General features: G+C 50.0%; 26 protein-coding genes, 5 long non-coding RNA genes and 6 other non-coding genes across 63 annotated transcripts; 21 read left to right on the forward strand and 16 right to left on the reverse strand.

Annotated features, from left to right (window-relative positions):
* Positions 1 to 4895: 4895 nt before the first annotated feature.
* Positions 4896 to 38682, reverse strand: LLGL2 (LLGL scribble cell polarity complex component 2). Of its 6 annotated transcripts, none has more exons than XM_048064201.2 (27): positions 38558 to 38682; positions 31104 to 31211; positions 24688 to 24785; positions 23628 to 23709; positions 22221 to 22336; positions 21438 to 21596; positions 20522 to 20684; positions 20261 to 20393; positions 19419 to 19473; positions 19092 to 19246; positions 15562 to 15779; positions 14992 to 15059; positions 13922 to 14075; positions 13708 to 13812; positions 13119 to 13411; positions 12701 to 12854; positions 12236 to 12386; positions 11428 to 11544; positions 10721 to 10887; positions 9706 to 9970; positions 8874 to 9027; positions 8179 to 8216; positions 7680 to 7727; positions 7103 to 7145; positions 6810 to 6864; positions 6312 to 6373; positions 4896 to 5572 (listed from the first exon to the last, which is right to left on the reverse strand). In XM_048064201.2, the coding sequence occupies exons 2-26, from the start codon at positions 31176 to 31178 to the stop codon at positions 6320 to 6322; spliced, it is 3120 nt and encodes a 1039-aa protein (XP_047920158.2). In that variant the 5' UTR covers positions 31179 to 31211; positions 38558 to 38682; the 3' UTR covers positions 4896 to 5572; positions 6312 to 6319. The 6 variants fall into 6 exon arrangements, with proteins under 6 accessions (XP_047920158.2, XP_047920157.2, XP_047920156.2 ...); XM_048064200.2 differs by having other exon boundaries at positions 4896 to 5575; XM_048064199.2 differs by having other exon boundaries at positions 6810 to 6867.
* Positions 38683 to 40354: 1672 nt separating this feature from the next.
* Positions 40355 to 50634, reverse strand: TSEN54 (tRNA splicing endonuclease subunit 54). Its single transcript, XM_066979926.1, has 11 exons — positions 50507 to 50634; positions 50212 to 50373; positions 49483 to 49546; positions 49256 to 49339; positions 46462 to 46560; positions 46139 to 46191; positions 45688 to 45786; positions 44089 to 44723; positions 43473 to 43533; positions 42768 to 42884; positions 40355 to 41672 (listed from the first exon to the last, which is right to left on the reverse strand). Exons 1-11 carry the CDS (start codon positions 50533 to 50535, stop codon positions 41522 to 41524), a joined length of 1554 nt encoding a protein of 517 aa, XP_066836027.1. The 5' UTR covers positions 50536 to 50634; the 3' UTR covers positions 40355 to 41521.
* Positions 50635 to 53565: 2931 nt separating this feature from the next.
* CASKIN2 (CASK interacting protein 2) lies at positions 53566 to 133494 on the forward strand. Of its 7 annotated transcripts, XM_066979920.1 has the most exons (21): positions 99647 to 99834; positions 101991 to 102723; positions 120580 to 120631; positions 122376 to 122473; positions 122586 to 122731; positions 122866 to 122961; positions 123767 to 123897; positions 124116 to 124224; positions 124355 to 124463; positions 124781 to 124875; positions 124955 to 125072; positions 125313 to 125495; positions 125925 to 126046; positions 126504 to 126585; positions 126701 to 126795; positions 127010 to 127120; positions 127235 to 127336; positions 127552 to 127690; positions 128011 to 130173; positions 130321 to 130639; positions 130955 to 133494. In XM_066979920.1, exons 2-21 carry the CDS (start codon positions 102630 to 102632, stop codon positions 131049 to 131051), a joined length of 4461 nt encoding a protein of 1486 aa, XP_066836021.1. In that variant the 5' UTR covers positions 99647 to 99834; positions 101991 to 102629; the 3' UTR covers positions 131052 to 133494. The 7 variants fall into 7 exon arrangements, with proteins under 7 accessions (XP_047920135.2, XP_066836019.1, XP_066836022.1 ...); XM_048064178.2 differs by lacking the exon at positions 99647 to 99834 and adding an exon at positions 53566 to 54055 and having other exon boundaries at positions 128011 to 130639; XM_066979918.1 differs by having other exon boundaries at positions 99644 to 99834; positions 124790 to 124875; positions 128011 to 130639.
* On the reverse strand, positions 81411 to 88406 carry MCHR1 (melanin concentrating hormone receptor 1). Its single transcript, XM_048064220.2, has 2 exons — positions 87121 to 88406; positions 81411 to 84092 (listed from the first exon to the last, which is right to left on the reverse strand). Exons 1-2 carry the CDS (start codon positions 87176 to 87178, stop codon positions 83044 to 83046), a joined length of 1107 nt encoding a protein of 368 aa, XP_047920177.2. The 5' UTR covers positions 87179 to 88406; the 3' UTR covers positions 81411 to 83043.
* A 725-nt stretch (positions 133495 to 134219) lies between the features above and the next one.
* Positions 134220 to 184698, reverse strand: TMEM94 (transmembrane protein 94). Of its 5 annotated transcripts, XM_048064185.2 has the most exons (32): positions 184549 to 184698; positions 176939 to 177036; positions 165076 to 165195; positions 164255 to 164382; positions 163528 to 163664; positions 162694 to 162890; positions 161770 to 161921; positions 161017 to 161119; positions 160615 to 160701; positions 159974 to 160090; positions 156148 to 156204; positions 154198 to 154302; positions 153412 to 153576; positions 152913 to 153119; positions 152431 to 152746; positions 151515 to 151688; positions 148707 to 148809; positions 147354 to 147571; positions 145969 to 146150; positions 145639 to 145777; positions 144901 to 145016; positions 144039 to 144138; positions 142498 to 142606; positions 141780 to 141969; positions 141160 to 141237; positions 140682 to 140767; positions 140035 to 140116; positions 139570 to 139724; positions 139119 to 139213; positions 138125 to 138218; positions 137704 to 137874; positions 134220 to 136869 (listed from the first exon to the last, which is right to left on the reverse strand). In XM_048064185.2, the coding sequence occupies exons 2-32, from the start codon at positions 176960 to 176962 to the stop codon at positions 136797 to 136799; spliced, it is 4080 nt and encodes a 1359-aa protein (XP_047920142.1). In that variant the 5' UTR covers positions 176963 to 177036; positions 184549 to 184698; the 3' UTR covers positions 134220 to 136796. The 5 variants fall into 5 exon arrangements, with proteins under 5 accessions (XP_047920142.1, XP_047920141.1, XP_013034443.2 ...); XM_048064184.2 differs by lacking the exons at positions 176939 to 177036; positions 184549 to 184698 and adding an exon at positions 171781 to 171973 and having other exon boundaries at positions 145969 to 146147; XM_013178989.3 differs by lacking the exons at positions 176939 to 177036; positions 184549 to 184698 and adding an exon at positions 171781 to 171973.
* LOC125182819 (uncharacterized) lies at positions 145013 to 166302 on the forward strand. The gene is made up of 3 exons (XR_007163432.2): positions 145013 to 145140; positions 145273 to 145322; positions 165247 to 166302. It is a non-coding gene; the product is annotated as an uncharacterized lncRNA (long non-coding RNA).
* A 2057-nt stretch (positions 184699 to 186755) lies between the features above and the next one.
* On the forward strand, positions 186756 to 243995 carry GRB2 (growth factor receptor bound protein 2). 2 transcript variants are annotated; one of them, XM_066979929.1, is made up of 6 exons: positions 186756 to 186772; positions 198636 to 198862; positions 232512 to 232609; positions 237754 to 237876; positions 240177 to 240345; positions 241717 to 243995. In XM_066979929.1, the coding sequence occupies exons 2-6, from the start codon at positions 198785 to 198787 to the stop codon at positions 241900 to 241902; spliced, it is 654 nt and encodes a 217-aa protein (XP_066836030.1). In that variant the 5' UTR covers positions 186756 to 186772; positions 198636 to 198784; the 3' UTR covers positions 241903 to 243995. The 2 variants fall into 2 exon arrangements, with proteins under 2 accessions (XP_066836030.1, XP_047920193.1); XM_048064236.2 differs by lacking the exon at positions 186756 to 186772 and adding an exon at positions 193409 to 193567.
* Positions 243996 to 245171: 1176 nt separating this feature from the next.
* On the forward strand, positions 245172 to 254602 carry SLC25A19 (solute carrier family 25 member 19). Its single transcript, XM_048064224.2, has 7 exons — positions 245172 to 245232; positions 245410 to 245537; positions 246019 to 246174; positions 246971 to 247141; positions 248122 to 248305; positions 249382 to 249512; positions 250733 to 254602. The coding sequence occupies exons 2-7, from the start codon at positions 245412 to 245414 to the stop codon at positions 250931 to 250933; spliced, it is 969 nt and encodes a 322-aa protein (XP_047920181.2). The 5' UTR covers positions 245172 to 245232; positions 245410 to 245411; the 3' UTR covers positions 250934 to 254602.
* Positions 254603 to 255274: 672 nt separating this feature from the next.
* Positions 255275 to 261614, forward strand: MIF4GD (MIF4G domain containing). Of its 3 annotated transcripts, none has more exons than XM_013179151.3 (6): positions 255275 to 255297; positions 257630 to 257765; positions 258526 to 258635; positions 258951 to 259106; positions 259830 to 259922; positions 260603 to 261614. In XM_013179151.3, exons 2-6 carry the CDS (start codon positions 257684 to 257686, stop codon positions 260828 to 260830), a joined length of 669 nt encoding a protein of 222 aa, XP_013034605.2. In that variant the 5' UTR covers positions 255275 to 255297; positions 257630 to 257683; the 3' UTR covers positions 260831 to 261614. The 3 variants fall into 3 exon arrangements, with proteins under 3 accessions (XP_013034605.2, XP_047920191.1, XP_047920192.1); XM_048064234.2 differs by lacking the exon at positions 255275 to 255297 and adding an exon at positions 255469 to 255627; XM_048064235.2 differs by lacking the exon at positions 255275 to 255297 and adding an exon at positions 256338 to 256360.
* A 173-nt stretch (positions 261615 to 261787) lies between these two features.
* MRPS7 (mitochondrial ribosomal protein S7) lies at positions 261788 to 265872 on the reverse strand. The gene is made up of 5 exons (XM_048064233.2): positions 265680 to 265872; positions 264706 to 264897; positions 264338 to 264401; positions 263297 to 263464; positions 261788 to 262597 (listed from the first exon to the last, which is right to left on the reverse strand). Exons 1-5 carry the CDS (start codon positions 265733 to 265735, stop codon positions 262376 to 262378), a joined length of 702 nt encoding a protein of 233 aa, XP_047920190.2. The 5' UTR covers positions 265736 to 265872; the 3' UTR covers positions 261788 to 262375.
* A 151-nt stretch (positions 265873 to 266023) lies between these two features.
* Positions 266024 to 289325, forward strand: GGA3 (golgi associated, gamma adaptin ear containing, ARF binding protein 3). The gene is made up of 17 exons (XM_048064206.2): positions 266024 to 266217; positions 271571 to 271655; positions 272351 to 272426; positions 272933 to 273031; positions 273868 to 273991; positions 274981 to 275084; positions 275601 to 275681; positions 276892 to 277029; positions 278174 to 278255; positions 278701 to 278817; positions 279813 to 280082; positions 280941 to 281008; positions 281411 to 281733; positions 282230 to 282495; positions 282660 to 282829; positions 283578 to 283688; positions 284918 to 289325. The coding sequence occupies exons 1-17, from the start codon at positions 266178 to 266180 to the stop codon at positions 285026 to 285028; spliced, it is 2265 nt and encodes a 754-aa protein (XP_047920163.2). The 5' UTR covers positions 266024 to 266177; the 3' UTR covers positions 285029 to 289325.
* NUP85 (nucleoporin 85) lies at positions 287652 to 299802 on the reverse strand. Its single transcript, XM_048064208.2, has 19 exons — positions 299545 to 299802; positions 299352 to 299445; positions 299079 to 299241; positions 298664 to 298734; positions 298120 to 298163; positions 297609 to 297678; positions 296543 to 296664; positions 296044 to 296178; positions 295290 to 295412; positions 294794 to 294925; positions 294289 to 294395; positions 293908 to 293991; positions 293216 to 293281; positions 292605 to 292756; positions 292395 to 292512; positions 291039 to 291139; positions 289173 to 289324; positions 288442 to 288528; positions 287652 to 287841 (listed from the first exon to the last, which is right to left on the reverse strand). Exons 1-19 carry the CDS (start codon positions 299575 to 299577, stop codon positions 287740 to 287742), a joined length of 1956 nt encoding a protein of 651 aa, XP_047920165.2. The 5' UTR covers positions 299578 to 299802; the 3' UTR covers positions 287652 to 287739.
* A 250-nt stretch (positions 299803 to 300052) lies between these two features.
* On the forward strand, positions 300053 to 313061 carry SUMO2 (small ubiquitin like modifier 2). Of its 3 annotated transcripts, none has more exons than XM_048064240.2 (5): positions 300053 to 300071; positions 304477 to 304580; positions 307705 to 307836; positions 310801 to 310872; positions 312370 to 313061. In XM_048064240.2, the coding sequence occupies exons 1-5, from the start codon at positions 300068 to 300070 to the stop codon at positions 312430 to 312432; spliced, it is 375 nt and encodes a 124-aa protein (XP_047920197.1). In that variant the 5' UTR covers positions 300053 to 300067; the 3' UTR covers positions 312433 to 313061. The 3 variants fall into 3 exon arrangements, with proteins under 3 accessions (XP_047920197.1, XP_013034632.1, XP_066836029.1); XM_013179178.3 differs by lacking the exon at positions 300053 to 300071 and adding an exon at positions 300211 to 300259; XM_066979928.1 differs by lacking the exons at positions 300053 to 300071; positions 304477 to 304580 and adding an exon at positions 305928 to 306142.
* A 6819-nt stretch (positions 313062 to 319880) lies between these two features.
* JPT1 (Jupiter microtubule associated homolog 1) lies at positions 319881 to 330887 on the forward strand. Of its 2 annotated transcripts, none has more exons than XM_048064238.2 (5): positions 319881 to 320088; positions 322632 to 322774; positions 323374 to 323471; positions 325431 to 325458; positions 328365 to 328443. In XM_048064238.2, exons 1-5 carry the CDS (start codon positions 320033 to 320035, stop codon positions 328406 to 328408), a joined length of 369 nt encoding a protein of 122 aa, XP_047920195.1. In that variant the 5' UTR covers positions 319881 to 320032; the 3' UTR covers positions 328409 to 328443. The 2 variants fall into 2 exon arrangements, with proteins under 2 accessions (XP_047920195.1, XP_047920194.1); XM_048064237.2 differs by lacking the exon at positions 328365 to 328443 and adding an exon at positions 329909 to 330887 and having other exon boundaries at positions 319883 to 320088.
* Positions 330888 to 335793: 4906 nt separating this feature from the next.
* On the reverse strand, positions 335794 to 338292 carry ARMC7 (armadillo repeat containing 7). Its single transcript, XM_013178995.3, has 3 exons — positions 337980 to 338292; positions 337726 to 337869; positions 335794 to 336807 (listed from the first exon to the last, which is right to left on the reverse strand). The coding sequence occupies exons 1-3, from the start codon at positions 338044 to 338046 to the stop codon at positions 336470 to 336472; spliced, it is 549 nt and encodes a 182-aa protein (XP_013034449.3). The 5' UTR covers positions 338047 to 338292; the 3' UTR covers positions 335794 to 336469.
* A 1747-nt stretch (positions 338293 to 340039) lies between these two features.
* On the forward strand, positions 340040 to 367821 carry LOC106034709 (uncharacterized). The gene is made up of 6 exons (XR_010825808.1): positions 340040 to 341470; positions 342411 to 342535; positions 344435 to 350458; positions 364308 to 364411; positions 364523 to 364697; positions 365805 to 367821. It is a non-coding gene; the product is annotated as an uncharacterized lncRNA (long non-coding RNA).
* SLC16A5 (solute carrier family 16 member 5) lies at positions 342729 to 353752 on the reverse strand. Its single transcript, XM_013178994.3, has 5 exons — positions 353194 to 353752; positions 352039 to 352333; positions 347986 to 348129; positions 346118 to 346984; positions 342729 to 344535 (listed from the first exon to the last, which is right to left on the reverse strand). Exons 2-5 carry the CDS (start codon positions 352250 to 352252, stop codon positions 344294 to 344296), a joined length of 1467 nt encoding a protein of 488 aa, XP_013034448.3. The 5' UTR covers positions 352253 to 352333; positions 353194 to 353752; the 3' UTR covers positions 342729 to 344293.
* KCTD2 (potassium channel tetramerization domain containing 2) lies at positions 360507 to 369150 on the reverse strand. The gene is made up of 6 exons (XM_013178852.3): positions 368810 to 369150; positions 367401 to 367509; positions 366652 to 366743; positions 365864 to 365959; positions 364549 to 364674; positions 360507 to 363931 (listed from the first exon to the last, which is right to left on the reverse strand). Exons 1-6 carry the CDS (start codon positions 369101 to 369103, stop codon positions 363902 to 363904), a joined length of 747 nt encoding a protein of 248 aa, XP_013034306.2. The 5' UTR covers positions 369104 to 369150; the 3' UTR covers positions 360507 to 363901.
* A 59-nt stretch (positions 369151 to 369209) lies between these two features.
* On the forward strand, positions 369210 to 372306 carry ATP5PD (ATP synthase peripheral stalk subunit d). The gene is made up of 6 exons (XM_066979930.1): positions 369210 to 369347; positions 369783 to 369911; positions 370586 to 370682; positions 371514 to 371585; positions 371905 to 371967; positions 372104 to 372306. The coding sequence occupies exons 2-6, from the start codon at positions 369790 to 369792 to the stop codon at positions 372233 to 372235; spliced, it is 486 nt and encodes a 161-aa protein (XP_066836031.1). The 5' UTR covers positions 369210 to 369347; positions 369783 to 369789; the 3' UTR covers positions 372236 to 372306.
* Positions 372307 to 373325: 1019 nt separating this feature from the next.
* Positions 373326 to 386014, reverse strand: MRPL58 (mitochondrial ribosomal protein L58). Its single transcript, XM_066980353.1, has 11 exons — positions 385813 to 386014; positions 385505 to 385544; positions 384956 to 385015; positions 376827 to 376984; positions 376265 to 376309; positions 376059 to 376168; positions 375287 to 375453; positions 374414 to 374574; positions 374057 to 374267; positions 373700 to 373819; positions 373326 to 373540 (listed from the first exon to the last, which is right to left on the reverse strand). Exons 1-11 carry the CDS (start codon positions 385969 to 385971, stop codon positions 373326 to 373328), a joined length of 1446 nt encoding a protein of 481 aa, XP_066836454.1. The 5' UTR covers positions 385972 to 386014.
* TRNAR-UCG (transfer RNA arginine (anticodon UCG)) lies at positions 378698 to 378770 on the forward strand. Its single transcript has one exon. It is a non-coding gene; the product is annotated as a tRNA-Arg (tRNA).
* On the forward strand, positions 379126 to 379198 carry TRNAR-CCU (transfer RNA arginine (anticodon CCU)). Its single transcript has one exon. It is a non-coding gene; the product is annotated as a tRNA-Arg (tRNA).
* Positions 381307 to 381379, forward strand: TRNAR-UCG (transfer RNA arginine (anticodon UCG)). The gene has a single exon. It is a non-coding gene; the product is annotated as a tRNA-Arg (tRNA).
* TRNAR-CCU (transfer RNA arginine (anticodon CCU)) lies at positions 381813 to 381885 on the reverse strand. Its single transcript has one exon. It is a non-coding gene; the product is annotated as a tRNA-Arg (tRNA).
* On the forward strand, positions 382299 to 382371 carry TRNAR-CCU (transfer RNA arginine (anticodon CCU)). Its single transcript has one exon. It is a non-coding gene; the product is annotated as a tRNA-Arg (tRNA).
* Positions 382850 to 382922, reverse strand: TRNAR-UCU (transfer RNA arginine (anticodon UCU)). Its single transcript has one exon. It is a non-coding gene; the product is annotated as a tRNA-Arg (tRNA).
* A 2497-nt stretch (positions 386015 to 388511) lies between the features above and the next one.
* CDR2L (cerebellar degeneration related protein 2 like) lies at positions 388512 to 408224 on the reverse strand. Its single transcript, XM_013179180.3, has 5 exons — positions 407661 to 408224; positions 395532 to 395644; positions 394176 to 394324; positions 393027 to 393191; positions 388512 to 391681 (listed from the first exon to the last, which is right to left on the reverse strand). The coding sequence occupies exons 1-5, from the start codon at positions 407737 to 407739 to the stop codon at positions 390796 to 390798; spliced, it is 1392 nt and encodes a 463-aa protein (XP_013034634.1). The 5' UTR covers positions 407740 to 408224; the 3' UTR covers positions 388512 to 390795.
* On the forward strand, positions 395639 to 401993 carry LOC106034791 (uncharacterized). Its single transcript, XR_010825809.1, has 3 exons — positions 395639 to 396593; positions 397327 to 397580; positions 401361 to 401993. It is a non-coding gene; the product is annotated as an uncharacterized lncRNA (long non-coding RNA).
* A 1677-nt stretch (positions 408225 to 409901) lies between the features above and the next one.
* Positions 409902 to 439336, forward strand: HID1 (HID1 domain containing). 2 transcript variants are annotated; one of them, XM_048064205.2, is made up of 19 exons: positions 409902 to 410645; positions 416681 to 416830; positions 419189 to 419359; positions 422209 to 422322; positions 424998 to 425104; positions 425585 to 425701; positions 426214 to 426436; positions 426839 to 426895; positions 426992 to 427132; positions 427532 to 427622; positions 428256 to 428407; positions 429663 to 429741; positions 430390 to 430554; positions 431720 to 431947; positions 432427 to 432533; positions 435670 to 435750; positions 436068 to 436159; positions 436529 to 436687; positions 437138 to 439336. In XM_048064205.2, exons 1-19 carry the CDS (start codon positions 410580 to 410582, stop codon positions 437199 to 437201), a joined length of 2364 nt encoding a protein of 787 aa, XP_047920162.1. In that variant the 5' UTR covers positions 409902 to 410579; the 3' UTR covers positions 437202 to 439336. The 2 variants fall into 2 exon arrangements, with proteins under 2 accessions (XP_047920162.1, XP_047920161.1); XM_048064204.2 differs by having other exon boundaries at positions 410103 to 410645; positions 432427 to 432560.
* A 1384-nt stretch (positions 439337 to 440720) lies between these two features.
* OTOP3 (otopetrin 3) lies at positions 440721 to 446948 on the reverse strand. The gene is made up of 6 exons (XM_013178821.3): positions 446561 to 446948; positions 445435 to 445571; positions 444655 to 444713; positions 443952 to 444070; positions 442397 to 443328; positions 440721 to 441626 (listed from the first exon to the last, which is right to left on the reverse strand). The coding sequence occupies exons 1-6, from the start codon at positions 446946 to 446948 to the stop codon at positions 441456 to 441458; spliced, it is 1806 nt and encodes a 601-aa protein (XP_013034275.3). The 3' UTR covers positions 440721 to 441455.
* Positions 446949 to 450713: 3765 nt separating this feature from the next.
* On the forward strand, positions 450714 to 453647 carry LOC125182820 (uncharacterized). The gene is made up of 2 exons (XR_007163433.2): positions 450714 to 451637; positions 453123 to 453647. It is a non-coding gene; the product is annotated as an uncharacterized lncRNA (long non-coding RNA).
* A 312-nt stretch (positions 453648 to 453959) lies between these two features.
* Positions 453960 to 477472, reverse strand: OTOP2 (otopetrin 2). The gene is made up of 8 exons (XM_048064209.2): positions 477036 to 477472; positions 459938 to 460126; positions 458888 to 459312; positions 458278 to 458414; positions 457611 to 457669; positions 456817 to 456950; positions 455480 to 456369; positions 453960 to 454613 (listed from the first exon to the last, which is right to left on the reverse strand). Exons 3-8 carry the CDS (start codon positions 459279 to 459281, stop codon positions 454443 to 454445), a joined length of 1785 nt encoding a protein of 594 aa, XP_047920166.2. The 5' UTR covers positions 459282 to 459312; positions 459938 to 460126; positions 477036 to 477472; the 3' UTR covers positions 453960 to 454442.
* USH1G (USH1 protein network component sans) lies at positions 459755 to 471142 on the forward strand. 2 transcript variants are annotated; one of them, XM_013178880.3, is made up of 2 exons: positions 459755 to 462909; positions 469038 to 471024. In XM_013178880.3, exons 1-2 carry the CDS (start codon positions 462746 to 462748, stop codon positions 470281 to 470283), a joined length of 1410 nt encoding a protein of 469 aa, XP_013034334.3. In that variant the 5' UTR covers positions 459755 to 462745; the 3' UTR covers positions 470284 to 471024. The 2 variants fall into 2 exon arrangements, with proteins under 2 accessions (XP_013034334.3, XP_047920172.2); XM_048064215.2 differs by lacking the exon at positions 459755 to 462909 and having other exon boundaries at positions 467040 to 470279; positions 471007 to 471142.
* A 9735-nt stretch (positions 477473 to 487207) lies between the features above and the next one.
* On the forward strand, positions 487208 to 492275 carry FADS6 (fatty acid desaturase 6). Its single transcript, XM_066980077.1, has 6 exons — positions 487208 to 487999; positions 489068 to 489234; positions 489465 to 489645; positions 490246 to 490433; positions 490902 to 491081; positions 491702 to 492275. Exons 1-6 carry the CDS (start codon positions 487618 to 487620, stop codon positions 491849 to 491851), a joined length of 1248 nt encoding a protein of 415 aa, XP_066836178.1. The 5' UTR covers positions 487208 to 487617; the 3' UTR covers positions 491852 to 492275.
* Positions 492276 to 492280: 5 nt separating this feature from the next.
* On the reverse strand, positions 492281 to 494968 carry LOC125182818 (uncharacterized). 2 transcript variants are annotated; one of them, XR_010825843.1, is made up of 2 exons: positions 494862 to 494968; positions 492281 to 493549 (listed from the first exon to the last, which is right to left on the reverse strand). It is a non-coding gene; the product is annotated as an uncharacterized lncRNA (long non-coding RNA). The 2 variants fall into 2 exon arrangements; XR_010825844.1 differs by lacking the exon at positions 494862 to 494968 and adding an exon at positions 494051 to 494133.
* FDXR (ferredoxin reductase) lies at positions 494163 to 504200 on the forward strand. 3 transcript variants are annotated; one of them, XM_048064211.2, is made up of 12 exons: positions 494164 to 494262; positions 495600 to 495697; positions 496678 to 496773; positions 498149 to 498271; positions 498820 to 498933; positions 499423 to 499524; positions 500578 to 500685; positions 500913 to 500997; positions 501619 to 501812; positions 502069 to 502240; positions 502692 to 502865; positions 503563 to 504200. In XM_048064211.2, the coding sequence occupies exons 1-12, from the start codon at positions 494223 to 494225 to the stop codon at positions 503691 to 503693; spliced, it is 1437 nt and encodes a 478-aa protein (XP_047920168.2). In that variant the 5' UTR covers positions 494164 to 494222; the 3' UTR covers positions 503694 to 504200. The 3 variants fall into 3 exon arrangements, with proteins under 3 accessions (XP_047920169.2, XP_047920168.2, XP_066836177.1); XM_066980076.1 differs by lacking the exon at positions 494164 to 494262 and adding an exon at positions 494418 to 495101; XM_048064212.2 differs by lacking the exon at positions 498149 to 498271 and having other exon boundaries at positions 494163 to 494262.
* Positions 504201 to 510567: 6367 nt separating this feature from the next.
* On the forward strand, positions 510568 to 524356 carry GRIN2C (glutamate ionotropic receptor NMDA type subunit 2C). The gene is made up of 13 exons (XM_066980266.1): positions 510568 to 510700; positions 514611 to 515034; positions 515950 to 516542; positions 517041 to 517155; positions 517307 to 517518; positions 518785 to 518953; positions 519078 to 519231; positions 520094 to 520219; positions 520303 to 520532; positions 520803 to 520963; positions 521456 to 521643; positions 522074 to 522306; positions 522627 to 524356. The coding sequence occupies exons 2-13, from the start codon at positions 514627 to 514629 to the stop codon at positions 523992 to 523994; spliced, it is 3957 nt and encodes a 1318-aa protein (XP_066836367.1). The 5' UTR covers positions 510568 to 510700; positions 514611 to 514626; the 3' UTR covers positions 523995 to 524356.
* Positions 524357 to 526292: the final 1936 nt, after the last annotated feature.

The following is a 526292-nucleotide window of genomic DNA, read 5'->3' on the forward strand; positions in this document are numbered from 1 at the left end:
CAAGCATCTCTTATTGAAGTCACTGCCCTAAGCACAAGCAGAGAACAGGAGACAGACTTCAAACAAATGAACAACATTCAAAGACTCTTTAGGAATAAGCACACAAGACGCAGACTCATTTGCCACAGAAGCTTATAGGAGGAAATGAGAGCTGTATCTTCTGAGGATGAAGTACAAGCTCGGCTTTCCTAGAGAAGAAATGGGTTCCTCCTACCTAGGAGAACCCTCCCCAGCTGCTGACAGCATGTGCTCAGGACCATTCATCTTGAAGACTGACCCTCACCAAAAAGGCACCTTTAAGCATAACTTAGTTCTGGACACAAAAGCTATGCCAAAAAGTGCTGGAGGGCAGCACTCTTTACTTATTTAGCTGAGGAAGAGGTGTGTAGTGTGGTAATTTAAGTACCTTCTCAGATAATTTCCTCTCACCTGAAACAGGCCATAAGCACAAAGAGCCTTTGTTGTGCTTTGGCCAGCTCTCTTCCTGCCATCCCCACCATTCAGTCAACATTTAGAAAAATATCCTGAGATACACGAGGAAAATAAGGACTTGGTTTACAGAGTCTTGTTTCATTACAAGAAAACTAGTTCCTCTGGAGTCCCCGGCAGACCTTTCAGGGTTTGACTTCTCTCAGCACCAGAGCTGCTGGTGGAAGAGACCGCTCGCTTGGATTTCACCCACCTCCCACACGCACTGCTTCATGGCTTTCAGTCTTATTTTAGGTGGTGAAACAAAAGTTGCTCCAGAAGCAGCAAGAGAAACGACATCACTGACCCTCTGTTGGACACCGAGGCCCAGCTTGAGGGTGAAGCAGCAGGGAGGCACGATATTTTGTGTATTTCTACCATGCTCAGCAGGCGTTCAACGGGGACAACCACTAGACCTCACCCGGGACACTTTAGCCTCACTTTCTAGGGGACAACGGTGCATTCTAGGGTTTTTCTGGCTTTCTGCAGCCGTTACTCGTTTAACGCAAGAGAAATGTTTTAACTGCCTACCTCTAGACGGCGGTGCTGGGGCCTCCATGCACGCGGCCAGGGCCTCCTCACAGCAGCCGCCATGGCGGTGCCGAGCAGCAGCGCTCTCTGCCGCCCCCCGCCGGGCAGAAAGGCTGGAAAATGCCGGGTCCCGCTCTGAGGAGACCGACGAAGCCTCTGGGTCGCCGGGGAGGGCGACTGGGAATGGAGTAGGTAGCTCCCAAGCCGAAATATTCGCTCCTGCAAAGTGGGAGGAGACAGCAGGGTCCTTGCAAGCAGCTGTGAGAAGGGAGGCTCGGCCCTTCAACTCTAGGAACCCATCGTGACAGAAAAACATCAAAAATAATGAAGACTCACCTCCCAGGAGGCTGTGGAGCATCCACCTTAAAGGGAAGAAATATAGCCCTCTGCTGAGGGCCTCAGCTTTTTACTGAGACTTAAGCCTACTCAGCATTGCAGCTACACTCAGTCAGTCAGTGGAAGGCGACCGCACACGCTGAGAAAAGCATTTACTTCAGTAACTTACTTCCCATGCTGTGGAGAAGACTAAGTACAGGATAAACTAGTTAGGGGTGGGAAAACAATCTTCTCTACCCACAATCATTTAGTATTATTGTGGAATTTGCAGCTGCCACCCGAGAAAGCCAGGGCTTTTCAGCCTGCCCATCTCCACAGGCACAACACAAAGGAAAGGCTTTTCCTCATCCAGAAACCACTACCCAAGGCACTTTTAAAAGCACTGTGCTTGAGAGGGACCATTTCTACACCCAAATAATAGTTGGGACATAAATTAATCAACAGTAGGATGATCTCAAGGGCTATCCTCCTGCTACAGCATAAGAATTTGTTGGTCCTCTTATATGTGCAAAGCTTGTCAAACTCCCCACAGCCATCATGACTAAGGAGGTTGATAAACTATGTGGAAATAATCCCATCACGTGGGCTTGCAGCTGTCAGTTTTCTGTGACCAACAACTTGTGACAGCTATTGAAGGATCCATAGTCCTCCCACTGAGGTTTACCTCAGTGAATCAGCTACAGTTGCAACACAGTCTCCGCCTTTTCTTGAAAGAGATCACCAAGTCAAATGTGCCCTTAGGAAGGGCTGTTGGACTTCCAAGAAGAACATTTCCCCACTAAACAGTGTCTCATTCTTCTCCCATGCCAATTCAACACCAGATCACAGTCCTGCTCTTAAGAATATCTCAATCCATGAGGCGATGGAGCCAAGGGTATCCTCTGCAAGCTGAATTTAGGCAACCAACCAGGCATACATTTATTCTAGCTGCAATAGATACAAACCATAGGTTCTAAGAAACAGACCAATTAAGCTGTGAAAAATTTCATTCTCTCACTAACCAGACCTGCCTTAGGCCTTACGACTACAATGAGAAGAACATAATACTGGAAGGAAAAGTACTTTTTATGGAATTGTTAGACAAATTCAGCAAAGATTCAGTTGCTAAGTATCTGAAGAAGTCTGCTTTACTATTGAAAAAGAGCCCCTTGCCAAGATTTTCTAGAACCAGCGAATTTGGGCACTAAATATGCAACCCTATGAAAGAGCTCACATTACAAGGAAGCTTATGACCTGAAACACAGGCTACTATAAAACAGCATCCCATACCAGGTACAAATAGCTGTATTCAGATGTGGAAAATTTGGACTGTTCTTTAGTTGTGGGTACACGACTTTCCCCTCTGCAGAGAAGCAGGTCCGTAAGGGCCAGGGGACATGCTGCCAGCACAGCTATAAGAAGGAATTTTTTCAAGCACTGGCAGCCACTGTTAACAGCAGCTCAGCTCCTGCAGTGAAGGGGCACTATACGATGCCAGATCCCAAAGACTGCATGGAGCACAAGAGGGTGAGAGCACTGCCAAAGCCTGACTGGCAGTAAAGTTAATCAGGGCCAATGAGCCCTCTGAGTGCTTCCAAGCATTAAGCATTAGCTCTTGGAGACAGCAAGCTGCTAACAGGGATCCCAGACAAGCAGTTCAAGTGAAACTTAGAGGTAGGCACAAAACTCAAAGAGTTTGGCAGCAGCTGAAACCTCTGATCAGAAACGAGCTATTATTACTACTGTCAGCTGACAGGCAGACTAATGGTAACAGCAAGACTCAGAAGGCAATTCCTGAAGGGGAGAGGTACAGAGGGATTTTTTTCCCCCTTATTGCATTCACAGTCTGCTTACAGACATTCATTAAAGAATGTGTCCTTCATGAACAACCCATCCTATCATTGATTTTACTTGGTTGGGGTTTTCTGACAGCACAAAATAATCCAGCCTAATTTTGAATATCACATGAGTCTTTCCACCCTCTCCTCAGCTCAGAATACCATTGAAAACAGCATATGAATTCCAGTCTTCTCCTGCTTTGCTCCTTTTCTTTCTTCTGCATTTAGGCATGGCAGTTCTAATAAAGGATTCTTAATGCCTCTGCCTGCAACAATAAGCCAAGCAGCTTATTCCAGTGAATCCTTCAGCTATAGCTTTCAAATAAGTATTGCTAGTAAGAATGTCCCATACTTCAGCACACAACCTAACCTACTCCTCACTCCTCTATTTTACCTTAGCTGCAATCCCATTAATAGACTGGCTTGTGCTTACAAGAAAATAACGAGAAGCTCAGATATGTAAAGTTTGTTTTATTTTTCAAACCAAATTCACTAAGGGGTATGAATTGTGACTTGTCCAATAGGGGACTTAGTGAATTTTTCAAGCAACGTGGGCAAGAAAGGGGAGACATCATAAACTGCTTTGACCTTTCTGAGCAGTGCTGCCATGTCACTTTCCCCAAGCCTGCCAACAAATGAAATACTCAGAAAAGGCATTAGAATCAGTCCATCTGTGAGGAGCAGAAAGGAGCAGCTGGGTGCAACCAGGGCAATGCACATGATCACACCAGCTCAGACGCTGCTGATTAAATCATAACTTCCTATAAATTTGCAGCATTAACAGCTGGCACAAGAAGTGGAAAAGAGCAGGCCACCTTTCTGTTAGCCTCAATCCTGCAGCAACAGAGACAAGGAAATAATGAAGCTAGTAGAAATAAGGAAATGGAAACTAGTTTGTCAGACCCCACCAAGTCAGATGGTAGGCTCTCTAAAACCTTAAAGATAAATTAGGTCTCAAAGGAGATACCAGTACTCCTAGAAGGAAGAGCGCCTGAAACCTCACCTGAACAATAGAAACTCTACAACCATATTCTCCTGCAGGATAGGAAGTGCCACTTTAGCACTCTAGAAAATAAGTGATCACTCCGCCTTGCTCAAGAGGATAAAAACAGAGCCTAAAGAGGGCTTCCAGAGACAGGTTTCCAAAGCATGCCACGGACAACAGCTCAGCACACAGTCTGGGAGGATTTAACCTTCTTTCTCACTGACTTACATTGTACTACAAGCACGTTACAGGAAATACTGTTCTCTTTCTTAGCTGGAAAAGAGGAAAGTAGCATTAGGTCAGGGACAAAGGAACAAACTAGTGTTTCTATACCAAAATTTTAAAGTTTACTAAACCGGTCTATGTGGAGTTTCACCAGCTTCAATTCATAATCCAATGGCTGCCTAGTACAGAAACATTGCCAGATCAACTTTTCCTCCCTTCTGTGCCATTATCATCCAAGTTACTTCAGGACAAGCTAGCAGATGAGTTTCCAGGGACTATTATCTGAACCAGTGCTCTTTTCTGGCAACATGATGTACGAATTGCAGGACTGTGATATATCCAACTTGCTTGCCATGTGCACCTTCTCCAAGCAGCCACCTTGCTTAATGAGGACACTTAATCTACAGCAGCGTTCATTGCCTCTACAGCTCAGAGAACAGCTCCACCTTCTTCAAGAGGTAAGTGGTCATGAGCCTGTTGCCTGTACCAAAAAATTTGCTGATGGAAAGAATAGATATGAGAGCAGACAAGGATCACAAAAGGGAATTCAGAGTTTTATTTCAAAAAAGCAACAGTGTTGAAACAAAATCAAGTTCAATTAGTCTTCCTCTGATTTGAATGTCTACAAAAATAGATTCTACTCAAATCCATAAAGCCAGTTAACAGTACCATAACAAATAAAAACCAAAGTTACTCATTCAGATACCACATACAGCAGTCACAGGAATCTAGCATATATTATTTAATGTTTTGTTTTTTTAAAGTAAATTTCTAAAATGTTTCTGTTAAAACTGAAATACCCATATGATTTTTAAAAATTGTACAAAAAATAATTTTAAACCAGTTGGAGGTAACAGTGTGCGTTTATTAAAATCCTGCACCAAGGCAGTAACATTTATAATTTAAAACCCAGCCCAGTAGAAAAGAGAAATGTGCAAACATTTAAAAGTTAGATGTACTCAGAGGCTTGTGGTGCATCAGACCTGGCAATCCACTTCTGTCCTAACGCAAGGCGGGCTCCAAGAGAAGATGTCTAATGAGGCACTAAAAGGGGAGGCAGAGGCAAGCATGCATATGCATGCAAGTTGCAGCTCAGTAGCCTGCGATGCCAGGAGCAATGATGCCCTCTCCCCAGGGACGGTTTGCCCAATCAGTAGTGTTATGGCACGCAATCCAATGCCAGGAAAGTCCTTGATGAATTCTGGTCAATCTGCTGTGGGGTATAAGAATAACAACAGTTTTTGAATATAATAATTTTTGAAAACAGAATTTGACAGCTAATGAGAGAAACCAGTATTTGGCCCACTGATGCGTATCAATCCATTAACTGCAAGAACTCTCACTGGGCCCAAAAGCTCTAACAAAGCAGACCTTCACACACACCCCTACACTAAATGTGGGCTTATTTTGAAAGACAATTTCCTACATCATAACCTTCCCTTCCCTCTACTCCCATATTCTGCCCACGGGTTTTTGGAATTAATATAGACTCACATATTGCTATGGTCACTATTCATACACTTTTTCAAGCACAGAGAACGGGAAAAGGGTAAAAAGCAGCAGCACAGAATTCTGTACATCCTGTTCTGCTTAGTGAAGGCACCCATATATTTGGGAGTCCTTAGTAAGACCCAACAGATTTTTGCTGTGAGCAATGACTACCTTTCAGGATAGTTTTATGGTAAGATTAAGAGTCACAGAGGAGCCTTCAAAGGATTCTTCTCTCTTCCTTTACAACTGGTGCAGCAGATTTACTTATGAGGCACGTAATGTGCTGAACAGTGGTACTACATCATACAGCCAGCGGATTCCCAGCCTGAAAATTCAGGCCAGAGTTCTGCACTATCACAGCCCATTTTAAATAAGCTGATTTTTATGAGAAATTTCATTCTACCTTCTCTTTCCTTTGGCTATTTCACTTGGCCTGAAATATCTTTAGCCTCACCTACCTCCTCCATTACTTAGTCCATGTCCTAATGGACTTCTTGCCAAATTTCTTTCTGCATAGCTCCTGCAATGACACAAGGGAAGATTCATTATCGCAATGCAGTACCATGCCATCCACTCCCAGCTGCTGATAGAAGACCAGGATTAGGTAGTGTCCAGAGGAAGTGCGCAGAGCAGAGCATGTCAGGCAGTCACTTATCCTTACACACCAGCAGTTACCAATCCCACCAAGCTTCCTGCATCCGTTGGAAATAGTAGTCCTTTGTCTCCACTTCCGTAGCCCCTGTCACCTGAACATCAGTACTCTAGGGAGATAAGATAAAGCCCCGCACCCATGGTGGTAGTTTAGCTTTACTGTATAGACAGAATGGGAGCAGAGATACTGAACACGTCCAAGTGACAGTGTCAAGACAGGATTAAAACTACAGAAGTCCCATCCTCGGCCAACTAAGCCCGTGTGGCCTGCCCTTAGATCAGTACGGGTTGACACAAATAGAAACCTGTATGCGAACACTCAGAGTCCTGTTCCTTTGGGATGTGGGAATGTGATCTCTCCTGCTTTTCGGAGAGAAAGAGACAAAGCATTATTCATTAAAAAAAAAGTAAAGGGACAACACGTGAAAGAGAACCTGCATCTCTCATTATTTTCACTTTGATAGTCTGTGGGACACATACATGACCAGATTCCAGCACAAGGAACACTACCATCATGGTGGACTTCCCCCTCTTTTCACTAGAAAGGCCCTCCCTTGCCATCCCTACCCATTAGGAACAGCAGTCAGTTGATACTCACCCTCTGCCCCCCTCCAGAGTACTCTGGATCTCCTTCAGGACCTCTGGAAAGCAGAGAGTTAAACAAAGCAGTGAGGCAAGCCAGTGGAGATCTGCTTTCAAGGCAGCAGACGAGCACATTCCACCTCCCGGCAGAACAGCCTCTAAAACCTGCCTCCCACCACAGAGGTCGGACCTTAGAATATCATTCCCTCTTCAATGGTACGAGATTTTTACTAAACAGACTGGCAATAAAGGACCGAAGCAGTCATTTGCCAGAGGAAACGTTGCCAGTCCCAGCGTACCAGAGAACCAAAAGGAACAGTCTGTTCCAGCTGTCATTTTACACAAGTCCTACTGGAAAGTAAACTTCTCTTATCACTGTGGTGAATGCAGCTATGTGGAACAACCCCAGCCTTAGGGCATGACTATCGGTCCAACTCGTCACTTCTACTGATTCATGAAAAACCCAGTATTTCTACCAGTCTGGTGTAATTGCAGATCCCTTGGAATTGAGTGCTGGAACACACAAAATTCCCAGCACCTTTCTTTTTTCCCCACCCAGAAAGGTGCCCTGTCAGCAGCAAGACTTCACTCACTTTCATCATTGAGTAAGGCATGTTCCATTAGCCTCCCAGATTTTCTTTCTAAAAAAAAGAAAAGTAGAAAAACACTTATCTAACAGTATTTCTGCTTCTCATGAAACATGCGCTTGTGGAAACTCAAAACAGAATTGGATATTTTTCTCTTAAGTACCTGTTGACTTCACTGAACGCTTCACAACTAATCCTTAAAGCCTCTCACAGATGGAGTTGTTTTTACCAGCAAGACGAGTTCAGCTAGCAAAAGGGGTAGTGTGTAATTTCAGACTTCATCTTCCCACAGCCTCTTCTAGCAAAAGCTGCACTCTATCCTCCCAGGTAATTTTGCCACATGCAACCTACCTTAGAGCTAGCAACTGCTCTGTCGCAGTGTTCCCCACATGTCCCTCCTTGCTTTCCCCTTTCTAATGTAGAAAATATCAACTGTAGCAATAGGAGAGATGTTGAAGGGTTTACCTGTCACCAGGCTATATTAAGGACAATCATTTGTGCTTACCATCTTCTCCATAGTCACTTGAACTCCTTCCTGATCCCCTAGAAAAGAAAAGGTGACAGAAAAACAAACATTGAGGCAGAGGATGCAAAGAACTCATCAATACTCCTGGCATCAAGAAGCTCCACTGTATGCTAACTGACCAGCCTGCTGAGCAAGCATGTAGTAAGGGCTTCAGCACATGTTGGTGATAAAGAAGCCTGTGGGCACCAGAGAACCTCTCTGATCTTTTGGGGAAAAAAAATCCTATACGACCTCCATGAGCATCAAATCTGTTATTTGCTGAGCTTCTGAGTGGAGAAACGATGGATCTTTCCCTTTGAGATAATCGAGATAAAGAGTTCAGCCTCTTCAGCAACAGGCAGCCCCCAAAGTATGCAAGAGTCAGGTGTCAGTCAGAGACATCACTGGGAAACAAGTAAAGCAATCCAGAGCTTACACTTTACGACTCTAGCTTGGGGACACCAATTCCAGTGCTTGACTGCTCTGTACTGCAAGGAGGAAAACCATCAGGGAGAAGGCTGCACTTCCTCATGCCTATCCATCTAGGAATGTTGTAATCAAAAGACTCCTAATAGCTTGGAAAGGGAGACAGACTACACGAACTCATACCATAGCCTTGTTTACATCAGCTACAGGACAGGAGCAGATCTCGATACTCAGACATAGTCAGCGTGCGTGAGTTTTACAGATTTTACCTAGATTTTCTTGCAGCATTCTCCACGCCAGACCTGGTGTGCACGTGATTGTTGCTTGAAACTTCTGGTATGTCCACAACACACCAGGGCTCCACTAACCATTTGGTAGAAAGAGAAAACCTCTCAAACTCTGATGGTGAGATCAGATAGAAACCTGCAGAAGATTGAGAATTTATAAGCAATTTTAAAGTCCAGGAAAACAGAGGTGAGCCAAAAACAATAAAAAAAACAACCACCATGGACCTAAGCATATTCTTTATTTGGCAGAAAGGGTTTGCATAATCACTGAGGAAGATAATACCCCAGTTTCCCAAGGAGTGGCTAGCCTAGAGACTGGGTAATTTATTGTGCTGAACAATAACTGCTTTGCTGCTCTTCAGAGGCGTCAGCACAGGACACAGAAAGACGTAAACACCGAACTGCAAAGCAGAGAACAACTTTCAGCAGCCATAGGATGCTGGCTGCCAGTTTTGCAGCTTGAGTGTTGAGCCACAGGCACGTACAGGAGGTACGATGCAGCCTGCAATGCCTGCTGCTTAGAGAGCTATTCTCTTATCTCCAAACAACAGGAGGGTGGCCAGATGGAAACTACTTATGGGGAACATCCAACCTGTTAGCTGGAAAAACAATGTATTCGTTAATGATAATAAACTCACTTCTGATAATTTGTGTCAGTACCTGTTGGCAACTGGTATTGGCCAGAAACATAGAACAAACTTATGTAAAATTCACATATATATACAGCCAGTTCTAAACATTAAGCCCTACAATCACTATTCCACTGTTTCAAACACACAATAGAGGCAGATAATTTGGGAGAAGCATTTCCTACCTTGGCCATATTTGGTGAAGACGCAGGATGCAATGCCGCTCACATCTTCTTTACGGATGCAAGGGTAGCGGATCTGTAACTTGAGGAAGGGCAGCGAGATGATCTGAATGTCTCCCAGGTTAGTCAGGACAGCCAGGTCATTTTCACTGTAATCGTCAGTCTTGCAGCTGCCAAAGTTAGCAACCGTCACTTTTCGTACCCTACAGCCTTCCAGTGCCGTCAGCTTGAGCTTCAGTTTGGAGCTAACCTTGGGTAGCGTGAAGACCTGTCAACAGAAACAGAACGCTGACACCTCCTTCCTGCACAGTGGCAGCCGCCGCACCCCAGGACATCTGCTGCTCCCCCGCCTCTAACAGCGTTTTCATTCACAGTGAACACACACAAGTGTAATCTGAGTCAACCTAGCTTCCTGGGATAAAAAGTAACCAGCCAGAGTCAGGGGTAGAATCTGTCTCTGTTCTGACATCAAGCAGTTTTACCCTTCGGGCTGCAAACTGCATTTCTCTCCTGGTTCTCTCAAAACCCTTCCATATTTGGCTACAAATTATTACAGAAAAAAATGGGTTTACACTAACTGTGCATTCTTCTGTGTTAAAAAGCCAGGGTGAGCCTACAGCAAGCTACTTAAGGCCTTCTCTTTTGCGCTGACTGGTTAGCATGCCAAACAAGAAACTTTTCAGTTGCTTCATAGAAATGCCTACCAATTGCTGCTTCTGTACAGCATTACACTCAAGTAACCACAGCAAAAGCTATTTCCCAAAAACAGAGGCAGCCTTGTCTAAAGAGTACAGGAATAAAACGTGTATGTTCAGCATGCTCACCACTACGCTGAGTACCCAATTTGTCAGCACGCACTTGATTTCTGGACTGTACTGAACAGAAATGCTGTCCTGGGAGCATTACGCAGGTACAGAAGACTAAGCACTCCTACGAGTCTCACTCACTCCGCTGAACACTGCTCAGCACTTCAGCAGACTTATGCGCAGTCCGTATGTCCCTCCTGGGTGATACTCACCTTGAATTGCTCTTCAGACACCACCAGTAGTTGATGGCTGCCTTGCATATCAGGGCTCTTAGAAAGATCATGTGCTACTTCCAGAGGTTCTGGCAGAGGTGTGCTGCGCCCATCCAGAACAAGTATACCCACAACAGGAGCTCTGTGCATCAGCTGAATTTCTTTGGCTAGCCAAGCAAGATAAGGACAAAAAGCAAACAAGAAAAAAAAAAGAATCCAAAGAGGAGTCTGGTTAGAGACGCTATGTTAAAACCTCACACATCCTCTCAGAGCTGGGGACCTACAACATTTCTACAGAAACATTGCCTAAAAAGATTTAGGACTTAAAGGATACGTGAACACAAACGGTTCATGTTAAACAGTAACTATTAGTACATAAAGATAACGGATTCAGCTGTCAGAATAAGGTATATGTGCAGTGTGGCTTGATGGCAAACTTCAGTTACAGCTGATGCAAATTTAAATTTGTGAAGCCAGTGGAAATCGAAGCTAAGGTACATCGAAGAGTGATGGAGTTCACTTACTCTTCAGTTCAGTTACTGCAGTGAGCGCTGCTTATTGCGGACACTGCTACATTTAGCTCCATTCTCTCACACAGCAATAACTAAGCTACTTTGCTTTTCTGTTTCTGTGGTTAAAGACATGCAACGCGTGGTTATACAAGTGGTATCTCAGATCCATTAGGACACTTCTTGAAGCATACTTACCCTGCTCTGCCCTGACAGGTTCATCCATCCTCCTTTCTGCTGGTGGAACACGTAAACAGAAGGCATAGACTGTACCTCCATTGGTGCCTGCCCACAAGGACGGGCAGTGCCGGGAGCCTGGAGCAACAAGAGGGCTCATGAGCTAGACATCCGTGACAATCTTGGATAATTGCTTTCCTTAAACACACTACCTATATACATCCTCCCTTCCTTCGCAGCCTAAAAAACTTTGTAACAGGGCAGACCGGCCAGGGAAACTACAGCTTCTTAGCACTTCTTTTTCCAACATGTCTCTGTCAGCAGCCCTGAACAGAGGACATGGCATGTGAGTGAAGGGAACAGAGTGGCGTTTTCATCATTCACCACAATTGCTGCATCTGGTTTTCACGTTTTTAATATCATATATGAGCACAGGAAATGCAAGCAGAGTATTAGTTTGGGCTCTGATGAGCAGCTGCTGTCACCCTCGCTAACATCAAACGCTGGGGTCAAGGATGAACTTCAGAGCAATGAGACAAGGAAAAAGCTTGTACTCAAAAGTCAGATGTCATCCCATCACATTTGAAAACCATACATATAGGCTGCACCCAAAGATGAACTACTACTTGCCTTGGATTAGCCAGCAGACAGAATGACTAGGTAACAATTGTGCCTGACAGCATATGTTCGTGTTCTATATTAGTTTTTCGGCACAATGCAAAGTAGGACACAGAAGGCGCTGAAATTTCCTGGCAGTAGAACCTAATGCATCACTTGGCAGAAGGAAGAACAATGTTCAGAAGAAAGGAGAGATGCTTTTTCTACTCACTGTCTCTCAAGAAGGTGTCAGCAAAATATAAGGTGCGCACAAAGCCAGTGAAAGAGTCTTCTGCAGAGCGGGCTTCAATCTTCCTCTGGACTGGAGCCAGTTCCATTTCCTGCAGTGCGTCTTGGTCAAATTTGGCATTTGCTTCTTGCACCTTCAAAGATGAGGAGACATTTTGGCAGTCAGGCAAACAGACAGGGAGGAGAGTGAAATAGTAAGAATGGAAGCAATACAAAGGGAAAGCAATGTCATACCAGTGAGCAGGTACATTCTGAATTACAGGTTCAACTACACACAGTAAATTTTCTCTAAAACCCTACTTTTATCTAACAGCTAGCAGTATTCTAAGTTGCATTATTGTCCTCATACCAACAGACAGCATGACTGCAAACCATCGCCTGCTCTAGGCAGTTAATCAGGAGTCTATAACCTCCAGACAGACAAGATCCCAAACGGTGGGCCCCTCACCTCTGAGGCATTTCCACCACCTCCTCGTCGCTTCCGACTGGACACTCGGCTTCTTCTGATCCGCCTGAATGACTGACGGAGGGACTTCTTCAAGGATTTCACCCGAGACAGTGGCCCTTCTAAGGCTAATTGGTCACTGGGATGCAGTGTACATCTGAAAAAATGGAGACAGTAGGCACACTGTCACTTTCTACTGGATGGCAATCACTCCCAAGAGTCCAACAGGACGTACACACCTGGCAGAACAAGAACATATTTATATTCTTGAAGATCTTCAAGGACATAGTCCAACAAGGCAGGGCTTCTTGCTATACTGACTACTCTCGAGAAACCTCTTTTCATGACATGCTCAGTTAGCAGTTCCATGCCATCTTTAAAGGGGGAATTACCACAGACCTCCTGGAAAGAAGATACTTACTTGACAAAGACCAGTCGTTTCTGCTGGTGGTCAAAAAGCCCAAAACCATGACTAGTACCAAAGGCCACGAGCTTCCATTCAGAGTGAAGGGCCAATGAGGTGACCACGGCTGGTGGTTGACATTGGACAAGGACAAATGGCTGAAAACCAGCTTCAAATCGAACAGGTCCATCTCGAGTCTTTAATTTCTCATGACCTTTCCATCGATAGCCCTCTTGATCCTGTAGGAGATCTGCTTCAGCATGGTCAACAACATGCTCTGCATCTTCATCGTTCAGTTCCATCACCAGTACCTGAAAGGAAGAGAAGTTCTGCTACAGCTTCTGTTGTTCAAGCAATCTTCCCACCCGCAGGCCGCCTCAGCAGCTCCAAAACCACAGCACCTCTCAGAGCTGCTAAAGCATTAGATAAAGTCTAAAATATAGATTAGAGAAAGCAGAGAACCACGAAACTTTTCCAGCAACTGGACTGATTTACCACTCCAGAAATGAGTGTTTCCAATTTTAACACACCTCCAAGCTGCACTGTGACAAGCTGCACTAAAAACAAGTATGTGTGTTAAGTTACAATGACTGATATATTTCAATACCTGCCCTGCTGTGCCAGCTACAGCCAGATATCCACTGTATTTACACAGGTAGATCTTCTGGATCCCAAGTCTAGGATCATCGCTGTAAGGGTCGAAGGTACCAACCTAGGTGAGAGAATACACAGTGGGTGGTCTTCACAGATGCATTAATTATGCCCCAAATCAAAAACTGCTCAGGTTTTCCGAAAGCGTACACAAGCAATAGCTGTCTTACCTTGCGAAGTGGAGGCCACTCGTCCTCCCCCAGCGTGTTCATATTGTCATTGGGATCAGCATCTGTGAGAAATACTCTCACTGTGCTTAGCTTATAAAGGAGATGTAAGCAGACACCAGATGCATCCCAAAATCGCACAGTGCCATCTTCATGCCTGTATCAAATGGGGGACGATTACAGAAAGCACACATCATACAGGAGCACAGCAAATCACCCAGATGATGGCAAAACAGAAAGGAAAATAAGACAGCCAAAGATTAAATCACACTGTTTACAAACCCCCAAGCCGTGTCAAAATAAAACTTCAAGAGGAAGCCCTGCTTTTTCATTTTAAATGCAGCTTGATCGTGGTGATCTGACACCAGTACAGAATTTAAAGTTACTCCAAAAAGCACTGGAAAGGAAACAAGCTTTGTATATAGAGGGAACGAATCATCCTGACAAAAATACTGTTACTAGAAAAGCAGGGGGGACAGGCTTTAATCTTAGTTCTCCAGGTGAAAATTGGCAACATTCATCCAACCCAAGGCTACAGACTTCTAACAATTTGCTGCATCAAGAATGAATTGTCTGAAGAACAGCCCAGAGAAATACTTAAAAGCGAGGCAGCCTCTTGCAAGCTAGTTCCTTCCACTGCCTTGCTAGATCTGTTTTCATGCTGATCAAAATGGACAGGAGTCCCAGCTAACCTCTTTCTTGAGATTTACAACAGTGTAAGACAGGAAAAAAGAGCTTCAAAACCTGCAAGACTGAGCTCCCTTTGAACCTGTCTGGATTACCACCTGCACTTCCACACTGGCATTTGTGAGGGGAATGGGTAACACTTCAGAAACACAAATAAGGCAGTGTTATAGGTTGTCCGTGGACACCACGGCCTATTCGCTCAGAAGCGGTCAGTCTTTAAAAGCTACAATACAGCTTCCCAAAACTGGGTTGCTAAAGTTGTAGCTTTCTCTCTGCAAGACGTGCAGGCTTTAATCCTACAGGGAAGCTTCAGCTCGTTCAAAAGGAAGAACAGAAACTGGAAAGGGCTCCTTGATTATTTTTTTCTAAAACAGTTAGGTACGTACCCTGTTAGAAGCAAGTCCCTCTGAGGAGGATCTGGAGCTATGTTGGTGCCACCATCAATCGGCCATGGCTACAAATACATTAAGGGAAGACTGTGACTTCCTCGCAGTGACAGTGTAGAGAGAATACGCGGTCAGCACGAGAGCATGAACTTCAGTGCAAGTGGCAGTGAAATAGTCCATGCTGTTAGCTTTTGTTTGGATTAGATATTCCTGTTCTGACACCAGCTGTGCTTTTTAGTGGAAGACACTACACATTTCCTCAAGAAGCTGTGCTGAAAGCTTCGTGCTTCTAAACAAGAAGTTTGTTACCACCGACAGCTGGGAACACTCAGACTTTCCTTTTAGCTTGTCAAAGCCTGAAAAAATATCACATTTTAAACCCCCAGTGTGAGTAACTGCATTGGTGGTGCTCTGGGAAAAAGCCCTTCTCAACCCTGTTAAGAGGCAGGACAGCGTCTGTTGGGACTCATCCCTTCGCAGGCACTGTCAGAAGCGCAGACCACCCACATAACGAGCAGTCGCGCTCTCCTGAAATGCACAGGAATACATGTACCTTTACAGCTGCCTTACCATATTTGAGTAGTGAACGTTCTGCTTGCTCCCCGCACTGATAATCCTCTCCCACAGTTTCAGCGGGATGTTGGAGACGTGGTGTGAGCAGGTGATGGCTGAGCAGTGGAGAGAAGCCAAGTACGGAGGATGGACTGCTGGCCAGCCCGCGGATTTTAAGTCTATGACTACCAGCTCTTCTTCTGCCAGCACCACCATAGCAGAAGGGTCATCAAACTCTGCAGAAACAAGATTCATTAATGCTAACAAAGAAGACTATCCAAGGTTAATACAAACAAGCTTCTTGTAAGGCTTATATGAAAACTGCTATCGTGGAGCTCTACAGAAACACGTTTTTGTGGGCAATACCTCTGAATGCTTCCTTGTTAACCGGGCCTGTTGAGGCACTAATATTAAGAGATTCCAAGACAGATATCAAGACAGATTTATTGAAAATTTATGTTTCTTTACCCCACTGCTGGGACTGTTAGAGCAATTCTTTATGGATTCCATGCAGAATAATAAAAAAAATTGTTAGCAACATCCATGGCTAGATAACACACTCATATTCACCAGAACAGATACATACAGCCAGAACTCTACTTATGTACAGCTAATTAGCAGCATGGGGTGGACAAACATGCATACACCCCAGCAGTGACCCATTTAGTACTGTGTTAGGACCGCAGTCCATCTAGGCTAAGCTGCTTAAACCCAGTAATGCCTTGGGTTCTGCAGAATGCTTCTCTGCCTGAGCTGACAAGTGTTTATGATTCAGTTCTCTTACTCTTCAGTTTTTCCAGATTCTAGCACGTTGTGCCGTATTTTCTGTAGCTTTTAAAGAGTGTGCATACCATCCAATATTTATTTATACATAAACAGGATTACAAAAGAAATCTGTTACTGTAATCTTCTAGATGACACCTGACAATCAAGATTTTTTCATTGTAGGCTAATTTTTTTCACTTGGTTAAATTCTAGTTACAAGGACAGTATTGCAGTAACAAATGTAAGACAGCCACAATAGCAAATGTTGGGGAAAACCAAAAGCATGGATCAGCTCACACCAATAAAGATTAACAAAGCTACAGGAAATTTAAATGAATGTATAGCTGTAAATGTGTCACATCAGCAGGGGTCAGGGTGATAAACAGCATGAGCCATATGCAAACTACGAGCTCCTCGCTGACATTCCCTGCTAACCTGTACTTTTACTTCCCTTCTTCAGCTGTTTCACCACCTGGAACATACTTTCGAGAAGGCAAGTCTATAAGCAAGCACATACCAGGGCTGTTCACTCAGTAGAATTAAAGTAATTAGTACTTGGCACCACTTAGTTAGACATCCCAAGTTTCATCTCAGACTGGCCACAGCCATAACACAACACTAATCAGTTCAGTTTCTTCCTGAAAAAGTGTTTCATGTTCAGTTTTATTTACTTTGTGTGTTGTCATTCACAGTTCCCTACAGGACTTGTGCATGTAGTACAGGTATGATATTACCTGTTCCATTAGGCATGATCAGCCCTGCACTATAACTGCTACTGCCAACATTAACCATATATGCTGTTTTAAAAATATTTTCCGTACAAAGACACGTATCTGAGCTCACTGCTTATGGCACGAATCTATTTCAAGTTGCTGAAATATGAAAAATTCTAGTTTGCTTGATGACAGACATACACTCATCCATGTGCTAATGAAAAGTAAAAGAAAAGAGGAAGGGTTAGGTTTTTAAAAAAATTGTTTCCGCAGCATATTCAGGGTAGTGGAAAGTCACCACCTACCATCATGCTGCAACGCATGAGCTTTGTGCTTATTAAATTAAGTGGCTTTGGTATACAATTAATACCTTCGTATTGCTGTTGCAGGGAAGACTGCTTAAGGGCAAACAAGGCAAGCTACGTACATCCACTAAGCTTAGGCAATCAGCCACAAGGAAGCTTGTCAACCACAGAAACCTCATTTTATTGTAAAAAACTTCCTTGTCTAAGTGCAATAGCTTCAGCTTCCTGTGGCGGCTCCTGTCTGTAGCCACTAGAAGATGTATTAATTGGATACTTCAATCCTTGGGAAGTATAAATATAAAACCTGTTAATCTCAGTTACTTCTTCCTAAACGGTCTTAAAATTCAGTTCCTGCACATGAATAGAAGTCAATCCCTTAACTAAAAAAATTTCAGCTTTCTTTCATCTTTAAGACTTCTGTTCTAACATCTTGAATCTCATTTCTGACAACTTCATAGAAAGTAAAAGTGACCAGTTTCTTTAATGGTAAGAAGCTAAACAGCACCTCAAGATTAATGGCATTATTAAGCTTGAAGGTTTAGACTTACAGGTTCAGCACATTTGGAAGATGTTTATAAAAAGCAGCCTTGTGTAGGTAAAGTCTATAATAACAAACATACATAGGCCCTTCATCTCAGTTACTGTCTGCCTGTTTTGTTACTGCTTTTTCAGTGACCTGAGAAGGTCTGTTAAAGACCAGTAGGGAAGAACCACCCCCACCCCACCCCCAAAAAAAAACACAACCAAAGCTGTTTCTTTATGCCTGCATTCCCAAGACATTCCTCCACGGGATCTGTGGTCTGCTCTGTACAATAGGCCAGAGGGAGCCAACCTGCATCTACACATTTGAATGCCTACTGCTGCACAGCGTGTAGCTGGGAGCTGTCACCACCACCGCTTGGAGTATGCAAGACAAATAGGCTTGGAAACTACTCGACTAGGCAAACCAGAAAACCTGGGAAGATTCACTAACACAGAAGATTTGCCTACATGCTCCTAAAAGGGCTCAGACCAAACTGCGGAAGTCTAGACGCAACTTCTAATACTGCACATTTGTGGAGCTTGAAATAGCAATTTTATAGTCAGTTACTTCAAATTAACCAGAAGCAAAAACTACACCGGCATGAGAGGAAGAGTCCTTGGAGAAATTCCTGACAATTCCATTAAAAAAAAAAGTATAGTGGAAGCAAAGGCAACAAAGTAGAAGTAAAAATCTGACAAAATCTAAGCATGTTGCAGGATGAGTGCTATTCAGTATTAGAACTGTTTACATTCAGGTTCACCAGCAGTGAGTAAAGTAAGTTCTCTGTATACTGACCCTTGGTTCTGTGTCACCCTCTGATTTATTACCCAGAGCCCTAGTCATAAATCCAGGTAGTAATTAAAAGAAACACTGTCTCAGTGGGAGTGAATTCTGTTTTTAATTATTGCCTCCTTTGAAGTGCTGTTTCTGAACAGCAATATTCAGATCCTGATTTCATAACCTGGTTATGTCCAGTGTCCAGCTTCTACAAACATGAGCTTAAGAGACCTTTTCTCATTAACGAGCAGCTTAATTTTTTTTGAGGAACGTATGGCATTTGCAATCAGACCATTCTTTCTGCCCGTACTTTACACTTCATTTTTAAATGGCAAAGTCTCTGTTTAAGTCTCAAAAAGCCCCCAGACAACTCAATTCCTTCACATTTCACATGTTGCTCATACCAAGATTTCTAGACGAGTGTACGGCTATTTAATTCTTCAGTAATGCCCTGTCATCACGCACCTGCAGTAGGCTCTGAACTGAAGATGATAAAGAAGTCTATCACCCGCGATGTGAAGTCAAAGGCTGTTTGCTGGCTGCCGTGGACAACAGAGATACTGTGCCGGTCACCATAGCTAGCCCGGGGCATCCCTCCTTGGAATATAATGTAAGGAAGTCTGAAGAGAAAGACAGTGGCATATGCTGAAGTAAGGAGCAAGCACAATTTAAAAGACATTACCAAAAAAATATTAGAAAGTTACTCTAAACGGCTCTTAGAGCACTACACACTGCACTCTGTAAGTGCTTCTTGCCAACACCACAAGGTGAAGGGATACACCACGACCTTACCCATTCTTTGTTGTCTGCCAGTAGATCTTGGAGATGGCCTTGCAGGGAAAAGGACCTAAGAGAACAGAGTTAGTTACCGTAATTCAAGAAGTGCACCTTTACATAAGAAGTTCTTTATCCTGCTTTACCAAGGTCACCTCAGCGCCCAAGAAAAAGGAGAGTCACCTGGACCAGTAAACACCACCAGCACCACCTCCCCAGACCAAGCCACATCAGACAAGTCTTCTGGGACGTGCTGACCACAGTCCTCCTCAGCAAAGCAATGCTTACACTCAGGGGAACTTTTGAATTATGTTGCTGATGGCTGACAGGGAGTGGAAGCGCTTTTGTAGAAGCTGATTAATTAGGAAGGATTGTTTAAAAACACAGACATTCCTGAAATGAATGTAAAAGGTGACAGAGCTTTAGAAGCTTCTATATGCTTGAAAGATGAGGTCATCCCCATTTGATGTGTTTCAGCAAATCAGAGGCATCATTTCATCACTGCTCAGGTCAACAAAAAGTACACTTAGCTCACTATTAATTACAGAAGATCCAAGCAACTCCTGCTGAACAGGACACTTGAACTACACCAATGAGCTGAATCACCAACACCCTCATTCATAAGGGACACAAATTTGTTCTTCCTGTTCAAGACTGATTCGATGATGTAAAGGAGTTTAAAATCCAAGGAAAAACTGGACTGAAACCCCTTAGTATATACTCAACACCCATTCAAAAGGCAGTTCAGCATTTTGCCGTCAGGATTAAACACTGAGGAGAACCACTGTGAATATCTCACAAAAACTCAAAACGAGTTGGAGTTTAGATGAACATGCAGCAACTAAACCTCACTTACTGACCATAAGGCACAACGTTTTCCAGAGGCTCAGGCTGCCTGTTGTCACTGGATACTGGCCACTGGGTGTAACTTCCATCATAGTGACAACTAATGAATTTACTGCCATCCCTCTGCCAGTAGAGGTTCTCCAGTTGCTGAAGAGGAGGAGACAATGATGCATTCTTAGTTAAGAAGCTTTGTCTGGCTCTCCCTGTACCCACTTGTCTTCCAAGTGGGGAGAGCTCTTCCTGCCCGATGAACTGACTTCAGACTGAGCTAATACCTGGCTGCCAAGGAAATGGTGTGTCACTTTGTTATTTTGCAGGTCCCAGAGGACAATCAATCCCCTGCTGTATCCAATCAGGATCTGGTCAGGGTTCTTAGGATGCTCCCGAAGGGCTTCCACCAATTCACATGATCGTCTGTTACAGTAATCTTCGGGTACCCTTCAAAAGCAGAATAGAAAAGAGAGAAAAGTTTATTCTAGGTACAAGCCCACATAACTATAGCAACAGTTAAGGTATAAAAAAATTAAGCAACAACGAGAATAAAGTACATTTTCACAATCTGTCAAGAAGCAGAAAAACCTAACGTGAGCCACCACTCCAGACCTTGCACCCAGCCCCATTTTCTTATAGAAAACTCAAAGCTCACAATGAATTCCAGGACTGGATCCTGGGCGTGTAAAGACTGAATTGCCTGCCCTATTCTCTTGTAACCCCTACCAAGCAGAAGTAATATGGAAGTATCAGTAGGAAGCAACAATGACATGAAGTAGGACAGCTTTCAGCAGTGGTTAAATCTCCAGAGTGACAAAAATCCTCATTTGCACAAAGCAGCACTATGGTCAAAAAAGTAAATGGGTAGATCCAGTTAATGCAATTAGCTAATGTGTATACATTTGCAGCTATTGTTACACAACTGACAGGGCTCAAGGCTGCAGATTTGCTCCCGGTGTCTCCTGCATGGTTCTGCTCACACTCAGCACCACCACAGTGACAGTACTGGGCTGACAAGGACAGAAACTGTCACTTAACACACACCAGGACCAAAAGTGAGTTTCACAGAAGCCCTGCAGATCTGGATAATGAGTAACACAATAGTGAGGCCCCAATACACAATTTGGGGTGACATCTGAACAAAGGATCTCTGCTCATGGGATTCCACTTCCACATGGCAGCGCCTGTTTGCTCACTCACCGCTGCAGCGCAGCCTCAGAGGTTATGGTCCTGTCCTCGAGCACTCTGAATGATGGAAGCTCCACCACAAAAATGTTGCCGCTCTCTGTGCCAAGATACAGGACTTCCCGCGAGGAATGGGGAAGGACAGCTGTTATCTGTGTGGCACTTGGTGGAGACCTGGGGATGCAGAGAGTTAGTTAACTGCAGGCAAGAGGACTATCTACTGAACTTGAGAGAACTAACAAGTCAACAGGACAGTTACAAGCATCATCTGTATTACAGGCACAGATTTTGAGCCAGGTATGATTATATTGGAGGAAGAAAACACTAGCATTGGGATAAATTATTTCAAAAGACTTTTGACAAGTGCATGGACGAAGACCCAGATGCCTTTTTACAGCAGTCTCTTATTAAGCTGACCCCACGGGAGCTTAAAATAACTCACCCAAAACTGGCAAGATCAAGTGAAACTAAAATTATACCAGTATTTCAAATTCTGACTTAAGGGATGCATCGATTTGCTTAACCTTAAGATATACAGCTCCTGTACACACAGAAGTGGATGTACGACATTTTATGTTATATTTTTAAGTTTAAAGTCACACTATACTTTGCTACAACAATCTTAAAAGGTGGTCTCCTAAGCCCCCAGCCAACTCCTGCTGGTTTCTGTGGATGCTCCTTTAATAGATTCATAGGAATCAGAGTCTGTAAGATCAAGACAAGCTCTAGACAGAATAATAGCATAATCTTCCTCCTTGCTTATCCAAAAAATAGCTCAAAACCACTCCTGCAGATTACCCAGGTGGCCCTTTCAGTGTGAAGCGGTGCTCCTCCCGCAGCTCAGATGCTCCACTGTGCTGCTTCAGGCTCCAGAGATGCAAGCTGTTATCATCTAGTAACGTCACCAGCTGGCACTAAAATACCACACAACATCTTTTTTCACAATCACAACATTAAGTATAAATCTAGCATATAATCTATAATATAATCTAATCCATAAATCTAGCAATAAAGTTGCTGCTGTTCATACTTCTCTGCTAAAGCAGAACTGGAGTCTGTGGCAGTAGGTATATAGAGTTGCATCCAGCTGTGCTGCAGCAGCTCTGCTGGCTAACAGCTAAGGGCTTAGTGGTTAGAGGAAGACAAGGAGTAACCTAAAGGTTGAAAACCCTCTTATACAGGACAAAGGCACAGGTTATCACTGAGGGGGCATACAAGAAGTTAGATCTTTGGAAAAAAGATTAGCCTATGCTGTAAAGCTCAGCAAGGCAGCTCCAAGGTGTTAGTTCACCACCACCTCTCTCAGCATGGTTTGCTGCAACACACCCCGGCTTTGGGTGGGGCTGATACAGTCTACTACACCGCACTCCTTGCATTCTTCATGTCCAACCTCATTCTGGAGGGTTGTGTCAGAGTCCTTTTATGAGCCCAGCCCTGCTGGCTGTATGCTCAAACTGAAGCATTTTGCCTGCTGAAGCCACACCTGGTGCAACACTCCCCATGGGAGTTTCAGTTTATACCATTAGTTAAGCAAACAGACACCCAAAACTGCCTCAAGAATTAAAACTCTCTCTCTCAAAAAAAAAAAAAGCCACTTGCTATACTGGGCAATACATCAGGCAATAAAATACACAGCCAAGATACCAGTCTGTCAGTCGAGTGAAGGGAAAAGCGGTTAGACAACCACCAGCCATTTGGAAATTCTGCCTTCCTCTTTTTAGTTAGTGGCAATAGCAGCAGCCCCCAAAAGCAAGATTCAATAACCAGAAACACATACAGGCAGCAAGCGTTAAGAGGAGGCTAGATTAGCACTTCTGTTTTGAACTCCTGAAAAAAGTTAAATCAGTTACTGTACTATCTGTTCTGCAAAACACCACCCAGTCCCACTAAAAGAACAGGGGTTGCGAAAGGAAAAGGAAGTTCTCACCTCTGCAACAGACTGTCTGAACTACTCTGGCCTTAACATCACTCCTACCACATTACTTGAGATAAATGACTAAGTTACAAGCAATAAAACTAGTCTGAGTTTTACCAAGCATCTCCGCAGCAACAAATGCTGTGGAGAGGACAAAATATTGGGATAAGCATTCCCAACCAGTAGCACTTGAATAAACTTGATTATAGGAGACCAGTTACCTGGAACAGACTCAACATATGTTTAACAGAGATCTACGTAAGTCACAGAGGTACTGAAAATACACTCACCTGATCAGGTATAAAGTGAATCTGCATTACAGTGTTGTTTTCTTCATGTAAACCCATGAACTCCACCCCAGGAGCACCATATCTGAAGGGCTGGTTGAGGATCTCGAGTATTTAAGATGACCCACGGCTACAATTAATTGATAAGAAGCTTGCTAGCTAGCAAGATGAAGAGAGATTAGTATGAAACCATCTTGTACTGTTAATGGTCTGGACTGAAAAAAAACTAACAATGCAAATCACTTGAATCGTATGTGCTTATGGAAGGTAATGCACACTGCAGGAGAACTTATTTATTTCATCCTTTGTGCACATGCAGAAGTGTCTGGACTGTTGCCCCCTCCCGCCCCCCAAAGGGATGTTTAGTGGTTTCCCAGACACTACAATCCTGCTTAACTAATTTGTAACCAAGAGACAGATGGCTACTGCTTGCAAGTAGAGTCCAGCCTCGGAAGGCAAACAGCACCAGCAATGATTAAGCAGGCAGAGCCCCAGCTTTTCCTTTCTGGGCTGAGTGAGTGATATACGCCTGCTGCACAGCACGCCCGGCTGGCACTGGGCCACGGGAATCACCTCGGTGCCTTGCGTACACACAGCATTCAGCCTGGCCTCTCTGTTTCAGCTAAAAGTCACCACCCTCGGTGTTTAGGTCTTTAATGTCTGGATGGTCACAAACCCAGGAAGCTGAAAGCATTTCTGACTTCAATTTTAACCTTTGAAATACAATTGCTTAAAAAAAGAAAAAGGAACCCAAATATTTAAACAACACTGGAATTTACAACATGAAGAATTGCTAAACTTAGGCCAGATCTAGTCTGACCTTCTGTGTAACAAGAGCAGAGTCTTGTCTAATATCAGCACCAAGCTCAGCTTCTGTTTGAGCTATAGGTCAGCTCTTGGCAAGATGAACTCATTCTGAGCAAACCAAAATCACTTTAAACCTAGGCAAATTGTTCTGTAACCCTTGCTTGCAAATGTATACTTAGTTTAACTTTTAGTGTCTTCACAGTTGCATATTCTCATGCTGTCAGAGAAATCTAGCCAGAGTTGTTCAAAAGAATACAGTTTGATGGCTCCCGATCGCGTTCCGATGGCCATAAGATGGAGAAACGGGCTATAGCCCAATGCGCTGGGCTGATGGGGAAATCCATGTTCCACAGTCTAGTAGAGAGAAAGAAAAGTCATGATCAATAGCACATTTCATGAGCATTGTTTTATACAGATTAAAAAATTAAGTATGACACAGCAGTTTGAAATACAGTACTTAACAGTAGCTTTTTTTTCTGTTGAAAAGTATTAAAACAGAAGTTAGATTTGCTGCACAATAGCCTCAAGACAAATCTGTTCCAAGAACCCCTTGCTGCACAGCCAAGATATGCAGAAATATAACAGAAATGAAAAAGCAATATTCTGAAAACAATAACCCAAACAGCTCTTTGTGTTAAGATTATAAATAATTCTGCACAAGCACTGCTTACTCAGTCAACACGATACACTCTATCGCTCCACATCAACTTTATTTCTGTAAGCCACCTGCTCAGCACAATTTCAAAGTCTGATACAATTACTGCTTATTGTAAAGTCAGCTTAATCTGTTAAATTCCACATAAATCAGTCTTCATGACCATCTCTTGTCAACTGAAAGCTATGAAGAAGCACTGAATGAACATGTGTGCTCACCGAGAAATCTAAGTAGATGTGGGGGAAGTCAGGAAAACTCCTGTAACTGATATTCATTTTCGAAAGCTAGCACAAGGAACATCAGACTTCAATGAGAGCAGAAGCCTGCTAGAGCATCTGAGAGAAATTCAAAGCCATTTGGTAATAATAATAAAAAAGATGTCAGTAACTATCATGAGGAACAGTACGTTGTTTGGTCTCAGTGACTTCCCTAAAGTACAGTTTACACTGCACCAAGAACAAGATTTGGAACATGCTGTATATACCATACAGAGTCGATACATTTACACACTATGGCAAAATGTTTTGCCATACTTACAGGTTGCAGCCAAGCTATTCATAAAATAGCTCAGTCAGGCGCCTGGAAATGCTAACGTACAGCTGTCGTCACTGTTCAGAGGAAGCATGTGTGAGCATTCAAGAACCTATGGCCACATAAGGAGGGATTTGCATGCCCAAAGATTACCAGGGCTACTTCCTGGAAAATATTCCATTATCCCTACAGTCCCATCTTCCGAAAAAGATGTTCTTCTAAGGCAAACTGGGCAGCTACAGAGAGGAATTTGCTACAAACCAGGCTGAGGACCACTCATACAAGAAATGGATAAGCAGAGGACCCCTTCATCTACAGAAGCAGATGCTTGTGCCTCACCCCCATCCTCAATTCCATCATCTCTTTGAGACAGGGCTACCACATTGCTTGGCTTTATGCTTTATTCAACCTAAAAGTAACACCTGGACTTTATTTCCTGCATAGTGATTTCCCAATTTAATCCTCCGCAGGAGGAATCAAATAAAGCTGCTTTCATTTGTGTGGTCATGCCATTAGCCTGAGGTGCTCCCAGCTGAAAGGCTGCTACAAAGCGTAATGCCCTTTAACAGCTCCTGCTCAAAGGCACAGGAGGATACAGCCGGCTCTGGTCTCCCAGACTACTTCAGTTTTGACCATTTGATTGTAATTGGCGAGTTGTAAAAACAGACCTCCTTCCTCTAAATCATCAGTTAACCTAATTGAAGGTCATATTAGGAAGCGATGAGCTATTTCGGAACACACAAAATTGGAAAGATTGGAGCATTTCTCATGTTTGGCCTCACCAACTCACAAGGCTTGGCAAAGGGGCAGCTACTAAATGTTAACTTTTATACACAATAAATTAGCACTAGCGCTACTGGCTCCAAGAGTTTATTTCCCTTTATGATAGCTTAATCTCCTGCCTTACTAATTTCTATTCCAAGAAGGTAATTTAAGTGTTACATTAGTACTATTAAAACAAATTTTAAGAAGTCAATCTTCTAGATGTCCCACTGAAAGTTGTTGCTAACCAACCTCTGCTTGGCTTGTCATACAAAATTTCCTAGAAGAAACTGTATGAAATTAGGAACTATATCTGTGGATTCAGAACTGAAACAGGACAGCTTCCTAACCAAACACCGACAGAGAAGAATTTCCATTTGCCATGACAGCTACTGAGACAACAAAGAAAACTTTTCTGGTTGGCAAAAGTTGTTGGAGTATGGTATATAATTCTGGGAAGAAGTCAAGATAATGTTACTCTAACAACAAATGAGACATGTAATTGATGTACACACCAATACACACCGTTCTACGCTCTCCCAAAGAGAATGAGGAACTTTTTAGGGAGAGACCAGTGTAATTCCACTGTTAGCTTTCCTTTCAACCTGTTTGCAGTCGCTGTGCTGTCACATCACCCGCAGCACTAGGTGTCATTTTCAATGAAACATCGATTAGAAACTGCATTGAGTCTCAGATTTCTTCCAGCCAGGAACATAAGGGTGTAGCTGTAATTCTCATAATAGAAAACGATGACTTATACAATGCCATACTGCATGTTAGGAAGCTGTCAATACCAGCCTTAATATTAGCCTAATTGCAGATCAACACTTCAAAGCCAAGATAGAAACACATTACACACGTCAGTGTAAGCTTTAACTTTTAAATAGACCTACAAACTGCTTGACATAGAACTGCATAACCATTCAGTCCTACTGATAGGATGGCAATTTTATGTCCAGATTATTTTTTAAAAGAAAATTTGATGTACCCCTCCTCCAGACCCCATGGACAAATTTGCAAACGCTGCACTACCTCTTACAACCAGGAGTACACCGCTAGTAACAGATGGCCACTGCAGAAAACAGTACACATGCAGGAAGAGCACAAGAAGAGAGGATCAGTAACAACCCCAGCCTGTTACACAACTGCTTGTGCAGTAAAATAAGCATACTAATGGTTTCTGATAGCCTCGAATCTTCAACCAAGATGCCCATGAGACAGAAGGGAAGATATCTCCCTCTTACGTCGTTTGTTTTCACATCCAACAGCAGGGCAAGAAGGGCACCGGGGTGGCTTTTTGGCTGTATGACACCACCAGGGCCAGGCATTCACAGTCACTGTACTTATTACCCAGAGCTTTTCCTTGCACTTATTTACATCCAGGACCCAGTTTTTTTCTTTGCTAAATCACATCGAGTCAGCTGTTCGCTGGCCTCATTTCCTCCCCTCTCGCTCAGCTTTCATCAGCCGAGCCTTTCACCTGCTCAGCAGGTAAACCCAGCGAGGGGGGGGAGCAGGCAGGGAGGTTACAATGGAGCCTTTCAGCAGAGCTGAAACGAGAGATTGGAGTGGCAAAGCGTGCCCTCCTGCTCAAAGGAGCCTTTGTTTCTTTGAGGAAAGGTAGGAGCTTTCATTTTCATTTTCCTCAAACTACAGATTTGTCAGACTCGGTAAAAGCAAGCCCCATGTCAGCAGCATTAAATAACAGAAAAGCTTCGTGTCAGTCATAGTTACTGCAGGAAAAATGTGGCCAAACTTAACAGTTGTTCCTAGCCCACACTAAAGCTGTGCTGATGAAATTCAGTGCTCTCTTCCTCCTTTCATTTCTCACCACTTCTCCTCTCAGATTGTTTTATGACAAAGCAGAGACAAACCAACCACAGGCAATACAAACCCCGTACCTTTGTTAACGTGCCTTTTGAAGAAACAATGAAGCCAGCATGTGTTAAATCTACTTTGCATAGACACTAATTCAGTATTTAAGGTAAGCTATCCATCATGCCATTAGCAAAGAGTTAGGAAGACTGAAAAGAGGGGAAAAAACAAAACCATAAATTAAACACAATGTTCCCAGTTTGGTAACATTCAGCCGTAAGACAGGCTGGTTCACCTGTGTGTTACCCATCATCTAGTCTGACAGTGCCAGCCTGAACATGTCTGTTCTGCAGGGCTTGCACTGAGCCAAAGGCATCCAAATACTACTTCCAAAAGCAGGATAAACTTCAAGAAGGAGACTGCCAAGTACACATACCTTATTCTTCATTCTATCCACTGAGCTAAAAACAGATTCTTCCAACAGGTACACACAAGTAGGGGAAGTTCTTAGTCATACAGAGAAACATATGCAAAGCTAAGTGACTAGCAGAATTTAGGAAGGTGTTTGTTGAAACAAACACAATCTTGTGGAGAATCTGAAGAGCTAGCCCAGTGATCAGTCAGTTCTTTAGAACCATCTGGCCCGCCTCCTATATGTAATAGAGATGTGAGAAGGAAGCAATGAAAAGATTGCAGCTATTGAAACTTGAGGGAATAAACCAAAGAAACCCACTGCCACCCCCAGATTAATCAAACACTTTTTTTTAATTTAAGTCCATCACTAGGTCAGGATGGCCAAACACAGTCCATTATATTAATGCCAAATTCACATGGCATTACGCAGTCATACTGAACTTGTAGAAGCAACAAAATTAGGTGGGGGAACCCCTGGTACTTTACAGGTAGCAACCTTCCATGGAGTCCCTGCCAGCATCACAGGTAGTCAGACTGACAAGGTGCAAGTGTGCCATGCAACTTCTCTAATCAGCAACATCATAGTCCCACAAAATATTTCCCAAGCAGGTTCTTAAGCAAAATTGTTTCAAAGGCCTCAAATAAACGTTAAAAAACTTGCTCACCAGCACACTGTTTTTACTAGCACATTAGACAAGGACAGTGTTGGCACAGAAAGTACTCTAGGATTTTTGTCTCCTTGAAGCCACAGCCTTCAACAGGTCAGAATAGAAACCCGACTTTCCCAGGTTTTCTCAGTCTACCTAGCTGTGAGTAGCTGCTTGTTGTATCAAAGGGTAGACTTTCAAAGGATCCATTATCTCTAGAAATACTGGAATTGGACGCAAGACTTGAAAAAACTTTATGTAAGAAAAAGGTATGATGTAAAGGGTTCTGGTGTAATGTAAAACCATTGGTTCATTCTCTTTCCAATTCTTGGTAGAAAAGAACAAGTTAGTTTGGCTTAAAAGTGCAAATGTGTTTCTCAAAGCCTTTAATCACCAAGCTGTTAATGAGAGTACATCACTAGCAAGTGTCCAAAGTAGTCACCTCCTGAGAAACAGGACGCCATTTTTACCTTCAGGACTGAATCAAATGGAGTCACAAATCCTGATGCTGAGTTCTAATGTTTGGAAGTTTCCCTCTGCTGCAAAAGCTATTTCTTTCAACGCTGTTTTGCATCACCCAAATTAGTCCGTCTCTGGGAGGTAAAGCTTAGCCAAACATTCTCATAAGAGAAAGGCTCATTCAAGGAAGAGACATCCCCGAAAGAGCAAAGGCTTTTTTCAAGGCATATATGATTTTATTCTGACCTATCCCTGGGATGTCTTCCAAAGCTGACATTGTATTCAACTAGATGTTAGCAACTCAATACCGATTTTTCATTCACCAACATTTCTGCTGCCTCTGCACAAGCATTCCCTCATGGTGAGGAGCAGAAAACAGGTCTGAAGCAGTCCTGAGTTCCTTTCGTCTCCCCAGCTGGAGACGGGTGTGCTTGGAATCAATGCTAGGAATTTTAGTACCAAGTTACATCAAATAATTAATCTCAAATATCCGAAGTATATAGCTGCACTAGGATTTTAATGAATCAAGGAGATTATTTCCTAGGCTGACTTCATTTATCCATTATATTTTTCAGCAAAATTCCATTTAAACTTCGGAAATACAAAACCTACAAATATATTCCTGATACCCAATGAAGCTTTTGGTAAGTAGCCATTAGCCTAACAATGAATTAATATTAAGCATTTACAAAGATGAAAGCACTAAGCTCCTGGCCAGGGCTCAAAAGAAAACACGCGGAGTGCTGGATAGCTAGCACAACCATTGTTGTTTCCTCTTCACAGAAAGAAGGCAAAAAAAAACAGATACAGAATCAGACTAAGATAATAGCGAGTTCGCTATTAATGGCCATTATGCTGCCTTAAGTGTTCCCACATCTCTATCAGACTTAAATTCACATTTGAAAACAGAGTGTACTTATAAACCCCAAGTATAATCATGATTAAAGAACTCTGGCTTCAGTTGCATCACAAACTGCGTCTTATATGTGTACCTTGAGAAAAATATTGACTTTCACGGTGATCTGCAAGGACTACCTATAACATACGTAGTCACAGCACATAGCAGGATGAAGTGCACAACATTTAGAGTACACAAAGGTGGCACAAAGGTCTCCTCTTTTGGCAAGTGCCACTCAACAGCATGACAATATCCTTTTTTTAAAAAAATGAAAGCCAGAATTAAGAATATGTTCATGAGCTTAAAGAAAACTACTCAGGAACAGAGGGGGGAAAAAAATACAGTACTGAAAGCTAGAACAAACCACCTCTCCTAAATTTAACCTTTCCACCCACACTCAAGTAGTTTTTCCTTCCCTGCGCACTGTGCAGTGGCTCTGGGTAGATTTGCCTCATACACGCATCCCTTGAAGTTCGAGGATAGCACTGTACCTTGTTAAACTGGAAAAGGTCGCGCTTGAGCCTCTCTCTTACTGGATCATGTCCGGGTCTTAAGAACCTTCTCATTTTCCCCGCTGTAATATCTTGGCACCAAAAATCCTAACGAGAAAAAAAAAAGCACAGCCATATAAACAAAAGCAGCTTGAGAAGAGAAGCAAGCAGAAGGAGGTTATTTGTTTTGGTTTAGCAGGTAACACAAATAAGACAGAGCAGGAGGAGACAACACAGCTATAGGGTAACTAACACCTGACACCACCGCACCACCTCATCTCTAGTGGCAGGACTTCCTTACACAGCGCCACCCTCACACCGTGGAGGCAGACCAGAACAGGTAATCCGAGGGGATTTTAGGAGACTTTTTACACTCTGCCATTTTGTGATCATTTCAGCTGGCCTTATTCAAAGAGGAAAGCAAAACTGCAGCAGTTGCTTAAACATTTAGACCGACCCCATCGAAAGGCAAGCTCCCAGGCTCGCAGCATTACTGACCGGTATCAGTTTTCACCCCAGGTAACCCTCTGGCTACTGAGCTACGAAGAGAAAGAATTGCATTTTCAGCTCACTCCATGGGTACGGCAGAAAGGGTGTAGTGCTGCCTGCAGGGCAGCTCCATTAATTATTAACCTGCTTCTGTAAAATATCAAACCTAACTTCCCTGCCCAAAGTGGGGGCAGGGGAAGGAAATCTTGCACCTGCAGTTCAATGTGCAGGGAGAAGCACAAGCCTTTCAGCATACCTCCCTGCCTTGCCTCTCCCAACAGCAGCAGGATCCATGCAGCACAAATTAGGCGGCCTGGCTTGCGATCTAGCAATCACCCAGTGGGTACCTGGCTACAGCCTCCTATTGTGTGCAGCTCAGGAAATCCTTTGTCCTATCTGTCCCCTGCAGCAGTGCTAAGCTCTACCGACTCAAGAGCAAAGGCTTGGGTCTCAACCTGACAACTTACCTTGGGAAAAGTGCTCCTGCCTGCCCTGGCCACCTTTCACAAGTTTCCAGTGCCCAGGCAGCTCAGCTGTTCGTGAAGCAGCTACTGGACACTCCGGTCTGTTTCTTTAATTCATTGGGCCAGAAGTTAAAGTAATTTAGCAGCTACTCTGTGCACAATTAACATATGCACAGTGGGAGCCAGAACGTTTGAGGAGCGGTGAAGAATCAGCAGAGACATCCCACAGTAAGCCATGGGAAGGTGCACGCACACAAGGCAGGGAGGGGGGCAGAAGGCTTGGTGTCCCAAGGGGAAGAGAGGGACCAGGAGCACCGACGGGACTCTCAAAGCAACAGAGCAGAGGGCCTTGGGCCCTTGATTCAAACCAAGGGGCTGGACAGGTGCTTGAGGGAACACAGCTCTCACAGCTCCTCTGCAAAGGTGTGAGCTGCAGAGCTGGCAAACCACAAGGTGGCTGTGTTCCTACTAATAACAAGTAGTTATGGTTAATGACTTAAGTCAGCCAGCCATTACTGAAAGCCTGAATTGTTTTTTGTATGGTTTCTAGCAAGACCTTAAGAGCCATGAAAGAGCAACAGATGAAAAAATTATCAGTGTTCTGTACCCATATTTTGGCAAATCCCTTTAGAAACTCCCCGAGCTAGAAGCTGTACTCCTTTATTGCATTACTTCCCTTTTACGCTTCCTGCCCACTCTCCAAAATCTCCAGCCACCTCCTCAGTGCTGCCCAGAGCTCACCAAGGGGACCGAAATGCAGTCCAGGTTCAGAGGACCAGGAGATCGCATCAGCACCAAGAAACAAGCCTGAGTCACTGAGTCCCCACCTAGCAGCATTAGCATCTCCACTCAGCGCTGGGAAAGTGGCTCTGAGGCAGGCAGCTGGCAGCGAACAGTGCCATCAGCTCAAGCTGGGACGAGGAATACGCATGGAAACACAAATAGCGGGGGATCCCCCTAAAAAAGAGGAAGAAAAGCGTATCTTACTTGGAAAACACATCTTTCTATGATGATTTAGGTACCTGAACTGATTTTTTTAAAGATGCATCAGACTACGCGTCTTCTGCAACAAACTTTCACCAGACGTTCCTGAGCGAAAGAGGGACATTTTTACACAAAGCTCTGTTTACTGTAGGCTAGCAAAAGCTACAGAGCAGTGACAAGCTGCTGTGCTATGCAAGGAGAGCATATCACACCCATGTATAACACAGTTTGCCCTTAGCCAGACGAGGCAAGGAAAGTGCCAAAGAGACGCACCCTTTCCCACTGTCAATCAATATCCCGGACCTGTTAAACTGGGCAAACCCACAGAGAAACTCTGCTAATTGTGCTCCTGACTTCAGAAAAGAACTCAACTCCAAAGCAGAGACAAGCTTACAGTTAGCAGCAACGTAGGAAGAGTGGGCTTGATTTGAGAGTCACTACTTTATATTTAACACCCTGCTAAAATGTTTAATCCCAAAATATTAATTGCATCTAGAAGCATGCTGTTTTAACCTGCTTATGCAAGAGCTCTAACATTCATGCTCCAGCCCACAACAACTTGCTCAACTGGCTAAGGAGCATCGTAGTTCACAGAACGAAACAGTAACTCACTCGAAGGAACGTCATCCTGGCGCGCCGACGTGGCCCTTAGGATGAGAGAGGGCATGCTACAGGAGTCATCTCTCATTGACTTGTAGCAGGGCTTCATGCCTGACCAAAGAATTCCTGAGTGTCACAGGATGGAAGGAGATGCGAGGAAACGAGAGGAAAAGCAGTTTTCAACAAAAGCAAAGGGCTGGGAAGGAACAGCTAAGAGAAAGGCATCCACTGCAGCACAGGCTGCCCAGGGGGAATTACTAGATGAGAGCCTTGTGAACTTCTGCAAGGAGGAAAATCTTCCTTTTAATACAATAAGCAAGCACTTTTTCCAATTTTGGTCAAAACAAAAAGATTCCACGGTCTGTATAATCTTAGCTTCCAGATGCACATTTGCATATTAGCAGACCAGTTTCTCTCCCACACACCTTTGGTGGCTTACATAAAACTCCAGCCCCATGTGCTCCGCAGTTATCTGCCAGTCAGCACTTACAGCCATACGGCAGCAGTTGTGGCTACCAGTAGCCAGAGAGGAATTCTCCAGTAGCCTCTGAAGCCATGCCAGGTCTGCGTGTACCTCATAGTCTTTTTTTCCAGGGAAACAACTCTTCAGGCTTTCAAAGATCAGCCTCATACCAGAAACTATATGCAATGTTCTCTTCTAAGATGTTACCTATCAACAGCCTGACCTCAGTACAATAGCCCGAGGCTGAGTCAATCCCAGTTTTGCTCACATTCAGCACACGGTCACCTGACAGCAAAGCTCAAAGCGTGCTGTACATTGAGCTTCTGCGGCTCTGGTACCAGAACACTCAGCTGAAGATGATGAGGTACCCTTCTTCACCTCCTTCGATTAGATACAGCCACAAAATAAATGCTCTTCACTATTCATACAGAAAGGCAACGAAAGCACAAGTTGCAAGACGATCCTGTTTCCAATCAGACTGAGCAGCTAACATCAAAACCAGATTTTATTCTGGCCTCCTTGCTGAGCTCGGTTCATTTCAGATGTCGAGATTTATGGCAAGTACTCCTGCCAGGTCTCACATCAGATCCATATTCAAGAGAAGACAAAACGCCTCTTCCTAGGACAAGCAGTAATTGTTACTGCTGCGTGTTAGCGATCCCATCACTGAGCTCCACATTTTGCTTTGCCTTCAGCGCTTTTGTGCTTGGCCATGCGTCTTGGTGCACACGCACAGCTTGCTGAGACGCTCGGGATTTTCTCCATCAACCAGGCTGGGGGGAATTACCCTTTGTAGAAAAGTTTTGCAATTTCTGCTTATGTCCTCTCATGTCAGTGAAAAATCCAGACAGAAGTGTAACAGAACCAATGCTCAAAGTCCCATTCATGCAAGCTAATCCAACCTTACATGGTGAGGAAGCTCTATTTTTCCATATGTAGACAGTATTAAATACGGATATGGTCCCAAGTTAACCCCACAACAAAGCCATACCTATATCGAGTTAATTATGCTCACACAGGAGAGTTGCAAATAGTTGCTTCCTAGGTATTCGATTTGAACAGCTGTTCAATGGGCTAAATCCAACAGCTTTCTCCGCAGAATGTCATCAAGCATCTTGAGTGTTCTTGATTCCTTCCATGCTTTAGGTCTCCTGTTTTTTGTTCTATCCTTTCTCGTCACCCCTTCCTGCTTACAGATCCTTAAAGGGAAAACTTCTACCTATGCACCTGACAATACTTTATCAACTCTGCTAAAATAAGAGTCCTTATTGAAAAGCTTTGTTTGAACTGCAAGCATTCAGCACTGCTGTAACAGTCGCCGCCATGGCATCGTCTGAACCAGGCATCCTCCCTGCACCCAGATGTCTGCCCTTGTTCCTGTTACCAACAGTAACAAAACAGAGGCTGGATCGATTTCACAGGAAAAAAACTACTCCTCAGTACCAGTTCTACTGGTGCTAACAACAACAAAATAACGATCAAAGCACCATTTAAGTACTAGTGTTATCGAGGTCAATGATTACAGGAACCATCAGACTCTTAAGACGTGACTTTCTGTGAAATTACAAGTTTTAGAACACTTCAGTTGAAATCAATGAAACAATCCCTACCTATTTTTTAATTGGGCTGTCACTGTGAAGCTCATCTCTATAATCTCGCTTGGCTGTAACACGCTATCACAACAGTTACTAACGAATAAAGCACAAGCCAAGAATAGCTAGAGCAAGGGAAGAAGCAGTTGCAGTAGGTGGAAAGCTTGGAAGGGTGAGATACCATCTCCTGTCCTGGGATAAGGCTTCTCCAGGCTGACACTCATCAGAAAACCTGCAGGATTCTCCGAGTTCAGTGAGACCCCGCACACATCTCCCTCACACCACGCGACTGCTGAGCAACTGCTGGCACCCCAGCGCCCACAGCTTTATAGGAACAGGGGAGCATTCAGACCAACCTGCACATGTTAGTCAGGCAGTAGCAGAGAGGTAAACTGAAAGATCCTCCCATAAAAAGGATTTATTTTTTAACCTAGAGTTAAACGAGCAACTGAGCAGACGGTGTCAACACCAGTGCAGGTAGCCAACCGGCACAGAAAACATCAAATAAAAGACTAGAGCTGGATGCACCAGGAACGCTTGTAAAATAACTGAGAACCAACCAGAGAAATCGGACAAGTTCATTTACTTCTGCAGCTTTGTGTTCGGAGTTCGCAGAGACCGCCCACTTGCAATAAATTTATTAATTGTGCGAGCCCTGTGTGTCATGACGACTCCTATTGTGTTCTCCTTGTCATGGGAGCATGACAACATGAGGCTGCGATAGCAGAACAAAGTCTTTGCGCTGGACAATGTTATTGCACATAATGCAAAACTCTTTGTATACTTCTGCTAAGAAGCGTGATTCAGACGGCAGTGTACACACGAAGCGCAGTGAGTCGATAGGGTAAGTCACAAAAGTTTTCTTTTTAAAGCACCACAGCAAGATCCATCTGGAAAAAACTTTCAGATGAGAATTGGTGCTCCCATAGAATTTTTGCACAGAAATCAAACTTTCAGCTACTGCCAGCCCCGCCTTTGACAAACCATTTTAAATAAAGATCAGGCTACTAGCGGTATCACACGCTCTTATTGGCATGTACTAACTGCATTACTTACATATGTTTAAATCCTCTTACTCTAACATCTCTCGAGCCACAATGTCAGTCAGGAAAATACCCACGCCTCTCCCAAGTGCAAGTCCCAGTAATAACTGCTTTATTGTACCAGAAGGGAACTGGAAGCTACAGGAGTCACTGAAATAATTTAGTTCCTCCAGTAGTTTTCTTCAGTAAGGAATTAGAGCAGATGCAATTTGTACAAAACCAAATAACAGATTATGTTCCTCAGCACCACCCTACGAAGACGTTTGAGAACTTTTCTCTCTTTTCAATACCATAAGCTAACTGGAGCCCCCTGAGTAGTTACAGACAGCACTGAGCACAACTACAAGCGGCTCACTACTTGCACGGGTCATCTTTGCCCCCTCCGTGGGCCAGGCTGCCTTTCCAAGGAACGTGTCGGGATGCACGGAGAAGCCTTGGGACGTACCCTGGCTTTGCATTCTGCTTGCCAGAAGCACCAGCTTCCCAAATCAAAGGTAAAATCACCAGGCAGCCTGCTTTGGGCATTCAGCTTCGCCTGGGACTTGGTAAAGCAAGATATTCCAGTCGGCTGAAGTGCTCTCAGATGACTACAAAGAGCAGCATTCCCCACCACGTAACACATTACAAAGAACAACCTGTATTATCTCAGGCGAGCTCTCTCCCCATCTTATCGTTATCCTCACGTGAGCACACAGCTTTGCACCGCTGCAGAAATACAGACCCGTACGCCTGCCTCAGCCGCTCTGCTCCAGCAACAGCACTGCACACAAACACACAAACCTTCCTCCAAAGCCAAGGTTAAGCCTCACCTCCAGGAGGCGAGATGTCAGCAACCACTTTGTTCCACTGCCACAACTGCAGGAAACCCGAGCCAAGGCTAAACAACTTGCCTCCCCTTCTTGTTTCACCTGCTCACAGCTGGTTAACAGTAACAAGCCCACTTGCCCAGCAAACTCTCACATCTTCGGGAAAGAAAAAGAAAAGTGATCACGTATTTAGTAGTGGCAAGAATCTGGAGGAAGACAGAAGTGCTAACAGCACGTCCCAAAGGACACATGGCAATTCGTATTCATTACTTCTGCTTGGAGCCTGCTGGAGCAGGTGGAGCCCTACAAGAGCCGGCTGTGGACAGGGATCCTTCCCACGGCAGGACGAGGTTCAGGCTGCGGAAGAGCTGTGATGTGCTGCTCCGGGACGGCTCCCGGGCGGTTGCAGCTCTCACAGGAGGCAGCAGAGCAGCTTCCCTCCCCGGGCCTTGGCCAGCAGCCCCCAGGCAGGGCCCGGCACCCGGGCAGGAGCCCCGGGCCGCGACCCAACTCGCGCCAAGGGCTGAACCAGGAAGTTTGGGGCGAGCGGCCCCAGGAGCAACCTCCAAGAAAATCCCAGGATGTAAAGCTCCCGTACTGCACTCCCCAGCTGCGCGCTCTGGCCAGTGCAAACAAACCCAGCTCGATAAGCAAACAATTAAAAACAAAAAAACAAAAACAAAACAAAACAAAACAAACAAAAAAACCACACAACCCCCTGCAAACCCCAAACCCCAACACCAGCACCTGAAGTTTTAGGGGCGAGCCACGCTCGTTGCGTCCCGGGGCGCTCCCCACAGGGGGGGTTTCAGGGTGCTGGAGCGGGGCAGCGAGGAGGACCCGGGCACCCCAGGGAGCCCAGGGGGCGGCGAGCGCCTTGCAGCCCCGGGAACAAACCGGGAGCAAAGCCCCGGGGAGCCGCGGAGTCCGGGAGGGGCGGCGGGCAACGGCTCGGGGACCCCCCCGCGGGGACCTTCCCACGTCCCCGGGGCTTGCCCGGGCCCGGCACTCACCTGCGGGGCCTGGAGCCGGGGCCGCCCCGGCCTCGCTCCGCTCCGCGATCGCTCCCGCTCCGCTGCGGCCTCCCGGGGCACCTCCGGGAGGGGTGCGGCGGGGCGGCGCTCCGTGTCCAGGCCACGCCCCCTAGAGGCGGGGCTTCGTATGCAAATAGATTCCAGGGGCGTGGCTCCGTGTGTAAGTCGCAATCTGGGGGGCGTGGCTCCGTATGTAAATAGCGTGCCGGGGCGTGGCTCCTCATGCAAATGAGGGCGAGCGGCGGCCCCGCCTCCCTTTCATCCGGCGCGGCCAGGGGTAATTCAGCGCTCGGCTCGCTCCCAGCCAATCAGAGAGCGGCCGCCGCAGCCACCGCGGCCGCGCAGCCGGGGCTGGGGGCGGGGCGTGAGGGGCCGGCCCCGCCCTTCGGCAGCTCCGCTCCCGGTCCCGGTGCGCTCCGCCCGCGGGCAGCGGGGCGGGCACGGGGAGCCCCTTCCCGGCCGGGACACGGCCTCCGCCTCCTGCCCCGGGCAGCCTGCGGCCCCACGAGGAGCAGGAGCCCAGCACCAGGCCCAGGGAAGGCTCCCGCCCATTGTCACAAGGAAGGCTCCCACCCCTCCTCACTGCAAAAGCAGGAGGTGGAAAGCCTTAAGAGAAAGGGAAAGCCTCAGTTGCAAAGAGCGGCACAGCCGTTAGCTCGTCACACAGCTCTGCTGCTGCCAGCCTGCCTCCTATTGCAAGGGAACAGGAGCTGGGCAAGGAATCGTGGTAACGTGTCAGTGCCCCGGCGGCTGGAAGTCCCTGCAGTCCATGCAATGCTTGAACTTGCCTCTGATAAGGGTCAGGTAACAGCCCAGCTTCCCAAAGTGAAGTTTTTAAATGAAGATCCTCGCTTCTGTCATTGTCTTGCAACATCCAGTTGATCCACATCGTGGGCCAAAATGAAGCAGTGGTATCAGTCTGCATCATAATCCCATCCTGGTGGAGGCTCTGTCAGATGTTGTGGTGCTGAGCAAGGCAGCCACAGTTTCTCAATCCTCCCTGCAGTAGTTATTAAATTGTAATTGTTTTGTGCTGAATCAGGGAGTCTTTGCCCTAGCGAAACTCACTGGGTGGCTCTTGTAGAGTTCATCGATACAATTCTACCTTGGCATAAACAGCTGAGGCTGATTGAGATCACCTGGAGTGAGTTTGACCTAATTCTAGGACAAACATGAGCCCCGTGGGTCAGACTAGAGCTCTGCTGGCTGTGCCTGTTCTTAGAAACTGTCTTCCCACCACCTTTAATCTGCAAAACAGTCTGGGAGAATGCTGAGGGCACAGACTGGAACTGCCAACAGCCCGGCTTTAAGCGGACTATCACAGCAAACGCGCAGCTCCCAGGAGGGAGGAAGAGCACGGACAGGAGGAGCTGTCAGCCCCTCAGCTCGCAGGGCCCTGCTGATTTCCTCCATCTGATAACGCGGGTGTGTGAATGAAACAGGAACAAACGCAGCGCTTGCAGCAGCTCGCTCCCACCTTGGGCTATGATACTTGTGGCCGTGCAGGAGGAAGATGGCACGGCGTCGTGTGCCGACGGGAGCTGCGTGGGGACAGAATCCGCCAGGGCCTGAGTCCTGCTGCCCTCCTGGGAACAAGGCAGTGGCTGGACACAAGCACAGACAGTGCACAAGTGGGGTTACGCAGCCTCACAGCTGTATGGCCACAGGCAGACACTCACCAGATGGTGTGTTGGGGGCCCAGCATTCTCCCCAGAGTCCCTTCGAAGTTACTTATATTTGGGGGGGGAATTAAGAACCAGACTCGGGCGCTTCCACTGTTGGAAAAGGCTTCTTTATTGCTTAACCTTCTCCCCATCTCCAAAAAGAACTAAAAAATTATCACATAAAATGCATCTAAATCAGTTGCTATTACACTTCTGAAGAACTTAGATACTGAACACAGCTGTGCTCAGCAAGCTTCCCATGCGCTGAGCAGACTTTCTGGCACCTGTCACCGGCACTTTTGCATAGAGGCTAAAGCAAATTTGGTACCTGGATATCCTGGCAGAAGGTTCCCATGATAAGGCCCGGAACACAACGATGTCCTTGGCTTGGAGCACAGCAGCCACAGGGCTGGAAGGCTCATGAGGAATTTCTATCTTCTGTCTTTACTCAGGGACCTCGCTTGAGAAACAAAGACAAGGATCCACAGCCAGGAGAGAGGACATCGGGTTAAAACAGGGGGCTGCAGCACAGCGCTGCTGAGCTATCACAAACCATGCACCAACAGCAGTGGCATAACTTTAATTTGGCATGATGTTGTGTGGCTAAAATACATCTCAGCACAGCTGCAACAGGAGGCTGGGGGCCATCCGCCATACTTTGGGGCTTTCTGTGCTCTCAGACTGATGAAACCATGTGCAAGGAGCAGTTTCTTGCTCTCCAGTGCCTGGAAACTTTACTCAGGGGGCTGAATTTTATGGCTCGTTACTTTTTCAGATCAGAATCTGATCTGATAGCTGTTGGTGCGACTGAACGACAGAGGCTCAGGACACCATCACTGATCTGATCAGCTTATTCTGTCCCTGACTGACCTCAGTGACTTCAGCCACAGTGGCTCTTAGCACAGGACAAGGGATTTACACCGCTAAAGTATTTTCGAATGGTCCACAGGTCAGCCAAAGCTGACACAGAAAGGCAGACTGGTGGTCCAGAAGACGAGAAAGCTGGAGAACCAGCGCCTTCAGGAACAAGCGGTGTGTACTCCAGTCCACAAACCCCCAGCTAAGCCACCCGCACCTGTTTGCAGTACATTTTGTTGTCATGCGAGAGCCATCTCCCCGCAGTGTGAAGCCTGTAGCAGCAAATACAACGGTCAACTACCCAAAGTTCCAGGTCGTTATCACAGGCTCTATTTCCCATAATATTTCTTTAATCAAGAAAGCAAATCCTGAGTGAAGCTCTTCCCTTTGTCTCATGCCATTCTGGCAAACGTCAGTAACTTCAGGGATTAACATCAACTGGCAGCTTGAATTCCTTTAGTGAGTAAAAGGCAATTTCTCCGTGGTCCACCAGTGCAAAGACCACCGGGACGTCCCCGCTCTGATATGTAACCTGCTTCAAAGCCCGAAGGGATGGGATCTGCTCGTCAAAGCTGTGGAGGGAAAAAATAGCCTGTTGTTTACATATTCTTGCTTTGAGAACAAAGCTGTCCTGGCCAGCGATCACAACAGCTCCTTCTGGTCATAGGAGCTGGTTGTAAACCTCCCCACCCCTTTCAATCAAAGCAGGAAGCTGATGAGCACACTGAGAGATGCTGAGAGCACGCTGCATGTTGGGAACGGGGAGCTGTCAAACCCTTTGCCAAAAGCAAAGGCAACTGCAAAATTCTCCACGCTGTGCCGATTAGATGCAGCTCACTGGGCTACTGGCCAGTTGCCAATCCAATGCAGTCTTAATACCTTTGTGCTTGGAAGATCTTTGGGTTGCTGGGATCAACACCCAACCTGCTTTTCCCTTCGTTTTAATTCTGCAGAGTGTTTGCTCATAAATGGAAATATTTGTGCAGCAAGAATCATCCTACTTGCCCGTGACACAGACCTTTGTCAAACTGCATTACCACCTGCCTTCCTCTGCCTACTGCAGCTGCAGCAAGGGAAGGAGGGACGGTTTGAGCACACCAAAGTTAGGAAAGGCAGGGACTGAACTTTGTACCTGTCCACAGAATTTAAGTATCAGATTCTGGAGCCAGCAAGAAAGGGGACGCCTATCCTCTGTCCGTACTGATTTTAAAGTTACATTTAACAAAGATAAAAATGCTAAACCCATGGTCCTGAGCCCGTAGGGAGCTCTGTGGAGGTACATCTCTGCAGAAATCCACAGGGAGCTGCACTGGCTGAGGATTCAGCTGCCATGCAGGTCCCCGCAAGACTGAGCTCTAGATGAGTTTCGTGTGTGTTGCATAAATACAGCTGTGGCGTCTTCTTATCCCTGACTCCAGTAATACTCACAGACACGAGTAGCAACCGTATGACAAATAGTGTGGGCTGAGTGCAAGGGCTAGAGGAATTGCGAGCCACAGCCTCCAACAAAAGAGGAAGAAAAAAAAGAAAACAATAAAACATTTCTGGGCAGGACCACCCTAAGGGAGGCACTCTGATGAACTGCAAAGCTCACAAGATCCTGGGTCATTTACAGATCATTTGGACTTACTGCCTGCTTCAAAACCCCGCATAAGACCCGCGCATACCTCTGAACACACATCCTGACGTATGGTTTCCCAGGGTTTGTCTTCTTAAACTTGGCCACAGCATCGGCTTGATACACATTGAAGCTTATCTTCATGCTCTCTGGGTCCTCCTGCAGCCTACAGAAGAGGGAACAAATCCACGTACTTAAGGGATTGAAACACTGTATGGGGTAGATAAATCAGATGAAAGACGGAACAAAAGCTGTGAAGCCTGGCTAGTTTGGGCCCTGTGACAGGCTTCACTCCTCAAGGGACTGACCCTGGGTCTACTACAGTTACTTTCCAGATCTTCTATGTTCTGTAGCCAGACCAGAGCCAGCTCCTGCCCCACATCTGCCACTCTCCTCTCCGTGCAACCCTTTGCAAGAAGTACCACTAACAGGTACAGAAGCAAAGCACTGCTCTGTCCCACAGGGACAGCACGCAGACGCCACACAGACTCCTTAAGACAAGAGCAGAACTAAAACTCCCAAGGCTTTACCATCGCTGCAGCAGGGACGGCAGCACATCCCAGGGAGGAGGCAGACGTGAGACCCAACCCACATCTGCAGGACCACAGAGCAGAGCACTGGATTCTCTGGACATTCTGGATGCCAGGCAACTCCCAAGCTGCTGCCGCGAGCGTCTCACAGACCTCACAAGCAGGGACGGTCACAAGACAGCCCCGTTCCCTACCAGCCACGAGCCGGCTGGCTGGCTACTAACCGGGAGGCTCCATCCAGGATGTGGGAGGGCTGCAGCACGCTGATCTGCTGGAGGATCGCAGCTGGAGGGAGAAAGAACAGGAAAGGATCAGACCAGCTATTTCTCTCCCAGGGCACTCCAAGCGCTCCACCACCACCCACGAGCCTTCCTCCTCCGACAATGGCTGGCAGCACCACAGTCACCACTGGCTACTTCAAAGACCTCAACTTCCTCATCTCCTCCCAGCACACAGCCCAGAACACCCTGCAACTGCTTTGCAATCTTGCTGGCCCTGATTTCACATGCCTAACAGCCTAGCAGGAGGGATTGCAATACAGCAGGACATGGGGAACAGATTAGGAGACCTCCTAAGGCCCTATTTATCCTGGCACTTGAGTGGGCTATAGAAAGAGACAGAAAGGCAAGAAGACAAGCTTTCTTCTCCCCCCCGATCCGTGGGCTCCTCTGTGCCTGCTTTGCCCAGGCCTTGTTATGAGGTTTTCCTTCTCAAGGCACTGCCCCTAAACTGACATTTAGCTTCCCCAAGCTGACATTTAGCTTCCCCGAGTCGTCTGTTTGCTGTTGCATAAACAGGGGCAGGGTGTGCGTGTCCCCGGCAGGTTCCCACAGCCGCTACCTGTGGAAGTAGCTTCCTCTGGCCGCAGAAGCGGTGTGACAGCTTGGTCCCAGAGATGCGGCGGTCGTCTCCAAACCCTCTGCTGGCTCCTCTGCTTCAAAAGGGCTTTGTACTCCTGCCAGCTGGAGCAGCGCCTCACCTCCCTGTCAGCATTGACACTGCTCTTGTACCTGCTTTCCCTCTCCCGCTGCTCCCTTTCCTTCCGTGACAGCTTCTCCTGTTTTAGGTTGATGCGTCTACACCAGGAAGCTGCGTCAACTTCCCTCCCTGGCACATTTTCTGGCAGAAGCCCGCTGTCAGGTGAAGGCAGATGTGTGCACGGCTGATCTGGGGCCACGTTTGGCAAGATGATGGTGGTAAAATCCCAGCGCGGCGCACGGGTGCCAGTGCTGCTTGCCTCGTGGTCTCCAGCCCTGCTCCTGGAGGGGCTCGGGGAGTTCTTTTGTTCTGTATCAAGAGGAACTGGGTTTGACTGCTCCTCTCCACTGCCAGCATCCAATTCCTTTGGCTGCTCTGACAAGGGCTTTTCATCCAAGGGAAGGCAGCTGGAATCTCCACAGTCATCTCCAGCTTTTTCAGGGGTCCCTTCAGCTTCTGGAAGGTCCTCAGACACTTTATGTTTCTTCTCAAGTGACCTAAGGACAGAAGCAGCAGCATAAAAGACAGCAAGGGTTTGTGGTGGGACATCATTCCCTTTAAATCCTGCCTCCCGCCTTGTAACAGGACAAAAGCAGTCTGCTGGGCCTGAAGGAAGGGTGGCAGGAGCCCCTAGCCAGGAGAACCCCAGTCCCAGCAGACACATGTTCTCAACCCGCCCGCAGCCTCCACACCCCGGCTACTGACCCAAACACCTCCACGCAACCACGATGGACGTCAGCCAAACCGAACAGGCCTCAGATACCAGCACACGCTTGGCAGAAACCTGTCTGACAGCACTCTGGTATGACATTCAGTCCCTGGCTCCCAGGAAAGATGAGGCAGTTCCTAAACCAGCAGTTTTATCTCCCAGTTCCTAAAACTTCAGAGCTCCTTGGGCACCAATTTCCTCGGTAAGAGGAGGACTGGAGTTGCAGACCAGTCTCTTCCTCCTCGTTTCTTAAAGGAGGACGCCATCTACTGGAAACTGTCATAATTATAATAGCAAAATTAGTAATTATATCAGCTTGTTTGCATTTTGGCAACTTCTCGAGGCAATGTGAAAGGACCAGGACCCATCTATGCTCTCTGCTGTGCAGGCCTAGCATGCAAGCTACGTTAAAAGGATGAAGAAGTACAAGATGGGCACTGTGGAGTCTTGCGCTCCCTCTAAAAAAGGAGAAGAGAAGACATCTGCCACTTTTCTTCTGCGCTGACCTCTCTCCCCTTCTATTTTGGCATCTCATCGCTGCAGTTGGGAAGCTTGGTGGCAGCTCACCCCCATCAGACCCGCATGAAGTGCAGATGTGCCAAGAGCACGCTGCAAAGAGCTCAGGAAGAGCACTGCAGTGCCTGGGGAGGGCACCCACAGCAGGAAGGGCTGAAGACGCTGTAGCAAAGTAACTGGTCCTGAGCCAGCAGGGCCTGGGAGAGCAGGAAAAAGACTTTGGGCCACAGCCTTACCCGGGGCTGGAACTCCTCCTCCTTTTCCGATGGTGTTTCCCTGAGCTCTTGCAGTGACTTTCCAGGTTCAGCTGCCTCTCGTAGGGCGACAGGACAGTACTGCAAGGAGACACCGACACAGAGACTGAGAGCAGGGCAGGGTAGCAAAACTACCCTTCTGCTCAGCCCCCAGAATACAGCAGCAAAAACCTTTTCTTCCAGGCACAGGAAATCCACAAGCAGGACCAAGACAGTCCTCAATTCATGCCCCATGGCATGTCCCCAGTCACCTCCTCAAGAGGGAGGAGCAAGGAAGGGTAGAGTGCCACTTTTAGCCTTTAATCCTCCCAAGAGGTGGAATGCAGGGTCAGAGTCCTCTTCTCTGCTGTTCCATTAGAGCCATGTAGGGGGCACAGGGCTGCTCAGGATCTTCAGAAAGGAGAAAGCAGCGCGGAAAGGAAAAGCTGGTTACCTGGGGTTGAATCTCAGTACAATATAACCCAGTTGCTTCAAGTGGCTGAAAACCTTGGAGCAAAGGAAAGCAAGAAGGTTAATTTACTTCAGTTCTGCTGCAACTGGGTAAACACCGTGTGGCATGGGAAGAGTAAAAAACCCCTAAGGTTAGGGCCCGAAGAAAAGGTAGGAAAACAGGAACCGATCATCTGGAAAAAGATGAGTGGGGGAAAAACCTCAGAATGCCTCCCCTTCCCTCCCTACCTGCCTACCCTGCCCTTAGCCCCTGGAAGAGGCCGTGCGGCAGAGGCTGGGCTCCCTGCTTTCATCCTCCCAACACACCTGGTAATGGGACAGGCTCATCTCCTCCTGGGACAGCAGCATCTCATAGCCTTCTTGGATCGACAAGGGCAGATTCCTGTAAAAGAGCTGAACAGAGCCCTGCAGGGCAAAAACTGACATTTAGAGAATCCCAGGGAACAAATCTATGAAAGGTCACAACGGTCTCTTCCCACTGGCCCCGACAGCTGGTGCTAGCACCCTCCTTCACATCATATCCATGCCTCCCCACGTGCCACCTGGACTACGTGCAGTCCCTCTCCCATGCAGTCCCCCAACGCCCTGGGTTTAGCAGCCAGGTAAGGAGTTCCCAGCCACAGCTCTCAGCTCCTGCCCTGGCACTGCCCCATCCATCTAGAGGACGCAGGTGGCAGCTCGACACTCAACTGTTAAAATATCACTGCTTTGGGAGATCGCTCTCTATAACTGTGATGATCTCAGTGATTGAGGACACAGCACAACTACAAAACATTTAGGACCAGCAACACCAAGAGAGCTGGAACAGGAGAATTGATGGCATCCTCAGATACCATCAACTGGTGGCTCCTCAGAAGCATTTACTGCAGCCTCAGTGATCCCACAGGTAGATTTCTCCAGGCAACGGCAACTAACCTCCAGGAGGCAGTTTTAGGCTATGCCTCTTTTTCCTTTTCCTAAGATTAAAAAAAAAAAAAAAAGGGAAAAAAAGAAAAAAAGGAAAAAAAAAAGCTAAGGCACTAGGAACATACCTCTGCAGTGGGACAGGATGAAGGCATCACAGTATCACAGATTTCTAGGTTGGAAGAGACCTCAAGATCATCGAGTCCAACCTCCGACCTAACACTAAGTACTCCACTAAACCATATCGCTAAGCTCTACATCTAAACGTCTTTTAAAGACCTCCAGGGATGGTGACTCCACCACCTCCCTGGGCAGCCCGTTCCAATGCTTAATAACCCTTTCGGTAAAGAAGTACTTCCTAACATCCAACCTAAAACTCCCCTGTCGCAACTTTCGCCCATTCCCCCTCGTCCTGTCACCAGGCACGTAGGAGAACAGACCAACCCCCACCTCTTTACAGCCTCCTTTAAGGTAACTGTAGAGAGCGATAAGGTCGCCCCTGAGCCTCCTCTTCTCCAGGCTGAACAAGCCCAGCTCCCTCAGCCGCTCCTCATAAGACTTGTTCTCTGCAGTGGGACAGGATGAAGGCATCTAACTGGTCTTTTCTGTTTGTGGGGATGGATTCTGCACTCAGCAACTGACTAAGCAATTTTATTGCTGTCAATTTGTTTATGATCTATTGCTTGTCAAATTGCCAGAGGCAAAACCCCCTGCATTTGCAATTAGGATTTAATGGATATCATTAGATGCCTATAATCTAATTAAGTTTTGCTAAGGGGAAAAAAGCTCCCCTTTAGATTGGTGCATCTGTGCCTCTGGTAACAGCTGTGGAAAGAAAAAAAATATCGCTATAGTAAAGAAATCCAACCAGCATTTCTGCAAGGAGAAGAGCACTGAAATTAACTCGGTCTCACTCCCCTGTGTGCTACATTTAAATTTCTTTGTCATATGTACTAGGGAAGAGATGCCAAGCAGCAACGCCAAAGATCTCAGATCAAATGTAAAGCATGTACAGCACTGGCTGCTAATATCATCTCTTCCCCTGCCAGCAAGCTTCGCAGGGGAAGATCTGATTTAGTGTCTGACTACAGGGATTAGGAAGGATGGAGGAGTCCAGAATTTTAATGTGGGAAATTCTTCATTCTAAAACGATGCAAAGGGCTATATATCACAATGAGTATATGATTTTGTTCGACAAAAAGACACTGCATACCGCCAGCCCTTACACAAGGCTGTTCTGTGCTTACTTCATAAAGGCTTTCTTGATACGCAGACAGCAGCTGCCATAGCTGCATTTATTCTGCTGGACATCCAAAGGATAACTTATGCTGTACAGACAATCAGAACTGCACAGGACCTTCCTGTTCCAGTTGTAGTTATGTGGACATTCATGGCTTTTCATGAACACAGGCATTTATACTGGGTACATGGCCCTAACAAGCTGGATGAAGTTCCAATTCCCATCAGCTTATTAGAGAAGAACAGAAAAACTGTGCTAATGAACTTGTGAACCCTGCTATTGCAGAAATACGCATGACACCCTAGATAAGGGAGGAAGTCAACTCAGGACAGAGAAGGTACTGACCAGTCTCCGATGTCCTAATTAACAGTATACCAGTTCTGAGGAAAAGGATTTCTCAGTGTCGTATCTTTTATTCCAATTAACTCCTGCAAACCACAGATAATGGTTTGATCTGGTTTTCAGGAATTCCCAGAACACTGAGTTTTCCCAGACCAGGGCAGACTTTGGTAAAATAACTGATATATCAGTGTCCGTCTTTCACCACACCCAGAGAAAGAAAGAAACCTCAGTAGAAAACTTTGTAAACAGGCTCCCTATGCTTCTGACAAAAGAGCAGACTTACTGCTTTAGGAACAGAAGCTTGAATTACCCAAATGCTCTCCCAGACTGTCATATTTGATGCAGGAGTGGGTTAAAGACAATACCAGCTAGATAAATTCACCACTGATCCGGAGTACAACATGCAAACCCCTGGCCTGGAGATCATCACCTCCATCAGCAAACAGGCTAGCAGAGACAATTTCACGAGAACCAGACTGGACTTTTATCAACTGCTCAAACTGCAGTAGCAACCAACACATGCTAACTGACTTCAGCCTAAAGGGGAGCAAATGTTCAGCTTCTAGAGCTCCTTCAGTCACCCAGGAAAAGCCCAAGCATGGGTAGCCTACTTACGCACTCCAGCAGGTACAGAGCCTCCTCGGGCAGCAGGCACTGTTTGCCACGCTCTGAGAACCCCATGGTGTGCCAGAACTTCCCCTGGAACAAAAGCACAAAACCGTGATGGGCTTTGTCTGCTCTCTGCTGACAACTGGTCTCCCTCTCACTTCAAAAAGCAAATAAGGAATCTGCAGTTGCCAGCAGGAAATGAAGGTACTGAGTACACTCTGCAGCAGACTCACCGCAGGGGACTGCAGCTCCACAATGCCCTTTTCTGGCTTCCACTCAGCTTTCACCAGATTCCCCCTGTAAAGGTTAAAGATTAGGGGATTTTATTATCAGCGTGTTCTACAATCAACCACAATCAACTCCTGTTTTATCAATGCAAAAAGCTCAGGAAGGTGTCAAAAGGCGGCAGAGTTTCAGGTGGCATTTTTACAGGGTAAAGCCTGAGAAAGGCATCGTCTTCTGGATCTGAGGGTACCACGTGAAGATGCTACCATCACCAATGAGTTAAGAACATCTTCAGCCAGCACCACAGATATCTGTCCATATGCAGCAGCCTGCTGGAGACACATGGCCCAAGCTGACCCACAATGTACACGCTGCATCCCACCCACACAGCAAAGTACATGGTCTCACAGGAAAAAATTAACAGCTAAGAGAAGTGGGGGGTGACTTTGCCAGGATGCAAAGGACTTTGAAGAGGAGGCTCAGGGGAGGCCTTACTGCTTTCTACGACTCCCTGAGAGGAAGGTGTGGGGAGCTGGGGGTCGGCCTCTTCTCACAGGTAACTGTGACAGGACCAGAGGGAATGGCCTCAAGCTGCACCAGGGGAGGCTCAGGTTGGAAACGAGGAGACATTTCTTCTGAGAAAGAGCGGCCAGGCGTTGGGACGGGTTGCCCAGAGAGGTGGTGGAGGCACCGCCCCTGGGGGTGACGGACAAACAGACAGACCCAGGCGGACTCACAGGCGCTCCACGCGCTCCTCGGCCAGCCGCCGCCACTGCTCGTCCCGGCAGAGCCGCAGCCGCTCCGCCTGCTCCTCCGAGCCGTCGGGCGCGGCCTCCTTCGGGCCGCCGCGGTACCGGGCGGCCCTGCTCCGCCCGCGGGCCGCCGGCAGCTCCGCCGCGCTGCGGGGAGAGACGGGGAGAGAGCGGGGGGCGCTGAGGGGAGGCTGGGGGGGCTCCGGGGGGCTCCCCCCCAAGGCGCTGCCCCTTTAAGGCCCGGCCCGTCCCGTCCCTTCCCGCCCGTCCCGCCCCGTACCTCAGGCTCCGCGGGCCGCCCGGCTCCATGGGCACCCGGCGGGAAGCGGCGCCCGGCCCAGGGGAGGGGAGCGGAGAGGAGCGGACAGCGGCCCCTGGCGGAGCGGCGGGCGGCGGCGGGGGGCGGGCACCGGGGCGGGGCACCGTACGCTAAAGCCGTGCCCTGAATCAGGCGTTGAGCGCTGAGGCACGTACCGAGTTGTGCCTTGAGCTGTGCTCCGCGCACCGTGCACCAAAATACGCGTTGGGCTCTGCGCTGAAGCCGTGCGCCAGGCTATGTATGCGTTGTGTGGACACATGAGTGTTTTGTGCTGTGTGCCAAATCGCGCACAGAAGGTGTTGCCCAGAGGCCGTGAGCTGGAGCACACCGCCAGGCTGTGCCCCACGGTCACGCTGCAGCACGTGCTGGGGGCCGTGCACCCCGCATTGCCCCCTGCCACCGAGCTGGGTTCCTCGTGGAGCTGCTCACCCCTCCCTCCCAATGGTACACGGCAGCAAACAAGGCAAAAAAGCTCGTGGATTGCGTTAAGGTCAGGGAGGTGCCAACCAACGACTGTCATGGGCAAGCTGCCTCAAATGCTAAAAAATTAATTGTATTTCTTGCCAAACAAAACAAGTTTGGATAGTGAGAAAAAGAGAGAAAACAACACCCGCACCCTACACCCCCTTTTCTCTCAGGATCAGCCCCAAGCAGGGAATCTGCTCCGGATTGGGCCCCTCTTGCGTTACCCCTGGGGCTGCTGTGGAACCACCTGGAACATTCCGGAACGGCCTGGAACCCTCCAGAACCACCTGAACCCTCCAGAACCATCAGAACCTTCCAGAACTGACTGAAACTCTCCAGAACTGACTGGAACATTCCTGAACTGAACACCACCCCCCCCCCCCCCCCAAACTGACTAAAATCCTCCAGAACTCACGGGAACATTCCTGAACTGACACCCCCCCCATCCCCCCCAACTGACTGAACTGACTGAAACCCTCCAGAACTGACGGGAACATTCCTGAACTGAACCCCCCCGGAACTGACTGAAACCCTCCAGAACTGACTAGAACCCTCCAGAACTGACTGGAACTCTCCAGAACTGACTGGAACATTCCTGAACTGACCCCCCCCCCAGAACTGACTGGAACCCTCCAGACCCAGCTGTGTCTGGCAGGGTGCAGCCCTGAGGAGACGCCTCTCAGCCTACACCGGTGCTGTGCCTGAGCACTCATCGGGGCCCAGCTTCCTCACAAAGTTCCCTCCCAAAAACGACATGAGTGTTGTTGTTATCCCCCAAAAACCCTGCTTTGGGGTGGGGGACCCCCAGCTCTCAAGCACTTCCAGTGCAGGGCAGCCAGGCCGTGAGGCAAGTTAACCCAGCAGATGCAGAGCATGGGAGCGTCACAGCCAGACCCGGAGCCAAGGTGTTGGTGCTTGCAACCCAGATACAGCCCACAGCTTGCCCTAAAGTTCAGGATTCAGCCCCAGGACTGCACCACTGATGTCCACGTGGCCGGTAGGGATTTTAATTCCTGGGATTTGCAGCCATTGCAAGCGGTTGGATGTGAAACACAACCCGAGGAAGCCAGACAGCAACGGCACGCAGCCTGCTCACAAGTGTTTCTTTCCAAGAGTTTTCACATTCAACCAACACGGGGGAAAAACAGCAAAACTGAAACTATGGCCAACCTGCTGAAATCACAGCTCCTCTCGCCCATGGATTCATTTCAAATCTGAAAGATTTGCTGAGCATTTCCACCTCCCCGCCATGGTTCCAGGTGCAGCAGTGCAGGGCTCAGCTGGGCAGGAGAAGCAGCCGCGGTGCTGGGGAAGGAGGTTTCTCTCTTCAGCAGATGTCACTATTTCTTCTGGTTCAGCCTCAGGCAGAGGCCGGCACGGTGCCATCACAGCGGGGCTGTGCTGAGCGTGCCGCGGTCCGGCTGGGATGGAAAACGAGAAGCCTCAGTGCGCTGTGGCCTCACCTCACTGCTGACGAGGCTGGATTTGCTGCTTAGGGAGGCATCAATTGACCTGACAGGGAAACGCACCAAAAGTTCAAGTTTCACCTCAAATCCATCTCTTGTTGCTGTGGGATAGCTCGCGAGACTCAGCTATCCTCAAGTAGGAAAAATGCAGCTTTTTCCCCACCAAAGGCCCTGGTTCCCAGTGCAGTTTCCCCATAATAGTCCTTTGACATAATGCCAACGTAGGCAGATGAACGCGAAAACCATTCCTCTCTGTTTTCCACTGACTGGTTTAATTTTCACTTCCTGCCCACTTATTTCCTCCTAGCGAACCAACCCTTAGTCCTGCAAAGGGGTCAACGATGCTGGCCAGCATTGCCTCCGTGCAGCACACAGGGACATGCCGTGGGGGACGAGGACTCAGGACAGCTCGAGGGGCAGCAGCATGTGCAGCAGTTACACTTTTTCTCTCCAATTTACAAAAAGTAGGCATTTTGGAGGATACTCAGACTGCTTGATTTTAGCATAATCCCAGAACACCACATACCGCTGCTTTCAACTTACGGGCTGTCACCCCTTTGTGTAACTCAGTCTTTCCGTAAAATAGAGAGGTTTAAATTGTTCTGAAGAAGGCTCTGATCCAGAATTTGCTTTTGTCACCCACTGTGATTACAAGACCCAGAAATGTCAAGACTAATCTCAGTTAACATTTCTTTTCAATACCAGGATTTTAGCTGTCGCAGAGGGGTCCTGTTCCTCACAGAGGCACCAGCAGCACCTTGTCCCTGGTGGGACTCATGTTCTCCCCAGCTGAAGCCTGTTAATCAGCCCTAATTGACTGAGTCTCATCTGCTGGGTATGGGTGGCCCCAGTGGGGCTGTACTTTCTTCTCGTCACTTACAAATAGAGGGTGAGATGAAAGCTTAGTGGCTGTTTTTTTTTTCATTTTTCTTTTTCTTTTTTTTTTTTTTTAAGTTTAAGGAGGGTTTTTTGATGTGAACTTTTTACTTTTTGTATGATTGCCTTGAGACTTTGCCTGTAGTGCTTATTTATTTACTTATTTATAAAGTTTAGGGTCTTTTTTTTTTCCTTGCTCTGAGTGGGTCCTTGTTGACTCTTCTTCAGAGTAGTTATGCATGGTAGGAAACTTAAAAAGCTATTATGGGAATTGTTCTGGGCTCTTAGTAGTGATTCTTTGTGGCAGAAGAAGATCTTGTGAAAAGATGGATAGGTGCAAAATGTTCTTATTTGAGCTGAAGTAGCAACAGAAGGGTCACTCAGCTGAGTGGTGGCAGAACTCAGCTTTGGAGATGACCGGTCTGCTCAGGGGCACCGTGGGCTGCAGTAAGGAGGCTGCAGGACTGTGAGCCTGGGTGCTGCCAAGAAGGAAGAGCATAGGAGCGTGGCACCAGGAGCAGAGCAGGACCCAGCCTTCGTCAACTGAGCAACACGTGTGGCCATGGAGGAGCTGCAGGGGAGGCTGACGGCTCTCCTATGGAGGACTGCCATTGCCCCAAGGGACACATGCAGGGGTTGGCTGGAGAGATGCAGCACTGAATTCACCAGCGCAGCATCCTGAGTGTGTGGGCTCTCAGAGCAGGTAAGCTGTGCAGGTTTTGCCTGCTTCTTTTGTTCTTGGGGGGGATAAAGTTGCAATGATGGAGCATAAGCAGACTGCTGGGGTTGGGGAGGGGAGGGGGGGGGGGGGGGGGGCTGTGCCTTCTGAACAGGGCAACTTGCTCCCAGCAATCCTGTCTGCTGCTTACCCCAGGACTCTGGGGAGACCAGAGCTGCAGTGCAAGAGAAGGGTTTTGACTTTCTTCTGTCCTTTTGAGCCTATTTGAGCTCTTCTAATGCTATTTATTTGTTGTGTCCAGGTCATGTTTGTATAGTCCCCATAATTACAACTTCCTTGTGGTTAACACTTGGATGAGCTTGGTGTAAATAAGCTAATAGTGTTTTTTCTTTTTTTTTGAGAAGATAGGAGAAAGTAGAGACTTGAGATTTTTTTTTTATGTTTCACGCAGCGTGCAAGGCACAGCCAGGTGGGAACTATGCTGTGTGCCTGAGCTAAGCTGCTCTGCCAGGTACTGCTACCTGTGTTAATCCCTAAGTTTAACAAATCCTGCAACTCTTGGCATGGTTTTTGGAAGCAATTTAGTAACTTGCAGAAACCAACTGTGCCTCAACTGTTTGTGGCTCAAACTTCAGCTATTCACCAACAAATGGTAATGACTGGAAAACAGCATCTGAGGTGGGTAATGTGGCTGTCTGCTTTGACTTCATTGCACCCTGTGGAGCATGGCCTAATACCAAGAGAATTGTGTGTAATTTGGGGCAGATAAGGGTGCTAACTCAGTAAGACTGTAAGTGCTTGAATTATTGTGTATGTTGTAATATGTGTTATACTATCACAATTGCTCAACTCTGAGATAGCTCATATCATCACTGTTCAACAGCCCTGGTATCGCTGGTTAGAAGTTGTTCAGCATACAATTGTCTTACACTTAATTATATTTTAGTGACTAATATCTCAACTCCTAGTTTTCAGACCATTATATTGACAACTTGAACTATTTACTGTACAATATAAAAAGGGAGCATTTGGCAATCAATTTAAACTGGGTTTGGCAGACTTTAAATATACATTGAAGCATTTGGCTTCATATGGAAAGAAGATAATGAGGTCAGGTGTTGCAGCTTGTCCTTGCTGCTGTGGGGTGCCTGTGATGCCAGGGATGGTTCCTGTAGTGTGATACCACTGGGAGCTCAGGCAGGGTGTTGGGAAGAGACTTTTGGTCAAAAAGAACATTTCTGAGGCAGGTTTCTGGGCTAAAGGACTGGACAGGGGAGGTGTAAGGACAAGGTTTTAAAGAAAAAATGTGTCAAGAACTGAACTTTGGGGATTAAGTGGTTAATACTTCTGCGTAACCAGTGTGTGTGCTGCGGTTCACTGGCTGCTACTGCTGCCTTCTGATGGCTGAGGAATGGAGGATCTTAAATTTCACTTTCTCCCTTCTGATAAATTTGCAGTAGGAATTGTCTTGGTGCGACCATCTGTAGGCTGCGGCTCCATTGATGGGGCTCTGCAACAGGAAAACTGATCATAGCATCGCTATGCGGGCTGTGGTACGCAGTGAGCTAGTGAAGGTCCCAGGTAATGACCTGAATCTAGGCTTTCAGTAATCACTGTATGAATTTCGAGAGCTGCTGTCTGCTAGTTCTCTAAGCATGTTTGAAATCACTTACCAAAACCTGTGCATTGCTAATTACATGTGAAAAGCCAGGCAACCATGGACCAAATCCAGACAGATTGATTAAAATAACCAGAGTTTGTCTGTCTTCAGTGGTGCACTGCACTAGGCTGGGGGAAGTGCTGAATTATTTCCATCTGGAAAGGATGGCTGAAGCTTTTCTTGTTTCCCCAATTTGCTTTGGCATCCTGCAGGTCACTCGAGCAGACTGACATCGAACACTGGGCTGCCTGCCTTGGGGTACAGGAGCCTTCCTGTTCAGAGTTCAAGGCTCTAGGTCACGCTTCTTGCTCGAGTTTCGTAACTTCCTTCTGAGGTGTTTGCACTCACCTGGTACTTCAAAATGTCTTCCCTGGGCTTTGGTCTGGAGAAGCACTCAAAAGCCTGCTGCTTGTTGCGGGGCTTTCCATGGGAGGAGCTGCCTGGTGGGAACCTGTCTCGGAGTCGGAGACCAGAGACTGAGTCAGGACTCCCAGCAGGTCTTTGGACTGGGTAAGGCAAGGAACTGGGAGATAAGGGTCTGCTCTGCAGTGTTGTCTTGGCTTGTGAAGCTCAAGGCTCTTCCTTACCTGTTCTGGGCATCCCAGGCTTTAAATCAAATGGGATGACCAACCTGTGCTGTGCTGCTTGTAGTTACAGGCTCAGCCTTACGCTGAGGCTCGGAGCAGTGGGTGTGAAGGTGCTAAGGAAGGGTGCTGCTATCAGTGCACCCTGAGACCACTCAGCTCTCTTCTGTGCTGCTGCCTGTGTTTCCAAGGAGGTTTTTGCATTGATTAGTTGGAGCACTAACAAAGTGTGCTCATCTGGGCTCTTGAGTTTTATTAATGTGCAACATCAAGAGGTTGGGATAATGAAGATATTTTAACAGCTCCTACAAATAAATCAGCCCCATGAACACAGAAGTTCATCTACACCTTGATGTCTGGTGGAGATGGCCTCAATTATAGCACTGCGGTATGTTGATTTGCTCTGTTGGCAAGGCTGAAAAGGATAGTGCTCCTTTCTTTGCTTGTGGGAAAGCCAGCATGGTGCTGGGGTGGCAAGGGGTGAGTCTCCAGCCAGGAGCGGGCATGACACATACTGTGGAGTGGGAAGCAATGTTGGTTGGGATTGTTTTGGACTTCGATAACTGGGATGCATTTCTGAAAGCTGGCCCATTGTAGCTGGCAAAGCACTAGTGAGGTGGGTTGGAGAGCCTACCATGCTCTGCTCTCAGGAGGGCGGTGCCGTGAGGCTTCATGTCACAGTTTTCAGATTAATAAGCATTTTTGCCTCACTGGTTGCTCTGCCTGATGCCTCCCTTCCTGTCAGCCTGTTTCTGCCATGCTGCCTGCTGTTGGGTTACGAGCTCTTGCTCCTGAGCATCTCTTGAGCCATGCAAGGGGCTGGCAGCAATATGATGCTTGCAGCCCCCTCGAGGTCCCCTTCGGGCTCCCTCCTCCTGGTCGTAGGTCTTTGGGATTGGAGCTAGGAGCCTGGGCGGTGCTGCTGGGATACCCTGAGCATCCCACAGAGGGTACTTGATCCCAGTTGTCCCACTTCTTGTGGGTCCCCTGGGGACCTTCAACAGATGTCAGTCTGCAGCTGGCTTCTTGCCACCCTCGCACAGGACTGACCTTGACCTAAGGCTGTTTCCTGAGCACGTGGTGGTTCTTGCGTTCAAAGTTGATCACAGCTTTCAGAGCCCACATCAAGGGCACTTTGTGACTGTTTCGAACTTTTAATCAGAACTTCGTGTACATGGTACCTTATGTGATTGGATTCCATTTGGACTAAAGGCAGGTTTACAGAAGTAGTACACTTCGGCACTGAAAGTGCCCTGTAAGTGGAAAAAACGTTCAGTGCCTAAGGGCTGTTATTTTGCTGCCCGTCATGTATGGGGTTGGGGCCACCGTGTCAAGCCAGTTACCTGCTTTTTACTCTTTGACAAAGCTTTATGCTGCAAGATAAAGTAATTTTCACTTTGTTCAACAAGGGTGTCTTAGTCACCTACAAATATATTGGCAGCAGACATGAGCACTCGCTGGAGGTGTTGCAGGGTCTGCCTCTGTGTGCAGTAGCCCTGGGGCATCCGGATGGGTACTGCAAGCAGCAGATCCTGCCGTGTGTGCAAGGACTGTCCCATGAGTCTCTTTCAAATAACCAAGCTGCTCCCCACACCCATGAAGCTGCTGTAAAATAAGGTGAGAGCCTGCTCCTGTGCTGAGGACAGCTGTGTGCTTGTCTGAGAGTGGGGATGGCTTGGGGGAGCTCCTGGCTGCTTTTGGCTGGTTTGCAGCCTGATAGCTGCTGCTGGTCATCCTGGTGGCATGGGGCTTCACAAGAGCAGTTGGCAGGTGCCTCTGATCTGGAGCTGGGAGAGCAGCACTTGTTCCCCAATGGTTATTGCAACCACCAAGCCTCGTGAGAGGTGCTTCAGCTTCCCTCAAGCAGCGGAGCTGTAGCTGTAATATGTCTTACAGAAAGAAAGAGTATCTATATATTTCTTTAACCAGTGTGAAGGGTTCGGTGTGCATCATCAGCAATGGGTGATAGCAGACACAATGGGAATGAGCCCTCTGCAGCCTCCTTTGATCCTGGAGTGGCTTCTCAGCTCCTGCGCCAGCTGCTCCTTGGCTCGTGTATTGCTGTGCATCAGGAAGCACTGCTTAGTGTTAGCACAAGGACCATGTCCCTCTGCTAGTCCCCGGACACCTGGCTAGTGTTCTGCCTCACATATAGCTTCTGAGTAGTTCACATCAGAGTGCAACTAAGTTAAATTAACACCATTTAATCCCATTTATTTTAGTTGAGAGCTCTGAGGACTGGCACTATAAATGCCCACCTATGAGGCTTTAAAAGCTAAAAGATGTTCTTGCCCTGAACTTTGGGGGACAGGATGGGAGGTAATCTTTGTACATAGTACTCAGCCTCGGAAATGAGAGCAGTGCTGCTGGCGTGAATGGAAATGTTTCTTCCTCCTAAAAGCTTAATTTTCCTTCTTTTAGGGGGTTCAAACTGTTCCTGAAGTCTGGGAGTAGCTGTAGCCATGGGGAGATTTCTGCAAGAAGCTCTTCCAGCAGAAATGGCTGTGCAGCATCAACTTGAGCCAAACGTAACTTTATCTTAATACGCAGAGAAACTATTTTTCCTCAGCGTGCTCCTAAAATGAGATTCCATCTTTGCCTGTCCCTGAGCAGGCTCTGCAATACCTGCTAGCACGCTGCCCTGCGTGCAGGGAACAGCATCGGGAGGGAGCGCGTTCTGTTGGGAGCCATCTGCGATGCGGGTTAGCGGTAATCCCTGCAGCCTAGCTGAGCACAGCGGGGTCTGTGTGGGAACAGGCGAGGTTAAAGCCCTCTGATTATACCTGTGCTTCCAGAGGTAATGCTGGATATAGAAACCCTTCTGTTGGTGGTGTGTGGTGCTGTAACAGGATGCCTGCAGAGAGCTGATGCTACTGTGTGCAGCGCTGCTGTCAAATAGGTGCAATGTGGTGCCTGCAAGGGGGTGGCAGCGTGCGGGGTGGGGATGGTTGTCTTGCTGCTCTCAGCTCCCAGGTGGGCAGGAGGAATGGCTACAGGCTGGGGGCGAGGGCAGGAGGTGATTTCTTCCTGCTTTGGGCAGGGGCAAGGCCAGAGATGGTAAATTCACCCACACGGATTTAGTATTGGGGCTTTAAAAGGATATTGAAAACTTGGAAGGCATTAGGAGGAAATGCCACGCAGGGAGGGAATGTGAGAACCCAGTCTGCTCAGTCCTTATCAAACGAAGGGCCGGGTGACTTAATTACGCTGTAAGTACTTTCCCAGATAGCAAAAAGTACTTTAATCTTGGGGGGGAAAAAAGCACAATGAAAGCCTGTCTGATGGATATAATCAGACCAATACAAGCTAGAAAATACTGTGTGGTCTGCTAATGGCTTCCACCCCAAAGGGGAAACTGTCTCTTGATGGAATAGCACGAATTGGCTGGACTTGCCTTATGCCTTAACCAACCAAGTGCTCGTTTGTCTGACGAGGTGATACTCATTAGGGCAGTCAGATGAGAAGAGGCATTTCCTACCCCAGGATGTGGGGAATGGGTTCCCTTGTTGGCACTGTGGGGCTGCAGGGCCCAAGTTCTGGGGCTGCTGCTCCCCGGGATGTCTGTCTGTCCTCCTGCCGCTGGCTGGGGTGTGCTGGGGGTGAGGCCTCAGCCTCCGTGGTCTCTGTCTGGAGGCCGTTCGATGAGCCAGCCGCAGACCTAGCGCTGAGCTTGTTGGAAGCAGTGGGTTGAAAGCAGCCTGTGCCTCGTACACGAGCAGAGAATTACTTCTGTTGGCTCCACTCTTGCACTTTTATCACTGCTGGCATTAAAAGGGCATTTTATCCAGATTATTCATGCGCTGCTAATAACTCCGGAGTGTTCTACGCTAGATTCTGCTTTCAGTTGCACCCAGCACTTCAGTTGCACCGAAGCCAAGGGAGCTGTACCAACAGATCTGGGGAAAGTCAGAATTGGATATTAGATCAGTTTGCATCCATTTCCAAAGCATGTCTACAGAACAGGAACAGCACGAACCCCGATGCTGGCATAATTCCATTTAAATGACATGTCTGCAGATGGAAAAGCTGCCAGTGGGTTTGTCTGGTGGAGCAGACAGAGATGGAGCGCTGGGCTTAAAGACCTGATAAAAAAGTTGTTCTCTCTTAGGAAATGGAGGTGATAGGTGTGTGGGTCAAGTGGATCTCCTGCCGCAAGCTTCAGGAGACAGCGGGGCTCTGAGGGAGGATATGGTGAGCGAGGTAACAGCCACCTAAAGTTCTGCTCCCTCTGCTTGCCCTAAAGCTGGGGGGACGCCAGGTCTGAGCCCATAGGCAGGGGTGCAGATGGGGTGATGGGCTGTGGCCTCGCTCAGTGATGGGAAGCCTTCAGGGAAGCATAGCTCTTGAGGCCCATTTGCGAGGAAATGGGGTGGCTGTCTCTGGCACTGGCAGGGTGACCTGCAAACAGCCCCGCGGGGCTGCAGGCAGCTCGTTTCTCCTCTCAGCTCTCTGCGTGGCTCCAGAAATCTGATCATGCCTTGGAGGAAGGATCCTCGTTTAATTAAGTTGTGTGTGATGGGAGGTAACTTTGAATGATTTCCTTTGGTAGCTGCTCTTGCTTGGGGAATGGTTTGCCTTGTTCTTAATGAAACCTCTCCCTTCTGCTGTGCATGGAAAACTTTCGGTCTTCATTAGTCTCCAGACAGACCTTCCCGAGATGCCCTTGCTTCGTAGGGGCACCAAAGGTCACCGTTTGCTTTTAATGGAGAACTAAAAGTAGCAACAAGATATCCAGCTCCCACGCAAGCAACTAAATAAACTGGATGTCTCAGCCCAGAGGCTGAATGCTTCCTCAGGGTGAATGCAGACAGTTTGGGAGATGCTGGGCGCCCAGGGGCAGGATTGCAGGACTGGGTCTCGTCGTGCGTTCAGCACCCAGTGGTGCTGGGTGTAGCAGAGCTGCAGCTTTACAGTGGCACAAATAAGACGTGTCCAGTCAGCCCAATCCTACAGGTCACAGTTTACATATAACTGAAAAACTAAATGTACCTAGCATGTCTACAGCATGCAGTGTTATAGAACAGGGGGGCCGGGACCAAGTCACGGGTGGCGGATACCAAAGGCTCCGCTGTTGTGGGATGAGACAGGAGCTGCCCTGGGCAGTCCCCCCAGTCCCCAGGGTGATGGGCCCATCTGTGCAACAAGATGGCAATAAGGAGCAAGTGCTACAGATGCTTGTGTTGACCTTGTGTATAGAGCAGGGAAAGCTCTTCTCTTCTGTCACTAATTCTCCAGCCTAACTTCTTTCTCCATTCAAACTGAGTTTCCCAGCAGCTTTCTGCTAAATCCCAGGCGAGTTTCATAACTGGCCCCGTTTCCCTGGGGCCTCAGCAAAAGCAAAGCAGCTTGTGTCATCTCATTCCTCCTGAAAATTTTATTTCCTGATGAAGAATAAAACTTTTTTTTTCTGCCTTTGGTTCTTCCAGGCCTGGCTTGTGGGGTTCTCCAGGGGCTGATGGGAGGTGGGAGCCATCTCAGCCCTCGGCTGTGTGACTGCTCAGTTAATCTGAGCTCATGCTGTGCTGCTAATTTCTGATGATGTAGTTAATTAGGAGTCACAAATACTGACTTGGGCATATTTATTTATGTGTTGGGAAGTAGCTGGGGCAGCAGCTGAGGCTCCTATTGCCTTGTTGGAAAAGGGCCCTTTGGGTTAAGGGCAAGTTGAACCCCGTCTTCATCCTGCAGGGCCCTGTTGTGTTTCTGTGCCTGTGAACCTGCTGTGAGACAGCTGCGGGTCTGTGCTGCCTCCGCCTGCCAGCCAGGTCTGCCTTGTGTCCGGGGCTGGCTGGCAGCGTTGGCATCGGACAGGTCTCACCCTACTGCAGTTCTGCTGAACAGCAAGAGCGGGTTCCAGTGGTGGAAGGCGGATCCTGTGTGCCGGGATGGGACACGATAATGGGGGGCTGCAGGCAGCTGTGCTGGACAAATACGTGTTTTTTTGCTTGATTTGTCTGATGTAGGCATGGTCACAGCCCCATGAGTGATGCCCTCCTCGCCCTGGGGATGCCAAGTGCTCCCAGTTTTCCCCGGCATTTTACCACTTGCTGTGACTGAGCACAAGAGCGCCTTGCACACATCCTTGGGTAAGAGCATCTCATCTCGGGAGCCTGAGGGCTCCTCGCTCCACATAAATTGGCAGCATCAGCCCTTGTTGCTGAGCAACCCGTGGGCAGCCAGTGGCAAAGGAGGTGGCTGGAAATTAGAGGATCCACGTCCCCTGCTGAACAGGACGATGCTGTAATCAAGGTCCTGGCCCTGGATGCAGATTGCAGCCTGGTTCAGCCGCCGCTTTTAATGTGAGCCCTCGATAAGTGTTTATAATCCTGTAGTGCTCACAGCTTCCATCAAATGCTGCTTGCATTTGTTCCTAGTGCTTTGATCAGGGTAATAAACCCCAGCTCCGTTGGCAAATTGAGCTTCACTTAGGGAAGGCTTTGAGTGCAGTTAGTGTTGGTGGTACACATTGCTCTGCTGTCTCCTGGCTCCCTCCAGCTCCCCAGGGCTGTGCCACCTTTCCTTGGCTGGCCTCAGCAGTGCCACTTGCCTGCTTTGGGGTCATCCCCAAGGAGGTGAGAGGTTTTTCCTCTGCCTCTTGGGCTCTCTGAGCCAGCAGTGCTGATGCCACACTGGTAGCGAGCACTTGGGCTGGTATTGTGCAGGACAGAGGACACCTGGGTGTCCCCAAGGTGGGCTGTGAGGGTGACAAATCATCCTCCAAGTCCTGAGGCCCGTTACAGGAAAAATGACTTAACCTCACCTGGTGAAGTTCATCCTGGGTTAGAGGACAGAGCATGCTGAGGGCTGCTGTTCAAAAGCAGTTTCTACTCTTGGATGCCATGCAGCCCTGTGCTGAGCCACTTCAAAATTGAAGTCAAAAGTCCCAAAAAGAGCTGAACCCAGCACCCATCACTGAGTAGTGAGGCTGCAGCCAGCCAAAAGAAGGCAAACAAAGCTTCTGCGCGGGCTGTGAGGGTCCCGCTAAGGACAGATGTCCTTGTCTCTGAGTGTCCTGACAGAAGGGTGCTGCCTAGGACAGCCAGCGGGGGAAAGTGCATTGGGTGTCACTGTTCATGAGAAAAATCAGCTGTTCCCCAGCCAAGAATGGGACTTGACCGGGGACTGCCTTGCCTGTGCTCTCCAGGGGTGCAGATTCCACCCCAGGCCTGGAATTGGCACCTTGGTGGGGTTTGTGTCCAGAGGATGCTGAAAAGGGAAGAGCTGCTGTAAGGGAGCAGTTCTGCAGGGCTGGGAAATGTGATGCTCCTGAAATCCTGGTGTGTGACACCCAGCAAGCAGTCATCTGCTGCAGGCTCGGTGCCTACTGAAGGTTAATCCACTTGAGATCGATCTGCACGGCTTCTCACCATCCTGCCTGGTGTCCCAGCTCCCAGATGTGCCATCCCAGGGCTGCCTGTGCGGGATTTCAGCAGCTTCCTTCATGTGTTGGGTCCCTGAAAATCCTGCATTGGCTTTGCACGCTGCTTCTGAAGGCTAATTTGCACGGTACTAAACATTTTGATCTGTTCTTGTTCGGTTGCTGCCTCCATCCCTGACCTGCCTTGCACTGACTTTCTGCTGGCAGGGGCCTCCAGTTCCACAGCAGCTGCCATTAGGGGACACCTCATTACTAACATCTACATGCCTGATGTACAACCTCGTAATTACTGTGCAATTTCACACCTAGGTGATGTACTGCAAGCTCATCCAGCCAGATAATGTAGTAATTAATCTGCAAATGAAGCTTGCTTTTAAATTAATCCATGTGTTATAGCAGCGTGATGGGTAACTGCTCACTCAGAGTGAGTCGGGTGTCGCTTGTTCCTCCCCTCCAACTAAACCATGGTGGCTGTAATGCTGCTTTTGACCCATCGTGCCAAAGCAAAGATCTTCTTTGGGCAGTGAGAGCGAAGGGTGAGGTGGTGCGGGTTACTGGAAGCTCTTTGATGGGAGCCTGCTGCTGTGCACGCTCTGCTCAGCTCCTCAGCCACTTTTTTTCCAGCTCTTGCCTGCACCAGGATCTGTTTGGGTGCCCAGGTAGTTTTGCTGGCTGCTGTGGTGGTGATTGCAGCTGCTGAGTTTGTCCAAGCCTTTTGAGGGGTTGTACATGGGAAGGGCTAACAGAGTCTGTGTTTGGGGCACTTGGCATGGGGAGAAGGGTTGGGCCATGGAGGAAGGGGGAGAGGGATTTTGGGATGGTTTCAGGCAGTGCTTGGGGCCTTTCGGACATGATGTGGTCCTGGATGGGAGCAGGCTGTGCTGGGCTCTGCATGTGGAATGGTCATGAGAAAGGATGAAAGGGTGGTGTGGAACTTCCCTCGTGTCTTCTGGTGACAGATGTGGGGGGAGGCTCTGTATATCCCTGTTTCTGAAAGGAGCAGCTGGGTGCAGACTGTCAGTAAATGCTCTCAGCTGTGCCTGGGATCCTGATGTTGGCAGTTGCCAATGACCTGCTGATTCCTCTGTATTTCCCTGTGTCAGAAGTGCTTGTTAGGACTAAGCACAGTTCTGTGGTCAGCACATGGTCGTGGTAAAATGAGCTAAAAGGATGTCCTGTGCTTCCTGCCCTCTGGTTTGTGTTCTGCTGCTTCACAACAGTTGGCACCATGGACTGACTGTCTTCTGAGTAGGCTGGTTACTCCTAATCCTTTGCTGTATCTGACTTGAAATAGTTTGAAAATAAGGGAAAGATCTGCTTTAGTTTGTGTGCAGCTTCCACAGAGCTCATGTCCCCCATCAGCTAGGTCAGAGTCAAGAGGTCTCGCATGAGCAGCGCTTGGTATGGGTACTTCAGAAAACACTAAATGCCTTTTTGTTTCTCTGCAGCTTTTAAGGCTTTGGGAGGAAACATGGGTTCATGTCTTTAGGAGGACCTCTTTAGGAGGTTAAAAGCTTCAGGGAACTGTGTGCTGTCAGCAGTCAGTTCAATGCTTCTGCAAAGCCAGAATTTGTGTATTTCACTGCAATATCAGATTGGTCTAAATTTTAAACCCTTCCTACCTTTTTCTGTTTGGTTTCCCCTTAAGTGAACCCTTTCAGAGATGCTTGTTAGTTCATCTCCATTTGAACCGGGTCCCAGGAGTGCTGGGTGTCTGTAATGCTAAACACCACTGTGTGGGTTATCTCCCTCTGTCAGTCCCTTGCATTGTGGCTCTTTTTGCCCTTCCTCCTGCAGCTGGGAGCCCAGGTCCCACTCATTCATTCATTAATCCCTTTCATTCTGTGCTCGTTTGTTCCTATCCTCTGCAGCATGGGGAGAAAATTGCAGTCCTGAGAACAAATAAGAATTCTTCTCATCTTTGGAAATAAAAGCCAGTCCATTTAAATCATTTGTTCTCTTTGAGATTTGCCTGTGTGCAGATGAGAAGGAGGCCTCCTATAATGGAGTCGGAGCCTGAGTGCTGAGCAAGGACAATAGGGGGAACCCATCCCTACTGCTTTTGTGTTGCTCCCTGCCCCTGTGAAGGGGATCAGATGAAATTTCCAGGGCAGATGGATCAGCTTTAATGATGCACCCCTGTGCTGCTCAGCAAATGTGATTAAAGAGAAGAGGTTCACTGGAGGCTGTGAAGTGATGCTGTGGCTCCTGCCATGCAGCACGTCCACCACTGCCGTGTTTCTTCCCCTTGTGCCCTGGGGGTGTGCTGGGATGTGGGTCCGTGCAGTCACAGATTTGCCTGCTGGGACACTGACCCTTTTCCTGGCTCTGTGTGCACGGAGAGCCCTGGCAGCTCTGGAGGGGACGAGGTATAAGCCTAAGTGTGTGCTCCCTTCTGATGGCCATCAGACCTCTCTGGGGGTGACACCTCCCTCAGCTTGTGCCAGCTGAGCCCTTTACTTAAGTTTGTCTTATTCTGGGAAATAAGTGCTGACGAGCTTTGCTGCGTGAGCGGTTTAACTCTGAACTAACAAGAGATGCTGGAGCTTGCCCTGCCTGGCTTCCTGTGCTCAGCCAGGCTGGGGCAAAGGGTGTCTGCAGGGAATGGGCTGTGCTGAGCTGGGCGAGCTGCAGGCGTGGGGTGGCTCTTAGCCCAGCTCCTCTCTGTGGTGTGGATGTGGCTACCTGGGTGGGGATAAGGGATGTGGTGGGAGGAGGCTTTGGGAACTTGCTTTATTGCACATGGGTGAGTGGTGGCTGATCTTGTTCCCCTGCAAGGGCACAGCAGAGACCCATGGCTGGAATCACTGCTCCCAGGATGGATGTGAACAAGCTGCTTAGCTTCTGTAGTTCATTAAGTGATCCTTTGAATGCAAGTTTCCCACTTTGCAGAGGTGTTGATTGTCAGGTGTTTGAGATGCTCTGGAAGTGTCTGCTGCCTTCTGAAGTGTCCCTCTTTAAAGCTCAGCATATCCTTGGATGTCTTGTCCCTGTTTAATGCAAGGTACTTCTCTAGCTCGAGCACTCAGCTATGTTTAATGTCATGAAACTTGTGGGAGTAATGAACTCTGGGAACTGCTTATCTGTAGTTAAAGTATTTGGAAATAAGTGTTTTAGTCCTGGAAACCAAGTGATATCTTGCACTTAGCAAACAAAAATAAGCATGTCATCTCAGATGTCATGTGCTCACAAAACTGCTTGAACAACCTTCAAAGCAGAAGTTTACTGTATAACTGACAGGGTTTAGTTAATACTGCTTTTTGGAGGGCAATATAGGGACTGAATTCTTGCAAAGTAAGAATAAGTCTTTGCTTTGGTTTTGATTTGGATGAGCCCTTTCATTCCATCTCACCCAAGTGAAGTTGTGCTGCCACTTCTGGGGGAAGTAGCTTACTGATAGGATAAAGCAGACTGTTACCTGGCACTTGCACTCCTTCGCTGCCTCTGTCATTGCTTTTGTCCCTGGTGTGCTTGGGAAACTGAAGAAGCTCACCTACCAGCTCAAGAGAGGTTTGTCTGCTGTGGTGCTGGAGAGCAAAGACCTCTGGAAACCTGTCCTGTGCTGCTGCCTGACAGCATGCTCGTGCCCGGGGCTCACCACTGGATGGGGACGGGGTTGCCAGAGTCCCTGAGAAAATGAATGGGGCTTTTGAGAGCTGTTTGCTTACGGTGCTGTTGGGGAAACTCAGCCTTGCCTCTCCCTTGTCCCAGATCTCTTCCTTTCACCACCCTAATTCTCCAGAGGCAAAAGCATCAGTGTCCATCTTGAGCTGACCAAGTAAATCGAGCTGTTGCCAGTGGCTGTCACCCATCTCACAGCCAGGAGCCAGGATCCTTCCTGCAGGATGCAGCGCATGGACCTGGGCTGTCCGTGGTGGTAAAGAGTGTCTCAAGTTGTGTGCTGCTGGGAGGCTAAAGCTCACCTGGGGCCTGGCTGCTGTGTGTCATTCCCCTGCCTGTGCTTTGTGTCCCAGTGCCCTGCTCCTTGCTATGGTTAGAGGCAACCGCGCAGCCCCGTGCTGTGCTGCGGCTGGTAAATCAGCCACTAAAGCAGCATTTCCACTTCTTGTTTAAAAACACTGCCTGCACTAAAAATATCTCTGCCCATGCAACCCAGACTCCCAATGGAGGAGTTGTTGGGCAGCCTGGCTTGGCTTGCAAGGGTGCTGAGCAGGCTGCTTAGCATGACAATAGAGCCCTTTCATTGTTCATATGCAACAAGTGCAGGGTGGGTGTGATGAAGAGGCTGCTTTGTGATTCACAGCTGAGTCACAGGTGCTCTGACTGGAGGTGTCCCCACCTTAGAGCAAGGGGAGATGACTGAACTGAGGCCTAAATCCTAAATCTAGCCCCTGGGAGGTCAGAGGTGTCCTTCCACAAACACCTTGGTGGGTAATCACTGTTGCAAGAGGTCTGGCCTCCTCCTTTTGCAGCTGCCCTGCAAACAGAGCCCAGGTTGGGTTCAGTGTGTTCCGATTAACCCCAAAATGTGAACCATGTGAAAAGTAGTGCTGCTGCCCCGTCTGTAGTGTGGGATGACCTGGCCCTGCTCAGATGTGGAGGATTTTCTGGTTTTGCAGCTCTTTGAGGATAAAGGACATGAGTTGAGCCTTAATTGTGGCTTTAAATGAATTTAAATCTCTTGAAAAGGCTGCAGGTAAAAATAGAGCTCTGGGAGGAGGAAGTGCCTTGCTGCAGGGGCGGCTGGTTTGGCAGGCTGGACTTGAACATTTGGGGTGTCTGTGGAAAGGCCAGAGCTCGGCTGCCTTCGTGCAGGGTTAAAAGTGGTTGAAGAGCTGTGGCTGCTGCTGGGTGAGGTCTGTTTCAGCTGGAAGACTGAAATGGCTGCCACAGGCTGCCGAGGCCATCTCCCTCCTCTGTCAGTCTGCAGCGATGCTGCCTGGCTGCTGCTTCTCCACTGCTTTAGTTCATAGGAGAAAGGAGTTTCTGGAGCTGTTGCTTGGTTTCTTTTGAGGAGAAATAAGCAGAGAAATGTTAATGGGGAAAATACAGCACTTCCCCTTTACCGGTTCTCTTTGGTTTGAGGTAAAACGCACTCAGGCTCTGGGGAGGAAGAGGAGTGCCTTCCATGTGGTTGTCTCAGTCCTGGTTTTTGTTAATGTAATTTTGTAGCCTGTCTCTCAAAAGGCCTTGCTAACGAGGCAGGGTGTGAACTTGGTGTGAAGGTGCTGTAAGCAGCACTGCCTACACATGGGGCTACCGAACATGGGGCTGTGTGGTTTGTAGTCCCAGCCAGGCTGTCTGGTTTAATTCATGCTGCTGCCCTTTCCGTCAGAGGCAGCTTGTTCTCAAGGTGGAGAAAAATATTTGTGATCCCAGGGAGATTCATCACAGCTGGTGCGTACTCCACTGATGCTGACCCTGTTACGGCTGAGTTGAAATGCCAGGAGTTGGGCCCTGTTGTGCCAAGCACCACACAGATGTGGGATAGTTAAGGTAAAAAACCCCAAATGACTCAGAGGCAAGTGGTTATGGGGGAAGAGGGTGCTCACAAACAGATCTGACATGGGAGAGCAGAGCAAATTGCTGCTGTCCAGCCTTGCAGCCCCAGAAAGGCTGGTTTCCTCTGCTGTGGAAGAGTAGCTTGGGGGAGTTTTGGAGGAGCAAAGATGTTCCCTCTGTTTCTGGGTTATGAACGTTGTCACTTCTGTCTGATATTCCCGAATCCTCAGGGGCAGTGGTGCTACAGGCATTAACCAGAGTAATAACAAGTCATGTATTTATCTTGCATCATGCCCAGAAGGCCAGAAGAGGAGATCTGGGATGCAAGTTGCTGTGCTAGATGTACACTAAACCATAACAACCCTCTGGGCTTCCAGCCCTTGCTGCTTGGGGGAAGCATCTTAATCAAAACCCAGAAATGCACAGGGGCTGCTTGGTGCTGACGGGGAGGGAAGGAGGCACTCATTGCTGCGAGGCCAGCCTGCACCACGGAGCCGGGGAGGACGAGCCCTGCTCGCTGTGTGGATGCACGGGACATCGCTGGCAGCTCGTGGAGCAGAGCCAGCCCAGGAGCGCCTCTCCTCACCTGCAGGCCCTGTGGGAAGCAGCGTGGGCAAACCCCGGCTTCCCAGCTGTATTTGTTACACTTGGCAGCAAGGGCCTTTTCCATCCTGCCTCTGTGTGAAGCCTGAACATCTGGGGGGAGCTAAAACTTGGTAACAGCATCAACAGGAGCTCTGTTCTCCTCTCTAATGACTCACTGATATGGCTATCAACTCGTTACTGTGCTGCTCTGCCTAAATGGACAGTTAATTTGCTCATAGCAGGCACTACTAGTTCGCATCCCTTATCCACTGTTATTGATGTAACTGCACCCAGCCACAAATTAATTGTCTGCTGCTTTGTTTGCTCAGAGCAAATTGCTTGCAGATCTATCATAAATTCATAGATGGTAGATGAGTGGCGAGGTGCTGTGTCCTCTCCAGCCCTGTGTACCAAACTGATTGTCTGATTAACAGCCCGTGGTGCTCAGAGGGAGGGAGGTGTGCTCAGGAGCAAAATCAGGGAGCTTGAGAGGATGGTGCTGGGTAACCTCTGAAGGTACTGGCTGTTTGCACAAGTAGCTCAGTGTCACTGTCATCGTTCTCTCTACTGCATGCAGCTGGGGAGTGATGCAGAGGTGCTGGGGTTAAGCCCTGCAGGAAGAGCTGGGGGCGAGCCATCATCTGCCTGCTGCTGGAGCGAGACTCGTGGCTGGGCTTGAAGTGCTTGGACCTGCACACACAGGCTGTTTCTTCCGCTGGTTTGTCTTCACCCAGCAAAAGTGAAGTATTCTGCCCTGTCTTCACGGCATTGACAAAAGTCTAACATCAATGATCTTAAATTAATGATATGTTGAAAGCTCAGGGCTAAAGGAGCTGGAATTAATATCCTTGAGACCTGTCTAGTTCTGCCTCTTCTGACACCTCCTAATTTTCCATGTAAATTGCCTTATGGATCTTTGGCTCAAAGGCTGCCTTGTTTGCGGGGGGAGTCTGGCATGTCTGCTAGGAAATTATCCAGCGTAATGGCAAGGTTATAATTGTGCTGCAGCTATTCAGACCTGCCTCCCCTGCGTGGACGCCCTATCTGTGACTATTTGAATAATCACCGCATTTATAGCAGTTCAGCGTGCATTTCTGGTTTGTTAATACCCTACACCACTATGTGATAGGCCCGTGTGTGCACAGTTGTGCTCATAATAAAGCATGATGTTTAATCCTTTTGTTATATTGACTCCACTTTGCATGAACAGCGGAGATGATTCTTATGCACACACCTGGAAGAATAAGCTCAGGCTTCGGCTTATCCATGTAAAGCAAATTCACCCAGAATTTTGCAGGAAGTATATAAAGGTGTGAGCACAGCTGCAGGGAAATAGATTCAAAAGGTGTTGATTCACTCAGTTCTGGATATTTTGCTGTACAATCTGGTTTCACAGAAAATGAAATGTGGGATTTGACTTTTGAAAATTAGTCATACAATGGGGGAGAAGCTGTGCAAGTCATTCAATCAGCTGAATTTCATTCAGCTTTTAAATTAAAAAAGTCTATTGACTGTCTGTGCTTTCAGTGCTGCTGACCTTGATGGCTGCGTAGCACAGAAGAGAACTTGTCGCACCAAGCTCTTCACGCAAATAGAATAAATAAAAATGAGGCACAGAAGAGCCAGCATCCCTTTGTGCTATGTTTGCAACTGGAAAAATCCCTTCATTTTCACGCAGCACCTCTCCTTACTTTTAAGGCCAGACCTGAAGAGCCACAGTAGCATCAATAAGCTCGCAGAGGAGGGGGAAGCCTTGTTGGCAAGGTGTCCCTGGTTGAGCCTGGAAGAGGGTTGCAGAAAGGAGTCTGTGTGAACAGAGGTGCAGCCAGGTGTGTGCCCGTGCTGTAGGCTCGGGGGGCTCTGCCCTTTCTCTGCCCTTTCTCTGACAGATCTGCTCCCTGGGCTGGTGGGACAGGCTCGGGCTCAACCCTGTGGAACCTGGCAGCTGCTTTCAGGCAGGTGTGTGAGGGCGGGGGCCCTTCTGACATCAGGAATGAGAGGGAAGTCTTTGCTTGGTTCAGTCATCAGACTTCGGGGATAGATCAGCAGAGACTGGGCACCAGGTTCATTCTGGCCATTAAATTGTTTATCAGGTAGGGAGTTAGGATGGGAACGAGCAGGCCAGAAGCTTTCCTACTCAGGCAGGATCTGTGTAGGCTGGAAGGTGGCTGTGTGGGGAACATCCCCTTGCTGACACCGAATGTTGCTTTGGGCTTTGCTTATGTTCAGTTTTGAGTTTGTTCTACAGGGTGTTTTGGCAGCAGTGAGTTCAGGGCATGCTCAGGGAGGGGAGCCTGAACAGGCACCTATGCTGGCTACAGAACAGGCTGAAAGCAGCCAAAATCAACCGCCTTGACAGAGCTACTAACAAGAGAAAGAAGAATGCAATAGATCTTGGTTTAAAAAAAAATCACCTCTGGTTTTAATTAGTTTAATAATTACATTTTCAGTCTGCTTGAAAGACTCAATCAACTTTTATTTTCCACCCTGGGAGAAAGTAGTGTGATCTAACTTCTGGAGGTGGCTTATTTAAAAAGAACCAAACCCACAAGTTTTCTTTCATAAAACACCAGGAAGATTTTTTTTTCCCCTGTTGACTACTCTTCCCTTCATGCTGAAACTGTGTGGCTCACTGAATCTTCAGTGCCCATTGCTCCTCCTGGAGCCTAAAGCAAACCTCTGAGAGGTGCTGCTGGTTTCTCTTAATATCCTCTGAGGTGCCCAAACAGTACTGAATGGTCTCTGTAATTCCTTAAAGCTTCCTTGCATCTCTGTCCCTTCCCGGTGTACCACCGCCCCTGGTTATAGGCGTCTTTTATCACATAATAGACATCTTTAATATAAAATCGTACAGCTTCGACAAGTGAGCTAACATCATGATCCTAGAGGCTGATGCAGTCCTAGGTGTGGTGACCCTAGAGGCTGATGCAAACTTTCCCAGCAGCCTAAAAGGAAACCTCCAAGCAGAAGCCCAATGGGGAGAAATCAGGTCAGGAGCAGGGAGGAGAAAAGCCAGTGTCATGCTATTTGGGTGCTTTTACTGTGTATTGTCATCCAGGGCGGAGTCTCTGAGGTTCCAACAGCTTGTCTCCTTTTAAACCAGTGTGTGTGTGTGCACGAGTGGTTGTCCTGAGTTGACAAACCAAGCTAGGCAGATGGCTGGAGAGGTGCTGTTTCATCTCGCAGTCTGTGGAACAAAGCTGTAAATAACCCTGGCAAGCAAATTGCAGGGGAATGTTCAAGATCTGATGTGTCTTGTTGGAATATATCCCCACCACTATGAGCACCCATTTCTCTAGCTGTAAAAATGGGGATACGTTCATTTCTGCCCAGCTCTACAAGTTCTGAGGACGGAGTTATTAATGCCTCATTAAGTGGCCCAGGGGGTGGTGTAGAAGTGCAACCTAAGACAGTTTTGCTAGCTTCAAAAAATAGTAGAGCATCTGCTAATCAATACTCGTTCCCACTCGTCCTTATCCCAACCAGCTACAGCTCGAGTAAGGCTATTATTTTTTCCCCCTCTAGGTGTTTGCTGTTCTCACTAATGCATCCTGAAACAGCCAATGGCACCAAAATGTCAGATGTGATCTGAAGCAGCAGGGACGGGTAATAGAAGCCCCTTGCAGAGCCAGTGCTCCAGCTGTCCTCATTATGTGACGTTGTCCAGTGCAGGCAGGCATTTCACAAGTCACTGAGCGGCTCCCACTTTCAGACAGTGGTGTTTCTTCTGGAAGTAGATGGGTGTCCGTGTCTGTTCGGATTTTGCAGTGACCTTTTGTAACCTTTTTCTTTTGGAGCCATTTCCCTTTTTCTGTTACTGCACCCTTTCATTTGGTTAAAAGGAACAGATATTTAGCAATTTGTTTAGTCTTCCAGCCAGGATTTATACTCCATATTTCTCAAAAGTTCCTTTACCCTGAGAGGTATCAGCTTTCCCCTCCCAGGAGTCAGGCTGATTTGATTAGGAGACTGAGCTGAATTCTGCTTCACAGTGCCCCGTTCTGCAGCAGCCAGCTCTTGTCTCTTGCCACCAGTGCCACCCTCAAATTTCCCCCTTGGAGCATTGCTTTGCAAGTCACACCCGCTGCTTTCCGCCCTGAGGTGGCTGCATTCTGGGGAGTCAAGTGCGGGTAAATCGGTTTCTACAGGGTTTTGATGAAAAATGTGTTCTGAAATACAAAATGCTGCTAAGGCAATAACTTTGTGAACTGCCTTTGTTTTTTCACACTTGTAATAGCTAACAGTAGCAGAAGGATTGAATTCCTCTAAGGACCATGGTGCTCTGCATTGTTTGAGCCTGTTTACCGTGTGAGCAGTCAGAGGCAGAAATTAAAATTTGGGCTTCTACACTCAGCTGTCACAATTGCAATTCATTAGTATTGATGGCTCCTCTTTAAAGAAGAGATTAAATGTTTCAGAAAGTCATGATGGATCAAGTGCATCACAGCCTTATTACTGGTTACAGAAGCGTGTTTTCTGCAAGTAATTCTGTAAATCAGCTGTATGCCACTAAAGCTTAGCCAATCTCTTACTCATCTGAAGCAATCCTCTCGCTGCCGGGTCCTGTCTTCCAGCATGCAGGATGCGTCTGATATCTTTGCATCTATTGGAATCTGTATTTTAAAGAATTAGCACAGTGAAGTGATCTGGGTAGATTAAAGAAATGGAGTTTGTCCTGTCTCTAATCCAGCAAGTCTCAGTTTATCTGCCCAATCCCTGATGCTCTGTGGCTTGTCAGCGCAGTGGCTTTTATCTGACACTCAGCTGATTGCTTCAGACTCAAGTTCTTCTGGTAGCTTTCTCTCCTTGAATCACTCGCTGTTTTTCTGTTTTCCATTCCTGTATTAAAGGACAGTCAAGATAAACAGTTGCTGTGATTTTATCTGAGATGTCAGCCTATACTTTCCAAGAAAACAAAATGGTCATTTTTCTGTCTTCAGCCGTCATCTGAGGTTTGAATCACCAGAATTTGTAAAGCACTTGAAATTATTAGATTCAATAAACTAAGGACAGCAACATGTCATCTTGGCAGTTTGTTTTGGTGGTGAAATTGGAGCCCTGAGACTTAGATGTCAAACTCCTCTCTTGGGCAGCTACAGAAGAAGCTTCTGGCATGATCCAGACCTTGTTTTGCTTGGCTTTAATCTAATCCCACTTCATTAATGCTGATGGAGGCAGTAGTGTGAGAGCAAACTCTGGTTTTCTTCCTGCAGTCAACTGGTAAAAGGGGGTCGAGGCAGGCCAGTTGTGCAGGCAGCCTGCTTGCACAGGCACATGCCGTTCAGTGCCAGCAACTGCCTGATGAATGTAGACCTCATGGAGGTGTGTGCCATGTGCAGGATGCCATCCTGCTTTGGAAGGGATTAAATACCCATCCCAACGTGGGTGCTGAGGCTGGTCAGATGGCAGTGAGGCTGGGTGCTACTCGCACCCCTTCAGCAGGTCAGTTTGGTCCTGGGGTGTCTCTGGACGTTGCAGGCAGGTTCCCAGGTTAACTCTTATTCCAGGGGTTAGTAAGACCTGCATGTGTGTGCTGGAGGGAGCTGCGATATGGAAGCACAGCAGAGTGCTTCAGTCTGGTCCACAGTTGCCCCACATCTGCCCACAGCGGACTTTCAGTGGTGTAGGTCACAACTCCAGCACTTACAGTTTGCTTTATCATAGTACCCTTGTAGTCTTTCAAGCCTTTCCTCTCAAAGCACAGAGGATAACTTCTGAATTTTCACAAATGGGTGTGAGTTGTGAATGCTGCTGCTGAAGAGAAACTTCTCTAGGCCTGCAGAAGCTAAGACAGCATGAAGAAAATAGGCAGGCAGCCAGCCACAAAAGGGCTGACTACCACCAGGCCTGCCGTGGAAGGCCTGCTCAGACATTGTAGTAAATAAGCCAAAGCTGTACACCGGGCCAAATCTCCCTGCGCATCTGTGCGGCCAGCTCAGTACAGCCTGGAGACCACAGCGGTGTCTTCCCTATCTCACATCCACACACAAACACCGCTTCTATGTGCTTTAGCCAAATGTGGAGATGAGTACGTAGCAGGATACCAACAGCAGGGCTCTAATCCAGTCCTAGCTTGTCTGAAATTGAGCCCAGCACCACGTGGGCAGGGAAGATGGTAAAACAAACTGCTGGTCTGGAGATGTTAGCGGCTGAGAGGTGGGCTGCAGAGGCTCCCAGAGCACTTCTCCAGTGGTAGGATCTGTGCTGAGATCCTGTACTGTGATGGTAGAAGGTCTTATAGGGTCTGCCATCTGAACCTGGAGAACTGTGGCCGTACCCCTGGGCTATAAGTGCAGGAGAACAAGGGGGATGGCGGAGCCTGCACAGCTTCCAGCTGCCTTCAGAAAGGCTCGTGTTTGTGTTCCCTGCCATGGTAGTGTGTGATGCTTTCCTGCTCCAATGGGCTGTGCAGCATCTCACCGGGGGTTTTACACACATTTCTTTGCTCTTGCCTGTGCTCAAGTTGGCACTGGAGCCACTGGGAGATGGCCTGGCTGCCCTTCTGCTCTGATGGAGTTTGAAGATGAAGGGGTCTCTGGGACATACAGGTCCTTGTGCTGGTCATTGCTTTCTAAGAACCCAGACTGGCCTCTTTGCCAATCCTGTAGCCATCAGCACTCCCCGAGATCTCCTAGTAGGACCAGAAGTAAAGCCACAACCTGCTGACTGGGCATAGCCCTTTTCTTGACTGTGTGCAAAGCTGGTCTGCTCCCTTTCCCTCTCCTCGGTAAGAAAACAGGAGTAATTAGCTATGCTGCAACAATATAATGAACGGCAGGCTGGATTTGCTGGGTAAAGCCTCCCTGAGCACATAGGAGACATCCTAATTACCCTGATTGGGCCATTACGATGCAAGGTTGATGGGGAGATGCTGGAATGTTGTTTTGCTTTTTTCTTTTACCCAGAGTCTGAGAGTGTCAGGAAAAGAGGGGGGAGGTCTCATTAAAATCCCCCCAAGAAAGACACGTAATTCATTTCACACGGAACAATTGATGTTTCCCATGCTGCAGAAAGACTGAATATTAATTCCAGCAAATGGGTCCCTTCTCATTGAGCTGCCAGTGTTTGTGTTCTTAAACGTAGATATTGTGTCAGTATTGGCTGGGGGCCTTGGCTTGGCACAATGCGTCTCAGCCTAGGAGCAAATGTTTGTGTACTTTCTCCAATGGCAGTGGTTGGCTGGGGAAAAGTATCTGGACTTGAATAAAAGCGAAGGATGGGCAACTTGTTCCCTCTCTGAGAGGTGACATTTTAGTCCTTTTTTCCACTCCTGAAGCAGTTTCCTGTTGATAACGTAACGTGTTTGCGCCGCCAGAGCGCTTGGAGATCTGAGTCCGGGATTAGGGTCTAGGAAGCTGCATAAAGGCTTGACCTTTGTTAAACAGCCCCAAAAGGGTCAGCCCCCAAAGGGTCTGTGCAAGCTGAAATCTGAAGTCTTCATTTCTGAGCAGGGGCGAAGGACAGAGGGAGGCCTGAGGTGACCCATCTGTTCCTTTTCAAGCCTGTTTCCCTGGGGGGAGAGACCTGGCTCTGGACATGGTGCACGAAGAACCAATCTCCTAAAGAAATAAGTGGATAAGAGCTTTAAGAAGCTCTCATTGATGCTAACTTCACCCGCCACTTCCACCCTGTTCATCCCTACCAAGTGCTCTGTACCGAAATGTGCACACGAATGCTAGTGTTTGGCTTTCTGTGCTCAAACCCCGTGGGAGAGAAGTTACAGGACTGCATCCTGCAGTGAGGTGTGGGTGTCACAAGCACTGCTGCTGGATGGGGCAGGAGTTTGCTCCTTGCTCTTTTCACCCGTGCTTTTTCCTTTTCTCCCTGCACAGAGAGCCCTGCTTTCCCCTGCGAAGTTTCTGGTGGAGCAGGGCATGGCAGCCCCGTGTTGCTAAGCTGCTGTGTTTCAAGCAGCGCGTGTAGGAAGATAATCATAAGAGCTCCTTCAAACTTAGGAAAAAAAACCAATTCAATAACAACCAAACATTAGAATAATTAAAGTGATGTCACTGACTGTCAGCCCTCCCTACCCTGTGAGTGGAAACCTGCAGGGGACAGAAGAGCACGGGTTGGAGGGAAGGGCTGACTCATCTGTTAAACCTCATTTCTTCCACTTAAAACTAAGTTAAGGCCTAAACCAAAGCCCGTGTGTGTCACCGCTGAATCAAAGCTCAGAAAATCCCCTGCCCTGAAGGTGTTTGTTGCACCAGGCCGTGCAGGCCTCCTTTTCTCATGAGGTGTTGGGTGATGCGCTCAGTAGCCAGGGTGCAGTCTGCTCCCTGTTCCTTGTGCTAAAAACCCCGACTGCTGTGGGGTAAACTCAACCTCACCCCGATGTAACGGGCAGAGCCTGGATCTCAGCTCCGGGGCTCTCACCCTGTGTGGAGCTGCAGGACTGAGCCCTGAGCCTTCAGCAGTGCTTGTGCTGCTCGGCCGCTGTGCGCAGGGAGGGCGATGCCGATGCAGCCTGACTTTGCTTTTGGAGGAATCCTTCCCGACCCCAGGGAGCGCTGGCATTACTCCAGCGTCAGGTTGCAGCACAGCCTAACCACGTTTAGAGGCAGTAAAACGTACTGAGCTGATGGCCCTGGAGGCTTTTCTAACGTCCCTGTCCTCAGCATGTCCAGAAGCGCTTTGGAAAGCAGCGCTCTGTGTGCACTGTCACGTCTCGCACTGGAGTAAGCCACCTCTCTGGTGTAACTGTGCGGTTGTTGAAGCCCACTTCTGCCTTTCTGGAGGAGCCATTGCTCTCCTGGGAGATGAGGGGTGGCGATTTCCGTAGCCGGCGCGTTGCACGGGTAAAAGGTGCTGAGGGGATCAACTACAGGCCCTGTGCGATTGCAGGAGCAGTTTCCCACATGGGATCTGGGCAGGGCGCAAAGACTTTAAAAGCAGCTATCACCTCTAATGCTCCCCTGTACTGAGGGTCTGCGTCTCTTCAAAAGGTTTTTCCCCCAGTGGTGCAGAGAGCTTTCTGTTCCGCGCACTGCCCTCTAAGTATGGCTTCCACATGCCTTACGTCACCTGGAGGCACCCAAGGGCTCCCGCCTGCTGGAGAAGCTTCCCTGCTTGGCGATGGGGACTCCAGCTGAGCCCCCCACCCTTTCACATCACCCATCAGTGAGACTTCCCTGTGTGCTGCCCCCTTCCCGTGTTGTCTGTGCCCCCTCCAGCCCTGCTGCAGGAGGGCTCAGCCCGCGGCGGTGAGCGAGGAAGGGCATCGCTGTGTGGTCCCCGCATCTGGCAGGAGGGCTACCGTGAAGCGAGTGGGCTGGGAGCGTATCTGTACCTGTTGCATGGCTCGTCTCCCACCGGTGAGTCTGGTGAATGAAATTCATCCAATTAGCCACCCAGGAGGACTGATGAAACACCGTTAGTCAGCCGGGCTGTGTCCCAGGGGCCGTGAGTCACCCGGCCTCCCCCCTCCCCAGCCCGCAGCGCGGGCTCGCTCCCCGTCAGGGCTGCGAGTGCTCCTGGGCAGAGACTTCAGGCAGAGAGCGGTGTTTGGGGAAGGATGTCACCAACCTGCTGCCTGGCAGGGCTATGGGGACCTCAGCTCATCCTTCCCATAGAGCTGCAACAGTGGGATAGGAGGGAGTAGGCTTCATTGCCCCATGGGGCTGTGGATAGTGGAGAAGAGGTAACTGAAAAGGGTGAGTTGGGGAATAAATGCTGCAGGCAGCTGCCGAAGAGGGCTCTGCTGCTAGCTTGGGAAGTAGAAGTAAATTAACTGGACCGTATGCCCCTTGTGGGAGTTTATCAAGAGCGGGTCTGTGACATGTAACTTCAGTCGCACCTCAAAGGACAAGGAGGGGAACAGGAGTGGGTGGAGAGTGAACCCATCTGTCATCCTGCTGTCTGACCAGGCAGCTAGCAAACACACAGGAAAAGTGCTGGTGAAAAGAGCCAAGGAAATTTGTCTCGTCCAGAATGGCAGGCTCTTGAACCAAGCAACTAGACTGAATAGGTTCTTTCTACCACCCTTTTTTCCCCTCCTTCCTGGCTGTTTACTTGGATTTCCTTTAGTTCCTCTCGAGCGAAGGAGACAAAGGGCTGCCTACAAGAGGCAGGGCTGCAGGGAAACACGCTGTGTTATCTCTGCGCCCTGCTCCCCGCGCCTTTCACACAGGCTGCAGCACGGGCTGCCTATCTCTGTGTGGGTAGCTGTGTCCTGTTCTATTTAGCGATGCCTTTTGTTCTGCCTCTGCAATCAGCAGCAGAGGCACTGAGATGGGGCAGGGGGCATCACGTAACAAATATGAACAGCAGAATAGACCAAGAGGTAAAGCTGGGTGTGGATCAGTACACTGACAGGCTCTTTGACTCAACAGAATCTGCTTCGGGAAATAGTGGAAAGGAGTGGGATGTTTAGTGTTGGCCACGCCGAGGGGGTGTGGGGCAGAAAATGCTGGCTTGCCACCGTGCTGAGCTCTGGGGCAGGGTGCTGGAGGAGGGCTGGGGCTGGATGTGGCCCAGCAGGCAGGAGGGGGTGCAGCTCCTCAGCAGCAAGGCTGTGTCTGAGTCCTTAAAGGTGGTCTCTGGGGAGGGTGTCCAGCAGTATAGGGTGGTGGTGTCAGTAAAGGAATGGCATCCTGTCCCTCCATTGCATCCCACGCAGCAGCAGGGCAGGAGGGGTTACTGCCGGGGAGGCAGCAGAGGTACACCGGCTACGCAGAGGCTATTTAGCTACTAGAACTCCTTAAAACACCCTAGGTAGGGGGACACCTTTGAGCAAAAGATTTGGGTTCGAAGGAGCAGCTTTTGTTCATCTTGCCCAGTGCTTTGGGGTGACCTAGAGGATGTGGCAAAAAGCTATATGCTGTCTGTTCTTTGGTTTGCTTTCTGTCTGCACCTCTCTTCCTAGCAAATCCACAGGTGTCTGCATCCCTCTGTTCCTGAAGAGCATTTGCTGCAGTTGTTACGGATGTACATGGGGAGGGAGGGAGCCTGCAGACAGCATTTGAACATCTGGGCTAAGGAATCCTTGCAGGTGGGCGGGAGGAACGTAACTGGGAAGGGGCAGGTGCCTCTGCTGGGACTTGGGCTGAACGGGGAGCCCTCATCCCTTGCACTGGGATCAGGTCTGTCTAGCAGAGCTGTTCCCCCTTTAGATCTCATCTATGTGAGGACTCTGTCCTGGGGAGGTGCCAGTGTACTGTGCCTTGATGTCGGTGTGATGGGGTCTGGAAAAGGCTTTCCCCATGGAGACCCTTTCCAGCATTGCACCAGCTGGTTCTGGCCTTGCTCCATGGTTAGCCCCCTGTGCCCTGGTGGTTTTGAGCACGGGGCTTGGCCGTACCAGGTCAGCCTGACTCATTTAGGATGGGAATAGATTGGCTCAACCATAAACACCTTTACTGTAAGCAAGATAACATCTTTAATATGCTGCTCTGAGAGCTCTGACAGTTCAGTTGTTTTTCCTTTCCTTTACGCTTTCCTCGCTGCTGGTATTAAAGGAGGGGAAAAAAGCACTCAACCTTTACCACCTTTCACAGATAAGAGTCCCAGTCCTCCCTTTGACTTCCTTGTAGAAGAAAGTTACAACAATGGTTTCACTTGTCTCGAGAGCAAGTCTGTCTTGGCACAGCACACAGCTTCCTCGACCTTCGCTCCTGAGCTCTTCGGGGAAAATGCTGACCAAAGAGCAAAGAAGTCCCGTGAAAACCAGCACAGGTGAAAATTCCTGGAATTTAAATGGGGGCGAAGATTTTTAAAGTCATAGTTTGATATCTCTATACGTGCCTGTCTGGCTTTGTTGTCCAGGGAAAAAAGGGGAGAAAATTGACAAAATACCACGGAGTCACAGTGTGGATGTGCTTCTGTGGTGGGTGGAAGCTGGCAGAGCCTGGAATGGAAATGCAGGGCTCCTGTTACGAGGTTTGTTATGATCTGCTCTGATCGCTAGAGGTGAGTGAATGGCTGTTTGTTCTCTGGGGGGTGTAGAATGAAATACTGGCTGTGTTTAAAAATACCTGCAAGCGCGCTGTGTGCACTAGGCACACCTGAAGGCTTCAGAAGTCCTGTGCAGGTGGTAGTCTGGCTGTTCGGCTGCGTAAGGGTGAATTTCAGTTCTGGGGATATTGTGGGTGGCTGGCAGCATGAAACCAGAAGTGTGGTAACAAATTCTTCTGTGCTGTGAGATGTTTTTAATGCCTTTTTATATTAAATTAATCTGCGGCAAACAGTTCCTCCATGTTTGACAAGGTGTTTAACAATGCCTGCACTATTCCCCAGGAGTCTCTGTCAGTATAATCCCCTGCCTCTAGCTGATCTGTGCTGGCTTTTCTCTAGTCTTTGTAACAAGCAAAGCAATTTCCTAATCTTCAACTGTTAAAGCCTCATATGCAAACTAGACATTTAATTTTCCCTCTAACTTTTTTTTAAAGCGTTTATTATTTTGAAGAAGCTGCGTAAGCAGCTCTGCTTCCTCTGAGCTGCCTTTCCATATCTTCTTGATCCACAGATCTCTGCACACTGTGTTTTCCAGAGTCATCTTTAAAGCCTGGTACCTGGGGTTCCCTGATGGCCATGCAGACTGCGAGGCACGAGCAGCAGGAGGAACTAGCAGTGTGAAAATAGGCTCATTGGCATGAAAAGCCACAAGTCTGGTGTTAGCAGTAGTTCTGAGAATTGTTCGCAGTCCCTTGAAGCAGTGCAATTGCTATCTGCCTGATTTTGCTTGAAATAGTTAGGATTAGCATCAAAATTAGCCAGCTTCTGAAAATACCTTGGTTGCCAAACGATATGGCCCACTGGAGGCAGATGGTGCTGGACCAAAAGGCCAAGCAGCGGACATAGGTGAGACACCTGTCCCCAAGATTGCTCTCACTTCAATTTGCTTCCAGGTTATGAGCACAGGCATCAAAGTTCCCAGCTCAGATATATTACCAAAAACAAGTATACGAAGCTGTATTTTGAAGGCTCAAGTTTTGAATCCAGAGGCTCCATATTGTCATGGTGCTTAGAACACCGGCCGTGCCAAGAGGCAGGGGAGTCTTTGGGCAGTGTTGTTGGTAGAGGCTTTGCTCTTCCAGGGTGACATTCCCCCTTGAAATCCTTCTGTCCTTTCTCTCTTTTCCATTCATCCTCTTTGGGGGCCCAATGTCTGGTGTGACAGAAGAGCCCTGCTGTGCAGGGGTGGAAAGAAGCAGCAGTGTGCAGCATCTTGGAAACCCAGGGCAGCGGAGGAGCAGAGCCCTGCAGTGGAGAGGGGAGGCACCTGGACTCTTGGAGGTTGAAGCCTGGAGTTACATGCTTCACCAAGAACTGCCTGAAGCTGCTGCTCTGCCTAGCAGAAGCACACAGATGGGAAAGCTTTCTGCTGTGGTGACTTCAGTGTCCCCTAGTGAACAGCCACAGTCACGGGCAGTGAACGTGGGGAGAAGTCCTCCAGAAACTGAGTCTGCTGAGTGGATTCTGGTGCCAGTTTTAGGCATACGCTGGCATCTGTCATGCTGTTGTTGTTGACAGAGCTGCTGTTGCGACATGGCTCTTTTGCGGGGCGGATGGCCACTAAGAACTGGCGCTTGAAGGTCTCGCTGAGGGTAATGTAGAGAAAGGGGTTGAGGCAGCTGTTGGCATAGCCCAAGCTTATGGCAAAGTTGTAGGCGTAAAAGAAGGCCATGGATGGGGTGTCAATGCCGAGGTGAACCAGCTGGAGGATGTAGAAGGGGGCCCAGCAAATGAAAAAGGCAGAGCAGATGGCAACCGCCATGCGGGTGACTTTCTTGGTACGTATCCGGAGGCTCCTCTGGGGCAGTGGGACCACGGTGGTGGCCATGTGCTGCAGGATCTTGAAGTAGACCACGCAGATTACAATCAACGGCACAGCAAACGCCAGCATGAACTGGTAGAGGGTGAACCAGTAAATATCAGTCTCTGGGTTGGGAAGCAGGAGAGCGCAGCGGACAGTCCCATCCTCCAGAGGCATAAGGCCTGCGTACATCCACACGGGAATGATCGTCAGGAAGGAGAGGAGCCACACCAAGCAGATAACGAGAGCTGCAACACAGGGGGTACGGACGTAGGTGGATTTCAGAGGATAGACCGTGGCCAGATAACGGTCCAGGGTCATCACTGTGAGGATGTTGGTGCTGGTGATCTGACTGTTGGTGTCCAGGGCAGTGATGATGGTGCACAGGGGAGCTCCAAAGTACCACGAGCCATTGCCTAGGAGCTGGTGGATGAGGAAGGGCATGCCCAAGAGGAAGAGGAGATCCACAATGGAGAGGTTGAAGATGAAAATGTCAGGCACGGTCTGTTTGCACTTCAGCTTCTTCTTCTTGACGATAGTGTAGATGACGATGAGGTTCCCCACGATGCCCAGGAAGCAGATGATGCTGAAGAGACTAGGCATGATCACGTTGGTGTACGGTGCTGGCTTCTCTGCTACTGCCAAAACAAACCAAAATCATGAGTGCAACCCAGAGACCACCTCTAGATATGTCTGCTTGCCCTGTCTGGGACCTGGATCCCCCTCGAAGACGTAGCTTGGAGAGATGTTTAAGACCCTCTGCTGTCCTTGAGGAGGCTTAGCTGGGGATGTGACACCTCCTCCCCTGCTGTGCAGGGTATGCAGCACACCCCCACCCCACCCCAAGTCTTACTGGCTCTGTAGGCATCTTTCCTCGGCTCTCCTGACGTACTTCTGTCCTGCCCTGAAACAACCCCGGCCTTGTTGGGGGCTAACATCAGGCTGGTGTGCCTCTGCTTCTGCCAGCATCCCCCAGGGAAGTGATAGTGACTTTCCAGAGAATACTGGATGTCTGGCCTGCTTGGAAGGTGGTGCGCGAGGCAACTTTGCACATCAGAGAAACAAGCCTCTACCTGGGTGCCAAAATCCAGATACAGGTGACAATCAAGCTGCTGTCAGAAAACTTCAGTTTGTCTGTTGGGTGGTTTATCTGTCGTTCAGTACGAGACAAAGTTCATTGACCGTGCTGGCACGTAACTAATGTTTATCTAAATTGGGAGATCTGGGACTGTACTGCAGCTGTGGCCCAGCTCTGTGTCAGGGTTAGGCCAGAGCACGTCTCCTTCCTGGCTTCCTTCCCTGCCCCTCTCCCTTTCTCTAGTTTCCGTGGAGAAGAAATCCAGGTGTGGGGGCCAGGCAGGGTTGGGAGTAGGTTTCAGTGTGGTCCTAAATCAGGGAATGCCCCACCTCTACAAGGAGCAAAAACATGGCTTAAGGCTGCTCTCTGTGGGTTCTGGATGTGGGTGGATTTCCAAAGCAAAATTATTGCGATAGCACCTAGCTTATCAGCACCAATGCTTGAATATTGCTCGTTGAGGTGAGAGGCCCAGACATAATCAAATTCACGTTCTCCTCGTCCCTATCAGGGTTTAAAATCACACTGAAGCCACGAGCCCACAGCACCAACCAACAGATTTCTGCTCTTGTGCCCATCAGGTTGTACCTGAGGCACTGCTGGAGGTGCTCTGCGTTGTGCAAGTGCCACGTGCGCGGTGTGACAGTCTGAAATCACCCTGCTCAGCTGAGGCAAGCCTCCTTTCATCTCATTACTCCCTGCCTTCCTATGGGACCTGTTTTGTTTTTTTTAGGGGAGGGCTTTGTGTGAGTAATTTGTGTGGCTGTTACAAAGACATGCGTGACAGCCTCTAAGCCTTTCATTGAGTCGCAGATGATTCAAAGCGATTGGAAACGCTTTTCAGTTACTGTACTATTGCTTTTCCTCAGCAGCCTCCACCTGTAGGAGTGAGGTCACCTCCTCCAACATAACTGAGGGAAATACTGGAAATGAAATGAAGTGAGATAACATACTCCTCAAGCATTCTCTGCCAAAGTGGTGTCTGTTTGGGGTGGTATTTGCTGACACCTACAATTCTTGAGTACAAATGTCTGTGGATTTACTTTGGTGTGCGAGAGAAGCTTGACTGAGTTAGCAAAATAACTGAGGCTGCACCATTTGTCTGGCCCTTGGCTGGAAAAGTGTGTGTGCGTGTGTGTGTCGTAGCACCCATGTGTGGTGTTTCAGAGCTCCTGGAAGTGGGGCATGAGCTGATGCTGCCCCATTTTTCTGCTACTAGGACGCAGGCAGAATAGATGTACCCAAGGCCAGGCTCCGGCGGAGCAGTTGCTGCGCCACTTGGTCTGCAAGGAAATGCCCCCTCTTAAGTGGCTGTCCATAGATAAGTGTTATCAGCATCCTACTGAGACCTGACACTTACTCTTCAGCATCCGGCCTGTGCATCCCCTGAACAGACAGACAGGTCTCACACCTTGATGCTGGGAGATGGGAGACTGGAGGCTGGGGGATGCCGAACGTGGTTCTGCTATTCCGTGGGTAGCTACTGGGAGCTCTGCTCTCCTTTCTTTTAGCCCCAAACTTTGTTGAGAACGTGGTGGGAATGGATTATATGATTAAAGTGTGAAGGCTGCTTCTTTAGCTGAAAACTGGGACAAAATGACCCTTTTTTGCAGTGTAATAGCAGTGCTCGCGGTGACCCTGTAATGTTTCAAGGGAGCTCAGCTGGCCTTAGAGCAAAGTGTGTGCAAGCCCGAGGGCTCTGTGTGGAAGGCAGATGCATATAGTGCTGTAGCAGCTTGCCTGATGTCGGTGTTCATACAGGCAGGAGTTTCAAGCGTTATTAGCTGGAGGCTAGCATGAAGCTGGAGTTTGCATGTGTATTATGGGATGGAGTGAGAAGTAGATGATTGTCAAATACTCAGAAAGTTCTCTCATCTCAAGAACAAAGAGGCTTTAGAGATGATTGAATCTGAATTTTCAATGCTGCTTCTGTGCAGATCCGAGTGTCTGTTTGTACACAGAAGCAGCTACTCTGAGGCATTGATTTCTCCTTGCCTGGAGATTTGTGGCTGCCCTGCTACTCCGGAAAAAGACCAAAGGGAACTGCACTGTGTGAACTCAGCGAGGACCAGCATACATCTTTTATCCAAAAGTGATTGTTGTCCTCAGCCATGCCCCGATGCATAGCGCGCTGCATCTTCAGTGCCTTTTGGAAGGAAGCACCGTAATCCTACTTTTAGATTCTATAGGACACGCCGGGGGAGAGGACCTAAAAATCCACCTGCAACCACCTTCTGGGGGAGAGTTCCACTGCCTCGTACCCTTGAGGACCGCCCTGCCCACCCCTCCACCATCGACCTGAGCAGAGAGAACAGGAGGCTGGGGGGGGGGGATGCTCTCTGCTCCCCTCCCTGCTCGTTCTCTGCTCCTGCCTCCCCTCCCGGAGGCCGGCCGGGCTCCAGCCTCCCCTCCCTGGCGCCGAGGCCCGGAGGCTGCGGGGCCAGGAGGTGCCGGAGGCCGGGGCCCGGAGCTGTCCTCCCGCCGGTGCTGAAGGCTCCCGGCCTCCGAGAGGTGCGAGGCCGGGCAGCCTCCGCGGGACCCCTTCCCCGGGAGCTCTGCCCCGGCCTCTCCCCCCCCATACCCCCTCTCACCTGAGCCGTTCCGAGCCTCCGGCGCGGAGAAGTTACGCGAAGAGTTACCGGGGGCCATGGCACGGAGCGAGCTGGGCGAGCGGTGGCCTCGGGGGCTCGGCGGAGGCGCTGGGGTCCGTCCTGCGGGGGGCTGAGGCTGAGGCTCGGCTGCGCTGCGCTCCGCTCGCCCGCTCCCGCCCCGCCGAGCCCGAAGCAGGTACTGACATCAAGGAGCAGCCGAGCCGGCGGCCACGGCGCCCGAGAGCAGCAGCCCGCCGGCGGCGGCGGCTGGGAGGGGATGCCCGAGGGTCGCCGAGGGGCAGCCGAGGGTCGCCGGCTCCCAGCCGAGCTCTGGCCGCTGCCTGCCTACGGCTGCGGCGAGCGCCCCTTCGCATCGCTTTCCTGCAGCCCCCCCGACGGCCGGCTGGGGCTTGCACCCTCCCGTTGCATACAGCCAGCCTTCTCTCGCTGGCGTCAGTAGGAGAGGAGGACCAGCTTTTGCCTTTTAAGTAGCTCTGCTCTCTTGCCTTTCGCTGTGGATTTTCCTCTTGCAGATGCCCTTTTCGTCCCTGACTCATAGGCAAGTCCCTGCAAGTGGAGCTGGGGGGTGTTGGGGCACCAGATCGCCCTCCAAAAACTGTTGTTTTAACCTTCTCACCCCTCTGACTCTAATTCCCACCTGAGATTCTTCACTTGTAATTAATCCTCTGCTGTTTTCTGCTCTTACAGCTCATTTGCTTCGTAGCTCCAGAACTCAGCTTGATCTCTAGCTCGGGTTTTGTGTTCCCCTTCTTTTGGCCTTAAAAATACCAGGCAAGAACCCCCCCTTGGGTTTTGAGAGAGTGCCCTGCTCTGGGTGCAGTGTCAGAGCTGATGATTTTGTTATGCTTCCCGTCCACTGTTTGTCCATGAGCTGCGTTCCTCTGTTGTGGTTTGATAAATCACCCTTTGCTATCAGATCGTTCCATACCTCCAAACGTTTCCTGCGCTGAAGTGTGGTATCGTGTCAGAAGTCTGCAAGAAAACCAGCAGCAACAGGCAGCTTTCTCTGAGGTTTAGTGCGGCGTAAGGGATTAAGTTTACTTCATAAAAACTTAGATCTCTGCCTGGACATCTCCTTTGCTTCCCTCTCCCTGTAGTAACAAAGGCTGACACCAGCCATAGGGACCATTTTTTAATTTTATTTGTGGGGGGGGAGGCTTTGCAAATCTGTATCAATCAGGACTAGAAGTGACACGTGCCATTAAAAAGGAGGCCCTGGGTATGTGCTAGCAACAAGCCCAGCATGGGCTGTGAGTCAGGTTTGACAGCAGCAAATCTGACAGACAGTTCTGGGCTTTTCACCACGTCAGCGGAAGCCGTTCATCATTATTAGGTTGTCCTCTAGTGGACCGCCTGGTAGACAGAGACCTGCAGCATGCTTTGCCTGGGCTCTTAAGAACTGGAGACAGGATGGGGCCAGTTCATCTTTTATATTGTATGAGGGGGTTTACTCAGTCTCTGGAGTTGCCTTTGTAAGTGATTTGCCCGGCAGGTTTCTCTCCAGTAGATAGCCATGGTGTATAAGGCAGTTTTGAACCTGCACAGTCTGTGGGAAAGGCGGCGTTTCTGAGTCACTTAATATTTTCTTAATACCCTTTTCCTTTTACATCTTGGGTAAATCTTAGTGCTCATCTGTACGGGGTTACTGCTGCCAAACAAGCCTCGGTTTGTGCACCGGGATGATGGAGTTAAGGCAGGAGAGCTGTTGGGAACAGGGTGTAGTCATCTGCAGCGAGTGCCTTTGTGTGATTATGCCTAATCTAGTCCTGAAGTGCAGAGATTGCATGGGAAACGGGTGGGCTGCTGCTATTCCAAACGTTTTCCCTGCACAGACAGGCTCCTACTCCCTTTCTCTGGAGAGGAACTGTCTTTCAGCTTTCAAAGCAGGAACCTGCTGTTTAAATTTAGCAGTTCCGAAAGCATAACAGTATTTTTAACTTGCATTCTCAAGTATTGTTCATCTGTGAAACTGCCTCGCGTGTGAGGGGAGCTGTAATTCCTCCTTGTCAGCTGTAGGGGCACGGCAAACCCCAGCCACTCCGTCCCTGCTGCACGCGTGTCAGCTGCGGTGACGGCACCGCGCTCAGCGCCCTGCGTTCACATCACCCGCATGTGCCTGTTTTATTACCGAGCCTTCAGCGTCAGGCTTCGACGAGGTTTGGGCCTCCCTTTTATGCCAACAGCCTGGGAAAGTTCTCATCCCAAAGAAGGGGTGGTCTTCCAGCCCCCCCGAGCTGAAGGGTTAGGTGGAAGGAGTGGAACAGGAGCTGCAGCAATCAGCGACGTGCAGCCTGGCTGTGTGCAGCGCTCACTGCCACGGCAATCAGCTTAATATCAGGCTGAGCGTTCAGAGGCAGCAGATCTCGGAAGGACGAGTTCTGTGACTGCTCGTCTGCTGGAAACGAGCAGGGACGGGCACTCAGGGGACCCGGGGATGTAGCCGAGGAGTTGTACTAACCATTCCATGTAATTACAAGGAAGATTGAGACGTTAACCCCTTGAAAACATGTATTAAATTAGAAGAAAGATATAGTAATTAACAAAATCAGGGAACTGCCATCTCAACAGCCTAGGCGTGGAAATGGAGTTCAGCCCTTGGTTATAAAACAAACAATTACTTCTTCCTGCAACCTCTGCATCACAACTATCCTTCAACCGTCCTGTCTGCAATATCACTGTTATGAAGAAAGATAGTAATCTTCCAAGGCTGCTGCTAGGCAAATTCTGTGATTGGGGAATGAATCTGGCTTGTTTAACAGTGGCTTAACCCTGAAAGGCTCTTGCATTTCAGTAATGAGCTCCATTTCCTGCGTCTGTCCCAGCTGGAGGTCCTGTCTTACCCAGTACGAGTAGAACCGCGGCATCCCTGGGGGTTGAGCGCAGCACCAGCCTCTGTTACTGCACTGCTGAAGCCTTTCGCTAGCTGTTTCACCAAATACTTTCTCATTAGGTGAGAAATTAATATTTATCTAGCACCTAGCTACTACTCCGATTTGCACCCTGGAGAGAGGAGCTGGGTTGTAAACCCTTCCCTGTAGCTCCGTGGTCTCTGTATTCACAACTCCAGACTGAGAGGATGGAGCTCTGCTTGCCGCTCAGCTCTTTGTCCTTGTTTATATTGATCAAATGGCGTAATAAGTGAAGTTTAGCCCTTGCCGTGGCCTGAGGGGTAGGCATGATTTCATTTGGGATGTTAGACGTGATGCGTCGACCCTCCAGCCTGGCTGAGTACCTGACTGCTCGTGTCTCTCGGCAGTAGCTGCATATCAGTCTCACTTCCTCTTTTTCAGGCAAAATTGGTATTTTCCAGCTACTGACCTGTTTTGCCTCCCTTCTTCCTAGAAACTGTCTTTGCTACCGCTTCTCATCTACAGGGAAAGAGAATGGCACGTGGCAAAGTTAAAAAATTTCTCTAAACCCCACGCTGAGCTTGAGGTCAAAAATTGTCAGTAATTCTCTCTACAGCAGCGCTGGCTCAGGCAGCGTCTCCTACACCTCCCTGCAATGATTATCCCAGCACGACTGTTTGTAGCACAACAGACGGATATGTGCTGAATCTAATTGCTTGATTTAAAAAATAAATAAATTAGGAGCAGCTTCATCAAGGCAACTTGGTGGTGATCCAGGTCTTGCTGTCATCGGTCTGGATGTACACTGCACGTGCCGTCTAGTTGGCTGGAAGGAATTTGCTGTTGTATTCTGATGCCTTACGTGAATCGGAGCAGTGCTACCCTGATCTCGGGTGCTGCCCCAAGCTGGTATTAATGAACCTGGAGCCACGGCCTGAGGCTGAGCTCCGAGCAAACCCCCCGTTTCCCAACTCTCAGGCTGTTTTCTCTTACATGTGTGAATTTCTAATGAAGGCAGCAGAGTAAATTCCCTTTCTCAGCTGCTCACTAAAACCACACATGCCTTTACAGGAACACTTAGCTCAACAATTACCTAAATGCTTGTTATCCCCACTGGATTTCTTGTTAATTAGAACAAAGTGGCCATTTATCCGAAGCTAGATGACCACCACCTCTCTCCCTGCAGGCTTCCTCCTGCTGAAATGAAAGATCTGGGCTACCTGGTCAGTCCTGCCTAATTCCAGCACCACGCTGCTAATTTGAGGTTTCAGCCTTCAGCCTCTGCCCTGTCTGGCTGCTCACAGCGAGCCAAAGGCCAAGGCAGCAGCTTTCTGTGGTTTGGTTTTCATTGCTAAAGCTGAGAGGATCCCAGAGACAAAAGCACAGCCAAAAATAACAAGGAGGGGCCAAGCAGGGCTTGCCCCGTGACGGGGAAGCAGAGAGGCTTGCAGGCTGGCCGTGGCCAGTGTGCAGAGGTCAGGGATGTGGATGCACACTCAGCGAAACAGGCAGATCCCGCTGGCGAAGATAAGAAGCTGCAGGCAGCTCTCCGTGTCAGCCAGAAATGGCCAGGAGCCCCGAGGGAGACAAATCCAGCCTCAGGGTACGGTGTTAGTTGCCTTGCTTCCCTTTTATGAGAGCAGGCATTAGCACAAGGAAGAGACAGCTGGAACTTGAATTCCTCCTGAGTCTGAATGGGAACAAAAGTTTCAGCTCGGATCTGTAGCTCGTGGATAACTGCGCACGGGGCTCAGGAGGAGAGCAAGAGGCTGTTTTGCTGGAGGGGGTGGGAGGAATAAACAAGAATAGATGTCTGCCCAACCCGCAGCGATGGCTCTGCTTACCCTCTCAGTGAGGATGATGACAGTGTTGAACTGCTGATCTGATGTTACAGATCTGAGATGAAGCAAAACTGAAAAGCCTGAGAGGTTCAAGTCAGGGAGACGAGATAAACTCCGCTCGCCGCCTGGGAAGAGCTGTCACATGAAATTGCAAATCCAGGCACAAGGATTTATGACAGAGCTATCAAAACACGAGGTGGTGTTTTATAACCAGATACTGCAATCCTGCTGCCTGACTCCGAGCAGGGGCAGGAGAGCAATAATAGCTGATGTTCTGAGCCGCGGTACGCTGAATTTACATGAGTCCGGTAAAGCGTTTGATAGCGTCTCCCAGGAAATTCTCAAGTTGGAGGAGAGGAGAGGCCCAGAACTTGTAAAATACAAAACAAATCGCAAGTGGGAGCGAGGTCTTGTGTTGAGAGGGGAGCCGTTAGTGTTGATAGCATCGGATGGGAACCCCTCCTGACGGAGACCTGCGAGCCCCAGGGCAGGCTGGGCTCCGTTGGCAGGCGGTTCTCTGCAGCAGCCAGATGTTTCTTTCCCCTCTTGCCCCTGGCAAACCAGCCAGATCTGCTGTGTGCTGCCACTGGGAGCCGAGACATCTGACCCGCTGCAGGCGGTGGCTCAGGGCGTCGGAAGAGGTGGGAACCTTTTAAAATGATAATGAAAAAGTAAAATGACGATCATTTATGAAAACAGTAATTGGTAAACCACTTAGCATTTCACAGCCCCAGGGCTAAGAGCAGAGGCATGCATTCAGCAGCAGCAATAAGCGTTTGTTTATCAGCTGGGAGTTCATTAGGTGGAAAGACGGGAGAGGAGCAAGGCGAGGGTTCAGTACAGTACGAGCTACCTGTTTAACACGGCTTAAAAAAAGGCAACTGCGATTCTCAGGGGGATCAGGGGAGACGTTTCCCTTGCAGGAATTACTACCATTGTGTGAGACGGAGGGAGACTTCCTCTGGCAATCCGCGTGGATTTTTGGTCTGTTGTGTCCGGCTCTCCGCAGGAGGCTGGGCTGCAGAAAGGAAGGCGCGGGTCGGGGCGCAGGGCGGTCTGTGCCCTGCTGGGTGCGGCTCAGCACCACGTCCAGTCCTGCAGCTCAGGCTCCCGGGACGCGACCAGGATGGTTGCTGTTTTCTGGTGCTTCTTTCAGACTTGATGCGGGTTTCAGCAGAAGGGTTAAACAAGCCCTAAGTAGGCCGATTTGCTGCTGGCCTTAAAATACTTGGAGAGAGTTCATCTGGATAAAAATCAGCCCCAAATGTTATTTTTGATTGACTCAGTTCCTGAAGGGTTTTGCGGCAGTAGAGGATGCAGATACAGCAGCGTAATGCTTTCTAAATGTCCCGGTTTGCCACCAGGCCTCTTTCTTTCCTCTTCCCCTGATTCTCCCGGTGTGTGAGAAGGGCGGTTGGTCTGGAAGGCACTGGAGATATTTCTGCTGCCTCCTGCCCTGGGTTATTCCTCTACACAAAGGCCCGGCCCCACATCTTGAGCCACCGTGGCTCTGTGGTTCAGCGCACATGGAGCCTGCCGGCAGCACGCGCCTCGCTTACGCCTGTTTTTTTTCTGCTGTGCCTGTTTTCCCCAGACTGGGGTGACAGTGCCTTTGTAAAGCAATTTGAAATGTTTTGTGAGAAGTTTTGTCTAAGAGCGTGTGTCTGTGAATCTGCGTTGCTGACATTGCAGCCGGAGTCGTTAGCAGACCCAAGAAAGCGGAGCTATCTCCTGATGCAGGTTCCTTTCCTGTCAGAAACACGTAGTTAATTAAAGCCTCCTCCTGAAAGGAATTTCTTAGCTGCACTGGAGGGATAACAAAGCGAAAGCGGTGTCCTTAATCCAGCCCTTTCATCTCCTAGAAATTCCTTCCTCTCCCGTCTTTCTCTGTGTCCTGATTGTTAAAAGAAATGAGAAATAATTTCCACTTGGAAAAAAAAACAGGACAACAAAACTCAGCCCAGCTGATCGCAGCAGAAGCCAAGGAGACGGGAGCTGAAAGGAGGGAGCTGTTAATGAAGCGTCAGCAGCGAGCCAGGGGCAGGAGCTGGAGCCCGTCCAGATGGCCCGGCTAATCTGCTGCATCCACTTCACAATGCTCCTCTCGGGGCCGAGCCTGGCCGAGCCAGTGGCCTCTGCAGCACCGGTCAGCTGCAACCTCAGCTGCAGCCTCCAGGGAAGGTTTGCCCAGGTTGCATCAAGCCTCCAAATTGTCTCTTCTGAACCCGCCGTGGATACAGAGCGACGCCTGCCCCGCTGACCCAAGAGGGAAATGGAACCCGACGTTGGCTTTCTGCACCACATTCCTGCAGGGATGCATCAGCCACCTGGGGCTGCTCTCCCTCCGGCCCTCCCTGCCCTCAGGGCAGAGCGGGGCTGGCAGGAAGGAGCAGAGGGTGAGGAGAGGCCGGAGCACGGCTCCGCAGAGCCGGCAGCGCGGGGATCAGGGGCTCGCCAGCACGGCTCTGATGGCAGTGTGCTGCAGCCCAAGCACCCGTGCCTCCCTTCATCCCCCGTCAGCCCGGATATTCGTGTTTCCTGGCCTGACAGATAAGGCGGCCTCGCCATTAATCAAGAGGCCTGGAGAATGGGATCAACGTGAGGCAGGCGTGCTGCGGAGTTAATCTCCTTTACTCCCCGATGATGGATGGAGCTCATTTCAGACATTAATCAAGTCTGTGAGCGTGCACCGGGCAAAATGGATTAGACACTGTGCTGTTGGCAGAGGCGCTCCCGAGTCCCTGGGCAATCCTGGAGGATGCCCGAAGCGCTGCCTTTGGGCACCCTCCAGCTGGAGCTGCAGCACAGTGGCGTGGTGAGGGTGACGGAGGGATTACAGCTGCTGGGTCCTGGGGAGAACTTAGGTGTACCCCCAGCTTTGCTCCACGAGTGCTTGCTGTGCTCCCTCCCTCGGGACAGGGCTGGGAAGTGGGTCCCAGCTGTTGCTGAGCCACATTCGTTTGCAGAGCTGCACTCCCAAACAACCTGTGGAGGCTCCTCGGTGGTTCCAGGTACAACCAAACACCTCCAGGTCTGCAGTCTCCACGCTGCTGCCACACAGAGCAGAACCGGTGGGAACGGAGCTGGAGCACCAGGTCTGATACGTGCAGCAGAAACCACCTGTGAGCCCCTGGAGACTCCAGGAAAGGGCTGTCCTGCATGAGCAGGAGTAGGGGACACCCGCAGATGCCAGCCCTGGTCACGGCTCTGCAGCATCCTGTGCAAAAAGCTTTTATTCTGGTGTAGGATCTGTGTGGGACAAAGACTGTGCCCCAGTTCTGAACCGTGCTGTGGGCTTGTTGGATATCATTGGGTTTGAGGAGCGGTGTCTCAGAGGCTGAGCAAGACTGTTGTAGACGATGTGAGAAAAATGCCAGGCCCATAATAAGCTCTTCACCCACTTAAGGGTAGTGCTCGGTTCTGGGATTAGCAGGAGGCGCTGGCCGGTAAAAATAACCCCGAGTCTGCATCCTCCAAAGGGAGACACTCAGGCCTGGCGAGGCAGAGGGAAATGCCTGATTCTTGGGCTGTGCCACGGCCCACGTGTCACGCTACAGGAACGGGAAGCGAATTTACGCCTTAGCCATCCCAGCGCACCTGCTCATCTCAGAGCGGCTCGGAGTACGCGCTGATCTGTACCGCCGCGATGCCGGTGGCCTGGCAGGCCAGACAGTCAACGAGCTGTGTTTTCATATGTTTAATTACACCTTGCTCGTGATGGGAGCCGTTCAGCCTCCCCAGGGATGTATGGTAACAGTCGGGGCAGAAACCTGCCGTATCCACACAATAACGCCCAGCGCTGGGACTGCACGCGGCTGGCACTGGGGTGGCGGGGTTGGTCCTGGAAGGGCCCCGGGCTCTGACAGCACCCGGGTTTGTTAACGCACGCTTTCTTTCCCCCCTGCCTTAAGTCCAAAACCCAGCTGACATCAAAGCACCAGAAAGTCTAATCCCGTTTTGAATCAGCGCAGCACACGCAGCGAATGTTAAACAGGGAATCCGGCAGCAAGAAAAGGGGGGATTATCTTTAATTTCCTGAGAGAGTGACTGAGGGGGGGGAGACAGGGAAGAGGAAGGCACAGGAGCAGAAAGAAGTAGCTGTCGGCACAGGCAGGTTGTGGAGGAGGAGAATGCGGGTGGACGGGAAGGAGAGAGGGGCTCGAGCAGCAGCACGTGTGTGCAGAGTCCCGCTGAGAGTGGGGTTGTGAAAGGGCTACCGAAGGAAGTCGAGGGCTACCAAAAGGCTCCTGTTGGGAGCACTGTTTCCTGGGAGCCTCAGGTGGGGTGTGTGTGGGGTTTGGGTTTGGGTTCGGGTGAGCCCAGCAGGATCCAAGCACCAGCATGTGGGAAGGCTGCTCCTGCTGGGAGCCCCAGGCCCAAGTTCCCAGGGAAGGGATCGTGCAGTGGGTGCGCTGTGCTGGGCAGTGGTGCGGGCTGCAGCGCCCAGCTGGGTGGTGGGGACAAGGCTGCAGAGTTGGTTTTTGAGGGAGTGGAGAGCTGGCCTCCATCAGAGCGATGCAGAGGGAGGGCTGAGCACGCTTCTGAGCGCGGCAGAGGACAGGCACGAGGGCTGCTTACCTGTGTCACACCTGCGTGGGCTGTCTCTTTGCTGTAAAAGATTGTAGCTGAGCAGAGCGTCCAGAATCAGATCCTAAATTGTATTACTTACTGGAGAGATGACTCTAGCCATGGTTTATGCTGCTGCCTATCATCACCAGGTACCGCCACCTCTGCAAAGGGCAATTGCTCCTTTTTCATCCTATCATTGACAGTTATGGAGCTGTGTCTGCGTGGAGGGTTCATCCCAATCAGCAGCAGCAGCCACGCTGCGCCTGGCCCAGGGACAGGAGGTGACCGGGGCCAACCCATCCCCCGTGCCTGCCTGCTGGAGCCTGGTCCCTGGGGGCGCTTCTTCCTCCTCCTCATCCCTGCAGCCTGTGACTCCCTCATGAGCAAACCCCCACGTTTTGCTCTCGGATTTCAAGTAGCAGCTATTGCCAGGCAGGTTTTAAAAAGGAGATGGAGTAAATGTGTACATAGACACCTCGTGTGTGCTGATCCCTGTCCTGCTCTAGCTTTGCCCTTGACGCTGCGATGAGCGAGGTGCAGAGTGCTGAGCCAGGTGGGAAAAGCCAGTCCTGGATAGGGGAGGGCGGGCAGATACCTGCACAGGAAAAAGGTCCCTGGGGTTGGGATGCGGGTGCCGAGCACCAGGAATGAAGCCGAGATTTTCTGTGCTGCTTACAGACAGGCCCAAAGCCCAGCAGCGGGGCCCTGATCACATTTAGCTGCAGGAATGAATGCCAGGAGCTTCCGAAATGGCTCTGGGGGTGACTTTCAATAACCTGCCTTCTGCCACAGCCTGGCTGCCTGCAGGAGCAGCCCTTCCTTGCCCTGCTTCACCCTCAACCCTCACCTTCATTCCCACGGGACAGGTGATGTGGCACCGGGGGGGTGCCACAGCCTCCCTGGGGGTGGTGCTGGCCTCGTGGGGGTGCAACTTGCACACCAGCAAGTGTCCTGGCAGCAGTGTCTGTGCTCCTGTCTGGGGAAAGCAGTGCCCTGGGGATCCCCCTCGCCCCCCCCCGGGACTCTGAGCCTCCCCACGCCCAGGTGCGAGCGGGAGCTTTCGGGTTGCAGCCACGAAAAGGAGGAGCCTGAGCTGCAGCTGAGCCGGGAGGGGGAGAAGTGCGTCTCCGTCCAGCTGGTTCATAGCATACTTAAAATGTTTCAGATGTCTGGTGCGGGCCTCCGTGGCCCTCCTGCCGGCTCCTGGCTGGGTGGGGTCACCGCTGCCGCCTTCCAAGTTCGGCTCTCGCAGGCGAGATTTGGGAGCGGGAGCCTCGCGCCCTCCGGCCGTGGAGCTGGGTCTGGCGTGGCCTCACCTGAAGCTGTCGGCAGAGCTGCTGCGGGCGCTGCCGCGGGCGTCGCTCATGCCAGCGGGGCCCCTTCCCTCCTGGCAGCAGCTGCGGGCACCGTTTTGGTTTGATGATGGAGGGAGGGGAGCAATTAAGGTAAATCGCAGAAGGGAGAAGGGGTCGAACGGCTGCTGGGGCTGCAAGAACGGCGCTGAGCTCTGGCCACCAGTCAGCTGCCCAAGCCCTGAACTGGGGAGAGCTGGCAAGGCACTGAGCAGCGTTGTTCTCAGTCTAAGCTGTCTCAGTCGGAGGAGCAACGAATCTGCTCCTTCTGCTCTGTCCCTACCCCAGCCACGCTGCTTTTACTTGCTGCCGTGAATTAAAAGCAAACCAAACCAACTCCTTCCCGGCACCCTGCGAGCAGATGATGGTTGTAGCATGGGCTCTAGATGGCAACATCGACCCGAAGAGCTGCGGGAGGAGCAGGGTCCCCACTGGGCCAGGCAGGACCTCGGGGCAGTGCTGCTTTGGGCACCTCGCTGCCGTGGCATGGGGGCTCAGGCCAGGGCTGAGCTCTCAGCCGGCCTCCCGAGGGTGCCTGCACCCCAAAAACTCCCCTCAAAACGCAAACAACTCACCCGTGGGCAGGGAAGTAGCCAAATTAGAGGAGACTTTTCTGCAGTGGGATTTCAGTCAATTTCCTCAGCCCCTGGTCTGTGGACACGTGAAAAAAAAAAAACATTCCAGGCCTCTGACACCTCGGTAAGGTGGAGAGGGCAGGCGCTGTGTGTGGGTCTTCGTGCTGAGGATCACCAAAAAGCCTCCGGGAGGTAAAGACAAAGCTGTGAGGTGCACGCTAGGAGATCGGGGCCACTGAGGCTAATCCTCCTTGGCTGCTTGCCTGTCAGCATGACCGTAACGTGAAAATGTTGGGCTTAGGCACGGAGTCCAGAGCACCCAAACGTTGTTTAACATTCAAAGTCAGTTTGCTGGAAACTGTGGATATCCAGCAAATCGGGGGGAGCTTCCCCATGCGCCCTCGATTCCAAGGGCAGAGATTAAAGCTTCGGTGCCTCCGCTTCGGCCACGCAGCAGGTGGGAACCCAGCTGAAACGCAGCCACCCTGCGCCCAACTGCGACGTGCGCCTTGTGCCGGGCTCTTTGGAAAGCAGCTTTAGTCAGTGCTCGGGGAGCTGCACGGCTTAATTAAGATCCTTCAAAGGACAAAAAGCGCTAGAGAAATTTGGTGGAGTCTTAGAAACGTCACAGGGCTTTACGAGCTCTGGCACAGCTCGCGGAAGGGATACCGAGCCCTGGCGCTTCCCCGCTCTTCCCGGGACTGCTTAGGGCTTCGTGCTTCGCCACGGCAGCTGTGAGACGTGGACCTGGGTAAGGCGGTGTGTGCATCACCCCCTCCTGCTTCCCGGCTGTGCCGGGAGCCACCGGCCCCTCGCCGCCCCGGGGCCCCCGGCTGCAGGCGTTGGCATTCGGGGTTTGGGTGGAAGCGGGGCTGGCTCTTGGCGGCTCCCCCGGGCGCGGCGGGCCGGGCGCTTGGCGCAGCAGATCCGAGCCTCCGCGGGGCTTTAATCCGATCAGCGCCGGTAAGCCGCCGGTATCATGCGGCAAAAGCCGGCCGGCTTGCTTGGGCGATCCCCCCCGCCTTAGCGGAGCCGTGCCGGGGGGAGCTGGGGGGGCAGAGGGGGGCGGGTGGCAGAGGGGACGAAGGAACGGGACGGGGGGGGATTAACGCGGGGCTCGGCCCGCAGCAGCGCCGCGCGCCCCGGCCCCCTGGGGACCCCCGGCCGCCGGCCCGGCCCCGCTGGAGGCGAGCGGCGGCGGCGGGGCTCCGGCCCGGCTCGGCACGGCTCGGCCCCGCTCCGCCGGCGCCTGGCGGTGAGTGACAGCAGCCCCGGCCCTGCCCGGCCCGCCCAGCCCCCGGCCCTTTCCAATCAGGCCGGGCCGGGGAGGGATTTCCTGCCGGGACGGGGAGGCACGGCTCCGAGTTGCACGGCTCGGAATTGCACGGCTCGGCTCGGCACGGCTCGGCGCGGCACGGCTCCGCTCGGCTCGGGCTCTCTCGCTGCTTTTCGGTCTGGCACCGCGCGCTCCGGTCTGGCACGGCTCGGCACGCTGTGAGCGCCCCAGGTGAGTGGTGCTGCGCCGCCCGGGACCCCGAGCTGCCCCCCCCCGGAGCGGGGCACCAGTCCCACGGAGCCTCCCTGAGGCCGGGGCCTCGCCGAGCTGGGGCTGGAGGCGGCCCGGGAGGAGCCGGAGCCCCCCCCGGCAGGGCGAGCTGCCCCCGGCCGCCCCTCCGAGCCCCGCTTTCGGCAGCTGCTGCCTCTCCCCCCTTCGCTAGCATCTTGCCTGCCCCGTTTGTGCCATGGCTTCGGGTTTGTTTTCCTCCCCTCTTCCCTCTTCTTGGGATTGGTGCAGAAACTTCGCTTCCCCAGGTGGATTCCTGGGCTGGAGGCTCGGCTCGGGCGGGCGGGATGGTTGCTGCTGCTTCTCCGGCTTCGTGCCTTCCGCAACTCTTTGCTGCTGCTCCTCTCTCAGGAGGCTGAGGAGGTGGAGATCGGCATTCGGAGCTCTCCGCACCTCTGAGGTATTTGTTGAGCCTCGCACGCTCCAGGAGAGGCAGGCAGCAGCGGGAGGCTGTTTTCTAGGTGAGGCCACGTGGAGGGTTTTTTTTTTGTAATAAACGGATAAACAGCACCAACGCCCTCATACTCGCTGTTTGTGCTCGCAGAGCAGCGTGAAGTTGGATTCGGTGCGCTGAGTTAAGTGAAACAAAGTCGATTTGAAGCCGGTGCAGTGCAGGAGGCTCTGGGGGGTGATTTGTTTGTGGCGAGGGGTTGCTCTGAGCCGAGGGGCTGAAACTTTGTTGGGATGGGGATAAGTTGTGGGGGTGCCCCAGAACACGGGGGTGAGAGCTGACCGAACCGGGCACTGCTATCAGCACCTGGTGCCGGGCTGCCGGGCAGCCCTGTGCTGAGGATTTGTTAGCCAAACCAACCCATGGCCCCGGGGAATGACTGAGGGGGGGAGAGACCCCCCAGCCTGGCCTGGGAATTTGGGCACCCCCTTGTCCCAGAAGCCAAACCAGCATCGGAGTCTTGCCCCTGCGGCTGCCCTGAATGCCACTGCACCCAGGGGAGGGCTGGAGCGGGGGGAGCCCCGTGTCGGGGGGCTGCACGGCTTCCAGGATGCCCGTGGGTGGGCTGAGCGGCGCTGCGCTTGGTGTGGGGTCCCGGGAGGCGCTGGGACGTCCCTGCTGCTCCTGCCCCTGAACCAGGCAGGACCTCTCCTCCCGCTGTTGTTGCCTTTTCTCTCCTTCGGTGGTTTCTGTCCTCGAAGCAGTGACCTCGATCGCTGGGAGGAAGGAGCACCCAGTGTTATGTAAATGGCTGAGGGCGAGTGCTTTGGGAAGGGAGACGGCACGCCTGGGCGCTGGCTGCGGGAAACTGGAGCCGGTTCCCATCCAGCCCGGGTCGGCGTGGCGGGAGTCGTGGGGCGGTCTGCTGGCAGCCCAGCAGCTGGCACGGCGTGTGCTCCCTGCCCTCCTGCTCCTCCCCGGCCTTCGGAGCAGCCTGCTGGATGCACGGCCCTGAACCAGGAGGGAGTTTCTTGCTGCCCCAGTGCAGGGGGAGAGCATGGGGTGGGAGGGGTGAACGGCTGCAGCAGGAGCCCAGGTCCTCTGGGGTGTCCCCACCGGCCGCAATCGGGGCTTGATCCCGTTCCCCTGAGCGTGGCTGTGCTGCCTGGTTGCACCCAGCTTCTCGCTTTGGGCCCAAGAGCGCTTGTTTAATGGGTGAAGAGTGTCTTGGGTCCTGGGGCGCTGAGCTCCCCGGGTAGCTCGAAGGGCCAGGGTTTGTCCCTGCGCCGGAGGGGAAGGGTGCCAGGCAGGTTCAGCCGGTCCCAGCGGCGGTGGAGGGAGGACTTTGGCTCAACCTCCCCTGCTCCATCGCGTGGGTGCTGCCGCTGGCAGAGGGGAGGGGGAGATGTGGCAGAGCCCCGTTTGCCGTCATCGGGGAGGGCACGGCATGGCCAGTCCCCTGGGCTGGAGGGCAGGGAAATGAGCAGCAGCAGCAGCACTCAGCCATCCGTGCCCCCCCCCCCCCCCCCCGCCCGGAGGCTTCCTCCACAGGTTCTTCCCTCTCCTTTCTAACACGAGGATGAGCCGAGTCCCGCCAGGACTAAATATAGTCAAAGTATTCGTTCTTCGGCACGGATACAAAAGCTGTCGCGACGGAGCCGGGAGGTAAATGGCCTTTGAGGGCTGACTGTGCTCTTCCCCTCCGCAGGTCCCAGGCTGCCGTGCCAGCCCGCACCGGGGCTCGGCTGCGCGCGGGGCTCCCCAGCGTGGCTGCAGCGCTGTCGCCAAGAGGAATGCTGAAGCGAGGGGGCTAATGAGCACCAGAGAGGGAGGATCTATGACTTCCAGATGGCAACGAGCCTGTAATCCCGTTGGGAAGAATTAGGGACTCGTCAGTGTGGCAGAGCCTGGCGAGGGGAGCAAAGCGAGGCATCTCTGGCTGCGGAGCCCAGCACAGCTTCAGCCGAGAGGCCCGCGGCATCCCGATGCCGGCCCCGCTGGGTGCCCTGCTCCAAGCTGCCTCGCTGGGTCTCGTGGCATCCCGTTGCTGCCGGGAGCCGGTCCCTCAGCACTGAACTCTCTCTGATCTTAACTGATTGCATGTTCTCCGACCGAACCCCGTCTGGGTCCTGCTCCTCCCGACGCAGAAAGGGACTTCTGCTGCTGACAGAGACACGTCTTCCTTCCTTTTTATGTCCCGTGGGATTTTAAAGCATCTTTTTTGCTGGATTTCACCGCCTCTCCGAGCATGTTTTGAGGATTTACAGGCTTATTCTCATGGCTTTATAAACCTCCGGGATCCGAGGGCTTCTTCCTTGTGCGCCGCTGCCGCTCCCACCTGTCCGCCATGGGGCGAGAGCAGGAGCTGATCCAGGCCGTGAAGAACGGGGACATACCCGGCGTGCAGAAGCTGGTGGCCAAGATCAAAGCATCCAAGAGCAGTGAGTACCTGGGTGCGGAGCTGCTGCTTCCCTCGCTCCCGCCGGGCATCGCCGCGTGGCCCGGGCTGCGGGCTCTGCGCGGGGCCAGTTCAGCATCCGCGCTGGGGTGTGAGCGCTGACTTTGAACCTGGCGGATGAGTTCCTCCACGCTTGGAGGCGGGAGCACGAAGGCTGCCCGTGCTGGTGAACGACTGAGCTGTAAACGATCCGGCAGGGCTCGGGTTCCCTTCGGGCTCAGCGCCAGGGGCCCTGAAGTGTGGGCACCGAGCGGGGAAGGGCGAGGGGAAATCACAGCGGGGCAGGCGGCGAAGCTGCTCGGGGGGATGCGGTACAAAGGGTCTTTAGCGATCGCCGCTCGCTCCTGGCCGTATTTATCTTGTGAAAAATTATCATCCGAGCCGGTCGACTGGAACCAATTGTCAAGCCTTGAATTTCAGTCTGGTAATGTTTAACCCTTCAGCAGTGCTGTTTTCTTTCATGTGTGCTCGGAAAGGTCAGCCATGAGCGGGCTCAGAGCAAATGCTGGGCTTAGCCCATGCTGAGAGTTTGGAGGGCCGGAGGCCTGCTCCTGATGGTGCTGTGGGGGTCCTGGAGGGTCTTTGGGGTCCCTCCCAAAAACTCCCAGAGAAAATGGGGGGGTTAAAAAAACTAATAAGTGGAGGAGCAGATTATGGCTGGTGCTGCAGACCTTGCAGAGAGCTGAGCTCCTGGGTAGGCGCTCTGGTCACTTCTTGTGCCCTGCAGAGAGAAGGAAACTGGAAAAAGTAAATAAAAGGGCGTTTGTCGGCGGTGCGTGACCAGGGGAAGCTGCATGGCTCCTGTGTGGGCTGCAGGAGCTGATCTGGGTGAGGAGAGGCCAGAGAAACCCCTTCCCTGTGCTCGCAGCCTGCGGGGTGGCTTCAGCTGGGAAGTTGGTACAGGAAAACCACATCTGGGACCAGCTCCCTGCTGCAAGGTGCTTGTGCAAACTCCCCGAAGGGCCCTCCTGGTCATGGCCCTTGTTGGGGCCACGCATTGTGGGAGGGTCTCAGGGGGCTTCAGGAAAGTTGTGGGGGAGGAGAAATATTTTTGGGGAGGGAGAGGGGAAAATCAGGCAGGAGAAAAAGCCTGAAGTCTTAATCGGGGTGGTTCAGGGCAGAGAGGCTGGTGCTGAGAGCCGTGAGTTAGGCTGGGGATTATAAACGTGAGATGGGGATAAAATCCCCTGCGTCGGCTCCTGGAGGGATTTGCCTGGGGCCAAAACTTTGCAAATCCCAGCAGCTGGGCTGCTGCCTCCTGCCCCTGGAGCCAGCCCCGAGCCTACCTGGGGCACCGAGGGTGCTGGGTGCCCCATATCTGGGTGACAGGACCGGGTGCCTTCACCTCCACGCGCTGCTCAGGGTCCCTGGGGGTCACAGGCCGTGTGGGGCAGGTCCTGGGGCTGGAGCAAGGTGGGTTTCCTCGTGCAGGAGGCTCGAGAGATGCCCCAAGGCACTAAATAAATAACATCAGCCCCGAGCTGGTGTCCCACGGCCAGGCAGCGCGATACAGGCAGGCTTGGGGCACCCACAGCTCTCCTCCCCTGCGTGCCGGGGGGGAGTTCACGCTTGTTTCCTCCGATACCTCTCGCTGTTAAACCCCGTCTGTGTTTTCTCTGGCATCTTCCCTCCCTCCAGCCACGGGGCACCCACGTGAACGCCTGCCTTGAACTCCCCCGCTGCAGCGGCGTCTGCAGGTCCCTCGCTCTGCTTATTTTCATTTTACTCCTTTATAAGGAGGGGGAGCCAAAAGCCCAGGCCCTGGCAAGGCCACCTCGCCAGCCCCGGTTGCTCCCTATCCCTTACACTTCCCTCTCCCTCCTCCCGCCCGCACCATGCGAGCAGAGCGTTTGCTGCTCATTAAAGCGCCTTTTCCATATGACAGGCCGAGATGCCGATTTTTACTTTTTTTTTTAAATCCCTCTAAGAGTCCTTCTGCTGTCTCAGTGGATTCGGAGCTCCGTCACTGTGATTAGCCCTCCGGGACTTCCTGTGCCTAAAAAAGTCACCGCACGTAAGCAAGAACCGAGCGCCAGTCCCGGCAGCGGGAATTTCAGGGACGCGGTGCTTAATATGCACCGTGCGCAAGCCCTCGGCCCCACGCAGGCGCTGCCGTGCAAGTGGGTCACAGCACCTAGCGTTGTGCGGGGGGGGACGACAAAGTTTGGGTTGGGAGGAGCGGGGCTGGTGGAGCAGCCATCCCGCCTGCGGGAAGGGGACATCGGGACACCGCCGTGGTCATCCCTACAGCCGGAGAGGAGAGCGGGCTGCTCCCGCTGCCCCGGCCGCGCTTTGTTGAGGTTCTCCTGAGCGGCAAAGAAGTGGTTCCTCTTTTTAATTTCCTTCCCTCTCCCCTCCCCTCCGCGTCTGAGCGCCGCAGAGTTTAATTGAAATTGTTAAACGACCCGTCACGGCTTTGGCCTTTCTCCCTGGCGATCAATCCCGGCCCTGCCTGGCCGCGCTCGCTAACAATGCCCCGGCCTGGCCGCGGCGGCCGCGTGGGGCACAGGGGCTCGAGCCGGGGCCGCAGGAATCCCTGCCACGGGATGACGGCTCCTGGGGCCGGACGGGTGCCACGGTGCGTGGCGAGGTTTGCGTGTCCCTGTCCCAGCTGGTGGCGGCAGCAGGGTGAAGGGGCAGGCGAGGGGGGCGAATGCTGGGGGCTTTGTCTGAGGTGTGAGCCTTACCGCCCCGCCGATAGCCCGGGACTGGAGGTGCCGGGGAAGAGAACAGGAGCTGGGCTCGCTGTTTGCCTTCCTTCAGGGAGTGGTGGAGCTTTTTGTTTAAATGTGCATGAAGTGCAAAGAAAGGGCGACAGCTGAGCAAACTCGCGTTAAACTCAAGGACAGGGAGCGCAGCCTGCCCTGCTGGGGCTTCGCCCGCTGTCCTCAGCCTGCCTCTGGCCCCTGTCACCAGCCACACCAGGGCTTTGGGGACTCCCAGACCTCAAGAACGTGGGTGCCTGGGGTTCAGATCCTCCTGGGGTTCAGATCCACCTGGGCCGTGACCTAACGAGCTGTTAAACACAAGCAAAGCTTCTGGAGCTGCCTGGGCTGGCTCCCCTCGCTGCTGCATCCCGGCAGCACAGGGCACAGCAAGGTCTTCCTGTGCCAGCTCTCGGCTGCTGTCACCCATCCAGCTGGGCAGGAGAGGGACGATGGCTGGGAGACCGCCGCGGGCAGATGTGGGCTAATTCGCTCCCTGCCTCCCCCTTAACTTTCCTCCTAATCCCTAGTAGCTGTATCAGCTTAAGCCCCGAAGCGTGAGGTTTGATATCTCTCCTCCTATTTGTTAGCCTTTGCCACCAGTGCTCTGTGTCCCCGTTCTTGGCAGAATCACCTGCCCTCCCTCCGAGTCGTGCAGGATTTTTTCCTTGTCTCGGTGGCAGCAGGTCCCTTGGGCATGCAAGGAAAAGGTCGCTGCTTTCCTCGACCCAGGAGTTACTTTGTGATGGGGGTGGATGTGCCTTTGTGTCAGCCAGCCCAGCCCACGCTCTATCATGGTGTCCTTCAAGGAGGACCGTCCTCCCCTTCACACCTGCAGGGAGGTTTGGGTGGTGTGGGGAAGAGCCAGGACCTGCCTGCGGCGGGATCGTTATCGGTTCAGGCTCTGTCACACCCCGCTGCTGGTGGCACAGGGACTGCTGGGCACCGTGCCCGTTCCGGTCCTGCCCTGGGCACTGCAGCTTGCCGGATCCGGCTGTGCCACCGAGCCAGCACACCGCCCTCGCCGTGTCCCTCGAAGCCCGGCTTTCAACGAGGAGTTCCCGAACATCCTCGGCGAGGTCCTTTCTTCCTCCCCGCGCCTGCTGTAGGTCTGACGGGCTGGACCGGCTGCACAGCTGCGTGCGGGCTTGGAAGGGCCGCGGGCATGCCTGGGGCCGCCACGAGCAGTGCCGAGAAACTTTGCCAAAGCGGGCAAAGCTCCTCGTCCCCCCGAGAGCCACCGGGACAGCCCAGCCGGCGGTGGCCCCGCGCCGGGGAGCCCCCTGCCCCGCAGCCTGCCGAAACGTGCTTTCAACCAGCCTGCGGTGGGTGGGAGGGGGAAAAGGAGGCTTCAAAGGTTCCTGCGAGCGCGGCGCGGCCGCCTTCCTGCCGCGGGGATGGTGGCGAGGCTGCAGCTGCATGGTACGGAGGGGGGGGGCCTCAAATCCTTTCCTCCTCCCACGGCTCCTGGCCTCTCCGGGGGGGTCTCTTCCAGCAGCCGTGTGCCAGCCTGCAGTTTGCTTGGTGCTTTGTTTTGTTTTTTTTTCTTGTTCCCCCCAGCACGCACTGTCATCAATCCCGGCTGCCCAGCTCAGGGGGGGATTTTATCCCCTTCTCTTTTTATTTTCTGGAAGGACGAGCCCCACGCAGGCAGCGGCAGCGAGAGGAGTGAGGCCGCGATCGCTTTTCAAAGCCGGCCTCTGCCGGTTGTTGTCTTTGGACGGGGGCCACAGGCGGCCCTGCCGGGGCCTGGCTGCCACCGCTGCACCCGGAGCAAGCGTCGCTGCACTGAGCGGGGAGATAAGCCCCAAGCAAACAGTGTCAGGAAGGCAGACGGAGCGGCTGGTGGGAAGGTGTCACCTAGCCCACGGGGCATGGCCTCGGCGTCCTGCCCCGCTCTGTACCCCATCACCCCATCCCAGGTCTGTGTTTCGGTCCGCATCCTTTGAAAGCCCTTTGGCGGGGCAGTCTTCAACTCCTTGCTGTGGCCTCTGCCACCTGCAGCTGCTTTTTTTTTCCTGTCTGGGTGAAATAGTGGGGAGGAAAAAAAGGGGATTATGATGGGGAGTTGTATAAGGGACGTGCAGGGGAGCTGCTCTGGAGGTGTTGCTGCTTTCCCCAGGGGTTGGCCAACGGCTCCTGTGCATCCCAGGGATGTGTCCATCTCTACGGGGGAGCGGAGCCGTACACAGGGCCGGGCTGGCTGCGTTTGGGCTGACAGCAATCCCCAACACAGCAGGCGGGAGGCTGAGGTTTGGGGCGGGAGAGGGATTTCCGTCACTCGGGCATCTCCCGGTGACTCAGCCCTGGCCACAGGGCTCTGCTCTCCCTCTCTGAGAGCTGCAGAGGCCGTCTCAGCTGCCTGGCCCAGAAACGTGGCACGATTTGGGTGCCGACAGCTCCGAGGCAGGCGGGCAGGGAATCCCAGAGCAGCGTGGGACAGCGCGTGCCCGGCTGTGGGAGGCACGCAGGCTGTAACGGGGACAGCGTTCCCCGGGGCTGCTCCCAGGCAGGGGAGGAGACGCAGCAAGGACACCGCTGGCACTTTGTGTCCTGTCCTCCTTCTGCATGTCTGGGATGTGCTGGGGGGGCACGGGGGTGGAGGCATGCGGCAGGGAGCTGCGAGAAGGTGGAAGGAAGGCTTTCCAAGCGGCAGCAATGGAGCTGGGGGTGCTGTGGTGGCCCCCCCAGGGACAGGGGGTCAGCTCTGCGGAGAGAAGCTCCCTGGTCAGTCTGTGGTGTGGGAGCGGGGCCTGCAGGGCTGGGGTCTCCCGCTGGAGCTGACGGCTCTGCGAGCACCTCTGCTGTGCGCTCTGCCACGTGCCTGGAAACAGCCCCACACGTGCCCGTGCTCCCTGGCTTTCCGCCACCCAGGAGGGAAGCTGCTTCTGGATGGAAACCTCGCCGTGCTCCTCCTCCTCCTCGTGCCTACTGGGGCTGAAAATCTCGGCTGTGACCTAGAAACGCCACCCGGAGTGTCTCCAGCACCCCGGGCACTGGCCCTCTTTGGAGCGGGGACAAGGCCGTCCCCAAGGACTGCGACCAAGTCAGCAGCGCGACTCGTGCTGCCTCTCCACCGCGCTCCTGAGGCCGAGGGTGGGGAGACCGTTTCCCCAGGCCGAGGAGCGAATTACCCAATTCCAGCACCTCTCGAGGAGGATGGTTTGCAGCTGAGCTGGCTGGGAGCGCCCGGCAGCATCCCGGCAAAGGCCGGGAAGAGTTAAAGAGGCGCTCGGTGCCGTGCGTGTGTGTGTGCATGCACGCGCCCTGCTTTGTTTTGAAAAGCGCCTCGGCTGGCCTGGCCCCGCGCCAGTCCCGGGGCCGCCGCTGGCAAAACGCAGCTTCGGCAAAGAAGTATGAAAGGGCAGAAACTAAATAACAATAAACCACCTTTTCTGGCTCCTGCGGCAGGCAGGGGGTGGGGAGCCGAGGGGCGGGAGCGGCGAGCTTGCTGCTTTTCCCCCAAATTGTGCCACGGATTCTCCCCCAAAATCAACCCCTGGCTGGAGAGGCGAGGACCTGCCTGAACCTTGGGCCTCACCGAGGTGTCCCGGTGAGTCACAGACCTGTCTGGAGATGCCCGACCTGCTTGGAAACAGCTCTGCCAGAGCGATCTTTACCCTCCTGGGGAAGGGCAGGACGCCCTCGCCCATCCCTCGCTCCCGTCGGATGCCCGGGGCCGCGGCAGCCCGCGTGCAGGGTTGGGGGCGCGGGCACCGTGAGCTGTTTGCAACCCAGGGAGAGCGGCTGGAGCGGCAAATCAGCGCCGCTTCGATGGCAAGATAAGGGAGCAGGGCCGACCCGCGTGCGCGGCAGGTATGCAGCTCCTGCAGCATCGCAGGCTTGGTGCAACACGTTCCGGCTGCGCTTCCGCAAAGCCCTGCCAGCGCCGGTGCCGCTCCCCGAGGAGGCCCCAGCCAAATGTGTGCAGGGAGCGCGCGGGCCCCCCAGCGCCGCCGCGCAGCCCGGCCCCTGCCCCTGCCCGCCGTGCTCGAGCAGCCGGGATGGGCCGAGCTGGGGGCGGCTGCGCCGTGGGGTGCGAAAACACCCCGGGGTTTCCTACCGCTGCCCTTGGCTGCAGGCACCGGGGGCGATGGTTGCGTAAGGCGCCCCGGCCTTCCCGTCTCGCAGAGGGACTCGAGCAGAGCTCGTGGCCCGCAAGTTGGCGGCCGTGCGCAGTAGAGAGGGGATGGCTTGGGGTGCTTGAGCTCTCCAACCTTGTTCCCTTGGAGCAGCGGGCTCAGGGTCTCCGTGGCCCCTGTTCTTGCTCCGTCCTTCCCTCCCCTCCTCCGGCAGCCCAGCTCGGGTCTTGATCTCGTCTCTTTGCAAGGATGGGTGTAGATAAGGGGGTTTTGGGCTTGAGCTGAGTTGGGTGCCAACACCCCTAGGGAGAGCACAGACTGGGAAACCCTCGCAGCTTTCCCCCCGTCTTTGGAGGCTTCTTCTCTGCCACCCCTGGCACGGCCGGGACACGCCGTGCAGCAGCAAGGCGACGTGGGCGCCGCTCACCTTGGCAGCTTCCAAAAGGGGCCAGAGTCCTCCGTGGTGGCTAATCATTGCCTGCGGGGGGACGCGGTGCCCTGCGAGCCTGGCCAGCGGTGCAGGGCAGCGGGGATGGCTCTGGGCTCCAGCCCAGACCGCTCCGGTCACCCTGAAATACCTCCGGCTTGGTTTTGTTGGGGCTGATGTGGTGGGAAGGGCTGCTCCCGTCTTCCTCGAAGGAGCTCCCGGTTATCCTGAGAGGTTAAAAAGAAGGGAAAGGCTCCTTGCAGGGGAAGAGGCAGCGGGGCACGGGGCAGCCAGGAAAGCCCTGGCAGCCGGCAGGGATTTGAGCTGTCCCTGGCCATTTCCTCGTTAGTAAAGCCACGTCCCAGAGCAGGGCTGAGTTTTGGCCACGTGAGGAGGTGCCGTGAGACAGTTCCTGCTTGCAGCCTGGCTTTGTGGCGCGGGCACGTGGGTTTTGGCTCAACCCCATAGCAGCTCCTTGCCCCTCACGCGTGGGGGCCCCCAAACTTGTGTTCCCCTGGGCTAATGCTCCCCGGGGCTGGCGGAGCTCCCTGCCTCAGAGCGTCTGTCCTGCGGGTTGTATTTAGCAGCACGTGCAGGGCTGGAGCTGCTTCACCTGGAGCCTGGAGTGGGTGGGGGTCTCCTCTGCCTCCCCGCCGAGTTGCGGCTCTGCTGCACCCCGCTGCACCCCGCTCCGAATGCCTGTGGGGCCGAATTCACGCTGGAGACAGCCCCAAATGTTTTCCTGGCCGGGGTGTGTGTGGGATGGGGGACACAGGAGCCAGAGGAGGGAGGGCTGGTGCGACGGGGTGCCTTTTGCCCTTTCGCTATGAAAATGAGCCGATGAGACCCTTTTTCCCCCTTCGTACCCCCCTCTTTCTCCTAGCCACCCCCTCCGGCGGGCGCTGCGAGGCGGCAGGCGGGGTTTTCTGTGCTCGGCTCCCAAGTCCTGCCTTTGCCGCCAACTCGGGCTTGCCGGGGCCGTTCCCGACACGCACCCGCCGTGCTGGAAAGGCGTAAACAGATCAGGTTCCCGGCAGGGGTCCAGGGACCGGGCAGGCCTTGGCTTGTGGCCCACCACCGCTCGGTCACGTTGGGGTGTGGGAAGCACCGAGGGAGGGTGCTGGGACCACGGGGACGGGCCCTGACCCCGCTGTAAATCAGCCCGGGTGCGTTATGTGGTATGCAGGGGGGGGGACAGGGCTGCTCCGTACCGCCCTTGTCCCCAGCTGGTCCCCGAGCAGCTGCTGGGTGGCTCCGGCACGGCTATGGGGCCACAAACCCAGGCTGGGCGATGCGAGGAACCCCGAGCAGCTGGGGTGCAGGGAGGGCAGGAGCGCGGTGCCTGGAATAACTCAGCAGCCGCCGAGGCCCAGGGCGGGATGGGCACAGAGCCCCCGACGTGTCCCCGCTCCGCCGTGGGGACAGGGGGACGCCTCGCCCACGACGCAGGGCATCACTGGCTGCCGCAAGTGTTTGTCGGGGGAATTTGCTTCCACCTGCGGACACGCAGCGTGGTGTGGGGCACCACAGCCCTGTGCCCCGGCCGTACGGCTGTCTCGCCTCTCCTGTCCCCTGCGGGGCACCGGGGAACCCTTTGCTGGTGCAGCTAGGTGAAAATGTCCCTACGGACAGGGACAGGCAGGAGAGCAAAGGTGGGTTCTCTCTCGGGCTCACCCCAGGCTGGATGAAGCTCGGCCCGTGCCAGGTGCGATGGATCCTTCCTTTCCCCTTCCTGCGGGCAGTTTCCTCTTGCCTCGGCGCATGACCTTGTGCAGGGAATGAGGGCGGCGAGGAGACGTCGGTGCCCGCCATGCCCGAGCTGTTCCCGACTCAGCCTTTCCTTTACCCGAGCTGGGGTTTGGAGAGGAATCCCTGCCGGCCCTGCGGCGCGTGCCCTGCCATCCCCTGCCACCTGGGAATGCCGAGCTGCCGCTGTTCGACAAGATCCCGTTGTTCTTTCCCAGCGCAGGTGCCACCGGTGGCAGCAGCACCGCAGCACCTGCAGGAGCTGGGGCTGCGCAGCGTCCCCAGGGCCAGCAGGAGCAGGATGGAGGCTGTGTTTCGGCTCCGTCCAGGAGGGAAGGAAAAGGTTTGCTGGAGCTGCTCAGATCGGGGTTGTGATTCAGATCAAGCTCTGTGCGTTTGCTTGGAGGTGGTTGTGGGAAGCAAAGAGCTTCTTCTCCGGTCTTGCCAACCCGGAGAGGCAGCGGCCCCTCAGGGGAGGGAATCCTTGTTTCGCAAGTAGGGAAAACATCCCCAGACAGGGTCCCGCTGCCTTCCCCATCCCCTGCACAGCCGAGGCCGCGCACGTCCCGGGGGACCCGCCGGCGCGTTCCTGAGCGGGGCTGGCTGGCAGCAGCGCCGGCTCGCGGGGTCAGAGTTGAGGAAAGGCATCCGTGAGGTATTTTTAAACACTTGTGACTTCAAACCCCGTCCGCACAGCCGCGAGCAGCGGTTTGAGGTTAGTGCTCGGCTGTGGACGGCCGATTGCCCGGGGGTGCTGGCAGAGGGGGTGCCTCGGAGCGGGGAGATTCGGATCCCGGCCGCTGCAGCGCGGGGCCTGGGCCCTGGGAAGGGGCGACAGTGCTCGAACCGTGGACCTTCTTTCTGGGTGACCTCGAGCGAGTGGCTTCACCTCCCGGTGCCTCTCCTCCCATCCTGTGTGTGCCTTGCCTAGATTAGAAAGCATCCAGGGTGGGGACAGTGGCTCCGTCTGCCCCGGCAGCGCTGCTCCAGGCACACAGCCACTTCCCTCGGGGCCAAAGGGTGAGGAAGTCACAGGATTTCCAGCCACCGCATCGCTGCGTGCTTCGAGGACCGGCTCCACCGGCCGGAGCGGATCCCAAATGCCGGCTGCCACGTGCAGGGGACAGAGGAGCCCCTGTGGGTGCCGAGCTGGGGCAGACGGGGACAGAGCAGAGCGCCTTAGGGCAGCACCAGCCTGGTCCTCCTGCCTCAGCCTTGCCCTGCCGTCCCCAGGAGTTACACAACGTGCTGCAGCCTTCCGAGCTGGATCCTCACTCCAGTCCCTTGAGCTCACAGGGTTTTTGCCGCTTGCTCTTGACTGCTCTCATTTTTATCTGGGGCTCCTCGTTGGAACGGTAAAATGAATAGTTAGGTGCTCCTCCGGAGCGTCAGAACCCTCCAGGTGTAGGTGGGTGGCTGCGTCCCTGCCCGCCCTCCCTAATTAACAGTTGCTCAGCGAATCCAGACCGACTGACCTGCCCTAATCCTCCCGTGCGAGGCGAGCCCTTCAGCTGCCTGCTCCTGGTACTCGCTCGCCTCTCACGTCCGCCACCAAGCCCGGCCCGTGGTGGCAGCGGGGCGCACAGCCCCGGCCCCAGAGGGGCACCCGGAGGTGCCCTGGGAAGAGGATCCCCCCCTCAGGGCTGCCTCACGCTGCTGCTGAGGTTGTTTCCCTCGCCCGGGGCTCCCTTTGTGCTCCCATTCATGCTGCTCGCGTGGTCCCCCCACATCCTGCTTCCCCCCTTTCTTCCTCCCATTGAGCGTCTGCCCGCCGGAGTGTTTTTCCCCAGATGCTAGGGTTTGCCATTTTCCCAAGCTGAGTCTGCACCAGTTCGTTCTCTGCTGCCTTCCTAACCTCTCTGAGGCCCTTTGTATTATTCCTGTCCGTGTCGAGCTGCCCAGCAGCCCCCACGGATTACATTAATGTGCCGTTTACTTGACATCTCCTTCATGAAATCACTGAGGGTGCTGATGCGGCCCCTCTGCCTGGGCACCCGCAGGGACCGGCGGCCCCTTCCCCGGCTCCTGGCAGGGAGTTCACGCTGGACCGGCTGAACGGGAGCCAAAGCACGTTGGTAATGCCAGAGCAGGCCCTCTGCTGGCATCTGCACCCCGCAGCCCCAGAGGTGTCCCCGGCGTCCCCTCGGCACAGGTGGGGCTCGGCACTGTCCTTTCCGGGGCGGCCGCGGGAGCCGCACTTGGCCGCTGGCCCCCTCCGCTATCGCCCCATCTCTTCCCGCTCCGGGAGGTGTCCTGTCCTTTCGGAAGGATGGGGGAAATGGAAAAGGCTCCACCTCTTCCCTCGGCAAATACAGCTCCTCTGAGTTCACATCCTGCAGAGCGAAATAGCCAGGTCCCAGCAGGGACGGTGACTTCACCTCCCGGTAACGCGTTTCCCCGGCCAGCTGGGAAAGGAGCCTCCGTATCTCTGAAGGAGCCGCCTGGCTTCCCCCACCCAAAGTTTTTACCAGCTGTTTCCATCCTGACAGGGGCCGGGGGATGCAGAGAAAGATTTCAGCTCCGTGGGGAAGGGGAGCTCCTGTTCGGCCACGGTGCGTCGGGGCTCGGCCACGAGGCTGGGGGAGCCCCGGGGCTCGGGCGAAGGAGTCGCACAGGTGCAAACCCCAAGGTAGCACGGGGAGAGGGAGCGAGCACCCTTCTGAGATCCTTCTGAGATCTTTCTGGGGGCCCCAAACCTGGAGTAGGAGCACGTGTTTTGCTTTCGCAAGGAAAGGGGTGACTCCAGACACATTTTTCCAAAGGGCTCTTGTGGCGTTGCTTCCCCTCCTCGGTGCTGGCCCCCTCCATCCCCACCGAGACGGCGAAACCTCGGGGTAGAGAGGCGAGAGCTGCACCTTCCCCAGCTGCACGGATGGGGACAGGGCTTCCGACTTGGCTTTTCCTTTCATTGTTCTGAGCGAGTCTGCTTTGAACGAGCTGTGTGTTTTTTCCTGCTTTGCTTAGAGGGGGAAATGGCAGGGGGGAAATTGGGGGTCTGGCTGGGGGTCCCTGCGGATGGCTGGGGCCGTGCTGCGGGTGAGGGATGCCTGGAGTCTGCGCTGCGTGGCGATGCTGCCCCCGCTGTTTCCGACCTCTTTTAAATACTTCATTGTTGGATTTTCCCTGTGAAAAGCCAAAGAAGGAAGAAGTCTGTGGCTGACTCCAGGGTCCTGCTGCCGTGCCCCTTTGTTCGTCAGTGGTTGTGGGTTCCCCAGACCAGCCCGCGGAGGAAGGCAGAAACTTTGGGCCTCTCAAACTCCTCTGCTGTCTGCTCAGAAATGGGTTTGCGGCTCCTTCAGTGCAGCCTGTGCACGAGGGGACCCAGTGGGGTGCTTACAGTGAGACGAGGGGCTACCAAACCCAGGAGCGGGGCTTGTTCGTGCCGGGCATTGTGCAGCCTCTGCGGCGTCAACGCGCGCAGGGCCGTGGCCAGCTCTGGTGCAGCCTGCGCCTGGCTTTGGAAGGTTTCTCGATGGATAAAGACACTAATTATCCTCGAGGAGTTGCCAAGACACTGGGGTAGGGAATGAGGAGGGGTTCCCAGCCACCTTGCTCTCTCCCGTCGCCGTTTGCCGTGTCGATGGGAATCTGCCTCCCCGCTCGCAGCCTCCCTGCCCCTGCCAGTTAACCCAGTGGCTTTGCCCCAGTCAGACGCACCCCGTGGGCGCCCGGCTTGGCAGAGGAGCTGCTTGTCAGCGTTGGCTGAGAGCCCGTTTAGGGGTGCTGCAAAGCCTCAAACCCCGGCACGAGCCATTCGTGGGCAGGAAGGCGCTCGTGGCATTCGGGTGCTCGGCCGGGTGTCGCAGGCAGCAGCACCCTGGCACCCGCCGCCACCCTCCCGTCTCCTCAGGGAAGATCGGGGGCCCCCTCCCACCGATCTTGCCACCTTTTGGGGTGCGGGCTGGTGGCTGCGGCAGGCAGCCAGGGTTGGGAGCCTCTGCTTTCACCCAGCCTTTGTCCCAGGCTCGCTGGGCAGCTTCGGTTGTGTCTCTTCGTGTCGCCGTGGCCGAGTTCCTTCCCTATCAAAGCGGGCGAATCTCTTCCGAACCAGTCGGGGAACAGCACTTCAAATAGCACGTTTGCTGGGCGGCCGCGCCGGGAGGAGCTGGGTGTGGGTGGCCGCGGCGGACGTGCCTGTGGACAGAGGGGTGGCGGGAAGGGGAGGATTCCCGCAGAGGAGGGATGGATGTCACCTCTTCACGGCTCATTTTCTCGGGAGACACCAAGTCTGCCCTGAGCCCCTGGCCCAAACCTGCTGCAGGCCAGGGCAGGGCTGCTCCGGGCCATCGAGGCCGGGCGGAGCAGGTTGGGTGAAGCTGCCACCTCCTGCCACCTCCGCCTCCAGCCCCACGAGGTCCTGGCTCCCTGCAGGAGGCGGCTGGTTAGCTCCTCCAGCCGGTTTGTGGCCTCAGTCGGGACAGTTCCCTGGCAGATTTTATTTTCCCGAGAGTGTGTGTGCTCACACTCGGTGCGTTCAGAGCGCACAGCTCCGCTCCCGCCTCCCGTGGCAGCAGGCACGCATCCCTGCGGTGCCCAGACGGAGCACAACGCACGATGCATCGGGTGCACGGTGCTCGGGGCTGGGTGTTTGGGGCTGCTCCTGGCTGGTGGTACGGGGATGCTCGGGGTGCAGGGACACCCAGGCCTGAAGTGTGGGGTCTGTGCCACGCACGGATAGCGCCACACAGTGAGGGAGCTCTGCTGCGGCACACAAAGTCGTGGGGGGTCACAGCAGGGGGAAGGCAGGCCTGCTTTCTTGCACCTCAGCAGGTCAGGAGCCCCCAGGGGACTCGCGGCAGATGCCCGGGGTGTTTGGGTATTTCCCTCCCCGGCGTGATGTGTCCGGCAGGGCCGTGTCCGTCTGCAGCGCAACGCGGGAGGGGAGAGCGGGCGTCCTTGCAGGGCCGAGGTCCCCGGTGAAGGGCGCGGGTGAGTCACAGTGCCCGGCGTGCTGGCACAGGGGGTGCCGGCAGGGCTGGGCGAGGGCACGCCTGGCTCCACGCAGCCGGCGCAGCCGGCGCCGGGCGAGCGCCCCAGGGGGGGTAAATACGGGTTTGTGCCGGGCCGGCTGCCAGCGGTGTGCTGAGGCACCCGCCCTGGCCGGCTGCCCCCCCTTGGGTGCCCCCACACCCCAGGAGGAGCTGAGCACAGCCCTGCATCGCCATGGCAGGGAGCAGCCCAGCCCCACGGGGAAACCGAGGCACGGGGGCAGCGGCACGTGGCCGGAGGGAGCTGATGGCTCCGGGGAGCTGCTTCGCAGCACCTGCATGGGGCCGTGCCACCCCGGGCTCCCCCCCGAAGCAGGTGTAAGGCAGCTCCCTCCCAGCCAGCGATGCTGGGACTGGAAATCTGCTGTGAGCAAGTGCCCGAAACGCTGAGAAGCAGCACGTTCCCCCGGCTGGGGTGCAGCGATCGGCCGTGAGGGTTGTGGCACCGGATCGTAGCGGAGCCTCCGCCACGGCCGGCGTCCCGAGGAGCACGTGGGCCGGCATTTGTAAGCAATTTGCTGGAGCTCTCTGGAGGTGTTTCCTGCCTGCCGCTTTGGCAGCGAGTCGCCGCACAGAAGCTCGCTGCCTTCCCTTGAGGCCTCGCTCAGCCCCGGCCGGCGCTGCCGAGCCTCGTCCTGCCCGGGCAGGAGCAGGCGAGCGCGAGGGGCGCGGATTGGGGCCGGCGGCACCCCCAGGAGGGGCACGGGGCTGAGCACAGAGGATGCACGCGTCCAGAGTTAACCCTTGGGGGGTGCAGAGCCGTGCTTTTCCCTGGAAATGTCCCCATCGGGTTTTTTGCCTTTTGGTGTCAGATCCACCTTTTTTCTGGTCTTAGCTCAGGGTTAATCCTTCTGGGACAGGTGTGTGGTCCCTGCGGGGAGCAGGGCTGTGGGCCAGGCCCGCAGGCTCCCTGGCCCCGGTGCAAACCCAAAGGAGGTGACGAGGCATCCGAGAAGGATCCGACCACCTGCCGCATCCCGGTGCCGTGGCTGGATCAGCCCTGCTCAGCCTCGCAGGGTGCTGGGTGCCTGCTCCTTCCCCTGCCTGCGCTTTATCTTTCATCCTGGCTTCAAACCCTGCAGATCTCCAAGCAGTGATTTACCCAGCTACAAAATGGGCATGAATTCCTTCCCTTCCTCACCAAGAGGTCATTTACAGAAGAGCCCCGAAGGCAGAGACTGCTCCCAGCTCCTCTCTTTGTCCCTGCTGCCTGCCCCACGTCCTGGCATTGCTCTGCCGAGGACGGACCGTGCAGGGCTGCCGGAGTGGGGAACTAATTTGAGGAATGTTGCTTGGGGAGAGGAGCAAAAACACAGGAATTTGACCGTGCAGATGCTGGCTGCTGCCGCCACAGGGCCACAGGGACACCCGCTGCGTCCCAGCCCGGCTCGCCGGACCCCCCTGCCCAGCCCCAGCCCCTCACAGGAGATTTTGGGGGCAGTTCTCCCCATTCAGATAGCAGGCACTGCTCAACTCCAGGACCAGCTCCTGCAGGGCGTTTCTGCCCCTCCTGGCTATGTTTTTGCTTGGTGGGCACCTCCATCCGTCCCTTCTCTTCCCTCCTTGCCCACCTGGCTCGGCTCTGCCACTCCTGCCCGAGGGCACGGTGAGGATCCCTCTTCCCCCTCCCCAGAGCCCCAGCTGCAGGCGCTGAGAGCGAATCCCTCCCGGACTTCATTTCCCGGTGCACCGAGCATCCTTTGGGACTGCGTATGTGTAAGCCCTAATTAAAAGACGGGGGTGCTGGAGGCCCGGCATGAGAGCTCTGCTTTCGGCTCCAAAGTTACGCTGTGTTATGCTGTGCCAAAAAGGTCGCAGCTCTCTGCAGCATCGGGAACTCCTTCTTTATGGCATGAAAACCAGAAAGCATCCCTGACCAGCCTCGTCCTGCGGCCGAGCAGGAAACACCAGCTCTGTGGGCATTTCCATGCTGCCGGGCAGCCAGGGAAGCCGGTCCGGGACTTGCTCTGAGTGATTAAAGCTGGTGTCGGTAACTCCGAGTTGAGGAACCCTTCATTTACTCTTCAGTTTGATCTCTGTTGCGTCCTCTGGAAATCCCCCAGCACCTTCTCAGCTCTTCCTGCTCCCCGTTTCCAGGTTCTGTCAGATTTTCGGCTGGGGAAGATGAGAACTTTTCCCAGAGCAGCCAGCAGCCTCCCTGGCTCTGCCGGGTGCCCGGAGCGCGACCCTGGCTCAGAAAACACCCCTGTAAAACGCACACCACGGGGTTCGGTGTTTATTGTCTCTCTGTGACTCAGATGAGAAGTGGCCGGCTGCTTTACAAGTGGAATGTTATTTTTTCCTACGTGTCAGGCCCGCGGCCCTGGCTGGGCAGGGAAGCAGCCCCTCCGTGCGCACCACCGCAGCCAGGGGAAGCGGCTTTTCCTTGAGAGAGACCCCAGATCCTCGGGTTTTGGGCAATAAGGGGCTGGAAGGAAAAAGGCAGAGCACCGCTGTCCCCGGGAGCAGCCTCCTTCAGAGAGCCTTCGCACTTCTGCGTGGCTGCTGCTTGGCACGGAGCTGCCCGCCCCGGCGCTGGTGAAGAGCTAATTACGGTGATCCCATCCTGATCTGCTCTGCTGTGGCAAGAGTCACGAGTCCTTCACCAGCAGCCACTCAAAGCCCATTTGGAGTTAATTAGGCTGTTTACAAAACATTTTAAATTGCAGTAATGAACGTGCACCATTACTTGGTTTCCTTTTAATTATACATTTGCATGATGAATGAGCCTGCCCCCTCTTCAGCTCTGCTTTCCGGCGGAGGGGCTGCGCGGCACATCTCGGCTGCGTGGGGGATCTTCGTGCGAGACGGGCGGAGAGGCTGGGAGAGGAGAGAGGGGAGGAGGAGGAGGAGGAGGAGGAAGAGAGGAGGGCTGCGGCACCGGCCCCACAGGCCTGCCCTGCTGCAGGGGAGGTGGCTCCTTCCCCAGGACCCCACCACATTTCAGCGGCGCTTGAGTGGCTGCTTCAGCCCAGGCTGATAGCCCAGCTCCCAGACTTTGATTTTCCGTAGGGAACGACACAAACCTTGCAAAGCATTTAATCCTCCCTGGCTCGGCAGCGATGGGGCTGCCTGGAAAAGCAGAGGAGGAGCGGCCGCATTTCTTGCCCCCTGCATACCTTTCCCTTTCTTTCCCTTTTTACTTAGCACATGAATTCCAGAGATGTTAATCCGCTCTCAACCCCTCGGTTGAGAATAAAACGTCCTCTCTGTGTGGGAGGAAGGAATTCATTCGAATTAATTGCGGGAAGGAGCGGGGAGACGGGGGGCGCGCGCACGGGCCTGTGACGAGGGTGGGGTGAGCGTCCTCCGCCGCTCGGTGGCCCCGCAGAGGAGGGGAGGGACGGGCAGGAGCTGGGGATGTCCGAGGTGGCACAATCCTCGCATTCATGGCCGGAGGCTTCAGCCTCTGCCCGCGCCGTAAAAATGCCAGCCATGTGGTCTGTGGGCCTGGCCTTGGCGGCTGCGGCAGGCGAGGACAGCGAGTGGGGGGCGAAACGGCTCTGCTCAGCACTTTTGGGGTGCCGCTGCTTATAAAAGGAGGGAAGCGACGTCCCCCCTCGCAGGCTGGCAGGAGCTGCAGGGTCCCGACCCATCCCGGGGCCGTGGGGGCGCGCAGAGATGGGGCAGGAAGGACAGAGGGAGGAAGAGAAGTGAGCTAGAGCGGGCTCGGCCTGTCAAGAGGGTCCGTGGAGGTGAATCGTGGAGGCGAAAGCAGAGCAGGAGAGAGGAGCCGTCGCGGGGATGGGGCAGGCGCTGTTCTGCGCGCTGGGAGGTCAGCGTGGCCGCGGGACGTGCTTCGTGCGGGGCACCGGGAAGGGGGCTCCCATTCAGCCCTGTGGGGTGCGGGGCTCTGCCTCTCGCCCTGACCTTCGCCTCTTTTCTCCGCAGAGCTCCTGGGATCTGCCAAGCGCCTGAACGTGAACTACCAGGATGCGGACGGGTGAGTGCTCCCCGCTGGGTGCTGGGCGCCTCCCGCCTCAGCGCTTGCACAGAGGAGGGGACGGGTTTGCTCGGGGCAGCTCTCCTCAACATCCAGTTGGTTCTGCCTGGGTATCGTAAAGCTTTTGAGGTTAACTGCTGAGCCTGGAAAACACAACAGTATCCCGAGGCAGTGCCACTTCACGAAGCCAGGGCAAGCCCTACAGAGGCAGAGCCAAAGCCTGCGTGGATCTGAGCTAAGGGCTGCGCCCAGCCCATCTTGCGCGGGTGCTTTAACAACAAAATTCTTCTTAAAGCACTTCTGAATCCCCCTCTGTAGGGCTGGGGGTAAAAAAGGGTGTAAAATGTGCTCAGCCAGTGCCCTGTGTGCTGAGTGCTGGTTAATACAGAGCGGAGCAGCCGTCCATCCAGCCACAGCGCATGCACGTGCTTGTGTCTGTGTTTAATATCCCAAGAGCAAAATCCCTTCATTCGGGGGGTTAGAGAAAGAAAAGATGAGGTTGCTAAGTGACCACAGCATATTTGTGTAGCTCATCACTTCCAAAATCCAGGCACTTAATAAGCTTGGTACTGAGAGTTAAGGAAACCACAAAGGCCCATAAAGTAAATAAGCGCATTATTCTTATTGAATTAACTCTGACCCGTAAGTTATTAGCACTGGTTTATGTATTATTGTTGTACCTAATTTCTACATGTTTTCTTTCCGAGGACTCTGGAGGAGGAGGTGTCAGTGATGAGTCCTAGCAGGCCAACAGGGGGTTGAAAATGTGCAGGATGGCTGTCTTAAAATAATACTATGCAGATGGAGCTTAATAGAAAAAAAATGTAATAATAGAAGCGATGATCTGATTCTGATAAGGCACAGGGCTCGCGTTCGGGCGGCTCCAGGAGGGCTGCTGGTGCGCGAAGGGTCCGTTCCCCTCTGCAGGGCCACATGTGGTGTTGGGGTTATAAAAAGCACCGGTGGGTGTGCCGGGCTTCCCTGGGGGGCGGGGAGGGGGGCGGCGGGGAGGCAAGTCCCATGCACGTGGGGCCACACCGCGCGCCCCTCGGGAAAGCCACGCTGCTGGCCGTGTCCTCGTCCTTCAGAAGGGGTGGGCGAGTGTTTGTGCAGCCCCCAGGGCTGGCTGGGGGATTTCCTCCCCTCCACGTCCTTATTTTGGGCCGGAGGTTTCGGCGTGGCCTCGGTGGTGCAGCGGCTGTGTTTGGAAGAGGGAGCAGGCCTCCCTGCTGCAGTCAGCCCTCCCGTTAGCCCAGAGACCCCGCAGGGATGTGAGGATACCCTGGGGCGGCAGGGCGGGAGGGGAGCCATGCTGGTCGGGCTGTGTTGGCGGTGTGGGGCTGGGAGGCTGCCGAGCCCTTCGGAGCCTCCCCGGTGGTGCAAGAGCCCTGTGCTGAGCCGTAGCCCTTCACGTGACAGCACAGGGGGAGCACGCTGGGCAGCCAGGCCCCTTTCACAGCCCTGAGACACAGACCTCATTCATTACCGGCGGCCTCCCCCGCTGTGCCGTGGGCTCCCGGCATCCCTGCTGGCACGGGCAGAGGGACGGCGCAGGGACGGCCGAGGGCACGGAGAGCACAGAGGGCTTTATCTCCTCTTTGCTCTGGGGAATCCCACGGGCTGACTCTGGGAGCTGTGTTTGGAGCAGAGTCAGGAGGGACGTAGCCATGAGCCGCCCCGGTGCGTGTCCCCATGCAAGGCAGGGACTACAGGGACAAGTGCCGAGCCCTGCCTTGTGCCGTAGGTTCTCGGCGCTGCACCACGCGGCCCTGGGCGGCAGCCTGGACCTCATCTCGCTGCTGCTGGAGGCACAGGCCACCGTGGACATCAAGGACAGCAACGGTAAGGGGTGACCCCCTGCTGCACCCTGCGTCTCCGGCAGCCGGCTCAGCCGTCCGAGCGACCCCAGGGGGCTGAGCCGTATCCTGCCCTGCTGAGCCCTGTCTGCCCGCAGGGATGCGCCCCTTGCACTACGCGGCCTGGCAGGGGCGCGTGGAGCCGGTGCGGGTGCTGCTGCGCGCTGCTGCCTCTGTCAACATGGCCTCGCTGGACGGGCAGATCCCGCTGCACCTCTCGGCGCAGTACGGCCACTACGAGGTGGTAAGTGAGAGGCGGTGCCACCCCGGCGGGGTGTCTCTCCTGCCGGTGGGGGTAGAACCCCATCGCACCGGGCAGGAGAAGGCAGGGGCACAGGGTGGTGCTGAGCCCCCCATAACCACGTTGCTCCCCCGCAGTCGGAGATGCTGCTGCAGCACCAGTCCAACCCCTGCCTCATCAACAAAGCGAAGAAAACCCCCCTGGACCTGGCCTGTGAGTTCGGGCGGTTGAAGGTGAGCACCCTCCCTCTGCCACGAACCCCAAAGCCTGGCAGCAGCACCCGCCTCCTCCCATGGCTGGGCAAGGCCGGATCCTGAACCCGTGAGCTGCGGGTTTTGCTCCAAGCCTCGCAGCGGGGCAGCAGCAGGCTGGCAGCGAACCTGGGCGTCCCAGCTCCCAGTTCCCTGCAACTTCCCCCCGCCCGCCCCAGCTTTGCTCCCATTTAAGCACAGACAGGCTGAGCTCGCTAATCCCCACCAGCCCGGAGCGCCCGGCTCCGCTCAGCTGCTCAGGATCCCGGCGTGGTTTGTGGGGACGGGGCCTCCCCGTGCCCCGGAGACCCCAGCCGAGCCAATGCCGTGGGGCTGGGCTGGCATGCGGCCAGCCAGACTGTCTCGTGCCCCCACCAGGGAGGGGAGCAGGGGCATATTTCCATTTCTGGAGTATCTATAATATCTGCAGCTATAAACAGGGCAGTAAAAATAACTCCTCTGTGCCTTTGGGCTGCCCTGCGATGCTGAGAGTCGCTCTGGGCTTGGAGAGACTGAAGTTTTTTAGGGCTTGGTCTGAAAAGCCTGATTATGGGAAGACTATTTCTGGCTGTGCTGACCTTCTCCAGCCCCTCACAACAGCGTGGCCCCTGCCAAGCTCTGTCTGGGCCCCGCCAAGCCCTGGGGCTGTGGGATGGACGGGAATGGTGGGATAGGGAGCACACAGCCGGCCGTGGCAGCAGCAAGCTTGAGCCCCGTGCTGGGATGTTGTGACGGGGACACCTACACCTCTGCTCACCCCTGTGCCCTACCCCTGTGCCCTGTGCAGGTGGCCCAGCTGCTGCTGAACAGCCATCTGTGTGTCGCCCTGCTGGAGGGACAGTCCAAGGACGCAACCGACCCCAACTACACCACCCCGCTGCACCTAGCAGCCAAGAATGGGCACAAGGAGATCATCAGGTAACCCCCGCCAGCCCCTGGCACTGCCCGATGCCAAAACAACATCATGTCTTCTGTCCTGCGTCCTCCTAAACCCTCATCCCTGTTACAGGCTTTGGGGGCTCATCCCCAAAGCCTCAGCGGTGCAGAGGGCTGTCCCGTTCCCATTGCAAGGCAGCTGATCCCCCGACCCCTATCTGTGTGGCCTCCCGTTCACACCTTTCCCTCCTCGATTTCAGGCAGCTGCTGAAGGCTGGGATTGAGATCAACAAGCAGACGAAGACGGGCACAGCCCTGCACGAAGCTGCGCTCTATGGCAAAACAGAGGTTGTGCGATTGCTGCTGGAGGTGAGCACCAGGGGACAAACCTCTCAGGTTTGGCCTTCACCTCCTTCCCATCCCCTCGGTCTCTCCACCCCCCGTGGGGTGGCTGCTGCTGCTGCAGGCTCTGGCGCTAACCGCGTCCCCTCCTGGGCAGGGCGGCGTTGACGTGAACATCAGGAACACCTACAACCAGACGGCACTGGACATCGTGAACCAGTTCACCACCTCGCACGCCAGCAAGGACATCAAGCAGCTGCTGAGAGGTGAGATGGGGCCTGTTTGTGGCCAGGCCCCGCCTGGAACGGAGGGGGACTTCTCCCTAACGTGACCTGCCCCGTGCTCCCAGCTCCCCCTAACAGCCCTAAAACAGCCGAGCTGCAAGTGTCGGTATCTCAGTCCCATCGTGTACGCTCCCATTCTCTGTGCCAGCAATCCCCAGAGATCGAGTCCTTCCTGCAGTATTAATGTTCTCTTCTCCCCTCTCCTTTCTCTTCATTTTCTCCTCCCGCCTTTCCCAAACCTCTCTCTTGCCCCGCTGTGCTCTGGCACCTTTTTTCTTCCCTCCATCCCTTGTCTTCAGAGGCATCAGGAATCCTGAAGGTCCGAGCTTTGAAGGATTTTTGGAACCTCCACGACCCAACTGCTCTCAATGTCCGGGCAGGAGATGTCATCACGGTGAGGCTGCTCCCCACTCCCTGTCCCCTGTCCCCGCCGCTGCCTGGTACCAGCCCTGTCCTCCTCATCCCCACGGCAGGTCCTGGAGCAGCATCCCGATGGGCGATGGAAGGGGCACATCCACGACACTCAGAAGGGCACCGATCGCGTCGGGTACTTCCCCCCCTCCATTGCCGAAGTCATCAGCAAACGAACAGGTCAGTGGCCCTCCTGGGTGCGTTGTCCTGGTGTGAAACCATCTCACCCTACCCAGCCCTTCCCACAGGACAGGTCCCTGTCGCACCGGCTAGCTAGGGGGCGGGGAAAGAAAGGATTCTGGTGGGCACAGGGGGTCGTGTGACCAGTGGGGTGGAAGTTTTGGGGTTCGAGACTCAGATACCCCCCCTTGCCGCCTCCTGCACAAGCTCTGACCACGCGTGTTTTGTCTTTGAATGCAGGCATGATCCTCCCCCGCATGGCACCCACGCACCAGCGCCAGGGCCCCCCCGGGGCCCTCACGGCACCCCCCGGCGGGCTGCAGCACCTCCCCGACGAGTGTCCGCAGCAGGCAGCCCCAAGCATCCCAGCACCCTATGGCCACCTCACCCTAACCCGGACGGCCCCGGGCCCTGACAGCTCAGGTCAGGGGTGGGGCTGGGGAGGGAGAGGGGCCGGGGACCTTCCCCTGTCCCCAGCCCTGCCTGCGCAGGGGACGTGGGGAACACTTTCCTTCCACCTCCCGGCAGGAAAGCAGCCAGACAAGAGGGAGCAGCCACAGGGCAAGGGAGTTTAGGGGAGCCCGCAGAGCAGCCCCTTCCCTCCTGGAATCCGTGGCCATGTCCCCAGTTCCCATTTCCCCTTTGTGCGTCCCTTGCCAGCTGAGGTCACCCTGTCTGTGCTGTGTGTGCCGGGAGGGACTGATGCATGCTCTGTGGCTGGAAGGATCTTGTGGGAGGCTGTTTTTTACTGGTGTCACTGCTGGCATTCGGGTCCCTGCTGGGGACCTCTGTGCCCTGTATCAGCACCAGTCCTGGGGCACTGCTGATGACCTCCCCTTCTGTCCTGAGTAGCAGGAGACAGGAACAGTGTGGGCAGCGAGGGCAGCATCGGCAGCATCCGCAGTGCCGGCAGCGGCCAGAGCACCGAGGGCACCAACGGGCAGAGCACCAGCATCCTCATCGAGAATGCCAGGGTAGGTGCCAGCCCCTGCTCCCCACATGTTGCTCCCCCAGCTCCACCTGATTTGGTGGCAATGGGGCCCAGCACGTTCCTGTAACTCCCTGCACCTCCTGGCAAGGAGGGGGGCCGCAGGAGCTGAGCACCCCCCACCAAGCATGCATTTGCTGCTGGGACTCAGTGAGGAAATGTTCCTGGGGCTGGAGTCTCCTGGCTGCCCCAGCAGCACAGATCTGGCCCCTTGGAGAGGGTCTGAGGCTGTGGTTCGTACATCTTCACCTCATCCTGTGTCACCTGAGAGGATAAAAAGGGCCCTGGGCCACATCCTGCCCAGATCTCTCACTAGGGGCCAGCCCTTTGCTGGGTAATGCCGTAATGCTGTGCTGAGCTCCCAGGGGTGCAGGGCAGACCCCCTGGGGACAGGGCCCTCTCGTGAGGGATGTCCCTCCCCTCCTCACTCTTCCTCTCCCCAGCCGCTGCCCTCCACTGGCGACGACCTCCAACAACACCTTTTGGGATCGGAGCCACGCAATGGGCAGTTGACTTCCACAGCAGGTGAGGGATATCCCAGCACCATGGGGCCTTGGGGACAGCTGTCCCCCAGCCCTGGGGGCTGCTCAGTGCCCAGGTCCCCCCGTGACACTCTCTTCTCTCCTGTCCTCTCTGCCAGGGCCCCCAGGCCACCAGACCCCTGGCAACTGTCCCCCTGGAGACAGGGTCTTCTCCCACCAGTTCTTGCGGCCTGAGCAGCTCCTGGAGGGGAAGGTAACTGGGTCAGCGGCGTGCAGGGTGGGAGGGCAATGTTTGGGGTTCTCAGCCCAGCTCTTTCTGCTCTGGGCACATGGGACTGGGTCTTGGGGATGCTGGGGCCAAGTGGGTCTTGCCCAAGAAGGTCCTGTCGTTGTGCCCCAAGCAGTCAGGTCCTTCCAAGCCCTGCAGCCACAGTCACAGGCTGCTCTTTGCCTCGTCCTCTCCCCAGGACGCAGAAGCCATTTACAACTGGCTGAGGGAGTTCCAGCTTGAGTCGTACACTGCCAACTTCCTCAATGCCGGCTACGATGTCCCCACCATCAGCCGCATGACCCCCGAGGTAAGGCAGGTCCTTCCCTGCTGGCCTGCACCCCCTGAGTTGCCGGCAGTGGGCGCCCACTGCTCCGCGCTCCCCGTGCCGCTGCTGACTGCAGCCCCGCTCTGCTTGCGTTAGGATCTGACAGCCATCGGCGTGACCAAACCAGGCCACAGGAAGAAGATCTCCACTGAGATCGGGCAGCTCAGCATTGCCGAGTGGCTGCCCAACTACATCCCGGTGAGTCCCTGGCACCGGGGCTTTGGTCTGTGGCACCCTCTTTTCTCAGAGCTGCGTCCCCCAGGACAGGATGGGGGCTGCCTATAAGTAAATGAGCTCTGAAGCGTCCAGAGAGACCCCAAAAAAGCAGGCTCCTGGCCAGGGGCAGGGAGGGGATGGATGAAGGCACCGCCTGTCCCTTGCTGCTCACGGCAGCATCTCCGTGCTCTTTGCAGGCTGACCTGATGGATTGGCTCAGTGCCATTGGGTTGCCCCAGTACCACAAAAAGCTGGTGAACAACGGCTACGACTCCATCACCATCGTGACGGACCTGACCTGGGAGGATCTGCAAGAGATTGGCATCAACAAACTGGGTGAGTCCCTGCTGCGGTGCTGGGGTGGCCCAAGGCGGCCAAGTCTCCTGACCAGGTCCCTGTGCCCTGACGTCCCTCGGGCCTGTCCTGTGACCCAGAAAGGGCAGTTCAGGGCCATCCCCAAGGACTGCCCTGGGCAGGCTGGAGCCAGGCTGAGCCGGGTGGACGTTGGTGGTGGTTTGTCTCCTCCCGTGGCAGGGTTTGGACAACTTGGATGTCTTTGCCCTGGTTGGTGACATGACTGTGGCTTTTCTTGGCCAAGAGGCCTTGTAGGATCGGAGCCAACTTAATGCCTCTTTCCTCTTGCCACTCTCCCACAGGCCACCAGAAGAAGATCATGCTGGCCGTCAAGAAGCTGAGAGACCTCCGCAAAAGCCTCAACCAAGCGGAAGCCACCCTGGCAAGACGCAAAGTCCCCGGTGCCCTGGACATTGTCACCATTGAGTCACTGGAGAATGGGGAATGCCAGTCCCCACACACTCCCAAAATGACAACATTCCAGGACAGCGAGCTCAGCTACGAGCTCCAGACAGCCATGTCCAACAGCTGCCATGAGACGCTCAGCATCAAGAACAGCCAGGGAATGTCGCGGAGCCAGGAGAGCATCGGGGTGCGGTCCCGGGGTTCAGGGCACTCGCAGGACAATGTTTTGTCCCGGCACCTCTCCAGCCCCTCGCAGGAGAGCCTGGGCAGCGGGGAGAGCAGCAGCAGCAGCGGGCAGTCCTGCGCGCCACCCCGCAGCAAGGAGAGCCCGGCCAGCCTGCCGGGACGGCCCAGCCCCGAGCCCTTTGGGAAGCTCGTCTCCCCCGAGGGGCTGAACGGCTACACCAACGGCAGCGGGGGCAGCCCTCTCAAGGAGAGGAACCTGCCTGAAGGCACGGATCAGTACGCCCGGCCAACGGCTCAGAAAGGTGCTGGCCCTGCAGGGCCACCAGCAGTCACCCCTTGTACCCCTCCCCAGACCCCCAGCAAGGCGACGGCCCCGTATGTCTTCATGTACCCGCACGTCTCCTTGAAGTCTCCCACGGCCCCTTCCCTCCTGGGGGCTGAGCAGCCCAAGACCCTGGTGCACCCCTACCCCTCCTTCCCTTCTGGGCAGAAGAGCAGCCTGCAGACATCAGCCCAAAAAGCTTTCTCCTACCTGCACAGCCAGTGCAGCCCCACCGAGCCACCCAAGGCTGCCGCGGCCCCGGGCACCTGGCAGGCAGGGGAGCAGCACAACGGGGGCGAAGGCTTCAAGTACAAGAAGCGGTCGCACAGTCTGAACCGCTACGCGCTGTCAGATGGAGAGCACGAAGAAGAGGAGGGGGTGCCCACCAGCACCCTGGGCTCCTATGCCACCCTGACGCGGCGGCCGGGCCGCAGCCAGATGCCGCGGGCCTGCCTGCAGGCGGAGGCCAAGGTGACCCGCAGCCAATCCTTCGCCATCCGGGCCAAGCGCAAGGGACCCCCGCCGCCGCCTCCCAAGCGTCTCAGTTCCGTCTCCAGCACCCCCGCCACCGAGGCAAACGGCGAGCAGCCCCCTGACCCCGAGCAGCAGTCTCCAGTCCCCCAGGACATGGCCGATGCTGGTGCCAGCCCCGGTGACACCAGTCGCAGCAGGACAGTGAGGAGCCTGGCAGCTGCACTGGAGGGGACGCCCGGGGCAAGCCCACCCAAGCCCCTCTTGGCTCCGAAACCGCTGCATGTGGCTCAGGACTCTCTCTCCAGGGCCAGTGTGGACGATCGGTCCTACGATGGCGGTGATACCGGCAGCACTGTGCTTGCTGACGCTGGCAGGGACGCCTTTGAGGGCAGCAAGCCGCGGAGACGGACATTGAGTGAGCCCAGCGCTCCCATGACGGAGGCTGTGCAGGTCGGGCGGGAGGACGCCTGCTCAGACACGGAGGAGGAGGCCAAGCCCGACGTCTCTTCATCCTCCCAGAACAGCTCCAGCGAGTGCATCCCCTTTGCAGAAGAAGGCAACTTAACCATCAAGCAGCGTCCGAAGCCTGCTGGGCACCCCAAGGCTGACGCTGCAGTGCAGGATGCAGAGCCCAGTTCCCAGCCTGCAGAGCCCCCGTGCTCTGCTGGGAAGGAGCCGGCAGCACCTGCTGCCACCAAGGAGCCGCCCGTGCTGGAGTTCAACCTCACCGAGTCGGACACGGTGAAGCGCCGGCCCCGCTTCAAGGAGCGGGAGCCGCTGCAGGCTGTGCTGAAGGCATTCAGCCTGGCAGGGCAGGCGGAGGCGGGCGGCAGCCCCGCGCCCCAGTATGCCCAGGCCCAAGCTGTGAGCATCGTGGGCCCCACCACGCAGGGGCTGGTGCCACGGGCCGGGCTGGCTGGAGACACCTTTGACGATGACAATGTGGAGTTCAGGATTGCCGAGATAGAGAAGAGCATCTTGTCACTGGAGAAGGGGATCAAGAAGACACCGAGCCCCACCAAAGCCCCCAGCCCCACGGAGCTGCTCGGCACTGCCGTGGTGAGGACACCTGCTCCAGGTACGGGGGCTTGGGAGGGTCTCTCTTTGGCAGTGGCAGGGCCCGAGGCTCCCTCCTTCCCCTGCTGGGTCAGGACAGCATCCCCAGCTGGCCAGGAGGCAAGGGCAACCCGTGCCACCACGTGCCACGAGGCTTCTTCCCTTGCAGACGTCCCTGCCAAGCACACCTCAGTGGCGTCCACCAAGCTGGTGTTCTCCGGGCCCAAGACCATCTACCAGCAGGTCCTGCAGCCCTCCCGCCACACCGTCGCTCCCTGGGCAGCCCCCGAGGCGGTGCCGGATGTGGTCGGGTCCCTGGCTGCTCCCAGCCCTCTGACGCTGGAGGCAAGCAGCAAGGTGTCGGCAAAGCCTTTGGCCACTGCCCCGGGGGCCGCCCTGGTCCAGCAGCGGCTGGAGCACACCAACTCCACCCTGGCTGCTGCGCTGCAGGCAGCCGAGAAGAAGATCACAGCGGAGGAGGTGGAGAGGTGAGGTGGCGCTGGGGGAGAGGAAAATGCTGGGGTGAGATCCTGGGGAGTGGAACTGGGGAGCCCCCAGCGGGGGCAGGCAAAGGGCTGGGGGCCTCCAGCCCTGGCAGGCAGCAGCGGGTTCCCAGGCAGCCCCAAGGACCGAGCACGGGCTGCAGCCACCTGCACGCGGCCACCACGTGCCCGCGACCCACCAGGATGCGCGTGCTCCAGCCCAGCTGTGACCGGGAGGGTTGGGTCCCGCCTGCCTGCCCCTGCCCAAAGGCACCTCAAGCATTGGGGCAGCATTTAACCATCTCTCCCTTCCCTCCCCAGCCCCCCCGGGGCCGTGCACTCGGCCAAGAACATCCTGGAGGACATCAGCAACATGTTCGATGATCTGGCCGACCAGCTGGATGCAATGCTGGACTGAGGCTTGCTCCCTCCTTCCCTTCCCCGCCTCCAGCTGCTCTGCCAGTGCCCGTCGTGATGGGGGGAGAGTGGATCCAGCACCGCTTGGTGCCTCCAGGTCTCTCCAGCCGCCTCCCTCCCTGCACTTTGCACCGTGGCCGGGAACGTGGCTGCCCCTCCTCACCCGCCCCGTGTCACCGGCCCCAGAGCCACCCGGCTCCGTGTCACACGCTCCGGCACAGCCGCGGGGGTCAGGCGTTTCCCACCAGACTGGCAGCAGGAGGGGAGCCCAGAGGGGCTGCGCATGTGGTCCCGGAGGCCGCGGAGAAGCCCTCGCTCCCTCGCACAGCGCTGAGGAGCCTCCACAAGGGACCTTTTTCTTTCCACACTGCATTGCCGAGTCCTGCCTCTTATTATTTATCCCCTGCCAACAATGTGTCAAAGGAAAGACCTCCCTGGGCAGCCGCCACGGAGCTGGCTATTTACTGAGCAGATCCCAGCCCCGGCAGGGCCTGACAGCAGCTAAAAGAAGACAGGGCTTGTTGCGATTTGGCAGCTTACGGAGTGAGAAGGAACCTTCCTGCTTTTTTTGTTGCTTTTCCAAACGCATCAGCGTCAGGCAGCGTGTAATCTGAGCGGATCGAAATCCCTCGGTGGGACCCACAGCCCCTCAGGAGGGGGCTGGCACAGCCTGCAGAGCTGCGGGACGCGGGGGGCTACCTGCACCCTCCTGCAGCGCCGAGGTCCTGCAGGGTCCTCGCAGGATGGCTGCGCAGCGCCGAAGGCCGCACACGGCTGTGTGTCCGTGCGTCCAGCTGGATCGCGCTGCTATACGGAGGCTGCCCTCTGCTGACACTGTGCCTGCACAAACTGCCAGCCCCAGTGCTTCCAGGGAAGAAGCAGCAGAGTGGTTAGTGGGGTTTTTGGTTTTTGTGTGTTTTTTTTTCCCCTCCCCTATTTCCCTTTTTTTTGGGGGGTGGCCCCCTTTTCCCACTGCCCCTCCCTGCAGGGAGGTGCTGGCACAAACCCAGCCCTGAACGTCGCTAGGCGGTGGCAGCGTTTGGGACCGCGCACGATGCTTCCTCGCAGCACTAAAACCCAGCGGGAGAGGTGACCCCGCATCCACGGGGTGAGTTCAGCTCAGCAACAGCTACTGTAAATACGCGCTGGATGCAGTCACAGCCCCGTGGCTGCAGCAGGGGAACAGCAGTGATAGCTCATTGCATCCAAGCAGTAGGAACGGCTGCATAGCTTGAAGACAGATTTCTCTAGCAGGATCTGTTTAGTAGTGCATGTCTAAATATGTCCAAGAGCCCCGAACTTGGCTTGCACTCGGCATGCCAAGCAAATGAAAGCATCAGAGCACCAGAAGGGAACCTAAGATTGTACTGAAGTGCCATTTGTTACAAAAATTCCAGACGAAGGGAAAAAAAGAAATCCAACCCTTACCCTTTTTAAAAAAAATGACCCGCACAAAACCAAACTGGAAAGGGAGAAGGTGGCCAAAGAGGCGGGCGCTCCCCAGCCCTTTGGGGAGTTTGTGACTGACTTCGCCTGCTCGCAGCCCCTTGCTCCCTGCACTGAGAAAGGAGCAGAGCCCGCCTGGACGGGTCCCCAGGGCTCACCAGCAGCGGCTGTGCCACGGGCCCAGCCGGTGGGAGGCGCCAGCCTGGCTTTGGGCTGAAAAGCACAGATGAAAAATCCCTGAAAAAAAAAGAAAATAAAATCATTGGCTGGGACTTGAGGTCAGTTTGAGGCGATTAAGACACCTCTATCCTGGCCAGTTGGTTGCTCTGTTTTATACATCACATTGCGTGTATTTAAATGACCGTGTCCGACAGGCAAGTGCTACGCCATGGACCTGACTTTTTAAAATAGCTCCAACCAGTGGCACTTTAACAAAAGGTTTGCAGAAACCTTTTAAAACTGATTTTTATTCTCACAAGTCAATCTGGGGCAAACCCAGTTATTTTTTTCCAATGTTGATAAAACTGTAAATGTTTTTTTAAAGGCCAATGTATATATTTTAAATGTGATTTATTATATATATTTACTAACCAGAACTGCAAGTCTTGTACTCTAGGGTCAGGGATAAGAGGACACTGGGGTGGAGCTGTCGCTGTCTGAGCCACCTGAGGGCAACATCACGCTGCTCTCATTGTCAATAAGGGAATTAAACATTTGTTTTGCAGAAGAATGCCTATTTTTTAAGCTCTAGATCTCTATTTTGAAGCTACTGTATGGTGTGTAAGTTATGTACACTGCAACTGGGACTAACTGACCCTGGCTGCACCTGCTCCGTGCAGCAAGACAGTGAGGGGAAAAAATAGCCCACGTAATCACCAGACTGACAACAGATTTTAAACCATCTGCTCTGTTTGTGTTGATCATGTGTTTTGTTTTCCACTAACATCCATTAAGACTAAATTCTATTAAACAGTGGGGCGTATTTTACCCTTTTGATAGTTCTGCCTAGTTGTCTCCTTCGTGTCAAATCATACGAGCTTGTCTCCTGCTCTGTCTGAAGTTCACCGAGGATCAGCTTTATCCTGCCCCTTGAGCGCTTAAGATCTGAGTTTCCTCAGATAATCTCCCTGGTAAGAGTTCTGCTGTCGCCTCTAGTGAGGTTAATGCTCAGTCTGAGCCTTACTGTCACAGTAACGTGTGGTGAGCGTGCTGGGGACCAGCACTGCCTTCCATGCCCCTCTGCCCAGCTTTGGGTCCTGCTTTGCTCGGGACTAGCAGCCCAGGCCTCCTCGTCTCGCCGCTGTTTTTCTCCAGTGCTCCCAGTGCCTGTGGCAGCTCACCCCCGAGCCTTCATCCCGAGGCTCCAACGCGCCGCCCACCGCAACCGAAGCAGTCGGCAGCGACCATCAGAGCAACCACACGCGCTGTGCCTGGGATCAGGGAGGCAGGAGGTGAGTGAGAAGTTACTCTGTGGGCAGGGGCCTGCAGGGCTGCACATTTGCCCAATGCTGGGCAGAAACTGGCAGAAAGCACCAGGATCAGATTCCAGAATCCAGCTCTCAGGCTGTGCTGCTGCCCCAGAGGTGAGCCCCGTTACCTGTGCCATGACCAACAAACACATTTTTACCTCCTCGCTCTGCTGGGTGCAAACTCCCTCCCACTCTCACGGGGCGTGTTACCAAGACAGTCGTTTATTGCCGTTCATACAGTGGATGTGTGCGGGTTAGGGTTTGCTTCTTTTTTTTTTATACAAGTTTTAATACAAATCAAATATTTTTACATACATCCCAAAAATTTTAATATAAAATATACACCATTTAAAAACATCTCGATGTAGGAAACTTCTTACTGAAGCCGTTCACCCTGGTCCTCAGGTGCCTCACTGGCGGAGGGAAGGGTGGCAATGGCGAGACCATCCAAAAGGCTCTGTTCCTACGCCTTGGCTCCCTCCAAGTCTAACACAGGAAGGAGGGTGCAGGAAAATAAACGTTTGTGATCACCCAGAGAAGGAAACCTTGGAGTTGCCTCCTCTAGAGGAAGGTGTGGCCAGCAGGAAGCCCTGGTAGCTGCTGCCTTTTATCACCTACAACAGTTAAGTGGCACAAAGCAAGAGCTAGGTCAGGGGGAAAGCTGCCCTGCGGGGATAGCAGTGAGCGGCTTGGCGCTGCCGCTGGCTGCAGCTCAGCTTGGCCACGGAGGAGATCGTGTCCCACTTGCCAGCTAACCCTGGCATCAGAAAGACAAGCTGGTTTCTCAAGTGCCAGCGATAACAGATCTGCAGCTGGCACGCAGTGAGTTAAGTGCGACTGAGAAATGCAGCATGTTCTCCCTGAGCCAGGCAGCCCTGCGGACCTGTAAGGAGCGAGGGAAGAGCTCAGCCCAGCTGGCAGAGGTGAGCAGACCCACTGCCAGCAGGACTGGCCTGGTATTGCTGCGTTGCAGGAGGGCAGCCCTGCCTTTCCCCAGTGAGCACCTGGCTCCCAACCCTGCCTGGCTCCCCCCACGCAGCCCTGCCAGCAGCAGAGCCCAAACGGCTGCTCTCCAGCTGTAGAAACAGGGCCCAGGTCTCCAGACAGCCGCACCTGGCCCCCTCCAGCAGCCCCCCTCTGTCCCCAGAGCACAGAGACCGGCCCTACCCCTGCTCCACGCTCCTACCAGACCCACAGCGAGAAGGGTATTGCTTAGACACGCAGTGTGCGTCCTCCCTGCGTTTGCTGAAATGGAAGGAAGACAAGGTGGAGCAGCAGGTAGGGCTGGGGTTCCCGTCCAGCTCCCTGCCTGCCAGGAAGGCCCAGCAGCCACTTCTTAGCCTCGGACACCAAAGGGAAACAACAGCCGTGTATTTAGTGTTAATATGGGAAGCAAAAACAGTGCCAGGATTTGTCAGGTTTAGCCAGTTTTTAAAACTAGGGAGAGAGTCAGCATCTCCCACGAGCTGCAAATATTCTGGTAGCCAAGCCTGTGCGCTCCTGTTTGGCCCCCAAGCGTCAGCCCTCAACAGCACCAGTGTTCCCAGTACAGCTGGGGTCTGTACAGGAGCACGTGTGCTGCACTGGGGCAAACCGTGGGTTACAGAGCCCTCAGTGAAAGGTCAAAGGAAGAAGGGACCTCCAGAAAAACAGGTAACAGCTAGGAGGGCAGAAGCATGAAGGGGAGAGTTCCGAACACTAGCACAGAAAGGCATGACGAGGGGGGCTTCCCTGTGCCCTGGAGAGCAGGTACTGGGTGCAGCAGGGTCCCGGGCTGGGAAAGGAGCCGTCCACCAGCTCCGTGTTAGTCACAGCTGCAAGATGCAGATGGAAAGACATCTCCCTCCCTCCACGGCAGAGGTAGGCAGGTCTTAGGTTTTCTTTGTAGCTACAAATATTGCCGTGGCCTTCTCAAGCAGGCATTTTACTGAAGCAGAACAGCAATTCAAATCACAAAAATGAGGACAGTTACAACCCTACCTCTCTGGGGGCTGTTAAAGCATACACGGGCTGGATCAGCAGGGCTGGAGGAAGCTGGGCCATGCAAGCAGGCAGAGCTGTCCTCCTGATTCCCTGTGCACCTTGGAAGCAGGGTCAAATGCAGACAGTTTTCCTTAAAGCCCTGTCTCATCCTTCTCTTGAAGTACTCGGCAGCTGGCACGTGGCTACAGCAACAACGCTAGAGGGCAGGCCTGGCACAAGCTGGCCATCGTGGGGCTTTTCCAGCGTGGTGCCAAAGACCCCTTCCAGCGTCCCTTTGGGAATGTGAGCTCCAGCCCTCACCTGGCACCTAGCGCTCCTGGAGGTGCAGGAGAGATGGCTGACGGAGGTAGGTGAGGGCACGCGCAAGCATGCACATGCACATCATCCAGGAAAGCAGGCAGAGAAGGAAAAAAATGGGTTTCAATAAAAATCTCTGGCCTCAGCAGCCCTACGCCTCCCCTTCTGGCCCCAGATTTTCCTGCCAGGTCAAGGAAACCCATCTGCTCACACAGAGGGGAGGAGTCACTTGAATTCAGCATCACCATGATACTAACAAAAACCTCTAGTAATAAATAAATAAGGAAGAGCAGCCTGAACAGCCACCAGAGCTTGCAGGCTCCCTCAAGAGCACCCTGGCAGGCCAGGGAGGGGCTGCATACCTGCTGGGGGATCCTGACGGCAGTGCCCTGCCTGGGGCCCCCAGGAAGGAAGGTGCTGATGCAGTTTTGCAAGGAGGCCGTCTGGTTTGCATGTGTGAAAGAAACTCCCTGAGCCTTTGGTGCAGCCGCTCTCCCAGCGCAGGATGTGTCTGTCTGCCCCTGGCCCCAGGGAACTCAAGTTGGCAGGTTTTAAAATGGAGAATTCATCCCCAGCTTTGTTTCAAACTGCAACTTCTGCCTCTTCTGGTAACGCACCCGGACCCTGGAGGAGACAGGAGAGAGCAGAGTCAGTATGTGGAGCGGCGAAAGGCAGGTAAAGCTGCCCCACTCTGGTTCCTGAGCCCTGAGAAGCAGAGAAGCCCCTCACCTGGGCCCTCTGGCACCCTGAGAGGAGAATCAAATCCAGAGAGCAATCCATCGTCTCACACCTACCACATCCAGCCAAGTCCTATATCCAAGGCCACCAGATGCAGCGGAGAAAGGCCCAGAAACCCCTCCCAGGAACAGAGATGAGGGCTCTGTCCCCATCAAGGTTCCCTGTAACCCCCACTGCCTTTCCTCACCAGCCCCCTTTCCTCAATCCATGCTCATTAGCGTTAACTCCCAGCTCTGGCTGCTCCCTGTGCTAGAACAGCCAGTCACTTTGCCTGCTACAAATTCTTGGCTTCGGCCACTTCCCGTGAAAATGAGTCCCACAGTTCAGGCACTGTGGGAAGACGTATTTCCTCCACTGTGATTCAATGCCTCCCTGTCCTCCTGGGACAAGATGGAGAGAACAGCCCTCTCCAAGCCGTACTGGTATTTCACAGACCTTGGCTGTCTCCTCCTCATTGGAGGGAGATAAGGAAATTTCGGTCTCCCTTCCTGCTCCCAATCACTGCCCCTGCCCTCCCCTGACCCTCTTTCCTCCCCTGCGCTTCCTCCCAGAGAGGTGGAACATGAGCTTGCACACAATAGCCAGGTGATTTACACAATGCAATCATCTTTTCCTTTTTATTCCCCACCCTGTTCCCTGTGCATTATTTCTCTGCAGCTCAAGGCCAGGCTGCAGTGAGGCTCCCGCCCTTTGTCTCCATCTTCCCTACCACCCCCATACCTGATTTCGTGCAGCTTGACAATCTCATTGATGATAACCACGAGGATCAAGGAAAGAAAACCCAGGAGCCATGAGACGGGGGAGATGGAAACGTAGTTAAAGGTCAATGGAGAACTGAGATTTTCCCAGAGTTTCAGGTCCAGAACAGTCTGCGCCACTTGCCCCAGCAATCTAAGATAATAGACAGACATAGCAGATCTCAGCAGAGCGAACACGCTTCCCAGGATCTGCAGATCAGGGCTCAGGCCCAGACGTACCGCCCCTGACTTTACAACAGGGATGCTTCACCTGTGTGAGGTTCAATAATGCCCTTGCCATGCATTATCGTTTTCCTCAGCGCCAGCAAACTGGTGCTGGAGGACCTACAGCCCTCCTCCCCTCCGCACTGCCGAGCGCCGCATCAGGGCCCGGGGATACTCACACGACAGCCACAGTGAGCGTCCACCACCGGTTGGAGAGGGGGCTCTTCTTCCACAGTGGCTTGGTGCGATGGACGTGGGTGATGGATATGAAAACTGCAGGTACAGATAGAGCAGGGGGTTATTTAGCATCACACGTAGATACACCGCTTTACAATATACACCAACAGCTATTGCTCCAAAGGGATACGAGGCTTATGTTCCTGAAACCAAACTTTCATTCCAAGTCCTTCCAGACCAGACTCCCCATAGCAAATCCAAGTCCCCAAATATGCAAAGCGGGGCCACGGTAGCAATAGTGCCCAGCATTGCTCACTGCAGGCACACTGGGGTTTGTTCTCAGCCCGCTGTGCTGAAGTAATGCACACTGCCTCTCATCAGAACTGCTGCCCCTCAAATCAGGAGGCATACCTGTTGACCTGGGCACCCTACACATCTCAACATGTAATGTTCTTCTGGGCACCAAGGCACGCCACCACCTGACGTGGTGGAAAGGGAGCAGAGGCCCGTTAAGGTTACATGAGAGCAGCTGGAGCTGCTCTGCTCAGCAACCATGCGCAGGTGATGAGGGTTGGCCAGAGCCTGGCTCCCCTCCCCTCCAGAGGGGATAAAAAGCCTTCCAGCTCAAGGGGGTGCTTCATAACATGGCAGCAGGAACGGAGGAACTTTTAAGGCAAGGAATGTTTCTGCAGAGCTGCAGGCTACTGCTAGTTGGTTTGCACGAAGGCAAAGATGGAGGCTGCCCTTTTGGTGAGACAGGAAGGGAACCAGCGCTTCGCCAGGCAGGTAAGAGGTAGAATCAGCTCCAGAGGTGCTGTTTTTACTTTGTTAGGGCAATGTATAGTAAGACAAGGGGCTTTATGTCAGAAGACCAACAAAGCCTCCATTTCTAATGAAGTTTGTGCCCTCTGGCGTAATGAGGGGCACAGAAAGAAACAAATCCAAGTTTTCCCCCAGAGCTGGGGTGTGGGTGCTGAGTGCTGCAAGCAGACTCACCTGTGTGTAAAACAATCAGGCCAGCTGTGAGCTTCTGGGCTACAAGAAGAGCATTGGAAAATGTCCCAAACCAGTCAGGAGCACCACCAGCATTGCTAGTAAATGAGAGGACAGAGGGAAGAAGTCAGGGACAGTAAGGACTCACTGTCTGACCCATTTCCACCAGAGCCCTGCCTCTCTCTGGTAGCTGAGCAAACCAGATGTGAGCTTGGAGTCTCTTCTCAGCAGAAAAATGGGCTGCCCTGGTACCAGGGGATGACTGAGCAAGGCCAGGCTTTGTCCCAAAGGTGCAATCCTCCAGGCTAGGGAGAGCACCCAGCCTTCTGCACAGCCATTACAGCCAGCTCATGCAAGAGTGTGAAGCTTGTTAGAGGGGGGTCAGCTCCACCTGGGAGCGGCAGGAGCAACAGGCACCGCAGGGCATCGGCTTGTGCCAGGCTCGGTTCCTCACCTGTGCAGCATGATGGAGGAGCAGGCTGTGAGATTGAGGCTGGTAGTGTTCACCTCTTTGCAGGACTCATGCAGCGTGAACCCGAAGCAGATGAGGCACGAACAGATGGTCAGGCTGAATTTCAGCAGGAAGCAGAACAGGAAGTAGTGCTGAGTCTGTGGATAAGGGAGAGGCAGGAGAGTGACATGGGCATGTCACCGGCCCAGCCTCCCCAACGTGAACCATCAGAGGCTGCAGTACGGATTTGGGATGTTGTGCTGTGGACCTGTCCTGCAGGCATACTGGTACTAAGGGATTCCCTTCGTGACCATGACAAGATTTGGCTAGGGTGGCTCGTGCCACGGATCAGAGTTTACCAAGGGAGGTGGGAAGCCATGTTAGCACAGGGCCTCAGCTATGCACCAACATGGGGACAAAGTAGAAGAGAAGAAAGGATGAACAATTCTTATCAGATGGGCTACCTACCTTTTTAGGAATGGAAGTCAAATTTTTTCCTGTTGCCATGGTCATGATGGAGCTGTGGGGAGGCTTGCCCAGGAGTGAGATGCTGGAGAAAGGGAAGTTAGTCTTTTACTGACAAGTTCAGGCACCACATCTGCTTTCTGGGCTAACATTTGAAGCCAAAGAACCTCCTCTGACTGGAGCACTGGCACTTATCTGACCACTGCTTGAGCTGCGCTTGTATCCCACTCCCTGAAGCGTATGCTGTACAAGTTCTCATGTATGGCAAGCGTAGACAGGGAGAGGTAACTTCCAACTGCGTGATGGGGAGAATCTACCTATGGTATATATCGACCTCTGCCTGCCACCCTGTGCTCTCCATCACACCCCAGCCAGTGAAACAGTGTCAAAATCAGAAAATGATTCTCAGCTGGAGGCTCAAACAAGATCATAGCAGCTCTCAGACAGCAGGCAGGGCTAACAGCAGTACACAAATGATCCTATCTGTGTTTCCAAGCACTTTGTCAAAGCAGGTGCTTAAAATAACCCTTGCAGCCTCCTTAGCATGCTGTGAGCGATGTCAGCTTCCTTTTATCATGGCCACAGTGAGGCTGGGGGACTGGTCTGTGTATCCTGTGGGCAGGAGATTCCCCCCTGCCTGACAGACTCACCTGAGGAGTGGGTAGCAGAAACAGGAGAGCCACACGATGTCCGTGGTACTGAGGATGGGGGGCAGCTGTACCAGGCAGGAGAGGAACTGGATGGGAACAATCCAGAGTGAAGACCATGAGCAGTGTAGGACGGTGCTGTTACCCCGGCTGCCACCATCCTCCCCCCAAACACTGGGATGAGCTGGTAAGGAGGCTGCTGCTGCACAGCCCCTCCAAGTGTTTCAAGGTGCTGGAACAGGGTTGCTTTTCTCCAGGGAAAAAGGGATCTGAGAGAAACCTCTATAGGAGGGTCAGGGAGAAGGGGCAATGTAGGCTGGGATCTCATAGTCCCTATCTGTAACTTTCCCAAACACGCTATGTAAACCTGATTGAGGGCCACTGTGCCCCTTGCAAGGCTGCCCCACTTCAGCCACCCATTATCCTTGCTAGCACTCCCGTCCTGTGACATAAATGCTGTCCACAGCCAGGCTGGACTCACCTGAATGACAACCAAGGTCAGCTGGCACTGCAGCAAGAAGAGGAAACACTTGCGGATCCCATATGTTGCGTGCCGTGCCTGGAAGGAAGCACAAACCCTCAGAGCCCTCGCTGATGGGAGCAGTTATCAGCCAAGAGCAATTATTGGCAGGCAGGGGCAGAACATGTGGCCTGTGGGGGAAGTGGGAGGGGAGAGCATCTGGACATGGTGTAAGCAAAAGGGGAAGGTCTCTTGCTTAGATACAGAGGTTGAGATGGAAGGGCAGAATTTAACCGAGGGGTAAGTTTGTTTAAACCTGGATTTTCTGGGGTAACACTTCTCTCTAGTACTGTTATTTTCCAGGCAGGGATTGCTGTGAGTTTATACTTAACCCAGTTGATATTTGTGCCCTGGTGCAACAGGGTACCGTTCCCAACATCCCCTACACCTTGCACTGCTAGGAGCAGGCAGGAAGAATTTCTTTTGTGTTTCCTGAGCAAAGGACAGGAGACCCAAGCAAACCTACTGTGGGCAGCTCAACAAGAATGCTTGCATGGGCTCCTGGCTTTGCTCCTCATGAGCTGCAGGCAGAGGGGTGTGGGCAAGAGAGAGAACTAGGAGGGGGGGCGTGCCTGGCTCACCTGCTCTATAAGCCTGATGATGCTGGTACTCTCTTCTTGGCGGAAGGACATGGAGCAAGGCAGGCTGTTGAGCTGCCCTGAAAGCTGCAGGGGGGTGAGCTCATCAGAGGCCTGAGTCATGGTGGTGCTGGTGGCGTAGCCAAAGGTCTCCCAGGAGCAGCGGGATGGGTAGAGAGGGTCCAGTGCTATACTGCATGGACAACATAGGAGCGTTAAGGAAGGACCTCATCCCGGAGAAGAAACCATGCTCCGCTGCAATCCAGCCTGTAAAGTCATGCTGTGCCATCTCTGCCTCGCTCGTAGAGAGGTTCTGAGCTGGGATGTGACTTTAGGATCAATCTCCCCAGACGTTATTTCCAGATAAATACTGAACGTATTTGGGTGTGTGACTCAAGGTGAACAAACTGGTTGATCCAGTAGGGAACTGCCATTATTTTGCCCAAACAAGAAGCATCTGCAATTCCAGTTGGTGCACAATACTCTAGCATATAAGAGTAACAGCTTCCTTTCAAAGATGTAGAGAAATCTGTGTGTCAAGGGATCTAGGTGATCACTCCATTTAAAAAAAAATAAATCCCATCCAATACCATCCAAATGTCCCTTACACACCCAACTAACAATAATTGTGAGCATCCCCCTGCATGGTCACCAAGCCTGCTGTGTCCCATGGCTGGGCACACCAAGGCAAAGGCAGCTGGAAGACTGGATCCTGCCCCACCTGATATCACTCTGCAGGAAGAGGCAGCTGTTCCGCAGGTTGGCAGAGCTCCCCAGACAGCAAGTCACCTCCCCGTATTCCTGCATGATCTTGATCATCTCACACATGGCTGCAAGGGGATGGAAGGAGAAGCACAGTGCATTATCGCTATGTTCACAGGCTTCACGTATGCTTTCCAGTCTGGATAGCAAGCAGTCATCCTTTAAAATGACCCCAGTTGGTATTCCTCAGACGTGTAGTCAGAGGGCACAATCAGATTGCTAATTAATTGCAGTCCAAGTGCCCTGTGTACCTGCCTTCTGCAGGCTGAGCTGTGATCTGCAGAATTGTGACCCAGAGATCTGCACCTCTAGCATGTCTCTTTCAGACCAGAGCTCTAGGTATACCCTGGGCATGTAACACAGATGGCTTCAGCAACAAATGGTCTTGGTAGAAAACAGCAGAAATTAAACTTAGTTGAGTAATTCAAATCTGAAAAAAATACACTTTCTAATTCTTCTCAGCAGCACCTTGCTGCTGTTCCAAGTCTGAAGGAACAAAGGAAATAAAACAAAGTACTCCAAAAGCAGTGCCACGCTTAGCCCTGTTCAGAGCCAGCCCCTCTTCCTCCACTCCCAGCCTGACCTCTAACTCTCATCAATCTTTTCATTAACATCCTCCTGAGGGCTCTAAATCAAAGCTGCTGTTTGATCCAATTTTTGTTCTGTAGCCCTGTGCACAGCGCTCTGGATATTTGAGTTTTCTAGAATAGTCAAGGCAAAAAAAAAAACAACAAACAAAACACCACTCTCTGCAGATTCCTGTGTAAACAATTTATCCAAATGACTGGTGTACCCGGATCTGCAGCACAGCAAGGGGTTGGATGGAGTGGGGAAGTGTCACCTCTGTCAGCCAAAGGAAATTTACTGGGCACTGAATACCCAGGCAGACTGGTTTGTAGCTGGTTCTCACTGGCAATCCTGTAAGCTGTGCCCAGAGGTGCCTAAAATGCCAAATCGTAATGATTCTTAGCACTTTTACTGGAGGCTGGACAGGTATTACCCAGCTAAGTACTCAGCCCATTTAGCTAAAATAGTGTTTCTCAGAGAGAAATTTTGTCATTTTTGCTCTCTGCAATCAAAAGCTCTGCAAAGCAGCAGAAGGTGCGAACAGCAACTGCCAGAGAAAAATACTTCTGGGAAGTGACTTCTGAGTTATATAAGGAAGCGAGGGTTGCAAGCAGAGATCAAAGTCTCCTGGCACACTGATAACACTTAATAACAGGCATTGTGGATGTTTTGTGCCTTTGTCTCTTATGAATGCAAATTGAAAATGGAGTGGCTCTTAGCCCAATTCTGTAGCTAAGGAACAGTTGTACTGAAGTCAAGATTGCCTCCCCGCAGGTAGCAATAGCGGGTCGTTAATACCAAAATGCCCTTCTGCATTTCTGGACTGTATCCCTTTCCCTTGACCCATGTCTACAGCCAGATAAGCCAGAGCACAGGGATGGGGAATGTATCCGTGCATGGTAGGAGGACAGACCCAGGCTTTGTGCTACTCACTTTCTGGGGTGCAGTCTGTGAAGAGGGGCACCAGCAAAGGCACGTTGTCTATGTTTTGCAGGTGGGGTCTCACTTGGTGGATCCCCCGTGGAAGTTTGGCCTGAAAAAGACAAAGAGGAGACTAAGCAGGAGTGTGTGTGAGGGAAGCAGTTAGCAAGGAACTGCTCAGATTAGAATTCCCAGAGTGCAACTTCAAGATCAGATATAAATTGATGTCCCTGCAGACATAACCTGGCTTTCCCAAGCCATTTTAAGAAGTTTTCTACTAAAGTTCTACACTGACATGGCAGTCTGTACCCTCCCTCTGGGTTTGTAAGATCAGCATCATAAAACTGTGCTCAAGGATTTCTAAGGAATTTTTACCTGTGTGGAGAAACTAGTTGGAGAATACGGGTTGTCTCCCACTACCTATCCGCTATTTCAATTGCACACAATGCACAGCAAAGGAATGTTTTTTCCTTCCTAAACACAGGCCTAACAGACTATTTTTTTTGTGTCTCTGATATTTCTGTAACCTCTGCTGAGAATGTCTGTGTTCTGTGAGGCGGGAAGATCACGTCCCACACCCTGACTGCTGGTCAGCACCAACTACTGCTCATGGGTCGGGAAGAAAGCTTCTGCTGTCTGCATGGAATGTGGGGATGTTCCCAGTTCCTGCCCAGCACATGGGAAGGGGACCCAGATGGACTGAGATGAGCTTCTCAAGGCTACTGTGAAGCTGGAAGTGGGAGGAGAAAGATCAGGATGTGAACCAGTCATGAACCAGTCAATGAATTGTCTTGAAAAAGGAATTCCCTCTGAGATGCTGTTACACTGTTGACCGTGACAACAACACAAAGCGTGTAAGGAAAGGGGACCTCACCCTGTTACAGTCCTCCAGGAAGCTGGGGATATCACTGTCTGTTGGCTGGAAGCTGATGAGATCTGAGTGCCCTTCCTCTTCCATCAGCAGGAGCCCCTCCACATCATCTCGAGAAACTGGAGCACAGAGAAACATCATAAACAACAAGCACAAACTGGCCTCTGCCACTCTTGTGCCACCCACATGGTATATTCACGTGGCACTGCAGAAGCCAGGAAGCATGAAGCCTGATTTTTCTAGGTTAGCAAAGCTTAGATCCCCCTCAGTCATCTAAAATGCAATATTTTTAGATGACTAATCTGCTCAGAGGTAGATATGTGAGCATAGTCTCTGCTTTGAGACACAATGGTGTATCTGTTCTTTCTTTCCTAGGGGAAGAAGAGAGAGATGAAATCCCACTTAAAGAGAAGAGCAATGCACAGGTAAGAGACTGACCCTCAGTGGCTTGACCAGGGCCTCAGCAAGAACCAAAAGTGATAATGAGCAGTTGTAAAATCATGGCAGCTGGTGCACAGAAGGATGTTTGTTTCCAATAACTGCGGTACTGACTGGGTAGGGATGCTATAAATGTAAGGCGCTCTCACTCACACATACACACACCTCAGGCCCATCCAGCTTTGTGCTCAAAGCTCTGAAGGATCAGGTATCTGGTGAGGACACAGGACCCTATGAACGGGTTTAAAAGAACCATCCGGGAAACACGTGGCATTCAAAGTGGTTTAGGCGCAGTTCTCTCACCCTGATGTAGGTCATCGTGCAGAGAGCCAGCATGGCTGGGGCTAGAGGGAGGGATCTCTGAGCCAGGCACATCACCATTGGGTGTTAAGGATATGTGACAATTCCAGCCAGTCTCAAGACCCATCTTCTCAGCAAACACCTATAGGAGAGCAGGCAAAAGAGTTCAGTGTAGCTATCCAGGCCAGAGTATTGCAGACAATGTCGTATCAGAGTGTAGGTACCTACTGGACCCACTAGGCAAGCTGAATCAGATTAACCTTAGATGGCACTGGAGCTAAACTCTCCAGACAGACAAGGCAGGGGCATGCGAGTTCAGCAAAGACAGCTTACCTTGCTTTTGAGCTCATCTTCCAGGGAGAAGTAGACAAAACGAATGCAGGCATTGACCAATCCATCAATGAGGCGGACAATGTCAAGACGGGCCTGATACTGAGATGAGACCATTCCCATGAAGATCTGTCCGCTCAGAGCCTGGATACAGTCCTCCTTCTCCATCACTTCCCCAATCCCTTCTTCAGGCATGCAAACAACACGCAATCACAGAGACAAGTGGCCACATGTGCATCAGACAACAGTACCCACGGTGGGAGAGTCCACCATGGTAATACCCCGGGACACAGTGCCCAGACACAGAAACATGCAGATAGACACATACAGAAGGAAATTTGAAGACATCCATTTGTCCCAGCATACCAAGTCACAGAGGTAGTTTCAGAACATCCCCGCACATGTGACCAAGAGTACAAGTACGAAATAGACAGCATGGAAAGGAAAAAGACAAAACAGAAGACAGGGATCAGTCACAAAGAACTGGGGCAGAAAGGTAAAGGATGTGTGCAGCATTATGTTCACATATGCTTTTTAAACACCTCATACTGTGCTTAAACATGATGAGTCTGGCTGAGGCAGAGAGGCATCAGAGTATGAGGGGCTGATGCAGGGAACTTTCCCTCCAGAGCCATTGCAGACACTCCCAAAGAGCCTGCGAACGCTCTTTGTCAGATTTCCTTCACCATTGCCACATCAGCCTGTGGTGAATGGGAGCTTAATACAACGTGAGGAACAAAATAATGAAATACTTCCCACAGTTGCAAAGTTTGCCACAGGTGAGACTGAAAAGGGTTTTGAAAACAAGTCACCACTGCCTCAAAGCTGTTGGAAACCCTATTACTTACATTTTACAGTATGGGAGACCAAGGCAGAAAGAGATTAACGCTGGTCTTACAAGAGTCTCCTGAAGTTATGCAATGGTATGTGCTTATTTCTCAGTTTCCATTGCTGTTCTGCAGATGTACAATTTACATCTACTGGGAATCATATCCTTCAGCACAGCAACCAAATCTATCAAGGGAGAGTAGTCACATACCATCATGCATCTAGTTCCTTTGAAGAAAACACAGCATATGTGATTTCCATAAAATTAGTCAATTAGCAAACTAAGTGTCGAAATACTCAGAAGTCTTGACTCTCAGTTGTCTACTTTAAGAAACAGACTTCCCACAAGTAGAAGAACTCTGCAAGCTTCAATAGCTAAGCTAGAAATATACTTACCAGCTGCTACATCATTACTTCCTCGGGAAAGGCATCTACTTTAGAAACCCTGAGTTCTCCATTTCCATCTGCTGCTCCGAATGAGAGTGTTCTTATAGTTCTAGACTGATCAGAAAGAAAGCACCTGGCCTAGCAGCAGACAGCGCAGAACAGAACATACATACCATCTGAGCTCCAACTATTCCTCCGACTGCTCTGTTTGATGGGGGTTGTCCCAGGGAGATCACAGCATGTGAAGATGGCACTCTGCCCAGGGACCTGCACCAGCTCTATGCACTTGCCATTGAGCTGGGAGGACAAGGCACAATGCATTGGCTTGTATGCAAAGGCAGAACAGTATCCTGAGAGGCAGGCCCGCTGGTAGAAATCTAACACCTTCTTCCTATGTGGAAGGGACAAAGACCAAAGTTAGCAGAAATGTGCCGTGTTTCTGATTGTACCAGCTATAGTTCGGTGCAGAAGTCACTGACTGGGTAGGTGGAAAAATGTATTCTGTGAGGAGCAGGGCAGTGGTGAACATTGCTGGTTGTTCATCAGACAGATGAGTGTGAACACAGTACTCTGAATGCTCTTATTGATGTACTCGATGATTGCCAGATGAGTCTAAGGTAGTTCACTGCATGGCAGCAGAAATTGAATTAATGAGTGAGGTTATCTGTAGTGCGATAAACACCAAGGAAGGAAATGACAAATTGACGATAGTAACTATGGCAGAGATGGTTACAGTAACAGACTGTTCTCCTGTCCCCTTTCATAGTTTGGGTCCCAGGAGCTGTATTTCAAGTCCACACTTAGTCAACATTCAGTCACTAGAACAGTGTGAAGTTCCTTCTCTATGTTGAGCTCACAAAAGTAACAAATTAGACTATACATGGGATTTTTCATTAGGTTCTAAGATAATAAATACTCCAAAAAGTTCTAGTGGGAGTTTTCTTACACCTGAGGATTAGCAGACTTAGAAGAACAACTTGCTGACATTCAGTGAAACTAAATATTATTGGTTTGTCTGCTCTGCTAGAAAGAACAGAAATTTAGCCTATAGATAAATATGCAACAGATGCTGGACAGCTACAACAGGACTAAAAGGGTGTGATGCACTGTGGAGGACTGCTTTAAAGGTGTCAACAGTAGGCAGAATTGATCGCTTTGCATTTCATGTAAGATATAAGCCATTTCTTGAATAAGAAGAACAATTCCCTGCCAGCATCAAATGATCTGATTATAATTCATTGTCCTGCTACATGGTACAGTCAGGGTCCACTTATAAGAGGCTAATATTAACAGATACAGTAGTAAATGGTTTAGTCTTACAGTCTGACAGATTACTTCTTGACATCTAATCTCTTGCACTGCTATGATTATAATAATTATAAGCAGAGACAGCTTATGCTCATAACCTACTTCAAGCTTCTATTAAATACCATAAGCATCAGTAAAGGGAATTTTAATAGAGTGCCCACGTTCCCTCTGCAATTTTGCAGCAGTTCCTGAACGCACCAAATGACAAAGCTGCCCACCTGTCAGAACCAGAGAGGGGGTAGATATCGGTACCATCCCAAAAATCTGTGCAGGCCTCAAGGATGATGTCAGCTGTCCCATGAGAAAACATCTGTTCAGTGCCTGAAATATGGAAGAACAATGAGTCAGCATCACCCATACAGGATCCCAGGCAAGAGTTCTCATAACAACTGCTCCTTTATTTGTCAAAACAGCGCTCCTACAAACTGCCTTGATCCACTCCAGGTACACAGATTCCTCTGTTGAAAGTCTTCAGTCCCCGTCAAGAAATTATTCAAGACTGGATGATATGTATGTGTTCAGCTGCTATTTGTGTCCAACTGGGAATTCAAACACGGCTGTGATAAAATGTGACCCGAGTAGTCAGCTCCTATTCTTCCCTTATGTTGTGTTAATCCCAGTCCTACAGAAGGTGGGGAAAAGTCTTGCTTCTGCATCCAATGGAAGAAGAAAATATATTCTTGTGTGCTTGTTCTCATGAGAGTATAAGCACCAGTGATGAGACTATGGGGATCAAAGTCTGCCTGCACTGGAAAGTGCTAGGCCAGAAGTGAATCTAAAGGGTAACAGCCATTCTTGAATAGCTTCTTTTCAAGTAGCAGAAGATAATTTAACAGCGTGACCAGCAGCATTAGGTAGCAGCCTGTTCCACAAAGGGTCCTGAAAGTGAGTTAAATCAGGATGGGTCAAAAGTTCAGCAAAACTTACTAAAAAAAAACCAAACAACTCATGTTGTGATCAGGGAAGAACTGAAAATCAACAGATCCCACAGCTTGCCCTATTTTTTTCTTACACTACTTTTTAATACAGTCTTAAAATCGTTCATTCCCTCTTGCAGGTTGAGGTGTTAAGTGTTTCCTGAAGGTGTGTGATGCCACTTGTCTGATGCAGGTCCCAGGCATAGGACACAAGTTCAGGTGTGTCCGGCTGTCTCCCCTCTACCCTTCCTGTTCCCTTTCATTTGCACTGATACATTAACATTGCACTCACGTAGACTTCACTGTCTAGGTTCCCTCCTCCAGCTGCTCTGTGACTTTGCCCCCAACAGCTTCAAAGCTGATCTAATGAAAAAAACATCACTGCCAAGAAAAATGAGCCCCAAGGCCTCTTGGAGGTATTGTTGCTGACTGCAAATGCCCACACGAGCTGGTGAAATCAAGAGCCAAGAATATCCACTCACACAAATCAGGCAGGGACCTTCAGGAACACCAGAGGATTTTCCAAAACACAGCAGCTCTCTGCTTTCTGCTATAAATAGTCATCGCACGCCAAGTTTATCAGCATAACAAACCTCCAAGACAAATAGGAGCTGTGTGTGAAAGACTGAGCCTGTTTCAGGGACACAAAGGAGTACTTGTGTGGGGCTCTGGTTAATTTTATTGTATAAACACCTAATCCTTCCCACCTTGGTCCTACAGTCAGATAGTCCTTGTTGGGAAAGAGAAAACAAAACATGTTCATTGATTCATGCAATATTTATGCCCTGGACACGGAGCAAGAACTTGCAGATGACCACACGTGCACATACCTACATTTCTGCCTGACAGCAACTGCAATCCATTTCCCATAGGATTCCCATTGAGCATCAACAGTGTCCCACAAAACAGTCCCTCTAAGGGGTAAATGACAGTGACAGCATGCTCCATAAAATGGAGGGAGCTCGTTCAGCTGTCATTGCCAGCAAAGTGAGCTCAGCCTCTTCCCTCCCTAAATCATGAACTTAAAGGCTAGGATTTCTTCTCAAGGGAGGGAACTAATGAACGGACAGGGAGGACAAGTATCCATTTATGACTGCTGGAACTCGTTAGGAAGAACCAAGCCTCTAGAGATGAGCCAATGAGACAGAGCAAAAAAAAAAAATCTAAGAATGAAGCTACAGCAAGGGAAGACAGAGACAGTACCAAGCCATTTTACTCCACCGAGGATGCTGGTGAGCCCCTCATTTCCATGTGGTTACTATGGTTTTGGGATGAATGCTGCCAGATGGTGAGGCACGTACTTCAATGGAATAGTAAGGAAACATACAGATAAGCTACCTCCTATTTCTGCTACAGCTGTAGAATTTATCTCCCTTTGACTTCAGCGTGTCATGGGAGTGGGTGGATTCAAAGATTTATTCACAAATACTGAATCAGGAGAGGTTAGTTAGGATCATCTGTTCTGACTCTGTGCAAATACAGCCATTTGATTTCACATAATAGCTGCATAATCCATTATTTCTGGTTGCACACATTTTAGAAAGTTTCAAGGGCCAAAACTATCATGTGAGAGGTGTTCCGATGGTTAAATAACCTCACTGGCAAAATTCCTCTTAGAATTTACTCTAGACAGCATAATCCAGGTCACACACATATTCGTCTGAGCTCCAGCCTCTGAACTAAACCGTTTAAAAATGAGGATAAGGAGTTGAAATGAGGCAACATTAAAGGTTTTTCAGCTACACTACGAAAGAACTAGCATCAGAAAAATTCTTGCTCACAAAGGTAAGATAGCAAATGGGGCAAATGAAAAAAGCTCCGCCTAAATTAAGACTCCTAAATTAAGATACAAATTTAAGAAGAAATAGGCAAGAGAAGCCAGTTTAATTGGTAAATTTGGGGCCAACATAGTAACCGTATTTCAGATTCAATATTGAACATATGCCAACTGCAGAGAGTCAGGTTCAGTCGATTTAAGATATTAACAAGAGACTAAGAGCTCTGACAGACAAGCTTTTAAATCTTGCTGAGGTGCTTTAAAATCTCACCATGTCCATCTGCACATCTCCCAACCCCTCTTTGGATGCCCAAAGAAAGAGGCAGCCTTACTGGTAGTGGTGTCCTTCACGAACAGGTTAATCATGTGGCTCAGCGGTGGTCTCCTCTTGGTAATTGATGAAAGCTTCCCCAGCATCGTCTCCTTAACCATCTCATCACTTGGCAAGCGGTACAAGGCCAAATAGTTCTCCTGCTTGAAAAGATCTTTAGCACCTGGTGTGAAACCTGAAACATGAATGCAAGGAGGAGAAAAGTGAGACTAACCAAATCAAAAGAAAGGTCCTCTCCTCTTCTTTGCCATCCATCTTGCGTGCTCTCATTCTGACATTACCCCAGCAACAGATAGTTAAGTTGTGCTCTCTGTGCATCTGCACCAAGATGGTTCAAGATCTGTGTTGAAAACTATTCAAAAGGACTAGGTATTACTAGTAATTAGAGCTTTCGTGCTTCTAGTTCTTTGAAGAAAGAACTGTGGCACTGAAGAACAAGCACAGAAGTGAATTCAAGAGCTTTCACATTTTAATTCTAGGTGCTGCCTCTAACCTTTTACCTCTTCTATTCCTCGGTTTTCCCATCTATAAAACAAGCTGAGGTACCACACATCATTTACACCCAATCTCCTGGTAAAGCATCCTGGTAAAGACAGGGCAGCCATCCATCCTTTAGTAGCTGTTCTTGTCTCCAGATAAGATTGTCAGACTTGAGCCAGAAGAATACCAAGTCTAGCCAGGGCTGGCTGGAAATATCTTTGATGACAATTTTTTCCTCTGATAGAATCTACGTCTGAACTTGCCAAAAGCAGCCTCTTTAATAGACTTCTGGCAACCCAACAAGGACAGAATCAGCTCTGTAATTCCACATTCTCAGCAACAAGAAATTGGAAAATATTTCTCTTGTGCTTTCTAAGGATTAAGTGTCTATTGGCAGCTCTGATTTCTTTGCGTCCGTTCATCCAATTTCTCCTTACCTATTAGCCTGGCAAGCTCACAGAGGCCCCAGGGCACATGGACAGGCAGCACGGCGTTGTGAGTTTCCTGGAGGGCAATGTTGCAGAGGTGGTCAGAGAAGCGGCACAGACGCTCTGTCACGCTGGCATTGCAGAGATTGAGCAGCACATTCAGGCCCAGAGGCTTGAGGGAATTCAAGTGCATCTGCCAGTTGGAGTCATCAAACTGGATGCAGGAGGGGTTCTGCTGGTCCTGGGACAGGCTAAGCATCTCAAGGTGGTAGTCACACACAAAATCTTCAGCCTCGCAGGCCAACACCTCAGTGTCACCGGCAACCTGGTCCAGTGGACAGGAAAATTGTGGTTGTTACAATGAATACAGCTTGAGCACAGAATCTTACAGGGAATTTCCAATTTAAATTCCCAAAAGAGGAGACTCTACAGGCTTGTCTGTCTTTTAGCTCCACAAAAGACTAATTGTGTGCCCCTTCTATATGTCTTACCTGAGTATGTTCCTCCTCTCCACCCTCTGTGTCCTTACTAAAACTCACATTGGACCCAGAGGGATGCTTGCTTCTGCTGTTTGGCTTTCGGTGGGCATGGTCAGGAGCCTTTGGAGGGTCACTAGCCCAGTTGTTCCTCTCTTGCTCATTGGTCACATGAACTGCGTCTGCCAGGGAGCCAGAGAGCAAAGCGTCTCTTTCATGGGGCTGCAAGAAACCAGCAAAATGAACGGTGTTGATTCAGTGGCTGAACGTGAACCACTGTCAATTCATAAGCAAAATGTACTGAACTGGGAAGAGAGAGGAAAGAAGAGTCACTGCTTTACAACTCCTGTAGAAGAGGATCTCATCCTTGCTGCTTCTTAATCTTTTAAGCAAAGAATTACAGCCACAGGAGTTCTCTACTGGCAAAGAGCTCCCTCTGCAATACTACACTGTGCAGGTCAGTCGTACTATGCTTAGAGCCAACATACTGCATTACGGGTTCCATGTCCCTCACCTCCTCTTCCATCTCAGGGTGGCAGAAGGACCGTGTAGACAGCTCATCAGTCAGGTCTTCATGGCTATCATGAGGTGGTTCCACCTTTCCACTGAAGAACAGAACAGTCTCTGGGCTGGGATTTGGCCAGGAAAGAATCCCCTGCTTGTCTACACAGCAGAGCACCTAGAATACCCCACAATACCCCCAAGAAGGCAAAATCTCAGTGAAAACACGTCTTGGTGGTCACGCGCAGTTGCAAATACCGTGAAGTTGAATAAACACATGGGATGACAGATAAGTCATCCTTATTATCCTTCTGTCTTAAACTGCAGAATCTGAGATTTCCCTTCTCTAATAGGATCAATAGGTTGTTTAATACCAAATTTATCTAAGGGTATTGCAAAACTAGGCATGAAAACCATGGGAAGGGAACTGCTGAACCTGTTTAAGCAGTTACATGTTTCAGCAGTTACCTTATCAGGACCAGAAGAGGGTTGTGGAACATACAGGCATCCTTTTAGACGCCACAGAGCAGAATCATAGAATATCCTGAGTTGGAAGGGACCCATAAGGATCATCAAGTCCAGCTCCTGGTATCTCTAGCTATTGTTTTAGCCTGTAAATGTGCTTCTTGGAGAAGACAGTTATAAGCTCTTCTACAAAGACAGGTGCCTGAGGGGTCTCTACTACTACCATTACGGTGAACGGATTACTAATAGTCTATGCTCAGGGAAGGACTGCATGAACAATGCAAATGGAGCATCCACGTAGGGTTTCTCCTTCTGACAACCCAGCAATACTCACAGTGACAGATCCCAGGCTATGGAGCAAGCTGGAAGTGAAGCTCAGAGTTGGGGATTTGCCTTTTAAAACACAGAGGAAATGGCTCCAGATGCAGCGTATCATTTCCTGCCAAGGGAAACAGAGGACATCAGCCAGTTAAAGGCTCATTCAGAGAAGACAAGGGGAGAGAAGGAAGAAAAGGAGTAAGACATAACCTGCTTTCAGGTTCAGCAGAGTGATACACTGTAAGATAAACATTGGTCTCTGTGGGAACCAGTTAACTGATATGGTGCCGATGTTCTCAAGGGAAAGGCATTTCTTCCCCGTTCCAAAGGATTCTAAGAAATATTCTGATTGTTAAATTGAGAATTCACTGAAACTACTTTTGTCTATCCAAAAACACAGGAAGGAATTTGGAAGGGATTTCATTTGTAGTGAATCAGCTGCTACCTCTAGGTATTTTTCCCTGAATTAACCCTCATCTCCTTGGATCGAAGAATTGGAGGCCCTGCCCTAAGCTCAAGGTCATCACACTGCAAATTGAGTAAGTGGAGTCACTGTGGTAAAGTGACTTTCCCAAGGTTACTTACTGAGGAAGTGATGTTGGAAATGAAGCCAAGGTGGCCTGACTACTGCATCATTACAAATTAATTGTAATCAACGAGGTAATAAACTGAAGGAAGGAGATATTTTGCAAAATTAAAATGTCACAGTGGCACCCTACATCTTCCACATGAAAACATCTCAGAGCAAGCCTCTCAGTTCAAACACCAGAGCTACATGTTTTTCTCTGGGCACTCCTAAAGCCAGCAAAACCAGGTTTGCATTACAATGTTATTTTTCTGCTTTTTAGCTGTTGCTCTGGAATGCTGTCACTGAAGAGCACTTCCCCCCAAAGCTCCTTAGATCTAGTTCCTTAGATCCTTAGGGTTAGTACAGTCATAAGGTCAAATGCAAACAATCATGAGCTATCACAAAGAAAAAAAAAACCTCTTGTTTAAACCAGTTTCTTGCAAGAAAAATTGTTACATAGAAACAAAAACGAAAGAAGCAGATCTTTTAAACCAGGAAGGTCTGCTCAAATCAATCCCATTTTTAATACCTGAAAAACAGCTTGGCTAAACGGACTGGCACAGAAAGACAACAAAATATTCAGGAAAGAAAGCATGTGTATCCACGTGCACTCCTCTATGTGGCTGGGAGCAACAGGACATAAATTGATTCTTATAATATCCAGGGATTTTTAATCACTCCTGGAGTCCATCTGCCTCCTTATGGAAATGGGAATCTTAATGCCAGATTAGACAGCAAAGTGTCTTTCCTCTACCTACCTGCTTAATCTGGGTGATGCAATTTATAGAGTGGCCAGCTGCAGTTCCTCCCCCTGAAAACAGGTCTTTTCAATGTTTATTTGTTCCAGATTTGGAAGTATTAGTAATGTTCTTAAGCTCATTAAGAAGCCTCTGAAACAGGATCAGACTTTTAGCGTGAACATCCTATGCTCCCCTTTTCACATTCGGTCTTGGTGCTGACCCCCATCCTTACTGTTCTTTGTTTTTGGCTTGAAGAAGTAGGTGTTTCTGATACAAGCAAAATAGGTCCCTTCTTTCTGACACACACCATAAAAAGTTTATTTTACTCCTGGAACAGGAGAACTTGAAAGAGGCACTTTCTTCAGGACAGAAAAAAAGTTTATTTCAAACCATCTGCAATATTCAGAAAAGCAAAGCTGGACTCAGGATCAAAGTCACCTCAATTTATGGTCACTAGAGCAGCATTTACATGGGAAGATGTAGGGGGAAGACATGCAACCTGCATGCACAGCAAATTAAAGCAGCAAGTGAGTGACAATGGACAACTCGCACAAGCAAAAAAAAGGTCTAGGAACAAGCAGGAGATCAGACAGGAAGGGGAAGGATATCATGAAGTTCTGCAGTGAAGCTGGAAGAAAACAATTCATAATAATAGTACCTGAGAAGATACCATCTCTGTGTAGCTGCTGAGAGTGTCCTCTGAAAACTTAGCAAGCTGCAGCAAGAGAAGAGACCAGTTACTACAATCGTGCTCAGAAATGTGTCATGAGGAACGTCCTTCCCTAAGTACTACACCTTCAGAGAGAAGAAAGCAGGAGTCCTGCTCTGTCAGAACTGCTATGCCAAGACAGATCAATAATTCCTCAAAGCAATTAAGTCTTCAATGGACTATGTCATTATCTACTTGTGAAGCACAGTCAAAGTGCTTGGTGCTGTACATCACAAAAGACACAGTCGTTATCTAAATGTCTACAGAGAAAGTAATAGCAATCAGATCCAGAGGAAGCTCTTTCTGGATGGTTATTTTAAGATAGAAAGAGCCAGTATTGACTGAACTGTTTTTAAGCTATACAAGTCAGTTTAAAAAAAAAAGGAGCTCGATGAGTGGTTGTAAAAGCAGGTACCTGGAACACAATAGGCACAGAGGAATGAGGTGATGTGAAAGGGATGTGGACAGGAAATGAAAAGAAATGAGTTAGAGCAGAGCACTATCATGGGGCTCTTGGAATTACACTGCAAAATTTACTAACTGAAAAACTGTGCATCCAGCATAAAAGAATTCCAAAGTAGATGTAATTTTGAAAACCAGTTTAAATTTAAGTAGATTCATAGGCATAAGTGAACATAGCAATTCCATTTGTATATAAAGAAAACAATGCTCCAAATAATAATGCATATATCCGGCACTTTAGAAGGGATCATTTTAACATAGCTTTAAAAAAAAAAAAAGACAAATCTATCAGAAATTATTTAAACTGAAAAGTATGAAGAATATCTAGGAACTGTTTAACAATATTTTATTAAAATTTAAAAAGCAACAATCCCATAATTAAAATAAATAATTTTTTTTAAAGTCTGGTCTTGAGAAGGAGTGAAAACAGAAATAAAGGTTAATATAAAAATAAGAACAAGTACACCAGTCCACTGCTTGATAGTGAATTGTATCGCAAATTGTATCGCAGGCAACCAGATGCGTTGAACAGTGCTATTCCTCATTCAGTGATATAATCATACCATATAATAACCATGAAATGTTTTCCATTTTAACACTAGCTACTGAAACTAAATTTGTTTTAAACTAGCACGCTTGGACAACTTTCTGACTGTTACTGTTGATTTTGAATAAGTCTTGAAGCATGGATTAAGACCCAGTGCAATGGAAGAAAGCTAATGTGGTGCCAATACCTAATCAGGGCAAGTAGACAAACCAAGTTACCACAGGACCCCAGACAGACTGATTTCAGACAGAATAACAGAGCAGCTGATATGAGACTCAAATTAAAAGAACAGAAGTGGAATAATACAATCAGCGCCAAACACCACAAGCATATGGGTAATAAATCTCATTATGTTATTGTGATTTTTTTTGATAGAATTACAAATTTAACTGATAAAAGTAATGTTGTTGATGTAGTACGTTTGGTACTTTGACTTGATAAAAAAGATTTTATTGGATTTCTAGCAAAACCAGAGTGATACCAGAGTAACAGGACCCATATTCTGTATATTAGAAATCAGCTTTCTGCTATATCTCCACACGGAACAGAAACTGAGGAATAATTTGCAATTGGATGTGTTACTGACTCAAGCAGGGACAAATGCTAGTTATTTTGTTAATAGCCTGAAATAAAACACAAAAACATTACTGATAGAGACTCTAAACTATACAAAGATTGAGGAAGAGTCTAATATCAAAGAGAACAGATCGTTGTTACAGAACAATACGGACTGCTTAGTAAACAAGCAAAAAAATGCATACCAACAGTTAAAAATAAGTCTGCATACCTAGCAGCAAAGATGAAAGTTGGGCATAAAGGATGAGACTCTATCTCAGAACGCAGTAACTCTGTAGATTATTGGCTAAACAAAACCTGGCCATTTAAAGCAGTGGCTAAAAGATCTAACATGATCCTTTGTTCCACTAACAAGAGAACATAAAGTCCAAATTATTCCAAAGTTTAGCACAAGCACATCTGATACTGGAATATTTTGTGGTTTTTGGAGATTCATAATTCTACAGCGATCCTGAAACACTGGAGAAAGCTAAGAGGAAAGACAAAAGATTATAGAGTTGGAAAATATGCTTATAGTGACTCAAGGTGCTAAAACTGTTTCGTTAATTAAATAGATGGTAAAAGGGAATGTGAGCAGCTACCACGGAATAGAAATTTTATTGACTTGGCAAAGGATGTTAAAAGTTTTAAGGGCTGGAAATCAGATACTACAAAAACTCTGACATGGAACATCCATTTTTAGCAGTGAAGGTAAATAATTACTGAAAAAAGAATATCAAAGACAGTATGAATATTTTCAAACCAATACCAAATCCCTTTCTAAAAGCAATGCTGCTGTAGTCCAACTATAGTAATGAAACCTGAGGTAGAGGCTCCTCTGGGGAGGCCTCTGGTTTGTGCCATGCAGGATGTCTGACTACCCGGTCACAGAGGTTGCCTATGGCCTTAAAAAATGGAAATCAAACAGCCTGAAGGTGGTGGGAGGGGGCAGAAAGTGGAGAAGAGTGTCATACAAGCTAAGTGATTGGAGAGGAAAAGGGTCTTACCTGCTACATTTTGAAAAAAGTAGAGAGAAGGAAGAAGTGAAATAGAGAGGCCAAAAGAAGACTGCCCTAGCCAAGAGTGAGAATGACCAAGACACACCACAACGGTTGTTCTGCAGCAACAAGGATAGAGGATCGTGTTTGAGATGTCACAGAAAGCTGGTTGGACAGAGTGGGTTGCCTAGACAAGAAAAAGAAGACAGGAAAGATCTCGAGGAAGGTGCAAATGTGAGTGACAAGGCAAATGGGTATGTTGAGAATGACGAAGTAGAGAAGCTGAGAATTTCTGGCTTTTCCCAGCTAAAAAGCAAGGTGTGTAGAGAAAGAGGAGGCTCCAAGGAAGGAAAAAAGGTGATGCAGAGAGTGGGTGGAAAATGTAAAGAAGAGAAAACACTGAAAAGAGATGGTAAAGGGCTAAATATTTCACTGGAGGAAGTAGCATGTGTCCTCCCTCCCAGAACACAGGAGTCTAGTCATGTAAAACCCATAGGGAAAAGAACAGAAAACAGACCCAGGGCCACAGAGGCCAAGGAAGGACATGAAGGAGAGAGAAAATCTGCCCCAGCACAGGCATAACAGAAGCCAGCAGAGAAGACAAACAGCACAGTGCATCTCACCAACACTGCCACTGGGAGAGAACAAGAGACACCCATCAACACATCCAGTTCAGGATCACGCATCCATCAGGCTACCAATTTCCAGTCCCCAAACCAGCACAATCACCAGAAATTCCTTTTACTCCCTGACCACTGGCAAGGCCAGGCCTGCAAACCAAGCCCCAGAGCTTCAAGAGAAGGCTGCTCAGCCCACAGGTTGTAACAGTGGATTGCAAAGGATCTTGTGTATCCCATTCCTTCTCTGTAGCTAAATGTTCCCTAGTTGTGGCCACCACGTGGCATTTATCTCCATGTTGACTCTTCTGGCAGATTATATTTAGCTGATAGAAACCATATGTCTTGATGAGATTGACGGATTCTCTGGAGCTTTCTATCACCTTTGGCGGATCTGTAGACAGGCTGAAAAACTGAAATCTGGTCATGAAGCCACGCTGTGCTGCAGGAAGAGGACATAGCTGGGATACCCAAAGATCCGACAACCTTTCATGATTACATGAATACGTCTGCCGAATTCACTGTGTTTGCCTCACAGAGCCCTTCTCATCTCCTGCCCTTTTCTCTGCTGTAGTTTGATGTGGAGAGATACCTACCAGTGAGGTGGATGAGGCCTTGCTCATCTGGGCCAAGACTCTGGCTTCTCCAAAGGCTGTAGCAAGAATCCACAGGACAGGAAAGAGCATTGGAAGGATGGGTAGGACACCGTTCACCTGAAGAAAAACAAACATCCCCAAACATAATTAAGCACAGAGACAACAAGAAGTCAGATCTGTCACACAACCTCTTTTCCACCCCTGTGAGAGGATGGATAACAGGCAATAGCAGGAAGTATGAGGAGAGCTTGCGCTGGAAGCAGTGCAACACAGGGAGAAGCACAGAGGGGGAGACACACACACACCCTTAGGGGTTTGTAATGAAGCAGGACATGAATAAATCATGCCAACTTGCAGCTGGTTTTCCTGCTGAATTTGGCATAAGCTCTTAAAGTTTAAAAGCAAAATATATCATAGACATATACGTATATGGCTAGAGAGAGAGCAAACAAATTAAAGAGCAGTCTAGGAGGAATGGCCAGGGTAGAGTTGTTGTCTTGCTCCACTGAGAGCTTTTGGATCCAGTGTGCACAGGATGGTGTGCACAGGATGCTGTCATGGGATGAAGCAGGTTGCTGATGAATTAGTCACAGTGGTGCTCTGGGAGGAAAGGTGCAGTGGAGCTCAACACACTCCTTTACCTGTAGCTGAAGAAGAGTGTACTGCCAGGAAGCAATTCCAGGAGCTTTGAAAATGAAGCGCACAGCATTGGTAATCAGGAAGCCAGCCTGCAATTCAGAGATGACACTGTCAGCAAACTACCACTACTTGTAGGGAAGGAGTTTTCTATGCTTTGTAACGTTCCCAGCACTGGGAAACAGTATGAAAGATACACTTGGTCTGCCGCTGCAGTTCTTCCATCCACTCACTGCTAGACAGCATAGCATCTTTGCTCCTCTGAACTACCCAATGTACACACAGTCAGCTAGTCAGCTGCATGAGTTAGAGCCTGGACACAATTTCATGTTGATGGCTGCAAATTCTTTACCTTTATTGACAAAACACGGCTACTTTCAACACCAAAAGCTTGAAATGAGACCTACCAGTACAATCGGGACAGCATATTTCAACATTACTGACTGTACAGTGAACCTCTCATTATCCAGGGCTGTCACAGGACGTGACAACGCCATTTCCAGACACCACCTGAAAAATGGAAAAGAAAGCTTGAGATTTCAGCAGCCAAGGTCCTAACCCTGCACCTTTCTCAGATATAAAATTGTGTTCAACCTATGCTATGAAGAGGACCTTTAGAAGAGAAACCAAGATTCAGTAGCTTTAGGAAAGAGAACATCTTTTTCTTGTTTTCCAAAAATGTGGTTTGCTTTCAGGCTAAAATGGATACATTGATTTTATAATTGCCTCGGGGCCCTGGCCTTTGATTTACAGAAGATGCCACTGCCCAGAGAGTTATCAATTAATCTTTATCCTCAGTCTCAATCTCTGAGATTTAAAACAGTTTCATCCGGTGGCACGCACATTTCTAGCCAGCAAAAGCATGAAATCTATGACCTTCTTGCATTGTTCAAATTTAGTTGAAAAGTAATGAGCCGAACAGTAATACTTTGAATATATATGTTTTTAAGTATCAGCCTAAGGTATTAGCTAAGGAGGACAACTGAAGACAGACAGTAAGAGTCTTACAGTTCTAGAATTCCCAGGTGGTGTAGAAGAGACAGCACAACGTATTTGGAAATTCCCATACTGGACTGGCAAAATCTCTTACTTTCCTGACACAAGACAGCAGCACAGACCTAGACAAGCTGTGTAGACATTGCACAAAGTATTTAACCCACCTGACATTATCAATTATTGGGGTCTTCAAGACACGGAAGAGACGATACAGCTGAGGATTCTGAGGTCCCTTCTTCACTTCTCCCCGTGGGGAGGGTGGAGGTGAGAAAGGTGGAAACAGATCTCCTGGCTCCAGAACTATGTGTTCATCATCCTAGAAAAGAAGTCAGAGAGCCCAAAGGCTGCACGGCTGGGGCCTCAGTGGCGGCCTGCTTTCAGGCACTGGACTTTTAGTGAAGCAGGATCCTTCCCACTGCAAGTGACACAATGCGATTGTCACAGTCCTTTCAGCCCTCAAAAATTCATTAAACTTTTGCTTCAAACTTGAAGCAAAATTAAATGCTTGTGAGCCTTAAGCAGTGACAAGGCACACCTGGTTATTTCAGGGATATTAGCATTTGGAGTGAAAGGTACAATAAACAACAAAGGTAAATTTCAAGCTTTAAACTTTTCTGAGCTTCTTCAATCAGCAAAATCTTTGCATAGATCTTGTAATTGATTTCTTAATATACTTCTACTACAGATTTTTTATATTACCTTCTTTTATAATAAATCAGTAGTAAGGGAAAGGTTAAAGGAGACAAATTTTTATATCTCCACATAAAAACCAGGACAAAGTAGAGGTTTTGTATGTCATATCCTACTGGATAGATTTATTCCTCTTATTATCAGCAGCACATTACACTTTCCCTTGACCTGGAAGAGATGGAAATATGATACTTTGGTATCACATTAGCGTCTCCTGTCCATTGGGTTTGGGTGTTCCCAGGGAAGATGCAGTCTGTCTAACAAAGCACTTTCTTTGACTAAACTGGAGTTTCAAAGCATTTTCGAGGCCGGAAGAATCAATCACTAAGACTTAGAGTATTAGCAAGAAAATCCTGGGAAACATGTCACAGGCCAGGGAACCAAGACGAGCAAGTTACCTTAATTCCTCTCAGAGAAGCAAATGACTCCTGGCCTGGCCTCAAAGCGATGACGTCTCCTTCTACCAACAGGCTTACAGGCAGGTTGACGAGGTGACCATCCCTGTAGGCCCAATGGAGGGACCAGGATGGGGCATAAGGCATGTGGAGGTCCGGGTACATGGAGTCTGGCCATTTCACCTCTTTGACAAGCGTATCTGAAAGCACAGTGTGAAGGAAGGACGTGGTAACAATTCTGGAGGGGCCAATCATACATTGATTTACATCCTCTAGTGCCTATAGACTCCATTCCCACAATCTTTTACCATTTCTGTTTCTCCTTGATGGTTTTCCCCACCACCACCACCCTGTATAAAGAACCAAACAGTCGTAACCTTGATACATACTTGCACAATGGAAAAGCTAAAGGCTGTCCTTAAAGCTGCCACACTGAAATGAACTGCCTCCTCAAGTTCAAAAGCCCCTGTTGAGAAGATGCTCATGCACAGCAATTTATTTCCTTCTGTTCTATGTTGTGGTACAACCCCACGTATTCTTCTCTCATCATCTGCTGCAAGGCATATATTTTTGTAAGATTTTCGGGATTTGAATTACTCCAAAGCACAGACATAACAGACGCCTACCTGGTAACACACAGATTGGAAGCACATGGCCACAACAGCTCAAAATAACTCTTCCACAGGACAGGCATGAGTAGGACAATTCTCACAGCCTGTGTCTGTGTAATGCAGGGCAAGGCTAGTAAGCTCAATTAATAACGTACGTGATCAGGTTTGGAGAAAAATCCTATGCATGGGGAACACAAATTCAAATGACAGATGAATAAGAACTCACCGTTTATCTTATCAATGATCGTCTGAAGTCTCCTCTCCACCTCTCTGCACTTCAGCCTCTCTTGACGCCCAATCATGAAGAGATCCAAGAGGAGAAGGAGGAAGAGTGCCAGTGCATTAACTATCTCAGCACCTTGGCTTTGCACAGCAAAACAGAAAGGAGAAAGCAGATGAGGTTTGAGTAAATGAATAGAACACGCTCCCAGCCACCCACAGAGATAAATGCACACTTGTTCAATTGTTTATTCCTATATCCCACAGACCTATGGCTTAAAAAGAAAAGCAGAGAAGCTATCATCACACTTCTTTAGGATAATGCCACTAGAAAAGTTTGAATAGGCCTGTCTCAATTCAAAAATACCTTTACAAATAGTCGAGCGTGCTATGGCTCATGTGACAGCACAGTAACTTCTCTTAGGAGCCACTGACTTCTCCGGTTTCAAAATCCTTCAGAACAATTGTAATGTCTTAGGATTTTTCAAGATCTAGGAACACTGTAGAATGAAAATCTCATTCTCTCCACAGAACAATCTCTGGGTCTATTAGAAGCAGAATTAACTCGGCTGAAGTTTTGTGAAAGAGACTGATAGGTACAGAATTACCAGTATGAGTATGCTAATGTTTAGACAGAACGAGGGACAAGGCTGCTATGGCAGCCATACGCAGTGCCGGGAGGGTATAAAACTACCCTTCGCTTCAGTCAACCAGCAAATGATGTTTCTGCTTACCTCCCTTGTGGCTGGCTCCCATAGCAGCACAGCAGCATCAGCACTGCCAGAAGCATCAGAGATGCACCAGGCCAGTGGAAACAGGAGCAACGGTTACCATGGTACAGAAAACTGCTCCTCCACACCTCCTACAAAAGGAGAGCAGCAGAACAGTCAGCATTCATGGAATACAGAGCCAGGCATTTCAAAAAGCAGAGTAAAAATAAAGGCAGCAGATAACAGACACTCCAGGGTGAACACAACTTTGTAAATCCCCTTAGAATGATACAGAGCACCCCAGAGCAGTTATGGGGATGCTACAGCACTAAACATTGCTCGATTGGGGAGTCTCGGTGAACGCTCTCATCTTTACTCTTGCTTGGAAGAATGAAAAGGCTTCTGTGCCAGGCCGCCCCATTGTCACTAACCCAGAGAGAAACACTTTTAACATTTAAGAAGTGTGAATAAACACCAGCACTTTGTATTCAGTGCACATGCCAGATAACATGGGGGACAAGGGGAGACTGCTGAGTTCCACAGCCCTTTCTCTCAACCTGGTAGGGCTCTCCTGTGCACACTGCCGCCAGTGGCTCTTGAAGCCCTTGGATCCTTCACAGCTGAAGCTGAGCTCCTGTAGAGCTCCAGCCATCAGGAGAAAAGCACTGAGAGAAATATACCCTTAGGTAATTCCTTGCTTTGGTCCCATGGACTTTAGCATTTCTACACCCGGAAACTCTGCAGCAGTAGACAGGGAGGGAATGCAGCCAACTTCCACTTAATCCTCAGCTTTGCTTTGAGAAGGGGAGACTGAGCACCCAGCCTTGTGCTGTTTGGTGCCTCACCTTCCATGAAGTTACTTTCTTCCGTTCCTTCTGATGCCCCTCCAGCAGTGCTGACAACTGGTCTCTCAGGATTGTGAGGGCTTTCTTTGTGCTAAGGCCCAAACTTGAGGTCATCTCATCCTGAAGAGACAGAAAAACAAACTGCTTAGTGCTTTCCTATTTTCTTTTCAGGCTTGTTCCAGGTGGCTGGCTGAGCACACTATTGTGAATGCCTCTTGCTGATCATCACCGGTCTGATTCTCCATTTCCCTGAAATCATCTTCCCTCCTGTGAACTTTAGACTGCTGGCTGGAATTGGAGCACCTAGATAGCATCAGGTAAACAAACCAGTCCTGACTGTGTCAGATAAATACTTTATCAAAGCACAATACAAAGTCATTTCTGCGAAACAAGATTCTAATCAGCAGAGGCTGGAAACGATACAAAGGGAGGCTGATCAGACAACACAACACAGATGGTTACGGTAGACTTGTAATGATAGAGGATGGACTTTGCTAACAGTAGTAACAACAAAGTAGTAGAATACCTGCAATTCTAAACAAGAGTGGTCTGATTTCCACAGCTGCTGATTACGATTTTTTGGTTATGAATCCTGCCTCTGTGGCTATTTTGACGCAGAATTCCCCAGATCGGTTGAAGAGGAGACAAGACGTCTCTTTTACAAGAGAAAGCACTGGAGTTTTTAGTGCTGAACTGTGAGAACATACAGGGGAGGCAATTGGGCTTGAAGGAAGCACACGCAGTCCAAACCACTGCTCCTGCATTGCTCAGCAAAGAGGCAGCAGCCTGAGGGGATACAACCCAAGGGAGTACTGTTTAGACAACACCGATTTAAGTTGCTGATTATCAAGAAAGCGGGGTACATGCTTCCTTTTCTGGGGCAAGAACTCAAGCGTTTACCTTCCTTTCAAATCACTGAGACTGCTGAGAGGTACTGGGGGCACCAGATCACTGAAAGTGAATCAAAAAGGAAACGCAGGCAGGTGGCTACAGCAGATACCATGGTTCTGGTCAGTAAAAGCTCTCATTTTCATTTTGTGCTCTAATACAAACACCCTGAAGCTGTACAGCACATAGGATATCCTGCACAATACAAGTGCTCAGGTGTATCACGCTGTTTACAGAGTGCAGACCTACTGAACACAAAGCAGGCAGGAAGCTTCCTCCTCCGGTCCCCGCCAGTGTGCCACACAGCCCAGCAAACACAGTTGAGGCAGGAGCTGCAGCCTTTCCTGCTGTCGCGGCCACAAGCTCTTACCAGCCCTGCAAAATCCACCTTGGTCTCACACTGCAGCAGCTCAGGAGCTGCACGCATACACACCCAGCTCTGCAAGCGCATCTCAGCTCTGATTCGCACTTTTCTTCCTGTTCCTTAACGGAGTGGTTTTGTGAGAAGCGTTCGCTGGAAACCAGCCTCAGACTTCAAACCCGTTTGCAGTGATGATCCAATCCAGAATTGTATTGGGGTGTCAAGGAATGTCAAGGAATGGCTCTCCAAACTATCATCTATCACACACAAGCCCCTACCTATCAAGGACAATTTGAACCAGCAAATTCTGGCCACGCAGAGTCTAGCGCTGCTGCTTTAGCTGCAGTTTTAGAGCACTAAAAATAATCCTGCTGCAGTTTTCATTCTTTGTGTCAGTTTTAGGACTAGAGGAAGCGGTTCCGTGTTGTTCTTGGAAGCAGCCCAGGTAACATCAGCACAGGACTAAACATCTCCCAGAGGCTCCCAGAGGAGAAGATGGCAGGCAGCGTAGCTGGCAACGGGTGTGCCACTGCACCGAGGGAGTGGCGCAGGCAGGAGTGCGACACGGGGCGAGCAAGTGACACTGAGGTTGCTGGCTGCTGGCTGTTTGTGGCATAGCAAAGCACCCACAAAAGCATTTACTCTTTCTCTTCAACACAAAGGAAGCAGTCAAACTGAAAACTAAAAGACAAGCTGAAACGCAGCAATAGTAAGGGGGACTCGAACTGAAAAGGAAAGCTGTGCTCAATGCCAACGTCTAGTGCAGTTACACACTGCCTAGAAAGAGAAACTGTCACATCACAGCAGGCAGCGAGTAGGAAAAGGGAGCAAATTCAGAGGGAATCGGAAAGGTTCCTGAAATCCTTGCACACCTGCTCCGACCTTTACCCAGGTGTTAGGGTTTTCCTGTAGGCTCAGCCAAGGTAAGGGCAGGTACGCACAAAGGAAGGCAGATGGAGGAGGTGAGAAAGGGTGAGTGCAAAGTGCAGCAGGGCTGAGGAGGGAGAACAGCAGGAAGGGCAGAGATTTTTAAACACTCACCTTAACACTTAAAACGTGGAGTATTTGGCAAAGTAGGCAGCCTGAGCCAGGCTGGTAAACAAACATTGTAATAATGTGAGTGCGAGGCTGCCTGTGGTGACTCAGAAAACTGTAGGAGAGCATCAAGGGAACGCACTTGGAACCAAGGAAAGAAAGGGACAGGCAATAAAAGACACCCTGGGATCCTGCAAAGGGCAGCCGTAGGTTTTCGCAACAAGATCTACCCTGCTAAGTCATCAGCTGCTAATGAGGCTTTTTTCAAATGCCCCAAAGTACACCTTTCTATATGGCAAAGCTAGGAGCTCTTAAGCTGTCCCAGAGGGATCCTTCCAGCCTTTCATCAGCTGCAAATGCTCTTCCTGCCACAAAACAGGAGGTGAGCACCCCAGGGTGAAGAAGGCCACTCACCGGAGGTGTCAGTTCATTACTAAAAACCCCAACATTCACATCTTTGCTTTGGAAAGTCGCGTTCAAAGACTAATCTGCTAACTTTCAAGTCAAAGCAAAAACAGCTAGACAACACCAGCCCACCCAGCTGCCCATATTTAGCACGGGGCTTCTGCTGAAGAAGAAGAAAAGAAAAAAACAGCCCATGAACTTCAGGTTGCAGTGAAAGCAAAGCCCTGATGGATATCACGAGGCGTTTTAAAAGGCGATACTTTCCTTTTGCCCATGCCTGAAGGGAAAAAGTCCTGAGGAGAAAATGAGCAGTTGCTTCCTCCTTTACCCCGAGAGGCCCAGAGAGCACACGAGGCTCTGTAAGTGCACTTAGGGCTCTTCTGGAGCTCACCCTGCCCCAGCTGTGACAGCCGGAGTCCGAGAGGTGTGACCGAAGCCGGGTCAGCGCGGGATGATTGCTACCCTCTGCCTTGCGCGTGAGGCTGCATCTCTCGGGGCTGTAATCCGCAGGATGGCTATTAAGGAAAAAGCACCCGGAGCAGGAGATGTTTTTGTACACGTGATGTTATTTTCTAGAAGGAACGACCGCGCTGTAGGTCGAACAGGAGGCTGAAAAAATGAGCGAATGAGCTCCTCTTTTCTCTGCTTTCAGTAAATATCCTAAATGTTAAATTACTGCTGAGTTCGTCTGCAAATGTCAGGGAAAGGGAACCTGAGCTAGATCTAGCAACTGCCCTCTTTTAGGAGCTGGTTTGGCTCTTCAGGAAAGAGACCAGAAGCAGCTCAGAGCCAGCAGTGGAGCCACAGAGTCAGGAGACTTTTTGTTGCCTTCTCCACTCAGTTGGCCCTCCTCGGTTTGATGCAAGGAAATAAGTTGGCAAATGCAGGCTGATCCCGGAGCTTGTTTAAATCTATAGCCTCGCCTTGCTCAAAGCAAAAAATTTCCTTTACCTTCCTCGTGAGCTGATGGAGTGTTTTCAGATTGATAGGTAGGAAAAGATCGATCTGATTTTCCCCCCTGAAGCAGGGTGGGGCAGGGGAGGAATGCTCGGGGTTCCCAAGCATCACCACCTAGCCATGCCTGCTTCCCGCACGTAATATTGGTATCCTGAAGTCCTCTTGTTTTCATACAACCTTTAGACAGCCACAGCAGCACATTGACTTGTTGTAGCAGTCTGTGTTGATATAATAGGTGTTGTTGTACCACATGTGCCGAAGATTTTTTTAAACAATACTGGAGCACAAAAATATGCTTTGCTTTACAGAATTCGCCCTTCCCGCTGGCTCTGCAGACACGTAGGTTGATTGAACCCAGCAAAGTGGTAGACCCATTCTATCCTCTGTGGAGTCAGTCTCTTGCAGAATAAAGGCTTCTCCCCCAGATTGCTGTGCACTTCACTATAACTCCCTTTAAAAAGGCTGTTTAAACAAATAAGGGAAGGGAAAACAGAGGATTTGCTAGAAGCTTCAATTTTCATAGATTGCAATTCCACCTCTCTGATTCCGAGTGGGATGGCAAGCCCCTGCTAGGCACGGTCTGGTTGTTTCCTTCTCCCCAGGCTGCACACCCCAGGCCCCTTTTTTAACACTTTGACTCAGCTGCTTTTCAGATTTAAACAGTTGGAGGCGGGAAACTGGGCAGGAGAATGTTCTTCCTTTTTCTGAGAGCTATTCTGCATTCCTCTAGCAGAAACAAGAAGGCAGTTTTTAATTTAACAATACTAGTTTGCAGGCTATTAATCTACTTCAGAGATCCCACCTCCTGAAATACGAGCATTATTCACAGCTTCACAAACACATGAGGAGGAATAACTCCACCAAATGCATTTGCATTATGTCAAGTCAGATTCTTGCTTAGGATAAGGCGCAATATGACCCACAGTGGGGCTTTTTTTGGTCTCATCAGGGAGGGTGGCAGACACACACACAAAAGCATGCAATTTCTTGGGGCAATATTTCTGACAGCCAGTGCTAGAGAGGGATTTATTTTTGTTCTAAAGCAAATCGTACATCAGTGCACTACAGGTCTGCCCAGCTGTGGCTGCCGAGTTAGTGCTCAGACTGTCTGAAACAGCACATCCGCTGCGGAATGATAGAGATGTAGCCAGCAAAGCCAACGGACTGGCCACTCTGGGCAAAGGTTTCCTTTTATTACGTATATCCACGATTCTGTTACACTTTTTGTCTTCCTTGGTGCTCACCTGGTTACTTTTAAAGAGGTCAGATTCCTGAGCCTGCAAGAGTGCTTGTCCAGTGACCCAAAGTACTTGAAGCCTCCACCCTTACTCATTCCCTCTGCCCACACAATAAAGGATAATCTTTTGACTGAGAATCTGGGCTGTTGGTACAGCTGGATTCTGCTCCTCCTTCTGCCACAGATTTCTGCGTGACAGTAGGAAGATCAGAGGCTCCTCTGTGCTTCAGTTTCTCATCTCTATAATGGGACTACCAACTCCCTACCAACTACAGGCATTATGAAGATTATAATATTCACCAACCCACCTGAATACTACTTGGAAGCACAGAAAGAAGAAATACGAGTTGATTGCATGATTCAGGCAGCTCCATCAAGCACATCAGAGCTCTGCGGGGACCACTGCCTTTAAAACTGGCTGTACAAGGAAACATACCAGAAAGCACAGCAAACACAGCTTTTGAACGTGGTTTAAATGCCACCTGACACGAGCTCCGCAGCCACAGCTTAACTGCTGGTGGTCTCAAATCAGATGAAACAAGTCTTCAGCACAGCAGTGCCCAAATTAATGGACAGAGCAATAGTCAACAGCTGTCTCTTTCCTCCATCTGCAGCAACAGTATGAAAGGCAGCCCCGAATCCCCCCCGTCCCAGGAAAAAAGAGCCCCCACAGTGTGGTAACTGGGGGCCTGCGGGGGCTCCAGTGTGGAAGGTGGCTTTGAGGCTCCCTGTCGCTCATCACTAACAGGGCCTGCAGCCTTACACTGCAAAGGAACAGAGCAGCAGGAGCACGGGTCTCGGAGATCTGGCCAGAGCAGCACTAATCAGCCGGCTGAATCACCGCTGCGTTTTGTTGCGAACAGAGTCCATTTTATTCCAGACAATGACATTCAGATTTTATGCCCTCTGTAAAGCACAGAGCGAGATGCCAACAGGCACGATCAACCTTTCCACACGGGTAACGCAAAGCTCAGCGCTTTCTTTCTCCCTCAGCTAGCAGCAGCTCAGCAGCAGGGTTGTTTTGAATTGCACCTTCCCCGGTCTGTCTCCTCGGTCCTGTTTGCAGCAGCAAATCCCCAGCCATAGTTACCTGCTCCACCAGGCTGCTGGCAGGATGAGGCAGTGTTTATGCAGTGTTCTGAAGCTCACCTGTACTGTGCATTTTAAAGCCTTAATTACTGTAATTTATCCTGTTACAGTGCTCCTTCGAGTTCAGAGACTAGTTAGGGGTCTGTATTTAGTCTGTCTTTGACACACAGTGTACTGCTTCATGCCAATGCAGAGCTTACTCCAGAGGATGTTAATCCCCTCCCTGAGACAAGCAATGCTCAGAAATCAATAGAACTAACAGAACTTCAGCAATTCTTTCATCCTCCCAGTAGTTTCCTCCCCATCCCCATTTCTTTATCTGAAGACTTTGGGGACTAAAACTATGATATGATCTAGCAGGTGCACCACAAAGCATATTTCAAAGGGGTAAGGAGGTTCAACAGCTACAGATCAAAGCACGTAACAGAAACAGACAAATTTAAGTCAAAAGGCAGAAGGGCAGCAAAGCAGGAGTCAGCAGCTAAAATCATCTTCGGTCCCTCCTGCTGGTCCTAGGGTTAAATCTGCAGTTTCAAACAGGGCTTTCCTTCCCCAGCCCCTCCAACACCAAACCATCTCTTTGCTAAAATCTTCACGGCTCCACGTCCTGCCCTAACCTCTTTCCCCAAAACATCCAAGCTCTTCATGCACCATCACGTCAGGCAGGATGCAGGTCGGGGAGGGAGAGAGGGAAAGCCATTTTGAATGTAAATGTTAAGGGAGAGAAACTTACTTTGCGGCATTTGCCTTGGCGGGGGATCCAGAGATCAGCCTGCTTAAAGAGCATCGGGGCTAAATTCCTGCGCCACTTCCACAGCAACTTGCACTGCTGCTGCCCTCCAAAACCGAGAGAGCAAAGAGGGAGAGAGAGCAAGACTGTGCAGAGCCCAGCGCTGCAGAGAATGAGACAGAAGCAGCAGAGTGAAGCACCAGTCTGCTGATTAATTCAGCCTGTTTCCAGTCACGCTGCAGATCCAGCAAGGAGGCGGTGGATGGGGGTGGGGGATGAGGGAGAGGAAGGGGGGGGAAAAAAAAAGGCAGAGAGAAGAAAGTTTGCCCAGGATAGCACCAGATGTCTGAAAGAATGGTCCATTCATCAGATGGAGCCGAAGCAGCCAGAATCCCCGGGTTCCCTGCCTGTACAGATGCATACACATGCACAGTAAGGGCTGATGCTGACAGGCAGGGCTCTGTGGAAAAGCAGATGGCAAATTAGACACGACAAAGTGCTATAAAATATTCTACAGGGGAGGTAACACCTGAGCAGGCCAGGAAAAAAGACTAGATGAAGACAGAGAGATCCAGAAATCCTAACTTCTCTTTGTAGCTCTAGAGAATTATCCAGATGACTTCACAGCTTTGGATTCAAACTCAAAAATAAACTAGACGCTTACAGGTCCAGTCTGAAGTGTTGCCACCCTCTCTTCTTGTCAACAGAGAAAACAAGAAAAGCCCCTCTAAGAACCCGGTATCCACACATCCTGAGCCACCCGAGCTGCAACAAAAGGTGCCTGCAGATTCTTCACTGCCACACCGCGTCTGGGGCTCCCCACGTAGTGCCACCTGCACGTGGCACAGTGAGGGCAGAGGGCTGGTGCAGGCAGGGAAGGGCTGGGCGCCAGCACAGGTACTGCAGTAAAAAGGCCTTAGGAGGTGAAGAAGGAAGGAGCCTTCTCCGCCTCATTCTCATCTTTTACAGGAATGCTTTTTCACTGTTGGAGGGAAGTGCCTCGGGTTTTTATATAGCTGCTACTTCAGCGCTGTCCCGATTCTGTCTGGGCTACCCGGTTCTGCAAAGCAATCATTAAATCAGTTACTTTCCTTCCACATAGTAAAGAGCTGTCCCAGCCAAGAACCATGTCAATAGCCTGCCAAGGATTATAGCGAGCCTCTATAAAATGGAACGATCGCTTCCAGTCTCAGCAGATCGTGCCGCTTCGGAGACCACATGCAGGTGTCAGGACTTGCCGGAGAGCCCTGGCCAAGCTCTTCACTTCCTCTCCTTCCCTGAGATTCAGATGCCTAAATAGGCCCAGCTGCTATTCTGTGTTTAAAGCCAGAAATGCAGAGATCCAAGGTCTCAATATTTAAAATAAACCCAGTAGAGGGAAGATCTAAGACAATTCCTGAAAGAATGAGTTATCACCTTTGTGCTGGCAGTGAGTTACACTTTGGAACGTAACCTCACAAAGCTCTTAAAGGCAAAGTTGAATGGAGGCAGCTACTGCATTTAATGTCACTTCAGGAGAAAGCAGAGGGAGAAAGAGGGAAGAGGACATCCTTCATCCTTCTGTGGGCCACTTGGTTTCCTAGACAACAGTGTTAAATTGATTTTAAATTGCAGAGAAGAACAAAATGTCCTAATGGCACAATTTTTCCTTACCTCCTCCTTTCCTACTAAGAAACTAAATTCACCTACTCAATTTATCACAAAGAAAAAAGTAAAGGAGAAAAAAAAGGAAGGACAACAATGGGGTTAGACCGGGCAAATCCTCAAGCAACATACACGTGTCAGCCCCTTCTTATTGTGGTGCTTGCTGAGCTGTTTCCTGTGGCGCTGCATCTTCTGGAGACTTGAATGACTGTGAATAAAACAACTTGCCAGTGACAGCGCAGTACCAGGAATAACCTTTGTGCTTCGTGCAGTCAGGAGATCCCAACACAACTTTCTTCCAGCTCTGAAACCCCACGTTTGATCACAACACAAATGGAAATACATCTAATCCACTATTCTTGTTTACCCCACCGCTGAGAGACTTTGCTCTAAAGTATTTTGGGCAGGGCAGTAATTAGCACTACGTAACTTCCTTCTGGTATCACCTGGTACCATAAACTGCATCTGGCCATGCATTTGTGCATTAAATAACAGAATGTGCTGTCTTAGAAAGAACAGAAGCTGTAAACTTGAGATCTGAAGATAAAACTGGGTTGAAGTAACAGGCTGAGCATAAAGGCACAGGGGAGGGACTGAAACTCATAACAAAACTGCAGCACAGAAGAGAGACACCTGTAGAAAACAGATCAGTTTGGGAGAAAGCCTTTGGAAGAAGGGCTAAGATTTTAGAGAACCTGCAAAGCAGGGAATAAAAACCAGAGAGATGGTTACTGGCAAGACGAGAGGAGGCGGAGGAGTTAGGCTGTCTTCAGTCCAAAGGTAGGACTGCAGCTCTGGTTAGATGCAGCGGAAGAAGACAGCTCAGGACCATCTGTGCTACAGCCAGAGCAACGTGGAGTAAAGCCCAGGCTCTCTCGAATCCATTTCCAGGCTGTAGCCATGCGGCACAGTGCTGTAGCCAGGCTGCAGCAATTACACTGGGGTAACACAGCTCAGTAATTATTGGTAACTGTGGTATGGATGATGTCAATAATTTCTAATAGATGGTCTTGCTTCAAGTACGGCCTGTCTGAAGTAACTCAAACTCATGAGCCTCGAGCTCTCCTGTGGCAATCAATGCTTTCGTCTACCTTGATATACACTCAGCGGGTATCAGAGCAGAGATTCTGGCACTTTTCACAAGTATTAAACTCACTTCAGAAATACAGGGAAAATTAAAAAGTCAGGAGAAAAGGGGAAAGAACAAGAAATCGGTACATTTAATTTAAGAGGGTTTTGGCACTGCTCCTAAAATACTCTCTGCCTTTCTCCGCAGTGTCTGGCTTCTGGCAGGATTGGAAGGTGGCTTGCATTACACCTGACAAACTCTGATCCTCAGCCATTTCTAACAACAGAAATGTATTAGCTGACTGAAGCCAGAGGACGTCTCTCAGCCTTGTGAGTGACACATGTCTGTGCCGCAGCAGTGCTCAGAGCATGTCGTCTGCTCCAGGAGCGCTAACTCTTATTGCACACATACTCAACCATGGTCTTTCCTCAGACTCCAAACAAAGGAAGTTATAAAATGCAGCTGTACGCATCAAGGATTTTCTAATTCCTATGGAAAAGAGAGTGGTGATTTTAATCCCCGTTCAGAAAAGAGGGACAGAAAACTTCAGTAAGTCAGGAGAGGAGACTAGGACTTCCAAACACCACGTTTCCCTGTAAGCTGTTGTGCAGGACACTCTGCAAATTCAGCCACAGCACAAGATGGAAGCCTTTTAAAGGGCTGTTACAAAACAGACCACTCTGCTGTCTGTCTGGCAATTTGGTATGCTCTTCCTGCTCTGCACAAGGAAGAATGTCGTATCAGAAAGAGGGAGATGAAACAAAGATAGTGACCCGCAGTGAAAGTGTCCCCCCCGTGCTCTGCTGTGGTTGCAGCAGTGCCCGTGTTGGAGCTCTCAGATCCCATGCAGACCACGCCTCTGTGCAGAATGGTAATTGCGTCATCTCTTCAAATGATCAATACCAGATAGCTCAAGATGTCATTAGCAAGAGAATAAATAGATAATTATCTTCATTGGAATGTTACCTCCATAGTAATACAGCAATTTGACATAACACAGTTCAAACACATCCTCCGAGCATGCCAGTGCTGAGGGGTTCAGGTGTGAGTAAGCGCAGGCCTTCCTGGTGTAGCACACCACAGAACAGCAAACCCAGGAAATAAGAAGCCTAGCAGGCAAGGGCAAGGGCTGATGTGAAAAACTGAGCACCTTTTAAGTTGCTGCTGTAGTAATCTGTTAGGGCAGATCTGGCTCTAGATGATTATCTAGCGTACTTTGCACTAATGAACAAAACCACCTCTTGATGCTGGAAGCACTGTAAACAAAACAGCAAGACAAGGATGCCCGCAGAGTAACAGAGGCAGCAAACGCTCCGTCTGGCAGAACAAGGTTAAAGAGCGGTGGAGAGAGGGACGCCGGAAAGGAAAACCAAGGATGTTCTCTTACAAGAGCCAGCTGAGAGCTTGCTGTGTACAACCTCTCCGCTGGTCTCAAACTATCACTCCCATTACTGACTGGGATGCAGAACAAGGGCCAGTTCACTTTTTTGGAATGACAAATACATTTACTATCCAGGTGGCTGCTGAAATAAGGCTAAACCAAATCTCAAAATAACATCCTGCAGCACTTCCAGCAGAAAGTTGCCCAATACACACATACACTGGTCATCGGAAAAACAGGACTCGGAGGATTTCATTACCCTACTTCACTTAAAACACCTTGTGAATTCAGCCTCTCAGATAAAGCTAAACTAAGCAGCCAGAGGACTGAAGCCCTACCTTAAATCTCAAAAAAGACACAGCATATGTGACAGCATATACTTCATCTGTGTTGTTCCACTATGGTGCCTCAGTCCAGCCTGCAAAGGACTCGTTCTAGACATGGGAGTTCTGCTTCTCGAAGCCATTCAGTTCTTCAGCTCCACTGAGATTCCCCGTAAAGGGTTCTGGATGAGATGCGAGCATTCACCCCCTAGCAATTCAACACATTTAAAGTAGCTCCCTGTGGAAACAATTTTTGGGCTCTGACAAAGCAAGCTACGTGTAAATCCATCAAGCAAAAAATAATTTCCCAAACTCATTGCCTAGGTTAGCTGACTTCTCCTCGAAGAAAACTGAGCAGCATTAAAATCCACAGCTGACTTGTGAGCGCAGGAGGAAATCACACCGCTGTTGCCTGGGAGCCCACCTCACAAGGTCTGTTAACTGCTTGGAAGATACCTAGCTCTCATCCCACTGAATGTTGATCCATGGGCTGTAAAATATGAGATGACTGCTACAGAAGAGCACCCTGCCATCTCTGGACAAGCCAGCAGCAGACCTTAGCGACTGATCCAAGCCAGTACATCCCCAGGAGTGTGATGGTGACAGAGCTCTCACTTCGGATACTAACCATGGGTTGTACCATCCCATAAAAGCGCCAGGTGGTGAGTCTTGGCTCAAAATAATGAAGGACAATTAAAAGGGCTCAACATTCAAGTTGGGCATGACCCTTATAAGGAAACCTACCTGACACTTCTCCTTGAGGTCCATGGCTATGCAATTCCGTAAGCATGTCCAGCAGAAGGGGATTGCTTCTCAGGGGAGAATGTCTCTCACATCACCATCTGCAGAAACAGAAGGGGAAGCAATTAATCTCCCCATAATACTTCGGGACAAGAAAGCAATGGAATTCACCTAATTCAGATTGTTCTTTAAAAGAAGGAGAACTGGGGAGCAGAAAGTACTTCTAGTAGTACAACGCCTCCCCTTTTACTCAGAGCTGATCCCATCAGCTTAACCCCCCAAAACTGGAAGCAGGAGATGAATTGAGTTCCCCACAGCTCCGAGTAAGAGCAGTAATTGCAGCCCTGACATACTTTCAGGCAAGCATCCAGAAAAAGCTGACAAGGCTCTGGATTCCACCAGGTGTTGGAGCAGGCTGTTACCCATAGCTATTCGTCTTGCTATTCTTATCTTCTGGGAGCTTTGTCCAGCTAATCTCTAATAGAGCCTGCAGTAATGATTCTTCCATTTGCTGCAAACCACTCCCCGTGACAGGGCTGTGCTGCTGGGGACCCGACAGTTTTTAACAAACTGGGACTCTGGCAGAATTCAGGTAGGAAGCAGCTCTGGAGCTCCCATCCTTTTCCTAGCCCGTCCGTCCCTTGATCTCCCATGGCACAAATTTGCTCTTTCCACATACACAAAAACATCTTTTCTGGTGTCCAGCGAAGGCTCTGTGTGCCTTGCTTCAGAGTATTCTCGTATATAGAGACACACTGAGATTTTAAAAGATTATGCAACGAGTGGCCTTGGGAAAGCCTGTTCGTTGGTTAACAACTCTTGTTTCTATTTTAACATCCCACACTTTCAGGGCTTGGACGCGCACTTCTTGTAAATCCAAGCAAACAAGGAAGTAGCTAGTTCTGCAAATCCATCCCAACCATCCACGCACTTCTAGATACAAGAGGGCTGGCTTTTGCCAGCTGGGCTTTATCACCCCAGACTACTGCACTGTCGTCTTCTTCCAAGGATTCTGGGGATCCCATCCTTGTGACAGTCACCTACAGCACTGCTCTGTGACGACTACTACTATTACTGCGATGCCACATGTTTTGAAGGAAAATAAAAGGCATCTAAAGCTCGCTCAGAAAGCCACCGCTGCCAGGCCGAAGTGTTAGATGTCACGATTTCCTCTCGTGCAGGCAAGCAGTGCTCCTGCCTTCTGGGAAGCAGCAAGTGTTCAGTACTCAGGCTTCCTGTTCTCAAAGAACCGCGTGCAGCAGAGCCACCAGCACCTGCAAGTGCCAATTTCTGGCCGCAGTCTGGCTGGCATGAGCCGCAAGTCTGGACTCTGCCCTACTTTTCTGTTCTGTGACCCCTGTCAATGTGCACACACTGAGGGAATGAGGCTATTTTCAGTCACTCCATATCCCTGCCAGGCCAATTAGCAACTGCAAAGGGAGGATCAGACAAAGTTACTGGAGCGAAGCTGACAAAGAGAGCTGGGAGTGGGAAGGAGGAAAACACAACTTTCTACGCTGGCACAGAGCAATTACAGCTTCGGTATCTTGCCTTTAACTTGAGCCTCATTCCTATAAAAGAGATGATTTTAAGGTGGAAGAAATGGCCACTAACAATTAGAGGGCTAAGAAATAAATCCACGACTCTTCTTTTTACTCCCTCCCGACAGAAGATTTATTGGTAGATCTACCGCAGGATTTATGTACCTTCCTCTCACTCGTTCAAACAAAAGTAAAGTGCCTGAACTCTCTGGATCTGGACTTCAAAAACACCATTATCACTGACATGACTGGGTAACTGGGAAGCCAAAGTCACAAAAGCAGAGAAAAAACATTCTGAACTGTCTGCGCTAATCCCTCAGAGTCTGGGTCAGCAGCGGTAGCAAGTGGCTCTGGCTGCAGGGCAGGGGCCACGGGGGGGAACAGCTGGGCAGGAGGCAGGATTTGCTGCGCTGCAGCGAGTGCCCTTCTGGTTTAGGCACCGAGCTGAAATGTGATCTTGAATGCAAAACACGCCATTCCTTAAAGTTCAAGGCACACCATCCGCATGCTTAGGAACACCACCGCGAAGTCCTTCGGTGCTAGGAAGCAGGATACACAGCACCAGTGTTCAAGTAGGGAAGTCTGGTTGGAAAGAGGCTCCTTATCTAGAGAAACTCAAAAGCTGTTAAAATGAACATATAATAAGAGCTTGCAAAAGCAATCAGAGTGGTGTATGCAGCACTGCTTCGTCATCATACATGCTCAGGGCTTCTCCAAAATTGGCTGCAGGACAACTGATAGTAAAAGCAAAGACAGGCTACAATGAGAAGCAAGCTTTCCTGAATTTCTGCACTATGACGAGTGTCGTAACTATATAAAATGCAATTTGCACACTTTCTTTCAAATACATACTTTGTCAAAATAAAAACTCTGCAGGATTAGTTGCAAGAATTACGGCATACCAACTAAAACCTCAGCTGGATTACAGGGGTCTCACAAACACCCAGAAAACAGCTTCACACAACGAGGAGCAGAAGCAATTCCTGAATTCTGCAGGCAACTCGCGGTACATCGATCTGCAGAGCTGTGCAGCCATCCATCCCAGCTCTCCTCCCAGACTCTTCTGCTTCAGGGATTCCTGTAATTCCCCGCACTGGGTACGCGTCTCTCCATCTCCCCTAGAAAACAGCAAGGCCTTGCCACACTCTGGACCCATCCCAGGAGTTCTGTGCACTACTGTTTCCTCTACACAAAAGTATCTGCCTCCTCTGTCCTCCTTATTCTTATCTCTCTTCTGTCTGCCCAGGCAATTAGTCACTCATGCTGTCAACACGTTAAACTCTGCCAGAGAGCAAGACAGAAACGAAACAGGGCTGCTTTGCTGGAACATGTCAGTGGGCGTCACGTATTCAGCCGCAGACAATCAGAGACGCTCGAGGCTGTGGTTGCTCCAGTCACACACCTGAGGCTCCAAGGGTACCCAGTTTTCCCCTTTCACTTTTCCAGCACCCTCCCTTCTCCTCGGGATTCTGATGCCAACTGCAGCCTGTGAGACTTGGAAATGGCTGGACACGGCATTTGAGTGTCATCATGCTACAGCCAGGCTGAGAAGTGTGTCCAAATCATTAGGTAGAGAGAAACCCAGCACAGCTTCCACCAGATAAAATAACCCAGTCCCGTGCTTATATCACTAACAATATGCTAACTCTGAAAATCCTGCGTGCAGAACTGGGCCAATAGTTAGCCCTCAGCCATGTGGAGTGTCGGCACTACACGTTAGGATTTCTTTACTTTCTAAGAAGGAATGAGTTCATTGCTCGGATTCAGCAAGTGTATCTGCTATCCACACCTTTTCAAACCTACAGAATACCTTCCCGTCATTCTGAACTCATTTCTGTTCAGAAGTGCCTTGATCTGAATATCCAGAAGTATTTGAAACATCCTTCTGAACATCAAAAGCAGAACTCTACAAAGCACCATTCAACTTTCATGTACCTAAGCGTACCGAATAATACTGTCTTATGCAGTCAGTGTATTTAGGTAGGTAATAAACACGGGGCTTTCAGCTCCTCCATTTAAGGTTGGTTTTAAAGCATGGCAACTTACTCACACCATCAGTATAAGCTATTACTGCTGAAATTTAATAAGAAGCTATACAACATGATATACCACGATGAACCTATAGACACCGGGAAAGAAAAATGTGTTTCAGAAGCTGCAAGTCTGTGGGGAGAAAAAGAAATCAACCTAACGGTAAGTGCTTTCCTGAAAGCGTTCAATCACTGATTCTTTCATGTTATTTACTGAAAATTCCCAACACAGATTCGACTATAAAAATGATGGGGAGTCTGAACATTTCTTGCTGCCAAAAGTGTATTCCTCAAGCACAGAAGTCTGATCTGTCACCGAGAATAGAAACACGGGGGAACAGATAATAACGAAAAAGGCAGCTGCCTCCGAAAGCATGGCTTAGATTAGAGCTGATTGTTTTGATATCAGCAGAACCATACGGTCTTCCTACTCATGAGTAGCTGAGATGTCTGTCTGCTAATTTGCAATATGGTCACATTTGCTGATATATGGGCTTCCAAAGGTGCATAAAATGATACTGTCAATTGATTTGAGACCCATTGAGAGCACAGAATAATTACAGCAAGGCAGCTGGCAGTCACCCTTCTTGGCTTTGGTATCAGCTTGTGAAAAAAAAAGAACCTGTCAAAATTTGGACCAGCTAAACATTCTCTGCCTCAATAACCCTGTATTATAGATAAGGATATGCGCCTCTGCTTCCGAGAGAAACTGTGAAGTAAATGTATTAGTATTCGTAAAATGAGATCCTCTGAACTGGGGTTGTGCATGTGCTAAGTATTATCGACTCAGTAGTGGTCAAGTGTCTCACTGGTGCATGGCTGTGAAGAACCAGGAGTGTATTTCACACGGGCTCCAGTTCCCTTGCTAAGAGAGAGACCTCTACCACCTTGAATCAGGAACAGGATTAAACTGGAATTGAATTTAAATTTGTCTTGCAATTGACAAGTGTGCCTTTCGGGGGTGAAATTATTTTTTGCTTAAATCTTACTTGCTGAGAGTTTTCCAAAAAAAAACAAATCTCCGACTCCTTCCTTTTTTCTTCAGCACAGGACTTGCACATTAGATTTGTTCCACAGGACAGCGGAGACTTAAAACAAGGGCTGAGCAACAAGGAGGGAGAAGGGGAGTAAGAAATAGCTTTGGCACACTGGCCTCTATCTCAGGTAAACAGCCCTCAGTCAGAATATCAGTTTACTTGCAAGATTGAGATTGGTAAAACAAGATGCTACACAAAAAGAAGACATTCAGAAGAACACTTTTATTTGTATTGGTTTTTTTGTTGGTCACTTGAGAAGCAATTGGCAGATATGATCAAAAGAATGACCGAACTAGTTAAGTCTATTTTACTGTTTCCACAGGAGCTAACGCTGTTTCAAATTAAGGTATAATAAATCTGAAAAATCTTTGTAGGGTTTATTTTTTCTTTCTTGGGAAGAAAAAAAAATAGGAGTGTTTAGGGATTAAAGGATTGCTTTATCTTTTCTGCTTCAGGTACGCTAAGCCTGTCACAGAAAGACACAGCATGTATTCAGTCTGATTGAAAGTGAAAAATGCAACAAAAGGCACAATTCTGGAAGTTTTAAGGGCCCCTCCAGCTTCTGCAGAGTGATGAGACATCATCTGCTTTGTGGCATGATGACTTAAATGACAACTAAAACATTTTACAGCAAATGTATGAAGAATTCACTGCAAAAGTGACAGCTGTCATTCATCATCATGACACAGGTTGCTATGGTAACCCAGATTTTATAACAACCTCCATTAAAAAAAAAATGAAATGCCTGAAAATGACAAAAAGGCAGCAGCTCAAAGTAAAATAAACAAGACCATGCTGTATTTATAGGAGCTTCTAGCAAATCAATTTTTGCTGGTGTACACTGACTCATAGATAAAAGAGCAGCTTTTTCTCTTAATTCCAGTTTATAAATAAGGGTGCATAATTGCTTATAGTAATGCATAATTGCTTATAGTAAATTGAGGCCAAAAAAAAACACCTCTCACACCAGTGTTTGCCATTTGGACATATTTAACAAATGTCATGCTGACGGGAGCGTTTCTTCTGCGAGTTCCCCAAAACAGGCAACAGCACCTGAAGGCCATTAGCAAGATCAAACTCATACATTCGTTCACAACAAAGCACAGCCCTGAGGTGGAAAAGGCACCATTCAGTTCAGTAGATTGTGTATTTTGATATTTTCATAACATGTTCCATTAAAGTTTTATGACGAACAGCCGTGTTTAGAAACATGGCAGTAAGCTGACTCACTACTGTGAAGGGGAAACAGGAGCTCTGTGCAGCTCCTTAACGCCTTCTTTCCACCACTCACTCAAGAGCACTCTGGACAGAGCACAGGAGTGCTCTATTTGGGTAGAAACAGTCTTACTTATAATTACAGGTGCTGAAAACCCAACCACCTGAAAGCAAACCCAGCTTCCCACAGGCCAGGGGGCAGGACAAGGTAACCCAAGCCCCAGACAGGACTCTCCTTTAGGGCAACTCTACTGAAGGACTTGTCTCTTGGCCAATCCTCCGTGCCCCCTAGCCCTGCTCCTGGCCAATCCCACCAGCAACAGGGCTTTATAAGCCCTCACACCCCACCAACCTTCAAGAATGTCACTCTGCTTGGAGCACCTGGGCCTCTGGAGTGCCTGCTGTGCCTTCTAGCAGCTAGGCTGGGTAGGAATATATCAGAAATGTGGGCAACCTCCAAGAAACAGACTTAAACAGAGCTGTAATATGAAGATTAGAGGAAAAAGGGTTGTTTTCTTGGTGTTCCACTTGCAGTACCAATATTGATTTGTTTTGTGACCTAAGCTAAGTACTAATATCTTAATCTTCTCATCAGATAAGAAAATGTTGGCAATGTGTTCATTAAAAAGGTCACAGTTAAGAATATTATGTAAAGTGTTTTGATGTGCTTGAGTAAAAGGCAACAAAGAAATATAAAGAACACCAGGTATCTTGTATAAAGCCGGTGTAGTGTAGCTACTTTACACACATGCCTCTATTAAGCAGGCTTCTTAGAAAGTAAATAAATTGTGCTTGCCAGGTTGTTCAATTTTTGATGTATTTGAGTAAAATGTAGTTCAACAGTATGGTGACTGTTAGGTAACAGTTTATTTATCTAGAAACTTGTATTTTTAAGGAACCTCAAGTGTTTCATTGAGATTGTGCCCTGTATCATTGTATCTCACTGGGTGCGAGCTGCTTGTTCAACTATGAACTCGGTTCCCCAGTTGTTGGGGGAAATAATAGGATTTTAAGCAGATGTGACATATGAGCTTCCTCATCTGTGATGGAAAAGTGGGAAGAAAAAAAATTTACTACTACATTTACTACTTGGTTGATGCCTCAGGAAGATAGATGGATGTGTGAGGTTCATCCGCTGCTAACTTGGTAACTTTAAATGTTGATGAGACTAAGTTAGGAAGTCTCTGTGATACGAGGTTCTTTCTGCAACAACTCCATAAGTTTTACATCCCTAACTAAAACATTTTTCTGTTTGTGGGCACAAAATGGGGCTGCTGAGGTGTGCTGTGCCACCAGCACCGGGCACAGTCCCAGCCGCAAACCCGCCTGTTCCCGCCCTGTTTTTGTGGGGCCTTGTGGCCGCTTTTGTCGCTTGGAGGCACAAATTCCTGTCAGACTTGGGCTGAGAGAAATTATTTCTGCTAGTGGCCGTGTGGGCCGGGCTGCTGCCTCACCTGGGCGAGGAGCCCCCGGCCGGGTGTGTTTAACCACGAGCACGTGTTGGAGCTTTTTTGTGCTTTTTTGTGTGTTTTTGTTGTGCTTTTTACCCTCCTTCCCGCCCCACTTTCCCCCTCTCCCTCAGGAACGCGCCGGCGGTCGGGGGCTGAGGGGAGCGGCGCCGCTCAGGAGCCTCCAGCCGAAGGATGGGACCGGCTCCGGCTCCCCTCAGGCCTCTCCGGGCAGCCCCGGCCCGAGGAGGGATGCGGGGAACCCCGCTTGAGGAAGCAGGGCCCGGAGGGACGGAGGAGCCCGGCCGCGGCCCGCCGCCCCCCCCCCCTCCCGTTACTCACCGGTCTCCGCCGGGCCTCCCCCCCGCGCCGCCGGGGCCGCCATTAGGGTCGCTGGCAAAGCGGGACGCCACGGCGCTGGGGAGCCGCGGTGGTGCTTCAGGGAGGTGTCAAGAAGCCGCCGTCTGGTTGGTGGGATCCCGCGCGGCCGCCCGGACGGCGCTCGGTGATTGGCGGGGGGATGCTGGCGCGCGAAGCTGAGCGGCGGGGTCGGGGCAGCCCTGAGGCGTGAGGTGAGGGCAGGGCGCCAGGCGCAGGGCAAGGCAGGGGGGTAACGAGCACAAACACATCAAGGGAGCTCTAACGGGAAGGGGAAGCCGCTGCACAATCTGGAAGGGAAATCAGAAGTGGTCACTTTGCCTCTGTCTACAGAGGTTTGGGGTTTGTTTTCTGAACTCAAGGTGGGCTGGCTAAACTGAGGTGTGGCAGTCTTTATGCCTTCCTTGTAATTCTTTGCTTGAGTTGTCCCAGGTCGTGATGCCACCGTTCCCCTCTGAGGTTTGTCTGTACAAAACTGATGTTCGGTACTGTGCTAAAGTCCAGATGCCAAGCTCTGATGCAATTGTTTGTGATTTTTACAGTAAGGAGTTGCACAAAGAACAAGCTCTGTGCTGTTCCCCCTGCAGATGAAGTTTTGGATGAGAACGTAGTATTTTGGGAGAGTGCTCCTCGGACGTGGTCTGCCTTCACAGTGTGAGTTAAATAGACATACGACTGCAGGAGTTCTGCAAGTTTGGTTTCAGCTCTTTTAAATAAAATGTAAATCCCAGGAGAATGAAGGCCACAAATCTCCTGGCGTTCCTGAGCTTGTAGTTACCCAGAACAGTTTCCTAGAATCAGAAGAATAAAAATAAAAATGTGGAACTCTTAACACACTTGAGTGACACTGGAAGTGTTTGCAGTGCCTTAGAAGGAAATAATGGCAGGTCTGGGGAATTTTCTGGTGTAACTTAAGACAGTATGAGGAACGGGAAGAGGATAAATGAGTTACTGGAGCTGTAGAAACATAAGATCATGAGTTGTACTTAGTGCTGCATGAGCATCTCGTTAGTTCCTCTCTAGATTATTCCACCCCACAGCACAATAAAATCTACTTAATTAGTAGAATGTTTTAAATAAAAGGTCAGAGTAAAAATACGTCTTGAACAGAGATCCGGAGTCTGGATTATTTTGTCTGACACAGATTCCCCGTGGGTCTTGAAAAAGCCGGTAATAAAACCTGGTTTTGCTCACAAGCATTCTCTATAGAATTTCTGCCATTGAGACATGCAGTTATAGGGGCTAAAGGACGGGACACTAAACCTATTTGTGCCTTTATTTTTTTCCTTGGTAAACGTGGTCTAACTGTTCATCTCAGAGTGATTTAAAGACCTAGTGCTTGTAGAGCATGTTAAGTCTGTGAAAAACATTTTCAAAACACAGTATTACAAGGATGCTTGGAGCAGTAGAAGCACCCGTGAACTGGACAATGTTGCTGGTAGGTTCAGAAACAGAAGAAGTGTCCAGAGAGCACCTTTCCCATGAATTCTAGTACTAGATGACAAAAGGAAAACTCAGTTAAATGCTGTCATGCTTAAGACACACTACGGTGGGATGATTTTTGAATCTCAACTTCAGTCTAAAGGCCTGTTTTACAAGAAAATGCTCTTACATTACTCATCCTCATTTTTTCTTATTACAGAACTGCGAATGAATGTTCTAAAGGTAGACAAGATAATGGTATTTCTGGCTGTTTATAGTAATATATTCTGGGATGGAAAGTTCAGAGTCAAAAGTTCATGGGTCAATCTTGCCTGCAAGTTAATGTCACTTTCCATGCTTGCTTCAAAATAGCTATTAAAACTGTTCAGTGGGTACGTTGTTCCACATCCTTGTACTTCTTGGAATTGTTTCACTCTGTAAAGGTATTCTATGTTACTTGGGAAGGAATTGAATTTAGAGAAATGAAACAGCTACTGCAAGCCCTTGTGTATACTCTGGAAATGCTTAATTTCATGCTCACCATGTCTTCAGCGCAGGGATATGCTGTCTCCTCTTGGGACCACAACATATGGGCAGAGATGTGGCTCAGTTTGCAGTAAGCTTCCGCCTCCGAATGGCTTGCCGTCCCTGACAGATCCAAGGGAACTATTTGACCTCCCTGCATGTGCCTTTCAGTCAGTCCTCCTCAGTGTGCTGCTGCGGGTAGAGCAGACATGAGAATTTGAGTAGGAGCACTTTAAAGCAGGTATTGTATACCAAAAAAATCTTTCTTTGCTTTTTTAAGTTAACCTCTGGCAAGATGTTGAAGTTGTGTGTTAATCAATGTGATGGTAGCATTTCTGACCAGTAGTGCAAAATTGAAAATCTAATTTTAAATCACTGAGAAATTTTTATTGTTTAGAAAAGGCAATTGCTGCATGTCTGATTTCTTCCCCCTTTTGCACATTTGATGCCAGATGCTAGGACCTGACCCTATTTCTAATATTTTTGTAGTAATAAGAGGAATTAAAAGGGTTTGTTTTTTGTTTGATTTAAAAGACTGTTACAAAACCTATTTAAGTCTTAAATATTTAAAAGCAGTAGTTGACCAACACCCCTACCAAAGCTCGAAGGGTAGACAGTATTTCATTTTAGCTAAATGATGTTACTTCCCAGCTCCTGTGCCTTTAATATATAAGGGAGCTGTACATAATTCAATGTCCACTTATTAAAAAAAAAAAAGTGAGATACTATATTCCTCTAAAGAATGAGATTCAGCCTTTTAGTAATAAACAGCATCTGCTTTGTTTTGCTTCCCAACTGAAAGGTAATTGAACTGACAATTCCAAGCTGTCCAGAAAATGACAGATGACTGAATTGGGAGTAGGAAGAAAGCAGAAGCCCTTTTGTACTAAAGAAAGGGAGATGGCACACTATAGTTGGGTCTGGTTCCCTTTTACGGATTTCTTTCAGAGCTTAAGCAGCTCTGGGTGACCCCAGCCAACTCATTTATTGTTTAATTTCTTAATGCCAGCAATGGCTATTACAGTTCCCAGGTAAAGCAGCATTTACTACATAGTAATTTTTACAACAGTCTTGTCCTTTCTTTGTGACTATAGAGACGTGGTATGGGAAATAATCTGCTCTTATTACGTTCTCCCTACTTCTCAGATTTGTTGTGAGACTCTTGGGTGGTTTTGGTTTGGACTTTTTTTTGCTACATTTGAGAATAAGCTAACTTTTTTCCTCCTGGTCTATAAAAGTCAGAACAGTCCATGTTTGTGTTGCGTGGTGATTAAGCTGCTTCACAAGTGCTCTTGAGATCTATACTGAGTGAATTGTGAGGCTGTTTTGGCAGATCAGCTGTTCTGTCTGGGTCACGAGCATCAACACTTATTTACTGCATTTGGACAGATTCACAGAAATAGACAGTTGTGATAACATTTTGATGTGTGAGGAAGCCAGAGCTGAACACTGGATGGTTTCTGAACAGGGAGCTGGCTGATGGTTACAGCAAGGTTCGTAAGAACGATACATTCTGTTCCAAATGCTGTTGAACATTGTGGCATTAGTTTGTTGTATGGCTTTGAACAAGCTCTCTACCTCTGTTCCCCTATTTGCAGAATATGGATATTTGTATTGTATGTATGCATGTACATCTATATCCCTTTGGAATTGTTGTCTTTATCACTAACACAACTGCCAACTAAAATGAAACTAATATGCATTGAAGTACTTGTTCAGTCTATTCTCTATCCTGCTCTCCAAAGAATAGCCACAGAAAACACATTTGGATATTTTTTAGTTTTGATGTCTGATTGTTATTAGCACTCTCTCAGGATGTTACAGATAGATGTGAAGAAATATTCTACTTGCACCAGAAACCTAGTTCATTACGTTCTTTGATAAACTCTGCTAATATTGGTTAAATCTGGTAGACTCCATTAACAGGCCAAGCTTGTTCAATGACTGCTCTAACAGTTACTTCTATCTGTAAGTAGTATCTGCAGGTTTGTTGCACGTGGTGTGACTTTCAGACTACAATGTAGACGCTAGGCTTTCCCAAGGTGTTTAGTCTCACTAGAGCAAGTCGTATTCACTTCTGTTGTGTCGCATTAGGTGTTTGGTGAAGCAACTTCAGCTCCAAACATCTAGTAAGTGGAGTAGTTCGGGTTTTTATGGTGAATGACCCAGGCTTGATTTCTTAGGCTGAGGCCACCATTAGGGTTGATGTGAGGAGATGATGTTCATGGACAAATCTCAGCAGCCCTGTTCCCAGCACTCCCTCCTTGCTGTGCTTACATTCCTGGCATTCCCCTATTTGCCGCACCCACTTCAGTCCTGCTCCTCAGAGGTATATAGCAAGTCAATTCTCCTCCAGCTGCCAGAACAGTCTTATGGCATTACATTTTCAGCTTGCCAGAAAATTGATCAGGACTATCTTGAGTTATCTAAGTCTATTCTACATTCCCCGTAGCAGATTGTCTAAATTGCTTTCAATGGGAGGAAGCTTTCTCTCTGGGCTCATACATCAGGCTGCTTATATACAGCTACAAGACACACAGCATGATGCTTTGTGAACTGCAGAAATATAATGCAGAATCATGATGTGAACTTTTGCTCTAAAGGTGATTGGAGCCAGTCAGGGTTTTGCTTTCAGGAAAAAAGTGTCACTACAGTTCTTTGAAATCAGGAAATGCGTCAGAGAAAGAAAGGTGCATATTAGCATTGTATTTAATTATGCTTACTGTGCCAGAATCAGTTAGAAAGTAAACTCATTGCAAAAGACAGCTCCTAAAATTGGCAATTGTTTATTGTATTGTAGTTCACGATGATAGCATATTCTCCTGTCTGAGGAGAATGGGGCTAGGAACAAATGTGAAGACTGCAGAAAGGATGAAGTGAGACATCTTGGAGAGCTTGATTAGGAAGGAAAGTTCTCTGCCTGTGGTTCAGAAGGCACAGAAGCTGAAACACGTGGAAGGTAGGCTTAAATCACATTGTAAAGAAATTATTTCAGGAGTTTGCCAAGAAGGTGACTTGTCTGTGAAAGAACAGTACTGATGAAGCAGGGACTTAACCAAAGCTGGAGGTTTCCATGTTAAAGCTGGGATGTGATGTGTGATTCCAGCAACCAACAAGTGGTTATTACTCATGCTTAAGGGAATTACACCCACCCCACATTCTCTTGGACACTACCAGTATCTAATGTACTCAGATGTTAGATTTCTCTTTTTGAGTGATTAGAAACCTTAAAGAATTTGACTCATACAACTTCCCATCAAGTTAACATCTACAAGTTAAGGATCATATGTGTGTTGTTTTCCACTCAAGCTTGGATTTTCCTTGTTGAAGTATCTGCTCCATCTGAGAGATGATAGCTTTCTTGAGCCCTAACAGTCATGCACTATCACCAGAAAGATTCTGCTGTTGTTAACTGCTCACGATGTCTGTGGAACATAGAGACCACATTAGCTCATTCTTTCATTACTGTGTCAGTTCACAAGCTTTTAACTTGTTTGGCAATAGAGAGAACAGATATGAATCAAAGCTAGAGCAAATATTTTCTGACTATGAACCCTCTCTAAGTTCAGTAGCACTCCCAATAGCTCCCAGTTGCTCTTTTGTTTGAGGCAGAGGCCCCTGGGCTCCAATTTAAGCTCTGATGCTTAGTTTTCAAAACCACCTTTGAAGCTGTGTGTGTTGATGATATCAGCAAGCGGGAATGAGAGGTCACTTCTTTATTCCTTTGAATGAGAAGAAAGTCTAGAATATCTTCCTGGTTAGTACTTAGCTTCTTGCATCAGCTCTACAAGGAAGTACACTTACTGCATCCAGCACCACTAAGATGGTGACAGAAACAAGGAACATGTACATTGTCTGTTAGTACATACCACATTTGCTTGTCTGGAGGAGTATTATGTTAAGGTTTACGCAAAGTTCATGCATTTGCTGTGGCACTAGAAGTAGTAACCTCTAGATGACAGTGTGATTTCTGAGTCCTAATAATGTAGAAGTTTCCACAATGATTAAATTCCATGGCAAGGCCACAGACCTTAATGCAGCATAGGTTAAAGGTGGTGGTGAGCTAGGGCAGATACCACTATGGTTTGTGTTCAGTAACACTGCCATTAACATAACTGCTGTTGCTAACATTAAACTTCATGTCATCAGTAACTACTGTCTTTGGTCAGTAATACTGTATTAATATAAACATACCAAGCAGCAATTTTAAACCTTAAATGGCTACTAATGCAAAAATAAAGCTTCTAACAAATATTCCTTGAATCTATTAATAGCAAAAATCATACATTTATATCCCAAGACTGCTCTGAGGTGTTTAAAAAAGGATCCAAAAGAAATGTCAGACACCAAGTTTTTTCTTACAACTTCTTAAAATACTCAGAACTAATCTTAGATTGTTTTATCACCACAAATGGTCATAGAAAATTCAAGCTATTCCTAGACTACAGAAATGATTTGAAATTGATCCTCTAGCAAAACAATGTCTGTCTTTTTCACCCTTGCTTACAGCTATGCTGGGATTTCAGCTTTTGCTGCTGTGAAGCTGCACCGTATTTGTACAGTAAGTTGCATATATTTCTAAAGCATTAACTTGTTTGCAAGGAGGGGGGAACATTACATTAATTGGTTTGCAAACAAGTATATCTCAGCAACTTCTTTATCAGGAGTATCTTTCTGTAGCACTTTGATCTCTATTTCTAAAATTTGTTGCTTGTTTGGTCTTTTAGGACTGCCCTTTTAAAGTCAGGCAGCTGCAGCCTCTTAAAGTAGCTATCATTCAACTGGCAGCTGTTAGCCATGTCTGGCTTTTCAAGTCCAGCTAAAAGTACCTGCTATAACTTTTCTGAGAAGATGTTATTTAACTTTCAGAAGGCTTACTAAGATGTTCTAAATCCTTCCTTTGAGGTCATATGTGAAACCAGAGACTCAGTAAGTCTGTTCAAGCAACAAATACTGGGGACTTGAGGTATCTTGGAATCTAGCTCTGATTTCAGCGGTCTTTGTGTCATCCTAGTTGAATCATTTCTGCATCCGCAGAAAGAATGTCTGAAATATTTGTAACATCTTCAACTGCCATAGCTCTTTTTCTCCACCCTTTCCAATTTTTGAACGAAGTATTAGGAGAATTCATACCTTCCCCTAACACCCAAATCTGGGAAGAAATTAGAGCCTCTTAAATACAATGCTATTAGAAGGAGAAAATGATCTTGCAAAGGGTTTAAAGCACAGATTTCATCCAAAAATAACCTGTCATGAATCTTTATCAAGCTGCTTAAGCATTTAGAATGAGAATGTTACCAGACAATGTTTGCAGAGTATGGTTTGCAAGCAGAATTGTATGAGGTAACCATATACATTTTGATGTTGTGCTAATTTTGGTGTGGATGAAACCATGACACCCCACCCCTTTGGAGCACAGCTGGGGAGATCAACCAGTGTGGTGGTTTATTTAAGAAAAAGTGGGTTTATTTGAAGGATGAAAATACACAACTGTCATAAAAACAAAATACCAATTGTGTATGGCAGACTAAGATGTAGTCTTGAACCCAGTCTTTGGTCAGAGTAATCCTAAGCTTAAATGAGCAGAGATGTGATCTCTGCAGCTTACATCTTGATAACTGTGGCACATGCTATATTTAGCCCCCACATTCCCAGTTTCCCCATTGTTTCAGGGAGCGGGGGAGTGAGGAGCAACCTATTAAAAACAAACTTCTATAGTTGGCTTGTGGCTATCACCGCTTATTTCAGGTAAGTGGTAAGAGCCTGTTTTGTGTGAATGCCTCCTTTCAGGGGAGTGGAATCATTATAGAAAGCCTCTGTTTTAGAAGCTAACTTTCCTCTCTAGAGCAAGAGGAGAATGTTTTATGTACTCTTTACCAAGGAATTGAGGCCTGATATTTACCTAAGCAACTGTTTTACCATATTGTAATTACAGCCTTTTAAAGCTAAAAGAACGAGAGGAGGGTCATATAGTTAACCCTGGGAATTAGATGCCTGTGCCATCTGAATTTTGCCCTCTGTGTGTTTTAATTGCACACTGTGATCAGTTTTATTCCCTACAGCAAGGGTGTCTTGATCAGAGCACAGAATAGACAGTAGCTGCTGCTCTACCAGGTGTGTTCTGTGCTCGGGAGTTGATCTGTGGCTCTACACCCTCTGAAAGCAGTGTTCAAACCCAGACTGGGTAGCACAGCATGCCTGCCTAGGGGCAGTTCTCCCTGGTTGCTCCAGCTGTGTCCTCTAAAATTACCTGAAAGGGAGTTATAGGGAGCTGAGGGTCAGTGTCTTCTCACAGATAACCAGTGATAGGACTAGCGGGAATGGCCTCAAGTTGGTAAGGGGAGGCTTGGGTTGGAAATGAGGAGATATTTCTTCTCAGAGCAGTCAGGCATTGGGACGGGTTGCCCAGGGAGGTGGTGGAGTCACCGTCCCTGGGGGTGTTCAAGGGGAGGTCGGACGTGGTGCTTAGGGACATGGTTCAGCAGGTGGTGGTGGTGGTAGGGGGCGGCTGGACCAGATGATCCTGGAAGTCTGTTCCCACGCTAACGATTTTAGGATCCTCAGTGGCTTTTTCCCTGTTAACCCCAGACCCTGTCAACCCCATGCTGTGGTGTAGACCGCCCTGCCTCACAGGCAGGTGGAGACACAGATAGATCAGGCAAATACTTCGCTGGGGGGGGGGTTCCACCTCCCCCCACCCTCACGGGGGGATAACAAACACCTCCCAAACACCTCACAGCTCGCTCCCCTCCGCGCTCCCCGCCCAGCACCGCGCGTGCGCGGAGCCGCGAGCTCCCTCCCTCCTCCGGCAGAGGGCAGCGCGCAGGCGCGGGGCGGCGGGCGGCTGACAGGGGGCGGCTCTCGCGAGATTTGCTGCGGGAACGGCGGCGGCGGCGGAGCAGGCGCGGCGGGCGGGTGGGGGGGGGGCGGCGGCGGCGGCTGAGGCGGCGCTGGAGGGGGCGGCCGGGCCGGGCCGCGTGGGGCCGGGCGGGCGGCGAGGAGCCTCGGGCGGGCCGGGGGACCCCAGAGCTGCTCGGTGAGTCAAAGCGGGGGGAGAGGGCGGCCGGGCACCGGGCCGCTGATTTCCTTCCCGCACGCACGCACGCACACGCACCCGGTCCGGTAGCCGGGGCGCTGAGGGGAAGGAAGGGGTCGGCCCGTGCCGGGCTCGGCTGCCCCGGGGTGCTGAGGGGAGGGAGGGAGGCTCCCGGTGTCGCGGCCTGGGCCCCGGGGGTGTTCCGCCTCTCGCCGCTGTGCGCCTCGGGGCTCGCCTCGGGCTTCCCGGGGCAGCGGGGCCGATCCCTGAGGGGTTGGCGGGGGGAAAAGGGGGTCCTGGGCTCCAGAGGGGAGGGTTAGCGGCGGTCCTGGGCCATAGAGAGGGAGGGAAGGAGGTCCTGGGCTCTAGAAGGTGGGGGGAAAGGGGGTTCTCTGCTCTAGAGGGGAGTGGAAGGAGGTCCCGGGCTCTAGGGGGTGTGTGAAAGGAGGTCCTGGGCTCTAAAGAGGAGTGAGAGAAGGTCCTGGGCTCCAGGGAGGGGTGAAAGGAGGTCCTGGGCTCTAGAGAGGGGTTACCTGCAAGGCAGAGTGCCCTCAGGTGCTGCTCTCCTTCCTCGGGTCCCCAAGCCGGGCTGAGGCTTGTGCCTGGGGTCGCTTTGCTTTGATGTGCATCGGTGGAGTGTTGTGTGCGGGTGGTTCTTGGGACTTATTATTAATGTTTGTCCCAGAGTTCTGTAATTCCAGGCCGCTTCCAAAGGTAAAAAGGTTGTGAATAGCCTGTAGGCAGGTTAACGTCCATACCTTCCTTTCTTCTAGGACCTTTTGTGTCATGCTTCAAGTGTGAGTTTTTGAGAGAGAAAGACGCCTCTCTTAGCCTTCTCTTTCTTGTCTGTACTTCCTGCTTGAGATTTGCTGTTGGTTTTATGTGATAAGGCATAACTTGCCAATATAGTTTAAAATAATCTATAGAGGACAAGGGTACTGTCTGAGCAACTCACGCAACATCTGACTCCAGATAGAGATCTCTTTTACAACCTGAAGAGAAAATAGTCTGTAGCGCAGTTAATAACTGGAAGAGCTATTCATAACTCAAATAGAGTGTTTAGGGAAGTCAGTTCCTTGTTTTAAAGATTATGAAATGCTGTCTGTCAAGGGCCTGTATTTGAAGGGTCCCAGATTGTTAACATCTTTCAAACATGACATTGTCTATAATCTATGTCTGCACAAACTTTGGATATTGAGAATTTGTGCCAAAAATGGCCTTTGAATTATTACAATCTCTTACAACGATCAAGTCATTTAGTGTTTTAAGTATTTCATAATACCCGGGAAGCTTGTAACGTTTAGTCTTGCTTTATACAGTTTAAAATAAGAAAGTGACAATAAATAATTTCTGCTAGAGCTGAAGTTTTTTATTACTTGATAAAATGATTTGATCTGATAAATATTATCTGCTTTGTACTGCAGCTTAGTTCTGTGATATCTGGACTTAAGACAAGGCATACTTAAGGAAATTGAAATGTATTAAGCTAATAGGTCTTGAGTATCATTTATTACCCTGAATGTTCTGGCTTTTATATGTTGATAACTTAATTTATATTTTACCTGGTTAGTTTGTAATGCTATACTTCCTTATTTGGCTAATTTGAATCAGGGCTCTGCCCTTATGATTTCTTCTTTCTATTCTTTTGTTTAGAGCTGACACTTAACATTTCTGCATGTCTTCCAGATGATGTATCCATACGTTTTTGTTTCCACCACCCTCAGTAATGTTTTGTCCTATAACAGATGATGAAGCTTAGGATCTGATTCTTTGCAAAATCTTCCACTGAATGTATCTTCTTACTTTGGCTTTTCTAAACTGTCTGTTCTTCTGTTCCTTCCCGTGTTACTTTCCAGAAGAACAGTGAAAAGATTGAAAGTTAGAAAGCTCTCATCTGCTATAAAATTTGTGAGAGCAGCATAAAAAGCCTACCTTTGCCTATGTGTTTTTTGAAATATCCGTTGAAAAGATCATGAGAATTGTTTCCTGTTGGCTACAGCGGGGAGGTTTGTATTTATAATTACTTATATTCCTTCCTGAGATGCAGCACTGTATTGCGAATAAAAGCTTGCAGTTAGCTGCATCTTCTACCTTTTCTTCCTCATCCATTTTCTTCCTCATCCTCCCCATTTTTTTTAAAGCAAAACACAGTGAGGTGAGAGGTGATAAACGTACTGATATTTTGGTAAATCTTAGTGGCTCCTCTAGTAAGATCATCTGTTAAATCTCGTTATGTGTGGTCACTGGATTCATATCCTGACTGCGCTTCACTCTTACCTATCTTATCCTATTTGGAGTTTGTGGACCTAAGGTACAGTAGGCTTTGCAACGTGTCCTCTTTCCCGGCAGTCTGCCTAAAGCAAATACCTACAGCTGTGCTCTCAGTTGGCAGAGACCTCGCACAAGCCACTTCCCCAGTAAGCTATTTTTTTCCCTTGTGCAGTAGGTTTCTTTTATTGCAATGGTTGTGTGGCTGACTGTCTCTGGGCTCTTACCGAGTAAGGTTAGTGCGCAGCAAATGCTTCCTAAATGACTTTAAGGGAATTGGTGTTCTGAGTTTACCTTTTTTTGATGTTTTCTGTGTATGTATCTTGGTTTAATGTTTTCAAAGCTTTTCTCTAATTTCCGTATAGCTTTGTGCCTAAACGTGAGCTATGCTTTTGCCTAAAGTCTTGATGGTTAAAGTTTTGTTCTACATTGCAGCTGCTGTTAGTATCGTTACCTAGAAACATAACTCTTCTATATGCTGACAATATATATGATGGTGGTAGTAATACGAATGCATGTTTAAAAAGAAAATTACGTGATGAATCTCTTTCATCTTAAATTGTTCTGGAATATTTCCCACTGTTGTACTATTGCTGAGCTCAGGGAAATGCCAGTGTAGTTCTTGGAAGTGCTGCATCAGTTTCTCAAAAAAAAAAAAAAAGTTGGGTATTAACTCCTTCAGTAAAAAAAAATAAAATTATTTTAGGTGCTAGTAGAGTACTGGGTAGCAATGCTTGTGTACCCCGAAGAGAGGAGCGTTTACCAGCTGGCAGTAGTTTCTATCTCTAGATGTATGTTAAGCCCATAATGTTTTGTCCGGGTTGTGCAACTTGCTTTTATGCTCTTCGATTTTGATTCTAGGGTTTGCAAGGAGTGTTCCCTTAGCTGGTGGCGTTTGCATGCGTATAATGATACGCAGCTTGAAATGTAGCATTGAGCTTTTTGAAACCCAGAAATGTTGCATCTATATTTATCCTTTAAGAAGGAATAGAAACTCGGCTGTGTTTACCATGAAGCGTACAGGGCTTACTGACAATACGCTTGAACGAGTGTTTGCATTTTCCATCGCTTCATATGCGGTCATTTCATGTTGCACCTTGATATTGCTGGAACAGCAGAAAATGGTAAAAAAAAAACAAAACAAAACATCAGTTTAAAAAAAATAGGTCAGGTTAGAAAGATGAGGAGATGGGGAACCAAACGTAGTAGAGGCTGGCAAAGGGCAAGTGTTCCTGGCGCAAGAAAGTTATTGCTGCTGTTTGGATGTGTATGTTCATTCAGTATGGAAGGCTGATGTCAGAAAAACAGATTTTTTTAATCAATATCAAAACTTAAGCATTTTAGAGTCGTCAAAGTATAACTCAATTAAAACCAAAAAGCGTGTCCTTTTATTATGTGTATTGGCCAAAGCTTGGATCCTGTATATTTATTTCTAGTATTGCCAGCAGCACAGGCAGATCGTTCCGTGGGATCCTTGTGGCTATCGACAGCCTTGTCAGCCCTCTGATGTTTCGGTCAGGCTGTTTAGGTGTTCAAAAGAAAATCCCAAACCCTGTCCATGTGGGGACTTGACTAAGGTGTTCCTTTTTTGACAAAAGTACACCTGTAAATATCAGTGATAGAAATCTTAGTTCTGTTTTTTTTTCTTTTGCCTTAAGCTTCGTTATTCTTTAAGGATGTGGAGCTAAAGATTGGCCAAGCATGGGACTTGTGGAATATAAGCATGTTAATTTGCTCAACTGCATTTATGTAAGGCAGATTTTTTTCCCCAAAAGGAGAAAATACTATTGCCATATGCTGCCTTTGCATGTAGCAGTGCTCTTTCTGGGCCATAACCACAAAGACCGAATTAGCAGGTGCGTGGGTTAACTGGTGTTTGTCAGATCTTTTCTGTCTTGGATTGTCATTGACAAGGATCAGCTCTCTGCTGATTCTTCAAAGTGATAAATTCATGGCGGTTTTTAATTCGCTATCTTACTTGACTTCTTTCTGATCCCTCACCTTCTCTGCTATCAAATGAAGCTGGGCTCTGATGAAATCCCTCCTGTTCTGAGATCAGGGTTTATTTTCAAGGCCTTCAGATGGTTTCAGTGTCTATATACGTGATGCCAAATTTGGTGGCATTTTTCTCTGGGGCTGGAAGAGATGCTGCCTCGACCTTGCTGATTTTCACGCGGTGCTTCTGAGGATCTTTGGGTTTGTTTTGACGTGTCGGGCTGCTCAAGACGCTGGAATTTCAGGAAGGTTGCTTTTATGTCAGACCGAGCCCTGACTTTGTCTACGTGTTTATTCTTTCAGGGCACTTTTTGCTAGCCATTTCTTGCCGAGAACCAAGAGCAGTATCTTTGCTTTATCTCACTCATATTCAAATCGATACGAGCTGTATGAATGGAAAAAAAAAAAAAAGAGAAAAAAAGAAAACCAGCGGGTGTAAACCGCGTGTGCCTGCCGTGGCGTAGCGAGCGGGCTGCCCCTCCGGTGCCTGCCCACCGTGCTGCGAGCCCTGCGCTTCGCCCTGCTCCCCCGGGGGGCTCCGGGGGCGGCTCTCCCCGGGGCTCCGCCGGGCGGGAGGGGGCCGGGCCCTGCCCCAGCCCCTGCCCGGGCTCCCCGGGGCCGCCTCCCGGGCTCCTGCCGGCCATTGGCCGCGGGCCGTGTCACTCGGCGAGCCGGGCCTGCGGGAGGGAAGGGGAGGAAGCGGCGGCCGAGCCGCGCCGGGCGGAGGGGAGAGGCTCTGGGCGCGGCCCCGGCCCTCGCTCCGTGCCACTTCCCCCTAATGGCCCGTCTCTTCCTCCCCCTCTAGGGCGGATCGACCCCCGGCCTCTCCTGTATGCGCCAGGCGGCGCCGGAGCCTCGGACGGAGCCGGGCCGCGGGAGGGCTGAGCCGGGAGCAGCCGCGGAGGCTGCGGGGAGCGCTTCCTTCCCACCGGGAGCCGCAGCCCCAGCCCCAGCATGGAAGCCATCGCCAAGTACGACTTCAAAGCCACGGCGGATGACGAGCTGAGCTTCAAACGGGGAGATATCCTTAAGGTGAGTGGAGGGGAAGGGCTCGGGGTTCGCGCTCTGGCCCTCGGCTTTTCGGCTCCTCAGTCTGGTGAGTCGCTTCCTGTCCCTCTGCTGAGTCCCCAGCGATTGCCAGCTCCTTTTAATAGGGTACCTAAACGTTTCCTCGAGCCCAGTCTGACCTCTTTAAAAGCAGGAGATGCTGTTCTGTTGCTGTGTTAAGCATACATCCCAAAGTCTCTCTTCTCTTCTGAGCCTGGAATATTTGAAACTCCGTCTTAAACACTGTGGCAAATAAGCAGAAGTACAAGACAGCGGGCTCTGCACTGAGTTCCTTTCTCTGTGAGGATGCCCTTCAGTGTATTCAAGATCAGTTTGGTGCTCCTTTCCTTTGACTTCTGCCAAAGATTCCAGTATCAAAGAATTGTGATTAGATTATTTCTCAGTAGGTAATCATTTAGCATTACTCTGCCAAATAATGGTGCTGAATTTTATCTTCAGACCTGATGAACTCAAGTGATAAGCTTGTGACTGAATATTTAATGGATCTGTGCAGATGGAAGTGGATGTTGGAGTGCATTAGAGGAATTTTGGTCTATAGTTCTTTCAGTTTATCAAAGGCTTTAAGAATTCATCTTTAGAATTTGAGAAACACCGGAGTTTCTAAGACTGTAATTAAAATAACACACAGAACAAGCCCAAAATTTTGGTTGTGGAGGAAGTAAAACATAAACCCCATAATGATTTGTTCTCAGCAAAGCACAGTTCTGAGCTGTGTTGCTTCCAAGTAGTAAGAGCATTATTGCAGAGTGTATTAATGGAGTTTCATTCAGAGTCAGTATTTCTCTGTAAATGTAAAAGATGGGCTCACCTTCCTAGTGTGATGCATTTACTATTCAAGTATTTTAAGATGCTGCTTTCTAAAATGCTTTGAGTAGAAACTGCTTTGAGAGGTGCCTATCTTGCAGATGTAAGGCTGTAACTTTGTGCATGCTGACAAATCAACTCCTGCAGACCTCAATGCGATTACTCATCTGCTCAACATTTTTACGAGAGAAGGGCTTGATTTAGCTACTATTTTAAGATAAGTTGGAAAAAGTCCTCTACATATACACTTAACATACTTCTAGAGCTGGTATTTCAATACCAAATGTGACTGTTAGAAATGCAGTAATATCGTGTGGCTGTTGATAATGGCAGCAAGAATGTATCCTGCTTTGAAATTGTTCTCTTAGAATAATTGCATCTGTATGTGTCTTCCACATCCCTGGCTCATAATTGACCTAAAAATGCCTGTTAGATCTGCACACCTCAATTCCCATGTTCATGTAATAACCTTTTGCTGTTTTTAAACGTTCAAAACTTCAAAACGCTAGATTTCTTTTGTGATAACCTAACAATCATTTTTCTATTTTGGGTCATTACTAGCTGCCCTTGGCTTTTATAGTGTATTTGAAGAAGGGCACAGCTGAAGTAAGCTTGTAGAAAGTGCTGAACAGGAAGGAAAACATAAATATAGTGAAGTACAGTTTATTTTAAAGTGTATTCTTCGTTATTTTGAGCTAGTTTGGCATAGGTGTTTGCTGAAGTACATGAGAAATGTCTTGTGTAATGTTTGTATTCATTTAAAAATATTTTCCTCCATAAGAATTAAAGGGAAAATACCTTTTTAGACTTCTGAATGTTTTGTCTGTACTAAAACTGCTGCTTGTAGTAAAATGTGCTTGAATCTTGGCCACTTGATGTCATCTCATAGATACAAATTCTGTCATGATAGCAGAAACATGCCGATACGTATGCACTTACATCACATTAATCACTGTATTTTTCCTAGAATACAGGGATTTTCCTACTCTACACAAAACCTAGGCTGAATACTTCCGCAAATCTACGACGAACAGTTCACAAAATTTTTATTTCTTTTTTGCTTATATTCTGAAAATGCACATTTTACATATTTACTTCATAGATGAGTAAACTGAGGCCTAGAAATGATGATTTGCTCAAGATCATCGCTAAAGTTACTGGAAGATCCAAGAGTTTCAGGGATCTTGTTTCAGCACGCAGTCGTAGTGAGTTTGTGTGGTGTGGGAAGGTTCTCTGTATAAAGCTGGCAGACTTCAGAGAAATAAGCCAACAACTATTAGAATTGTTACAGTTCATTTTATTCAGGCGGACAAGCTTCTGTGGTAAATTGTCATTTTGAAAGTCTGGTCCACTTCAAAAGCATTTCAGTTTGTGGAAATTAATTTTCATCAGGCATGCCAGATCTGTTTTGTTAGTACTTCACTCATGACTGAGAAGTCTCAGGGTATCCCATTTGCGTGCCTCGTGATCAGTCTGATTTATTAAGTCAATCCTGCTGCCTTCAAATGAGTGACGGAAGAGAAATAAACTTGTAGGATGTTGAATGCAGCTGCACACTTCAGTGTTTAAATATCCTTTGAGGCACACGCATAACTTCACATGCCTAGTGAAGATTTCTACTAAGGCTGGTGTATACGCAGCTTTGGAAAGTCAAGGTAATTTGGGATGTAAGAGGATGGCAAAAAATTGTTTTGTAGAGAAACGTTACACCTTAACTATGCTAAGGAAAGAACAAAATCTATAACCCTTTACTTCCCACTCCTTAAAAGTTCATGTTTCTGTCTGTGGGGAGAGAAGGCAAAGATGCACGCTGCCTGACTCCATCTGATTTCAGCGGATAACTTGGCTATGATGTCATGGTGCCATTATTGCTGCGTGCCCACAGATTCTGGACTTGATTGAACAGCATTTGAACTGGAGCCATTAGGCTGGTTGTTAGTAATCTTGTGGCCGGGATCCAGAAGTGAGTGAAGATAGTTGACCTTTGACTTGCAATTGTAAAACAGCTGAGTGAAGAGGAAAAGTGCTTGGCCTTTTCTTTTGTGGGCAATACATGGTAAAAGCAGCTTCTATAATTTTGTAACCCTGGCAGTACATTGGATCCTGATACTCTTTTGTTTAGTGATTCTCCAGCAGTGTGTGGTATTGCCATTCAGGAGATACAAACTGACAGCTTGCTTTAAAGCTTTTAATAGGCTAAATGCTACTTGCCTAGCTTTTCCCAAAGGAAGGAAAGGTTGCTGTTCCCTTCTGTGTCCTCCGATTGTAGTACAGTGCTGCAGCTTTCAAGATCACCTTTTTTTTCATGTACTGGGTGGCAGCTTCACAAAACGTGTTAGTGACCGATCCCATCAAAGGTGTGAAGCCAGCCTGTCCCATTATTTAAAAAGAAAAAAAAAGTTTGAAGGATTCCTGCTTGAAATTTTGATTTACTCTTTTACTTCGAGTAGCTGACAGCTGTCACGATTCTTTTTCAGTCTTTTCCCCTTTCACTTGCTGTGTTTGTTGATGTTGAGACTAATTAACTTCAGTTTCTGTATATATTTGTCGTTCAAGTTCTGTGTCCCCAAAAACTAATGTATTTCTAGCAGCTTCTGCTTTGTTGGCCTTTGTGCTAGCTGGCAAGTGTCCAGACCTAAAGTGTGCTGATGTTTGTTGGTGGTTTGGCAAGAGTAGAGTGGGAAGAATAGAAAAATCATCTGATACAACTAGCCAAGACCTCTTCGCTCTATTCTTCTTCCATCTAATCTGAAGTATACAATTTAATATGATGGTACTCTGATAACTGTTCTGCATTGGTATTACAAAATCACTAATCATTCATGAATATCCTGAATATTGGATTTATTTAAAAAATATATATATTTATACACACACATGCACACACACCACTGCTCCGTTTCCTCTTTTTCCTTCTTCTTTCCCAGGGTTGAGGCATAGCTGGAAAGTGATCTTCTGAAGAAGTAAATAAGTTCCTGTTTTCAGTGGTGGTCAGCATAATTCAGGGGTACTGACTGGCTCTTTATGAGTAAAATTATTCAGATGGCGCTTTAAGTAGAGGACCTTTATCAGCTTTAATTTGGGGATTCTGACTTTGTGGGACACGCAAACCAGCTTCCCTATATACTAAAAGAAGGAATTCCTTGGTAGGAATTGATTATTTGAGAATTCCATTCAGCAAAGTCAAGATTTTTGTCCTACTCTGAACACTTGACAGTCACCTCAGGTTCTGTTCACGTGATTGTTTACCACCGGATGTATTTTCTTTCTGTTGTTTTTCACAGGATTGTTTGCAAACAGTTGATGCTGAGATGGCATTTTCAGTTCCTGCATGAAAACCATTTTTCTGTCTGTAGGCAATGAAACAGTTTTGAACAGAGGCAGGGGTGTGATGACCAAAGGCAGCATGGCCTCCCTTCTCGTCTTCCTTGTCCCTTGTCTTTTACCTCACCTGCATTGGCCATTTCGTAGCGGTGTCTGTGATAGAGAGTTGAAATGCATGGCTTGCAGAAGGGTAATGCAAAGATTTTTTTTCCTGTTATGGGTGGAATTGTCTTCACTCTCATCCTTCTCCGTTTCTTCCTATGCATCCCCTTCATCTTCCCAATTTTTTGTCAGGGGATGGACTCAGTGTAGTCTTGATGTTTTTAATATGTGCAAAACAGTTTTCTGAATCAGCAGTTTATGCGTAATGCAAGCACTGCGTGCTTTCTAGTGAAATAGGTCAAATATTAGAACAGGTTGCCTCGAAGCTGTGGAATCCCTATCCTTGGAGCTCTCCAGACAAGTCCTTGAGCAATCTGAGTAGACTTGCTTTGAGCACCAGGCTGAATTGGGTGACTCCTAGAGGCCCTTCCAACCTACGTTATTCTGACTTTGCTGCGAGTGGCAACTCCCTGGTACGTGACGATTGATTTGTAAAGGTGTGCTAAGGTCGTGTTCCTTGGCAGGTGTCCTTGAGTGAAGGTGATGTCATCGGTACGTCACCAGTATTGTGATCTAAGAGAACAAAACTGTCAGAAAATTAGAGACTCACAAGGTGCGTAGCAGGATCTCTTTAAAATTGTAGCTATAAGAGGTTTTGTTCTTCTCCTGGTGTGTCACAAACTGTTCAGTGCCTATGTTTTTACTATGAACTCTCAAATATTGTTCCCTTAATGTATGGTAGTAGCCAGAAGGTGGGATGCTTTTTATCAGCCAACTTCCCTAGGCATCAGGGTAAGGCTTGTGGGGAGGAACTACCTAACCTTCACGAGGTGTGTGTGCACAGAAGGGGAAAAATGCTTGTGTTCTGCACTGGTAAAAGAGCACAAAGCCACTTGGAGCAAGATTGCGTTGCTGAAGTTGTCTCTGTGCAGAAGATATACACATAAAGCACTGCAGACTGAAGGTCTGAGGTAATTGCCAGCTTCTGGAGGAGTAAATAAATTCCTCCTTAAAAATGACATTTTTTTTAGGAGCTATTTGTGATGATTATTTAAAGTTGTCGCTAAAAGGAGAAAAAAAATGAGCTCTTGAATGCAGCGTACTACCTGAAGCCTTCTGGAGTTCAGAATGTCAGACGAGGCTCTGATTAAAGCTAGTAGCCACTTTAGCTAATTTTATTGTGTTGACTTAACATGTATTGCATTCTGGTATAACCAGGGGAAATGATGCTAATTTGAAGTTGCAGCTGCCTTTTGCCAGATTAACGGGAGTGCTGTTGCAGTTTCTCTCTGAGGTCCAGCTTTTGATGGGACTGGTGTCACAGCCGTGTGAAAAGTTTTCATAGGCATATCAGAAAAATCACCTTTTGGCTTGCTAAATTATTTAATCTGCTTGTTCCTGCAACCCACGTGATGTTTTTTGTTGTTATCTCCTGGCAACACAAAAACCTCTCTCCTGTTCAATTCAGTGTTTCTCCTGTGATATTTGATGAGAGGGTGTCTGAGAATTTCAGACAAAATCAGTTACTCTGAGGGACATCCCAGGCATTAATGGACCAACTTTGATTATTTTATTCAATGAAAATGGTAAAAGTTTGATCTCAGTTGAGGGAAGAGAAGAGGGATTATGACTTCTTGTGACATGCATAAAGGATCAAGCGTGTCATGAGTGTAGTAACCATGGCTCCCTGGTTTATGAGCAGAGCCCTGTTAACTGGGGGGAGGAGCAGGAGCCAGGCTGTTGTGAAATTCAGGCTTTTCTGATTTCTTACTCCAATCAATAAGAATCCAGCTAAGCAAGGGGAGATAAGGAACCCAATCTGTGTGAGTAATAACATAAACAGTGAACTGCATTACCCCTTCATAAAATCCTGTGTGCTTTAAAGTTATCACTGGCTGGTGGCTATGTACCAGAAATCAATAACTGAAGCCTAAACCTCAGAAAAAAAAATGTTCTGGGCAAAACTAATTCTATTGCTTTGAAAATGACGTAAAATTAAGTGTAAGTCCCCTAACAACACTGGAGCCAAAATCTCACAATCTCACTTTGAGCAAGAAGGAAGCGGTGTATTGTAAAATTCATCGTGTTTGGTGAATTAATCTAAACCGGAAGAACTACTAAAGACAACATGAGTACGTTTTCACAATTGCTGTGGGGCTGAACTGTTGAATTATTTTAAGGCTATTATACCAATGCTGTCAGTTTTCCATACTTGCTGGTTACCTGTGAATTAAAATCTTTGCTAAGTTGTTAATACTTTTATTTATATAGGTCTGAAAACTTTGAAAAACCAAAGCTAGTTCTAGAACCATAGCAATAAACAACTTTAAAAAAAAAAAAACAAAAACAACATATTTAAAGCCATTCACATAACAGGCCACCAGCAAAAGATTTGGCATTGTACATGAAATAATTGAGATTAATTTTGAATTTTTCCTGTGTGTATGTAGCTTCTCACTACTTCTGGTCTGTGCCGCTGAATGTCCTTTCCAGGTGTGACAGCAGCACGCTGTTAAAGCACAGGTGGAACAGGGCGGCGTGGTGCACCCTCTGCACCAAGAATTGAGGGTTTGTCACTGTGCGGTCAGAGATTGGACTGTAGTCCAGCTAGCTGAAAATTAGCTTGCATATAGCTGCAGGAGATAATGATAATGGTGTTCTGGGATTCAGCATGATTCATAAAACTTAGTGAAACTCTGGATGAATTCTTAGCCTTTGCTTATTTCTGTGGACCGGGTATGATCCCTTAATGCCCAGGCTAGCTACTCTGAAGGTGTTAATTAGCAAGATGCGTGGCAAAGGATATGCATATTTCCTTTCTGCCCTCCTGCCCCCACTTCTTCCAGCACTGGAGGGAAAGGTGCTAGCCAGAGAGATAAAGCTGGGGCTTGAGAATTTAATGTCTAGGTAGAAAAGCGAGCAAGGAGATACATCTGTTCTTCCTCTGATGCCTAATCTTTATGGACTAGAAATGGAGCTTTTGTATAAATCCATTTCACCAGAGCAGAAGTGAAAAGAGGCAGTAGGTCTCAGTGCTTTATTTGTTACTTGCTTTATCTAAGGTTTTTGTTAGGAAGGCTGCCTTCAATGTCTGTCGTTTCCAGTTTTCTCTGAAAATGCAAAATGCAAATGAGTAGGTGAATTGTATGCATTCTGCATTTCTATGCAGATTGGCAAACTGATAATGCGGTTGTTTGGTACACAGGTTCTTATCTGCAGCTTTATCCCACGGCACTTCTTGCTCTTTCATTTCCTTTGCTGGCTCTGCAGTGGCAGTTGACACTTTCTCCCAAGCTGGGCAAACATCAGTGACTAGAGTATACACAGCGAAATGCAAATGTGTTTTAGATCCTTGAGGTCTTAGGAAAAAAAAAATAGGAAAATACTTTGTGGCTTTTTTTGCCTTACCTACAGTGCAAGGAACACTGTATAAAGTTCTTTCTTTCCCTCAAATATCTCTTTTTGGATGGCTCAACAGCACTGTGGATCTCAATCTGTCAAGCTTCAAGCTGCAGTTCTGTTTGTCACGTTCTAGGCTTGTGCCCTGTTGCTGAATATTTAAGCACTGATCATGAGTGGCACATGCCTTCAACTTTGAAGTCATCTTGTAGCACCTCACAGGAGTGGATGTTCAAATGAAATGGAGAAATGGTTGCGAAGCAGACTGTATGCCGTGGAGCCTGAACTTGTTCCCATGTCTTATCTGCGTGATTGGTGCCACCATCTGCCAGCTCAAGTGAGAATTGGTTTAACAAACTTTAAAATGTGTTTTTCGTGGTGACATGTGCTAAACACATGGGATTGTACAGCTGAGCTCTAATAGAGGAAAAAGTGAACTGACTGTCTCCAAAACTGCTCAAGATAATTATTTTTAGGATATTTATTATATTCCTGAAACCCAGATGCTACTCTACAATACTTCCTGATTAGTTACTAGATGAATCTGAAATTTGCATTTTAAATGGTTCTGTTTATAATTTTCCTCAGCTTGTATTCTTTTTTACTAAAAAAAAGCTCTTTTCTTTAGATATTAAATAAAAACCCCTTTAAAAAAAGTCTTGAATAGCCTAAGAGACTTTTTTCTACTTATGATCGCTTGTTTGAATTTCTGTACCTGATCTTAGATCCTTTTGTTTTCAGTTGTTGAGGCTTCGGAAGCAGGAAGACGGTCCTGCTACTGAAGATGCCTTGTATCAGTTGTCCTCCCCATCCCATGGGGGCAGGTCAGCATGGTGATTGGGACAGGGCAACAGTTAGGACAGCTATTTTTGTCTAGGAAGCAGATTGTCAGTCTTGGTAGAGTAATTAATTTATAATTATGATGTTCAAACATTACTGACCTTTATAAATAAAATATAGAAAGAGGATCCTTAGATTTATTCTGTTTGTACCTGCTGAACTTTGCTTCGTTGCAGGCGTTCGTGTCAGCACGCACACTCTGTCATGAGCTGCGTGTTGGCTCCACTGCAGCTGGACCTCATGCAGAAAGCAAAAAGCTTTTCTTTCAGTTCAGCTAAACTGTAATTATACAGTTATTCTCTAAAACCTCTTATTTAAATAATTTGTCTCTGGAATTCATACTTTCTGCACTGAGCCAACCTACTTCTTGCTCTAACTTGTACTAAAACTCTACAGGTTTACATCTGGGGGGAAAAAAAAGTGCTGCAGTTATGCAAAATTGTTTCCCTTGGGAGGAAAGGGGGGAATTCTTCATGAGTTATGTATGAGCCAGCAGGTTCCACTAATCGTAGCAGCTCAGCTAGTGCAGAAGCTTGTGGTCTAACCTAGTCAGCCCTCTGGTTTATGAGAAATTGGTACTAAATTTTAAGCCATGCAACTCTTGCTGAGTTTGAGTAGGTTTTTCCATTCTAAATCCTTATATGCAGTCAATTTATGAGTGTTATATCTTCTGATATCTTCACTTAGCCATAAACATGAAATATTTTAACTATTTGATCTGGTTTTCGCTTTCTGCTGTTAATAATAAACTATGGTCTGCTTGAAAAGCTATGTTTTGATTCCAGAATTAAGTGTATTTCAGAATGCTAGGAAGGATTTGAAGCTGTAGAATTGTTCATCTTTTCCTAGTTCTTCTGGAAAATCTGCCAATTTGGCTTAAGGGCTTTTTCCTGAGCTCCTGTGTAGTTCGGGTCTTGTGTTCTAATCTTTACTACTACTTGGGGGCGTAACTAATCAGGGAAACCTCCCAAATTCTTTGGATAGAAAAACAAACAAGTGCTTGAAGTTTGTTCCACAGTTGCAGGGGAACACAAGAAATAAATGCAGGGAGAAAAATATAATGGAGACAACTAGATTGAACCCTTTAAGAGGTGAAATTCAGCATTTAAAATGTTGCTTTTCCCAACCTTGCTGTCAAACAGCACTTGAATTTTGGTGAGATGAACATCAGCTTGAAAAACATGCCTTCTTGAGGCAGTATCAGGAAAACCTGTTGTGCATGTATCCAGCAGCTAAATTGTATGTATTTTGTGTTTGTGCTTTGTCTTGCATGTCCTCGAGTACTTTGTAAAGATGCATCCTTAACCCTGGAAGCGGTAAAGCGGGGACTGTGGCAGTTGAGGCTCTCTTCTGACCTCTGGAATGGAAGAAGCAGAAGCAACTTCTGCTTTCTCCTTGCCTTCACTTTTGTCCTTGTTTCTTAAAATATATTTTGCAGTAATGCTTCTACCTTTCCTCTAGTGACACTGTAGTTTGTCAAAAGCTAATCCATGGATTTGTCAGTTTTGACCATTTGTATCAGGGTGCTTAAACTCTTTTCAAGCATGAAGCTGTCTTGATACTTTCTTACCCTTCAGCAGCAAATGATGCAGTCCTTGATTTTCCCTGAAAACTGCCTTTTAGGGTAAGAGCCTAACTTGGTCTCTGCCAGGATGGATGGATGAAGACTATTGTGACTTACCTAGGAAGACCCTGAATGAAACCAGGAACTCTCTTCACAGGCCTTAAAAACGATGAGATAACCAAACTGATAATAGTTGACTCGGCTTTCCTGGCTTCTGCCCCTTCCTTTACAGCTTGTATCTGTAAATCTTCTGAGCTGTTACCTTCATTCAGTCTATTTAGATAATATAAAAAGGAAGAGCACAGGTAAAAAGAGGCTTCTGATGTTTCTATAAACTTTTTTGATTTTTCTTTTCCTTGACAAACTTGTTTCATCCCACCTGACTCCTGTTTGGATTACAAACGTGTGATGGTGCTGTAGGATTAGATAACTATTGATGTTACTTGCTTTATGAGTAATAAGTTCCCTGTAGTTTTTCTTTAGAAGAAAGATTATTTTTGACTTTCCAAAAAGCTGAAGATATTAAACATAAGGCCTTATGCTGATAAAACAGCCACTCTGTAGTTTCGTCAGCTACCAAAATCTACCCATGGGTGACTTAGGTGACTTGCAGATTAGCAGTGAAAGTATATATCCCATGAGGATGTAGTGCTAGATCCTTTGGGGCTCCTTTGTTTGCTCTGTGAGGACTTTAAACTCACTTACACTTAGTTCTAAAGTTTGTTTAGACTCTAACTGGATTTAGCTGTTCTTGCTCAGGATTAGAGTCAAAATGAGAAGCCTGGCCATACCTAATCTTGGAAAACCGCTTTGCTTTCCCTCAGTCACAGTCCCAAAAAATCCTAAATGACTAAGGGTGATGGGGGGAAGAGGATCCTGTTGGTGTCCTGATGCAGGAAACAAGTAACACTCCAAGGGCATGCTTGGGTTTGGCAACTTTTATCAGCACCACCATTAGGCATGATCTTTTTACGTGGTCCTTGTCATGTTCCCAGCTACCCATAGTAGTCAGCTTTCTCCTCCTCACTGTTCATTGCCACAGGTAACATGAAATGTGTTGTACCTTTATAATGGATTCTGTGTTAGAGGTTTTTTCTTGTGGAAGTAAATTCTAACCTTCGTGGTGTTAAAATACTGCTCTGTATCTTCTTGGGAGCAGTTGCCACCTGAAGCAAATTATGTACAATTTTCATGATCAAAAGTAATAGAAAACTCTTTACACAGATAATGTTTGTTTACTCTAAATATCTGTATTATTTGCCATTAGAGACTGGACTAGATGGAGCTCTTGTGTGGCTGTAGCTGGTGAGGCACTCAGCGCTCTAAAGTCATGCTAACACACTACCTGGTAATTTCATTTTTTTCCCCATCTTCTGTCCCTCTCCCCTTGTGAGAGCTCGTAGGATAATCTCTCTCCCTGTACTCAGGGGGAGAAGATTTGCAAATGTCTTGTCTTTATTGCTTTTTCTTCTGAGGGAGGTTTTGTATACTGCGGTAGTCATTCCGTACTGTATCTGTGTTGCTTCCTTTTCATTGTTGAATTTTTTGAGCTGGGCTGAGTATAGGTGCTCAGAGAGAGTGAGACAGTACAGATCTACAGCATTGAATCTTTGCTTTGTTTTTAATTCTTTCTTAACACTTAGGTAATGTTTCTGATTTTGTTTTCAGATTACCACCCCTATCATTCCAGGGTATTTCCTGCAGAATGATAGTTTAAAGCCTACAGCTTTGTACACAAAGCTGTTAGAGTTCTAGGGGGTTTGGGTCTCGTTTTTGCCTCATATATGTTCCTTTGCATACCACATTTGATCTCACACTTATTAGTTGGTCTCTTAGCATTTAAAGTTACCAGCACGACTCATCAGTTTTAAAGTTTGTGTACACTAACTCTGTCTTGGCAAAGTTCCACTTCACCCCTCTGTCACCTTCTCAGGTGACGGGTGAAGCTGTATGGGATCCCTTATGGGAAGGCTGTGGTACAGCCTTCCTCCGTTGTGGATGCTTACCATTTGTTTCCTGCGTTAGCATTATACCAAGCCACCGAGGGGGTTTCTATGTTCTTAATAAGTGCATTTGTGGAGATAAGCAAAAAATCTGAGACATTTTTAAAATGAAACAACCCTCGTGAAAAGCTTGAGTGTTGGCCTTGAGACTATTCTAGTTTATCTCAATTAGTGATTCTTCTGTCTTCTGTATGGAGCTATATTTTTGTTCTGTCTTGCCACTGATTAAATGGGAGGTCTGAGGTGAAGACTGCCTTTGCTTTTATAGCTTTGCCAGAAGAAGCCAGCTTCCAAACAGCTGCTTGAAAGTCAACTTAATTGGATAGCTGTGTGTCCTGGGAGGTTTTATGGCTTCATACTAGCAATATTGCTGCAAACCAGCTGGGACCGACTGGCATCTGTTACAGTGCAAGATATGGATGTAGGTAATATCTCTAGATAAGACCTGGTGCTTGCTTTTGAGTACCTAATTGAGATGGGTTTCACATACTGCAGTTCTGAGAAGATTTCATTTATGGGAAAGTATCTACACTGCAAATTTGGAGAATTGGAAGATTTTGAATGCATCCACCATGTTAATGCATGGTCTAAAAATTCCATTTTATTGTGTAGGAACGATTGACCCCTGTTCAGGGCCCTGGGGGTGACTTTTTGTAGTGAAGGCATTGATCTCTTGCCTGGAATCTCCCAGTAGGGAGGGGAGAGTTTTAGTGCCTTAGCTTTTACTGAGCCTTACAATGGAGATATTGTGCTACTATAATGTACTTGGGAGCTTAAAATTAGTCTGTGGTCAAATAATATACCCTAGGGTGTCAGTGACCTGCATTATGATATCCCTTCCAGGTTATTGCAGCGAAGCCATAACAAGTTCTATTCTTGTTTTAATTTGTTCTTGACCTGGAACAGTTCTCCTAATTTGAGACACTAATTAGGAGCTGGTTTTAGTTATCTCTGATCTTTTCCATAAAGAATTCAGTGCCTCAGCTGTCTTGACTTTAGGATTTTGGAGCGAGTTGCTTACTGCTTTTGGCGCTTAGCATCTTCATTATTCATGCAAGGACAGTCTTTGATTTTCTTTTTTGCCTATAACCTAAGAAAGCAGCAGTAGACTTGTAGTGAGCTCTGGTGTTTTTAATAGTACGATACTTCTGTAAAGGGGGGGGGGGGGGCATGTGCCAGTACTTATTTACCAGTTTTATATTTCTCTGTTCCCCTGAGATATAACAGTTAATACCTCTTTTTAAATTAAAAAGTGATTCAGTGATTCTTGTATTAGTCTACTGTATTTTCTTCCTAACCCTGAGCGGCTTTAGACAAGCGTTTCTTTTCTCGAGCCATGTGATTGTGAGCTGCAATGACTATTGTAGGCTCGGTCTTTTAAATCCATGAAATTCTCTTACTCTAATTTGATGTGAGCAAATCCCATTTAAATGTTTTATTTTCCTTGTATGGAATTGTACATGCATTAATGCTGTTTTGTTAGCCTTGGACTGAAAGAGGAACTTCGTAACAAGGGGAAATTTTTGAAGGCATCACTTTGATGTCCAAATGTCCATTTCGTTTTTGCCCCCTTCAGTGTGTAATTCGGAACACTGCTTTCAGTAAGCCACCACAACTGTAGTTTCGGACTTATTCGAAGGTAGAACTCAAGTTAAACTTGCTTTAGAGTTCTTGGACCTTGCTCATTCCTAGTTTAAGTCAGAATAGGAGCACTGTTATGACACCGAAATGAACGTATATTATAGACCATCAGGCAGCTCTCTGGCATGGGTGTAGTCCTCACTGCATGGCTGCTCATGCTTCCTCCTCCTTCATCAGAGGAGTTATTGGCATGTTTCTGCTTTTTGTCATTCATAATGGCTTCTGGCATGCCGTATCAGCTTCCTCTTGGGGACAGATGTGGGCCATTCAGTTACGATAGCCATCCTTGTTTTAAAGGAATAATCCTTACTGCTCAATGCCCAGTTCCTTGTTTAGGGTTCAGACATCCCACTCTCTGGCTCTTCAGTCTATCGTTAATTATCAAAGTGTGTTTTTCTTCAATCTAATGAGGATTGCATATTTTTACAGGCTTTGTTGTGAGGTGTTTTTTCTTGTCTTTTAAAAAAAAGTCTCATCTTTCCTGTTTCACCAGGAATTGTTGAGCTTTTTATGGTTAAATTTAGGCCACTTTAATTCTGCTTATTGTTATTCCAACTTCATGAGTACAGAATTAGTGATGTTTCATTGTGTGCTCTCGGTTCTCCAGAAATTGAACCATAATCTAATGAGGAGTTTAGAGAAGAAAGAAAAGCGGGTTAGTCTTGGAGTGAATCAATGCTTTTAACCAAGATCCATTATGATCCAAAGATAGGCTAAGCTCATTGGAAGATTTCTGGGATGTAACAATTTTAGTCCATACCAGACTGAAAGGAATCAAACTTTAAGATAAAGTTATCATGAAGGAGGGGTCAATACGAGATGTTGGTACACCAAACCTACACTGTATTTTTACAGAATTTGGTGCGTTTGCCCTATAGAAGTTTATGTATGCTAAAGCACTGAAGAAGCCTTGTGCTGAACAGGCTGGTGGTTTTGGCACTCTCATAAAAGCTGGGGCTGTGGGTAAGTTTATTGCCTAAGTCTTTATAATAAAATGACTGAGGGTACAGTGTTGAGAATATTGACACACAACTTGTATCCCTCATAATCAAATAGCTAAGAAAACCTGGAAGTGAAGGGCTTGCAAAACCAGCAAGCTGGTTTAGGCACCTTGTAGATTTACAAAGACAACTGAGCGTAGGCAGTTGATATAAATTATATAAGTTATTTTTACCAGCTTTTAAAAATCATTAGAAACATTTTTCAAAGCAATCCGTGGCTTGGACGTTATTTAGCTGCAAAACCTACTGGAATCCAATTTTTCTGGGTATTGTTTTGATCTAATATCTCTGCCTTGTTGATTTTCTTTTGAAAGCGGTTTGAATTTGGAGTGTACTTGATATTTTTGGTTAATGAGGGTCATTTAGTACATGTTACATGAAATCTTGTTCTCTTAGCAGAACGTGACCAGGTGGAATTGACCAAAGTTGCTGTGAAAGCTCCTTGGTATCTCCTAACAACCTCCTCTGGTGGTCGAAGTGTCTGTTACAATGGGCTGTTTGCGCTGGCTTTAAACTCCAGGCTGTTGGTGTAACACCAGCATAACCCTGTTTAGGTTTGTTTGTTTGTTTATTTAAAAGTGTGGGAGCTGTTCCTGTCCATCCAAAGACAGGCACAAGAAAATGGCAGTGTGCCATCTCAGGCCTCTAACAGTAGTACTCTGAAATATTTGTCCATTGTAGAGACTCTTTCACCTCTTCTCCCTCATCATTCAGTGGTATGTGTGCAGGAGTATCACTGATTCTGATATAAGCTACAGTACAGTATAGCTACACCTCATTTCTTTGTTTGATTCTGTTTTATGAGATCGGAGACGCTCCGTGAAACATTTTAAGTGCGTATAATATTCTAGAGCTGGCTGTGCAAACCGTCTTCAGTTGATGCATTGTACTCTTTGATATGTTATTGGACCTAGGCTCTCATAAAGGTTGCAAGGGCTGTGTGCTTTGCATTATGCAAATGCAGCAGGAGTGAGTCAGATGATTCTCGGCATGCTGATCAGAAACCATTTGCAAGTGTCTTCCTCTTGTGCGTCCGTGTGCGTGTCCCCTAGAGAGGAAGTCTGAGCAGCAGTGCAGTGACCGGATAACAAGAAAAGTTCCTGTCCCCTCCACACTGCCTCTCGCTGAAGATCAGCCAGACCGAGTACCTGTACGTTTTCCGTTCTAGACATGTCAGTAAAAACAGATTAAGCTGTTATGGATCAAAAATACGCTAGATAAAAATTGTTACTCTGCAGCTGATAAATCTCTTTTCTGATGTGTATAGTTGAGGCTCCTTACTGGTAAATTAATCACCTTTTAGGTGCCTTAAATGCTGGGTTTTATATGTTGGAAAACTGAGTTCTTATGTCTTACTAAGCCAAAACGTTGTTACTTGTATGCACTGAAATTGCCTTGATTTGTATGGGGACAGATAGGCTTCATTGATTTCTCTTAATTTTAGTCAATGCTGATTTATGATTGAAGTTATAATCCAGTTCTGAAGGTGTCTCATTTTAAGCAAGGGTTTGTTTACATGCAGTTGGATAAAGATTCATACAGGGAGCAAAAAACTCTTCCCTGTCAGGAGGCTAAAGTCACTGTTGTCCGTTTTGCTGTTCTCTTTGTGTGAGCAGCCCTGTGGAGCTGATGTGCTCAGGTCCTTTCTAGTTCTTGCCAGGGGAACATCCCAAAATGAAACAGGTGTTAAGGGTTTTTTGCAGATCTTCATGTCTTCCCCACAATGGAGAGTTAAATTTAACTGTTAAATTGCACAGATAAGAGGCCACGGAGGCAGCAGGTTATGCAGATGTACGAGCAGGGCTGAGGCAAGGGAAGGAGCTCTGTGTGGATACCGACCAAATTATTAATTGTGGCCATGTCTGTGTTACAAAATCGTGAGGGCTGTGAGTGTGTGAACAGGCTTCCTGTGGGCTGAGTTAAGAAATACTGTAAAACTATTTGCTAAAAGCAGCTGCGTGCAAACTGCTCATGTCTTCCAAGAGTTGCAGAAGTAATTAGGCTGAACTGGCAGGTGAACCTGCTTTGTAAGAGACTGGATCTTGTGGTGCTTTTTTTTTCTTTTTAGCCTTTCACAGGTTTTGTATAACTAGCTTACAGTACTGCTAAACTTCACATCGAACCTCAAAGGTCTCTTGTTGCGGGCTTTGATTTAGAGAGCCTGAGGCTTTTGCTGACCTACTGGGTAGTGCTTTTTTTTCTAGAAAAAGTTAGGACCTGTTAGCTGCCTGAACAGTGTTTTTCTACAGCCACCAGTCTGTTTTCAATTCCTTGGATGATTTCTTGCTTACCTCTGTTTGCCTTTAGTGTTATTTAATCTCAAAGCATCTTTCTGACCCTATTTAGTGCTAATATATAACATACTGGTTTTTTTCTTTTCCCTATATTTCTTTATTGCTGATTCTTGGCCAGGTTCCACTGAGGTAGCTGGATAGTGTCTGCTATAATGACTCTCAGCCACCTTGTATATCTGAGGCTATTTCATGCTTCCCTCCGTCCCTGCTGATATCCCACGCAACAGAAGAGTTAAAGGATCATCACGCCATGCTGCATCTCTTCAATATACTGTCCTAAACCAAGACCAAAATTGTCCCTTGACTGCTTTGTGTCAAACTAGTCACAGATGCAAATTGTTGTCCTGACAATGTTTGTCTACCTTAGGGTGAAAATCAATAAGCCAGTCACGTGTGCTTTGGGGATCTTTGTTTTGCAAATGATTTGTTCTTCGCTAGATATGTTTCTAATTAAAGCATCTAGGATTGGTATTGGCTAGAGCCTCAGTAAATTAGTAAATTAGTCTTTAATATTCTGCAACATTAAAATCACATTGATGTATTACTTTGTCTTATTATGTAGTGTGTGTTTGGAGATGCCCAATTCTGCTTTCCAATACATTATATTAGAATTGGTTAAATAGGTAAAAATCCAGCAAAATATTGACTTATGCTATGGTGAACCTTGAAAAGCTGCCTATTCTAGGAAATTGGCCTCTGTTATCTCTGATTTCATGCTTTTTCCATCTGTCTCAAAATGAAGAGATTAGGGCTGATCCTAGCTATTTTGTGAGGCAGATTATGGTAATCTTATTATTCTGATCTCATTACGCTTAGTCTCTAGATTTGAAAATGTTCTGGTTTTAACTCTTTCTTTGACAGAAATGTAGTGAAAAGGTAGTTAAGTCATGTTCTGCAAACTTTGGGTTGAATGTCTATATCATCCGGAAGTAATCAGACTTTAAAAGATTTTCCTGGAGTTATAAACTTTGTTGCTGTTGTCTGAAAAGACTGTCTAAAATCATGAGGAAATCTACTTTTTTTCTAAGTTATAAAGGTTGAAATGCCAGCTATATATAACAACACCAGAGTAATGGTTAAGAATTCCATTTTCAGTTTAATACTTCTTAGTTCTGGGGTCCTCTGTTCATGATATGTAGATCTTTCTCCTAGCTTTTCTCAATAGAAAAGGGATTTTTCAGATCTTTGTCCCAGTGTTTGACACAAATACAAGACTTAATGGAGCATTTCCTCACTTTATTTCAATTACACATAAGTTAATATAAGATGCTGGAAAATATGCAGCCACGTATTTCAAATGAAGGAGAGAGAACTGAATTGGAACATAGATACTGAAAAGCTGGGGAATTGTACAGCTCAATTTCACTGGTGTTACTGGGAGGTCAGCTTTGATCGCCAAGGGTTAACTTTCTAGTCTGTGCTAAAGGGACTCTTCTCTGCACTGGGCTGATAGTTTTACTGAGAGCACCAATGCAAATACTTTCAGGTGGGCTTTGAAGATTACAAGAGGTCTTTGTCTTAAAGCGGAGGAAGCTCTGGCCTTTCTGCACGGCTTCAGGCATCAGCTATGAAATAAATGCTATTGCCTCTTCCGGCCTGCAAATATAAGGAAAGCAAACTGACAGCGAGCTGCTGACGGGGTGGAGGGAGTTGAAAAGCAAATACGATTCTCTGACTTACTGAAGAGATTTGTGTTTTACTCTAACTCCTGTTGGAACAGGTTCATAGGATATTTGAGTTTGTGTTGTACTACACTGACGGACTTCAAGGTTAGATGCTGCAGGGAGCTCTTCTAAAGCATTTGAGCATGGCTCTGACTGTTGGTTGTTTTTGAACACCAGATGTATTTGCCAGTTACAATCCTGAAGCTGCATTTAGAGGAGAGGGAAAATTGGAAAGGCAAAAGATGTGTTTGTACATCAAACAAAGCTGGGACAGAAGGAAGCAAGTTCCTTCTGTGTGCTGTCATTGTTACAGGTCATCTAAATTAACCTTTGTGTAGAACAGTCTGTATTGTTACCTGGTTTTTCTTAGTAGAGAGAAGCATGCAATGCAGGAACATCCCTTAAGCTGCTGCTCCAACTGCCTAAAATACACCGGGTGTAGGATTCTTATTTAGACTTTGTCTTGTATTACAGAGACCTCTTCAGTTTTTCCTCTAGTTGCTAATTCCTGTGCTGTGTTGATGCAAGATTCATGTAAGGGAGTGAAGTCGATTGGAACTGCGTATATTTGGAGGAAATGTAACCCTTGCAAATCATGGATCTTTTTCTTCACCCTGATCAGACTTGACCAAGTTCTCCAGTGCTTTGGCCATTACCGGGTGGGGATGAATAGTGCAGAGATGAGAATGAATGGCCAGTGGAAAGAAGGTATGGGGAAAAGCTCAACCAAGCTCTGCCCCAAGGTTCATTTGTGGAACCACTGCCTTGGGGACATGTCTTTCACAAACAGCTTGGCAACACTGTCTCAGGGCATTCTGTTTTGTGTGTCACTCTTACTCGTGCTAGTGCCAATGTTTGGTACTGTGAACCAGGTCAGAGAAGAGAGCCAGCAACGGAGAGAGGAGATTTTATCAAGATTTGTTTGCGTGTGGGTTTTTTGTTTTTGTTTTCTGGCTTAGCTAAGGTGGAGTCTTTTGATCTGGTCTAACAGCAGTTGTGCTGGCTGCACTGGGGGGAGACAAGTTTTGGCACGGGGGTCGGATCGATGTACCTTAAGCTGGCGTTGCTGCTAGATGTGCTCTCTGCTGTCAAAGTGCAGTTTTTCATCCCTGCCCTGGGGCTATATGTTTGGCCGAGTCTCATGATGGCAGAGCAGCGTTCTCTTGGTGATTTTTAGAGCAGCCCTTTCTTTTTGTAGCTAGAACTATTTTTCTTGCTGTTCCCAAGAACTCTCAAAATTTGCCTTCGTACCAAAAATGCTGCTTCTATTGTGCATTCGCGCTGGGTGGTGATGGTTGTTTTGCTTTGAGTGCTGAGTTGCTGGCAATGTTTTAATACAGTTTTAGATAACAGTGAAGTATTTGTTTTTCAAATGAGAGGTAGGAAATTGCAAAGAATAAAGAATTACATGAGTTGGCTTAGTGATAGCATGCCTGTTCCATTTGGGGTACTGGAGGAGGAAAGGGGAATGGATGGTGATGTAAGTTAGGCTGCTGCTCTGACACTCCCCCAGGAATGACTTCTGGGAGGAACTGTAAAGGGCGGAAGCAAAAGTAAAGATGTCGAGGTTTCGTTGACTTTGACATTTGCTGTGAGTCATGTCTGGCCTGTTGTAAGAGAAGGATGATTCAGATGAGCACAGTAAACGTAGAGCTCCCTCCTTTCCCTCCCAATTTTAACACTTGTCAAAGCAAGGAATGGATTGCAGTCAATCTGATTAAAGGGTTGTATCTGTACACAAGGACTATGACTCTGCTAGAGTTTTATGCAGGAGTTGGGGAAGCTTTGCATCGCTGAGGCAAATCTTCAGTTTGTGATACCTGTTGGTAGCAGTCAACTGCAGTAAGCCTTACATCTGAAAGATTCACATAGCCTTGGCACCGGAGGCTGATTTTTTTGTAACATAGTAGAAAAATAGAGGGGCTTAGTGCAGTATTTTAAATTCTCGTTCTGGTCTGATTATCTGTTGTTAATTTTTTCCACTCTAAGCACGTGTCACGTCTGCTTGATAAAGAGGTGTATCTTCTGTCCCGTAAGTGCTTATAGCATTTTACATCAGTGTGCCTGGTAAATTTTATGGCTAATGCCAAATTATACTTTCCCAAAGGTGCAGATGCAGCTGCTCTGTTGCCCTGCCTAACAACAGTAAGAAATACAGCTTTTTTGTGTGCAGATTGACAATTGTTCGTGGAAGGATTTTCAGATCCCTCCCAGAGCACTGGAGTTGCTTGGCAGTGATTGCTCATAAAATCCTATCATATGCAGACTTCTTGGAAGTAATTTTCAGTTTTCATCTCAAAATGCTATTTCAGCACCGTTTTCTTCACTTTAAGTAGGAAAGAGATTGAAAAGCACGGGTGGAGAGTTCTAGATGCGTTTTGAAGTTGGGGAAAATGCAGTTCAGATAGATGGTGATAACGTTATTCTTAGATTGCTGCTGTCAATCAGTTCTAGTGCTCCAGGAAATGGCGGACTTCAGCTTCAGTGGCCCAAAGGATCAGCCCTTGCAGCTGGGGGCTGAGCTGAGCAGTGATGACACCTGGGGCAGCTGGCTCAAGGCAGTGGACTTTTTTCTGTACTTTCAGATGCAAATTGCAGAATAAGCTCTAGGGAGTGGCAGGAAGTACGTGTGTGTCTTAGATGTGCAACAAATGGTGATTGTTCAGTTGCTGTGGAAAAGATGTCAAGCGAGTGTCAATTACAGTATGCTATCTCAGTCAGGTTTGGGGTTTGTGCATTGCTATTAACACCTGATTTTTAAACATCTAGTCACAAATCCCCACTCCTTCCCATGTGTGCAGTTTCACAGCGTGTAGTTGGATGGAAGGGACTTTCACTGTGCATGTCAGTGATGTAACCCTTAAAGAATTAAACTTGTCAGAAGGACTAACAGCTGTCATATCAAAAGTATGGAGCAGGGGGGAAAGCTCAATCAGCTCACCAGTGTTTCTTGCAAGTGTCCCTGAACGTGATGGCTATTTCCGTGCATGAAGTCTGGTTTAGCTGTCTGTGCTGCGTAAATCTTCATCTCTCAGCAGGATCAGTACGAGGCTTAGCTTAGCCTGGCTGCCTGACCTGAAAGTAACTTTTCCTCCCATTTTATCCATTAAAGGCCCCAGCTTCCTTCCATTTGTGTACAGCTTGGGGGGGGGGGGAAGAGAAGGAAAAAAAAAGACAGCAGCTGCCAGAGCACTTACCCAAATGAGCCTGTCATCAGAAGACAAATGTCTTTGTAAGCCTCAGCTGAGTCCCTCACTTGTGCTTCCTTATTTCCCTTCCTCCCACTCGCAGTCAGTTGAGCCTGATGCTGTGCCTCTGCAGGACCATGCGCGTGCTCTTTCCTGAACTCCTGTCCACCTCGTGTCTGCTCTTCCTTCTCTGCTTAACTCTGCCTAGATAAAGCTTGAAGCAAGTGGGACTATTAAGCCTTGTGTATGTAAGTTTTTTGGTTGTTTGTTGCAAGAACTGTAGAACAGGCTTTTTTATGTGTTTTGAAACTGGAATGAAGAGTCAGTCCTTCCTTCACTGCTCAAGCAGTCCTACCCTATTCCCCTCCTTTCCTTCTCAGCTGCTTGCTTCAGTTCCAGACTCATACCCTGCGCTTGCTGGTGTAGGTGTCTGTGTAGCTAACCAGTCAACTGAGACAGGTGAGTCGTCCAGCTGTCAAACACCGCCTCCCTAAGCTGTTCTGCAGTCAGATCAGTTCCCCAGTCTCTTCAGCTACACAAGTGCCTGTTGCCACTGCATGGGGTGCGTGTGGGAGGGTGCAGCCACACGGCAGTGACTGCATATACCAACTCTCCGTGCCGCTGCCAGGCATCTAGCCTCTACAAACTGGTAGCATAGCCTCGGAGTTCCTACTTGGGTGGGAATTCGTGCTTGGAAGCGTGAATTAACTAGCAAGATTGTTAATACTCAGGTCGAGATATGCATGCAGTATCAGTGTTAAAAATTTCTCTGCTGTTTTGAGAGAGATGACTGCAGACGTCCTTCTTCATGGATGCAGGCTTAGCTCATCTAGATTTTGACTCACAGCTCTGTTTGGTTCCGCCTTTCAAGGTGTAACTTAAATGTGTTTCTGAGGGCCAGCAATAAGAGATCTGAAACATAAAGTTCAGAAATATCAGAGTAACTAAAATGTTGCATTACTTTTCAAGTCTTTTTAATACAAGATATTAGGTGTTCTTGACCTGGGCAACTTTGTTCTATAGATAATTAATTGTCAAATATTGCTTATTCCTGATATCTTTCTGGCAAAGAGCTGAGTAAGACTGTTTCACATTCTGTAAACTTTGCAATGCTGTAAAATATTAAGCAATCTATATTAAATGCCAAAATCCATGCTAGTAGAATCCTAAGCCTTTACATTTTAAAAACAGATGCAGTAAAATTTAAGGATTTTATTGCTCTGTTAACTTGTCCACACTGTAAAATCTTATGCTTGTGAATACATACCATGCAATAAACCAGTTTAAACAAACCCATGCATTTAGATAATCTTAGTTTTTTCTTTAATACGGCATATATTTTACAAGATAAAATTACACTGGAAGACTTCTCTTCCCAGTAATGTTGCTGGTAGTCTAGTTAACAGGAATTCACCTCTTGTCTTGATCTTCAGAAGCTTACTAGACCTTCTGCTTCTGTACTTGTGATTGCATTTTCACTGGAAAAGCCAGCTAGAGAAGCTTGCAGATCAAGTTGTGATTTACTTCCTTAAAAAAAAAAAAGTCTGTTATGATCACTCTTGAAACTTTTCTTTAAGGCCTTTATTGGTTGTATCTTTTCTTAGTGTGCTTTAAAATGTAGCAGGTAGTGTTTCTAATTTTCTTTCCCACCGAAATTCAGTTGCTTCTCGATAGCTGTTTTGGGCAACCTTTCCATTTTTTCCTTCTGGATTTTTTGTGGCAGACAGTTAAAGCGCTGGTGTCTGCTTGTGTGAGGCATGTGCATTTTTATTTTTTTCCAAGTTTTCAGTAAAGTACTTCAAGGCTGTAGTTTCCCTAATGTCACTGGGGGCATGTTGTTGTCACTTAAATGTCCAAGCACCCGTGCATCCTTGAATACCAAGTCTAGTAGTCAACTGACATTGACAGCCTGTTTTATAAGCAACCAGGGAGACCTGAGAGTTATGGGAAGGATTGTAAAAATATTTAGAAAACCACAATCTAGCTTAAGTAGCGGTGCTTCACTGTCACACTTGAAGGCTCTGAGTATCTTTCTGCAATATTGAGTATGATAATACTGTATTCATAAGATGAGTGATGAAATAGAGCATGCTTATAATATTTGTGGCAATGATTAGTTGAGTTGGGCTTATGTATGTGGAAGATAGAATTTAAAATGTTCTTGACAGTTTGAAGAAGTACATTAAAAAAACAGGAAGATGTACGGCAAGGATTAATGTACTGCCACATGCGTGGGCAGAAATAATCAACTGCACCGACACAGGATGGGGAATAACTAGCAAGGTATCAGTTCCTCTGAAAATACCCCAAGCAATACAGTGGAAAACTGATTGAAATCAAGGTGAGGTCATGCTCTTAAGACAAGCAAAACTCACAATGAGATGTACAGATAAAGGAGTAATACTACTTCAACATGCAGATTATTCCACTCAGTGCATGTAAGGCCTTGGCCATGAAGCACTGCTGTCTAATTTAGAGTCTGCAAGGCAACTGTAAAACTGCCTTCTAGCCCCACATCCTAAATTTCTGAGCCAAGACTGATAGCGTCCAGGTTGTTCTGCTTATTCCTCTTGTTCCCTCCTGACCAGCTTTTCCAGCACTGAGGCAGAGTTGCCTTACGTGGTGTGATATTTTTGAGGGGTGCAAAATGGGCTGAGCGTTATCCAACTTGGATTGTCTGCAGGCACGTTCTGGGAAGGTTTGTGTTACCCAGCTGTTCGTAAGCTGTTCATCTTCTGCAGTGCATCCTTTTAGGCTTTAACCTGTGATTACCTGTGTATCATAGCAACTCCGTTGTGTACAAACATTAGAATTGATGTAATAGGGCACCTCTTTACAGGGATCAATTGCTTGATACTGCTCAAGAAATAACTAATCCCATCTGGTTAAATGTAGTCAGTAAATGCCTTGAGTTTGTGTGCTAGAAGGGCTTGATTAGGACCACTGGTACAGATGCGGAGTGTTGGACTTTGTGGTTTCTTGGACAGTGAAATATATCCGAGGTGATGGTACACATACTCTGTTTGGAATAGAAAGCAAGGCTGTCTTCATCCCCACATTTCTCATCTTTCACTCTGGGTGGAGGAGTTTGGGGGATTTTATATCCCTAGAGAATTAGGGGTACCAAGCATGAGATGATTAAGGGCTGGTTTTAACTGTTGCAATACACTGTTCTTCAGTGAAATGCGATCCTTTTCTTGTCCTGTAGTGGATGTTTTAGTCGTGTGACTGCTGTAGTGTGTTAAAGGCAACGTGTGGGACAAATCGCAAGGTTGGTCCTAGTTGTGTTGTGGGTATTTACAGAGGAATTGTTCCTGTTGCGGTTATAGGTGTTTCTACTTCCTCAGAGATGGTGAAGAATAAATTCTCTGATTGTACATTTTGGTAAGAGATACTCGGGCAAAATAGGAGACGTGCAAATAGAAACTGTATTGTATTCAGGTAAAATTGTTATGCAGAGCAAATGAATTTGACAAACTGAATCTAGTCTGACTTGGGACTGCTGTACACATGTACTTTCTCAGGATATCTTTCGAACTTACTGTATGGGACCTGCTGCATTTGTATGGTAAAGCCATGAAAGGGCAGGCGCAGGTGGAATGGTGAGCACATTATGATTGCTTGTTCTTCGTTACCTTTTTCAATTCTGGTTGATACGCACGCGCCATCAAGTCACGAGTTACACCAGAGCAGCGTGATTACTGAAGAGAAGTTGCGTAAATGCGAAATGTATGATTTCGATATGCTTGCAAACTACAAAAAGACCACTGCTGGTATTTCTGCAGTGTGTCTTTGTGAAGTTTGAAAGCAACTCTGCAACACACTCACTGGAATGCTTGATAGCTTTTTTATTATTATTTACTGGCAGAGTGACTGTTGACCTTCATCCCTCAGAGGCTGTGCCAAGATTTCTTACAAAAGCCTTATGATTTCATTAAAGGCCTGAAAAGTTGTAGTTGGTTGTACTTGTGTAAATAGTCAGGAGCCTATGATAACAGACGTGTTGTGTGCCTGGTATCCATGCTGCTAAATTTGAAGGGATAGCTGGAAACAGCCCCTCTTTTAAGAGGGCCTGGCACTCAGAGCATTTGCATTAGCAGCAGATCCAGGAATAGAAACCAGGAGACCTTATTCTGGCCACTACATAAAAGCAGTTTTCTTCTCAAAATTGAGGATTTATTTGGATGCTTAAGGCAATGTATATTCTGTTCTTTATGTACAGATGGCCATATATGCATTTGGTTTATTTTGGGGGGGGCGGATTTTGAATGTTTTGCAAATATAGCAGGATCTTACTCAGAATTCAAGGCTGTTTTCTTTCATCACTGAAGGAGCAGAGGATGCCCGAGCTCTCTAGGTTTCAGAGCGTTGCCTGTTCTTCAGCTTCTGTGCTTCACTGGGGGTTCCTCTCCTGGGACCCTGTTAATAGCTAAATCAAACAGTGCTCATCTGTTTACTTCTTAAATAAAATTCAGTGAGGAAAGATGCTCATTTGCAAACAGGTGACCATCCCCACTCTACCTGGGTAAACTAATCCACATGGCACAACAGAAAACTGACAAAATGCCGTGTTCTTCACTGCTTCCAAGTTAAGTGTGGCTTGAGTTTGAGATTAAGGAAGGATGTTTTGTCGTCTGTTTCCGTGATAACATCCTGAGCACTACAGCTAGTTATAAAAGACTGCTGGTCTTTAGTCACTGTAAACTAACCCTTAGTCTGTTAGGGAAAAACAACACTCCCCTTCCTCTTTTTCCCAAACTGTTCTTGTGAATCCTGTATCATTCTGCTCTCTGCGTGCACAAGCCAAGCTGTGCAGCCTAGGCTGCGATAGCAATCTTTTTTCTTTGTTTGCACTCCATTTTGATCAAGTACTGAAATGAGACAGTGCGTTCACCGCAATGTTGAAATGTTGACAGCTGAACAATAATCCTTGCATTAGGAAGTTTGTAAGAATTAGCATTTACTTAAGCACCATAAAAATTACTGAACATAATAGGAATCGCACGTCTGAGAGTCCCTGCTGTTACTGAAACCTTTGGGGGTCTTCTGTAACTACTTCTGGCTCTGTAAAGCTATTTCTGTTTGGGTTGTAAAATCACCAGTGCTGTTTTTTCTGCAGGTTAATGTTCTTTCTGTAGCAGAGGTTTTGCATCAACCTGCTTGAAAACGTGCAATTCGTGGTATCTATAGCTTAACCTTTATACACGCGGCAATAGTGGGAGGACTAATGTGAAGAGAAAATTCTGCAATCACCGAGGCTGGCATCTCCAGCCTTCACAAGCAATGTAGGCTGAACGGGTGAATTTGTAATGTTATCTCCGTGTTTGTGCTAGTGGAAACTTCCTACACAGAAGGAAACGTGAGTGAAGATGAGAAGAGAACTATGGCAAAGTTCTTTGAGCAGTGCTGATGCTTTCCAGGATCTCCCTTAGCTATTTTGGAGGTCACTACAATATACTTCTTTTTTTCTTCCATCTCTATGCCATATAATCTGAAGAAGTTGAGCTATTGCGAAAGATTTGTTGTCTAGGTTGGTCTTTTTTTTAATCTGTCTCCTATTATTAGGCGAGGAAAAAAGTCTTTGTAATTGATGAAGGGGTAGAAGGCTTTTGCCACAGGGAAAGTGGTGGCATAAGACTTGTAGGGCCTGAGAGGCAGGGTAAGTTTGTCTGTGCTGAGCTTTGTCCTGGAGGCTAGACGTGATTGTACCTAGATAACTTAAAGGCGTCTATTGTGTTGTTGTGTTATGTCCAAAAAATCCAGATGATTTTGAAGTGAAAGCTTGAATGCTAATTTCTAGCTGCATTTCTGTCTTCAGACTTAGCTTTGTTGCCACATTCTTTCTTTACTGTGCTTGCCAGCCAGTGTTTCTGGATTTCCTTGACCACTCCTCACGTCTGTCTCTTGTATTTGGAGTTCTCTGTTGCGTGGAATTAAAATTGCACCTTGCCTTTATTTCACGTAGTTCAAATTAACATACTGTAATATAACAGTGACTTCTCCCCGTCAGACCTTTGTGAAAGTTAGGGGTGTACTGAATTTACCTATAAAAGCTTGTATGGTTGGAATGAGCCTCCAGTGATCCATAGATGTGTGCAACAGACTTAAAGGAAAATGTTATTTATAGTTTGGAAGGAGACTTAGCTCCTAGAGTGGCTGTGCCCCGTGACTTTGATTGTCATTCATGATTTGTAGTCTTTCAGCATTGCTTTTTTATCTTACTTTCAGCTTTCCAGGTTCCTTCAAAAGGAATAGAAATAACTTTATGAAAAGAAGATGCGTAAAGACAGCACTACGTAGCCCAGGCACTAGCTTTTGATTTGCACACTTGGAAACGTGCTCTCCGTGATTCTTGGGTTCAGCTTGGCCTGCTGTGGTCTTTTTGTGCATTTCAAAGGATAAAGGTGGAAGAATTGTTTCTATTAACACATTATCACTTTATATATTGCAAACTACACACCTGATTTGGGTATTGTACTATAATGCTTGGTAGCTGACTGCAGTTCAGGAAAGAATCTTTCACTGGCCATTTCTAGTTACACCTGCTCTGGCTCCTAGGTGCTTTCACAGCTTCCTAGATCCACCTTGAGAGCAAATATTCAGCCTTAAAGGAGTCATGTCCAAACCTGCTGCTTCAGGTTTTGATGTGAAAAATGTATATTTTCATTGTTAGGTGATATTATGATAAATTGTACGCAAGAAAAAGCCTAAAATATTTTTAGCAGTTGGTGTTCTTGAGCTAGTCACCTTCAGTTGTCTGATGTATCTCTTTGCGTCGAGTGTTTGAAGTTGAAATGAACTGTCATCCATGTCATGAGGAATAAACCAGGGAAATAAAGGTTGTGCTTTGCTTTGCCCTGAGTTACAGTGCCATTTTGACTTGCACGCTACCCGAGGTTTTCTTAAGATGCCGTTTCCTCAGTACAGCCGCCTCGGTGGTGGCGTTAGGCAGCCAGAGGGAGGAGGCTACATTTGCTCGGAGGAGGTTCTGCAGCACGGGCATGAGGCAGGGAGGAGATGCAGTTTGCCAGGCAGTGTCTCGGGCTCTCTTACAGTACTATGGAGAGATGAATTTTAATACTCTGTGGTGCCACTGCAGTGACTTTGGGGAAGGAATAAGCCCTAGAATGGGCTGTTGAACTTACTCCATTGAATCCAGCTGTTTGAAGCCTTGTAGCGGTGGCTGCCTGCATGTGATGTGGCTGCTTTGTGTTTGTACCTCTCTCCATGGCGCAGAACAGGAGCTGTTTTCCTCTGAAAGGAAAAGCTGTGTTAAAGCACTTTGGAGTAGGGTGAGAGCTGCCAGTCCTGGAGCCTCCAGCGCTGCTCGATGTCACTAGGACTCAATAACTGACCTCCCAGCCACCATTCCACCCTGGGATGAGTAATTTCTGGGCTTAAACATTTCAATTGCAGCATTGCTGGCTTGGAATCATTTGTTTACTTTTTAAAATTTAATTCCTGCCCTAGCATGAGTGTTGTGAGCACTTTCCTTGGATTCCTGAGACTTTGAGAGTGTTTTTAATATACTGCCTTGTTTTCTTTGTGGCAGTGTCAGCACAACTTTGTTCAGGAGGAAAACCACATTGGCAGCTAGCAGGTTGTTGTAGTTGAGAGCAGTTGTTACCTTCTGTTTCAGTTAGCACAGCCAGAATCCCAAAACCTCACAGTTCAGGGGAAGCAGCTGGGTTCAGCCAAAACTCAGAGCCCTCTGTGAACAAGTTTCTTGGCTTTTGTCTCGCCAAAACCCAGGCATTCTGATGGATTTGGCTAAATTTGCAAACATGTAAATACGTTTGAGGCCTTATGTTTAGTTTTACATTTGCATATGGGAGCCAGTCTGCTTGTCGTGTTCCTGTTTAGTCTCTGTGTGTTCCTGAAAGATGCTTGGCTTTGAGAGTATCAGGACTAGTGCAACAATTCATGAGGATGGAAAGGCTGTGCTTAGAAATCTTCACCAGGTAGGGGGTCGAAAGTGGCCAAGAATACTTTCTGCGAGCAGTTTCGGCCAAAACTTCGTGATTGCCTTGTTGTGCAGCTCTTGAGCAGTGCTGTTTCTCCATTTCCATGGGAACAGATGGGCTCTCATTGATAAGAGATCTATTATCAAACCAGGAAACTGGCAGGCAGCAGTTGAGCCAATATTACTGTAAAACGGGGCTGACTACAGACTGAGGACATCACATGGCAGTATGTGTTCGAATGTAGTGGCTAAAAATATCCTTCCTTCTTCCTCCTCTCAGGCACAGATGCCCCAGTGTGAAAGGAGGAGTCGCTCTGTCGTAAGCCTGATTAGATCTGTAGCAGACGTGGGGACTGGCTGCAGAGGAATGCTTTATGGTTTGACCTGTATGCAGAGCAGCAGCTTTTAACAGTTGATGAGATAAATGTGGGCCTTTTAGATTTTTTTTCACAAACTCTGAAGGCTGTCTTGATTTGGAGCAGTAATCTTTGTTTCATTTTGTTGCTTAATTTGTCTGCATTTATTTGCACTTAGGGAAACTTTCAAAGGAAAATTCAGTGATATATGTGATACTTAAACTAAATTTTATAGCTTTGGGAAGTCTAGAAAAATCTTATGATAGTTCAAGTTAGGAATCTTTATTTTTCTTACAGGCATAGAACTGGTTTTTAGGTATTCAGGTAAGAAATTGTAGTCCTGATTATTATCTGAAAATCTGTTGAAGGCCAGCTGGAGATACGGACTAGGTGGACAGACTGGATGCTTGAAATGTTTTGCAGCAAAACAATTTAATTATATAATGTTGGTTCTTTCATTTCGGTGGGTTTAAGGTTAAAAGAAAAAAGAGAGCAATGTCAGGTGTAAGCATCTAGGCTGGATTCCCCAGTGCAGAGATGTCCTCCGTGTTCTTGACTTGCTTTTCAGTTGCATTTCAGTAATGGTTGGTAGTGGCACAACTTTTTGAAAGCTGAAATTTTATCTGACTGTTCTGTAGCTGTCATAGCAATAGGTACCTAACTTTGTAGCAGCCACCAGAATTACTGCCCTGTGCACGTGACTGCAGAGTCGTCCTCAGTTTGAGGTGCTTCAGTACAAGTCACTTTTGCTTGACTAAGCACACTGGGAGCAGCTCCAGGGGTGCTTATTCGCGACGCTGTCAGAACAAATGATTTTGTAGACATCTGTATTGTGGAGGTGACTTCTCTTTAAACGAGACTTGAACGTGGAGCTTTCCAAAGACGGTAAATTCTATTGCTCCAGGAAAGGAGCACACTGAAAAGCCCAGAAATGGGCAAACAAAGGTGCCTCCAGGGTGACTGTGTGTGTATAAGCTCTTTAGTACATAGTATAGGACACGGATAGTTTAGCTATCTGCCAGGGTGTGAATGGAGCTGTGACAACTGGTTGAAATAATCCTAGAAAGGACAACCACCTATGAAGATGCTTCAGTCCTGTATGAAGCAGAAAGAAGTCCTTGTGGCAAAGCGAGCCAGGGAAGTGGGGAGCTCTGGAGGATTCATTATCACAGCAGAAGCCCCCTGAACAGGTTGGACATGCACATATGTAGGCAATTCACCTTACCGTGCCTTTCATCCAGCTGTTTTTTTCCTGTCACAGAGCTTAATGCATGCCTCAGCAGTGCTCCCTCACTGGCATTTGGCTTCGGGCCAGGCATTAATGAGTACCCCAAGCCCTCTGTGATTTGGCTCCTCCAAACCTATTAGCGTATCTTCAGAGCAAGATAAAACTCATTAACATAATTTACATTGGGGGTTTAGAATTTCTGATAATTTGATTCCTACTGCCAAAAGCACAAATATGTGGTAATATTTTTCATATGAAGCTACAGCTTTTCTGTTTTGTTTTTTAATTTTTGAAAAATAGGCTGCCATATCCCTTAACTGCACTCCAGTGGTAGTGAAATGGGTTGGTACACAATCTTATCAGAGGTTTGATCTGTGCATCTCTGATAAAGGAATGGATTCTATTGCATAAGATGTTGCTTATTAGAAATAACAACAGACACGACACATTTTGATGTTATTTTGTACAGTGACTATGGTGATGGTTTCTAGGGCACATAATAACCAAAATCCCTGATCATACAAGCTCTGTGCCAAAATCTTTGTATGGCTGAGCTGTCGATCAGGGTTCCAACCTTTGCCCTCCACCTCCCTAGTCTCTACACAATTCACTTTTTTTACATAGCTGTTCTTAACCTCCGTGTTCCCTGTGTAGTATAGCAGAGCTGCCTGCCGGTGTCATCTGGCTGTACTTCAGATCCTGGAGCTGCATCGGTGTCTGCGCAAAATGCTGTCTTGCAGTCAGTGCAGCAGCTGAGATGTGCAGTTTTCTTGCTTAAAGGCGAGTTAACAGACATCAGCTGGTCTGTGTCAACTCTTCGTGTGCAAGCTTTCACCTCAGAGCCTGTAACAGAGCCACCATTGAACTGCTCATGACCTGTGGCCAGATTATCCTTGCTAAATGGCTGTAATGCTTGTAAATAAATGGAAACCCAAAGTAGTAACTGCATAAAAGTTAGTTTGAATGTCTTTATCCATATAAAAAGGTTTAAGATGCTTTAGTTAGTAAAGTCCCTTCTTCAACTGAAAGTATCCTGAACTGGGTCATAAAAGTGAGTACCTTTGACCTAAAGGTCAGAGGATGTGGCACTGCTGCTGTGCTCCGTGCCTCGCGGAAGCGCTAGCCCCCAAGGGACATCCCTGGGACCATCAGCCCCCCCCCGTTCAGTCGGGAGTTAAGGAACAGGCAGGTAACTGTTACCCACAGTAATTCACAGTGGCATTTTGAATTCTGTTCTCTTTTTGCTTTAACAGATTCCATTTCAGTAGGTGACTAGGTTTTTCTCTTTTAGATCTAGCAGTCAGCAGTGGGGCAGATTAGGGCGTTAATGTCACACATTTTTGAAAGGCAGCAAAAATTGATCTTCAGAGTTTAATTTTCTGAAGCACTTTTATCAGCTCTAAGCATTTTAAGACCTGCACTTGCAAATTTTTGTCTGCTTTTCCTTCCAAAAAAGAAACAGTGAGATAGCAAAAATGGAAATAATTGTTTATGAGGATTTTTTTGATGGATATCTTCTCTCTTGTTTGTATATAGTCTGTGATCTCTGCGGCTGCATTTGTGTTGACTTTCTCTTTACATTTCCTCATTGTCCTGCGTTCTGGCAACTTTAATCATGTGACACTTTTGTGACTTGAGGCTATAAGTTGTTTTTTTAAACTCACATCTAGCTTTTTGTTGGCCACTGTTGTAAAGGGGAAAAAAAAAAAGGAAAGCTGAGCAGGAACGAAAGTGCTGGAAAAAAGTATTGTTGTGGTGCTTAATTTTGAAAGGGGCGTGAGCAGGACCTATGTGATGGTTACTTCCAAACCCAAATAAATCCTTTTGGAGAGGGGTAGTTTCAAACTATAGCGTGGTTTTCTTTGTGGAACCTCATACTACTTTGTTCCAGAGGCTATTTTCAGTTGGTGTACCTGGCTTGTTAATCGCACTGTACCACTTAGCAGGGATTCAATGAAAAATAAAACAAAATGTTTAGAGTAAGTATGTTTTGAAGTATTGGTTCATGTGAAAAAGCATGGTGTTCTGTCTGTTCTTTGGCTATTTTCAATTACTGGTCCAGCTTCTTGTTCTGAAAAGCTCATGAGATGCAGTGGAGCAGGATGGCTGGCAGCTTGTTTTTTATGGGTTTGCCTTACAAGAGCAGTCTTGGCAATAAGAACTGGAAGAATAAGGTAATATCTTCACCCATTTTGCTGTAACTTGAAATGTGGTAAGCTTATTATTTGTTTCCTTCCTTCAGGTTTTGAATGAAGAATGCGATCAGAATTGGTACAAGGCAGAACTCAATGGAAAAGACGGCTTCATTCCCAAGAACTACATAGAAATGAAACCACATCCGTAAGTAGAGCTTTGATAGGATCTCTTGATCTTTCCACGTGCTTCCCTTCAAACAAGGTGGTTTGCTGCTGAGCACTTTGCAGATTGCTCCTTTCCAGATCTACCAAACTGTATGTCTAGATAAAAGATGGCCATTGAGTTGTATCTCTGGCTGTAGCCTACAATGTTCACAGTAATTTATTTCACAGCTAGCTATGTAGCAGGATATTTGGAAGCTTTTCTAGTTTATTCTCTGGTATTTTGCTGTAGGGTCAGACTGACTGACCTTGGGGGTTGCAGGCTTAAACCAGCAGAAAACTATTTAGTAGAAACTTGTTACCCAGTGTCCCAGGAAAAAGTGTGACTGTATTCTTGTGATGAATTCTTTATTTTACTTAGTGTCGCAGATAAAAGTAAAAATTGAAGCATTTGCAGCTTACCAGAAAAAATGTTTAAGGACATGTGGAGTTAAATTTTTGGTATGTTTGTTGTATTCTAGGTACTGAATCAAAGGATAATTTAGGTTGGACAGAAGCTTCTGAAGGACTGTACCCCAAAAAAAGAGAGGAGGCTGCTTTAGTGCAGCCAAGTGAGAAGTGAAGCAAGGATGTACAAGGAAATTCTGAAATTGTTTAAAGCCTTGTCTAGTTTATCTTGATCTGCTAGTCCAGTGGGGATCATAAATGAATATTGTGATTTCTCCTTCATTGATTTGAGTTGTCATGCATCTTCTAATAACAATTTTGGAAGCATTTGAGTTATACTGTGGTCTTATGTTGACATTCAGCTTGTTCTGTAATCATCCATGTGTTTTTGTTTGAGTGGGATAGAGCTGTCAGTTTTTCTCTTACTGATAACAAAGGGGAATGAACAATATCCAAGCCTACAAGTGAGTGAGTTTGGTTTCAAAGCATAGTTAGTTTGACCTTTTTTGAAGATGTTTAAACTGCTGATGGCAACTGGATGGCGTTAGCTCCATGTGTCAGCAATGCTGGGGAGTGCATTAGCAACCCTGGGAAATCACACAAAAGTTCACGTAGCACAGTGTTTGCTTAGCGGTAATGCAGAGCTCTGAGTAGTCCAGCAGGTCCTACAAAAAGCAAACACCAGGCAGCTGACCAGGTGTGAGAACGAGAATGTTCCTTTTCTCAGGCTGGTATCAGTGTTGCAGGAAGGTACCATGAGAGCTTCTCAAGAGGATTTGGAAAGAAAGCATCTGAAAAAGCCTTTAAATGTTAATTCTGTCAGAGGATCTGAGTCTTAAATCCTCCAGCCTCATAGTTTGTTTTAAACAGTGTTCTATCTTGCTTATATTTTGCAAATCTTCCCGTTTGCTTTGTAACTACGAGCAGACAAAGCTGAAAGGGAAATGTGGCATGTCTCGGTCACCAGCTGAGTCACCTGGGTTCTTAAGGGTTAATCCAAATGGCATATCAATTCACAAAGCAAAGAAGTAGATGACAGCATGATACTCAGAAGAGCAGCAGGAAGCTCTGGGCAGGGAGGCTTCCTGTGAAGGCACAGCTGTGCAGTTCAGTGGTAGGGCTACCTTTCTGGTTTTAAGGGGGCAGGGAAAGAATTTGCCATCTGTGAAATGGTCTGGATCAGACTTGTGTTCTGTGTGTATTCATAATCAGCTGTTCTTTAAGGTGTTGCTGAAGTCTTCCACATAAATTGCAAAGTAAGAAATGATCCAAACTAAATGGTTGCACCCAGTGAAGCCAAAAGAATTGTCAAGCTGCTGATTGAAAGGAGTCTGAACGCAGCGTGAGCTTTGCGTTGTACCAACTGGTGCATCGCCCTCTGTGCAGCATCAGCAGTAACGTCTACGTTTGGTTTTGTAGTGCTGACTGGATGAGTTTCTATATTACAGAGCTAGCTGGAGAGGGGCGTTGTGGTGTGTTATCACGCTTAGCCATTTACTAGGCAAGCTATGGGAATGTCAGTTTCTTTGGCCTAATTCTCTAGGACACACTGATTTTTATTAATTTTTTTCAGTCATTCCTTAGGAAAGATTCATACGTGCAGAATATTTCTGATGCTTTACGAGTATGTTCTTAAATGGACAGTAGTTCCTCAACATAACTTTGGTCTATGGGGTTTTCTTTCTCTTCATCTTTTTTTATATTTAAAGTCAAGCTCCTGTTACTCTGTGAATGGCTAAAGTTGCAATGAAATGATAAAGCTGCTTTGACTAAAAATCTTCCTATTTAAATTAAAATGCCTTGGAAACAGCTGGCAGAAAACTTTAAGGATTTGATATTGTTGTTTTGGAAGTGTTATTTTCATTAATCAACTTGTACGCTTCAACTTTCTAACGAGTCAATAAAATTGAGGGGAAAACAAGGATAAACTTGTGAGGCTTCAGGAAGGATGACAGAAGTTCTTCTGAGCTCTTCCAGGTTTCTTTCTGTTTTCCAGAGATGAGTGAATTTTTTATTTTATTTTTTAAGCTCAGGCTTTCATTTGCAAGTCACATGTAATTGAGAATTATTTGAGAACCAAACAGAATTAAAACACGTTGTAAACAAGAACTGTGTCAGGATATCTCAAGTTGTAATAGAACGTTTGCTTTATGTAACATTTGGCAGAGGTGGAATTAAGGGCTTTCTTATCTCCAGCTGTGCCAACAGCCCAGAAAACAAAATACTACCTTTGAATTCTGAAGGAGTTTCATATAATGGTTTCTCTTGGTTGATTTTGGAGGCAGCGCAGTACAGTGTGAGACAGGTAGGTCTTCCTTCTTCTGGCTCTGCCAGCACCTCAGGTACTGAGAAGAGCACAGGTGCTAACCTATGGAGAATGTACTAAATGCTTGACTGCTTTGTCACTAGAAGTAGGCTGGTTGTAGGAGAAAGCTTTTCATTCCCATTCCCGGGGGTAGGGGGAGTAAAAAGTGCAAAATAAGACCTGCCGGTAAGTTTGTAAATAGGGTGCATCGTTTCACGTGCCAACATAGCTTTACATAATGGAGCTGCATAGTTAAGCGGTGTGTATAGTCCCCTTACAAGGGAGATGTCCTGGGGTGGTTTGATCTAATGTTGCATGTAGTAAAAGTACCTTTGTGGTTTCATCGTGTTCGATGTAATATGGGGCATGGTTTTGTGTAGCCTCCTGTGGGGAGCAGATGCTGAAGACAGCTAGTGAGAGGAGCTAGGGCTGCCAGTAGCTGAGAGGCTGGTAATCAGGTAATCAGGTCCTTCACCTCTAGGGATTGTTGCTGCTTAGAGAGGGGGACTTTGTGGTCTCATGAAAGCTTCAACCTCTCTCAGGAAAGGCTCTATTTCAGGGAGGGTTTTGCAACTTCTATTTGTTATACCAAAACCTTCATTGTGGAAAGTAAACCTTTTGAGTGGAGCTTTTGTTCTTAAATGCTCCTGTCTATGGTCAGTCTCCTGCGTGGTTAAAGGCTGTGGTAAGAGCTTCTATCTCGTACGATCTGTTACTCGGAATTGCCAGCTGTGCTTTTTGGTTGTGCAGACAGCTCTGCTCTTCCCACACTGCGTGACCTACTGCTCAGCCCTTGTTTGCCTTTAGTCTTGGATTAGTCTGGAAGTGCAAATGGGAATGTAGGTAAGGATCCTGTGACCAGGGGCTGTTGGTCGGTGCTACGATATAGTTGCCTGATGTAGGTTCAGTCTTAGTGCCACAGAGGTGGGCAGCCTGTGCCTTTGACTTCTTTGCAGCTGTCAAGAAGCTGAGATGCGGCTTTCACATGCAGCTATTTTCATGGAGCTGCTTATGTGAAAGCTGTTAGGTTGTCGTGACTGCAGGAGAAAGCAAGAAAATAGGCGGCTGAAACAAGCATTGCTAGCACCTTTCCTAGAACCGATTTGCATGCCCAGCTCAGCAGTGATCCACAAAGAAGCAGAGGGAACTTGAGGGAACTTTTCTCACTTTGTCTGCATGTAACTCCACTCCTGGCACCTGCTTGAGCTTTGCCATACAGAATCTGTCTTTGATGACAGTGCTCTGGTATGCTGATCGCTAGGGTCAGAAAGGTTGGACTCTGCGCTGCGGGAATAACCGGCTGCTGAATGAAGCTACTTGTTCTCTCTGTCAAGTAATCATGTCTTGCCACCAGATCTAAAAGAGGCTAGAAATTGTTTTTGATATAAAATGCACTTTCCGTTTGTGCAGGATGGGTCAATCCATAGACAGGATCTTGTTTCTACAGCTGTGATGTTTCTGAAGAAACCTGTGAGTGAACTCCCAGTGTTTCCCTTGCGTTTTGCAACTATTACATAGATATATTTTTAAGGTTCCTACCTGCTAAAAGAGCGATGTTTCTGTGCTTACTCCTTACATGTTCTGTATTGTCTGCTTGGCAAATTGTGACTAGGGCAGGGGTGGCTTCTCCTTGGGGGGCGTAAGTAATAAAGGTGTGTGTAACTACTCTTCAGTGGTTATCTTGGGGCAGTAACAGTGAAAAATTGTGATGTCATAGAGAAGTTCAGTGCTGACTAGCCACCAGTGCATAGGCTCCTTTGTAGTCCCTGAACTGATGGTATCATACAGTTTGGGCAATTAAAAGCTTGCATGTTTGTATGGAGACATGAGAGTTTATCCCTTAGCGACAGAGGAAGACTTAGGAGTTGAGCTTCTTGCTTGAGCTAGGCATCTGTTTGTCCTCAGGTTACAGGGCCTGATTGCTAAGATACCAATGCAGACCATAGCAGACATTTTAACTTTGTCCCCAGGTTGTAGCTAGTTCCCATGGTAGTCTTTTTAGTCTCACCAAGTAGGACTTTGTGAAGCAGCTGTGTACATTAGGTTCTTGTGGTTATATGTATGCTAAACATCATAAACGTCTAAAGGGTAGAGTACGGTGCAAAACTGTGAATAACACATGAAATTTTGAGCAGTTGGGTTATTTCCTCCTTCTGAAAATAAATCCTGTAACTTGAGGGTTTCATGCTTACCACATCTCTGTTTTGCTAAATTGGGTGAAATAGGGTGATTGCGAGCGTATCATGGTAGCTTCGTTGCCAGGAGGAAACATTCTGAAAATGGTTCAGTAGCCTGTAGTAGGGTAGCAATGAGGTAGGTGCAGTTTAGGTAATTCTTTAAGGAGTCATTTCACCTCGGTGTGAATATCTGTGTCAGGCTCTCGCATGAAACGTTTCAAGTTCTTAACTTTCTGTTTTCTTTTCCTCACTCCACAGGTGGTTTTTTGGAAAGATTCCCCGAGCAAAGGCTGAAGAGATGTTAGGCAAACAGAGACATGATGGTGCCTTCCTCATCAGGGAGAGTGAGAGCGCTCCTGGGGACTTCTCTCTCTCAGTCAAGTAAGTAATGCCCAGAAGCGCTTGTGTGGTAATCGTGACACCTAATGCCCATTTTCACTCATGGATAAAGGATGGATGATTGCTAGCGCTGATGAGCAGGAATATTTTTCCAGATGCCTTATAGCATGCCTGTTCTTCCAGTGATATGAATTTTCTTACTCCATCTTCTGTCTTTGTGCAGTACACTTCCAAATGTCTTTGTGGCTGCTTGGCTCATACTTTGGGGATATTCGTGTTGTCTAGCACTGGGACATGGTGCTATGAAAGGAGAGGCCCCTTCCATCGCTCAACAGTGCATTACACCTTCATAGAGAATCCTTCATAGAGAATCTCTCTAGTAACACAAAAAAAAGAGGAACATTAAGGAGGAACAGTTCACGTCCTTGAGCAACCTTTCTATAAGTACCGGCTCTTAACCAGCAGGAGTTCCTGACAGGTAGCACAGTATAATGTGGGCAATGTCAAAGTATTTCACACTTTTGAAGCCTCTATAAAATAGAGGTATTAGAAACTTGAAAGGGTATGGGATGTAATTGAACATAAGGAGAGGGGAATTCTGTCCTCAGCAGTTGATTTTCCCTTTTTCTTTATTTTTTTCCCCCTCATGTACCAGAAATTAACAAGATTTTCAATCTATTTTAACAATAGATTTAGATCATTCATGCAAGATTCCTAGTTTGCTGTATTTTCTGTGCCTATCAGTGATCTGTCTTAGCAGATTATTTTTTTCTGGTCGTCTTTGGTCTGTAACCAAATTTTCATCATCCTGTACAGCAGCACCGAGTCATGCCAACAAACTGAATTAAGCAACTGATTTTAGAGTTGTTTATATTTCTGTTGGATACAATAATCTGAGCTGGAATACTAGATACGAATGGAAGCTTCATTCCAGACATTGCATTCCTTTATGAAACCTAAGGTTGTGACAGCATAGTTCTGCCTGCCTGTTCAGTGTTGCCACCTGGTGGTAATATCTCAGTTGCTTTTTTCTGTTTAATTTGGAAAAGCTTTTTCTCCTTCCCTGAACAGTGATCTGCAGCATTTGAAGTGGTGAGAAGCTCTCAGGTTGAGGAAGGGGAGCAGAGGCAGTACCCATGAATTGTTTCGTGTTAGCTTTGTCACCAAGACAGTATCTACGCTTTCAGCCATGGTATAGAAGCTCTTCATGCCAAGTGGGGAATTCTTGCCTCCTGTTTTCAGTGTTTTAGACTAAAGAAAAAATACTGGTGTGCTGTTCATCTGGAAAATCCTGATGGACCCTCTTTGGAGATGCTCTTTATTTAGAATAAAATTGTTGGAAACGTAGCTTCAACTGGATGTCATCATTTGTCAGAAAAAGCTGTTAAAGTAGAACTGAAGTTGCTCCACTACTTGTGAACATCACCTTGTAAGGGTTTTTTGTGCTGTTTTTTTTTGAAAGAGTGGAGAAATCTGTTTTGCAAGATGTCCTTTTGCATAAGTCCAGACTAGCTGCCAAAAGAAATGATCCTACCCTCCCTGTGGCAGTTCTTTTCCCAGCAACTTAACCTTTGATGGGACCGGTGCTTGTGGACTGCATTATCACACAGGCACAGCGGTACTGTGTGAGGGAGGGATGGGCTGAGACTGTGAGAAGTGCAGGACCTTAGCAAGAGTAGCACGAGCTTGAAATGGCTTTGAGTCAATTGTGAAATTGCTGTGTCTGAAGAACTAAACTGAAGCACGTGTTCAGCTTCCACTCCACATTTCCAAATACAAGATTTGGAAGGTGCTGTGGTGCAGTTTCTTTAATGTGACCTTGCGCTTGTACCTCAAAGTCCATGGCACGTGCCCTAGGTATCCCGGGCACTGCCTTCAGCAGCTCAGGTGACTGCATGCAAGCATCAAAAAGTACATGTGCTGGATGGCAGCTATGTGGTAATGCAGTGTAAAAAAGCTGAAATAACTGCACGTGCTATTGGAGAAGGAGTGTTGTGACACCAGAAGGCCTCAAATGTCTGCAACTTCAGAGTGGTTGGAAAAGGTGGTTATAAACTGAAGACCTACTGTAAGAAGAGTGCATCTGAAGCTTGCAGGATTTTTTTAAAAATAATTTCAGTATTTGAATTCTTTCTGTGATCACAGATTTCTGTAAGATGCAACTGACAAATGGTTTTCAAACATCTTTACAGCAATGAATTGGTATTTGTACTATCAGTGTCACCAACAGCTTTTACTGTGCCCCAAACAACCTTTTTGTACCCAACTCTTCATGTTCGTGATCCCAGAAGAATGCTCAGTGATTAATAATGTGCTCTTCTGTGTTCTTCACTCCTTCCCAGGTTTGGAAACGATGTGCAGCACTTCAAGGTGCTTAGAGATGGGGCTGGCAAGTATTTCCTCTGGGTGGTGAAGTTCAATTCTTTGAACGAGCTGGTAGATTATCACAGATCCACATCTGTCTCCAGGAACCAGCAAATATTTCTACGGGACATTGAACAGGTGCCACAGGTAAGACCAGTGTCCTCATAGAGCATATTTTTTAGGCTATTGCAACCACAGTCTGGAGTAGGATTACATCTCAAAGAAAATGAATGGGGATGGAGAAAAGCTGACTTCGCTTTTTTTTCCTGTTGAAGTGTATTTTTGGATCTTGTTGACAGAATTATACTGGAAAATTAGCTGGATGTTTGTGCAAAGCCTACCTGCTAACTCCTAGTCTCCCCTTCAGTCCTGGCAGAATGTTGTTGTTGCTGCTTGGACAGTCGGCTTGTGTTAATGTTTATGGTTACTGTTGAAGTAAGGTTATCTGATTCCTGTGAATTAAGAATGGGTTTACTGCTGTTTTAGGACACGGTAAGAAAGGACAGTTCTATTTGTACTGGTTCATAGCCAGAACTACCCCCTGGTAGCAGTGAAGTTTTGGTACTTTCTCGAAGAGGTGGCTACAGGTGGTGGCATATGGAACATCTCTAGCCTGCTGTTTTGAATCTATCCAGCGTAAAGAGGAACCAAAACCTCCTGCTACGTGTCAGTAGAGCAGCTTGTGTGTATGTAACTCTTTTTGTTCCATTTCCCAGGGCAGTCCAAATATTATGTTGGATAAAACTGGATCTTTTGTCAATTCTGGATAAATCCATTGGCCTCTAACTGCAGCATTCTAGTTCTAGCTTGAAGGGGCCGGAACCTCACACTTGTTGGTGCTCTGGGCAGCCTTTGCCAGAGTTCATCTGAATTAATGTACAGCTCTACACAGTTGGGTCAGTGATGAACAGGGGATGAGAAAAGAGCTGGCTGAGAATGACAAGCATGAAGATACTTTGTTAGACTCCCAGTTTTAAGAATGCAAATGCATTTTTAACTTAACCTCTAGCTTTTCCGTAACAATGGAGACATTTGCTGACCAAACGCAATGCTTTGTGGCAAAACTTCCTGATACTGGAGAGGTTTAAGGAAAATGTGTAAATGCCAATGTCCAGCTTTGAGGGGTATCTTTGTGTATTTCACTGGTTAGGTAGGTTATTAATATTCATGTTGTTGGTTGCTCTAGACAGGACAAATAAGTAAAAAGGCCATTGTAGTACAGTACAGATTTATGGTAAGTAGTGAACACTGGAAAATAAATACCAGAACATCTGAGACATCTGCTGTCTTTATTTCAGGGTTTTCACAGAAATTTGGCTTTTTTCTAAGGTCTTCTATAGACCATGCTTTCCTTTTTTGTCATGTTACAGATGATGGAGGCTGGCTTTCGGGAAAATGAAACAGCCCAAGTGTTTACTGTTAAACTCTGGTGCAAGTTAAAATCCTGCCTGAGGGACCAGGTGTCTCGAGTGCTGTAGATGATTCTCATTTTGCGTATCTTTTTCTTTCCCCTTTCAGCAACCAACGTATGTTCAGGCCCTGTTTGATTTTGATCCCCAAGAGGAAGGAGAGCTGGGTTTCCGCCGCGGAGACTTTATCCAAGTCCTTGACAATTCTGACCCCAACTGGTGGAAGGGAGCCTGCCACGGACAGACGGGCATGTTTCCACGCAACTATGTGACCCCAGTGAATCGGAACATCTAGAGATAAATATTAGAGATTATTTAAAGAAACGAGAGAAACAGTAAATACACATACAGAGCCTAACTGCAGCCAGTGACCTAAAATCACACGGCGATAAAACCTGAGTCACCTTTCACCGTGAGGTGATCCTCCTTCACAGTACGGAACTTCAGGGGTGGGGTGGGGGGGGAAGAGTTCAACTTACACGCCAAAACTTATCTTAGGAAAAAAAAAAGAGAAAAAAAGAAAATAACAAATTTCCTCAGCTGCTCCTGGGTTACCCCCTTTCATTCACTCTTCTTGTTTCCCCCTCCTCCTCTGTCCATCAGTGCATGAAGTTTTAATGCCATATAAAGTCCTAGCCATGCAGTTAAAGGAAAAGGGAGAAACTCTGCTGGTATTTTCTCTCTCTGCAAACGGTCTTCATTTGACATGAAGGGACATGAGAGAAGAACCAAATCCACAGTCCTGCCTTTAAAAAAAAAAAAACAAAAATCATCAGTCTGCTTTTGCCTTCAACATTCAGCTCTTCTTGCCTGGGAAAGATGAGGTGTTGCTCTAATTTTTGTCTCTTCTCCTTTGGCACTTTCTTCTGAAGCTCAGCAGCTTCCAAGCAGGGGAAGGGAGAAGAGTTATGTGGCTTTTTGTTTTGTTTTTTCTTTTGAGTCACAGAGCTGCTTTCAGAAACTCCAACCTACAACTGAAGTCTATTAATGCTGTGCTGACAGCTTTTTTGTTTTTTCTTAAAGGTGTACGGTTGAGCACATTCTGTAATTTTTTCCATAGTGCCTTTCCCTTATTTTCTTTTTTATTATTTTTTAAGTTAAAAGGACAGTCCAGAGCTTTTCAGAGGGTTTTTTTTCTGCCTATGTGTAAATAAATACTTCGGGGTGAGGGGTGTAGAGGAGGGTGGCTTTATCAACGGACACTTGAGAAAAATCTACAACCAGAGATGGAGCTTTAATCTTAAGATTTGTCTTACTGTTTGACTTTCCTTATTCCGAGGGGGGGAAAAAAATCAAGGCATTCAGTGGCAGCTTAGGCTGCTCAGTGGTGGGGAACTGCAACCAGGAGCCTCAAAAGATATAAGAGAAACCGGGAAGGTATGTTCAGGGAAAATGAGGAAGAATATTTTGGGGAGGGAGGGTTAAGGGGGGGGAATTTGAGAAAGAGTAGTCCTGAAATGTCCTATAAAATGTACATTCCTTTGATGGAAAACTTTATAATGCAGAAAAACCTCAAGAAATAGTGCTTGAAACCATTTTATGCTATTAGTGAATGTTTCTACGTGATGCATGTAATCAGCCTGTCTCTTTTGCCTGGATAGGGAGTATTTGCAGTCGTGTTGCTCATGAAAAGTGGGGTTGGCATCACTGTTCTCCAGTTTCTCCTCCCTCCTCAGGTCAGTGTTACTGTTAAAGTAGATTTCCCTCCACCTCGCTCCCCATTCACAGCAGGCTGTGTGATGACTGTAATCCCCACCCCTTACCATAATGGCATTTACTGTGGCCATTTGCTCTTCCACCAGAGCAGTGTGACGTTAAATTGGATGGGAAGAAAAGCTATCAAACCACATTGCTCTCTGTGCCAATCTTCACTTGCATTATTTTTCCTTTTGGTGGCCGCTTGGCCGTATCCCTTCACCCCACCAACGAATCCAAAAACTGCGGTGGAGATCTCCTCCCGCCCTGCATAAGCACGGGCAATCTTTTGTTGGAGGGTGCCTTTTTTTGTACTAAATGTTACAAGTTTTATTCCTGAGATGGACTCTGCCTTACACTTTGATTTTCCAGCAGATAAAAGAGAGAGCTATCCTGTAGAGTATTACTTTCTCCCCCTCTCCTTGCTAGCTGTCACTCACTTTCTTCCTTCTTTGTAAAGTGATTGGAAAAGGAATCTATGGCATTCTACACCTGGACCATTTGATTGTTTCCTTATTTTGGAATTGGTGTATATCATGCAGCCTTGCAGACATATGTCTTGTGTGTGTATATATATTAAAAAAAAATCAGTGTTTAAATAAAAAAGGCCTATGTACTTAATCCTTTAACTCTGCAGCAGCATTTGGTAGATAGTAATTAACTGTGAATAATAAATATACATTGAATTCTTCACTTGAGCATCTGTCTGTTATTTCAGCTGACCAAAGTATAGCTGATCGAGCTAATTTATAAGTGCTCAGCCTCTGTAGCATCACAATTAGATCTCAGCATGCTTAGCCAAATTCATGTTGCTCTTTCAATCTGTCAACCGAGAACCGTGTCACTTAACCACATGTGCTGGTGTGAATAGCGAAGGGGGGAGAGGAACAATCAGGTCGCTGTCAGAAGGGCAAACAGTATCTATTAGTGGAGTGGGAGGGTGGCACTTGAGCTTTTCTTCATCTGCTTTTTTTCTCAGCTCTTTTTGTAACCACTCGAGCGGCCCTGTGGTGCTGACTCTAATGCAGTAAGGAGCCAGTAACGGAGAGCGATACGCTGGTTATTTCTGGAGGGTCTTGCTAAAGGACAGAGGGAAAGATGAGCATATGGCTTATGTAACAGCAGCAGCTCCAGTTCAGACTGTCACAGAAGCTTTGGCTCTGCGTGGTCAGTGCCTTACAGATCGTTTTCAGTTTTCTCTTGTTGCCTAAAGAAATGGAAGAGATGGGTTGCGCTAATGAGCGGTGTGGGCAGCTCTGCAGGTCGCTTTTCAGAGGCTGCTGCTCTGTTGGTTCTGCCGCTTCTCGCCAGCCTCCTCTCACAGGCAGGTAATGCCTCCGCCTTTTGTAGTGGGTTTTAACGTACAATAGGAAGAGGCCCACTGACATAACAGGCTTTTAGTGGTTACTCATAGTTATGATCAAATACAGATAGTAGTCAAGGAGTGAATCAGAAATGCTAGCGTATTCCCGTTATTAGTTTTCATTTGCGGCAGTGAAGTCAGCGTAGAAATTATTCACAGTATGGCTTGAAGTTTTGGGCACTTTTTTACAATGCTATAGCAGGACATGCTCAGGAGCGTGTTAATTCGTACCTTGAAAAGTTTAGCAAAACTTTTTTTGTGCTTCTATAAAAAGCAACGTGCCTGTTGCTGTGATGGTAGGTTACGGTTAAGGAACAGCTGCTTTCCACTTAGGGACTCTGCTCAGACCTGCCGTTCCCCTCACCCCCCCCCCTCCCCAGCACCCCAGGGGCGCTGCTCGACCCTCAGCAGCCCCGCACCGCCTTCATTTCACGACCCCGATACAGCGGGAGGGGGGCGGCAGGGCCCAGCCCCCCTGAGGGGAGGGGGGCTGCGGGACTACAACTCCCAGCGTGCCCCGCGGCGCGCAGGCGCAGCGCGGCGCCCGGCAGGCGGCTGAGGCGGCGGGTGGGGCCCGCGGCGGGAGCCGGCCGGCACCGAGCGGGCCCGGGGGGGCGAGGGGAGGCTGAGGGGGGGAGTCGGGGTGAGGGGAGGCTGCGGAGCCCGCGGGGTGAGGGGCGGTTTGGGGGCGGGGGGCTGCGGGTGAGGGCTTGGGGAAGGGTGCTGAGGGGGCTCCCCGGACAGGCATGGTGGGCTACGACCCTGAGGCCAAGTGCGTCTCCACGGTGGAAGCGGCCGCTGCGGGATCAGCCTCCGGCTTCGTCACCCGCGTCCTGGTCAGTCCCTTGGATGTCATCAAGATCCGCTTCCAGGTACTCGGCTCGGGGGCGGGGGGGGCAAGGAGCCCTCGTGGAGCAGGGCTGGGGTGGTGCTGGGCGAACGGCTCGCGCCTGCACACAGCGCTAATTCTGCGCATCGGCCTTCGCCTCTGTCAGATGCAGGTCAGGCAGCGTGGCAGGGCTGTCCTGCACCTACCAGTTACTGACGTGACTCGTACATCTCAATGGGATCATGCGTTTTCTTACTTTGTTCTCTTTTTCTAAATGATCTCAATCATCTAGTTTAATTTTCACTGTCAGCCCTACTGATGGCCTTTGCGTTGTTTGTATGCTTTTACTGTTTAGAGACCTACGTAAATCGCGTCCCAGTCAGGTCTAGATGTGATTCTGAGGAAGGCAGAATGTCTTTGCTTAGCATTGGTCGGCTCTTAGGGTTGTGAGTTCCTGAACAGGACGCTTCACCATCACTGAAACGTGATGTGGAATTGAAAATATTTTTTCTGTTTTCTTCTAGCTTCAGATCGAGCAGATCTCCTCCAGAACCCCGGGGGCTAAGTACCATGGCATCTTGCAAGCTGTACAGCGCATCTTCCAGGAGGAGGGGTTGGCAGCCTTCTGGAAGGGCCACGTTCCTGCCCAGTTCCTTTCAGTGGGCTACGGAGCTGTTCAGGTAAGGTGACCGGACATCAGCCGGGCCCAGTGTACCTCTGTAGGACTCTGCTCTTCAGACTGGCTGCATGGGCAGATGCAGAAAGGTAGAAAGGTCTAGGTTTACCTTGGCTGATTCGAGGCAGCTCTAGTCACAGATGAATTGTTGTATAATGTTGGTGTCTAATTCCTAAATTAATTTTCCTGAGCTTGCTGAACGGAGCTTAATTCTGCCTGGCCAGCCTGGAGCACAGCAAGAGTAAACTCAGTTTGCTCTCTGTCTGGTGTTGCAGACAAGCCTGTTTGCTCCTGACACTTGGTTTAGCTCTTAATGTTCTAAGTCTGTGTAGTTTTTTTTTGCTCTGGTTCACATTTTCTTAGCAAGCTGTTAGGGCAACACAGTCAATGAGGCTGAATTGACAGTATTTTGCACAGCATTGTTATGCTTTATTTTTAAGTATTAGCAATATATTTTATGATCAGTGGTTCAGAGAGTAATGGGTACCGTATCTCTAATATAGCAAATACTTTTTGGGATATATAGAGCACAAAGATGAGTTTTCACAGCTCTAAATGCCAGATGCACCAGAAGTATCAGAGATCAGAATACCACAAGCATTCTTAAGGCCACTCAGTGATTTTCACAAGGCATTCTTTGAGCACATGCTCCAACAGGTTGCAAATTGGAGGACTTTTGAAGGACAGAGGGAGGAGGTGGTTACAAGCTGTGGGTGGAGCTCTTGGTGAGATGAAAGAAGAGAAGGAAATCTGTGTCAGTGATAAGAACTGACTCCTTGACCTGTGTTTGTTTCTGTAAGTTCATGGCATTTGAAAGCTTGACCAAACTGGTGCACAATGTCACCTCATACAATGCCCGCGATTCCTTTGTGCACTTCATCTGCGGTGGACTGGCTGCTTGCACGGCCACTGTTGCAGTTCAGCCCGTTGACACACTACGCACCCGCTTTGCTGCTCAGGGTGAGCCAAAGGTATGGTTCTGAATTCGATGTTTGGAATTATTATCTATCGCAGTAGCAATTTTTCATTTGTATGGATACGGGAAGTACGGAAAAGTACATAACAGTCTGTGGGTTAGCGTAAAGGAGCAGGTGCTGTTGTTGGGCAATGTTTGTGTTGTTGCCAAGATATCTTCTGTGCTGTTGACATTAGCTTTCTTAATTATGTTTTGCTGGGCCTGTTTTTGTTTGACTCCTGACAGGTGATCCAGAAAGGAGAAGCTGTCCTTATCAGGATAACTCGATTTTCGTTTTGGCTGTTGGCCAGTTACAGAATACACTCCCTAGCCAGTTGTACGTTGCGTGTTTCAAACTTTCCACTTACACAGAGTCATGTTTAGATCATGGTGGGGGTGAAACTTGAAACCTTTCACCTGTGTTTCTTACCCTTTCTTATGCAAGAACTGGTCTCCATGCTAATTAAGCCTGTAGTAACAAGACACGTGTGAGTTTGTATCACAAGCGTTTCTGTTTTTTGTCTTAGCCTGCAGTAGAATCACAATATGTATTATATTAATTCTGTTGCAGGACCAAGCAGAGCTGTTAATAAGAGAATTAAGTAATTATGGCAGTGATGCAAGTGGTCTCAGTCCACAGCTCAGGTCTGTGCCTTGTTTCTTGCCCTCAGAAGCACAGCTTGGATGTGGGATGTGATGTCAGCCCAGGCCTTTCAGTGCAGAGCTAACGATCCATTCATTCAATTAGTCTCTTGTGGCTCAGACTTAGGTTGGAATTGTCAGCTTTATTAAAAGAGCCACAAGGGCTCAGCTAAGAATACTGCGTGAAGATGTGCAGAATCACTTTGTTCGTCGCTCTGTGCTGAAAACCAGTCAGTTGTATTTTGGGCAGCGGGAAATTCTTATCCTCTTTACCAGGAAATATCCTGACCTTTTGGGCTGATGTTTTTAAGCCTGTTTTACTGGCGAGTCAGCAGCATCTTCTTTATCGTCTAGATCTATCACAACCTTCGCCATGCGGTGGTGACCATGTACCAAACAGAAGGGCCTCGGACGTTCTATAGAGGTTTGACCCCCACAATCATTGCCATCTTCCCATATGCTGGTCTCCAGTTCTCTTTCTACAACACTCTGAAACAACTGTCTGAATGGATGATTCCGGCTGAAGGAAAGGAAGGAGGTAGGCACTTGGGACAGTGAAGTCTGTGATCTGGAAGGAAAGAGAGGGTGAACACTAGTTTGGGAGACTGTCATAAGCTCAATTTTCTGTCCCGTCTGTCCTTTTTCAATGCAACCTCTGCAAAGCATCTCAATTTCCCATCTTTTATTCTTACCCCTGCATGTATACTGTACAAGTAAGTAGAGTGAAGTTTACAAATAACTCATTTTATGGAATGACCGTGATGGAAACATGGTTAGATGGGAAACTGAAGTGTCACAGGCCAGAGGGTGTTCTTTCTTGAGCTGTGTCACATTACTCATACCATGGGAAGACCGTGCTGGCATAATCTTTCTCTCAATTTCAATAGCGCTGTACAAACAGGACTCTGAGATTTCCTCAGTAAATCTGTCTGTGGGTTCCAGCACAGCTGTTAGAGCAGAGGGTTCATTTAGTCTAATTTAAAACTACTTGATTTGATATTCCTGTGTTGATTTCCAGCTCCATTATAAAAGAGCCTCGTCTTGATGCAACCTGTCACCTTGACAATTCTGGAGGCTAGTGCCTCCCAGAGAGAGAGTGGATGCTGGGTAAATGTGTTTAGGTTCCTCAACAGAATTTCTTCAGATGGGGGAACTAGACTTTTCAATATCATGTCTGCATATTTACTTTTAAATGGCTGATACTGATGGTGGTTTTGTGCTGTGAACTCATGTATGTCAGGAAAAAGACTAATACCATAAAATTAATTTCTCACAAGACTTTGTGAAATCAGGCAGTGTCAACGTGTGACTTAAATTGACTTATTGTGGATGGGAGCGAGCAGTCAGAAGCGCAAGGTTTTCAGTGGGAAACCTTCCTTTTACTGGGAGCCATGAAAACTTTTCTATCCGGTAGTGACAGGTTCTCTGGTGACTCTTTCTTTTGTGCATTGCTACTTGGTAGGTAAAAATCATAACTCAGTGCAATGATGGTGTGATTTTAAAGGGTCGTCTTGTGCAAGGTTATTTTAATTTACCTCTCATGACTTTTTAATCTGAACTTCCCGCTAATCCTCTTTTCTCCCTCTGCTATCTTCTCCCCTTTCTGCTTCTCAGGCAATGTTAAAAACCTTGTTTGTGGCAGCTGTGCTGGAATCATCAGCAAAACCCTCACTTACCCTTTTGACCTGATCAAAAAACGACTGCAAGTGGGTGGCTTTGAGCATGCCCGAGTAGCCTTTGGGCAGGTGAGAAATGTTTGAATTGCCTGGTTTTCATGAGGGTGGATTCACATCAAGACAAGAAGCCAGTCATCACTAGAATGCAGTGGTGATTCACCAGTGGTACCTGTTGTGTTCATATACTGGTTGGCAACTTCTGGGAGCTAATTGTTCTTGTTTAATAATGGGAATAGCTGTGTGAATAAATTGATCTATTTTATGATATTGTCCAGCATACCCGTGCCTTGCCTTCTCTTCCATCTTCGTCAGGCAGGCTGTCTTGGAGCTGGGGATTAGTTAGTCAGACAAATGGGGGTTGATTTCCTTTATTCTTCTGCTTGCTGCCTGGTATTTGTGATTCAGGAGCGAATGACTGGCAGGGGATTACACTGGCTTTATGCTGGGATTGCCTGCCAGTATCCTTTTCTGCAATTACTGTTTTGATGCAAAGAATGGGCACCAAGTGTTCAGCATACGTCTCATGTACCAGAACATCCTGAAACTCAAAGTAAATTAAATGCTTCTGGTGTTCTTAAGCACCATCTGCAGCACCTGGAAATATACTTTAGGGCATATACAGATCTTTCAAGGAGCTATCTCTTTTTTTCCCTGAAGAGTAGAAGTTTTCTTTTTTTTTTTTTCTTTCAAATTATGTGGATCTGAGAAGTAAATCAGTCGGTACCTCAAGAAACTTTGGGACAGGAATTTGAAACCTTAACCCATTGCATTGGATGCTTCTTTTCTTCCAGTGAGGTACAGAATTTGTTCTTAGCACTGATGTGTCACGTTGTTAAACCTTCATGGTCTGAAGTGATGACATACAGACAGCTAATTTATAGACTTTTAAGTGCTGTAGCTGTGTTTTCTGCATGTCAGAAAACTGAAAAGCTATCTCTCCTTAGAGAGTGAAGAAGATGGCAAACAATAGCAGCACGATCTGAAATAATTGCTTTACAAACTCCTACCATAAATAATACATGCTGTTGTGGCATAAAGATTTTATGGGCATTCCGTTAGAATGATCTGCTCAAGCCAGTGCTGATGCAAAATGCGTACTTTCTCTCTAGCAGCACGAACAACCTGACTCTCTGAAACTTTCAGGTAGTTATAACAATAGCCAGAAAAGCATTTCTGGGATGCATGTCTAGATTATGTTTCTGTGGTATAGCTCGGGGCTCTCTGTGTTCTCTCCCAGGTAGGCTCTCTTGGGTTTCTTTTCCTTTAACCTTTTCACCATTCTTTCCCAGGTGCGGATGTATAGGGGTCTGCTGGACTGCCTAAGGCAGGTCATGCGAGAGGAGGGCCTGGGTGGATTTTTTAAGGGCCTTTCGCCCAGCTTGCTGAAGGCTGCTGTCTCTACTGGCTTCATCTTCTTTTCCTATGAGCTGTTCTGCAGCCTGTTGTGTGCCCTGAAGAACACTGACAGCACCGAGAGGAAGGAAAGCTGAAAGGGGCATGTGTTTGGCTACCTGGTGTTCTCCTGGAGGAGGGAAACTGAAGGCTTTGCTCTGTCTGTATCATGTTGGAAATGTCAGAGCTCCCAGAGTTCCACCAGCCTGGAGGAACTGACGTCCTGGGACCAAGCAGGAGGAGAAGGTGACTGCAGTTCTGCTAACGACACTGAAATGCTCTGCTGGAAGCTGTTAAACAGAGCACTTGTTTGTTCTGTCTCCTCTAATATCAGCGCACATTTAGTGAGGGGAGGAACCAAGCATCCAGCTACTTAGCAGAGCCTGTGCTCTGCAAAGACACCCGGGAGAGTGGGTGAATTCCTGTGCTTGCACAGGAGGGATCTCTGATCACAGAGAGGGATCCTGGCTAGCTGCTGCTGCTTAACCGACGTGATGCCACTTCTTAGCACTAAATCTGCACAGCTTTATTTCCTTGCTTGTGGTCTGCTGTTGGCAGCGTATTCTTTTCTCTGTGTTGCACAGGTAGCTCTGCACCGCTGTTGTGAAGTCAGCTAAAACCTCTTTAGTGTGCACAGAGCCTTCGTTTTCCTTTTCTTTGCTGCAAATTTTGTCTTGATTGCCACTCACTGGCTGTGTGTCCTCAGCCACTTTAAACACAGTATCTTAGTGGATCATGCTGACTTCAACTCATTCTGTTGAGCTTGGCTGTATCGTAAGTGCCCATTTCTCTTCCTGTGTGTCTTGCCATATCTCTCTTAAGGTTTTGCACTGTTTTGGTCACGCTTTTTCCAAGTAGACCCTGAGATGAAGAGCCCCGCTTTATGGGGTTTCAGCGCACAAGCCCAATTCTTACTACAGGGTGTTTTGCTTCCCTGCTGAGTGAGTAAACAAATGCTGTGTAGAGTTTTAGAAATATTTAATCTACATTGGAATACTGAAGGAAAGTCCTGTGGAAAGTACTGAAGTCTTTTTAAAAAAAATACCACCTTTGAATGTTTCTAGACAGTATCTCTGTATTGGTCTCAAAACATTTCTGAACCTCAGTCCTACAGTGGTGCTAGCAAATGAAAATGTTTTGACAGGAATAGCTGAAGTGACAGAACTGAACATCAAATTGGAGTTTTTCAACTGGTGTTTAACGAGAAAAGGACTATTGAATTATAGCTGGAGAAGTGTTTTTCTTGAGTTTCAAAGATTTTACAAATGGTTTTAAAAAAACACTCTGAATTATGTAAAAGGGAAGAGAGGAAAATGACTTTCTTCCTCCTCTTTTATTCTGTTTTTTTTCAAGCTGAGCAGGGCGTAGCTGGACCAGTGTGTGGAAGGCAGGCCTCCAAGGAAGAGCCAGTGTGATACAAAAGCACGTTAGTCATCTGGTGAATGGTAAAAAGGGCAGAGCACTGCAATTATTTCGAGGATGGTTTGATGGTTCTTCTCTTAACGCAGTTCTCTGTGGCTTTCTTTCAATATTCAGGGTGTTAATCCCAAATGGTCTGGCCAAATTCCAGCATGACCAATTCCATTCTGTTGACGCAGCTTCTCCTGGCAATGTGGATTGCGTATCAGTGTTACTCACTTATCCTGAACTATTGTGAGAGGCTGTTTTTAAAGAGCAGCTGTTTCACTTGTGGGTGAGATATCCAGCGAGATTCCTTGCAAGCCCGGGGCAAATAAGCAAAATAACTTTGTGTCTGCTGTGGTTTGAGATCTGTGAGTGCACAGTGGCTGTTTCACTGCAGATGACTTTGAGAACTATATAAAATTAGATTGACTGAGCGGTGTTAGGTAGGAGGCTGATATATGAACCTTTCAGAGTGTTAAATGCATGCACTGAAAAGATGGGCAGTTTTTCTCAATATTCCTTGCATTTCTCCTTTAAGCAAAGTTTTGTCAAAGTGCCTTGATTCCACTGGCATTTTTCTGTTACCTAGGTTCTTCTGAGAGCTCCCCAAAACGTTCTTAGAAATGTTTTGCATTTGTTTACTGTTTATCCGTTGTTCTTGGAAGACATTGTAGCCTGTAATGTCTTGGAATACATCATAACCAGTGAAGAACTTAGCCTTCTGATGTCCTTTGGAGGCCGAGAAATATCTCGTTTCAAAACAGGCACGAACAGGTTGGGATTGTTACTGCCTTTTGGCTACTGCTAGAGAGGAATGCTGTCATGGTTAGCAGGGATAGGACTGGCTACAGCAGAAGTTTTTCCATGCTGACCTAGACCTCCATACCCCTGTAGGAAACGTGGACCCATCCATCCTGTTTAACATTACAAGACTCTTGTTTTCCATGTTATGTGAAAGAGCTGCTGTTCATCTGCACACAATAGAGGGAAGCTGGTTAGGAACTCAGCGATGGGAAATGGAAGCTCTGGAACAGAGGATGATTTTCTTTGCTTTTCACAGGGGTCAAAGACTAAAGAGCACAAAACTGTGCTGTTAGGGTGATGTCCCTGGAGTGCGCTGCGAGGTGATGCAGGCAAGGAGCTTTCGGGTGCGTACAACCCGACTGCTCCACAGAGAGGGCAGCAGTGGAGAGTGCAGAGCAGCTCTTCTCTGGGGTAATTTTTTCTCCACCCTGCATTAAATGCACTTGCCTCCAACAGATGGCAAAGTCGAAGTTTAAGTTGTGTCAGTCTGGTGTGGACTCCAGAAGAAGCACTCCGTGGGCAGAGCACTTTGGTGCGCAGCCTGGTTTATAAATCCCTTTGGGCTGCTAAGTATAGGCCTGTAAAGGCAGCTGCTCTTTCAGTGAGGGGAGGAGAAAGAGGAGATGACCCTAACTGTAGAACATGAGAAGCTGCATCTCAGTCACTTTGTCTCTCGCCTTTGGTCAGCAGCATCCGTCTCTCTGACATGCACTTGGCTGATGGGGAGTCGCTGCTGGGGAAGGGACTGTGACAGGAGCGTTGTTTTCTCTTAGGCGTGAGACTGGTTTCGTGCAAAGAACTAGGGGATAGGTCTTACTGCTGATGCTGCTCCAGCTAAACCCGCTCACGCCACTGAATCTAAGTTCCCTAGAATTAGAGGAGCAGGAGACAGGAGAGAGCTGTAGTCCCCTTGTTCTTCCATATGCTGGAACAGAATTTTTCGTAGAAACTACACACTGGATCAGCCCACTTGAAGCGAATCCGCACAGCGGGTGACGTGCCGCAAGGCTGCTGGGTTGGCTGGGGTTCACTGAGGCAATGCTGTCAGTGGGGACGTGCGTTGCCTGAAATTCCCCTCCCAAGCCGCTCAGCAATTTGTTTTCTTCTAGTGCCTTTTCTCATCAGGATGTCCAAAAGCACTTTGGCAGGTAAACGTTACACGCAAGTCACGCGGTGGTTGTGGGATCCACCACAGCTCTTAGCCTGCCTCGGGCAGGACCTTTACGCACAAACTCCGCGATGAATGCACTGCTTCCTCTAGCACTGACCGGCTCTTTGAGTTCCTCGGACAGTCGTCTTCTCAGGAGGCTCATCCAGAGCTGTGTAGCATCATTTTTAAAACGAAATGAATGTTTTACAGTCGGTTCTGGAATGGGCTGTTTGTATTCGGGTTTAAGTTTTTATTGTGGTGCAGAACTGTCATTCTCTGCGGCGTTTTGCTGTGTTGTCCGGGTGGATCTTTCGCAGCTGCTGTAGTCTGAAAGCATCTGAGCACAAAGTGCACGAAGTGTGTGGCTACCTTTAGAAAGACTGAACATTAAATATTTTGTTATGCTCGTGCCTGGCTGCAGTTTTTCATTCCTTCCCTCCTGGCGGGTACGCGCAGTTGGACCTCACAGGACTACCGTGGCCCTCCTGCTGCCTGGAAGGGAAAGATAAGGAGGGCCCGCCCGGAGCAGCAGGAGCTGTCTGGTTTTCCCTTCCTTCGCTGGTTCCTGGGCGGTCATCACAAGCAGGCAGAGCTGTCCCTTCCCCCTGAGACACAGGTGATGCTTTCGACGCTGTTGAGAGCTGAAGGGCTCTGCGCAGCCCCATCCCACCGCCTGTCGGAGCCACGCCGTTTGTCCCGAGCCACAAACCCACGGTGGATGAGTTCAGACTTTGTTTGTACCTAGCCAGGCCGCCCTGCGCTGCAGAAAATGTTGACAAACTGCTCATTCTGCATTTCCTGAGGCTGCTCTCCGTTCCCAGCAGCCCGGCTGCTCTGCTGTTTGCTAAACGCTGCTGAAGCTTCAGCCCCGGAGGGATCTTCCTCTGTGGGAGCTCGGAGAAAAAAATGTGAAGTGCGTTACACCCCAGCAGCGAGCTGCTTTAACACATCTCTTTCCTGATTTTTTTTCCTCCTATTTTTATATACACACACACAAATTCAGCAGAAGGCAGACCTGTGCCTGCTCAGAGCCTCTCTTTCTGTAGCTCACCCGAGCCGGGAGGGAAAGCAACGCGATTTCCACCTGGAGCCGGAGGGGCAGAGGTAGGCGCTGCCCTCGGACACTGCCCGGGGGTGGGGGGGAGATGCCGGGGGGCAGCCGGCTGGGGCCGGGGGGGTCCCGGGGATGTCCCGGGGGGGGTCCCGGGGGCAGCCCCGCCGCCCGCCGTGGCCCGGCGCTTGCAGGCGGTGGCGCTGCCGCGGCTGCCGCCGCTCTCCCGGCTCGGCCCGGCCCGGCTCTGCCCTCCCCCGGCTCGGGCGAGGAAATGACCTAAGAGGAAACCCGGGCCGAGCCGGGGCTGCGGGGCCCGGGACGCTCCGGCCATGTCCCTGCGCCCCAGCGGCCGAAGGACGGAGCGGGGGCGGCCCGGCAAGGTCGGTGGGGCTGCGGCCGGTTCCCCCTGCCCTGCCCCGGGACCCTCCGTCCCCGGCGCCCTTCGGCTTCCCCCAGCGGGGCAGGGGCAAAGTTGGGGGTTCAGGAGGGCAGGAGGAGGTGGGACGGGGGTCCCGGGGGGCTGTGGGATGTCCCTCGGGGGGCTGTGGGTGCGTGGTCGGTGGTGGCAGAGGAGCCTCGCTGCTCTTCTCCCCTTCTGAGCGATGTTTGGGGCATGTCCAGCCCTTCCCGACGGGGATAACCCCGTAGGGTAGGGTGCTGCCATGCAGGGGGCTGATTCCCAGTGGAGTGGGGAAGCCAAACCCGACCAGGTCCTTCCCCAGTTGGCTCCTCTCATGGGGACTGCTTGCAGCGAGTGTTTACCCCTGGGAAATGCTGTGCCCGCTGCCACCAGGCAGGCGGTGTCAGCAGCAGGACCTCTAGTGCAGACAGGGCCCGGCGGGTTTTGCGCTCACACGCTGTGTTTGCTGCGAGCAGGGTTATTTGGCCCCGCAGTACAAAGCAGCGGTGCCCATCCCCAGGGCGCCCTGGGGAAGGATGATCCCGGAGAGGCGCTGGGCGGTGGCGGCACAGACGCTGCCAGACGAGCTTGGGCGCTTCCTGCGAGCTGAGCGGAGCTGAGCTCTCGCCAGGTTCTCTCCACGCACAGCGCTGCCGGTGGGACGCGGGGCTACTGCTGAGCTCGGGCTGCAGCGCAGAATGCTCTGAGTGCAGGTACAGAGGGAGAGAGCCGGCAGAGTGCAGAGCAGAGGGCGGGTGGGAAGGTGTTTGCCAACCAGGCGCTGCATTGGGAGTGCCTGGCTGCTTGGGAATCCCTCCGGGGAAGAAACCACCGTGCAGTCCGGGGGCAGGTGGCACTACGCAAGTGAGAGTTTGGGTTTGTTGTCAGCCCCCGTGGGGCAGGGTCTGCCCTGGGCCTCCCCAAGAGGCAGGCGAGGAGGGCAGAGCTGGGCCTCTCCCCGCCAGCGAGCTCCGCTGTCTGCTCTGGATTATTACGTGCTGTGCCAGGGCTTCGTGGCAAGTAGGGGTCAGGCTGTTTGCGACCCGTTTCTGTGCCTCTAAAGGGCAATGGGCTCTTCAGCTTTAATCGGGGTAGGGACCTGTTTGCACAGAAGGGTGACTAACGTCCGCGGAATTTCGACAAGCTGGCAAAACTCATTTGGCGGATTGCCTTCTCCCGGATTGCGCTGTAGGTCTGGCAGCCTGGCATTTTGCATCCAGCAGCTGGTCTCGTGTGTGTGTCAAAGGAAGCCCTTCCTCCCTGTGCCGGGTGTTACCCTCTTGCCATCTTTGCTGCACCACAAAGCAGAAGAAAATTAATCTAGAGAGTGTTCAGCAGTGCTGTTTGTATGCAGTGAGCTGTGCTTTGCTGCAGAGGGATGAGATGGGAGCTGTTGTGGGATTTGGATGAAGAGCTTGCTGTGTTTTGCTGGGAGTTGAGGGAGTCTGGCTCTGGTGCAGGAGAGAGGCTTGGCTCGCACTGGATAGGGTGGATTGGATGCTTAGGTGCTGGTTTGAATCTTCCCAGGCTTTGCGTGAAATTAGATGAATTGTTGTTTCAAAGGCACAAGGGAGTGGCTGCACGGGGCACTCCTGCATATGCTTCCCCACGGTATAGCCACAAGGAAGCCTAATGAAGGGAGGTAGTTGTTATATCTGGGGGTTGCCTTGGTGTGCTGTCCAGTTTGAACCTGCAGATCAATAGACTGAAGCGCAGTTTTCACATCAGAAACATGTAAATGCTCTGAAGATGAAGCCCAGAAGTTTGTTGTCATAGGCTGTTAGGAAGCAAGGCTTAAAGAGATGTGGGAGTGAGGCTTTGCTCAGATTTAGGGCTGGAGCTGGATGCCCTAATAACAGAGGATTTTTCTCGGGAGCTGGGGGGCTGTCAGGGTAAAAGCATGGGCTCCAACACTAGCTGGGATTTGCAAAATGGCTAGGAGAACATCTAGGCCAACTAAACCCTGTTTGCTCTTTTCCCAGGGGCTGCCACCAGCACATCTGTTCCCCTGATTCTGCCGTTGGAGGAAGCCGGTCATGGGGGAAACAGGCAGAGAAGAGTATAAAATACAGTCGTTTGACACCGAGACTCAGAAGCTGCTGAAAACAGCACTCAAAGGTCAGCAGGCTTTCTTGTAGCTCCTCTGCCACGCTCAGCTTGGCTAGCCGATGAGGCTGGGTGCTCGGACACCTTCTGCTAACATCAGTTGCCAAGTGCAGAAAAGCTGTTCTGTAAATGCTGTTTGTCCAGGACTGGGTCCCATAGGTGAAGCTGTTCTGAGAAGCTTTTTGCTCCCTGCCTCTTCTTGCGCCTCCCTCCACTGCCACCTCCCCACTCCTTAATGGTGCAGCCCTTCAGATCCAGCTCCTGGTTCTCAGGGAATTGTGCTCATCACTGTGACTTTCTCACATTTCGGGTACCTTCCTCTCCTGCTTTCACCTCCCCAGCTCTGACCTCTCAGTCCTCTCCCTGTACCCAGTTCCTGCTCCTCCCGGCCCCTGGGGTCTCCTGCTCATGTCTCTGGTCAAAGCCCAGGGGCAGTCTGCACGTCTGGCTCCTGCTAACCCTAACTTCAAAGCAGTGCTGGGATTTCAGATTCAGATCAACTTCTTGCTTCTCCTTATTATTGTGCTTTTCTCCATCACTTCCCCATCTTGTTGGCTGTGTCTCCAGCCAGAGAGGACCATTGGAGATGGTATCTCCAAAGCAGCTGGTGTGCAAAAGGGGCAGTGGGAGTGAGCATGAGTTTTTCCACCATATAATGTGGTTGTACTAGGCTCCAGCTAGTGCTAGGCCAACCCTGGCTGCTTCCTAGGCACCCCAGAGCAAGCAGGGCACAAAATGTACTGGATCCTGGCAGCGTTTCTCTTCTCTGCAGACCCCAGCAGCGTGGACCTGGACAAAGTGGCCAATATTATAGTGGACCAGTCCCTCAAAGACTGTGTGTTCAGCAAGGAGGCAGGGCGCATCTGCTACACCATCATCCAGGTAGGAGATCCTTGTGTCCAGACAGTGAAACGTCGACAACCTGCGCAGGTTATTGCTAGGCAGGGGCAAGAGGGGCTTCTTTCCAGCCCTGCACTCTGACCCTTCAGCCAGCTTTTCTCTTCTTCCACTTGCCCCCTGCAGTGGCAGGATCCAGCTGTTCAGCTGGTGAGCGCAGGCAGTTAGTTGCGCCTTCCATGCCCCCCTGGGCATCGCAGGAAGGTATCTGGATGGTCCTGCATCACCCAAGTACCAGCACCCCCCTGCCCTTCTCACATCCTGATTTCATCCCTCCATCCTGCTTTTGTGGGGTCGCAGGCAGAGAGCAAACAAGTGGGCCAGAGCATCTTCCGGAGGAGCCTGCTGAACCGGCTGCAGCAGGAGTACAAGGACAGAGAGGATCTGCGCACCCGGTCGCTACAGGCATGGATCTGCTACGTCACCTTCATCTGCAACATCTTCGACTACCTGAGGGTAAGGAGCTGGAGCAGGAGCACCCGGCTGCTGCCGCCTAAGGGTGCCAGAAGAGCCCAGGGGTCCAGGGCAGGGGTGTTGGACGTGTGTTACACAGTGCCCTAAGGCCACAGCTCAGCAGTGCAGGGGACAGAGCCAGTTCTCAGCATAAGGATACTCCCAGGCAGGCAGACAGCCTTGGAGAGGCAGAGCCAGCTCTGGGAATAGTCGCGAAGTCTGAGCTTCCTTGTTTTGTACCCGATGTTTGAAATCCCCTGATTTGACTGCTCCTGAATGTCCTAGATCGAACTAGTTGCTGTTCGGTCCAAGGGGAACTGCATTTTGTTTAGTCACGTGGGTGCTCAAATCATTTCTAGCCCACGTATTGACGGAGTTTGTCTGCAAGCCTTTGCTGCAGTGTGTGCACTTGGATGCCTGCTTGGTGTACGTGTAAAAATGATGCAATTCCTGCAGGCAAGAAAAATGCTGTTACAACAAGCGCATTTCCCATGACTACCTGCTTACATTTAAAAATAGATGTTTTCACATCGTTTTTTCAGTTTCTCTGGCTCCTGGAGACTCAAATCTCTGGTCTGCTACATAAATCCCACCAATGCTGCATTTGGCAGCACAACTGAATTCTGCTTCTGTCTTTGAAAAGCAGCAGGGGGAGAATTCTTTAAAATAGCTGCAGCCTCTTCCCTTTCTGCCACCAGGCTGACAGTAGGTCCTGTGTCTTTACAGGTGAACAACATGCCCATGATGGCTCTGGTGAACCCCGTTTATGACTGTCTGTTCCGGCTGGCACAGCCTGACAGCCTACGGAAGGAGGAAGAGGTGAGTGCAGGGAAGAGGGGTGCTCGTGTGCTTACTGTCCAGCCAAGGACCAGCAGAAAGCACAGCCCTGGAGGGATGCAGAGAGGGCTGGGGCAGAGGAGAGCTTTAAGGCCACGCAGGAGCCTCCCTCCCCCATTTGTGCTGGAAGAAGACCTGCTGGACAGGAGGATTTGCAGCCCAGAAGGAAGCAGGATGGTGTTGGTTCTGACTCCCTCGCCTAGGATGCATGTCCTCCCTTTGCATGGCTTTTTCCCCCTGTTGCGCAAATGATGGGAGAGACCCAGCAGTCCAGCTGTTCCTCGAGATAAGGGCTGTCCTGCATTATGCAGGTTCACCTCCTGTCATGGGAGAAAAATGCAGACAAGGACTTTCAGTCCTTGTGGACATCTTGCAGGAAGTTAACATTTTTCTACGTGTTGCTGGTACGTTTTTCTCGTACTTTTGTTTGTGAGGCAGGGGAGTTCACAACGTGCTTTTCCAGCACTTTTGCCAGAACCAACACGCAGCCCCTCCTGCCTCCTGGGTCACAGCAACTTGTGGGAAGCAGAACTGTCACTTCTTGGAAATTCAGAGCAAAGGCAACAGCATGAGTTGGTCTATGAGTGACTGATGGGGACCTCCAGAGATATGCCAAAGCTCCCACTACCTTTGTACTCAGCTGTCTTCTCTTCCTTCTGAAGGTGGACTGCTTGGTGCTGCAGCTCCATCGCATTGGCGAACAGCTGGAGAAGATGAACTCACAGCGGATGGATGAGCTCTTCTCCCTCCTCCGAGATGGCTTCCTTCTGCAGGAAGGGCTCAGCTCCCTGTCCCAGCTCCTGCTGCTGGAGATCATCGAGTTTCGGGCCGCCGACTGGAAGATGACGGACGCTGCCCAGAAATACTATTATAGCGAAGTGACAGATTAACCCCTCTACGGCAGAGGTGGAGAGATGTCCCCAGCACTTTCACCAGCAAGCTTCATACCAAGTTTGAATTTCTTCTCATATTAATGTTTTCCTAGCACTTCCTGTAAATAGGATTTATTCTGGCTAGAGCCTCTGGGCACATAACTATCAGTATCAGTCTGCAGCTGGTGCTAGCCTGACTGGATGTTTAGAGAGGTGGGAAGGGTAGGGCACGTTTAAGCCAGCAAATTCTTCCACTCATTTTGTTTAATGATGTGCTGCTGCCAGCAAAAGGCAAGGAAGGCTTCTAGCTCAAACCAGCATTTCATACAACTGTTAAGGAAAGCACAGTTTAGGCTGCAAGCATTTTGGTTCACCCAAGAGCCAGCAGAGCTGAAGGAGGCAGAAGGGAAATCTTTCACAGCTCACAGTCCCAAAACAGGTTGTATCTGGTCGTCTGGGACAAGTTACAGAAAGTACTGTGGTCGGATGCCTCACAAACAGCTCATCCATGTGCTACATGTCCCTCCTTCCAGCACGCTGGCAGCACCTGCATGCAACACAGCCTTCACCACTGGTCACTAGCCACCAAAACCTGCCACGGGGCAGCCTGCAGCAGGACAGGTCCCTGAGCACATGTAGCTAGAAACAGGTTTTATAAATTTTATACAGTGACTGTTTTTTCAAAATTTAGTGAGTTTCAAATACAGTATGTTTCTTATGAGAATAAGAATGGGAGAGGAAGAAAGAAACCAAAATAGTTTAAATAAATGTTTTTTTTTTTCTAATAAAAGTTTTCCACTAACACGTGCCCTGCTTTCTCTCTGTACAGCTGTGAGCAATACTTAAAATACTTGCAATACTTGCTCCTGACTGAAGTGGGGATGCTGTGATGTTAATTGCCTCCTCTGGTGACAGGCTTTAAGCAACCAGCGTAGCTGGAACACCAGTGTGAGACTCAAACAACAGAGACAAAAGTTTGGAATCAAGAAACCTTTCCCATAAAGGACCAGCTTTATTTTTCCTGTTCACATCCCCCAACAGATCTGGGCTGAGAATGTTGCTGATGACCAGAACCAAAAGGAACATTTTATTGCCTTTTGTACCAATCATGCTAAGGCTGGCTATGGTATGGAAAAAAAATCCAGATCTGCTCTTCCCTAGCTATAGAGCTAGAAAGAGAAAAATGTTACTGATCACAGGAGCAGAGACTTAAAAGTCCCCAGGAAACAGGTAAGTGGAATAGGGAGATTATTCTGTACAGTGTTGCTCTAACAAAAGCATTCAGGGCTTGTCTTCACAGGAAAAATGATTAAAAAACTAGAATGTCCATGCAGGGGTCAGTAACTATTTCCAGTTCCCCATCCCCCATCCAAATGAGCACAAAGGAAATGAACCTTGAGGGGATTGGAGAGGCTTCCCCTGGCTGAGCTCCGAAGCTGTCAGAAGGGAGCTTCCACCTCTTCTCCTCAGCTTCTCTCAGACAGACAGCTCTGGGACTCTGTTCCCCAGGCTGCTGGGGTGGTGGCAGTGCCGTGCAGCACACACATCCCCGTCACAGAGTCCCTACCACCAGCGGAAGTGGGCGTAAGCCCGGTTGGCCTCTGCCATCTTGTGCAGCACGTGCTTCTTCTTGATGATGGGCCCTTCGTTGTTGAAGGCTAGGAGCAGCTCCTGGGAGAGCTTCTCAGGCATCAGCATGCGCCGGTGCTTGTTCTCCCTGCACTCAGTGATTAACCACTTCATGGCCAGGAAGCGTTTCCGATTGTCCTTCAGGGGGACTGGGACCTGGGAAAGATTTAAACCCTAAGAGTTATTGCATGTCAAGGGGGCAGGAGCCTGCTGTTCTCCAGCAGTCATACAGGTCCAGCTGGACTCCACAGATTTACACCCTGCTGTAATTCCCACAGCAACATACAGCAACCTGTAGTAAAACTAGCTCTGGTGGTCTGGTGTGATCTGTGCCAATTCACCTCGTCTGCCCATAGAAACTGGCCTTTGCTACCAAAACAGAAATTCTGATTGGTCTTGGGTACTGCATGCAGACACTGGCCTTTGTAGGGACCTCTGGCCTATTTGGGAATTGGATGCAGGCAGCTTTGTTCTAGCAGAAGGGAGATAGTCACCATTCCCCTGCACCGAATGACAATGAAATGGCACCATGTTTCATTTCTCCATCAGGTCTTGAGTTATTTAGAGACAGGTTCTGCAGCACTGATCTCTGATCCGTTGGACAAATGTTTGCTGCATACCCTAGGTCTTACCTAGTCAGAGAAGCAGAGCCCCATGCTGCTAAGGGAATTGCCATGCTCACAGGCTAGGGTCCTGATCTTGGACAGGGTTTCTAAGGGCTGTTTTAATCCAGATTACAAACTGGCTCTCTTTCTGAGAGAGAGAAGTCCAAGCTGAAGGGGTGGCAACCACTGCATTTACTTCCCTAGCTAATTCTCCCCCAACCAGATGTGCTCCCAGGCCCCTTCCTTTCACCTGGTAGGTTTTGCCACCTTTCGTGATGTTGCTGAGTCCAATGATGGGCTGGCAGTTTTTCAGAGCCTGGTGGAAAATGACGTAAGGGTTGCATTCAATTTTCTCCTTCTCATCTTCTGGAGCTTTGTGGTACTTCTCCAGCTGCTTCCTCTTAATGGCCTCTAGAGTCTTGGGACAAAATCAATAAATGAGACATGCAGAACAGATGGATAATCCCATTCCATGAAGTTAGATCACTTTTGCAAGTACCCCATTTACACCTGAGCCTGTGGCTCGTTTTCTAGTCCTACAGGCAATGGTCCAGGCAGGGACTCTCTTACTCAAGTTTTACTTCACCCTCTTCCAGCACTTCAGTCATTGCATTTGGGGTGAGGAGGCCGAATAGCACAGACCTGGGCCAGGTGACATGGCAGGAACAAAGCGGAGACAAGCAATGCAGGTCTGTGTGTATTAAGCATCCTCTCCTCCAACGCCAGGAACGCAAGACCCCAGAGCCTGCGTGTTTTTGTGTCACAAGCAATTGGCAATTTTGGGAATATTTGGACAATCTGTGTCCCCATTTCAGGGACTGGAACAACACCAGATGAGACCACCAGCTAATACCCATTACTGTAGGATAGTGCAGGGGTAAAAACTCTGTCATAAAGGTGACACATTTGCGGGACTTCATTGGAAAGGTATACAGAAGGTAAGACATGAAGAGAGAAGGAAGATCTTTTGAGAGAACGATGCTCTTAAGGGTAGACAGTTTATGCATACATAAGGTTCAAAAGGTTCAAGAGACACTGAAGAATGGAAAGTGAGAGTTCTCTGTTAAGCTATCATCACTTGGTCTGTGAGCTGAATGAGGTTGAAACTTGTACAAAGTTTATGCCTGATCACGTAAAAAATGGTAGCAATAATGTACATGCAGAGGGAAGCGTGTTAGGATGGCACAGAAGACCTGAATTCTGGTAATTCCTAATTCCAGTGGGCTTGATGTCCCAGCCTTTTGTTCCATACTGTCTTAACATACTAGTTAGAAGAAGCATGAGTTCTCACCTGAGCCATGAGGCTTCTGGCCAGCACTTTATTTCCATTCTTCATCATCATATTGGTGAATTTGCTGTAAACACAAAGTCCAATGCAATCTGATTTAAATTCTCATTTCATCACCTGCAGAAATAAGGTCCCCCCCCTCGTGCTTTTCCCACGCTTAAGTCTGGGTGCTGCTAGATCTGCCTGAATCATCTCTAATCATTGACAGTCAACAGACTGGCTCTATGGGAAAAGATTAACCCAAACAAAGAAATTGTGCTGTAAGAGAAGGCAATGCAAACCACAGCAAATAAAGGCTGAGGAGGACAGCATAGCTCCCAGACATTCTGACTCCATGGGACCTAGCTGTAAGAGACAATGCTTTCTCTGACCTGATCGTAGGGTCACTGAACACAGAGCAGGACACGTTGGGAGGAGCTGCTTTTATGGGTTGAAGAGCCCTAAGCTCTTGTTTTTCCTTTTCTTCCTCAGACAACTCATCCCAAGGCTTCCGATACAATTCCTTGTTCACTTCTGGCTCTAAGAAGCTGGGGTTGTAGCGACTCCATCTCACTTGTGTCAGCCTGCAAAGAACAAGATGAGAAGGAGGGTTGAAAATCAATATATCCGATAAGTCTTAGAGGGGATTTGGACAGTCATGTGAACGCATCTCAGAAGTGCACGTCACATTTTAGAGGCATCTCTACCCTCACTGCTGCTTCACTCACTACAGCAGAGGCAGTAACGAACAGGAAGGCCCACACTTTCTGAAAACCAGTCCCTGTACCTCAGAGACAGCAACCCGACAGGGAGTCTCACTCTACAGCTTCAGCAGTTAAACAGTGGCAACTCCTGAGCTGAACGCTGGAATAACTCTTTAAGTGTAACAAAAGCAAAGGCAGAGGCTCCCCTCAGGCCAGCACTGTTCTCTGGCAGTGGTTGTGCCTTGCTCCCACCCAGGTACACTAAAATAAACCAGCACTGCAGCATCGGACAGCCCGGCCCTTCGTACCCCCAGGAGAGGAACCTCGTGAGGGCTGCCAGACTCAGCCTGGTGTTGTGAGGTCCCAGCGTCTGGATGGCTTGAATAAATACACCAGTGCTAGCAGAAGGGGAACAAGAATCTTAAAAGTTATGTATGTAAATATTCAGCAGCAGGAGGCCGTATTTCGGGCACGTTCTGGAGAAAAGCAAGGGCACCGAAGACATCCCCACACTCCTCCAACAGAGCCGGCCGCTGGCGGGGCCCGGTAGCTCCCGCAGCTCCGGCCCCAAGCCTCGTCCCTCGCAAGGAAGCAGCCGGGGGGAGGCCGTTTATCGCCCATCCATCCCCCCCCCGGAGCTAACGGAGCCCTCCCGCTCTTACCGGGGCAGCCAGGCCCGCAGCCGCCGGCCCAGCCCCGCCGCGCTGGGCGCCGCCATCTTACGCCGAGCTCAGGACCCGGCGGCGGGGCGGAGCTGGGCTTGAGGCGGGGGGAACGGCCCCGCGGCGCCTGAGGGAAAGCGAGTAAAACCCCTAAAAAGTGCTGTCCTCCATAAAATAAAACCTATTGCCCGCCCCCCAGGGGTGCCCCGAGGGCCGGCTCCGCGGAGGGGATAGGGGCGGGCTCAGGAGGGTCTGGCCCCGGTGGATGGGGGCGACGGGGGAGGGGTGCGGTGCTTGGGCACGGAGGGTTCCGCTCGCCCTCCCGGGACACCGAGACCCCCCGTCTCCGGGGTGCGGAACGGGGCAACGGGGCTCGACCCTGGGCGGCCCGGGGAGGAGGAGCCTGAAGCCGCCGGGGAGGCTCCGAGGGCCGGCCCCGCTCCCCGCTCGGTTCTCGCGGAGCCGGGGCGGAGCCGCGGGCCGGGCCGGGCCGACAACATGGCGGAGGCGGAGGGGGAGAGCCTGGAGTCGTGGCTGAGTGAGTACCGCCGGGGCCCGCCGCCCAGCCCGGCCCCTCAGCCCCGGCCTCGCTCCCTCACGCACACCCCGGGGTCCCCTCGGTTCCCCTCAGCCCCTCTCGGCCCCCTCAGCCCCATCCCTGCCCCGCTCTCCGCCGGTTTTCCCTCACCTTCCACCGGCAGCCGCAGCGGGGGAGCGCCCCGGCCCCGGCCCCTCGCCTGCCCGCGGTCTCGCTGTGGGTCGGGGGGGACCCCGAGGCCGTGGCCGTGGAGGCACGGCAGCGCTGGGGGGCCGGCGATCAGCACTTTAATTGTTAAAACGTCGGGCAGGGTTGTTCGGCACCTCCGAAGCTGTCGCTGCTCTGACCACAAAGGCTCTTTCCCTTCTCCTTCCCCCGCCGGGCTCTCTGTTAGCGCCGTGGATGGTCTGAGCGGTGTCTGTGAGGCTCGGGGCTGGAGGAATTTCCTAAATAAATTGTATTCCTGTGTTATACAACCATGTTTTGCAAGCAAGCAAGCTGCTCTCTGCGCCTAGCTGCGCTTGCAGGAGTTTTGGGTGTCCATTGGAAGACTGCAGGCTGGAATATTTAAAAATCATTGGTTTAGGAAAATTATTCCGTATTACAGAACATCAAACATTAGAGACGGAAAGAAAATTGACTCGTTCACCTCACAGCCATTGCCGAGCATCTCCCTGCTGTGTCCCTGTCCCTGCCTTTTTGCTGTTGGCTGTGCGGAGCCTCAGCGCTGCAGGGTCTGGCCCAGGGCTGGAGGGGACTTGTGAATTAAACAGAACTGTCATTTTTTTTCATATATTCCAATTATAGGGCTTCTGCTCCTGCCTCTGGGATGCAGTCTTGCAGATTGATAATTTATTACCTGGATTTTGTTCCTTTTTTTTAGTACAGCTACTTGTTCGATTACAGTGGTGAGCAAAGTTCCTAACTAGTTGGGTGCTATGTAAATAGCAGAATCCTGTCATTCCCCTCAATGCTTCAGAATGTAAAATCTGTTACCTTTTCGGAACTGTACTTCCATTAATGAGATGAAATAATTCTTGTTCTTCCTTGAATTTTTATTTAAAATTCAAATGCGTACGTGGTATCATCATCTGTTACAGGAGTTATTGGCTAAACTATGTTTTCAGCTCTCACTTCTCATTTTAGATCAATCCCTTCTGTCCCCTTATAATTCTTGCTCCTCCTCTGAACTCCCACAGTTTGTCAATATCTTTCTGTTTAATTGTAGCCAGCGAGACACATGAAGGAACACCCACATACCTTCCTTTTAATCTTTCTCTGAGGAGGACTGACTCACCAAATTCAGCATGTGTGTGAAAATATCGAGTAGGAAGGATATTTTAGGCTGTGCAGGCTGGAAAGCTTCCTGGCTCTTTGCTTTGTGTTTTTTATTTATTTTTAATTGGGGAAGTTGAGAGAGGAGTTAGCTCCCTTGACCATGCAGTAGGATGCTCTGTCACTGAGAGCACATGAAGAGCAGCGTTACAAAAGCCCTCCTCGCTGTGAGCAGCATTATTGCCTGCTCTGTGTTGCAGTGAGCCTGATTGCAGAGCAGTGCACATTTTTTCAAAGCTTGAGTGTTGCTCTTGTTTACGATGATAAATTTATGCCTGGTCACTGCTACGGTGGTTTGTGCTGGTGTGATTGTACAGCTCCTCCCATAGTAAGGAAGCATGGTTCACTTATTAAACGTAAATTACCGGAGGAGTCGTGCACACCAGGCAGGCAGAGTGCAAAGGCTGGTGCCTCTGAGTGCTTTCACCAGGCCTCCTGAGGTTATTTTTCTTGTAACCATCAAAAAGATGTACCGTGTCTAATGCTAACCTTGAGGGTGTGCACCTGCCATGCCCTTACTGAAGGGAAGGGCCAGAACTGTCAGCAGCGCAGCCAACCTCCCAGTCACAGGAAGACGGGAAATTCCTTGCCAGTGGTTTTTCTGTACTGGTGGTATGCAGCCTTCCAGGCTGCCCTATCTTTCGGTCATCAGGTGGAGTCATAGACCCATGAAGTAACATCGTCCTCGTGTCCTAATGCTGCAGCAGGATCTGTACTTCAGCCTGCCATGATCTAGCATCTTCATCTCCTGTCTCATTTCAGGCAGTTGGGGTGAGAGAAGGCGATCCCTTCTATTCTCTCCCTGTCTGCAGGCTTTTCTTTTGCGCTTAATTGAAATAGAAGAGGAGGTTAGAAGATAGTGTCAGGTGTACAAACACAGCTGGATCCTTTAACTTTATTTAGTGCTGCCTCTTCTACTGCTTCTGAAAGGAAGCTTATTGCATCGCATTCACGTCAGGCCTAGGCAGTGTCCAGGTATCTGACAGATGGAGACAGCTAAAATATGATGATTGTCCTTTTTTTTTTCCTCTCTTGTATCACCATGGGTCAGCATTCTGCTTGTCTTCCCTGAGCTACAGACAGAATCTGAACGTTAGACTCTGATGCACTTGGACAGGGTATTCCCAATTCATGTGCTAAGCCTGATCAGGAGAAACACTTTGCTGGGATAGTTCTTCTCTTATCTCTATAGAGAAGTAAACTCAGCAAAATGAGTGTTCATTACCAGCCAATTAATATTCCCTGTATTCCACAGTTGTTGCTCTGTACAGAAAATAAGCACCTTTGTTTCGCATGTAATGATGCATCTGAATGTTGACTCATTAGCGTTTTGGGGTTTAGCAGAGCAAATAAATGCTGAATGGCTCTGATGCTTAGGTCAAGTATGAAGCAACTTTCAGACAATGCTGCTCTTAGGTCGTATAAAGCTAAGGCAGAGATGCTGACAGGACTGGGCTAGTGCAGAGACTGGTTTCCAAACTGCTGATTCAGATTTGCTTGGGCGCCACTGTGCAATGGGATTTTCAGGATGGGGCCTCATAGACAAACGTCTCCGCAAGATCAAACTTCATAATCGGTACCAAATGGGCTTATTTTGGTAATTTCAACGGAGAAGCCAAGGATTTAATGTTCTGTAGCACCAAACTTCTTCCTGGAACTAGTCCTTTCTTGAAAGGGTTGACCCCTATTTGTAGAGCAGTAGTAGCTTCCTGCCTACGTTTTAAGTTTTCTGCATAAAAGTAGAGGGTTTTAGGTTATATCTTCATAGGCAAGATACAGCTTCACGTGGGGAGAGGCTGAAAAGGTTAAGCACGGGAAGTTAGCTTGTCTGGGATGCTGTGTTAACATGGCTTGTACTGAGATCGGTAAGCGAGTCAGTTAAGGTATCTGTACAAACCAGCGTGTTGTCATGAAAAAACATCAATCTTCAGAGCCAGGGCAAAGCTTCTGATCAAGAACATTAACTTATGAAATAGGGCTTCACGTGGAGATTTTATGAATGTTCAAAATAGGGAGTTTCTTCGTGTAGAACATAATCTCCCTTCAGTAATGTCCCTCTCCTGAGGATTTACTATCTTTACGTGAGAGCTTTTGGTTCAAAAAGTTAGAGGAATCTGAATCAAATATGAGTGTGAGAAATAATCCAGTGTCATTCCAAGAAATCCTTAATTTTAAAGCTGTTCCAAACATTTCTAACGTTGGCAAGGACCTGTTGGTTACATTTTCCCATTTGTACCAGATCTCTTCCCTAATTTCAGGATGTGTCACCAACAAAGAGTTCATTTAGTTGAGTGTCCTTCCCTGTTTGTGCTCTTCCTGTATTTATTAAATAAATTCCATTAACTCCAGCCAAGAACTGTATTTCTTTCATGTAGGCCTGCAGAGCAGCAGAGGTACTTTGGAGCACCAAACCATGCCCGATGCCATTTGACTCGCATGAAAAGGCTGTAGATTGTTACACGTCCATATTTTCATGATGTTTCCAGGGTGTTTAGCAGCTGTGAGCGTGGAAATAAGGTTTAAGTGCCTCATGTTTTGAGCAGTTGCTTGGCTCTGTAGCAGCTACATTTTAAAGTAAGCCTTTCTTGAATCTCTCAAGCTCAAAAAGTAGCTTGGTAGCTTAGCTGGTACAGCGAGATGTCATCCCACAGCTAGGCTTCCCTGGCTGCCTTCTTTGACTTAGCGAGGGTCCTGCGCAGGTCAGAAGCGGATTCACTGGTGCAGAGTATTTTACAGATGCAACCCATGGAACAATTTGCAAAATTACCTTACAACTGTTCTTTTGTGAGGAGGGAAGCGTGAGCAAACCTTGTAGTTCTGCTCCTGCAGCAGTCCTAAGGTGCACTGTGGAAGTGAGGTTTGAGCCTAGGTACTGAACAGTTGTTTTTGTTTGCTTGTGGAAGTGTAAAAGGATATGTTTTAATGGTGATAAAAAGTGATGCTTTGTAATGTTGCCTGCGTTATTTAGTTATGCTTTCCTGTATGATTAAAGTACAGGCATGTGTGCTGTCTGTTTTTTTTCCCCCTGTACTTCATCCCGTGCTCTATATTATCTGGCTAACTCATACATTCTTTTCTGTGTCTATCTTCGTTCAAAATCTTGAGGAATGCTTCTTAAATATCAGACCCTAGCTAGCTACAGTGCATTGTTGCTTCCCATGCAAGAAAGAAATCTTCATGTCCAGTCATCTCAGCTGGAAAATTAGATTAAAGCAGGAATCTTGTCTACTGTAAATTCAGTGCTCCATCAGAGTGAAGTAAAATGCATGAAGATACTTTCATAACAAAAAGAGATGTTGATAGCCTCAGGATTCTGCAGTCGTACAATAAGCGAGATCCCGGTGTCTGAGGGAGGATCCATCAGGAGCTTGGCATAGTCCAGTCAGTAGAGCATCAGTCTCTGTTTGAGCATGCAGGATTTGAATCCTTACTCATGTACAGGCTGTGGTGTTTATTACTTGCAAGAAGAACTCAGTGTGTAATAATAAATTTCAGTTCATAGTTCCCAGGAGAAATGATAAGGCATCCAACAAATCACCTGACACTCTAAAAACAAGTGTCAATGCTAAATGACTTCTATTAAACATCTGATCTTCCAGCTCTTACTTTTACAAAACTCCCAGGGAATACAAAAATAATTTCCTATGTAGAAAATTTGAGGGTTTAGCCTTTAAGGAGTTTATTGTTATAGCCAAATAGAAAGAGCATTTCAGGTAGAGGGAAGCAGAACCAGCTCAAATACTTTCTCTTGTACTTTCATTTACGATGTGGAAAAAGCATGTTTCTGAGTACTTGACATTTGGCATCTGCTTTTTGGAAAGCTGTGATTCTTGCTGGATATTTGGATGCATCAACTTGGAAACACCCTTTCCCCTGACCAGAGGCAGCATGTGTCAACTTCTTTCTTTTTTTTTATAGTTGGCGATGGATGTCAAACGCCTTTCTCTAGGAAATGCATGACTTTTTATACTGTGTCTTTTTGCTTGTTTGGTAACATATTTTCTTTCTCTTGCTGAAGATAAAGCCACTAACCCATCTAACAGGCAAGAAGACTGGGAATACATCATTGGATTCTGTGACCAGATCAACAAAGAGCTTGAAGGGTAGGTGTCCCAAACCACGTTAGACTTAGTAATTTAACATGCGCAGTTTAAAATATGTCATTTGATCATCAAAGTTTTATTTTTTTTCTTATATATATACTGATATCACAAGGAAGATCTGGCTGGAAATGAAACAAGGTGCTGTGAAGTTTGATTTTCCTTCTGTGAAGGGAAGGTTTATACACAGGCTGAGTCCTAGGAAAATATGAATCCTGAATCAGCCTCATGTCAACCTCTGCAGCTTCAGGGTTCTCACTCAGCCAAACTCACCCTGTTTTTCAGTCTGTAAAACAGGGTTAGTGCTTGATGGGTCTTCACATAAAATCTGTACAAACCTCCTGGTCACAGCATTCCTGTGAGCTAAGGAAGAAGTCTTTTCTTTTGGAAAAAGGAAACTAATTCATGAGAAATGATGTGATTTCCTGGGCTGGGGACTGTACTGGGAGTTGTTTGGCCCATCCCAAGGAGGAATCTGGAATTGCTGGCTCAGAAGACCAGCCCTGCTTCCTTTTATACATGCAAACAGCCAGGCTTACAAAGATGTCTTGAAGATTTGTTAGTCTTTGTACACTGATGAAAATGTGAAAAGTACTAATTTCTTTTAATCATGTGGAAGATCTCATTTAAACAGTAGAATTCTTGAAAATCCCTCAGTATGTTCCCCTGCATTGTGATGGGCACCTGCTTTGTTTCAGGCCACAGATAGCTGTGAGACTCCTGGCTCACAAGATCCAGTCGCCGCAGGAATGGGAGGCAGTACAAGCCTTGACAGTAGGTAGTCCTTGACCCTTCTCTTAAATCCAGCTATGTATCATTTGACATTTTCCATGCAGAGTATAAGAGCAGCACAGCGTGTGTTAGTGGGGTTAGCTGGGGCTAGCCCTGGGGCTGAATTCCCTGCTGGGAGGGTGTGGAGAGGAAGAGGGAGCGCGGTTGCCTAACCAATGTGTCCAGATTGTGCATTAGCAACAGAGCAGTTGGAGATAACTCTGTGTTTCAGCTGCTTTCATTTGTTATCCTTGGGTAAGACTTGTGTTTATTGTTGTGAGCCCTTGTAGGGAGGTGACTGACCCATACATACATTGCTGGGAGTGGGAGAGCAGCCTGTCTTGGTGCATCACTCCTAAAGACAAGGAATTCGTGCCACTGTCCCAGAGCAGGAATCTGTGTCTCACTGACATGGGTCCTTCAGCTCCCCTGTAAGCCAGGCACATCTAAGCTGTTATTGTAGGGTTTTGATGTTTGTTTCAGCTCCCGTTTCTGTTACTTGAATGCAGGTGCTGGAAGCTTGTATGAAGAATTGTGGGCGAAGGTTTCATAATGAAGTTGGAAAGTTTCGCTTTTTGAATGAGTTAATAAAGGTTGTGTCTCCAAAGGTTAGTCCCTGAGCCTTACTATTTTATTTATTCTTTGTCTGGCCTCCATAAGCTAAAGGCAACATCCAGAATGTTTCCAGTGCTCTGTCTGCCTCATTGCGTTTATTAGCATATATTCAAAGACCATTTTTTAGTTAACTTTTCTGTATGCTCTTCCTACTATTTCTCTCAGTATGTTGTGCTTATTTACTTTTGATATATAGCCCTGGTACTGTTACAATGCTTCATGTAGCACAAGGGATTTTAAGCCATCAATTTAAAATGGTTAGGTGGTGGTTGTCTGTTTTCTTTGCTTGTTAGTTTTGTTTTTCTTGGGATGGGATTGGTGGGGGGGGGGACATGCCAGCATCACTGGAGGAGAGATGTGATACAGAAATTAGAGCATGAGATATGGCAACAGGACAGAGTTGTAATCCTCACTTTGCTGCTGACTTGCTGTAAAGAGTGCCCGGGCAAGTCCCTCGATATCCATGATCAGCTTAATGTGGTGAAAAATAGATAGAAGCACCCCAAGACATGATTAATCCAGTGAAGTATTCCAAGATTCTTTCCTGTAAGACACTGCAGGGGGGTGGCATCTCTATTGCTATAATTTTTAAATAGCAACACTTTGAAACTAACAGAGTATCTGCACTTTCTTTTGCTGAAGATAGTCACAAAGCCTTTGCTGTTAATTCAGATACATTTGAGCACTTTTTCCTCTTAGCATGGCATCTTAGATCTTGGATTATACACCTCTTAATGTATATTGCTGAACTTCCATTCTCTGGGTTTGGGCTTTATTCTTAAAAAGAAACAAAGAATGATGAGAATTTCCATCTTTTTCACATTTTTAGTACCTGGGAGATCGGGTCTCGGAAAAGGTGAAGACCAAAGTGATTGAATTGCTGTATAGCTGGACAGTGGCGCTGCCAGAAGAATCCAAAATCAAGGATGCCTACTACATGCTGAAACGACAAGGTAGGAAGTCAGCTGCTCCTTCACACATTCCCTCCAGCCTGTGCTTGTAAGCAGGAGTGTCACAAAACATACAACTTCTAATTAGATGGAGTCAAGGCAAACTGAGAGGAGATGGAACAAGGGAGAAATTCCTTGAGTCTTTGGAAAAGCTAGTCATTATACTGGGGGCTGGGTTGGGTTGGTCTTTTATTTTTATTTTTTTTAACTAGATCAGTGAAACACCTTGCAAATGCTTTTGGTTTTGATTTGTAGGGCTTTATTTTGATGATTTTTCTCTGGAACTAGTTTTAAATGATTTAAGGACAATTTAAAGTCAAATAAGAGCCTCCATGTAGCTTTTTCTGTTCTTTTGACCAGATCACTTTACAATTGTACCTTTAAATTGATACAAATGTCTTGTGTAGGCAAAGTGAAAAAAGCTTGGTAGAGAAGCATGTGGCTTCAAAAGGGGGAAAGAAAAAAAAAAAAAGGGTTCTGGGAAAGCTCCTGGGGGTAGAGCACAAATCTAAGGGTTTGGCAATGGAACAAGCAGGAAACTTGGCTGTTTCCCCACTCATCGTTAGGAGTCTGCTCATCACCCCATCCTGCATTGCTGTCTGCTTTCCGGCTCAGCTCAGTCTTACAAAGAAATGTCATGCCCTTGAGTTTGCACAAAGCTAGGTTGTCTGGGACTCTGCATAGTGGCTCAGAAGCTAATGTGAAAGGGGAAAAGACAAATAGTGGGGAGCTACTGGTTATACTGAGCTCTTAGAGGAACAGTATGGACATGGCAACACAGTTGCTGGGGTTTTGTCCTTTATTAAAGAAGACGTTCTTTGTTTGGCTAGCATGCTCAGTGACTTTGATGCTGTATTGCATATTGGAACAGTGTGCTAGTATCAGTGGACAGATTGGCAGCTTGTTCACTTTGACAGCAGCATGTGACTAACAGGATGCACTGTGTGATGGGACTGCACTGCAAATCCATGTGGGTTCCCTTCTGCTTTCAGGGATTGTTATGTTTGATCCTGTGATTCCTGTGGACAAAACCTTGATTCCTTCTCCACCGCCTCGCCCCAAAAACCCTGTGTTTGATGATGAGGAGAAATCCAAGGTATAGTGAAGATTTTTATCATAATTACTGATAAAAAGTAATTGCTTAATGCACGTTTGGAATAAGGAAGGAAAGCACACTAATTCAGCTTTTATTTCTGGGGAAGTGATCAGTTCTTTCAAAGAACTCATCGGTTTAAATATGACTGCTTTGTCTACACACCTAACCTGAAATCCAAGCAAAGACTTGTCTGTGTTATGCTTATGTAGTTATTTGTTGTTAAAGTGCCATCCTGCTGTAATACTAGAAGGCAGAAAATGTTTCACAGATGTTGCCAAAAATCATGTACAGGAGGAATAATTGTGCAGTGTCAAGTCTCTGCAATATGACAGTACAGGTCCTGTGCAGAAACAAGAATGTAGCAACTGATGTAAAACAATAAACCCATAAATAATTCCTGACTTTGTAATAGTGGTCTATGTGTATTTTTCCCTGAACTGTTCCGCTAAATTTTTCTTGCTGCTTCCATTTGCCCAAGGGTTTTTGTTTCCTGAATATCGTCATCTTGTCTTACAGCTTCTGGCCAAATTGCTGAAAAGCAAAAACCCAGATGATTTACAAGAGGCAAACAAGCTTATAAAATCCATGGTGAAAGAGGTAAGAACTTCCTGTAGGTGACTGGGACCAATCAGTGGTGTGCTTTGTAGGTTTTAAGCAATTTAACCCCACATTGGGAGAGAGCTTTAGCATCATGTGAATGGCAGGACCTTGGTTTCTCAGGCTTCAGGAGCATTTGTGTTGGTATATTCCTTAGTTAAATTGTGGGGACTGAATGAGACTGACCGTCAGTAATGACCAACCTCTTCCTATTTTTCTTAAAACTTCTAAGAAAAACTTGCATCTAGTCCAGGTGATTAGTGGATGCTGTCTGATGACTTAGCAGGGCTGCGTGAAATGAATGTGTTGGTAATTTTGACTCTAGCTCACAACTGGGAGGTATTTGTATCACAGAAATGTCTGCAGTTGGTGTCCCTGATGGGACGTGGCAAGGATTGAATGCTGTGTTGAAATTAACTGTGTTCTTGTTGCTTGAGATACTTTTTCACATCAGGGTTTGGTGGGAGCATTTCTGTACTGCCCCTGGTTACCGAGGACTGAGTCATCAGACTGGGTCTTCTCACAAGCAGGCCTCATGGAAACACCTTCCTGTTTGTAGAGCTGTGATGCATCCACCCATGGCAGGCATTAGAAACCCTAGAGTCCAGGAAATGACTCACTGTGACTCTGGCAAAAAACAGTATAGCTCCTAGACGGAAAAGGATGTATAGGTTTCCAAAATGTTTCCATTCAAGCTTCTCCTGTCCCCAGGGCAGACTCTCCTACATCTTCAGTTGGAATCTCAAATCAGAGATGGGTGGACATTTACTAGAAACAACCAGCACACTCTGGTAGAAAATATTTTGTTTCAAATATGTCTTTTTTTATAAAATGTCAACAAGGAACAACAACAAACGCACACACCAAAAAAAAATAGTCTGGAAAGGTCAGAAAGGGACTTTCGGGAACACAATGTTTTCAACACTTCTATTTTTAGTAATATAATTATAAAGTAAAATCTGTTTAATGAGACTTTTTGGAAATACAGAGTTTTCTAGTGTTTCAGAATGGCAGTGAAAACATGATCAAATAAACAAAGCTTCACATGAATGGAGAGTGGTGTGGTGGTGTTTTGGTGTGTTTTTTTTTCTTTTTAGCTCAACCTTAAATAGATATAATTTTACACTATTTTCAAATGATACCTCCTGTTGTGATACTGTGGACCTTTACAGGAAAACTCACTTTTCATGTCTCTGTTTACACCTTGAAGGATGAGGCTCGGATTCAAAAAGTGACAAAGCGCATGCACACGCTGGAAGAAGTAAATAACAACGTAAAACTGCTGAATGAGATGTTGGTTCATTACAGCAAAGAGGAGTCGTCAGAGGCAGACAGAGAGCTCATGAAGGTGGGTCTGAGCTGCTGCTTCCCAGAAATACTGCAGTCAGTCCTTTCTTCTTCTTGTTCAGATTTCATTGAGTTTTGCAAAGAATTATAGTGCAATAAAATGGAGAGCAGCGCCAAGAAACAAGAGCTGTCATGGTAAACAGCAGGCAAGAAAATAACCATGTTTTTAATACTTCTCACCAAAAGATTCAGTGCCTTACAAGGATAGTGGGTAATAGCTCTTTTGCACATTTTTGAAGTCAGGTACAGCTGTTCTCCAAAGATGCAGTGTAGCAGAATTGAGAAGCTGCAGTTTCTAATTCTTGGTACCATTAGAGCACACTGGTTGTGGATAGTAATTGTCCCTCACAGCACTGTGGATGGATAAACCAAAGGCTGATTGGGGCAGAAAGCATGTCCTCCCCTGTAGCTAGCATTAAAGGGTTGGGAGAACATCAGGAAGATGAAAATTAAAACAGACACCAGGGTGTCGTTTAAACGAGTTGGGGAGAAATGTTTACACCACTAGTTGATCCGTTTTAACTGTTGATAGCGGTTTATCTCAAACAAAGGCCACCCTCAGCCCCCTTTCTGTTGAGATAAAGTCAGCTTCTTTGCTACTGCTGTAGTCATGGGGGTGGTTGGATAGGCTCAGGGCCTTGAAGAGTTGCACTTTATCTAATTTTAAAATTTAAAATTATACTTTTGTTTAACAACAAGGTTATGGAACAATGGTATGAAGCTTAAGAAAACGGTTTATTTCTGTGAAACATTTCCTTCTTGCCACCTTTCTTCTGTGTGGTTGCAGACTGAGTAGAGGTTGTCTGTTTTTTCTTGTGCTTTTAGGGACAACTAATACAAGGAACAAAGATCCCATTTGGACTAGAATGGGCTGAAAGTGCTGATGTGAGAGAGGACTGGGAGGTGTTGTGTTGAAAATGCAGACTGTTTGGACTCTCACAGTGATGTAATGCTTCACAGTTCTGTTAATAGGGCAGGGACAGGGGATCGTGGCTGTCCTGCTATGCTAGCCTGTCCAGCTCAAGGGAAGCTGGCTTCTCTGTTCTGGGCTTTCCATAGAATGCCTGGGCAGTCATTGTGCTGACTGGTATTGCTGACAGTGGCTCCTGGCTGATAAGACGCTTTGTCCTAATCTCTTTTCCCAGGAGCTCTACGAAAGGTGCGAAACCAAAAGACGGACGCTGTTCAAGCTAGCCAGCGAGACAGAGGACAATGACAGCAGCTTGGGTAAAATAAGTTACACTTCTCCATTTTAACTACAGTTGTGACCTGTGACTATGCAAGGGTTCGCCAAGGGATCAGCTGATGTAAAGATGCCTCTGTGGATGTGCTTTGCTTTGAGCAAAAAGACAAGTTCCTTGCTCTTTATGCTTATCATTTATGTTCATGCAAGGACTTGACATTATAGGGAGAGGCTGGGGGAGAACAGCTGCTGCTGGGGAAGGGGAAGGGAGTTACTGTAGAGAACAAAACCTTGGAGTCATTTTCATCCTAACTGTAATGTATATGGACCTAGAAAGGTCAGGGTTTTGCTTAGAGGAGCATGGCAGACAGAATAATGGAACTCATAGATAATTGTGTTTATTCTTGTTAATTATTTAGCTGTTAACAGAGTACTCTCAGCATTAGTGACTAAAGTATTGGAGGTTGTTTTTGTCTCTCTTGCATGTAGGGGATATTCTGCAGGCCAGTGACAACTTATCCCGTGTGATAAATTCCTATAAAAAAATAATAGAGGGGCAAGTGATCAATGGTGAAGTGGATCTCCCTGTGACATCAGCAGTGGAAGGTAAGTTCCTGGGAAGCCAACTGTTTAATTTTGAATCCTACAATTTTGTCTTCTGGACGGGGTTTCCTATTAATTGTGATAAAGTAGGCTATTGATGGTTCCTTTGGCCAAGATTTTGTGAATAAGAGGGGGACAAGGCAGCTCCCAAGCAGTGGATAAACAATTATGCTCGTGGGCAACAGCGTTACAGTTTTGCATTTTCCGTTGCTGGTTGCTTGTAATTGTAATGGCTGATAACATCAGTAGCAAACCTGCATCTGAACAGTTTGTGTGCCTGGAAGTTCTCATACATCTTTGTCTCCACATTTGTCCTACCTCCTAATGGTGCCATGGAGGAAGAGGACAACTTTACTAGAAGGACAAGAGCGGGAGGGTAGGAGCCAGGCCAGGGGTCCTATCCTGGTTTTGCCAGCAGTTCCATTTGTGAATTTAGGCCAGTTGTCCAGGGATTTCAAAGGTGAAACTGAAATGTAAAGTGGACGTGTTGTGTGTGGCAGGATTGCCACTTGGGAGTTACTTCAACATTTCTGCATGAAGAGCAATAGAGGAAATGGATAATGTTGTCTGACAGCATCCTATTGTAACGAGACTGAAGGGAATTCTAGATCCAGACTGCATATATTTTCCTTGACTCTAGCTTTCTGGTAGCCTTATAGTTCTGGAGGATCTCCCAGAGTCTGATCTGAGCTCAAAAGGTTTTGAGAAGATTACAAGTTATGCTCCAAGAAGTGCTGGGGAAGGAGCAGTGGCTGGAGCAGGTGTTGCTTTTCAGATAGAAATTTCCTAAGTATCTGGGTTGATTACTTAACTTGTGGGCAGCAAATGGTTAGGTGGACAGCATGTGGGCTTTCTCCTGTATTTATAAAGAGCAGTAAGCCACAACGAAGGGGGGATCTGCGTTATCTAAACCATCTCACTGATTTCTTCCGTATGATGTGCTTGCTCTGAGCCTTTTGCCTTCTTTCCTAGTAGTGCTCTTCTCCTGTCCGCTGCAGGGAGTAACTCCACGAGTAACCTCAACACCCTCATTGACCTTGCTGGATTGGACGTCTCCGGCACGCCGCCGCCTCCGATGCCGCCCACCACCCTGACGCCAGCCCCCCCGGCAGCCCCGGCCTCAGCAGAAATCCCCATCCTCCCGCCTCCTCCACAGACGTTTGCGCAGTTGCGGAGCAGTTCCTTGAGCCAAGTGGAAGCTGCACCTGCTCAGCAGAGCAGCACTGCCAACTCCCTTTCCTTGCTGGATGAGGAGCTTCTGTGCTTAGGTAAGAAGACACTGGGGGGCCCAAAAAAGGGTTACTCAATTTAAGCTTTTAAAAGTCCACTTATTTCCTCCAGCATGAGTTTGAGGGCTGGCTAATAGGAGCATGAGATGCCGTTGATTTTGGCCACACCAGATTCTTCCTGCTCTTGGCTCATCCAGTCGATTACTTAGTGAGCCCTTAGGGCTGTCCTGGATCTTGGTAGAGTTTGAGGGATGGTTGAGAGAGGTTGGTGATTCAGATGGTGCAGCTGGGAACAGTAACCTGTGCTATTCCCAAAATATTTATATTGGTATATCTTTCCTTGCTGTGATTCTGGTCAATCCTGCATGTCTTCAGATCTGTTATTTCTGGAAAAGTCCAGAGGATTTCTCAGACGCTCTTTTGAATCATCCTGAATATAAGAACTGATCCATGAATCAACATTAAAGTCCGGTGTTCCCAGAGTAGGCAGCAAATGAAATAACCACTGAGTGTGATTACAGTCTGATCTCTGTGGGTGCATAGACATTGGTGCTGATTTCAGTGCTGACTTCACAGCTCTGCTAAAGAGCAAGGTGCCCTAGAGGGACTGCTTGGTAGGAACCTGCAGAATTCCTGCCTGTGAAGCCCAGATATGAATAGCAGGAGATGCCATAAATCAAAATCAGGATGGATTAGGAGGGCTGTGTGCAGGATGTTGGCTGCTGGTGCTGTTGGTCCCTTTTCATCATCATAGACTTGCAACCTGTTTCAGTCTTTCGTTAGACTTTTGATCTCTGGCAGAGCTGAATCAAGTAGTTTGGTACTGAAACAACTTCCAAGTGATGACACCTAACTCATTTTCCACTCCAGTAACCTATTTGTTGTTTTTCCTTTTAGGCCTGAATGACCCAGCCCCTGCAGCAGTGAAGGAGACATCAGAAAACAACCAGTGGAGCATGTTTGAGGTACAAAGGAGGGAATTTCTCAGGGGAAGGGAGGGAGGGCTTGCTATTGTGGGAGGTCTCAGGACACACTTTGTCACCTTGGAGAAAAATGATCACACATACGAGCAGAGGGGCGGCTGTTCCGGAGGGGAAGTCTGGCTTAGTCCCAAGATCTGGGATAGCTGTGTCTGAACAGAGTAAATATCCCTGAGTGTGGCTGTCTCAGTTTCCAATCTGTCCCCCATGATGTTAGCACTTCCTTTGCTTAAATTACAGATCAGATGTAGTCCTGACATAGGCCGCAGACTTTGCTGCTTGCCACCCACCACCTGTTTTTGCGGTAAATCTCTCTCCCTCTGTAACAGTGCCACCTCTACAACGGGACAGCAGCGAGTTAGAGCATGTACTTGTCCTCTCTTGCAGAATGACCAATTGGACCTGGATTTCTTTAATCCGAAGACGGTGACTGTTGCTTGCAACCCTGCAGGGAACCCTCTTCTCCATCACACATCCCAGACCACATGTGGAACATCAGTGCCGCTGCCTTCTGCTTTCACAGCCTCTCAGACTGCTTCCAGCATCCCTGCACCAATCTCCACACCATTTGCATTCTCTGCTGGACCAGCTGCACCTGTGGGGCCTCCCAAGACTGTTCCAGCTGCTCCTGGGTACTTCAGCTCATCTGTGGGGAGCAATATGTCACAAAAGATGGATGCGTTAGGACAACTTCTTGAAGAAGCCAAAGGGTAAGTAAAATTTTTGGACTTTCATTTGTCTCTGTGGTTAGAAAACCAAGCTTGCTGCAGTGTCAGGCTCAGAGACAGACATTCAACTCTCTAGTTTGGTAGAAATGTGTGATTGGGATCTTTACAAACTAATAGTAGAGTTCCGCCTTCAGCAGGGAAAGGCAGACACTGCCAGGTAGAGAACAACTGTGCTATTGCCTGATTTAAGTCTGCAACGTAAGGTTAGGCTGCTAAGGTAGAAAGGCCTTTGGCCATCTTAGCCTTGCCCACCTTTGCCAAGGTGAGGCTCTGCTTTCACCTGGACTTAGTGATGTTTAATCCTACCAATGCCATTTTCCTTGTAGGTCTGCTTCTTACAGGAGACCTTAGTGAGTCACAGACTCTAAACTGGCTCCAGGCCCCTGTTTTGCCCTTGTGATTTGCTGTTAGTTCTGGGTTCGTGGTGAAATGCCTGCTTCACTTTCAGCTTAATTTTCCCATGTTTTTTGTCTTCTAGGACTGCCACCCAAGGCATGGCAACTCCCTCAGTGTTCCCTGGGGTTGCTTTGCCAGCCCCTGTCACCTCTTCTCCATTAATAGCACCTGCAGGGCTGCCCATCACTGCCCCGGGAGCCCCTCCAATTCCTTTCTCAAGCAGCTGCACTGCTGGCTCAGGGAGCCCTCTCTTCCAGCCAGCATCATTCCAGCAGCAAGGCAGTCCCATGAAAGCACCTGAAATTTCTTTGGCCAACGTCCACGTTCCCTTGGAATCCATTAAGCCTAGTAAGTACTTAACATTTTTCACCGTTCTCTGAACATTTTTTAAAAGCAGAGCTTCCTGACTAAGCTCATGAAGTGGAGAACAGGGATGAGAAATCTCAGCCAAGCGTCAGACTGTCTTCTGAAGCATACACCTGCATTCCTCTCCTCTTTGCTCTCTGTGGCAGGCAGCGCCCTCCCGGTGACGGCCTATGACAAGAACGGCTTCCGGATCCTCTTGCACTTTGCCAGGGAGTGCCCACCAGGACGGTCGGATGTGCTGGTTGTGGTAGTCTCGATGCTGAACACGGCACCGCTTCCTGTGAAGAACATAGTGCTGCAGGCTGCTGTTCCTAAGGTAGGGATCCGTGGTTCGGACCCACAGCAGTGTGAATCTGCACTTCTGGTTAGGCCTGGGTCTGAACTCAGGGACTTGGATGCAACAGCCTGGTTCTGCCTTTCTGTAGGCAGTGCTCTGGCTGCTTCCAGAACATAAAGGTGGTTGTCAGAGGCAGAAAACACTAAATAGGGTAAGATTAAAAACTGCAGGTAGTATGTATTTTATTTTTCTTTTTTTTCTAAAATCAATCCAGCCGTGTCTGGCTATGAAGATGGCTCAGATAGCATAATGACAGGACTGTTACGTGGATAGAGCCACCCCTGAGGTCCTTGGGAATGAGAATTTTTTAAAGACATCTTAAATTTGAAAATACATTCCATTCTGGTTCTCACTGCACCTACGTAATTCCGGATGGCTGGTTCCAGTTTTGAAAACTGGCCCAAGCAGCTATGATCTGCATGTCATGAAAATGCTTGTGTTTAAAACCTCTGCCACAAGAGCACTTGGGGTAGGAAGGTGCTGTTGGTGTTCACCTGATCAGTGCTTTTACTCTGGGCTGACTTGTTGGGACTGATTTGTTGGTCTTCATGTTCTATTGTATTGTGCAAGTGAGCTGGCTCTTGTCTCCTCATTCTCACATGTGGATGGATTTCCTTCAGCTTGGATGTCTGTTGTTATCTCCCCAGCCTGTGCATAAATCTTCCATCCTCCCTAAGGTAGGAGGTACTCCCTGAGCTTCCACTTTTGTTTGTTTGTTTGTTTGCAGTCCATGAAAGTGAAGTTACAACCACCCTCTGGCACAGAGCTGTCGCCATTCAATCCCATCCAGCCACCTGCTGCCATCACCCAAGTCATGCTTCTGGCAAATCCTACGAAGGTGAGAGGGGTAGACTGTAATGGAGTGGGATTTATCCTGTCCTTTTCAGCCAAATCTGATGTAAGCTGAATTCTTCAGGGAGTTTGGACCAAACCTATGAGCAAATGCAGCTGTTAATTCTTAAGTTGCCCTCCAGAGGTGGTCACTGCCGCAGCAGACCAGTGGTGTTTCAATTAAAGGCTAGAGTGAGCCTGTATATAGTCTTTTCCCCCACAGACTTTTTCAGCTAGGAAAGAGGTGAGAAGACCCTTTATATTTTTCCCAGCAAAAGGGCAACAGTCATATAAGGGTCAGCTTTAAAGGGGAACAATCAGAGCTGCATCAGGACCTTGTCTTAATTCTCTTGTGCACTGGAAGTGCCCTGCTTTGGTGATAATAAGCGTGATGTGAAATTAGCTGGTGCTGTAGAAATACTTCTGCTGTGTTGAGGCTATATACAGGCTGACAGAACTGAATGAACAGACTAATTAATGTCAGATCACGTTCCTTCCCTGTGGGATGTTATGAGAGGTACCTGTGACCAGTGAAACATCATTAACACTTTCCTTTCTGCTCATTGTGCTAGGAACACCTGGATAGCTCTGGAAGCCCTTGCTAGAGTTTGTCATTTAAGTAACCTGCTCCATAAAGGTCAAAGCCATGTGCTGAAGTAGTTTCTAATTTTTTGACAAATCTACATGTTACTAGTTGAGAATTACAGCAAAAATGTCCTTAAGGTATCAGCTGAAAGTTACGAGATCCAAAAGGGTGTCAGAAGGCTTTGGTGCATTGTTGAAGGTTTCACTTTGTGAAGCCCATGGAGGTCCCCTCATTGAAAGACTGGTTCCACCCCCTGGTTACTGCTTACTGGGAATTTTGCAGAGCAGGAGCCATTTTATCTTCCTGCACATGATGTGCACTACTCCAGCAGCATTCTTCAGGCTCACTGGAGAGCAGCTGAGTGGTGAATGCTGGCTACACGTACATCAAACTACTAGTGCAGATCATTTGTGCTTTTCTCCTACTGTTTCATTATAATCAATAAAGCTTCTATGTTTTAAAAACTGTAACGTAAATAACTTAGGTTTGCTAAGTAGCTGAAATATGCCATGAACATACCTTGGCCCTTTTCTCCCTGCTATGCGCAGCACAACTGGTGTGATCTCTGTAGAGCTGTAACAGTGAAATGTTTTGCTCAGGAGCAACTGAGTCTGTTCTTACGTTGCTCTTGTTTTTTGTCTTTCCTGCAGGAGAAAGTGAGGCTGAGGTACAGACTGTCCTTCACACTGGGAGACCAGCCCAGCACAGAGGTTGGCGAAGTGGATCAGTTTCCCCCAGTAGAGCAGTGGGGGAATCTATGACCTTAGGACACTGCCAGAGACTCTGTGACAGGACCAGGAAAGGATCCCACAGGACTGGAATGAATGTGACGTGGGGAGGGACACACATGCTATCCACTGGTGATGTTCAGCTTTGTTTACATGTCCTGACCACTCTGCTTGTAGCTTTAGTCCAGAATGTTTTACCCCACGCTGAAGGGGTCCTGGGACATTTACGCCAAGCATGAACTGAACGGCAGCCAGTGCTGGTTGCTTTTATCTTGGCCTCTGGGTGAATCTGGTTCTATCTTTCCACTCTATTAAACTTGAAGTTATTGTATTTTGAGGGGAGACCTGTCAACAGAAGGGGATTTAGTTGGCGTGTTCCTGTACTGCTGTCCAGAGATACCTGCAGGCTGGTGGGGTAATGATGCCACCCTGAGCTTTCTCAGTGCAGAGCCCTTACACGTGCCCTTCCCTTGGACTTCTACCGCCTCAGTGCCAGACTGGACCCGCTAAGCATGTTAAGCAATAATGCTGGCTCCGTGAGGGAACGCTTCTTTTTTACACTGAAATGGCACTTAGCTCCCTTCCTCCCCCTCCTCTGCTTCGTTCCCGACAGTCGATGTAAGCAGGCCCTAGCTCTGTGTTGTGCGACACTGCTGTACCTTTAGTTAAGATATTTATTTTATAGTGCTAGCTGCCTCCCTCTTGTATCCATTTCGGGCAGCTGGGGCTGTTTTGTATGCAAACGGCTACACCGGTTATTTTTCTGCCTTCATTGCATTCCATAGCGTGGGGGAAAGAGGAGATGTGCGGTGAGGAGGTACGCCCATGGGGGCTGGGAGGCAGTTGTCAGCATTGGTGGAGGACAGCACCTGGCGTGCAGAAGTGTCCTTACAGCCGCTAATCAGGTGCAGTGACTGAATCCAGGGATAAGGGGAGGTGCCCCTCGGGTCCCCTCATGCAGGCAGTATTATGGTGGTGTTGAATACCGTGTTGTACTGAGAGGAGTACGGTGAAACACAAGATGTAAATAGTAGAGCTCTAGGATGGCTGAACAGAACCAAGCAGACAGTGAAAGGAAATAAGGCTCCACTGGGCTGCGATGGTGCATGTGCTGGGCTTAACGCCTTGTTTTATTTGTTCCCTCTATGAAGTGGCTAAGTGCAATCATCTCCACAAGGTGGAAAGCAGTTTTACCAGACGTTAGTGTTCTGTGCTAATGGGGCAGAGGAGCTGAGCCCTCCAGGTACAGTCACACAAACTAGGTTTAAATTAGTGAAACTTTGATTCCAGCAGTCCCTTCCTCCTCTTCAATTTCCAGTCTCAAGTAGTGCCTCAACTAGCTTTGAGACAGACTGTTTTAGATGAATGTTGTTTTTGTTGTGTTTTTTTTTTTTAAACATCCATTGACAAAAGCACAGGGCAGGTCCTTAGACGCTAAGCTCAGCATTTCTGGCAGTGCTGTTGAACATCAGCTTTTAACTATGAATAGGAGCAGTCACCTAAAGTGCTGAGAAAAACTGTACACAGGAGGAGATCCCTGCTGTTGTAGGAAGAAAACTCCAGAGAAAGTGCTGCTGGAATTAATGGAGGCTGTAAAACCCATTGTTGCAAATACAGCTTGGAGTTATTTATATTTTCATTACTGTGATAAGAGGTAAAAATCATTAAAGGTGAAAAACTCAGCAGATTCAAAGGCCTGAGGCCTTAATCAGAGGCACCAGGCAGTTGTAGGAGGAATCAAAGCTTGGCCAAGGATCTTGCTGTAAATTCCTGGTCTGAATCCCTGACAGAGAAGGCAGGCAAGAAGGATGGCTACATCTCTGAGATTCTTAAAGAAAGCAGCAATTTTAAACTGATGGACTAGGATGGGGGACAAAGAGAATTCTTTCTGCCTCAGACAAGTTCTTGCCAGCACTTTAGACGCAGTAGGCATAGAGATAGTGTTTAGGTCACTTAAATCTGCCCAGGTGCCGTAGTGTGTCCTGAGGAAGCAGGTTTCACTGCTTTAGATGCCTACACGCGAATCTCACTGTGACTTTGAGGAAGTCAGAAGAGCACAAGTGCTTTCTGCAGAATGGCTTTGTTCTCAGTGTTAACGGCAGTGCGTTGCCTGTGCTGTAAAGCCAAATGGAAAGATGCCATAGTCTTGCTGCGTGGAAATGCATTGTTACAAGCTTCGGAAATTAAACTATGAATGTCCCTTGTCTGTAGGTTGAGGTTCCTGCTTCATACCGAACAGCCGTTACTGTAAATACATCTCAAATGCATTTGTCCTGCTGCATGTTAAATAAATTGTTTTCCCTACTTTGGCCTGTGGGTAGCTCTCACTAATGACTGCTTGTGGGGTCTAATGCTGGTTCTGGAAATCCTAAAACTCAACCCATCATCTGAAGACCATCCAAACTAACCAAAAAAGCAGAAGTTGCAGTTTTCTAAAATGCCAGTGCGTTAAAAGGTAGGCTCAATTTCAGTTCTGGGTATTAGCGGCAAAGCAACTGAAAAGACAAAGGTAATGAGTTTTACTTTACAAGGCGAGGACTGCCAGACCGAGTTGGAATGAGCAACTGTAAATGTTCTGATGCAGCTCTTTTTTAAAAGTTACATTTACATTTTTTTAAAGTTAAGTTTATGGAAGATGAGAACAGATCAAACAATATGCAAAACAAGACGTTTATTCTTAGAAAAGCAGTCAGGTTTATGTACAATAAGCCACAGAGGAAGAGTAAAATCACCCATTGCTGTCTTCAAGATCCTTCCAACGTGCCTTCTTTGACAATGACTCGTGCAAGATTTCGTGCAAGAGCAAGTCTCAACATTTCCACTTTCGTGGTCTCAACATCATCGTCCTAAAAGCAAGTAGAGTTTTGGTTACACTACTACGTGCAGTAATGAGCTGGTGATGGGTTCTCTTTCTAGATTTTGGAAAATAAGGGTGCAGGACATGAAGAGGGAGTACGCATGTAACTGTCATTGGGACCTCCTGAGAATGGGTAAAAGCTACATTTCTTACTTTTTAGATCAATGCAAGACAGAATTACCAAGCCTTTTCTTGCCTTTTTTTTTTCCTGGCAGCTACAGAGTTTTGCATGTGTAGCAAATGGCTCCCTGTTCTGTGCCTGGAACGTATCTTAGGTTGAGCTGTTAAATGGCAACATCTCAGCTTTTTCATTGCCCATGTAATTTGCAGTTATTTATCTTGGAAAAATATCACAGTCCAATCCAAATCAGTAGAACAGTGAGGAGTGGAAGTACTGTGTACTATTTCTGTACTTAAATATCTTTTGATGATGCCTCAGTTGGCTGGCCTTTAAAAAGAACAACACACATTAGCCTCAGTAACTGAGGCTCTCCCTCTTTTCTTCCCCCCCCAGAAACAGAAATTTAGAGCTTTCCCTGACTGCCCCGTGACCCCCCTCATTCATTATTTAGTTCAAAACAGGAGGTACCAGGAGTTTCTGCTTATCTGGCTTCCCTGCAGTCAGGTCTTCCAGGCACTGCATCAATTCGTAAGTCTGCTCTGCTGAAAATATTACCTGTGGAAATGGAAGTATTTACTGAAAACGATCACGTTGAAGGACATCATGCAGTCTGAGACGGTAACTCAACTGAGAGGAGTAGAATGCTTTCACGCTCCCACAGATCCATTCTGACCCTTTAATTCACAGGATCACAGGAAAATTCAAGTTGGAAGTAACTTTGTGAGGTCTCTAAGGCAACCTCCTGTGCAAAGCAGGGCGAGCTATGAGGTCAGAGTGGGTGCCTCTGGGCTTTATCCAGTCATGGGGTTGTAATTACTCAGCTGCCATTTTCTTGATGGATCTTAAAGCAAAAACTTGGCCGAGCAGAAAGAAGCACGCTAGAAAAATCTCCAAGCCAAGTACCAGAAGGAACTTGCTGCAGTGTATACTGAAATCATCAGCATACATTTATTCTACTGCTATTTTCTAAGAGCAGGGAAACAAGTGATTATCCTATGTTGGGTCCTTTGTGTTCCCACCAATAAGACATTTGGGGAGCTTCTCAATTCTTGAACTGCCATAAGCAGGTCACTTGCACTGGAAGTGCAAGCCCTAGCTTGGGGGCAGAAAGTGTGGGGGACTCACTGCTTTGAGATAACTTTTCAGGAAGAAAAGAAAGGCTGCGGGGTGTCTTTGTCATGTTCGACCAGCATGTTCACCTCTTTCTGCTCCAGCAGGGGAAGGGCATCTGTCAGCAGGGTCATCCAGAAGGAGCAAGGAGCAATATGAGCCGTCATCAACATCAGCAGCAGCTTGGCAGCTTCAGAGAATCGCTTCTCCCCATATAGCCGGTGGAATTCACGGTACTTCCCTATACGTGGGTGTCGGTGAAGGGTAAAAGGCGTTAGTGTCCGTCAGAACAGCGCAAGCTGGGATTTTTGGGTGCTAGGAAGTCAGTTTGCTCTTATGAAGCCTTGGCTAGAATTACCTCCCAACAGAAACGAGTCTCCAAAGCAGCTGAGTTTGGGGGAATGGGAATCTTGTGCATGAAGAAAAGTTAAAACACAGGCTGGCTGAAAAGGTAGCCAAAAACCTGCCAGTGTTCTTGGTAAGATTTACTATTTGAATCAGCCTTGTTACCTAACTGATACTGCCTGACATTGAGCGTTTGCAGGGTGAATAACAGCATGAGTGGCTTAGAGATACCGGTGGTGTCTGTTAAAAAAAAAAAAAAAAAACAGGAGGGGAAAGTGGGGGAGGATGAATGGTTTTTGATACCTCAAAATATCAGGAGGTCTGAAAAGCTTCACTGTCCAAATGGAAAGTGAGATCTTTGTTAATATGGAAAATTCTGCTTTTGCTAAGAATTAGTTTGACCACTATCCAGTATGTAAGAACTGGCTGAGGATGAAAGTGAGTTTTAATCTGCGGCTTTGTTTTTAGCAACTAAACTGTCAAAATAGAGGAAGTAATGATTCCCATTCAGATTCGCCTTTGATTAACACTTGAGCTCAAGATAGCAACATGAAGGTTGTCCAGCAAAGGCACACCTTATGTTTCTGAAACCTCCAAAGAAAAACCAAGCAGAGTATTTTTAGACCTTTAAGGAATTTTACATAATGCAGAAAGGGAGGTCACTTCCCTGAAAATGCAGTTTTACCATTAAACTACAACTCTTTGGGGCTGATGCAAAGGTCACTTGGTGACAATGGACAAATCAGGAGGATTTCTGATTCGGTAAGTCACAGTTAGCTTCTTAGCTTTATTTAGGTTTTAAATGAAGGAAATGCAGTTAGATCAAATTCAGGATCACCCTCACTGTAATGGGAAGGCAGTCATTCCAATTGCCAACAGCTGTTCCAAATTCCTATTAGATTTTGGCACCTGTAATTGGGTTTGCTAACAGCCACATCTCCAGAGAAAGGTGTGTTTTAGCTCCATCTCCTTTCTTGGTCCATTATTTAAAGGCCATGCTGTAGCTGCAGGCAGATGGGCAGGTTACCACAGCCTGTGCTTGTGCCAGCCAGAAGGAAGTGGTTGTACGGAAAGGAAACTAGCTGGAGGCCTTCCACTGTTACTTGGCACAACTGCTGTAGTGGAAGGGTAGCAGAGGTCTTTTGCTTGTGAGCTTGAAGTTGGCACAATGAACTAATAAAAGGTGTAGAGATGTTGAAGAACTTTGCAGAGTTAGTAAAATTGTGTTGTCCAAGTAAATTAAACCAGTTTTACTTTTCTAAGGGTTCCCCCCAAAGTCATCCACTTTGTTTTTGCTAATATTTTGAAGTCTCCAGATAGTGATAGAGTGAGTCTGGAAAAAGACTAAGAAAGGGGATGCATACAAGTGTCAGAATTCAAGTCTATCCTACTCAAAGCAGTGCAGAACAGATGCCTACTGTGAGTGCAATTGGAAATGCAGTCTCCTGGTAGCATGCAGGCTGCATCCCAAATTACCTTCGGTTATTTGCTTTCCCCTCATTGCTATAACAGGATGTAGCAGATGGAGGAAGAGACAAATCCAAATAATTGTGTGGAGTTAGCTCTGTTCTAAATAACAGAACAGAATGAAAACCGTAGCCCCTTCTCACCAAGAAATGTCAGCCGGTCACTAAGCAGCATGGATGGTCCCAAATTATCGATGAGGTCTAAGTCAGAGAAGCATCCCCTTTCACAATAGTCCTTAAGGAATCTAGGGAGAAAGTAAAATGCAATAAAGGCTTAGAGGGGAGAATATCTTCCACTTTTTGCATCTCCTAATCACTTCTTGGAAAACTTTTAGTATACAACTGAGTTCCATCTTAATCAACCTCCTGTGAGTTTTGGAAGACATTGAGACATTTCCTGGGAGTGGCCAGCTGAACTGGTGTAACATGCGTTTAACTGACACTGTATTTGTTCTTCTAAATTTCATAGTCGTTGAGATCTATTCTTTAAAAGGAATAAGTAAAGGAAGGAGCACAGGAAGCTGAGGCTGGTGGGTGCATAAATAACCCTCTCAGTTTGTAACAAAAGTTCTGTTTTTCTGCTATTAAAAAAAAAAAGAGCAGGAACAAATAGAATTCTAAAAGCTTTTCATCTGTTTTGTCGCAGCCTTCATTATGCTGCTTTTTTCAGCATCTGCTTCCTGTGATGGTTTTCTTTCACCTTCTGTTGAAGGAAATATGATGATTCCTGCTTCCTCAAAGAACAAATGAGAGAAAAAAAGCCCATCTCTTACTACTCCCTTTTTACACTGTTGAAGATAGAGCATTACCTGGCCATCTATCTGGAGTGTAATTATAAAATTATACTCCAGCTATGCAAAGAGATTGGTACCTGCCTATTTTAAATTAGTAAAATAAATACATGACGTGGGTCATGACCCTGCAAGGTCAGATACTGTGACAAGTTTATGGAAAATCAAGGACACAAAATTTTTCTCCATTACTTATGTTTTAATTGTGGCTTAATATATTTTTTGGAGAAATGCTGTATTAAGTGGCTCACAAGGATTTGTTTGGAGACTGGTGAACTAAACTAGTTAAAAATAATCTGCTGAATAAAGCACAAAAGGGGATTTATCTTTCACCTAAGCCCATTCCCTGGTTCATTGTACAGTCCATCAAACAAGTTATTGGAGCAAGTGAAAGGGCAGTGCATAACGTAGAGCTATTGCCAAAAGAAATGTTTATCAAAGCAAGGCCTAAAAGCACTGGACTAGTTAAATAAAGCCAATCTGTTTCATCTCTAGATTTCATGGAGCAAAATGGTGTAGAAAAACAGCTAGGGTATTGCATATGAAAGTACCCAGGAATGTCATTTTCTAGTCTGGAAGCGGGTACTTGGTCTGAGGGAAAGATAACCTCAGCCTGCCTGCAGCAGGACCTTTTCAGGGTGGCTGCCTTCTCCCTGTTCTGACCATTCTGCTATAGCAGCTGTCTTTCAAGAGCTTCTGATATACTCACCGATCTGATATTAGCGTAGCAAAAGCCGCATCCTTAGCTCTGATGCTCCAAGACAGGGCAGAGCCCAAGCGATTATTCCGCAGAGCTTTCATGGCCATGATTTTACAGATGCTACGAACTTAGGAGAAAACATTAGAGAAAAGGGAAAGAATCAACTTCGGTAGTTTCTCTTGTACCACCATAAAACAATGAAACTTAAGAATCAATCACCTTGTTCATGCATGTGTCTCTGCTCACAGATTCTCAGCACTTTGAGGGCCTTTTGTTCTGTGTTAAGGGGGATCCGCTCAATGTGAAGCTCCAAGTATACTCGGCCGTATTCTCGACAGTGGTCAAAGTAGTCTACCCCCAGCTGCCACAGACTGAGAGTAGAGGAAAAAAAGTCAAGCATTCCAACCATATAATTCGTAATCAAAACAGTAAAGCCACAAGTAGAATCTGGCCCTGCATTACTAACAGTTGGTTCTGGTTAACTTAGTATTCAGACCTAAAATGGCTTTTACTTTCTACCAACTATCAGCTGCCTAATAAACAACTTTGGAACACCTGCATCTCAGAAGCACTCTGTACCACAAATGCCACAGTGGCAGGAGCCGTTCTCCCGTTCTATCCTGGCCAATATACTTGATGGGTTCTAATTGATAGCTTTCATCTTTAATTCAGGAAAGGAAACTTGTTAGTGCTGTATGACCCCTTAGAGACAGGCACTTTTGCTGAAATCCTAACAGTCTTCTGTAAGTTTTGCCTCTTTAGTTCATTAGTACGCAGTTATTTGTTGATGTTAGTCTAGCCTCTGAGGAAAGAGAATAAATAATTGTTACCTGTGATGGGAGAAGAGTCCTGAGGCATACTCTAGTAGAAGGAATTCACGCATGTTTGAACCAAAACTGCAGGGAGTGAAGAAAGAAAAGAAACAGGCATTACTGTTGTACCTCATCAGAAAAGCCTAATGACTTTATTTCTTAAGTACTTTCCATTTATGCAGCACCTTTTCTCATTGGCTATCTTAGTAAACTTCATACATCAGGCCTCAACATGCAGGGCAGCTTTCTCGGTGGGGAGACCTGCCAACTATGTACAGCACTTAGCAAATATAACTCAGCAGAAGCAAAGCCTAGTTTAAGACACTGAAACACCAAGGGAATTTGGACAGCAGAATTCTCATATTTATTGGAAACTTAGGTATGGAAGCTCTTTTTAGATTAATTTCTCACTGTTCCAAATAATCAAAAGCACTTGATAATATTTCAGCTACAACTGTAATAAATAAATGAAGAGAAAAAACAACTAACATTGCATGAGACTCTCTTGAATAGCAGGTCAAATTCAGATCAACAACTGCTTCTGCTTCTTAGAGCATCCGGGCTGCCTAGAACTTCAGAGGCTTATGCAGTACCTCTAGTCTACATCTTTTGCAAATACCCAAGATGCTCCTTTTCAACCAAAATCCGCATGTTGTTTTAGTCATTCTTACTTCTGGGTGTCTGAATAATCAGTGCAAATAAATACTTACTAGAGATTGTGAGACTGCAGGAGTTTACAGTGATCCAGGAGGTCAGTCAGATGAGCCACAAACCACCAGTTGCTCAGAGCAATGCTGTGTTTGAAACAAGGCAAATAAAGGCTAAGCCCACCACCACCAAGGAATGTGTCAGGTTTTCCACAGGCATTTCTTCCCACACATGAGCTATATTACAGCCTAACATCTGGCTGCGTTGCTCCAGACCCAATGGAATACTTCTAATTGCTACCTGCTTCACATATTCCTGTTAAATTATTTGAAAGGATGATGAGGTGGTCTATACCCATACCTTCTACCCCAAATACTATTGGAGTGAACGTACACAGCAGCAATACCATAGAACTAGAGAATCAAAAACTTTAAGAACTCAACCTGCATTCCTTGATCACTTGATGCAACTCGAATTCGAAGGCTGCCATTAAAATCGTGTCTAGAGGCTCAGGGCTGCTTTCCTCACCCAGGAACAGGTCCATACTAGACTGTGGAATAAGATTACAAGACATGATAAACAGATATTTTGACAAGGTAGAAGCAAGACATTTGTTTCAATGTAGCAGCCTAGCTTAGCTTATTTTATGGGAAAGAGCACATCATAGATACCGAGCACGTTAACAGAAAAAAAGCAGTATTTTAGCACCAGGAAAATGGGAAAGCAATTTGCAGGAACAAGACTGGTAACATTAGATGCTAAAGTGACCTGGTCTTCAATAATTATTTGCCTACTGTATCTTTCTCTCAGTCCACTTCCAAGTTCTATGAAAAATCTTACAGGTAAGTAGTTGCTGTATGATGTCACCCCTCCCAAAGTTTTCTTTAACAACAGTAACCCTTCTGTGGGTAAAACTGTGGAGGATATAGAAGTAATTCTAGTTCATGCCTGTGCATAGAAATGCAGTTCCATTGGCTTCACAGTTGGATGCGAATACAGGAGTCGGGTAACCAGAAAGTGGTACCAAGTAGTCAGGAGTTCCTTTTTCTCCAGCATGGCATTCTCATCTCCCGCCAGGATCTAATAAAAAGGAGAAAAACAAAGGAGTAATTCTGCAAATTCAGCGATGTACACAGCTGCATCTTAACTTTTCAGAGGCGCTACTCCTCCCATTTTGCAAGGTTGATAATTTAATCAAAATTAAACAGCAAAGGACAAAGATCCTTCTCAAGATCCTATGGCCCGGGATAGGGAATATGATCTGTGCAGGCTTGCAAAAACTGTGGCAAAACAAGTAACACAGTAAAAAAGGCTGGCCTGAAATCTCTTGATTCAATGAACAGATCATCCAACATTTTAAAGTTACTTATGACTACATGCAGCTCCTGAAGTACACAATGACCCCATACTTGTCCAGTTTCCTTTCTTTTTAGCCAAAACATACCTTGCAGATGGATTCCATATGGGGATTGGAAGCAAAAGTTCCATCCTGTAGATACCGCTGACATTCTTCATGCCAGTGCTGCCATTTCAGCTCCAACTCGGTCAGCGTCTGGGTGTTGCCAAGCTGAACCCAAGGTAAGATGCATAAAATAAGGAAAGATCAAGTCAGATCACAAGAGGTGCTTGTGCTGAACTCAAATTATTCGTGCTAAAATAGTAAACACAAGAATGCTGTCAATTTTTAACTTGTTTTTCAATTGCATTAGAAGTGTCTTAATTTGTGCATCTAAATAAGGCAAAAGACCCTAAAAGAAACAGTGCCAGATTACTGTGGTGCAGCTGCAATTTTTCCTCCACGAGGAGATCGCTGCAACAGAGGAAAACTGAAGATAAGGTCTTCAAAGAATATTCTGTGCGAGTTCTCAACAGAACTGATTCAGACAACTAGATAACATACCCTGCTGCAAAAATGTTCTTTCTGACTACGCTGGTTTGTCATCTAATAGGTTTTTGCCTGTACAGTTGGGTCTTTTGCATAATTGGAAATAATTGGAATAATAATATTGGAAATCAAATAATAATGGAAATAAATAATAATATTGGAAATAATAAAAAGAATTAAAATTGGAATGTTTTAATGGTCAACAGGCTGTGATGTTACAGGAGCTACAGCAGAGATGAAATAGACTGGACTAATACTGTCATCCCTCCTATCTCTTTTCCCAGTGGAACTACATGAAAAAAAACATACATACATTGGGCACAGGCATCTTCATCATCAAGTCATCCAAGACTTTGTACATGCTCATTGATGTGGGATTGGCACTGGCTTCCTTTGAGAGCAAGTGCCGTGCTTCATCCATTCGGCCTTGCAGCACAAAGACATCGACCTGCAGACACCACAAGTCTGTGAGCACCACACTGCGCAAGGCTACCAAATACCTACAGATGGATTACTGGGGGGAATTTTAACTTGTGATTTAGGCAAGATAAGTAGAGTTAAAACGCTTAAATTTTAGGACCGCTAATTCAAATACCCAGTGTAAGTCTTGACCTCTATGGATCATGAAATCAAAAGGGTCAGGCTAGGAATGAAGGCAGGATGACCTTCACAATAGCTTTAACTTAAAACTATAAAGGCAGGCAGCAGCTGTGTCCCAGGTATCAGTTTCTGAGATATAGTCCAGTGCTGAGGAGGAAGGCAAAACACACAGGCATGAATTCTCTAAGAATTTTACAGGTGACTGTACTCACCACATTCCAGAAGAGTTTGTGTTTTGATGGATTTTCACTGCTCAGAACCTCACGGACCATGCTGTCTACATCACAGACATGAAGTCGAATCCAGTCAAGGAGGCGAAGCAGGAGGGGGCCAGCTTTACACGGAGAAGGTATAATTCTGTTAGTTCCCAAACTGTTACTTTGTGTGCTTCTAGCCTTAATGGTTTGATAATCATTAGATGACGTTTACTACTAATTGGATTTCTATCTGCCACACTCAAATTATAAAGGAATGGAGTTCCTTAAATAGCCGGGCTGTGGGAGCACCAAGCTGCTGATGGTATTCCATGTGGCAAATTTTAGATAGAATAGCAGCATAGTCCTGCAGAAAACCCTAATCAGTTACTTGAAGAAATAAAAGGTAATTCATATAAATCTTGTAATGCCAAAAGACCCGTCAATGTTTACAGTTGTTTAATGTATCATCACCTCATTACTAACTAAATACAAGGATGAAATTTGGCAGGAGGCAATTACCTTTTCTTCAGATTAAGTAATCTACAATTTGTGAATCTCTCTTCTGAATTCTGAGACTGAATAAGTAGCATATTTCTTAGAGCAATCTGATTTCCTTAGAAAATTATTTACTACTTTGAAATACTCATATAAACAAACTGACTTCTAAAATGGCATCCTAAAGTTAAAAGAACTGCATCAAAGAATGTGTAAATGTTAGTTGGCATCAACGTATTTGATACTTTAAAATCTGTTTATGCTTTAAAGTCAAATAATTGCCAGCAAGTTTTTTGCTGTTGCTCTTCGTTATTTTTCTGTAAAAAAAAATAAATATATATATATATAACTTAAATTGTAGTGAACTACCCATGAGAAGGAAAAAGTAGAATGTAAATTTAACATCCCAACATAATACAAAGAGGGCAATTTACTGAGGCAGAAGTAGTATTAAAAGGTTTATTGACGCTTGTCATAAATATCTCTAAACACGTTAAAATAACACAATGGATGCTATGTACATCTTAAAAAAATATGTAAAAAAAAACCCTCTTCGATCTTAACATCACAATAGTTCACTGCTCACCTGCAGCTGCTTCAACAAACAGGATCTCACAGAGGTTCCAGATCAGCTCCATTGCAGAGAGAATAGAAACCTGAAAAGAGCAGGACCGCGTTTCAGATTTAGTAGTTGTTCCAGTTGATTATTTTTAACTGCACAAAGGAATCTGCTGTCCATTGCAATCAGTCAGTTTTTATAGACAAGACAAATGTCATATTGGTATCTCCAAGATACAAATTAAAAGACAGAAATAGGTCACAACTTCTCTACACATACTCAGCTTAGAAAATATGGAAGCAGGTTGTGTATTGAAAGGCAATAGTAATCTGTCATCAGTAGGAATACAAAACAGAACGGGACACATTATTTTCAGAGTTTTTGCACTCCTGAGACTTAACAAACAGCAAAGTAAAAACGAAAGGCTAATTAAGCAACATCAGTGCAGCTAATAGAACAAAATTACTGCCACAGTCTTGGTCTCGATGAATTTACTAACCAGTGTTCACATGACTACATGGATGTGTCTGAAGATTACCTGAGTACTGTACTGGCTGTGTAGGGCAGGGTCCCGTGTTGCAGCTGAGGGAAAAATCAAAAAGCAACATATTTACCTTATTTCATGACACGTTCTGGACTCATAAATAAATATAATACCTGATAACTCACCAGGCATAGATCGAAGCATGTACACAACTGACAAAGCTAAGCTTTTGTAACTTTATATAAACGTTGTACAAATCTGGTAAGCTTACAGGACAAGGATGGAAGGGAAGAGTAAAATCCTTTACTTGTTAGGGGGAGAGCCATCTATTAATTTTGACTCTGTTTCCTATAAAGCAGCAAGACATCATATGAAAAGACTGCAAGTCCTCCCCAAATCTGTTGCAACGCAATGCAAAAAAGTCTCAGGCAAGGTTTACAAAGCAACTTGGAAATCTCCAGGATGGAAATGGAGTTTTGATAATTACTGAAATCTCTACATGCCATTTTACAGTAGTTGTAATAATTTACAATTGAAGCACTGTTTTTATAATCACAAATAGCATTTCTTTTTATTGCAGTAGAATAACCAAACTTACCAGCTGCACGGTGCATGTCCTCCATGCAGGCTCTTATGACCGAGCGGTAGTTTTTACTCACTTGAACCAAGCTGCCAAACACAAAAAGCATTGTTCAGAGAGCTGCTTGAGTTTCAGTCCACTTAAGTCTCGCATGTTTCTGTGCATCAGCAGCAGCTTCCAGTACATGGGTGAATCTGGTGGGAGCCAGCCAGGCCGTGCACCACCGGCTACACACACACAAAGGCGCTGCTACTGGAGGGCTCAGGGCCATGCTTTGCAGAAGTACTCCACCACAGTCATTTAGACTGCACAACTGCCAATTAACGGCAGCTCTAAGTAGTCTGGGTTTATAAGGGCCACGGCGTTTGCCTCTAAAACCAAGGCAGCGCCACCAGCTCGTGTTTCCAGGGCTGCAGCCCCGCGGCACACTCACTGCGCTTTCCTCGACTTGCCGGCCAGCTCCTCCTCGCAGCGCTGGAGGCCGATGAAGACGCCGTGCGACTCGTTGAAGAGCTTCCGCAAGGTCTGGATGTAGATGTCCTGGTCCCTGCGCACCACGAAGACGCGGGAGGAGCCGGGCGCTGCATCCCCGCCGCCTGCAACGACGGATCCCGTCAGGGCCGGCCGCGCGGGCAGCCGCCAGCCCGGGGCCGAACCGGGCCGAACCGGGCCGGAGCCCACCCTCGCCCCGGGGCCGGGGACCCACCTCCGCGGCCGAACCGTGTCTCGCACACCAGCACCTCGGCGGGGCCCCACTCAAAGCACAGCTGCCTGGAGGCCGGGTCGGCGCCGGGCACCACCTGTGAGAGGGGGCAGCGGGGCTGTCAGGGGGAGCCGGGCACCCCCGGGACCCCCCTCCCGGTCCGTCCCGGTCCCCCAACCCGGCCCCAGCCCCTCACCACCAGCGGCGGCTCCGTGTCCGCCTCCTCCATGGTCCCAACCGCGCTCGCCTCCCGCCCGCCGGCTCGCGGGGAGGCCCCGCCGCGGCTGCCCGAGCCGCTGCCTGCCGCCGCCCGCGGGGCTCCGCCGCGGCTTCTCCTCAGCGCCGCCGGCCGGAGCGAGGCACCCGGCGGGCTCCTGCCTCCCCTCAGCCCCCACGAGGCTCCTCCGTGGGGTTGGGGCAGGCGCCGGGGCCGCTCGCCCCGGATGCGCCGAAGGCTCCAAAAGGCCCCGCCGGGGCGGGAGCGGGCTGAGGGGAGGGGAGGCCGGGTTGCGGGGGGGGGGGAGGCCGGGCTGAGGGGGAGTTTTCGCTCTTGGCTGCCTCCGGCGCTTCTCCAGAGCTGGGGGAGGTTGAATCCGCCCTGAACAGAGAAGCACAAGGAGCCTGGGGAGGCCCCGCTGCTTCGCTCCCCCCGACCTCGCCTCCTCGAGGCTGCGGGAGGAGGGCCCCTCTCGACACGTTTTATTCTCTTGGTGTTTCAGATGGGTGGGTGCCGTGCTGGCTGTGGGTGTGTGGTGATCTAGGCGCTGTCCTCGTGTTCCCTACATTGATGTTACCGCCTTGTAATAACCGGTTTCTTTCATTTCTTTGCGCGCTTCAGATACTTGCAGATAGATGAGTCTCCAGGCTGCTGAAGGGGATGTTCTCTGGAGTGGAGTTGCAGGAGCTCTCAGGCAAGCTGTCTGATAAATCTGGCTAGTCGAATTGTGTGCTTTCTGACCTTGGTTGCCTGTGGGTTAGAGAAAGGCTGGTAACAAAGCGTTAAGATTGACCACAGTAGGTCGGGGCAGTGCTGGCATGTGTCAGAAGGAATTCTGCTGTGTACATATGCCTTATTCACCTTCTTAGGGTCACAGGGGTTGGATTTCTTTTTCCCTTCTCGGCCTGGTAGGGGTCAGGATGGGAGTTAGTACTCCTAGGAACTGGCAGGGTTTATCTGGTGAGGGTACTGAACACCACCTAATCACTTTCCTGCTCATTATGGGAGCTCAAGTACTGATGGAATTGAACTTCAGCATCCACTAATAACTCGGTGTGAAAAACCCCTAACCACACACTGCTCCTTTCTTCCCATTCTGCTGTCCTTCCTGTCCCTGCATGCACCTCACTTTTTTTTTCCTATTCCTCTAAGTAACAAACTTTGTTTAGTGGTATACTTTATAAGAATATATTGATGATGCTGTCTTGCTGAACCAGAAGAAGCCAATCTCTCTCACTGGTGCCTTTTGAAGAAACTCACTAAGAATTCACTTTTCAAGATTGCTTAAGTCATTCACTGACCTCATAAGATAAATGCTGCAACACTCTACTGCTAAATTACCCTTTTTTACTTTATTGGCTACTGTATCTGTCATTTTCAATAAAAATAAAGCTAGCAGTTATCTTTGGTAAAAGCGTGTTGTTGCAGTGATCCTGCTGAAAACAGGAAGTGGTGTCTGTTCAGGTCAGCCAGGAATGGCTTGTTGCAGGGCAGAAGAACTTAAATCTTCAGAAACCTGCTTTAGAAACTAAGACACGTAAGTTTTAATAAAGTTTGTCCTATATGGTAGGTAAGAGCCCTATATTTGGGGAGAATTTATGGATGTGTTTGAATCTTGTACAAAGCCAAATTCATCTTCTGTTTTACAAGATGGTACTGCTCTATGCTTAAGGCTGTGGATGATATTAGTGCTGATATCTAGGCCTAAAATATCCTTCAAAATGTTACTAAAATGGGTCTGGGTGCAAATCAGAACTGGATGTCTAAAAACCCAACAGTAAGAGCTCTACTGTCCTCCTTTGAGGCTGCTTCTGTAACTGCACCGTTTCTTGCGATTGTTAGGAGACTTCTAATGGATTCTGTTATCAGCCAGTGCACTGAAGAAAAATACAGAGCCCGCTGCTTTTTGGGCATTGCAAGTAAAAGGTAGTAATGAACTGAAATGCAAAACTACTGCAGAGTTGGCTCACTCCTTTCATGGAAATCTGAGACTTGCCTAGTAAGTGAGATCCTTGTGAGAAGGATGGGAGTTGCTATTTGTTTTCCCTGTAGTGAAGCAAAGGAATTCTCTCCATGTGAGTATCAACTGTGATAGCAGAACTTGCCACCAGGGGCTTTCCTAGGGACACTTGGGTGCCTGGAGCATCACCGTGTTCTTCCAAGTGATTGTGTTGCGTGTATTTCTCTCGCTTGCTTTTTCCAAACTTAACGCTTGTCTCTGCAAACCACTCTGTGGGGGCACCACAGTGCTTCCCACAGGGAGGGGGAGCCAAAAGGCAGGTGCTGGTCAGCCTTTACCAACTGTATTGCAAGGCCTGACAACACTGAAAAATGCCCATCAATCTCACTGACCTTATTTTTCTCTTCATCAGTATGGAGAAAGAAATGTTGATGGTCGAGGAGTGGGATAGTGTTCTCTCCTGCTCCAGGATCCCGTCCTATGTGAAGACACTCTGAAAGCTGCTCCAAGAGCTGTAGCTCTTTGATCCTTTCCTGCTTTCCGTTTGGCAGATTCAGTCCACTTTGCTCACTAACAAAAAATGCAAGTGGCTTGTTCTGTTTGCAGCTTCTAATGCTCTTGAACTGACAAAGTGGGTGGTTCCTGGGGAAGTCATCCTGGAAATGTGAATTTTAGTTTGAAATCTCTTAATCCTCATTGGAAAGTTGGCTGGATGCCTGCATGTATCTGGAAGAGAGACCTGCCTGCACTCCTTGTCAAAAAGGCTTCTGTGCCTGTCCAGTCAGTGTAATTCATCAGAATTGGCTACCAGAATGTCAGCATGGAACTTCATATTGCTCAGAAAGAATTTAGAGTTCAGGCTCTGGATACAGCCCAGGAAGGCAAAGGCAAAAAGAAACTGTTAACTGTTTTCTGGGAGGACAGGGAAACAACAAAAAAACTCAAGGCCTGATGAGGAAGGGAGTACTAAGTTGCAAAATGAAAGGTTTGCAAGCTATTTCATGACTTGGGAGAAGGAGAGAAAGATCAGTATCGGGAACAAGGAAGGCAAAGAACAGGCAATGCCCCAGGCAAAATATTTATTTCTATTCCCAGTGCTGAACTAGTATTAATGAAGAGCAAAACCTGAATAAGCCACTTAGTCCTTCAGAGGTCAGGCTGAGAAGGGAGCTTTAGCTCTGTTCTCTTACACTTCGGGTAACTGTTGGCTTGGTATTCTTGCATTGAACTAATTGTAAAGTAATACACAGTTTTGAAGAGGCTGGAGTTACCTTTGTAGGCCTACACTTGTTAGTGTATGGTAGCACATACCCTGTGCTTGTAGCTGTTTTAATGTCTTAAAAATCTTAACGTCTTGGTGTGGAAGGGAATGTAAACATCCCTGCCCTCTTCAGAAGAGGGTGGAGAATTAAGCCTGAGTGCTCTGCAAAATCTAGATAGGTCATATTTCTTCTTTATAAAACTGCTGTACAAAAATAAAACAAAGGCATGGAAATATTTAGGAAACATGGATTTTTTTGTTCCCAGAGGTGGAATTTCCACGGAATTCTCACTGTGATGCTTCCCCATTCACTTCTCTTCAACTCTGTACATTAAGAAGGAGGAGCTGTGAGACAAAAAGCTTCGCCTTTGCCCCCCCTCTGCTGCAGCCTAGACCCTGCAGGACTGGGCTCTTTGTAGTTCCCAGTGTGGCTTCTCCCCTGCCGCTTGCTCTGAGTGCCACTGTCTAGCCAGTTATCTTTGCATTTTTTAGCACTCTGTTTATTGTTAGCTCAACTGGATCTCCTGCATAATGTGAGTTTCCTCTGTTTCTCTGTAAGAAGAAAAGCCATATAAACGCAAGGGTTGTAGAAACCTTCTCTGTGATTAGGGAATCTGTGTAATTGGTGGCAAGACCAATGGTGGTATAACTGAAACAGTTTTCAGCTTCTCTGAGCATGTATAACTTCTGCAGGGGTAGAGAAATCTCATACATTTTCATAAAATATAGCTTATTTTCATGTCTCCTTTTAAGCAGATTTGTCCTATTTGTGATGCTGGCCTTCATGTTTGTCCCACTTAGCTTCATTCCCGCATTCAGCTCTTTCATGGTGCTCTCCGGCCTTGGCCAATTTCTTCCATGGCCTCAAGGCCACTCCCAAAATCCTCCTCCTGGACCTGCAACACAAACATTTTAGAGTGAGGGGGGAGAAGTAGCAAGAGCAAAGAAAAACAGGACCATCAAACAACATCGGTCTTGTGACACGGTTCCTTACAGCAGCCACTCCTCTGTGATGTTGCATCATTTCTATAAATAGAAGTTAAAATCCTTTGGGAAATAGCACTTGTCTTTTGTTCTGTAAAGCACCCACTACAATTTGAGTCTTGCTTAATAAAGCAGTGTACAAAGTATAGCAGAATGGAGCGGGTTCTAAGATGCTTTATTTCCTTGTGCTCATATATTGTCGTGCTTCTTAGTGGTGGATAGAAGTACAATAGTGGACACCACGAAGTTCAGATGACATTGCCCATTGCTCTTCAAAGCTGAAATGAAAGGTGAAGTGAGATTGTACCAGACTCAAACTGTGTGAGGGGAATTTCTACAGAAACATGTTGTTTTCTATAGCCTCAGGTGTTTCTTGCCTCCCAGTATCTTAAATACAAAAACAGTACCACAAGGAATTAAATGCAGGGAAAATGGGCAGAATAGACTGATTGGAGCAGTTTTTGATGATAAATCAAGGAAAATGATTGGGAAGTACTGCTCGAAGGAGCATTGGTTTGAGTCACAGTTACAGTTTAAAACAGCATCTCAGTTGTCCTCTGGGGTCAGACCAAGCTTTTCCAGTGCTTCTGATTTTTGTTTTTATTTTTTTTCCAGAACTGAATCATAAAGACTCTTGAGAAGGAATAAAATACTAAAAGTAAGGTTCTGTGAAATTTTAGCTGAGGTTTCTGCTTTCTGTTTGCAGAAGCAAAGAGAAGATTTTACAGCATGTGGGAGCCTAGTCTACAAAGCTTCCACCCTTGTTCTGTGGAGGCTCTGCAGCTGCAGAGGCCAGCTTTGCTGCTTCAGGTATGGTTGTGGCTGTGTTATTTTCTTAACTGTGGACTCTGGTAAACGTTCAGCTTCCTGTTCTCTGCGGGTGTTACTCTTCTTCGATTTCCAAGCAACTGCAGTAAAACAAAACAAAAAAAAGCCTCCCTGGGTGTTGGCGCTCAGAAAGGGAGGTACCCGGTTGTGAATTAATGTGACAAAAGGCAGAGAAGAGGGAGCAGAATCCACAGTGAGAAGAGTCCGTGCTTTGCTGGCAAGTTCAGCTGGTGTTTCACTACTTGAGTAGTTTATTCTGGACAAACCCCATCTCGTAACTTCTCTGAAATAGTGCAGGAGGTGTGCTACATGCAGGCCTGGATTTTGTCACGCCGGGAACAGGGCGTGTGTGACCGTACGGCCGCTGCTGCATCACGACCGGAGCACGTGCACCGACTGCACCTCACGGCACCGGTGCGAACCAGCGTCCGCCTGGGGAATCCGTGCCCGCGGGCTTCACGAGGGTTGCTTTTTGGTGGCTCCTTTCCACTTGGGTGCTGTCAAGAAGCTGTTGACAAATAATGTTGGCAGATGTGACGTTGATAGGAAAAGGCTCGGGAACTGTTTAGAGGCAGCGCGATTGGAAACGCTTTGAAGTCCCTGGAGTTACTGAGAACTTCCTCCTCCTCTCTGCTCTGTTGGAGTGAACTTGAATCATTTTGGAGTGAATTCGAAAGAATCAGTAGTATATCCTCTTATTTATGTATTTTCCTATGATTTTTGAAACGCTGCATCATGGTCTTAGCCGTTTGGAGACTAAGAAGTAAGCCTTGACTACGATTGCTTTAATTACATTTGAGATGCGTTTCTCAGCTTCTGGCTGTGGGACCGGTGGCCCGGGCGGGAACGACGGGCACCTCAGGGCGGCCCCTGAGGGGAGAGCAGGGGCTGGCCAGGACCCGTGCCACCACTTCACAACCAGGGCTGCAGGAGGTGGGGGGGGCGACACGAGGCGGGAGGCGAGGGCTCCCCTGAGGTGGGGGGGGGGGGGACGCGGGGCGCGGCGGCCCGGCGGCCATTTTGAGGAGGACAATGCCCGCCGCACGGCTTGGGCCCGGCTGCGCCCGGCGGGCGGAGCGGAGCGGGGAGGGGCGGGGCGGGGCGCGCGCACGCAGCGCGGGCCAGCCGCCGGGGGCGCGCGCACGCTCCGCCTCCCGCCGCGTTATGTAACGGCCGGGGCGCGCGCGCGCTCCCTCCCTTCTCCCCCCCCCTCCCCCTCCCGCTCCCTCTCAGCCTCCGCCCCCCTCCCCCTCCCGCTCCCGCCCGCCGGGGCCCAATGGGCGGCGGGGCCGCGCCGGGCGGGAGGGGGGGGAGGGGGGAGCAGCCCCGTCGGGCGCGCGCACGCACGGGGCAAGGCGCGGCCCCGCGGCTGTGCGTGCGCGCTCCCTCCCCCCCCCGCCTTCCCCTCTCTCTCTCTCTCCCTCCCTCTCTCTCTCCTCTCCTCTCTCTCCTCCGCCGCGCTCGCTCGCTCCGTCCCCCCCTTTGTGAGGCGCTCGGAGCGGCCCGGACCCCGCCGACTCGCCATGGCCGACGAGAAGCCCAAGGTGAGGCCGGCGCCTTCCCGCCCCCCTCCGCCTCCCTCCCCTCCCCCCTTCCCCTCCGCCTCACTTCGCCCCTCAGGCGGCGGCGGCGGCGGCGGGAGGCCAGGCCCCGGCCACCCAGCCCAGCCTGGCTCAGCGCGGCGCTGGGGCCCCGCCGTCCCCCCGCCATTTTGCCGCCCCCAGCCCCGGCCGCCGCCTTCCCGCCCCGCCGCCGCCTGAGGGGAGCCGGGGCCGCGGCCTCCCGGGGCGGGCGGAGGATCCCCGGGGAGGGCGGCGGGGGGGGGCTGAGGGGGGCGAATCCGGGCTGCTTCCCGCCCTCCGCGGGGGGAGAGGCAGGGCCGGAGGCGGTTGCTGCCGTTGCCTTCCTCCTCCTCCTCCTCCTCCTTCTCCTCCTTTTCGTTCTCCCGGGGCCGGATCCGCCCCCCCCCCCCCCCCCCAGCTCCCTTCGGGTCGCCGAGGCCGCAGCATCCCCTGTCGCGACAGCCCCTCGGCCGGGGGGCACCCGGCGGCCCCTTCCCGGCCCCTTTTGTGCTCTCGCCCGGCCCTGGGGGTGGGCTCCGGGGCCGGAGGGGGCCGCGTGGAGCTTCGGTGTGCAACTGCAGGAATTCAGGGATTAAAAAAAAATAAATAAAAAACGCACGGGGAGAACTCGCAACTAGCAAAAACAGCGCGCTGCCGCGGGGTCGCTTTCTATCTTTTAATTCCCTTTTAAATGTTTATTTTTTTGTTTTCCCCCGTTTTTTAAAAGGAGTTTTGAAGGGAAAAGAGGGGAAGGAAGGAGGCAGCCCGGGGCCGGAGCGCGGCGTGCGGGGATGTGACACATGGCGGGGACCCCGCCGCCGCCTCTCGGCCCCGGGTGGCTTCGTGCGAAGAAAACAAAGCTGCCGGGGCCGGGGGGCACCGGGGGCTGGGGCTGCCCTCCCCCGGCCCGGAGCCCGGGCAGCGAGCTGGGAACGAGAGCTGCCCGGCTGTAATCCTGCGTGCGGCTGCCTGCTGGAAGCGGGAGTGTCGGGGTGCTCGTGTAGGAGAGCTTTTTGCGGAGTGTTTGCCGAAAGGGAAAGCTTGCTGCTTTCCCAGGCTTTGATGCCTTTTGAAATACAGGCCTTTAAAAGTGTCTGAAAGTTTTCTCGAGAAGTGCCTTCGTAGACTTGAAAAAGTTTGAGACAGAGCAAGAAAGAGCCTTCTCCTTGTATATTATTATAACATAAATATTTTTATTCCTTCGATTGGGAGCTGCGGTGTTGCATATTACTGTGCCCTTGATAGAAATAACTTTTTTTTTTTTAACTTTGTTGTAAAACTGCCGGTGTAGTACCATTCATTGCTACTTTGCATAATAACCCCTCTCAAGAGTGACAACTAGTATTGCTAGGGGTTTTTGTTGTTATTTTTTTCCCAAATAAAAAGCAACGACCTTTATTTCCTAATTCAAAGTTTCGAGTTGGTAAGCAGCTGTAATAATTTTATTTCCTCCTTTTTAATGACCTGTTGCACTTTGATAAAATGTTAACTTCTTGTTTCGTACCTTTTTAAAAAGTTTTTTTTATTTTTTATTTCCTCAACAGGAAGGAGTGAAGACTGAAAACAATGACCACATTAATCTGAAGGTGGCAGGGCAAGATGGGTCTGTGGTGCAGTTTAAGATTAAGAGGCATACACCACTTAGTAAACTAATGAAAGCCTATTGTGAACGACAGGTACGGTTCTGGTATGAACATCAGGAGAACCAGTGTCTGGGGGAGAGGTGATCTCCATAGAGATAGTAAAGTCTTAAACCTGTGTAAATATGCAAAGTGATAAAGGCTTAACAGAAACTAATTGTGCAGTGGATAGCGAATTGTTATCGGGATCTGTTCTAGAACGGACTGACAGAGTTGTGACAGGAAATGGGTCAAATAAAGATCCGTTGTTATCTTCGAGAAATCTGCATTATAGATGTAGGCTGTTGGGAGGCTACTGTTATTGTACTGCTCAAAAATTTCAGCATGGAAAGGGTGGGTTAGGAACCTGCAGTAAGAACCTAAGGAGAGTTGAGTGATAATCTGAGGTATTTTTATAACACTGAATAACTTACTGGTCTGGACATAGGGTTATGATTTTATTAGCTCGATGTTACTGTATCAAGATGAGGATATCAATGGATGTTTCAGGGTTTAAAGGTGTCTAATGGCTAGGTTGGGAACAAACTTGTATGCTTAATGATGAGCTTTGTTTTTTCTCATGTGGTCTAGATGTTAAATTAATCCTCTGAGGGACAAAAAAATGTATTTTGCTGATGTGGTGGCAATTGTAGCCAGCCTACTAGGCTGCAGGTAGTTACTGCAAGTTTTAAAAGTACCTGCAGATAAGTAACACTGTTTAGTACTTTCTTCTGAAGGTTTTGAAACAGGAAAAAAAAATACGGCAAATATTCAGTGATGCTATGAAATACAATAAAAGCAGAATTGAATACCTTTATGCTGACTTAACTGTTTCACCACACAGAAAAGCAAATTGTAATTCACAAACATGGTGGTAAAATCTTTTTGGTTTGCTGCAGTAGGATAGTGATATGAATAAAGACAGGGAAAATCACCTCTCACTCAACATGTGAGTATGTTCGTGTATGAGTGTTCTGGGGCTAAACTTGTGACTGTTTGAGGCTGTGGGCTCATTTTTCCTTTCTCTGTCATAGACTTGTTACATTATGTAAATCACTGAGTATTTCTTTTTCCAAACTTATAGTGCAGTTATATCTGTCTTTTTGGGAGGCCAAGGCTTGGTTAATTATTTGTGAAGTCTTAGGAAAGGTGATCTGAGAAATATCACTAATACATCAGTTACTTGGATACAAACAAAAGTAAGATTCTTGTTGCTCATGTTTCTACTTAAAAAAAAAAAAAAGTGTTAAATAGAGGAGGAAAAAAGATCTTTAGAATGGAAGATTTTTTTATGATTCTATTTTTAAGTAGTTAGTAGGCATCCAAAGGATATCTCTGTGGAGATGGGCTTGTCTTTACATTTTATTTCAGAGGTGCCTACTTCTCAAACTTTGTTTAAAAGCATTTTGCTCCATGTCCCTAATGCTCCATGCCCAATTTTAAAATCCTTAAGCAGTGAACATTAGATTTGATTTTGGAGAGGTAGAAGCTGCATATAGCAGAGAATTTAGCAGCTTTAGAGAATGAAATCATGTATTGCCTGTAGTAGACCTAAAATGGCAGTGGCTAAACCTTGAATGATACGTTTAGAAGATCAAGACCATTTATGATTGTTTTATGTTGGAAAAAATAATTAAATATTTGCAATTTTTTGTGAATGCTAATGTCACAAAGGTACAGCTTTTCAATATTTTTTTTCAGTTAGCAGTTATCCAGCTCATAAAGTTCTCAAAAAACCCAACACTTTCGGAATGGGAAATATATATTTTAAGAAACACAATGTCTGAGAACACAGCTCAAGCCAAATGTTGCTGTGCGAAAATGTGTTGCTGCCATGACACTTAGCCACATGGCTTTCTTAAACCAGACGATGTTCTGAGCGAACACTGCAGAATGTTAGGCACACTGGAAGAAGGCATTTTGATGTGATCTGTAAAGTCTTAACAGAGATTTTGCTCCTGATAATATTCATTATTACGTTTTTTCATGATAAACTACGCTAAGTTTGATTTTGTGTGTTACATCTGCTCTTGCTTGGCTAAATCAAGTCTTTTCTAATTCAGAGGTGCCAGAGCAGCACCACGCAATACATTGGATTTACTTCAAAACCACACAGGCTTCCCGCATCTTTAGGCGTTCTTCAGAAAGAGTAGATAGAACTGGGAAAGGAGGACGTCTGGAAAGTTCTCAGTTCTGGCTGTATCCTCAGACTTCCTCCCTCCTTTGCAGAACGTAGTGTGCTATGAAATATCTTCGTATTTCATAAACTTGTGAATCTGAACCTTGAAAGAAGGGATTATTGCTACTTAGCTATCTTATGCAATCTGTTGGCTCCAGCAAGAGTAAGTAGTGGCCCTTTGAGGGATGGAAAAAGTCAGTAAAGTGACGAGTGTATGTGGTAGAAATGCTAGTTTGAAACTCCATTCGTTAGTTTCTGGTATTTAGAAGATGAACTTTTTGGAAAGTTCACTTCAGCTCTGTATGGAAAAAAAACTCATTCAATCGGTTTCTTGTTTGAGGTCAAAAAAAAATTACCACTGGCTACTCTGTGCTACTTCAGACTAATAGATGGTGGTTGCTTTCCTGGAAGAAAAGTTTTAGAATACCTTTGCTTTTGGGAAGATGAGAAAAGGCGTATTGACTTGACTATAACTCTTTGTTATCCAAAGTGTTGCATCTAACTTTAAGTGAATTACTTATTAAAAAGCACTATAAAAATTTTGGCCTTTGGGGTGAGACTTGTGTACTAGAAATTGCTTTATTTTAACTTCCAGTCAGTGGGGCACTGCTGCTTCCCTTAGTAATTGGACGCAATGCAACTTTTAATACAAAACAGATTGCAAGGATTTGTAGTGAAATGCCTTCAAGTCAGTGCATGAGGGGACTGTGAAAAATGTATCATGCAGTATGAATGGCGGCTTTTAATGATCATGCTGCAATTCCAATGACGAGTTCGAGAGAAAACTAGTGAGTATTTTCACACAAGACTTACTTTCTTTTGCGTTGCTTCTCTTTGTCCAGGGGTTGTCAATGAGGCAAATCAGATTCCGGTTCGATGGGCAGCCAATTAATGAAACAGACACACCTGCACAGGTAAACAACGGAAGCAAAACTAAAGAACTGTTTTTGGAATTTGCTGCAGGAGTTGATGCTTAGGTTTCATATGAAATTTTATGTAATTATATATACTAATAGTAGAACTTGATCTTTTACCACTATTTTGGTATAATTAGTTCAGAATTATTATATTATAAGACTGCTGTGTTTTGAATAACAAGCCTGTATCACTGTAGTAATAAGATGAAGTACAATGTTAGCAGATGGTGAGTCTTGTAAGACTGTCACTGTATTGAGTCACAGCTCTGAGATAAGAATCAGTAAGGTAAGAATTGAGTTTTTCCTGAAGCAATAGCCTTATTTTTATAAAAGCTTGCCCAGCTGTTAACAGAGATCCTGACCGTAAATTTGAATTTTGTAGTATGAAAGTCATTTTGAATAGCATAACATTAATGGTGTAAAGTTTGGGTCATCAATAATTTGGTAAAACAAAGGACATTCCAACAACAGAGAGTGTTTCACTGTGACTCTTGAGCATTTTTCTGTACTGCTCCACATAGCTACATTTAAACAACCTGTTACAATTTTATATGCTTTTTAGAACCACTCATTACAAGGGACTCCTGTTTTTAGAAGATTTATAGCAGATCTGTATTTTCTAAGCAGTTGCTCCAATGAATGTGCTTCTTCAGATCACAGTCTAGGGAACTTTCTAACTCAAAATGCTGAGAATTGAGGCAGCGGGGTGCTTTTTTCTCCATCTATGTTATGCTGAAGCTAAGGATCAGTCTATTTATAGCTGCACTAAATGCCATAGACCAGTTTGATTTCCTGGAGCAGAAATTGAGACTGTTTAGAAATATAATTCACGGTAGTTGGAGCAACTTTTTCAGTCTTGGCACAGATTCTGTTAGTAGGTAACATTAACATCCCAGGAACGTCAACTGCAAAATTTGCAGTGGAAAAAGAGAGAATTGTAGTAATGAAGTATTGCTGTTCCTCACAGGCAGTTTGTTACATTGTTGACCATATAAAATGTTCTTATTTTTTTTGTGATTTCTGATGCTCTGTTTTACTGCCTGGTTGGGCTAGGGACTTTTAATTATAGTCTGCTTTTTTTAGTGCTGTAGCTGAAGCCATTTGCACATTTGAACAACAACAGCAAAACGAAATTGTGGCAATGTTCTAAGGTAAACTGAGGAATTAAATAGGAGAAAGAAGATGCAATGGCAAAGTAGGCAACAAAATTAAAGTGTTACAAATGCTGATCTTTTACGTAGGAGTCATACAATGCACCCTAAAGTTACATATGAGAATTCATTCTAGGGCAAGTTACTCACTGGCATTTTTTTCCACGTCATTTCTTTGCTTTTGAATTACGGTGAAGTAGGTTAAATGCACAAAGTGGTGATGATGATGAGGGGAGCGGGGCTGGGCTGGATAAGTTGCATAAAAAATAAACGTGAAGGTAGGAAATGTGAAAACAAGCCAGCTTATAGTAGTTGAAAGCCTTTTTTCTTTTTTCTGCTATAGTTGGAAATGGAGGATGAAGATACAATTGATGTGTTCCAGCAGCAAACAGGAGGAGTTTACTAAACAAAAACAAACAAACAAAAAACAAAAAAACAACCACACACACACAAAAAAAAAAGAACCTGCTACTTTCCTGTCCAGAACTGTGCTCCCACAGGCGACACATTCACAATTAGAAAAATGAGACTTGGTTCAGCCACATCTGACTACTGCAGTATAGTTTTCTCTCTTCTCTCTCTGATTTTTTTTTCCTATTCCTTCTATTGTACATAAAGTAACTGGTGTATGTGCACAGACATAATGCATATTTTTTTTAACTAAATGGCCAATGGTATGTTTTGATCAACATTTAATGGAGATGGGGTGGGAAAACAAACTGGTTCTGTGAAAATGCCCCTGGCTCCATTAGTGGCATGCTCCTTCTACTTTTATCTTTATATTCCAGTAAGTTATTTTGCTCTCACTGTTTAAAAACAAAAACCTTGCATACCTTGTTTGATTGGATAATTTCAATGTTTTTCTTTTATCATTGTAAAACCAAGGACAATTTTATAACTTTTTTGTACGTAGCTGTTACATGTAGAGCAATCTGTCTAAGTAGGGATAAATTACTCTTAAAAAAAAAAATCCTAGATAGTTTTCCCTTCAAGTAAAGCGTCTTGTTGTTTAAATAAACTTCTTGTTTAAAATAACCAGTTTTCTTTATTTTTCTGTGAAATAATAGTACTCGGAACTTGTAGTTCTTTCTCTGCAGCACAGTATGCTTTTCAGGTCTCAGTTTTCTATGTGGTAAGTAAATAAGCGTAATCCCCTTTTACAGTAGGAAGACTATTGGAAAATGAAAGGCTTCCTTGAGACTTCTCACTCAGCCAGCCAGCAACTGAACTGGAAATAGAAGTCAGTTTTTTCTTCTTTTGATTTTTGTGTATGTTCTTGTAAGCCAAAAATGTTTGATTAGGCAAACTGCAAAATACTGGACCTTCTTACTTACGGCTTTGGGTTGAGCTCTTTTTGTCAGTCTTTAGTAGAAGCACCAATATTGTTGTTACAATAGCATATTTAGAAATCTGTATTGGAATGCCTTTTGATGTAAACATTAAGTTATAAAGAACAAATCATTTTGTTAAGCATTCAGTTTACCATGGTATCGAATGGGAGATGCTTGGAAATGTAAAGCAAAAATAAAAAATTGAGTTCTCTTTTTGGGTGTATTCAGCTATGGTGATGAAGATTCCAAGCTCTGATTTACCATTGTGGTGTTACTGCCTGAAAGGGGAAAAGGCTGCCTCCCTTGAAGAACTGGGAGCTAGTGACAATGATTTTTTTCATGAGTCTTTTCCACAGGGCTGTTGTTCTTGAGTTTTCTCATGGGGGATATTAGAGGTTGCGGTGTAACCCATGGACATTCGTGAAAGATTATACAACTGTCTACTCAGCAGATTCAAAGCATTCTCTAATGTCCTAGGAATGTTCTAATATTTTGTGGTAGTTGCAGTAGTTAATGCTCTTTTTGGTATTAACTTGTTAGCGGAGTTTACCTTCTGGTGGTAGTTTTTGTAGTAGTTACTTCACGAAGCAGGCCTGTACCTGCAGGACCTGGAAATCCTTTAATTTTGTGGCAAAATGATGGGCTTATGCCTTTAGTTGATAGACGATGATCTGTTTGACTTCTGTCGCAATTTTAACATATTTAATGTTAATTTAATTGCATCTAATATAGACATTAGAAAAATATCTGTTCTGGAAGTTGCTTTTGGCTATGTAGTTGGAGGATGTCATTTTCTATGCCATTGTTTTGATTTTTAGATAATTCTATTGCTAAACAGATTATTTCTTATTCTGTTATGTATCTTGTAGGCTTCCGTGGTACATTGCAAGGTTGAAATTGCCTCTTGTGAACAATTGTTTTCATATCCGGAGCCACAAAGGCCTGGAAAGAGTTCCTTTTGTTTAAAGAAAAAAATAGGGTGGATATGTTTCAACACCTTTCGTAGGTTAGACATGGAATACATTCCTCTTTGGCTTTAGAATCTCTGGCTTTCAACCTGGCTAGATAACGCTGTATAAAGTTACTTCAACTTGATGTCATGCCAGGACTTCTCCCAGGCGAAAGTTGTCTTTATCTTTTTTGGCCAAAAAAGATGTTTGGACTTGCTTTAGTTTCGGAAGAAAGGGTGAGGTCTCCTTAAATACAGCTTTTTCAGCCCAAGTTAAGACTGTGGAGCTAAAAATTCCCTGCTGTATCTTGTCTATTTTTTTTTCCTGAGGCAATAAAAGTCAAGTGACAGGTATTGAGCAGCATGCTTTCAAAAGCAATGTCTTAATTTCATAAATTCATACAGTGGTATTTCATCTGTCATTAACTTAGGTGCAGGGCTCTTGGAATATAATGTTCTGTTAATAAAATGAGACCACTTAACGTGAATTGTGACTAGCTAACCAAAATTCCTCTGTGAAAAAATATAAGAAAAACATAGGCTTCTGTAACATTGAATTGACGTGGCAGCTGTGGAAATACTCCTTAATTCACCATAAGTTGAAATTCCCTTTAGTATTTAGCAACAGGCTATTGAAAGAAATGGAGAGGTATGGATCATTTCACTTACATTTCTCACTTGTCTAACATCTTTTTGCTTTTCATCTGAGCTGGCCCCTGATGTTTCTGAAAGTTCTTCTAACAGTACTGAGCGATGTTTCTGTAAGATGGTGACTGCAATTAAGTACAGGGGTATAGACTATGAGCTTGGATTGAATTGTTTGGAGTTCTTTGAGCTGCTTGCCCTGGTTTAATTTCTAACAGTTCTTGTGTTTACACTAGTAGCCCAGTGGACTACTAGAAGTCCACATATCAGAGGATAAAGGAAAACTGGTAAAGAGCCCTTGTCACGCTAGTTGACAGGTAAGTTTTTTGCATCTATTAAACAGCTGGGATCTTTCAAGAGCCTGGGCAAATTATGTTATTACTCACAATTTTCAAATATTGTATTCTAAAGTGTTTGCCATGCAATTAAGTTAATACTCCTCATGTGGCTTTTAAATGAAAAAATGTAAGTCATAATTGGATACAATACTTTAGCAAGTCCTTGTGGATGATAAGACCTTGCCTTTAGTGTACACTCTGTCTTCAGCCTGTCAAAACAATTGCAGTTTCAGTTGTGGAATGGACACAGGTGGTGTTTGTTTTTCCAGTTACTTAAAAAGATGTATCCAAAACTTTTGGGCTCTGGTACCTAAAGAAAGATGTTCTCATTCATGTACAGGGGCAATAAATTACAAACTGAAAGCACAGTTGATTTTGGTTGAACCCCTATTCAGTTAATGCCTGAAAATCAGCACCTCAGTTTACCTGCGCAATGGGGCCAATACTGATTTAAAAGGGCATTTGTGAGCATCAGTAATTAGTGGTCTGAGAAGCTGATTCAAAAAGGGTTCTAGAAGTGCAAGACATTTCTGAAATGGAATATGCTAAACTGCTAAGACTGTAAGGAAATACTCCAAGTGGTAACGAGAGATTCTTGTACTGACATATGGAGATGTTGTGGAAAGAAAAATTCTCTGAAGCAGTACTAAAATAATTGCTGCTACAAGGTAACAATGGTGTCAAAACAGATGCAACATCTCCTCAAAGGTTATGGTCAAACATTATTTTCACAAGAGTATTTCTTTCTAGTACCTTCCCCTCATTACATCTGAGTCAGGCAGTGTAATCCAAGTGCTGTCACTTTGTCTGCAGGCTGCTGGTTCTATTGTGACCATCACTGCAACATTAATGAAAAGGTATAATGTGACTGGCCCAAAGAAATAATACTTTCTATTGAAAGTGAACAATAAATTGGAGGACTTTTATTAGAGTTTTAGATTGTGGCCTCTTCCCAGTATGCTTATACCAGCTTGTGTGATAGACTGATCTGGAGTAACAAAAAAAAAAAAAGTTAAAAGAATTTAAATAACTTGCATTACTTTGAGTTGTATTACCTCTGTGATCTAATACTCGTCAGTCTGTGGCTTATTGAGGCTTGTTCTTTCTGGCCATTAACTTGTTGGCAAATAATGTGTTCTGTTAGTGAATAATTTAATCCTCTAATTTAACTTTTTTTTGGTACTTAATGTCATAATTAATTGGTAGTACAGCACTTCTCCCTGGTGGTGAAGATGTAGGAATGTGAGGATAAATATGGGGTGGAAGATGGGGATTTGGTCCATTTTCAGCCTTTGGTTGGCCTTCAAGATCCTTTGTTTTCAGAGGTTTCCTGGTTTCTTCACTGGTAGTATGGGACTAATGGTTTTACTCTAACATGGAGATGCTGGGAGGCCTACTCGGTGCTTATGAAGTGCTTTGAGTCCCTTTGAGAAAGGGAGGGACTTCCAGGGTTTTTCCTGGAAAAGGATTTCAGCTCATGCAGGAGGGGCACAGTAGGACTGGTGGTGCTACTGAAGACATGGCTCACCGACAGCAGAGGTCCTAGAAGTAATGAGGGTTGGTGCGGTAGAAAGAGAGCAGAAGTGTGAGTTGGCCAGGAGCTGCAGGGGGAATGGGGACTGCGGGAGGAGCTGTAGGTTTTGACAAAGGATTAATCCTGATAGAAGGGTGACTTTGAAGTCCTGGGGAAAGACTAAGCCTGTGGATGCCCAAATAAAGTACTAAGAAGATTGTTGCTCATTAGGAAAGGAATATTCTCCAGGTGGATGGGGGAAAAGAGGGCAAAGGATACCCTTTCTGATGGATTTAGTGCCGTTTTTCATGGACTGGATGCTGAAAGGGAGAATCTAAGGCATATATCTCATTAAAGTAGATCTGATGCCCTGCAAGACCTCTTGTAGGATCACTTGATTAAGAAAATTTTGCAGTTTAAACAAACTCAGACAAGACAAAAATGGAATAAAAGGAACTCTGAAGGAATCTGTCAAGATACTGATTTCCTCTTCCAGTGATGGATGTCTGTTTTTCACTAAACAACAATGCTTTGGAGTACACTGCCAGAGTTGGTTATAATTGATGCTCAGACAAAAAAGCGACAAATTGGCCGCTCTGCTTTTTATGTTTGGAACTACATCTCTACAGCTTTGATAGAAGTCTGGACATTGTGGTTCAAACCCCCTTCCCAAACTGCAACTTACCGTTACGAATTTCACCTGAAGATGTAGAGAAGCACCAAAGCAACTTTCACAACCCTTGCGAAATACAGCATCTGCTCAGCAGGACAAACTTGGCACCTGTAGGATACCTGTATTCCACTGAACTTCACTACACATCACTTCAGATGCAAATCTTGGACAGCTCAGGATTCAGCTGTAACAAAAATTACTAGCTGAGGCTTACTTCCTACTTACAGCTGTGAATGAATTGATGGAAGAAGACAAGACTGAGTCAAAACCTGTTTTGTATGATGTGCTCGGAAAAAGAAAGAATGTATTTTGTGACTGTCATAAATAGCAGATACGCATGAAGAAAAACCTCTTGGCCACAGGAGGATCATCAAGCTGATTTTTTTCACAAGCCAATGGCATCTCTCCTTGCCCAGCCCTGCTATGCGTTTCCTGGAGTCTTGTTCAGACTTCCAGATGCTTTTTGCATTCATTGCAAGATGAGTTTCAGCAACAGGTGGAATTGTTTGGTTCCTGAGGTTTTCAAACAGCTGCTGAGAATTGTTCTGGTCAAATGTCATCATCCTGGAAAGGACTGTAAGCCCAGTTTCTGTAGCGATCTTCATAAACCCCTTGATCTTGTTATGGGTAAATAATTGGCAAAGCAGCTTTTATTTAAAGAATAACCTGCAGTCATGACTGTCTCAGCACCTCAGAGATCAGTGGAGTCCCTTGAAAATACTGAAGCTTTAGAATCTTAAAGCTGTATTTTAAAACTAGCTTTGTCAGAGGAAACAGGTTTTTCTTCATATTGACTTAAAAAAAAAAGTCTCTGCATGTCTCAGGGCTACAACAGTTTTCAAACTTAAGATTCAAATCCTGTGGGTTGGAATAAAAAGCTTTTCGATGACAAAATACTGTTGAAAGTTCCCAAGAGAGCAGAGGCTTACGTGCTTGCAAGTAGGTATCATTTGACTTAATGCCCAACCGTAAAGGATAATAGAATTAAAACAACTGTGTCATCTTGCTTGAAACTTCCCTTTAATCTACCGTCAGAAAGATGTGACAGAATTCCCTGGGGAGCTACGTAGTGATAGTGGGGTTCTGTTTTTTAACATTTTTATAGATCCTATATAAAAATAAAATACTATGGTCCTGCTTGTGCAGTTCTAGCATTTCAACTCTTTTCTGAGTTGTATTGATATTAAGGCTGATGATAATTCAGTTGATGATAATTCACTCACGTGATCTCATTTTGTAAACAGAGCAAAGCAGCACAATCAGAGCTTGCAGTTTCCAGACAAATATATATATATATATTTCTAGAAAACTGTTATTTAGAGGAAAGTGTTTGGAGGGCATTAAAAGCTATTGTTAGTGCAAATTGGGAGGGATGTCTAGAACAGGCAAGGGTATTCTCGCCCTCTTCTCCTTTATGCAAGTGCTAATTGCAATAATTTCAGCAGTGCATTTCGTAGTGCATTAGCTTTGGAGTAAAAGTAGTGGTGACCAAGGAAGCGTCTGTGTCTGAAAGCTCTGTGGAGGTCAGGAAGGCCTCAGTCACCGAGCCGAAGGTGGGTTTGGCTTAGATGACTGCTGCCCTCTGTGCCATCGAAGTTTTGTGCTGGCACTGGGGATGGATACCCAGAACAGAAGCGTGGCGCCTTTCAGCCACGGGCTTGGTGTCCCACATGCCCAACACTTTGTGGGACGAGCCTCGTTGGCCCAGAATAATCCTCTGCTCCAAAATCTGGTGAGGGCATTTTGGGACTGGCCCTGCTGGAGCCGCCCGCTGTGTCTTTGCAGGTTGTCGGACGTTTCCCACGCACTGCTGGAGATGGAACCAGCCTCGGGAACCGCCACAGCCCCACCCGGCCACCTCAGCACCTCCATGGCCTCCCTGCCTATTGTTCAAAGGCTCGGGGGCTGCGCTGTGCCGTGCTCTGAGGGAACCGAGCTGCTGGAGGCCAGGTCCCCTCCCCGGGTGGGGATGGGTGCGAGGGGTCAGGCCCTGGGGAGGGCCGGGGGGCGCCGGGGTGGCCGCCTGAGGTGATTTGGTGGGGGGGGGGAGGGGGGGCTGCTCCTCACAGCCCTCGGCCTCCGCCAGGGGAAGGCCGGGGAGACTTTTGTCTTGCCTCATGCGCGGCTGAGCCAATCGCAACTCGCCTCCCCTGAGCGACACGCCCTCCCGCCAATCATCAACAAAGGGCGCCGCCACCCAGGCGCAGCCAGTCACCGTAGAGCAGACGTATTTCTTCACCAATGGGGTTTTAAGGCTGAGCCGAGGCTCCTCAGAATAGACGGCGAGGCGGGCCAAAGGGCAGAATGGCAAGGCATTATCCAATGGGAGCCCAGGGTTGGGTTTGAATCATCCAATGAGAAAGCAGCTAGGGGGCGGGCCTTAGGGATAGTATAAAAGGCGCGGCCGGTGCGGGCGGCGGCTGCAGTTGTCACCGGCAGCAGCGCCGGCAGGGTCCGACAGGGGGGAAGGGGCGCGCTCCGTTCCCGGGACCGTCACCTCCCGCCGGCCTCCTGACGGAGCCCTCTCCCCTGCCTCCACCTCCTCCCGCCCGCCGCCATGACCACCACCACCACCTTCTCGGGCATGGACCCTAGCGGCAGGAACAGCTCCAGGTCCGCCGGGGGAGCGGGGCTCGGCGGCGGCGGCGGCAGTGGCCCTGGGGACCGTTAGGGAACCGTTAGGGCAGCGGAGGCCGGGTCTCCCCCGTCCCCTCAGGTCCTCGGGGGGGGGGGGGGGGAGCGGCTGTGTGTGGGGGGGAGGAGGGCACCCACTGGGGGGCTCGGGGGGGTATGGGGGGTACTGGCAAGTACGGGGGGGGGCTCCGGGGGGTTCCGAGGGGGGTACCGGGGGGGGGTCAAGCCGCGTCCTGCCGCAGCTGCCCGGGGTGTGTGTGGGTGTGCGGGGCCGGGGGCGGTGGGAGCTCCCCACACCCACCCCGGGCCTCCCGTCTGCCTCAGCCGCCTCCTAACAAAGAAGGGAGGCGACTCCCTCCGCGCTGCGCAGCCACAGCCGGGGGAGGGGGCGTGGGGGGGGGCACCGCGCCCCGATTCCCCCCCCAGTCTCCCCTTTTCCTCCACGGCTGCTGCTCCTTCCCCCCTCCTCGTGCCGCTGCTCCCCGGCCCCTCGGCGGGGCAGCCCCGGGGGTTTCCTCGGGCTGGGCGCGGCCGGGGGCAGGCGCCATTGTCTGCTCTGGGGCCCCCCCACCTCGGGCACCCCCCGCCGGGGGGCAGCGGGCACCGACCTCCGGCCGGCCCAAGCGGCGATCGCCCACGCCCCGCTGCGGGTTGGGGTGAGCCACCCCCGGGCGGCTGCTCGATCTGGGTGACCCTCGGGGCTCGGGGGGGGGACACCTAAAGCCCTGCCCCGGCTCCCACCCCGCAGCCGGGCTCGGGGGAGCAGCGGGCGGCCGAGGGGAGCTGGGTGGGTAGCGGGGAGGCAGCACCGCTGTGGAGGAAGCCGTGGCCCTGCTTGGAACAAAGAAAACTTGACAAGTACGGCTCGAAGGGATGCGCGGCACTTGGCGTGCACGGTGCTGGTGGATGCTGCAGCAGTGAGAGCAGGCTCGCGTTTAGCACCGAGCCTTGGCGTCTGTCTTTTCTGTAAGGTTTGGCCTGACAAAGCAGATGCTTCCTGTTCGCTTGTAGCTTTTTTTTTCTTTGGGGTGGAGGAAAAAAAAAAAAAAAAAGAAAAACCTCTTGACAAGTGCTTCCTGGATGTGGATGAATTTTCAGTGCACATCACCAGGTATCAGGTGCAATTTTAAGAACACTTCATTGCCTGAAGTGTGAGTTGTAGCTTTGATGAAGCATGTTAAAGCATCTCGGGGTCGAGAGAAGCTTCTAATAAAATCTGTCAACCTTTTGTCTTGGATTGGCAAAAGTGGTTACTTCTCTTAAACAGTTTGAGTGATTGCTTTTTTTTGCTTCAATTTCCTTTTCTGTTACTTTCATTAAGACCTTCTGTGGAAACTGTCATGCTGCTAAGAGAATACTGGTTTCACTGCTGTGGTAAAATAAGGTGACGTAAGATGAGGGGATGAGCCCTCTTTTTTGAACAATCTGTTCTTCAAATTAGTAAGTGTAACAGATGTAGCCAAGAAAATAAATACACAGGGACATTTCCTCCAGGGGAAAAAAGGTAATGGAGTGATTCAAGACCATTATACTATATCCCTTAATTCAGAAAGGAGAAGCAGCAGATCACAAAAGTGTTCTTGGATTCATAAAGCATCTTACACAATAGTGGGATCCTCCCATTAGCTCCTGAGCATTATTAATTATATATTTGGAAAGGAGTTTTGTAACAAAAAGCAGTTAGCTGGTTTAGTAACACTAAATATTCACGTCCAACACCTTTGTGATTTTTTCTTGCCATTGTCTTGAGTATTTTAGGCTGGAGAAGTGTTTTTGTGTTGCATCTCAATTAAACTCTTAGAAAAGAAGAAGGAGTATGCACCTTCCCTAGCTTGTTCTGGTCTTCCTTTGAGGGCACTGGGTGTCGTGAAAGCACATTTCTGTTGGTATGCTCAAATCTCTTTAAGCTCAGTGCAGTAGCACGCTGCAGACCTAAGGGTTTTTCTGATGAAACAAATCCAGATAGAGGCTGTAGCCCAGTCATCAGTGATGCAACCAGCACTTTGACTCATGTGCCAAACTTTGGTCTTCGCTGTGCTGCCAATTTGAAGATTAATTGCCTTCATAGGGTTCTCTAAAAAAAGCTGGATTCTGGCGTGCCTATATAATTATATATATATGTTTAATTTGGTCAGACACTGAAGACTGGTGGCAGCTCTTGTTGACACCAAGTGAAGCAAGGACACAAGTAGAGTACAGAGTATTTTGGTTTTGATAAATGTCACCAAGGAAGAGCAGTGGAGATGTAGTACTTTGTCTGAATGCTGGCAAGCAGTTTAGCTTTATAGGTTGAGTTATGCACCGAAGACATAACAGTGAGCGTCATTTATTAAGAGCCAATGCATAATACAGTCATCTCACACAGTTTCCATTTGGGCAGAACGTAGCCCATGCAACTAACTGCCCATTACAAGAGCCAACAACGATCTTTCAGCTTATTAGTCTTGTTTTACATATTAAGAGTGCTGCTCAGTAATGCAGATTATAAAGACCCAAGGTTGTAAAGTTAAATCTCTCTCCAGAGTGCTGCGTCCTCCTGGTGGCGGGTCCAACTTTTCCCTGGGTTTTGACGAACCAAAAGAGCAACCCGTGCGAAGGAACAAAATGGCATCCAGCATCTTTGGAACTCCTGAAGAAAATCCACCTTCCTGGGCTAAATCATCGGGTAAGAATGTAGTGCTTTGTTCGCAGGTCTGCTGACATGCATTAATCCATTCTTGGTATTGGCCTGGAGCTGCTGGTGTCTGCGTGTGGAAACCTGAGTTCACTTCCTATTTGGTAGTTTGGGGCTAGAAATGATGTCTACTTGCATGGGAATTTTTCTTTTTTGAATTACTTTCAAACTCTTTTTCAAAATTACCTTTTACTGTATGTCTTGGACATAGGTGTTGCAAGCAGATAGCTAAGAGGAATGTATTTTGGATGTGATATCTCCAAATTAATCATGTTACAATAGGGCAAACTTGTTTCTTAGTATGTGGAAGAGTGCTGATCTTGATTAATCAGAGGAAGTTTAGCTTTGTGTTGTACTTGCAGCTGGGGTTAAGCTTCCATTTCTGCAGAGCATTTCCAGTAGGGTTGGCCTTGGGACCCTGCGTGAGATGCAGCTGTACAATTGTAATTTGTGAGTCGTTATGTAAAGAACCAGGACAAACCTTGGGATGTTAAAGCTGTCATTCAGAAAGGAAGAGCACCACATCAGTTTTCATCTGCTTTCCCAGTAAGTTAATCTTGCAACCGATTGGAATCAATCTCTGCTTCTAGGGACTAAGCCAGGTGAAATCAGAGAAGACAGTGAATCATCTGGACCACAAAGAAGAAACTCAACTGATGCTAACTATGGAGACTTTGTAGATCCAAAGGTCAGTACATTAACTACGAAGAGCCTGATAAGGGGACACTTTGATCTCTGTATGTGATTGCTTTATCACTGATGGTTGCTCAGTTGAAAGTGTTGCAGGATTCAAAGTCTTATTCTCAAACCTGTTCTTGTCCTGAAGGTTCTCTTTTCCGTATGATAGTCTTACAGCATGCTGGTGGAGGCTCGGATTTTTCTCAAAGGGGTGCCTTCTAGAGCCCTTAACTCTTCTTATTGATGGACAGTAATGAAGTGGTGTGAGATCTCACTTTAGCATTAATTGCTTTCATTATTTTTTAACAGATTGTACAAACAATAGTTACTACGTTGAACTGTGTGGATTTATTGACTTACAAGGGCCTTGGTTTCATATCCCAACACCATGTCCCTCAATGGCATGAGTGCTTATTTTATTTCTGTTACTCTCTTTAGTAATACCATCAGAAATGTTATTTTCTGTGTAAACTACTTGATAGCAATATGGAGCATAATTTATAGTGTTAACATGGCCTTTGATTGATGTATTATTATAGTTAATGGAAAAAACAGGACATAGAGTAATAATTCCTCTGAACATAAGAAAAAAAAGGGAAACCTAGAGCAGACTGCACTTGCAAAAACAAATTCCATAGGTGAAAAAAAAGAAACCTCTTGAGCTTTAGGTTTTCAGAACAGAACTTTGTAGGTAAATCACCATTTAAATCTTGTATAGATACCTTTTGGGTATAACCTCATGGGTTATAAATAGCAAGTTTTATTTTGATAACTGGCGTCAATCATCAGTTTAACCCATTTTGTTATTAATAGCCTCACTGAGCCACAGAATTGTTCCTTGTTGCATAAAATATCTTGTTCCAATTTAGCAAACACAAGATTAAATTTATAGCTGCTACCACAGAAAACAAAAGTAAACTGTTTAGTCTAATTCTATTTTCTACTTAATTGTATTAAATACTCTGTCTTGTGGTTCTCAGCTTTGCAAACACGATTCTTGTAATGCGGAATACTTTAATTTTGTGCAGTGATTAAAGCTACAAGCAGCAGAAGCTGGAGCTAATGTACTATAGCGCAGTCTGAGATTTGAGGGGATATATTTGCATGCATTTCTGTGTACTAATACCCTAACGACTGCAGGTTCACTGTGTAATTAACAACGTTAAGTCTATGGAAGTTGATAAAACCTCATGCCATTGAGAAGCCTTTGCTGCTGCTGCTGGTGGACTTTCTGTATCTTTGTGTTGTTACAGTGTCGTTACAGTCTGAACCAAATGAGTATGAAAAGAATGTTTAGCTGTTTGTGTAATGAAGAAAACTTTATCTATAACATTGTCTAAAACTTTTTGATATTTCACAAATGAAGTTAAATATCCTGGATGGAACAAATGTTTTTGACCTTGTTCAAGATACGTTTGGTGTTGGAAAGAGTTGCTTAGGAGAAAGGAGAGGACACCAAAATATTTCTAATTGCTTAGAGTATGATTTTCTTGTCATTACTGCTTGGCAATTGCAACGTTCTGGTTACCGTCAGTTCTGCCTGATGAAGGATGCTGTATATAATAGTGCTGTAAGACACCTGCATCCTTCACAGTGTGGGAGTACCAAGTATACCATATATTACAGGTCATCAAGATTACTTTGGTACTATCTGTCTGAATTTTTAAAAGTATGTCAGGTAAATAAGCAGTTGATAAAATTCAATTAGTCACAGTGTGAGAACTGGTGCTTACAAAACCATCATATTAATCTGCATAAATACTTATCTAGAACCAGCCATGCTACTCTGATACCTGCCTCCTAAGAGCCTGTTCTTGCTCTAAAAGTTCTTCATTGGGTCTGTCAGGGTGTTGTTGGGCAGAGCAGCATGTCTGGCCACAGCACGGAGTATTGAGTACCCTTTTGATGGAGGTAGGGGGAAAATACTTTTTTGAGTATGAGATCTAACGTGTTACTCTCTCTCTTCTAGGGAGGAGATGGTGGTGGTGAAGCTTCTGGTGAGTAACTCCTTCAGGCTCTTCTAGTAAAAACAGTTTGTACTTATTCAATAGAAGAGGTCACGGGTTTCTCTCAAGACAGATAGCTTGGGGTTCTCCCTTGATTCCATCAAATCAATAAAATGACCTCACTACCTCAGTGGAAGTTGGTAAGAGTGGATATGGAATGCAATGGCAGAATGCCTCTGTTTAGTCATCAGGTTAAAAACAAGAACAGTCCTGTTCATTTATTTTGCCAGCAGCAGCTGGTGTCAAGATTTGTTTAAGTACTAGAGGGCAAGGTGGATACCATCTTGCAAAGACTTAAGTCATTGAAAGACTATAATACTGTTTTTAGTAGCTTATAATTAAGTAGTACAGTCAACTTCATAGATTTTAGTTCAGCAGTTTACCTCTTTCCATAGTGTCTTTCCACACAGCAAACACTTGATGCACAGAAATAAGCAGGAACAGCTACTGCATCTGAAAGCATCTGCATTAACTAGCTTTTAAGTTCCTGTTGCTTTTTTAAATGCTGATTTTTGCCAAGGAAGTGCATGTGCATACTGAACCCTTCATGTAAACAGAGGAACTTCCCCTAGCAGCATGCATTTTACCTTGAAGGGTTGTTGGTTTTTTTTTTTTTTTTTTTTTTTAGCTCTGAGGGTGGAAATCTCTCCTTTGCAAGATTTACCTTAAGAATAGCTTACTTCCTGATGTGAGGAATGTGTGTGTTGACCAAGTACTTTACGTGTTACTTCTAACACCTAAGAGTTGTGGAGGATCACTACAGCTATTAGCAGTTGCATATCCTGAGCAGACTTCTGCTGGGAGGGTGAGAGGTTTTCCAGAGTGCTTATTAACTACCTCTAAGTGGTATCTCTGGCCAAAATAAGTCTTGCTCCTCCGGCAGTCTGTGATACATCATCACTGCTTCTAATAAAACTATGCAGGCTGCTTTAGTCTTTCTTTCCCTTGTCTGTCCGATCTTAATTAGCATCCTAGTGGGCAGTTAGAGTTTGTGCCTCAGGTAGGAGAATGTGGTTTGATAACAGAAGTACGCTGGTCTGAGGGCTCTGCTCCTTCTCCTGGTACTTGTTTAAAGCAGCTCACTCTGGGGTTAGAAGACAGCCTGTAAGGAGTGGTGAGGCAAGAGGAGGTGGCATTGGAGGCAGCAGAAATACGGCTGCCTGGGTTAGCAACACCTGACTGAAACTTTAAGTACAAAATGATATTCCTGACTCTTACAAGTTCCCACTTTCACAGGTCTAATACTTGTTGGCCTTTGGTTTGTTTCCAGAAGGTGACAATAAAGGACGCCCTTATCAAGTACTGAGTGTATCTATGCTGGGAAGTGGTTTTCCAAATAAGTGAATAAGCAATCTGTTATTGGACAGTAACACCAAGTTAGCGTTCCTAACTGGAGTTGTTTGCTGTTAACTAAAAATTAAACTTTTGAAGACAGACATGGCAAAATAAAATGGTTGACACATTTGGCTGTTCAGCTTCCACTGGTAGTACTTAGGAAGGAGTAAGAAGTTAATGGTTCCTGGAAGTGGTGTAGGTGGCAGATACCTGAGGATCTTGATGCACCGCTAAATTAATCTCTCCCTTTGATAGATTTGGGTATCTTAGCTTAATGGAGCACAGAGTCCTGTTGAGCTGGCTGTTTCACTCCACCACTTGATATTCCCGCTGTGTGAGATGGCAGACACTGGATGGTGAACGTCCCACTTGTTGCACATGTAATTTTGCACTTGACATTGCATAGCTGTCTCCTGGGTTTGAAAGGGGATGAATATGCCTCCAAATAAAAGCTGTCAGCTTATAAATTCACAGCACAACTAGATTTTTAATAGGCTCCCATCATTAAAAGTTTCCTCTTTTGCATTTGGAAATGATTTTCTATATGTAAATGATGATAAAACCCCAAGTAGGTGTCAGGTGGGATATGGCATTTTTATTAATCATGTCTGTCTAGGGGAAGAAGAGTTGTTCCTTTTGCAGAAGTGTTCATACTTCCTGTTTGGGATCTGTAGTTCCTTTTTGTGCATCAAGGGTTTCAATAGTTTGCAGTGTACTCACTAGCAAACTGACTCAGAGGTTATATCCTTTCTGATAAGGGAAGAACTTCAGTATTTAATCTGATCCTGTTGCCTTTTACCACTTCAGTTTCTAGGTTAGCAAGCTGTGCTATACCTTGATTATGTGGGAAGAACTATTGTGTGTATCAGCTGGCTAAATGAGTCTCTAACATGCTATAGCAACTTCCCCAAATTCTCCTGTGCTAGTAATTCATGTTTCTTTTGTGATTCAGTTAGTGCTGTGTAGTTGATGAACGTGACTAGCTAAGGAGAACTAGACAGTGCTTAATTGACTGTCACCAGTGACTGCCTTTACACGATACACTGGAAGGTGAAGTCTGGCATTCGGTAGACAGATTATCATGGCGAGTACTTCATAGTACTTGGGCTGTCTGCTTGAAGTACAGACAATGAAGCATTCAGTGCCGTACGAGCAGCGGGCATGGCCACAGTTGTTCTCAGCTTGCTGAGTAAGCAGGCAGTGGTATGCATGAGCTGCAGAAGCTTCAAGCTTAAAACTTAGTATTCAAACTATTTTGTTCAGATGTGCCTGTGGGTTAATGAATGCAGCAGAGAATCTATACTGTAAATTATCTGACTGCATGGAGGTTATACTAAGCTGCTAGGGTTCTTTGTTATAGGGTTCTTTGAGTGGGTTTCCCCACATGAGTGGGTTTTCTGCATTTCTGATAAAATCCTGCATCAAAAGTTATTAAAAAAAACACAAAACAATTCAAAACCAACAGTAAGTTGCCACAGCATTGGATTTAAAGCATCTCCTGTGGATTAGAAAATAGCCGAATAATAGGAGGCAAACAGTAGGGTTTAGTGATTGCTTTTCAGGTTGGAAAAATGAGCCATGGGAAGTGGTGCTGGGACTGGACTAGTTCTATTCAGTGTCTTCATCCATGACCTGGAAAAGGTAATGAACAGTGAAGTCTCCAATTTTGTTGGTGATAGCTAAGCTCTTACAATGTGCTGATGTGAGAAAAATCTTACGGTCAGAAGAACTCAACAAAGTGGGCAGATTAAAAGGTCTTTGCATGAGTAAGTAGGAAAAAATAGTAACTTAAACCACCTAGGAAAAAATCACGTAAACCATGCCAGTCCCATGTTTGGCTCTGTGCAGCAGTTAACTCTCAAGATCTGCCTTGTGTTTAACTACTGAAAATTCTTTGAAATGTTTGGAGGAAGGCAACAAATTGTTGAATGTCATCTGGAAGAGAACTGAAAAGAAGATGTTTTGCTTTTCTAAATAACGATATGCCTGCATTTTGCATTGTGTGTGCAGTCCCTGAAGTGTGAAGATGAGATGGTTGTAGTGGGGGTAAAGAAGGGGCAGAGGAAGGTAGCAGAAAAGATCAAGGAGGTAGAGCAACTGCCTTATGAGGAGACTAAAATGGTGGTGCATCTTCAGTCAGAAAAGAAGGCTGGGAGAGAGGGAATATAATCAAGATGAGCAAAATCGTGAAGGTACTGGTTAAGGTGTATGTGCAGATGTTCCCAAATCCTCCAAAAAGAGAGCTAGTATTCGTTAGATGAAACTAAGATCTGTTAAAAGCAGATGAAACATGTATTCACAGAGCTGGCCATGCACCCCCACCCATGCTTACCCACACCCCCAAGCATCAGAAGACATCTTGGTGCTGATTTAGGCTTTTGGCTCATAACTGATTGTATTAATTTATAAAAATAGGAGGTGCTAATGATCTTGCTGTCCTTACCTACTTCATTGACAACTAATTAATATATTAGTTATTTGCTAGAGTATCTAAAGTGCTTCCTGTGAAGAATTCCTTCTGTGTCCTGTCTTCACTTGTGGTTCTTCAGAAGTATTTAAAGCAGATGACGCTGTCATGTGCTTTCCAGGGAATGTAAGACTTGAGCCTACCCATGCATGGTTATTCCCCAGTCTGTTCTGTGTGAAGCCTCAGAAGTGTGTGTCAGACACTCTTCCCTCTAAACACGAGTTATGAAATAGGGAATGTAGTTTGAACCTGAGCTCTTGCTTCCAAGCACTGATGCTTCTGTTTCCAGCAACTGCTCAGATTTGAGTTGAAATTGTTAGAGTGGTTGTACACTGACTGTGTACATGACTTAATTGTAGCTGCTTGTCATAAAAAAAAAAAACCAAAACTGTGATCCCCTAATAGTAGCTGAGTGACTGCGACTCTTGAATGCCTGAAACTGAACTGTGAGGCATCAGAGTTCTTCTGAAAAATACTTCAGGCAGCTGAAAGGCTGTCGTGCCAGCAGATTACAGCAGCACTCTGAGTGTGTCCGTAAGCCTGGAGAAAACTTAGTGGGGCTGATCTTCTGTTTAAGCCAGAGAAACCTCTGGCTTTCATTATCTACATCAAATACCTTAAAAGCTTCTTTTCTTTTAGAAAACACTGAGGCTGATGTAGAAGCTGCCCCAGGTCAGAATGAAGAAAAATCCCTGCCTGCTGCACCTGTTCCTAGCCCAGTAGCACCAGCACCTGCACCGTCCAGGAGAAATCCACCTGGTGGCAAGTCCAGCCTAGTCCTTGGTTAAACCTTTCCTTTCCTGACTGTTTTGAACTCGTGTCTGTTTCTTTTCCCCCATGCTTGTGAACTGCACAACTTGAGCCTGACTGTACATCTCGAATTTCTTTCATTAAAAAGAAGCACTTTATGTACTCCATCCTTTTTTGAGATCAAGTTTTGTTTTGTTTTGTTTTGTTTTTTTCCACTTCTGTCCTGTGTTTCCCCCAGATCTACTGGAAGTGACATGAGTGTTTTCTAGTGATAGACTTGAGGGAAAGCTTTATGAAGTATAGTAATGTAATTCAAAGGAGAGTAGATTGGTTCTAAATGTGCTTAGCGGGTTTTTGTACTGAGATTTTTAGAACCCCTTAGCTTTACAAAGGGTCTAGAGTCCTGGTTAAAGAGGCCAGCAAACAATCAGTAAGAGCGGTCCCTTCCTCCACGTGTGAGTTTCAGGGATCTAAAAGAATTCATTGTCTGCATGTGGTAAATGCCTTGAGCCCTGCTGTGCCATTTAAAGTGGTTAGTGTACACCATGCTGCCTTTAACAAAATAAAACAATCTTGGTACTAGACTACTACGAAGCAGGGTATGTGCCAAATAGAGGGCTAATGACCAGAGCCACCTGGCCTGATGCTAGGAGGGGATGTATTCACACTTTAATCAGTGAAGGTGGAGTGGATCGTATAAAATAAATAAAAATTACAGGGCATTTTTTTTACAACTGACTCAATGCTGTGCATGATCATGCTGGTGCTTGACCATGAGGTGAAAATCTCATCCTTTAAAGTGTGTGTTGTAATTTCACGAAGCTGGACTGTTGCTTAAAGTAAATAATATAGAAATTTTGAAGCAGTGTTTCCTGTGTGGGTTTTATTTCATGGGTTTGGCTCCACGTTGCTCTCAGCAGACCTGCCTTATTCCAACATAGGTGGGATGGAGCAGAAGAGGTGAGTTCATACACCTGACCTGGGGGTACCATCACATGCCATCTCCCTTTGAAGAAAGTGTCCAACTTCTCTTTGGTTTTATCTTCTAGAACAGAGAAGCATGCAATATGGCTTGATACATGTAATCTGTTTGTTTTACCAGAAATATTTCCTTCTCAAGAAAATAGAGGAAACGAAAGTTTCTTGTCACAAAAATAAATCAGACCCTGGCCAGAAAGGGGGTGCAAGGGAGACCAAACGATCAAGTACTCTACTGTCCTGGAGGGTATCTGTTGCGTGATAAGCCGCAGCATGGGGATTTGTACAGAGCTATGTGTGCAGGAGGGACTGTGCCTTTTTCACCCTTCCCCCTCCTGGAAGAACAGGATCTAAAAATACCCCAGCTTTCCAAGTCAGTTTTGGAGAAGCCCTGGTCTTACATGTTTAACCTATAAAACTGGATTTGCTCTAATGTGCTCTTCCTCCCCTACAGCTGGGGGTGTTCTTCCCCACAGCTGTTATGAAATGCTGTCTGGCTGCTGGGTACATGTAAATCATGCCTACCTGCTTCCTGCCCTAGGAGGAGGAAAATGATAAATTTCCATTTCTTTTGCAAGCTCCGCAACCAGAGGAACCTCTAAATTCTCCTTTACAGTTACTGAGACTTTGGGCAAGCCAAGTTGCCTTTCCACCTGTCTTGATTGGAGCATTGCGGTCACAGCTGAGACTCACTAAAAGGGTGCACGACACTCATAACAAGGCAGCTGCTCGCTATCATTGCAGATCAATTTTGTTTCTCACCATTGGCATAAGCCCAGTTAGTGGTTTACTCACCTCTGCTCCTACCTGGGTGGGGGGGGAATTCGTACCTGCAAATCCCATCTCACCCCGTGCTTGGGGGTACGTGGGTGCTGGTGGACATGGACGGTGCCCTGGCCGACTTCAAGGGTGTACGCTGCGGGGCTTCCTCTCCTGCTTCTGTGGTGAGTCACGCCTGGAGCTGGTGGAGCAGCAGGACTTCGTGCCGGATCAGTACAACAGGCTGGAGCTCGGGGTGAGTGGTGGGGTGCTGTGGGCGGGGGGAGTGCACAGCTTGGGCTCCCCTGCTCATAGGAGCGTTGCGGAGAGTTCTTTGATGCTAGCAGCCTTAATTAGAGTGATAAGAGGCTGCTTCTTACAGGGAGATTGCCTACCCTTTTCAGGGAGACTTGGGTGAGAATGAGGGATTCTGGTGTAAAAATAACTGAGGGTGAAGTTCTTCGCAGAATCATGCTCACAGGCTGCTCTGCAGCAGTGGTGGTAACGTCCCTGCAGCTCCCTGAGCACTCCGAAGCATTAATGTAGCTCCCTAGCAGGCCAAAAAAATACAGATAAAATATATGGGCCTTACACGGCTAATAAAGCCCCATTTCTACATCATTCCCTCTGCACGCTCTGAGAAGCAAAGTGCACGGTAGGGAAGTGATCTGGAAAAATATGTAAAAAGCTTGAGGTGCACCCTATATCTGTGCAAATTGCTGCTGTTTGTAGCTTCCATTATGTTTGCTAATGACTGAATGAATAGCAGAGTTATTTGCAAGGCAAAATTGTAAATACGGTAAATCCAGACTCGTGCTTCTTTCCTGTTACCACAGGACAACTGGGAATCTGGAAGAAAGCTGGATGGGTGCTGATCCAGGCTGTGCCATATGCTTTCCCTGTGAAGTTCATTGTTAACTTTTAAGATCCTGCACTGAGCATGTAATTTATTTATTTTTTATTTCTAAGAAGTGACAACTCCCATCCATTTCCTTCCTGTTCCATGGCTAGGTGCTGGCTTCTGCAGCAGTGTGACAAACTGGGGTGCTGGGTCCAGAGTATTTTCACAGGCTCCAAGCAGACTGAGCTCTGATCCATGGCTGCTGATGCTTGAAACTTCTGGAACTAGTAAATACGGGCAGCAGACATTTTCTTTCTTGCTTTATATAAACGGACACAATTTATTGCTTAAGTGAGTAGTGTTTAGGTATCTGTTCCTTTTATGAGTCTCACTTAGGTGTAGTGGGACAAGAAAAAAATAGAAGTAATTTAAGGGATCATGATCATGTGAATGTTTCATTCGATTCTATTTCTGACACCTTTATTTCCTAATTTGGTTCACAGTCATCCTGTTCGTTCACAGATTCTACGTGTGTCAATGAAATAACCAGATAAGTGGCTTGAGTCCCACGCAGATCAGCAGGGGCAGAAAGTTCTTATCTTGCTGTTCATTGTTAGTCGGGCTTCATAAGGAAATTGGGTCTATGTATTCATGTCCGTCTCCCTCTTCAGTAACCTCTGGATGTCTGGGCAGTTTTAGGTACATTTGGCGGAACAATAATTTTGCAAAGATCCTACAAGTTTTATGTAAATAACACAGCTGGTTAAAAATACAGACCTTGTTAGTTCTGCATGGGCACCGAGAGCCTGCGGGGCCACGTGTCTGTGCAGGGAAACAGAATCTGGGCTGGGATCAGCCACACACTGAGCTCTTCGTGACAGGTGTCTACTAGGGCTATCCAGGAACATCAGAGGTGTTAAGATACCCCCGTGTCTGGGGGTTGGAAGCACTGTGATAATGATTTATGCAGTGCCCTCTTAGTGTTGTTTGTGCTTTGCCGGTGCTTATCATCTGTCTCTTGAAACCCAATCCATTACTTGCTTAACTGTTTGGTTATTCTTTTGGTTTTATCGTAAATTGATCATTAATTTCACACTGTAAATCCTTAGCCTTTTTATTTAGAAAGCATTTTGTTCAAGACTTTCTTTACTGTACTTGCCTGAACCAAGCACTTAGAGGTGTGTAGCCGTTTCGTTGGCAGGGATTTATCTTACATGTGTCTAGGATGTAAAACCTGTCCCCAGACAGTTTCAAAAAATGATTCAACATCTCCAGCAGTGGGAAGAATTTCTAGAATTACTGTAAGTGTTGAAAATGGGAAAAGCTTAGGCACAGATATAAGTCTCCTAGCTTTGTGTCCAAGCTGTTATCTCACTAATGGAAGTCACCAGAAGTCACTCGCCTGGGCAGCTGTTCCTGAGAGTTTTTGGAACTTACTCTGAAGCCAGAAAATTAGATTAAACAAACCTCCAGGCTGATCTGATGTGGTAGCTCTCCTACTTTACACAGCTGACTTCCCAAGGCAAACTCATGGGGACAGTGGCTTGACTAGGCTTCAGAGAATGGGCAGATGGTTCTTCCAAAAGACAGAGCAAGGGTGGGATGAGAATGAGAAAGAAAATTGTTTTTTTACTTTTGCTGTTTGGTTTGTTTTTTTGTTTATTTTTTGTTTTTGAGAAATGGTTCTCAGAGTCATCAAATCAAATTTCTTTCTTCGCTCAGCAAAGCCAGACTTTTTTTTTTTGTGATGTGGAAAGTTGCCAGTTTCTGTTGTCTTGCTCTAGGATAAAATAGCTTTCAGACACAAGCTTTTCAGACACTGATTCTGTAATCAAATCTCCCTGGGAAGAGCTCCAAGGAATTGTTGCTGAGATCAGTGAGGCCTTGTGTGGAAACAAAGACTTGGGTAGGTCTTATTGCCATGTCTTCACCTAGACTCCTTAACCTCTTCTGATTTGCGTGTGAATTCCTGCAGTGCTTCCAACTTTCTGTCTGCTGTTTTAGCAGGATTTGTAAATTTTGACAGCTGAGTGAGCACTATCATTTGAGAGATTTCTTTAATGCTGAGTACTCATCGCTGCTTAATTTAAAAGTTTTTTTGTGTGTTCATATTCCACTGGTGATAGAACATCATCAGCTGTACTATAAAAGCAATCTTGTACAATTGCTAAGCAGAGGGTGCCAGCCTGCCTTTGAAGAATACTTACAAGAACTAAGCTTTCTGCACTGTTTGGTGGCGTGGGAATGTAAGACTTTAATGCCTGTGGAAAAATGCTAGCTTGACACTGCTGAAGTTCTCCATATGACCCTAGAAAAGGTAAGATTTGTGTGTCTTAGAGTAGAAGAGATACTGGAAGCTTAACCTCTCTGTCTGAGAATGAGACGCAGGCCTGGAGGTGTGCTCAGCCCCGAGTGCTGCTGGAATGGTGGCTGCCGAGGGAGAACTGTCACGGTGCCTCGTGTGCTGGGACCGGCAGAGATGCCACCAAACAGTCACTGGTCTGCAGTTCTTAAAGTTAACTGACCAGAGCTGGACTCAAGCCAGTGGATTTCCTAATAATAAAAGGCACAAGAATGTCTTATCTGTGCATTTAAAAATTGAAAGCAAATGCAGGCAGTAATGCAAAAACGGGGTGCTGGTTGGTCCCACAGCCAGGGTAATAACCAGGTCACCAGCTGGCAGGGAAACCCAGCCCCAGGAAGCAGGGCACTGTGACCAGGGCAGGGGTGCTACTGGGGTGAAACGGTTATAAAATGAAGTGAGCTGCCCTCCTTAGACATCCTGAGTCCTCTCCGTGTGTCTGGAAGCTTGTCCTGCATTCAGCTAATCTCTAGAGTTGTTCCTGATGTCTGCTATTGATGAAGAGATACTATAAGACAAGCAGATTTTTTTTTGTGCTTTTAAGCTCACTCCTGTGTGTTTTAGGCTGGGAGCAGAAAGGGAAAAAGAGGAAGTAAAGCTCTGGAACTTGCACAGGCACAGGGTTGTTGTCTTTCAGGGAGCACTGTCGTCAACAACCAAACCCTGTATTTTACGTATTTAGCCACCCTGGCTTTTGGGTTGCCTTTTGCTTGATTGGCTGACAATGAAAGGAGACCAAGCTGGCTTCGATTTCTGGCCCATGTGTGTTAGTGAGTGGGTGAAGGCTGGACTGCAAGTGCTGTACAGAAATATTTATGAGTTTATACAAAACTGTTTACACAGCATTTAAGTTAATGTTTTATTAAGAGAAGGTTTTACGAGACAGCTGTTCTTGTGAGCCAGGGTGCCATGAGCCTTTTTTCAATCTTCACCTTTCTCACCAGTGGTAATGAAAGACAGATAACTTTCCACTTCCCAATTTACAGCATAGCTGCAACCTGTTCTGTGTAGTAAGTTACTAGCCTATAGCATGATGATAGGATGGCACATTCAGTACCAAAGCAATGTAATAAAATTACAAATTGCTTGGGCAGGGAAACATTTTTCTTCTGCAGGAAGAATGAAGTTTATGTGACATTTCAAAGTCATTTGAGTTGACGATGAAGGCGGGAGCTGCAGCAAAACCAGCCAGGAACTGGAGGGGATGTCAGCCCAATAACCCAAACAGAAAAATACAATTGCTAGGAAGGATTATTTGTGCAAGCTGCACTTGGCAACCTGCTGTCCAACAGCCACAACCTGTTTTATTTTAAATATTTGCTTGCAGTTTATGCATGGCCTGTTATAGTGCTGTATCGTCCTCTTTATTAATAACTAAAATCCAGCACTCGTCTGACCAATTTCCCACTCCATTGTTCTTCCATGCTCTTGACCTGCTGAGCAGAAAGTGGAGACCTGGCAAAACAGAGGGAGGCCTCCCCATTAAAAGCTCCCAAATGCTCTGGTATCTTCAGTCCTTAGGGAGAGGAATCCCTACTGCTGTGTGCCTGCTTAGGTTCTGAGCCTCTTCCACCTGCAGAGGTGTGCAGTAATCCTCCAAGAAGACAGTTGCCAGATTGCTTAGCCGTCTGCTGGCTGAGAGGGAGAAGCGAAGCATGCACTCCACCACTGGGAGAGCTGTGGTCTGCTGGCGGGACTGCGGTGTTGTCAGGTACATCAGCGTTGTGACCGCTGACATGACGGTCTCCTCGTTGGAACTGGAGAGGCAATTTATTATGGGCTCTACCCCATTGGCCTCCAGAATATAGTCTTTGTTAGTTTTATCCAGGCACAGGTTACAAAGACCACCTGAAACAGCAAAAGACAGTGTCTGACACAGGCAAGACAAATTCTTTCTGCACACTTAACAGGATGCGCTCTTCTCTCTGCTCCCCTCTGCCTTTTTTTTCCCTGTTTGGGAATTGGGCACTTTATTTGGGAATAAATGGCAACAGCCTGAATGTATTGTATAGGTTTATATTTATTGATACTAACACAATCTGATCCTGCCCTGTTAGACACTTGCACTGGGTTGTCCTTGGATGGCCATTCAATCTTTCTTCCTTTTTATAAGGCAGTACACAAAGATATTTTTCCTGAACAGTAAGAGACAAATACTCTACATCTCAGGAATTGCAAGATGGTATTAATTATCTTACATAACCTTTTTTTTCCAACTTAGTGTGGTAATAGAAATTATTTCCTTAAATCCAATTGAGTACAAGTGCTGATCTCTAAGTGCTGACCAATATTTTGCCGATCCATGTTTTCTAATACAAAAATACGTATCCAGGTTTTCTGTAAGATTTAGTTGGAAAACTTTTAGCTGCTTCCTGGGCTGTTTTCTTTATTCTTCCTGGAGATTTTCCACCAGAACACTCCTCCCCCTGTATGTCATTAGAGGGCACTGTACTGCTGTCAGCTAGTGTTTTCTTAAGAGTCTTAAAAAAGAAAATCCTTTCCAGAAAGCATCATTTTTTTTAAGCACAGCAGCTACATTAAAATGAAGGAGACATACTGCCCTTAAAGTCATTTCCTCTTACCCCATTCCACTCACTTTCCACCAACCAAGGGCTTGCCAGAATGCAGTACAGCTACTGTCACCTGCCTTCTTGAACCTGAGGTGAGAGTGGATGCTGAATGGCAGTGCTGGGATGGGCACCCCAGCTCCTGTCATCCCTTTCCCCTATGGGTTGTTTTATGAATGTACTCGGGTGCAGTTCTTACCAATAGCAAACTCCACAAGGGTCTCGTTGTCTTCAGTCAGCATATCGAGGAACAGATCCAGGACCTGAAGCTGCCGGAGATACTCGTAGTTTTTGGGGTCGTAGGCAAAGTTTGCAAGGTTGGCCAGCACTTGCTCCTTGGCCTCTGCAAGGGAGAAGCATCGTGTGAAGGAGGGGATGGTGCCAGAGGCACCTGCCACGTGCGACATAAAGACTAGCAAGCAATGGAGCTCAAACTTTTAAACGTGGGGTTACCTGAGCTGTCCGTCACCTGGAACTCGGTGACGAGGGCCTGCAGGTACTCCAGCCTCCCCAGCTCCATCCCGCTGCTCCCCAACGAGCTCGGGGGCAGAGAGACCGGTGCTTTGCTCTCCCCTCCCCGGGGGGGAGGCGGGCACCGCGGCGGACCACGCACACACACGGCCAGGGCCCGACCGCACACGGGAAAGAGCCGGGACGACGCCGGGGCAGGGGACGACGCCCCTCCGCGCCCAGCTGAGGCCTACCGGGGGCCTCCGGAGGAGGAGTGGGCGGGGAGGGCGCGGCCGCCATTTTGTGGGCGTCGCTGTCCTCAGGCGGCGGCCGCCATTTTGTGGGCGTCGCTCTCCTCAAGCGGCGGCCGCGGCTCCTCCTCCGCGGCAGGGGGTCGGGGCTGTTGGAGGCGCTGGCTCAGTCCCAGCGTACGGGCTGGAAACCGATGGAGCCATTACTTGTTATTGATAACTGCAAATAAATAAAGCCTGTTCCTGATAACTGCAAATAAATAAACTCGCGTCTCGGTATTTCACTTTGTGTTTGGTGAAATTTGGGGGTTTTAAGCACTTCTCATGCACGGTAAGGTAAACTACCTGGAAAAAAAAAAAAGCAGTGAAGGAGCTACTTAAAACGGTAACAGGTAATTCCTCCCTGGTTGTACAACATCCTGGTCTAAACACAGAGCAATTAGGTGATTCTGAAGAAGGGTAGTTCTAATTAAAGCTCCATTACGTGCACCACAAGCGGACTCAAACGTGGTTCACTTTGTGGAAATCCCTAAGTGAAGGTACATAAATACCATGCACTGGGGGTAGGCTCAGCAGAAATTTGCCCTGATTTTATTGAGGCAATTAAACGACTACGGGTTCTTTTGTAGATAAAGTAGGGAGCAGTCTGAACAGATGTTTTTGGTATTATCTTGAGTACTTGATTTTCACAGAAAGGAAATTGAACGTGGTCTGATCCACCAAATACATGGCATCAGTGACAAGCATGTTGGGCTGATAATCACTCCTACCACACAGCTGGGTGTAGTAAACTGTCTGCCCACGACCACATTACATAGAAGGAGGAGGAAAGAAGCTGCACTGCATGCAGTAATGCTTTTAGCGTTGCAGTGGTGTGGGAAGTCAGGGAATGTGGAAGTCAAGGTATTCATTTCCACCTGGTATAAAAGTTTAGGCTAGGCTAGCAGCTTCAACTTATAATTTAACTCTTATAATTCCTATGCATGGGTGCACATATGTGTACATATATGAAAACAAGCAATGGAGGTGCAACAAACTACTTCCACGTTAGAATGTTAGCATATTAGCACATCTCTTTTAATGTAGGCATTTGTAAGTGTTGACATACTTTAAGCCACATCTGTCATTGCTAATGTGTACTAGCGCGTGACTAATGTGCGAAAGCAGAAGAGAAAGCAAAGGCAGACAAGCTAGCCCAATACAAAGGAAAATGGTTAAGGATACTGGGATTGACTAATAAGGACTGAAAACCAGAGCATTTAAAGAGGAAAAACGCAATAGCGTCTGTACACAAATACTGTATTTGTGGTCAGTCAGTATAATTTTGCAGGCATAAAACCAGTAGAAACTTTGTCCTCCTCTGAACTGGTTGCACAGACAGCAGTGTTTAGAAACAGCTTGTTCCTGTGCTGGCTGGGTTTCAGGTGATGCATCTCTGAAAACTGCACTCTCCAGGTCACGCTATTCAGTGTGTGGCAAGAAGTAACCAGGGGGAGAGGAAAACTTGTGCTCGGCTTTCTGGGAACTGTTTGCTCTGATCCTCCTAGCCTTCGTCTTGTTTTGAGTTTAACTGGTTTAGAGATGTGAGGAACATATTGCATTTAATTTGATGTGCTGGAGCTGCCTCCTGGAGGAGAGTTTGACAACATTCCCTGGGTTTTGTGGTCCTCAGAGGTTTTCTGTAGGAGTCAGGCTGTGCTAGTACTGCTTATATGACGAGCTTTGTTACAAGCTGCGTGCTTGTCTGTGCGCTGGCTTGCTGCAGGGAGTTTGTCCTGATCATCCAGAAAGATCACTTGGTAGTAGGTATGTAGCCCTCTTACTCAGACTGTTTACTCAGGTGATACTTGCTATATTGTTTAATAGTCTGAATGCACTGACTGCTTGCTGTTAGCCAGAATAGTTAGCACAGAATGGGTTAATACAGCTGGGACAGTCACAGATTCAGGGGCTAGTCTAGTGACCGTGGTGTACTTTGATAGCACACCCACCACAGTTAGAATTTGATCAATTTTCATGTCTAGTAGGTATGTTTCTTTTCTCACAATTACTAACTAGGCCTGTAAACAGCACGCCAAATTCTTCATTTAAGTGATTTTGCACTTCTGAGGTGTTTTAGAGTTTGTAAGGTTACCATGACTCTTTTTTTTTTTTTTAATTAAACTTTTCCAAGAATCACATTGGCAGAGTATCTAAGGCTTATAAGGGTCACAATCTTGTAATATTTCAGTGTGAACTTCCTGGTGAATGTTTCATAGCAGTAAGGAAATGTGCTTGGTGCAAAAAAATGCTTAGCTTGCAAGGTTAATGATACTTTTAGCAACAAAGGGAGCAGGAAGGGATATGAGGGGACTGGGCAAGGTTTATTTATTTCTGGCTAATTTTTCTTGCTCTGCTCCTTCTCATAGGTTTTCAACCAGGCTCAGGTACTAGCATTTTTCCTATCATTAAGTCTGGGATTATTTTGTTGTCTGAAGGTTATTTAAAAAAAAACAACCAAACAAAAAACCACCTGCTTCAGGGGGTGGTGGTAATTAGGCTGTGGTTGCCTTGCATAATGGGACAACCTTAAACTAATGAAAGGAATTCTTATTACTTTATTTTTCTTCTGGGCCTCAAGATTCTTAAGGAGTGAGTATTAATGTTCTGAGGGGGAATATTTATTATACTGTAGCATGCTCAGTATGCGTGGCCCCTTCAATTATGCATTACAAAGCTACTCAAGGCATCTGGGAGTTCAGGTTGAAAAGAGAGGTAGGAGAGGCATGGAACAGAAGAGGAGGAAGCAGGGAGCTATTTTGTCTATTACGGCAGCTCGGTCATCTTACTTGTGGAAGCACAGCCTTAAGTGTTAACCTGTTCTTTGTCCAAGACTTGTTCCTAACCTGTGGGTTGCAGATTGCTACTGAAGAGTACATGTAAAGTAACCATGGGAGATAACCCTGTTTTCAGGCAGATTGAGTTCTGTAAGGCTGTTAGAAAGTTCTTGGTCAACAAGATGAAAAAAGTGAAAATACCAAATTTGCAAACTTTTTGTCTTCCCAGAAACATCCCTTTGCCTCTGCAAATAACTCCCAGTGACCCTAGCATTGAGTCTGGGAGTATCAAAAAGCCGCTCTATAAAGAAGTCTAACTTTCTGTCCTAAATTGCCTTGCACTACTGTGTACAACTAGGGAATAGTCAAAACAGATTTCTTTGCCATGGTGCAGGAGGAACTGATCTCTGTGTGGCAGCTCCAGTTGGTGAGTACCTTTATTTACCCTGTATCTTGCAAATATGCATTAGACTATTTATTTACTTACTTATGGGCTGACTAGGGCTAAAGCATTGCAGACAGAGCAGCGCCTCTGCACAGGAGATGCATTCTATTGCTCCTTCAACTAGGCTTTGTTTTCCTGGGATATGTTCTGATCTTGCCTGTTTTGCCCAAGACGTTTGTAGCAGTGGGAGGATTTGGGGCAATATTGTGCTGTATTTCTGGCAGAGTACAAAAAGGGAATGTAAAAGGGTAAACAGAATTTCAGATTTAAGAATTATATAAAGAAAATATCAATCTGTTCAGCTGCTTAGCTGTTTCGTTTGCAATAGGTAGAAGAGGTTTGAGACTTAATCCTTCTGCATTGGTTTATTTTGATGAGAGGAGGAAAGACCCATCATTTTTCCTAGGAAAGTATTGCAGTTGTTTTGATGAGCTGAGAGGTACCAGTCCCTGTTCACTTTGCAGTTATAGACAATATAAGCATTGCACAAGTTAATAAACACATGATTAGAGATTAGATATGTATGTCTCTTGGCAGTCATCTTTTTTAAGTAATGCAAAGCATACTGACTCAATATTGGGAAGAATGGGTTAAAAGTAGAAGATTGGCAAGGAGGATGGGATCAGAATGGAAGATTGTCGAGAAGGATTGTAAATACACTCAAGTGACCTTGCAGCTGGGAATGTGTAAAGTCTGGGGAGCAGCAATGTAGAAAAACATATAAATTACGTCTGCTGCTGTTTGTGCTCTGTGTGTTGGACAAGTAACACATTTGTGCGTAGATAATATAGGTGTTTGGTGGACTTGGAGGTACCCTATCAGATGTGCTTGAGCTTCCAGCCTTGGTACAGAGAAGATCAAAGAAGCACAGTGAGAATCGCAGCATGGTGGTAAAAACTGAGCGAACTCTTTATAAAAACAGGTGAAACCAGCAGGCTGGTGGTCTCCTAGCATCGACCCTGTTTAGCAGTTCCTGTGTTCCCTCTTGTGTGCCTGTGCTCGTGTATCTCTGCTTGGTGCTGCTTCGAGGATCCCCTGGGTGGCGAGGTAATGAGAATAAATCTACTTTTTGCATTTTAGCTGCAAGTCTGTGGTTGTTCCTGTTGCCTGCCTGTACTGACTCACACACTCAGTAATCCTAAAGCACTACTGAGATGGATGCTTCTGACATGTGGAAGGAGGAACCGTTCTGAAGGGCTGATGCCTCTTCAACTGTAAATAATAGCCGAGAAACCATTAGTCTTGGAAAGCCTTGGAATCAATTTTCCAGTGGCTTCATGTGTTGGTTTTATTTATTTATGTATTTATTTATTTATTGTGGTTGGTTTGTTTGTTTGTTTTTCTGGGGAGTCCACGGTTCTAATGAAAACTGGTTTTGTTGCTAAGACTTTGATACAACAGTTCTCAAGATTAAGTGTTAAAGTTGAATTGGAAGCTGCTGGTTCAGCTGTTGAGTTGAAAGGTGTTACTTCTTCCATTTCACTGACATTGTATGATTTTATCTTTTGGAGGTTCTATTATGTTGAGTAATCTTCAGCTCCAGTACTTCGTGAGATATCTGTTTAGATCAGGAGAGATACGAAATATAAACAGTTTGAAATTTGAACTGATCCTGAGGGAGTTCAGCAGCTGATGCAACTCTCATGTCAGTGCTTACAAGTGTAACTCCCAGGAGTGTGGCAGGAAAAGCCACTTAGAGTCAAAAGACTACATGGATATGAAAGTTAACACTGGCTTTTCTTAGTATATTTTTCCACATTGGTTTCTTTTTGACATGTAAGTTACACTTGTGCAAACTTCTCTGTGCTGAGAATGCTGGTATACATAAGTCTACAAGTCTAAGACTAAAGATCTAAATGCATTTATACAAGGATTTGGCACTATATAAGGATAAGGATGCATACATTCAATCTCTGGTCTACTAACACCTTCTATGACGTGCTCTCCACCTGTCCCCTTAAAAAAAAAAAAAAGTGTCCCAGTTGATGCTGGAAAGAAATGTATTTATACAAGCCATGAATCCCCAGTTGTGATACATCAGGAAGCACTAGAAATACCACTAGTTATGCAAGGCACTCGCTGTAAGGTTTGGGTCTTTGTTTATGATGCTCTGGAGTTGACCCTTTGAGGCTTTGAAAATGCCTTTGATATGAAGAACTTATATATACCTCATAAGGAGAAAAATATTTGATCTAACTAGAGACTTGCCCGAGTTCTGTGACCCATATGGCAGCCTCCATATAATATTTTGAGATGTGGGAAATAATGACAAACTTCCAATTGAAAGTGTTTGTTTTGTCCCCCCCACAATGTGAGAGGCTACCAGGAAAGTTCATATAAACCTGCACCAAATTTTTACGTTCAGACTAGGCGTGTAATTACTCTGTGAAAGAACTACCATTGTGCATAGCCATCAATCTGTATTTTCCAGTGCTAAAGCTGAAATGTGTACGTGAAATACCGGTGACTTCTGAAAGGCACCGACTTAGACCAATTGAATCAACGTGGCTTTTGCTTCTCAAGCTGGCTGCCATGGCTGTTACCCCACGGCCTGCTTTAGGAAAGCACAGATCTGTGTGTCCTTTGGCTCCTGGGCCGGCGCTGGGCTCAGCCCGAGATCTGCATTGCTCGCGTGGAGCCTGACACGGCCCCACCGAGTGGAAGCGTGGGGCAGGAGGACGACGATAGCTGTGGGATGCACACACTTGGTTTCTCTGCCATCAGTGCCAGGCCTCGTGTAGCTTTGTACAGGCCACGTGATTGTTTGTATTCCTCTCTTTTTTCCTTTTTTTTTTTTTCTTTTTTTCATATGCTTGTGACGTACACAACTGCTGGAGTGGATTGACTTTCAGGCTGTGGTTCAGTTGGCGTGTCATTGTATTGATATCTGGAGGGATTATCCAAAGGTACTTTTGTGGTCTCTTTCAAATTTCTTTTTTTTTCCAGAGCGCAGAAGCTGAGCCCCATGAACAATGCAGCTGATATCAGGAGGAAACTGGAGGTGTAGAAGACATAGTGGAAATCGTTGGTTATGTCCACCAGGAGACCTGAAATGGAAACCACAGCTTAGTCATAGAAGAGATGCATACCAAAGACAACTGTATGGCATTCACAGAAACATTAGACCTAAATAATTCAGCATACTGCCATATACAAAAGATAAGCATTCATAGATGAGTTAAGTTCTCTTTTCCAGATTCTAGAGCTTGTTTGCACTCACCACTCAGGTGGTGTTTCTGCTTCTATATAAAGTATTTCCCAGTAAACAGAGAAATCAGCAAAGAAACAAAATTGTAACTTTTTCCCAACCTGCTGATTCACTTTGTTTACTCAGCAGAGGACCCCTGTGCCAGTTGCTGGATTTTGGAACGAGTGACCCTGTTACATTCCAGGTCAAAAAACAGAACAAATAAATAAAGAAATCTCTCACAAAAATGACATGTTGGGGTCTATAAGCTGAAGACTTGTCTCTAAAAGTGTGTAATTGGGGAGAGAAAAAATCACAGCACAGCAGGCATTACAATAAACATTAAGTACCTCAATGTAAAACATTTAGAAGGGTGATATATCAAGTGAGTAATTTAACACTAATGCTGGATACTGAAAGGTAATATTCAGGTAAAACATATGATGACTCCTTTAAAGGCTGCTTATTTATATGGAAGTAATTATTTAATAGATTTTAGGTCTCTAGAAATTGAGCTTCTCTTACTGTACTTTGTTTTTGCCTATCTGCCTCTTCCATCACAGATGTCCAAGAAAAGATCTGTTTTGCACTTTGAGAAAAGTGGCTGACATGCTTTCCCTGGAAATACTATTAAGTATGGTGCATATTATTCCATTCTTAGAACAGATAGATATTTTCCTGCTGGATGAGACACAATTCATTGTTTGGAGGAAAGAACTAAAGCCTGAATAGAGGATTCATGCTCAGGTTCACATTTGTTTGTCAGTCTTTTGAATGTGCTGCTGCACAGCAGGAGCAGGTGTGTCTCGGACAGGTCAATTAGTGGTGTTTGGAGTGAACTGTGAAATCAGTGAATAATTTATTGGATTGGGGGCCACAACTAGTTCCCTTCCTTGTCTCCAGAGAAAAATGAATATGCTCCAGAACACAGAAGGAAAAGTGAGTAGAAGAGCCTTTTACTATAAGCTTCTTCAATTATATTGAGCTGGTAATACTTCTGATCAGAGTAAATGTGTTTAATGGGATGTTTGCAATTTCTTGAGACTTCATAGATAAATGAATGCAGACTAGCAAAGCAGTGAAAGAATTCTAAAACAACAAGATCATACCACTGTAATTCCTCTCTGTGTTCTGCCACTCAGGGAAAAAGTTCTCATCATTCTCATGCCTATCAAAGCTGCCTGCCAAATGGGAAACTTTTTCACCGTCCGCAGTTGCTTCAGTGACACTTGGGCTGCTACAGAAATGACCCTTGTTCAGCAGTGAGATGGGGCTGATCATTCCTTTCTGACTCTCCCTTTTATATTGCTCCCTTTACATAACTCACCTGCCTGTGTGGACTTAGAAACTCCCTCATTCCTCTTCTTTATGCTCCCAAACACTCGTCACCAGTGTCTAAAAAAGCTGTTTTTGCTCCAGCTTGCTTTAATAGCTTTTCTCACCTGTGAGAGGGGGTCCAATGAGGAGAGTGATACTCTCCAGGACTGTGAAGAGCCCTAGAGCGCTTGAGAACCTGTCCATTTCCACCACATCCATCAGCACCTGGAAGGTGAGTGCCCCAATGCCACTCATGGCGATGCTGAGGATGACGCAGTAGACAATGAGCACGCTGAACTCAGCTGAAATGATGCAAATGAAATTGCTCAGCCCGCAGAGGAGCACAGCCAGGCTGAACAGGTAGATGCGTCTTCCCGTGAAGATTCTGTGTCCCGAAAGCAGTCCTGTCAAAGGGCGTATGAAGATGTTGATGAACCCAATAATGGAGATGAGGAGGGCTGCCTTGCGTTCCTCCACCCCGTTCTGGATGGCATAAGGTACAAGGTAGACGTGGGGTAACACAAACCCCATCATCATCCAGGTCACTCCGATAGTGTAAATCTGGTAACCTTTGTTTTGACAGAAGATATCAAAAGCCAGGTACTTCTGCAGCATCTGGAAGCATGCAGTCTTTCTGTTTTGCTGCTGGTACTTTAGGTGGGGAGAAGATGCTCCATTGGACAGCTGTGCCTCTTCTGCTCTTCTCCCTGAATCGTCTCCAGGCCTGGGTAACTGTACTAGTGATCCTGAAGCAAGCTGCACTGGTCTCATAATGGCTCCGCAGACGCAACAGTTTAATAGTATTCCTCCAAAGATAAGAAAAGTGTTTCTCCAGCCCATCTCATCCAGCATGTATTGAGAAAGCAGCGGCCACAGCGTGAAACCAAGAGAGACACCAGTGGATGCCATGGCGTTAGCCAGCGCTTGCCACCGCACAAAGTAGTGGCCCAGTGCAGTCACTCCTGCCTGGAAGCTGAAACATGATCCCAGACCTAAAGGTATGAAGGAAAGAGAAAAACAACAGCACGTGATCCCTCTGCGGTGTCTTGCAGGGTGAAAAGAGCCCAGCTCCATGGGGTACTCACAGATGACTTCATCTACCACTAGGCATATCCTCACCTGCCAGGCTGCACAACCTCCAGTGATTAATACTCAGTAACCCCACACTAGAGATAAAGAAGGGTATTGTGTATAAACTTAACTCCTTGTGTTCTCAGGAATACTAAATACACTGATCTAAGGTGATTGTCTGGGCTGCACTGCAATGCTTATGATCGTTATGGAATAGTTCATTAGAAAAAATATTTTTTTACTGCATACAGCAGGCAGTGCTGCCTTCCTGACGCTTTCTTCAGGGCCCAAGGAGTTAATTCTTTTTTTTCTCCGTGCAGCAAACACAGCTTAGCTTACAAGAGCCAAAAGGCTTGGTCCCAAAGTGACCCGGCTGCAAAATTTCATTTCTCTGTGTTAGAAGAAAATATGGGTTGAAAAACAGTTACATAGGAGAAATATTTGGAAAGGAAAAGTTCCCATCTGTTACTTCTGTTCAAAACCAACACATTCTTTTGTTAGAAAAAGATGACTCCATATTTCCCCAGATAGGGAGCGGTGAAACCCAAGCCCAAGGAACTTATGAAGGATGTTGTCCCAACACATTGCATTTCAAGATGGAAAAACTCCCCTCTTCAAAGACAAAAGGCTGTGAAGCTCCTAAAGAGAACAGACATGTTGGCTCTCCACTTCGCCCCTTAGAGACCTGTAACCTTTTCCAGAGAGAAGCACTTTTCAGTGAGCTCGGCTGGGCGAGGTGTGTTAAAGGGGTGTGAAGGGCAAGCCTATCCAGCATGCAATTCCTGCTGAGCTGTGGGGCTTTTGATTTATCCTGTTTCACAGCTGAGTGAAAAACGTGAGCACTTAGTCTGGACTCTCACCACTTCCCGGCTCTGAAATAAAGGGTAGCAGCTGTGTTTTCCTGCTATTCCTTGGTACTTACCAGTGATGAGGCCAGCTGTTATGTAAAGCTGGCCGAGGGACTTGCAGAAGGAGCTGGACACCATGCCCACGCTGCTGAGCAGGCCTCCCAGCATCACAGCAAACCTGTAGCCAAATCGCTTCACCAAGATGCTGCAGAGGGGTCCTGGGAGCAGTCAGAGAAGCAAAAGGAAGACAGTTAGAGGGGGAGGAATTATTTCATAGCTGCTAGACTGCTGCAGTTATCGAACGGTTTAGTCTAGAGTCCCTGAGGATCGTCCCAGCAGCATAATGCAGTGGGGGAGCCAGAAGCAGAAAACACATTCCCTGATCCTCCAAGGTGCTTGGTCAGCTTGGCACATGAAGGGAATGCTCCTGTGCTTGGATTTTGGTCACGAAGTAGGATTCCTAAGCTTCCCTGTGATGGATTTTAGGTAAAACTCTGAGAAATGGAATGGAAAAAAGACCTTCAAGTGTAATTCTGTTCTCTTATGATATCAGTTCTGGGAACGATTTGAAAAGAGAGAGGACTTGGATTTCCATGCCCCTGAGTAGGAGAGGCTGAGTGGGTGGTATTTTCTGCTTGCATGTTTCCACTCTCGTTTTGCTGTGTTTTTCAAATATTCTGCCACAAAATCTTGCCAATTGCTGTTGGCGTCCTGCTACATAGGTGAAATTCCCTGCAACAGAAGGCAGATTGACTCTGAAAATGATCAAGAATGGGAGAAAGAAGATTGTCCTTGAAGAAGATCATTTGAAAGCAGCTGGAAGCATGTTCATGTCTGCATCGGAATCAGTCTAAGCTTCAGGCTGTGGCATCCAAGCTCCAGCTTGTGGAGTCTTGCATCTGTCCTGCAAGTCATCTCCCCATGAAAATAAGATGTTTTTGCCAGTGCGGCTCTTTGCACATGCCTGTCCTGGCATACCTGGCCAGGGTGGGTAGGCATGACTGTGTCCACTTCCAAGAGGACGAAGCCTAGGAGCAGAACATGCACAAACAACGCAGAGGCAAGGGCAAGACCTGGGTGCTCCTGGTGGGCCTGGGTCTGCTCTTCTGGAGCAGAAACCCGGGTCTTACTGTGTGCATACATTGCTGGCAGGCTTTTCTAAGCAGGACTTAAGTTATTTCATCAGAGAAAGCAATGAACAAATAGGCACGGAGATATGTGTTTAAGGTCAGTTAATTCTGTAATTTTCATAGGCTTTTGGTGAGTTCCATGATATTGGGATAAATGACCAGTTTGATAATGTCATGGGTTTAGTGTGCTTCCTTTTGGGGTAGGAGGAGATTAGTTCAGACCTGCAGACCTGTCAATGGAAAACATGCTTCTCTGTTAGAGGAGGTTCTGAAGGTAGAGTTGCTTCTTTTTGTGTTCCCATAAGGATCCTCATGATTTTCCAGATTTTATTTTTTTTCCCCCTCTTCCTAACACGTCAGGTTATGTAAGCAAATTCAGAATGACTACAAGCCTCAGGATTAGGAATCAATCTGTGGGGAAAATAACCTGTGGCATATTTGTGACCTAAAACAACACCTGGTTGGAAATAAAATCCACATAGTCAAGCAAGTAGAGGAACGTTATTAAAATTAGGACTGCAGCTGTCTGTATTTTGATCTGCTTGGGAGATTTTCACCTTGGAATTCAACTGGCCTTTGAAGAAGTATTCACCAGGCTCAGCAAACCGGTGACTGCATTATTTTTCCTCCCGCTGAGGAGATTAAGGATGGTACTGCTGTTAAACCAATCTGAGTAGCCAGAAATCATAAACCAAACATGCCAAAATCATGGGATTGGCTCAGAAAATCCTGTTTTTCATTACTTATTCCTGCTAACTTGCTTTCTAGGTTTCAAATATTATTGCTCACTTGCTTGGGGCTTTTGTGCTTTTATTTGCAAAGATATTTCCAACAAAACTGCTGCATTTGTACTAGTGCGAGTCCAGAGAGTTATGTTTGCATGAATATCTAGAAGGAGGAGCCTATAAGGGCTTGAACTCTTGTATTTCCTGCTTTGGAGTCAGCCATAGGATCCTGAGGTGTCTCAAATGATTCTTATAACAAAATAATTAGTAATGGCTTTTAACTAGGAACATTGTATGGGTAATGAGATATGTTTGCCTTACTAAGTTAAGTGCTATTCTTCACACTGTGCCCTTCCCTGTTTCCTTGCACATCTCTGCTGAGCTGAGGTTAGCTCTCCTGCATGGAGCTTCTCACTCAGCTGATGACTCTGAGAATGGAGCACTCTGTCCGTTTCTCTTGCTGTTTACTATTTTTGTAACAAATATTTATTTTTCCCTTCAGGTCCTCTGAATTAAGAGTAAAGGAGAAGAAAAGTGAGAAGAATCTTTAAGAGATCCTGGTTACACAGCAGAAAACAGTTTTGGAAAGGGTTTAGATGCCAAGGTGATGGATGCAACCTGAGAACCTGAATCAAAGCCTGGACCACTGCAAAGAAGGTCAGAAGTTGCAGCAAAAATCATTGGCCTGAGAGGTAGTCCTTTATCTCTAATTTTTCATTGTTTTTTTTCTTCTTACAGTTGTGTTAGTCCCAATTTAAGCTATTGTGGGGTGAGAACAAATTCTCCTCTGCTGTAAGAGCCTGCAATAGGAGATGCAACTGGCAAGTGAAGTAACAATGCTCCTGTAATCCACTGGTTATGCTCTTACAAATTCTATTAGTGAATATAATCACCACAAGGCTATTCATTCCTCGTGTCATTTGTAACTTTTAATCTATTTATTGGCTGTCTTTGTATTACCTTTCACTGTGGTCCCAGCCTCCTACAAAACAATTACTTTATTACAGAAAATAGGAGACTTGATATTTTCTTGCAGATGCAGCCAGGCTTGTCCTTCCCCGTCTCGCTGGGACCGAGCTGCTTTTCAGACCATTTCCCAGAGCCACCAGCTCCTGTTCAGCTCCTTCCAACTAACAGCAGCTGGGCCACAGGGGTTGGAAGCCAGCACAGGGAATGCCCAGCAGCTTCCGAATTCACGGACCCAAGACACTGCTCTATTTCTGCCAAACTGCGGTGACAATTCCTCCCGCAGCTGCTTCCCCTGAGGTCTCTTTCTGTCTGTGCCTTGCCATTCTGGACCAGCTGCTTCTGCTAAGGTGCAAACTCTTTCCCCTTGTCATGCTGTCAGCCAAGTCTCACCCAGAAGACACTGAACCCATCATAGCTGTCACATCAGCATGACTCTGCTTTTATTTTTTATGTTTCCACTCCCATACTGTAGTGTCACCTTTAATCAGTATTGGAAAGGGGCAGGAATGAACTAAGGGAGCAGCTCATCTACCTGAGCAGCGGTAGATACTTCTTTGCTCCCCGCTGCTAGGTGGGGTTCAAGTAATCTGTTTATCACACAAGCATGGAAGCTGCATGTGGAGGGGTCAGCAGCAAGACAGGACCGCTCGTTGGGAGGTCCTCGAGCTGCTGGGTGTGTTTTTCTCCTCTATGCAGAGCTATCAGTCTGGATGTGGCTCTGGGTACCCTGTCCCGTGCAGCTCCCACAGTTTCTTTGGGGAAAGAACAGTGCTTAGTTTTCCAGGGGTGATTTGGTGCCCTGTCAGCAATGTACCACCCTTCTCCGTCCCCCTTCACCTGGAGACCTGCCTGACCTGCATCCTGCACTAAACCAGCTGCCCTCACCTTGATACCTGCTGGGGCGTGCGCTCCACGCCACCGCCCAGGGGTTGCTTTAACCCTGTGCCAGCAGCCTGGAGGGGCTCAAATTGGGCAGCTTTTCAGCCCCGAAGAACACAGTGGTCATGTGAAAGGAGAGAGGATGGAAGGAGGAGCCCAAGCTCACCTTCACCTTTGGAGAAAGGTCTTGGTTATCTCTTAGAATGGCAAAGGGGAGCGTGGCGTCTGCAGACACTTGGCTTTGGACTCTGTGGGCATGGATCAAAGCAGTTGGGAGATGCCTGTGTGCTGCCAACCAGCCATACCTCCCAGTCCCTTCCACCTTCCTCCTCAGGGAAATGCTAAAAGCGCCCTCATAACGGCCCCTCGTCAGCACCGGTACCTCAAGAGACAGCAGCAGACATTTGCCGTGGCCTTTACTCACCGCCTCCGTGCAGCACGGCCACCATGATGGACGGGAACCACGACGTCTTGCTGTTGGAGGCCTGGAACTCGTGCTGGAGGTCCGTGAAGAAGACGCCGATGCATGAGGGGAAGCCCAGCGTCAGCCCCTGCAGCAGCACTGCGGCGAGCAGCACCATCCATGCCCAGCCCCGGTCCTGGGGCTTGGCAGCTCCCCATGCTCCTCCTTGGGACATGATGGCTGCTTTCTCCTCCCAGGCCGGCCCGCTGGGGAAGCGACTGCAGCTACCATGCAACCCTCGGCCCAGGGAACGGACCTACAGAGAGATGGGCTAGTGGTAGTCCCTGGGCTCAGAGACACCAGCGTGTCCCAAACCTCTTGCAGCTGACACTCTGGACTTCTTGCTCTGCATTTCTTCCAGCACCTCCCTTCCTTCTCGCTACAGGATCCTGGCAACAGATTACTTGAGAAACGCCTGCCTTCCCCTTTTATATTGCACAAGACTGCGAGCACAGCCAGGTACAGAATGGGACCACACCTCCTCTGAGGTATGAATTGGCCTTACCTAGTTCCCGCCCTTATTTTCCCTTTCACCTGCTTTCATCATATGGAGTCCCCTTGCTGGCAATTGCTAAGGTCACCAAGTCCTCACACTGAGAGGAGAACGAAAAACTCTGCAAATGCCAAGAAAAATAGAAACGCATAAAGCTCGCATGGTGCAGCAGGGCTCGGTGTGAACCTGATATGACAACTGCTCCTGTGTATAGTTCAAAGTGCTAGTGCTGAAAAAACATTTCAGAAGCCCTTAATTAATTAGGATCCAGCGATCTCAGATATGCTTTTGCTTTACCTTGTGGTAGAGCTGCTTCTGAGAGATCCCAGGTTTGATTTCTTTGATATCAGCAGCATGAAATATATAGCAATAGCACTCCCCATCCTCTCCACATGAATAAACACACACACAAAAAAATCTTTGGCAACTGGATGAGCTCAAGAAAAGTGCCCTTAAGGTCACTGCACAGTGCAATATTTATTTAGTACTCAAATAATGCCTTTCCCCTAAAACAATAGCCACAACTGAATGTTGCGTGCAGCCTTAAAAATGAATAATAGTTTGTCCTTGCTCATTATTTCAAATTTGCCATGGCGGCAGGCTTACGAGAGTAAGTTTCATACCTCGGGCTGAAGCGAAGGGCCGGCAGCGCGCGGTTGTGTGCGCAGCGCGGGCGGATCATCCCCTGCGTGCGCAGCCCGGCCAGCTCGTTGCCCACGGTTAGATACTTCTGCTTCAGTAGCGACTAAAAAGCTTTGATGAAGTCTTTTGCAATATTAACCCGGGCATCACTTCTATAAACAGGGCTCTTTTGCCGGCTGGCTCACAGCCAGAAAAAAAAAAAGGGGGGGGGGGGGCTGCAAGCTGAGGGGGCCCGTGGGAAGGGGCTCTAACATGCAAATCACGGTGGTGGTGCTCAGCACACTTTAATCCTTTGTCCACTTTAGCTGGGTGCAGATAATGCGACTAATTCAAGTGCTTGTCTCTCTGGTGTGAATTAGCTGGATGACAGCCTAAAACCTCTCCCCGGCAACAGCAAACCTGAAAAAAAGGCAGAAGCACAGCTCCTCTCTGTTCCCAGCTGCCCTGTCCAACACTTGAGCTTGTCCAGCAGAAGATTTCTGGAGCCCTGGCTCCCCTTGTGTGTCCTTGTGCTCATCGGGGGGGCTGTCCCAGGGGGCCACATGCTTGCTGTGGCTTTCATCCAGCTATGGGACACCTTCACCCCTCGGCAGCCCGACCTGCAGGATCTCCTGGGCTTTTTGCTGCAAGAGCCCCGGAGATGCACTGCCAAGGGCCACGTGGCCTCCTCACCGCCTTCTGCCTGCACACAAGTGAAGGAACGGGTTTGTTCCAGCCTAGCTCGGCCGGCTGTGCCCGTGAACAGCAGCAGCAGCTCCGCAAAACCGCCTTTTAACCCTTCCCAGGGTGGCTGGACGGGACAGGCAGGGCAAACGCATTGTGCTGCTGCTCACTTTGGTGCCGCCTTCTCAGCCTGCTCCCGGTGTCGAGCAGCGATCACGTTGAAGATCAGGGCCAACAAAAATGCAGTCAGATCCTCACAAGCACGTGCTCGTCTCGTGCTAATCGTGTCGGGATTTGGATTGAAGTTTGCAGCAAAAGACACACCTGGGTGCCTACTGCAAACAGCGCACGGGGTAGGGAGCAAGCAAACTGGTGCAAAGGTGCTTCCTGTCCCAGTGTGTGAAGGGGAACAGGAGGAAAGTTTCCTGCTCACGGCACGTTAGGTCTCTGCGTCCTGCTGTGGGGCTTATGGCATCAGCCCCATCGTGGGGACAGGTGGGTGACCTGAGCAGGACAAGGGGGAGCAAAGCACATGGCTGGTTTCAGTCTCCGGTCGCTCTCTGCCAGTTGTTCTCTTATTCAGGTCTGAATTTTGTTTCTTCTTCCAGTGACCCCCAAGACACCGGGGTTCAAGCTTGGGTTTCCCAAGCTGTGACACAGCAGTCCCAGCAGCGGTTGGTTGTGGCATTGCACCAGGAGTGCTCGCACAGTGCTTGTCCCCCACCTTCCACGCCTCAGTTTCCCTCAGCCGTGGTGGGGGACCAGCAGTTGCTGGGATAAGGACGCACAACAGGGCTGCTGGCAGCAATTTATGCTGAGAAACCCAGGGCACCGGGCATTCACCTCCTAGGAAGAGGTTTATACTTAGTCTGCAGATGACGATGATATCTCTACATCAGGCTGATGAGAGAGCTGGTGGCTGGTGGTACCTCCGTGGGGAGCAGAGCAGCACCCTTTTTGCCTAAAACCGCTCAGGATGGAGACACAGCAGCAGGGTGCCGTGGGGAAATCAGGACTCTGGCTGCTGGGGGAGGCTCAAAGCCCAGGGGATGCCTGCGGCTCAGGGGCAAGGAGGGGAACTGGAGGAAAGTTTCTTGTTCACGGTACATTAGGTCTCTGCACCCTGCTGCGCGGCTTGCAGCATCCTCCTGCTGCCTCACCTCAGCCCCGGTGTGAGCCGGGTGTGGATTTTATGAATGTAAAACAGGCTGCATGCACAGAGGTGAGGCGTTTACTGTAAACTGAGGGGGGCGGTAAAATTTTTAAGGGTCACTCAGCGTCTGTTGGGGGTAGGAAAGCAAAGCACTTGGTAAACACCTTTATAAGTGACTTTTTAAGTACCTTTTCATCCTTAGATCTGGGCTTGCTTTGCAGTCCTCTCCCGGGTAGGCTGTGCTGTGTCCCAGGTGACTTTCCCAAGGTCACTCGGACAGCTACGAGCAGAGCCCCCAGCTTTAGCTCTGCTTTAGGCACTGGCCCCAGTGGTGCAGCCTGGCCCAGTGCTGTTGTCTGCGGGATGTCACTTGTCAGCCGTCACTCACAGCCCTCAAGGGGCCGTGGAGGTGGCTGAGTTCAAGCCCTGTGCACGTCCGTGTGCTGGTGTCACGGCTCTGCGAGCCCGTCCCAAACCCAGGAGTCTCAGCAGCGGTTTTGGGGCAGGCCGTGTGCTTGGAAACCGAAGTGCAAAACGCCTCAGAGCTCCCAAATTGCTTCTGAGGCTAGCTGAATTTGTTCCAGGCACCAAGATTAGCAGACTGACAGATAGAATCTCACAGAGGAAGTGCGTATCTTCTTTCTTTTGTTTAAAGCAGTGGAAACTTGGTGACATTTTGGCTGTTGGGCTGCAGAGTGGCTTGGGGCAGGGAGCTGGGCATGGAGCTGCTCCTACCCCAGCTTCAGTCCTGATGTCTCCATCCTGCTCCAGCAGGCAGCGGGAGCACCCAAATTAAACCCCTGCTCCGATCCCTTCCTCGAGCCCAGACAGACCCAGGGGAAACCAAGCTCTCCGAGCACCTGAAAACAGACTCCTGAGACCTGGGGCAGGGACAGGGGCTGAACAACGCTGGCAAATCCCCTTCGGACCAGCTCTGCTAGGGCTGAGAAAATGGGACAGTGCCAGAGTCGTGGGGAGCGCTGGTTTAGCACCACTTTCCTAAGCAGTTCCCATAGCATTGCTCCCTTGTCATCCCCTTGCAAAGGGTATCAGGGCCCTGACTGCACTAATTGGTCTTAATTAGTCTGACCAGACTCACCTGGATCCTCCTCCCACACCTTCTCCACCCAGTTTGACTCCAAGTTGCATTTAAGCCTGGCTCCTTGCCTGGCTTAGCCTTTAGACAGATGTCCCTGTGCTGTTCTTTGCTCTCCTGGCTTAATCTCTGCATTGTGTTCACGAATCACAAAGGATGTAGGTGTGACACTAGGTAAGAAATCTGATTTTTGGGACTAGATTTCATGACTTGTAGCCAGCACTGAGGATAACACTGCTTGGCTTGGAGGCAGGAAATGGGGATTGAGGAGACAGCTGATACCAAGTGCATGTACTGACAGCTTCCATTGACTTGGAGGAATCCAGCAAGATGTGGCTTGTCCCAGCTCCTTGCCCTGGTGGCTGATTGTAAGGATTTGCATGCAGGCTGGCAAACAGTGCAAGCAGCCCTCCTGGCTGTTGCCTTCCTCCCTGGGTTCTCCTGGGGTGCCCCGTATGGGGGGGAGGTCAGCACCTGGCTCTGCCTGAGGCAATGGGGATGGCTCCAGAGATGAGTCTGAGAAAGGTGTGTTTGGGGAAATCCATGCAGGAGGTGGCTCTGGCTCGTGATGTGGTGCCCTGTGCTGCTCTGTGGGTTTGTGCCTCAGCTGGGCAGAGACAGGGACCTTTTACTGAAATGGAGTTCCTTAAATTGTTATCCACATGAAAACTGTGGCTGGTGGATGGGGTTGTGGGACATGGTGGGGCAATGGGCTGAGATCCCAGCCCCGTGCAGCCTGTCTCTGCTCCGGGTCGATGTTCAGAGCACCAAGCAGTGGTTAGGGGGATTTTCCCTGCAGCAGATCTTATCTACCAAGCTCTTGATTGTTGTCCCCCTTGGTTTTTTATCAATGGGGAATAAGCCACTTAAGGAGGGACCAAGAGGACTGTTTCCCTCTGGCTGGCTGCTTGAGCTAGGTGTAAATCCTGCTGCTGGCTGCTATGGGGTGGATGTTGGCAGGGAAATAGCCCTTTTTGGGGAGGCTGGCAGGCAAGCATTGCTTTCATTTTGGGTTGCCTGCTTACTGTGGGTACCTTGCACTCCCACCACCAGCCCTATTTACCTTCACGGTAGGTTACACAGAGATGCGGTGTACCAGCTCAGCTGCCTGCTCTGTCTGCAGGCAAGATGCAGGGAATACAGGCTGGGTCCTTTGTTAGTAGCTGTGAATCTTTAAATAACGAAGAATCTTGTCTGCAGGGGATGTCATGGCTTAGTGCTTGGGGTGGGAGGATGGTATATATTGACAGCCGGCTGCAAGAAAGTTAATGCATCAAAGTACCACTGGAGGGTGGAACCCAGGACTGTTCCTTCCCCAGATTAGCTCTGGCTTTCCTCAGTTTTAGCCACTGCCATTTGAATTCATTGAGACCACTGGTGCATGTTGTCCTGGCCTTGCTGAAGGACCTGCTGCCCTGATTGCCCTGAGCTAAATCACAGGTGAGAAGTGCTCACTTGTCCCGAGGGTTTTCTGTGTGACACGGAGGCCAGCCACTGCCAGCTGAACCCTTAGCTCCCTGAGGAGCTGCTTGAAGCCCATGAAATGCAAGGAATCATCGCGTTTTGGACTGATGATGAACTTGAATATGGTGAAATTTGGGGAACTCCTAGGAGGGCTGGGGACCTCCAATAGGGAATATTGCCAGAGGGGCAAATATTAATGCTTTTACTCACCTATGTTACCACACCTGAAGGCAATTGCTGGGGGATTGCAGCTTCTTTTGCTGTGGCTTGGAGAAGCCAACGTATTTCTCCAGCCCTGGACAGGACCAGGTATGTGGGGTTGTTTGCCCAGACATAAGTTGGGTTAAACCTTCAGTGACCATCTCAAAACCAGATTTAGGTGGACAGACAGGGTTAAGGTCCTAGTTTTCCAAACAAGTTAGTAAGCTGGGTTACAAATATCTACAGGTTTTCTGTCTGCGAATAGATCTGGCCCGATGACTTCAGGGTGAAGGTGGGTGGGTGAGCAGCAGACTGATCTTTGTCGAGGGCCTGAGGCAGAGTGTGGGCGCTGTGCAAGATGCGCTCATGGCTGTGGCCGGGCCTCTGTGCTGCCAGGTTTCACCCTCCCAGATGTGTGCGGAGAGGAGAAATGCAGCTGTGGTTTTCCACTCCTTTTTGCTGGAGCTGCAGGCCAAGAAGCTGGATGCTGATTGATGCCTTGGCTGCTAAAAACCCTTCCATATCTTCAGTGTCAGTTTGGGTTTCCTCTTTGTCCACAGATGTGAGCAGGCAGGGCAGAAAAACAACTGAATTGTGCTCTGGGCAAAACTGGCACAGGCAAGCGGAGCTGCCAGCTGGGTGACTAACAGAGCTTCGTGTGGTGCAGCGAGGTGAGCCCGGCCCTGGGGAGCCAGCAGGCCCCAGATGCAGTGTGGTGGCCAGGGGGTTTCTGTCTGGTGGGACCCTCCTGTTCCAGAGGAGGGGTGTGGGAGTGCCTGTCAAGTGCAGAAAATGCCGTTCAAGGGGGATTTGAAAGTGCCTCTGTCACAGGTCTGCTGTGAAGTGGTTCCCTCTTCCCCTTCTGCTGCTTGGAGCCGCCTGGGGTTGGGAGCAGGAGGAGCTGAGCCCCTGGAAACAGCAGGGCCTGCTCGTTAGGAGGTGGTGTGTGAGGTTGGCTTTATTGGGGTGGGGTAATGCTGTGCTGCTGCCCGTCCAGCACGACCTCCTGCTTGGTAACGCTGGGTATCGCCTCTGTTCTCTGTAGCAAGAAGGGGGGAAAAAAAAAAAGATTTTTAGAAGCTCTGTGTGTTGCACAGCTTTAGCTGGGAAAGCGAGTGATGGCACAGAGGCCTGGCTGCTCCTGACGGTGGTTTCCACAGAAACTGCCGAGTGACTCTTGTGTCTCCGGCAGGGTGCTGTAGCATTGCACAAGGTGTTGTGAGGGACCAGCTGGCGGACCTGGAGCTGGTTAAGGGTTCTGTTCCAAGCCTTTCCCCACCTACATGGCCTTAAAGGACAGCCAGGGCCTCCCGCACCTGAGCGTGGCTCTACTTGGTGCAAGCTCGCTGGCAGTCCAGCCCTGCAGTCAGGTTTGGCATGGAGGTATGGGGATTTATTGAGGAGATGTGAGGGTAGTGTCCTAAATCAACTCGTGTGAAGTGGTGAGGTGGCTCAGCTGTGCTTTCTGCTCTCTCCTGCATGCCCATAAGCTCCCTTTTGTGGTGTCATGGGGGAGAGTGTGTCTCATCTCATGTAGCTCCAGTGTTAAACCCCAGGTTGGGGATGTGCCAGCCCTTCCCTGCTCCTTGCTTTGGGGCTTTTGCCACAGTGGGGAAGAACTGGAAGCAGGGAGCGTGCCCATGGGGCAGCGTTCAGAGCAGCTGCAGCAGGCAACAGCTACTTGTGGTCCAAAGTAACTTCATCTTCACCCATTCTTCACTTACATCTTTGTTCCTTCTTTCCCACCCCTGTGTTGTGGCGGAATGGTCACCATTATCCACGTTTCAGCATCACCAAAGCTTGAAGGTTTTGTCTCCTCACCTCCCTGCTGCTCACCCATCTGCTGGTACCTCTGCTTCACGCGTTTTTGAGTTGCAGTGCTCTGTAAACAGGAAAGAATCTAAATCCCAGCTAATCCCCTGTCTTGCTGAAGACACACACGGGAAGGCTGCGTTGAGGGTGGAGATGGATCAAGTGTTTAAAATGCCCTCCAGGGCTTCAGAGCAAATTCTACATGCCTGGGGCACTCTCTCTCCCAGCAAACAGTTGCAGGCTCAGAACACAAGGGGAAGCTCTTAAGAAACTGTAATTGTTTTTTTTTTTTTCCCCTCGTGTTTGTTCTGCTTTTGTCTTGGTGATGGCAAGAATGCTGTGTCTTTGGCCTTGAGTGGGAAAGCTGAGAGCTGTTTGCAAGCTTCTGCAGATGTTCAGTGAGGGCCTTTTGTAAGACAGGAAGGGGCAAAGCTGTCAGACCATCAGACCTTTCTGCCATGCGTGCTGGACCACTCAAGTACGGGTTTAGCAAATGAAAAGACATAAAAATCCTTGTCCTTTCTTAGTAGCTCATGCTTAATGCTTGTATTAACATCCTGCTTGTTTGTGGGTGTCAGTGCAAGTGGTAAAAAGGCATGTAGTTTAGCTTCTTTTGTGTAAGAGAAAATCAGTAAAGTGCTTTGATTTTTGCCTTTGTTCTCTGAAAGTAACCAAGAAGGATTCCAAAACCTAATTAGATTTTCCTCTTGGCAAACCAGTGTTATAAATGAATTGGAGACAGATGCGGGTTCCTAATTTGTGTTTCTTCCCCTGTAACGTAGTATTGCTGTGGAAAGTTGCAAATGGATGCAAAGAAAGCGGCAGGCTGCAGACTGTTTCTTCAAACTTTTCAAACCCATTTCAGAATCTTTATTTGAAAAAAAAAATAATCACAGCATCTCAAGTGTTATTCAAACACATTTAATAAACAAAGAGAAACAGTAGCAAAGGGCACTGACATGTGACAAACTGTACAAAACCTCCGGGTTTGCAGGCAAACCTGAGGGGAGGAGCCCACGGCCCAGCTGCAGGACTGGGGAGCTGCTCCGTCCCGTCGCCCTGCAAGGAACCATGCCCCCTTTGCCTCAGCCCACTCAGTCACCCCTGAGAAAATCTATTTTTAAAAATGTGCAGAAACAAAGACACTTTAAGAGGTTATTTCCAGTCTTGCCATAATGGAACAATTTAGGCCACTGGGAAAGTTTAAAAAAACAAAAGGTCATGCTCTCCGTTCCTAGGATTAATGCTTTCAAGTGAACCTTCCCAAGAGATGCAAGCACTCTTGGATACCCAGTAGCTCTACCCTTGCTCACTCACGCTACTCACAACATGCTTTTTTTTTTAGAGTGAATGGGACAAATTTATTCTTAATTCAGTGATGGTTTTGATATAGTTGTGACTGAGTGAAAGGCAACAGAAGGAGAAGCCCTGTCTTGAGCACAGAAGGGATGCAACTTGTGCATAATGCTGAGACCAGCCCTTGGTCTCAGGGCGAAGGTGACTTAGCATAGTCAGCAAAGGAGAAATCCTCCACTGGGAACGGACCTTCTGGGATGGATTTCATGCCTGGTCCTAAATATCGCACAAGTAGTTGAGTGTCCAGTAACAACCAGATCATTTTTCTACTGTTAGCTCTTTTTGTTGCACTTAAAGACTACACAATTGAAGCCAAGGGGACTTCAATCTTCCCCTGGAGAACCAAGATGCAATGTTGATAGTCTTTCATGTGTATCAGTTAAACAGCTGTTCCACTCAACTGGTAGTGGTAGGTTTTTAGGCTCTCTGTGGCTTGGCGGGGAGAGTGATGGTATCGCTCTTGCATCAGGCAGTCTTCTGGTGGGCTTCCACATGTATGGTGCTTTTGGAGATACAAAAGAAGCAACGAGGTATTGTTTTTTTTAATCTACTCGAGCTGTACTGGACAGAATGTCTCCCTTCACATGATCGCTAGTGTTGCTATGAGCTCCACAGTTTGAACAGCAAGGTGCTCAGCTGGCAATGATGTGACAAATGCAGCTCAAGCAGTTCCTGTTGCCTTTAGCTTGCTATTTCTTGACCAGTTCCTGGAAACTCCCTCCTCCAAGGAAGGGAGAGAAGACAGATGAATGTGAGAGTTAGAGGGCTTTTTAGGCTGTTAACTTGCATACATGCACTTGTTTTCTCAGCTGTGAGCACAGATGGACAATGACTGAGGCTACGAGATACTGACAGAGGAGAGATATCTATACACATCACAGTGTTATTTAGGCCCAGCCAAGGCGTATGGTCTAATCACACCAATACCATCTCAATACATTATAAACAGGGAAGATGGAGAGAAGGAGAGCTGGGTTCTTCAGCATGATGGCAAGCCAGCTGCGTTTCAACAGCCTGTAACTGACACGATGTGAATTCAAAGACATTTGGCGTGGTCTGTTGTTACCAGGATTAAACTAGCACAGATAATTGACCAGTCATTCTTGAGAACGAGGCAGAACCTCCAGAGGAGGAGGTATATTGGCAAAGAAGGATGGGAAAGGACAGGTCAGTGTACATACAGGACTGAAAAGAGGCCAAGTGCAGCAGTGTTGCTCAGTGCCTTTGCTGCATGCCTTTTCTGCTGAACTGGCTGTCAGACCTTTAGTAATGTTTTGCTACCTTTAGTAATGTTTTGCTGCCCTTAAGGGTAGCCCTGCCAGCGTTAAGTGATAAGGTGGGAAACGTGCCTGTTTCTATCTTAACACTTTAAGGAGACCACAGGTAGCTGAATTCCTCCAGAAAGAAGCCCAGCTCCTCAGTCCAGGTGAGGAATTTTCTGATACCTTACCAAGAATCACCTGCTCTGAGCAATGTCTGTGAATTCCGGCATCTCTGAAGCTTTGCATTTACTGTCAGTTTGGGACTTGACTCAAAAGACCCAAATACCAGGACACTTAGGCTACAAAGAACAAAGCCAGGATGAAAGGAGAAAAACATGCAGCAGTGAATTCCTAAGAAATTCCATTTACCAGACAAGAAGGGACATGCCCTTGGTTAGGGATGGCACAGGTTAACAGAGGGGAAGCAGTGACTGCAGTTTGGCTAAGATTAGATTCAAGAGGCACAAACAAACATTTTGCACATCCATCCAAGGCATTCCAAAAAAAAAAGTCACAGAAGTCGATACATCACTTTGGACAAGAAACATTACAACAGTTTGGCAACTTTTCACCACCACCACCCCTCCCCAGCTCTGTGATGCCCCTCTGTAATTTGAGGTGGTCTCTTGAAGGTGGGTACATGAGGGGGCTGCAGATAAATCATTGCATGTAAATAGGGGATCTCCTCCGCAAAGAATCTCGTGGGTGAAAAACCTACCTGCTTGCTACAGTACAAAAGAAATTCTGCCTTAAGTACTCTGGTGAGAAGGAAGGCAGTGGAGCTCATGCTGCTGGAGACAAGGCAAAGCTGAACTTGGCAGCAACAAGTCCCTAACCTTGTGACTTTGCACCAGGCTAAGATATGGTCATGGCAAGGTAGCGAAGGGGAAAAGATGTTGCTGCTCTTCTTCAACAGAGAAGTGTACAGGACAGAACTATTATTCTACCACCATTCTGGGTGAACACAGGTCTCTTTTTGTTTATGCACGAGAAGCAATGGGCTTTGGAAGATGCCAGGAGCCCGTACGTAATAGCATTAACAGCATGACCCATGTTGGATGTACGCACAACTCCCCTCCCCTTAGTATCTAAACTCAGCTCTTAGGAACTGAACAAGGAACAAATACAAAGCAAGAATGAAAAAAGTTTTTTCTTTTTACAAGTGGTTGCTTTGTTCCTCCTTTTAAAACCCTGTTCTGATCTGTTGGGGGTGGCTGATCAGGAGGGGGAGCGTTGCAAAGTCCTTGCACTTTTCTGGTGGTGGTAGACCTGGGTGCAAGAAATGGCACAGCTCAAACAGATCTTCCCACCCATGGTAGCCTGTGCAAGGTGGGACTGACTACAAGGGCCTGGGGACCTGAGCAACCTTTGCAAAGGTTCCATCTGGGAATCCAGCCCAGCCATTGTTGGAAAAATTCAATGCAGCGCTGGCCAAGAAAATAAAACAGATACTTGTAGAAAGGACTATCCAACTGGAAGAGTCTCTTCTTTTCTTGGTTTCCAGAGTAGGAGGGAAGCCTTTGGTTCTGACCAGAATTACTCGCCATTGGCAGGACAGGCTCGGCTTTGCTTTGTGGTAGCTTGGTTACTGTACAGGGGCACGGTCGCACTGCGGAGAGATGCTCTGCCCAGCTAGATTGCCCTTTTGACATCTGGGATTTTTAGAGGAGTAGACGCTTGAATTACATCCGGGATCCTCGCTCTTGAAGAATCTGGAAAAAAAAAAAGAGCCTTAACTCAGACAACTTCAGATGCACAAGCTCATGTTCAAAGTCTTTGGCTTTTGCAAAGGCAAGATGGACTAACAAGAGAAGGAATCAGAGCACCTTGCTGGCTTTTATGCTACCACAGTGACTGTCAGGCTGGTTAAAATTGAGTCCCTTCTCTAGAAATGCCACTTAGCTGCCTTCCAGGAGTTAATAATATAATCTTTTGTTGCTGTCCTAGGGAAAAAGAATGGACTGAGGGAGAAAAAAGTCTGTCTCTTCCCTACAGCATGCTTCAACCACAAAATGTGACTAGTCTCAAAGGTCCTTGCTATGATGTCCTCCTTTTTCAAGTCATTCCTCTCTTTTTTTCTTCTTACAGAATTACAAAATGGCCGAGGTTGGAAGGGACCTCTGAAGATCATCTAGTCCAACCCCTCTCCTGAGCAGAATCACCTAGAGCACGTTGTGCAGGATGGCATCCAGGCAGGTTTTGAGTATCTCCAGAGAAGGAGACTCCACAACCTCTCTGTTCCAGTGCTCTGTCACATTGCAGTGCCCTCTCATATTCTACCAGAACTTCCCTCTCATATTCAGTCAACAGGTCTGAGCAGACGCCTTACCTTCGCCTTCTCACTGGGCTCTTTGACAATGCCGTTGGTAGAATTGTTGAGTTCCCTAGACACAACACAGAGGAATTCTGCCTGGTCTTCGTTTCCGTAGTTATAGGAAGATCCAATGCTGATTAGCTGTGCAACAGGAGACAGCCAAGGTAAGGACTATAAACAAGTCTTGACTTCTGCTTTATTCCCGCAGTTGCTTTGTGAGCTACAGCTGTCCAGGGAGACCTGTTCTGACCTGAAGTGTCAACAAGCCAAACCCCTTCCAGCACCCTCCTGTATCACAGGCTTCTCTGTGCCTTTTTAAGGCAGACTTAGAAAAGCTCCGGAGCCCTCTAGTGGCACCTGGAGCCTCACGAAGAAATGTCTGTAATGCTGAACACAACATTTCCCAATCATTGAGGGCAGAAAGAAAAAAATACGTCAGGCTTTGCAATATATAATGTCTAATTCATATACGGGCAAGGCAGCGCAGACTCTTGGTCCAGGCTTCTCGATCCAGACTGTGTGTCTGTGTTGAACTTGTCTCAAATCTGGCCTTCTGACTTTGATGTACAAACACTGGAAAGGCAATTCTTTACCACAGGTAAATGTTGGATTAACTAAGGGACACGTAGCAAACTGGCACCACTCTTTGCATACAAGCCATCAGGATGGAATTTGATATCTGCATAAATAGGATTGTTATATTACTGTTATGAGAGGTCTGGACTCAGTCCAAGAAATCCCATCTGTCTCATATTTATCATTATTACATTAAAAGGACATCCTAGAGTGCAGGGCTAATTTGTCTTTTACAACTCTGTTCTGCCTTCCAGATAGTAAACCTAAAAAAATCTGAGGAAAGCAATGTGGTTCTTATCAGCTGTGTATATCCAGGAAACTTTAATGTGTAGCGTGCACCCTAACTTCCATGTTGTAATGGATTCTAAGAGAGAGCTTCATATTTGAGGCATGTGCAGTCAGCAACCTTCCTACACAGATGCCTACTGATACAGTTTTGCTGTAGCAAGACTGGGGGGCTGTCATTACTGACCTGCAGTAACATTAACAGGTTTTTGTTTGTGTTAAGGGCAAAAGAGAGCCACAAGAAACTTTTTTTTTTGTTCCCCTGGTCCCTGCTGCCTTGACCTTTAAGCTGTTGGATACTTCCACACCACACACCACTATTTGCTCAACAAACGCATGGTATCTTTTGATAGATTTCCCAAACTACTGAATCATGGGTGGATAGAATAATGTATTTCCTTTTAAAATAGCACATTTCAGTTATCCTGCGAAACCAGATGGCTGCTCAAGTCAGACTGCTCATGGGTACCTGTTCAAATTTCCACCCATCAGACATAGTGGACACCATCTGTGTAAGCTCTTCCTCTTGGCACTGCAGGACTCTGTACACGTGCTTCACAGGTCCCTAAAGCATGGGGAATAAAAACAAGCAGGAGTTAAGTAATTGTTGCACTGGTATCAAGCAAGGAAACTAATTAGCCTAAACTAATGAGGTCTGCTCTATCTGTGTTATTTGAGGAAGTTTGAGCCACGTGGACGGAGGTTTCATCTTTGTGACTATCCAACCAATTCTAAAATGGGTACAAACAGTTCATACACTTCTCTTAAAAGCCTTCCAGGTGCCTAAATGCAAGTGAAAGCAACACTTTTTTTGGTTTTCAAAGCCATTTACTGCTTTTTGAGAATGTTTCCCTTCTGAAATTGAATCTCCTGAGTATGTTAGTATCAGTAATGGGAAAAGTTGCCACAAAAAGACAGCTATACAGGGCAGAAAAACGGTTTGGAGAAGAACTGAACTATTCTTTACCTCCTGAAGCTGTGTTTTGGTTTGTAACTCCCCATCTTTGCTCCCAGCCCTTTTCCTTTAACTGTTCATCGCCTTTCCCTGCAGCGTTAACAAGATGACTGTGGCCTGTTCTTGTGAAACCATAATGGATACTTTTTCCTAGCTGTGCCTTGGATCTAACGAAAAACACGGATTCCTGCTGTTAAAGACAACTAAGCTAAAAAACTGTTACTGGACGTGCCTACAGCCACACATCCTACTAAGCTACAGAAAATGACTGACTTCAGAACATAAATTTTCATGTGCATTACTTGAGAGGTTCTGTTCTCGTTATCCCGTATCCGCTCCTTCACCAGTCGCACGAGAGATGCAATATTGTAAAACTCGGCTTCTTCCAGGACCCCTAAGAAGGGAACGAAAAGCAGAGACAGAAGTTCTGTTACTTTATACAGGGCAGAATGAAGATGATTCAGCTACAAGGATGCAACACCTGCTGCTGCCTCCAAATCTCACCCACATGTAATAAAATCCTCGGGTGCTGAATAAGTCTGCCACGGATCTCACAGTTCCCAGGCTGGAAGGAGGTGACCAACTAGCTGCCACCTCCTTTTGTGGCTTACAGGGTACTTAAAGATTATCCCCCTTTCCGTGGGCTTATCAGAAACCTCATGGCACGATCTCTGTGGTGTTCCCTCCCTAAGGGAATCTCACCAAAGCTGCTTGCTTGTGCAGAACTGCTGTTACTGCTGTCTGTGGAGGGAGATGTTCTATCAGATGGTTTGCTAAAAGAAGCCTTTGAGCTAAGCAGAGCAGTGATGGGCTGTACTATAAACTAGAGGCCTCTGCTTCCAGAATGATGCAGAATCTGATGATTTAATCCCTTTTAACAAGCATCCTTCTGGGAAGCTAAATACTAACAGCACCGCTGGGAACTGTGGCTTGCTCCTGCTACTACACGTTGCCCTATCGGTGCCCTGATGTGCTCGGGCACGTTTGTGATGGCAGCTGTCATGCTTCTATCTAACAGCGCTTGTGGTTCTACCCCGGATTTTTCTCTTACCTTCTTCTGCGAGCTCCTTGTTTATGATAAGCTTCCCGTGGCGGAGGTAGTTCAGTATTGGACCAAAATAGGTGGGATCTCTATCGATGAGATATGCACCTGTCTCATCCTGTTGAGTGTGCACAGGAATGAAGCAGGCATAGTTAAATGGTACTAGAAAAAAAGATAATTTCATTTGAAAATGATAAATAGAACAGTTTTTCTTTAAGAAACAGATTCCTTTGCCTGTAAAGGTTGAATTAGTGACTCCACACTTTATCCAATGTTTTTTTTCAGTATCTGAACTCAGCTACAAATGTTGCATCTCGATGGTGCTGGCAGATGCCTCACATTAAGTACTTCTATGAACAGTTTATATAACCAAAGAGAAAAGCAGCGCTTAAGTTTTTTTTCACTGCAATAATAAAAAAAACCAAAGCTGGCATTCGTGCTCTGTCTAATCTTGTTTTCCAGACTAGTTTATCTAGGAGACTCTGGAAAAAAAAAAATTGGATTTCCAGTTCTGGTAAACAGCATATGAGAGTTAAACTTCAAAGTAGCTGTGTGTTTTTCTTCCTACTACTAAAAATGCAAATTGCAGTGCCAAAGCCCTGTCTCCGAGCAGTGTCTGGCAGGCTGGCATACAACAATTAATGTCATCAGCTCACCAACAGTTCACAACTAAAGTATCTCCCGAACCAGCCTGGAAGGGCTGACAGAGCCTGTGCAGGAGTCTTCCACACCATTTCCTTAAGGCAATGTCTGACCTGCCAAGCAGGCTGCTTTAAAGTGGTAAAAAAAACCGTGAGGTCTTCTGGATGTGGTGCCTGGGGACAAGGTTTAGGGGGTGACATGGGTGGCAGGGGGAGGGTTGGAGCAGATGGTCCTGGGGGGATTTTTCAACCCTAATGATACTGTGATGGATTCTGTGATCACCACCTCTATTTGCTGAGGCTGGTGGCTTAATGTGGTCACAAGGAGGTTTTGTTACAAGGAGGTTTTAACTTCAAGGTAAACTCTTAAGCAGCAGGAGACCTGAGCAATTCTCAGTGTGACCTATCCAGAAAGTATTTACAGAGCCCTGTGCGGCAGATCCCACAAACCCCTGCAACCACAAGAAGGACCACAAACAGAACTGCAAAACCCTTATGATACCCTGCAATTACAAGAACGACCACCCACAAAACCCTTATGATAACCGGCGGTGGCTTCAAAACAAGCCAAGCAGCTGCGCTGCGACCTCTTGTAAGAGCAGCTCACACCAGAAAGCAGCCGTAAGCGCAGCCTGCTGCAAGCCCCGTTCCTAGGAGCGTCCCCTCTCTTCTGTGCCGGGGCTGGGTTCCTGCAGCAGCACGGGGGGGCCTCGGCGGGACGGGACCGGACCGGGGGGGGGTAGAACAGGGACCGGGGGCTCCCCGGCGCGGCCTCACCTTGTCGGAGCCCAGCTCGGGCCCGTCCTGGCAGCAGAGGCGGCACAGGAAGGACTTGGGCTCCCTGCACAGCGTCTGCCGGGTGCTCACGAAGTACGTGCCGCCCACGTTCAGCCGCACCCACTTGGAGGCGGCCGGGGCCGGGGCCGGGGCCGTGCCCAGCGCCGTGCCCGAAGCCCCCGGAGCGGCCGAGCGGGGGCTGGGCGGCCCCGGCACCCCCCCGGCACCCGGCGCCGGGCCCGGGCTGGGGGTGCGGCCCCTGGGCGGCCCCTCCGCCGCCGCCAGCTCCGCCATGCCGGGCACGCTCAGCGCCGCCTCGCCGCCATCGCGCCCGCCGCTTCCGGGGCGCGGAACCGCTTCCGGGGCACCGCGGGCGGAAGCGGAACCGGAGCGGGGGGGGGCGCAGCGCCGAGGGACGGCGGCGGCGGCGAGGAGCTTCCGGGGTGTGTGTGGCGAAGCCACGCCCCTTCCGGTGGGAGGGGGCGGGGCTTCCGGCGCGTCACTCGGCGGCGCCAGGGGACGGCGGGCGCTGCTCAAGGTGAGCGGGGCCGGGGGGGGCTCCCGGGATGGCGGCGGGGCCCCCCCCCAGCGCCACCCCCCGCCCCAGGCCTCGTCCGGTGCCCCCCGGTCCTGGGCCCTGTCCTGTGTCCCCCCCCGCCGCCCCCGGGCCCTCCCGAGCGCCCCCCACGGTCCCAGGACCTCCCCAGCCTCCCCCCCCCCCGGTCCCGGGCCTTGTCCGGTGCCCCCCCGCCGGTCCCGTGCCCCCCCCCTGTCGTCCCCCCGCCGGTCCCAAGCCCTGTCCCGTGCCTCCCCCCCCCCACCTCCTCCCCCCAGCGGTCCCGGGCGCTCCCCAGGCCCCTCCCTCCCTCAGTCCCGGGCCCTTTCCCCTGTCCCCCACGATCCCGCCCCCCCCCCCAACGCTCCCCCCTCTCTGACCTCCCCCTCCGCCGCGCTCCCTGTCTCCCTGCCCCAGCTGCAGCATGGCGGGCCGCAGAGCTGCTCTCAAGGCCATCGACTGGGCCGCCTTCGCCGAGAGGGTGCCCACCAACCAGCGAGCCATGTTCAACGCCCTGAAGACCCGCAGCGATGCGCTGTCGGCCCGGTGAGTGCCGGCCCCGCGCCTGCCGCCGACAGCTCTGGACCTCGGTGGGCTGTGCGGCCTCTGCAGGCCCAGCTTGAGCTGATGTCCGTAGTTATTGTCTTACAAAATGCTCCAAGAGACGTTAAAACAGGCCGTCTTCAAGACAGCTGTTGGTTTAATTTTAGTTTTCAAATCATCTTTGCTCAATCCTCGTCAGTGAAATAAGAATTGCAGCGTCAAAAAGCAGTTCTGTGCAAGCAGTTTGGTTTGGTGCGCTGGAAAAATATTTTTAAAGCTTTGTTGCTCTTTTAGATGCTGCACAAATGGATGAGTTCTGTCAGGTGCTTTGGCGTCTGCTGCTTGATATGCATGGGCTGTTACAGATGCTGTCACTGCCTGCCTCTGAGTTAGTGCTGTGAAAACTGCCTAGCTCTTCTTCAAGGGCTGCATCCAGGTGCTGCGTGCAGCAGGGCTGCAGGCTGAATTTGCCTTGCCCATGCAGAGAAGTCTGTTTCAAGGGTGGGGGAAGTTGCAGGGTTGGCTCTTTGTTAGTTGCTAATGAGAAACTTGGAGATATTTGCAATTAAGCTTAGCAGGCTCTGTTAACGCTCTGGAAAGTAATTGTGGCAGAGAGCAAATGATGGTGCGAGGTTACTGCTGGCCCTGGTGGTGACTGCTGTCCCCTGTCCCCTTAGGCTGGCCAGCCTGCCGGAGAAGCCCCCTGCCATCGACTGGGCTCACTACAAGGCTGCCATTGCTAAAGCCGGCATGGTGGACGAGTTCCAGAAGAAGGTCAGTACCTCTGTCAGCCTGCGCATTGATCTTCTTTGGAGGCTTAAATGGGGAACGTCTTGGAGTGGGAAATACCAGAATTAAGGTGTTTGGAGTTTCGGTAAGTTTCCTTGCTTCGTGTCCTGCAGCTGGTGTCGCTCACCTTGAGCAGGTCACTTCAGTGCCATCTCTCAGGGTGAAACCTGGGGCACCGTACAGTGAGAAAGCCGGTGAAGGAAAACTCGATACATCATTGTGTCTGCGGGAGTGGGCTCAGGTAGTGCCTCTCCTGGAGCAAACGGCTGGTGAGAAGCGTAGGTCTGCAGACCAGGGAAAGTGCAGAGCTGGCTGCTGCCTGCAGGGGTTGCCATACCCCATAGGAACGAGGGAGGCTTCTGCTGAAGGTCACGCGCTGCCACTGGCAGTAGGGAAACTGGCTGCTGCGAGACTGCAAGGGCCCACAGACCTCAGCTGGATCTGGAAACTTTGGCTTGGGGAAAATCTGTCTGTGATGGGACAAGTCTTAAGATGGTGTTAGACTTCCTTGCTTCCTCGTGATGCTGTGCTTTGCGCTCCGTAGTGCTGTGGTGAACGTGTGTAGCGTTGTGTGTCCTGGTGATGCTATGCAGTTCAGAAAAGGTTGCTCGAAGCATCCCGGTGAGCAGTGCTGCCTGTGAAGTACACGTTCAAGCTGCAGGGATCAGTTTTGGAAAGCTTGTTAACTTAAACAGTTGCGAGCGTGTCTGAGGGAGAAAGGAGAGAACGGCCCCCTGCTGCTAGGGAAAATGACCTTGGTGTGAAGGATTATTTCAAGCAAACAAACCATTTAAAGTTTTTGCCTTCAATTTACAGTTCAGTGCACTGAAGATTCCTGAACCCGTGGATACACAAAGTGCTAAAATTGATGCCCAAGAACAGGAATCTGTAAGTATTTACGCTGTGCCCAAATTCCGGGCTTGTCTCTGACCTCTGTGCAGATGGGAAGGGGTGAGAAGGAAGGTGTGTTCTGCATGGTCGTCTGCGTAGGCAGGGCAGCCTGAGACGGAGCATGGCTCTGGTCTTTGCAGGCTCTTGGCTCAGCAAGATCATCTCTGCACTGGGTAGGGTTTGGCTGTTTGGGGTTTGATCAAGATTTTGTTGATAGTTAATTTTACTGCAGACTTAGTGTGTGGGCTTGCAGGCTCGCTTCAGGTTGTTGTCCTTCATCGTAACCATGTTCACCACGTCCTTTGCTGTCCTCCAGGCAAAGAACACCGCTGAGTATGTGCAAGCTTCCAAAGCTCGGATTGCCCAGTATGAGCAGCACGTAAGTCTGGACGTTGCTTAGTGAATATCCTCTTTAATCCTGCCTGGCTTACACCTTGTTCTTTCCTGTGTGTCTGCTTTGCTCTTTCTTGCTGACAAGTGACTTGTAACACTTTTGTCTCCGCTCCTACTTCAAGCTTCAGAAGCTCAAAAGCATGATTCCCTTTGAACAAATGACAATTGAAGACATGGCTGAAGCCTTCCCTGAAACCAAACTGGATAAGGAGAAGCATCCATTCTGGCCTCACAAACCGATTGCTGATCTGTAAGCTGGTCTGGAAGCAGTTTGTCTAACGCCTGTCAGATTCTATGATCTAAATAAAGTATTTTCCCTCCCGTCTGTGGCTTAGATCGTAGATATGAGGTTGTACGGTTTTGAGAAATGCGGAACTGTAGGTGGCTGTGCAAACAGGCTGGTTTTCCTGGATTTTCTCATTTACCTGTGAACTTGATTTTTGTAGCAAGTACCAAGATCCCAGAACCTGATGATAAAACCGATTCCTAGTGCAGCATCTGTAACACAAGCAAGCCATCCATTCCCCGTTGTAACCACAACGTAGTGCTGGGAATGCAGTTCAGTATCGAGCTTCTTCCTTTTTGTAGCCTTTGCGGAGGAGTTCTTGCTCAGGAGACGGACTTACACTCCAGCACCACAAAAGGAGTTGTATTTAGCAGTGACCTATGATGCAGTGGGAGGTATCCCTCAGTTTTATGGGCAGTGGTCTGGGGCTGTTTTCTAGTTGTGGTGGTTTAGGTGCAGTCAATTGCAGTAGGAGTTGAAGGTTTGTAAATGAGAATAGGTTCAGAAGTTTGATATTGAAAAACTTCCCAAGTATCATCCCGTTAATCCTGGTTATCCTACTATTCTCTGTCTTGGATTTCTGAATGATGCAGACCTCAATAATCACAAAAACAATACAACAAAGACTTTGTACTTGCATTGATGTATTTAATTACCTGAGGTGGAGCTCTTAACCACCTTTCCTCAGAATGGAAACATCTCCGTGACAAAAAAGGACATTAATTCCCTTTTCCTATTGTAAGGGGCATGTGGTTGTGTTAAGAATTACTGTCAGATGGAAGGAAGGTACTATCCCCTGATTCCACTACTGTTTTATACAGTACTTTGCTAGCCCACAGAGCACCGCAAGAACATACGTAGTTTTACTGAACTAGAATACAAAGCGGGTACCATGCAGATCTTACGCCGTGGTTTGTTTTTTAATTTAGGCAAGTGAAACATTTGCAGTCCTATGAACCAAGCAGGAGAAAAAAACAAGACAGCAAGACAGCAGAGAGATTAGAAACAATAAAATTGAGACTGAATGAGCGTAACATTGAGACTGAATGAGCTGGTCCCTAGCTGCTCCATTTTATAGAGATAACAGCAAAAAAAAAGAATGACAAGAATAAGTGACTGTAGAGAAGCACCTTCTCCAGAACTGGTAGAACTGGGTCCTGCTCCTGTGGTTTCCAGAGGGGCTTGGCTTGCTGCCCTTTTTCCTGGGTCTTCTTGGCAAGGTGTTTCATGGCCTGGCTGTTGGCGTCTGTCGTTGCCAGCTTGGTGTGAACACCTACAAAGAACAGATGTCAGAGTAGGGCAGTTGGTGAATGACTGCCAAGACCAACCTCGGGCACTGGTTGCCCTGAGGAACCCCCCCCTCACTCGAACCTGAAGTTCAGGTAACCTGGACTACTTGGCTCAGAATTTATTTTATTTTTTATTTTTTTACCTTGCTGGATGCTTCCGAGAGCCTTGCCTAAGCGTAGGGATTTGTGCTGCTGATGCAGCAGGAAGAAGGTGTCTAAAACAGCCATGATCATTAACAGGAAGGTGCCTAAGAAGAATATCACTGCAGAACAATAGGAAAACAAAGAGAACATTTATTAATTGGCGCCATTTTCTTGAATCTGTTATCCTGCCTGTGTTCACTTGCATTGTGAGGAAGGGGGAAATTGCTGTCTCCGGCAATATGGTAAAATTTAGCTGTTACTGGTATCATTTATGGGTCCATAAATGCCCAGTAGCCTTTCTTAGCATTGGTACCTGTGTAAAAATCCCTTAGTCTTTATTCAGTAGAGGTGGATACCTATTATGGGTGGTTCGTTGGAGGAAGTAGGAAGCATGTTGTTGAGAATCACGGCTAACATGGAGCTGCCCAGGATGATGGAAATCTGGAAGCTGATTTTCTCCTCGAGAGAGCTGGGTCCAAACAACACAGCCATATCGAGCAGGTACAGTGCGCACGTTGGCAGGATCAGGTTCAGAATATACAGAGTAGGTCGTCTCTCCATGGAAATCTGTTGAAGAAGGAGAAAGAAATGTAGGTAAGAGATAATATACTGTGTTGAGTGACCGCTCGTTCCCTACTGTGAAAAACTATCTGGTTTCATTTTTTATTTAATTTCTTATATTGGTGCAATATAATACGAATGTACTGCAGTACCTTGTAGACGATCACTGGATATTCTTCATCCAACTCTTCTCTGTATTCACTGATGCTCAGGTTGGTGAACTTCCATTCTCCATCAGTTACTAAGTAACTCTGGCTGTTTTTCATCATCTCAGCTGGTGTCCGTTTGATTTTCATGACAAGGTCTGTTACTGCTTGGGCAAGGGGGAGAGAAGGGGAAAAGCTGCGGAATTTAGTTTTCTATAAAAGATTAGTTATTTCCTCTCCCTTTCCCTCACAACTAAGGGTGCATGCAGACGGGGAAAGGCAACGGTTCTTGCACTGCTGAGGTTTCTTAGTCCATGAGGGAGAAATGCAAAAGGACTGCAGTGCGGAGTCTTGGCTGCACCTCTGCGAACGTGGAACAGGGGAAATCTGGTGGGTCAGGACAGTTGTCCTTTGCAGGTGGCACCTTGGGGGATTTCATGGCACCTCTGCTTATTTTTCAACCTTTCCTCTTGGGATGAACTCTGCTGTTTGGAGCCCTGAAATCAGCCTTAATTTCCTTTAATTTTCATGGCTTTCAGTTATGTTTAGAGGCTGGTTCTGCAAAAACATTTGTGAGCAAGTAGCCTTGTTGCAAGATGCCCGCTGGTCACTTGGTTTGTAAAGACCAGTCCGAAGGGGAAGACTTGCCAGGGAACATCCCAAATGCTCCCAGAGATGTTGCTGGGAAAAAATGCCCAGAAAAGATGACTCTAAGCTCGTTTTCCCTGGTGTTATATGACCTCAACCCCTGTAACCAGATAGCACTCCCCTAGCAGCGTGCGGTGCTGCTAAGGGAACCCAGGATCAGCCAGGGCCCACCTCATCTATTCCTCCTGCAAATTTAGCCCCGTTGTGGTAAAACTTAGCTTGCCACTGTACCTGGGTAGAGAAATGAAGCTATACTTATGTTGCACGTCTGGGTGTCGAAGGGGAACTTGAGGATCATCAGGCTGCACATTAAGGTAACCTGGAAGGGTTGGCTTGTGTTGAAGGCGCCATTGTGCGTGACAACCATGTACTCCAAGTCCGACTTCTGTTCGTTCACCCTGGAGGAAACAAAGACGGGGAGTGACAGAGCTCCGGGATGCTGCAATGCTCCTAAATCCTACAAAAGTCTGGGCTGTAAGCATCCATTTGGGGTGGCTCCGTGCTGTCACACAGCCATGGGATGTAGCAGTGTGCAGGAGAGCAGCAAGGAGAGGAAACCTGGGGCTTGTGCTTCCCACTCTTACCTGGGGAAAGGGCTCACTGGCTGGCTCTCTGCTATGCTGCCTCCCCATCCTTTCCCCCTGCAGCTAAAGAGCCAGTGGCTGTGCCCAACCCTCTATTAGATCCAAAGTGATCTACCTGGTATCTTCTAAAAATTGCTAAGGGTAATTTCATTCTGCTACATCACTTGTCCCTGATGTTTCTTCAGGTTTAACTACAGCCTAGATGGGGTATTTCTGGAGATGCTACGACATTACTGAGCCACAAAGTGCTTTGTATAAACTCTTCCCAGTATTACAAGTCACGAGGTTCTTGGTTACACTTAGCTTACAGGAGCAGCTTTTAATCAAACGAGTTTATCCCATTTCCTACAACATTACCAACAGTTTGCATCCACAGTATTTTTCTTGAGCCAGTGAATAAAAAGGAAAGGAGGACCTACTGTTCTAAAATGAAGATGGGGGGCGACCAATAGGAGTCCATTGGCAGAACAATTCTGGAGATGTTGCAGAAATCCTGCGGGTCCCAAGTCACAAAGGCGTTCTTCCACTCCTGGGGGCAGAAGGTGCAGGAGAGAGATGAGTGCTGGGCTCAGCCCCAGCCATTGTGCTGGGTGTCACAGGAGGGAAATGGTCTGAAGGAACCTACCAAGCTCAACACGAAATAAAAAGTGACTGTCTGCAGCTTTTCAGCCTAGAGAAACAGAATGGGAGAGATTTAGCTGATTTTTCTTAGCTACATCCTGTGCAGAGCCCAGGAGCTCTCCACTGTTGCTCCTGCAGCAGGATTGTGGAAACTCAGCCCAGGAGGAGAGGTCGAGGGTCTTGGTCCTACGGCTGAAGAGAAGAGTGGAAGCATCAGATCCCATGGTTTGAAAAATACAGATGTTGACATTAACAGACCGGTGCTCTGCAATCCTGTCCGAATTGCTTAGTTAAGGCACTCCATGCAGTTCTTCCTAGAGCCTGGTCTAAAGCAGGCTGTTTGCCTGGGCCTGCTTTCCAAGTTTTTCCTAGAAGAAGGTGGGAGAAAATACTCCAGATCTTCCCCAAATGCTGTCAAACAGCAGGAAGCTGAAGAAGTGGAAGGGGTTGATTCTCGTACCTGTGGCCTTGCTGGCCCAGCCCTGCCTCACAGAAAACTCAGGCTTCGACCAAGCAATTGCACATTTCTGGGCTATAAAGACTTGAGAGGAGCTTCGCGTCCTTACCACAGAGAGAATAGCTATCAGCATAAAATCCATGTTCACTTCCAGAGGCTCCTTCCAGTTCGTCTTTGGCAGTATGTGCGCGTGCAGCTTGCTGTGGGAGGTGATGTTCAGGTGCTCGATGACATCGTAGTACGTGCAGATGTACCTGGGAGCAGCCCCTGCTGGGAAAAAAAAATCCACTTGAATCAGAAAAGGATCAGGAAAGGTCTCAACCTGTGAACGAGAGATGTACCAAAGGAGAAAGGGTATGGAGCTGTGGGTATGGAAAGCATCAATAACCCAGGCAAACCCCTTCTCAAACAGACCAGAACAGAGTTCCTCAAAGCTTTTCTAGTCCTCATTAACTTACCTGTCCCAAGAGAAAGGGTGAGGATAGCTATAAAAGCTCGCTGCATCTTCTCCTGCTTCCAAATAAGGAGGCAAATGGTACCGTGTCCCTTACGGATGGCCCAAGACACGTCACTTGTGATGTGGAAGTTGATTTGGTATTTATTAATGAGGGATGGGTATTTTGTAAACAGAAGCCGGACTCTATATTTGCATTGGAAGGAAGACTTTGCTAATGGATTTATGCACTCAGCTGGCTCTTGGGAGTGGTCTTTAGTTGTGGTGAGGGAATCAGAAGGTCATTAAACAAAAAATCCAACAATTTGAGGGAGAGGGAAAGAAAGGGCTCATCTCCACAGAGAGGAGGCTAGGAGCCAGAGCCACTCAAGAGCAAATCTTCCCTCATTTACAGGGCTTAGAGGCTGCTGCAACCCCACTGAAATGGAATAGGAATTAGTGCCTGTGTGCCACGAGGGGTGCCGGCGGGGCGGAGGAGAGGCTGCTCCCCCTTCAGCCTGGCCCTGCTTTGTGGCAGCCCAGGGTGTGGGGCATTAGAGCATGTCCCCAGCTCCTAAAGCACTGAGCCTTTCTTGCACCCACTGATTTTCCGTTTCCACCTCCTTGCTGATCTCCTGTGCTCTGGAGGTGCCGCTCCAAGTCCTCAGAGCTAAGATGAAGGTCTCAGATTTTATTTTTTTTTGAAAAGTGTGAGAGGGGAACAGCCCCGGCGAATGTGTGCTCGGAAAAAATCCCATTCACCTGCGATGTCGGAGGTGGTACCCGAGCCCTGTAGCCTCTGGTTGTGGGAGACAGGCGGAGGGAAGCGTACACACCACAGAACAGGGGTGGAATCAGACAGAAGGGGCACGGGGAGAGGAGCGACCCGTGCGGTGGGACTCGGGGGGTGTTGGCTGTAGGAGCTAACGCTGGTGGATGTCACTGGAGGTGAGACAACAGTGACGCCACTGAGCGGTGCTAGGACTCGTCCTCCAGAAACCCTTACATCCACCAGCAGCAGGTGGGATGTGAGCAGGCTGGAGATGTGAATCTGTCGCACTGCTCTGACAGCTTTTGGTATCCACAGTGTGGATAGGGTCCTGCTGTAGGGTCCTCAGTTCTGCTTCACTCTCTGTGTGACATCCCCCCCCTCGCGCAGCTCCGCATGGGGTGCTCTCGGTGGGTTTCGGCCCCCCCGTGCAGTGTCAGGTGGGGAACAGGCATTCCCCATTTGCCTTCTGCAGGTTTCCTTGGTCTCATCCATCACCCCTCCTCGCGGGGCCCCCACACCTTCTGCAGCTCCCAAGGCATGAAGGAGGGAAGGATGGACGGAGGGAAGGAAGGAAGGATGGAATGAAGGACAGAGGGAAGGCAGGACAGAAGGAAGGGCAGAGGGAGGGAAGGACGGACAGAGGGAAGCAGGACGGACAGACGGGAGGCAGGACGGACAGACCGAGGGCAGCACAGCCGTTCTGCAGGCCCCGGGTGGGAGCGGGCGGTGGGCGACGCTGGGGGTTGGCGGCATCGGCGGGGGCTGCAGCGTCTGCGACCGCGTGGCCTAATGGATAAGGCGTCTGACTTCGGATCAGAAGATTGAGGGTTCGAGTCCCTTCGTGGTCGGCTGCGCTTTTTCCCCCTCTTTTCCGTCGCTCTCTCTTTTTTCCCCTTCCTTCACCCCTCACCACCCCTCAGGGCGTGGGTCCCACGCGGGTTTGGTGCCCCCCACGCCCCATTTCCCCTTGTCTCGACCCCCACGGGGGGGTTCCCGGCTGCTCCCCACTTTCCCCCATCCCACCGGAGGATGCGTGGCGGGGGCAGAGGGAGGCGAGGCCGCGTGTGTCCGTGTGTCCTGCGTGTCCCCGCGTGTCCCCGTGTCCCCATGTCCCCCGGGGGAGCACCCACGCATCCCGCAGCCCCCGCACCCCCAGCAGCGGGTCGGGGCCGTTCAGCCAGGCGGGGAAACACCCCCAGCGAAGCCCCAGTGGCCTAATGGATAAGGCACTGGCCTCCTAAGCCAGGGATTGTGGGTTCGAGTCCCATCTGGGGTGAGCTTTTGGGCGCTATCAGCCTTTTTTCCGATTTTCTTTTTCTCCCCGTTTCGGTGCTGCGCTCCCAGGCGTGCTGGTAGAGGCGGTGGGTGGGTGCGGAGGAGGAATTTCTCTTCCCCTGTGAGACAGGAAATTAATTAAGGAGATTAACGCGATGGGAGCACCCAGAATTGGGCTCTGCAGGCAGAGTAAAGGAAAGCTGCTGAAGGGGCGCGTCTGAGCGCACCCTCTGCAGGCAGTTTGCAAGGGGGGTGACCACAGAGGGAACGCAGGGGGTAAGAGGTGGACCAGGACAGGCTTTTGGGGGCAGAGAGATCCATGCAGCAGCTCCAGGCTTTTTTGCTGTGCCAACAACAGCCAAGGCGTGCAGGCAAGGCTGCCTAGATAATGAGATTTTCTGCTCCTGGCCAGTGGTCCAAGCTGAGATCCCATGAGAAAGGGAAGCGACGAGGAGCTGCTGCAAACGTCCCCAGGCTTTGGTGCGAGGGTGGATGCCTTATCCAGGAGCAGGTCGTGCAGCCAGGCATGATATCCCAGCAGCAAAACCTAAAGTGAAGTTTCTTTCCAAGTAATTTCTCTCTGCTAGGTGTGGGAGGAAATGACTCTGCTGCCTGGAAAGCAGCAAACCCTGAGAACCGGCCCTGCCAATACCCCGGTGCTGGACCCTGAGCAGCCCTGGGCAGTGACCTGCTGGAAGCTGCAGGTCCTGCACCGCTCAGCAAGCCCTGCCTGCCCTGGGGCCTGGGGAAAGGGCTGGGAGGTGCCTCCAGGCTGGCATTACCTGGGACCAGGGTGGCAGAAGCCCCCAGGAGCCATCTGATGCTGTTCAAACTCTGGGAAGGACACAAAGCTCAGCATGTTTTCAGTTTCAGGAACAAGGTGACCTCTTGGCTTCCTTTGTGCGGTATTTTCCTTGATTCTTCTCCTGGAAGTCACGCTGGGATCTCCTGGCAGCATCATGAGGGGCCCTGGCTGGTTCAGTGCGTGATCTGGGTGACTCCATCAATGATGGGCTTCACTCCGGTGGCACCAGGTTGTATTTCTGTTATTTCTCTCCTCTCCCACCTCCGGGAGCAGCAGAAAGCTGAACATGTGCCGCTCCTTAGGAGCTGCTTTGCCAGCCGGCAAGCAAGGACCGTGCTGCAGGAGGGGGAATAAAACAGCCCCAGCAATAAGCAGGAACACGGGACTTCCTCAGGGCTGCCAATTCCCTGCCGGTGGCCAGGGGGAGCAGGCACAGGCAGCGAGGAGCTCGGTGCAGCCCTCCCCTACAGCCCCGGGGTGGGATCGCTGCCGTGGAGCAGTCGGGGCCAGGCGCGGACTCGAACCTGCGGCTTCCAGCTCCGCAGTCGGGCGCCCTCCCTGCGAGGCCACGCGGGCCCCAGCGCACATCTGGCGCGGAGCCCCCGCCCCCGGGAAAAAGGTTTTTTTTTTAAAAAAAATAAATAAAAAGAGGTAAAACCTCCTGTAGGGGCAGGAGAGGTAAACCTCTTGTGGGTGCAGGGGATGTTAAAAGCCCTGCCCTGCCCTGCCGCTCTCAGGATTACCTCTTTAGGATTAGATGAGAAACAGGTTTGGGGGAGAAGCGAAGCTGAACCACGAGGAGTGTGCGGGAGCTATTACCGACGCTATGCAGGTGAGAACAGGAGCTTAAAGACGCCCGTGGTGTTGCTCATCGCACCCCAGTGTCACATTACAGTGGGGCTATGCTGCAGCTGGTGGCTGTCACTGGTGGCTCGTTGACAGCGCGAGCTGACCACTGAACGCTGTCATGGGAAACACTCCTTGTCCTGGAAACCTGGCTGCCTCGGCCCTTCTTTCTTCACCAGCGGTGACCCGCAGCTGTGTTCCGAGTTTCTGCCACCCTCAGAAGCATGCCCATGGGATCCCGTGTCAGCACTCCTGGGGCACCGCTGGCTCTGCGGTGACCTGCTGGGACATGGGGCCCTCCGGGGCAGGGACCCCCCCCTGTCACCAGCGTGGGGCTGGGGGAACCGGCCAGGTTCTGGGGGTGCGGGGTGGGGATGTGGGGGATGCTCGGGGGTGGCAGGACCATGGGGGGGGCCCCCCGCGGTGTGTGCCGGTGTCCCAAAACCAAGGCTATGGGGGACCACGTGGCCTAATGGATAAGGCGTCTGACTTCGGATCAGAAGATTGAGGGTTCGAGTCCCTTCGTGGTTGTTTTAAAAGGCCAGAAGAGATCCCAGAGCCGTTTAATTTCTGCGGGTGAGGGCATCCTAGGGGCGAGAGGGGCATGACTCGAGGCCAGATACCCACCCCGGACCAATTTTGGGGCAGCATCTGCCCTGCCCACTCCCGGGGGACCCTTTTTCCCCCCCCTCCCGGCGGGGCAACACCCCCGAAGCCCTCTGCAGCCCCGTCCCGGGGGTGAACGGGTGGCACCGGGGCTCAGCTGCAGCTGGGGCCGATTTCGGGGCGGATAAAAGGGCAGGGACTCAGGCCCGGGGCCGGTTTGCTGCTGCAGGGAGGGCAGGTGAGTTATGGGGCCGTTTGGGGGCAGGGAGGACGGGACATCGCCCCTCCTAGCAGGGTGCTGCGAGAGAAAACACGAGGGTTGATGTGTACGGGGGGGGGGGGAGTGTAAATGTGCTTTTACCCCAGGTGGGACTCGAACCCACAATCCCTGGCTTAGGAGGCCAGTGCCTTGTCCATTAGGCCACTGGGGCGGGACAAAAGCTACAAAACCACCCCCCCCGCCGTGCTTCCCCCTCCCCGCCTGGTTTCCTTTTTTACCTGCGGGTGGAAGGGTCCGGGATGAACCGAGCCCCGTTCCCCGGGGCAGCCCCCCCGGTTCGCTGCCCGCTGTGGGGGGGTCGGCCCGGCAGGAGCCGGGCCCTTTGCGGGGGTCTGCGCCCCCCCAGCCCCAAAGAGCCGGGGGTTGCACACCCCCCCTCAGCTGTGCGAAGAGCCGGGGAGGAAGCGCCGCTTGCACCGGGGGCGTGCTGGTGGGGGGACACGCGCGGCCCGACCCCAGCTCGGGGGTCCCGGGGGGGCTTTGCAGGACCCTCCCCATTAGGGCTGTGCTCCCGTCCGGCCAGCAGAGAGTTAACTCAGGGCACCGGGAGAGGCATTTCACGCAGCCCCAGTGGCCTAATGGATAAGGCACTGGCCTCCTAAGCCAGGGATTGTGGGTTCGAGTCCCATCTGGGGTGGATCTTTTCCGCTCCGCAACCCCAAAACCTGCCCCGGGGGGCGCGAGGCTGCGGTTACCGCCCGGCTCCCGACTCCTTTTCTGTCCCCCGGCTCCCCCAGGCACGGCTCAGGGTGATGGGGGCAAAGAAGCAGGGCTGCTGGTCTGTAAAACACAGAGTCTGGGCTGGGAGAAAGGTTTTGACTGGGATTGTTCTGCTCCTCCACAATGAAAATGCCTCCAGTGCTCCCGAGGCAGCAGAAATGTTCACCTGGAGGCGTCACCCCCCAAACCACGGCTTGTAGAGACCAGGGCTGCAGAGCCCTTCACTTGTGAGAGGGGGAACTGGCAGCTGCCCCTTCCCCTGTGGGAGAATTTGTTATCTCTACCTCCATCACTGGGCAGGGCAGGCGCAGAGGTGGAATGGTGCAGCCATCTCAGGGAGTCTCGTCCTTTCTTTTTTTTTTTCCCCTTGCCTAAAACATTTCTCTACCTCTCTTCACCCCAGGTGGGACTCGAACCCACAATCCCTGACTTAGAAGGCCAGTGCCTTATCCATTAGGCCACTGGGGCCCTGCAAAATAGGGCAAAAAAGCATAATTTCAGTACTTTCATGAACATAAGACTCCCCCAGTTAAATATTCCAGTGGTGGTGTAATCCTGTCCGTTGCCAAGAGGCCATGGTACACCACGCTTCTGTGTTCTGTTTAAACAGGGTGCACTAATGAGCGACTCTTGAAGCTTGTAAGACTTGGTCTGAGGCTTTATGGGGTTTCACTTCAAGGGCCAGAAAACTCCCGTACTTAGAAGATGGTTTGTCTTCAAGTGCTAAAAGCAATTGCCTCCTGCCCAATTCCTGCCAGGGATATAGGTTAACCCAACAAAATTACATTATTTTTTTCCCCCTAACAGCAGACATAAATAATGTGAGAAAATTTCCTGAAAGGTAAACATTTCATTTCTTATTTAAATCTGTGGTTAGAATGTTTTTACTCTTTCTTTTCTTTCCCCCAAATCTGCTGCGTGTTCAGCAGCAGGGGGTGCTCTCATAAAGATTCAGAGGACTGGATGAAGGACACAAAGACGCTATCACAGTGTATCATTAGGTTCAAAAGATGTTTATTATTTTTATTTACATTTTTCAACAGGTTTTATTCAATCCAGCTCATACATTTAGTATCATCTTCAGTTGCCAACAATATTTCTTAAAATGTTGGTATGCCAAGGACTTCCATCTCTGCTGTTCTCAGTCGAAATCTGCCTTCCTGCTCTGTTTTATATTTGAGTGTATTTTTTTCTGTCTTAGTCGTTCACGGTTCATTTTTTCCACCCTGAAACACAATGAAAAGATTCTTTAGTGTACAAAGAAAGCCTTTAAATAAACACTCAACTGTGAGCATAGCTATAATATAGATTCAGATGTCCACAGGCAGAAGAAGTCTCTGTTCTTGGGATGTTACCTGAGAAAGCAGTTAAGTTCCAATGGACCAGTGATTTTTTAAAAAAGAAAATCCAAATGAGTATCTGTTACCAAGTCATGTTAAAAGTCTGAACCTGTATCAAATAAAGGCCGTCTCAATAACGATACCTGGCTATGAGCTCCTGTGCAGTCTCCTTAGACACCACCTTTGGCTTCTCAGTAGCCTCTGTGACCATGACTCTGATTTTTTCTAAACAAATTGCCAGATTCCTCATTTGGTAGCGACTCTCTTCAGAGTTTACAATCAGCTCACCAGCTCGGTTTATCTTATTTTTGTGCTGAGGAGGGAAAAGCATGATGTGATCACTGAAACTGTTCGACTTGTCATGTTTCGGCTGAAATTGTGAAATTCAAAAAGTGGTTGGAAGGGAGAGGGTAGTTACCATTGATGCCATTTTTTGTCTCACAGCTTCTGGGATCCAGTCTGCTGATGCCAGATGGAACCTGACTTCTGCCTTAGTATTCACTGGGAGGAAAAACAGGACCTTTTTCAACATAACGGCTTGACTTCCTAAGATTTATGAGGTAATTCAATCTGCTCACTGCTAGCTTTGAACATACGATGATTCCAGTATGGATTACCTGAAGGATCACAGTTTTTCTTGCTACTTTTTTTTTACATACCATTCTAAAAGATAATTTTTATGGAGATTTTTTTCATGGTATTTGCATTTCTACATGCTACAAGATTTAATCCTATTACCAGTCACTACTTACCTTGTTTTAATGGCAATTGCAGAACAAGAAGTATTTTTTGCTTTCTTATTTGAATTAAGCCAACAGTTTGTTGCATAGGAAAGTTTAAGAATCCCAGTGGCTTATTGTATGTGTAATGAAAACAGATCAGACAGAAGTGATGTTTCCTGTGACATGTATAGCAGCAATGACCCCATGACGAGTGCTTCTAGGAGAACCAAATATGCTACCACTGGTGTCAGGCAATGTGAAGACTTAGAAGTTGTGTTAAAATGTAGAGTGATAATGAAAAAATTAACATCAGGCAGCACAAAGGTGCTCTTTAATTTCAAGCTCCTAATATTATACCACAAATATAGAGAAACAAGTTTCACGCTTGGATACAGACTGGGACTTTTCCTTAAGTCAGAGAACCCCTCCCCTTTCATACCTTTATTAACGTTCTGCCCACCAGGGCCGCTGCTCCGGCAGTAGGATACAGTCAGTCGCTCTGGAAGAGAAGAACAGCAACGTGACGTGGGACACCAACCCGGCAGTGCAGTGGGAAGCAGAGAACAGGGACGACCCAAAACACCGCGTGTGGGACTGAAGGAAGCCTATTACTTGGTGGTGCTTTTGCTTCAAGCTTAGCTCGGTGCATTGAGCGCAGGCTGTTTTCTGGGGTTGGAAGTGAAGAAGTCTGTTTAAGTTACCTTTTATGAATGTTTCTATTCTCCATCGTAAGGACAGCAAAAATGGGTAATTTGTTGTTGCTCTTAAAGCCTACGCGGGAGCCCACCAACCAACTGCTGTCTCTCTGAGCCGTATTACAGCTTTCACGTGCAATAAACACCTCAGACCACATCCACGCGCACCTCCCCACATCACCAGGCTCCCCGTACCCCCGAGCCACCCGCAGCTCCCAGCACCGACTGCCCTCAGGGGGCCCTCTCACACCCCCGGCACCCATCCTTGAGGCGTGTGGGGGCGGGACACTCACCCATGGGGATGTCGAGGGCCGGCGGCTTGGCCTCCTGCTCCTGGAAAAGGCAGCGGGGGGGCGTCAGGGGCTGGCGCGGGGCCACCTCACGGAGCTGCCTCAGGGGCACCCCGGGGCCTCTGGGGGGGGCCCTGCCTGAGGTGGCTCAGGCCCCGCCCACCGAGCCAAGCCCCGCCCACAACGCGCCACACCCGTTTCGCGAAGCCCCGCCCACCCCGTGCTAAGCCCCGCCCACCGACGCCCCACCCGTTCAGAGGCCCCGCCCCTCACTCTTCTTCCGCCTTCTTCCCCCCCCACCCCCAACTCGCCGGGACGCTGCCGGTATCGCCGCCGCCGCCCCCCCGCGGCGGGTACAGCTTGTCCAGGCTGTAGGCGCTCCGGAACTCCGCCCCGGCAGCGGCCCGCCGCGAGGAGCCGGCCACGAGCAGCCGCGGCCGGCACAGGGCTCGGAGAGTGCGCGCCGCCATCTTGGCCGCCGCGGTGCACCCACGAAAAGGCGTCCCCGCGGAAACGGCGGCCGCGAAGCTGCGTTCCGGGGCGGGGAGGGGCCGCCCTGGGGCTGGGGGGCGAGGGCTGGGGGCCGGGGGACGAGGCAGGGTCCGTGCTGGGTGTGAAGGCGAGGGGCAGCTCTGGGCACCTTGGGGTGGCTGCTGTCAGCTCCTCGGTGCACAGGCGCATGCTGTATATACAGGAGTAATAATACATATGTATATGTTAATGAAGGCTGGTTTATTTCTAGGTCTGTTTCTATAAACGTGCACATTTCTATTTCTATGTCTGCAAGGGAGATGCTGAGGGGAAGGGGCTGCAGGGGAGTTGTGAATTTGTGAGAAGCCTTTGGCTGATTCCTGTGGGAGCTGTCACGGCAGGTTGACGAGAAGGGTTTGTGCTCAATACTCAGGAGCTGCTATTTCTGGCGTCAGGGAGATGCCGGGAGCAGGGATGGGGCTGTGTTAGCGCTGGTGTTTTGACAGGAGCTGACAATCTGCGTAAACCTGGGGGTGAAGTCAAAGTGGGTGTTTAAAGCTGACAGAGGCCGTGTGGCGTGAGGGGATCGCAGCTGGGCGAGGGGTGCAAAATCTGGAAACTGAGACCCCAGGAGTGCAGTGTGGTGGGTTGGCCAGCGCCAACAGGTACTGGTCACAGCACTGTGCTTTGTTCTAATCACATCTCTGGTTTCACACCACAGGCCTGTGGGAAGAGAATGGGTTCTGCTCAGCTTCTGCCAACCAAACTCAGCTGAAAATGGAATGCTTTAAGGAAAAAAACAGAGCTGTCAGAGACAGCTCACGCCATCTGGTGACCTTAATTTCAAACAGGGAACAGGTAAATGTTTGTGACTTGTAGCCAGAGGGATGGGTAAAACATCCAAAGCAGGATGACTCATTTTACCAACTGTTGTTAAACATGTCAGCATTATCATTGTGCTGGTAACTCATGCCAAGAAAGGTGTCAGTGAGCAGTGCAGAGGGGCTGGGGAAGGAGCTTGAAGGTCACGCAGCTGAAGCGAGAGCTGTCTGCAAGGGCACTTCTCTGGCTTTGCTTCACTCCTACTCTGTTGGCTGGTGCAGGTGTCCAAACAGGCTTGTAAAAAGCAGAATGATCTCCACTTGGATGTTTGGAAACAGAGCTTTCCCTGACAGGGCTTGGCGTGACAAGATCTTACTTTGATGTGACCCACAGAGAGCCACGCTTTCGACACTGAAGCTGGAGAAATGAACTGCTTCAGTACAGGTGCTGGATTAGAAAGCAAGCTCACCTGTTCGGTCTCTGGAGAGCAAGAGCTGAAACGAGCCATCCCCGAAATGGGATGTGTGCAAGGGACTGGTCCCTCCCTGTGTGAGTGAGGGCATGAACTAGCATGGTGGGAGCAAGCTGGGACTTTGAGAGACCTTCCTGAAGGTCTCAGCTCCTGTAAGACAGGGAAGACTGCTGAATCAGTAGATGGGCATTCTTCCCCATGAGAATTCAAGCTCTGTAAAAACCCTTGAATTTGTGCTTCAAGCGGTCCATTCCTATTTCCGATGGTGGGTGCTTTCTGAAGGGTCATTTAAACTGGTGGTAAAGGAAGATGCGAGGCTAGATCTGATGGAAATGCGCTTGTCTACATTTCATCTTTCAACTTCAGATGGAAACCAAATTCTTGACAAGCTATATATCCTTGTTAATCTTAGTGGCGTGATCTGACTAGGGGAATTGGTTTTGCTAAATTCTGAAATTAGTCATTTCTTGTTATATTGTTCTTTTTCTCCTCCATTTTAATTGGATTCATTGGATTGTTCTCTTTCTGCCCTGATTCATGGGGGTGTGCTATTAAATAGCTGCTGTTTTCTATTGGACCAGTTTCTGTGGTACGCAATGTGGTTGTTTAATACTCTCGTCTTACTTCATATGGAGCTACATAGTTTTCACTGGTATTTTCAAAGTAGTTTGAAAAATTTAGATAGAAGGTGGGATAAAAGGGCAGAAGATGCTTATTTTTTCTTCCTTTGATTGCTGAAAGCCTCGCTTAAGAAAAAAATCAAGTGACTCTGAATCACACAGTCATCCGGACATATATATGGCCACTAATATTTTTGGATGCAGACAAAAAAATGCCCTCAGCACTTTGCTGAGCAAACTGCTGATATATGGCAGCTGTTTCTTTGTTAAGCTAAGCACTAATATTGTGTTACTTACATCAGTCATTTTTGGATGTGTGGTTTTCAAGAAAGAACCAAAACAAAAATAGCATTTGAATTACAAGCTTAGAAATTGTACAGTTTTGTAGAGACTTCCGAGCTAACAAAAGAGTGTTTTTATCATGTGGCAAACATTAGTAGTCCAAGTGCATAAAATGTATGTTATATAAATAATGTAGCAGTATAGTTCGGCATATTCTCTCTGCTTTCTGCAGAGGAGCCTGAAGCATTTTCTTGACCCAAATCATACATGAAAATCAAAGAAATAACTCTTGTGCTGGTCTTAAAAGTAAAAAGAGCTGTAAAGAAAGTCTGAGCTCTGAGAATACTGGTGTTTCTTTTTATTTGAGAAGAGAATAAAGCATTTGAAAATATATTTAATCTGATGTACACTTAACTGCGGTGCTGATTCACACAGTATTGTTTAAAACGGAAAGTGAAGGCAATCCTCTTCCCACACCTATGCAACAGCCAGATGCCTGCAGAGTAAACATTGGCTGACTTAAAACAACTTTGCTTCAGATATCCCACAGTACAAATGTTGAAGTACGAGGGCGTTGGTGTTTGTCACGCCATATACTGTGACAGCACAGTAACTGGGGAATACTCCGAGAAAATCAACTTGACGCTGCTTTTGTTGCTGTTGTTGTTTGTTTTTATTTATTTTTTTTAGACAACTGCTTTCCATTATAAATAAATAAGGCATGAAGGTTCTCCATACTGTTACAGAGCTGGTAGCCACGCTCGTGCTAATGGCTCCTAACGTTTCTCGAGCTGGGGGCCATAGGGCACCTGGAAATGCAGAGCATGGAAGCGAGGAGTGCTTGATGGTGGACGGGTGGAAGAGGAGACCTCTGGAGCGAGTGCAGTTTGGGCATCGCGCTCCTGCTGACTTACCTCAGTGGTACTCAGTTTAATAAATACAGAGGGCCGAGGGGGTAATTTTGCATTAATTCTGTGGTGAGTAAAAGAAAGGTAGCTCCTCATAGTGCCAAGGTCAAAGACTTGGAGGATAGTTATGTTTTAACAGTCTTCCCCCTCCAAAGCCAAATTCTGATTTATTTTTGTCAATGTTGCAAAAATCCCAGCCATTTACCCGCGATTTTGGGTTGTAAGCTGGTGAAAATAAAATCCAAATCTGGCCTAAAGTTTCTCCAGACTGGTACAGAATAGGTAGCTTACACTGAACTGCTCATTTCTTGTGGCTCAGTGCTCAGGGTGTTGCCTAAGCTGTAATGAAATGCTGCTTCTCTGCCTAAAACACGGGTCTGACCATACAAGGTCAACATCTAGTTTATGAAAAATGGAAACTGGTGATTCCTGAGTCTGCAGTGGCCTTTTGGCTGTGTGTTTGCATGTCAGTGGAAGCAAAAGCGAGGAGATTTCAGTGCTGGAAAGTGAACTGGCACATGAGAGGTGACGACCTTTGGAGACGGTATCTCAGCCAAGATAGATTATTTTCAGCTGAAAACTGAAATCTGTCCTCTTGACTGGGAAGGTACTCAGAGCAAAAGCATGGGGGTATGTGTGATCAGCGCTACTGCCAGGGCCAGTGCTCCTGACACTGTACGAGTATAGTGCTTTTTTTCTTCTACTTGCACATGAGTCACTGCTAGGCAGTTTTGCAAGCCCATGCAAACTGTATCGGAGGAGCTTGCTACGATGGGGGCAATGATGTCTTCTTGAATAGCACAGCGCAGAGGGCTGGTACCCAGGTTGTGAGATGAAAACATGTCTCTGATACTGTAATAGCACTTCTTGCCTAGCTTGTGGGAAAGCCCTGGTCATCAAGTTCCTACCAGGCACAGTGATTCACCGGGGCTGAAATACTGGGGCAGATCTAAAGCGAGGAAATCCCATATGCCTACGAAGCCTGGAGAATATGGACTGAATTACTAAGAAACGCTGATGAAACAGAACAATCAGTTCTATGTTTCTCTTCAAGTTTTTCCAGTTGCAATGAGCTTGCATTGTAAATAGCTGAAAAACCTGACTGATAAGAGAATGGCTTGAATAGCAAGAACATACTGCCCTTTGGGAAAGGGGAGAGGTTAGGTGAAGGTCTCTTGGGTACAAGCGTAGGTTCTTAGCCATAAAACCAAAGTGGAGGCTTGGGCTGGTGCTCTTGAGCAGCCCCTGAAGTTCCGATGGCTTTTTCTGTTCTGCTGTGAAGCACCGCGCTGCGGCTGCTGCAGAGTGCTGGAGGACATCCAGGCTTTTGCTCGCAGATAATCGGACGGTAAAACAAGCTGAAAAGGGGGGAGGAGGTGAACGGTTTTCTGGTTTGTGGTGTGGCTTCTGTTGCTGTTGTGATGTCTGGCCGCGGCAGCAACTCATGCAGAGATCCATCATACAGTTTCTGAAATCCTCTAACTACAATGTACAATTTTTTTTTTTCCAACGAGCTGCCCAGAGCCCAAGCTTAAAGACACGACTTGAGTCCCTGTGGCGTTTTCTTGCTTTTATACTGCGGACATTCCCTTCCCATACAAGAATATAACATGAGGCCTCTCGAACCTTCAAAGCAGCGAGGCCACGAAGCGTTTCCTGGAGCTGAAAGAGAAGATTCGGCTGGTGGGCTAGCACGTGGGAACTGTGGCAGGGCAGGGCTCATTTGCTGCTCTTGTTTTTCACCTTTGTGGCATTGATGTCTGCTTTTGTCTTCTGGATGCGGGAGAAGATCTCCTTAAAAAGAGCCTTGTACTCGGGCTGGCTCTGCTCCAGCCGCTTGTCCACAGCCTCCACGTGTTTGCTGATGGTCTTCTCCATGCTTTTCCTCTCCTCCAACTCGTATCCTTCTCCCCGGAAGTCTCTGAAGGAGCTGTCGCGAGAGATGGGGCGAGACGTTTGGACCCCCGCATGGCGCACGCTGTCCTTGTGCTGCCGGCATTTGCTCAGGAGCTCTTCGTACTTCTCCAGCAAGGCGTGATACTGCTCGTCCACCTCCCGCAGGATGGACATGCCCCGTTTGCGCACGTTGTTGGCGTGCAGTGTGTAGTTTCCCTCGTGCCGGCTCACGGCGTCCTTGGTCACGATGGCGTTGAGGGCTGTGTCGCTGCAGCTTTTCCGGACGGGGTGGTTTGGGGAAGGCGTCATGGACGGCCCATGACTTTTCCCTCCCTCCTCCTCCGAGAGGTCGATGTAGTCCGCCTCTGGTGCGTTATTCAGTGGCTCAAGGAGGGCCTCAGACAAGTTGTCTTCCCTGCTGAGCAGATACTTCTTGACTTGTTTCATTTGCTGTAGCTCGAGGAGCTCTGCTTCCAGCTCCTTGATGCGCAGTTTGCAGCTCTCCATCTCGCACACCCGCTGCTCGAGGTCCGAGTACTCCTGAATAACAGAGGTGTACTCTCGCTCAACCCTCTCCTTCCGCTGCTTCTCCTGGTTGACCTGGGACCGTAAGGAGTCCACCATGGCTTGGAGACGCTCGTTCTCCCGCTCCAGCGGCTTCTGGTTGAACTCTGTTGAAGAACTGTGGACCTGAAACGCGTCTTCATACCTGAAAGAGAAGAAAGACCCCTGAGAGATTGTGACAGTCTGTAAAGGACTCAGATTGTGGCTTACTGCCATGTAAGTAATTCCACTGATGCCCAGAATTGCTGAGCTGATGGAGGGAGCTGTGTCTCCTCCCGTGTGCCAGGAAACCCCAAGGTGTGGTGGTGGCTCTGCTGGACACAGCGACTGGTCTCTGTCCCGGAGGACCTGCGGTCTCTGCTGTTCTGTGCCTGGGAGGTGCTTCAGGGAGAGGGGGAGAAGATTTACAAAATGGGGTAGGCAGAAAGAGATGTCTGACACAGTTGCCTCTTCATTGCTCCCCGCCTGGGAAGCAATAGTATGCATTTCCCCCTTCCCTCACGTTGCTGTCAGGAAATCATTTTTTCCTCCTCAATGAAGCGCCGGTGGCATCCTATCTAGTTAGAACAGATTGGAAAAAGGAAAGCTCTATGGCTTCCCCTGCGAGGCATGGCTGGTGGCGGGGATATTGAACAGATTCCCAAGTTACTGAAGGGCAGAGTGACCTTCAGAGCTGACTGCAGATTGGCAAGGCACAGCACCGTCCTGAGGCACTGGGGGACGGTGGCACTGGGGGACCGTGGGGAGAGAACCACAGAGACATTAAGTGGATTCTGCTGGGGGTTAGGTTATGCCCTCATTACATCCCCGGTGCTGCTGCAGTAAAAGTGTCTTTTGTTTGTACCCTCTGGCAGTGGCTACTTTCTGCGAAAAAAAATAAATGTTTATTGATTGCTTATCTATTTAAAGAAGCCTCTATTACGGACAAAGCTGAGCAAGAAATGCCCTCACGGTGTCAGTGAATTAGCACAGGGGCTGGGTTTTGAGGAGGATCAAGTGTTCAATAGTGCTGAAGTTGTGCAGCATTTGGCACCATATAGCATATCATGGTCTGGGACTGGGGGCTGCCGGAGTTACTGGAGTCAGATGGTGCAAAACCACAGCACCTCTGCTGCTTTCAGCGGGGCAGAGGTGCTGGAGGGATGCAGCACGGGATGTGCTGGTGGGGAGGGGAAGCAGCATGGGCAGCTTGAGCAAAGGGTCTCCTTCACATGGTGTGGGACTGGGCAGGCTGGGCTGGGCTGGGGGAGGCTGGTTTGGGCTGTCCCAGCTTGAGCACAGCATCCTGGCTGGCGAGGAGCCCTCTTAGCCCCCTGCCGCCCTCCCAGGAGAACGCCAGCCCTTCCAGGGGTCTCTGATTCAGAGCCTGGCTCCCTGTGGGGTTATTTGTGGGTTTTGGGGTACGTCAGAGGGGCTAACCCACTGCTGACAGGCAGAGGAGCTGGGGAGAAGGCTGGAAGCATGGCTTAGCCCCCCCAGCCCCTCCATACCTGGGGCTGGAGCACAGCTCCTTCAGGCAGGGGAAGGTGTGGATGGTTCGGCGCCGCTCCCTCTTCTCCCGCCGGATGCGGAGCTGCTCCAAGCTCCGCATCTCCTCCACCTGCTTCTGCAGCTCCTCCACCTGGTTCTGCAGCCCCTCGATCGTTTCTGTCAAGCTGCAGACAGAGGAGAGAGCACAGGTGAGGAGGTGGGCACCGCGGCCACAGGTCTTTTGAAAGTGTTTTTTTTTTTTTTCTTCCCCATAGAGATAGTTGACCTGTGTAGAGTAATCCACATTTCTAGTGTGTGCCCTGGGAGCGTGACAGTGCTTGCTTTTGGTGGCAGGGGCTGCTCTCTGTGTGGTCTATCTTGGATGATTTTTTTTTATTTTTTTTTTTAGAAAAGGGAGGGGATTGAAGCATTGTCAAGGGATAGTACAGGTATGAGACCCTCTGACCTCAAATCTCTTGGCTAAAACAGTCGCCTCTGGGACGTGAGCGCTATCCTGGAATATCTCTGCACTTAAGGGCCCAAGCAGGCAGGCGAGCAGTTTACTCTTCCTCTTGTTTCCCTTGTATCTCTTGTAGCAATAAACACTGGGTGCAGACTTAGCTTTATTCTGGCTGCGAATGCAGTTTGTAAAACCACTTCAGCACTCCCCCTCTGCTCTGAAACTCCCTCTCCGCAGTTGTTGGCAAAAGATGCCGCAGCGCAAGGACGCGGCTTAGCCTGTTGTTTCCAGGGATGACCTTGATCACGGGCCTGCTGTACAAGAGGAGTTATTGACAGGCTGGGGTTTCAGCACCACCGAGCCAGGACTTCGCTAGGTGCTGGCTCTGTGCCTAGTGTGCCTGCTGGGCTGCGTGCTCAGGACCTCCCTGATATCATTATGTGCCTCTTAGCCAAGGGGATTCACCCTCTGAGGAGGAACGGCTGCCGTGCCTCCCTCCTGGCAGCTCCAGGCACGTTTCTCCACCCTGCCCTGGTCCCAGGGCTGTCTGTGCTGTGGCTGACCCGCGCTAACCAGCATCAGCACGGCCGATAAGAGACTGGTTGGATAGCGAGAGCACGCTGCAGGGGAACGGTGGGCTGAGGGGAAAGGTGGGCTGAGGGACCCCCGGGCACAGCATCGCCGGGGCGAGGAGCAGGGAAGGCCGTACCACTGGATCTTCTGTTGGGACGTCTTGCTTTCTAGCACGAGCTTCTGGTTCGCCAGCTCCAGGTCCCGCGCGGTCAGGTCCAGCTGCTCGTAGACCTTTGCGTGCTGCTCGTTCATCTGCCGCAGCATCTCTAGCTGCTTGGTCAGGTACTGCAGGAAAAGATGAGACAAAAAACACTCCACGTCCCAAATCCAGGTTGTTTCACGTGCAGAAATTCCTATATCCTTAGCTTCCTGTGACATTGTGTCTTGTTGCTGCTTTATCCTCTACCTGATTGAAGCCTCTTCCAGTAGAGGTATTCATGCTACCCCCTGCCCACTGTAAATATTTGTGTTTAAAATACATCTGAACTTCTTCTGTCCTCTGTGAAGGGCACTGACCTTGGTCTGTCTCTACTCAGCTGCTTTTTTAATTCCCAGTACCCCAAGAAAGTTGATCTCCCTGTGACCGTGAGTCTTTGCCAAGGCTGACTGAACTGGGCCTGGTGGCTGCCTGACAGATCAATCGCGGAGGCTGTGTTTCTGTAGGAATTCAGGCTAAAAAACCTGAATCTGTGAAATATGAGGAGAGCTGTGGCTTCTGCTCAGTCACAGACCCCTCCCTGCCTGCCTCCATGCCAGTCTGGAGGGTTTCATCCTGCGCAGCCTGGCAGAGGGGCATCAGCTGGGATCAGACCCCAAATTTCAGGGTGCAGTGCTGCGGGAGCACAGCCAAAACCCTTCTCCTTTCCCCTTGCAGCCGCCACGTGCTGCTCCCATGAGCTCCCAGCACTACAGCTCTTTAAATCATCACTTTTCAAACTTTTTAAATTCACAGATCCCTGGAAGCCTTGCAGAGGATGAAACCCCTCCTTGCACAGCGAGTTTAAGTCTCTGAGCTTGATGCTGACCCCAAAGGGTGCCTGAAACAGCAGTGGGGATGATTGTAGCTCTTTGAGAAGGAGCCAGTTTGTGCCTCTGACAAAGGCCGCTGTGTTACAGGGTGCTGAGGGGCTGGCTGAGAACAAACATGATTGTGAGCGCCTGGAACCCAGGCGAAGCAGCAGTGGAGCACGGAAAAAGGAGCGTGAAGGCAGGCAGGCTGGGAGAGGCCACGCGTGCCCCAGCTGCGATCGGTGCTGGTGCCAAAATCTGGCACTCACGTCTGGGCAGGGGGGCGAGAGGGGGGAAATAGCAGTCAGTGGGGATAGGGGTACCTCTCCGAGGCTGGGATCGGCTCAAGCAGACCTTAATCCCCCCCATTTCAGGCACGTATGGAAGGGACCTCAGCTCCCATCCCCTCTTTTTGGCGTCACCCCGAGGTAACAGCGGTGACCCAGCCGCTCCTGTCCCCGTCCTAGCCCGGTTCCATCCCTACCTCGATTTCCTGCACTTGCTCCTCGTTGGTGGCGTACATCTGCTGCAGGGAGTCCTCCAGCTCTTTGTTGCGCTCCAGCAGTGTCTTCCCCAGCTCCGCGGCCAAGTGCAGGTCTGGAAACAGAAGGGACAAAGCCGCTGCGGTTCCTGCGGCCGCACTGAGCACAGCGGCCTGCTTCGTGCTGGGCTGCTCTTACCAGCGGGTTTCGATGTGGATGTACGCTTATGGGACGTACAGGATCTGCCCTATTTCATCTTTTCGGGCTGCAAGAGCAAGGGGAGGCTGAGCTGGGGCATCTGCAGCTCCTCCACGCGATGAGGATTTGGTGCCCGGCTGGCTGCATCACCCTTCAGTGCTATCCTGCGTGCTGCCGGCCAGGATCAGGCCCACGAGGCCTGGCTGAGGCCGCAGCTCAGCACCCCCATCCCCATCTCTTGGGGGGCTCAGCATCCATCAGGATGAGAGTGAGGATTGGTAAAGCCTTGTGGAGCCTCGGGGATGCTCTGTAAATCGTATTATTATCCGTAACGAAGGGAGTGTCTTGCCTTCCCTGTCAGCCCCCATCCATCACCCGCTAACAGACTGACACCGCGGGCTGGCAGCTCCTCCCCGCCATGGCCTCGGGGCGCTCCGCTGCTTTCCTCGGGGCAGCTCCGGGGGGCGAGGGCCCATGCTTTGTGCTCCCTCACTGCCAGCTCTGAACGCCTTTGGGAGGCTGCTGAGATCGTCGGGTGTTAGAACTGCAGGGAAAATAGACGTTGACAGCGTGGCCAGCTGAAAATACGGAGTTTGAAGTCTCTGGGGTAAAGAATCCCCCCCCCCGGCCCAGAACTCCTGTGTTAGCCAAAGCTCGAGCTCCTCAGGTGATGCAGTTTGTGGGCCCATGATAGCACAGCTGGCTCTGATAACGTCCCTTTGCTTTCACAGAAATTGGCTGTCTTTTTAAAGCCTGACCTCCTGTGATTGTGTGGGTTTTCATTTTTCCTGGTGCTTTTAGAGAGGAGTGCCTAGCTTGTCTGGTGGCAGATTGAGACTCTGACCTTAAACCTTCAAAATGAAAAGGTAAGGAAACATAGCAGTGTGTGTTATTATTCTTCTATCTCTGTTATGGTTATCACACAGATTTTGGGTGAATAAGGACTGGCAGTCTTGCAGTGTGTGAAGGGACCTGGGTGTCCTGCCCTGGCATTTTCTCAGCGTGTCACAGCGCTCGTCTCTAGCCTGCAGTTAATGACGTGTTTTACGGAGGTTCTGCTGGGGCTGGAGCACTACAATTTCTTCCTGCAGTTAATTTGGCTATGCAGTTGATTGGAAAATGGTGATAACTTGTCAGAAGGACAAGAAGGGGAACCAGGACCCCTGGGACGTATCCTGTGCCTGGGAAAATTGCTGATTTCAGATGTCTCATCATAAACCAAGGCTAACTGACTTTCCAGACACAATTGTTTGTATGGGAGGAGAGCTGGGAGTGCTTGGGATGCGATCCTCCTGACAGATAATGATACATTGTGGGAAGCACTGTTAACGTTATTAATTTGGGTGACAGCTGCTTTTCTTTCTGCGCAGCCCCTGCGATGCCAGGGGCTGGCTCCCCAGCTGTGGTCCCCGCCAGCAGCTGCTCCATGTCCTCGGGTCTCCCCTTTAGCCTGGGAATAGGCACTGCGGGGTGTTACTGCAGGGTGTGACCTTCATCCTCATCACACAGTGACCTGGTCTGAGGGCTGTGAGTGCCATCAGGATATAGGCACGTGTCCCCACGGACAGACCTCCTTCACTTTTTTTTTTTTTTTTCAAGCACCAAATTTCTCCGGTTTCCAAAGTGTCCTTGGGGGACTGAGTGTTTTCTGTGCCAGCTGGGGACTGGGGGCACAGCCAAACTCCAGCAGAGATGGAGGAGAATTTGTGCCCTTAAGCTGCTTGGGGCTGCATTTAACGGCACTGCCACCTTGCCAGAGCTGGTGTCCTTGCTAGATGGGCACATTGCAAATCACACTCGTCCTGCCTGATCTCCACAGCAAGGAGGGCCCGATGCAGAGGAGCAGGCTTCAGGTAATGAGTCAAGTGTGTCCCCGTCCCCGCGGATTACCCCAGTGCTCTCCCACCATATGGCATCCAATTTAATCAGCTGGGGTTGAGTTAAGTGGATTAGGCAGTGCAAGATCCGGCATTGTAATTTAAAGGGCTCTGTCAGCAATAATTTAATGGGGGAAATGGGCAGCGTTTGGGGACGAGTGGGAAAGAAGAAAGAACAGGGCCGAGCTCCAAGGAGGAAATTGATTCTTCTTTTCCATTTTGAGCTTAAGGGCCTGGGAGACTCCGGGCTTGAAGGACATGGGGGAATTGGTTCTTTCAGGGTCTTTAAACTGCCTCAGCCATCAGCACGCACACGCTCCCTGCCTGCCAGCTAAAGCATCCTCTGTAATCCTGTCTCGTCACCCCCCTACGATGCCTGGGTCCTCTTCCCTACCTGTTGGTCTCCCCCAGGCTGTGGGAGTATGCGGAGGGAGGGGACGCTGCATGGAGGTGCTTTAATGTCTTTGTTAAAGCAGGTTCATCTCGATCTTGGTGCTAATCACAGCTCTCCTCAGGCTTGGTAACACACAGCTCTGTTCCTTAGAGACCTCAGGAACCTGAAGCTGGACGTGAATTTATCAGCGGGCTGTTTGGGAATTTAAGGATTCTCTCTACACAGTGCTGTGGTTTCCTCACTTTTTTTTTTTGTAATTCCTCTTTGCTCCTCCAGCACCAGCTCGGCCAGCCAGTGCTGTGCAATGTGCCCTAATTTAGCAGTTTTGCTGATGCCTCCCTTCTCCCCCCACTTCTCCATGCAGAAGGAGAAAAAAACATGGGGGCACAGCTGTGCTGGGGGCACCACCCACAAAACAGCCAATGTTTGGCTTAAAAATGGTGCCTTTAGGGATCCCAAACAGGGGTGGCTGCCTAAATCCAGCTTGGGAGATGCAAACTGTCCTGGGCAATACCAGCTCTGTGTCCTGTGGCTCTGCATAGTGCTGTGAGCCCCGGCATAACCCCTCTAATTAATGGTGTGACCCCTCTAATTAACACAGCCGAGGAGACCCCCTGTGTCCCCATCAAAGAGCTGTGCCTGCAGAGTGAAGCAGTGGCAGGGAGGCTTTATTTCCCTGGGAAAGGTGCCTTAGCGAGGAGGGAGGGGAAGGGAAGAGAGACCAAATGGTAGAGAGAGAAGGGGAAGGGAGCCGGAGTAGGATCCAAGCAGCGCTTGGGTGCTCCCTCCATCCCAGGAGACAGCCGCCTGGGAGCCGCAGGGATGGGGGCCCCGTTGTAACCACACTGGCTCTGCATCACTGGGCCCCTGAAAAATCCCGATCCAAAAACCCGCAGCAGGTTGTCTTTAGCTGAAAGAAGCTGCATCTCGTGGCGGTGCTGGCGCAGGCAGATGTGCCCTGCGTGGGGCTGCTGCAGAGCTGAACGTGTCCCAGCTGCTCCAGCCGCCCCGGCAGCTTGCACTAAGGCACAGAGGAGGTTTGGAGCTGCTTCTGTGCTCCTGGTGCTGGCCTGCACCTGTTTGGGCAGAGCAGAGTTTGTTCCCTGAAGGATGCTTTTCCCCAGCCTCCACTGGGGCTCTGGGGGAGCCTGGAGCTGGGCAGGGCGTTTTTCAGCTGTTCTCAGCACAACTGTGACCCGGCAGCTATTCAGTGTCCTCATAAATACAGCATTTGGGAGGAAGCCACCATCTGGAGCAGCTACTTCAGGCTTTCCCCCACCTTCTCTCCCATGTCGAGCGATTTGTGTATTTTGGCTGTGAGAAAGCACGCCTGCTGCTCCAAGGTGCTGGGCTGGCAGTGCCTGGGCAGAGGCTGCTGCGGTTTGTTCCTTGTCTTTAAACATGCCAGCCCTCCCCTGGGCTTTTGGTGCCTTGGATGGGCCAGGTTTGATCTGTGTCCTCAGGAAATGCTGAAGTCTGGGGATTTTCAGCAGGCACTGAAGGGCTGGTGCAGTTACAGGGGTTTTGTCCCTCGGTAGAGCTGACAGTGACCGAGTCCCTCGAGAGAAGCAGGCTTTAAGGGGGTGTTGCAGGTCCTTTGGCTCACGGCGTGCAGGGCTGTATGGAGGCTGTGTTTGGAAGTCCTTCTCAGCTCAATATCTGTTGACGTTCCTTCCTAAATGGCTTGCAGGGGAGGAGCAGCCCTTTCTACCTCCGCAGATGGCAAATTCACCTGCTAAAGAGTGGGGAGGAGCAGCCAGCAGGGCGCTGGTGTGGGGGTCTCTGGAGGAAGTTCAGGGTGCTTGTTAGCTGATGGATGGGGTAGGCTGAGAGTTAAGAACTGATGTTTAATGCTGTTGACGTTTAATTTAATTGCATTTGCTGTCTGCTCCATTACACACGGGTACTTAGAGTCAAGGGTAGGTGCAATTATTCCTTTCAAAATCTAAATAAATGATGCCATGCTGGTTTACCCCAGGGTAGGGTGTGCTTGCTGCTCATTTATTTTTCTTAGTTGCAAGGGATTGTGCTGTCTGGGTACATTATGATGAAGATCAGCTTTTGTGTATCACTTACTGCTGCTCCACGACAGGTGATGGAGCGAATCTGCGCTTAGCCCTTATAAGCCTTTGCAGTGGAACATGCTGGGGTGCAGGGGAAGCGTCATCACACAGCATCTCACAAACATCACACAGACATATGTGGATGTGGAAAATTCATGTCTACGCACCCATTCCACAGCTGAAAGTGTTTCCTATAGCCAAGCAGAGCTTTCAGGGAGAGCCACCACTGTTGTTGCTGAGGGATAGATTCTCCATCCCTTTTACACTGACACAACTCAGACATTTCTACCAAAATCTGCTTTGCACTTGATGTTCTTTGTGGTTTTTGTGCTGCCGTTTTGGTGTAATTGGGTGTACTGCAAAGCAAGCCCTGCCTCTGCAGTGCACCGAGGGTGAAAGGTGCCCCTGGCAGGGCTGGCAAGGGGTGAGGGCAAAGCACAGCCATGTCCCCCCTCTTCCATTCCCCATTTCAAACTGGTTCTAGCTAGGGTGAGCTGATGCTGGGCACACGGGCGTTTCTGTTAGCCTAATGAGATTTGCTGGATTGCCTGCGTGCTTTTGTTCTTCCTTTTCTTTCCCTTTTCTTTTTCCTGTGTAATCTGTTACGTACCCATGGGCTGCCTTTGGCTATGCAAGCATCCCTGGTGGTGGTAGAGAGATCCGGTTGGCAGGGGGGCGAGGCAAGAGTAAAAAGAGCAGTTCCTTCCGTGCTGTCCCTAAGGCTCTTGTCCCCGGAGTGAAAGTGCCACCAGAAAGGACTGGAAAACCCTGATAGGGAATGAGGGCAGTGAGCCCGCCTGCCCCCTGTGAGCAACTCTCCCTTTCCTGGGCAGGGAAAGGGGTCGGGGTTGTGCTGTGGGGAGGCTCTCCAGCTTTCTCAGACCCTGCGCTTGCTCTTTGCTCTCTGTGCTTTTCAATCCTGCTCAGTGTTTCATTTCTATCACCTCTATTTTTTTTTTTAATTCTTCTCAGGTGACCAGCAGGCTTTTTTGGTTTAATTGATGCTCTCCTTTTTCTTTCTGCTCTCTGTCCTTCAGTGCCCTGAAGTCTCTCTGGGCGGGGCAATATATTAATATCTGAGCCCTGGGTTGGTTGCCTCTGCTTATAAGCTGTATGCGTCTATACAAACCCTTACAGAGCCGTCCCATCCCCGTGCCTGCAGCAATCAACGTTCATTTTGCTGTGTTGTTAGAGCCTGATAACACAGAGTGTGTTATTAGACCATGGTCGGGCCCCATCTGTGTCTTTCCCTGTCGCTCTCTTATCTAAACAGCCTCATTGCCTCTGTTTGCCTTGTAGGCTAAAATGGTTTCAAAGAGCTCACTGACGGGTGGCTCAGAGGCTCTGATAGTGCACCTGGATCAGAAAGCATCCTAAATAAAGACATACAAGTGGAGTTGTTGGGAAGAAGCAGCAAGGAAAGGAGAGAGAAAGGAAGCTGATGCTTTCCTGCAGGCACCCTTCCTCCAGGCAGCAAAGCTCTAGCTAATTAATTATGTGGGGATGCAGAGAACCGTGAATGGAGGCTTTCACTCTTTTAAAGCTAAAGACCCAGATGTGGACTGCTGCCACGCAGGACCTTCCCCAGTGGTTCTGGGGGGCAGGAGGTTGTCACCGAGCCAGGACAGACAGCGAGGATCAGCACCAGGGAGGCTCAGCATGTCACCCGCTGCTGCCCCACGGTGTGGGGTGAGCACGAGAAGAGCCCTGAGCAAAGGCAACCTGCAAAGGACAGGTCAACGCGCTGGAGCAGAAGGGAACGGCGCTTCCAGCAGTGGAATGTCACCACCCCAGCAATGTCACCTCTCTGGTCCTGGTTGTGCTCACACCAAATATTCTCCTATGCTGCCCTCTTGCTGGTGGCAGGACCAGGGATCCGGAGCAGTTTGGTCCCTTGAGGAGTGACCAAATTTCAGCGCAGCTGCTGCAGCCCCCCACAACCGGATACTCCCATCTGCTGCTTCTCGCGTGCCAGCAGCACGTAGGTACGGGGACGATCCCTCTTCCACAGATGTGGTTACAGCTAAATGCAGAAAACAGCCTGACCCCCTTGCAGCAGCCCCAGAAACCTGCTGGCCCCTTCCCTAGCAGCCCCTCTGCTTGGCTTTGAAGAAGTGTTGTCTCGCGTGGTGCTGCCCCAATCCTGCTCCCTTCCCACCCGCTGCTGGTGGATGCTGTGAAGCCCCATTACTCGGGGTGCTGTGGTTGTGCCTGGCCCTGCTGTTTGGTGCCTGGCTGTTGGCACCAGCTGGAGGCGCTGGCCTGCGTGGGAAGAGCTCCTGGCTGCAGCCAAGTGATCAGTGCCATGTGTGGAGCGAGGCAGGAGGAGCACGGCGCTGTAGCCTTTCAGCCTGAGGTTACAAGGAAACAGGGGGATCAAATCCTGTTTTTCTCAAGTTGGTTTTATATATGGCCATCACTAGTCCTGACTGCAGTGGATACAAGCAGGATGTAGGACGGTGCCTCCTCCAGGAGCTCCACACCACATCCAGCATCCCAAAGCAGCTCTGCCTTGAGGTCTGGTGCTCTGGGGATGTGCTGCGCTGCTCCTTGCTCTGCCTCCTCCTGCCCAGAGCAGCTCCTGGCCACCTCTTCCCTTCTCAGCGCTTCCTTGTGGGCCAAGAAAATGGCATCATAACATCCTAGTTCCATCACTGTGGCTGCATGATGGGGAGAGGTCAGCATGGACCTGGACACTCCATGCTCTAATGGCCAAAATCTTCAGGCAGGAGACAAGGTAACTGAGCAGCACCAGGGCAGCTGCACTGCACGCTGGATAAACTGGAGCAACTTCCCAAAGGACTGCAAAGGAACACGCTGTTTAAGCCAGCAAAAGAACCGTCACCTTTTGGAGAGAAGGCTGACAGCTGTTTGTCAAACACACATGGAAGGAAAAAACCAAAAACTAATATAAAATCACTTAAATTCCCAGCTGTGCAAAGACCAGCAGTTGCATAACATCTGGTCTCGTTCCTCTGGGGTATTTTGTACCGGAGGCATTTTTCTTGGCCCATACACCTGATTTTTCTTGGCCTGTGCGTCTGTTTTTGAGCACGGTCTGCAGTAGCTTTGGAAGCCCTAAGGATGCATTTGGTGTGAGCGCACAGTGGTCTTCTAGAGCCACGTGAGGTGGGAATATATCCCCGTGCTGCTCGGGGCAGGCCTTTTAGCAGAGGAGACCGGCCGTGTGAGAATGAGCTGTGCTTAGCCTGAGCCCTGGCGCTGCTTTTAGCAGAGGCAGGATGGGACCCTCGTGCTGTCCCACCTCTACGTGGCTCCTGGCTGTCGCACTGACTCAGCGCCCTGGCACCGGCCAGCACGGGCTGGTACGGAAGAGAAGAAAAGAATGGAAAATGCATGGGTGGTGGGGGACAGCCTCCAGGGCAGGGTGTCTGCGCTCAGTTCTTGGGCTCCGAGTCCTCAGGATCAGGGCTGCCGTGGGCAGGAGGGCCCTCAGGGCTTGGGCTGTAAATCCTTCGTGTGCAGCCTTGCCAGGGAGAAACGCCACTGCTTAGCTGGTTGTTTTAGGATGCGATATACAGAAAACTGAACTTTATTATGTCCCCCCTGCTCCCCTTTGCCTCTCCTCGCTTCTTTTCCAGCAGTTCCTCTAACTCTGCTCCCTCCCACAGCTGGAAGTATGTGCCTGGGGTTCAGCAGGCATAGAAAGGAGTTTCTGTGCGAGATGAGGAGGCAGATCCTGGGAGTTACTGTGTGGGACTCCCTTACGCCTCGTTTCCTTGCCTTCTTCACATAACGGCAATTCTTATTCTAAGACACACACATTTTATTCTAGGAAATATATGCATGCATGTATGTATTTTCTCCCTAGAACTGGAGGTGCTCACCCCTTCCTCATCTGAAAGATTAAAATAAGCACCATCTTATTCCCTTGTGATTTTTCTAGTTCCTCTGAACATTTCCAAGCAGCTTGGCAATTAGTCACTGAAAACTTTCCACTTCCACAAGCTACCTGGGGCGGTGCAGTGCTAAATAAGCGTGTGGCTCAGCTACTGCAGGCAAAATTGACTGCTGGAGGGCAGGCAGGCTGCGGGGCTCGTCCCCAGAGCTGGGCTGCTGGGATAACAGCAGCACGAGGGGTGGATTTTGGGGTGCTACATGCTCCCCAATGCAAGGAGCTGTTTGGGCATGCAGGCTGTGAATTGCAGCTGTATGGACCGCCCTGTGTAGGCTGGGCGATGCAGAAAAGAGGCAGGTATGGCTGCTAGCGCTGATCCCACTGCTCCAGCCAGGGGCTGGTCACTGGCCTGCTGCTGACCCTGGGTCTTCACACAGATGAGTTAGGAGAGGTGCCAGCTCAGCACCTTGTGTCCTTTTCCTTCTTAGCATGCAAGCACTCAGGTGTTTGTCAGGAGGAGGAATTAAAATAAGATTCTTAAGTCTGGAGACCTTTAGAGGTTACAGTCATGAGGTCCTTTGCATGCAGTGCAGGGGGTTTGGCCCCCCCACAAAACCCACAAAAGGTTCTGTGGCTGCCCAGGGGAAGAGTGAGACTGTTGGTCTCACAGTGGTGACGGGGCGATGCTGGTTCTTGTCCTGCCTCCGGCCCTGCTGGTTAACTCACTGAGCTGTGTTCAGGCTCCTGGAGCTGCAAGGGGCATGTTGGGAGCCCTCCTCGTGGGCTCTGTGCTCTTTGGCATAGACCTGGATGCTGGCAGAGGGAAAGAAGCCTGGAAGAGCAGGGGAAGCAGCAGAGTGACTGTGGGAAGGACTTGTTTTAGGAGATTGTTGTGGGGGAGATCAAGGCTGGAGGAGGTCAGCGGCCAGCTGCTGGAGATGGGCTCTGCCCCGGGTGGATCCAGATGTGACTGAGCTGCCACATGGCTGTTCTCAACGCAAATGCTTCTGGTGGACAGAAAAGGTGTCCCCGCTTGTCCGCAGCTCAGCCTCTCTAATTTTAGCTCTTTCGTTCTCTCTGGTTCTGGCCGCACATATATCCTGTGCACAGGGTATGATGCAAGCATAGCCACATCAATTCCCCGTGGCTGGAGAAAGGCTCACTGCAGCCGTAACCTGTCTTAGTACTTAGAGGCACGGGTCCCACGGATCCCCCAGGCCTTTCTCCAGCCTGGGCAAGGTGAGGCTGCAGCTGAACCAAAGCACTGATGCTAGCAAGCAATGGGAGCTCAGTTTTTAGAGCTTTCTTCAAACCGTTGTAATTAAAACACCTCAGAGGACACCACTACTATTTCCTGGATCTTGCTGCCTCCAAGGTGACGCAGTCGCTGTGGGCACTTCAGGGTGGGGAGAAAGAGGGACTGGGATTTGTTCTCCTGGATAAAATGAGTTATTTCAGCAAGCCAGAGCTGTGTGGAGGATGGGGAGGAAAGTAACAGGTGCTCAGAGTGGAGCTGAAGGCACATTTTTCTCCGTGGTGCTAAAATGGTTAATTAACATAATCATCACAGAGCTCCCAGTTAAGCCATCCGTTGCTTAGCAAACAGTTTTGGATGTAAATGTAGTAAATATTTGATGATGCTGTGTGATGACGATAAAGGCCCAGCAACCAACTGGTTCACAGCAGCACCTTCTCTCCCCTAGCTCGGGCTGCTGCTCGTTTCTCCCACCCCTTGCTCCCAAGCACCAGTCTCTAGGCTTACGCTTTTGTCATCTGTCTTTCTGGCTGCTGCCAGGCACGGGTTTCTGCACAACCCCTGGCTGTTGGCACGCTGATCCTCTTAGTAATGCCGGCCCAGCTCCTAATCAGGCTGCGCTGGATGTCTCGCGCTGTGCTTCCACCCCCCAGTTTCCAAAGTGACAGCTTCAGGGCTGTGCCGTCCCCAAAGGCCTCCGCGTGCTGCTATGGCATACGTGGACAAAGTCTAGCACTGTCCTTCGTGATGCTTTGTGCATCATGCAAATTAATTACGGTCGTAATTACCCTGTAGGACCTTTCCAGTTGGCTGATTTCAGTTAAAGCCGTCTCCATCTCTCCTTCTGAGTTAGTCCAAGCCCCTATTCTTACAGGGGGCAGCAAGCCCCGCAGCTGGGCTTTGTTTTGGGTCTGTTTCTGCCTCCAGTCCTGGGTGTGCTCAAAGGTGGAGTCTGTTTCCAGCATCAGTCCATCATCTGGAGCTGGTTACGCTGTGTTTGGACTGCCAGGACGGAGCAGGGAGCCTGGCCTGCAGCAGGAAGGTGTTCTTATTGTCGGGAGCCAGTGCTGACTCACGAACCTGACACCAGGGACAGCGTTAGGCTGAAAAACACAGTCCTGCGTTGTCTGACACTCCCAATATTCGTTTGTAGTTCTGCTGTTCCTCAGCTGACATCCTGCCCCTGGACTGCTGCCCAGTCCCCTTGTGAGCCATGGGAAGACGTCACCCAGAAATGTGAATTTCTGAGGACTCAAAGGCTGCACTGTTTACCCAGCTGACAGCTCCATCTCCATCCCCTGCCCCACTTTAATATCAGCGTTGTGTTCCACAGAACAAGGCCCAGTATCCAGCTACTAATACTTCCTGTTAACTGAGAAACCGGGGCTAAAAAAAACAGCTGCAAAATCCCTGGGGGCTGGTTGTCGTTCCCTGCTGGGCCTCTGTCCTGCAGCTGAAGTTGTGTAAACTTTAAATCATGACATAACGGGCTGGGAGCGATGGTGGGCAGAGGCACTGCAGCTGGACTGCATGCCTGTACTGACAGTCAGCTGGCTCAAGCAAACGTGGAACTGTAACAGACCTATAGCGCGGCACGTCGGAGGGGTAGCTGTATTTGGGTACAAAAATTTTTCCCTACACATTGACAAATCAGTTCAGTTTATTCCTGGGCTGCTGGTACGAGATGGGACTTCTTTCAGTTATTTGCTTGCTGTGTGTTGACTCAAAGTATTAAGATAAGCATTAAAATAAAAAAGCCCCAAATATACACAGCTACTAACTGACCAGCCTTACGATAAACGTTACATAGAACTAGCGCAAATGTAGGCACAGTTACTTCAAAACAAGCTACACAAGTGAATGCTTTTATTTCTCTAACAAACCCATTTTTGCTGTCTGAACCTTGGCATTCATTTTTCTCTCCTTCCCAATTTTCCCTGCTTTTACGGCTGATCGGAGAAATCTCCAGAAGTAATAAGGTGACTTAGAAGCTGAAGATCCCTTTGGGCTCAGGCTTGGACAACAAGAGCTTTTGGGAAACGCTTTCAGCATCCTCAGCTTAGCAATACATTATTTCTGATTTTTCCATTTTCTAACTAGCGTGCCTGCTAACTCTGCCTGCAACTGCTTGGAGATGAAAGCAACGTCAGAACTATATCCATGTCGTATTCTGCCCGCAGCAAGTTTTCTGGGGTACCGGTTTACCATAACACCAAAATTTCACCCGCCTGGTGCTGAGGACAGATCTGAGCTCCCTGCCTCTCTCTCTCTGGTTTAAACTTTCCCTGGCCAGGACAGCGGCCGGGAGCAGCGGATCGGAGACTTCCATGGAGGTGCTGCCGCAGGACGAGGCGCTGGTTTCGCCAAGCAAGCGTAAGTCTTGTGAGAAGCTACCCCATCCCTTCCCCCAGGATTTACCCCATTTTTTTTGCCCTCTGGTCCCGCTGTCCCTCGCGGCCGGCCGGGTGCCCCCCGACATCCTTACCCTGCTCCAGGTCCTGCTGGTCGTACCAGGGCTCCTCTTCCTCGCTCTGAAACTCCTCCATCCTGTCGGCGCTCAGCATTTAGCACCGGCGGCCCGGGGAGGCGAGCAGCATCCGCGGACGGGGAGACCCCGCCGCAGCCTCCAAAACCGGGGAGCGGGGCCGGAGGCAGCGATGGAGGCTGGAGGCAGGGACGGAGGACGGAGGCAGGGATGGAGGATGGAGGCGAGGATGCGGCCTCGGTGCCCGGGCCGGGAAGGGGTGGCACGACGTGGCAGCCGGCTCCTGGTCGCTGTCCCCGCTCCGCCTGCCCCGGGGGGAGGCTTCCTCCAGCCTCCGGGGCCGGGGGAGGCTCCGGGAGGGGGGGGATTACACGGGGACGTGGCTGCCGGGCCGGGGGGGCACGGCTTGCACGGGGCCGGGGGATGCACAAAGGAAGGAAGAGGGCCCGGCGCAGCCAGGCAGATCCTCTCTCCGCAGCTCGGTGGAGACCTCTAGCATGGAAATGCTGCAAGGAAACCCGGCGACAGGGAAGGGGGAGGCGAGGCCGGTCCTCTTCCTCCTCCTCCTCCTCCTCCTCCTCCTCCTCCTCCTCCCGCCCAGCCCAGCCCAGCCGCACGGTGCCTCCCCTCCAGGCAAGGAGGAGGGTGGCAGCCGCCCCCGGGGCTCTGCAGCTCCCCTCCTTTTTGTAATGCCCTGGCCACGGGCTTCTCGGTGGCTTTGGGAGAGCCCCCAGCTTCATCTCTGGTGGGGATGTGGTGACCTGCTCTGGCTCGGTCGGTTTGGATGCGTTGCTCTTCAAGGTGGTGATGGAGGGTGAGGGCGGCAGGCACCATCCCATATAAACAGCCCCATAGCATCACCTTAGCCTTGTGTCTTCTTGTCCTCCAAGTTCTCCGTTCAGCACAGCGATGAGAAAGTGGTGCTTATACGGGCTTCTCTCTCCTTGAAGACAAATTCATGATTTTCTGAAGGGTGGGAAGAGCTTAAAATTGAGAGAGATGAGGAGCTGTAGAGTCTAGAAGAGATGTCTGTTACATACAGTTAAGTTCAGAGAAAAAAAAAAAATCCTTGGGATTTTGGTACTTGCTTTTCTGTTTAAGAGAACAAGGATTAGAGAAAGCAGCCTTTCTGCTACTTGCTAGTGTGGAGTTTGGTCCAAGGAAATTTACGTGTCCTTGTTAGACCCAGAGTCTATCAGAGACTCTAAGGTACAAATTAACTCATATAACAGCGGGTTTAGATGATTTTTTTGCCTTCTGTGTGATAGAACTCCATGGATTTATACCCGATTGCATTACCTTGCAGTGGTGCCTACAGAAAAGGCAATATAAGATGTTATGCAAGAGCAGCAGACTGTGCATCCAGAAAAGATGTGATCTGTGGCAGAAAGCTCCGTCCAGTCCAGCTGTGACAGGCAGCTAAGGGTCCCTGGGTTACAGCACTGCTTAGTGCTTGGCCCTTGAGTACAGCAGCAGAGGAGGAAAATAAAGCAGGGAATAGGAGAGGAAATTTTAGGTGAGTCTGTTCCCCTTCTCTCCTCTCAGGCCTCTTGATGCATAGCTACATACTCCCAAAATTCAGTGACTGCCTTGAAAGCTTTTTTCCTTAATGATGTTGCAGACCAGAACTGAGGAGTCTCTTTTAATCTGGCATTTTTAACTCAGCGGTTATTCAAGCCCTTTTGGCGTGTCTGGGAGAAAGCCATTCCTATCTGACTTCCAGAGCTTTTTCTGAGCAATTCTAATATAGAAATGGGGAAATCTTAACTGTGAAAGATAATTGCCTTGAAAAGTATTCTGTTCCTAGCTATAAATTAACATAATTCATCCATGTAGCACAGCCGTACTGAATAAGTGCTTGGATGCGAAGTCCTAGTCTGTTTGACAGCAAAAGACAGATTACATCTGATTTATTGCAAACATTTTCTCCTGTTGGCTTTACAAGAGTATCTCAGATCTGACCTGTCACTCGGTATAATGAACCATTGGTGATTTCTGTACAGGTTGTACGAGAATTCCCACAGCCTGCCTCAGCTGCGGAGCCAGCACATTGCTTTCATTTGCAAAATGATTGGAATTACCTCATTTCCTCCGAAGAAATGAGGTTTGCAGAGCTGCGCATGTGAAATGTAACTCAGCGACACCAAGAAGACCTGCTCGCAGTTCGTAGATCTGCTCAGTGCAGGAAATAATGACGGCAGATTTAAAACCAACATTGATCGGCTGCTCTGAGGTGGTCGGTGAGGGCCAAACCCTGCACCCCAGTCCCCGAGGGCACCCCTGGGTGCCCCAGGCTCGTGTCCAGAGGGTGGGGAGCCACCAGGCTGTCCCAAAATAGCTGAAGGGTGCTGAGGGTGATGCTCGTGCCTCAGAGGGGGGCTAAGGAAAGGTTATGGAGGTGCGGGTATGGGGATGAAGAGGAGAAAGGGGCTGCTGGTGAAGGTGGGGGGTAGAGTGGAGAAAGGGCTGAGTGGGAGATGGCGGAGGGAGCCTAGACCAGAAAAAGGAAAGTGAGGAGGGAAAAATCATGAAGAGAGAAGGCGAGGGAGGGAGCAGGAGCAAGGGCAGTGGGAAGGAAGCCTGCATGGGGATCATCAGGGGATGAGGGGACAGCAGGGCAGCGCCCGCCAGGAGGAGGAGGGAGGCGAGGGGTGAAGCGGGGAAGGGATGACAGCTGGAAAAGGGCCGGGAGCCGGGGAAGGAGGGAACGAAAGAGAGGGAGGAGACGGGGAGGAGGAAGGTGCCTGCGTGGAGGCGGGATGCAGGCCGGCGGGGGACGAGGAGGAGGAGCCGGCACCGGCGAGCCGGGCTTGACAGGAGGAGGGAAGCGGGGATGGAGGCAGCGGCGGCCCCAGCCGGGGAGGAGGGAGCAGCGCCGTGAGGGACGGCCCGGCCCGGCCCGGCCCTGCCCGCCGCACCATGGGCAGCGCCGACTCCAAGCTCAACTTCAGGAAGGCCGTGATCCAGCTCACCACCAAGACCCAGGTGAGGGCCGCCATGTCGCGGGGTGGCTGCGGGGAGGGGAGGGAGGGGAGGGGGCCGCCATGTCGGGAGCCGCCCCGAGGGGACCGGGGCGGGCTGACCGAGCCCTCCCGGCCGTGACAGCCCCGGTGCTGAGGGCAGGGCTGTTACCGAGGGTGGCCGCGATTTCTCCTCTGGGGCTCCTCGCGTGCAGGGCTGCGTGCCCTGAGGACAGCGGGCAGCAGGTTGGGCCCACCGCCGTTGGGCTGTGGCGGTGCAGCCCTGTTGCAGATGATGCAGGGAGCAGATGGCGATCGGGGCGAGCTGCCCCCATCCGTCACCTCGCCTCTCCCCGGGGTGCGGAGGTGATGGGGGAAGCTGTGGGTGCCAGGTGGGCCGGCAGCGCGCTCACGGCACCCATCGCTTCCCACACCGGGGAAGGGTGACGTGTGGCTGGAAGGTGCCTGCGGCGCGGTGCTGGCGACCTCCGACGTGTTGCGCCTTGCAATGCCTCCTATGTGTTATTTTTTTTCCCCTCAAAATAATCGGTGGAGAATCTTGCCCTGTTCCTGGGTAAGAACTAATCGAAGGGGACGTTGGCCAACCGTGCTGCTAGGACAGATTTTTTTGCAGGAGAAGCAGTTTCCGTCTGTGAGCTGTGAAATAACGCTTTATTTCTGAAGGCTGAAGAGGTGTGAATTAAATGAAAGGCAGCCAGGGCTATGTGTGGAGTGGGGTCGCCTGGAGGTGGAACAGATGTTGTGCACGTCCTGGAGCTAGTTTAGCTCTTGTCTTAAGTTGGGGTCCAGCAGCAGCATGCTGGCAGAGAAGCAGAAGGCTGTTTTTGTGTCTAAGGGGCAGAGGGATTTTGGTTTTTTGGGAAATCACGTCTTGGGTTCCCCTGGCCTACAACAGAGAATTGCTGTTCTGAGCTGCCTTTGGTGACGAGGCAATAATGGCAGCTGGGAAAACTTGAGAGATGATGGAAGAAATAGATGTGAGGGTGGGGAGTGAAGTCAGAAGAACGGGGTATGGGGACGAAGGGGTGAAGGGTAAGGGGAGGTAATCTGTGAAAACTCATGAGGCAAGGACTAGGACTGGGAAACAAATTATAGAAAGTAAGGCTGTAAGAGTCTGTAAGAAATCAGTCGCGTTCGTACTCTCTAAAGCGGTGCTGGTTCTATCTGCATTGCTCAGGAATGGTTTTCAGGAACGTGTCCTTAAAAACACCTTCTGTTGTGGATGTTCCACAATATCCTCAGGCAGAAAGAGAAGTGGATGGATTAATGTTCAAAGGGATTCTTCCAAAGTCTCTTTCGGATGCCAAAATAGTTCAGAGTGCCTTCGGCTTTGGGCTGTCCTCCCTTCTCTGGGGAACATGCTTCTGAAGTGAGACTGGGGGGGGGGAAATTCAAGCCCAGTTTCTCAGTGCCTATGTTAGCTCAAGGTATCCTCTGTGTCTGCTGCTCACAAAGAAAATCCTGTATGAGGCAATCCTTCATGTTGCCAGCCAAGAGGAGAGCGCTCCCCTCCCCCAGTTTATTGACGTGTGCAAGGAAAGGAGGCTTGCTGGGGCCCTGAATAAAAGGAAGGAGAAAAGGCTTCGTTCTTGACCGGATTCATTTCACAGCTTTGTGGTCTAGGTGAGACTGCCTGCCATGTGGAAAAAGGGTGGGGTATTGGCGCTCCCATATTTACATACCGCAGAAGGGCACTGGTGTTTGCTTGTGCAGGATGCATGACTGGACTCTCCTGGAGCCTTCCGAGCTTGCACCAGCAGCAGCCTCCGTGTAGCCTCCCAGTACACGCGTCTGGATTCAAAACCACGTTGCAATAACGTATGGAATCGAATCCCCGCTTCAAAGCCATTAGCTTAAAATACACTTTGCTTTTTCAGCAGCATGTCTTCTTCTTTGCAGCCTTCTCCTCTTACATTAGGTAGCTGGAGGAATAGATTTTCATCAAATCACTGGTAACGTGAAACCATGAGCTTAGTAATGCACTATGCAGGGTTTCCCAAGGCTTTGATGGAAGGAAGTGGTCCAGCAGAAAGCACTCACTGGCGAAAGTTCAGAGTTTGCACTGAAGGTAGTTTTATCTTAAAAATAAGTTGCTATAATCTCCAGGTTTTCATTAAGAGTGTTCCCATGTGAACATTAAAAATAGAAAAAAACTGTAAGTAGCATAATACTTCAATGCTCGTAGCACATGCGGAGCCCAAAACTTGAAAGTCAAACAAAGGATGGATGAAAATGAAACTGACTTCACTGATTTTTAACTCCCAAAGTGCCCATAAAAGCGCTGTCTGCTTCACAGGTGAAAAGAAGCATGGGCTGTCAGTATGACAACTCATTGGTGGCAGAGCACAGAACTGAAGCCGGGAGCCCCAGCTGCTGGGGAAACGTGCTTTCTTTCCTCAGTTAGCTGGAGATTAAATGGTTTCTGCAAGCAACCGACTGGAAGATAAGAAATTTTGATCTTGTGAACTAGCTTGTTAAATATAAATGCCAGCTGTGCCTCTGCTTTTAAAGAGGCAGGAAGGATCAAACACAAGGGACAAACTTTCCTCCTGTCTTTCTCACTGATGTGCAGATGCACTATTACAACGGGCTGTTAATGTGAGCCTGATTAAAAATACATCACACGGTCAGAGAGACACTGGCCTCTGAGTAGCCTATTTCTGAAAGTATTCAAATATCCAAGTCTCCCAGGCTGATCAAAAGCAAAGTTGTTGTCTTAAAACCAAAACTTTAGCTAACACTCCACGTAGCTGACTCTTCTCCTAGGCTTTCACTGCCAGACTTCCACAAATCCCATTTTCCAGTTTCCTTTGCAGCACTCTGTGGGAGCAGAGACCTGGTAAAAGACTCAGGTGGGGTTTCTCCTTGATTCTGCGCTGCTGACCGTAAAGATCCTCTTACAAAAAAAAATCACTTTTGTTAAGAGAACTGCGTGGAGCTGCTGCTCTTGGCAGCAAGGATGGAGTCTTGCTACTTATTAACATTTTGAATAAACTTGTCCTCTGACTTTCCTTTTACGCAGGGGCTCACAAACGTGGTTAGAGGTGCTTGAATTGTCTGAAGCTAACCAGCTGGCCCTGCAGGGTTGCGTGATCTCCTCGAGCTCCATCAGGTGCTGCATGAATGGCTCCGTGGTCATTGCACTCTGTAATTCTGCCTCCTTTGGGGATAAAGGAGCATGCTGCTGTTACTTATTAGCTGAATTTGTGCGGTACTGGCTGGAAAACCTTGCCAGCGGGGCCTGGTTCTGAGGAGGAAGCAAATACCTTGCCAGAGGGACTATAGGAAAAGCGGGAAGGGGTTGAATGAGAAAGTGAAGGTGATACTGGCCTCAGGCTGTGGACAGTAACAAATGGGGGGAGGCTGTGCTTCGGGACCTTTTCCTGTTTGTAGGACGAGGTCAGCTCCACTCTGCTTTCATGTTTCCTGCCATGTATCCTGTTTGCATAGGATTGCCTGGTCAGGTTTGTGTTTCTCTGCTCAGAAGCTGGCAAGGCGCTTGTAGCCCATGTGGCTTCCTTTTCTGATTCCTGCAGCGTGTGCGGATGGTGTTTCTAAGAACCTGAAACCCCGAGTTCATAACGATTGGGAAATAAAGTCTGGGGGTGTCCAGTAGGACTAATTCTGCCTTTGTGTGGCCAGCAAGCAAGTGGGAGGTCTCTGCGGGGGGGTGTAGGGGGCTTCAGGAACTTTCTTTGCTCTCCAGATGTGCCAGTCGTGCTGCCAGAGTGGAGAGGAGGTGGTGATCCCCCGACTCTTGCCGCAGCAATGAAGTCTTCATTCTCATCGTACCGCTGGTGCAGAGCAGATTGCGCGCAGTGTTGGAGGTGAATTTGGTTCTTTGTACGCTGCAGCTCCCTCGCCAAGAGAGGACACATCTGTGCTGATCTGGCGGATGTGAAGTGGCCCCAGCTTGCGATATTGCTGATGAGGATTCAGCTCCTCGTGGAGCTCTTCGTGCTGAAGCACCTTGTGCGTAGCCAAGGCTGGCTGCGGCACTGGGATTTGTCACTGCAGCGTGTGCAGTACCAGCACCTGTAGCTAAATCTTGACATTTTGCAATGAAAATATCCGTGACTGGTGAACGGGACTGTTCTAGGTCTCTGTACTTCCCTTTTCTGCATGCTGGGCATAAGCTGTCGGGTGAGCTCAGCACGAGGAAATGGCTATTTAGGTCCCCAGAGATGCTGCGTGCGGAGTACAACCAGCTTAAAAACATCCAGTAGCGTTCTATGGAGGAGATGAATATTATGTGGATGAAGTAGCTCCGTGATGCCAGGCCGTTAATTAAAACGGGGGGGCTGCAGGGATGAGCGTGACTCAGTGCCGAGTCCCTGTCCCAGGATTGTACGCGGGATACCATCTGTTGGACGGGAAGCTGACTTGCTGCAGCTATTAAAAAGGAAAGAGATGGTGTTCTAGCATCATCTGCTTGCCAAGATGGCAGCCACGACTTTCCTGTGGCCACAGCATCCAAAGTTGCAGCTCGGGTAATTGCCGTGCTCCTCTACCTCCGTGTCATTTTAGTCGGAGGCTAAATCCGTCGTAGCTGCCGTGTAAAACCACAGCTGTGTTCAACCTCCAAGGAGGCCGCAGGCTACGGGGAGGTAAAGGGATCTGTGTATGCTGGAGGGAAATGGCTTTCTCCTTCCCCTCCAGATGAGGGAGGAGCCGTTATTTATGCATGATCTCCAATTAGCAGCAATCGCTGCTCGCTGTTGGCAGGGGGAGTGGCCGTGGCAGGAGGCCAGGAGTGCATGTGGCAATTAGACGTGGGGTTGTGGTTTGGAAGGGGGGGAAGGAAGTGTAGGAGGTTTCCTGCATTACCTCGGTGGGTTTTCCAAATGCTTGGCTCTTTTTGAGGAGTGTGATCAGAGATCTGATTTGCAAAAGAGCTTTGCTCCCATGTAGGTGTTTCGTGCCCAGGTTGCGGCTCCCTTGCATGCTCGGGGAACGGGATTCCCCTGAAAGCCAGGCTGAAAGCACCTGGCTGTTCCTACAGATCCCCTCTGAGCTGCTGTCAGCTTGGATCCTTTGGAAACATTGCTTTTCCCTTGAGAAAGGGTTTGGTGGGAATTTGCCTTGTTGGCCAGGTGATAAAACGAAGAGGGTTTCAGCACCGGAGCAGCGTTTAAGACGGTGCGGAACCACCTGTGGTTTCGTCTGGTTTTGTTTGGGGCTGGAGGGTGGCTTGGGCTGATTCCTCGCGTGCCTGGAAGGACCGGGACACTGACACGGCGCCCCAGGGCACCGCAGCTGGCGGAGGAGAGCTGCAGGGCAGCGACCTGCTGCACCAGTCTGGCGGCAGCCTGCCTGCGCCTCCTCTGCTTTCTGGCCTCCGGTGGTGGTGACACGTCACCTGCGAGTCCAGGCTGCGAGCTCAGGTCCTGTTGATTCTTCCCGTCCTGGCAGCAGGGGGGAAATGCAGCGCTTCTGTCTCAGAGCTGTGATGTCCCCCCGCTGCATCACGTCTCGGCTGCGTTGAGCACAGCGCGGACCCGGATGAGCGTGCTGCCGGCTGCACGGAGCTGGGGAGCGGGCAGGGATTGTTTAACTTAAACACACGCTTGCGTTTCTGCCCCTTCCCCATCCGACGTGATAGACCCACCCACGGCGCTGACTGTCGCGGTTCGCAAGAGCCGCTGCTTGCTTTGGAGCCCCTGCACGTCGCGGGCGGGAGCTGCCCCTCGTCCCAGATGAGGGCAGGGCGGGCGGCTGCAGGCCACCGTGCTTCAGCACACCTGGGGAAACGCCTCTGGAAGCACTTCCATTTTCCTCTTCCGAGTTAAATCACGGATCCATTTCTGTCACGCTGCATGGTGTTAATATGCGTGTATTCATCCCACCCACGCAGCAGGACCCCGTGGCTCTGAAGGTGACAGGGCACATGACAGCAGCCTGGCCCATGCACCTGAGTAAAGAGCTTGTCACACCTGCCCTAGGTTGCAGATAAGCTGAGGCTTTGTATTTGCTGTGACTCCATGAAAGACCTCATGGGCTGGTAGTTCTGCCTCTGTAACCCCGTCTGTCTCTCCACAGCCTGTGGAGGCAACGGATGATGCCTTCTGGGACCAGTTCTGGGCAGACACAGCCACCTCAGTGCAGGATGTCTTTGCCCTGGTGCCAGCTGCGGAGATCCGAGCGGTGAGAGAGGAATCACCTTCAAACCTGGCGACCCTCTGTTACAAGGTAAGGCTGGCACTGCCTTCTCCCTTGTGCTGTGCTGGCAGGGGGTGTCCCTGCATGGCTCCCCATGGCTCCCGAGCGGGGACAGGTACCATATTACCTCCTTGCACCCCGTGCTGTGCTTGCTTGTCACTGTCTCCCCCGATGATAACTCTTAGCACTTCCTCTCTTGGTTTACCACAGACCACAGCCAGCATTTGCTCTGTGTGGAGCCTTCCCCCTCTTGTCCTCATCCCAAGTCTCACTCTGCCCTCATGAATCTTGCCTGCAATGTAAAGGGCTTCCCACCTAGGGCACTTCACACCAAGGCTGCATACGTTTGGTGAGGCTGAGGCATCTGACTGCTGTCCGCATCTAATCGCTCCTCGCCATGCATCGGTTCGGCTTCAAGCTCCTAGATCCCAGAAGGGTGTGGAGTTTGTCACTGTAAAACTCCCCTGGATGAGGTTGGGGGGAGATTTTAAGCCTTTTCTTCCTTCTGCTGTGACATCAGAACATCCCTGGCACTGTTTCTGGTGTTGCCATGTCCTTGCGTGGAGCACAAGGGACGTTGACTTGTTTCCTACCCTGCTAGGTCTGGCAAATTGTCAAGCTGGCTAGCAACAGCTGAGACTGCTCAGGGAACAGCCTTATGCTGCCTGGGAAAGTGCAGGTGTTAATGATGCTCTTGATTTGAGTCATGCAAAGAGCAGCCTTGAATTTGGCATGTTGGAAATGTTTTGAATGGCATTTTCCCACTTCAAAATGGTTGTTACCATCCTGGTTTTCTTTCCTGCTCTGCAAAATGTGAACGAGACCTCCTGAATCACACCGAAGGTGCCCTGGCCGGGTATCTTGCCTCAGACATACCTGTAGTGGATGCTTGAAGAAGAATACAAAAATGAGGGAAAATACAGTGATTCTTCCCTAGTGCTGTCTCCTAGCTTCAGGCAAGCAGCAGATTGGGAATTGGTCAGTACAGCTATCCCCAGCCCTTCTCACGTAACTCCTTCGGCTCTGTGTCCTCTTTCCACAATTAAACAGGACTAAAATATGGGCTGTTCTTACTGGTAGCAGATGTGTTGGGGGACCTGGTCACTGCAGGGCTGTTCATTGAGGAACCCTCGATGTTGGGATGTCTGGGTCGGAGGAGTTTGCAGGCTCTTGCACGTTTTTGTGAGGCTGAAGGCCACAAGCCGTGCCGGGTGCGGTGCGACGCTGGACTTAGCACGACAGCATGGCTGAAACGTCACTTGCAGCCGTGGCTGGAGACTCAGCTTATGTCCCCACAGAACAGAGTATAAATGTGGCTGGAAAAATATTTACACCCCCTCACAGAGCTGTGCGTGGATGGGCTGAGACTGCACGAGCGGCATTTAAACGCCCATTAAGGCAGCGACGCGAGCTAGCAGTGACCCAGACAGTCTGCTGTGAAAAGAAGTGGGGACACCTGACCCCGTGAATTAGAAAGCTGCACAGTGAATCCTTGGTAAATGTTGCTGCTTTCGTTCCCCTCTCCTTCCCGTTGGGATCAGGGCTAAGAGGAAGGGTGCAGGTGCTGGGGGAAGGAGCTGCCTTTTTATTTTTGGGGGTAAAAGTCCTGCCGCTGGCTGCTGGGGCTGTGGTTGCTGCCTTGCAAGAGCCACATCCCTGTCCTGGAAAACCCAGTGTGATCCTCCCCATTGGTGGGGTCAGCAGCGATCAGACAGACTGCGAAGGTTCAGCCCAGCCTCTCTTTCCAGAGCATCAGTCCTATCCACAGGCTGAGCGGGGGAAACCTGGGCCACCGCCCTCCTGCGCGGCGGTGCAGAAGTGAAGCGGGCCTCGACAGCCTCTGCTGGAGGCTGTACCGTGCACGTAGCCACGGGCAGCAGCTTGCCTCCCACCTCTTGAGTCAGGAGAGGTGCCCGCTGTAATCCCAGCGGCTCGTACAGGTCTGCTGGGCCCTGTGTTTCTGCGCAGCCTTTCCCCAGCAGCGCCTCTCGCCATGCAGCGCGGAGCCGCTGCCTTGGCTCTGGCCTGAGCTGTGCGCGTGGTGGGGCCGATTGATCTCATCTGCTCTCTGAGGTCTGGGGAGTCCTGGGGCGGTGCTGGGAGCAGCCCAGTGGTGCTGTGGCTTTCTGCCCGCACTACGTGGGTTACTCCTGGCACGTAAGGTCTCTTGCAGTGGGACAGAAGAAATTGAAGGAGGTCTGGTTAAGACCATTAAGCCCATTTCTGCAGGCGGTTTCAGACAGCAATGCAGATGTACCACTGAACTCAGGGAAGATGGGCTCCAAACACTGCCTGTAACTATGTGAGGGCGTCACCAGCAGGACAGGGCTTTGCAGCTCCTGCTCACGTCCCGGCTAATGCTACCTGCCTTGTTTTTGTTTCCCTCAGGCCGTGGAGAAGCTGGTGCAGGGAGCAGAGAGCGGCTGCCACACAGAGAAGGAGAGACAAATCGTCTTGAACTGTTGCCGGCTCCTCACCCGCATCCTGCCTTACATCTTTGAGGACCCAGACTGGAGAGGTTTCTTCTGGTCAACTGTCCCTGGGGCTGGCAGAGGAGGGGTCTGTCTCTTGGCACTTAGTTTTCTTTCTGGAGGGCGAGGGGGAGGTTGCGGCGAGGAGACCCTCCCTGCAGCTGGGGGCAGCTGCAGCGCAGTCATTTCTGTTTGGTCAGGAACCAGATGGCATCTTCTGAGTAGCTCCCTTTCTTTGATTCTTGGTGCTCTTCCTCTCACCCTCAACTGCTCCGCTTAGCACGGGTTGCTGTGTCATCTCAATATTTCACTTGGGAGTGTATCTGTAGAAACAGAGAGCTGGTACGTGAGAGAGAGCTTCTCCAGCATGAGGTATGCATTGAAATGAATGCGAGAGCGGTACTGAAGGCTGTAGGACTTTATTAAAACTGGGATGAGCTTATTGCATTAACTACAGTGGATTTAAGAATAGAGTCGAGCTGAAATAGGTTTCACTGATTTTAGTGATTCTACTGATTTCACAATGTCACAGGTACAGCAAATAGCGCTAGAGAAGCTCTCAGCATCGTGGTTCAATATCCTGCTTATGACAGTTTTAACCAGCTGCTGGGTGAAGCCCACAACTAAGCAAGAGCAATTGAAGAATTAGGTACTGTTTGTGGCCCTGTCAGTGACAGGTGTAGCTTTAGGGCAGTCTCTGAACTTCCCTACATTTCTCTGTTTGCAGACTGGGCACAGTTTTGTTCCTCTGCACAGAAAAGCACTAAAAATGCTCTAGGATCTTTTGCAAATAGAGTTGAAAACACAGCTGTGTTAGGCCAGGAATACTGTTCACCTGCTCTCTCCCTTAGCAGCTGCTGTTTTGTGCACGGAGACTGCTCTCCTGGAAATTCTGAATCTGCAGGTCAGCGTGACTGTGCCGAAGAGCCTGCTTTCCCCTGAATATTCTGTGTTCTGCAGCGTTTTGGGGGAGGGTTGGAAGGGATTGGCAGTGCTTGGTACAGTACGAACCTAGCCTTGCGCTCTCTCCACCTGCCACCTCTAATCTCTTTTGCCTGAGGCCACTTCAAGGGGAAAAGGAAGCCATTGCTAGCAGCTCTGCTATGTGACCTGTGTGACTGGGGGGGTGGCTGTCCGCCCCTTGATCCCTGCAGGGGCTGAGAGTGCTGGAGAAGCTTAACAGTGGAGCTGCTGAGCCCTGCTCCTTTGGGGAAGGAACGTGCGAGGTGCCAGGTGCCCTGATCCAGCTGCTGTTACAACTGTTCTTCCACCTTGTTCAGCAGCTGGAGGAGAGTTTCTCAGCCTCAGAGTGGTGGGGCCACCCCAAGGAAATCCAGCCCAGCCCACCTGTGCTGTGCTGAGGAGCTCTCCTCATGCGTCGTGCCTGCTGAATGCTCGGGGAGCTGCTGTGGTTCATCGGTCCATCATTCGTGCAGAACAGCTGCAAGGCTGGCTGAGCTCCTGCCAGGGGATGAGAAATAAAGCCCTCAGACCCCGGGGAAGGTGGGGGTCACGTCTAATCTAGGAGCAACTGTTTTGCTGTCTGAAGGCTGATTTCTCCCTTGGAACTGAAGAGGAGGATGATGTGCCCGGACCATTATCTCTGTGATTATCTTCTGCCCGCCTCATGATGCGGTGATGGGTGGCAGAGCTCCTGGAGCATGGGTCCCTCCCTCCTGTAAAGGTCAAGGGAACGTGTGGGAGGATGCAGTCGCTGAAGCAGGGGTGTTGGGATTAGGCAGGGGCTGTTAGGGTTATGTTCTTGTGTTTAGGAAGAGGATGGGTGACGGTTTTTGAAAAACACAGCAATCTTTCAAGAGATCTGTGGAGGACTGGGTGCGTTCCCTACACTGCACAGATTTAGTGGCTTGTTGCATGTCTCCCGTTTTGGATGTGGTACCCGGAGCCTGCAGGGACTTTTTCTGGCAGTCGAAGCTATATTTAGCAAAGATCGTTCTTGAAAAAGAAGTCCCCATGGACCCTAGTGCTTTTCCTTTCATCATCCTTCCTGAACAGAAGCATCTTTCCTGCCTGACAGCTTCATCCCTCCTCTCTGGGCTTCTCACATCCGGGATCTGTTTGACGGTGGCAGTCGCTGCGACAGATGTCAGAGCCACGCAGGCTCTTATCCCCGACGGCTGCCTGCTGGGATTTAAGAGCCACGTGTCACACGCAGGCTGGCAGAAGCCTGCCCGAGACAGATAAGCTCCTGCCATTCCTGCCCCCTGCCTTGCCCCCCAGCACCGGTGCGTGGTGGGGAAGCCTCCCATCCAGGATGCTCTTTGACAGGCAGGATCTGGCAAGGTTTCCCAGGGCAACAGCTGCAGAGGAGTAGCCAGGCATGATTCGAGTGATTGCTTTGAATGCTGGAGATGGCAAAATCCCCTCTGCTGTCATGCCTGCTCTGCCACGGCAGGCCGAGGCCGCCCCTTGCTGAGCACGCTACACACCGCCTCTCCCTCTTCTGTTACCTCCAGTTCTTGGCAGCCCATGCAGGACTTTTAGAGGCTTTACACCTGTTATCACTGGTGCCTGGCTTCTTCCTATTGCTGTCTGTGTGAATCACCTTCCTTGTTTCCTTTGTGACTGTAAAACCCTCTTTTCTGTAAGTGGATCCTTTTCCTTTTGCCCTCAGTAAGCCAAGCATCTCCACGTGGCAGCGTCCAGTGCTACTCTTCTGATTTCCCAACATCTCTGGGCCTGCTCAGTTTGGTCTAATTAAAGACCTTGTTCCTATTTAGTCACCACTTTCCAGGGTAAATTTTTTGCCTCTCCTGGGTGGGTTTTGTGTGCTTCTCCCTCATGTCCCTTTGTAACTTCTTGCCTCCCTGCACCTTCATGGGGAGTTTGTCTTCTCTTGCTGTGTTACAATAGTGTTACTGTGTGCTCTTTGCTAACCCCGTGCTGACAGTACTCTTCCACAATTCTCACTTTCAGGGAGATGACGATGATGAAAATGCCCGGCCGCTGGCTGAATCATTGCTCCTTGCTGTTGCAGACCTGCTCTTCTGTCCTGATTTCACTGTGCAAAGCCACCGGAGGAGCACGGTGGTGAGTTGAATCACGAAATTACCTCCATAGAGGAAGATTAATTGCACGGTGGGGGGCACGTTGGCAGACCTCAGCAGCTTCCTTGCTGACTTGTAGGCAGGAAAACGTGGAGTCCCTGAGCTTGAACACATGCTGCATTACAAAACACTGATCAGTGTTTTGGGTTCACTCTGTGGTGTTTGTGTCCTCAAAAATGGATGTTCTAGGACTGCTGGGTGAGTCTCAGTTGAAGAGGCCGTTGCTTACCCCTGCACTACAGCTTGCCTGTCAGGAAGATGTGGTCGTGCTGGCAAACAGCTGCTCTTCTGTTGCTCCCAGCAGAGCAGAGACCTTTAGCACCTTGCTCCATTCACTGGCAATTTGGCGCAGTCCAGGGCAGGAAGTTGCTGTTTGCCTGACTCCAGGTGCTGTGATGTGGATGAGTCTGTGGTCTCTGTTGTGTCTTTCCACCTTCTTTCCCTCTGTGTTGCATAACAAAGACAAATGTGTTCTGATACTTACGGAGACTGTCTTTACTTCAGAGGAGTTCCCTGAAGCAGGGATCTCCTACCAGGTGTATTAAGGATGTATTCTTGCACTTCTCCCACCTCGCCAGTCCCAAGGACCTCGCCAACCCAAGGCTTTCTGGTGTTTATTGTAGGTATAGACTATAACCAAAAGTGGGCAGCCCTCCTTTTTGGTATTGCTGTGAAGTAAAGTTAAATAATAATAATAAAAACACACCATGATCAACTAATGTGTATTTGACTGCGAAATTCCCCAACAGACCTGAATACTATCTAGTTTGCTCAAAATTTGAGTGGTAGAAACAGTTTCTTTAATGAAGCTTCTTTAAAAAGTTAAATAAATGTAATTAGACAATGGGATCATGAATGCTTTGTGTTACTTGCTGTTAGCTGCCACTGCAGTCTTTGCCTAGCTGTTTTCCCTCTCTGGATTGGGTTTGACCTGTGCTCTTGTGTCTGGCTGCAGGTTTAGAGGAGAGAGGTGAGTACAACCACCTCACGCTCATGGCAGAACAGCATGTGGCCCCAGAGGTACAGGTTGTGGCTGGTAGTTGCTGAAGGAGAACTGAGTAAAGAGGAAGAGTAAGTGGTGGGAGGGAATTGACAAAGGAGACCTGGGAGAGACCCGTGGTCTTTTTACAGTTTGTTTTTCTATTGAAGTCGGCTTTGGCATTATTGCTGGTAACTGGGGATCCCTCTGTCATGCACAGTGTCTGCATCTGTGTGTTTATCACTTATCTACAAAGGCTGAGTTCTCTGAAGACACAAGCATCTGCTTTTTTAGACCTGGGAAACTACCATAATGATGGCTAGTAATGTGCTGTCTCCTCCTAGTGTTCCTGCTTAGTCACACATGGTAGAAACAGGTGTGTGGATGCAACTGCATTTCTTTCCATGAAACCTGTGCGTGGCAGGTGTTAAAGATTTGGTTGTGAAGGAGATTTCGGGCACTCCAATCTCAGAAAGAGTTGTTCTGAGTAGCTGGATGAGACACCTGGCAGCAGGTAAGCTCTGTCCTGTCTGCATAAAGTGAGTAGGAAGGCAGGAAAAACCTGGACTGTGGAGGAAGCTGCAGTTGCCTCTGTGACTGCAGTAACTGCTGTCGACATGCTGATTTTGTGGGAGTTGTGATTGAGGTGGTGAGTGCATCTTGGTTGTCCTGAAGCCCTGCTGTCCTGAGATCAGTGCCGTTATGGGAGGGAGGGAAGGAAGTTACGCAGTGGGAACCCAGAGCAATTAAAGACTTTCCTCTGATGTGCTTTCCCCGATTGCAGGGAGGGGAAAAAATAGAATTTGCTTAATTAAACCCAAGAAAAGAGACAGCCAAAGTGTGCCAAGTGCACTTGATGTGAATATATTCATCTGGGCCCTTGCTCCCCGTTGTTTCTGGAGGGTCAGCATGTGGCGCTCAGTGCCTTCTTGTCTCAGCAAAGCTGCGTCAACCCTGACTCAACTGACTGCAACAAAGGAGAAGGGCAGGCTGCTATGGTTCATCTCCTCAGGTTGCAAAGCAGGAGTTCGGGAGTCATGCCAGGAGCTGTCAAGGGGGTGGGAGGGCTCTGACTGGGAGAGTCACCTTCTTGCTTTGCCCTCTGAAAAGCAAGTCACAGCAGTATGTGCTTTTAGTACAAATTAGGGGTAATTTGCTGCTTCTCTTGCCTTTAATGCACAGCCATTGCAGGCCACTGTTATGTGTGTAAAATCAATTTGATGGGCTCTGAGATAGTGTGGAGGTGTCGAGCGGGAACTGGCCCCCCATGTGGTGCTCTCGGTCTGGAGAGAAAAAAGGAAAAAGCCTGACCTGGGCTGTGTTTCATGAGATGCAGAGGAAAGGAGAGGAGGTGGTGATGCATCCCATATGAGAACATAACATATCCGGGATCTTTTGGTGGTGGGTGACCATTCCCAGTGGAGGTGGCGAGCACTGCGCCGTGGCATGCTGGAGGAAGGGCCTCATTCTGCGTGATACCCAGTGCCTGTTGAAGATGAGAGGTTCTCTCTCAGGGATGCTGCCTGGGTGGGGCTGGTATTTACAGCCTGGAGTGTCTGGATGCCTCTCAGCTGGTTTCTTTGCTACTGTTAAAGATCGGAGCTGAGCTGCCTTGGATTCCAGAAGCACTGTCAACTCTTGCATGAGCTTGTGCTCTGACCTCCTGTCTCTCTCCACAGGACACAGCAGAAGATATCCACTCCATTGACAGCTGTGAGTACATCTGGGAGGCAGGAGTGGGCTTTGCTCACTCTCCACAGCCTAACTACATCCATGACTTGAATAGGTAAGGGAGTCTGCAAAGGGAGAAATGGAGAGAAGCTGGGCTCAGGAGAGGGGGTCTGAGGGAGATGGGCTCACTCTACTTGCCTCTTGGGATGTCTGTGACTTTCCCAGGGCCTTTGTCCCTTTCTCAGCCAACATGTCTGTCGGCAAAGAAGAAATCCAGCTGTCCATTTGAAGAGCTTTTTGTAATGTGATATGGGAGATGGAGTGTCTGCAACAGGAACTGGCAAAACACTGCTTTGAAATGGCTGAGGAGCTCTGTATCTTTTTTTTCCCCGAAAAGTTCTGCTGAGCTTTGTGCCAGTGCTTATGAATGAAATGTTGCTTATGAAATGAAATGGTCTCAGCTTTCTGTGGGAAGGACTTTCTAGATGGGACTGAGCTTTTTTTATGTGTTGTTGTGGTAAGTGTTTGTGCCTTTTGTACCCAGTCCCTGCTCCTGAACGGCTCCAGGACTTGGCCTCTTCTTCCCTTCTTTCAGGACAGAGCTGCTTAAACTGCTGCTGACCTGTTTCTCAGAGGCCATGTATCTGCCTCCCTCTTCAGACAGCAGCAACACCAACCCCTGGGTGCAGTTCTTCTGCTCTACGGAGAACAGGTGAGGGTGCGAGACTGCGTGCTAGAGGGAGAAATACCTTCAGGTTTTTCCCAGGGAGCATGTTGGTAACGGGGAGTGCTGTAGATCCCTGCTGCAGATCCTGTTCCCTGGTGGGGATGGTGGTGTGGCACTGCAGAGTGGTTGGTGGTGGCAGGTGACTGCTGCCCTCTAGTGACATTCTCTCCTCTGGGACTTCGGCTCCTCAGGTGACAGCTGCCCACCGGGGCAGCACAATTAAGTCTTTCCGGAGTCTGGACAGGATTCCTCTGGGAGGTCTTTTTGACCTCCCCTTCCTTCTCAGCTGTAGTCCAGGAGACCAGCTGGGAGGTGGAGTGTCAGCTCTTGTCTCTGGGCTGCTCAGTCATGGGCCACTGTCATAGAGTTAGGTGGGTTAGAGAAGATGCTAGTGTTTTGTCATGATCCCAAAATCTTGGGGAGAAGTGCTTGTCTCTCCCCAGGCAGCACCATTTGCTTCCTGCTTCTGCCTTCTGAGAATGTTTTCTCCTGCCCAGACATGCACTCCCCCTCTTCACCTCGCTCCTGAACGTCGTCTGTGCCTACGACCCGGTGGGTTACGGGATCCCTTACAACCACCTGCTTTTCTCTGACTACCGCGAGCCCCTCGTAGAGGAGGCCGCCCAGGTGCTGATTGTCACTTTGGACTATGACAGCTCCACCAGTTCAAGTCCCACCGTGGATGGCACGACCACTGGCACGGCCATGGATGATGTGGATGTGAGTGACACTGGGATCTGTATTTGCTGGTCTCCTGAACTCCCTGTGGTCCTCTTATACCAGCTTGCCCTGTGTGTAGGGCTGACCTGTAGGGCCCAGCAACACTCCTTTGCAGTCTGCTGTCTCTGGCCCAGTTCTTCTTCCTTTCCTGTAGGACACTAAGCAGCCACAGATAACCAAACCACCAGGTTTTGGTCAGTGACTTGGATCAGGAGCATGTAAGTGAGAAGCTCCTGACTTTACTGATCCCCCAGGTGCTCTGTCTTGTAGTATTTAAAATTGGATCATTCAGAGAGGAAAGCTGAAATGAGAGACATTAGCGCCCAGAGCCAGTGGTTACACTTGACTTCCTGAGTAAATCCTGTTGCCAGTAAGCATTTCACTCATTGTCTTTGAACGCAGCCTCCAGGACCAGACAACCTGTTTGTGAATTACCTCTCAAGAATACACCGAGAGGAGGTAATGTGCTCCTGTCCTGAACTACTTCTTGCCTGATTTCTTGTTGATTGCGCTAGCCCTGAATCCACCACAGTCTCTTTCCTGGTCTGTCAGCAGGATTTCCAGTTCATCCTGAAAGGAGTGGCCCGCTTGTTATCAAACCCGCTGGTCCAGACCTACCTGCCAAACTCTGCCAAGAAGATCCAATTCCATCAGGAACTCCTCGTCCTATTCTGGAAACTCTGTGACTTCAACAAGGTGTGAATCTGCTTCTTGTTGAGCTTTGCCCCTTCCTGTCTGCCTGCTGCCCAGAACCTGGTGTGGCTCAGGTTAGACAGAGCTGTGAAGGGCTGTGAGCTGTGACTCTGTGCTGCTCCTGTCAGCAGCACTGCTCCCAGCTGGGTGGGCTGGGACTGCTCTGGCCCCAGGGAGAGCCTGTGAGAGGGGCTTTAGCTCCTAGAGGTCAGTGCTTGAGGCAAGTACAGGAGCAGGTATTAAAATAACTATAAATAATGCTGGGGATAAAGTGCCAATGCTTATACCAGTCTTTTTGATATTCTTGAGAGATTAGTTAGCTTGAGGCTACCTAGCCTGAGTCCTGTAGATGGTGGAAATAAAATAAATATCTTTATGATTGTCTGCAATCTCTCCTTCTAGAAATTCCTCTTCTTTGTGCTGAAGAGCAGTGATGTTCTGGACATCCTTGTCCCAATCTTGTATTTTCTCAACGATGCCAGAGCAGACCAATGTAAGTTGGTTGTTTTCAATACTTGGGATGGTCTGTGCTTAGCAGTTGAGTGTTTTTAAGATGCTTCTTCCTTACCACTAAGATGTAATAGCAGCTTGAGTCTATGTCCCTAGTCTTCTGCAGTCGTGGAGTGGTTCCGTTACCTGGGTCTTGATGTTTGTAACGGTCTAGAAGGCCATGGTTTATACCACAGAACGGGGAGGGGAGATCCTTAGCACTTGCTAACTCGTTTTGAGTCCTTATGCCAAAAGCCATCCCCTTGATTTCATGAAGAGGGAGAAGTGAGCAATCTGTTCTTGCTTTGGGTATAAATTGGGTAAAACTCCATTGCTGGATAGTGGGAAGAAGTCAGATCTTTCCTACTATGGTAATGGATTTACATAAAGAACATAAAGAAAAGCATAGTCTACCTGAGACTTAGTGTTGTAGTGGCCCCACTGGGGCTTGAGACAGACACTGGTATTCACAACGGGAGGAACTCTGTGTGGGATGTCCCTTATCAGCATACTCTGGTCTCTGCAGTTTCTCTTTGAGCCCCATTGTGTTTCTCCTCTGTCCTTGCTGCCCTCCTGTTTTCAGCAGTCCGTTGGTCTCATTGTGATGTTTTACGTTTGTTGTTGTCTTCCTCTGCAGCACGAGTGGGCTTGATGCACATCGGGGTATTTATCCTCCTGCTTCTCAGTGGGGAGCGTAACTTTGGGGTTCGACTGAACAAGCCGTATTCTGTACGAGTGCCTATGGACATCCCTGTCTTCACAGGGACTCATGCGGATCTGCTCATCATAGTGAGTATAGCTCCAGCAGTCCTTTTCTGTCTCTCCTAACTCCTGCTTCATACCTCCACAAATGACAGGAGGAGGAAGCAGAACAATTTACTGATCTTTCTTAGACTGTCAGCCCACTGAATAGCTAAAAATCTGTGGGATGTATCCAAGGACTGGTGGGATCTTTTTCCTTTGTTAACCTGAGGCGATGTGTCTGGCAGGGGGCATACATCATGCAGATGATCCCAAAGAAGACAAATCTGGGATGGAGCTGGATTAGTGTCTAAAGGACTCTGGGCCTGGCACAATGGGGTGGGTGGATGATCTCTAACAGACTTAGAGGCAGGAGATCTGACTGTGTTGCTGGCTCTGTCCCAAGTAACCAGAGTTGTTTGTCAGAAGGGCGACAACGGTATTACGAAGCTCAACCCCACAGGTTTAGGTTGCTGCAAGATTTCATTCATGCCTCAGTCTGTAGTGATGAGGGCCACAATACTGCCTGCAAACAGCTGTACGTTTCGCAGTACCAGCCTTTTGTAGTACTCTCGTGGCATGTTAGTGCTCATTTGTCAGGGAAGAATTTCTCAGCAGCGTCTGATTAAACCTCCAAAAGGAGATTCCCATTAGAGGGAGTACAAAGAAGTCTGCTCACCAAAACTGTTCTTGATGCTGTGTGTTTTGTTATTATATTTCAATACTTTTATTACAGATTATCTCTGTATTTTCATTATGCTGCATGCTCTACAAGCATGCCTGCTGGAGGTGGGAAGGCCAAGACTGAAAATGTCTGAACTGGTTGTGGGGCATTTGAAAATGTCCATGTCTGAGGGTGTAGTTAAGAAATGTAGGCCAAACATTTGAGTTGGAAGTTTGCGCTAAAATCAAACGTGAGATCATTAGCTCCTTGGCATTTCAAGCAGCTGTCATTAGGGTTAGAGACAAAACTCCATTGGAGGTGAAGACAGTTCTTACTTCCTGGTTGCTTATTTTTGTCTCGGCCTGGCTGTGCATTTTGGAGCAGCTCACAGTCAGTTTCTGTTTGCAGAGCCATAATCACATCCCCAAAAGATTCCTTGTAAATGAAAGCTTGCGCTCCCGGAGCACAAGTCTGCAGTGAGAGCAGCCTTCCCCACCTGTGTAATTGTGGAGTATGCAGGGCCCTGCCTAGGAAGGAATGGTGTCAGGTAGCGATTAGTGTGGGGGTGGCACTGGTTTTGGTTGAGAGGGTGCTTTCAGTAAGGTACTACCTTGCTCAAGAACCCTTTCCTTGCCGTAGGTCTTTCACAAGATCATAACCAGCGGGCATCAGCGTCTGCAGCCTCTCTTTGACTGCCTGCTCACCATCGTTGTGAACGGTAAGCCCTGTGTGAAACAACCACCCACAGAGGGGGTAGCTGCTCTTGCTGCCTCTCCCTGCATTCCTACCTGTGCCGGTTAACATCTACCAGTGTCAGTGACTGCTGCTGGAAACTGTCCCTTTCTATTCTGTGCTAGAGATGCTTGCTGCAGATCTGACCTGTCTGCGGGTTTATTGCCTGGGCTTGGTCAGATTAGGCAGAGGGAGCGACAGCAGGGTTCCTGGATCCCCTCTGGGGTGGCAGAAGGGCATTTGCCAGACCGCCTGGTGAGGGTGGCAGCAGTGCTATTCCTCTCCAGCAGGGAGTGCCACCTCCCCATGGTGGCATTGGCTTCCCTTGGGCTTAGCAGATGTCCAGGCAGCTCCAGTTGTGCAGGCTTTTCAGAAGGCACGGGAGATACGGTGTTACTAATGTAAAATCACACAAGATACTCTGAAAGCAGAAACACCTCCTTTTGCTAGGCCATATCTACATTTAGCTTCTCTTATTTTTAGAAAGATTTCTGCAGAGTCCTGTTGGGCTCAGCTATTCCATGAGGCTTTCCCAGAAGCGCAGGGTGAGGAGATGGTAGAAGTGACATTATTAGTGGTGTGTTTATGTGGCTCCTTTGTTCTATCTCCAGTTTTAATTGTTTGCCTTTTATAGTGTCTCCATACCTGAAGTCTCTCTCCATGGTGGCTGCTAACAAGTTACTGCATCTTCTGGAGGCTTTCTCTACCACCTGGTTTTTGTTCTCTGCTGTCCAGAACCACCACCTTGTTTTCTTCTTGCTGGAAGTTTTCAACAACATAATTCAGTACCAATTTGATGGTAAGAAACTGCTGTATTTAGTGGGTTTGTGCTAGTTTAGAGAAAGTCCAAATTCGTGATGGAAGGGAAGAAGTATAGAAACCAGCTACGTGGAGACTCGTCTAGCTTTGAGAAGTTGGGTTAGTAGGTAGCCAGTGTTGGGTACTGATCCAGATGGGCTGGACTGGAGCACACTGAAGGGCTGCTATTTGTCAGCATAACCTCAGCCTCCTACAGACCAGAAGTTGAGATGGATAGAGGGGAAGAAGGGAAAGGGAGTGCTTAAGGCTTAAGTTGTAACTGGCTGAATGCTGCTGTAAAACTGCCCACATTGCTCAGGAAAGTGAGGGAACAAAATGATTTCCATCTCTTTAAATGTTTAAATATGCCTCTCAATTCTGCTCTGATAGGGCTGTGGAGTTGGAGACCAAAAAGCCCCATTCAGACAAAGTTCTAGCACTTGCTATCTTTCCAGGAAATCCCTTACCCTTTCCCTCCTAAAAACATGACAATTGCTTACCTCTAGGAAATTAGAGTGAGGTCCCTTAGCCTTCTGGGAGCTCTTACTTCTCCCTGCTCAAAAATTAACATTTTGCTTTAAAACCACAAGTCAAGAGTGGTCTTTCTGCTTACCTAATGGAAAACTAGCAAGCGGTGGATGACAGATCCTACAACAGCCTTTGTGGGTGTGATTTATATTTTATGTTAGATGACGGTTTCATTCTGTTTCCTGCTACCTTAGAGATGGTAGGAATTCTGGTCTTTCGGCTTTCCTGTTGTAAGCCTGTTTCTCCTCAAGTGGAATGCCCCTGACTTGCTTCGTGTGTTTTTTGTTGAAGATGGAGAAATGTTGAATCTTGACTAAAAAAACTTTTCTTCCAAAACAGATGGTAATATATGGCTTAAAATGTCCCATTATTTCTCACTTGTTTGAATGTCAATGTCTAAGCCAATTCTTGTCAACCTTCCTCCCTGGGAAGGGTTTCACTGATTTTCCTTACTGCTTTGTGATGGATAAAAGAGTACAGAACTCTGCTCTTTCTTCCTTGTGCCATTGCTTTTAACGGGTGGGAGCATGGTTTTCTGAGCTTGCAGGGACTCCACGATCATGTTTCATGTTTCCAGTGAGCTAGACTGTATTGGCAGAGTCTTCCTTCTCTACTTATTTTGTTGCTGTGATTCCCAGGGAACTCAAATTTGGTCTATGCTGTTATCCGCAAGCGGAACGTGTTTCACCAGCTGGCCAACTTACCCACGGACTCGCAGTCCATCCAGAAAGGTCTGCAGCGCAAGAAGAAAACTCCTGAGCCCATTTCTCGCACCAACTCCCAGGATGGAGCCTCCATGGAGGGGTCGCGTCCTGCTGCCCCTGCTGAACCAGGGACACTGAAGACAAGTTTGGTGGCTACTCCAGGTCAGCTTTAGTTTATCTTTGTAACAGGAGAGCAGTTTGTTTTCACTGTGAGGTACAGTGTGGACTCACCCTTTCACTGGGTGTGGGAGAGATTAAGAGTTTACGTCTGTGAATGACTTACTGCCTTTCAGTCTCAGCTTCAGATCAGTTTGCCCAAGCTGTGAGCAGGTCAAAGTAAAGTGCAGTCTCAGACCTAGTGTCTACATGACCTTTTGTCTCAATCTTGACTTCTCGCCTCAGTTTAACTACATCCATGTGAACTCTGTGTCTGCGTTGCAAGAAGGAGCATTTTCCAGAGACAAATGAATCCCTTTAGGGTGATGAGATCAAAGCTAGATCTCACTGCTCCTGTTGAAAGGCGAGCGTTTCAGATGTCAGCAGATGCTTAGAGTGTCTGTGCTTGGTAGGGCAGAGAAGAACACCCTGCTTTTAAGCATAGCTAATCCACTGCTTCTGAGCTTTTTGTGTTTTGAACACAGGGATTGACAAGCTCACAGAGAAGTCGCAGGTATCAGAGGATGGGACCATGCGTTCACTGGAGCCTGAGTCTTCACAACCTCCACCAGAGGGTAACCTGCCCTCAGCTGTGAGTGATGGGGAGCCCTGGAGCGGGGTAAGGCCAGGCATCGGTGTGTAGGGAAGATCTAGAGCTTGTTGTGAAACAGACTAAAATGTGGGACTTCAGATGGTCTGGTTGGGCCCTCTGAAGAAAGGCATCGCATGAGAAGCAATATGCATAGTGCTGCTAATGAGCTGTGCTGCAAAACACCATTATTCAGGAGTACTGTTGCATCATCTTGGTTGTTCCATGTTCGTGCTAGTGACACACGAGCTAGGACACTAGAGGAGCTTTCTCTAACTTGAAGCTGCTGATGGAGCAGTAAGTATGTAAATGCAAAGGGATGAATTCCTGATTGAGCAGAGGCTTTCAGCTCAGGTTCTGACTGCAGCTTCTTTTCTGTCTCTGTCCTTTCTGGAATGGAGAGCTCTACCAGCATCCTCTGGCTTGCTGCTGTTGTGAAAAATGTGCTCCCATGAGGGCTTGGTTGAGACGCTGCCTTCAGAGTGGCAGTTGTTCAGCAACATAGATGAGACAGAGGCTTTGCGGTTTGTGAGTCAAGGCTGCACTGCTCTTTTAGGCTCTGGTGGCGGTGTCAGCCTTCTGGCATCTACTGACTTTCCCCATCAAGAGCTATAAAATGGCTGCCTTCCAATTTCAGTGGAGCAGTAGTCTTCTGTTGCTCGCCATTAACTCCTCAGATAGTGATCTTTCCAGTCTGGTTTCAAAAACCTCCAGGCTGCCTTGTAGGAAGCATCTTAGGAAGGCTGCCCTGTACATTGTGTGCTTCTTCAGCAAGGCCACATTTATACACCTCGTGCTGCCTTGTGTTCTACGTAAACGTTTACTGTCCCCTGAGCCATCTGAATGCAGTGAGAACACTGCATCCATCCACACAAGGACACATGGCTGCCCCGTGGTGAAAGGCATAACTCTCTTCCATTTTTTTCTATGAGTTTTCTGTGGAACTGCTTAATTCTTGACCAGCTCTCACCAGGTGTAGAGCCAACTGGGCAGGAAGTAATGAGTTGAGGTGAGGTGATGTATTTTACCGTGGGCTTCTATGGATTGTGGAGGTGCTACAAGAATCTTTAGGTCTGTTTTTCTCTTGACATGGTTTTGGCTGTGACAACGCTGCAGAATCAAGATGCAAGTGGGAGACATTTGCAAGGGCATCTCAATCTAGCAGAGCAGGCTGGAGACTCCTGTATTTTACCCTTACACTCTGAACCTCTCCGTTGCTTCTGCTTGTGTGTGTGCGCATGTGGGTCTTTAGTCTTGGACAGACAGCTGCCCGTTAGTTGTTCTACCTGGCTGCAGCAGTGCTGTCTGCATGGCTGAACGTTTGGCATGGGGCCAGAAGGCAGACAGGAGGTGAAGGGCAGTAAAGCACCGGGTGTGGGATTTGCTACGGTGATAATCATCGCTGCAATTGCATTGTGCTTTAGGTCGCATGCACCAGGCTCCAGGGGTTGTGGTGTTTCAGGCTGTCTGAACATTGTCTTCTTTCTGGGCTCCATCCTGATTCTGACCTATCGAGTTAAGATAAACTAAGAAGAGACACGGGATAAATTTTAGGATCCCCCACCCTTACGAGTGATTTAAGTTCTTTCCATCATCTGTTGCAATGTTCTTCCCTTATCAGCCATAAACATTTCAAAAGTGTCTCATGAAACGTTTAACACCCCTCACATTTCAATGTAATTCCATCTCGCCTCTCCTAAATATGTCAGCTGGCTGCCAGCCCTTGGATAACAGCTGAAAAGGGGGCAAGGGCTGTGGGAGACAGAGAAGGAAAGAGGAAGAGGGTAAGGTCATCTGAAGGAGATCAAAGGGTTTTGTTTTTATGAATTCTATATTTAGAAGCTTGATGGGGACAAGGCACTGAAGCTGAAATGTAAGGCTGTAACTGCCAACATTGCAAACAATATTGCTGCTTAGGCTTTGAATAAACTGGAATGAACAGTGTTCCTGAATAGAGTAGGATCAGTTTTACCCTTCTTGGCCTTTCCTGGTGCCAGGTGTAGTCACGGTCAGCAGGAAGTCTTTAAGCACACAATTATGTTGTCATTCAGTGAGAACTTTGCTGAGAACTTTTAGAAGAAGGGTTTTCTTCCTCTGGCAGCCTGTGAAGCGGAATCATGGGTCACTAGATCTGTGTCCAGCAGCTGGTTTGAGCTGTTCCCTGGTCACAGAAGGACTGGTAAAGCACCGTTAGCTTCCAGAGGATTGCAGCACAGCTCTGCCCCAAACCTGCTGTTTCTGGCTGCAAAGATGACGTGTGAACGAGTCTGTGCAGTGACGTCCCTTTGACGTTAAATGTAGAGGTGCAAAATGGCGGTTGGAAGGAAGTACTGTTCCTATTCGTGTCACAAAGAAGTCAGCTCTAGACTGCAGTAATGAATGGTCAGGGTGCCTTGCAGAAGGAAATAGCCTCTCCACGTTTGTCTTGATAGTGATCTTAAAGGGTTTTCCTTCTGTCCCACCCATGAATACTGGGAGGTTTCCTTGGCTGACCTTGAAAAATCAGGGTGATTGTGATGTCTCCAGAGTGATGGAGAGGAAAAGAAGAATAAAAGATTTCTGGGTCTTGAACTTCTGGCCAGAGCTTTTCAGAAGTCACTAATGACAGCGTTCCTGTTTGGGGCATGAGTTTATTGTTCCTTAAGAGGGGCTGGTTAGGAGTTGCAAGAGCTCACCCCTGGAAAAATGTTCTTTGAGATGTACCAGGATGGGCACCAAAAAGCCCAGAGATACGCATTATATTATATTAGGTCTGAAAAGCTTTGGCCTTTATCTGCTTAATCTCTGTACTGGAAGAAGGAACCATGCCTGAACTGCCTTTCACCTGTACCATTTAATTCACCCACTGTTCCAGCAGAGTGTCAGCAGTGGTGACTGGAGTTGTAACCTTGCCATGGGGTCCCACACCTTAACCCCATCAAATATTGCCACTCACTGGGTTGAAGCAAATGGTTTTGGTGAATGAAAAGCTGCTGGGTTTGAGCTGTTCTAGGGACAGGCTGAACTGTCTTGCCCAGCTCTGGAAAAGCTTGGGAGAAATTCAGCAGACAGAGAATTGTATTTCTTGCTATAATGTGTGATTTTTATTTTTAATATAATTATTTAAAACAAAATAAAACAAGTTATAATTTATTTATAGGAAGTGTCACATCCCCGACGGGACCGAAGGCGTCTCTCTAGTGCATCCTCCAGTGGACAGTGGACCCCAACTCCTGACTGGGTAAGGGAATCTGGACAGGGGAAATAAATGAGTTGTGGCAGAAGTGCTTTTTCCTGATGCTCTCCCTCCCCCCTTTCTTTTTCTTTTTTTTCTCCTTTTTTTTTTTCCAAAGCAGAGACTTTCCCAGAGGAGAGGATTTCCTCAGGGAACTATCTTTTTACAATCAATACAAACTATTGTATTGTTGTTGTGCACTCAGCTCATCCATCACCCTTGGGATTTTTGTAAACATCATTTGTTGTAGTGGTAGTGGAGATAACTGTAGAAAAACTGCTATTATGGTGCATTAACTTCCCTGTGGGCTTTATTACTCACAGGTGATGTCTTGGAAGTCAAAGCTTCCCCTGCAGACAATCATGCGGCTCCTACAGGTGCTGGTCCCTCAGGTGGAGAAGATCTGCATTGACAAGTAGGTACTTTGTTTTGAGAGAGAGACTGACAAAGACAAAAAGGGCTGCGTAGGGTGTAAAGAGCTCTGTGAGGTTTGGAGGGCCTGTAGGGGAAATCAGGTCAGCAAATCTGATTTACTCATATCTATTTTCTTGTAAAGTATAATTGAAAGCCTTACAGCCTTAGCAGAGGAGATGTTATCTGGCTTGTCAGGCTTCTTGTTCGTCTGATCCATTCCCAACTCTTTTTTTCAGTAGAGAGAGTGTTTGTCCTCGATAACACACACAGGGAGCAGGTGACTGTGGCTCCTTTAGAGTGATACTTTATGTTGCAGCAGTTCTGGGGATGTCCATGGGACATGGCACTTATGTTCCTGTTCTCTTTGTAGGGGTCTCACAGATGAATCGGAGATCCTCAAGTTCTTGCAACATGGCACGCTGGTGGGGCTGCTACCTGTCCCTCACCCCATCCTCATTCGCAAGTATCAGGCTAACTCGGGCACTGCCATGTGGTTCCGGACCTATATGTGGGGTGTTATTTATTTGAGGTAAACCATCTAGATGCAACTTGATCTTTTCCAAACATTTTGTTGGTCTGTAAAGAGAGTAGATGAACTTGGCCAGCTTGAAATTGCCTCTCATTTAAGGGATACAAAGATACTTTTGCCTTGGAAAAGACTACGGTGAATCAGTTGGTCTGAAACTGTGAGTGGGAGATGTGAAGGGAGTTGGTCTGGGAGTACTGCTCATTAGGGATTTTGTAGCTTTTCTATTCCCTGCTGCTGCTTAGAGGGGATGGTACAGAGATTTCATGCAAAGCTCTGGCTTTGTGGGATTTTGTGTCAACCCTTTAAGGACCATTGTCTCGCAACCAGTGTTTTCCTTTTTTGCAAGCTGAATGCATTATGTTTAGCCAGCTCCTGCAATCCTGGCTATGAGATTTGAATTCCATGTACCTAGCCACAGAGAATAAGGTGGATCTTGTCTTTCTCTCCCAGGAATGTGGATCCCCCGATCTGGTATGACACGGATGTGAAGCTGTTTGAAATTCAGCGTGTCTAAGAGAGCACTTACCTCTACAAAGAGAAATACACTGGATCTCTAAGGACTTTGCTGTGTGCTGCTTTGTCACAGCTATTCCTGCATTTCACATCCAGCTGAGAGACCAAAAGGACAATCACTCCATTTACCTCCCTGTCATTTAAAGCTTTAATTGGGACCTGCTTGGACATCCCTCCCCCCAGCTCACTTCTCTCCCCTCACCCTTCACTATGAATCTTGAGTGAAAGATGTGTAAGGGATTGTCCATTGTTGTGGTTGCACTAGAAATCAGACTGTTCTTAGCTCTTCTATTACTCTTTTGCTCCTGGATTTGGTTTGGAAACCAATCTGACCTTGTCCTTGCCCTGGTCAGAGTCAGCATTTAATTGAAAAAGTCTAGCTGTAAATTGGGTGCAAGGGAGAAGCTGCTATTCCTGCAGGAGACAGGGTTTGGAAACGGCAGTTACTTTCATGTGGCTCCATAATGTTTCCGGGGCATCCCTTCTGGCTGCAGGTGTCTCCCTGGTGTCTCAGTTGTATATCGGTAGGGAAATCTTTTCCGTCCAAGTGAAAGGGAGAATTTACTGAAGGAAAATTCTGTGTCTCAGTTTTGAATCTCTCTACTCCTTTCCTGGAAAGCCACTTAAGAAATTTTGTAGCAACTGGTGCTTTGGCGTGGCAAGAGAAGTTTTTCTTGGGCTTCCAGGCCCAGCAGCCTGTCCTTCATAGTCAGGTGTTGCAACGGAGTGTGTGCATCACTTTGGAAAGCCCTGCTTGATCCTTGTATACACACAGGAAGGAATGGACTGGCTCAGTGAGAACAAGGAGAAGAGACTGGTAGCCTCCTTTAGACTTCTCCAGTTGACAGAAAGGACAGTGTCACGTGGGTTTAAAAGAAACCATATCCTTCCATCTCTGCCTGGCAGATTGGTGCAATGTAGGGAGTGGAAGGGCCTTTTGCACATGACTGTCTAAGGCAGGGAATCGAGGGAGGCACTCAGGGAAGTTGTGGCAGGAAGTTGGAAGCTGTAGGAGGAAAAGCATCTCCATGTCACTAGGGAGTGGAGAGCGCGAAGGCAAAGTTTGATTCTTCAGGGCATTTTGATAGTGACTGAGTTATCAGATCTTGAATGTATTGGGTCCTGAGTTATGCAAAGTCTGGGAAGCCAGAGTTAGAAGTAGTGGGAGACTGGCTGTCGTTGGCTTGGTTCAGCAGCACGTAGTTGCACACTGGTAGGTGGAGACATCCTGGGGTCTGAGTCAAATTTTAAATTCTGCTGGGAGGGGCTGCTGTCTATGACCTGTGTGGTCTTCAGGCAAAGAAATGTGAGGGGTCCTGTCACGAACTGACAACTTTCCCTCTTCAAAACAGCCCTTGGTGCTGTGGTCTTCAGCCTGTTAGGAAGATCCCTGGCCATGAGCTGTTTGCCTTTGCTCAGAACCAGGGAGACCACTCCTTGGAAACTGGTCTCACACCCTGAAAAAAGGGGCAGGTAAGGCACACAGTCTTGTTTTTGTAACACTTCCCAAAGTTTTGGAGCTGGAGTGATAGCAACACGGCTGTCTGCCTTTCTTCTCCTAGAGAGAGTGCTGCTTTAGTGTACTGCTGGCTTGTAGTCAGGTGGCTTCCTCCACTTTTGGCACTGAAAGTGGATTGGAGTCCTAGGCCAGCTGACAACTGAAATAAAGCCAGAATGTTTTTTATGAAGGATAAGAAATATGGGAAATAGAGGTTAATTTCCCCACCCCATCTCTGCCCCATCTCCAGTCCACTTTGCCATTTAGCACTACACCCATCCTGACCCCATCTCTGTTCAGATACCAGCAGGGTGAGGTCTCTGTTTTACTTGGAATCTCTCATATATACGAATGTGATTTGGTGGGGCCAGCCTCTGGCTGTATGGCACTTGCACCTCACAGCCAGAATGGGACGTTGTTTCCCACGCGCTTGCCTCTTCCCTCCTGTGGATCTGCTGGTTCTCATGATCTCTTCCATCCTCTTTTCTGCTTTGTTTCTTTGTGAGTCCCTCTGGAAACACTTTTTGTTGTTTTTCTTGGTGTTTGGAGTCTAATCTTTGTTCTGTGGAAATCAACTTGCACTGTAAACTATTTGCTTATTTACAGAGAGAAAGATAAAGATTATCTGAAACATGCAATTGGTTGTTTATTTTTTTCCCACAGAGAGGTTTATAATATTGTTTGTTTTATGCTGGGGTAATTTGTGCTACTAGGGAACCATGTGCTGGCTTCTTCTGCAGTGTGTGGATTTTTTAAATCACAAATGAAGATGAGACTACGGAAAAGGAGCCTGAACTGTGTACTTCTGGCCATTTTTGTGCTTACAGCATGAGACATCATCAAAGGTAACTGCCTCAAAAGGTACAGAAAAGGAACTAGAGCAAACAGGAACGAGGTTCCTGAGTTTGTGAACTGTGCACTAAAATCTTTGTGCGGTTGAGACCCATAAAACAGGAGTGCTTTTGCTGTTGCTCCTTGTGGGATTTCTTACCTTTATGTGCAGTGTTAGAACTGAGTGGTGTTAGGAAAGGACAAAGAGGGCCTCGTTTTTAAGAACTGGAGGAAGTGGGCTTCATTCCTATTCGTGCTAATCATGTACTCGGGTAATCCAGCCTGTTCACCAGCAAGAAATCACATCAACTTCTCTTTCAGTCCACAGTTGTGTGTAGTACCTACGGGACTTAGCATTTATATCTCAGAGGGAGGCCTCCAGAGTCGCTACTCGGTGGAGGCTTAGTAACTAAAACAGTGTTTTAGCTATTGTGCCACAGAAAAAGTCCGGGTCATGGGTTTGCTCATGAAGTACATCATTCCTTGTCCCCACGCTGTCAAAAACTAGGGAGCAGGTTTGAGATTTTTTTTATAATTTGAAAGGGCCAGACCATGGCATGCATCTCCCATAGATCTCTTGGTACAAAACGGAATGAGAATAATAATTAACTTTATTGGAGCCTAATTTATCCAGCTGTTATTTCTCATGGCATATTTCTGTTGACACAGGCCTGAGTAAAAACACCCATTGGACAAAGTTCATGCTCATGCAATCGTTCTCACTTTTAGTTTCAGAGGGAAGTCCTTTCATTGCCTGAATGGTAAATGAGAAGGCGAATGAGATACATGTAGTCGGGGTTTCTAGCTCTCATCACTGGTCCTGTCTTGGGAGTCTACTTATCTAGAGCGTCACAAAACAAACAAAAAACCCAAAACCTTTATATGCTCTTATCCTAAATCCACACTGCTTCTAGGATTGATTTATAGATGAACCAAAGCAATAATGTAGACGCATTTTGTACCATGCTACTTTGGCCTTGGCTAAAGGTTATGAAAGCTCTTGACAACAAAAAAATTATGTAAACCAAGGCCTGCCCTTAAATCTCATATAACCTCTGAATGCTCAGATAACTTTTTGAGTCTGGTCTTTGGTGAGTGAAGAGCAGTCCCAGAGATTTCACCAGATACACATGAGCATTCAATCTCTCTTTATTTCCATTCATCAGTCTGTTTTTAAGACCCATAGTCGTAAGCCCCCTTGCACCCCCCATGTGCTTTCCAAGCAAGCAGCTCCTGCGGAGCACGTACGAACAGGTCTTTGATCAGGCACCACACTGTGGAACTGTATTCCTTCATGTGGACCTTGGGAAATGTTTGTGGATGTGCAAAGCAGCAGCGAGGATAAGTGTTAGTGATCACTACAGCAGCTCCCAGCATAATGGTCCATTTGGAAATTACACAAGTTGTATTTTTGGTTTATTTCTGAACGACTGGGAGTTTGTTCTTCTAGTGGGCCTGGTACTGGTAGGGCTTTTCTGTGCTGCAGGGCGGTGGGTTGGCAAGCAGTGGTGGGGCTGGAGGTCCTTGGCTGTGGATTTTGAAGTTCTGTGGAGTGTAGGTCAGCCTCTGCTCTCGCTGCAGGCTGCTCTTACATTCTTTTGTCTGGAAGAGTTCAACAGCAGCTGGTAAAGTCCCACTTTACCATACAGTATCCATTGGCAGGCTACTGAAAAGTGCCAGCGTGCTCCTGCAGGGCAGTAAGGCAGTTAGTTAGTGGATTTTCATTCTGTTCTCTGTGGAGAAAAAATAACAATATAAACCAACATCATTTTCTTCAAAAGCTCGTGGAGATGTTGTGTAAGGAGAAGTCAAAGCAGAAGCTGGAGAGAAAAAGCTTAAAAGCTTCCACGTGCATATCCACTGCTTACTGCATCCTTGTTCAGCCTTGTCGTTTCACTGCAGCCTCTGGAGTGATGAGAGCTTGGTTCAGGCTGAGATGTAAACCTCCAGAAGTCCCCCAACGGAGTGCATTCTGTAGAACACGCCCAGTGGGAGGCCGAAGTTCACGATGGCAAACCAAGTAGAGTAGCCATAAAATGACTTCTCCAGTCCATTCTCAAACACAGGGTGAGCTCCAAATGTGGGCATTATCCACAGCTACAGAGGCATAAGGAAAAAAAAAGCACAAGTCAGAGGATGGCAAGCTGATTCCTACCTGCACTCTAATCTCAGCACTGGCTCAAGTAACTGTAGGAGTATTTCAAGAGTGTCAGAGGGGTCCCCTTGCTTGGGAAGAGGAGGGAAGTTCTCTAGTTATGTTGCTGGCTCCTTGCTACATGTCAAATACTGTCTGTTAAATTTCTGGAAGTTTAATGATAACCTCACTCTGCCCCAGGCAGCTTCATCTTTCTACAGAATTTCTCTGTTTCCTTGACCAATTCATTTTCACTTGTTTAAGGTTGTAATGAAACTTCATGTTGCTTCAGGATGCCAGAGCACATTAGGTGAGTTCCAGTCCCGCAGACTGCTGATTACAAAGCCTCACTGCTGGTTGCTTGTTCCTCCAGCTATCTCATGAAACACCCTTAATGGTTTTTATAATGTTTTCAGAAGCTAAAATCCTGGCATTTAAGGATTTATTAGCTGTCTCCTTCCTGCACCCTGGAAATGTCACCATATTTGACTCTTAGGTAAAAGAGGAAGCTTAAAATTATGGGAGTGGGAAAGAGGGAGCTCAGAATTACAGAACTGGGACGTTAACAGGAGAACAGACTTGACTTGCCCCAGCAGGAGGCTGAAACCTTGTAGGCAAAGCTTCCTTGTCTGGAAGGGTGGCCCAGAAGGAAGATGAAGAGAGCACATCTGTCTTGGTATCACAGGTCATCACGACTCAGTGAAGCTGTGATGTGGCAGAGAGCAATACTTACTATGATGTTGCACAAAACCAAGAAGAACGAGATCTCCTTTAATGCTTTCCTCTTCCAGCTCAGGTGAGAGTAGGAATGGATGTAGGACAGAGAGACTCTCCGGAACTCCTGCCCCAGCTCCAGCACACTCACTCGTCTCTGGTCGTGCGCTTCATGATTTTGCTCTTCACTCACTTCTTCCTCTTTATTGAGCGAGGCCTGTGCGTGCTCCTGTGTGCTCCTTGGTGTCGTTGTCTCTTCACCAGGCAGCTCTGAAGCCACTGAATGCTGCCCAGAGCGTCCTGCGTGCCTTGCCTCAATTGCTGCTACGAATGGTTCCCGTTGGAGCCCATCAATGATGAAGATGTTTTGGGTGATGTACTGGAAGATGAGCAGGACAGAATAGGACAGGATGAGGCTGTTCAACAGGTCCTTGGGGTTGGTGGCCACAATGGCGACGATGGAGAAGTAGGACATGGCGATCTGGCCGAGGGCTGCCCCCATCAGTAGGATCACGTCCAGGCTGCGGGTTGGGTTTTTCAGCGTGTCCAGCTCCCTTTTTTCCAAGGCATGGATGATTGTCCCGGCGACTGCACCCACGCTCATCAGGGGCAGGAGCACGATGTAGTAGGAATAATACATCACGAAGACCTGGCGGTTGGGGGCTGAGCCCGTGGCCTGGATCTGGTACATCATGAAGACGCAGATCCCAATGATTACGGCAGCGGCACCCAGCAGGGGCCCAAAGACCACCCCCTGGAGCTTGAACTTGGGCTTGGTGTGAGGGGCATGGTGGTGGCTGATGCGTCGCCCCACGTTCTTCCACATGACATAGAGGACGGAGCAGCAGATGAGGCAGTACTCGGTGTTGAAAGGGTAGAGCAGGATGTAGCCCTTCTGAAAGACTTTGCAGGTGGTTGTGTTTGGACATGCGCACGAGTTAGTCTCATTGCCTGGAGTGTGAGAAGAGGAAGGCAACAATTAAGAGGGAGATGGTCTGAATGTCACAGCCATCTCTGGAAGTTTCTTGTGTGCAGGAACAGCATCTGTCTCTATCTCAGTAACAGCAATCAGTAGGAAGTTAGGTCTTCAAGGCTGTGAGGATTCCAGAATAACAGCATTTAGCACATCGTAAGTACTGGATGAGAGATACCCCTTCCTTCACAGCAAAGCCCCCTCTATTAGTCAACCCATCCTGTCCCACTCCACCCGCCCCTTTTTTTCCCCCCATATTCTCAGAAAGTGAAGTATAGCAATGATGTAAGTCTCTTCTACTTTGGCAATCTTTTGCTTTCAGCTGATAGGCAAATGTGAACAAAAAATGCTAATTTACGGTGAGCTTTTCCTCTCCTAGCCCTTGAGTGCATGGCTTCATGGCACATCCTCCCCCAGCAGCTTGAGATGTCCTCCCTGTGCAGCCCATCTCTTCTAGACAATGTCCAGTAACAGGGAAGTCGCAGAATTTGGGGGAACCAGTTGTGACATCTGAATCGCTGGGATCCAGAACTGTTGTCTCCCCCAGAGGTCATCTACTTCAGCCTAACAGGAGCAGGGATGCGTGATAAAGGAGCCTCACCTGCCAATCGCTGCTCCACCTCTCGCAGCTGAGATTCAATCTCCATGTGGATGGAGTCGTTGGTCACTGCCAAGAGCCAGAGGAGGAAGTTAGTGGCTATGGTCAGCATCAGCCCACACCTGGACGAACAGAAAGGCGCTTTTAAAGTCTTGCCTGTGGAGGTTGTTTGTATCTGAGTGTACGTCCCCCTGCCGTGAAGTGCTGCCCTTTGCTTCTCACTTGTGTGTGCATGGACGCATGCAAATATCATGCTTTTGGGCCTGTTCTGTGTGTGGGCACTGGGACATGGCTTTGCACGTGCAATACAGCTGTGCATGTCCCCATGTGGCCATTTGCAAAGAGCAGGAAGGCTCCTTGCTGAACCTGGCCTGGCTCTGGGTGCGGATGTGGGGGGGAAGGTTGAGACAACTCCTAGTGGTGGGACTGGGGAGACCACCCCCATGAATTAATAGGGCCATGAGCCACGCAGTGGGAAGGAGTTTGGAAACAAGAGGAAGCAGTTAAGGCACACGTGAAACCAGAGAGAGATGGTGAGGAGCGTGGGTCTGGTCGTGTCGTAGCTTGGTTCTTGTGTGATGCAGAATAGAGAGAGTTTGTGCCAGGTCAGATGGAGGCAGGTCTGGCAGAAACAAGGGGGAATAATACATAGAAAGGAATAATTCCTCTAGGGGAGTGGAAGGCTTTTTTTCCCCCCTTTTTGTACCTGGTGAGGTTGTGCTGGACTTGAATGCAGTCCTTTGAGTGATGCCACAGAAAAAAGGCCTGCAAATCAATAACAATAATGTGAGCAGGGTGAAGCTGGCAGCATGCCACATGCGGTGGAAAGGGCTGGGCGGGCAAGACGGCACGTGTCTGGGTAGGAGGAAACCTGCCTCTATGCACAGGGACGCTTGTGTACCTGCGTTTCAGTGCTGGCACACATGCTGGCATCCTTGGGTGACCCCAGCATGTGTGTGCCTGCACCTAATGCCAAAGGAGGTCTGGGAGATCTGCCTTTTTTTGTCTTGTGTATACCAAGGTGTTTGCTGCTGGGATGGGAGCTAGCTTACTTTTCAAATACGGGTTTGGGCAAAAAGAGGCTTGGTACCAAATGGCATGAGATACTTTACATGCATAGGATTTTTTATTTTTTAATGGGGGATGTATTAGCAAATAGAGAGGCTGGTGCAAAGATATTTCTGTGAAGTTTCCTCTCCTCTCTCCCTACTTCTGTGTTGCAAAGCAAACCCATCTGGGTTCTGCAGTGTGTCAGCGAGCGCTAGAGCAATGTCTTTCTAAATCTTACTACTTTGTCTCTTAACCTGCCACATTGGGAATGTGGGTGGGTGTCATTTGAAATGGCGTTTGATACTTCAATGCTCATGAGAACACCTGCCTCACATGCACCCGCTTTCCCAAGTCTCCCCACTTCCCCCCGCCCCTTTGCCTCCCAGCAGCGGGATGGAGAGAGCAAGCGAGCTCCCAGGAGGGTGACGTGCGTTACCTGGGTGGAAACAAAAAGGATTTCAATGCTGGGGAACACGATTTCCACCTTGGATTTGCAGTGGATTTGTATTATGCTGTAGCCGATCTGGAAGACGTTCAGGAGGACGCTGAAACTGCCAAACAGCAGCAGTGACCCTGGACAAACAGCAAAAGCACCAGTAAATAAGCAAAGACGCGTGTGAGGAGCATCTGAGCCCAGCTGGGGTCTGGAGACTCCTGGGTTTGTGCAGAGCTGGTGTCCTTCCCATTTGGAAGTCCCGTGATTTTAGAGAAGGGGAGAAAGGGAAGCCTGGGTCCTGAACCCAGTTGTGTGCTTTGGCTGGTTGGAGGTGAGATGATGCAAGGCGTTTTCCTGTGCTTGGATACAAGGTTGGAATGTGTTGTGTTTTTTTTTTTTTTGCCTTTTCTGTGCGAGCTGGAGTGACAGAAGTAAGGTAATGATGGGCGATGGTTTCTGCCTTGTGGAGAAACCCCAAGATAAATGCAGACCTCGCTGAGGCTTTTGGCAGCAGCAACCTGAAGAAGTTGGGACCCGTCCCGCTGTTTTCTCTTTCTCCTTCAATGCCTCTCTGCAGCCTCAGGTAGCTTGCAGCTTTCTTCCCTTCAATTCTCCCTGCTCAATTATCAAGACCGTGCACTAATTATAAACTCCCTGATAGGCTAGAGGCAGGGCTGCTTAGAGAAGTGTCACTTCAGAAAGTGGGGCAGCTACCGATGGAAAATCTCCCAGGAAAGCCAGGTGTCACTGCACGGTGACTCACTGGGCAGGAATCTTCCCCTGGAAACGGGAGCGCTGTGACGTTAAACAAGGGGGAGGGAAGCCCGGGGCTGCACCATGCTCATCGCTGGGCTGTGGGTGGGAAGGGACCACGGTGCAAGATTGCACCGGAGGCTGAAGGAAAATCAAATTCAAGGCTTCCCTGGCTGCTCTGCTTCCTCCCTGTGGCATCCCGTGTGCCCCCGTCTTCCCCCTGGCTTTGCACCACAGGCTGGCAGGGCACTGGGAGACTCACATTGCCCTACGTACATCTCCTGTGGCTTCTAGATCTTTTAATAGCAGGGAATTCTGTATCTTCCAGGAGGAAGGGGGAAGGCATGAGATGGTAAATAAAAGCAGAATTTACCCCTAATCCAGACTGGTCCCGCGTGAGAATCCCGGTAGAGCACGGCGTGTGGCTGCCGACTGGTGCCCAGCAGGTAGTAGATGATCCAGCACAGGCACACGACCTTGAGGATGGACAGCAGGATCCAGACGTCCGCCAGCGTGATGGCCACGTGGTTAAAAATCATGCTGCTGATGAAGGCGCTGCCCAGAAACACCACGTTCATGGCCAGCAGCCCCGAGAAGAGCTGCCCGGCTTTCTGAGCTTGCCTGTCGCGCTGCTGCAAAGAGCAGTGGCGGTACAGCCAGGACTTCTCGTAGTGGATCGTGGAGGTGCCTGCTGGGGCTGAGGTCGACCTCCTCTTGCAGTGGTGGCAGGGCTTTTGCCTCGAGGCTTTGTCGCCTGACATGGCTCCTCTGCCTGCGGGTCACCTGCCACGGTGAACAGAGGGGGGTTAAAAAGCGTAGGGGCAGTAGGGGACATGCTGGGTTGGGAGGTGCTGTGCACTGGTGTCAAAGCAGCTTGTGCAGGGACCTCCCTTACTTGCTTTGCAGCTTCCCTTTCCCTCTCCAAAAGCTGGATGAGAGGAAAAAATAGATTGGTGTTTAGGCCAGGTTAGCATTAAAAATTTCCAGAATCATTGCAAGGCACAAAGAAAAGGCCCTTCTACCAAAAACTGTCTAGAGACGCTTGCATTACAATGGCCATTTGGTGTCTCTGTCCTTCCCAAATGTACCTGAAGTTGTTGGGACCAGAAGTGCCCAAACTGTTTTCAGCCTCACCTTTCACACCCCTGTGTGCAGCCCTGGGTTCAGGTCTCCTCCTTTCCCTTTGTTGCTGTAGGGATTAGGTGGGAATGCAGAACAAGCTCAGACCTGCTCTGACATTCAGACCTGTTTGATCTTGGTTGATGGGTCCAACCTCTCTTCTATGTTTTTGGGCTCTGAGATTTACATCGCACTCTTTGTATGGGTGCATAAATTGCGACAGAGCTGGAAAGGAGGGAAAAAAAAAAAAGGAGGGGTCTGTAAATTTTGATCCAAGCTGCTGGGAAAAGACCCAGCCTCCCACCCCAGAGGGCAGAGGTGGGCAGAGTTAACACCATTTTTTCTTTCTTTTTCTTCTTGTAGCACAGAGGAAAAAGCACAGAGCCCTGAGCACACTGACACAGAGGATTTTGAGGGATTGGCCCAGAAAAATGGCCAGAGCCTGCGAGCTTTTCTATCCAGCTTTTGGAAAGATCTCAGGAGAAGCATATTGCCCTCGACAGCGTGATCTCCTTGGCTGGCACGCTGTGGTCAGGCGAGACCAGGCTGCCCATGGACGCAGCGCGTGGGGACGCGCCGTCACCCAGGGAGCAGTGTCTCTGCCTGCAGAGCGGGGTGGCTGGGGTGACAGCAGTCCCTGAGATGCTTTATGCATTCATCTCGGATCTTTGGGAGAGAAGTCATCTGAGAAGGGATTGAAATTTCAGTGCTTCCCTCTTTGTGTGCGCACTGAGATGCTGTCTCCCTTTGGTCGACGGGGATTCAGTGCACTTAGTGGAGATTAATCCCAAACTCTTCCCTGTTTGCCTCCCAAACTCTCCTAGCACAGGATCAACTGCCCTCCCCTCTCCTAGGGCCATAGCTACCCAGCTCTGCGGGCACAGGAGGAAGCAGAGAGGCCACAGCATCACAAGAACCAGACAAAAACACATCCAGACTGCAGCAGGAGGCACCCAGCGCCCAGACGAGGCTGTGCGTGGCAGCTGCTTTCTGCAGCCCCAACCCCTTGACCCTGGACCCGTGTGCCACCGAGAGCAGCCAAATGCCAGCCCTTACCTCCGTGCAGCCTCCTACAGCCTCCTGCAGCCCCGGTTAGAGCCAACGTCGCCAGTACCCACTCGGGTGCCCCCGGGATGTCTCTGTCCTTGCCGGACCGAGGTGCAGGCAGAAGCCGGCAGGACTGCGCCTCGCTGAGTGTGGCCTCTGCTCTGAGCCTATTGATTTTTTTTATTTTTTTTTCACCTTGTTTACTTTGGGTTTATTATTGTCATTACTTTAATTACTCAGCCAGAAGCTCTTGGCTCTGCCAGGGGCAGCCAATGGGGAGCAGCTCCTTTATACACCTGCTGGGTTGCCCCATGCGAGCGGCCTTGGCACAGGATGTGCCAACTGGTAAAACCACAAGCCGTGGTGACTAATTTGTGCCATGGCTCGAGCAGCCCTGGGGCTTAATCTCCTGGCACGGGCTTGCTCTGGGGTGCAGAGATGGGCGTGCTTGGCTTTGGCTAAAATCAGTTCCCCACTCGCTTGTTTTCAGGTAATTCCTAAGGTTTTCCTCAAGCGTGCGACTACTTTGTCTTTATCCATGGCACAGATACCCAAAAGGCAAAACTCAGTCCAGCCTAGGTGCAGAGACTACCTGAATTTGAGGTTCTTTTGGCAGAAATGTGTCTGCTTTCAGGGCTGATAGCTGTGACCTGTAGATAATGGCTGCAGAACCAGACTCTTGTGCGCAGACCCCACAGGCTCAGCATTGTGATGTTGGGGATGCTTTAGGCCCAAATTTTGCTATATCTGTTTCTGTTGCATGACAAATTAATTCTGTTTTGGGATTCTGTGGTGAGCTGATCCCCCTGGTTTCATGGTTGGAAATGGGGATTTGCCATTTCTGGATGAACCAGTGAGTGCAGAGGGTCGTGCTGCAAGCTGAGGAGCTCTTTGAGTGTCCCAGGATGAACTCCCAGAAGCTCTGGGTTCTTGCAGCTGGCAAACACGTGAGCTTGGCGCTGAAAGCCAGGAAACACTTACAAGAAACCGATAGGGGGTGGAGTGGGTGGGGGAGTGCAGGTTATCATCCGTCGGGATGTGACGAATGGACGGAAAACAAGAGGGAAGGGGGCCTATTGCTCCCAGGTGAGAACACCCAGCATGCGCCAGAGCAGCTGTTGCATTTCATGTCTGTCGGTAAAAGGGTCATGTTTAACGTCTGGTTGTGGTGGAGCCAGGATGCTTTGATCTGGGCAGGTTTTTATGACTACCCATGGCTGGATTTGTTCTGCCTTCCCATGTAGCATCAGCACCTCCAGCCTGCGTGCAGGACCTTGCTCCTTGCCTTGTTGCTCTGGGGTTCTCTGAGTGCCACCAGGTTGCTTTTGGGTGCCTGGCTCTACTTGTGACCCCATTCCAGAGCTTTGCAGTGAACTTGGGATCTCCCAAGACCTACTTGGTGGTCTTCTTATTGAACAAAGCCAACAATTTTCATGTGAGGTGTTAACAAACCTGGCTGCTTTTTAGTGTGCTTGATTGTAAATTGGTGTGACCATGTAGAGCTGGGAAATGGAGGCCAGGAGTCTGAATATACCCTTGGGTAAGGAAATTTAGGTGAAATCACAGGACCCTCCTTTAAAGATGAGCGTGAAGTAAAATGCTGGGGCCGGCCTTGCCCAGTGGTTTTGCCAACAGGACTGTGCATTTGGGCTGCAAAGATGAAGCATCCTTTGTAGCCCTCACTGGCTTTGGAGGTGAGATTAAAGTCAAAGGAGGTGTAAATCCCTGGAAGACTAGTTAATCCTCCAGATTTGGCCTTTACGTTGAAGAATGGCAGCTGTTAATAGTTAAAAAGCTTAAACATATTGACACAAGTTTAAACAAGAGATGTTAAACATGCAAGTGTGCAGGAGAAAGGCCAAAAGTGGATGAATTGTGCTGATGGGATCAATCACATAAATCCAGGTGGTTCAGATTGCTGCCCTGGAGAAGCTGCCTTTACTTGGAGGCCAAGGGAAAGCTGCTAAATGCCCCTCTGCTATCAGCAGGGTGCTTGTTAATGGCGTTATCTGCGCTTAGCAGTAACAGCACCCAGGCTGGGCCAAGCGGATCTGTAAACAGGAGCCAAGGAGGAAGGAGGTTTGCGCCTCACCACCATGTTTGCCCAAAGGCTTTCTGAGGAATGCTGAGCGCCTCGTGCCTCCCCAGCCAGCCCACACCCTTCCTTCTTCCCCTCCGCTGATAACCGTGCCGGTGACGTCTCCTGCAGGGCCAGGGAGCAAGCACCCCTTGGGGGTCACCACGGGAGCAGCTTTGTCCCGTGTGGGCAGGGCGAGCCCAGCCCTGGCACCCGGCTCCGTCCCCGCCATGCTCAGCTCTGTGTCCTCCTCTCTGGCCCTTGGCAGAGGCTGCTTGGACCTCCTGTGGGCATTGGGGTGCCCCTTGCTGGCCGGCCCATTACCTCGGTCTCTGCAAAGTGTTCCTCCATCGCCAGCTCCTGGCCTGGCTCCAAGCAAGCCCCCAGGGCCAATCCTGCCTTGTGCCACGAGCCCATCACTTGCCCCCCGCCTTGTGACCTTCTCGACGCATCTGCTGCCCACTGGCAGTAATGATTAACGTAGATTGCTCCCCTGTCACTGACGTACCTCAGAGCAAATCACTCAGATAAAAGACTTTTTTTTTCCCCCCCTGCTAATAAAACAAAACTCGCCCTCAAATAACAGATGATTAAGAAGCAGAGGAGGGGGTGGGAAAGCCCTGGTAGTGCTGGGATGATGACTCAGGTCAGGCCTTGGTCGTGACCTTCCCCGCTCTGTTATGAGCAGCGCTTTCTTGTTTCCTGCTCTTCAGCTCTCCCCCTTCTCACTTCTCTGCCTGCAAAGCCTTGGCTGTGGCACCTTAACCCTGGGCTCCCTTGAGGGGTGACTGTATCGGTGGGGTTCAGCGCTCCCACCAAGGCCCTGCAGCTCAGCTCCTGGCACCCCGGGGTGCTTCTGTACCGAAGTGAGTGCTCCTGAAGCTCCTGCAAGGCCTGAGGGCCCCAGCGGCAGCTCTTTGGTTTCCTGCAGCTCTTCGTGTGCAATGTCAGCCACTTGGCAGTCACCGTGAGGCACGTCGCTGCCCCCTTTCCAAATGCAGGCCTGATCTCTGCTCCGTAACCGATGGCAGCCCTCCTGGTAGGATGCTGCCAGCCCGGCCTTATTCTCCGCTCTGACACAGCACCCAAGCCCCGTGCCTCAGTTTCCCGGCCTCCAGGTGTGGAAGATGGAGCTGGCGGCAGTGCTTTGCCCCTCTCACGAGGACAGAGGAGCTCTCACCTAACAGGACCCCTTCACGTCTCTCAGGTAGGCCGTGCTGGGGCTGTTCTCCCCTCCTTCCAACTCCCTAGTAAGAAGAGGAGTTGCTTTGAGCGACGGGGCTGTGAGAAGGGCACAAGACTTGGATCGGGCACGTTGCCTTGCAGGGCTCGGCAGCAGCAGCGCCTACCCCATGGCACACCCAGCTTTTGGTCCCAAGCCTGGGATGCTTGGCAAATCTCCACCAGCCTTGGAGATAATCCCTTTGCACACTAACTGACAACAGAAATCTTTTGGGTAGGCAGTCCCTGAGCATACAGCAGGGCCCATGCTCACAGAGGGGTTTTCTTAAGGCTTGGGTGTTTTTTTCAGTTTGTTTGAGGGGTGGTGTTTGTTTTTTTTGGGGGGTGGTGTGTTGTTTTTTTTTTCTTTTCTTTTTGGGCTTGTTAATACTCTTTCCCTCTCCTTTATTGTGTATATAGATATAGGGAAATAGCTATTTGTGAACCCCACCTGCTGCCTCCCCCAAAATGCAAGTGTGTGGCTGGAAGAACGCAGCCCTCAGCTGCAAACCACAGCCGTGCCCGCACTTGCAGCACAGAGATACCTCAGGTTAGCAAGTGGGCATCACAGACTTTGTGGCATTCCCAGAATTGTGATTTATCAGGGTGTGATAACCTGTGGCTGGATGTTGTGGTTCCAGTTGATCCGTCACCTTGGAGTGGTTGGTCTGGGATTCAGTATCAGTGCTGCTTGGGTTGTTGTGGGGTTGTCCCTGCACCCATTTTAATTTTATTTAGTCCCAGAAATGCCTCTGTGGTTACTGCTCTCTTGGCACTTCGCACGCTGCCTTGCCTGGCTTGGTGCACCCAGGCTTGGGAACCTGGTATCAGGCACTGGGTGTGCAGGAAGAAAACCCTGCATGCCCCTAAGGAACAGAGGTGGTGATTGAAGGTGTTGTGTGCCCATCAGAGCTCAGCAGCTTGGGGTAAAACAAAGCACGAGGGCATACGTAGGACTGACGTCTGCGCACAATTTGCGTCTCTTTCTTGACATAACCTGTGACTCCCGCAGTTAAAATTAACAAGGCTTTTGTTTCGGAAAAAGTGGTTTCTGGGCAGAGATTTTATCTTTACCAGATCAATGCCAGAAAAGAGTTAAGCCTCTGCCAGGTTGATGGGGCAGGAGAGGCAGGCAGGCTGCTCCCAGGCTCGCAAAGGGGAGGAGGGACCCACCCAGGGGTGCTGGGTCACTGCAGTCTCCTGGGGGCAGGGGAAATGGGCTCACGGTGTCCAATGCCAGCCCCAGAGAAATGGTGGAGTGATGAGCCTGGTGTCAGGCCGCCCAGGGGCACCGCTGCCTTCTGGTTTGGGGGTCTGAGTCTGTTTCTGGAGGGGGAAGGTGGTTTGGGATGCCCGGGCTGGCAGTGCTAGCACAGTGCGTGCAGTCTGGGCTGTTAGACAAAAAATCACATCACTCGGTTTCAAATATCATGATTTCCTTTTATTTTTATTTTTTTTTTTCCTTTGGCAGATGCACACATGTCTGTAGGAAAAGTCTGAAAGATTTCTGCCGCCTGTGCGCTATTCTTTATTTGAACAATAACCTTGGATGTCTCAGGGTACGGACAGCTGCCTCAGCTGTGCCATTTTGGCACTCATCTTCCCTGCTGAGTGACACCAGGCGGCATGGGCTTCCCACGGCTCCGCTTGGCCCCTGGGCACGGCGGACGGCCCGTTTCTACTTCCTGCAGCCCAGGAGTCCTGCCCTGAAAGCCTCCTCAACCATACCATGGTTCACAGAGAGCTGCGGGCACCCAGAAACTTGTGCCTCAACGCCCGCACGGGCTGGCAGGTGCAGTGCAATCGTACCTTGAGGGCATGGGAGATCAAGGCAGAGCTGTAGCATTGGACTGATTGCTGTGTTGCAGGGTGCAGAAGGTCCCTCTAGGAGGTCAGAGTTACAGTGAAAATCAATAAATAATCTTGTGTACAAAAATGTTTGTATATTTAAAAAAAATCATCATCTATTTAAAAAAAAAAAAAAAAGAAAAACAAATCTCTCCATCATTCTGTGTTGCCCATAAGATATTTATGGCCCTTGAGCCCTGATTCGGGAAAAAATGGGGGAAAAATGGGCTTCAACCTTGTCAGGGCCAGCCCAGGACTGCGCATAGCACTCCCTCCTGGCGCAGAAAGCTTCCCCCAGGAGGAAGGGAAACAACGGGCTGATACAGAGAAGGGGCGAGAAGGCCAGTTGAAATGGGCAATACAAAGAGGAAGGATCCAGCATTTCCCCAAACCTTTCTTGATCGCTTGTTTTTCACATCTCTGCAGGGGAGTGGTTTCTGACTGGCCGTACCAGAAGGCGAGTGGTTTCCCTTTCTTTGCCTTCCGCACCTGGGTTAGCCCCTCGTGCCCACTGGTCTCTGCGTGCAGGCAGGATTGGGCCCGTTTGCAGGCAGACACTGACTGTCCAATGGGGCTGAGCACCTACCCCACGGGACAATAAGTCAGTGGCGTGGAGTGAACAGGCTTTTAAGAAGGAAGGTATGTGTCTTTGCATGAATCAAGGGTAATAACCATGATCCTATGCTGGATCCCTTTTTTCTGTTAAACTCTAAGAACTTCAGACACACATATGCACATCCATCCACACACAAGTAGCAAAAATAAAATCTGGACTATGTTTGGATGATCTTCACTGACAGTTCAGAAATGCCCCAACACTGCGAGGGGACGTGATTCAGGCAGTGCTGGGAATCCCTCGGGACCCCTGGGCAGTCTCCCAGCCCTGGGGTGGGAAGAAGGTGGGTTGCTCGAGGAGGATCTCATCTTCCTTGCAAGAGATTCTTTAGGACATGATGTAGACCTCCAGCAAACTGGCCACTGCATGCATTCGGTAGAAGATCCCAAAAGGCAGGCAAATGTCCACAATAGCCGGCCACATGGAATCGCCATAGAAGTTCAGTTCTGTATCATTGTCGAAGTGGGGCCGGGCGCCAAACGCTGGCATGATCCAGAGCTGTTTGAGGAAATGAGAGAATAACACTGTGGTGAGAAAGGTGTATGGCAGAGCAAGCACCTGCAATGACAGCTCCCGAGAGAGATGAGGAAAGAACAACCTTCTGAGTGTGAGACCAACGCGAGGAGCTCCTGTTCACAATCAAGATCAAATATGAGCTAGTGTTGTACCGAAAGAACAGTTTCAATTCGTGCGCAGAAGATGGATTTGGAAGAAGGTGAGCATGTCGTGTGTCAGTGTGGACGTGGCCTGCTCAGGCTCTGGGAGGAGCAAGCAAGGGTAGGGTTGAGCTGGCAGCAGCTTGGGCTGCTCAGGCTCGGCGTGCGTAAGTTAAGCTCAGAAGCTCAGCCGGAGTGTGTATGGCTGGGTGGGAGTCACCAGCATGTTCTTTATCAGCTGATGCGTAAAGTGAGTTAGAGGATGTGATGCATTGACCAGCTGGGAATCTTGAGATGTAATGTGTAGCTTGGCACCTTCGAAGGTGCAGCTGTAATTCTTCTTTGAATCCACCCAACATCCTTTCTTTGGGTGAGTAAGAGAAGGATTTAATCTATTTTATTGCTTTTAGTAAGCTACTCTACTATCTGCTCAATGAAGCTACTGAAACTAATTCTTTTGTACCCACCGATTTTGTCTGATATTCTGTTGATTACTGATGCCCTCTCTCAGCAAAGCCTAAAATATCTTAACTCCAGGAGACTTGCTCTTTTAAATGACAAGGGAATTAGAGCTGGCTGCACTTAAAAATTTAAATAAGTCCACTCCCCATGCAGTGGAAGCACAGAAAGGGTAGTTTTTGCATGGGCCACATGCTTTCCTTTACAGATACTTGTGCTCGCTCCCCTCTTCCCCCTGCATGTACTCACTATGATATTGCTCAGCAGGAGGAACATGGAGATCTCCCTTAAGCACTTCCTCCTCCAGTTCATCTTCTTGGGGGCCGTGAGGGACCGCACGAGGTCGGAAGGAAGGCTGGCCTCGGTGCCAGGGGCAGTGCTAGGTGCCAAGGTGCTGCCGCCGTCAGGCACGCGGAGGGACACCGCACTGACATTGACAAAGGTGAGACCGCAGAGGTCCTTCTGGCGAGAACCGTGCTTGTGGTCTTCCTTGGGGGGTTGCCGATGAAGGCCTTCGATGATGAAGATGTTCTGGAAGGTGTGCTGAGCAATCATCAGGAGGGCGTAGGTCAGGTTGAGTGCACTGATGGCGTCCCTTGGTGTACTGGCCACGATGGCCACGATGGAGTAGTAAGAAATAGCATACTGCCCCAGGGCTGCGCCCATCAGCAGGGCCACGTCCAGGGTCCTGGTCGGGTTCTTGTGCCGGTCCATGTCTCTCTTGTCAAAGCGGTAGATGACGGAGCCTCCGATGCAGACGAGAGACATCAGGCCCAGACACACGATGTTGAAGATGTAGTACATGGTGAGTGCTTGGCTCTTCTTGCTGGATTCAGTGCTGGAGTTTACCTGCACCTCGTAAACGATAAGGACTCCCAGGCCGCTCACCAGAATGATGAGGCCCAACACGATGCCTACAAAGAAGGTCCTTCGGAAGAGCTTGAACTTCAGGTGGTGAATGTGGTGGGAGTGGTGGTCTATAAAGCGGCCGACATTCTTCCACATGACGTAAACCATGGCGGAGGCAAACAGGCTGTACTCAATGTTAAAGGGGTACAGCCAGAAGTATCCATTCTTGAAGATTTGGCAGATTTGGCTGTTGCAATTGCAAACTTCAGCTGAGCTACTTCTCATTCCCACTGAAAAAGATAAAAACACATAGATGTATTACAGCTAGAGGCCAGCACTTGTTAGCAGCCACAAAGAACTGGATGGTTAGGATCAGTGAAAAACAAGACCAAGGACAGAAGAATACATGACCTTTGAAAACAAGGACGCATCAACCTCAGCTTTTTGGTGTTTGTGTTTTTTCTAAAGAAGTTAGGTGGCAGCTTAAATCTCTTTTTACCTCCCTTCTTCCTTCTCATCCCATTTGTCCAGACCCTTCCACCTTCCACTCTCCTCTGTGATGCACACTGAAGAAACGAATATTAAGACCTGGCTTTTAACGTACCGGCTCTGTTAAAGGAATCTTCAGCTCTAGATGGGCCTTCTGAAAATGCTCTGATAAAACCTGATGTGAAGATCAATTTCTACCCCAAGTGTTCAAGTCCTGTACCAGATGGCTTCACAAATGGGCAAATTACCTTTCAGGAGCCATCTGAGGAGGTCATCTGTCACATTTTTCTTCAACTTTGAGTGTGCTTTGTGAACGGACTCGTCTGTCACTGCAGACATCCACACCGCTAAGTTTGTAGTCAGAGTTAGCATCAAGCCGCACCTGCAGAAGAAGGAGGAGGATCCCCAGATTAAGGCAATGGCCTTAGGCCGTGTTGCTCCCATCCACGTTATAGACTTGTGCGTGTGGTCAGAGGGACTGTGGGAGCTGCCTGAAGTGGTTTGAGGACTCTGGAGTTGTCAAGGCTAGAAGTCCTAAACCTTTGCTTTGCTGTTCTCACTCCCTTCCTACTTCTTGTCCATGCTCATAAGAATTAGCAAAGCCTGAATCCTCCTGTTGGTTTTGGAGGAGCTTCTCAATAGGGAATAGATTAATAGGTCTGGGTTGGTCTCCAGTGTTGCAAAAGTGGACAAGATCTTGTTTCTTTTTCTTTTTTTTTTTTTTTAGCCTGAGGCTTGCCCACTGCATTTTGCTTTCCATAGGGAAACAGAAGTCAGCTATGAAGCATTTTATATAATGCTAATCATTTATTTAATACTAATCTGTTTGAGTTATGCTTGTATTCCAGCCCTGGTCAATCCATAGGTCATAAACCTCAATGGTTCCAGGCTAGCTGGAAACTTGGCAGTTTTAGCTTTGGCTAGCATTAAGGGAGATGGGATTATCCCCTTGTGGCATCTCAGCTGAGTGAGAGAGTGCAGGAGATTTGCAGTGGCCCCATTTTTCTGGACCAGAGGGATAAAGAAGAGCAGCAGTGCTCACCTGGTAACATTCAGGTGGACGTGGACGCAGTCTTTGGCAGAGATCCACAGGAAGTATGTCTGGCAAGGACACAAGAAGAAAAAGAAAGCTTTGTTGCAAGAAAGCCATCGTTCTGAAGCAGGGATCTCTCTTTAGCTTTGGTCCAGCCGGGCACAGGCTGTGAGCCCATAAACCTGGCCATTTTGTTTGCTCTCTGCGGTCTGTTCTTTGCTCCTCCTGCCCAGTCCCACTGCCCCTGCTCTGCCTGTGCCCAAACCCTATTCCTACCTAAATTGTCCCTGTCCAACCTCTTTCCCCATTGGTATTGTCCCAGAGCAGGTGGTCCTCTGTGCATGGTCTGCAAACTGCAAGGCAGTCCCTGCCCTGCCTGTCCTCCTCCCTCTCTTTTCTTCATGGGAAAGACCTGGCTGGATGCTGCTTAGAGCCTGTGGCAAGGCATCCTGGCATAAATCCAGGCTGGGACTGCTTTGAATCAATGCCTCAAAGTGAGTTGCCACAGCTGGAAGTTGCTGTGGTTTGCTGGAGGTGATGTTTGCTGAGGCTGGGCTGAATTGAGCCGCCTGCATTTGCCACAGAGGGAGCTGCCCTACGTCCGTGAGACTGGAGCTCCTTCCCCTGGTGGCTCTGTCCCTCTACAACTCCCCAGGGCACAGCGCAGCCGCCTCACCTGGACAACCACGAATATTGCTTGCACAATGGGGTAGATGATTTTGATCGCAGACAGGCAGCTGTAGAAGCTGGAGTAATATCCTATTTTGAACACATCCATGACGAGGCTGAAAATGGCAAACAGGATCAGGCCTCCTGTTGAAGAACCAGAATATTTGTGGTTGGAGAGATGTATGCACGTGGGGATAATGCAGATGGGGGAAAGGAAGAGGAGGAACTACTGCCATGGAGAGGCTTTGCTTCTACTTCAGTTTTTCCTCTCCCACCACCCAAATCATGGAGTAATTTTGGCTAGAAGGGATTTCAGAAAGTCATCTGGATCAACACTCCACTCTGATTGGGACTAACAGGTCTTGCAATGGAAAATGGCAAGGCTGGGAAGGAGCCTGGTGTTGTAAAGAGCTGAGAGCCCTTGCAGGTAAAGGGACACCTGGCAGTGAAGCCGGGGGGGACTAGGAGCAGACCTGAAGCAGGGCATGATGCTACACCCCAGCACAGGAGAAGGAGCCTGTGCCCCAGGTGGTCGTCCCTTCTTGTAATAATTAATGCCCATGTGAACTGCTTATCCTGCCTCTCGCCTCCAGCCTTAGCCCCCCAAGAGCTCCTACCTCTCAGCCAGATGGGTCCAGCGTGGGAGTCTTTGCAGAGGATGGCATCTGGGCACCGGGCGGTGCTGACGAGGTAGAAGATGATCCAGATGATGACTATCAGCATCATGACAGTCAGCAGGAAGAAGACATCGTAATCATGCACGGCAATTTTCTCAAAAGCCCCGCTGCTCACCAGCGTGCAGGCCAGCAGGGCTAAGTGCACGGCCAGCAGGATGGAGAACATGCGGCCACCCTTTTTCCACACTTCCTTGGAGGCTGGAGTGGAGGGTTGGTGGCTATAAGGTGCTATCTGGCTCGAAGCCAGGCTGGCTTTGTCGTCCTTGTGTCCGCAGCCCATGCTGGAGTTGGAGCGTCGGATCTCGCTGTCCTTCTGCACGGGCTCTTCAGTCATGGTTCAGCTATGCCGTAGCTGAGGGTTGATGCTGCCGGGAGGAGAGGCCGTGAATGAGAAAGGTCACTTCATTTTGAATAGTCCAGGGCTGGACCAAAGTGAGACGTGGTGCGAGGAGGAGCGAACGTATCAGGGGAATGGGAAAGGCTGAGACAGGAAGCGCAAAAAGAAGGATGGGCTCATTTTCATGCCTTTTCTTCCCGGTTCCCTGAAGGCTATATTCTTTCTTACGATGCTTTTGCCTGGGGAGATCCCAGGTCAATTTGACAAAGCATGCCTAGTTTGCCACACCGCATATTTATTGGTGTTTATTGATGTAAGATACTGGAAAAGCACCAGAAAAGCACTCCCAAGCTCAAACACCCTGAGGCAAATATCCAACGTGGTTTGATTTCTAAATGTCAACCACTACACGTTCAGAGAGAACGTCATACTTCCTGGCTCAGAAGCAGGCTGCTGAAAGGTAAGAAAGCCCTGGGTGTCTTTGGAACCTCGCACCATGGTTTATAGCAGTTCCAACAAGAGTGCTATGAGCTGTGTCTGCTCTCATCCCTTCTAAAGCCCCTTCTCCATGCCAGGCTTGGGACTTCATTGGTTCTCTACAAAAAGCCTGAATCAAAGCAAAGTAACTGTTCAAACTAAGCCATTCCACCAACCTTGATTTGCTGCCTGGAATCCAAATCTCTGCTCTCGCCAGGCTGAGAAGTTCCCCTGGTGCTGCACTTTGGTCAGCCGAAGAATTTATACCCGCTGGGATGGCTCTTTGATTTACACCATGTCTGGAGCTGGCAGCAGCGCTTCATGGGCTTCTCAGGGAAACTCACGCGATCCATTTTAGGCAATAGCTGATTTGGGGGAAGCAGGAGAGAGATAAGGGTTATTTACCTGGGGAGGGCACGAGGTGAGCACGCTGCTGAGAATGGCACAGACCGTTCGGGCACAGGGTCACAGTTGCCATAGACAGAGCAAAGCGACCCCACCAAATGGATCTCCATGCAGGGACTAGATTTCACCCCTTGAAAGAAGATGCTTTAGGTGATGAACTTTTTTTGCTGATGATTTTGGACTTGGCTTTCTGGTTAACTGAGCACGGTAATACTGTGCCTCACCCCGTACAATTCCCATCAGGGTTCCGAGCCTGCCCCACAAGGGAAAGTTTTTGAGGAAAAAGAAGAAATTTGCATTTTTATCTATTCACTGCCAAGGGCAGCTCAATCCTTTTGCACAATGTCAACAAGGAGGAAGGTTTAGCACAAGAATGGAGCAGGATTTGGAGACCAGGATCCGTGTTCCCCTTTGCTGGCACACTGCCCTTCGCTCGTTGGGGTGGGATCACCTCTCTCTGGCCCTTGGGAGCTTAACTTCTGCTCCGAGGAGAAAGGAGCCATGGTGCAAAATACAGAGCAGGTGGGATCCAAGCATTTGCTAGGCTGGAGGCAAGGAGAGACTTTTTCCTCCGGTTCTTGGAGGAGAGATATCCCAGCGGGCGAGGTGGCGAGACGCAGGGCAGTTTTAGGGACACGTTTTATTCCTTTACGAGGCGGCCTCTCGCGGAGCTTTTCCTCGTCGTTTACGAGTTCGGGCACGGGCCCCTCCACGCCGCTCACACCCTGCAGCCTGACGGGGATCCTGCGACCAGCTCCAGCCTCACCCCAGCCCCCTGGCACTGCGGGGACGAGCGGTGGCCCCGGTGCCCGGCCTGGGGGCACCTCCGTGCGCCTTGCCCGAGCTGCCACCAGCTGGCTGCCACCCGCGCTGCTGGCTACACTCGTCCACACAGCTTGGGGTTTTTGGGGGTGAGCGGCTGAGCTGTTCTCACTCTGTTGCCTTTCCCAGGGAAAGCCCAGACCCCCCGTGCAGCGAACAGGAGCTGGTAATGGTTACGTTTTGCAGAGGCCTTTAGAAAGAGTCTGCAGAAGCCAGAGGCACACAGACCCCCTGGGCTACATGCACTGATTTATTCTCCCTCATTTGTCCTCAACAGCCAGCAACAGAGGAAAGAGTGTTTGCTGCCTTGGGCAATGCTCCCTATCCCCCGTGGGAGCCACCATACAGCATGGTAGTAATAACAAGCTTAATTAATAGTACGAGAATCATTAAATAACCTCGGTAATGAATTGCAGACATTACTACGCTGCTTTTCACCTGAAGAATCCCAGCGGCAAATACCTCTGTGTCTGCTGCATCCGTCAGGACTCGCCTGGGGAGGCCAAGCGGGTGAGTACAAACCCGTAGGTGTGAGCGTGCCCTGCAGGGCGCTTACAGGTGTCCCCAGGCAGCCGGCACCGTGACTCAGTGCCGGTCACCCCGGGGTTAATCACTGCAGCTCGTGCAGGTGCACCCGGGGGCTGCTTTGGGGCCACCCTGCACTCTTTGGGCATTTTCTTGCTTAGAAGAATAAGCTGCATTTCTTTTTGGTTTTCCTCCTTCTCATGCCTCTCTTTCAGCCCTCTCTGCTGCTCTTCCAGTCTTTCCCCTTTCCTCTGTCCTCCCTTTCTCACCGCTCTCCCAGCCCTGCTCAGTGGCTTTATGCCATTTTAGGACCTTGGTGGCAGACGTGGGCTCATCCCCGGAGCCCCCCCATCCCTAGAGCCAGGGCACTCAGCCAGCAAAGCGCCAGGGTCCTGCAGGGCATGGTGCATGGAGAGGAGCAGGAAATTCCTCCTCCCTGGCAGCATGGCCCAGGGGTTGCAATTCTCCTCGTGGCACAACGTCCTGTGACAGCCCCGTGCCTCAGCCAGCACCCGGGCTCGGCTCGGTGTCTCCCGACGGCAGAGGGTGCCCCGGGGCTGGGAATCCTGCGAGAGCTGGCCCTGGGGTGGAGGCATCGCTCGGGATGCTCAGCTCCCTGCAGAAATTTAGTGTTGGTGTAAAGGATGCTGGAGGACGGATATGGCTCCTCTAGCACGTCGTGGCAGAAGAACTGAGACACGGACAGGAGCGGTTTGGGGCTCCTGCAGCTCCCTGCTGCTCCCTGCTCTGACGGGGCTGAGTGCAGGCGGGGGGCTCCTGCTCCATCGGCCCACTGATGCTGCCCCACTGACCGTGAGGGGGGCTCAGGAGCGGATATCAGGCAGGATATGGCCCATGAGACTTTTGTGCAGCTCCACTTAGGGGATATTTAGTCCTTACAAGCTGTTATTGAGTGACCCTGAACCCACAGTGTTCTGCTGAGCCTGGCACGGCGACGCTGCTTAATTGGAGCTTTTTAATGTGCTGCGGAGCTGGCGCGTGAAAGGTTCCCTGTGAGGAGCCGCCAGCGCTGGAGGACGTTTAGGACCCAGGGGAAGCACCGCAGAGCGTGGCTGGAAGGAGCTCCTGCCTCCCCACCAGGACTTCTCAGGTGTCCTGGCACGGCGGAGCTGTGCGAGGCGAGCTGGGCCCTCCTGGCAGCTCCCCGTCCCCATGCCCACCCTGTGAGCCCCCCGCGCACCCATGCGCTCGCCCAGCGGCCGCTCGGCACCATGAACGACCAGTACCACCGAGCAGCCCGGGACGGCTACCTGGACCTGCTGAAGGAAGCCACCAAGAAGGACCTCAACTCGCCAGACGAGGATGGCATGACCCCGACCCTCTGGGCCGCCTACCACGGCAACCTGGACGCCCTGCGCCTCATCGTCAGCAGAGGGTGAGTGCTGGCGGGTGCTCGGTGCCGTTCCCCAGGGACAGGGTAGCTCAGACCCCGGCTTTCCCCCTTTTCCTTGCTCACAGGTCAGCGTGGGTACAGATGCTCCACAAACTGGTGGTTTCTGTCCATAACGCCTCCCCTCTCGTCCCCTACCCGTTATGTTTCTATCCTTTTGGTGGTTTAAGTCTGATCCTGTGTTCCTGGTGACCACTCTGTGTTTTTCCTGGTTCTCTGACCCTATAACTGCCCATGGCCCTGCTCCTGCCCCAAACCCCTCCTGCAGCTCCCCAGGTAGGGCTGGGTCCCCCCTGCAAGTGCCTTGCAGTCCTGGGTCAGGTCCCGTAAGGACAGACAGAGCTGAAATGCCAGCACATCAGGTCACCGCCACAAAGCCAGCCCTTAGCCCTTCTAAATGAGGGGACAGAGACAATAAGAGCTCCTTCTGTCCCACGAAATGCTCGCACAGAGGAGAGACGTGTGCCGTGCCAGCTGGCAGCCGGTGATGCTCCTCTGCTCTACCCAAAGCTAGGTCTGAACGTGTGCCCCACCAGCAGCCTGTTTTGTGCGTGGAGCCTGGAAAATTTAGGAGCAGATCCCCCAAGAGCAGATTTCTTCCAGTGGGGTTGCTCCGTGCTGGTGCCTCCCTCAACCCCTCCGTCTGGGCTGCCTGATGTGAGGGTCTCTGGTGCTGTTGGCACCAGATGTGTGGAGAGAGGGGAGTGGGACTGGGAGGGCGTTAGGCTTTGTTGGGGGGATGCTTTGTTGTTTTTTCTTCTGATACTGAGGAATAGTGCTGGGGCCAGGACGTACGCTACGCCTCCTGGGGTGGGCTCATTGCGCCTCCTGGGTCAGGGCTCAGCGGGGCCGTCAGCTCCCAAGCTGAGATTTCCCTGCCTGGGCTGTGTTTGCAGCTCTCCTTTGTATGAGGTTGGCTGCATCCCTGCTGTACTTGTTCCTGGGCTCAGCACCTCCTGATGCTCTGGTCGGCTTGTGTAAAACCTTCAGCCTGGCCCGCTGCGTTTACAGGCAGAGCTCTGTCACACGTTGCTGCCCTTCCATTGTAAAGGGTTTTCTCTTCAGATCCGGGCTGTGTACAGTTGCTCTGGGAAGTCCCTGAGTGCCTGGTGCGTTAGGGGAATGCTCAGGAAAGGATGCTCTCAGGGCAGGCACCGTGGGAGGTGATGCCCTGGGATGCTGCTCAGACCGTGCAGCTGCATCAGGAGCTGCTTTCCTGTGTGCACCCATCGCCTGACTTGTGGCACGTGGTGTCACAGCCACCGGGGGACAAAGTGGGGGCTTTGGGACTTGTTGGGTGCAGCTTGGCAGTGATTGTGCCCAGCACTGTTAGGAAACGTGCAAGACAGAAGCAAAAATCTGCTGTGAGCTCTGGGAAAGTGCCACCCAGAGAGACAAGGGCAGGAGCTCTGGGGATGGGACCCTGACAGTGGAAATGGTTCCAAAGACGCTCTGATGGCCAAGAGCCTTTCTGGAGGGGCATTTGCCCAAAGCCTGCCCTGTGCTGCCCCACACATCCACGCTAGCAGCTCCCGCCTCTCCACAAATCCCAAGGGCTGCATCTCCACAGAAGGGCCCCTTTTATAAATTCACGTTGGATAAAAAGGTCCTTGTGGATGTGTCTGAGTGCAGCTTGGCCGCTGTTTAATTAGCAGCCTAATATACATTTGCTCCTGACAGGGAAAATAGCGCGGCAGAGGCTCGGTGCCCTTTAGGTGATGGATGGGGGAGAAAAGCATTTGTCTGTGGGGCTGCAGGGCGCGTTTACAGCCATGCGCTCACCTCCCTGCCCAGCACCATGCAGAAACCAGCGAAACCTCCTTGTCCCTGCAGCCAATGCTGGATGCAAAAGAAATGAAAAAGTTCCCAGGCAGGGGTGCCAGGGAGAGGAAACCATGCAGGCTCTGGGATTGAGGGGAGATGGGGGGGTCTCAGCGGCGCCTGGAAATGCCCAATCCTCCTCTCCAGCACTGCGCAGTGGTGCTGGCACCCAGACCATCTGCTAGATTGAGTGCTGTGGGCAGGCTGTTCCCAAACACCCCAGCAAGGCTGTGGGGGCAAAAATCACTACTCCTGCCCCCCTGGCATTTAGGGTCAGCTTGGCTCTGTCACCAGTGAAGGAGTCATGCTCGTGCGCCTGTGCATTCAGCGGGTAGTGCCGTGGGGCTGAGGTGGGGACAGGGAAATAAAGTCCAGCAAAATCACTGGGGGGTCCTTGAGGAAGGTTTGTCATCTTGGCCTGCAGAGAAGGGGTAACGAAGCGGGCTTGTTGCACTGTCCAGGCTGGAGCAGGAGAGATGGTGCTGTAACAGCCGGTGACATGTTTGTGCCTCGGTGCCACTTTTGCAAGGGGATGGAGAGAAGGGACGGGATGGAGGCATTAGCACTGCCTCATCCTTCTTGTTAGCAGCACAAAAAGCCTTTTTCTTCCTCCTGGCTGGGCTCCAGCGAGGGAAACAAACCCAATTAGCGTGACGGCTGGGAAAAGAGAGGCTCGCTGGCATTTAGTGTTGCGGATTTTCAGAGGCAGTAATTCCTCAGCACGGTCCGTTAGCACCGCCGTGCCGGTGACGGGCGTCCGTCCAGCTCCAGGTCTCCAGGGGCCCGAGGGCCTCTGCTGGGAGCAGCAGGGCTTCCAGCCTTGGAGTGGCCCACAGGGGAGCTGAGGATGTGTCTTTCCACCAGACAGGTTGGCAGCAGGGGCTGATGACCACTCTGAGCAGTGTGGTTGTGCTGGTAGGGAGCTTTCCTTGGAGGATGGCCTGCGACCATCAGCCTAACCTAAAGCAGCTGGTGCTAGATTTTTAGGGATCTGAGCTTGTTGGAGGAAAGCTGAATCCTGCACTTAGCACCACCTGGGCAGAGCTTGGGATGCAAGGCCTACGGCTCTGCTGGGGGTCCCAGACTTATCTTTTCTGCTCTGTGCCAGGCTTTGCTTGTGTCGATGCCCTGAGTGCTGAAGCCATTGCCGTGCTGAAGCTGGCCGCCTTTTCCTCAAGCCATAAACGGTTTTCTCCTCTTCCCGTGAAAAACACCGCCATGCGTTCTGCAGGAGCTGGCTGGCTCCTTGTGGATCAGAGGCCCTGATCCTTCATGCACCTCCACGAGCGTGCCTGCCGGGGGCTGAGCCAGCCCATCGCCATCGGAGGAACTCTGCACGTGCGGTCGGGGAAGGACAGGCGTGCGTGCCGGTGGATTCCCAGAGTAATTGGGATCCTATGGGGGAAGCGGAGGGGAAAAGCCGGCAGGAAGGGAGTGAGCGTGCGCGTCACAGTGAGAAGGCAGTGACTCAGGAGATGCACACGTCCACCCGAGGGGCTCAATTAACAGCCTTTTTAATAATGATTATTACAGGAGTTGACTCAGCACCTGACAACGCTTTGAAGCTGAGAAGCGCTGCACTTCACACCTGTTATTAAAATGCGTTCCCACTTAGTGGACCCTGCAGTCAGCATCTGCTGGTGCGCAGCGCCCTCGAGGTGAAGTTTTGCCCAGGCTGACACTCGCCAGAGGGAGGGCCTCGTGTTTATTATCGGTGCCAGATCACACAGGTCTACTTTGCAAGTCACCATTCTTCTTTCTTGTTTTTAGTGCCTCCGGCAGACGTTTATAGGACAAAGGGACCTAGAGATCTAATTTTGCTCTAATACTTTTGTTCCTAGGCAATGGAAATGTCCAGGGAAAGCTGATTTTGATGCTCTTTCCTCTCACTTATTCTCTGAAGCAATGAAAAGCAAAGCAAAGCAGATCTTAAAATATGCATCCCCCAGGACCTCTCTGGCTTTGCTCTTTGCCAGCCAAACCAGTCAGAGAAAGGGCCCTATGGATGAAGCATCCCTATGCTTGCCATGGGGAGCAAGGTTGCTTCAAGTCCCTGTCCAAACGACCAGTCCTTGTACCTGTGGGGAGCCTCCCAGTGCCCTAGCCCCCCGGCTGTGCCTGCGGGAGCTGACACAGCTCTGTGTGCCCACCCAGAGCACACGGAAGCGAGCCAAGGACCCTTCACGTGCCGGAGTCCCACTGCTGGCTCCGGCAGTTCCAGTTTCGCTGGCTCTTCAACCCAGCCCCATGAATAATTTACTCCTCTCTTGCAAATCATCAAATATTTATCCCCCTGTGAATTTCCCAGCCTGGACATGTCACTACGAGGGTAGGCGGGCAGGCTAAGGAGTTACTGCCCCCAGAGTGTGGCGGTGCCACAGGACCAACTGCACTCCTCCCCTGCTGGCTGCACGTCTCCTCCGTCCCTGTAACCTGCCGGCCCTTCTCCTCCCTAGCGTCCTTCCAGGCCTCGTCTTTGAATCCTTTCTCTGCTTCTGTAAGGAATGTTGTAGGTTCTGGGATAAAGAAACAGGGCTGCACTCGCAGGGCTTGGCAAACTTTCTGGCTCAGTTCCCTTCCACGGTTTTGAAACTTTTGACCAACTGTTGCTGAATTTGTCAGCAGGCTCAAGTTGTAGACTTACTAATTTTCTATAAGTTTTGTGAAAGTAGGTGTGTGTTGGAGAGCAGCCGCAGATGTTCCCACCAAGGGAACCTCATAGCAGCTCCCAGGGCGTCCTGGCCTCGTGCTGGGGCTGGAGATGTGAAGCAGCTCAGCTCTTGTGATCACCGCTGTCTTTCTCCAAAGTGCCTCTTATCCTCTCTCAAGTGAGGGGCTGCAGCACATGTGGGGTTTGGAAGGGTTCTGGGCTCTGCAGGTCCCAGCAGATCTCATCAATACAGGAGGCAGCCGGGAGTAAAGTAACACAGGCTGACGGTCTCAAGGGTGCATTCACCTTCTGGACTTCTGGTTCCACCGAGGCATTTACTCTTTCTCTTGAGGGCCTGCAGAAAGCAAACCCAATGCCTGAGCTGGCTGAACCCTCTTCCAGATGCTTCGCTACAGGCCTGGGCCTGGTGCTGGGCACCTCGTGGTGGGAGAACAGTGCTCAGCTCCTCTGGAGCTCGTTGGGAAGGGTGGTGAGGAAACAGCAGGAGCTGTGCTGAGTCATGGCTCTGCAGAGCCCTGATCCCCCAAGGCGAGCTGCTCTGGAGGGTGGTGGAGCCTTAATAAAGGGCTTTGCCTCAGCCATGTGCACGAAGGAGAGCGCCGTGTTGACTGATACTGCTGCCGGCTGCATAGCATTAGCGCACTTGCTCGAGCGAAAGCTGGTGCCAGCAGGGGTGTGAACTCTCTCTTGTTTCAGCAGATCATAAATACAGAGGAACGCCAGGAGGACGAAGCTCCCTTCGCTCCTAGGTTTGTGTCCCTCTCGTAATAGAGGCAGGAGATGTGGGCAGGTGGCTGTTCCCAATCAGCAGCACTGGGGTAGGGGCAGCACGATGCGAGGAGAGATGCTAATCGCATTAGTCGAGTGGCCGGCTCTTGAGGAGTGCAGAAACCTAATCTCCACTTTCTCTGAAACTGGATTCTCAGGATGTGCTAATACCACTGTGCTTCGAGCCATGCAATCGAAACCGAGCGTGGTGCGGCAAAAACCCCCACAAAAGCCCAGCCTCCAGGCCCATGCCAGCAACCTTGCTCTTGTTCCCCTCCGAAGTCGTGCCCTCGGGGCCCTGGGGTCCCCCAGGCACGAGTGAAGAGGAAGGTGGGGAGGTGCAGCAGCGGGTGGATGGCATTTCATGGTGGTGCTGCCATCCTGGTGGGACGCTGTGGTGTCCCACCCAGGGTGTGGTGGACGGAGAGGTGTTTAGGGATGGCGCTCAGTAGAATCTGAACGAAGCCAAGACTCGAAGATGGGATCTGAGTGGTATTTAATGGGACGTTTGAGGTTTGAAATGTTAAGGCCTGAGCTGGAATCAGCCTCGTATCTCAGCTCTGGGCTGATCAGAATCCGGCCTGTCTTCCTCCAAAAACTGGTTTGGTGCAGGAACACGTGTCTCCTGAGAGCTGAATTCAAGTTGTGGGAATTACTACAGACTTGTTTGTCAGGCACATGAATCCATGCCATTGTCCACACCACCAAAAGTCTTAAAATTAGGTTGTAGGAGACAAGAAAAAGTTCATTGTACTGATTTGCCCCACACAACTGCAATAGCCTGTTCTTTGGGACATATCTCAGTTGTCTGTCAGCCAAGCCTGCGTGCTAACCGGTTCTTTTCCTTGTCTAGGGGGGATCCAGACAAATGTGACATCTGGGGGAACACCCCCCTTCACCTGGCAGCAGCCAACGGCCACCTGAACTGCCTTTCCTTCCTCATCTCTTTTGGGGCCAACATCTGGTGCCTGGACAACGACTACCACACCCCGCTGGACATGGCAGCCATGAAGGGGCACATGGAGTGCGTGCGCTACCTGGACTCTATCGCTGCCAAGCAGAGCAGCCTCAACCCCAAGCTGGTGAGCAAGCTGAAGGACAAGGCCTTCCGCGACGCCGAGCGGAGGATAAAGGACTGCGTGAAGCTGCAGAAGAAACACCACGAGAGGATGGAGAAACGGTACAGAAAGGAAATGTCGGATAATTCAGACACCATGAGCTTCTCCAGCTACTCGAGTAGCACCTTAAGCAAGAAGTTCCAACACATGTCTATGGTGACGTCCCTGCCATACTCACAAGCCACCATCCACGGCACAGCCAAGGGAAAGACGAAAATACAGAAGAAGCTAGAGAAGAAGAAGCAGGTGGATGGGACCTTCAAGATCTACGAGGATGGGAGGAAAAGCGTGCGATCTCTGTCCGGCCTGCAGCTGGGGAATGATGTGATGTTTGTGAAGCAGGGCACGTACGCCAGCCCCAAGGAGTGGACCCGCCGTAATATCAGAGACATGTTCCTCACAGATGAAGATACCGTCTCCCGTGCCATAAGCGACCCGGGTTTGCACATGGACTCGGCCCACTCAGAAGTCAGCACTGACTCTGGCCACGACTCCTTGTTCAACCGCCCGGGGCTGGGCACCATGGTGTTCAGGCGCAACTACGTCAGCAGCGGGCTCTTTGGGATCGGCCGGGAGGATGCCGGCATGCCAGGTGAAGGCGACACAGATGGGCTAGGTGTCAAACTGCGGAGCCGCCTGCAGCGCTCGCCAAGTCTCAACGATAGCATTGGCAGTGCCAACAGCCTGCAGGAGAGGAACGCGGAGGACCTACCCTGGGACGAGGTGGAGCTGGGCTTAGATGATGATGACGAACCCGACACCAGCCCCTTGGAGACTTTTCTGGCTTCCCTGCACATGTTTGAGTTCATCTCCATCTTGAAGAAGGAAAAGATCGACTTGGAGGCCCTCATGCTGTGTTCAGACAATGACCTGAAGAGCATCAATATCCCACTGGGCCCCAGGAAAAAGATTGTGGATGCCATCCAGAGGAGACGGCAGACTCTGGAGAGGCCAGATGTCATTGTAGACACTGAACTGTAAGTAGGAGATGGGACCATTGAGTGATTAAACCTTTCAGCAGGTAGAGATTTGGATAACGTAAGGTCTTGTTTTCAACCCACTTGGAAAAGTAGGAGCCCAGGTAATCTCAGTGCTTCTGTGGGTGGGCAAATTCCTGCTTGTGTGGAAACGATGAGAGTTCGGAGAGGTGGCAACAGTGTTCATTACTCAACAGCCCTCGTGTGGCTTGGCAGGACGTGAAGTCCTTGTTTGGTTTCATAACCTATATGAATGCAGACTGCTCTGTGGTCTGATTCTTCTGAGTCCCCGTAGCTGGGATTTTCAACCACGCTCGTGCTTGCCTTGACTCTTCACCTTCCAAAGACATTAAGAAATCAGCCATGGTTGCCCAGTGGGAGCAGGCTGAGGGCAGTGCCCAGTGGCATTGACAATCCTTCCCCAGGTGCTTCAGATCTTACTCAAGCCTTTGAGACTGCATTATCTGGGTTGGACTTGTTGCTCTTTTATGGTGTTCCCAGGGTTTCGTTGGCTTGGTTTGAGGGCCACATGCCTGCCGTTGAGGTGAACGGAAAGCATTAGTGGGGTCTCCCCACTGTCACATCCACTGACACCTCAAGCCACTGTGTCGTTTGGACTTCCCAGCCTTCAAATATCTGTGTGTTTCTTGCTGGTTCTGTTGCCTTCCAGCACAGCTCAGTCTTGGATCCCCAGGGTACTGACAGACTTTTCTCTTTCCTTTTGCAGATAGCAACAGCAGCATTTTATTCCTTTTTTTTTTTTTTTTTTTAATGAGACAAACCCAGTTCTAAGTTGCCAGAAAACACAAGCCAGAGACTCTCTTCGCGGGGCAGCTGAAGGCCACAGCCATCCCCATCCATCCCTCCTGCTCCCTCATTCTGCTCCCTGCCTGCGGGATGCTCCAGGGCGGTTTGTGGCGCAGAGGACGGCTGCTGAGATGGGACTGGGTCAGCTTCCACCTGCCGACCTGAAGGGACGGTGGTCACCGGCTACCTGCAGGAACAAGCGTGCCGCACGTGGCTGGAGCACTGCACGGCCATGGGCCGAGAGACCACGCGAAGCCATGAACTGAAGGAGCCATGCGACGGTACTTCCAAGGGGACCCAAAATAAATAATTACACACGTTCTTTCTTGAGCAAGTGGTTGATTTGGGGTGCTGCGTTGGAGGAGCAGGGGGCTGGGGTATCGTGGCGGCTCTCATGGTCGTTATTTGCTTTTGTGTGTTGTTTGATGCTCTGTTTTCAGAAGGGAGTTTTGCTTACGTTGGTTGGAGGGTGTTCAGTTTGATATTTGCCAGCCCTGAGTTCTGCCAGGGGGTGCTCAGCATGACTGTGGGTCTGGTCCGTGCTGCCTAGAGAGGGCGATCTGAAATGAAGATGCTGTTCTGAATGTCTTGGTAGTTTCCCTTCACTGCGCTGGCCAGATGGCTGTGCCACAGAGGCAGTGTGTCTGTCCATCTCCGGGGCATTTGGTGGCAGAAGCAGGGTGTGAGGAGGGCCTGGATTTGCACCCGGGTGCAGCACCAGTAGGTCCCACAGCCGGGCACAGCAGAGAGCCTGGTCCGAGTGCCCCGATGCGTCTGTGCTCAGTGCGTAGCCCAGCTCTGACCCTCAGCGCTGGGTGTCTTATGCAGACCCATCACCTGTCTCACTGACCATTACGCCCAATTTCTGAGCTCCTACTGCAGCGTCTTATGCATGAGCCCTGTGGATGGCTCCCGGTGGAAGGAGCCGGGGACCTGCAGCCTGCCCAGACCGCACCAGGGCAGTGACACAGCCCAAGGGGAGGGTCAGCAGCACCTTGCACACCAGACCCTGTGCAGGGTGCTGGTAACATGCTGGTCCAGGCTGTGATGCAAACCTCTGGATTAGAGAGATGTCGCCCAGATCACCTTGGTGCTGGAACAGCTTCAGGTGCGATTGCAAAGCCACAAACGCATGGAGCACCACCGGATAGCTCACAGGTTATTTACAGAGGTACAGCACTGCTCCACTGCAGACAGCTGCAAAATGGATCACAGCAGGAATGAAACTAGGGCTCTGATGACTCCTTCCAACCCTCTGCTTGTCCTACAAGCTCTGGAAGGTCTCCTGGATCTTTGAGATCCGGGCTGGAGCAGCTCATTGCTGTCGGTCACGTCCTGCCCCCCCATTACAGCAGCTGTCTGAGGGTTCACCCGCTGCTGCAGAGCAGGACCTGGGCTCCTGCTGGTCCTTCCAGGGAGAAAAGCCAGGCCCAGCCTTTGCAAGAAACACTGCCTGCTCCAGCAGGGCACAGGCGTGTGCGTGGGCTTAAATCCTGCCCCTAGGCAGAGGGCTGCTTGCTCGGTGCACGGGGAGCTGGAGGAACGGGCTCAGGTGCAGCTGGGTTTATCCAGCCTCGTCTCAAGGATGCACAGTGAAGGAATAACCTGAGCACTGCTAGCAGGCACCACGTGCTCACCCCTGCTCTGGGATCTGGCCATGCTCGTCCCTTTTTGGCTGTGATGGCTGTGCTTTCTCTTTCCTTGTGTAATGGGGGGCAGCACAGGCTGGAGCTGTAATCAGGCAGCTTTGCAAAGGCACCTCGGGCCAGAGATGCCCTTTGCTTTTTTAAGTATTTTGTAAAAGCTAAAAAAAAAAAAAGCTTTTAGATTTGAAATAAGTAGTCCTACGTAATTCTTGGCGTGACTTGCAGGCAGAAGGGCGAGCGCTCACAGGTGCTGTGCTCTCAGCAAGTCTCTGCAGGCTGAGGCTTTCCTCCGTCCCTCTCCGAAGCCCAGGCTGCCTGCACAGCAGTGCTTGGCTCACAAATGTCACAGCTCCCTCTGCCGGGACCCTGCCCGGGAGAGCAGGATGGGACCCGCTGCCAGCCCAGGCTGTGGGGCAGTGGGAACGCAGCGCAGAACCAGGATGGCCACCGGGACCCACTGTGCTCAGCACCATAACCCCAGGCCTGTGTGCAGGTGAGATGGGGGTGGGCACCCTGGGGGTGTCTGGGGTTTCACGCTCACTAACTCTCCCTTTTTGTTTAGGACCACCCGAGCAGCTGCTGGTGTCAAGCTGGTGCTGACAGGGGTACCAAGATCCCTCTCCCAACTCATCCTTCCTCCGGAGAGCTGGTGAAAAGGTTGGGCTGAAAGGGATGTGGCGGTACCTGAGTGCTGTGGGACAGGACCCCGCGAGGCTCCAAACAAGCCCAGAAATGCTGCAAAGATTGCTGGCCCCGAGTACAACGTGGTCACCTCCACAACTGCAGGGACAGACCAAAATTGAGCCATGGCACCAAAGCTCTTTGAGCTTGGGCACGTTGCTTGGCCGTGGCTCCTCAGGTTCTTTTCGGACCATCTCCCACAACACACGTGGACACAGCCCTTGCAGGGCAGGATGCTCAGTGCCCCCATCCCGGGACGTGTCCCCTGCATCACACGGTGCTGCTGATGGAGCTGGAATCTGCTCATCCCTGGGACACGGGAAGGGTTATGTGGCTGTCCCCTGGCACAGCCCGGCCTTGCCAGGTGAATCTCGTCGGTGCTAATTGCATCTCCTCTGCAGCCGAGATCAACAAGCTCCTTTTGGAGTGGGTGCTTGTGAAAGCAGGGTGGAGGCCAGGGCTGGCACACCCTGGAGAACACCCTTAAATACCCTACCAAACAGAAACCCAGCCAGGCAGCAGGTTTCCCTGGCCCTGTGCTTCCAGCAAGCAAACACTGGTATCACGCCTGCCTGGGTGGCTGGACCCAGCAGGGAACCCATGGACCCTTAATGCCCCAAGCCCCAAACCTCCCCATGCAGCTCTCTGTGTTAAATCAGGCTTCCCATCAACACCAGTGCCACAGGTTTAGCTTGGACACGTTCCCCCATCCACAGTGGTGCAGGAGATGCTGCACAGGAGCGGAGCCAGCACGGACACCCCGTCCCCGAGCTGCCTGTCGGGCCGGCCCCGGCTCCTCGACCGAAGGAGCATCACTCCCAGGAGCGAGGCTGATGCCCCAGCTGCAGCACGGCCCCCACGAGGGCAATGTGCCAGCACACGCTGTCACTTGGTGCTTTTTTTCTCCCCCTGTCCCTAGATGTTGGGCCCCCAGACCACGATCTGGAAGAGGAAAAATGCAGCTGAGGGTTCTGGGGACGACTGAAGCTGAGCAGTGCTGCTGATGGGAACCAGAAAGACCATCGCCCACGGGACACCAGGTAGGTCCTACGGCCGGAGGTGACCGCACGGAGGTGGAGGCACCTCCCTTGGGCAGCAGCATCTCTGCCCGGTGCTCCTCGCCGCACCCGGAGCAGTGACCGCCGGCAGTGCCAGTCGGAGGGGTGACGCCGGGGTCCGGGACCTGCCGGGCCAGCGTGTGCGCCACTTGCTGAACAATTTCCTGCCCATCCCGGCAGGGATTCACTTCCTGGCCGTGCGGCTGAGTAACGACGTGCGTCGCAGGCAGGAGGGGGGCGGCCAGGATGGAGGCAGCACCATGGGGGGGGGTCTGTGCCAATATGGCACCAATACGGCACCGATATGGCCAGGGTTGGGTGCAACGTCTTGCTGGGGGGTTATGATGGCTTTGGGACCCTCTGTGGCTGGTTCCCAAATCCAAACTGCCCCCTGGGAGGGGAGGGTTCATAAACGTTAGCAAATAACAGGGGATGGCATGAATTCTGCCTCCCAGCATCCTGGGGCCAGAGCTAGCTCCCCATTACTGATGGCCCCAGCTTGCTCCCAGCTGGGGTCTGGGGGAACTGGGGAATGGCACCAAGCATCCCAGGGGCACAGGGGCAGGGCAAGGTGCAGGGCACAGCTCTACATCCCAACGCTTCTCCTTACATTGTGCCAGGGCTGGTGGGACTGAAAGTGCCACTTGGACACAGATCAGCCCGGATTTGCTGCCTTGCAGGGGACAGCGTGGGGAACCCAGCTGCAGGCTCGTGCCTGGCCAGCGATGCTCGGCTTTGCCATGGCAATGCTCACACGTGTGTGCCGTGGGGTTGGGGCTGCAATAACCTTTTCCACTCTCAGCAGCAGTTTGTGGCTGTTCCTACTGAAGCACATAAGGAAATGCCTCCAAGCACTGCTGTGGTGCTGTCCGTGGTGAAAACCCAGCCCCTCGGTGCTCAGGCTGGGGAATAAGGGGTGCTGTGGGGGTCTCCTGGAGGTTGGATATCCAGCTTTCTGCTGCCCATCTCCTTCCCCGACAGCACAGAGAGAGGGAGAGGTTAAAGGGCTCAGAGCTGGGGACCTCTACCTGGGGGGATTTTGGCCGGGGTGGAGATGTGGCTGCGCTCAGGTGCATGGCATTGGCCTGGATCCCTCCCGCTGAGCACCGTGGTGCTGCTGGGGATGAACACACTTCAGTTTTCAGCACGTGCCAGGGGCAGGTCCCCAGCTCCTTTTGCTGCTGTGCAGCCCCAGGGGGAGGGCACCAAGCATCCCGAGAGCCCCCAGTGATGGCGCATGTCCCACACGAACCACATGAAGCACCCAGAGGTGCTGGGGCAGAAGGCCTGGGACCATGCTGGCACCCGCTCCTCGATGGCCCTGGCAGCAGCAGGACGGGGAGGGTGCCCGGGGTGAAGGCACGGGGTGGGCTGTGGGACCACTTTAACCTCTGACAACATTCTTCCCCACTGCAGACACCAAGCTCCAGCTTGCGAGCGTTGCCTGATGCCAGACCAGGTCCCTGCGGGGCCAGGAGCAGGGGACACCCACCGTGCAGAGGGTGACAGCAGGGCCACCCGAGCCCACCGCAGGACTGCACCGGGCTGGATCAGCAAGCACAGGGCTGCAAGAGGAACCCAAATCCACCCGCACCCACGCAGTAAGTCCTGCACGAGCATTCAAGGCCCAGTACTGGTGAGATTTCTTGCGGGTTGCCCCTGGCTCTCCCGGACCCCAGGCTGCGGTGCGGGGCTGAGCGCGGTGCTGGTCTCACCTGAGGCTGGCCCCTGCTGTCAGGAGGGGTAGGGACGGGTCCAGCTGGGCACAGCACCCCTTTGTTTCCCTACCATTGTCTTGTTGGCTGGATTTCTGCAAATCCTGAGGATGCTGCCCTTGGTGGCTCTGGCTGCATTTTGGGGACAAACCCACGGATGGGACGGCCACGCTCCATGTGTCCCCATCCCAGGTGCATAGCGGTGGCATGCACAGGGTAAGAAATGCAGAGGAGAGTGCAGGCACTCCAAAGAGTTGGCAAAAAGCCTGAAAGGAGTAGAGGAAGGATCCTGACCCCTGGCCCAGGCACTGTTTCAGCCCTTCTGTGACAGCCCCTGCCTGGTCCTTCTCGCAGCCGCAAGCAACCCCTGGGCTCAGCACCAACCCCTCAGGCGAGTGTGGCCACGGGCTGGCAACCAGGGCAACCACAGACCACGGCAGAGGGGTCAGCCCGGCCTGCGCTCCCCAAAACCCCAAGGGTCCCCAGCACCACGGAGCTCACCAACAGCCCTGTGAGCACCCCATATTTCATCTGCCACAGCCCCGTGTCCTACGGGTTTTGTGTTTCACAGCATAGCTCCCCGGCACGGGGGGGGTCTCCGAGCACAAAAATTCTTTGTGAATGTGGGGGAAGAGCTGCAGCAAAGCCACCTGCACGGGGACAGAAGGGGAGGTGCACAAGGCGGCCGCTTGAGCTGCTGCGTTCAGAACCGGTGGCCCCATCCCGGCTCAATAACCGAGCTAACGAGAGCCGCTGTCAACGAGTCCGCAGCTCCCCAGCCTGCGCGGGGAAGGGCGAATCACAGCGCCGTGGTGGAGGCACCGAGGAGGAGAAACCTGTTCCACTGACCTTGCTCCATCACTGGCGTCCTGGCACTGCCGCGGCTGGGTGTCGAGGTGCGGGGCTGCGGCGGGGGGCTCGGGGGCCGTCAGCGGTGTGAGGGGCAGCGGGACCCCATGTCTGGCAGGTCGGGGACTCAGGGAGCGGGGGACACCAGCAGGGTGGTGAGACCCCACTCGGCTGATGCTGCGCCTCGGCGTTGCCTTCGCCTGCCTCCGAAGCCTCGCTCCACCCCTCACCTGCTAATAAAGCCTCCGCCGCGCCGGTCCCTCCTTTGGCACTGACTCACCGGCTGACCCAGCCCAAGCCTTCAGCTGCCCCGCACCTCCATTTTCTGACCTACAAACCAGGGCTGATCCCCGCCGCGCTCCCGCTCTCTTACATAAGGCAGCCGGGTGCTCGAGCAAACCCTGCAGCAACTTGCAACCCACAAACAGCACCTACAAGCCCCACGGGGCATCGGTGGGCGCCCAGCAGCGATGCACGAGCACGGCCACTCGTGCCAACACATGCACGGGCCCTGGCTGTCCATTTCTTGCATCCTTTGAGGATGCTGTGAGCCGGCTGCTGGTTGCACCTCCAGGTGAAATCTCCCTGTGCTCTTTCCCTGCTTCTTGCAGCTGGGAAGGGAAGGTGAGCTGACAGACGTGTGCTGTTCTTGGCACGGCATCCTGCCCTCTCCAGCCCTGGGGAATGCCTTCGCCCTGCTGCCCTGGTGCCCCAGCCCGCCTCCAGCACCCCGAAACCCAGCTGGGCGGGTTTGGGATGCAAGCCAGGGGCTGCTGGGGTGGCGGCGGCTCTCTGGGCACCCGCTGGGCTGTGCTGGGCTTGTCTGCGCTGCCGGCTGGGGAGCAGCCCTGGCCGCATCCTGCCCCTCTGCCCTGTGGTGCCTGTCCATGCGGTGGCCGTGCCCTGGGGGCACTGTTCCCATTAACACCCCCCGCAGAGCCCCTTGGCATCGCCCTGCACCGCTGCACTCCCGGGGTGCTGCTGGGCAGCTGGGGAGGCTGAGCTGTGGGGGCGAGGAAGACGCTGGTCTCTGGGGAGGAGGAAGAGGAGGGTGCAAGGCTGGGGCACGCTGGGCTCTGGCTGCTTTGTGCCACTGGGGCAAAGCAAAAAGGACAGAGCATGGTGACCCCTCCGGCTTCTGCCCCGTGGTGCAAGGTCCCCATGCGCCTGTCCCAGCTCATCATCCCCACACCAATGTTTCTTAAATTAAAAAATAAATTAGAAATTAAATACTGAAGCATAAATGTGTAATCTGTTTGTTTATTTGCTTGATGGCTTCCAGGTAAAGATGACAAGGACGGCTGCTGTGTGCGAAGCAGGGCTGTTCCCCAGGGGAAGGACGAGCACCCTCCTGTCCCAGCAGCGTCTGGGTGTCCCCAGGGGACAGCGGGGATCCCCAGGGTGTGGGACCCCTAGCTTTGGGCCCTGGGAGCCGCTGTGGTGCTGGCACAGGCAGGAGGGAAGCAGGAGGCAGGAGGCAGGAGCTGGCCCGGCGCTGCCTGACGTAAGAGGTTACACAAGCCCACGCGGGCAGGCTGCCGGCAGCACCGCCGGCTCGTTTGCTGCCAGAGCCCTGCTCCCGCTCCAGGAGGGACCTGCAGGAAGGGGGGCAGCAGCCGGGCCCCCTCCTTGTGGTGGGCATCCCCTGGGGAAACCCTGGGGTTCATTGGCACCACGGAGTGGGACCCAGAGGGATGGACGGGCTCTCCAGGGCTGCAAAAAGGGGCTCTGCAGTGCACAGAGAGGCAAAAGCTGGTTTGGAGAGGGTTGGAGAAGCGGTGGTGTCCACGTGCCATGGCCGGGGGTGGCTGGGGCAGGGGGCTCTGCCTCGAGCAAGTGGGTGGGAGCTGGCACGGAAGAGCAGGGCACGGTGCTGGGACGTGGTGCTGAGCGGCTCAGCCCCATTAGCGGTGTCAGTGGGAAGCTCCCAGCCGGCCACCCGCACGGGGCGGCCGTGCGACGTGCCAGCGTGATCTGCTGTGCTCATCGCCTCCTCGCCCACCGGCACGCGGGCGATAGATCAGCCCCAGGTATTCGAGGCAGCCAGCCCGGGGCATTACTCACGCCCGGGGCTGCGCTGGGCTCCAGGGGCAGGAATGTGCCGTGCTCAAACCGCCTCTCCCCAGGCAGCACCAGTCCCACGTCCCCGTGTCCCCCAGCTTGGGCTGGCTTCACCTGTGGGCAAGGGTCCAAGTGCTGTGGGTGCCTCCTGGGGGGCTTTGGGCTGCTAGGGTTTGTGGGGGGGTCCTTCTGGCATGCAGCCCCTCGGGGGGGACCGGGTTCCCCTGCCTGTCCCAGGCACAAAAAGGACACCGAGGGCTGGAGGAGGTGACACGGGACAGGCGCCTTCCCCTCCGGAGGGTGCTGAGCACCCCAGGTCCTGTCACCCCAAGGGCAGGTGGTGCCCTGGCAGCAGCATCTGGGCACGGCAGCAGCGGGGCTGGCGGCTGAACAAAAGCACCTTCTTATGCTGTTATTTTCCCCTAAATCATCAGGAAAGCAGCAGCATGGAAAGAAGAGGGGGAAGCCAGCAGCATTTTGTGTCTCCCACCAGCCTCCCACCAGCCCCAGCTGGCTGTGCCATGGGCAGAGCATTCCCAAGGGATGGATGGGGATGGGTCTGGTTCTACCACGCACCATGGATGGATGTCTAAAACCACTCACGAAGTTGCTGTGGACACGTTTTCTGAAAAGGTAATTTTTTTTGGACTGCTGGACCTCTCACTATGGGAAGGAGGCCTGGTGTTTGGGAGAGCAGAGGCCACGGGGATGTTTTTTGATGTGACGCACAGCGTTCAACCTTCTGTTTCTTTTGTGGGCACTTTTCTCCCAGTCTGGAGCTGCCTGATAATAAATCCTGGGTGACACTTGCTTTCCCCAGCATGGTCCATGGGCTCAGGAAGCCATGGGACCATGTGCAGGCTGAACCCCAGGTTCTCAAAGGAGACTTCCCATCATCTCCCCGGGCGCCGGTTTCACCCCTTTTCCCAACAGAGCCCGAGCCTTACTCACTGCTCTCCCGGCAAACCGCCCCGCTTCCCAAGGGCATCACCTGCGCCGTGCGGGAAGGCGACGTCCTGCTCAGGAACAGGGCTTGTGCCGGGCAAGGCGGCCATTCCCAGAACTCCGTTATCTGTAAATCCCACTATCAGCTCCTTGCCGTGGCCGTGCCTGGCTCCAGCTGGCCGCAGCCCAGCGGGGATGTGGGGCAGCTCCGGCCGCCCGCAGGCTCCTGGGGCTGGCGCTGCTGGGGGCACCTCGTGAGCCCGCTGCCTGCGCTGGGGCAGCCTCCGGCTGTGCCAGCCGCCCGCTGACGCCGGTCCCACCGCCACGCCGTGGGAGGTCGGGCTTATCTGCGTCGCACGGGGCTTGGCTCATTGTTGATTGTTCTTTTTTGCATTCAGGAAGAAAGGAGGAAAAAAAATCTGTTTTTGTTTATTTTTTTTTCCCCCACAGAGCTGCTATTTGATTCTCTGTTTCCGCTGAGGCTCCATCCAGCTGCCCCTGTGCCAGCAGCAGCTCTTGGGCACAGCAGTCCTGCACCCCGCCGGCTGAAGGGCTCGATTTAGGGCTGAGGTTCTGGCCATTTCGCACCTAGCCACGTCCCAGCGACCCCTCTCCCCCTGTACCCTCCAGCCCAAGGACCCTCAAAGTTCAAGGGCTGGTGCTGTGCTCCCACAGCACCGCTTCGGCACAGGCAGGTGCCAGCTGTGCCATGAGGATGGCGGTCCCCTGGGCCATGAGGTCCCAGTCCTCTGGGCTGGCACAGCAGCCACCTCTACCTGCCATGACAGCTCCTGCCACCCACAGTTTAGCCGTAACCTGGTTTCTATTCTAAGCCCTATATATTTTTTATTTTTTTTTTCCATGGCCTCCTCCCTCTCTCGCTTTGCCCCACTTTGCCCTCCCGCGGGCAGGCACTGGGGCACGGCGGCTGCACCTGACCCTGATCCCAGCCAGGCCTGGCCGAAGCCAGAAATAAAATCAAAAACAAAATCAGAAATAAAATGTTGCCTGGGTCAGGGTGGCTCCCAATCCTCGGACTGGGATTACCGAGCAGCACCTTGCACGTGCCTGGATCGGCCCTAAGGGACGGGGGAAAGCCAGAGAAGCGGGGCTGGGGAGACTTTGTAGCTCTGCAAACCCCCTTGCAGAATTTAGCAGCTTTTGTGGTGTTTGTGTCTTCCTAGGAGCCTGCAAAATGCCAGCTCGCTGTGCCTGGGGGATGTCTGCTTCGCCCCGTGCTCCCGGCAGGGCTGGGGCTGATCCGCACCTCCCGTGGGCTCTGCCAGATATTCCCGCAGTGGACTGGGACCCGGAGCACCACGGCTCCAAAGCTGTCATTAAGCAGAGTCCCTGTTTTTCCAAGCTAACTGGTTTTATGGGTCTGGCCGTGCTGATGAAATAGCTGCCAGGTGGTGCGTGAGTTATCCCTGTGGCTGGCGAGGTGCATCCGAGCGCTCGCGTTAAACACAGCCTGCCCTCGGTGCGCTGGCACCCGCAGCCGGCTCCGGGGGGCCGCCCCTGCCCCAAAAGATGGGGGCTGTTCCCAGGGATGCTGGGCTTGGGGCACTCAGCCCCTTTTCCCTCTTGCAAGAGACAGGAGCAGGCAGGGAGGACATGCAGGGTACTGGCTGGATGTGTCCCCAGGGCTACTGGGGACACGGGAGGACGTGGCCAGAACCCGTTCCCAGCCGGGGAGAGCAGGGACCCGACAGCAAACCCTCTCCCCAGCCCCGTTGCCTTGACCATCACCTTCCTGCAGTGTCTAGAAGCAGGGAAATAAGCTGCTAGCACGCGAGACCTGCCGACACTGGACGCGTTCCTGGAGCCCGGCGCGGTTTGGGCAGCCCTTTGGCTCCCACCCAAGCCCGCAGCCTGCAGGAGTGACGCAGCGCCTCGGCTTCCCACCCCGGCTGGGCGGCTCGCGCCCTTCCAGGGACGGCCCCGGGGGCAGGTTACATCACAGCCGCGCGTGCCCTGCCTTCCCCTCTGCCCGCCTGGCCCCGGGTGGCCTCGTGCTCCCCGCGTGGCACCGAGCCCCGCTGCGGTGCTGCGCCCGGCACAGGGCAGTGCCCATCCCGGGCGTGGGGACGGCATGGTACGGCCCTTTATCTGGTGGATAGGTGCTGGGGGGGGCTGCTTTGTTAACCAGCAGGCAGATTTGGGGGTGTATTTTTAACGAGCACAAAGCTTTTTATCTCGCAGGTGTTTCTGGTTTCCGTAAGGATCCTGTTCGGCATCTCACGATCTACCAAAAGCAGTGACGGAGTCCAAGCAGAGGTTCTCGTCAGGGCTTATCTCTGTTTTCCTAAGCCCGGGCAAACACAACAACCCAGCCAGACATGTCCCGATATTCCTGGAGGAAAAGGCAACGGGATTTTGGTGCCAGGCTGTACCCTGCTCTCCTCACCCATGCCCCTTCTGGTCAAAGGAGCTGACCAGGAAGCCTGGCTTTGAAAAATAAACTCAACGAACGGCACCGCCGTCGGTGCAGCCGTGCTGGGCTGTGCCAGGCTCAGGAAAGCTTCACAGCGGGTTCAGGACCCCAGCATCCCGCAGGGTCCGTCCTGCCCCATGTCCCTCCCTGTGCCACCGCAGTGCCAGCAGGCTGGGAGCATCCCTTGTTCCTAGAGAGGGCCGAGGACGCAGCCCGGAGAGCCTCTGCCCGTGCGGAGCGGTAAAAGTTTCATGTGGGCGGCTGGTGCCGGGGACCTGCCCGTGGGGCTCAGCGCCCATCCGCGGGGACACGTGTGTGGCCGTGCTGGTGGCTGGGGACTGGGAGGGCATCACAGAGCAGGGGGGCTGGGGCTGGGCAGCGCTGTGTGTATGAAAAATGCATTTAATTCAGGACGACCATAGCACATCTCTCCGATGCGCATCGTGGTGCTGATAGGGCGTGCGCCAAATGGTTGCGAATAAAAAAAAAATGGTGCTGGTGATGAGCAGCCACCTCCCTGCTCCATCACCCCCAATATTTGGCCACCAAACGGGGCTGGAGCAATGCTTGGAGCCCTCCTCACCCGCAGAGACCCAAATTTCCCACTTTTGGGGGGCAGGAGGGGATGCAAAGAGCGGTGCCCATGCAGAGCTGCGGGGTGGCAGGCTCGGCTTCATGGAGCGGGACGGATCCCGCAGCGAGCCCCGCGTTGGGTAACACCTTGCCAGGCGGTGACGCCAGGGACCGAGGGGTGGGGGCAAGCAGTTTCGGTCGGGGCAAGAGCGGAGGCACACAACCTAATGATTACCTGCACCCTGAGCTGCTAAGTGGAGGAAGTCTGTGATTAGTTGACACCTCCAGCCAGGCTTTTGAAATTAAGCCGGGATGGAGCAGCGGGTGGATGACAGCTGCTTTATTCACAGCTGATATAAAAAAATGAAAACAAGGTCCCGGAACGGTATCAGGACATTCCAGTGGTGGCTGAAAGGGCCGGTGCTGAACACACAGTGAGTCCTCAGGAGGGATTTGGGGTGCGTGTGGGCAGGGATGGGTTCAGTGGTTTACACCCGGGTTTGTCTCTGCTCTGTCGGCATCTCGTGCTTGCCATCGTCCTGCTGCCCCAGCACTGTCTGCAAACAGCCGGGTACAGCTGCAGAGAGGATATTTATTGAAGTTAAAAGCACGGCCTTGCCATGTCCCAGCAGGGCTCGGAGCACGTGGGGTGACCAAATGGACATGGACAGATCCTGCATCTCGCCAGCCCCTTCCCAGCCCTGCAGGACACGAGCATCCCCTGGGACAAAGGGAGCCGGGGATCGGCCACAGGGATGCTCGGATGTTCACCCTTTTGGAGCTTCTTGCACCAATATTTTGGTGCAATGACGATCAGGGCAGGCGTACGGTGGAGCTGTGACTCCCTCTGGTGCCTGCCCTGAGGCTTTTCAATCCACTGCTTGATAATTTTTTCATCCCGCAGCCCTCAGCCCTGGGGCTGGATGATTTGGGGTGCCTGGTGGATACGCTGCAGCCCCACTCCCCAGATACCCCCAAATATCGGGGGCACCGAGCAGCTTTTGGGGGTCCCCGGGGCAAGGCTGGGCGTTGCCTGCAGATGGAGCTCCTCACTCGGGGTTGGGGCTCGGGGTGAGGTTTGGGGCTCGGTGCTGAACCCGCCTGCTTGTCCTCCTTGAGGACATGTTGGACCCCAAAAGAAGAAGAGGATGAGCTTAATCTCTGCCTGCTGGGAAGGGGATAGCAGTAGTTAATCCCTCATTAAACCAATTACCCAAATGGGTGCAGCCTGGGAGTAATAGGGGAAACCCCATCCAAACCCAGGTGTTAAATAGGGGATGTCCCCAGGGAAAGCCAAGCTGGGGGTGATGGGGGCTGTGGTGGTCTGTGAGGGGGGCACTGTGGTGCTGTCCTGGTGCCAGGAGCTGCAACCTGCTCCTTCATCCCGAGGAGGAGGAGGAGGGTCTGCAGGGCGGGTGGCTGTGGGGATGGAGATACTGCCCCGAGAGGTCTGCCCCCCTCCATCCCTGAGGTGTAAATGCTGTGGGTTTATGATCAGCTCGTGGGTTTGGGGCTGGAAATAGATGTTTTGGTGGCTAAAGGTTTTGGTGGCTTTGCCCTATATGCTCCTGGGACCCCACGCTGGCCCCCATGTTGTGAGGGGCTGGTGGCAGTGGGCAGCTCGCTCCTCCACGGCTGGCGTTTGTGCTGATCCGTGCTGTGTGCTGGGGGATTTGTGAGTCTTTGCTGTGTTTTTCCTACAAAATTGGAGGTGTTTGTTTCCATGGTGGGGGGCAATCAGCTTTTGCTTTCATCCCTGTGGTTTTGCTAGGGGCAGCAGGGTTGGGTGGTTTGGTCTGCAAGTGGTGGAAAATAAGACGTAAATGGGAGGTTTAAGTTCCTTTTGAAAACAGAGCTTTGCAAAGAAGCAGATTTAGGGCTGCGACCCCAAATCTGCTGGCGCTTAGCTGAAAATCCCTGCCCTTGCAGAGGGCAGGCCACCTCCTGGCTCCCTGGCAAGGAGGGAGGGGAGGTTGCTGGGGGTCTGTGCCTTTTGGGAGCTGCTTATTTTCCTCCTCCTGTGCTGGGGAGCCCTGCACATCTTTCAGGTTATTTATGAGCTTTTTGGGGTACCCACGGGGTGCTGGTGCCCACCCAATCCGAGCTGCAACCAGCCCAGCCTCAGCTGAGCATCCTTGGTGTAGGGCTGAGTGCCAGCCCTGCTTGGTGCTGTGCTTCCCCTTGGGCTCGCTGGGCTCCAGCCCGCTCCGTGCCGTGGTTTATACAGGCACGTAGCCAGCAGCGACCAGAAGCCTCATTTCGGGTGTTTCTGTTTCCTACTCTTCCCCTTTCTGCTCTTGGGGAAGCTCCGCTGAGGATGGTGCCCCAGGGACATCTCTGTCCTGGGTTGTCTCCATCCCCTGGCTATCTGGGGACCCAAAAGCTGACCCATGAGCGCTATAGGGCTCCTACTCCTTCTGTGGGAGGCTCAGGAGCACAGGGAAGGGTTTTACAGCCTGCTTTTTTGTGTGCCCCACATTGACACTGGGAAATGGTCTCTTTGGTTGTCCTCTCCCACAGGCCCTCCTTACAGCTACTGCTCTCCTGTGAGCATCACCCTGGGCTCAGCTCCCACCTTGGCTACAGCTTAAAGCAAAATGGGTAGGAAGCTGTCCCCTGGAGCCTAAACTCTGCCTTTCCTGCATCTTTTCCAACCCACTGCTTGTTCTCCCACGCAGATGTGGTCCCTGGTCCCAGGACCATGCACGCCAGCACGCTCGCCCTGGCTGCGGTGGGATCCTCTTGACTCATTTGGGGTTTGGACATGAGGCTGAGCCTCACCACTGCCTCTTCCTCCCCCGTCTCCTCCTGCCCCATTGCCACAGAACCCGTTCTGCCCCGTCCCAAGCTTGTGCAACCGCCTGTGGCCGTGCCGAGCAGGAGCTGGACAAGCTCAGGCTGTGGCTTGTCACCAAGCTGCCAGCATCCCTGGCAGTGACACCGCAGGTGTGGCAGACCCACTCTGCTCCCTCCAGTAACAAAGGCACTGGGAAGGAACAGACCCCGCAGTGTCCCCCAGCCCCTCACCGGGTCCAGCACCACCTTCCTGTGCTCGCCCCCAGCTCAGCACCACCCGTGGGTGCTCTCCTTGGCCTGGGGCTTCCCCCCCTTAACGAGCTGGTGATGACAAATGAGCTGTGTATCAAAATGAATGGCTGAACTCGCCCGCTGCAGCCAGGCCTTCAGCTTGCTGCGGCTTCAGATATTTCTCTCTATTCATGCCCGTGGCTCTGGAATTGATCCTTCATAAGACGAGCTGCTGTAACGTAAGAGAAGACCCGGCAGCTCTGTAACGCCCTCTCAGCTCTGCCCTTGGCAGCAGGTATGATTTAATTTCATTTTATTTTTATTTATTTTTTGTTTTTCTGGGGTGTGATGAGAGTCCCCTGGGGTTCAGGGACTGGCACAATGGTGCTGCGAGGTTTGCCTCCCCAAGAGCTGCTGCAGGGTTTTGCTGCTCCAGGAGGCGCTGAGCCCGTCCCGATTTGGGGCTGGGAACCCCAGCGCCGGGTGCAGCAAACCGGCCTCGCGTGTGGAGTTGCTAGGTGTCGGTGTTAACCGAGGTTTTGGTGAATCAGTGCCTTTTGGTTGAGCTGATTCAGGTTTTGGTTAGGAAAAGTAACAAAAGAAAGGAGAAATCCGGTGCCTGGTGAGGAACTGATGCTCTTATATATATTTTTTTTTTTTAGCTTTCTGCTGTGAAGGCACGGGCTGTGCACAGGACCCAGAAGCTCTCAGTCCCGTGCTGTTTCTGCCTGATTAACCAGGAGGCAGAGATGGAAACGAGAGGGAATTCTTACAAAAACTCTTACAGAACTCAGGACAGCAGCGTGGGAGGAGAGGGAGGCACCAAGTGAGGGCCAGGGCTCAGCCCCACAGATGCGTTCCCTCTTTCACCATCCCACAGCCTGCCCTTGGAGCTGTCCCTGGCGCGTTGGGCTGCACCACTCCTGCTCTCCGGAGGAAAGAAAACCTTGTCCCAACCCTACAACCCCTACCCCGCATCCTCCTCCTGGCCTTCTCGGGGCTGGTCCTGCCTCCCTCCAGCCTCCCCGCTGCCTCCCCATCCTTCCCCCCACCCCTCTCGTTCCCCCCTCCCTCTCCCGGTGCTCTCGGTGCTCCCGAACAGGGGAACGGGGGCGGATTTCTGCGGCTGCTCATCTGCATCCAGCCTCCTCCCCGGCCTCCCCCGCTCCTCCCTGCCCCGAGCCTCCGCCGCCGCCCGGCACCGGGGCGCAGCGCCGGGGGGGGGGGGGGAGCCGTGAGTACGGGGCTGCTCCTCCGGGTCCCCTTAGGGGCTTTTGCTTTTCTTTTATTTATTTTTATTATTACCGTGGCCTTCTGCTCCACGTCCCCCCCCTTCTCCCGTCCTTCCCGTGTCCTTCAGCCGGAGCTGCGGAGCCCGGCCTCGGCGCTGGAGGCTGGGGGGGGGGGGACACGGGAGGGACGAGGCCACCGTCGAGGCTCTGAAGGCTTCGGGCTGGGCTCCGGGTGCTCTCGTGCACCCCGGGTGTTAATTCCTCCCCTTGGGTGCCAGCGGGGTCTGCGTCACCTGTACTTGCCAGGGCGATGCCGCTGGAGGACGGGGAGGTGGCGAGGCGGAGGGGACAGCGCGCCAGCGGTGCCACCAGCCTCGGGGGGACATGGGGTGAGCCCCACGAGGATGGGACAGCTCCAGGTGGCAGCGGGATGGAGGTGACGGCAGAGGACCCCCAGCTGGAGCCAGCCCTGGGTGATGGGGATGTGGCCGCCGGACGGGGAGAAGATGCTCGAGGGGGGCTGCAGCCAGCAGGGAAGGAGCCGGAGCAGTTTGGGGTGTTGGGGGGCGAGGAGTCCCTCATGGCCGAGCTCTCGGAGCGGGTGCAGAAGGTGGTGAAGAGCAGCAGCTGGTGGGAGCGGCACGGCGTGGACGCCTGCATCCTCGCCTGCAGCCTCCTCGCGCTCCCGGCAGGTAGGAGCCCCCTGAGCCTCGGGATGTGGGGGTTTTGGGGTTGTTGGGGTCACGCTGTATTTGTGTCGGAGGTGTGTAGGGCAGGGGATGTTGTGCTGAAAGCCTATTAACTGCTGTTAAGCTGTAACAAAGCTGCGATAAACCCTTTACCCTGTGCTGTGCCATGGGGCACCCTGAAAGCCTGCGCTGGGTGACGGGGTGGGACGTGGGGTCGTGGGTGCCTGGCGGTGCCCAGCAGCCGGGCAGGGAAACCCACGGGGTTGGGGTGAGGGTGCCCTGGGGGGCTGGGTGGGCATAGGGTGGTGGGCTCAGCTCTGCCCTGGGGTGTGTTGTCTGCGGGTGCTGGTGGCCTTCAGAGGGGCCCCTCTCCATCGTCCCCCAGGCAGCTGCAGGCATGAGGAAGAATGGGGCAGTGCGGCCACAGGGTGGGGGCTGCGCCCTCCCTGTCCCCCACTGGGACCTGACAGTGCCAGGGGGATGCGAGCATGTACAGTGCTCTCCCAGAGCAGAAGGAAGTTGAGATATATTTTGCCTATTTTTTTTTGCTGTTTCGCTTTTGAATACCTGGGGTTGCAGAAATTACAGCGGAGTCGTATTGTCCCCCAGAAATACCCTGTCCTTCCTCTGCTGGCTGAGTCTGGGAGGTTATATTGGGATAAAATTGCCACCAGGTGTGACCCACAGGACGCAGAGCCCTGTGGCTCTTGGGGGGAGTTTGTTTTCCCCCTTGTGCCTGTCCTGGGGTTCGTCTGGCTCGTGCCCAAAGCCAGGTCTGGGTGCTGCAGGTTCCTGGCTGGCCCTTACTGGGATGGGGCCGGGTTGGGACGGGCGGGGTGCGCACACCCGGCGCCATCGGGGCTGGAAGTGGCCAAACCTGCAGCCTGGCCGCGAAGGGCGGTGTGGAGTCAGCCTTACTGGCTTGGGCAGCTTAAATACCTGCAATTATGTCTGAAAAACAGGTTCAGGGCAGCTGTCAGCACATTTCGGTGGAGCAAGAGAGGAGGGAGGCGAGGAGTGCTGCAGCACGTGTGGGTGGCTGAGCCCTGGTCCCCGGGGGTTTCTCCGCAGGGTTCCTGTGCTTGCGCTCAGCCCGGGCCGTCCCGTTCCTGGCTGGGATCCTCACCCTCGGCGTGGTGCATCACACCCTGGCCGTGAAGGGCAGCCACCTGGCCAGCCACAACGCCCTGACCGAGTCCAAGTCGTGGGGCAAAGTGTGGGCTGTCTTCTTCATCGAGGTGAGTGGGGTGCAGGAGACCCCAAAAGCCCTGTCGGCACCGTAATGCTGAGCACCAGCACCATTTGTGGGTCTTTGCTGGAGGCAGAAGCATGAATGGCGGGGATGGTTCCCAGCTCTAAAAGTCTATTTCAGCCTGGTTTGGAGCCTGTGGGGTGCAGAGCATCACCCACGGTGCCCGATCCTTGTCCATGTCTGCTGACGTCGCCTCTCCTTTCTCCTGTCCCCCAGCTCTGCTCAGCTTTCACGGCTGAGCAAGCCACCTACAACCACGTGAAGCTCCACCACGGCTACACCAACGTCATCGGCCTGGGCGACTCCAGCACCTGGAAGCTCCCTTTCCTGAACCGCTACGTCTACATGTTCGTCGCGCCTCTCGCCGTGCCCATCATAACCCCCCTGGTGGCACTCGGTACGTGCCCGGCAGCCTTGGCACCGGTCCTGCTCGGGGTGACCTGGCTCTCTCCTTGCTGCTGGTACTCAGAAATGCTCCAGGCCTTCCTCGTTGGGTCGAGCACAAAAAGCTCTTACAAAAGCCATCGTGAGCCTGAAGTGCCCCGGATTTGTTCTACTTTAATTCAGATATTTGACCGTAAAGGGTTCAGTCTGGCAGCTCGGTGTTGCTGCCTGCGTACAGGGTTGAGGTGTGTGGGGCTGGGACACGATGAGCTCGGGCAGGCAAGACAGTGACTTGGAAGAAATGGTAGTGCCAAGGGATGGCCGAGGGAGAAGAGCCCAGGAAAATGTTGGCAGGCTTTGGGAGCACAGCCCTCGGGCTGAACGCACAGCTCAGGGCAATGCCAGAAGTACAGACAGTGACTCGGTAGGTTACAGGAAATGAGGGTGCATCCAACCCCTCCGTGATGTCCCAGCCCCTGCCCCACTGCTGGGGTCCTGCCCTGGGGGCATCCCCGACCCCAAAAATGAGCAGTTCTGTGGGGATTTTGGAGAGGAAGGGGAAATGGAGAGGGGATGGGCTACGATCACGTGCTGCCTCTTCTTCCCGGCGCAGGTTTGCTGAGGAACGTGGGGCTGAAGGTGGCTCTGCGCACCGTGTGCTGCATGTCCTTGGGTCTGTACTGCCACTACTGGCTGCTGCTCCACGCCTCGGGCTTCCAGTCGCCGTGGTCGGCCCTGCTCTGCATGCTGCTCACCCGCTCCCTCCTGGCTCACCCCTACATCCACGTCAACATATTCCAGGTACAAACCCGAAGCCCCGAGATGTCCCGATGGTGCCGGAGCCACCTCCCGGCCCTGGCCTCTCTTCTTGCGCCAGCTAAAGGCGAGCAACATTGGCTGCAATCTCCCTCGTGCCGATGTTGTAAGAGGGATGTGGCTGGGAGAAAGTCGGGGAGGAAGGGCTGCGTGATGTCCTCCACGGTGACCTATGGGTTTGGGGGGTTGGTGCGATTGCATTTGGGAATGCAGCCCGGGTGGTGCAGTTCCTCCAGGTGGCTGGCTTTAAGGGTCGGTTTTTGGGGGTGGGGGGACACCCCAGGGGGCTCCTCAGTGGCTCTGTGTGTGGTTTTTGCTCTTGGAGAAGAGCAACCCTGGGGACAGACCCAGCACTTGGGTTGGCAGCCGACCCTCAGCTCAGTGCAGCCGGAGCCACCGCATTCCCCGGGGGGGGGGGGGGGGGGCACGAGACCCACCCCACCTCTCTTGCAGCACATCGGCCTCCCCATGTTCGCGGCCGATCGGAAGCCCAAGCGCATCCACCAGATGAGCCTGGGCGTGCTCAACCTGCCCCGTAATGCCCTGCTCGACTGGGCCTTCGGCCACTCGCTCATCAGCTGCCACGTGGAGCACCACCTCTTCCCCGGCCTGTCCGACAACATGTGCCTCAAGGTGAGCTGGCCACGAGCCTCCTCCGGCCTCCAGCACCCTCCTGGTGCTCCGGGTGCTCCTACCTCTTCTCTTGGGACACATCCCGGGTGCTGCCAAGGTTGTAATTAGCCTCACCAAGAGTCCACGGCAGGCTCTGATCCTGTTGATCCTGTCCCTGTTGCTCCGAGGCATGGGGGATGCGTTTTAAAAGTGGGGTGTGAGCGCTGCCCCAGCAGGGATCTCCATCCATTTAAACACATTTTTTGACCTTAATTTTGGATAGAAATGGAATAATTGTGAGGAGGGAGCGCTGGCACAAGGGTTGTGCTGATGGGGCGGGTAGGACCAACCACACCACGTGGGGATAACTGTGGGGACACATGGGGAGTGTGTGGGGCCAGCCCTCATTAAAAGCCTCATTAGGACATCTGTCCTAACCCTACCGAGGCGTTTGGCCAGGGGAATTCCCCTCATTGCTGCAGCTGGATGCTGCCTTCCTTTTAATTTTCACAGCAGGGTGGTGGCTTGTGCCTCTCCAGCCCTGTTTGGGGACGAGTGGGGTCTCGTGGTCAGGGAGCCAGGCTGGAAACCTGCAAACGTCAGCCCTGCTGCATGGGGTGACTGTGTCCCTGCCCCTGCAGATCAAACCTGTTGTGTCCCGGTACCTGAGGGAGAAGCAGCTGCCCTACAACGAGGACACCTACTGCGCCAGGCTGCGGCTCTTCCTGCGGCGGTACGAGGAGCTGATGGTCCACGCGCCCCCCATAACGGAGCTGGTGGGCATCCAGTGAGGCGGGGGGGCTGCCGGCGGGGGTCCCCTGAGCAGTCGTGTGGGGAATGCCTCTCCCTGAGGGCTTGCTTTTGGGTAGCTGCACCAGGAAAAGGGCTGAGCCATGCCAACGCCAGGGTCCTGAAGGGGGTCCTGAGGTCCCGAAGGGGGTCCTGGCCCCCCAGAGCCACTCACAACCAGGGTTTAGCTTCACCCGCTCTGTGTTCACGCCTGGGAGAGCAAAGCCAAGCCCCCTGCTGGCTGTGGGCCCCGGGCAGGGACGTGTCCCCTGGGCACCCTTCCTACACCTGGGGGCTGTGGGGAGATGCTGAGGATGTGGGGGGGGCTCTGCTGACCCCCGGAGGGGCTGTCACTGCTGCTGTGCTTTACCCGACCTGGGGGGCGAGCAGTGCCTCCAGGAACAAGAATTTGACAAATCAGCCTCAGCCTCTTGCTGTGGATCTTCTTTATTTTATTTTTTTTTTTTCTGGAGCAAATCCTGTGGGGGTCCTGCCTCACACAGGGGTGTCTGTATTGGGGGTGCTGGGGGGGACCCCAACGGCAGCCGCGGTTCCTGCCAGGCCTTTTTCAGGGCTCAGCAGGAGGATGACAGGCAGATTTCCAGCCTGCACGAGCCTGGGAGATGTTCCCATTCAGCCGGGGCTGGACTCATCCTGCTGGGCCGCTGCCAGGGGGGAGGATGCTGGCACTGCCTTTCCCCAGGCGGTTTTGTTATCTCGACCCTGCAAGCCCAATAACAAAGTTCATCCCAATGGGGGATGGGGGTGAGTGAAGCAGAGAAGGCAACTGGTCAAACTGGGACCAGCACAAGAGGTGGCACCAACCCTGGGTTTCACTAACCTGTCCCTGGATTCGCTTCTGTGGGGCACAGATAGGATTTCCCGGGGGATGCTGGCACCGTGGAGCAGCCCCTATGCTGGTGCTGGGGTCACCGTGTCCTCTCCTGTGCGGTTTTATTGATCCAGAACATTGTGAAACATCCAAAGGGCAAAAATCCCAGAGCATGCATTTTGTGATGTCTGCGGGAGGGAGGCTCTGGGGGTGGCAGGGCTCAGGGGGGCAGAGCCAGGCTCTGCTGCGTGTGCCAAAATAACTCAGGGTGAGTTCCTACAAGTGGTGCTTTTGGTCCAGATTGGGTCATTTTGGCATCAAGCGGACCTTCAGCTTTTTGCCCCCCCCCTGTTAGGGAGCAGGGTGGGCAGAAAATGCTCATTCTCCTCCCCTGATGCAAAGAGATGTGTACCAAAATGTTTTTAAGCATTTCTGGGATCACCAGCCCTGTGCACAGGGGGTTTGGGGGGATCTTGTTTAATGCAGTGTCATCTAGTGGCAAACACTGAGGGTCTTCAGCCAGCGGGAGGTGACTTGTTTGGGAAATACACCTTTAAATATGCCTTTATTTGCTGTCAGAGGTGGCAGCTTTGGCAGAGGTCAGTGAAACAAACTCATTGCTTCTGCCTAAAAGGGAGATTTCTGGGGACCTGTGCTCAGAACCCCCCGGATTTCTGCCTTGAGTGATTCCCCTTGCTACGGGTGACGTTATAATGCTGATATTGGGATTACACCACCAGCCCTGTCTCTCTGGGCAGTGCACTGGGGGCTGTGTTGCACTAATTCTGGGGCTTGGGAGTGCAAACACGGGCCTTAAAGCTGCTGGAAACGCCGCTCCTCGCCCCAAGCAGATGGCCAGGAACCGAGTCTGGAGCATGTGAGAGAAGACATGTGGGGGTTTTACCACACTTATTAAAAGCAGATTCGGGCTGTAAGCTCCCCTCAGTCCAAACTGGTTTTAGAGAAGCCCCGTCGGTGCCTGCCTGACCCCCGGCACCCGTTCTGCCTCTGCCCAGCCGCTGTGCCCCCGGAGCCCATCGCTGTGCCCTGTGTGAGATCTGACGTGCAGTAATGGGGGATGAAATGCAATAACAGGGACTTAAAAACAAATAAAACAGGGACAAAACAGGGCCCCTCACAGAGACCGGAGCTGGGAGCCTCCAGCACCGGCCCCTTCACCACCCCTGGGGGATGCTGCGGGTTGTTCCCGGCTTGCTGCAGCACGTGAGGATGGCTTAAGGACCATTCTCTGGGCTCGCTTTCCCCAGGAGCCCTTTACAATAAACCACTCTGTGCATTAATTAACCCAGCGCAATTAAAGCCCAGGCACTGATGGGCTCACCTCCCCTGGGTACCGTGGAGGACTCACCCATAGAGGGCGCTGGCTAGCGCGGCCCCGACGCGGCCCTTCCCTCCCTGCCTCTCTATGGTGCTGCCCGCTTCCTGCTCCGGGTGGCCGCGGGGGCGGGGTTATGCAAATAGAGGGGCCGTTCTGCCTCCTGATTGGGCGGCGGGGAGGAGGGGCGGTGGCGGCGGCCGGGATGGGGCCGGGCGGAGCGTGCTGGAGGGGCGGCGGGGCCGGTGAGGGGGGGGCACGGGGGGGGGACGGGGCGGGGGGGAGCGGCGGGGGTCGGGAGGGGCGATCCCGGTCCCGATCCCGATTCGAGTCCGCGATCCAGGTCCCGGTCCCCGATCGAGTTCCCGGTCCCTGATCCCGGTCCCGGTCCCTGATCCCGATCCCGGTCCCCGATCCCGGTCCCGGTTCCCGATCCCGGTCCCCGATCCCGGTCCCCGATCCCGGTCCCCAATCCCGATCCTGGTCTCGATCCCGGTCCCCGTCGCGATCCAGGTCCCGGTCCCCGATCCCGGTCCCGATTCTGGTCTCGATCCCGGTCCAGGTCCCCGATCCCGGTTCCCGATCCCCGTCCCAATCCCGGTCCCGGTCCCCAGTCCCCGATCCCGGTCCCGCTTCCCGATCCCGGTCCCAATCCCGATCCCGGTCTCGATCCTGGTCCCGGTCCCCGATCCAGGTCCCCGATCCCGGTCCTAATCCCGATCCAGGTCCCGATCCCCGCTCCCGGTCCCCGCTCCCGGTCCCGGTCCTGGTCCCCAATCCCAATCCTGATCCCAATCCCGGTCCCCGATCCCAGTCCCGGTGCTGAGCATCCCTGGGGTCTTACAGCAGGGCCCCGTCCCCCCCCTGCCCGCATTGGGTCCGGGGGTCCCGGTGCGGTGCTCGGTGCTGGGCGGCAGCCGCGGGGCCGGCCCCGGGCGGGAGGGAGCTCCGCCCGCTGGCACCGGGGGGGGGGACGGCCGGGGGGGGGCCGGGGGCGGCCGGGTATATCTGGGGGGAGCGCCCCGCGGCGTCCTGCCGCCCCCCGGGGAGGCCATGGCTGGGGTGGGGGGAGCTGCACGCCTCGGTGGGTGCTGGGGGGGGCCGAGGGGTGCTGGGGGGGGGCTCATGGGGGTGCTGGGGGGCTCGGGGGGGTTGGTGGGGGGTGACGGGGGGGCTCATGGGGGTGCTGGGGGGCTCGGGGGGGTTGGTGGGGGGTGACGGGGGGCTCATGGGGGTGCTGGGGGGCTCGGGGGGGTTGGTGGGGGGGTGATGAGGGGCTCGGGGGGTGTTGGTGGGGCTTAGGGGGGTGCTGAGGGGCTCGATGGGGTGCTGGGGGGGCTCAGAGGGGTGCTGGAGGGGGCTCAGCAGGGTGCTAGGGGGGCTCAGAAGGGTGCTGAAGGGCTCAATGGGGTGCTGAGGGGGCTCAGGAGGGTGCTGGGGGGCTCAGAGGGGCTGGTGGGGGATCTTCGGGGGTGCTGGGGGACTCGGGGGGAGCTGGTGGGGGGGTTTAGGGTGTCTCAGAGGGGCTAGCAGCTCACACAGGATCCCACCATCATGTCTCCTCGGTCCTTTGCCCCTCCAGGTGCCCGCCGGTGGCTGTCCTCGCGTGCCCCGGCCCCCCGGGTGTGCGTGGTGGGCAGCGGCCCCGCAGGGTTCTACACGGCTCAGCACCTCCTCAAGGTACCAGGGTGTGGGCTGGGGGCACAGGGTGCTGCTGGGCTGGGGCCTGCCCACTGAGCGAGGCCTCTCGGCACTTCCAGGGGTCTGGGGAATGGTTTGGGGGCTTCTGTCCCTGCTCCGGCCAGGTGTGGTGTCACTGGGGGGCTGCTTGGAACAGCGCTGGTCCTACACAGTCATCCTGACCCCTTCCACTGTAGGGCTGGGGTGATGTCCCTGGGTTATCTGGGCTGGAGCAGGGGGTGGAGAGGTTGCTGCGAGCTAAGACTGAGTGATTTTTCTGGAATCAAATAAACAGCAGCGACCCACTACCTGCTTCCCTGGCTCCTCCCCGTCCCCCTGGGGCACAAGGGTGCTTTGTGTCCCGGTGGCCGTGGCCGCAGGTGTTGGTGCTGTGGCTAGTCTCTGGTGGGAAACGAGACCGAAGCACCGACTGAATGAGGTCTGACCAGAGACAGCTTAACCCTGCCGTTAAACCGTGCCGCATTGTCTCTGCTCCGTGCTGGAAAATAGCCGTCGCTAAGCCTCAGGGACAAATTTCAGGGCTGCCTAATCTCTGGGAAGAGGCTGGCTCCAAATACAAGATAACAGAGCCCTTGCAACAAAACATCTGTCTGAAGCTCCGGCCCCACCCTGGGGTCACCCAGCACAGTGGCTCTCAGCCCAGTGGGTGACCAGCACCGAGGGTGCTGAGCTCAGTGTCAGCACAGGGGACCCCCCCAGGACCCTGTTTAGTCCCCCGGTCAGCGTGGCAGAGGGGCTGTGGGGTGGGTGACAGGACAGAGCCTCCACAAGAGGTAGGTGATGATGGCTGGGGTCATATCCTGCGCCGCGCCGTGTGGTCTGAGCTGGCAGGAGCAGGTACGGCACTGCCCTGTACGTGACGGGGCCTCGTGTGGTGCGATGTGTGTCCCTCCCGAGCTGCCGGGCTCACGGGGCCTTTCCGCCCCCATTTCCTTCATGGCGGTTTTGCTCCCCTGTAGCACCACGACCTGGCACAAGTGGACATCTATGAGAAGCTGCCCGTTCCCTTCGGGCTCGTGCGGTTTGGTGTGGCTCCAGACCACCCCGAAGTGAAGGTCAGTGCTGGTTTCCTTCCTTTGCTGCTACATTTGAAGATGATGATGATGGCGGGTGCAGACCAGGCAGTTGGTGTCCTTCACGGCTAGCTTTGGGCAGGATCCTTTGATGTTACCATCTCCTTGTCCTTGCTGAGGCCCAGCAAGGCCGTGCTGTCCTAGGGAACATCTGGCTTCAGGGCTCTGAACACCGGGTCAGAAACACAGTGGCCGTGTGGTGGGAAGTGCTGCTCCAGGACAGACTCCCTGTGCTGTTCAGACTGGCCAGAACAAGAACAAAGCTCTGATAATCTTCTTCCAGGATGCTTTATGCTCTCCTGCAGCTGCTGCAGCACCAGCACAGGCTGTTCCTCTCGTGCTCTGCCCTACCCTGGGAGTGCAGTGGTTTGTCTGTACTCGGCCTTACCCATCGAGGGAGACTGGGAACATGGATCCGCTGTTGGGGTGGTGGAGTTGGGCTGTAGGTGCACACCCGAGCAGGGAGAAGTTAAACCAAGGAGCTCTTTTAAATCAGCCCTTTCCCTTTGCCTTGCAGCGGGTGGGAGTTGTATGCAGAGCTGGCTGCTGTGTCTGGGCTGGGGTGGAGGTGGTTGCAGTGGGAGATGCAGACAGCAATATCTTGGGATGGTTTCCCCGTTTAATCCCTGGAGATCGTCTGGTGATAGACCAAAATGCCTGCCTCCCTTTGGTCTGAAGGACAAGGAGTATATATATATAGGTTTGGGGCAGCTTTCCCATTATGGTGTATGCATCTTGTTACCAGACTGGGTCAGGTTGTACCTGCAGGGAAATCAGGGGTCCTTCTGCTGAATAGCTGCAATCTCTCAGGAGAAAAGGCTTCAGGTGCTGTCCTGCCTTGTGCCCTTCTCTTGGTGCAGTGGGTTTCAGGAAGGCTTGAAATGAGAGGCTGGCAGAGGCGGTCCGGCAGACAGCACCCCGGATGGAGGGGGTTGTTTAGCTGGGCTCCCTTGTGAGCCTCACCTCGGGGATGGAGCTTTCTCCTCCAGCAGGCTTTACTCAGAGGGGCGAAGGTATTAAAATGCTCCCAGCATTTCATCTTGTAATTATTTTTTAATTTTAAGGCATTTTAATTTTTATTTTTTTAATTTTAAGGCATTTTTTTAATACCTTGCACCAGGTGGGTGCAAAACACGGGGTCTTCCTTTCCACCAGGGGTTGTGGAAACTGTGCCAAGTCTGTGTTTATCTCACGGTGAATTATCTGTGGCTGTTGATAGATAAGAGTCCCAGAATAACCGAGCCGGAGACGGGGAGAAACGTTTCAAGGCTGGGAGGGGGACGGGGACCTCCTGTCAGCGGCGGGCCTTGGCCCCGGCCGTGGCGTGAGCGCGGTGCTGCCTGTTTGGTCCCTGCAGAACGTCATCAACACGTTCACGCAGACGGCGCGCTCGGAGCGCTGCGCCTACTACGGGAACGTCGCCGTGGGCAGGGACGTGACGGTGGGGGAGCTGCGGCAGGCCTACCACGCCGTGGTGCTGGTGCGTGAGGGCGCCCGACGGTGGGGCTGGTTCCATACGCCGTGGGGTAGGGCTGTTTGGTTATTCCCCCTGTGATCTTGGGAAGGGGGTTTGCCGGGGCGAGGTGTTTCTGGGTGTCTTATTACCAAGGTATGCTCAGCCTTAGGACAGCTTCGTGGCCCTCAAGTGCTCTGAGAGTTGTCCAAAGCCTCGCACAGAGCATGTGCTGGAGCATGGCATCGAGTACAGGCCTCTCGGACAGCTCTTGAGGAACCCCTTCCCTGTGATGGCCAACATCTGCCATGCCTGGTTCAGCCTGGCACGGATCAGTCCCCATGTGTGGCCTCAGCTTGTAATGTCCTGTGTAGGCCTGAGGAGGTCAGGCTTGGTTCTGGGCTCGGTACCTGAAGGATGAAGCCCCAGGGCCGTGTTTAGCCCCTCCAAGCCCTTAGGAAGGGTGGGCAGCTGTGTAGTGTCCTGGCAGAAGCAATTACTAGAAGGGGAGATTTGTTTTTTGGTATCAAACCCTGCCTGTGACAGCCTCTCTGACTATGTCTGCTTGCTCCTAGAGTTACGGTGCTGAAGACAACCGGATTCTGGGGATCCCAGGGGAGAACCTCCCCGGGGTTTACTCAGCCCGAGCCTTCGTGGGCTGGTACAACGGGCTGCCTGAGAACCGGGATGTGAGTACAACACTTTGTTTCCCTGACCTTCCTTCCTGTCCTGCATCCCACTGCTGACATCCAGCTCCAGATTAAGTCCTGAAAGGCCTGCAATTGGAGAAGATTAGCAGGAACCATGTTAAATCCTTCTTAGATGGTAGAAATGTGAACAATTTGCACATCAGTGAGAGCGGATTAGCTGGCTCTGTGCGTTGGCAGCACATTTTGGCCAGGCCAGATGGGGGCCTGGGGAGTTTTTTGGCTGGCCTGCCAAAATATTCCCCACTCATAAGAATGCTGTTTAGGAACTGGGGGACAGGCATTGACTGCAGTGCCTCGGGTGGTTTTGTCTGCTCTGGGGGGAGGCTGGTGTGGAGTTACCCCGTCTGCATCACCTCTGTTAGCAGAAAGAGAGACAGAAGGGAGTTGAGGTGGTAGGTGCAGGTCCATGGGGGTGGAATCTGTATGCCAGGTGAATTTGCTCACGGATGGGCCTTTCTCTCCCTGTAGCTGAATCCCGACCTGAGCTGTGAGACGGCGCTGATCCTGGGCCATGGCAATGTGGCGCTGGATATCGCCCGCATCCTCCTTTCCCCGCTGGATCTCCTCAGGGTGAGTCCTGGGGGAGTGCTCCGTGCTGTGAAGGCAGAGGGCGGCCCAAAATTGCTCCCTGCTGGGTGGGTGGTGGCTTCCACGGGTCTCAGCAAAGTCTCAGAGGAGAGAGATCTGCCTCTGCTGAGAGTATGCTTTCTGGGCCCTCTTGGTCTTTGGGCTCTTTCACTAGGGAAAGCCCCACAGTCTGTAGTGTATGAACAAAACCACGAGGCTATTCTGGTACCTAAAAAATTTAGCTTTATCCCTTCATTTCTTATGGGAGGAAAAGGAGGAGCTCTCTCTTTTCCATCACCAGACGAGAAGCTTCTCCATTTTTTTTATTTTTTTCCCCTGTTGTAGCTGAGGACAGCAGCCTGGCTCCTGCTGGTAGCACTGGGCACGCTGGTTGTAGTGTTGGTCCAAGCTGGTGGAGCTCCCCTCCCGCTGTTCTGCTCCCCTGCAGACAGCTGGGGACTGGTGTGCTCCAGCTGCTCCGTGCAGCTGCTGCCCCAAATGTCAGCAGCATGGGCTCTCCCTCCTGGAGAGCTGCTGTGAGGTTGGTTACGGCTGTGTGACAACTTCTGATATTAACATCTAAATTAAAAAAATATAAAACTGGAGGGTCTGGCAACCAGCGGTAATACTTGTGGCAGTGCTTGGGGGCAAGCAGGCAGAAATTTGAGCTGTGGGTTTCTAGTGGGTTCCACCCAAGTGCCTCTATATCCTGAGAATGGAAAGGACCAAACATCTGCAGGCAACCTCAAAATAAAGATCATCGGAAGGCTTTGCCCTGTCTGCCCCACAACTGACCTCCCTGGGGCAATCTCACGAGGTGTTGGCTTGTTACCTCTAGCACCGTATGGCCTCAGAAAGAACCTTCATTGATGAGGGACTAGCTGTGCAAATAGCTCCGTGCAAAGGCAAGATGACTTGTTTTCCGCCCTTGCCTAGGCTCTCTGCATGTGCAGCCTGCTTTTCTGCTCATGTTTTTCACCTTCAGAGGCTGTGCCTTCCCCCAGTCCCTCCAGATCTGCCCTCGTCCCACTCCTGTCGCGTGTCCGTGTCTTGCAGAAGACAGACATCACTGACTGCTCCTTGGCAGCTCTTGCCTGCAGCAAGGTGAAGCGCGTGTGGCTGGCTGGGAGAAGGGGACCTCTCCAAGTTGCTTTCACAATCAAGGTGAGGCTGGAGGGCGATGATTTTCCCAGCACCAGACCCCAGGCTGCCCTTGCCCTGTGGGGAGAGGTGCTCTGTCCATGGGTGTGTGAACCTAGGTGTCCTAAATCCTGCAGCTGTTTGCTGCCTCCTGGTCCAAACGTGCTTGGGGAAGGCAGCCTGGGGCTGGTGGGTGGCACCTCCGTGCTGGAGGTGACATCTCCCTCCATCTTCCTGCCTGCAATTCCCAGGAGCTGCGGGAGATGATAAACCTGCCTGGTACCCAGCCTGTCCTGAACCCTGCCGACTTCACAGGCCTTGAAAATGCTGTTAAAGGTGAGGAAAATGTCGTGCCCCTCTGGACAGGGACTCGCCTTGACAGACAAGCACTCAGGAGTGTTCTGCAGGTGCTCTGAAGGTGCATCAGAGAAATCCCGTGCTTAATGCCTGCGTGTGAAGGCCGGGTGTCCGTGGTGTGGCTTGTCCTCAGCGTGACAGGAGGCCACGAAGAGGAGAGAGCAGCCTGTTTCTGTCTGTGCGGCCGCATTGCTGCTTGGGGATGTAACTGCTGTCTGAATGATGAGGCAGGAGGTTTGGGACGGCTGAGAGAGCCTTGCAGGAGAGATCCCAAGGCTGCTGATTTAAAAGCTTCTTGCAGAGCTAGAAGGAAAACACCGAGTTCAGGGGTGTCCGGAGACTAGCTGTCCTCCACAGGCTGCTGCCTCCGAGCGCCAACAGGACAGCTAAATTGCAGGCTCTGATTCCTGTGTCCCGCTGGTCCCAAACCTCAGGAGCTCTCCTGGTCACTCCATTTGTCATCTCAAAGGCGCTGGACTCCCTTTTGCATGCCAGACTCCAAACGGACACTCACGTAGCACTGAAAACTGCCTCCATGTCACACCATATCCTTAGGGGCTTTCGCTGACGGTCCTGCCCTGAAACTCTCTCTCTTCCTAGACGCCCCCAGGCCCAGGAAGCGCCTGACGGAGCTGATGATCAAAACAGCCCTGCAGAAGCCCGGGGAGGTGGCAGCGCAGGCAGCAGCCGCCCGGCAGTGGGGCTTGAAGTTCCAGCGCAGCCCCCAGGAGGTGCTGCCCACCGCCGACGGGAGGCGGGCGAGGGGAGTCCGCATGGCCCTGACCCGCCTGGAGGTATGACCCTAGCAAGGCTGGGGATGGGGCAGGACGCTATTGCATCCCCTGTGGCTGCTGGCAGTTATCTATAAGATGGCTTTGTGTCCTCTGACATTGTGGAGAGGTTGATAGCTTCCCCGAGAGCCTGCCAGGCCCACTACCGAGAGCCTTTCCCTTTCTAAAGGGAGCTCGTTCCACGCTGGTGCTGCAGAAGGGCCTTTAGTACCCTGGGGATTAAGGGTAGAAATTAGCAGCCTCTTCTTCTCTCTCTCAGGGCTCAGGTGAGTCTGCCAAAGCCATCCCCACCGGAGACGTGGAGGAGCTGGAGTGCGGGCTGGTGCTCAGCAGCATCGGCTACCGGAGCCTGCCCCTGGACCCAGCAGTGCCCTTCGACACGCAGCGAGGCATTATTCCCAACAGCATGGGCAGAGTGGAAGGTGCCCCAGGTCTGTATCTGCAGGGACACCTCTGGGGTGTGCGTTGAGCTTTGGGGGCATTGGGGTGGGAAGCTCTGCTTGCCATGGGCACGAACACAAGGCACACACCTCCACTGCGCAGAGGAACTGGGGAAATCAGCCGGCTCTGTCAGATTTTAAGAGCTGTCCCAATCTCAGCTAGCATTAGGGACATCTAGTTTTCAGCAGACATCGCTGAAGGACGTGTTTGTTTTATTGGGCCTTGGAGCCTTGTTACTGAAGTGACACAGCCCGTTTGGCTGCTCAGTGCTGGTCTGGAGGCACGCAAATTCCTGACAGCACCATCAAAGGGCTCTGTCCCCAAAGCAGAGTGAATTCTTCCACTGCCCGCAGCTTGCTGTGACATCCAAAGCAGGAACCTGCCTCCACGAGGGTTGTGGCCACGTGCAGGACTGAGCCTGGCTGCTGTGTGCCCACGCAGGTCTGTACTGCAGTGGGTGGGTGAAGAGAGGACCCACAGGCGTGATCATCACCACCATGAATGACAGCTTTGACACTGCCCAGTCTGTGCTGGAGGATCTCCGGGGAGGCATGCTGGATGTGTCTGTCTCCAGAGAAGGCTTTGGGGCTGTGGGGAGCATCCTGCGCAGCCGAGGTGAGTGAGGACATGCATGAGCATCTGTAGCAGCTGGCACAACGCATGGTGCAGGCAAATCCGTGTGTCGTGGGGCACTGAGTCCCACGTGCTCCTTTTGGGAGCAAACCAAGGAAATGTGTTGTGCTGCCGTTCCACTGCTCCGAAGCGCGGGGAGAGCAGGACCTGACTTTTCTCAAAATCAGTGTCATTGCTAAGGTTAACGACTGCTTTCTGGGAAAGGCCATTAAAAGCAGCACGGACCTTGGGTAAAACGTCACTGTCAGTGGCACAGACAGCGAGCTATTGCTCTTGAATGGTTTTCCTAGCAATCCTTCCAGGCAAATTGGGGAAAAGATTAAAATGCCCAAGAGACTCATTTGCTGCTGCTTGTGTTTAAAAGCATTCAATTAAAGTGTGTGTTTACCTCTTCACTGTCTGAGTTTGAACAGGGAACTGCAAGTGTTTTGTCCCCTAAGGTGGTGCTGCGCTCGCCGTTGTTACGGCTTGCAAAGGTCTGACTAATCAGATTTGACTGGAACCCGCAATCTCTCTCCTCATGGTGCTAGGAATTATTATTCCTGTGCTGCCAAAGTCTGACGCCGTGTCGGAAAGGGGCAGGGTCTGCTTGCACGTCGCTCCCTGCTAGCGGGGAGGTGAGGCCGCGCTTGTTTTCACTTGGTTGACTTCTCCCTCCTGTCTCTCGCCATCACCCCAGGGGTCCGTCCTGTTTCCTTCTCGGACTGGGAGAAGATAGACGCTGCCGAAGTGGCGAGAGGAAAAGCTGCTGGCAAACCCCGGGAGAAGATAGTGGATCCTCAGGAGATGCTGCAGCTGATCGGTCACTAAAGCAGCAGGGATGGGAACACAGCACTGGTCTGCCCGGTACCATCCTGGGGTGATCCCAGCGGGTTCTGGGCAGGATCTGGGGGCACAGGGTTTGTGCCGGGGGGCTGGTGGCTGGTCTGGGGTGAGCCCAGATGGTGACACTTGAGGCTCTCCAGTAACAATGAACTCTGCGGTCCTGAAGTGACTCAAAACAGCCGAGGCTGTAGGCTGGCCCCGCACCTCCGCAGCCTGGCAGCGATTCCTGTGCTGGGTCCTGTGCTGATTCGTGCTCCTTCCAGCGGCAGGGAATTGCCCTGGGCAGGTGAGGGAAGGGGTGCGTGTGGCAGGAGCCTTGGCCAGACGCTTTCCCCGTGGCAAGTAACAGAGAAACTTCCTCGTGTCTCGCTGCCTCCCCTTTAAGTCTCAAGCCAAACGGGGTCGCTGCCTTGTCACTCGTGCCTGAGCAGGCTATTTCTAATAATAATTGTTTTTAAATAAACCTTTCCAAGGAAGCCAAGTCGGACCTGCCACTTGAGTCTGCCTTCTTTGTCTGCGACTGCCTTCCTCTCGGGAGCAGCCAGCCGAGTGCCGCGGCTCCGCTCCCGCATGTCCCAAGGCAAGCCAGCTCCCCTCGCGCGGGGAGGGACTGTTTGCTGCCGGCCTGTTGGGAGCTCCAAACAAACAGACACGGGCATTAATTCCCTTTCTGCCTCCCACAATTAAACCCCAGCGGAGCGGGATAACAAGCGTGTAATTGTCTTGTTCCGGATCACGAGAGAAGTGTGTGCTGGTACCTGCCAACTGTGCGAGCGGTGCCTCGCTCCTTGCACTTCATTCACTGGTGCTTGGTGGGGTTTTTGGTTCTTTATTTGGATTTTTTTTTTTGCTAGTATGTCTCGGAGCTTATTAAATGCTTCTTTTAGCCCAAATTGACTGTGGTGACGGTGTCAGGTTTTAAGCCAGATTACAAGCCGTGAGCCATAATCCCCTCTTTATCTGCCAGGCAGGGGCCAGGTCAGCGTGGCCCCCTCCCCTCGCCGTCCTGCCACCCACACTGCCGCTGTCCCTGACCTGCTGCCATCGCCTCCAAGCCCTGCGAGCCTGGAACCGCTCCTGTCTCTGACCTATGTCAGTAGTGACAGTGGCTGCGGCTTGGGGCTGTGCTTCAGAAACACGGCGATGGAGGCAGGGGGGAAATCAAGCCAGGGAGCCCAGCAGGGTTTTGTCTCAGCTCCACGCTCAGCTGTGATCACCTCCAAGCTCTCGCTGGGGGTGAGTTCCTACCCCTGGCGCTGTATGCCTGCCTAGGTCCCAGCCTAGCAAGGAAAATCAGTGGCTTTTTTTTTTTTTTTTCCTCCTTCCTTTTCTATTTAAACCTCATTTGCAAGCTCATTAAGAAACTCAGGAAATGTGGTGCTGGGAGCTCGTATGCAAACGAGCAATAAAGCTTTTGTCGAACAGCTGCTGGTGTGATGTGGCTCTGGTTACGTCTCAGGGCTGATGCCGTCCTAATGCCGAGCTCGAGCAGATTACATCAGCTCTGGGTCCGGAGGAATAAGCGCTTCGGAAACGGGGTTGGGAGAGCAGGAGCGTGGAGCTGAAGGGGTTGTGGCTGCCTCAAACCCCCAGGAAGTGCTGGGCTGGCTCTTCCCCAGGGTTTTCTTCCTCACGGCCTTGAATGTTGATGTCAAGTTGCTTTTGTAGCCCTGCTGCAGGTCACGGTGCTTGCTCCGAGCACGGCAAAGGGCTGTTCCCAAGCAGGTGATGCTTCAGGGTTGTTTTGGGGCTGTGACGACAGATTAAAGGGTGTGTGCCTTTCTTTGCCGAGCCTGATGTCCTTGCTCGATCCTAAACTCGGGCAATGCCCCGGGATTTATACTGGGCTGCAGGAAAGCCATGGGTTGATCAAGGTCAGCGAAGGGCAGGGATGGAGATCTGAGCCCAACGGCCAGAAGAAGGATCATTATGGTTCTGTAAATCCTTATTCAACACCTTCAGCTCCCCCTTTCTCTGCTGCCTGTGTGCCCATGCCCCAGCTCCCCATCCCGCCACCTCCCCATCCCTGGCGGGTGCTCCCTGCCCCTCTCCAGGGACCTGGATGCCTCCGGCTTCCCCGCGAAGGTCCCTGTCCCCGTGGCCGTGTCGTTAGGTGGCGCTGGGAGGCCGGGAACGGGGAGCGAAAAGGACCCAAGGTGGGGGACCCGCACCCCAGGGGTGACCCGGCCGTCTGCGTCCCGCTCTGAGCAGCCTGGGCACCCTGCCAGGCTCCCTGTGCCACACTCGTCCCCAAGGGCTGGGGACAGAGCAGAGCCTGGCGCCGTGGGGTGCTTTGGCTGCACGGAGGGGGTGCTCCGCAGTCGGGGTTTTGCACCCTCCAGCTCTTCTTTGCACCACCCTGCCTCAGTTTCCCCAGCCCGCAGAGCTGTGTGGGCTAATTCTGCTCCACCCGGGGCGGGCTGTGGGCAAGGGATCCTGCCTTGCACGGGCTCTGGGGCAGCTTGGAAGAGGAGATGGGGAAAAAAAATGGGTCCAGGACGTGCCAGGGGCTCCTGGTGGTGCTGCACTTTGCAGTTACACCTGAGAGTGTGCGGGCTGGCTCTGCTAACAGGCTGCGAGCTGAAGATGGCCTTTTAAAATGAGCCCTTAGGGCACGTGAGCCAGCAGGGTACCTGCGTCCTGGCGTAAGGGAAAAGACAGCTTGAGTCGGGTTTCTGGCCCAGCAGTGAGGAGGTGAGGTGCCATTTAAAAACCAGCTCATGCCACCAGAAAATTGTTTGAAAAAGGGTTTTCGGCAGTGTGGCTAATACACAATTTTGCGGGCACGCTGGCTCTGGAGGGGGAGCAGAGGCGGTGCCAAGGCAGCCCCTGGTCGCACGCGGCTCCTCTTCCCCCTGTCCATCTGTCCCCAGGAAGGGATGGGGAAGGGAAAGGGAATGAGGCTGGGGTACTAATCACTGGGGTTCCCAAATGCCCTTTCCCGCTGCCCCAAGGGAAACAATTCCCTCTTGGCACAACCTCATCCCCTCTCCAAAAGGACCCCAAGCGCATCCGTGTCTCCAGAACCTCACAGCCTCACAATTTCCACTCCTGCCCTTAAAGCCCCGATCTTTCCAGTGCTCTCCACCACCCAAAGTGTTTTGGAGGCCCCAAACCACAATGGGGACGAGATGCCCGGCTCCCCCAGGCGCTGTGCCACTAAGCACACCCGTGCCACAGTCGCCAGGGACAGGCACCCGTGCCCCACGCTGCGCGGTCCCCATGGGAATGGGCAGCATCTGCATGGGGCCGGAGGGTCCCCCCCTCGGGGTTCGTTGTGGAAATAGGGCTGCGAGCCGCTTTCCTGAGGCTGGGAGGGGAGCAGAGGCGTGGAGACGTAAAGTCACAGCAGCTGCTCTGAGGAGCTATTTAGGGAAAAGCGGTGGATAAAGTTGTTGGAGGGCGATGGCTGGATACGCCCCAGAAGGAAGCCATTTCCTCCCTTCCTGGGAAATTTCCACTTCCAGCCCCAGCTCCCACTGCCTCGGCTCCCCCTCCAGGGCAGCCCTGCTGGCAGCCGCCAGTGGGAGGAGGAATTATCCCCGCAGGGCTGAAACTCTCCCCGTTTATTTCAGCTCCCTTAATTACCATGCAGGTAGGAATCTCAGCAGAGTGGGGTCGTGCCTTGTGCGCCCTGCCACATCCACCAACAGCCCCAAATGCTTTTATGGGACGTGGCAGGCAGCAGGGCTCCCACAAAGGTGATCTTCACCTGCGTTTCCATGTCTGATGAGAGCTGGATGACACCATGTGGTTGTTTCCCCATTTAGGCACGGATGGTCTCACACCACATTGTTTTTGGCTCAACCTGGGGAAGGAGGGAGGGAGAACCAGCAGTCAGCACCAGGTCGGTACAGATCTGGGGCTAAATCTCCAGCCCCTGCCACATGTGTCACCTGCAAGGCTCAGCCAGCCCACAGCGATGATGAGAAGTTAAATTGGGACCGGCACGGGGAGCCACGGGTGCGCAGCATCCCCAGGAGGGTGGTGCTGAGGGACCAGGGAAATCGGAGGTGTCCACCCGGGAGCATGACTCGACCTGTGCTTCACAGGGCCGTGGGCTTCATCTTGGGGGTGCAATCGGAGCTTTTTTTTCCAGGCTGACCTTTATAACTGCCAGGGCAGTGGTTCTGGCTGCAAACAGGATTTGTGTTCCTGACTTGTTGAAATTGGGCATTTCTGATGGCTGCAAGGCAGCTCCCTAAGCTGGGGCTGCGTTACGAAACCACGAGCCACAGAGCCGGGAGCAGGGTGGACTGGGGAAAATCTGCATTTTTGCACGGGAAAAAAACTTGTGGTTTTTGTTCGTTTGTTCGTTTTTAAGACCCTGAAGGGCTTTGCCAGCAAAGCGGGAGACACACACGGGAGCTGGGGCTGCAGACAAGCCGTCAGCCGGCGCTGTGTTGCCTCGCCGCCGTAGGAGCGGAGCTGGCTCTTCCTCCAGCTGCGTTGGGCTCCCAGGGGACAGGAGACGTGGCGTGGGGATGGCACGGGTGTCACCACCCTGAGCCGCTCGTCCCTGCTGCGAGGCATCCGGCCGTGCGCCAGGTCCGTCCGTCCGCCTGTCTGTCTGTCCTTCAGGTGGGGTCTGGGCTGGGAGCAGAGAGATCATGGGGGGGAAACATCCCATGGGGCTGGTCAAGGATCATTTAGGGAGAGGGAGCGGGTTGGGGTTCCCCTGCCAGCCCTGAAGGACTCAGGAAACCCTAATCCAGGCCTCGGTGAAGGGGGGAGAAAGGGTTAATTACAGCCGAGGTGCTGCTTTCTCCTTCTTGATGTTGAAACCCTTTCGTTTTCATGGGAAAAGGATTGGAGGCAGCGGTGACCTGTTGCTAACCCCTAAATCTCCTTTCCCTGGGCAGGGCCGAGGCCTCGCTGCCTGCACCAGGCAGGGCTGGGCAGGGGCTGAGCCCCGAGCCCCCGCACCACGTCCCCACCGAGCCCCGCACCCAGCTGCCTGCAAGAGCCTCGTGCTGTGGGGATTTGGGCAAGCTCTCCTGGAGACGGCGAGGCTGCTGCTTGTAAATCCATTAAAATAAAGGCCAGGAGGGAAATGCATTTTCCATACCCTCCGTTAGGGCACCTCTCTCACCCCCCAGGGCATTCGCAGCCCCTGGGCAGCACCCTTGGGGACAGGCAGGTCCTGTGTTCCCAGCCCAGGGCTAACTGCGAGCAGTGTGGGTTTGTAGGATAAAACCTCTCTGGAAATGGGTTTTCCATGCTCTGGCAGTGCTGTGGGTACGTCTGCCCTGGTCATTGAACTGCGGTGGGGAGGGACTTGGTTGGTGCTGGGATCAGAGTCGGTGACAGCAGAGTGTTTGGTGGCACAGGGAAATGGTGCTGGTGCTGCTGCTGCTGGTGCTGCTGCTGGTGCTGCTGCTGGTGCTGCTGCTGGTGCTGCTGGTGCTGCTGGTGCTGCAGGTGGCCGTGGTGCCACCATGGGTGGCAGCCACCCTGCTGCCCTGAAGGTCTCTCTCTGGGGTGGCCGTGGCGCCGCGCCGGGCACCTTCCCCTTCCCCTGCGGCAGCTCCCAGGCACCGCGGGCAGCCGGTGCTGGAGGAGATGGGCAGGTGTTTTTGGGGACGATTTGTGGTGTTTTGGTGGCTCCAAGCCGCGGCACGCTGAGGGTTTGGAGCAGCTGCCCCACTGGCAGAGCCTGAACTTGGCTCCACCCCTTGGGGAGCTGTGGTCTCCCCACCAGCATCCCTGCAGAGCTCGGGCTGGTTTGGGGCCGTGAGGCAGCAGCGCCCAGCCTGGGGACAACAAGACCCCACTGGGGCCCCTGCCCATGTCCCCCTCCCCTCTCTGGAGCCCCCCTTTCCCCCCCCCCCGGGCCTGGCTTGCTCTCAGGCAGTGCCAGGGATCAGCCGATGCCTTAATACTGCTCCTGGTGACAGCTGGAGGCTGCTGCTGCCTGCGGGGGCTTTGCTCTCTGCGCCCCCCCCTGCCACCGACGGGGGCCCCGGGGCTGCTCTGTGCCCGTCTGGGGGGCACCAGGGGCGGGTGGCCAACCAGTCCCCACCAGTTAAGTCAGCAAAGGGGCTGGAAGGTGCTGGTGGGGGGGGGGGGAATGGGACCCGAGTGCAGCGCCAACCCCTGCACACCCACCCGGCTGCCCCTGGGGGTGGGCTGCAGGGGGCAATGCCCGGCTGGGGATGGGGAGGGATTGGGGGGGGGGGGGGGGTGCTCTGCATGGGCTGTGCCAGTTCGTGGTGTTGTTTTTCCCTCCTGGGGATGTCGGGGGGGGGGGCTTTGGCCCCCGTGCACCCCAAGCCTGGGACCACCGCTGGCTGCAAAGGCACAAATCGGGGAGGGGGCTGCGGCCAGCCCCGAGGTGGCAGCGAGGCGGGAGGGCAGGGGCCCGGAGGACATCTGTCTCGTCCTTCTGCCAAGCCTCCTCCTCCTCCTCCTCCTCCTCCTCCGCCCCCCCCGGCCCCGGCCGTGCCCGCATCCCAGCCTCCGGCCCCCAGCACCGCCGGCTCCCCCCGGGCGTCCCGGGCATGGCTCCCGGGGGGCGGCCGGCATGAAGCCGGGGGGGGGGGGGGGCCCGTCCCCTCCGTCCTCCCCCCCCCTAAAACACCTGCTGGCATCGGGCGAGCTCGGGCCCCCCCTCCCGTGCGCACCCACCCCTCTCCCGCTCCCTCCTTCCTCCGCTCCCATCCCTGCCGCAGCTGCAGAGCTTCCTCCTCCTCCTCCTCCTCCTCCTCTTCCAAGGACGAGTCCGGGACCGACGGGCGGCCGCTGGACCCCCCCGGCCCCCCCGGCCCCCCACCCTACCTCCCACCCCATCCCTTCCCCTTCCCCTTCCCCTTCCCCCGCGCATCCCGCACCGGGCCGGCCCCGCCGGGCGCACCGGGGACCGATCCTGCCCCCGGGGGCTGCCCCGCGGCGGGGGGGCGGGGGGGGGCCGCTGGGAGCCGTGCCCCGGCCCCGGGACGTGCAGCCCCCCCGGAGGTGCGGGGCATGTAGGCAGCCGGAGCAGCGCTGGTCCCGTAAGTACCGGGCGGGCTGGGGGCGGCCGAGCCCCCCGACGGGCTCCGCTGCCACCGGGAGGAACTTTTAGGGGGGAGTTGGGTGGGATTTTATTTGGGGGGGGGAGGGGGGCTGCTTGGGTTATTTCCCAACCCGTTCCCTCTGTCCTCACGTCCTGGGGTGAGGATGAAAAATCAGCTTGGGTTATTTTTAAGGGGGGTGGGAGAGAGCCCCCCCCCCCAAAAATAAAGGACCCCCCCACACCTTGGTGCCCCCAGCCCCGTCCCCCCAGCACCTTGCGTAACGCAGCGGGAGGAGGACGCTCGGGGTTTATTTTGGGTTAATCCATCTTCGACCTTTCCTAAGCTGCGTTTGGGTGCGTGCGGGTGCGGGGTCCGCCGGGCCCCTGCCCGCAACTGGTGCCCGGTGAGGAGGAGGAGGAGGAGGAGGAGGAGGATGAGGAGGGTGATGCTGGGTGCTGGAGGATGAAGGTTGAAAGGAGACGGCGCTCGCCGCTGGCTGCCGCCGCTTCTCCCCCCAACAATCCCTAGGTCCCCAGCCAAGAGTTGGTTTTGGGGAGGTTTTGGGGAGGTTTTGCTGCTTTTCCTCTTTCGGGGGGCTCTGGTGAGGTCCCTGCCCCTCACCTGGGCAGCACCAAACCCGTTTCCCATCCCCAGCAGTGCCCCGGGCATCCATCCCCGCCAGGGTCCGCTTCCTTCTGTCCTTTCCGTCCCCCTCCCCTGCCCGTGCTGTCTCTTCCCTGTGGTTTTCAGGCTCGGAGGGTGTTTGGTTTTTTTTTGAGATAAGGTTTCTCTTTCTCGGGAGGTGTTTTGCATTTCGGGGTTTTATTTCTCCCCTCCATGAGGTCAAAATATCTGCATGAGCTCTCCCCTGGCTGTGCTGGGGCTCGGAGCAGGGAAGGGACAGATGGAGGGAGGGCAAAAAGGAGGTTTAAAACCAGGAGCAAACTTTCCCTGTTGCATTAAAATAATATTTCAGGAGGTGGAGGAGGGTGAGGGCTCGAGTAGTGCCTGGAGCAGCTTTCTGCGAGCGCTTGGCTTCTCAGGTGAAGCTGCGCAGAGGAAAGGGGGTAAGCTGCCAGAAACCCCCCAAAAGCACCAAAAAGCCACTGAGCAGCCCCGTTGGTGTCCTCTTGTCCCAGAGGAGGCTGCTGGGAGGTGGCATTGCTGTGCCCCCGTGCCTCGTCCTGCCCCAGGTTCATGCTGACACCAGGGCTGGCCGCCTGCCCCTCTTCCCAGAGGAGCCAGCGGGGTTTGGCAAATCCCCTGGGGCACCAAACAGGACACGCTCGGTCCTCCTCCTCCTCTACCTCCAGCAGCCTTCCTGCAGCTTGTGTTCTCCCCCCCAGATCCCATTTCACACCCCCCCCCAGAAGAAGAAGCTGCAGGGCACCGCGCTGGCTGCGCCCCAGCACCTCCCTGCGCTTCGCAGCCCAAACCCGGCCATTTTGGAGCAGGGCTGGCTCCGACCCGAGCCCCAGCAGCTGCCCAAGGGGCTCAGCCGGCCTCCAGCCCCCGCCGGCCTCCTCTGAGGCCACACCGGGCACAATGCTGCAGCCCCGCTGCTGCGCAGAGCCCCAGCCCCGCAGCCCCAGCCCCTCCACGCTGGCTCCCTGGCAAGGATGGGGATTTATTCCCCCGGGGGTTTGAGCGGCAGCTCAACAGGGTTTTGTGCCCGTGCCCACCTCCTGTCCCTGCAATCGTCACCGTGCTCTGGGGGTGAGGGCCAGGGGCTCGCTTCTGGTCCATTTTCCCCAAATCCATCCCCATTTGGAGCCTGGCTGGGAGCAGCCCCTTCGCAGGCAGCACTCGGCTTTGCAGGAGGGTTTTTTTTTGGAGTCTGTGCTTGGATTAATCGGTGCTGGAGGAGTCCCCCCGAGCCCAGGTGTGAGGAAGAGGAGGAGGATTTGCAGCCCGGCCGTCCCGTGCTAGCTGGGGATGGGAGAAGTGCCAGGGCTGGTGGAAGGAGCCTGATCAGCCGCCGCGAGGGCTCGGGGTATATTTAAACGTCCTTGAGGAAGAATCAGCTGGGCAAAGCCGCTGGGAGGGCGGCTCTGTTTGTTTTGGGTGGCGTGTTGCTCCCCTTCCTCCCCGCTCGGGTAGCCGGTGCCGGATTCCCGATGAATTATTTATCTCGGGACTAAAAATACCCGGGAATGGCGGCGAGGAGCGGGCGGCGCGGTCCACCCCGCTGCCGGCCCGGCCGTGCCGTAGCGTGGGACGGTGCCAACATGAGTCACCGGCCGCCCTCCCCGGCCAAGGGGCCGCGGCCACCGCCTTGGCGTCGTGGCTGCCGCGGTGCGGGACGGCAGGAGGGGGCGAGGAGGGCAGGGCGGACCCCCCGGTGCCGTGGGAAGGGGCGCCAGGGGTGGCCGTGCCCCTGCCCCAAAGCTCATGCCCACGCTGCGATGCCAGGTCCTGGCATCAGGGTGCACTCGTTGGGGTTATTTCATGTGTTTTCTGTCCAAACTGTCAGCGGTGCTTTTGGCAACGAGGGGTTTGTGTACTGAGGGGCTGAGCATCGGCACGGCACGGAGGGGTCCCCAGGGCAGCCCGTACCCCGAATCCAACCCCAACCTCGGGCTGTGCCGAGGGTGCGTTAAGCAACAGCGGCTTTTAATTGCCAGTGACGATTCCGAGTGACGACTCCGAGCGCCAGCTGGCAGCTGGCATCTCGCTGCACGCAGTGATATCGGGCCATGGCCAGCGCCACCGTGGCTGGTGGTGGTCCTGGGGCAACAGGGCTCGGGGAGGGAGGGGAATCGGCGTTCCCTGCAGGTTTTAATTATAGGGTGAGCTCCATCACAGGGGAGCAGCGCCGTGCACATCCCCAGGGGATGTCACCCCCTGGCACAGGCTGGCGTGTTGGATGTGCTGGGGTGGCAGGCTCTGCAGAGCGCCGAGGCAGGGCTCCGTGCGGCTGAATCCTCGCACAAGGGCACCTTTCGGTCGGCTCCCAGCCCACCCCCTGCCCGCTCGGCCGCCTCGCACAGCCCCAGGGCCGGGGGATGAGGAGGGCACCCGCAGGGCACGTGTGATGCAGTGGGGCTCCTGCCCTGGCGGCACAGCTGTGGCTGGTGCAAAGGGGCCACCACCAGTCCTGGAGAGCCAAAAATCAGTTACTGCATTGATGCCGGGCAGCTAAAGGTGATTTATTTTTTTTTCTCCCCTCTATAAGCGCTGCTCTCACCCTGGGTGTTGAACCTGGGTGCCAGCACGGCCGAAGCTGGCGGAGCAGGCGGTGATGGCGGATTTTGGTGCTTGCAGGCACCAGGCAGGCAGGTGGCCTTCCAGGCAGCATGGAGCTGGTGGGGGCTTGGGGCAGGAGCCGAGGGGCTCTCGCTGCCCGTCCCCAGCCCCGCTGCACCCCGAGCCCCTTTGCCTGGCCGGGGAGCTGCGCTCTGCGCTGCAGAGGAGGGTGCGGAGGGGGACGTCAGCTTTCAGCCTTTAAATATTTCAGGTGACTGTCAGCTGCGGAGGGAGGCACGAAGGAGCATCCAGCTCCTCCTGTCACCTCCGGCTGCTGTTCCTGTCCCCTGCCAAGGGGGCAAGAAGAATCCTGATAGTGGTGGCCTGCAGGGGAAGGAGGGCAGTGGGGCTGGAAGGGGACACAGGTGGTGGGATGGGGATGGGGTGGAAGTGGGAAGCAGGGGCCGGCTGGGAAGGATTTGTGGGGCTGGGGCTGGGGGTAGGGATGTGGCACTGGGCACCAGCACCTCTGCACCCCCAAAGGGGCTGAGCTGAGGGATTCAGCCCTGTGCTCATCCCTGCACTGCATCCAGCCTCCGAAGGATGAGGGTCCCCTCGTTTATGGGGGTCACCCCCCTGCAGGGTGGTGCACAGAGGGGTTCTGGGCGAGCGGGGGTCCTGGCGGAGGACTGGATGCGAGGGGCTGTGTCGGTTCCTGCAGGGACGCGGCGGTGGACATGGGCAGAGTGCTGGCACCCGCTCTGCTACTGTCGCTGGTGCTGGGCTGCTCGGCCGCCTTCAGCGACATCCTGCTGCCCGGCCCCGAGGAGCCGGTGGTCAATGTGGCCGTGGTGTTCGGGGGCACATCCTACCCACTGCACATCCGCTCTCGCCTGAGCCCCCAGAGCTTCCTGGACATGCCCGTGGAGATCCACCCCATCACCGTCATCGTCAACGACACCAACCCCAGCACCCTCCTCACCCACATCTGCAACGTCCTGGCCAGCCACAAGATCCACGGCATCGTCTTCGAGGACAACGTCGGCACGGAGGCGGTGGCCCAGATCCTTGACTTCCTCTCCTCCCAGACCCAGGTCCCCGTCATCAGCATCAGCGGGGGGTCTGCAGTGGTCCTCACCCCGAAGGTGAGGCTTTCACCGGGGTTGTTCCCCGGGGGTTGACCCGTTGGCTTTCCAGGCAGGATTTGGCTCATCCCCTTCTCATCCCCTCCCTGTCTGCTTGTCCCATACCCGGCACCTGGGGAGTCCCGGTGCTGGCTCTACCTGGATGGCATCAGCAGCTCAGAGGGATCCCAGCTGTGTTCTTCAGGGCAGGGGCAAACATCTGGCTGCCCCCCCGAAGCTGTTTAGGGGATGCTTTCATGCTCTGGGGTCTAAACCCCCTGGGAGTCCCCTCTGCAGGTCTGCCCGTGCCAAGCTCCCCAAGCTGCGGGTAGGCGGCAGCAGGTGAGGTGGCCTTGGCTGGAGCCACCCCATTGCTATGGGCGGTGTTGTCCTGCAGCTATCCCCGAGGGGGGTCTGGGGGGTGATGCCCCTGCTCCTCAGCCCCCTCCGGCCATGTCTGCAGCTTCAAAGGAAAAAAAATCTGGAGGTGGAGGCGGTCTGCGTGGCGAAAGGCTGCTGCCTGCTCGCGACCTTCTGCAAATGCCATTCGCTGCATCATTTAAGACAGAATCAGCTCAATTAAGATTTGCTAATGAGAGGCCAGATGGCTGGGGAGGTGGGGCGGGCGATGGGAGGCGGCGGCAGGTAGTGGGGTGGGAGCTGCTCCCCGACACTCTTACAGGGAAGTGACCGGTCTCTGTTGGACACCCCTGGATGGGTTTTGGCCAACCACCCAGGAAGGCTTGGCCCTGTGCAATGGGGTGATGGCCATGGTTCTGCAGATCCCACAGGGACAACCTGGTCCCATTTTGGGTGTCTCCACCCGACAGACCCCACCAGCCCACAGCTCCTGCAGCTCTCCATGGTGGTGAATCCACGGGGGTCCGCAAGGGCGCTGCGGTGCCAAGCACCCCCTGACCCCTCCTCGTCCCGCAGGAACCCAGCTCGGCCTTCCTGCAGCTGGGCGTCTCCATCGAGCAGCAGATCCAAGTAATCTTCAAGGTGCTGGAGGAATACGACTGGGGCTCCTTCGCCGTCATCACCAGCCTCTACCCGGGCTACAACATCTTCCTGGACGTCATCCGCGCCTTCACAGACGCCAGCTACTTCGGCTGGGAGCTGCAGGACGTGCTCACCTTTGAGATGAGCCAGGAGCGGAGCGGCTCCAGGACGCAGCGGCTCCTGCGGCAGCTCGACGCCCAGGTGCTCATCGCCTACTGCTCGCGGGAGGAGGCCGAGTTCCTCTTCGCCATGGCCGAGCAGGCCGGCCTCGTGGGGCCGGGCTACGTCTGGATCGTGCCCAGCCTGGCGGTGGGCAACATGGAGCTGCCGCCCGCCTCCTTCCCCGTCGGCCTCATCAGCGTGGTGACGGAGAGCTGGAAACTCAGCCTGCGGCAGAAGGTGCGGGACGGGGTGGCCATCATCGCCATGGGGGCGGCCAGCTACTTCCGAGCCCACGGCTTCCTCCCGGACGTGGGGCGGGATTGCCGGGCGCCTGCCACCACCGTGACCAACAGCAGCTTCTACCGGTGAGGTCCGGGGAGCTCCGCGTTGTGCTGGGGATGTGGGGAGATGGAGGAGGGAAGGGGACGGGGAGGGCGATGGAGCTGATGGGCAGGGGGAGGGTGCTGGAGGCTGGTGGTGGTGCCTCTCCGCTTGGTTTCTTCTTGAGCATCTTGGGGCAACTCTTGGCTTCTCCTGTGCCGCTTCAGAAGCCCATGGGGGTCCCAGGAGGGGGTTTAAAGCTCTTTGAGGGCTCCTTTGGGGGCTGCAGCGTCAGCATCTGTGCTTCTGCCCCTCCTCACCCCGCAGCAGTCCGTCCTCATCGCCTCCTCACAGGCAGGGCTGTCCCAGCACCCCACTGCTCAGGGGCTAAACCGGGTCGCCTCTCCTGGCCCCAAAACATCTCCTCATGGTATTTTTCTGATCCAGGATCCCAGCTGGAGGCAGGGAGGGTCAGGGCCGTGTGGCGCTGGGGCCGTGCAGGCTGCAGGGCTCGGGCTCACCGTGTGCCGTGTCCCCACCAGGCACCTCCTCAACGTGACTTGGGAGCACCGGGACTTCTCCTTCAACGAGGGCGGCTACCTCGTCCGGCCCACCATGGTGGTGATCTCGCTCAACCAGCACCGACTCTGGGAGATGGTAGGAGCCCGGGGGCTGGGCATGGGCCAGGACCCCCCCAAACTCACTGTGGCTGAGATGCTCTGCGGTGGGGGATGAGCCCCGAAAGGGCGGGGGCCCCCCCGTAGCCCCCAGCCCCACACTGATGATGATGTCCTCTCACCCGGGGCAGGTGGGGAAATGGGAGCATGGCATCATCCACATGAAGTACCCGGTGTGGCCCCGCTACGGCGCCTTCCTGCAGCCCGTGGTCGACAACCGGCACCTGACGGTGGCCACGCTGGAGGAGCGGCCCTTCGTCATCGTGGAGAACACCGACCCCAGCACCGGCGTCTGCGTGCGCAACACCGTGCCCTGCCGCAAGCAGACCAACGCCTCCGCCAGGTGAGCAGGGCTGGTGCCCCTGTCCCCGGCCACCCCCCAGGACACGGGCTGGGAAGGTGCTGGCTTCAGCTGGGACAGGGCTGGAGGCAGGGCAGGAGGTGGCCCCACAGCCTGCCTGGTTGCAGTGATGCTGGGAATGGATCTGTGCTTACCCACCGGGGGCCTGGGGAGCCCATCAATGCCTCCTTCTCCTTCTCCTTCTCCTTCTCCTTCTCCTTCTCCTTCTCCTTCTCCTTCTCCTTCTCCTTCTCCTTCTCCTTCTCCTTCTCCTTCTCCTTCTCCTTCTCCTTCTCCTTCTCCTTCTCCTTCTCCTTCTCCTTCTCCTTCTCCTTCTCCTTCTCCTTCTCCTTCTCCTTCTCCTTCTCCTTCTCCTTCTCCTTCTCCTTCTCCTTCTCCTTCTCCTTCTCCTTCTCCTTCTCCTTCTCCTTCTCCTTCTCCTTCTCCTTCTCCTTCTCCTTCTCCTTCTCCTTCTCCTTCTCCTTCTCCTTCTCCTTCTCCTTCTCCTTCTCCTTCTCCTTCTCCTCCTTCTCCTTCTCCTTCTCCTTCTCCTTCTCCTTCTCCTTCTCCTCCTTCTCCTTCTCCTTCTCCTCCTTCTCCTTCTCCTTCTCCTTCTCCTTCTCCTCCTTCTCCTTCTCCTTCTCCTTCTCCTTCTCCTTCTCCTTCTCCTTCTCCTTCTCCTTCTCCTTCTCCTTCTCCTTCTCCTTCTCCTTCTCCTTCTCCTTCTTTCTCCTTCTCCTTCTCCTCCTTCTCCTCCTCCTCCTCCTCCTCCTTCATCTTCCACTTCCCTGTTTCCCTTCCCTTTCTCCCTTTCCCTTTCCCTTTCCCTTTCCCTTTCCCTTTCCCTTTGTTTTCCTTTCCCTCCTTCCCCCTCTCCCCTTCCCCCTCTCCCCTTCCCCCTCTCCCCTTCCCCCTCTCCCTTTTCCCCTTTTCCTTTCCCATTATTCCCTCTCCCCTTTCTCCTCTCCTCTTTCTCCTTTCCCCTTTCCCCTTTCCCATTCTCCATTTTCCCCTTCTCCTTCCTCTTCCCCTTTCCCCTTTTTCCCCTTTCCCCTTTTCCCTTTTTCTCATTTCCCCCTTTTCCCCTTTCTCCTTTGCCTTTTTTCTGATTTCCCCTTTTTTCCCTTACCCCTACCTCCTTCCCCTTCCCCTCCCATGCCACACCCCCACGCTCCCCACAGCCAGGACCAAGCCGAGCTCCCCAGCCCCGCGGGGGAGCTCTGCACCCCCCGGGGGGACCTGGACCCACATTTCCTTGTGGTGTTTCAGTGGCGATGGCCTGGCGGACCCCTACACCAAGCTGTGCTGCAAGGGCTTCTGCATCGACATCCTGAAGAAGCTGGCCAAGGCGGTGAAGTTCTCCTACGACCTCTACCTGGTGACCAACGGCAAGCACGGCAAGATCGTCCGCGGGGTGTGGAACGGCATGATCGGGGAGGTAGGGGGGGCGCGGGGCACAGACCCCCCCCCGGCCCTGCCCGGGGCACTGTTCGCCAGGGCACGGTGGTGCCTTCGGCTCTCCTCCTCCTCAGCCCGCCCTGAGCTCTCCCGGCCCTCCCCAGGTGTACTACCGGCGCGCCGACATGGCCATCGGCTCCCTCACCATCAACGAGGAGCGCTCCGAGATCGTCGACTTCTCCGTGCCCTTCGTGGAGACCGGCATCAGCGTGATGGTGGCGCGGAGCAACGGCACCGTCTCACCCTCTGCCTTCCTCGGTGAGCGCGGGCGGGCTCATCCCAGCCTTCCGCAGGGGTGGGTTGGAAATATTGCTGGGTTTTAATAATTTCAGAAAAAACAATCCTGTTTGCGAGCCACAGGGGAAGGCTGCGGCGCCGGCACCGGGGTTTTCTCCTCCTCTTGCCCAAGTAATCCTGTTATTATGGAGACTGAGGCAGGGATTGGGTTTTCCTCATTGTTACTTGCACAATGGAGTTGTGGGGTCGGAGGAGCCAGGGGTTTGCTGGCACCGAGCCCTGCTTTGGGACCTGAGCGCCCTGCTGCCCTCACCAGAGCCAACCTAAGCTGGGAAAACCCCGGTGCAGGGAGCCGGCGGTGCTAAAACTTCCCATGAGTTTTAAACGAGCAGAACTGCAGCCTAGGGAGGCGAGGAGACCAGCCAAGGTCACCACAAAATTCAGGCTGGAAGCTGGGGGGGTTCCTTGAGGCTTTCCCCAGAGACACAGCAGCAAGAGCCCAGCCTGGCCAGAGTGGGGCCGGGCTCCTGCTGGGGACACGCCGGAGGACAGGGGTGGCCCTGAGCACACATCCCCCCTATCCCCTGTCGAGGCTGGGGCCATTGCAGGGAGTAGATAACCCGTGATCCCGTGGGAAACCCCCAGCGATGGCCCCAGAGATGAGCAGCATCCCACGAGCATCCCCCACTGATGAGACCCAGGTGGTATCCGCAGCACAGCCACGTCTCCCTCGCAGCATCCCCCGTCCCTCTCGGCTCACCGAGGATCTGCTCGGTGATATTTGGGAGGACGAGCCCGGTCTTTTGGGGAGGGCTCCAGGGTGTCCCCACGGGGATATGGGGACATGTCTCGGGACCGATGGGGACCCTCCTGCCCTTTGCAGAGCCCTACAGCCCGGCTGTGTGGGTGATGATGTTCGTGATGTGCCTCACCGTGGTGGCCGTCACCGTCTTCGTGTTTGAGTACTTCAGCCCTGTCGGCTACAACCAGAACCTCACCAGCGGCAAAAGTGAGTTGGGGGAGGTGGGTGTGGGGAGGGCACACGTCCCCAGCCATGCTGACGCCTGTCCCCTCCGTCCCCATCCCCACCAGGGCCGGGCGGTCCCTCCTTCACCATCGGCAAGTCGGTGTGGCTGCTGTGGGCCCTGGTCTTCAACAACTCCGTGCCCATCGAGAACCCCAAGGGCACCACCAGCAAGATCATGGTGCTCGTCTGGGCCTTCTTCGCCGTCATCTTCCTTGCCAGCTACACGGCCAACCTGGCCGCCTTCATGATCCAGGAGCAGTACATCGACACTGTGTCGGGGCTGAGCGACAGGAAGGTGGGGGTGCACGGTTCTCCCCCAGGTCCCCCTCAAAAATTAAGGTTATCTGGGTGAGGAGACCTTCCCCTGGGGAAGGGGGGGGGGGGGGGGGGGGGGGGGGCACATCTTTGTGCCAGCCTGGTTGTGTGTGGGTGGGAGGATGGATGGGTGGCTTTGGGGACGTGGTGCGGACATGGGGAGGATATGGTGGGGACATGGGGGGACCTGGTGGGGACATGGGGGGGACACGGTCCCCATGTGACAGCGCTGCTGGGCTCCACGCTGCAGTTCCAGAAGCCGCAGGAGCAGTACCCCCCCTTCCGCTTCGGCACGGTCCCCAACGGCAGCACGGAGAGGAACATCCGCAGCAACTACCCCGACATGCACACCCACATGGTGAAGTACAACCAGCGCTCCGTGGAGGATGCCCTCACCAGCCTCAAAATGGGGTACGGCTCCCCCCTCAGCTGGGGTGGGGGTCCCCTGGGTGAAGTACAGCTCCACATAGCTCCCCAAGGCACGGTGTGATGCCTCCCCGGTGGGGTATGGTTTCTGAAATGGGGTCAGCCCCCCCCAAGTGAGCTACGGCTTCCCTAGCCTGGTTATAGCTCTTCAGGAGGGGTACGGCTCTCCAAGATGGGGTACGGCTCCATAAAGCTTTCCCAAATGGGATATACCCCCCCCCAGAAAAGAGTACAAACCCATGCAGAGACCATAGAGATTCCTACAGCCCCCCCCAAATAGGATGCATCCCCCCCAGATTGGGTTCCTCACCCCCCAGATAGGGTTGTGGCTCCCCAAGCTTGGGTTGAGATCCCCCAAAAAGTGTCCCACCCATTCCCGCTGGGTCACAGCCACCGGAAAGGGGCACAGCTCCCCAAAAAGGGGTCTGCACCCCCCATGGAACACCCCCCTCACCCGTCCCTCCCGGTGGCGGGCAGGAAGCTGGATGCCTTCATCTACGACGCGGCGGTGCTCAACTACATGGCGGGCAAGGACGAGGGCTGCAAGCTGGTGACCATCGGCTCGGGGAAGGTGTTCGCCACCACGGGCTACGGCATCGCCCTGCAGAAGGACTCGCGCTGGAAGCGGGCCATCGACCTGGCCCTGCTGCAGTTCCTGGGAGATGGTGCGTGCCCAGGGCAGCTTCTCGGGGGTCCCGTGCTCCTTGGGGGTTGTAGGGTGGGCCCGAGGGGCTGGGGGAGCCGGGTTGCACCTTTGAGGTGGCTTTAAATCTGGCTGTTGTTGTCCAGTTGGGTGGTGGTGGGGTTATTCCCTCGGGGGACCTCTGTTCTTCTTGCAGGCTGGAAAATCCTAAACAGGGCCATATGCAAAATCGGTGGGGCTGGGATGTGGGGAGGGGACAGGGCAGAGCTGGCACAAGGGACAAATGACATGGCAGAAATCCTGGAGGATCCAGGGGATGCTCAGGCTGGGGGCAGCAGCAAGGGCTGAGCCGAGAGCAGCTCTGGGGGCTTTGGGGGGATTTTATCTTCCTGGGGCTGTGCTGGGTAACCATGGTGGGTTTTCACCCCCCCCGTGGCTATGTGTGGTCCTAGGGGAGACCCAGAAGCTAGAGACGGTGTGGCTGTCGGGGATCTGCCAGAACGAGAAGAACGAGGTGATGAGCAGCAAGCTGGACATCGACAACATGGCCGGGGTCTTCTACATGCTGCTGGTGGCCATGGGGCTCAGCCTGCTGGTCTTCGCCTGGGAGCACCTCGTCTACTGGAAGCTGCGGCACAACGTCCCCAAATCCCACAAGCTCGACTTCCTCCTGGCCATCAGCAGGGTGCGTGCCCCCTGCCCTGGTGGTGCTGGGGACATTGGGGAGGGGACATCGGGGAGGGGACTTTGGAGGGCTTTGGTTTCTGCTGGCTTTTCAGTGCCTGGGGTGGTGTTGGGTGAGCAGTGGGGGACAGGAGCCACCCTGAGGTGGGGCAGGGGGCTCACGGAGAGATCTCAGCTTTGCCTTCACTCAATCAACTCATCTCAGGCCAGCTCCTGGCTCTTCCCAACCCACCCAAAATGATTTCTCGTGCTGGGGGTGTTGGCAGCCCTTGCACGGCTCTGGGAGCTGCTGACGGTGCGCCGTCCCTGCTCTCTCCGCAGGGCATTTACAGCTGCTTCAGCGGGGTGCAGACCCTGCCCAGCCCCGGGCGGGCGCCCACGCCCGACGTGACGGCGAGCTCGGCCCAAGCCAACGTGCTGAAGATGCTGCAGGCCGCCAAGGACATGGTGTCGACGGCCAGCGTGGGCGGCTCGCTGGAGCACGCCACGCGCACCATCGAGGACTGGAGCAACCGCAGCGAGCACCTCCAGACCACCTTCTCGCTCAGGACACCCCAGCTCGTGGTGCAGAACAGCACCGGCACCCACCGGGGTCTCTCCTCCGGCCTGGCCCCCGTCGAGAGGCTGGGCAGAGCCCACGCTCCCAAGGGGACCCCCCCGGGTCTCCCCTTGCCCATCCCCGTGGACTCGCGGCTGCCCGGGGAAGAGAAGCGGAGGGGAGCGAGCGAGCGCGTCCCCCGCGTCCTTCACCCCCTGAAGTTTCAGGGGGGCTGTGCTGGGGACAAAGCCCGCCGGGGCTGTGTGGTGGGCAGCTTGCCCCACCTCCTAGCGAAGACGGCACCGGAGGAGGATTTTGGGGAGCACATGGTGATGGGGAACCACATTGGTGCCCCCATTGCCACCCCGACGTCGCCCAGGGAGCTCCCGCTGCCAGACATCTACAGGGAGCACAAGCGGGGGGACCGGCTGCCCAACACCCCCCTGCTCTACGGGGATGGGGGACACCAGGGCTCAGGGACAGTGCCCCGGCTGCTCCCCACCTTGGAGACGAGGAGGGAGGTGGGAAACCCTTCCCTGCCTCCTGCCTGTGCCCACAGCTCCTTCCCAAAAGCCACCAGGACTTGCAGAGCGGAGCGGGAGCATCCAAGCCATCGGGCGAGCACAGCCAGGGCGTCCTGGGAGCGGGGTGAGAAGCACCGAGCCACGGCGCTGCGACACTGCGGCGCCCACCCACCCGCTGCCCGCACCGACATCCCCGACCTCTTCCCCGAAGCTGAGGCCGCCCACAGCTGTGGCCCCCACTGCCCCGAGGCCACCGGGCGGCTGGTGGGGACGGGATGGGCGCTGCGCTCGCCCGTGGCACGGCTGCCGTCGTACCGGGAAGCGTGCCAGCAAAAGCCCCATGGCACTGCGTGCGCGCCCTACGCCTACATGGACTCCTACGCTCACCTGCCCATCTATTTAGGGCACCTCTCCCGTGGGTCCCCGCCACCCCGTGAGCACCCTGGGGTGCTGGGGGGTGGCCGGGGCTCGGGGCGCTGGGACGGAGCCTGCAGAGGCTGGGGGAGGCGTGGGGAGCCGGGCTTTCTGCGGGCAGTGGGGCCGGAGAGGCTGGCGGCTCGCGGGGTGACGAGCCCCTGCGCCGGCGGGTCCTGGCGGCGGGTCTCCAGCCTGGAGTCGGAGGTGTGAGGGGGGACACGGGGGCTGCGCGGGCCGTGCTTGCTCCCCTCCTCTCCAGGGGGAGAAAAGCAAAGTGCCCTTTGCTCGGCTTCCCCGCAGGCAAGGCGGTGGCTCCCGGCCGGGCTGTGGCACGGTGCTCCTCCTGGGGATGTGCTCGAGCATCCCGGGGTCCTCCACCGCCGGCAGCGGGATGCTCCAACCCGGGTCTGTGCCCTCTGGGGGAGCCTCCTCGGGGCCGGACTGGGTTCGCCCCGCAGGCAGGGCTGGCTGGGGACACCGAACTCATCGCTGCCGTGTTTCCGTCATGTTTTGGCTCATTCAAGGGACTCAAAGCGCCACATCTAGGTCATTAAAGAGACATTTTAAACTGGCTGGGGACCCTTCTTCCACCGCTGGCAGTGAGCCCCGTGTTGCCCTTGGCTTTGTCCCCCTGGCCACAGCAATGCTCATGGTCCTGAGCCCCAGCCCCGCTCGCGTCTCCATGCCTGGCTGGCACCGCCGCTCCTGGGCGCAGGCTGGGATAGCTGCTGCAGAGCAAGATTTGGGGGAAATGTCCTTAATTCAGTTCCAGCCTGCTGGTTTCAGCCCTCATTACCAGCACAGCGGGTCCGAGGTGTCCCACAGGGCCACCACTCCTTGGCCCCCCCGGGCTTGCTCCTCCTTTCCTTGCCCCATCCCGGTCGGGTGGCTGGTGAGCAAGAGCACCAAAGGGATGTCCGCAAAGCCCCGCAGAGGTCAGGAAAGGTCTGAACACTCCTTGCCCAGGGACAGAAGCATTGGCAAGGCCTGCCTGTCCATCCATCTGTCCGTCCATCCATCCGTCCATCTGGCTGGGGTGAAACCCAGCCAGTGTCCCACCTCCCCCCCCGCAGCCTGGCTGCCATCGCGCTCTGGTGCTGACACTTTAATTCCCGTTACTTATTTATCACTGCAATTGTCTCTTAATTGCTTTGGCAGCCCCTCCGAAGGCCGCTTGGGGAGGGAGGAAGGTGGCGATGGAAAACTAAAGGCGATAAATGAATGAACATGGTGGGGGGAGCCTTCCCGCGCCACCCCCAGCCATGGCACCACTTTGCGTGGGGCAACTCTGGCCAGGCTGGTCCTCACCAGGGTCCAAGTGCCCTGTGGAGTTTTCCCCCAAATTGTGGCTTTCTGGCCCAAAAAAAGCCAGCACAGAGCGCTGCAACTTCGGCTGGGCTCAGTGGGGTCCAAAGCCAAGCCTGAGCAGGGTTTGGGGGCTGTAATAACAAAACAGAGCGGAAAAGGGGGAAAAAAAAATCCCCAGCCCACGTTTTATATTAATTAGTTATATCCCCGGTGACTCAGCAGAAGCCAAATGGATTCGCCTCATGTTTTATTGAAGGACTTTGCTGCGGAAGGCTGAGGGCAGCGAGGGATGGGGCACCCCGAGGTGCTGCCGGGGGAGGTGGCCCGGGGATGGGTGCCTACAGGGGGAGCACGGCCCCAGGCGCCACTCACAGCCGGACCCGGGGTTGGGCAGCCGGGGCCAGGGGCTCCCCCGTGTGCCCCCAGCACCCAGGTCCCCCCCACGGTGGTGGTGGTGGTATTTGCATTTCTAATTTATATGCTAATTGGGATGGGAAAAGCTGCTTTTTGGGGGGTAATTTGGGGTGCTGATGGGAGAGGAGCAGCCCCGAGGTCGGTCGGTGGGGGCTCCGGGCTGTCCAAAGCAGAAGTTGGGTATTTAACGCTTAGCAGGCTCTGAGCGATGGCATTTCTTCCTGGGGAAATGGGCTAATCAATCACTTTTTAATTCGGCCGCCTCTGGCACCCGCGCCGCCCTGGGCTGCCGTTTGTGTGCGCCCTGGGCGAGGAAACCGCTGCCGGCAGGGCTGCTGGCACCGCACCCCCCGGCACCCATCCTGCTCAACCCCTGCCTCTGCCAGCCCCGGCATCGCCGTGTCCCACGGGAGCTGCCCCAAGGTGTTCCCCCCGCAGCTATTTGGATAGGAATGGCTTTCCCTAAAATCGGGAATGTGCAACCAGAAAAGGAGAAGGGGCCGGGAAGGTGTCGGTCCCAAACGGGGACGGTGCAGTCACCGTGCCTGTGCCACCCCAAGGGAAGGTGCTGTGCCTCGGTGAGGTTTAAGCCCTGCCTAACCCCTTCTCAGGCTCGAGGTTTTTATTTCCCCTTCCGTGGCCATCGCTCCTTGAAGTGCCACAAAAGCCCGAATCCATCCCCGCTGCCACTTTGACTCCAGATTTACAGCCCAAGCCCCAAAATCCTCCGCTGCTTGTGAGGTCCTCCGAGAGAACCACAGGAGAAAGTGTTTATTTCCATCATAA

Source organism: Anser cygnoides, chromosome 19 (assembly GCF_040182565.1).
Source record: "Anser cygnoides isolate HZ-2024a breed goose chromosome 19, Taihu_goose_T2T_genome, whole genome shotgun sequence".
NCBI classification, from domain to species: domain Eukaryota; kingdom Metazoa; phylum Chordata; class Aves; order Anseriformes; family Anatidae; genus Anser; species Anser cygnoides.

Bases quoted from the DNA above. Each gene is read 5' to 3' on its own strand.
- TMEM94 (XM_013178989.3), bottom strand. From the start codon at position 171,834: ATGCTCTTTAAGCAGGCTGATCTCTGGATCCCCCGCCAAGGCAAATGC. The intron at 147,572-148,706 runs GTGGGCAGCTTT...CCTTCCACATAG, and splicing joins CCCCTCTCTGGTTCTGACAG to GAAGAAGGTGTTAGATTTCT. The intron at 145,017-145,638 runs GTGAGAGAACTG...TCTGTGCTCCAG, and splicing joins GCACGATGACCTACATCAGG to TTTCTCGAGATGATGTGGAG.
- SLC16A5 (XM_013178994.3), bottom strand. From the start codon at position 352,252: ATGTCCCAAGGAGGAGCATGGGGAGCTGCCAAGCCCCAGGACCGGGGC. The intron at 348,130-352,038 runs GTGAGTAAAGGC...GACTGCTCCCAG, and splicing joins GGCCGTGCTGCACGGAGGCG to GACCCCTCTGCAGCATCTTG. The intron at 344,536-346,117 runs GTGAGAAAAGCT...TTTCCATTTCAG, and splicing joins CATTGGACCCCCTCTCACAG to GTCTCCTGGTGGACATAACC.
- LLGL2 (XM_048064199.2), bottom strand. From the start codon at position 31,178: ATGAGAAGGTTCTTAAGACCCGGACATGATCCAGTAAGAGAGAGGCTC. The intron at 24,786-31,103 runs GTACAGTGCTAT...TCTCTCTACTAG, and splicing joins ACCTTTTCCAGTTTAACAAG to ACTGTGGAACATGGATTTCC. The intron at 12,855-13,118 runs GTAAGTATCTTC...CCATTTTTTCAG, and splicing joins AAACGACTGGTCTTTGTCAA to ATGTACACTGCATCCCAGTG.
- MIF4GD (XM_013179151.3), top strand. From the start codon at position 257,684: ATGGGGGAAACAGGCAGAGAAGAGTATAAAATACAGTCGTTTGACACC. The intron at 258,636-258,950 runs GTAGGAGATCCT...GTGGGGTCGCAG, and splicing joins TCTGCTACACCATCATCCAG to GCAGAGAGCAAACAAGTGGG. The intron at 259,107-259,829 runs GTAAGGAGCTGG...GTGTCTTTACAG, and splicing joins ACATCTTCGACTACCTGAGG to GTGAACAACATGCCCATGAT.
- KCTD2 (XM_013178852.3), bottom strand. From the start codon at position 369,103: ATGGCGGAGCTGGCGGCGGCGGAGGGGCCGCCCAGGGGCCGCACCCCC. The intron at 366,744-367,400 runs GTAAGAGAAAAA...TTCCCTTCTTAG, and splicing joins CAAGGAGCTCGCAGAAGAAG to GGGTCCTGGAAGAAGCCGAG. The intron at 363,932-364,548 runs GTAAGGCGTCTG...TTTTTTTTCCAG, and splicing joins AGCCCAGTGAGAAGGCGAAG to ATTCTTCAAGAGCGAGGATC.
- MRPL58 (XM_066980353.1), bottom strand. From the start codon at position 385,971: ATGGCGGCGCGCACTCTCCGAGCCCTGTGCCGGCCGCGGCTGCTCGTG. The intron at 376,985-384,955 runs GTATGAAAGGGG...TTTTCCCAGCAG, and splicing joins TGGGCAGAACGTTAATAAAG to GGGCTGCTCCCAGGTACATC. The intron at 373,820-374,056 runs GTATCCACCTCT...ATTGTTCTGCAG, and splicing joins CAACGAACCACCCATAATAG to TGATATTCTTCTTAGGCACC.
- MCHR1 (XM_048064220.2), bottom strand. From the start codon at position 87,178: ATGGCCCCCGGTAACTCTTCGCGTAACTTCTCCGCGCCGGAGGCTCGG. The intron at 84,093-87,120 runs GTGAGAGGGGGT...TTGTTTTGGCAG, and splicing joins GGAGGCTCGGAACGGCTCAG to TAGCAGAGAAGCCAGCACCG.
- ATP5PD (XM_066979930.1), top strand. From the start codon at position 369,790: ATGGCGGGCCGCAGAGCTGCTCTCAAGGCCATCGACTGGGCCGCCTTC. The intron at 370,683-371,513 runs GTCAGTACCTCT...TTCAATTTACAG, and splicing joins TGGACGAGTTCCAGAAGAAG to TTCAGTGCACTGAAGATTCC. The intron at 371,968-372,103 runs GTAAGTCTGGAC...TCCTACTTCAAG, and splicing joins TTGCCCAGTATGAGCAGCAC to CTTCAGAAGCTCAAAAGCAT.
- CDR2L (XM_013179180.3), bottom strand. From the start codon at position 407,739: ATGCTGAGCGCCGACAGGATGGAGGAGTTTCAGAGCGAGGAAGAGGAG. The intron at 395,645-407,660 runs GTAAGGATGTCG...TTCTGTTTCCAG, and splicing joins CCAGCAGGACCTGGAGCAGG to ACCTGCACTTGGCCGCGGAG. The intron at 391,682-393,026 runs GTATGGAGGGGC...CTTCTCTTTCAG, and splicing joins GAGCTGTGCTCCAGCCCCAG to GTATGAAGACGCGTTTCAGG.
- USH1G (XM_048064215.2), top strand. From the start codon at position 468,871: ATGCCATTGTCCACACCACCAAAAGTCTTAAAATTAGGTTGTAGGAGA.
- SLC25A19 (XM_048064224.2), top strand. From the start codon at position 245,412: ATGGTGGGCTACGACCCTGAGGCCAAGTGCGTCTCCACGGTGGAAGCG. The intron at 245,538-246,018 runs GTACTCGGCTCG...GTTTTCTTCTAG, and splicing joins TCATCAAGATCCGCTTCCAG to CTTCAGATCGAGCAGATCTC. The intron at 247,142-248,121 runs GTATGGTTCTGA...TTTATCGTCTAG, and splicing joins CTGCTCAGGGTGAGCCAAAG to ATCTATCACAACCTTCGCCA.
- OTOP3 (XM_013178821.3), bottom strand. From the start codon at position 446,948: ATGTCAGGCGACAAAGCCTCGAGGCAAAAGCCCTGCCACCACTGCAAG. The intron at 444,071-444,654 runs GTACAAAAAGGG...CTGTTCGTCCAG, and splicing joins GTCCAGCACAACCTCACCAG to GTGTGGGCTGATGCTGACCA. The intron at 443,329-443,951 runs GTGAGGCTCCTT...CTCACACTCCAG, and splicing joins GGTGGAGCAGCGATTGGCAG to GCAATGAGACTAACTCGTGC.
- HID1 (XM_048064204.2), top strand. From the start codon at position 410,580: ATGGGCAGCGCCGACTCCAAGCTCAACTTCAGGAAGGCCGTGATCCAG. The intron at 419,360-422,208 runs GTCTGTCTCTTG...TCTCACTTTCAG, and splicing joins CTGGGGCTGGCAGAGGAGGG to GGAGATGACGATGATGAAAA. The intron at 425,105-425,584 runs GTAAGGGAGTCT...CCCTTCTTTCAG, and splicing joins TACATCCATGACTTGAATAG to GACAGAGCTGCTTAAACTGC.
- TSEN54 (XM_066979926.1), bottom strand. From the start codon at position 50,535: ATGGAGCCGGGCGGCCCGCGGAGCCTGAG. The intron at 46,192-46,461 runs GTGTGTTGGGAG...CTTTGCTCCAAG, and splicing joins TGAGCCTGTCCCATTACCAG to GTTTTCAGCCACTTGAAGCA. The intron at 45,787-46,138 runs GTAACCAGCTTT...GTCTCCTTGCAG, and splicing joins GTACTGAGATTCAACCCCAG to TACTGTCCTGTCGCCCTACG.
- JPT1 (XM_048064237.2), top strand. From the start codon at position 320,033: ATGACCACCACCACCACCTTCTCGGGCATGGACCCTAGCGGCAGGAAC. The intron at 320,089-322,631 runs GTCCGCCGGGGG...ATCTCTCTCCAG, and splicing joins AGCGGCAGGAACAGCTCCAG to AGTGCTGCGTCCTCCTGGTG. The intron at 322,775-323,373 runs GTAAGAATGTAG...CTCTGCTTCTAG, and splicing joins TTCCTGGGCTAAATCATCGG to GGACTAAGCCAGGTGAAATC.
- ARMC7 (XM_013178995.3), bottom strand. From the start codon at position 338,046: ATGGAGCTGGGGAGGCTGGAGTACCTGCAGGCCCTCGTCACCGAGTTC. The intron at 337,870-337,979 runs GTAACCCCACGT...TCTCCCTTGCAG, and splicing joins CCAGGTGACGGACAGCTCAG to AGGCCAAGGAGCAAGTGCTG. The intron at 336,808-337,725 runs GTAAGAACTGCA...TTGCTGTTTCAG, and splicing joins CCTTGTGGAGTTTGCTATTG to GTGGTCTTTGTAACCTGTGC.
- SUMO2 (XM_013179178.3), top strand. From the start codon at position 300,226: ATGTTCTCTGGAGTGGAGTTGCAGGAGCTCTCAG. The intron at 304,581-307,704 runs GTATGGTTGTGG...TTTCCTCAACAG, and splicing joins GGCCAGCTTTGCTGCTTCAG to GAAGGAGTGAAGACTGAAAA. The intron at 310,873-312,369 runs GTAAACAACGGA...TTTCTGCTATAG, and splicing joins AAACAGACACACCTGCACAG to TTGGAAATGGAGGATGAAGA.
- OTOP2 (XM_048064209.2), bottom strand. From the start codon at position 459,281: ATGACTGAAGAGCCCGTGCAGAAGGACAGCGAGATCCGACGCTCCAAC. The intron at 457,670-458,277 runs GTGAGGCGGCTG...TGTCCTTGCCAG, and splicing joins CAATATTCGTGGTTGTCCAG to ACATACTTCCTGTGGATCTC. The intron at 456,370-456,816 runs GTAATTTGCCCA...TATCTTTTTCAG, and splicing joins CCTCAGATGGCTCCTGAAAG to TGGGAATGAGAAGTAGCTCA.
- CASKIN2 (XM_048064178.2), top strand. From the start codon at position 102,630: ATGGGGCGAGAGCAGGAGCTGATCCAGGCCGTGAAGAACGGGGACATA. The intron at 120,632-122,375 runs GTGAGTGCTCCC...CTTGTGCCGTAG, and splicing joins AACTACCAGGATGCGGACGG to GTTCTCGGCGCTGCACCACG. The intron at 126,586-126,700 runs GTGAGGGATATC...CCTCTCTGCCAG, and splicing joins GCAGTTGACTTCCACAGCAG to GGCCCCCAGGCCACCAGACC.
- FADS6 (XM_066980077.1), top strand. From the start codon at position 487,618: ATGCCGCTGGAGGACGGGGAGGTGGCGAGGCGGAGGGGACAGCGCGCC. The intron at 488,000-489,067 runs GTAGGAGCCCCC...GTTTCTCCGCAG, and splicing joins CCTCCTCGCGCTCCCGGCAG to GGTTCCTGTGCTTGCGCTCA. The intron at 490,434-490,901 runs GTACAAACCCGA...CCTCTCTTGCAG, and splicing joins TCCACGTCAACATATTCCAG to CACATCGGCCTCCCCATGTT.
- GRIN2C (XM_066980266.1), top strand. From the start codon at position 514,627: ATGGGCAGAGTGCTGGCACCCGCTCTGCTACTGTCGCTGGTGCTGGGC. The intron at 519,232-520,093 runs GTGAGCGCGGGC...TGCCCTTTGCAG, and splicing joins CTCACCCTCTGCCTTCCTCG to AGCCCTACAGCCCGGCTGTG. The intron at 521,644-522,073 runs GTGCGTGCCCAG...GTGTGGTCCTAG, and splicing joins GCTGCAGTTCCTGGGAGATG to GGGAGACCCAGAAGCTAGAG.
- GGA3 (XM_048064206.2), top strand. From the start codon at position 266,178: ATGGCGGAGGCGGAGGGGGAGAGCCTGGAGTCGTGGCTGA. The intron at 271,656-272,350 runs GTAGGTGTCCCA...GCTTTGTTTCAG, and splicing joins ATCAACAAAGAGCTTGAAGG to GCCACAGATAGCTGTGAGAC. The intron at 272,427-272,932 runs GTAGGTAGTCCT...ACTTGAATGCAG, and splicing joins AGGCAGTACAAGCCTTGACA to GTGCTGGAAGCTTGTATGAA.
- NUP85 (XM_048064208.2), bottom strand. From the start codon at position 299,577: ATGGAGGAGGCGGACACGGAGCCGCCGCTGGTG. The intron at 294,926-295,289 runs GTATGTTTTGGC...CCTTTTTATTAG, and splicing joins ATATGGAATCCATCTGCAAG to ATCCTGGCGGGAGATGAGAA. The intron at 291,140-292,394 runs GTGAGTATATCA...CTTTCTCCCTAG, and splicing joins GCTACGCTAATATCAGATCG to ATTCCTTAAGGACTATTGTG.
- GRB2 (XM_066979929.1), top strand. From the start codon at position 198,785: ATGGAAGCCATCGCCAAGTACGACTTCAAAGCCACGGCGGATGACGAG. The intron at 232,610-237,753 runs GTAAGTAGAGCT...CTCACTCCACAG, and splicing joins ATAGAAATGAAACCACATCC to GTGGTTTTTTGGAAAGATTC. The intron at 240,346-241,716 runs GTAAGACCAGTG...TTCCCCTTTCAG, and splicing joins ACATTGAACAGGTGCCACAG to CAACCAACGTATGTTCAGGC.
- FDXR (XM_048064211.2), top strand. From the start codon at position 494,223: ATGGGGCCGGGCGGAGCGTGCTGGAGGGGCGGCGGGGCCG. The intron at 494,263-495,599 runs GTGAGGGGGGGG...TTGCCCCTCCAG, and splicing joins CTGGAGGGGCGGCGGGGCCG to GTGCCCGCCGGTGGCTGTCC. The intron at 501,813-502,068 runs GTATGACCCTAG...TCTCTCTCTCAG, and splicing joins TGGCCCTGACCCGCCTGGAG to GGCTCAGGTGAGTCTGCCAA.
- MRPS7 (XM_048064233.2), bottom strand. From the start codon at position 265,735: ATGGCGGCGCCCAGCGCGGCGGGGCTGGGCCGGCGGCTGCGGGCCTGG. The intron at 264,898-265,679 runs GTAAGAGCGGGA...TGTTCTTTGCAG, and splicing joins CTGCGGGCCTGGCTGCCCCG to GCTGACACAAGTGAGATGGA. The intron at 264,402-264,705 runs GTCAGAGAAAGC...TTGTGTTTACAG, and splicing joins TTCAGTGACCCTACGATCAG to CAAATTCACCAATATGATGA.